This window comes from Zalophus californianus, chromosome 3 (genome assembly GCF_009762305.2).
Source record: "Zalophus californianus isolate mZalCal1 chromosome 3, mZalCal1.pri.v2, whole genome shotgun sequence".
NCBI classification, from domain to species: domain Eukaryota; kingdom Metazoa; phylum Chordata; class Mammalia; order Carnivora; family Otariidae; genus Zalophus; species Zalophus californianus.
Genome location: NC_045597.1, coordinates 12,626,080 through 13,154,341, shown reverse-complemented (window position 1 = coordinate 13,154,341; position 528,262 = coordinate 12,626,080). Strand labels below are relative to the sequence as shown.

The 528,262-nt window shown below is 45.6% G+C and overlaps 4 protein-coding genes across 15 annotated transcripts; 1 reads left to right on the top strand and 3 right to left on the bottom strand.

Annotated features, from left to right (window-relative positions):
- The first annotated feature begins 102,354 nt into the window (after positions 1–102,354).
- FARP1 (FERM, ARH/RhoGEF and pleckstrin domain protein 1) lies at positions 102,355–367,543 on the top strand. 11 transcript variants are annotated; one of them, XM_035726575.1, is made up of 29 exons: positions 102,355–102,753; positions 155,580–155,822; positions 156,551–156,741; positions 274,741–274,845; positions 290,781–290,823; positions 293,292–293,370; positions 300,313–300,410; positions 302,588–302,702; positions 303,548–303,695; positions 306,022–306,117; positions 307,810–307,973; positions 308,467–308,535; positions 310,758–310,833; positions 311,980–312,232; positions 325,291–325,478; positions 326,673–326,762; positions 327,830–327,963; positions 346,494–346,575; positions 350,453–350,690; positions 352,902–353,032; positions 358,043–358,111; positions 358,332–358,421; positions 359,033–359,115; positions 359,193–359,305; positions 360,507–360,673; positions 364,035–364,142; positions 364,437–364,588; positions 365,924–365,999; positions 366,107–367,543. In XM_035726575.1, exons 3-29 carry the CDS (start codon positions 156,571–156,573, stop codon positions 366,617–366,619), a joined length of 3,651 nt encoding a protein of 1,216 aa, XP_035582468.1. In that variant the 5' UTR covers positions 102,355–102,753; positions 155,580–155,822; positions 156,551–156,570; the 3' UTR covers positions 366,620–367,543. The 11 variants fall into 11 exon arrangements, 5 of the variants coding, with proteins under 5 accessions (XP_035582468.1, XP_035582469.1, XP_035582467.1 ...); XR_004819950.1 differs by lacking the exons at positions 155,580–155,822; positions 365,924–365,999; positions 366,107–367,543 and adding exons at positions 360,876–362,623; positions 363,326–363,415 and having other exon boundaries at positions 364,437–364,465; XR_004819951.1 differs by lacking the exons at positions 155,580–155,822; positions 364,437–364,588; positions 365,924–365,999; positions 366,107–367,543 and adding exons at positions 360,876–362,431; positions 362,524–362,623; positions 363,326–363,686 and having other exon boundaries at positions 364,035–364,138.
- On the bottom strand, positions 102,656–111,657 carry LOC118356812 (nascent polypeptide-associated complex subunit alpha, muscle-specific form). The gene is made up of 2 exons (XM_035726637.1): positions 111,523–111,657; positions 102,656–103,147 (listed from the first exon to the last, which is right to left on the bottom strand). The coding sequence occupies exons 1-2, from the start codon at positions 111,655–111,657 to the stop codon at positions 102,656–102,658; spliced, it is 627 nt and encodes a 208-aa protein (XP_035582530.1).
- Positions 367,544–370,402: 2,859 nt separating the features above from the next.
- On the bottom strand, positions 370,403–480,554 carry STK24 (serine/threonine kinase 24). Of its 2 annotated transcripts, none has more exons than XM_027589283.2 (11): positions 480,127–480,554; positions 434,213–434,443; positions 398,277–398,333; positions 392,862–392,970; positions 392,393–392,550; positions 383,270–383,455; positions 380,679–380,824; positions 378,826–378,955; positions 377,623–377,691; positions 374,909–375,045; positions 370,403–371,473 (listed from the first exon to the last, which is right to left on the bottom strand). In XM_027589283.2, exons 1-11 carry the CDS (start codon positions 480,166–480,168, stop codon positions 371,437–371,439), a joined length of 1,302 nt encoding a protein of 433 aa, XP_027445084.1. In that variant the 5' UTR covers positions 480,169–480,554; the 3' UTR covers positions 370,403–371,436. The 2 variants fall into 2 exon arrangements, with proteins under 2 accessions (XP_027445084.1, XP_027445083.1); XM_027589282.2 differs by lacking the exon at positions 480,127–480,554 and adding an exon at positions 435,978–436,070.
- Positions 480,555–492,440: 11,886 nt separating this feature from the next.
- LOC118356828 (60S ribosomal protein L27a) lies at positions 492,441–492,955 on the bottom strand. The gene has a single exon (XM_035726739.1). It carries the CDS (start codon positions 492,936–492,938, stop codon positions 492,492–492,494), a length of 447 nt encoding a protein of 148 aa, XP_035582632.1. The 5' UTR covers positions 492,939–492,955; the 3' UTR covers positions 492,441–492,491.
- Between the last annotated feature and the right edge of the window lie 35,307 nt (positions 492,956–528,262).

The following is a 528,262-nucleotide window of genomic DNA, read 5'->3' as shown; positions in this document are numbered from 1 at the left end:
AACCTTCTAATCTAATTTTTTTGTCTCTAAATACCTCTGCTATGAAAGAAATCTTTGAAATTGGCCTGCTCAAGGTCTGTGTTCCTGCAATAAATTATACTAAAATTTCCAACATACTAAATTGTCTGAAAGGATTTTTTAAACATCTTCCACAGAAGGAAAATGATCTATTTGTATGTATCCTTCCAGGGTGATAAATATTCAAATGGATTTTGGGAATAAAAATTAACATCATTTTGGCTAGGAACTATCAATAACCAGCTCTATTAAAGATAGAGGTTAAACATCTTTTGCCTTTTAAATTGATATGCTCAGTTCCAGTTATCAAAATGTTAAAACTAGATCATCATATTGATTTAGAACCTTTTTTCGTTTTAAACCAAGTGGCATCAGGCTAAATATCCTTTTATAACTAAATCAGCAGAGAAAGTCTCACTCTCATTAGGGAGCATATTTTCAAGTATGCATTTTCATAAAATAATTATCTTTACTAGCATTTCATTTTATTTTTAAAAATTTAATATCAGAGTTCTGTTTTTAATGTGTTTATTTTTGTGGTTGCCTGCTATTTAAAGCAAATGATACCAGTTTTTCATTTGGGGTAACCATTTAAAATTTTAAAGTGCTTTAAAAAAAAGTGATTTTTTTTTAAGATGATTTTGAGAGAGAGAGTGAGCGAGAAAGAGAGAGCACAAGCTGGGGGAGAGGCAAAGGGAGAGAGAAAGCAGACTCCCTGCTGATAACAGGGCTCAATCCCAGGACCCCAGGATCATGACCTGAGCCGAAGGCAGACACTTAACCGACTGAGCCACCCAGGCGCCCCAGTGAGTTGATTTTTAAGAATTACAATGTAAACAGAGGCACAGTTGCTGTGAGGGTACAGCAAAAATCATGCAGATGGTACTCATGTTTGAAGTCTAGTCTATGAGATACTTTTTCTTGACCAAGTTTCGCAATGCAGTCCTACAAGATCAACAAGTTTTGTTCTTAGTGATGAGAAGTGCGGTGCACCGATAATTCTGTCAGGTTAGACGAACAAAACTTGGCAAGATTATGGCTTGGCCAACAGACACTCGGATGCATGAAACAAAAACTAAAGAACTGTACAGGTTTGGGGGGTTTTATTTTTTATTTCAAAACAATTTCAAATTCATAGGTAAGTGTAAGAAATAGCACAAAAGAACTCCCATAAAGCCTTTCCCCAGATTCGCCACCTTCAACAGTTACCTCCAGAATCCCTTGAGGGAGACGAAGATTGCCTCCTTGACCAAGCTCTGATCGGCTCCTCTGAGCTCTCCGACTTCCGTGGTCCTCCCTGCCTTGTCCAATGTGGCAAGAATCATGCTGTCAGGGGAGCGCCCTCCATGTCCAGTCGGGTTCCCCGTGCACCACCCCATTCCCCTGGTGAGGCAGCAAGGGTCCTGCCAGGTTAGTTCAGCCAGAACCCCAGTACCCCCGACGTCACCTCTTCCCAGTTTCCCATGCGCCAAGCTCCACCCTGCCCCTGGGCTAGAAATCCCCACTTATCCTTATTGGGATGACAGTTGAGCCCCGTCTCTGACCCTGCAGAGCCCCATTGCACTGGACCCTACACCTATCGCAATGGTCTCCCTGAATACAGTCTGCCTTGCCTTCCTTAGCAAGTGTCATCAACAATCTTTTCTTTAGCAAAAGTTACAGAATCCTAACCCCTTGTTCCTTAATACTCCAGCATGCATCACCTAAGAATAAAGAATAAAAATCCCTAAATACCACAGTATGCGCACTGTCGGGAAACTTCCCATTACTACCCGATTACCTGATAGAACATCCAGGCTGCAAATTCACCAGTTGTGCTAGTCACTCACGTGCGGTCCCTTGGCTCCAAGCTTACCTCACTCTGTTCTCCCACACTGGGGCTGGGACTTCGCCCAGGGCATTTGCAGGACTCCCTGGCCCGCTGGCCTCTGTTCGGATCCTACGGATGGGAGGCCCTGGTGGGAGACGTGACAGGGAGAGGAGAAGAGGCATCCTCCCGTTTCCAGCTCCCGGCAGCGCCCCTGAGCAGCAGAGGCTCCCGCCCCAGCCTCGGGAGTCGGGCCCCAGCCCCTCTGTGCTCCGGTTCTGGCCGGCCCTCCGCTGCTTCCTGCTTCCCAGAGCAGTGACACCGCGCTTACCTCCGCCCCAGGCATCATGGCTCATTTCTGAACGTAGCGGCATTTAAGCATCCCCTTTCTTCCTGCTTCAGCCTTCCAACATCTCTGCATAACCGATTTTTATTTGCTCCGTGTCTCATTTTTTTCTAATTGAATTTTTAAAATTGTGGTAAATACAGGTAAGGTAAAAGGTACCGTCTTAGCCATTTTTAAGGGTGCAGTCGAGTAGTGTGAAGTACATTTACATTGTTGGGCAGCATTGGTCTGGGTATTAGATCTGCCTTCCAAACCGGAGGGATTTCAACTCTTACCTTCGCGGCCCAGGAAGGGCAGGTGCTCCATGAACTGCTTGAATGGAGGGGTGAATGGAAAGCCGGAGCCTGAGTGAAAGAGGGAACGAATGCGTGTTTTCTCGTAAGAAAGACTAGTGTGCCGTGTGGGAAAGTGCGGGCGCTTTGAAGGCATCTGAACTGCACATACGCTGTTTATTAAGCAGGGGGATTTGCAAAATGTACTTGGCTTGTTGGATGCCAAGTTTGCTTACTGGGCAACGGCAGGCTTGCAGTGAGAGCTAAGTGAGGTCAGGAGTGCAGGGGGCTGGGAAGTCATAGGTGCACAGTGGGCCCTGCCCGCCCCCAGGCCCTTCATGCCTAGTACAGTTCTGGAAAATTCTTTTATCTCAGAACAAAAACAGAGTTGATAGGTTGGTGGTAGACACAGTGAAACAACAATCAGGATGGAATTTGTGACTCATTTATACTGTGGGTATCCTCAAACCTAAGAATATTAGATTCCGAAAAAAGGTTTTGCTCTTTTACCTTAAAATGTATGCAAAATATAGCTTTTAATTATATATCTTAAAGATTCATCATCCTGAAAGACGCTAGTAGGAAGTAAATAGCCACCCCACGAAGTATGTGGAAGATAATATTACTGTTTTTTAATAATTGAGACTATCAGTTTGCCTTATGAGCAGCTTATGGGTGATTTTCATATTCTATTTTGTGTGGTGTTTTGGGTTATTTAAAAACTTGTCTTTCTAGAGAAAAATCTGAGAACCCTGAGGGGGCAGCAGAGGAACATCATGACTTCAAAAGTTAAAGAACAATGATTTCTGAGTTGCATCATTTTGGGGAAGAAATACTAACATATTTGAAGCTGTTTCTAAAGAAATTACCAATTCTAGGGGCACCTGAGTAGCTCAGTCGGCGAAGCGTCTGCCTTGAGCTCAGGTCGTGATCTCAGGGTCCTGGGATCGAACCCCGTGTTGGGCTCCTTGCTTGGTGGGAAGCCCATTTCTCCCTCTGCTTCTTCCCCTCATTCTCCCTTTCTCTCTCTCTCTAAAATAAAATAAATGAATAAAATCTTTGGAAAAAAAAAGAATATACCAATTGTATTTGAAATACCTGAACACAAGGCCTTCTCTTCAGTCATCATATGTTTGAGGTGGCTGCCATTTCCTGTTCCTGGTCAGAATTCTGCTTTCATCCTTCCATGGCCAACTTTCAGAGCATAAATAGGCAAGAAATACAGGCTATGGTGAATCATTAGAGCCCGTGGGGCAAAAAGGATGGCAGATGATTCTCAAGTGGAATAATCCTCTCCTGAGTTAATTGTCAATGTGTTTCGATTGTATCATCTTTTCTGATCCTCCTTCATGTTGGGACAAATAATCTGATTAACAACATAAATCTGGTAAAGCTTGAGGCCTGAGCTGCTCCTTATGTAAAGTTATTTTGAAAATCTTCCACAGTGGAGGATTTCTTAGAAACCCTTTCCATATAGTCAGGGCATGATAAATGCCAACTAATTATTTGATCTTCAATAAATATATGGCAAATAATTCATTGCCTTTGAATTGTGCATACACTTTATTAAGTGGGGGGATTTGGAAAATGTACTGGCATCATTCTTTAAAGCAATGTGGTTTTTTTTTAAAGATTTTATTTATTTGAGAGAGAGACAGCACGAGCAGTGGGGGAGGGGGAGGGGGAGAGGGAAAGCAGACTCCCTGCTGAGCAGGAAGCCAGATGTGGACTCAGGACCCTGGGACCCTGTACCACAGGACCACGACCTGAGCTGAAGGCAGATGCTTAACTGACTGAGCCAACCAGGTGCCCTTTAAACTAAGGTTTAAATCACAGGTTCTGCCCATTCCCATCAGAATTATGGCCTGGTACAATACGGTTAAACAAGTAAGTAAGAAGTTGGAGAAACCATGAGAGTTTTACAATCAAAATAACAGCATAGTAGGATTAAGGGGATCATTGAGGAGAAATATTAGAAAATCTGAAAACTAGCATCTGCTAACCCTAAAATACAGGTTAAGCTAGCTCTATGTACTTAACACATTTTTGAAAAGGAATATATGTACCATATGGCGAATACCCTTTACATTGTTATAAATTTGGCATATGGCTCTAGAGAAAACAAAGGCATTTCTAGGTGGTAAAAACACACCATTTTGACATAATACTGGATTTCTTTGATTCTGTCCTTTGTCATCAGTGGCCAATATGAATGCATCTAATTCTCCCACACTAAGCCGTCAACATGAACGCTCAATTTATTAATGTCTGTGCGTGATCAAAGCTTGTGTGTACTAAATTATGACGTGGCTAATGACGTTGAACATCTTTTTCATGTGCTTATTGGCCATTCATACTCCTATTTGGTGAAACATCCATTTATATGTTTTGCCTATTTTACAATTAGATCGTTAATTTGTCTGGTTTCTTTTACTGTCAAGTTTTGAGAGCTCTTTATATATTGCAGGCGTAAGATCTTCGTGAGACATGTGATTTGCAAATACTTTTCCCTGCCAAGAGCTTATCTTTCACCCTCTTAACAGGGTCGTTTGCAGCGCAAAACAGGATAGGATCTGTATGCTGAGAATCACAACACATGGTCGAAATAAATAAAAGAAGATCTAAATAAATGGAGAGGTATTAGGTACTAATGAATTGGAAGACTCACTTTAGGGAAGATATCAATTCGCCCCAAAATGATCTATACATTCAACATAGTTCCTATAAAAATCTCAGCAGGATTTTTTTTGCAGATATAGACAATCCAATTCTAAAATTTATATGGAATGACAGAAGCGCTAGAATAGCCAACATCACTTTGAAAAAGTAGAATTCAGTTTGAGGAAATACTCTACCTGATGTTAAGACTTAGTATACAGTCTTAGTAACCAAGACTGCATAGTACTGGAAGAGGAAGAGACACATAGATTGGTGGAAGAGGAAAGAGAACCCCAAAATAGATCAATGCAATATGTCCAGTGAATTCTTAGGAAGGGTACAAATCAATTCAGTGGAGGAAGGACAGTGGTTTCACAAATGATGCTAGAAAATTGAACATCCAGAGACAAAAAAAAATGAAGTTCAACCTAAAAGTCACACTGATACAAAAATTAATTCAAAAATGGATCATGAGTTTAAATGCAAAATGTAAATCTCTAACAATTGCAGAAGAAAACTTAGGGAAAAAAAAAATCTTTGGATCCTAGAGCTAGCCAAACAGTTCTTAGACATGACACCAAAAGCGCAAACCATAAAAAAATTTTTTAATAAATTAGATCTCATTAAAATTTGTGTGTCCATCTCCTTTTGAGGAGACATTCTTTCTCCCTCCTTCCCTAGATATGGGGGCTGCCATTTTCTTAAATGATCCCATCTTTATGGCTACAAGGGATAGAATATCTGACCCAAGCGGGGCTGGTTGATATACCAGTCTCTTGGTCATGCGAATTGGTGGGAAAAATGAACACGTGCTGCAAACCTGGCTAATCAGACTACCCCTGGGATTTTTCGACCTGTGGCCTGGGGGAGTAAGCCTCCTTTCTTCTCCGGCCCTGAGCTGTGAAGTCTCCTTTTGTTTGCATGGGCTGTTTGAGTTGGGTTCTTGTCACTTGCAATGGAAGGAATTCTGACTCCCTCGAAGCAAAGCTAGTTTGAAAACCTAGGACTGTCTGCTTTCAAAGGCTGTGCTTTTTACCACCGTGCGGCATACTGCCCCCACCACGGGAGCCCTCTTCTTGTTGAAATTATACTTCGCAGAGACACGTTTTCTTTGGAAACTCTCCCTTTTGGAGGGGAATCATCATTTGTATGTCCATTATGGTTTCCACTATCTTTTCAGCTACATTGAACGCTCCTATTCATAAAGGACGTTGAGATTCAGCTAACTCTTTTCTACACTGTGCCAGCAAGGATGCTTTCTCGTGTTTTTTTCATTTAATACCCAAGTATTCTGTGATGCCATGGTCTCTGTGTTTCACCAATGAGGAAACTGAGGCTCCATGTAAGTAAGGAATTGGCCCAAGGCCAAAGGTAATTTTCATCCCACTGATATTGCTGTGCCCCCTCTGAACACTGCCCTTAATGAGCTCTGAGAGTTTATGACCTCTCTAGTGCCTTTCCTTTTTTTTTTTTTAATTAAAAAAATCCTGTTGAGCCATCCTATATTCCTGATGGGAATGCAAAATGGTTCAACCACTGTGGAAAACAGTTGGATAGTTCCTTAAAAATTAAACGTAGAATTGCCATATGATCGAAAGAAGAAAAAATAAAACAAGATGAGATCGGAGAGGAAGACAAACCATAAGGCTCTTAATCATAGGAAACAAACTGAGGGTTGCTGGGGGGGGTGGGGGGATGGGGTACTGGGTCCTGGACATTAAGGAGGGCACGTGATGTAATGAGCACCAGGTATTGTATAAGACTGATGAATCACTGACCTCTACCTCTGCAACCAATAATACATTATATGTTAATTAATTGAATTTAAATAAAACAAAATTAAACTAAAACTAAAAAAAAAAAAATTACCATATGATCCAGCAATTCCACTCCTAAGTACGTACCCCAAAGAATTGAAAGCAAGTACTCAAACAAATACATGTACATACGTGTTCAAAGCAGCACTTTTCACTGCCAAAAGGTGGAAACATCCCAAATGTCCATCAGTGAATGAATGGATACATCAATTGGTGTATATTCATACCCTAATAATTCATACCCCTAAATAATGGAATATTATTAAGGAACAAAGTATTGATACATGCTACAACATGAATGAATTTCAAAAACATGCTGACCGAACAAAGCCAGACACAAAAGTCCACATATTGTATGATTCCATTTCTATGCAATGTCTAGAATAGGTAAAACCATAGAGACAGAATGCAGATTGGTGGTTGCTAGCAACTGGGGGGAGGGAGGAATAGGAAGACACTGCTTAATGGATACAGAATTTTATTTTGGAGGGATGGAAATGTTTGGGAACTAGACAGAGGTGTGGTTGCACAATGTCGTGAATATACTAAACGCCACTGAACTTTTCACTTTAGAATGTCTAAGTTTATGTTATGGGAATTTTACTTGAATCCAATCCTCACACAATACATGCCATTACACCAAAGTGCATGAAATGCATAAATGTCATCATGCTATACTGTGATGGTTAATTGTATGTGTCAGTTTGCCTGGGCTCGGGACGCCCAGACAGCAGGTAGAACATGATTTCTGGGTGTGCCTTGGGAGGGTGTCTCTAGGAGAGAGAAGCATTTGAATTGGTAGACTGAGTAAAAAAGATCCGCCCTCACCAATGCAGGTGGGCATCATTCCCTTCGCTGAGGGCCTGAATAGAACAGAAAGGCAAAAGAAGGGTGAATTTGCTCTCTGCCTGAGCTGGGATGCCCACCCTTTCCTGCAGTCTCCAACGTTGGCGCTCCTGGTTCTCAGACCTTTGGACTTGAACTGAATTAAACCACGAGCTCTTCTTCTTCTTCTTCTTCTTCTTCTTCTTCTTCTTCTTCTTCTTCTTCTTCTTCTTCTTCTTCTTCTTCTTCTTCTTCTTCTTCTCCTTCTTCCTTTTCTTCTTTTCTTCTTTTTTTTTTAAGATTTATTTATTTATTTGAGAGAAAGGGAGCATGCATGAAAGGGGAAGGGACAGAGAGAGGGAGAGAGGTTTTTAAGCAGACTGCACTGAGCATGAAGCCAGACACAGGGCTCAATCTCACTACCCTGAGATCACAACCTGAGCCAAAACCAAGAGTTAGATGCTTAGCTCACTGAGCCACCCAGACGTCCCCCACCACCAGCTCTTTGATTCTCTAGCGTGCATATGACAGATTGCGGCCTTGAACTCCATAATCCTGTGAGTCAACTCCCATAATCTCTCTCTCCCTCTCTCTCTCTCTCTCTCTCTATATATATATATATATACTTATATTGATTAATGTATGAATATACACATGTATATATACATCCTATTATACATGTACATATGTTTATATGTATATATACTGTTTCTTGAAAGAACCCAGCCTGATACACATACATATTCTTTTTCTTTGTTTTTTTTGTTCCGTTGGTTGGTTGTGTTTTTTGGCGTAGTCTGTGTTTCTGTTTCGGCTTGACTTCTTTTCTTCCCCTGCTCCCTACATCTTCCTATCAGGGTCCTCCCCAGAGTAGCTAATGTTAACACTGCGTTTCTCTAGAAGTGATAAGCCATTCATGCATATATACATAGATGCATACAAGGGTTTTTAGTTATCTTATAAAATGGGATTATACTATACTACATGTTCCTTCTACATCTTGCTTTGTTGTCTCCAGAAATTCCTACAGAAATAGATCCAAGCACTGGTATATCACTAATTATTTTTTTATAAAGATTTTATTTATTTATTTGAGAGAGAGAGAATGAGAGAGAGAGAGAGCACAAGAGGGAAGAGGGTCAGAGGGAGAAGCAGACTCCCTGCCGAGCAGGGAGCCCGATGCGGGACTCGATCCCGGGACTCCAGGATCATGACCTGAGCCGAAGGCAGTCGCTTAACCAACCGAGCCACCCAGGCGCCCTATCACTAATTATTTTTAATGGACATATATTGCTCTTCTAACTAAAGCTGAAAGAAGACCTACATTCAACCTACAATACTTACTCTGCATTCTTATTCTTCAGTCAGTTCCTTAAGGGTCCTCTAAGTCTCTTCTTCATCCCTAAGAAGGCACAGAAACCCCAAGATCAGTGAGTTGTGTACTTTTACAGTGTTCTTCCAATTGTGTGATGAGAATACTGTCTCTCTCGGGCCCTCTTGGACGAGCGACATGCATTTTTAAGAGGGCCGAAGTCAAGATGCATTTTGTAATTGTGTTAGGAGCCAAGTTAATTTGTGCGCTGGGGACCCGAACCCAGGACCTAGGCCTCATTACTGCCAGGCTTGAGCCACAGAGGCAGCCAGGGGCTGAAGATAATTAGCTGTGCAGTCAGACTCTCTCCTCTCATGGGTCCTTAATGACCAAAACTATCTTTTGAAGATAACAAAACAAGCTGAGATTGTTTTTCTGCACTGAAATGCAATCATTTTCCCTCAGCTTCCTCCAAAATAAGATTTAGTAATAAGAGTTGTTGGTTTCAGAGGTTAGTCACACAGGTAGTAAAAAGGCAGAAATAATCCCTTACTTTGTTTATTCAACTTACTGACAGCCGAGGCTGTTTTCAATTGTTGTCTGCAGGCAAGGGAGAAGGCAGGAAACACTTTCTTCTTAAATTTAGGAAGCACACGGCTTAGCAGGCTGCCCACGCAATGTTCTGCGTCCCAGGAAGGTGCCAGCCGTTTTGATTGCTCTGAAGAATGAATGAGTGGTATTCACTAATGAAGATGGAGATGCACGAGTCTCTAATCCTCAAGGGAAAGGTAAAATGAGCTATAGTGCTGGGGCTGAGTCATGGTGACCTCAGATGCTCCCACAGGCCTTTCTTTCCTGGTGGATGGAAAACGTGCTTCCGCTATTGATCAAGGCAAGGAAAGTAACTACAATGTTTTTTAGCAGGAGACCTTCCAGATTTTGTGGCACTTGAAAAAAGAATACAAAAATAAATCACTTTTAAAAAAAATAAATAAATCACTTTTACAATTTTCACAAAAATTGATGACGAAGGGAACAAATCTCTAGGGGCCTTGAAAGGCGCTCATGCTACTACAGAAACCTGAAGCTTGAACTCCATTTCCTGGGGTGCCTGGGTGGCTCAGATGGTTAAGCGTCTGCCTTCGGCTCAGGTCATGATCCCAGGGTCCTGGGATCGAGTCCCGCATCGGGCTCCCTGCTAGGCAGGGAGCCTGCTTCTCCCTCTGCCTCTCTCTCTCTCTCTCTCTCTCTGACTCTCATGAATAAATAAATAAAACATTTTTAAAAAAAAACTCCATTTCCTGTAGTATAACTCCACCCCTGCCTTTTTCTTTTAAAGATTTATTTGTTTTAGAGAGAGAGAGAGAGAGAAAGACAGCAAGCAGGGGGAGGGGGCAGTGAGAGGGGGAGAGAGAGAATCTCAAGCAGACTCCCCACTGAGCGCAGAGCCTGACGTGGGGCCGATCTCACGTCCTCAAGATCATGATCTGAGCCAAAATCAGGAGTTGGCGACTCAACCAACTGAGCTACCCAGGTACCCCTCCACCCCTGCTTTTGAGGACCTACTATGTGCTAGACATTTTCACATGTGGTCTCTCATTGTGAGGTGGTTGTTCTTACCTCCATTTTTTCAAGGTGCTAAGAAAAGTAACCACTTTTTCTCCTTCTTTGTAGTTTTTGATTTTCTATATGATATGTATTTTCTGTATTGTCATAAAGAACAGTGAAGTCATTTTCATTTTGGAAAAGTTCAAGAAAGAAAGAAACATGCCCACAAACAACTTTTGTGCATAGGGTTTAGTGCTATTTTACCAGCATGGGGCTGGAAACCTGGCACTCAGTAGGTCCTCAGCAATATTCATTATCTATCCACACAGGTGGATCCTGCTTAGCAGGCTGCATTCTCCATACACCCAAGTTGTCTCTAAAAGGCTCAATGCCAAGCTAGGGGAGCAGGAAACCACCTCATAGATAATGGGTCTATATAAAAGACCATGATTTCAGAAAAATTAGGAAGGCTCTTTCTGCCCAAATTATCAATTCTCCGTCATCATCCCTACAAAAATAAGCCATATTCTTGTGCCTGTTGAAGCTTGATAGTTCCTTAATAAGAGGTAACATTTTGTCTCATAGTTGGAATTAAGGCTTTGTATTTCCTCTGGGATTTTGACACAAATGCCCCACCTACCCCTTACTGCCGCTGATTCTTAAGAGCAGTTTTGGGAAAAGGTGGTGTTCTGAGGATGTAGTCAGCTCTTAAAGAACTGAGTTCTGGGGAAAAGAGAGCCCCACTTCCACCAGAGCCATAAAATCTGGTTGTGCCACACAGAGGAAAGCTGTGGTAAGTTCAAGATCCTGGGAGGGAGGGCATCCTCGCTGTCTACAATAGGGACTGAGCATGCTCTGCCTGGTTCTTGATCGCAGGGCCTAGAGCAGTCGGTGAAAGCTCTGAGTCCAGTTGGTGTCTAGAGAAGGAAGAAGTTACCAGTAAATAGAAGGGATCCACAGAGGAATGGGTACCTTGTGAAGAACTGAATTGTCATCACTATTAATGTCCAACCTAAGGCTGATGAAGTGCTATGATGGAAGGAATTTCTCAGTCTCTAAGGGGATTGAATGAGGCCATTCACATCTTAAGGCTTTTAGTTCTTAAGAATACACTTCTATTGAACTAAGAATTTGGGGGGTGGGGGCTAAAAGAGTATCCCAGACACTACATGCTTCATTCTGCAAAATATTTGCTTCTCCCGTCGTAAAAATCATATGTTTTTACCAACACAAAGGTCATCATTTTTCTCTTAGAAAACTTTACATCAGTCAATGGGGAAGGGCTCCATTTAATGTAGCCTGGAAAATAATAGACTTCTTAAACAGTTTGTGAATACAGGAGGGAATTGAGAGAAACTACCTGTTTGAGTGCATTTTATTTGTAAAAATCTTTTATTTTTAAGATTTTATTTATTTATTTGACAGAGAGAGACACAGCGAGAGAGGGAACACAAGCAGGGGGAGTGGGAGAGGGAGAAGCAGGCTTCCCGCCGAGCAGGGAGCCCGACTTGGGGCCCGATCCCAGGACCCCGGGACCATGACCTGAGCCAAAGGCAGACGCCCAACGACCGAGCCAGCCAGGTGCCCCTTGCTGCAACTTTTAAAAGAGAAAAAAGAAGAACACTGCATTGCACATTCTTTTTTTTTTTTTTAGCTTTCTTTTTTCCTCTCAGTTTTATTGAGATACAACTGACACACAACATGGCGTAAGTTTAATACGTACAACGTGATGGCTCGATATAAGTATTGATTGCAAACTGATTACCACAATAAGTTTAGTTAACATCTGTATATCCATCACCTCACATAATCACAATTTTTGTGTATGCGTGGTGAGAACATTTAAGATTTACTCTCTTGGCAACTTTCAAGTACACAATAGAGTACTGTTAACCGTAGCCATCATGCTGTGCGTTACATCCCCGGAACTTAAACCATTTTATAACAGGAAGTTTGTCCTCCTTGAACAGCATCTCCCCATTTCCCCACCCCCCAGTCCCTGGCAACCACCATTCTACTCTCTGTTTCTGTGAGTTTGGATTTATTTAAATTCCACACATAAGTGAGATCGTACAGTGTATGTCTTTCTCTGTCTGGCTTATTTTACTTGGCACAATGCCCTCAAGAGCCATTCATCCATGTTACCATAAATAGCAGGATTTCCTTCTTTTTTCTGGCTGGGTAATATTCCATTGTGGGTATATATGCATACCACATTTGCTTCATCCATTTATCAGTAGATGGACACTCGGGTTGTTTCCATGTCTTAGCGATCGTGAATAATGCTGCCGTGAACATGCAGGCATGTTCTTGAAGATGTCTCTTCAAGGCCATTTCCTTTCCTTCAAATATATACCCAGAAGTGGGATTGCTGGGTTCCATGGTAGTTCTATTTTTAATTTTTGGAGGAACCTCCATACTGTTTTCCATGGCGGCTGCACCCATTTGCGTTTGCCCCAACAGTGCGTGAGGCTCCCTTTTCCCCACACGTTTGCCAACACTGTTGTCTCTCATCTTTCTGACATTCGCCATTCTGACAGGTCTGGTGCTTCACCCATCCTTATCCATGGCTGCTAGTGGCCATACTCATTTTTCCTGAAATTGTGGAATCACAGCGTAGGTGTGTGTTTAACTTCAGTGGCTACTTGGACCTGGTTTTAAGTTGTGAAGGACCAGTCACATTCCTGTGAGGTGGTTGTCTTCATTTCTGCTGTCCTATAACAAATGAGCACAAACTTAGAGGCTGAAAACCATACCCATTTGTTATCCCACAATTTCCTGGGGACAGGAGTCCGGGCACAGCGTGGCTAGGTCCTCGGCTCTGGGTCTTACGAGGCTGCAGTCCGGGGGTCTCATGGAAGACTCAGGGGCCTCTTCCAAGCTCATGGGGTTGGTGGCCGAGAGTGGCTCCTTGCCGGTGGGTCATTTCTGCCTTCCACGGTGACTCTGCTCGCTGAGATTTCCATCTCTTTCTGCTGAGGCCTGGAGAGCTGGCATGGCGGCCCTCAACACCTCTGAGGTGTTTTGAAATGTGCTGGTGTCTCTTTGTGTGGCTGAGTCTACGTTCTGCCCCCGGTCTTTCTCACTGTGGGGGAGGTGAAGGGTGGAGAAGCGCCCCACTGGAGCATGGGACAGCTGGCATCAGAGGGACTGAATTCCCCCCTTGATCTCCGTGGGGGACAAAAAGCGATGGCTAAATGCTCAGCTTCCCCGCACTCAGGTGGGACCTTCTGAAAGATGTTCTGTCCCCTCCTCAGGGGGCCCTGCGGACCTGACCCTTTGAGATTTCTCCATTGTGACTTTTGGGTTGTTGTGGTTTTTATAATGTTCCAAAGGTTCAGAGAAACTTCTCTAGTAGCCAACTATATAAAGGATCCCTGAACATATAGTTTTCCATTGTTACTGTTTAAAACCCCAAATGGTTCATCTATCTATCTGTCTAGTTCCTACATAGGTTTTTTAGCTTTTAATTTTGAACTAATTTTATTTCATATAATTTCTAGAACACTTTTTTTAATAATGTCTATTTGTAAAAAATATAATTTCAGGAGGTTTAGCATCCCTTATTTGACAATGCTTCCATGTGATTTAACATACCAAATAAATCTATTTACTATCTCTCTTCTATGAGGGGAACAAATCTTTGACTTGTTCCACGGAGCCTTTTTGAAGTCACAAGACTTTCTTTTCTTTTCTTTTTTTTTAAGATTTCATTTATTTATTTCAGAGAGAGAGAGAGAGAGTGCGTGCAAGCATGAGCGGAGGGAAGGGCAGAGGGAGAAGCAGGCTCCCCGCCGAGCAGGGAGCCCGATGCGGGGCTCCATCCCAGGACCCTGGGATCGTGACCTGAGCCCAAGGCAGACGCTTAACCAACTGAGCCACCCAGGCGCCCCAGACTTTATTTAGAATTTGATTTTGGGACGGTCTGGACTTTTTACTAAATAGGATCACTGATCATTATGAAACAATACTTAGTTATCCATTTAACCAAAGTGGCTGTTAAAGGCTCCAGAGGCAAATACAGAAAGTTAACTAGGTATTAAAAAGGCTTAGCTCTTTTAATATTGAGTAGACTCAGTTTTTCCCCCCTCAGTAATCAAAAACCTGATAATGACAAAATGTAAAGTCTTTGTTTTTGTAGGTAGATGATGTGAAAGGTAAAGAAAAACTTGTGTTTACAATTCCTTGTAAAAAGCAGACCAATAATGTTTTCTTTTTAACAGAGAGGAAAACCAAATTCTAATTTTGCATCAGCTTACTTTTGATATTAAAACTCATTAAATATATTTATTGTAATCTAAGCCAGTTTGACCACATCCTTTTTTTTTTTAAAGATTTTATTTATTTGAGAGAGAGAGAATGAGAGAGAGAGAAAGCACATGAGATGGGGGGAGGGTCAGAGGGAGAAGCAGACTCCCCGCCGAGCAGGGAGCCCGACGCGGGACTCGATCCCGGGACTCCAGGATCATGCCCTGAGCCGAAGGCAGTCGCTCAACCAACTGAGCCCACATCCTTTTAAAGATGTCTTGATTCATAAATCTATATCACATGTTTTCCCAGATTTTGTCCTAAGTTTTTCCTCTTTAAATAACGAGCCTCAATTTAAGACAAAAGGACTTTTTTATCCTCAACAAAAAATGTATTTTCTTTCCTCATACCTTCTTTTACCCAAAGCACAACCGTCCTTTTCTTTTTTTCCCCAAGTTTTAAGTTAAATTCCAGTAGTTAATATGCAACATAAAATGAGTTTCGTGTGGAAAATTTAGAGATTCGTCACTTACATCCAATGCAGTGCTGGTCGCAAGAAGTGCCCTCCTGAATCCCCATCACCTGTTTAACCCGTCCCCCCAGAACTGATTTTAGGCTTGCAGAAAGGTTGGAAAAACAGTTCAGAGTTCCTATAAAGCCCTCCCCCAACTTTCCGTACCGTGAGCCTCACATAATCTTTACATAACCATAGTGCAATAATCAAAACCAGAAAATTTACACTAGAACAATACTATTAACTAAACTAGAACAAATGTCCCTAGCTTTTCCATGAACAACCTTTTTCCGTTCCAGCATCCTACACAGGACTCCACATGGCACATTTAGTGGTTGTTTCTTTAAATTTTTTTTAAGATTTATTTATTTATTTGAGAGAGAAAGAGCATGAGTGGTGGTAGGAACAGAGTAAGAGGATCTGGAATAGACTCCCCACTGAGCCCAAAGCCTGACACAGGGCTCGATCTCACGACCCTGAGATCACAACCTGAGCTCACTAGTGGTTGTTTCTTCTTAGTCTCCTTTGGGCTGTGACACTTCCTTGTTGTTCCCTTGTCTTTCATGACCTTGACACGTTTGAAGAGTTCTGACCAATTATTTGGTGGACTATCTCTCAGTTTGGGTTTGTCTAATGTTTTCTCGTGACTAGAATGATGTTACCACTCTTGTGTCCTCGGTGTGGCAGACACAAAGATGTGTGATGTCAGAACACCTTCTTATTGGTGATGTTACCCTTGATTGTTTGGTTCAGGTGGTGTCTGCCAGGTTTCTTTACTGCAAAGTTACTATCTTTTTCCCAGGGAGAGACTTTCGGACTAAACCAATGCCCTGTTCCCCCTCACACTTTCTCCCACCAATCTCGGCGTTCCTTTGTTCAATGGACCTTTTCCACAACAACTGTGTGTTAGCCAAGTGGTGATTTTCTACTTCTCTCTTTTCTTCTACATTTATTAGCTGGAATTCTTCCGTAGGGAAGCGCTGTCCCTTCATGTATTTGTTTGATTCCTTCTATCAATATGGAAGAGTGGATATTATTTTATTCTATGGGCTGAGATCCAATTTTTTCTTACTTTCTTTGTTTCTTGCTTCTGTCTCTCTCTCTCTCTCTCTCTTCCTTCCCACATTAAATTGTTGCAGCTTTGGCTATTAGGATCCCCTTCAGACCAAGTCCTGTGATCTTTCAACAAGCCCCCATTCTTTTGTGAGCGCTCCCTTACTCCTGGCACTGCAAGATGTTCCAAGATCATCTTGTGTTTTCCCTACCCGGCCCTAGAACTAACCAAAAGGAACCTGGTTCCTTTTATTGGAAGATGGTATTTAGAAACCAAGATTGGGGTGCTAGGTGTTCCCATTTTTATAGAGGTGCCATTGCTTCTCAGCCTTCTAAATAGACAGAACCAGGAAACATATGTATGCGTATATACTTACCCGCACATTCACGCAGGCACACCCACATGTGTATTTCTATACCTACCTATCTGTGTATATATTTAAAACCATGAATTTATACTGATATCTCTGATTCGAATCCACTGCTCTGGGGTTCATTCTAGCCTTTATTTGGAACTTCTTTCTCCTATGGGGAGAAACCTTTCGTTATCTACAGTACCCTTACTTATTTGTTCAATTCTTATACAGCCATAGTAATTTCAGAATTGCTAACCCATACACCTGTCAGACACATATTTACTAACAAGACAATAGCATTTATGTACCATTCTGTTGGTATCCAGGGAAGATATTGGTTACCAAAGCTACCCAGGTTAGTTCTTTTCTTGCCTACCCACTTCAGTGCTGTGAGTGATTCGTGTGTGATACAGCTAAGGTTGATTTGTCGGAGTTTGTGTTTCATTTTAGGTATTTGAAGGGTACGTAAAACACTACTGTCATTCTAAGAGTCAGAGCTACACAGAAGATATACTCAGAGAAATGTCACTCTCTCCATGTCCCTGATACCCCGATTTCATTCATCGTTCTTTCTGCCTCCTTCCCATCCCTCTCCCCCATAAGTAATTGGTGTCTTTAGTTCCTGATTTACCCTGGCTCTATTTCTTTTGGACAAATGAGCAGATACATGGGCATTTTTTTAAAGATTTATTTATTTATTTGAGAGAGAGAGAGAATGGGGGAGAGGCAGAGGGAAAGAATCTCAAGCAGACTCCCCACTGAGCATGGAGCCCAACACGGGGTTCGATTTCACCACCCTGAGATCATGGCCTGAGCCGAAATCGAGTCGGACGCTTCACTGACTGAGCCACCCCGGCGCCCTCACGGTTTTTTTCTGCTCTTTTCTTCCTCGCGTGAAATTTAGCATCCTACATATAAGTTCTTGTTCTTTGCTTTTCTCCCCTCATAATATGCCCCGGCAGTCACTCCATACCCGTTCATAGAGCTCTTCCTCATCCTTTCTTACATCTGTACAGGACTCCATGATACGGACTTAGCGGAGTTGGTTCAGCCAGTCTCCTGAATAAAGGCACTTACGTTGTTTCCAAGGTTTCACAATACGAACAATGGTGCAATGAACGATCTCATGTATGTATATTTTCTTTTTTTATAAAGATTTTATTTATTTATTTGAGAGAGAGAATGAGAGAGAGAGAGAGAGCATGAGGGGGGGAGGGTCAGAGGGAGAAGCAGACCCGATGTGGGACTCGATCCCGGGACTCCAGGATCATGACCTGAGCCAAAGGCAGTCGCTTAACCAACTGAGCCACCCAGGAGCCCTCATATATGTATATTTTCGTATTGTTGGAGGCATATCTACGCCACAGAGTCCTAGAAGCCTACTTGCTGGGTCAAAAAGTAAAAGTGCAGCGGCGCCCGGATGGCTCAGTCAGCTAAGCGTCTGACTCTTGATCTCAGCTCAGGTCTTGATCTCAGGGTTGTGAGTTCAAGCGTCGCACTGGGCTCCACGCTGGGCACGGAGCCTATTAAAAAAAAAAAAGGAAAAGGAAAAGCGTATATACAGTACTGTTAGATACCGCCCAGTTTTTCTGCGGAAAGATTGTGGCAGGGCGCGTGCCCACCTGCAGCATATGAGAGTTTGTTTCCCCACAACCCCGACGACAGAATATACTGTCATATTTAAACATTTGTACCAGTCAGAGAAGTGAGAAATGGTTTCTTAGTGTGATTTATATTTTGAGTGAGCTTGGACATTATTTCATTCATTTGAGGGCAATTTTATGTTTTTTTTTTTGTGAAATGTTTGTACATACCTTTTTCCCATTTTTCTACTGTATTTTTAGTCCTTTGTCCCTCAATTTTTGAGAGATTCCCTGTGCATTAGGGATAGCAGCCCTTTGCAGTATAATCTGTTGTGAATATTTTCTCCTAGTTCATCAGTCGTCTTTTTTTAAAAAAATAAATAAAATAGTAAAATAAAATAAATAAAAAATAATAAATAAATAAATAAAAATAAATTTTATTTATTTTTGCAAGAGGGAGAGAAAGAGAGAGCGATAGAGAGCAGGAGCTGAGGGGGAGGCGCAGAGGGAGAAGCAGGCTCCCCACTGAGCAGGGAGCCCCATGCAGGGCTCGATCCCAGGACCCTGGGATCATGACCCAAGCCGAAGGCAGACGCTTAATGACTGAGCCACCCAGGTGCCCCTGTCAGTCGTCTTTTGACTTTGTTTATTTTTTTATGCAGTCAAATTTATCAACCTTATTGCCGCTTGACCTTGTCGTAGTTGAGAAAGGCCTTTCCTACCCCAAGTTTAAAGGGGAATTCACTCCCATTTTAGTTGCTAGTACTTGGATTTTTTTTGTTTTTTTTTTTTTTTACCTTCAGAGTCCTGATCCATTTGGAATTTGCTTTGTGTGTGGAGTGAAATATGAATCTAATTTTATCTTTTCCCAAATGGCTGTACCGTGCTCCCAACACCATATATTTAAAAAGTCCATTTTGATCCACTGATCTGAGATGCCATGTTTGACATCTACTAAATTTCCCATATATTTGAGTCTAATCTGGTCTTTCCATTCTATTCCCATGGTCCATTTCTCCATTCATCTGCCAGCACCACATTGTTAATTATAGAGGCTTTATCCTGCATTTTCATGTCTGCCGGGGCTAATCTGCCCTCATAGTATTTATCTTCTGCTGTATTCCATAAGAACTCTAGAGTCACACTGTCTAACTAAAAAATAGCTTGTTTGTATTCTTATTGGGTAAGGTTGCATTGAATTGGTAAATTAGCTTAGGAGAAGAGACATCTTTAAAATGTTGAGTCATCCTATCCAAAAATAGGGGACATTTTCCTTTTTGGTGAAACCCATTTTTTGTGTCTTTCAGGAGTATTCGAAAACTTTTCTCATACCATCTCTGCATGTTGTCAGTTCTGATCATGTCCTATTCACCCCCCTGGTGAAGGAAGGATTCTACGCCCTACATAGTGTTTGATCGCTGACCACACAACACCAGCACTAAATGATGAGAGGGACAGAGGTTCATTAGTCCCATGCATTTACAGTCCAGGGCAGGAGGACACCCGAGCCATGCAGGGTCACACAGGGGCTGCACCTGGGAGGAGAGTGACCCAGCAGGTGCGATGGGAGGCAGGCTTTGTAGTGACAGGAGGGTGATGATGGTTTCCATGGGAGGACATGACTGGCTGGTCTGAATAAACATGGGGAGCCTTTCCCACTGGGTGGGGGGCTTATCCAGCAAGAGCAGAACTTACCACCAAGGCTTTGGGGCCCCAAGAGGCTCAAAGCTATCGAGGCAGCACATAGAATTTCACGCTTTGCGATGCAATATCTTCCTAAATTTATTCCTGAATAGTTTCTCTTATTTGTTTCTATTGTAAGTGGGGTCTTCTCTTCCATTACATTCTGTAACTAAACAATATTTGTTTTAAAGTGCCACAAGCACCAGAGTAAGGCAGCTGCTGTTCAGAGATATGAAGACAAGAAAGCCTCAATTTTACAAGTGAAAAATCAGGGAGGACATTTACGGAGCAATTTAGGACCAAGCGTTACCATCCCAGGTCAGTTACCCTGTCAATTTATTCTGCTTTGATAGTAGAAGAGCAACATTTGTAAATCCACAAGAACAGAAAAGACTACCATTAAAAAGCATTCATTTCAAGGATCGTTAAAAATGGACAATTTAATTTGCATTTCAAAGATAGACTCAGAAAAGATTAATTTGGCAGTATGACTAATGGGAAAGTTTGATGGCATAAAGTATTATCTTTTGTCTTAAGGAAAATACAGTATATAATAACAAGGTACTTAAAAAGAAACTAAAAAGATTTCAAAGCAACAATATTAAGGATTTAACAAAGATAAGGAAGACAATGACACCAAAAAAAGAACTCCAAACCATTTTATTTTATTTTATTTTATTTTAAAGTAATCTCTGTGCTCAACGTGGGACTCGAACTCATGACCCGGAGATAATGCTCTAGCCAGCCAGGTGCCCACAAACCGTTTTAAAATCCATAAATAGCAAGATTAATGTCTCATTCATTTATTTGTTCAACAACCATTTATTGAGTGCCTACTGTGACCCAGGATACATTCTAGGAGTTGGCCTTCAGAGGTCAGGTTTACCATCCTGGCCCTCAAGTTGCTCACAGTCTTGCAAGGAAGATGGATCAGCAAATAAAGTTGTACCAGGTGTCAAGGGGCTCTATTCAAACTATAAAGGGAAGCAAGGAAGGGACATCTACCCCAGACTAAGAAAGAGAAGGCTTCTCGGGGGACGTCTCGCCCTAAATTTCAAGGATACAGAAGAGTTAGCCAGGCAGAGAAGAAGCGGAAAGGTATTCCAGGCAGAGGGGAGAGAATCTGCATTCGGGGATGTAGAAAGGGAGGCGGTGTGCCTGGAGCTTAGGGAGTGTGCACACGTGTGTGGGGGTGTGTATCGGAGGCAAGCTGCGTTCTGCATGCAGATGGTGCCGGCCAAACTCAGAGCCAGCAATGAGGACGAAGTGGACGAAGGGCCAGCTGACCTCCGAGCTACAGAAAGACCATCTCAACAAAGCAAAACTTACACCAAGAGGAAAGATAGTGCCATGTGACATTTTACAGTGTGGACCAATTCTCTAAAAAGAGTCACTGAGTGAATTTAAAAATTTAAAAACCAAACCCAACCTGGGTGGCTCAGTCAGTTAGGCATCCAACTCTTGATTTCGGCTCAGGTCCTGATCTCAGGGTCCTGGGATGGAGCCCGCATCAGGCTCCCCGCTCAGCAGGGAATCTGCTTCCGGATTCTTTCTCTACCTCTGCCCCTCCCCTGCCTCTAATAAATAAATAAATCTTAAGAGAAAAAAAGAAAACCCAAACCAAGGATTTGATGGCTTTTGGATTATGTCCAAAGATGCACTGAAAGTAAAGAGAAAAGGTAAACTAAAATTAATGCCCGTGTAAATGGACGAGAGGCAAGAGTTTTAATCATGATCTCTGACAAAACAGAATTTAAACAAAAGCCCAGGGAAACATCAGCGTTGGCACATTAGAATGATAAGAGGCACAGTGAAGAATGAATAATGAAAACATGGCAATACCACACAGTTTCGTAACAACAAAATATATATATGAAAAGGTGACAGTTATCCAAGAAATAAACAAATAAAACTCGGGATTCCTTAGTACCCTGTTTTCAGAATATGGCAGATCAAATAAACAAAAAGATGGTAAAAAACATCACAGAGCTGAACAGCATCACCAGTCAGGCAGAATTAACAAAGGGTTTCAGAGAACTAGAAGCAAAATTAGAGAATCTACCTTTTAAAAATGTATATAGGGGCGCCTGGGTGGCTCAGTCAGTTGGGCGTCTGCCTTCAGCTCAGGTCACGATCTCAGGGTCCTGGATCAAGCCCCGTGTCCAGTTCAGCAGGGGGGTCTGCTTGTCCCTCTCCCTCTGCCCCCCTTCTCATGCTCTCTCTCTTTCTCGCTCTCCCTCTCAAATAAATAAATAAAATATTAAATAAATAAAATAAAAATGTATATGAATCTCACAATCCAAATAAGCGTATATTGGGTGAAGAAGTTTCAAGTAAATAGAATAGACAGGCCATACGATGATAAAATTAGAAATACAATAGCAAACGTGGACGGTGTTTGTTACGTGACAGGCACTGTTGTGTGTGTGTTTACAAATATTAACTTATTTAATTTTCACCATAACCTGATGAAGTCAGTATTATTAGGATCCTCATTTTACAAATGAGAAAACTGAACAGAGAGAAGTTACTGGCCAACTTCCTCGCTAGGAAGTGAGAGCCACCCCACTGGGTCCACAGGGGTAGCTGTCCAGGTCCCACTTCCCCATCCTGGGAGCCCCAGTGACACTCAGACATGGCTCCTCAGGGGTCATGTCTGTCTTGTATCGTCCCACTGGACCCGGAATTGGACACCTGGACCCAGCCAGGTCAACAGATTTTCTCTCCCAGAAGCTGAAACCTGCCAAGAGAGATCCAGAGGCTTGACTTGATTTCCTAGCTCGGTCCCCTTGACGCAAGGGGACTCTGGAGGACTCAGCCCCGGCTGGGCTACCAGGCATCTGCATCCCAGAGCTGGCTCATCAGCAATTCCTTTTTTTTTTTTTAAGTATATTTATTTATTTAAATAATCTCTGCACCCGATGTGGGGCTCGATCAAGAGTCCCATACTCCACCTACTGAGCCGGCCAGGTGCCCATCTCTTCCTTTACTATTAAGAGCTGCCCCAGGACCCTTCCAATACTTTACACTTTTGCCTAAGTTACCCAGGACCCAAAGGAGCCTTAACTAATACCCCCAACAGAATTTAAAACACTCCCCACCATAACAGTCGAGTTACAGAGAAAGTCCACAAAAATTGCTGACATCTTATTTTAAAAACAAACTCCATGCACCAAAATTCATCAATGCAAAATGTTATTTAGAAGAAAATAGATTTCGGGCACCTGGGTGACTCAGTCGGTTAAGCGACTGCCTTCGGCTCAGGTCATGATCCTGGAGTCCTGGGATCGAGTCCCGGGATCGAGTCCCACGTCGGGCTCCCCGCTCGGTGGGGAGTCTGCTTCTCCCTCCGACCCTCCCCCCTCTCATGTGCTCTCTCTCTCTCATTCTCACTCTCTCAGATAAATAAATAAAAATCTTTAAAATAAAAAAAAGAAGAAAATAGATTTCTCTCAATAAATATATTAAGAAGAAGGCAAAAGGAAGGCAACTGGGTGGCTCCGTCAGTTAAGTGTCCGACTCTTGATTTCGGCTCAGGTCCTGATCTCAGGGTCGTGGGATGGAGTCCCATGTGGGGCTCCGCACTGGGCATGGAGCCTGCTTAAGATTCTCTCTCCCTCTCCTTCTGCTCCTCACCCCCCTCCCACCCCTGCTCGAGCTCTCTCTCTCTAGAATAAAAAATTAAAAAATAAAAATGAAAAAAATAAGGCAAAAGGAAGACATAAAATGATCTCAGCTGAAGGAGTTAGAAAAGGAACAAAGCAATCAAGCGTTCAACGGAATAGCACATAACAAACTGGAGACTTAAAATAATAGAAAAGTTAAACCAATGATTAGTTCTTCAAAGGGTTAACCAAAACAATAAACCATTGAATTAAACTTTAAAAAAAAACACGAAAAAGAATTAAGAAAGTGAGAAAGCTATTAATTCCACAAGGAGAGGGAATTGGCAGTAAAAATAGGACCACACCTGTGTAATATAAAGTCACGGATTAGCTGTGCTTCTAGGCTTAAATTACACATTTATTAAATCTGTGTATGGTTAAGCTACACTGTATCTTTGCCTCCTACCAGCTAATTCCTCTGGGTTTTGTTTTTGTTTTTAAGTGCCCTGTTAAAGAAACCTGCCAGGAGTTACAAATCAGAATACTCAAATCTCAGAGGATGGAACCCACTCCACAAGGGTTCACACCCTGGTGCCGGAGCATCCACAGGGTCCTCTGAGATGAGCCAGCAGTTAGGTTAGTGGCTTTTACCACAACTCTCCCCCCAGCGCCGTCCCCAAGGGCTCTCACTGCCGCTCCCCTGCAGGGTGGGCTCTGCGCCCATTCTGCATATTCGCACTCGACCTCCACTCACACACCCCTACCCCTTGCAAGGTGCTGGTGCTACTGGGGTGTCTGCCAAATACACAAATCCCCAAACCACCACCACCCTGGCCTGTTTCAGGGGAAGCTCGAAGCCCCTCTCTCTTCCTTCTGCCCCTCTCAAACCTTTCTCAGTCCAGCTCCTCACCTCTTAAAGCCTAGGGCATTCACCCCCAAAAATGGGGTGACGACTCTCTGCTGGATGCCTGGCATTTCTGCTTTTGCCTCAGCATCCCCCAAAACCATTCATGAACCCCTGAAGCAATGAAAGGCAGACTCCTGCTTCCTTGGAACAGAGAGGAGAAAAAGTATTCACCGCCGCAAGAGACAGACACAAGTTACAATCTAGCCTGCCATGGTCCCATGTGGGTTTTGAGGAGGACTCCTCAGCTCCATGAGCAAGAACCGCCCGTGGCTTGAGCTGGTTGTCAGCGGTGCTGCTTTGGGCATCCACCAAGGAGTGGGACGTGAAGAGAAGGGGGAGGAGCACGCCACAGAAAGAAGTGCTGGACCCTTTGACAGCATGGTTATCATCCTTGTAAGTAGGAAAATGCAATTCTTTTTTTTTTTTTTAAGATTTTATTTATTTATTTGAGAGAAAGAGAGATAGCACAAGCAGGGAGGAGGGGTAGAGGGAGAAGCAGACACCCCGAGGAGCAGGGAGCCCGATGCGGGATTCGATCCTAGAAGCCTGGGATCCTGACCTGAGCTGAAGACAGACGCTTAACCGACTGAGCCACCCAGGCGCCCAGAAAATGCAATTCTTAAGAGGCTAGGAAATATCTCACCAGTAGAAAAAGAAATCTATTTTTTTCTGTTTTCTGGAAAAAAATAGGCTATTCTAAAGAGTAAGTCAATGTCATGGGTAACTGTAACAATAAATAAAGATCTGTAGTCTTATGGATTTTTCCCTGAGAACACTGCTGTTGAAAATTATTAGGAATAGCAGTGCCTGGGTGGCTCAGTCGGTTAAGCATCTGACTCTTCATTTCGGCTCAGGTCATGGTCTTAGGGTCATGAGATGGAGCCTCACTTGGGGCTCCCGGCCTGGGTGTGGAGTCTGCTTGAGATTCTCTCTCTCCCTCTCCCACCCCTGCCCTCACATGTGCACTCTCTCTTTCTCAAAAACAAAATTGTTAAGAATAAATTATCAGAAATAGAAAGCAATTATGGAAGGACAGTCATTCGTAAGTCTTGTTACTGAACACCTGCCCAGTGTGTTAAGTGTTTGTTATCAAACAACTGTGACTGTGATTCATCAGATTATAAGATCGATTTCATGTCTTTTGGAATTGGGAAATATAGATCTAAACCTAAAAATATATACCAAAATGCACCATTACAAAGCATCAGGGGAATTGTGCTACTTCAGTTAGATTAAGAAATTATCCTAAAAGAATAAGATGCCAGCTTGCTAATACATTAATATTTAGCAAATTATAATTATAATTATTATAATAATACAATTAGGACAGTAACAATTAATTATTTTCTAATAGCCAGTAGACTAAGTGCTAACTTGTGGCCTGTTCTTTTCTAAGCACTGTGTGGGTTTTAACATATCTAATCCTCATGAAAAGGCAGTTACTTTTGGGGCCCCTGGCTGGCTCAGTTGGTAGAACACACCACTCTTGATCTTGGGGTTGTAAGTTTGAGCCCCATGTGGGGTGTAGAAATTACCTAAACATAAAAAATCTTTAAAAAAAAAAAAAAGGAGTTACTTTTACTGCCCCCTTTTTGAGATGAAAATTGAAGCCCAGAGAAGTTAAGACGCTTACCCAATGTCACACAGCTACGGCGTGGTGAAGCTGGGACTTGAGCACGGGAACTATAGCTCCCCCTAGGTCCCTTTTCTATTTTTATCAAAGTAATGCAAGCTTACTGGTTAGAGGAAAGATGGTCCCGTAATGAAATCAGTAGTGCCCTGGCCCCCCCTCCCCCTCCAATCAATCCTGCTCATCAGAAGCAACAATTTTCTTGATAATATTTAAATGGTTACACAGTACATTTGACTTTTTTTAGTGTATAGTTCCATGTGTTTAACACAGACACATATTTGGGTAACCGCCACCACAATTAGAGCACAGAACTGTTCCATCACCACACACATCCATCATGCTGTTCATTTATAGTCACGCTGCCCATCCAGATCTAACCCTTGGCAACCACTGGTATGTTCTCCATCATTATGGTTTTATCTTCTCAAGAGTCACATACAAATGGAATCATGCGGTATGTAACCTTTTGAGACTGGCTTCTTTCGTTCAGCATAATGCCTTTGCAGTTCATTCAAGGGATTGTATGTATTAGTAGCTTATTCTTTTTTATTGCTTAGTAGTATTCTGTTTTATGGATGTACCACAGTTCATTTATCCATTTCACCGTGGATGGACCTTTGGACTGTTATCAGTTTGGAGCCATTACAAACAAAGCCACTAAGGATTTGGGTAAAATTTTTTTTACCTATGTGTGAACATAGGAACAAAACTATGTGTGAACATAGTTATCATTTCACTTGGGTAAATACTGAGGAGTGTGATGGCTGGGTCGTGACTATGTTTAACAAAACTGCCAAACTGTTTTTCCAAAGTGGCTTACTGTTTGGGATTCCCACAGCAACTTATGAGAGTTTTATTGCTTCACATCCTTATCAGCACTTGGTATTATAGGTTTTGTTTTGTTGTGTTTAATGTCAACGGTGTAGAGGCATCTCATTGTGGTTTTGATTTGCATCTCCCTATTGCTTAATGATATTGAGCATCTTTTTATCTGTATATTTTCCATCCGTATATCTTCTTTGGTGAAGTGTCTGTTCACATCTTTTTGCCAATTTGTTATTGGGTTACTCTTTTCTTATTATTGAGTTTTGAGTGTTCTGTGTGTGTGTTGTTGTTGTTGTTGTTGTTGTTGTTTTGAGGGCTCTTTATATATTCTGGATACAATAACTGGTGAAGCTGATTAGGTGACTTGCAAGTACTTTCTCTCAGTCTGTGTCTTGTCTTTTCAATAGCTTAACAGTGTCTTTCAAAAAGGAGACATTCTTAATTTTAATGAAGTCCAACTTACCAATTTTTAAAAAAGAATTGTTTTCGAGTTATAGAAAAGAAATCATCGCCTAACCCAAGGTCACAAACATTTCTTCCTATGTTTTCTTCTGGAAGTTTTACCATTTTAGGTTTTATATTTAGATCTATGATCAGTTTTGGGTTAATTTTCATATATTGTACAAAGCATGGGTTGAAGTTTATTTTTTATGTAGAGATGTCCAATTTTTCCAGCACTATATTCTGCAAAGACTGTCCTTTCTCCATTGGATTGCCTTTGCACATTTGCTGAAAATCCATCTGCCATGTTTCTGTGAGTTTGTTTCTGAACCCTCTGTTCCATTGGTCTATGTATTTATGCTTTCCTCAATACCAATGTTTTGTTAATGGTAGCTATATAGCAAGTCTTGAAATAAGGTAAGGGGAGTTTTCCAAATCTGTTCTTTTTAAAAATTGTTTATTCTTGTTCCTTTGCTTTTCCATATAAAATTTAGAACCATCTTGTCAATTTCAAAACCAAAAAAATCCTGCTGGGATTTTTTTTTTCCATTGTATTAAATCTGTAGATCAATTTGAAAAGAAGTGCCATCTTAGCAATATTCATTGTTTTGCAGTTTTTGGCATGCAATCCTGCACATTTATTGTTAGATTTATATCTAACTATTTCATGGTTTTTGGTGATTTTGAAAGTAGAGCTTTTTTTAGTTCAATTTACAGTTGTTTATTGCTAGTTGTTGGAGGCAGGATTCCAACCTGTGACGTCCACCCTCTGTGTGATCCCCTCCTATTGAGTGCTAGCGGAGCATTTCAATCAGTAGGCAAAGGTGAAGACATTTTGTGGACCTAATTAAGATCACTTGACTTTGAGTTACTCAAAAGGGTGATTATCCTGGGTGAGCTTGATCTAATCAGGTGGCCACTTTCAAAGAGAGTCTACAGACCAGGCATGGGAGAAGTCACAGAGATGCTTTCCTACAAGCCCTGAAAGAGAAAACAAGCAGTGAGGTGATCTGCCTCAGAAAGGGCCTAGGCCTCTAGGAGCTGAGGGTTCTGCACAAGGAAGTGAATTCTGTGCCAACCTGAAGGAGCTTGAAAGTGGACCCTGAGCCTTAGATGAGATTGCAGCCCCAGCTAAAACTTCCATTTCAGCCTGTTCAGAGCTTGGAGCAGAGCGTGGAGCATTTAACCTGTATTTAGACTCCGAACCCATGGAAACTGTGAGATAAGTTGCTGTTGTTTCAGCCCATTAAATTTGTAGCCATTTGTTACATAACAATAGAAAACTAATACACTAGTACATAAAAATACGATTAATTTTTCTGTATTGATTGTGTGTTCTGCAATCTGACATACTCACCTATGGTTCTAGTAGACCTTTAACATTTGTTGAGATTTTCTACAAAGAGACTTACATCACCAGTGAATAGAAAATGAATTATTCATTTCCAAACTGTTTTCTTTTTATTTCCTTTTCTTGCTTTATTGCACTGGCTAGAACCTCCAGTACAATGTTCAATAGGAGTAGTGAGAGCAGACATCCTTGCTGTCCCTAGTCCTGAGAGGAAAGTATCTGTGTTAAGTATGATGTTAGGGGCAGGTGTTTGCAGATATTCTTTATCAGATTGATAAAGTGCCCCTTTCTATTTCTCTCAGTTTTTAAAACTGAGAATGGTGTTGAATTTTGTCCAAAGTTTTTTCTGCAACTGTTGAGATGATCATATGGCCTTTTTTTAATTTGTTGATCTGGTGAACTACATAGATTTATTTTTAAATGTTGAAACGGCATTACATTCTCAGGATAAACCCCACATAGTCACATGTCTGTTTCACTGGATTCTGACTGATAGCATTTTATTGAGGATTTTTGCCTTCATATTCATGAAGATGTTAATCCTTTCTTTCCTTCCCTTGTAAAGTCTGCCTGCTTGTGGTATCAGGTAATACTAGCCTCATATAATTCAATTAAAATTTTCTTGAGAATGCTGGGTTTTTTTTTTCTTTTCCCTTTTTAGCAGGCAATCCACCCAGTTAGGTTCAGAAAGAAGTTCTATCTTGCTTTCTGTGGATAGCGGTTCCAATCTCCATTTAATTTTCCAAGACTTCATTATGCTGCTTTGGGTCTGTCTCATGCACGCACAGGTCAGAAGTGAGCCCCAGAATTATGTGGGTTCACACAGGATTAAGGAACCACTTTTTTTAAAAATAATCTCTACACCCAACACGGGGCTCAGACTCACCACCCTGAGATCAAGAGTCACGTGCTCTACTGACTGAGCCATCCGAGTACCCCTAGGGAACCACTTTTGCCCCCCCTTCTCTCCAAAGTTTTTTCCACACTCTTGGGCTCACCGGCACCCCCTTCCCCATTCCTCTGGGCAGAAACATGGGTTTTCTCTCAGAGGTTCAGCTGCCTGTTCCACCACAGCCCCACAGCTCTGCAGCTGATATCTGCCCTGGGGGCAAAGCCATGAGAGAAAAGAGAAAAACAAAATTATGGTCCCATCTTCCACCCCTACCCACTCTTCAGACCGCAGGGGCCCCTCTTCTTGAGTTCTGTGGCCAGAAATAAAGGGTTTCCATTTGAGTTTTGCCCTTGCAGTTCTGTGATCGGCGCCCACGTTCAAGACAAAGCCATAAGAGAAAAGAGGGAGGAAAAAAAATCTGAGAAACGCACTCCCTTGTGGGCTACTTCTCCAAGTTTTGACACCCTGCCACCCCCACCCCTGCCAATCTGCCTGCGTTTGGTCACCCATCATAATTCTCAGTAGCTATTTTTTGTCATTTTCATCAGGGCAGAGAGAGGCTATGGTGGGGCTTGCACCATCTTACCTGGAAGCAGAAACCCAGCCAGGGGTTCTTGATATCTGCTAGCAACTTGATTTCATTTGGCTAACATTCCGCTAATGCTGGGGACCTGGAACTTCTGACTCCTATGGGAAGAATCTGAGCAGTCATAAATACTATTTCACCTGAGTCAAGGAAGACAGATATTTATACTGAAACACATCACAGGGATGTCCGGCTGGCTCAGTTGGTAGAGCATGTGACTCTTGATCTCGGGTTGTGAGTTCAAGCCCCATGTTAGGTATAGAGATTACTTACAAATAAAATCTTAAAAAAAAAAAAAAGGAACGAAAGAAACATGTCACAGAAAAGTATGACAAACATCTAATCTTGAATATTCCAAGTAAAGTTAGAGATGGCTTCACATCGTCATTGAATAGCCGCCTTCCCTACAAGCTCCCAGGCTTAAAAACCAAAACTTTTTTCTGATTGGCACAGCCCAAGTGTAGTGAGAATCCACCTACCTGAGGAGGCTTGGTGTCACTGTCACCAGGAGCCGCCTGCGCCACAGAAACTCCTTTCAGGCAGAGCCTTCCCCCTTGTGGAGGTAAAACACTGGATACTCAGCTGTGTCCTCATAATAAACTCGACTTTTATCAAAGTCATTTAAGTGAATCTCTGTTTCTTCCAACAAAGAAAAAGGAACTGAAGCAGGAGCACTGAGTAGTATATGAAAAGAAAGAGAAATAAGAGACATAGGGAGCCCTGGGTGGCGCAGTCAGTTAAGCATCCAACTCTGGGTTTCAGCTCAGGTCACGATCTCAGGGTCTTGAGATCAAGCCCCGCATCAGGCTCCAAGCTCAATGAGGAGTCTGCTTAAGTTTTTCTCTCCCTCTCCGTCTGCCCCTCCCCCTCCCCCTCTCAAAATAAATAAATAAATCTAAAAAAAAGAAGAGACGTAAATATTGAGAAGGAAAAACAGAATTAGCTTTATTTGCAAAAAGCAGTAGCTATTGTTCAGAGCATTTACTGTATGCCAGGCACGCCTCTTAGACTTTACAGATGCTTTGTCACAGGATCATCTCAGCGCCCTGGAGGGATGGCCTGCTCTGTTTGCCGCTGGGAGTAAACCCAAGTATGAAGTCAGTAGGTAACTGGCCTGAGGACAGACAGCTCCAGCAAGGGGTGGAGGTGGGGATGGGAAGCCAGGCAGTGGGCCTGCAGAGCCCCCACCGAAACCACCATGCAGCCCTGTTACTGTGTGGTCACTCTGAGTCCCAGGACTATGATACCATCCCTACAAAGGCTGCTAGTGTCTAGCATGTTCCACTCAAAGGTTGGAAGTTCCTTTAAAGTTAAGCTATTTTTTAAAATATTACATATGTGATATATTTGGCCTGGTTAAAAACAATGACAACATTAGAAAAAGATATTAAGCAAAATATTAATGTAGCACTGAGAGCAGTTTCCTTTCTATTGATCCACTAAGGTTTTAGGCACCCACGTGCATATACATAAATGCAACAGTTTAGGTGTAAGGTTAATATTTTTATTTTTACAGAAATGGTAATATGCCACTTATACTATTCTAAAACTTAAAAAAAAAAAATCTTAGCGTATTTGGGCCAACCTTCCAGATTTTTTCCTTTAAAAAGCCACAGAGTGGGGCATCTGGCTGGCTCAGTCAATAGGGCATGTGACTCTTGATCTCAGGGTTGTTTAAGTTCGAGCCCCACACTGGGTGTAGAGATTACTTAAAAATAAAATCTTAAAAAAATAAAAATTAAAAAAGAGCCACATAGTATTCCATTGTCGACATGTGTCCTTACAGTTGACCCTTGAACAACATGGGTTTGAACTGCTTGGGTCCACTTACTCATAGACTTTTTTCGACAAATATATTGGAAAACTTTTTGGAGATTTGTGACAATTTGAAAAAAACTTGCAGACAAACCATGTAGCCTAGAAATACAAAAAAAAAGAAGAAAAGAAAAAGTTAGGTGTTATTGTCAGAATACAGTATATAACATGTAACATACAAGATACGTGTTGATCACCGGTTTATGTTACAAGTAAGACTTCTGGTCAACAGTAAGCTATCAGTAAAGTTTTGGGGGAGCAAAAGTTACAGTGGATTTTTGACTGTATGGGGGCGCTGATGTCCCTAATCTCTACATTATTCAACGATCACCTGTATTTTATTTTTACCAGTTCACTCTTGGTGGACGTATAGATTGTTTTCTATGTTTCACTATTATAAATAATGCTACCATAAATATATTTTTATAGATCTTTGTACACGTGCTGATTAAGGGGATATGTGCATTTCAAAGTTAATAGGAAATGTCAAGTTATTACAAAATTTGTAATTCTTTCTATCTGAAGGCTTAGAATAAGCTTTTCAAAACCTACATTTTCTCATTGCACTCTCCCATGGAGAACCTCTGAGAGCTTTTCATTGCGGAGAGAACAGACTACGCTCCTCCACGTGCACACAACGCTCTCTGCAGGCCCCCTCCATGCCGTCTTCTCATCACTTCTTCCCATGCACCCTATTCCTCAACCGCACTGAGCAGTGTCTCATTCCTGGAGGACGTCAGGATCTTTAGGATCCCATAGCTCGGCACAAGCTTTATTCTCTGCCTGGAATGCTCTCCTCCTTGTGCTCATTCTTCAAGATCCAACTTAAATGTCTTAGTACTTATGAAACATTTCTTGGTGCTCGGGGCAAAGTCTGTCCCATGTCCCCACAGCCCCGGGATAGCTCTTACTACAGTATATTGTACCATTGACCTCACATGTCTGGCTCTATCACTAAAATCTAAGCTCCCTGAGGCCATGTGTTATCTATTTTTCAATCCACAGCATCTAGCCTGTACTGGGTACAGGGGAGAAGCTCAGTAAGTGTTTGCTGACCAAGTAAGCAGACAAACAGAGGAGGAAGAATAGATCTTGTAAACAAAGTGCGTCTATTACAGTTTTGCAGACGGTTACTTAGAGCAAATGCAAATGAACAGCCAAGGAGTAGCAAACACTCTAAGTACCTTGTCTTTGTGCTGAATTGGGCTTAGGAGGTTTAGCATGAATAACGATAGCTGTGGATGGATTTATTTAGCATACACCTTTTCTATTAATTTAATACCATACTCACACAGTTCTCTATGTACACGAGCTACAAATCAGCAAATCTGAAGTCCATAATTTGGTAAGATGTTGAATAAGTAATCATATTAACCTATTAACACAAAGGTAGTTCAGTAAAGTTGCCATTAATGCAACAAAGCACATTTTTTGGACAAACACTTCCAATAATCGATTTAGATACTTGTAAGTTTTACTAAGTACCTAATATGCTTGGCTCACTAGCAGACCCTTTAGTGTCTATTGAATTATCACAGCGAACAGACAATTAAGTATCATCCCAATTTCACTGGCAAGAGAACAGGCTCAAATAGTCTACCTGCCTAGTCCAGGCCACATACACATATAAGCCAGAAGCTTAGGGTTCTGATGCAAAGCTTCTGGTTCCAAACCTAGAGCGCTATTTACCAACCTGCAAATACCTGAATAGCACACTGGGTTCACCTCTGAGCATTTTCACCTGCTTTAGTGTGTGCACCACTGCATGGAATGGACTCTTCCAAGAAACACGGGGTTGCTCAGACACCCCCACCTGCATACAGGTTTGCTCCTAATGTCAGTGTTGGATTTCCAAGACATGAAATCGGCAGTTAGAGGAATGGCAAAAAACAAAACCAAACCAAACAACAAACAAACAAAAAAACAAACAGCAGCCAGAAAAAATAATTTCTGTGTGAAATAAGGCAGAGTAACAATTCTGTCTTCTGATCAGTGGGGTTTGTAAGAAAAACTACTTCTCAGGGCACCTGGCTGGCTCAGTTGATGGAGCCTATGATTCTTGACCTCGGGGTTGTAGGTTCGAGCCCCATGTTGGGTGTAGAGATTACTTAAAAATAAAATCTTTTAAAAAAAATACAAAAAGAAAAATTACTCTTAGTTTGAATAATGAAAATGGATTCCAAAGTCTGCCAATTTCAGCTTGCTTATTTCATGGTCACTGGGAAGAGAAATTACATTTAAGAATCAGTACCAAACAAGAGTAAGCTTAAAGATTTGGGGGTTTTTTTGTTTTTGGTTTTTAGGTTTTTTGTTTTGTTTTATTTTCTTTACTAAATCTTTAAATGCTTTACTAGAGGCAGAAAAATAAGGGATTTTTTTTGTTTTTTTTTTTTAAGAATCATAAACGTTCAGAAAGTTAGGCAACAAAAATTGATTGGTGGAATTTTGTAGGAAGAAAATCTAACTTCTTACAATGGCTTTTTACCTCACTGAATATTTAGTGGAGCCCCCCAAAAGAGTTTTTTTCTTCTGAAGTTCAAGAATTACGATTGACATTGTAATTATAATTATTTAAAAATCTATCTATATGAGTTTCATTATATCACGGAATTATATATATATATATATTCATTATATCATGGAATTATAATGAGGGAAGCTCTGCCCCCTGACCCAACTAAAGTTTAGGTACGAATGCAAGAGTTTTCCAGGAAGGAGGATCATGTCTTCTTTTTCCCTTCATATCATTGCTCTTCACCACTGATAGACTATGACCCACATTCTGGAAAGATGTTCCTCATTGCTATGGTTACGGGACACCCTGTATCACCCCCCTGAGGGTACATTCCAGTGCTTTTCATAATGCAGCAGTTTTCCAAGGGCAGGTCTCCCTGGCACCCAGGGGGCAGATTATCATTGAGTTCCACCAGTGTGGAACCTTAGCAAACGTCACCATCACCCAGTGGCAGGGCCTTACCATCTTCAATAAGGTCTGTACCCCAGCCTTAGCTGGGGGAAAGGGGCCCCCTTTCAGGTTTCTTCCTTTTTTAGATGCTCTAACTCAGCCCTGGAAGTAATAACTACCCCTACACCTTCTTTTCCTGTATTCTTCTGGGTTCTCTCTACCTCTTAGTAGGTAATCCCATGTTAGAGTTAATAATTCTTTATATTAAACACACCCTTGTTGAGATTACTGTGTGGTTTCTTTCTCCTGAATGGACCCCGACGGACACAGTGAGCTATTCCCATCATAATTTATAATAAAGTCTACCATTTGTTGAGTGTCTCTGATGAGGGAGACATGGTATGAAGCATGCTGTAAACATTATCTGCCTGAATCCTACCAAGAATGCTGTGATGTTGATATCCTTGTCTGCATTTTCAGATGAGGAAATTTAGGTTCAGTGTTGTCTAGGTACGAAATGACAAGCCCGGTCTAGTGGCCTCAAAGCCTATGCCCTTAACCATCATACTATGCGGAAGTGCAATTAAGAAAGCAACACAGGGGCGCATGGGGGGCGCAGTCATTTGAGGGTCTGACTCTGGATTTCAGCTCAGGTCATGATCTCAGGGTCATGAGATCGAGCCCCACGTCAGGCTCCGAGCTGAGCATGGAACCTGCTTCGGATTCTCCCTCTCCCTCTGCCCTACCCCATTCATGCGCTCTCGCTCTCTCTTTCCAAAAAAAACACAACACAACCTGATGTAAGTAAGGCACAGGTACCTTCTGCATTCATCCACAGCTGAAATCACAAGGTGTCTTGGAAAACCTATAAACAACTAAAATTGTCTTCCCTTGTAAGTATGTTCATCTGCTCCAGGGCAAACTGCCTTCCTTGATAGTTATCAGCTAATCAGCACATCCAAAGACAAAAAAACCCCAAAAAACCAAGAGCAATCTCTGGTCCAGAGATGGTCTGCAATTTTTACTTTTATAAACATTGCCCTGCCTTTTTTCAATGACATTTGATTTACAGATAATTGATCTCCCTTGTATACAAGTTAGGTTTCAGCTGGGCTTTTAACTATACTCGTTTTTCTGAATTATTTTTGACAGTAATTGGTGGAGGTCCCAATGAGATCTGCTCACTGGAATGTGCTTCTAGGAGCCCGCAGAAGCACGCAGCTTGCATGGACACCTCAGCTGGGTCCCATGAGCCCTGGCTTGCCTCCTTGTGGTCCCTCTGGTGCATGTCATTATGTGCCAGTTAAGTTCCTTCTCTCTTGAGTGTGGGTTATGCCCATGGCCATTGTATGGGGGAACGGAGGAACTGCCAGACAGATCACATAGGGACAATTCTCTGGGAAGGGAGTGTTTTGGGGAGCTCCGGGGCCATTCTTCTCCCCAGGTGGTTGATAGGCCGCTAGTTCCCACACTGACAGATTCCAAGACTGTTGGGTTTCAAGGCTACCACAGAGTTAAAGAAAGGCGATGTGGAATAGGGCAGATTACAATGCCATTGTTCTTACCAAGATTCAGTCAGTTTTCTTGAAAAACAGGCTCTAGTTTGTTGCAACCCTTTAGTTAAGCTCCAGACTTCTGAAAAACTTGATTTTGACCATTTTTGCTAGTGTTTTGGTTGCTTTTATGGAAACTGGATTGTCGGAGATCCCTACTGCATCATTCTAGAAGTGCTTTGATAACAAGGTTTAAATAAATCATAACTATGAGCCCTTAATTTGCCTGACATTCTTTCTGAACAAGTGCAACAGGAAACAGTACAAAACAAAATAGCAGGAATCAGCTGCAAATGCCTCCAGAGTTACCTTATCTTGCCTGAGGAGATTTTTCCATTGTGTGAATATGGAGAGATTTCTAAACAGACTTTTAGATCTTTGGCCACTTTGGGAGGAAGTTAATAAATTGAACTATAAAATCTCTTAAATTAAAAGATTGCCAGGGCGCCTGGGTGGCTCAGTCAGTTAAGCGTCTGCCTTTGGCTCGGGTCATGATCCCGGGGTCCTGGGATCGAGCCCCGCATCGGGCTCCCTGCTCCGCGGGAAGCCTGCTTCTCCCTCTCCCACTCCCCCTGCTTGTGTTCCTCTCTCACTGTCTCTCTCTCTGTCAAAAATAAATAAAATCTTAAAAAAAAAAGATAAAAGATTGCCTATTCTGATTGATTTGTAGAGCTACATAAACACTTGTAATAATAAAAAAAAAAATTTCTAAGCTGCAGTTTATTAAGTATTTAAACTTTTTTAAAGGACCAGCATTCTTAAAGCATGTGGAGTTAATACTTATTTTTTCTCTAGGTATTCTTGAATTATGTTATCTTGATTTATACAAGCATTTATTAATCTCCATAAAGTAAATTATTGGCCTTGGTTGTTAAATTATAAGATAAAAAGCAAGAAAAGTTTGAGTTGTTACCAGGCAAAAAAAAGAAAGAAAATACTAAGAAAAGGTCAGAAATATTCAACAAAATGTAAAGGTTTTAAGAGTTTGGGTATATAAATACAGAAAAATTATATAAGGGCAAGTACCAGTAATATTACTAAACATGATTGATCCTTGGACAAATTATATTGCTTTGATACTTCTCGTTTTATTTTAAATTTATTTTTAAAGATTTTATTTATTTATTTGAGAGAGAGAGAGAAAGCATGAGCAGGGGGAGGGGCAGAAGGAGAAGCAGACTCCCCGCTGAGTGCAGAGCCAGGCACAGGGCTTGACCCCAGGATCCTGAGATCATGACCTGAGCCAAAGTCAGACACTTAACTGACTGAGCCACCCAGGCACCCCTTCTTGTTTGAAAAGAACTGTGTCTTCTCCCTGATTTTGTGACAGTATTAAAAAAAAAAAAAAAAAGCTCCCCTTGTATTCTAGCTGATATAAGGCCTGGGTTTATTTTCACTCAGAAAGCTTAATTAATCTGAATTTCTTAAATTTCCAAATCTGTTTTTAATGGTCAAATAATACTTTCACTAAATGCTTTACATTATAAATGATTAATTATAATAAGAGATACCTTCCAAAATAATTTACTCTTTATTTTTTTTTAAAGATTTTATTTATTTATTTGAGAGAGAGGAGAATGAGAGACAGAGAGCACGAGAGGGAAGAGGGTCAGAGGGAGAAGCAGACTCCCCGCTGAGCAGGGAGCCCGATGCGGGACTCGATCCCGGGACTCCAGGATCATGACCTGAGCCTAAGGCAGTCGCTTAACCAACTGAGCCACCCAGACGCCCCATAATTTACTCTTTTAAAAAAGATTTTATTTATTTGAGAGAGAGAGAGTGAGCGAGGGGAGGGCAAAGAGGGAGGGCGAGAAAGGGAGAGAATCCCAAATGGACTCCACGCTGAGCGCAGAGCCAGATGCGCACCTGATCCCACGACCCTGAGAACATAACCTGAGCTGAAACCAAGAGTTGGACACTTAATGGACTGAGCCCCCCAGGTGCCCCTAAAATAATTTACTCTTATAAATTTCACATAATGCTACAGATTACAGAAATTTTATTTTTCCATTTGCACGTGTATATAAAATTTTAGATGCCAAATTTCTCTTATGTATTTTTTCTTCAAAAAATGTATTCTCATCATCTGTACCATATTCCATCATGTGGTTTTATCATACTTAGCCATTATCCAATAAATGGGCATCACTGGTCCCATTTTTCCTATTTTCTTTGACTACATCTCTATTTGCTAAAGGTGGGATCTTAGAAGCGATTACTGGACAAAAGTCATGAGCTCTTAAGCTTGTAAGATGTATAGTCAATGGCTTCACAGAAGTGTTGCACCAATCGGCAGTCCCACCAGCTCCATTTAAAAGGGCTTATTTTGGGGCACCTGGGTGGCTCAGTCAGTTAAGCACCTGCCTTCAGCTCAGGTCATGATCCCGGAGTCGTGGGATCGAGCCCTGCATCGAGATCCCTGCTCAGCGGGGAGCTTGCTTCTCCCTCCCCCTCCGCTGTTCCCCCTGCTTGTGCTCTCTTGCTCTCTCTGTCAAATAAATAAAATCTTTAAAAAAGGGTGGGAGCCTATTTTACCACATTGGTATTTTCTTTTTTTTTCCTTTTTTTAGAGCGGGAGGGAAGAGAGAGAGAGAGAGAGAGCGCATCTTTTTTTTTTTAAGAGGATTTTTGTTTGTTTGTTATTTATTTATTTGAGAGAGAGAGAATGAGAGATAGAGAGCATGAGAGGGAAGAGGGCCAGAGGGAGAAGCAGACTCCCTGCAGAGCAAGGAACCCGATGCCGGACTCGATCCTGGGACTCCAGGATCATGACCTGAGCCGAAGGCAGTCGCTCAACCAACTGAGCCACCCAGGCGCCCCCATCTTTTTTTTTTTTTTAAGATCCATTTATTCATGAGAGAGCACATGAGAAAGGGGAGAGGCAAAGGGAGAGGTGAAGCAGACTCCTCGCTGAGCACAGAGCCCAGTGCAGGGGCTTCATCCCATGACCCCGAGATCATGACCTCAGCGCAAACCAAGAGTTTAACGCCCCAACTGACTGAGCCACCCAGGTGCTCCAGACCCAGCGTCTGGAGCGTCAGTGTCAATAAATGGTTGGTTAAGTATCCGACTCTTGATTTCAGCTCAGGTCATGATCTCAGGGTCGTGAGATGGAGCCCTGTATCGGGCTCCACGCTCAGCAGGGAGTCTGCTTGAGATTCTCTCTCCCTCTGCCCCTCCCCCACAGGCGTACCCAGTCTCTCCCTCTCTCTCTCAAATAAATAAATAAATAAATCTTAAAAAAAAAAAGGAAAACAATAGTCCCCCAACCCCATCACCAACTTCTCTCTCTCCAGGGACCACTACTTTTATTTCTTTTAACTGATTTTTTTCCCTCCATCTCTTTTTTTTCCAAAGATTTTTTTTATTTAGAGAGAGAGAGAGCATGTGCATGAGCAAGGGGGAGGTGCAGGGGGAGAGGCAGAGAGAGAATCTCAAGCAGACTGTGCTAAGGGCAGAGCCCAACTCGGGGCTTGATCTCACCATCCTGAGATCGTGACCTGAGCTGAGATCGAGAGTTGGACACTTCACCAACTGAGCCACCCAGGCGCCCCTCATTTTTTTTTTTTATAGCTGAGAAGATCGAACTTGGTCAGTGTTACACAGTTAGTGACTGAGCTAGGGTTCAAACCCAAGCATCCTAATGCCAGAACTGTGCACTTCACCATGGAGAGTCATGCACACACACACCCCCCCACACACAGAACACTCATGTATGCACTAAACACTTCTGGAAGGATGTAAGTATTGGTAGTATGTTATCAGTGGTTGCCTTTGGGGAGGGAAGTTCATAAGGGACATATCTTAGGTGAAAACAAAATAATTATTATTGAGCCCCTTTTGTGTCATTGGTGTTTATTACATGTTCTTTTTTTTCAATAACAAAAATGTTAGCACATTTTAAAAAGTCACGTGGCAGATTTTGACTAGACTTATTGTGGTGATCATTTCACAATATATACAAATATTGAATCATTATGTTGTATGCCTAAAACTAATATAATGCTTTATGTCAGTTATACCTCAAGAAGAATAAAAAAAAATAAAAAGTCACACAACATGAAAAATGATGAAACAGGAACAGCAGAATATTACATTCATGACTCTACTATGTGGAATATTTTTCTTTTCTTGTCCCTCACTTTTTATTTTATTTTTTTTAAATAAGCTCTACACCCAACATGGGGCTTGAACTCACAACCCAGAGATCAAGAGTCCCATGCTCTAATGACTAAGCCAGCCAGGCACCCCTTGTCCCTCAATTTTTAACTCAAAATCCCAGTCAGCCTGCCATTGACCCTAAATCTCTAGCAAAATCAAGAATTCTTGTAGAAATGCCTTATTATCTTTAGCTACATTTAATGATTTCTTAAAACTACAGAACTGGAATACCTTTTGTAACATTTATATGATAAATAAAATTACTCCCCTCTAATAGAAATTACAATTAGTGCCTTAAGCCAGTTACTAACCCTAGCTCACCACTGTAAAGAAAGATTTTTAGTACTTACTTGTACATGGCATCTCACAAAAGCAGGGTACAATTTGCTTTTTTTTGTCTGTGATATGACCCAGTGCAAAACCTAAAATGTGACGGACAGCCTTCTAATTCACAGGACGGCGACTGTAATAGATCACATGTGAGTCTGTCCTGCCTCCAGTGTTTTATAGGAGAAATTCATTATGTGGCTTATATACTCCCTAGAGAATGTTCAAAGTTATTTGTGAATGAGCTGCCTGAATTATGTGACAATTTAGGCAGTTGAAAATTGTTTCAAATTGACCACTAAACCAAAAAGTTTGCTGGGGATTATGAAATCAGATTGTAGTAAGGGATCGCAAGACATCTGCCTATGTAGTCGTTCCCAAATATAGCTGGTCACCGGAATCATCTGTGGGACATTTGCTGTTCTTAATACAGATTGCTGGGTCCTCCCTAAAAATTCACTCACTCTGGGATGGGATCCAAACATTTGCAATCTATCACCTCTGATTTCTGCTGCTCGGCCAAGTTTGTGTATCACCGTTTGGTTTACCCTACTCTATTTACCTACAGAGTTTCGACTCATCTAATTGCGTTTTCCTGAAGCAGATGGTTAGCCAATGAATAACGAAATGCCCTGTAACACATTTAAAGATACATTGGGCTGCATTGAGGGGCACCTGGGTGGCTCAGTCAGTTGAGCAACTGACTCTTGGTTTCAGTTCAGGTCATGATCTTGGGGTCATGGGATCCAACCTCACATATGGCTCTGCGCTCGGCAGGGAACCTGCTGGGGACTCTTTCCCTCTCTCTCTGCCCTCCCTCTGCTCACATGAGCACTCTCTTTCTCTCTCTAAAATAAATAAATAAAACTTAAAAATAAATAAATAAAGATATATTGGTCTGCATTTATATGGACTACATGAGTTATAATACATAGAACAATAATTCATATGCGTTCAGCTTTTTATAGTTAATAAAAGGCATTTGTAGATATTGTAATGGAAGCAATAATGTGTAGTGGTCAAGAATACAGATCCCACTCTGAAACTTATAATACACTGTATGTTAATTAATCAAACTTAAGTAAAATAAAAATTTTTAAAAAATACAGTTTCCAGGGGCGCCTGGGTGGCTCAGTCAGCTAAGTGTCTGACTCTTGATCTCGGCTCAGGTCTTGATCTCATGGTGGTGAGTTCAAGCCCTGCGGTGGGCTCCATGCTGGGCAAGGCACTGACTTTAAAGAAAAAAAAAAAAGAAGAATACAGATTCCAGGGTCAGACTTAGCTTAGCTTCTGAAGGAGATCAGAATCTGCATCCCAAAATATCCCACTCTGGTATAAGGATTATTTTGAGCTGAAGGCAACTGAGAATCAAACAGATGCAGGAAGCGCTTTCTGTCTTCACTTACCTGCCTAAAAGCAGGGCATAAATTTCCCCTTGTGAACGCGTTTCCCCCCGGTCCTGAAAAAATGAGAACAACACTTTAATTATTGAGATGTAAATAACAGACAATGTTATATTAGTTTCAATTTTACAACATATTGATTTGACAATTGTCTACATTTCTCAGTGCTTGCCATGGTAAGTACTGTCACCATCTGTCACCATACAATATGATTACAATATTACTCACCATATTCCCTGTGCTGTACTTTTCATCTTGGTGACTTATTACTTTATAGCTAGAGGTTTGTACCCCTTAAACCCCTTTATCTATTTTGCCCATCCTCCCACTCACCTGCCCTCTGGCAACCACCAGTTCGTCCTCTGTACTTAAGAGTCCATTTTTGTTTGTCTATTTTATTATTTATACTCCACATATAAGTAAAATCATATGGTATTTATCTTTCTCTGACTTATTTCACTTAGTGTAATACCCTCTAGGGTCATCCATGGTTTTGTAAATGGCAAGACCTCATTCTTTTTTAGGGCTGAGTAATATTCTATTGTATATTCTTTTCCATTCATCTGTCCATGGACACTTCGGCTGCTTCCATATCTTGGCTATTATAAATAATGCTGCTATACACAGAGAAGTGCATGTATCTTTTTGAATTAGTGTTTTCATTTTCTTTAGGTAAATACCCAGTAATGGAATTACTGGATCATTTGGTAGTTCTATTTTTAATTTTTAAAGGAATCTCCATACTGTTTTCTCCAGTGGCTGTACCAGTGTGCATTCCCATCAACTGTGCACAGCAGTTCCTTTTTCTCCACATCCTCGCCAACACCTGGTGTTTCTTGTGTTTTTGATTTCAGCCATTCTGATATGTGTGAGATGATATCTCATTGTGGTTTTAATTTGCATTTCCCTGATGACAAGTGATGTTGAGCATCTTTTTGTGTGTCTGTTAGCCATCTGCATGTCTTGTTTGGAGAAATGTCTGTTCATGTCTTCTGCCCATTTTATTTTATTTTTTATTTATTTATTTTTATTTGACAGAGAGAGACAGCGAGAGAGGGAACACAAGCAGGGAGAGTGGGAGAGGGAGAAGCAGGCTTCCTGCCGAGCAGGAAGCCTGATGTGGGGCTCGATCCCAGGACCCTGGGATCATGACCTGAGCTGAAGGGAGATGCTTAACGTCTGAGCCACCCAGGCGCCCCTCTTCTGCCCATTTTAAATGGCTTATTTGTTTTTGTGTGTGAGTTGAGTTGTAGAAGTTCTTTATATATTTTGGATATTAACCCCTTATCAAATATATCATTTGCAAATATCTTCTCCCATTCAGTAGGTTGCCTCTTTGTCTTGCTGATCATTTCCTTTGCTATGCAAAAGCTTTTCATTTTGGTGTACTCCCAATAATTTAATTTTGCTTTTGTTTCCCTTGCCCCAGGAGAGAGATCCATAAATAAATGTTGCTAAGGGTGATGTCCAAGAGATTACTGACTATGTTTTCTTTTAGGAATTTATGGTTTCAGGTATCACATTTAGGTCTTTAACCCATAATGACTTTATTGTTGTTTATGGTGTAAGAAGGTGATCTAGTTTCATTCCTTTGCATGTAGCTGTCCAGTTTTCCCAGCACCATTTGTTGAAAAGACTGTCTTTTCCCCATGATATACTCAAGAATGGAGACAGACAACTGACATCAAGACAAGTTTGCATAAACAGATCTTACTAAAAATAATGCTTACCTTCCATCAGTTCTTTCAAATGTCTCCTAGTCACTTCCCCATGATTTATCATTCCTCAAAGTCCAAATCTCCTTTCTTTTGTTAAAATGGTATATTAGCCCTTAAGTCTGCTTTTTTGAGTTTTGATTCTTCATTGTAAACGCTCATGTGTGTAAATGTTATTAAAAATTGTATGCCTTGGGACGCCTGGGTGGCTCAGTCAGTTGAATGTCCATCCAGCTCTTGGTTTCAGCTCAGGTCATGATCTCATGGGTCATGTGATCAAGCCCCGTGTTGAGCTCTCTGCTCACACGGAGTTTGCTTGAAGCTTCTCTCCTTCTGCCCCTCCCCTCCACTGGCATGCTCTCTCTCTCAAATAGATAAATAAATCTTGAAAAAAAAATTGTATGTCTTTTCTCCTGTTAATTTATCTGTTGTTAGTTTAATTTGCAGGCCCCCAGTGCTTGAACATAAGATAGTAGAGGAAAAGTTTTCCTCCCCACACTTCAAATCTCAGTCCTACAACTTCCTGTCTATATGACTTTGGACTCGTTTTCTTTTTTTAATCTTCTATGTGCCTTATTTTCTTTATCTGCAAAATGATGATAATAATAGCACTCTCATGGAGTTGTAAAGCTTGAATGAGTTAATACTTTTAAGCCCTTAGATCAAAGTCTGGTATTTAGTAATTACTTGGCAGATATTAACTATTATTTTATGTGATCTTCAAAAGGTATAATAACTGCAATTTTATGATTGTGGAAATTGAAATTTGGAGAGTTTATGTTACGTGCCCCAGGCCAGATGAAAAATAGTAGAAACTCAAAGCCAGATCTTCTGACTCCAGATTTTATGCTGTCTGGCTTTTAAGCATTTATTATTTAACATCATAGCATTGTTTATAACTTTGATTCTTGCCAAGAGGATTTGGGGTGAAGATTTAATATTGATTGACCAGAGGACTCTATAGAAATATAAGCAAAAGTGGAAAGATACAAAACAGCAGAGAGAACTCACCTCAAAAAACAACTATTGATACTGAATTGGAGAAGCTTTAGACAACCAAGAGTAAATGCCATATGTAAGGTTAAGTATGGGTACGAAATTGAATTAGATAGAGATGATAACAAAAATAAAAGATCAGGTTTGCTTTTGCTGAATCCACTGTAAACAAGGGTAATAACAAAGAGCAGACGAGAGGAAGTGAATACCTTTCCACAGTGACTGCTTCCCAGATACCGTTCACTGGACTCAGAAACTGTAAAGATACAGCCCACTCAAACAATGCAATGGATTTCAGCTCAACACTAGGATGAAATTGAACAGAGATCCAACTAGTGTTATTGGTCATGCAGAAACAGAAAATTATAAGCTCCATATTCTTTCCTTCACACTTGGCAAGAAATTATAATGGAAGCCAGAAACTACAGGCCCTGTTGGCAGTTAAATTTTTGTTTTAAGATTTAATTTTTAGGGACGCCTGGCTGGCTCAGTTACGTGTCTGCCTTCGGCTTAGGTCATGATCTTGGGGTGCTGGGGTTGAGCCCCGCAGCGGGTTCCCTGCTTGGCGGGGAGTCTGCTTCTCCCTCTCCCTTTCCCTCTGCCCCTCCCCCCCCACTCATGCATGCATGTGCTCTCTCGCTCTCTCTCAAATAAATAAATAAAATCTTAAATAAAAAAATACGTTATTTTAAACTAATCTCTACACCCAACATGGGGCTCAAACTCACAACCCAGAGACTAAAAGTCACACGTTCTACTGACTGAACCAGCCAGGTGCCCCTAATTTTTAAAAAAATTTTAAGAATGGGGCTGCTGTACAGGTTCTTTAAGATGACAAGCTTTCAGCCAGCCAGTAGTCTCTTTAAATACACAAGGAAAAGTTACCAAATATTTACAAGCCCCCTTGTTACCTTAATGCTGTGTTTCTAAATTCTTTGTTAAGATGACAAAGGGCAGGGCACCTGGCTGGCTGAGTCGGTTAAGCGTCCGACTCTTGATTTCGGCTCGTGTCATGATCTCAGGGGCAGGCTCCGTGCTCGGCACAGAATCTGTCCGTCTCCTTCTGCCCCTTCGCCCAATCCCCTCTCTCTCAAATAAATAAATCTTTAAAAAAAAAAAAAGAATGATGAAGGGCTTTCTTATAAATCAAGAGGTTATTTTTAGTAGTTTTAAGGAATATTCACTTGTAATTTAGAATTTAAATTTTTTTTCCTTTAAATTTTTTATTGTGATGTTACTCACCGTACATTACATCATTAGTTCTTGATGTAGTGTTCCCTGATTCATTGTTTGTGCATAACACCCAGTGCTCCACGCAGTACGTGCCCTCTTTAATACCCATCACCAGGCTAACCTATCCCCCCGCCCCCCTCCCCTCCAGAACCCTCAGTTTGTTTTTCGGAGTCCATCGTCTCTCATGGTTCGTCTCCCCCTCCGATTTCCCCCCCCTTCATTCTTCCCCTCCTGCTATCTTCTTCTTTTTTTTTTTTCTTAACATATATTGCATTATTTGTTTCAGAGGTACAGATCTGTGATTCAACAGTCTTGCACAATTCACAGCGCTCACCATAGCACATACCCTCCCCAATGTCTCTCACCCAGCCACCCCATCCCTCCCACCCCCACCACTCCAGCAACCCTCAGTTTGTTTCCTGAGATTGAGAATTCCTCATATCAGTGAGGTCATATGATACATGTCTTTCTCTGATTGACTTTTTTCACTCAGCATAACACCCTCCAGTTCCATCCACGTCATTGCAAATGGCAAGATCTCATTCCTTTTGATGGCTGCATAATGTTCCATTGTGTATATATACCACATCTTCTTTATCCATTCATCTGTCAATGGACATCTTGGCTCTTTCCACAGTTTGGCTATTGTGGACATTGCTGCTATAAACATTGGGGTGCATGTACCCCTTCGGATCCCTACATTTGTATCTCTGTGGTAAATACCCAGTAGTGCAATTGCTGGGTCATAGGGTAGCTCTATTTTCAACTTTTTCAGGAACCTCCATACTGTCTTCCAGAGGGGTTGCACCAGGGCTTGCATTCCCACCAACATTGTAGGAGGGTTCCCCTTTCTCCGCATCCATGCCAACATCTGTCATTTCCTGACTTGTTAATTTTAGCCATTCTGACTGGTGTGAGGGGGTATCTCATTGAGGTTTTGATTCGGATTTCCCTGATGCCGAGCAATGTTGAGCACGTTTTCATGTGTCTGTTGGCCATTTGGATGTCTTCTTTGGAAAAATGTCTGTTCATGTCTTCTGCCCATTTCTAGATTGGATCATTTGTTCTTTGGGTGTTGAGTTTGGTAAGTTCTTTATAGATTTTGGATACTAGCCCTTTATCTGATATGTCATTTGCAAATATTTTCTCCCATTCTGTTGGTTGTCTTTTGGTTTTGTGGACTGTTTCTTTTGCTGTGCAAAAGCTTTTCATCTTGATGAAATCCCAATAGTTCATTTTTGCCCTTGCTTCCCTTGCCTTTGGCGATGTTTCTAGGAAGAAGTTGCTGCGGCTGAGGTCGAAGAGGTTGCTGCCTGTGTTGTCTTTTAGGATTTTGATGGACTCCTGTCTCACATTTAGCTCTTTCAACCATTTGGAGTCTATTTTTGTGTGTGGTGTAAGGAAATGGTCCAGTTTCATTCTTCTGCATGTGGCTGTCCAATTTTCCCAACACCATTTGTTGAAGAGACTGTCTTTTTTCCATTGGACATTCTTTCCTGCTTTGTCAAAGATGAGTTGACCATAGAGTTGAGGGTCCATTTCTGGGCTCTCGATTCTGTTCCATTGATCTGTGTGTCTGTTTTTGTGCCAGTACCATACTGTCTTGATGATGACAGCTTTGTAATAGAGCCAAAAGTCCGGAATTGTGATGCCGCCAGCTTTGCTTTTCTTTTTCAACATTCCTCTGGCTATTCGGGGTCATTTCTGGTTCCATACAAATTTTAGGATTATTTGTTCCATTTCTTTGAAAAAAGTGGATGGTATTTTGATGGGGATTGCATTGCATGTGTAGATTGCTCTAGGTAGCATTGACATCTTCACAATGTTTGTTCTTCCAATCCACGAGCATGGAACGTTTTTCCATTTCTTTGTGTCTTCCTCAATTTCTTTCATGAGTATTTTATAGTTTTCTGAGTACAGATCCTTTGCCTCTTTGGTTAGATTTATTCCTAGGTATCTTATGGCTTGGGGTGCAATTGTAAATGGGATTGACTCCTTAATTTCTCTCTTCTGTGTTGTTGTTGGTGTATAGGAATGCCACCGATTTCTGTGCATTGATTGTATATCCTGCCACTTTACTGAATTCCTGTATGAGTTCTAGCAGTTTTGGGGTGGAGTCTTTTGGGTTTTCCACATACAGTATCATATCATCTGCAAAGAGTGAGAGTTTCACTTCCTCCTTGCCAATTTGGATGCCTTTGATTTCTTTTTGTTGTCTGATTGCTGTGGCTAGGACTTCTAACACTATGTTGAATAGCAGTGGTGAGAGTGGACATCCCCGCTGCGTTCCTGACCTTAGGGGGAAAGTTCTCAGCTTTTCCCCATTGAGAATGATATTCGCTGTAGGTTTTTCATAGATGGCTTTTATGATATTGAGGTATGTACCCTCTATCCCTATACTCTGAAGAGTTTTGATCAAGAAAGGATGCTGTACTTTGTCAAATGCTTTTTCTGCATCTATTGAGAGGATCATATGATTCTTGTTCTTTCTTTTGTTAATGTATTGTATCACGTTGATTGATTTGCGGATGTTGAACCAACCTTGCAGCCCAGGGATAAATCCCACCTGGTCATGGTGAATAATCCTATTACTGTACTGTTGGATCCTATTGGCTAGTATTTTGGTGAGAATTTTTGCATCCATGTTCATCAAGGATATTGGTCTGTAATTCTCCTTTTTGATGGGGTCTTTGTCTGGTTTGGGGATCAAGGTAATGGTGGCCTCATAAAATGAGTTTGGAAGTTTTCCTTCCATTTCTATTTTTTGGAATAGTTTCAGGAAACTAGGTATTAATTCTTCTTTAAATGTTTGGTAGAATTCCCCTGGGAAGCCATCTGGCCGTGGGCTTTTGTTTGTTGGGAGATTTTTGATGACTGCTTCAATTTCCTTAGTGGTTATAGGTCTGTTCAAGTTTTTTATTTCTTCCTGGTTCAATTTTGGTGGTTGATACATCTCTAGGAATGCATCCATTTCTTCCAGGTTATCTAATTTGCTGGCATAGAGTTGCTCATAATATGTTCTTATAATTGTTTGTATTTCTTTGATGTTGGTTGTGATCTCTCCTCTTTCATTCCTGATTTTGTTGATTTGGGTCATTTCTCTTTTCTTTTTGATAAGTCTGGCCAGGGGTTTATCAATCTTGTTAATTCTTTCAAAGAGCCAGCTCCTAGTTTCGTTGATCTGTTCTACTGTTCTTTTGGTCTATTTCATTGATTTCTGCTCTGATCTTTATTATTTCTCTTCTCCTGCTGGGTTTAGGCTTTATTTGCTGTTTTTTCTCTAGCTCCTTTAGGTGGAGGGTTAGGTTGTGTATTTGAGACCTTTCTTGTTTCTTGAGAAAGGCTTGTATTGCTATATACTTTCCTCTCAGGACTGCCTTTGCTGCATCCCAAAGATTTTGATCAGTTGTGTTTTCATTTTCATTGGTTTTCATGAATTTTTTAAATTCTTAAATTTCCTGGTTGGCACATTCATTCTTTAGTAGGATGCTCTTTAGCCTCCATGTATTTGAGTTCTTTCTGATTTTCCTCTTGTGACTGAGTTCTAGTTTCAAAGCATTGTGGTCTGAAAATATGCGGGGAATGATCCCAATCTTTTGGTACCAGTTAAGACCTGATTTGTGACCTAGGATGTGATCTATTCTGGAGAATGTTCCATGGGAACTAGAGAAGAATGTGTATTCTGTTGCTTTGGGATGGAATGTTTTGAATATGTCTGTGAAGTCCATTTGGTCCAGTGTGTCATTTAAAGTCTTTATTTCCTTGTTGATCTTTTGCTTAGATGATCTGTCCATTTCAGTCAGGGGGTTGTTAACGTCCCCCACTATTATTGTATTGTTGTCAATGTGTTTCTTTGCTTTTGTTATTAATTGCCTTATATAACTGGCTGCTCCCATGTTAGGGGCATAGATATTTACAATTGTTAGATCTTCTGGTTGGATAGACCCTTTAAGTAGGATATAGTGTCCTTCCTCATCTCTTATTACAGTCTTTTGTTTAAAATCTAATTTGTCTGATATAAGGATTGCCACCCCAGCTTTCTTTTGGTGTCCATCAGCATCGTGAATGGTTTTCCACCCCCTCACTTTAAATCTGGAGGTGTCTTTGGGTCTAAAATGAGTCTCTTGCAGACAGCATATCGATGGGTCTTGTTTTTTAATCCAGTCTCATAGCCTGTGTCTTTTGATTGGGGCATTTAGCCCATTTACATTCAGGGTAACTATTGAAAGATATGAATTTAGTGCCATTGTATTGCCTGTAAGGTGACTGTTACTCTATATTGTCTCTGTTCCTTTCTGGTCTATGCTGCTTTTAGGCTCTCTCTTTGCTTAGAGGACCCCTTTCAATATTTCTTGTAGGGCTGGTTTCGTGTTTGCAAATTCCTTTAGTTTTTGTTTGTCCTGGAAGCTTTTTATCTCTCCTTCTATATTCAATGACAGCCTAGCTGGATATAGTATTCTTGGCTGCATATTTTTCTCATTTAGTGCTCTGAATATATCATGCCAGTCCTTTCTGGCCAGCCAGGTCTCTGTGGATAGGTCTGTTGCCAATCTAATGTTTCTACCAGTATAGTTTACATATCTCTTCTCCCAAGCTGCTTTCAAGATTTTCCCTTTGTCTCTGAGACTTGTAAGTTTTACTATTAGACGTCGGGGTGTTGACCTATTTTTATTGATTTTGAGAGGGGTTCTCTGTGCCTCCTGGATTTTGATGCCTGTTTCCTTCCCCACATTAGGGAAGTTCTCTGCTATAATTTGCTCCAATATACCTTCTGCCCCTCTCTCTCTTTCTTGTTCTTCTGGGATCCCAATTATTCTAATGTTGTTTCATCTTATCGTATCGCTAATCTCTCGAATTCTGCCCTCGTGATCCAGTAGTTGTTTATCTCTCTTTTTCTCAGCTTCTTTATTTTCCATCATTTGGTCTTCTATATTGCTGATTCTCTCTTCTGCCTCATTTATCCTAGCAGTTAGTGCCCCCATTTTTGATTGCACCTCATTAATAGCCTTTTTGATTTTGACTTGGTTAGATTTTAGTTCTTTTATTTTTCCAGAAAGTGCTTCTCTAATAACTTCCATCCTTTCTTCAAGCCCAGCTAGTATCTTTAAAATCATGATTCTGAACTCTAGGTCCGACATCGCACTAATGTCCGTATTGAGTAGGTCCCTGGCAGACGGTACTACCTCTTGTTCTTTTTGTTGAGGTGATTTTTTTCTTCTTGTCATTTTGTCCAGAGGAGAATAGATGAATGAGAGAACAAAATGCTAACAGGTTAAGAACGTCCCCAGAAAATATACTCTAAACAAATCAGAAAAGACCTGAAACCAGGGGAAAAGAAAGGGAAAGAAAGAAAAAAGAAAGAAAAAAAAAGAAAAAAAGAAAAAGATAAAAACAAACAAAAACAGAACAAAACAAAAAAAAACAGAATATGATCAAATATGATCAGGCTGGTGTACAGATCAATGCCACACCCTAGATTTTGGGTGTATTTTGGTCTGTTAGAAGAAAGTGCCTCCTAAAATTTTAAAGAAAGAAAGATTTATATATGTGCAAAATAAGGTTTGATATGATGAAGGGATGGAATATGAATGTAAAGATGAAAATTATAAAATATTTTAAAAAAGGAATTGATAAGAAGGTGTTTGAAAAAATAAAGAAGAGGATTAGAAAAAAAGGAAAGAAAGAAAGAAAAAAAGGGGGGAGAGAATGTGATCAGGCAGGAGACTGGAACAAAGCCATGCACTAGAGATTTAGGGTATACTTTGATATGTTAGAAGAAACTGTATCTCAAAATTTTAAAGAGAGGGGGCGCCTGGGTGGCTCAGTTGGTTAAGCAACTGCCTTCGGCTCAGGTCATGATCCCGGAGTCCCGGGATCGAGTCCCGCATCGGGCTCCCTGCTCAGCAGGGAGTCTGCTTCTCCCTCTGACCCTCTTCCCTCTTGTGCTCTCTATCTCTCATTCTCTCTCTCTCAAATAAATAAATAAAATCTTTAAAAAAAAAAATTTTAAAGAGAGAACAACTTATATATATCTGCCAAAAATAAGGGTAACTACTATGAAGGGTTAGAATATGCCTCTAAAAAATGAAAAATAAAAATTTTTTTTTAAAAAAGCGATTGATAAGATGTTGGTTGAAAAAGGGAAAAAGAAAAATTAAAAAAAAGAAAACACAGTTAAAAAAATTAACTTTGAAAGACTAATGAATCATGGTAAAAAAGCCATGAATTCTATGTGCAGTATTCCCCTAGGGCTGGAGTTCTGCCGTTCTCCTTGATCGGTAAACTTGGTCTTGGCTGGCTGTTCTTGCTGATCTTCTGGGGGAGGGGCCTGTTGCCGTGGTTCCCAAATGTCTTTGCCGGAGGCGGAATTGCCCCGCCCTTGTCGGTCCAGGCTAAGCAAGCTGCTCGGGGTTTGCTCTCGGGAGCTTTTGTTCCCTGCAAGCTCTCGGTGCAGCTTTGGAGGACGAGAGTGAAAATGGTGGCCTCCCAATCTCTACCCGGAGGAGCTGAGAACTCGGGGCCCCGCTCCTCAGTGCGCCCCCAGAGAAAAGCAGTCGGTCACTCCCATCTCCCCGGTCTCCGGCCGCACTCCGTGCTCACCCGGCCTGTGACCGAGCGTTTCTATCTCTGGCACCCGACCCCGTGTGGAGTCTCCAAACCCAGCAGATCCCTGCGGTGCGCTCCCGCGCCGCTCCTCCTGGGGGAGGGAGGGGAGTCCCCCCGGCTCTGCCGCTTGTTGGGTCCCTGCTGGAGGAGCAGTGGCCCGACTGGGCCGCGGATCACAGTTTATGGCCACCCCGAGCTGAGAGCCCGCGCCTCGGCTCCGTCTCTGCAGCTGGCTTCCCCGCTCCGATACCTGGGAGCTCTGCCGCACTCAGGCACCCCCGGTCTTTCTGTGACCCCGAGGGTCCTGAGACCACACTGTTCCGCGAGGGTTCCACCCCCCGCTTAGCCCCTGCAGCGACGTCCCTCAGCGGAGCCGACTTCTAAAATTTCGATTTTGTGCTCCGCGGCTCTAGCACTTGCCAGAAGCGGCCACGGAGGCCCCCTCCCCCGCCATCTATCCTCCCGAATATCGCCTCGGATTCACTTCTCCACACGTCCTACCTTCCAGAAAGTGGTCGCTTCTCTGTTCAGAGAGTTGTTGCTACTCTCTTCTTCAATCTCCTGTTGAGTTTGTAGGTGTTCAGAATGGTTTGATCCCCATTCAGCTGAATTCCTGAGACCAGACGAAATCCAGGTCTCCTACTCCTCCGCCATCTTGCCGAATTTAAATTTTTTTATATGAAACTTGGTTTCTTAGAATTTTTGATTGAGAAACTGTTCCTTTCCTTCGAGCTTGTAGTTAATATCAAGCTTATGATTGGAGCAGGGCTTGATTTACCTACCACATTCATAATAATTTACTAAGTCCTCACTAATCTATCTCTACTGAACTAAAGATCCGTGTAAACTCTCTTAAACTTAGGCACAGAAAGCATTTTGTACTTGTGAAATTCTGGGTTTTTTACAAATGAAAATAAATAATTTCTAGCTGAGTAAAAGTCTTGACATGTGCATCAGGGGCCGGTTGGACATGACTTGGGGGTCTTGGCCGGAATATGAAATGCCTACCTTTGGGTACTAAAGTGAACGACATGAAAAGGACAGATGAGGCTTGGGTCAGTGGGGTCCCAGTGATTGAGGCCTAGAAAATCCAACACAATCTCAAGCCAGATCTCCAGAGGTGAGAAGAGCAAGTGAAGCAGGTAATGGCTTGCTCTCCTTTGCATCACCCCTGAATCATATGTTAAGACTCAAGGACCCTATTTCAGGAGGGACCATGAGAGAGCATGGAGTATGGCCCTATGTGGCAGCCATGAGCTATACAGCTGGGGTCTCCCTTCAAGGAGAACTGGCCACCCAGCAGCAGGGGATGCAAGGAATTGCAGCCTCAAGCTACAGCACCTTTAGGCTCTGCTCAGCTTTCTGACTGAAGCCACTCTCTGCCCAGACAGCTCCCAGCCCGCGACTGAGCTCAGTGGGAGTCCAGGCGCCTGGCCATTTCTGCCAAGGGCAGGACCCATCTCATGCGTAGTCTTAGAGCTCCTGGTTGGAGTGCCTGCTTGTTTCCCCACCCCTTTCCCAGTGGTCAGATTAGCCTCAGGGGCTGAAGGCTTCCCCAGCCTCGTGCTCATTTCTTTCCTCCCCTTACCTCTTACCTCTCAGGCATGGTTCCCAGCCCTCCCCCACTGCCTTGCTGGCACTCCTCAACGCCATCTTGGCTTCTGCTTCCTGAGAAACCCCAAATAAAGGCCTAGGTCAATGCTTCTTAATACTTAATCCTTCCAATCCCTCTATCAAAGGACCAGGTTACAGCAGCACAGAAAGCAAAATTCTGGTTTTTTTTAAGAAGGATGTTTAAGTGTTGGCGGCCTCCTTTGAATACTTTGATGGTTGATATAAAAACCATGGGTCTCATCCTGCTGTCTTTGTGAACCAGCAGTAGGATGTGAGCCTCTGGCGAGCCTTCCTACCCCAGCTCCTCACGTACTATCTAGCTTTAAAGTTCTTTGGTTCCATGAATAACTGTTTTCACATAAAAGTAGAAGCTGATTTCTTCCAGGTTGCTCTAGCAAGCAGAAATAAAAGTAGTTATAGGAGGAGGATTTCAGTGCATATGGAGAAGAACCTTTCAACCACCAGGAGAGTCCAAAAATGGGATGGATTGCTACTAGAAGGTGGAAGCCCCTGTATTACTTTGCTGGGGCCACTGTAAGAGAGCACCACAGAGTAGGGGGCTTAAACAACATAAATTTATTTTCTCACAGTTCTGGAGGCTGAAGTCCAAGATCACGGGGTCAGCAGGGTTGGTTTCTTCTGAGCCTCTCTCCTTGGCTTGTCGAGAGCCACCTTCCTGCTGTGCCCTCACGTGGTCTCTCCTCTGTGCCCGTGCAGGTCTATGTAATTTCCTCTTCTTCTCAGGACACGGGTCACGTCCTATTGGATTACAGCCTACCCACCTAGTGACCTCATTTGAACTTAATTACCTCTTTAAAGATACAGTTACATGCTGAGGTACTGGGGGTTAGGGCTCCAATGTACAAGAGTTGGGGGAACACAATTCAGTCCATTACAGCCTCTCTGAGGACATTTTCAATCAGAGTCCTGGTATCACTGTTAGAAAATTGTAGACTGAGTGTATCTACAACTGAGTGTATCTAAGGCTCTTCCTTAGACAAGGATTCAAGTGCAAGTAGTTTGGGAGGTGGTTACAGGAAATACTGGGTGGGGAAGGAGTGGCAAAATGAGGTGGGAAAGAGAAGGAAGTCAATCAAAACTGCTTTTTTTTCCCCTTAAAATGTTTATTTATTTATTTGAGAGAGGGAGGGGGAGAGAGAGAGAGAGTACAAGCAGGGGGAAGGGCAGAGGGACAAGCAGACTCCCCGCTGAGTGCGGAGCCCGACATGGGGCTCGATCCCAGGACCCCGAGATCATGAGCCAAAATCAAAAGTCAGTCACTTAACCAACTGAGCCACCCAGGTACCTCCAAAAGTGCTTTTTAAAAAAGATTTATTTATTTATTTATTTATTTATTTATTTATTTGAGAGAGAGAACGAGATAGAGAGAGCATGAGGGGGGGAGGGTCAGAGAGAGAAGCAGACTCCCTGCTGAGCAGGGACCCCGATGCGGGACTCGATCCCAGGACTCCAGGATCATGACCTGAGCTGAAGGCAGTCACTTAGCCAACTGAGCCCCCCGGGCACCCGCAAAAGCGCTTTTTAAAACCATTTATCACTGTGGGTAACTGGGGCGAAGCCTGCTGGGTATGTACGGAGATGCACCTCAGTTGTCCCACCCAGAGGTGGGGGGGCTGGAAAATTTGTCCACTGGCTCCACCACTTAGGGCTGCTTTCTGGGGACATTCACTGTGACACGTCCGGCCTGCCCCGCACAGCCACAGCCGGTCACTGAAGCCAGAGAGCCTCCCGGTAAAGAGTTGCAGGTGCTGACAGTTGTAAGTCAGGCCAGCATTTTCACAAAGGGTTCCTGCCAAGGAGACATGGGCACGGCACTGACGCTTCTCCCATAGTGTAAGCTTTATTTTAGCCACAACTGAGGTGGTTCATAGGAGACAGAATGTGCAGTAGAACCAGTCACCATTTGGTCTAGAATGGGTATTACTTGCCATATGTAGGAGGTAAGAGACAGAGCACAACAGCACAAAAAGAACATTTGTTTCTTGGAACAAGCAAGAACTTGCCTTCCAGACTGTGAAGGGGAAGTTCTGCCAACGCTGTCCTACTCAAACTCTCCTACTGAGAAAACGTTACCGTATGATGGGCACCTGGGTGGCTGGCTCGGCTGGGCGTCCAACTTGTGTTTCATCTTAGGTCATGATCTCAGAGTCATGACACTGAGCCCTGCATTGGGCTCCCCACGCAGCTGGGAGTCTGCTTGTTCCTCTCCCCCTCTCTCCCTTTCCCTTGCCTTCCCCCCCCACCTCCCGCCACTTGCACAAGCTCTCTCTCTCTCTCTAAAAGAAAGAAAGAAAGAAAGAAAGAAAGAAAGAAAGAAAGAAAGAAAGAAAGAAAGAAAGAAAGAAAGAAAGAAAGAAAGAAAGAAAGAAAGAAAGAAAGAAAAAAGAAAGAAAGAAAGAAAGAAAGAAAGAAAGAAAGAAAGAAAGAAAAAGAAAGTTTAAAAAACCAACAAAACATTACCATATGAAACAGCAATCAAGTAAAGAGTAAAATCACGAGGCATGTCATATAAAATATACATAACAGGGGGCGCCTGGGTGGCTCAGTTGGTTGAGCATCTGACTCTTGATTTCGGCTCAGGTCATGATCTCGGGGTCGTGAGATGGGCCCACGTCAGGCTCCGCACTGGGTGTGGATCCTGCTTCAGATGCTCTCCCTTTCCCTCTGCCCCTCCCCTGCTCTCTTTCTCTCAAAATATATATATATACACAACAATTTATCATGTTAACCATCTCTCTGTGTACGGCTCTATGGCATGAAGTACATTCACACTGATGTGCAACCTTCACCACTGTCCATCTCCAGAACTGTTTTCCTCTTTCCAAACTGAAACTCCGTGCCCATTAAATAAGAACTTACCATCGCCTCCTCCCCCTGCCCTGGCGACCACCATTCCCCTTTCTGTCTCTATGAATCTGACTACTCCAGGTACCTCAGATAAATGGAATCAGGCAATATTGGACCTTTTGATTCTGGCTTATTTATTCCACTCTGCATAATGTCTTCAAGGTTCATATCGAAGCATGTATGAGAACTTCATTCCTTTTTAAGGCTGAAGAAATATTCCGTTGTATGTATATACCACATTCTGTTTCTCCACGCATCCATCATTGAACACTTGAGTTGCTTCTACCTTTTGGCCATTGTGAATAATGTTGTTGTGAACGTGGATGTACAAATAAATATCTGTTTAAGAGTCAGCTTTCAATCCTTTGGGCACGTGCTCAGAAGTGGAATTGCTGGATCATAAGGTAATTCTGTGTCCTACTTTTGAGGAACCACTATACTATTTTCTCTTCTTCCATATCTTTCTAAGCCCTCTGTAAATCCTATTTTTTAAAGACTATTAAAAATTATTAAGCATGGGGGCACCTGGGTGGCTCAGTCAGTTAAGCCGCTGCCTTTGGCTCAGGTCCTGATCCCAGGGTCCTGGGATCGAGCCCCACATCGGGCTCCCTGCTCAGCGGGGAGCCTGCTTCTCCCTCTCCTTCTGCCTGCCGCTCTGCCTGCTTGTGTTCTCTCTCTCTGTCAAATGAATATATAAAATCTTTTAAAAAAATTAAGCATGCTTAAACACAAAAGGAATGAGAGCACATAGAAGACGAATAAAAACAATGTAAGCTTTCTCCTGTGATGTGTCCTAGAGGTGCCACATGGTTTGGTTTGGGATTTGCAGGGGTGCATGTTGTCCCTTGTCCCTGGATGTCAAGGCTCCTCTCTTGGTCTCTCCATTGCCACTCTCTCCCTTCTGTGACATATTCTAATTACCACTGCTTTTGTGTCCACCACTGATGCTCCCAATAGGGATATCTGCCTGTCTCCCTTTCTTGTCTCTAAGCTTTCCTTTGACCTGATCTTCTCAGAATTCTGGTTCCTTCCCCTCCCCCAACAATTTTCATCTTTTCGCAAAAGGACTGGCCTTGTGTACATAGAAGCCATCAATCAGAGGACTCCTTTGCTTCTTTGGAATAAACTGATCCATTACAGTCCATTAACGGAAGTTCTGGGTCTTCAGCCTTTAGGGTTGCATTCATTTTAATGTCTTGTTGGAGTTGTCTACTCCATCTGTGATTACCCAGGATAAATTCAGAAGAGTCAAATATAACTAACTGACTATATATGGTTTTGCTTTATATGATATAGCTCTAAAGCCTTGACTTCACATAAGTATATTGAATCTCAAATAAATATGAGTCCATTCTGATCATGTTGGTGGGCCATGATAAAAGATGAAAAGGAATTTCAAAACCTACAAAATACATTGATTGATTTTCAAAACCTACATTGGTTCTGGAGGACAGTAGCAATCTGATCAGGAGACATCTGCTCTGAGCCTCACCATTATGTGAATAGCGTCACCCTCAAAACATCCACTGCTCTTGGCCCTAATTTTCTACCTACCAAGCAACCTTCTGGTTACTCATTTGGGCTTTCCAAGAACCTAGATGCCTGTAAATGAGCACCCAGGTTAGTATGACTTTGCAGGGGCATGAGAAAAGGGATGTAAATAAATCACTCCAGTTATTATCAGAAACTAGTAAATGGGCATTCTGGGTTATATATTATTTGTCTCTTGCAAATTTGGTCAACACCAATGTGACCAACTGTGGGGCATGACAGGATTGTGCTTTAAAATATATAAGATGGAGCGTAAGATTTAAGATCCTGGATGCTGATAAAGTACTAATATGATGTGCAGTGTATATCCAAACTGCTAGGGACCGCCGCCGCCCCCTAGCCCCTGTCTCTCCCTGAGCTTATTTCAAACTATGGCAATGATCTCAGCTTGTCTCTCCTTTAGAAATGTTCCAATGTTGTCTCACAAAAGGGCTGTTCCTGTAAATGATATAAAAGTCGGTGGGAAATCATCACTTGGACACCTTTGATCCTTCATATTGTAACAAATGGTCAGAAGTGGCCCCCTCCAACCTTTCCAAGAAATTCTTCTCTAAAAGGAAGGGCAGTTGACAATCATTGGGGTGCATTTCTCTTTCTTCTCTGTAGTTTATGAAGCTTTCACTTCCCGGGACACATCCTTTGCCTTTGAGGGCAAAACGAGAAGAAAAAGTAGCACAGTGCTAATTAAGTGATCCACTCTGAATGATATTAATTTTTTTTTTTAAAGGACAGCTGTCTACCATTCAGTTACAGTCCTGAAAGACGGTGGTGTTCAGCCAGGCCAGGACTCATGCAAACTTACAAGCCAAATACTGAGTTCACTTAGGTAACATTCACATGGGTTCTCAAACTCATAAAGTAAAAGTAATATTCAACAAACATCAGGGACGTGTTCCAAATCGCGAATATTATTTTTATTCTTTCACTATTCTGCATGTTAAAATCATTCGATTTTATGTAACATCTATAGGTATTAATTCAAAAGTAAAAGGAAATACTGGCTTATGTCTCTGCCCTCTACTTGTTTATATAAGTATATGCTGAAGAGAAAATGATTCTTTTTTTTTAAATATTTATTTATTTTAGAGAAAGAGCAAGTGAGTGAGGGGAGGGGCAGAGGGAGAGGGAAAAACTTTTGAAGACTCTGCGCTGAGCCCGGAGCCCAACGCAGGGCTTGATCTCACAACCCTAAGATCATGACCTGAGCCAAAACCAGGACTGGGATGCTTAACTGTGCCATCCAGGGGCCCCCAGGAAATGATTCTAATATGAATATTTGTTAAAGTCTTCCCCAAACACCGGAAGTCCTAAAAGGCCTCCTAACTACTCACTCACCTACTCACATTTTCATTTAAATTGGGTAAATGAGCTAGATTACAGAAACAGGTAGTAATAAACATTTGAATTCTATTAAAACTGTTACAAAATAAAAATGTTATTGAAGAAAGCTAGTTTCAGTGTATCACCATAATCTAATTAGTTTCAGTGTATCACCATAATCTAATTATTTTGAAAGAGGGAATCTGACCTAGAGGAATAATTAAACGATTTTAAAAAGGGCCTCACATCCCTTGCTAAATTGGCAACTAGAGATTTTTGCTGCACCTTACTTCAGGGAAAATTGCGTGTTTATTTCTATAGAGGGAAAGCAGCAAAGTAACGCTGCCTTTGGTCCCTCTGATTCTTACTGTTGCTCGTTATCCGTTGTCATTTTTAGGTTATTTAGAGAGAAATTAACTCTTAACAAGCTGAGGTATTTTTAGTGAGTGGGTAATTCCTCCAAGCATCTGGAATATTCCGGAGAGTCCAAGAATTTTTTATTAGAACCTGGCCTTCAGATTATTATGAAGGAATATTTGTCAAGGTAGCAGGCTCCAATGTATTTAACTTGGCACTTCGTTAGTTTGGCTCTACCTCTGAAAGATTTTAGTCCCATGGACTGTGGCCATGAATGTATCACTTGGATCTCTGCCTTAATCTTCGTATGGTTTTGGTTTTTTTTTTTTTAAGTCTGCAAGGGTGGACATAACTAAATACCACAGACTGGATGGCTTACACAGCAGAAGTTTATTTTCTCACAGCTCCAGGGTCTCTAAGTCCAAGATCAAGGTGTTACCAGGGTTGGTTTCTGGCAAGATCTCTTTTCCTGGCTTGCAAATGGCCACCTTCTTGCTGTGTCCTGACATGGCCTTTTATCTTAAGCACCTACAGAGAAAGGGAGCTCTCTGGGGTCTCTTCCTCCTCTTTTAAGGACACCAGCCCCATTAGGTTAGGGCCCCACCCTACGACCTCATGTTACCTTATTACCTCCTGAAAGATCCTGTCTCCAAAACCAGTCACACTGGAGGTTAGAACTTCAAACGTATGAATTTGTGGGGGATACAGTTCAGTCTGCTCTTCTTACAAAGTCACAGGTCATGTTGGATTTCGACCCAGGCCATTCCAGTAAGACCCCATCTCAACTTAATTACATCTGCACAGACCTATTTCCAAACAAGGTCACACGCACAGGGCCCTGGGGTTAGGCCTTCAGCACATCTTTTAGGGAACACAGTTTAACCCCGTGAATTTTAACAAGTGTTAATGTTCTGTCAAATGACTCAGCCATCCTTCTGACCATCCATGCGTGTGCTAGGTTGCGATTCAGTGAAGTCTTCAGGACACAGTCTACAATCATGGTAGCTATTGATGCCTCCTCAGGGTTGTAACTTTCAGCAGGTGCACCTGCACAGTGACCCTCAGCAGCTGTAGGGCTCGGTTTGTCTGTTCAGCGAGGAGTGAGTGAGACCAGGGTAGTCCACCCTGTACAGACATTTGCTGGGTAATTGCTTCTCTCGCTCTACCTTCTGTCCGGTGATTACATCGTATCATGGGGAAAGTTTGCGCTCACAGCCTGACTCCTGGGCTTGAGTCCCGGGTCTGCTAATGACTAAATGTATGGCCTCAGGCAACATATCTACCAGTGGCTTTCAAACTGTAGCACGCAGAATTCCCTGGAGGACTTGATGGAACAGCCTGCTGGGCCCCACCCTCTGAGCCCCTGATCTCGTAGGCCTGAGGCTGACCCAGACATTGGCATTTTTTTTAAAGATTGTATTTATTTATTTATCAGACAGAGAGAGAGAGAGTGAGAGAGCACAAGCAGGGGGAGAGGCAGGCAGAGGGAGAAGCTGGCTCCCCACTGAGCAGGGAGCCCGATGGGGGACTTGATCCCAGGACCCTGGGATCATGACCTGAGCTGAAGGCAGACACTTAACTGACTGAGCCATCCAGGCGCCCTAAATTTCCCCTTTATGTATTTATTTGACAGAGAGAGACACAGCGAGAGAGGGAACACATCAGGGGGAGTGGGAGAGGGAGAAGCAGGCTTCCTGCCGAGCAGGGAGCCCGATGCGGGGCTCGATCTCAGGACCCCGGGATCATGACCTGAGCCGAAGGCAGACGCTTAACTGACTGAGCCACCCAGGCGCCCCAGACAAATGCATTTTTAACAAGTTTGCTGGTGATGCTGATAACGGTGACCTGGGGATTACACTTTGAGAACCATCATTCTATGCCATTGCCTACAAATGAAAATCTAGTCCACCAACAAACTTTAAAATCATTTTATTATTGAAAAAATTTTAAAGATACCAAAGTAGAGAAAACAGTAGAAAGGATCCCTGTGTATTTGCTCTGCAGCAGGGCCAGCTTCATGGGTGTAGGACCTGTGCACACAGGACTCTATTCAGAAGGACCATTGGGCTCCGATCAGCATGGAGTCTGCTTGAGATTCTCTGTCTCCCTCTCCCCGTCCCTATGCGTGCTCTCTCTCTCTCTCTCCCAAATAATAAATAAATAAATCTTTTTTAAAACGTAAGAGTCATTTTAATCTTGAGAGAGAAAGTACGTATATTGGTTAAGGGCCAGGAGTCTGGAGCCAGACCCGGCTGGGTTCAGCTCTCTCCTCCCTCAGCGGCTTACCTGCCCCATTCCTCATGCCCCATGCCCCATGCCCCATTCCGATGCCCCATGCCCCATGCCCCATTCCCCATGCCCCATGCCCCATTCCCCATGCCCCATGCCCCATGCCCCATGCCCCATGCCCCATGCCCCATTCCCCATGCCCCATGCCCCATTCCCCTTGCCCCATGCCCCATGCCCCATTCCCCATGCCCCATGCCCCATTCCCCATGCCCCATGCCCCATGCCCCTTGCCCCATGCCCCATGCCCCATGCCCCATTCCCCTTGCCCCATGCCCCATGCCCCATTCCCCTTGCCCCATGCCCCATGCCCCATGCCCCATTCCCCTTGCCCCATGCCCCATTCCCCTTGCCCCATGCCCCATGCCCCATGCCCCATTCCCCATGCCCCATGCCCCTTGCCCCATGCCCCATGCCCCATTCCCCATGCCCCATGCCCCATTCCCCTTGCCCCATGCCCCATGCCCCATGCCCCATTCCCCTTGCCCCATGCCCCATGCCCCATGCCCCTTGCCCCATGCCCCATGCCCCATGCCCCATTCCCCTTGCCCCATGCCCCATGCCCCATTCCCCATGCCCCATGCCCCTTGCCCCATGCCCCATGCCCCATTCCCCATGCCCCATTCCCCTTGCCCCATGCCCCATGCCCCATGCCCCATTCCCCTTGCCCCATGCCCCATTCCCCTTGCCCCATGCCCCATGCCCCATTCCCCTTGCCCCATGCCCCATGTCCCATGCCCCATTCCCCATGCCCCATGCCCCATTCCCCTTGCCCCATGCCCCATGCCCCATGCCCCATGCCCCATTCCCCATGCCCCATGCCCCATTCCCCATGCCCCATGCCCCATGCCCCATTCCCCATGCCCCATGCCCCATTCCCCTTGCCCCATACCCCATGCCCCATGCCCCATTCCCCTTGCCCCATGCCCCATGCCCCTTGCCCCATGTCCCATGCCCCATGCCCCATTCCCCTTGCCCCATGCCCCATGCCCCATGCCCCTTGCCCCTTGCCCCATGTCCCACGCCCCATGTCCCACGCCCCATGCCCCATTCCCCATTCCCCATGCCCCTTGCCCCATGCCGCATGCCCCATGCCTCATGCCCCATGCCCCATGCCCCATTCCCCTGGCCCCATGCCCCTGTAAGCCATGAACAACCATGATGGCTGTTGCATGGGGAGCTGCCGGGCTCCCACAGGAATGCAGAGCACTGAACGTAGGGTGTGGAACAAGGGAATTGCTCAGGAAGTGCCATAGCATCTCAAGATCCAGTAGGATAGGGGCGCCTGCGTGGCTCAGTCGGTGAAGCGTCTGCCTCTGGCTCAGGTTGTGATCCCAGGGTCCCTGGATCAAACCCGGCGTCGGGCTCCCTGCTCAGCGGGAAGCCTGCTTCTCCCTCTCCCTCTGCTGCTTCCCCTGCTCATGCTCTCTCTCTCTCTCTCTCTCAAATAAATAAAATCTTAAAAAAAAAAATGATCCTGTAGGACAGTTGATAGTAAATGATAACAGGTAGGATAGACAGTTTACACAGTTAGGACGCCAGCCAACTGTCATCACTCAAAGTATGATCATTCAGACATCTTTCTCTCAGTTGTATGTTTTAACTGTGGCAAAATGCACATGACATAAAACGTACTATTGTAGGGGCGCCTGGGTGGCTCAGTCATTAAGCATCTGACTTCGGCTCAGGTCATGATCCCAGGGTCCTGGGATCGAGCCCCGCATCGGGCTCCCTGCTCCGCGGGAAGCCCGCTTCCCCCTCTCCCACTCCCCCTGCTTGTGTTCCCTCTCTCTCTGTCAAATAAATAAATAAAATCTTAAAAAAAAACTCATCATTGTAACTATTTTTAAAGATTTTATTTATTTATTTATTTATTTGGGAGAGCGAGCGAGTGAGTGCACGAGGGGGGTGGGGGGGAGCAGCAGAGGGAGAGGGACAAGCAGACTCCCCGCTGAGCAAGGAGCCCTGGGCCATGGGGCTCAATCTCCCGGCCCTGAAATCATGACCTGAGCTGAAATCAAGAGTTGGACGTTCAACTGACTGAGCCACCCAGGCGCCCCGAATGTAGTAACTATTTTTAAGTGTACAGTTCCATAGTAAGGATAATCGCACTGTTGTGCAACCCATCTCCGAGACTTTTTTAGCTTCCCAGACTGGAACTCTCAGACCCGTTAGACCATAACCCCGCATTCTTCCTCCGCACCCAGCCCTTGGCAACCTGCACTGTACTTTCTGTCTCTATGAGCTGGACCACTTTAGATACCTCGCGTGAGTGGAATCATACTGTATTTGTCTTTTGTGTCTGGCTTATTTCGCTGAGCATAATGTCCCCAAGTTTCATCCATGTTGTAGCCAGTGACAGGATGTTTTTCCCTTTCAAGGTTGAATAATACTCCAATGTATGGATGGACCACATTGTGTTTGTTTATCCATTCATCTGTCAGTGGACACCCGGGCTGCCTCTGCCTGCTGACTATGGTGAATAACGCTGCTATGAACATGAGTATGTGCACATTATTTATAACCAGTGTATTCCACAATTACCAATAACCTTAGCCTCGATCACTTAATTTTTTGCATAGCTCAGGCTTGTACAACCAGAAACTATAAGAAAAACTCCTAAACCCTGGGATACAGCCACCTGATATCTGTGTTTCCTGAAATCCATCCAATGCCTGCATACAATAAATATTTTGTTGAACAAATAGGTCCGAAAAAAAGATGAATTTATGCCTCCCCGAAGGAGATGTTTTGAGGCTCAAATAGGATAATGCACTTTGGAAATGGTAAAGGTCTCTATAAAAATATGAATGTTGTTATGAGTTATTAGTGTGGCTTCTTCTGGCCTACATTTCCTCCCCTTTATCTGCTGTCACCGACCCTACCACCTGTAAGGAAGGGGAAAACAGCCCTGCAGCCCACAGCTCCCTCTTTCTCAGATTTTCATTTTGGTATTTTGTGACTCTTTAATTTCCTGCCTGCTTTCCTCGTGGGATTAAAGCAGCCAGTCCCACTGGGCCCTGTATGATTTCTGCACTTTTCCCACGGCCAGGCTCAGGGCTACTGCCTGGCTTTCCCTAATAACTGCTCGACTGCGGGCTCCCCCAAGAAGCTACAGATGCAGGAAGCCTGTCTCCGAGGAGGTGGAGGGGGGAGTCGTGAGCGGCTGTCCATGAATTATTAATGCATTCCATTTGCTACGAGGTTTCAGGACTAATTAATTATCCCCTTAATAAGGGTCTGCTCATCTTTCCGCAGTGGCCTTTGGGATGGCTTCTTAAGGCCTCTGGGTGCGTGGGTTTTGAGAGCTGCGCATGCGCTGCAGGACTGGGTCAGGTTCCCCCGCACACTCCCCCCTGGCTCCGACCCCCAGGGTGGGAAGCTGAGTGGTTCTGTGTACCCAGCTGGAAAGAGAGAATGCTGATGAATTACTCCAGGTGCGTTTGTCGCAGCTGTTGGGTTACCCGGTGATAGAAAAACCAGCCAAGAACGTTCACTACTGTCTTACCCTTCGTGCTTATTATGCAACGAATGGCAGGATGTGGGTACACCCCCCTTGCCTCCTCAGCGCCCCCCCCACCTTTAAACAGAGAGACTTAGGAGCTGTGGGGCTTAGTTCTCTTATCACACGTGACCAGTTGAATAAAGGGGGTCGAGGTTCACATTTTCTCCCTCTGACCGGGTTTCCGGCCACCCCACAGACGATCCTTGGGAAACGGAACATTAGATTTTCTCATTCTGAAGTCCCTTGCTTTTCGCTAATGCATTTCCTCATGATGCCGCATTTTAAAACCCTTTCTTCCTGTCCCTTTTCTTGTCACCCAGTTATTTTTCACCGTTGTTTCTTTAATAAGAAAGTTGCTTTTACGGTTGGGTAGTCCTGGTTGCAGTGCCCTAAAGCCTTCGGAGAAAAGAGACCACGCCACACATCAGTTATGTTAAAATTCACGAGTCCATATTGCAGCTATTAAAGAAACCCAACTCACTAGTCCTAAGGAGTCCTGTAGAACCCATTCATTGGAAACCTAGTAGAAGGAAAGAATGAATCCTTGGGTCTGCCTTTCCAATACGAACTGCATTCCTCTAGACCTTTCTCATTCTAGAACATTTCAACTTCTATAAATAAAGAAGGAATACTAGAACCGGAATATCTGTAAATATTTCAGTATGTATCCCTAAAAGATAAAAGCTCGCTTTCAACACATAACCATGATTTAATTACTGCATCTAAAAATATCCAGTCAGTGTCCAAGTGTTCGCAAATGAAATAAAGACTTTAAGCAAGGATCATCAATGGCCACAAACCACGTAAAAAGAGACAACCGGATATTATCTGCTTCCTTAAAAAAATCTGCAAATAAAGTATTCCTTTAAAAAAATGGAATTCAACTGGATCAAGTCTTTAAATCTAACTACCAGTTACAGGATATATTGGGGTTAGAGGAACATATTTATACCACAAGGATGTCTTCAACAAAATCCAGAATGTGGAAAACTATATAAGGCAAATGACCTGATTCCTTCAACAACAAAAATTTGCAAAGGAAAAAAAAAAAAAAAAAACCCAAACAACAGGAGGAAGAACCTCTACATTAAAGGAGATTTAAGAGACATATTGACAAAAATGCAATGTGCAGACTTTGGACCCTGCTTCAAACAAACCAAGTGTATAAGCCTTGATGAGACAACTGGGGAAATTTGGACGTGGGTATTACCAGTGAAAGTAATGGTATTGTGATCAAATCCAAGAACAGTCATACACACATCCACCTGCATTATACGCTGAAACATTTACAGATGAAATGATATGATATACTAGAATTTGCTTCAAAGCAATGCCTGATTGTGTGGATTGGTGGGTGTTGGGGGAGGGCGTGGATTATAAATGAAACAAGATTGGCCAATGGAAGTTCATGATAGCATTCTCTCTACTTCTGTGTTTGCTGAAATCTTCCATAATGAAAGGTAGAATGAATGATGAATGAATGAATGAATGCACGCATGCATGCATGAGTAAACAAGTAAAGCCTCTGCGGCCCCTTCCTCCAGAAGGGACAGCACTGTAACCTCTGCCATCCCCTGAGGCAGTAAAGCATCGACATCCATTTTTCCACTCTCCCTAAGGCACTTAGAACTAGCACCTGGAGTGATTTGAATCCCAGCAACTTTTAAGAGCAATTCATTATATATTTCATGAAGCAGAATCAATGCACACCTAAGTATCATCTGGTTCTTAAATATTTCACATTTTTCTCTCTGGGCTCACTTGAATATAGATATTGTGTGATATCCTGGGTGTTCTTCAGTATTTGTTTTCAGCCTGGCTCACTTGAATATAGATACTGTGTGATATCCTGGGTGTTCAGCATGTGTACGGTCAACGCGCCTTGAAATTAGGTCAGCATGTATATTTCAGGGGTGGATTTTTGTTCTCCCTTGTGCTCCTTGCGTCCATGCCGTTCGCCTAGTTAGTCTAACGGCACTCTCTCCTTCAGCCTGGTTACGGGGCTTCTGCAAATTATCGGTGCTGAAACCCTACCTGTGATTCCTCTGGCTGTCTTCGTAGGACCCAGCAGCTACTCCCAGAGTCTGCCATCCCCTCATTTCACAATAACAAGGACAAAAGCACAGGTTTTGGGTTGAGGATTTTTTTTTTAATGGAAAGAATGCAAAAGTTCTTGCATTGAGATCCTTTTTGATATTTCTTTGTTGTGCTGAGAAAAAAAAATTTAGCTCCAAATGCAATAAAACCACATAAAAGCATGGAATGGGCAGAGTATAATCATTTCTTTTTAAATCAAAGTAAAGTAGCTAGTTCTTAGCCTTTAAATTAAAAAGAAAAATGAACTCCCTGGTCCTTTCAGAGACTAATTTTATTTTAAAAGCAGCATTCATTGCTTTAATAAAAACATGCATTAGTTTAATACTTTCCATATTCTAATTTAAGAAGCGTTCATGGGAAATGTTAAAAATATTCTGCTGTGTTTGAAGTGGGAGTAGAGGCTGAAAAAAATAGAGATAACTTTTTAAAAGCAGTTTTGCTTCTAATTATATATTTCTCGGTTTTAATTTTTCTTCCTTTCACATTCTCCTCACTATGGGCAATTCATGGTTTTGATACTAATAAGTGCCCAGAATCCACTCATTTTAACATCTTGGGAATTGTACATCTTGACTCACCACTAATTACCTCTTTGCTGTGAATGAGTACCATCGCCACACTATGTCCTATAATTCCCGTACATTCTGTTGGCGACGTTTGAGCTTCTGCGGAGCAAAGTAGCAATGACTCTCACTTAGAGCAAAGAGCGCCCTGTTTTGTTTTTAAGGGGATAAGATGAAACTTTAGAACCTATAGACTTCTATGTTCGGCAAAGATTTCTCACAAGCAGTTTAAGAATAACATGATTACTGAAGACCATGTGGACCCACTCAGCATAAGTCATAGAAAATTTCATCCTGTCTCCTTTTTTTGTTTTTTTTAAAGATTTTATTTATTCATTTGACAGAGAGAGAGAGCACAAGCAGGGGGAGCAGGCAGAGAGCAGAGGGAGAAGCAGGCTCCCCACTGAGCAAGGAGCCCGATATAGGACTCGATCCCAAGACCCTGGGATCACGACCTGAGCCAAAGGCAGATGCTTAATGGACTGAGTCCCCCAGGCGCCCCAGTCTCCTTTTTTTGAAGCTGACTCTGGGTTGATGCTGTTCTTAACTTCAGCAGGCAATTAACGTCAGCGATCGTGCTGTCGATGGAGAAATGTCAGGCTTGTGATAAGGAGATTTTAGAGAAGTTAAAAAAAAGGGTGACCCGAAGCCTAGCTTATACAGTGGTGGCGCATTAACGTAGGGGGTCCCTGGGGGACTATCACACACGGGGCGTGGCCCCTGACTCCCCTGGTGATGGAATGTGAGATGAACATGAACGTACAGGAGGCAATCAGCAGGTCTGCAGGTGACACAAAGACCGGAGGGATGCATACAGTGATAGAAGACAACCCAAGGGTTCAAATGGTGGTGACAGCCCACAACACTGGTCCAAGGCTAACAGGAAGAAGTTTAATGAAGACCAATGTAAATGATTAAAAAATGTACCCGGGACTTACTTTAATTAGGTATGGTAAGACGTGTAGACGCAGCAATGACTACTATGAAAACAGAAGGTCTGTTATTCCCCCACCTTTCCTAGAAACAGGGGGCACAGCCCACCACGCAGGGCTCTCCATGGGGAACTCCAGAGTCAGTAGGGAGGCAGAGGGAAGAAGGAGGAACGTGTGGGCAAGAGCCTGGATTGCGGTTTCCTTGGGAAAGACAAAGCTAGGCAGGATGGGCTGGTTTAGAGTTAGCTAGTTTGAGCGATTCCAGTGGGCTCTAGGGTAGAGGAACTCTGTCCCTGCTTGTCTGGTATGTGGTCCTGGGGTGATAGACGTGGGAATAGGGGCACAGAGGGGGGAGAGCCCAAGAGAGGAGGTGGTTGAGTGTATGGGCTCTGGACTGGTTGGCATTTGAAAGATGAGCTTGCAGTCAAATTGACTCTCTATAAATTGGGTAGCTCTGGAAGGTGCGGTCCCTCCAGGGTCAGCAAAGCCCCAGGATGTCAAAGCCTCAGAGGTGGAAACAAGAAAATGTGGTTTTTACATAAATAGGATGCATGAATCTCGTGCTAAGGAAAGAATGGGAAGATCAGGCTTAATTCATGTGACAAAATCTAGGGTTTGGTTTTGTTTTGGTAATGGTTTAATGAATCAACAGGGTGATACTTTGCTCTTCACGTAGCAACTGGTCATCACTCAGGTCCCTGCTCAAAATTCACCTCCTTGGGGCGCCTGGGTGGCTCAGTCAGTTAAGCATCTGATTCTTGATTTCGGCTCAGGTCATGATCTCAGCATCATGAGATTGAGCCCCACGTTGGCTCCACACTCAGTGGGGAGTCTGCTTGAGATTCTCTCTCTCCCTCTCCCTCTGTCCCTTCCCCCCATAAATAAATAAATCTTTAAAAAGAAAGTCACCTCCTCAAGGATGTCCTCCCTGACCACCCTGGCTAATACTGCTCCCCATTCCTGGCCACTCCTTGTGACATTTGACGGTTTCATGTCCTCCTGGCACTTTTTTTTATCTGGAATGATCTGAGGCACTTAACTGTTTGCTTATATAACATCTGTCTCCCCTGCTAGAATGTGAGCTGTTGTTCACCTCTTTATACCTAGTATCTAGAGTATCACTGGTACCGAGTAGGGGCTCAGTAAATGTTTGCCAAGTGAACAAATGCAGAGCTAAAATAAAGGTTAGGGTGAAGCCCTGTTCTTCTATGTCGGGGGCTAGGGTTTAGCTCCAGCTGAGGTCTGGTTTTTGGGGAGAGTCTTGCTTTCAGCAGCAGACTTTGGGGAGGGAAAACCTCAGGTAACATACAGAGTGCATAGGACCCTGGCTTTCTCAACCCTAATAATCTAAAGAAGGCTTTGGTAGAAGGCCAGGCCTGGACAGCACTCTTGGGCTTAGCCCTTGACTAGCCCAATTTCACCTGGTTGTACCACTGTCCACTTATGGCCTGCTAGGCATACATGAGGATCAGCCCCTCTGGCTTGCCTATAATGCTGGTCCCATCTGTAATGATTACTTCTATGTGTCAAATTTACTAGCCTATAGTTACTCAACCTAGGCTAGGTTAGTCAATTAACTAATGATCTAGGTGTTGCTGTGAAAGCATTTTGTAGATGTGGTCAACATCTCTAATCAGCTGATTTAGAGTAAAGATTACCCTTGATATTTCTGGGTGGGCCTCATCCAATCGGTTGAAGGTCTTGACAAAAATCAGAATTTCCCTGAGGAAGAAAAACATTCTATCTCAGGACTGCAGCATCAGCTCCAGCTGGAGAATTTCCAGCCTGCTTGCCTGCCCTACAAATCTCACACATGTCAGCCCTACAATCACATAAGCCGGTTCCTTGAAATAAATGTCTTAACACAGATACATGTTCTGTTTCTTTTAAGAACCCTGACGGATATGCTGCCGCTGGCTTTTGAGGAGCATATGCTCCAGGAAGCTCTTTTTTCTGGACCCAGGCTTCACAACAAACTGTCTTTCCCATTCTTGCCTGATTCAATCCGGTGCATGCATGTGGGTTCTCAGCCAAACCACCTATCTGTGGTGTTGAACAACCTCATTCCTGTGGGAGGAGGGATTGAGTCTGTCTTACCCTCCCCCCCAACTGAATACCTAGCTCCCTGCAGTGCTAGCGAATGATAGGTGCTCATAAGTATTCATTGAATGCATTCCGGGTTGCAAATTTACCTACACTTTTCGAATGTACAAAGCAAAGCATCTTCTTTAATTCACTACAACCAAGCTGATCTCCCTGTGAGCACTGCACTCCACTGACTAGTAAAAGGGAAAACATCAAATTCTTCTTCATGGTGTCATCCTCTTCTCGTTTAAATAGTCTCTTTCCGGAGGGGGATGGGGATTAATATACAAGAAATAACAACAAATGTTTCTAGGGGCAAGAAAATAATAAAAGTACTTCCCCTTTTCCTATAACTCAGCACTGTAGATTTTTGTGGCTCTGTAATTTCTAGCTACTTTGTCTTCACTGGACATTAGAAACGTTATTTCTAAAGAAATGATCCAAACAAAATGATTTAGAAGCCACCTCTAACCTTGTACACCGACTTCAAAAGACACCCTTTAGTTTATATGGTTTTCAGTTCCCATAAAATTCATATGGTTCTCAGTGATGTTTTCCTAATATGTCAACTACCAAAACATGAAAATTCTGCTTATGTTCTTTGTCAAACTTTTTTTTAAAAATTCTGATTAAATTTTAAGGTTTTCTAGGAAAAGTGCTCTAAACCATTGCATGTTGACATTGAATATTCCATTTTAAACGCAGTAAAATTGAAGCTTCCATTGGGGATTTTTCTGTATAGGTTTTATGGACTTCTGATACTTCATAAAGACTGTTTTTGTAAAAAGAAAGCTATCTTTTAAATTACTTGATTTCTTTGGGATAAATGCTTAGACTTTTCAACTATGTCACTTTGATATTGGCCTCCTCCCTTTTCTTCTTGCTTTAATGGCAACTGGTGTAGGAGTGGCGTCTTAGCTCGGGCACCATAACAGAATACCAGGGATGGGGGTGGGCAGGGGACAACTTAAACAACACACATTTACCTTCTCACAGTTCTGGAGGCTCCAAGACCAAGATCAGGGTGCCGGCAGAGTCAGGATCTGGTAGGAGCCCTCTTCCTGGCTTCTAGACTGCCACCTTCTTGCTGTGTCCTCACATGGGGGGGGGGCAATTGAGGTAGAGAGCTCTATGTCTTCTTACAAGGACACTCATCCTTTGTGAGGGCCCCATGCTCAGGTCCTCTTCCAAATCGAATTACCACCCACAGACCCCACCTCCAGATGCCATCACACTGAGGGTTAGAATTTCAACATATGAATTTGGGGAGGGGGCACAATTTGGTCCATAGCAGGGGTTTTACCTCCTGGTGGCAGGATTGGAAGGGACACCAGAATTATGCCCTGTCCTCTAGGGGTGTGCTGTTTCCTGCTGTGATTTTCCAGTGTTTTTGAGTCCCTATGCTGGTAAACCACTGAAATGTGACTGGGCCCCTCTGGCCCCCTGGGATGACATGCAGGTGCCTAGCACTGCACCCGGGCAAACGGCTATCTCATTTGGTTCTTCCCTGGGCCTCTACTGGCCCACGGATGGTCTCTGAAGCTCCCCAGCCCCTCAGGCCCCAAGCATCTAGGGATGTCTTGTAAGCATGCCTGGGCCAGGCGGAGATAGGAACCCCTCCATTCCCAGGGCAGCACGCTCACTCACATGCTTTGCTGAAAGTCGACTCCATCCAAGAGGGCGATGCCCAGCAAAGTGTGCCACTGTCATTGGTATTCCCAGGGGCCTGTGTTCTCTCTTCGTGTTTCTGTAACGCCGGGGTGGGGGGCAGGGGGAAGAAATGCTCCGTTTCCATCCTCTCCTTCCCACACTCCAAAATCCTCGCCACTGTTCACAAGTCTCTCGTGCAGAGAAACATAAGCACAGCAGGCCCAACCACTATGCTGAGAGGGGCCTGTTGACAAGGTTAGCCCTTGGCTGGCATCTGGGAACTTAGATTTCTGGAAGGTTCCCACCACGAACTGGTAAGAGTGGTTCACTGGGCCTAAACTATTTCTACAAACGGTGTATGCTGAACAACCCGATTTCCTTCTGGAAGGCTGGGATTTAGGTACATGTCAGGCAGAGGGTGCTATGGAGTCAGCCCCCCCAATAAAAACCCTGGGCACTGAGTCTGTACTGGGTTTCCCTGGTAGACAACACTTTCCATGTGTTATCACAATGGGTTGCACAGGGAATTAAGCATGTTCTGTGTGACTCCACAGCAGAGGATTCTGGAAGCTTGCGCCTGGCTTCCCTGAATTGCCCCACGCACCTTTTGCCTTTGCTGATTTTGCTGTGGATCCTTTCGATGTAATACATCATAGTCGTGAGTCTGATTATATGCTGAGGCTGTGGATCCTCCTGTGAATCACTGAACCTGGGGGTGGACTTGGGGATTCCCTCCGCCCTACACACAGCCCTACCTCATCTGGCCCAGACACCTTGCTGACCTCATCACCCATTGCCCTACCCGGCTCCTCTCCCCAGACTCAGGAACACATGTTGGTCCTTCTGTCTGGAGTGCTCTCCCCAGCACTGGCTTCCTCACATAGCTCAGGCCTCTGCTCTGACACCATGCATCAGGAGAGCTTTCCTTGACCACCGCAAGGCAAAATTGCACCCGCTGCATCATTCCATGCGCCCTCACCCCACTTGTTTCTCTTGTTAGCACTTAACATCACTTGATACGTTTTTATTTACTAGTTTCTGGACTGACTGTCCGCCCCCAACCGCCTGCACCAGAAGGAAACGTCCATAAAGCAGTAATGTTTTATTTCCTTCCTATTTTGAGCAATCCATCCTGAAAGGATGCCTGTGTGAAATAACATAATGTCTGGGATTTGTTTTAAACTTTATTAAATAAAAAAACATATATATATATATATATATGCTGCCATGCCCAAGAGCACCAGGAACTCTTTTGAGAAACTATCGAATGCAAAATGTAAGTTTGAGTTTATGTGATGATTACATGATAAAGACAGGTTATCATGTGATAACTTTACAGGTATTTTATTTATACGTATTTTCTAAATTTACCATGAGAAATTTCAAACAAAAGTATAAAAGTAGAATACATCTCTATAAAATGAAACATAGAGTAAGTTATCACCAAGGTTTTGTCACATTTGGTCCCTCTTTATCTGCTTCATTGTAATATTTTTCAAGCACATTTCAGATTTCATGCTATTTTACTCCTACATACTTCATCATATATCTCTAAAAATCATGGACATTTTCTTACATAACCACAGGCCATTTATCACACCTACTCCAAATTAACAACAATTCTTGGGATTGTAATACCCAGACTATAATAAAAATTCCCTGGTTGTCTTAAGAAACCTCTCTACATTTGTTCTGTTGGAATCAGAATCCACACAAATTCCACATATGTCCTTTTGTTCTGTCTCTTGAGTCTTTGCTAATCTAAAACAGTCCCCTTTCATTTTTTGGTCATGCCATTTGTTGCATAATATGGTATTTTTTTTTAACTAAAATGTTTATTTCCGAAGCACAGATTAGAACAAATGGGGGACAAACGCAGAATTTTCATGTACAGTGGAAATATGGTCTTGTTAAAAACATGAGAACTGCAGAATTAGGGAGAAAGGATCTCACTGGTTTCCTGCTCAGAGCTTGCTGTGTGGGATTCACTGAATTACAGTCTGCTTTCTGCTTCTCTAAAAATAATAAGGATTTTAGTTTACATACTTTGTTAGACGCTGGTGGTGGTCTCTGTCTTTGGGACGTTTAGTTTAGTGCCTGGTACATAGGAGGCTCTCTGTAGACAGTTGAGAAATCAGATAATTTCATCGAGTGATACTCTGAAATATGACAGCAGTGTTTTGTCTTCATGTTGACTGTGATTGTCAGAATTCAGTCATCAGGTGTGGTGAAGCGGGATGGGGGGGGCCGTGTTTCCCTCCCCAGTTCACCACTTTGGCCGTGGGTCACTGGGACAAATCCTAATCTCTCAAGTCTTAGCTCCTCATCCGCAATGCTTGACAAAAATAAAATTTAAAGTACAACCATCTTTGTTGTGAATTTTTTCCTGAAGCCCCATTTTGTACCATATGGATTGGAAAATGCTATCCTTGGATGTCAGGTGACTTTACTCTCGGAAGAGGTGATTGGGTCAGAAACCTGCCTTTGGTTAGTTGCATCGTTTTCCTATTTGAACACCCTCTGTCCTTTCGACACTTAGCAAAAAAAATTTAAAAGCTGCAGCATGTCGCAGGTGTGAAAAGAGGGAACCATAACAGAGTTGGAACGTGCCTAGCACATTAATTAGGACTCTCTGACAAGAAATAGCCCAAATCAGCTCTGGCTAGCTCTTGTTACAATGGGCTCTATGACTCAGGTACCGCGAGGCATGTGAAGGCCAGGACACAGGCGGCCTTAGACATGGAGCCAGGGGTGGTGAGCAGTAGAGAACCCGAGAGCTCTGGTTTTGGATTGAATTCTGTCCCCCAAAAGATTTGTTGAACCCCTAATTCCTGGAGCCTGTGAACAGGGCTTTATTTGGAAATTGGGTCTTTGCAGATGTAATCAAGCTAAGCTGAGGTCATACTGAAGTAGGGTGGACCCCATTCTAATATGGCTGATGTCGTTATAAGAAAAGGAGAAGGAGAGATGAACAGATGCAGAGATAAGAAGACCATGTGAAGAGGGAGGTAGAGACTAGAGTGATGTCCTTACCAATCAAGGAATAGCAAGTTTGCCGACAAACACTGGAAGCGAAGAGAAAGGCAAGGAACAGATTCTCCGTAGATCCTTCAGAGGGAGCATGGCCTGCTACATTGGCTTTCCAGCTTCCAGCCCCCAGAACAGCAACACAGTTAAGTTTCTGTCGTTTTAAGCCATCCCTGTCTAAGACACTTCGTTATGGCAGCTCTGGGAAATGGATTCAACTTTCTGCCTCTTGTCTCTGTTTCCCTCTAAATATTTGTGTCTGTCTCCTTTCACCCTGCAAACTAAAGGTTTCTGTTTTCTAGTTCATATGGTAGAAAACAGTTGTCAACAGTTGTTTCCAAATTTACATAATACAGCAACAGAGATAGACTACACAGTTTCTCTCCCCTTCTACTCCACATTCTCAGGGAAGGGACTCAGGGTCCTCTTGGATTGAGTGCCCATTTGAGGCGCATCAAGCGCTGCCTGGTGGGATGGTTTAGGATCGCATCTGTGGAGGAGGTGGGGTCTGATGGTCAAATACTCCGACAGATGTCCACCAGACACCCGGGTTCAACCGAGGACAGGCGGGAGGCCATATGCCACTAGGGTGTCCCCAGGAGCCCAGTCCGTGAAGTGTGACAATCCCAAGGAGGCACAGACAACTGGCCAAGTCAGGCAACACTTTCCAGCAGAATATTCTCTTTTGCCCCTGCTCCCACCTTTTTTTTTTTTTTAAAGAGAAGGATGTTTTGTTTACGTAAATGCTTTAGTTGTATGATTTTATTTAATCCTCCAAAAAGCCATGTGAGAAAGCAATTTTCATCTCCACAAATGCAGAAACAAAGGCTATGAAAAATGAAGTTAGATGTTCAGGGTTACACTGCCAGTATGGAACCATGCCAAGATAGCACATAAATATACGAGACATTCTGGGAAACGATGGGAAGTTGGAGAGCATCAATTCTGTGGTCTACGAAAAAAACTCTACAAGTTCTGGGAGTGTTGATTCATAGCCTAGTAACAATATTTACTTTTATGTAGTATCTTTTTTATAAACACCTTGAAGTACTTCTCATATATTCCCATCTGACTTTTATATATTACCCTAAGGTTTTTCAACAGAATACAAAAAATATTTTTAAAAAGACAAAATAATGTTCATGTTCTGATCTCCCAGACTACTGGTTTTAATGGATATGTGTTTCAAATATTTCTACTCTTCTTTCTTTTAAATATCAGAAGTTCAAGTTGCAGCACATTAGAGTGCACCCACTTGAGAGATTCCTCGACTCTTACCACTTCTATCAAGGCATGCAACTTTCTGCCTGTTTTTTCCAGGAAGGGTTATTTGGTTGAGGTCAGATTTTGGATTTCATTTTGGTTTTTTTTTTCTACCATTTACTTTGTGATCTCCATTTTGTTCCCCTATCAACCTCCTGGGCTGTTTTCTCAGATTTCTTTAAGACATACAGTTTTGTGTGTGTGTCCCAAGTGTAGTTTTCAACACGGGGCCCATTTTATGGGCCCCTCTTCCGTGTTTTGGTGCCTTGATCCCCTCTATGCTCCACAAACTGGGCCCCAAATATTCTGCTTTAGGGGAAAAAAATCAGTCTAGGGACACAAAAGATAATAAAGGCTATTGTCTCCATTAACCAACAAAGAGGTGATGAGATCAAGGGGTCAAGCAACATGCCCATTTAGTTACTGAAACTCACCCACCTCTCTTAAGGTCCTCAACACTAGACTTCTGCAGTGTCTTTGATTACCCAGCATGATTCTCCCCTGCCAGGGTAGAGCAAGTGAACACAATGACAACCACAGAAGTTCCATGGTGGGATTTTGCCACCGTGGCATTGAGGAAAGGCCAGGAGGTGACATCTGCAGGTCATACCCCCATCTGATACTCCTCAAGTCATCTCAGCCCACTTGGTGTTTGCTGGCCTTTGAACAATATGCCCAAGAAGCTACAAGCCAAGTCAGTGGTCAGTCAGGTGGACCCTGCAGTGTCCCTAGAAGACGGGGTCTCTTTACCAGGCAGCACTGGACACTGAGGGGTCTGGGTGCCTCAGTCTCAGTCACAGATGGGGTGAGAAGTTATATGAACACAAAGACTAAAGGAAAACTCATTTACTTCTTGAAGCAGTGTTATGAGCTGGGTTGTGTCCCCCTAAAATTCATATGATGAAGTTCTAAACCCTAGTACCTCAGAATGCAACTACTTAGAGACAGAGTTTTTAAAGAGGTGATTGAGTTTAAGTGAAGTCATTAGGGTGGGCCCTGATCAGATAACACCCATGTCCTCATAACAAGAGGAGATTTGGACACAGACATGCACAGAGGTAAGGTGATGTGAAGGAAGGAAGAAAATGGCCATCTACAAAATAAGGAGAGAAACCCTGCCGACAACTTGAGTCTGAGGACTTCTAGCATCCAGACTGTGAGAAAATTAATTTCTGTTGTTTGGGCCCCCCAGTCTGTGGTACTTTGTTACAGCAGCCTGAGCAAGCTCCCACACAAAGGTGACCCTCACATTGGAGGATACTTAAATTAGCAGCAAACTAGAAATGAACAAACATTGCAATATGGAGCTTACAAAATTGGCTCTCTGTCACAACATCTATTCTTCCTTCCATATGGCATAGCTACTACTTATTGTGGACAACTCAGTAGCATGAAAATCAGAGAAACCCATTCCTCATTTTCCTGACTGCAAGCCCTGGGGGCCCCCAGCCTGTCCTCACACGTCTAGCTTCACTCACTCTCTTGGTGAGCTCCTCGGATCCTTGGCATCAAATGTCACCTAGATGCTTTTAACTTCTAAGTCAGCTCAGGCTGCCATGACGAGGTACCACAGACCAGACAGCTTCAATAGCAGCCATTTATTTCTCACCATTCTAGAGGCTAGAAGTCCAAGGCCAAGGTGCTGGCTGATTTGTTTCCTGCTGAGGGCTCTCTGCCTGGCTTATAGATGGCCACCTTCATGCTGTGTCCTCACATGGCCTTTCCTTGGTTCCTGCGTGTGGAGAGAGGGAGGTGTCTCTCTCTCCCTCTTCTCATGAAGGCATGAATCCCAGCCTGGTGGATCCCCCTCATGACCGCATACAACCTAACCACCTCCCGAATCTGGAGCCTTGTCTCCAAACACTGTCACACTGGGGATTAGGGTTTCAAAATATGCGTTTGGGGAGGACATAAACATTCCGTCCACAACTTCTAAATTTTTAACTCTGGACTGGGCCTCTTCCCTGAGACTGTATGTCCAGCTGCCTCTTGGCTTCTCCTTTTGGACACTGAATGGACATCCCAAACTCAGCGTGGTCAACGTGGAACCCATCTGTCCCCCAAACCCCCTTTCCCTAGTTGTCTCCACCTCAATAAATGGCAACTCCACTCTTTCAGTTGCCATACCACCTGGAGTCGTCCTTGACCCCACCCCACCCCCCACCAGCTCCCTCACACCCACATCTGGTCTGTCAGTGAATCCTCTAGGCCCTGCCAGACTCTGACCACCTCCCACTGCCTCCATCATTACCCCTTGGTCCATACCACCATCATCTCCTGCCTATGCCACTGCTTCCATCCCTTTGTCAACTCTCAAAAGAACAACCTGAGAGATCCTGCTGTAATGAGTCAGGTGGTATCCCTTCTCAGCTTAAACTCTCCAACCACTGCCCATCTCACCCTGAGTCAAAGCCAAAGTCCTGTCATTCCCTCGTGTTCCTTTTCCTTCACCTCTGTGTCCCCAAGCTCTGTGAGTCCAGCCCTGGCCCCTTCTGCCCCAGCCACACCAGCCTCCATGCTGTTCCTCAGACATACCAGGCCCTTTCTGTGGCTCTTCCCTCTGCCTAGACTGCTCCCTCTGACCCAATATCCATATGGATGCTTCTTATATTTCTTATAAATGGATACGTTTCATATTTCTCCTTCACTGTCTTCTGGTCTTTTCTGGAATTTCCCCTTCTCATAAGGCCTTGCTGGCCACCGTATCCCAAATCTCAAGCCATGAATGCGCTCACTTCCTCCTTCCCATATTACTGTTTATTCTCTTTAGAATTCTTTATGATCTCAATTACTACAGATTTTGCATATATACTATGCGTATTCTGACTTCCCTGACACTAGAATATAAGCCTCTTGAGATGAAGAATTTTTATCTGTTTTATTCTCTATTGCCAGTGTTTAAAACAATAGCTGGCACAGAGTGCCCCACCCCCACAAAGATGTCCACATCCTGATCTCTAGGACTTGTGATTATGTTGCATCACATGGTAAAAGGGACTTCAAAGATGTGATTAATTTAAGGATCTCAAGATCGGGTGATTATCCTGGATTATGCAAGTGGGCCAATGTAATCACAACGGTCCTTATAATAAAAGGGGAGGCAGAAGGGTCCGAGTGAGAGAAGGAGGCGTGACCAAGGAAGTGTGATGTTGGGGTCATGTGCCAAGGAACGCAGGCATCCTCTTGAGGCCATAAAAGGCAGGAAACAGATTTTCCCCTAGAGCCCCAGAGGTGGTGAGCCTTGCTGATCCGTTTTGCCCCCAGCTTTATTGAGCTATACATGACGAATAAAAATTGTGTGTGTTTAGGTTGAACAACGCAATGATTCAATACTGTACAGATTGTGAAATGAAATGATTATCATAATCAAACTCATTAACACCGCCATCACCTCACATAGCTACTTTCTCCTGCGTGGGGTGAGAATTTGTCTTAGCAAATTGCAAGGAGGATATCCAGTATTGTTAACTATAGTCACCATGCTGGACATTAGATCCCCAGAATTTTATTCCTCTTATAACTGACAGTTTGTACCCTATACCCAGGAGTGGGGTCGCTGGATCAGATGGTAGTTCTATTTTTAATTTTTTGAGGAACAGAAGACTGTCTTTTTGTGTGTGTTTGCAGTTTGCAGTTCCACCAGCTGTGGACCACCAGCCAGATCCTCACCAACACTTGTTAACTCTTGTTTTTGTTTTTGTTTTTAGATGGGGGAGGGACAGAGAGAGAGAGAGGAAGAGAGAGAATCTTAAGCAGGCTCCACGTTCAGCTTGGAGTCCGACGTGGGGCTCCCTTTCACAACCCTGAGACCATGGCCTGAGCTGAAATCAAGAGTCAAATCCTTAACCAACTGAGCCACCCAGGCCCGAACTCTTGCTTTTTTTTTTTTTTTTTTTTTTTTTTGGTAAGAGCTTTGCTAATGGGTATGAGGTGACACCTCACTGTGGTTTTGGTTTGTATTTCCCTGATAATTAGTGATATTGAGCACCTATTCATATGCTTGCTGGCCATTTGCATGTCTTCTTTGGAAAAATCTCTATTCAGGTCCTCTGACCAATTCTTAATTGGGTTATTTCGTTTTTTTGTTATTCAGTTGTACGAGTTCCTTATACTTTTTGGATATTAACCCCTGATTGGCTATAGCAGGGCTCCTGACAAATGGTCCCATGTGCCAGTTCCGAGTCCCCTCAGGGGCCACTTTTGTTCCCTAAAATCTCCGCTTTTTTCTCATTTCTTTCAACTCTCTCCTCTGACCCCCCCCCCTTCTCACATATACCTGCCCCTCTACCCAGGTCCTGCCAACCCTCTCGGTGAAAATGATAACATTCCAGGCCCCTTTAGCCTTCCTAGTCTCTTGCACATTTTGAAGTCTCAGACATCAATCCATGGCTTTTCCCTTTGGCCCAGTTACAGAGACGCCAAGGTCCAAGGAGTGGATTTGGGTCTAGTGTATTTTGACCTTCTGGTGAGGGAGAAAGGTAAGCTTACTCCTGAGAATGTGGCTTTGGGGAAAACTTGGGAAATGAAGGGGCTTCTGCACCAACCTTTAGCTAGTCCTCTCTCAGTCCACCAGCACAAGCCTTCTTCCCCCAGCGGGAATCATTTTCCTTGAAGATTCTCTTCTCCATACCGCCCCCCCCCCCGCCACAGCCCACCTGGTCCACTAGAGAGATTCACATTCCTTGAATTAACATCATCTTGATGCTAGATTTGCTGAAAATACTCTGGGTTTATTTTGCTAAGAGATTATCTGCCTCTCCTCCCCCCTAACACACTCTCCTGGGTTACATTATAGAACTTTTTTTTGAGGTGGGGGCAAAGGGAGAGGGGGAGAGAGAGAGAATCTGAAGCGGACTCCACACCCAGCACAGAGCCCGACACAGGGCTCGATCTCACGACCCTGAGATCATGACCAGAGAGCCGAAATCAAGAGTCAAGACACTTAACCGACTGAGCCACCCAGGCATCACACATTATAGGACTTTTTGGGTGAGTTGACAATAAATTGTGTCATTCCCAAATCAACCCTTTGGAATCCTGTGGTTTAGGACAATGGAGAAGACTCAGTTTGCCAATCACGAAAACACTGTAAAATAGAATTCACATAAAAGAACCAAGCTAAGTCACCTAAGTAATGGTAGATGAACTCTCATTCTAACGTTCATCCACTGATATAGATTGGATTCAATTTCTTCAGGGTTTAAGGAATAGAAGAGTAAGACAAATAATAAAAGGAGTTTAATTGTATCCCATAATAACTATTCACCCACAGCACACAAAACAATTCAAGGTGGTTTATCTTTCAGCCTTAGGAGAGATGGCTCTCAGGACAAACTAACTGATGTCCCATCAAGTAGGAAGGCAAGTTAAAAAAACATTAAGTAGGAAATAACATATCATGTTATATTAGAAAACACCTGAAAATTTCACTGGGACAGAAAGGAGGGGTCTGCTAAACCTCAGACTTTCTTAGAGACACTTTTGCAAGCAAGAGCTGAGATAACTCAAGCATAATGAATTTCACAATGATTTGACAAAGAGTATTGAAAGGAGTAAAACCTGCTGGGACCATCTCTTCCACCGCCTGCCTCACCCCTACCTGTTCTTGCCCCTCCCATTCCCAGCTTAGGTCCCTCCCGCCCAGGAGGCTTCCTGGGCCCTCTCCATCTGGGTACACTTCCTGCTGGGTCCCCAGGGCCACCACTTTGTGGTGCTTGCTGTGCAGTATCCTGCTTGCTGCTAACCACCAGGTCTCCGTGGCTGCACCAAGAGCTTTTCTTGGGCAGGGGCCCCCCTAGCACAGAGCCTGACACGCAATGTGCTCTGTCATGTTTGAGTGATAAATAAATGGATGGTGGAAATTTGCTTGAGATATTCAAATTTTCAAATGCCGAAACCCCAATTATGTTGAATGTTTTGTAGCAGCAGGAGAGAGGGAGGGAGTGCCTCCAAAGGAAATGAGAAAAGAGAAGGGATTTCCTCCAAGCTAAAAAGGAAAGAGGAGCCTGTGGTCCCGCAGGCGGTGGGAACCCTGCCTCTCCTGCGGTCTCCGGCTTTGCCAACAGTGCCCCTGCCCCTCAGCAGGGCGTGGAAGTAGCAGAACTGTAGCCCGAGCCAGGAACGTGGCCTCCCAGAGGGTCTCCCTAACACCTTGGTGCTACCTGACCTGCTGGGACTCTATTATCCTGTAAGAGGTGCGGCGGAGGGAGTGAGATAAGCACCCACCCACCCACCCCCACTCCCCCCACCCCCTGGGGCTGAGTTTCTTCCTGACTGGTGGGACGAAGTTTGGAAGAGAAATTGATTTAGATGATATTTTTTGCATGCATGAATTTGGAAACAAATATAGAGTTGTTTCTACTACGGAAAAAAATCAAAGTCTGTTCATTCCACCATGGAAAAAAATCAAAGTCACAAGTTAATTACAGTGAGGATCTGTTTTGATGGCTGATTTGTGAGAACTGAAGAAAGATGTAGGAGTGATCAGCCTCAAATGACATGAAGATGGTCAGTGAGATCATTTTGAGGCACTAGATGGTGGAAAGTTATTTGGATGACTATATCACAAACACTGGAATGGGAGAATTTTTGAGAAAACGAAAGGTCTTTCCTTGGAAATGCTTTAAAATAGAAATTGATATCCTCTGTCCGGCAAGAAGCCTGCAGGATTGACTAGATGCCATTAGAAAGTCCTTATTAGGTCTTCTAATTTACACCAAAGGAAACCAAACTAAATAAGGGGATAGACACACTCAAGCCAGAAAAGTCTTTGGGGAAATAGTAAAGCATACATCAGAAATTTTGTCAGTTTAGGTTGCAGAAAAAAATGCTGAGAGAACAAAGGTTGCATATGCGGGAAGCGTAGTTTCAAATTTTGGGTAATTAGCTCAGTTTGGAGAAGCTTAATACCAAGAAAATGTGAGAAGTATGAAATGGTAGTTTAAGGATGGCTAATGATGGTGTAATTGCACATCAATACTCATAAAAAAGAAACATAGGAATATTGGTAGAAAGATGCCTATAGTTATAAGGCCATTTTGAGCCACACATCCTAATTCCTGTGTGCTTTCATCTTTCATCCTTAGGATATGCTTTGCATATAATGGGCATCTAATGGATATTATAGGAATGAATGAATGATGGTACATCAGGACCACTCAGGCACGTTAAACCGTGTGTGTCCCTTTTGTCAAGGGCAGAGGCCTTCTACTTCTCTGTCTGTCCATCCGTCCACCCACCTCCTTGTTCCTTCCAGGAGAATCGCTAACTTAATGGGTTGTATGGACAGCAGGTGGGCCCACACGGTCTGAGGGGTTATATTTCTTCCGTCCGGCTAGTGGAGTGCAAAGGATATGAACAAGCAATCATAGGGGAGGAATTACAAAAAGCTATTAAAATCAGGGGAAGACGTACAAGTTCACGAGTAAGGAGAAAGACAAGCAAACCAACATACACCGACGTATCATTTTCAACCTATCAGGCAACAAAGTTAAATGTGGGACACACACAGCCCTCCCCCGCCCTCTCTAGTGAGGCACTGGGGAAGGAGGAACTCTCATACATTGCTGGTCTATGTGTAAACTGCAACAACCCTCTGGAGGGCAATTTCACAACGTCCATCAATATTATAAATGCACAACCTTCTGACCCAACAATTCTGCTCCTCGGAGATTCTCCTGTGCTTGTATTCATGCTTGTGCAAAATGGCACAGACAGGGTTATTCATAGGAGCACTGGCTATTATACAGGATATGAAGCAAATGCCCGTCAATGGGTAATTTTAAAAATCATTTCTGGTGCAGGGCGCCTGGGTGGCTCAGACGGTTAAGCATCTGCTTTTGGCTCAGGTCATGATTCCGGAGTCCTGGGCTTGAGCTCCACGTCGCTCTCGGCTCCTCAGGGAGTCTGCTTCTCTCTCTCCCTCTGCTGCTCCCCCAACCCCCACTCCTGCTCTCTCTCTGTCTCTCAAATAGATACATAAAATCTTTTTAAAAAATAAAAATAATTTCTGGTGCATGCATATAATGGAATACCAGATGTAAAAAAATGAGGAAGCTCTTTAAGTATTGATGTGAAATTATTTCCAAGATTTTCCCGGAAAAAAAAATAGCATCAAGTTCTACATTTTCTATTTTCTTTTTTAAAGGAGAAAAAAAGAACATAATGTGGATTGGTTTGAATTCCCTAGAAAGATAAAGAAGAAGCCATTGGCAGTGGTGCCTCTCTGGGGGTGGGGGGTGGGACGAGATGGAGCAATAAGGGTCAGAGTAAGAGGGAGCTTGAAATACCTCTTCAAATAGAGTTTGACTTGGAATCATGTAATGTGTTCTTTTTTTGAAAAACTAAGATAGGACGATGACATCACACTCAGTCAGCCTTGCTGGGGGTTCTTGTATCTTGGCGCCACCTGGAGCAGGTGAGATTCCACCATTTGGATTTAGGTTCTGAGTTAAGTCTGTTCCAACCTCGCTCTCCTGGAGCTCAGGATAGGTCTGAGGTCAGTGGTTCGCAACCAGACGGCGCGTCAGAATTTCCTGAGGAGCTTTAAAAAATTCTGCTCCCACGCTGTACCCCAGACCAGTTACATCAGGATCTCCGGGAGGGATAAGAAGTGTCAGTGTTTTTCTTAAAGCCCCACCCCGCCCCGCAGTGATTCCAATATGTACCCAAGTTTGGGAACCAGTGGCCTATATAAATAATAACTTCCTCGTTTCACATACTCATTTCCTGGGTCTCTCTATCCCGCTGGGACTTTACAGGTACCTGGGGTGACCAGCAGGGAGTATGCAAGCATTTCTAACTCCCTTGCCAGAGACATCTGTCGCTAGGAATTGTGAAAAACAAACAAAAAGCAGACCCCAAAACCATCTGCTGGAATATTAGAGTCCTCCAATTAGAATCAGCCTAACAAATCAAAGATTAATACCAGGTTCATATGTTCCATGAATTTAGAAATTCCTTACTAAGAAATTTGTATTAAAAAATGTGTATTAGAATATATGGCAAGGATGTTTTCTGTTCATGCAAAGCAAGAGATCTATAGTAAATCGGGCAATTAACTGTGCGATAATAGGATTGATACTAATAATGTCTTCCAGTATTTTATTTATTTTTTATTATTAACATATAATGTATTATTTGTTTCAGGGGTACAGATCTGTGATTCATCAGTCTTACACAATTCACAGCGCTCACCATAGCACATACCCTCCCCAGTGTCCATCACCCAGCCACCCCATCCCTCCCACCCCCCCCCACTCCAGCAACCCTCAGTTTGTTTCCTGAGATTAAGAGTCTGTTATGGTTTGTCTCCCTCTCTGGTTTCATCTTGTTTCATTTTTTCCTCTCTTCCCCTATGATGCTCTGCCTTGTTTCTCAAATTCCACGTATCAGTGAGATCATATGATAATTGTCTTTCTCTGATTGACTTATTTCACTTAGCATAATACCCTCTAGTTCCATCCACATCGTTGCAAATGGCAAGATTTCAATTTTTTGATGGCTGCATAATATTCCATTGTGTGTGTGTGTGTGTGTGTGTGTGTGTGTGTGTGTGTGTGTGTGTGTGTATATACACCACATCTTCTTTATCCATTCATCTGTCGTTGGACATCTGGGTGCTTCCCATAGTTTGGCTATTGTGGACATTGCTGCTATAAACATTGGGGTGCAGGTGCCCCTTCAGATCCCTACATTTGTATCTTTGGGGTAAATACCCAGTAGTGCAATTGCTGGGTCATAGGGTAGCTCTATTTTCAACTTTTTCAGGAACCTCCATACTGTCTTCCAGAGTGGCTGCACCAGCTTGCATTCCCACCAACAGTGTAGGAGGGTTCCCCTTTCTCTGAATCCTCGCCAACATCTGTTGTTTCCTGACTTGTTAATTTTAGCCATTCTGACTGGTGTGAGGGGGTATCTCATTGATTCGTATTTCCCTGATGCCAAGTGATGTGGAGCATTTTATCATGTGTCTGTTAGCCATTTGGATGTCTTGCAGAAATGTCTGTTCATGTCTTCTGCCCATTTCTAGATTGGATTATTTGTTCTTTGGCTGTTGAGTTTGGTAAGTTCTTTATAGATTTTGGATACTAGCCCTTTATCTGATATGTCATTTGCAAATCTCTTCTCCCACTCTGTTGGTTCTTTTGGTTTTGTGGACTGTTTCCTTTGCTGTGCAAAAGCTTTTTATCTTGGTGAAGTCCCAATAGTTCATTTTTGCCCTTGCTTCCCTTGCCTTTGGCGATGTTTCTAGGAAGAAGTTGCTGCGGCTGAGGTCGAAGAGGTTGCTGCCTGTGTTGTCTTTTAAAATTAACAAGTCAGGAAACAACAGATGTTGGCGAGGATTCAGAGAAAGGGGAACCCTCCTACACTGTTGGTGGGAATGCAAGCTGGTGCAGCCACTCTGGAAGACAGTATGGAGGTTCCTGAAAAATACACTATAATCACTCCAGAACATTGTCTCCTGTGGTCCTCGCCAGTCGATCTCCATCCTCTGCCTCACATTTAGCTCTTTCAACCATTTGGAGTCTATTTTTGTGTGTGGTGTAAGGAAATGGTCCAGTTTCATTCTTCTGCATGTGGCTGTCCAATTTTCCCAACACCATTTGTTGAAGAGACTGTCTTTTTTCCATTGGACATTCTTTCCTGCTTTGTCGAAGATGAGTTGACCATAGAGTTGAGGGTCCATTTCTGGGCTCTCTGTTCTGTTCCATTGATCTGTGTGTCTGTTTTTGTGCCAGTACCATACTCTCTTGATGACGACAGCTTTGTAATAGAGCTGGAAGTCTGGAATTGTGATGCCGCCAGCTTTGCTTTTCTTTTTCAACATTCCTCTGGCTATTCGGGGTCTTTTCTGGTTCCATACAAATTTTAGGATTATTTGTTCCATTTCCTTGAAAAAAGTGGATGGTATTTTGATAGGGATTGCATTAAATGTGTAGATTGCTCTAGGTAGCATAGACATTTTCATAATATTTGTGCCTCCAATCCATGAGCATGGAACATTTTTCCATTTCTTTGTGTCTTCCTCAATTTCTTTCATGAGTATCCTATAGTTTCTGAGTAAAGATCCTTTGCCTCTTCGGTTAAATTTATTCCTAGGTATCTTATGGTTTTGGGTGCAATTGTAAATGGGATCGACTCCTTAATTTGTCTCTCTTCTGTGTTGTTGTTGGTGTATAGGAATGCCACTGATTTCTGTGCTTTGATTTTATATCCTGCCACTTTACTGAATTCCTGTATGAGTCCTAGCAGTTTTGGGGTGGAGTCTTTTGGGTTTTCCACATAAAGTATCATATCATCTGCGAAGAGTGAGAGTTTGACTTCTTTGCCAATTCAGATGCCTTTTATTTCTTTTTGTTGTCTGATTGTTGAGGCTAGGACTTCTAGTACTATGTTGAATAGCAGTGGTGATAGTGGACATCCCTGCTGTGTTCCTGACCTGAGGGGAAAAGCTCTCAGTTTTTCCCCATTGAGAATGATATTTGCTGTGGGTTTTTCATAGATGGCTTTTATGATATTGAGGTATGTACCCTCTATCCCTATACTCTGAAGAGTTTTAATCAAGAAACGATGCTGTATTTAGTCAATTTTCTACATCAATTGAGAGGATCATATGGTTCTTGTTCTTTCTTTTATTAATGTAGTGTATAGCATTGATTGATCTTCGGATGTTGAACCAACCTTGCAACCCAGGAATAAATCCCACTTGGTCGTGGTGAATAATCCTTTTAATTAATTAGTAGCTAACATTTTGGTGAGAATTTTTGCATCCATGTCCATCAGGGATAATGGTCTGTAATTCTCCTTTTTGATGGGGTCTTTGTCTCGTTTTGGGATCAACGTAATGCTGGCCTCATAAAATGAGTTTGGAAGTTTTCCTTCCATTTCTATTTTTTGGAACAGTTTCAGAAGAGTAAGTATTAATTCTTCTTTAAATGTTTGGTAGAATTTCCCTGGGAAGTCATCTGGCCCTGGGCTCTTGGTGGGAGATTTTTGGTTACTGGTTCAATTTCCTTGCTGGTTATGGGTCTGTTCAGGTTTTCTATTTCTTCCTGGTTCAGTTTTGGTAGTTTATACCTCTCTAGGAATGCATCCATTTCTTCCAGATTGTCTAATTTGTTGGCATATAGCTGCTCATCATATGTTCTTTAATTGTTTGTATTTCTTCAGTTGTTGGTTGTGAACTCCTCTTTCATTCATGATTTTATTTATTTGGGTCCTTTCTCTTTTCTTTTTCATAAATCTGGCCAGGGGTTTATCAATCTTATTAATTCTTTCAAAGAACCAGCTCCTAGTTTTGTTGATCTGTTCTAGTGTTCTTTTGGTTTCTATTTCATTGATTTCTGCTCTGATCTTTATTATTTCTCTTCTCCTTCTGGATTTAGGCTTTATTTGCTGTTCGTTCTCCAGCTCCTTTAGGTGTAGGGTTAGGTTGTGTATTTGAGACCTTTCTTGTTTCTTGAGAAAGGCTTGTATTGTTATATATTTCCCTCTTAGGACTACCTTTGTTGCATCCCAAAGATTTTAAACAGTTGGGTTTTTATTTTGATTTGTTTCTATGAATTTTTTAAGTTCTTCTTTAATTTCCTGATTGACCCCTTCATTCTGCAGTAGGATGCTCTTTAGCCTCCATGTATTTGAATTCTTTTCAACTTTCCTTTTGTGATTGAGTTCGAGTTTCAAAACACTGTGGTCCGAAAATATGCAGGGAATGATCCCAATCTTTTGGTACTGGTTGAGACCTGATTTGTGACACAGGATGTGATCTATTCTGGAGAATGTTCCATGTGCACTAGAGAAGAATGTGTATTCTGTTGCTTTGGGATGGAATGTTCTGACTATATCTGTGAAGTCCATCTGGACCAGTGTGTCATTTAAAGCCCTTATTTCCTTGTTGATCTTTTGCTTAGATGGTCTGTCCATTTCAGTGAGGGGGCGTTAAAGTTCCCTACTATTATTGTATTATTGTCAGTGTGTTTCTTGGATTTTGTTATTAATTGGCTGCTCCCATGTTAGGGACATAGATATTTACAATTGTTAGATCTTCTTGTTGGATAGACCCTTTAAGTAGGATATAGTGTCCTTCCTCAGTTCTTATTACGGTCTTCGGTTTAAAATCTAATTTGTCTGATATAAGGATTGCCACCCCAGCTTTCTTTTGATGTCCATTAGCATGGTAAATGGTTTTCCACCCCCTCACTTTAAATCTGGAGGTGTCTTTGGGCCTAAAATGAGTCTCTTGCAGACAACATATCGATAGGTCTTGCTTTTTTATCCAATCTGATAGCCTGTGTCTTTTGATTGGGGCATTTAGCCCATTTACATTCAGGGTAACTATTGAAAGATATGAATTTAGTGCCATTGTATTGTCTGTAAGGTGACTGTTACTGTATATTGTCTCTGTTCCTTTCTGGTCTATGCTACTTTTGGGCTCTCTCTATGGTTAGAGGACCCCTTTCAATATTTCTTGTAGGGCTGGTTTGGTGATCACAATTTTTTTTAGTTTCCATTTGTCCTGGAAGCTTTTTATCTCTCCTTCTATTTTCAGTGACAGCCTAGCTGGAAAAACTATTCTTGGCTGCATATTTTTCTCATTTAGTACCCTGAATATATCATGCCAGTCCTTTCTGGCCGGCCAGGTCTCTGTGGATAGGTCTGCTGCCAATTTCATGTTTCTACTGCTGTAGGTTACAGACCTCTTGTCCCAAGCTGCTTTCAAGATTTTCTCTTCGTCTCTGAGATTCGTAAGTTCTACTATTAGATGTTGGGGTGTTGACCTATTTCTATTGATTTTGAGGGGGGGTTCCCTGTGCCTCTATTCTTTTCTTCTTAAAGATTTTATTTATTTATTTATTTATTTATTTATTTATTTATTTATTTATTTATGAGAGAGCACCAGCAGGGGGAGGGTCAGAGGGACAGGGAGAAGTAGACTCCCCACTGAGCAGGAAGCCTGACCCAACTTGGGGCTCAATCCCATGACCCATGAGATCATGACCTGAGCCAAAGTCAAGAGTTAGCTGGCCACTCAACGAACTGAGCCACCCAGGGGCCCCTAGTATTTTATTATTTATAATAGCTTTGTTGAGTTAAAATTCATATACCATACAATTTACCCATTTTTAAAAAAGATTTATTTATTTCTTTTAGAAAGACATGGGGTGGGGCAGAGAGAGAGAGAGGGAATCTCAAGCAGATTCTGAACAGAGCACAGAGCCCAACACAGGGTGAGATCTCATGACCTGAGATCATGACCCTGAGACCACGATCTAAGCCAAAAGCAAGAGTTAGATGCTTAACTGACTGAGCCACCCAGGCACCCCCAATTCACCCATTTACAGTGTACAATGCAATGGCTGTCAATATTCCACAACCAACTTTAGAACATTACATCACCCCAAAAAGAAACTCCAGACCCCTTAGCAGTCAGTTCCCATTTCCCTCCAATTCCTCTAGCCTGAGGCAACCTCTGACCTTCCTTTCTCCAGAGATTTGCCTATCCTTGAGCTTTCCCATAAATGCATTCATATAATCTGTGGTCTATTGTGACTGGCTTTTCACTGAAGCGTGTTTTCTAGGTTCATGGATGTTGTAGCATGTCAGTACTTCATTCCTTTTTATTGCCAAACACTGTTCTGTTTACAGATAGGTCACGTCTGGTTCATCCCTTCATCATCTAACGGACATTCAGGTTGTTTCCATGTTTTGGCTATTATATAATAGCTCATATGAACACTCATGTAAGTTTTTATGTACATATGTTTTGGGGCGCCTGGGTGGCTCAGTCGGTTAAGCATCTGACTCTTGATCTCAGCGCAGGTCTTGATCTCAGGGTCTTGAGTTCAAGCCCCACATTGGACTCCACACTGGGCATGGGGCCTACTTAAAAAAAAAAAAAAAAAAGACATATGTCTTTTCATTTCTCTTGGGTATATACCTAGAAGTGGAATTCATCATTTTATGATACAAATTTCAAGCATACAAGATGAAAAATTTTTATAGTGAACATGTTTCTAGCCACCACCAACATTCTATAATTAACATCTTATTCTCCTTCCTTTATCACCTATCTATTTCTCTCTCGAACTAGCCATCCATCAGCTGACCTTCCTTTTAAGTCTATTTCAAGGTAAATGGCATAAGTACTCTTCTTCCTCAATACTTCAGCATGAATAGCATTCGCTAGAGTTCAATATTTGTTCTGTTTCATTTCTTTTGGGGTAATGTTTACATATGATGAAATGCACAGATCTCAAAGTCTATACTCACTAGGTTTAACCCAAACTTCTGGCGGGACAAATACACTATAATCACTCCAGAACATTGTCTCCTGTGGTCCTCGCCAGTCGATCTCCATCCTCTGCCCTTCAAAGACGACTTCCATTCTGAGCTTTTCTCTGTGGATTTGGTTTGCCTATCATAAAACATCATACAAATAGAAAAGTACAATATGTACTTTTGTGTGTGTGTGAAGTTCCTTTCTCAGCAAAATGTTTTTGAGATTCATCCATGTTGTCAATAGTTTATTCCTTTTTATTATTGAATTATGAATTTGTTGTATATGAATATACCATAGCCTACTTTTCCATTCTCCTGTTGATGGTCATCTATTAGCCCCCTCCACCCCCAATTTTTTTTTTTTTTTAGTTTTATGAATAAAGCTGTTGTGAACATTTTTGTGCAAGTCTTTTTGTGGACATATGTTCTTGTATTTCTTGGGCAAATACGTAAGAGCGGAATTACTTGATCTTACAGTGAGTATATGTTTAAATTTATAAGGAACTGCCAGACTTTTTCCCAAAGTGGTTGTGCCATTTTACATTTTTATCAGCAATGTATGAGTTTTAGTTGTTCTATCTCCTCATCAAATTTTGATGTTGGTAGTCTTTTTAATTTTAGCAGTTCTAGTGGATGAACAGTGTTTCTCATTGTGGCATTAATTTGTGTTTCTCAGATTGATAAGAAGCTCTTTCATTGCTGGCTCTTCGTATGCCCCCTTTTGTTAAGTGTTCAAATCTTTTGCCAATTTGTTAAAGTTTTACTATCTTAAATTATAGAGCAGCCCTGAAGAACCACTGATAATATATAAATCTGCTCTATTTTTAAAGCAATTCTAGGAAAGGAAGATTTTCTCTCTCTCCTTTTGCTTTTTTCTTTTTGTTTTCTTTCTTTCTTTTCTTCTTTTTTTTTGGTATGGCATCAATCCTAACTACAAGAACTTAATTGACTTCAGTTTACTGTCACTTAAGTCCATTTCTCTTGGTTACTCCTCTTTCAGATTTAAAACAGAAATATTTAGAGATAATTTGTGATTAGGCATTGCATACTTACGTAGGTTATGCTTGAATGTGTAACAAGGATTTTAATTTGTTAAAGGATAGAAATTACTTCATAAATAATTCCTCCTTATTCCTCCTTTCCCCTAGTATTCTTAATCTGTATGAAAGGGTAGAGGAATAATTCAACCAAGTACTAGTTTACGGCTACATGTGTCTACCTTCAACTCCGTTACTAACAAGCTGAAGAACAGGGCTCATGCTGGGAAAAGCAATATCCCACTGCTTAGGAAAAAGGTGTGGTTGTATTTAGGATTTACTTTCTTTTCAAGGATTAAGAACTGTATTTAAGCAGCCCTGATCCCATGCGGGAGGATAAAGAAGATGCTAAAGCCCAATTAGTCAAAAAATTCCCCGCACAGAGCTGGTGGTAATTTTCAGGTTAAGAGTACCCATTGCCCTTAGCTATGCTGAGGGAAGAGAAAAGCTGAAAGTTGCAGGTGTCTTTGTGGACCAGCTGTCCCTCATCCTATCCACGTAGGGGCAAGCAGGTGATTTCTTCTTTAACTTATGCTTTAAAAAAAAAAAAAAAGATTCTATGTATTTATTTTAGAGAGAGAGAGAGAGTAAGCACGTGTGCAGGGAGCGGAGGGGCAGAGGGAGAGAATCTCAAGCAGACACCCCACTGAGCGTGGAGCCCACCATGGGGCTAGATCTCATGACCCTGAGACCATGACCTGCACCAAACTCAAGAGCCACCCAGGTGCCCCTCTTTGACTTATGCTTTGATGATCCTTCAGCATGCATTAGGTGTATGGATCTTCAGCAGCAACTGTTGGTGGGGGGAGGATGAACATTTTTCTTTGTTTTTGCCTTAAAATGTGTGAAGATCCAATTTCAAGAAGGGGATAATTATGCAATACATATAGAATTCCTACCACAGATTATTAAGCATCAGAGTTATTTTGCATGGGCCTTCATGCATGAGATCAATAAGACAAGGAGAATTGCCCTCTTGATTATGGGTATACACGTGTGTATGTGCAGACAGTAGGTAGGTAGGGATAGGGGTACATAGAAATAGATGGAGATACCCTCCCCAACCCCATTCCTACTTCGGTTTTCAGTGCATTTTGAACAGCGAAAATGCTTCAGGTAACATCGACAATGGTATACTTTCCCCTTATGTATCATTTCATTTTTTTTAAAGATTTTATTTATTTATTTGAGAGAGAGACAGAGATAGCAAGAGAGAGACAGAGAGAGAGCACACAAGCGGGGAGGAGAAGGAGAAGCAGGCTCCCCACCGAGCAGAGAGCCAGACTGGGGGACAATCCCAAGACCCTGGGATCATGGACCTGAGCCGATGTCAGACGCTTAACGGACTGAGCCACCCAGGTGTCCCTGTATCATTTCATCTTTTTAAGAATCAAAAGGCAAGATTACATGCCAGATTCAAAATCATTGCACCCTTGACCTTCCTATGGTTTTCTCCTAAATTTTTCCTTTTGAAAGTGAAGTGGAAAAAAATATGAGAAAAAGTCCTTACTTTTTATCCTATTCTATTTTCTGTTCTAAAAGAAGTATGTTTTTAATACTTTTCACCAGCTGTCCTAGATTTATGAATATAAAGGCACAAGACAGCATAATGGTGCAGAGCCTAGTCTCTGAAGCTGGCAATCTGAGTTTGAATTCCCTTCTCTGCTTGTGTGAGCTGTGTGAGCTTGGGTAAGTTACTTAGCCTCTCTGTGCTTCTGTTAACTCATTTGTAAAATGGGCATAACACAGTCCCTACTTTATAAGGTTGATGTGTCAATTAAATGAATTAGCATTCACTGCAGTATTAATAGTCATATGTTTTGGCTATTATTACTATTATGAACAGAAAAAAAAATCCTGCAGTTAAAGGTAAAAATTTCAAAGTGATTCTAATCAAGGTGTAATACAATTATTTTTTTAGAGCTTGACAAAATGATACTAAAATTCATCTGGAAAAATAAATACGTAAAACTAGCCTGAAAAACATTGAAATGATGGGGTGTAAGTTCTATCAGTTTAGTAAAATATATTATGAATCTACCAACACAAACATTACGTTACTGGGACAAGAATAGGCAGATGAGTAGAAAAGAATATGGACTCCACTGTATGATAACATTGGCATTTCAAACAGGTGTAGAAGAGACAGATTATTACTAATATCTGGGTTATTGCTCTGCATAGTATTATTCATTATTATTATTATTCAAATGGTGGTTAGCCCTTTGGGGGACAAATGTTTCCATGTCCTATTTCTTATGCTAAAATAAATAGATCAATTCCATAAAAATAAACTGTTAAAGTGTGAAAATATAGTGATTTTTTAAAAAGCCAGGGAAGACCTTTTCAAGCATGATGCAAAAATGTGAAATCATAAAAGCAAACAATGGTTAGGGCGCCTGGCTGCCTCAGTCGGTAGAGCATACGACTCTTGATCTCAGGATTGTGAGTTGGTGCCCACGCTGGGTGCAGTTTCCTTAAAAACAAAAACAAACATACACAAAAAGGAAAAGAAAAGCAAACAATGATTAATCTGACAATATAATAATTAAGAACTTCTTATTGAAAAAACGAGTACCATAAGCAGGTACAGAAACAGAAAAAATATTCACTATATGATAGCAAAGGGCTAATTTCCTTAACATATCAAGACATTATGAGCCAACAAGAAAAGACAAATAACCCAATGGCAATATGAGCAAAGGATATAAAGTCAATTCATGGATGAAGAAACATCAATGGATAATGAAAAAAAGAATGAGATTCCATTTTACCTATAAGATCGGCAAATATTAAAAGTTTGCCAATACCAAGAGTGGGCTAAAGTGTAAGCCGTAGGTAGTCTCAAGCATGGTTAGTGGGTGTTCGGGCTATCCACTGCGGCATAGCAGGCCATGCAAAGTTTAATGGCATAAAGTAACCATTTTATCATAGATTTTGTGGATCTGGAATTTGGAAAGGGCACAACGGGGATGGATCTTCTCTGCTTCACAGTGTCCCCAGTTGGTATGACCCCAAGGTTGGGGGGGCTGGAGAGGCTGGGGATAGGCACAGTGGGGCTGGAGAACCCACTCTCTTCTTCACTCACTTCCTGATACTGGGCTGAGATGGTAAAAGACAGGCTCATCTGGGACCGTCAGTTGGAGCACCGCTATGTGGCCTCTTGATTATGGTGGTCTTAGGGTAGCTGCGACTTCTTACATGGCAGCTCAGGGCTCCAAGAGCAAGTGTATGCAGGGAATAAGCTCGAAGTTGCATGGCTTTTTCTGACCAAGTCACACAACATCACCTCCACTCTATTGACTTAAGTCACAAGCTTGTCCAGATTTAAAGGGAGCAGACATAGACCCCCCCACTTCTCCATGACAGGAGTATCAAAGAGTTTGTGGCCATGTTTTAAAACCACCAGAGTGGAAGAATGACTTATGGCAGCATCTCTGGAGGGTAGTTTTGCAGTATCTACCAAGATGGGGTAGCAACTACCTTTTTAAGCCAGAAGTGTCCTACATGGACACTCCCTTGGTTCCTATTCTCTACCTTCCACCCCACCCCACCCCCCATCTCTCCTTAATCTTTTCTCTACCTGGTGTCTGCCACCACCATCGCTATCCCTTCCCCTCCTAGATCTAGAACCTTCTCTGCAAAATAATTAGGTCCTCATCTCTAGAATCCTTGGATTCTGTAAATTTTACAATCTCATGGGTCCACTTCCTGTCAATTGCTTCGTCTGCCAGTCAGTATCTGCTGGTTCCATTAAAGGGGAACGACTATGAGTGCTGGCCCCTTGGTGGCTGGGCTCCAGAAGGAGTAGGGCTCCATTCTGCTGAAATGAAACACAGCTCGAAAGCCCAAGACTATTTCCTACTTACTCTAAGGGAGATTCATATTCTTCCTATTGACTTAACTTTGGATGTGCGTCTTCTAATTCTACTATTCCTACTACATTATGCTATGTTTGTTAGTTACCCATTGCTGCATAACAAATTACTCCAAAACTTAGTGTTAGAACAATGCCATTTATCATCTCATACTTTCTGTGGGTCAAGGATCTAGGCAAGGCTTAGCTGGGTCCTCTGGCTCTGGATTTCTCACAACGCTGCAGTCATTGCAAGGGTCCACTGGGAAGGATCCCCCCTTCCAAGATCCCTCCTGTGATTGTCATGGGATTCAGTGCCTCAAGGGCTCTTAACTAAGGCCTAATTTCCTTACCAGCTCCCTTTGTTCCTCACCGCAGGGGTCCTTCATAGAGCGCCTCCCAGTATGGCGCTGGCTTCATCTAAAGCAGGCAAGAGAGAGGGCCAGCAAGATGGAATTCAGTCTTTTGTAAGCTAATCATGGAAGTGACATCACCTCATGCTTCCAAATTCTGTACCTTAGCAGGGAGGCCCTCACTAGGCCCAGCCCTCGGTCAAGGCGAGGGGATTACACAGAATATGGGTATCAGGAGTCACCGCCAGAGCTGCCCACAAGTGCTATGTGCAAATCCCCTCTTCCCTGACTTGGTTTTTAGTGTAGGTTCTCATGTTACTGACAGCACATATGCAGATCCAGAGATTTGCAATGTCCTGACCCAGAAAGGTCGGGTCTCGGTGGTGTGGTGATATGTTTTCCGGAGAGGGGATGGTGATTATGAAATAAGAAGTTTCTTTTCACTGTGACACGTGATCGCTTTAGCATAAGAGATTTACACACACTTTTGTATAAGCTTAGAACATTTTTAAAAAAGATTTTATTTATTTATTTATTTGGGAGAGAGAGAGAGCGCGCGCACGAGCAGGGGGAGAGGCAGAGAGAGAGAGAGAAAGAAACAGACTTCCCACTGAGGGCAGAGCCCGATGAGGGGCTCAGTCCCTGAGATCATGACCCGAGCCAAAGTCAGACGCTTGACCGACTGAGCCACCCAAGGCGCCCCTAAGCTTAGAACACTTCTGGGGACTGTGAACCCCTGGGAAACTGATCTCTTGAGAAATGGGACCAGGAATGCTAGGAAGGGTCCCTTATATGCTTTACTTAATACCTTTCTGTACTGCGTATTTAATTCTCCATGTGCATACATTTACTGTAATTAAAAAAACAGTTAAAATTAACAAAGGGAAAAGTTAAGAACAGGGTAACCACTTAATTCAGAACGATTTCTAAATAACCCCATGTCGTGGGACAAAAAGGGGATCTAATTAATTACACATTTTTATAGTCTGAAAGTGAGGCACAAAGTAAAAAATGACAAGGGAACATGTCAAGTTTTCAGCGGTTGATTGTCCGGGCTGCAGATTTTATAGACCAGGTATCAGCTGGCTTTTCAGGCAGAGGAATTTAAAAGGTGCTTTCAGTCAGATGAAGTACAAAGCACAGAATGTTCTGGACAGCTGGCAGCTGGGGGGGCAGGGGGTTTCTCTAGCCTCTCCCAGCTGGAGCCCCCAGCCTGCCCTCTTCTCTCTCCTGTATTAACTCTCTCCCCAGGCCTGCGGACCCTCTCAGATTGCCTCCCTGAAAAGTCACCTTGCCTCAAACATGCTGGTAATATTAAGGTAATAAAACAGCATCAGATGTGTGATGACCGTACCTGTGCTGAGAGCTAAACACAAACCTTAATTCCCGATGAAAGAAACACTAGAGCAACATGAAAATGTGTGTCTTCCAAAGAGAATGACTGGGTAAATGTCACTTTTCTAATGTTCTGATTTCTATGGCTTTTTTATCTTTAGTTGTGAAGTATGGCAGAGCACCTTGCTTGCCACTCAGTGCAGAACTTGGTCTAGCAAAAAACACAGCACGGGAGAGTTTGTTAGAAATAGCGTCCCAAACTTGGGTGCCTGGCTGGCTTAGTCGGTTAAGAGTCTGCCTTGGGCTCAGGTCATGATTCTGGAGTCCTGCCTTGCGCTCCCTGCTCAGCCGATTTGCTTCCCTACCCCCCGCCCGCGTTCTCTCTCAAATGAATGAATAAAGTCTTAAAGAAAAAACCAAAGGAAATAGTGTTCCAACCTTACTAAACTAGAATCTGCATCTTAACAAGATCCGCAGGTGATTCATATATACTTTAAAGTTTAAAAAAACAATTGTTCTCAAACCTGGCTTCACATTGGAATCACCGACAGAACTTTAAAATTACTGAGGCCTGGGTCCCAACCCCATAAATCCTGATGTACTTGGCTGAGGTGAAGTCTGGCCAATGAATTTTTTTTTTTTTTTAAATCTTAGGTGATTCTAGGACTGTGAATCATTAGGCTAATATAGTAGTTTTCCGAATGTGGGCTCAGCATACCCGCTAAAGGAGCGCAAATTCTCAAGCCCTAACCCAGACCTAAAGAACCTGAAACATTGGGGATGGGGCCTGACAATCTTTTTGAGCTAGCCCTGCAGGCCATTTTGATGTGGGCTGACCTTGGGGAACCTGATAAGGTAGGTGTGGGGTGACACTCCAAAATGTTCATTTCTTAGTTTCCATGTGTTGCAGGTGTGAGAGCCAACACTTAGAGAAGCACTGGCCTAAACCCTCTGACCTATGGCTTGTCCAGAGCCACTCAGAGGGTCAGAACCTACTGTTTCTTTTCTTTGGCCACAAACTGCTCAACTGCTGTTTCTTCTTAGGTCTGAGGCCTACATGGCCCTTTTTACTCCCACTTTCATCAAATAGGCAAGCGTAAAAAAAAAAAAAAAAATACAGGTCAGTACCTCATACTAAAAATTGGTCTCTTTGCTCCTTTCTAGAAACTGCTCACACCTGCTGCCCGCAGGTACCCCCTGTACTTCTAATGAGCCCTGTTGTGCCCACCCACACCGCCACAAGGGGCCCCTGCTCTGCTCCTCTCCGAGTTCAGTTGTAGCGTCTCCCTTGAAACCTATCCACCTGGGTCGAGGCCTGTGAACTCCTCTAAGGCGCAAAATGCCCAGGGTTCCGGAGCCTGCGGCCTTCAGAGGTGGGAAGTTCATCTACTCGGGATCTAGCAGAGGGTTCCTTGGAGTTCTAACCTGCTGCTGCCCGCCCTTTCTCCTCCATGAGTGGGAAGTCTACAGCGAGGACAGGAAAAGGCGACACCGGGGGCTCAGGAAGGGGGGCTAGAGACGGTAAAGCAGGAGCTCCCAGCTGGAGGGTGGGGGCAGTGACAGTCTGTCGTCCCCGTCCCCCGCCCGTGCGCCACAGGTCCCAGCCGCCTTGGGCCTGAATCTCGCTCCCTCCCCCATTAAATTCCTCAAACCAGCTCCCAACCTTTTCCCTTCCCCTCCGAGGCTTTGCTCCTGTTCCTGGAGGTGGGGCACGTAGGGGTGGGGACTGTCCTGGGAAATCGGGATTGAGTCTCTCGCAGCCCAGGGTGGTGCCGGAAGCCCGTTTGTGCGGCCTGGGAGGGAGGGTGCTCGTGGGTCCTTGCAAAACGCCGCTTCCCGCGCGACCACGTGAAGTCCTAGGTGGACACACAGGCACCCCATTGCATGACCTCAACCAGCGAGTTGCGGAGTCCACCGACCGCCTTCCAGCTGCTGCTGGTTTTAGCCGGCGCGCTCCGTCTCGCGCTCTCCCTGTACCGCTTTCCACCACCGCACAGCGGGACTGGCGTGTCCCTGGTGGCGCAGCGCACTCCCCAGCGCTTCCTGAGCTCCGTTCCGTGCCGCCGCGCGGAGACACGGGTTCTGGCTTTAGGACCAAGGCAGGCACAGATCTGAGGTGGGCTCGCGGGGTCGGGGAGGGGCGTTCCGGGCTGGCGCCCCCCCATCCCCCCGGCGCACCTGCCCCCAGGGCGGGGCGGAGCGGGGCGGGGCGCGCTAGCGCGCAGGTTGCCGGCCCGGACGCTGGAGGGGGCTGTGGCTCTCTCGCTGTCCCCGCGGCTCGGGCGGCGCGGCGCCCCAGCTACCCCCGCCCCCCCCCTCCGCCGAGGGGCCGGCCCAGGTCCGGGGAGGGGCGCGATCGCCTTCACTTCCCGCTCGCCGGCCCCGGAGGCGGCGGGTCCGGCGCGGGCGCAGGGCTGCGGGCGCTAGGCTGGGGCGCAGGGCGGGGACGCGGCCGCCGCCCGCTTTGCGCCGCTCCTCCCCGCGCGAGTGGCTCTCGGCCCGGCGTCGAAGCGGCCATGGCGACCCTGAGCCCGCTCCCCACCCACCCCGCCTGCTCCGCCCTCCCCTCCGCCCCGCGCCACCTTTGATGGCTCGGACCTCGGCCGGCCACCCCCAGCCCCGCTTGCACTCCCGCGCCGCCGCCGCCGCCCGCGGGTATTAATAGCCGAGCGCCCCCGCTGCACTAGCAGCCCGGAGCCGCCGCGCCCTCTGCAGCCGGGGGTTCGGAGCTGCTGAGCCGGGAGGCCCGGAGTGGGAGCCGGAGCCGCCGGCGCCGTGGAGGTAGGAGGCGCGGGGCAAACAATGACTGCTGCGGGGCGGGCGGGCGGCAACTTGTGCGAGTCGGGGCGCCCGGAGCCGACCCGCCGGCGGGGGGCGCGGGTGGAGGTGGGTGCGTGCCCGCGGGGTCCTGCCCGGAGGAGGCGGGCGGCGGGTGGGATCGTGCTCCCGCCCGCCGGGCCCAGGGCAGCCCCGGCAACAATAGCAGGAGCTCGGGGGCCTCCGGGCTCCGGGCCACCGTTTGCACTCTTCTCACCTCCGCGGACCCGGGCAGCGGGGCTCCTCGCGCGGCCCCCGTCGCCTCCCCCACCCCGCGGCGCCCTTCCCCCCGCTTTCCTCCCATCCCACCCGGCACGGTGACAGCGCCGGACGCCGCTTCCGGACCTCCGGCCGTAATCTTGGCCCCCAGAGGCGGATCGCGGGGCCGGGGAGGTGGCCACTGGCTTGGGTGCTACGGCGCTGCCGGGTGCCAGCCGCTCGCCCACGCGCGGCGCGAGCACCCCGGTAAGTGACAAAGAGGAACACACCCTCCACCTAAGTTAGATTTTTGTCTCTCTTTACCGCCTGCCTTTATGGAGAGCAAAGTTTTTTTTTTTTTTTTTTTCCCTATCAAGCAAAGGACACAGATTTTTGTGGTGAGCATTTCAAAACAACTTCTGATTGTGGTTTTACGATTTAAGTTCCGGAAACTTTAGCTGTGTGATCCGGCCAGACCCTTGAGTGAGTGAGTGTGTGTGCGTGTGTGTGTTTAATTTGGGGGGGGGGGATGAGTTCCCCGTCATCATTCTGGATTTGGTTTGTCGTTTTCGTTGGGGCCCGGCCGCTGCTGGGATGGTTGCAGGATCCCAGAAAGGAGAGAGGTGGGGGGCTCACAAAGGAACGAGGACCCTGCTATCGGATCAGCTTCTTGAGAGGTGGAGAGAGCTTGCCTCTCATCCGGAGCATTTTAGGGGTCTGAGCCTGTCTGTGGGCCTTCTGGAGTACCATGGTGGCCTCTGGCTGTTTCATTTTATTATCGTTGAGTGCCTTTCTTGTTAGCTTCGCAGGTTCACTCGCTCCTCCAGCCCTCCCCGGTTTCCCGCTTCCCCCATGCCTTGACTTTGTTGGACCCCTGTCTTCCCACCCAGCAGGCAGTCTTCGGAGAGCCAAACCCCTTAATGTATTTTACACGTGGTGACTTGCCAAGCCCATTTCGGAACGGCCTTCAGCATTGTCTTGATTTTCTTATTCAGTCTAAACGGGAGAGGAGGGAGACGGGCCTTTTTGGTGCTGAGAGCTTTGAGGGAGTTGCCTTAAAATTTGTCCTCATTGTTCCGATGGGGTGGGCCCTTCTGATATCTCGTCTCTGGCTTTCTTCCCTCCTTGCACAGCCTGCCGGCTGGGTAGGTTTACCCTCAGCCTTTCCAAAGGGTTGGTCTTCTGGTGTGTCAGTTTCTGACGATGCACTTCCTATGTGGGTTCAGCATCCACATGGCTCACTTTATATTCCTGCAGCATCGTTCTGCAGCAAGGCACCAATATTGGAGTTACTCCAAGCACAACAAAACGTTTGTGTTTTTAGAATGTCTGGCTAATAGATCTGCCTCTGGGTAAAATAAATAGACATTATTGGCCAGTGGCTGGCTCACTGGGCGAAGCGTTGGTGGAGATACTGAGTTGATGCCTCCCTAGCCCAGGCCTTCCCAGAATCTCTTGTTTCTTTCATGTGGGCAGTAAATTTGAAATAGTTGAAGATGATGTAGTTGTGCCCTATAGGATCACGGATTCTGTAGCGTGCCCCTTGTGAGTTGGTGCATGGTGGGTCATTTTAGGGAGTCTGTCCCTGGAGTTAGGTTTATAATGCCCCTTTTCACATTGATGGTCTCTTCCTGGAATTTGTATGGTGATTGAATCCCTTGGATCATAACAGAACACTAATGCTACTCTGTAGCCAAATTTACCAAAAGGAGATTAAAAAAAAAAAAAACCTATCCTAGACAATTTTCTTCTGGCATATTGCATTTATTTTATAATTATTTTGAGTCTGAAAGGCACCTGGGTGGATGTTTGTGTTTTGTATTTCATTAAAGAAACTGTCCAAGGGAAGTTAAGAATTAAATATAATATCGAAAGGGTTAGTTTTTTAAAAAGTGGAATTCATCCTCTCCACCTCAGCGAGCACAGCAAGAGTTTAATTCATTTGGAAAATGACACAAATTTTTAAGGAGGGTGTGTGCGATAACCATCACAAGAGAAAAGCTTTTTCCATCCTTGAAGAGGTTAGAGACCACTGGAGAAAAGGCAAGTGCCCAGTCTTTGTGTGCGGAACGCTCTATAGGAAAGGTGACATTGTGGTTTTTCCCAGAGGATGGGGGAAGTTTGGTGGATGTGTAGGTCCTGGGCCAGTGATTTTGTGGCCTAGAGAACCAGCCATTTGAAACCAGCCCTTTTGTAACTGGCCTGGCTTATCGCAGAGAACTGCCTCGTGTTTTTGAGAGTAAGGAAAGATGCTCCTGCACAGGTTTTTCAGGTGTTGGGTGCACAGGTGTTTCAGGTGCTGGGTGCCATTGCCTGGGAGGGGAAGGGCCAGGCTTTTGGGTTTCTGTGGCTGCCCCTCTCCTGCTGTGGGGTGCTTTCGATTGAAAGGCAGGGCTCTCCTGAGCCTGGCTATTGAATGGGAAGCGAGCGGTAGGTCAACTTCTTTTTTTGGCTTTTTAATGGGTAGGGTTTCTGCTGCGGCCCGTTTCCGCCGGGTTACCCCGTTAACCACTTCCACATGTCCTTAAAGATCAGAGCCCGACGGTTTCCATTCAGATCACTCGAGATACTGATTTCACCAGCCTTTTTTATGCCAAATGCTGCCTGTGTTTTTACAAGAAGCCCCCGGAAGATGTTTATTTTTAAGTGGAGAAACTGGCTTTTTTAGGCTGCCCTTGTCCTAATTTAAGGCAGTTAAAATGTGTGCCAAGTGGATACTCTAAGCAAAAGTGGGCACTTGATCGATATGAAATATGGTGCTCTCGGCTTTTGATATTTGTGAAATAAGCCAGGGAGGATCAAGTACAACGTGACTGAAACTGAGTGCACGCGCGGTGCTGGCTGTGAACCCAGCTCTGGATGGCAGTTTTCTTATTTTAACGGGGGTTGGAAATACTAGACAAAGTAAGATTGGCAAATAAATGAGGTGGGAATTCATCATTTGCACTGAATTAATTTCATGTGTAAAATTGTCATATTTGTGCATACATTTTCAAACAAAGGAGCCATGGGCCAAACTAGATTGCTTTCAACTCTATTACGACAATATTTCTTACCACAAGAGTAACGTTGTGCTGTACACAGACTTTGGCTTCCCGTCAAGGTATCTGGTAAAAGAAGACTTATAAATCCAGTATCACGGTGAGTTTCATTTTTTGTTCTCATCCTGTTAACTCAGGATCTAGTATACGCCTGGCACAGAGCACTCCCTTGGGAAATACTTGCAGTGAATAAGTAAACCTCGTTTTTGATGTCCTTTCCAGTTTAGTGTTTAAAGTTTTTTAAGGTTGCTGTTCTGGGAATTTGAAATTTGGTATTTGATTTTGTTTCCGTTTCGTTCTGATTTAACAATTTAAATTAACCTTTAGGGGCGCCTGGGTGACTCAGTTGGTTAAGTGTCTGCCTTGAGCCCCACGTTGGGCTCCATGTTCAGCGGGGAGCCTGCTTCTCCCTCTCTCTCTGCCCCCTCCCCTGTGCTCGTGCTCTCTCTCAAATAAATAAAACCTTTTAAAAAAATTAACCTTTAGCGCTGGGTAATACTGTAAAAAGATACAGCCTCATTAAAAAGCAAAACTTAGACCTAAAAGCATGAAGAAGAAAGCAGAACTTCTCTGAGAAGCTAGCCTCTGGGAAAATTTTCCTTCTTCCTGGCATATATTTTCTAGAAGTTTTATTAGTGAGCATCCGTTGGTGGTAACCTCTGTGTTTGTATGCCTTTAAATACATCTTTGCTCTGGAACAATAAATGCCCTGGGTGTACAATTCTGGATTGCTGTTGTATTCATCAGCTGTCTTTTGGTTCCATTGTTGTTGCTGCAAAATCAGCTGTCAGGCTGATTGTTTTTTGTGAGCAGTGCTCCCCCCTTTTTATTTTTTATTTTTTAAGTAGGTTCCACACTTGACGTGGAGCCCAGGGGTGGGGCTTGAACTCAGGACCCTGAGATCAAGACCTGAGCTGGGATCAAGAGTCAGGTGCTTACCCCACCGAGCCACCCAGCCGCCCCTCCCTCTGGCTGCTTTTAAGGTTCTTTGGAGTTCTGTAGTTTTACTATGTCAAGGTACAATTTCTTTTCTCCTTGACTTTGAGTCTCCCATCCTCTCCTCCTCTTGCTCTTCTCTCCCCCTCCCTACTCTCTCCTCTCTACTCGTCCCTCCCATCTTTTTGCCCTGTAGCATTTCAGGGTCAGGGCGTGCCACCGTGTGTCTACTCCTTCACCTTTGGCCGCTCTGGTCCTTTGTTTTGGGCTCGCTCGCACGAAGCTATATGAACAGTTGTGAACAAGTCTTCGCGCAGAGTCTTTTGAATTTTGCCACTGGGTCCTATAATAAGTACATGCTTAACTTTGTAAGAAGCTACAGTCCCAAGTGTTGGTACCATTTTACATTCCCCAGGGACATCTGAGCATTCCAGTTACTGCAGTGCCCAGTAACACTGGAAATTCTGTCTTTGTCATTTTAGCCATTCTGGTGGATGTGTCCTGGTGACTCATTGTGGTTTAATTGTATATTTCCCCGATGGATGGCTAATGATCGCTTTTCATGTGCTTATTGGCCATTTGTGTATCTTCTTTTGTCTATTAAATCTTTTGTCTTTTCAATTTATTTTTGATCATTTTACATAGCTTTTGAGTGTAAACTGCACATCCTTAATGTCATCTTATTTTGTGGTTGTGGAGATTCTTTATGTATCCTGGATACAAGTTCTTTGTTAGATTTGTGTATTGTGAATATTTTCATCAGTCTCCTTTTTATTTTTTGATGGTATCTATCGAAAAGGAGAAGTTATTAGGACAACATTGTACGTGATCTAATTATTGAACTTATTAAAGGTCAGGGAATCTACTCAACTTTGGAAAAATAACACGTTTTTATGTGTAAGGCTTAGGCTGCTATTCTCTTTTCAAGAGGTTGGCCTCCATTTACTTTGAGGGTGATGGAGCAGTTTTTTTCTTTCTTAACTAAAACTGAGTTGAAGAGACTTAAACCTGAAAGAGAAAATACCGGCTTATTTTGAAAATCTGAGGAAACAAGTGTTTAAGATTATGATCAAATAAATAAGATTTCTGAAATTCAGAGTTGAGTTGTATTGGTTCTTCAGCACACAGAAGGATTATGGGAAAGAAAGATTTTTGAAATCAATACAGAAATGGAGCCTTGGGTAAAAGCAAGATGTAACGTTTTACATTTTTTTAAATTTTTATTTCTTTCCTAAGATTTATTTATTTGAGAAGGAGAGAGAGAGAGTGTCCCCACACAGGACTGTATCCTATGACCCCCCCCAGATCATGACCTGAGCTGAAATCAAGAGTCGACACCCCACCGACTGAGCCACCCCAGTGCCCCAAGATGTAACATTTTAAAAAGAGGTCAGAGTGGCTTATGTAGGCATATGGAGTTATGAAAGGGCTTTAGTTCCTCTATTTTGGCAGGAATTCTATCTTGTCTGTGTTTTCTCTTTATTTTCTGAGCCAGATAACAAGCATTGTTTGGTCAGAAAGTATATTTTCCTAATTTTTGTTTCTCCTGCCCAGAGAAGGTAAATAAATATTAGTTGATCTGAATTAAAATGTGTGTGTAATGAACACCCTGTGACATTTGAGACTATAGGAGGTAGAGGGTGGTATCAGAGGTGGCAAGAGATGGGAGCATAGGTACTGGAACCACACAGATCTGCCCAGCCATGTTTGTGATGTTGGGCAAGTTACTGGTGCTCTTTCCCAAAAATCTGAAGGGCGCCTTTAAGGGTACATTTATCTTAACATGGTAGAATGTCTGGCCAATAGTTTAATCCATCAAACATTCAGTTGCCTCCAGGAATAGTAAGGGGCTGCCAGTTCGGTATCTCAGCTCGTGGTATCATCAAGGACCCAGGTTCTTTCTCTCTTTTCCCCCTGCCATCCCCACCATGTTGCTTTTTGTACTTGGTCTTGTTGCCTACTGGGTAATTAGGCTGCCGCCGCCTAATTAGGTATTATGGCTAATGGCTGTGGCAGCTTCATTCTCTCACACATCTAGTGTTGTCAGGTCAGTAAAGGCACAGACTTCTTCAGGCTCCTTTCATCATCAAGCCAGATCCTTCCCAGAAGTCTCCAACATCTAGGAGTTCTGGGAATTGCTGTGCTCTTAAAAAGAGACGCCCCCCCCCCCAAAAAAAAAGAGAGACCCAAGGACTAGACTGACTGTGATGCCCCGGAGCCACAGCAGCCATATTGTGATCAGCCTTGGGATGACGGCAAGAGGATGATGGAGCTGAAAGATGGAACCAGAGTCCTTGTGGGTGTCACTGAATCATTGATCTTCCTGCACCTGGAGCTTAGTGTTCTAAAGAATAGTAAATTTTGTATACTAAATAATACAAACTGGACTTCATGTGCTAAACAGTATTTTTACTGTTACTGCCATCCGAAGCATCTTGGCTGATGCATTAATTGGAAGACTGTCTATTCTTCTGCCATTTGCCATTATCTCTGAGAAAACGTTTCTCCCTATCAATTATGTGGAAAGTGATTTCGTGGTCCTATCAGATCTCTGTGAGAGATGAACTCTTTAGGTATTTGATATTGTGTGTAAATGTTGCATCTAAATCAACATGAATTTTACCTTTCTTCTTAAGGTGGCCTTGTAGGACATCTGCTTGGAATTGATCATTTGGCAGTTTGGGTTACAGGAAATACTTGAACACGATATTTTACTTCTTTAAGAAAAAATGATGGTGGTACCCTCCATTTTCTGTCTACCTAGAATGGCATTTACCTGCACATTTAATATTGCTTAGGAGATTTTTGAGGACATTATTAATATCATCCTTTATAATCCTATTAGAGCTTTTGGTTCTCTGGCATCAGATCTTATTGGGGTCCAATGTTATTAGTGGAGTTGAGCTACTTGAAAATGTCAAGATTTGGGTAAGCCAGAGGTTTACCAAATTAAGAAATCAGACACAAATATTTGTAAAGAAAAGTTAAATGATTTCATAATAACCTTGATATTAAGCGAATAAATTGAATGTAAAGTAGCCAGGTGAATGAAATGCAGACTGTGGAGCAATAATATTTTTATTTTCATTTAATTGATACAACTTTTAAAAAAGAAGTGTGATCGGCTCCTCAACCCCCCACTCCCCCATTACCATCACGGTGGCCAGTTGACCAGGGTAATTTGCATATTCACTGCTGTCTTATTTTTACTCTAGTTTATGTAAGGGCCTTATCAAGTCAACAGATATTTATGAACATCTATTGAATATACTGGTTACCATCGGTGCCACAAAAATAAGGCTCACTCCTTGCTCTCAGAGGATAGCATCCAGGGTGGATGGGAGAAGTGTCTAGGTAATTATAATAAAAGGTGAGGTATGACAGTAACTTTGCAAAAGGTATAGTAATGGTAGAAGTGTTAGGATAGTAAGACTGTGAATTCTGTTGGGAAGAAGTGGCATTTGACCTGAGCTTTAGTTAAAGAAGTATGTTTTTGTTTGTTTATTTTGGTGTTCACTTTGTAGTGTGTTGTTATTTTTTTTTTTAAAGATTTATTTATTTTAGAGAGAGGAAGCATGCATGCAAGTGGGGCAAGGGGCAGAGGCAGAAAGAGAATCTCTTTCTCTTGAGCAGACTCCCCGCCCAGTGTAGAGCCTGACGTGGGGTTTGGTCTCACCCCTGTGATCATGACTGAGTAGAAATCAAGAGTCAGAGGCTTACCTGATTGAGCCACTTTGTAGTGTGTTACCGTAACGGGATTAGGATAGTATTCACATATGAGACAGAAAGTCAGAATCCCTTGTAATCCTGCCATTCAAAGATTATGAAAATTAGAAATTGGTTTATTTCCATTTGACTTTTGGCAGTATTTGGTATATTTGAAGTATTTTTTTTTTTTTTTTACTTTAAAAATTAAATTTATTTATTTGTCAGAGAGCACAAGCAGGGGGAGTGGGAGCGGGAGTGGGAGAGGGAAAAGCAGGCTCCCTGCTGAGCAAGGAGCCCGACGTGGGACTCGATCCCAGGATCCTGGGATCATGACCTGAGCCGAAGGCAGACGCTTAACTGACTGAGCCACCCAGGCATCCCTTTTTGAAGTATTTTTACTTATATATGCAAACATAGATTTTTCGGAAATTGAGAGCATGATGCGTGCACATCCAGAAGCCACTTTTTTCCCCCTTTCACATTGAGGGTTTTCTGTATTGAGTTTTCCCTTGAAATGAAAATGTTTAATGCCTCTGTGATGTTACCGTTCTGTGGTTTTGCGTGATGTAACTAACATGGCCCTTTATGGGTCATTTTTTTGCTTGCAGTATTTTGCCACAATGACCACGTGTGCATAAATCTATGGTAGGAGGGTCTCTAGGTCTCTTTTGTTGCAAGGGACAGATGCCCAGCTTGAGCCACAGGATGCAGAGTAGGGGGTATGTCTTCGTTTTCAGTATCAGCCTGAGAAAGGGCAGAGGTGGATGGGTCTCCCTATAGAGACCCCGATCCAGAGTCAGCCCCCGCGGGGTTTCCCTGCTCCTGTCCTCTCTTTTTTGCCGGGCATTACCCTTTCACTTTCTGGGTTCTCCCCTGGCATCTTGAGCAGGACAGACAGTTTGGTGGTGGTGGTGGTGATGCAGGGGAGGGCAGGAAGTATAGCATCCGTGGCTCCTGCCTTAGAATCCAAGAGACCTCCAGTCATCCTGGCAATTCATCACACCTTCGAGCGTTTTCAGTTCCCCTGGGAGATGTGCTCAGCCTGCCCCCACGGTGATGAAATGTGGGATCATGTAGAGAATGTGAACCTCTACCCTCACCTCCCAGGGTAGGACTCTTGTGTAGCCTGTGTGAGGGCCCACTCTTACGGGGGTGTGTGTCTGGGGCAGGGGATAGGGAGACATGAGATGGGCCCCAGACAACACGAGCCTTTCCAGATGGATAGGATTGGTAGGCAAAATTAGGGAGGGAAAAACAAACAAACAAACACCTGTCTGGGGGAAAGACCGGCAGGAAAGGGAATGGCAGGAATGTAAAAGCAATTTTCTCTGCCCCACTTCCTCCCAGGGCTGTGCAAAGCTCCGCAAGTTCACTGTCACCTAAATGTTGATATCTATGCTCCAAGAGCAGCAGCTTTACCCTAAGGATCCCTTACGAGGGGTGCCATAAGTAGTTTGTCACTTGTTATATATTATACCCCCGAGGATGTTCCTTGTACTCTAATGCACCTTCCGAAGTGGGGGAAAAAGGGGTAGAGCGCGCTCAGGGCGTGTGTATCACATAACTGGCCTGTCTCTGAGGTTGAGAAAGGCCCAAAGTAGAGCCAGGAGCCCTCCAGTAGGCTGGCACGTGCAGTGTGCATGCTGCTTTATTTTCTTCTAACTTGGGGAGAATTTTTACCTGCCTGCTTTTCCCTGTTATTGGTCAAAAGCGCTTAACCAGCAAAGGGGCTAGTTCCTCGCAGTCCTAATCAGCCCCCAGCAGAACATTTGTAACACATCCAAGTCATGCCTATTTTTCCAAGTTCCGATTAAAGTAGTGCCTATTTCTGAGTTCCATTGGCACACCTTTTGGAAGAGTGCCTCCAGAAGCACGTAGAACGCTAATAGGGAGGGTGGAGGATGTGTGGCAGGGGTGCCAGAGGGCATAACTGGTTCATACAGATGTGCGAGGAGTTATTCCCTGATGTGTGAATCTTACCCTTTTCACCAGTTAGTTCCTAGAGCTCGGGGGCCATGTGTCCAACTTCCCTTTTTTTCTTCCAGGTCCTTAAAAAAAGAGCCTGTCTTTGATAGATGAAAGGAAATCTTACCATAGGATCATGGGTGTCTGGGAAATCACAACTCTTTAAATTCTTAATGTCTTCACAAGTTACAAAGAATAAAACCAATCTTACTTTTAACAGAGATCTGTTGAGCACCTTTCATAAGGTAGGTACTATTCTTGACATTCACACCAGTGAACAAAACAGACCCCCAAAAAATCCTTGTCTTCAAGGGGACCATGTATATATATTTTTGTCCAAATGGAGACATTTTTGATACTGAAAGGAGATGTGGACTGCTTGGGGCACCAAGGCAAGGGGTGTCTTATCTGGATGGTCACCCTCATGCGTGAGAGCAACTCAGAATGGGGGGCTCATTTTTCCCAGAGGCTATCAGATGCCTTTGGGACAGTCTGGGGATGGATCTAGCTAATCTGTGGCTTAAGGGATGAACCGCACCATATACCCACCCAGCGAACATTTATTGAGAGCCTGTACAGTTTTATCTGTGTTCTTCTAAAAGGTCTTTTGCTCCCAGGCAAGAATGTTCATAGGGACATAAAGCAGGGGGGATTCGTCCTCAACTGTAGAGGAAAATAATGAATGGTAATCGGTTGAAAGAAGGTAGACTCCAAAGATACAAATCATGGATTCTAAATAACTTGCTTGTAAAAGTCCTTGAGATCAGCGTTTTTTAAAGAATTGGAAATCAAGAGGAACCTGGGCCCTGAGGGTGATTTAAGAAAAGATATATATATACATACATATATATATCTTCTTAAGGGAAAAAGTAATTGAAATTGCTTCAAAAGGAAAGTGCATAATGCATCTATCTTTTAAAAGATCAAGACTGCGTAAAAACGACCTCCCCCCCCCCCCCGCCCCGTGTACAGCTCTGTGAGTTTTACCATATGAGCCGATGTGTATGAACAATACCACACTCAGGACATGGAACCCTGTCAGACAGCTCAAAAAATTCCCGCACGTCGCCCCTTTGTAGTCACTGTCCTTCTCCAGCCTCTGTTGACACTGGTCTTTGCTCTGTCACTGTTGTTGGGTCTTTTCCAGAACGATGTGTGAATGGAATCGTAGAGCACGTAACCTTTTGAGACTTTTCACTCAGCGTAACATCTTTGAGGGTCTTCTGAGCTGTTGGGAGTATCTGTGGTTCTTTCACTTCTGTTACTGAATCATACTCCACTGTATGGGCATACCAGGGTTTGTGCAGCCATTCACTTGCTGACGGACATTCAGGTTGTTCCCAGTTGGGGGCAGTTATGAATACAGTGGTTATAAATGTACAGCTCCTATCAACTTTCACAGAGAGTTGTGTTGTTTTTTTGTTTTTTTTTTTTTAAGATTTATTTATTTATTTATTTAGAGAGAGAGAGTAAGCGTGAGCAGGGTGGGGGCAGGAGGAGAGGGAAAGAGAGAATCCAAAGCAGACTCTGCTCTGTGGAGCCCGACGCGGGGTTCAATCCCACGACCTTGAGACCATGACCCGAGCTGAAACCAAGAGTTGGATACTCAATGGACTGAGCCACCCAGGTGCCCTTCATGCATAGGTTTTGATCTGAACACAGTTTTCAATTCTCATGGACAAATACCCAGAAGTGGAATCCTCATCAGCTTTTGATATTGCGAATGTTTTTTATCTTAGCCATTGTAATAGGCGTGTAGTGGTATCTCAGCATAGTTACGTTGACTTAAAAAAAAATGCTGAAAACACACCTTTAAAAGACATGACTAAACAGTTTCCTGGACTACACTGCACAGACTTAATGAACTCTTGTCAGCTTCCTGTTTTATGAAAGAGTAGACCCGAAAGGACCATTGTGCAAATAAAATCTCAGTCCCAGAGTGTAATAGTACCAGCAAGTAGATGTAAGGTGTCAGTCCAGGTTGTGCTTATCTCAGAGAACTGATAGGGTGTATAGCTTTGATTTCAGGAACTATTTTGTTCAATCTCTATATGAATATACAGTGCTAATAATTAAAAAACAAAACTACAGAAGCTACTGAAAGGCAGTATAGATATGGAGAAAAGAATGTAGGCTTCAGGGCATGTATTGATTATCTCTTGCTGCATGACAGATTAATCCCAGGTAATTAAGTGACTTCAACCAATAGTAAATATTAATTGTTTTGCACGGTTTCTGCAGGTCAGGATCTTGGGAACGGCTGAGTTTCTGTCTGCCTGTTTGCAATAAAGATGTCAGCTGGGGCTGTATGATCTGCTTCCAAGGACCCCTGTAGGCTCTTCTTGGGCAGGATGCTTGAGTGTCCTCACAAGATGGCAGCTAGCTTCTCTCCAAGTGAGTGATTTAGGAGGAGGCCAAGGTAGATTCTGCTATGACTTTTATGAGCTAGGTTTGGAAGTCACACGCTGTCACTTCCATAGTAGTTTTGGTCACCTAGGCCATCTGTGAGTCAGAGGGCAGGGACTACACAAAGGTTTGGATGTGTGGAATCTGGCGTGGGGCTAAATCCCATGATGCTGAGATCATGACCTGAGCTGAAATCAAAAGTTGGACGCTTTACCGACTGAGCCACCCAGGAGCCCCTCTTTTTTTTTTTTTTCTTCTTAGCATTTTTTTTTTTTGTCTAGCTTACTCTGTTATAAGAATACAATATATAACATAACTTACAAAAGATGTGATAATTGACTGTGTTATTGGTAAGGCTTCCAGTCAACAGTAGCTGATTCGTAGTTAAGCTTTTGGGGAGTCAAAAATTATACGTGGATTTTTGCCTATGTGGGGAGTTGGTGCCTTTAACTCCTACATTGTTCAGTGGTCAACTGTATATAAAAAGGGACTGCCTAGTGATTTATAAAAAGCTCATGACACAGTAGGTATTATTTGTATTATTAAACTATGAAGCTTTAAATCTTAACTGTGCAGAGCATATCAACAAAGACAAACACATTAGGTAATAACTTTGTTTTTAGCAAAGGTATTGGTCACAGCTCCTTTCACTTTTATTTTCGATGTATGTTTATTTAAAAAATTTATTTTTATTTTTTTTTAAGATTTTGTTTTTAAGTAATCCCTACCCCCAACATGGGGCACGAACTCACAACCTTGAGATCGAGTCATAACGATCCGCCCACTGAGCCAGGGCACCCCCTGTTTTCTATGGATGTTTAAAATTTTTTTTCCTTTCCTTTTTTTGCCAGTCATTATGAAGTAGCGAACGCCAAATTCATCATCTAGTCTTGTTGTCTGTTGTTAGTCATAGCCCCAGTGAGAAATATGTGACTAGAGGTCGGCATATGTGCTGTAAGGACTCACAGATCTTTGTGATGAGTTTGGGGCTGTCTGGAGAGCAGGTGTGAAGGATCAGCTCATTACATCTCTGCCTCTAGAGTTTTTAGAAAATGCTCACTGGCAAATGTAATTTAAAAATACATAAATCAGGACGCCTGGGTGGCTCATTTGGTTCAGCGACTGCCTTCGGCTCGGGTCATGATCCTGGAGTCCCGGGATCGAGTCCCGCATTGGGCTCCCTGCTCGGCGGGGCATCTGCTTCTCCCTCTGACCCTACCCCCCTCTCATGCTCTCTCTCTCAAATAAATAAATAAATAAATAAATAAATAAAATCTTAAAAAAAAAGTCTTTAAATAAAAAAAAAAAAACCACATAAATCAGCACCCTTTGACTTTATTGGGATAGTCCGGAAAGCTTTCCGGTTCCAAGGGATCACGATGTGGGATAATTCTACCTTTGTTGCTTTCACTGAAAACGAAATCTGGTGTCTTGGCCTCCTTCTCTGTCCCTGCCTCCTATATTCCCACCCTCCCCCTGAGCTGCCCCTAAAACCAGCCCCAGGAGCCCTCCTGTCTCACAGCCTCCCATCTCCACACCTGCTGATTCCTCAGCTTGGAAGGCAAGGGCTTTCGACTCTGTTCTCGCCTCAGATGTCCGCCCCGCCCCTGCCCACCTCCTTCCAGAAGCCTTTCTAAGGCTTCCGTCTCCTCCCAGGGGGCTAACTTGGACTCTCTTGTTTCCTACAGTGTGTTTTCTCTCTTTGTCACTCATTTTACTTATCGGAGCACTCACTTTTTTTGAGCACTTCTGCGTCTCAGGCTGAGCTCTAAGTGCTTTAGGTATACAGACTCATTTAATCCTCCCAACTGCCCTAAGTTTTAATCCCCATTTTCTGTAAGGGGAGACTGAGGCACAGAGAGCTTAAATGACTTGCTGGAATTGGCAGAGGCCAAGAAGAAGCTTGGGAAGTGTTTCTCCACTTAGCGCGCCTTCTACTGATTTTTTTTTTTTTAAGATTTATATTTATTTGACAGATTGAGAGAGAGAGAGAGATAGAGCAGGAACACAAGCAGGGGGAGAGGGAGAAGCAGGCTTCCCGCGGAGCAGGGAGCCCGATGTGGGGCTCCATCCCAGGACCCTGGGATCATGACCTGAGCCGAAGGCAGACGCTTAACGACTGAGCCACCCAGGCGCCCCTCTACTGAAATATTTTACACCTCTGCGTTCCCAGTGCCTGGCAGAGTGCTGGGAGCTTAGGAGGGGCTCAGTTAATATTTGTTGACGCTTAACGGTCTTAAAAAGTAAACTTTGTCACAGATAATTTCTTACATTTCTTTGTAAAATGTCGTCCCTCCTCCTGGCCTTCTGCAGGATGATGAGGTTCTGAGTTTCTTAGGCTATTCATTGACCTTCCTGCATCTGGTCATCTACCTCTTCTTCCGTTTTTGTTTTTCTCTTTAAAGATTTTATTTATTTATTAGAGAGAGGGAGCGAGCGAGAGTGTGCGAGCATGAGTGGGGGGAGGGGCAGAGGGAGAAGCAGACCAGGGCTCGATCCCAGGATCATCACCTGAGCTTGAGGCAGATGCTTAACTGACTGAGCCACCCAGGCGCCCCTCTTCTTTTGCGATTATACGCTTAGTTTGCTACTTAAGAGATGAGCACGTATGTGTAAAGTTCTATGTAAGATCTATGTATTTATGTGTATTGAGAAAAGGGTTTTACCCATGATTTTCTTTGGATAGGACTAATATGAGTGGTCTTCATTTTTTCTTTTGAACTTTTCTGTGCTTCCTAAATTTCCCATACTGAATTTTTATTGCTTTTATAATTATCCAGTCTTGTTATTTAAAATGGGAAAAGTATGTTTCAGAGACACAAGAAAAGGAAAACCTTCTAAGATAGTTTTCTGCACATTAAGCAGAGCCTGCTCACATATGTAAACAGTCATGTGAGACATACTTTGGGCATTGCACATCTTTCCCTGCTGTATTATTGAAACCATCCACTTGAAGATCGTTTTTCTTCTTCCTAGTGTTTCCAAGGCACATAACAAAGGAATATAGGTCCTCGTGACACTTGCGTGAGAGGTGGTCTTCTAGGGGAGATGGTGATTGAAAAGTGGTTCTCTCTTTGTGGTGTGGAAGTTCAAGATTGCCTGGGGTCTGTGGTCCAGCTCATGGGATGCTTTTGTTTTGGAGGTAGAATAATTCATAAGGATGAACTCAGACTTCAGACTTTGAGAGTCTGAGAATAGTGATGGTAATGATCCCAAGGTCACATCCATAAATCCCAGAGTCAGCTGGGACAGTTGCTTCTCCCAGGCTCGCAGGTAAATTAGCAAGGACCGAAGGGGACCAGAAACTGTCCTGGAGGTTGGATTCCTTTTATTTAAAGATGGCCATGCTTTGCTGTAGGAAGAAAAGCTCTTGAGAAACCCAGAGGTGGTTTTGTCCTCTAGTCATACCAGGCTGTTTGGGTATCACTTGCTTGTTTATCCCGAGGAGCCCACGGGTTGGGTACTGTTCCAGGCCTCCATCCCCGCCCTTTGCCCACTCTTTCCCCCCAGCTAACTGGGTGCTGGGATGGGTCTTCAGTTCTTAAGATGGGAAGACCAAGAAAAGTTTGTCTTTAGGGTGACTGTAGGGAAACCGCAATAACCTGTCAAGCCCGTTTCCTGAAAATTGCTTCAATGTCTACTGCAGGAGCTACTAACAGCACCTAGGGAACCTGTTCTGGAATCCGGGTACTTGGTATGAGGCTGTAGGATTACCAGTTTCCTCCTGGGTCCTGTGCTGGGCCGTGTGCTTGGCACTTTGCATTTATTTTTGCTTGATCATTTATTCACTGAGGAAGGTACTATCCATTTTACAGAAAAGGAAACTAAGACACAGGTTATGGGCTAACGTGCGCAAGGCCACACAGCTAGCTAATAGGTGAAATCAGATTTTCCTAGAGCCCATACTCTTCTTTGTGCCTCAGATTGGGATCGTCCCACAGCTACACCTGAGCCCCCCAGAACTGGGATCAGGGGAGATGGGTCCCGCAAGGTCACGGTCAAGTCCTGTCTTTATTTTAAAAAATTGTGTTTTGGGGTTCATTGTGAAATTTTTAAAATTACTTCTGCTTTTTAAAAAGAGTCACTAAAAATGATTTCTTCCTGACGGAGTTGTCTTGGCACCCCCTTAAATTTTGCGCCCCAAGCCAAGTGCCCCCCTTGCCTCTCCCTAGTCCCAAGGAGACAGCATGATGACAGCCTCATCAGCCAGCAGAGGATTTCCTCCTCCTATTTTCAGCATTGTAATATTAGTTTTTTTTTTTTCCTTCAAGGAATTTTGGGGGCTGAGTCACAGTCGTAAAGACCTTTCTTGGTTTCACCTTTGAAAATGCGGCTCGGTCTCCGACAGACACAGCTGTTGGGACCATGGGTTACTTATAAACCCAGGTCTGACGCAAGCCTGTGGGACTCACTGTGGCCCCATGTTCTGTAGCTGGGTGCGCATGTTTTGGCGGGGGGAGGAGTTTGGCTTTTAAAACCGAAGCCACATGACAAAGGAGCTGAGAAATAAGGCTTTCCCTGAAGACTGATGCCAGCCCTCTGACAGGTGGGTGCCTTTGGCCTGGGCCGGGTGCATCCTGGGGCTATGGGTGGGCCACACTGCTCCGTGTCCCCCAGGGGTGTCTGCAGAAGGGCGTGGGTGGCCCAGGTATCCTCAACAGATCACAGGTCCAGCCTCATGCATTTCACGTGGGAATTGGCTGTGTTTCATGGAGTCTTTTTTTTCTTTTTTAAATAAAGCATTTAAAAATAACCTTGTTTCTTGTGCGTGTGCCTTTTTTTTTTTAATTGCAAAAGTAATAGGGTCATGGTATAAACTGAAAAGGAAAGAAAAGTAGTCTGGCAAAACACACACCGATTGCTTTCTTCTTGATTTTTGCTTTATATTTATTTTTGCCTTAATAAAAAAAAAAAACCTCTTTAGAGCAGTCTTAGGTTCACAGCAAAATGGAAGAGAAAGGACGGAGGGTTCCTGTATATACACCCCTTGTCCCTCAGCCCGCCATTAGCAACATCTAGCATTTTCCTTAATGTTTCATTTTCTTCAGATTTATATTATACATATGTTTTTTGTATTTCTCTCCCCTCCCCCCAGTCTTGCCTCAGTAATTCTTAAATTAATGTGATTAAGGTGAAAGGTCTTATGAGGTCATTTCCTGTTGACCTTTCCTCTGAGGAATGCAGCTGAGCTTACAGTGGGGAGGGGGTGGTCCCCAGACGACCTGCTCTGGGAATATTTATCATGTGGAGATTTCCCAGAATGTGCTTAGAAGGATTTAGGGGCTATGAAGACTGCCCTTCCTGTCTCTTTTATCAGTGGGTTTTTTTTTTTCTCAGTGGTGTTTGGGGGGAGGGATGTGCGGGATCCACTTTCCATTAGCAACGTTTAGCCTTCCTCATGATTAGAAAATAGAACTGTAGCAGGAGTGTTTCCAGAACAGTCTCGAGTGTTAAAGGAAACACCTAACTGAAGGATGCTTCTGGCAATTAGTACTTGTGTGGGGCATGCCTGTCTGCCGGCTTGGGGGCTGCACAGTGGTGCGGGGTTTCCAAGAGGGGCGTGTGCAAGAATTGGGGAAGTGTTTGCCTTCTCAGTGATGTGTGCTGGGAAAACGCCTTTCCCTCGTGAACCTGCAGGCGCTGGCTTACTTTGCTCACGTCTGTGTAGCTGCTGTCCAGCACAGGCCGTGGCCCGTTGTCGGTGGTCATCAGACTGAAGAAAGGAACCGAGAGACCCTTTGGGGCTTCTTGGTAAAATTACCTTGAACCTCTCAAAGGGTACCTCTTCATAATTTAATAGCTGACTGACCTCACCCATTGTTTGGCCCGCATGGTCTGTAAAAGCCTTGAATTTATAATCACAGATTGATGGCGCATCTAAATTTTATTCATCACCCTGGCTCTTGGACACCGTTTATTCTACTCTAGAATACCCGTCTGTTAGCTTCTGGACTTCGTATCAGTCGCTCCCATGCAAGGGCCCAGTTAGTCTCTTGTGAAGTTAGAGAGTCCTTCACGATGTTCTATGAATGGCTGAGGCCACCTTTCAAATCCAGAGCTTCGAGAGCTGAGCAAAATGCTCATTTAGGGGAAGAAAAAACTTGGGGACCATGATACCCTACTCTAGTGGCCTATAGATCGAATCCTTCTGACCACCTCTCTTTAGATGAATTCGGTATAAATTGCTGGGTTGCTTGGCTCTGAGTAATCCTGTTGGCACCAACACCAGTCTCTGAGTGAACATTGTTAGCTATGAGCATTGAGGATTATGGGGAAGGAGAGTTGGCAAAAGAAAGGATCAGGGCATTGGCATGTGGGTATTTTGCCTCCATTAATGTTGGTCGATCTGCAGTCTGTCTCGGCCATTGTGAGGAGTGCTAAACATCTGGACTCTGTTTACCTGACCCCCCCTGGGCCACATTTCAGGGCCTCTTGTTTTGAGAATGAAGGAAAGGGCATTTTAATTCGAGACTTGAAGGAGCCAGAAAGTCTGGGGGGGGGTGCTCTTGGTGGGTTTATGCCCAAGTCTCTCAGTTCTTCTAATGGAATCTCTTGACTCTTTTGATTTGGATTTGATGACACAACAGAGGCATTTTTACCTCCTGCTGTGAATCCAATGGTGGCATTATTCATGTTTTAGAGAGCTGAGATGGTTGTTGCATGTGCAACAGGCTCATCCCCTTAATTGTTTGAGGAGTACGGTAGGTAGCCTTCTTCATTGCGGTGGTTCTGGCTTCCTCCTCTGTGGCCTCATGTGTATTTCTGTGTGAGAGGGAAGTTTCTCTCTGATGTAGAGCCAGCGTGGCAGGCCGCGAGGTTCAGCAGGTAGGGCTGCCCAAGATGATAGGATTTTTGCTTAATCCTCCCATTTACCTTCAAAATACTATGCCCTTTTGTTTGATTTAAAAATTCTTCTTTTGCTTGAGTCTATTTTTGAGTTTGTGATATATTTAAAAAATTGCAGAATTGTACTGTAATTTGGCAGTTGTGAGGGTATTAAAGGAAATGAAACGTTTTCTGAGAAACAGTGTGTGCGTGTGTGTGTGTGTGTTTTAAGATTTTACTTATTTGAGAGAAAGAGTGAGAAAGAGCGTGAGCGGGATAAAGGGCAGAGGCAGAATTCTCGCAGGCTCCTCGCTTAGTAGGGAGCCTGGTGTGGGGCTCGATCCCAGGACCCTGAGATCATGACCCAAGCCTAAGGCTCTAGATCCTTAACCGATTGAGCCACCCAGGCGCCCCTGAGAAACAATGTTTTAAGGCGAATAATAACTATTAAATTATGAAGAGGTACCCAGGGCATGCCACTCTGTGCATGGCCCAACATGCTTTGGTTTTTAATCCCAGTAATTAATTCAGAGTTCACAGTGGTCTGAACTCTGTCAGGCTGAAGTTTGTTTTAACGGAAAACTATGGAGAAAAGGTTTATTAAGCAAATAGGGAAAATAAAGTTAGATGGGGAAAGTTGATTCCCTTTAAGAGAAGAAACTTTTCCAACACTTGGGAATCATTCATGATTCTTCCCATTAAAAGAAACCTGTTAGGACCTTTATGTGATACTCTCCCATCATTTAAGAGCATAACATCAAGAAATATTTTATACATCGACATTTAACACAAATGGTAGCATATACTATATACTGTCTTGTATCTTGTTCTTTTCACTTAATACACCCTGAAGATTGTTCCAGATGAGTACATACAGATTGCTCTCATGTTTTTATGGGCACATCATAGCCATTTTATAGGGGTACCCTCAGTTATCTGTAGTGTTTCCCTGTTGACAGACATTTAGATTGTTTCAGAGATTTTGGTCTTATAAACAGTGCTGGAGTGAGGATCCTTGATGTCTGTGAGTATATTTGAAATATAAATTCCTAAAGTGGAATGTGTGTCAAAAAGATAGGTGTTTTCAGTATACATAGATATTGCCATATTGCCCTCCCGAGAGTTTCTACCCATTTATTCATTTTACCAACTCTTATATACGGCTTATCATGTGCTAAGAACTATTATTATTATTAATAATTCTAACAAATATTAACGTGTTTAATCCTCAGAGTGACCGTTAGAGGTACTATCATGATCACAGTTTTAAAGATGGGGAAAACTGGGGGCGCCTGGATGGCTCAGTCGTTAAGCGTCTGCCTTCGGCTCAGGTCATGATCCCGGGGTCCTGGGATCGAGCCCCGCATCGGGCTCCCTGCTCCGCGGGAGGCCTGCTTCTCCCTCTCTCACTCCCCCTGCTTGTGTTCCCTCTCTTGCCGTGTCTCTCTCTGTCAAATAAATAAATAAAATCTTAAAAAAAAAAATAAGGATGGGGGAAAACTGAGGCCCTAGAGATGATGTAACCCGCACAAGGGCCGCGTGCAGGTAGTGGTGAGGGAGGATTTGAACCCAGGCAGTCTGGATCCAGAGTCCCCTCTTAATCATGGTGCTTAACTGCCTGTTAGGGTGAGGAGCTACAGTGATGTCAAATGCTTACTTTTTTCCTAATCTGACCAGTGAGATGTCAGGCTTTCTTAATTGTCATTTGGCATTTTTCTTACTAATAGTTGAGGTTGGACATATTTTCACATGTAGACAGGCCATTTGGATTTTCTTGGCCATCCCTCCACTACTTGGTCTTGCCTTTGCACATTTTTCTCTTAGGTTGCAAGTATTTTTCTTGTGATTTGCTGGAGTTCTTTTGCATATGGAGAAAATTAGCCCTTTGTCAAATGTATTTCAAATGCTTTGTCTTACTTTGTAGTTTCCTTTTTGGCTCTGTACTTTATTAGTCATTTCCTCTCTAGTGTCTGGGATCTAAGTTATGTTTAGAGGGTTCTTCCTCGATCTGAGAGCATTTTTAAAAGTCTCATATTCTAGAGCTCTATGGTTTTTTCAAAAAACTTAACGTTGGTTTAAAGAGTAACATAGGATCCGACTTTAGTTTTTTCTGGTAACAGTCAGTGGTAGTGACATGCAGCTATACAGGAATGAAAACCAAACTCCCAGTAGATTAGCATTTGAGGGGTCATGCTATTGTAATAGGTTCTGCTGTGACTATTGACAACTGAGCCTTGCTGTTAGCCACATGGCTCACGTTTATAACATGGCTTTTTTCCCCCACCTTGGGCCCAATTTTGCTTTCTCTGGATTTAATAATTACTTAGTGTTTCCTTTGCTTCATTTTCCATGTATTTAACCTAATTTATTTCAAAACTCCCACCTCTTACCTAAGTTCCTTTATGAGTATTCAAATTCATCAGATGCTCAGATAGTCTGTGTTTTATCCTCATGAAATTTGTCTGGAAGTCTTATGAGCTGCTGTGGTCTGGGCTAGGTTGTTTTCTGGCTTGGTCAGCACCCTTTAGTGTCTCCCATGGTTACCCCAGACACCCTTCTGTCTCTAGCACTCCATGTAGGATCTCTGGCCTAGTCAGCATCAGGGATCTCTCCGGGGCGTACCCCTTGCTTCTCTTCTTGAAATCTGTTTCTTGGAGCCTGTCTCATTCTATTTCCACGTTTTCTCTGTCATTTTGGTGGAGCCCCTCCTTCAGTGTGTGGGGAGACCTGTGGGCTGGGAGAAGCTCTGAAAACAGGATGATGGGGTGGAAGGCTGTTTAAGAAGTAGTTAAAGCTTCCAGGTCCTCCTCTGTACTTCCTACTGGGGCAGTGACTTAGCTCTCTCAGCCCCTACCTCACCCATGTTTCGACTTCCCTCCCCCTCTCAGTGTGGCTATAGTACTGTGTTTGGTTAACTCAGTACTTGGTGTATACAATATTACTACTGTGTAAAGTGTTCACTGCTAAGCCAGATTCTTTCTTTTGACTGCTTCCTTCAAAAACTTTTGTTTTTCCTGGAGATAATTCACTTCTTAAAAACTTGCTTGATTGTCTATATACCTAATGCTAATTTCTTTCTTCCTCATAATTTCAACAGACCCGTCAGTTTGCTTTCAACTAAATTGTACCAAACTTTGAACACATCTTAGAACCATTCAGCTTCCCCATCTTTCTCCCCAGTGTGTACCACTGTCTCTAACACCCCCACCGCGTCTGACTCCTGGCTGAACGGGTTGTACCTTAGACCCTGTACGCAGCCATCATTCAGAGGCTCTCCTTCATTGTTTTCCTTTCCTGGACCCACTCTTTCCTGGATTCTATATCCTTTAGTTTCATAGTTTACTGCATTGTTTTGATAGAATACATAGTCTAGTAGCTTTCTCAGAAAGGTGCAGAGGAGCTAAATTTCCTTAGAAGTTTTGCATGGAAAAATGCCTTTAATGTATGCTGAGATTTGCTTGATAATTTTACTACAGATGGATTTAAAAATTGAAAGTGTGATCCTTGAAATTTTGAAGACATTGCTCCCTTGTCCTCTAGTATCCGTTGTATGTGATTTATTTTCTTTCTCTCTGAAACATTTTAGAATCTTCACCTAATTTCTCCTATTTAGAAGTTTTACAGTATTTGGCATATATCTCAGTGGGTCCTTTTAAAATTAGTTTTGCTGGGCATTTGCTTTTCTTTTTAATTTGGAGACATTTGTCTATCAGTCTGGAACATTTCTTGAGTTAAAAAAATAGTTTCTTTTAATTCTCTCTTTCTGTACCTTCCATTATTTGAGGATTAAGCCTTTTGATTTGCCTACCTATCTTTTTAAATTTCTGTTTGTTTTTATGCTCTACTTTCTATGAAATTTCTTTAGATTAACCTTTCAACCAACTATAGAAACAAAAATTTCAGTTATCCATGTTACTAATTTTCAAGAGCTGTTGGCCTGTTTTTATAGCATCTCCCTATATTTTGAGACACAGTGTTGTCTCTGGGGATCTTAATTCTAGATTTAAAAACATTTTCCTCTGCTCCCTGTAATGTCTGCATTTTTCAGAAGGCTTTTCTCTTCCTCTGCATTTTGGTCCAGACTTTCATTTTGTAAGCTTTCCTTAAATGTTTGCTGATCCTTGGCTGTTTATTGAGAGCAAGTATTAAGAGTAAGATACAGAAAATCAGATCTGAACCTCTGTGCATGTGGACATGGCTCGTCGATTGTTGATTTTTCTTTAAAGTGATGAAGCAGCAACTGGTCCTTTTGTTGGAGGAAACCCTCACACGTTAGTATGTGTGTTCGTTCAGATTCTCCAGAGAATGATTTCTCAAGCCTTGCCTGGAATAAGCCTGGGATAAGCTAAGAGTATTCTGGAAGCAGGATGGAGGAAGGGGACAGTAGGTCCCATGGGGGCAGTAAGTAGACTTTTCCTTGATTCCCACCATCTCTTGCTACGTTTTCAGCACAGAATCACGTCTCTCTTTTTCATTGTACCCGGTGCTGTGTTGAGTTTCTAATCTCCCCCATTCGATTTCATTGGGCAGTAAGCCTCTTAACTGGTGGTTGGGGCAGATAGGGGAGGGGCCCCGAGGTCCATCCTTTTTGTACCTGACCCGCACCCTCTGTTCTACCCTGCCCCCACCCCCCCTTCAGCGGGGCCTCCCAGGGGCTTTGGCAGGGAACTGCCCTATTTGTTGGAACCCCTGGGAATCACGTAGGGCACCATCATCAGTTACTTCTCGCTGCTTTCCATTCATTGTCCAAGGGTCAGCTGAATGCCTTGTCTGCTCTTGTCTTTGCTGAGTGTTGTTTTGTCCTTTTGAAGAGGTATGTTTGCTGCCCTTTCGGTGGATCTTTGGTAGCAGAAGTGATAACAGGCATGTGATTTATCTGTCACATTTATTTTGCCAAGAAGCAAAAATTTGCTGTAGAAGCAGTGATCATACCAGATCTAAATTGTTCAAAACAAGAATTAGGTAACCTTGTCATTTTCTAGGGATGCAGATTTAGTCCAGTGTGCGTGGATCAGTCGAAGAGAATTTATAGGATTTGTTATATGACGGGTTTGCCGTGCAAACATGGCAGGTGCCCTACGCTCAGTTTTCTCGTCTCTTTCTCACTTGCACGCAGAAAATCAAGTTCTATCTGTCTGAGAGGTTTGTTTCTGTTTTTTGCTTTTTGGATTGTTTTGTTTTGTTTTGTTTTTAGATCTCTTGACTGCAGATGTTTTCACTGGCTCTGTGGGGGGTTGGCTGGCCCCCATCGGTCTAGCACTTTTCTTTTGGATGGAACAAAGAGAAGATGTCCCTGACAACTCAGGGCCGTGGAAATCCTGCTGTGCTTTTTCTGCTTTGTGCCTGTTCTGTTGGGTGGGGTGGGAAAAAGGACGAGAATTTCACTTCTGATGAGCCACGAATGAGACATTTCTGAGCAGGAATCCAGGAGATGCCAGGCTATTGATTTAATTTTGGCTTCTTAGGGAGGTCTTGGTGGCCTTGGGGATGAAGTGATGGGAAGGAGGGAGACACTGGCAGAATAAACAAGATTCTGAAAATAGGGCGTTGGCACCGGGGATGGGACTCAGCTCAGACGGGCTACTTTACCAGTGCCACCAAGCAGTTATGTGACCCCCTAGCAATTTCCCCATGACCTCACCTCCCCAGGGGTTGTAGCCAAAAGAATGAGAAGCACAGGGCTGTCTCTAGCAAAGTTCCCCTATGATACGCACCCACAAATCTAACAGCTCCTCAAATTCCGCATGAAGAAGCAGAAATCACCTGTGAGCCCGTAACCTGCCCATGTTCTGGGTTGTTTTTAGACCTTGGGCAAGTGTGATAGTTTCCATGCTTTGTGTGTGTGTGTGTGTGTGTGTGTGTGTGTGTGTGTGTGTGTGTGGAAATGGAGAAGCTGGAGGGAGAAGGAAGTGAGCTCATAACTAGCTTTTCAACACAGTGCTGACTTTTGCATTTCTTTGTACAGTATTTTGCCAGGCCTTTGACATCCGTTTAAAGAAAAAAAATTCTTTCTCCTTGAACATCTGTGCAAAATCAGATAGGGCGGAGGGTTCAGAGCCCAGTGAAAGTATGGGATAATTTGGCACATTTCTGAAAGCCGGAGTGAGAGACAACAGATCCACTCTATTGTAGTGCACTGGCACCAACCCAGTAACCGAGGCAGGCCGACAAATTGTGCCAAAGAGATGCATTCATAGTGCTACATAATCACATTTTGGAAAATGTGCAGTAGATAAGCGGGGAAATATGCATTCTGGCTGCTTCATAAATAAACGTAGTTAAGGATGGCTGTCACTCACGTTTGTATCGCTGGTGTTGGGCATGCACATCAAAAAAAGCAAACCCAATTCACTAAACCAGCTTGGCATACATACAGCCCCTTCCAAATTCAGCATCGGTTCATCGCATTCTAGCCTGTGCATCGTCGTGAGCCAGGAAATTGTGTTTAATTAGGTCATTTGTTCTTGAGAGTTCTGTCCTTGCAAAGAAGGAGAGGAATTTTTTTTTTTTTTAAAGATTTTACTTACTTACTTGACAGAGAGAGACACAGCGAGAGAGGGAAGACAAGCAGGGGGAGTGGGAGAGGGGGAAGCAGGCTTCCTGCAGAGCAGGGAGCCCGATGCGGGGCTCGATCCCAGGACCCTGAGATCACGACCTGAGCTGAAGGCAGACGCTTAACGACTGAGCCACCCAGGCGCCCCAGGAGAGGAATTTTTATGGGCAGTTGGCATACGTAGAAAGTCAGCCGTTCCACGGTTTGCTTAAATTTCAGGTGGCACTTGGGAAAATTCCTTAAGGAATTTTGTAGATTTCAGGATCTCAGTCAGCCCAGGTACAGTTTCTTCAGGTTTTGGTTTTCATTTAGTCTCGGTTCTTTGCCTCTCGACCTGGAGTCTTTGGAATCCTAAGGGGTTTGTGTCCGTGGAATGCAGGCCTGTGAGGTGTTTTCAGGATTTCAGAAAGCCGACCAGCAGAATCCTGCAGTCATGGAGGCCCGGAGTGGGAGTGGGAGGTGGGCCATCTCATTAAGTCCTTGCACATTAACAGAAGCATCGGCGTTGTTTGGCTTGGCCTGGTCTTTCTCCGCGGGGTGTGGTGCCACGCAGTCACCTACTGATCACAAGGACTTACTGACCATTCCTTACATGTGCCTTTTGTGCACCACAAGGAAGTCGTTGCGGCCTGGGGCACGTGTTTTCTTTCTCTTTCTCGATCAAGGGATGGGCCTTGGGGAGTGGTAAGGTGGGAGACTAGGAACAGGGAGCCTGACCCCGAGAGAAGTGACCACGGTCTGAGCTGAAGGCCAGCTGCCCCCACACTGCTTTGTTCACTCCCCCCAAGTGTGCCCAGTAAGATGGTGCTGATGGTCCCATCCCAGTTTGCAGTTCTATTAGCAAACACGAGGGACCCGCCGCAGCTGTGGTCTCAGAGACAGAAGGGTCTCCATGCCGGGGTATGGGAGCATTCCCCTGGAGTCCTGGCTGCTTGCTTGCTTTCCAACTTCAGACTCCAGAATGTTTGTGTCAGGTATTAGAAATACACAGACCGGAAGGAAATTGACCAAAACGTTAAGGACTTTCGTTTGCCGGCCCTCCGCTCATAGGCCAGATTACCAAATTTTGCAACACGGTGCAGTGATTGTCTTTCGGCTTTAACTTGGCACATGATCAGTAATGAGAGCTATCCTGTTGTTTGAAAGTGGGAGGGGACTATATGTATTTCTCGTGTGTATCGGAATGTTCTCAAAGGTTGCTGAATGTTCTCAAAGGTTGCTGACGCAGAGCACCTGATGAGGTTCATGGGGTGTGAGTCCAGCACACCTGAGGATTCTCAAGCACACGGGACGTGCTGTGGCCGAAACTCTACCGAGAGCTACAAGGAAAACCCTGGAGCAGAAGCTTAGGCTTTCTGCTTATCGCTTGCCCAAAAGTTTCATATTTCTTCTTTTGTGCAGGTTCCAAATGTTTTTGGAAGGCTTGAAAGTGAATAAAATAGCTCTTTGACAGAACTGACAGAAACTGAGAGGTTCGGGAAGCAGGGGGGGTGGGCCCAGTGAGTCATTGTACGGAAGCATTGTGTTGTTAGCTTTGGCAAAGACAGTTCTTAGAGAAAGCTCTGTGAAGTGACTCACTTTTCTGGGGCACGTGAGCTGTCTGCCTTGTCTCCTATTCGATTGCCATTCCCTGCCCTTGAATAGCAGTAACCACACTTTCAGAGTACATGCTAGGTGTCAGGCATGGTTCTAAGCACTTTACATATATCACATTCTCAACATAACACTGAGAGGTGGACACTGTTACATTTGAGGAAACTGAGGCACAGAGAGGTCAAGCAACAACGCCCAAAGTCGCACAGCTGTAATCAGTAGAGGCATGATTTGAACCCAGGTTTTGCCCTCAACCACACCCCAGCCTCTGACTGGGCTAGTGGGGATGGGTGGGTGTGGTTCGTGGTTAAATTCAGGTTGAGGGTTTTGCTGAAGCGCTCTCTGTAGCAGGTGTTGGGCAGCTTGATTTAATTAATTTTTTGCTGACCAGCCAGTCTTTATTGAGGCACCTGTCGGCCATTCAAAACCAGGAGGTGTAATGTTCTATTTTCAAGGACTTCAGGGCCAGAGTTGAGATGTGAGATAATGTTGCTATGAAAATTTACATAAGACATAGTTGCTTTGTTTTGTTTTTTAAAGATCTATTCATTTGAGAGAGAGCATGAGTTGGGGGTAGAGAGAACCTCGAGCCGACTCCCTGCTGAGCGGGGGAGGGGCCCCGATGCAGGGCTCGATCTCACAACCTGAGTCACAGTCAGGAGTCGGATGCTTAACTGACTGAGCCACCCAGGCGCCCCTAAGACATAGTTCTCTAGAAGGAACTCTATGTGGGCATGTTTGTATCTGTCTTGGGAGAAAAATAAGTTGCTGTTTTAAGTGAGAGATGGAAATATACCCAGAAGTGGGGTTGCTGGAACTCCAGTACCTCTTTAATCTTCAACTGGTTTCTCCTGGTCTGAGAACAAGATTTAAGTCTTTCCTATCTTAAAAAACAAAAGTGAGCTAAAAAAAATTCCCTTCCCAAACCATTCCTCCTGTTGACGTGTTCCTGCCCTCTCAGATGGATTCCTTGAAAGAACCATCTTCGAATGAGAGAGCTTAACTCTCTCACCTAATGCTCATTTCCAACACGTTCCTATAAGGCTTTCAATGGACTCATTCCACTGCGGTAATGCTTATTCTAAAACACATACACTTCTTAAAGATTTAAAAGTAATACATGCTTATTGCAGAAATGAAAACATGTACACACACACACACACCCCTGTAACCTGTAAGAAATCATTGTAATTTGTAAGAAATTAGCATTGATGTTATGCCACCTCTCTTCCCCTTAGCTGCAAATTTTTATCAATTTTGAGTTTTATAATGCAAAGGATTGTAGCATTTATATTCTGCTGTAATACCACAATTTCTCATAACTTACTTAGTCAGTGCTTATTACCACTTTTCTTACTGTGGCCGTTCCTGAGGTTTTGTTTTTCATTTTGATTCATTCTTGGTTGGCAGGATCTCACTGTCGGATTGTTTTATTTAAAGCAGTCCTTGTGGGGACTGCATTCCCTGAGTTCTTCACTGCTTCAGGAGTGGCTGTTTCTTGCCCTTATATTTGAAGGATAATTTGGCCGAGTATCAAGTTCTTGGGTCACACTTTTTTGCCCTCAGAATTCCAGACGTTGTTGTCCATTTTCAGCATTGGGTATTTCTGGAGGAGAAAGCTAAGGCCAGGTTAATGTTTCTTCTCTCTTACACAGGACTGGTTTTTCTCAACAGACGTGCCTGTATGCTCTTTCATTCTTTCTAGAGTTTTTAGAGATTTATTTACTATCCTATCTGGGCATTGGTTGTTTCAGGTCTCTTTCCTGGGATTTTCTGTACCACAGTATCTGAAGGTTCAGGTCTGTTTTTGCATCAGAAAGTTTTCTTCTGTTAGATCTGTTAATATTTCTGCACATATGTTGAATAGTCTTCAAGAACTATAGTTGTTATGTTCTGTTCAAATCTAGCATCTGTTCTTATAACCATTTATATATCTTTGTTTCTTTCCATTTAATTTTGAGTAATTTCCTCAAGTTTGTTCCCTGTGTCTCTTTGTGTTTTCTGAAGCTTGCTCTGTTTTATTGTTGCTGTTCTAGCCTGTAATTTTTTTTTTCCTAATCCACATCTTCTGCTCTCTCAGTCCATTGAAAACCATTAGATTAATGGTAGTCATTTCTTGGAAACTTCCTGTCTAGTCTCTGAGTGCCCTTTTTTAGAGAGACCATTTTATTGTTAATATTTTTCAAATGATGGAGAGCCGTTTTTTCTGAACTCCGAATCTGTTACCTTTGTTGATTTTCATGGCTACACCATGGGTGTTCGACCTGTGCATTCAGAAGGGGCCTCACACTTGGACTAATGCTCTGCTGCCACTGTCTTGAAATTCTTAATTTTTGAACAAGGGGCCCTGCATTTTCCTACTGTAGCCATCCTGTTGATTATTTTTACAATGCATATTATTATCTGCCTTCTGCCTGGGTTCCTACTCCATGATTACTCATATTTGAATGAGGCTGAGCTGTTTCCTAAAAACACTAACGTGTAGGATATGTTGAAGATTGGAAGGCTGAGGTGGGGAGTATTGCAAAACATCCATTCCTATTTGTTGCCACTGGTTATTTTTATTTATTTATTTTTTTGGTACCATTTCTGTTACTTCTTCTACCCTGAGAGTAATCTTTCTTCCTCTTAAGTATTTTAAGGTGTCATTTTAAAGTTGCATGCTGTAATAGGGGTGTGCAGAAGGTATGATAATTAGAACATTGTTTATACTATTAGAATCTAAAAGCAATTTATAAAACAGTGTGTGTAGTGTGATCCCATTTTTTGCTTTTTAAAAACTGTGCATTAAAATATATTTGAAGGGAAATATACCAACGTGTTGTTTCCCAGATTTCTCAAATCCATTCTACTCTTGCCTGTGGTGATTGCGGGCAGTGGGAGCTGCATCCTTTGGCGTTTCTCAGTAATAATCTCAAGAATTCGTGAGAAACTCTTTAGAATCTAGAGGGTTGTTGTTTCAGTTACCCTACTTACTCTGTTTCTGCCTATTGAAATAAAATTCATTCTTACATTTTTGGCTGATGCTAATAGTTGGTCATGTCTAAGCTGATGACTATTTTTTAAGGTCCGTAATTTTAGTGATGAGTACTTTGGGGAGGAACCGGCTTAATAAACACTTCTCTTGAAAAACAAAAACCAAAACAACCCTCTGGTTCCTAGTGCTCACTGATTCCCATGGTGTAAATATTCCCACCACGGCCGATTTCAGGCTACCCACGTGGCATCATTGAACACGGAATTAGAAGGGGGTATGATGTAGCACGCTGTTCTGTAATATCATCACTATACAGATACAGTGGGCAAAAATCACCTTGTGTAGAGATAACAGTAAAAATGTAGGAACATAATTAGGAAGTGATGATGTTTGAGTATTTATCTTCTTTTTAATATAATTTAAGTGTAACTTTGTTTTATTATTTTTTAAAGATTTTATTTATTTACTTGACAGAGAGAGAACACAAGCAGGGGGAGCGGAAGAGGGAGAAGCCGACCCCCCACCCCGCTGAGCAGGGAGCCCAATGCGGGACTTGATCCCAGGATCCTGGGATCATGACCTGAGCTGAAGACAGACACTTAACCGACTGAGCCACCCAGGCACCCCAGTGTAACTTTATTTTTTAATAATGCCTTTTTAACAAGTGGCTGGTAAAAATGCCCCAAAATTTAACAGTGGCTCCCTCTCAGGAGCTGATTCAGACTGGCTCCAGATTATTACTGGAAAGAACTCTTGACAGGACGAGTAAAGTAAGTAAAAGGGCACCTGGCTGGCTCAGTCAGTAGGACATGCGACTCTTGATCTGGGGGTTGTGAGTTTGAGCCCCACATTGGGTGTAGAGATTACTTAAAAATAAAGTCTTAAAAAACCCGAAAAAATAAAGCATTCAGGCATTGGGGTTAATCTGGTTCTTCAGGTGCTGTTTTGATCTAGAATTTTATTCTGGGGTGGCTTGCTTTTCTGCATAAGGTTGCATATGCTCAGAATACCGGTAGACGATGGGAAATAATTGAGTATTGTGCTCCTTATTATATAATTTCTTGGCATTTGGAATAGGATGGTACCTTTCTTGGTGGACACCCTTCTTGGCATATCATCCTTTAGGAGACTTTTAATACATCCCAGATGATTTTGATTCTCTAACACTTAATCGTTCATCTTTTTTTGTTGTGTTGATAAACCATACATAACATAAACTCTACCATTTTAACCATTTTTGAGTTTACCTTTCAATGGCATTAAGTACACTCACATTGTTGTACAACCATCTCTGCCATGCATTTCCAGAACTTTTTCATCTTCTTCAGATGAAATAGTGTATCCATCAGCAGTAATTCCCCCCTTAGCCCAGCGTCTGGCAACTTCCGTTCTGCTTGCTGCCTCTGTGAATTTACCTCTTCTAGATACTTCATATAAGAGGAATCATACAATGTTTGTCCGTTTGTGTCTGGCTTATTTCACTTAGCATCATATCTTCAAGGTTCATCCATGTTGTATGAGTCAGAATTTCCTTTTTCCTTTTTGTTTTTTAAGGCTGAATATATATGTATAGATAGATAATATATTGATAAAACTACTATTTTGGAGAGAGAGAGCATGTGCAAGTGGGAGGTGGGGAGGGGGAGGGGGGAGAGAGAGAATCGTAAGCAGGTTCCATGCCCAGCACAGGGCTTGATCTCATGACCCTGAGATCCTGACCTAAGCCAAAGCCATGAGTCGGATGCCCAACTGACTGAGCCACCCAGGTGCCCCAAGGCTGAATAATACTGCATTGCACGTACATGCCACATTTTGTTTGTCCCCTCGTCTGTTGGTAGACACTTGGGCTGCCTCTGCCTTTTGGCTATCATGAATAATGCTGCTATGTGCGTCAGTGTACAACTATTCGATCAAAGCTCTGCTTTCACTTTTCTTTGGGATATATACCCAGAAGTGGAATTGCTGGATTATATGGTAATTCTATGTGTAATTTTTTGAGGTGTCGCCATATTATTTTATACCACTCACTCATCATTTTTTGACCTGGAAATCAATATAACTTTCCCCAGTGATTGCGTTCTTGTTGATTGTATTCCTTCCTGCGCAGATGATGTGTCTTTCTATGAGTTTATCTTTTGTGAATGGTGTTCTTTTAACACATCATATATTTGAATGTCTAAAGTGTGATGTGATAGCCCAATTAAATGTAAAGATAGTATCATAACATAAAGCATAATATGATGAGTGCCAGAAAAGAAATACAGTATGTTCTGAGTGCTCAAATGGAGAGGAACAGGAAAAATTTTGTGGAGGATGTGGCATTTTAGATAACTTTTGGTAAAGGAATAAAATGTTGCTAGGTGGAGATTTGGAGAAGGATAATCCAGGCAGAAGTAAGGAAAGGGGGCTACGCGTCTTGAGTAGAGAAAGAGAGAACTATATGGAGTGTTAAGTTTGGGTCACTTGGATGTTAGGCTAAGTTGGAGAGCTGTGAAAGGCTTTTCAGTAGGAATTCAGTAACAGAATTGTAGTTGAGTTGAAAACATTTTAATCTGGGCAGTCAGATGGATTACCGTTTGGAGCTGGAGATTGTATTTGCAAAAGCCATTTGGCTGTTGAAATTATCTAGCTGAGAGGTCTTACAGGGAAATGGAAAGTTAGTTCTATTCCCATTTTCCTCTTGGTGATGTAATGTCCATGACCAGAGTTCTGTTCAATTTTGTCTGTCACCTTTTTACTTTTATTTACATCCTTTGATTGAATATGACATGTAATAGATACATGACCATTCTTTAGGGAGTCAGTCATATCATTAAGACAATGAATTGTGACCCGAGAAAAGTCGAATAAAATCCTGAGGGGGGAAAAGTGTTCAGTGTGGTATTTCAAGCTGTGAAGACAAATACTCTCCAAGCTCTGAAGTTCCTCCCAATGGGTGCAGTGTTTTTTCTACTGAACACGAGTTGGCAGTGTTACCAACTTGAACTTGGCCGTTGGTCATCCTTTGGACTGTGGACTCTTCTGGTGAGGCTGACCTTTCATGGTTTAGCAGCACTCAGGAGGGGTCCAGCGCAGTTCCTGTAAGAACGAAGTGTCATAAATGACAGTTGAATGAATGAAGTTTTCAAATAGAAAGGGAAGAGGAAGGTACTTAAAGGTTTACAGTAATGTCCTGGTGCCTTGACCACTTCCTGGACTGCGCAAGGTTACTTGAGGGCCCGATGTGGGCCTCCCTGTACCCTGAGGATGGTGAGGGCTGAGGTGGCCACAGTTAATGCCCTTTGAAGGCCCTTCTTTCCTAGAGATGAGTTCCTGAGTAGTCCTCCTTCAGAGTGGTTTGTGGTGTTCAATAGGTGTGTTTGGGGAAAAGGTTTGGCCTCTCGCACTAGGAGGTTTCTGAGGTCGAAACTCCAGGTTAGCTGTAAAGTGATAGGGCCCACGGATGTTTGCAAGCACTGCGAGTGTAGACCACCACCGGCTTCCCGACATTCCTTCCCCAGGGCAGGAGAGAGTACTTCTGCCTGTCGCGGGATGCATGGCCCCTTAGCATTATGTTCCTAGGGAGTGACCAGGCTGGGTGGCCTTCCACATGCCGGCTGATGGAGGCGTGCTCTTCAGCTGGGAGTAAGATTGAGGTCATAGGGTGGCCAGGTGCATGAACTCATGCCCTCTGAAGGGCTTGAAGTAGGAAGGCAGGCTTCTTAAGGTTGTGAGTGTCAGAAAATAAGTATTTTTTTTTTTTTGATCATGTGAGAATAAGAGATCCCATTAAGAAACCTGTTATTATAGAGAGCAGTACAGAAAAGGGTTGGAATAAATGATAAATTCACCAGATTATGGAAATCATAGGAATAGAAATTTCCTCAGCAACCAAATGTAATATTAAAATATGTATTCAGTACAGACAATATTTACTTCTTTTTGCCATGCATATTACAAAGACTTCTCAAGTGAGGTGTAGTTGAATTTTTTATTTAAAAACTAGTTTTGGGGGGGGCGCTTGGGTGGCTCAGTTGTTAAGTGTCGGACTCTTGGTTTTGGCTCAGGTCGTGATCTCATGGGTTGTGAGACTGAGCCCTATGATATAATAAATATATTTCAAATTTTTATTTTCAGTTAGAATTTTATTCACAGCCAAGATTGGTGATTTCTGTTAACAGAAACCTTTTGAGTGATGGTTGTTTAAAAGCTCATTTTTTTCTTTCTCATTGAAGTTCTTTGTCTCCATATTATACAATATTTTCTTTACTAGAAGTGCCTGTATTTAGTGATTGAGATTTGCCCGTCTTCTGTCTTTTGCCTGATACCACTGTGTCATTCCCTTTTGTCCCTGTCTCTTTGGTGTTCTTGACCCTGACTGTAATAGCCTTTATATTAGCTTTTCTCTTTTTGAGCTGATCTGTTGAAGAATTTTTACTTTAGCAACGCCCAGGTGTCTGCAGTGGGGCAACTGAAGCAATCTCCACTCTTTTGTTATTTTCTTTACAAATTTATTTTATTATTTATTTATTTTTATTTTAAGTAGGCTCCATGCCCACCCTGGGGCTCGATCCCATAACCCTGAGATCAAGAGTCTCACATTCTACCAACTCAGCCAGCCAGGCGCCCCTCTTTTATTATTTTCTTTTAAAAATATTTCACAATGGCCTCCTTCCTGTGAGGATGTTTTGCATTGGTATACGGACAATTACTATGCAGAACTTTTAAAATGGATGCTCTTCCTTTGTCGTACCTCTGTATCATCTTAAGGAGTGGTGAAACTTTGGGAAATGTCCTTTTCTCTTAGGCTCTTCTTTCTAGGGATACTTTCATTCTAAATCAGTGCTCGAAAAAGATCCTACCTTGAAGTCTTTACCTCCGTATATGTTTATTTTGTACCTTTTCCTCCCTCCCAAACTTATTACTAGCAAAATGAAGTTTCACTGATAGGAGATTTGCAGGGTCCACTTCCTTCCCAGCCAGGTAATTGATAGATGACATTTCCAGTAGTTCTGTAAACTACAGTGTCCTAGCTCAGGCTGTTGGAACAACATACAGTAGACTTGAGTGGCTTAACAACACAAATATATTTTTCGCAGTTCAGGAAGCTGAGAAGTCCAAGATCAAGGTGCTGGCTAATTTGATTCCTAGTGAGACCTCTCTTCCTGGTTGAAGATGACCTCCTCCTCAATGTCCTCACATACTCTTTCCTTGGTAGATGTGTGTGTGGAGAGGGGAGATCTTTCTCTCTTCCTGTTCTTATAAAGGCCACTAATCCTATCAGATTAGGACCCCACCTTTATGACCTCAGTTAACCATAATTATTTCCTAAAAGTCCTGCCTCCAAGTTCAGTCCCATTTGGGTTAGGGCTTTACCATATGCATTTCAGCAGGGGAGGGGGGAGCTGGGGGTGCTCAATTCAGTTCATAGCATATAGTTTCTATTTTTTCTCCCCATTAAAAACAAACTTTAACACAGGTAGTCCTTGACTCCAGAGTATCAATTCAAATGCTCTAAGTGTACAAACACTGGCCTCTCGCCCCCTCCCTTAGACCGGCTCCTGATTCCGTGACCCTCCTGTGCCCCGCCTCCCTGAGACTGAAAACTTGATACACATAGCGTGGCCTGGACCTTCTGCTCCTGCCCAGCACTGCTGGAGGTACTATAGGAACTCCCAGTCCTGCCACCCCAGCTGTTCACCTCTGATGCTGCTGCCCGGCTGGGTTCCCAGAGTGGACTTGGTTTTCCTGCCCCCCAAGAGCTTCGGTCTGAAGCCCGAACAAAGCAAATTCTTTGCCTGTGACATGGAGACCCTGTCTGTGGTGTCCAGAGTCATTGTGCAAGTGCAAATTTTGCATTTATTTATTCATTCGTGCATGCATGCTTGCAAGCAAGCTCTATGTCCAACATAGGGCTTGAACTCACAACCCTGAGATCAAAGGTCACATGCTCCACGGACTGAGCCAGCCAGGCGCTCCTATTTTGTGTTTCTTTAAGTTAAGCATTATAACAAGTTGATTCTCCTATGTGGCACAATCTTCATGTTAATAATTTTTGAGTGTACAGTATCCCAGGCTGCAGATGCGAAGTGATTTGGTTCACTGTTCTTTGGGTATTTTGAGCTGACATGAATGTAAATAAGGTTACAAAAAACACCTTTGTACCTGAAGCCTCTTTCTTCCTTGGGATGATGTCTCAAAGATAAAGTCTTCAAAATGGCAAATTCTAGGGAGTGCACAGTATTTATGCTGTCGATGCATATTGGTTTCTAGAAGTGTCGTATCGCATTTCCATCAACACCAGGCATATAACATTGAGTTTTACTTGCTATTCTACTTTCAAAAAAAAAAAAAAAAAAAAAACAAAAAAATTCCTCTGGCATTTTAAGAAAAACCATTGATTATAGGCAGATGTTTTAAACTGACAAGAAACATGAGGAAACCAGAGAATTTTGCCCACTTTTGTAGTAACGCCGTCCCTCTATTCTTCCATGGATAATCTGCCAGGCAACATAGATTTTTATGAGATGTGTGTGTTTCTCCGGTCCCTTACCTAAGCAACAAGTTATGGATAGATGGATGGATGTGTGGATGGATGGATGGACCGATTGCTTGATCAGGGCTCAGTGGTCTTGAACAGTAAGATGCCAGTCACCAGAAAACCAGGCTCTTCTTACATTTGTCTATTTCCCCCCATAGGAAATGTGTGCTCACGTAGAAACAGCCAGCTGACTTCTTTATTTAGAGAGACCTGTCAGAGCAGTGGTATCCTACTACGAAGATATGGAATGTTGGGGTGTTTGGTGCATTCCATTTGGTGCATTGAAGTATCATTAACATACAGTGTTGTATTAGCTGGTACATTTCTATTAAATATCCTGGTATGTCTCTTTGTTAGTGCTTTGTTATACACAAATATGATTTGCATGCCATTAAAACCTTCACTGAAGCAATAATAAAAGATACCTGGTAAGTTACAAGGATGGGGCCTTTTCCGGGGACTTATAGCCTAGGGAGATGTTCTTTATTTAGAAAATTTTTTGGGTGCCTTGTTCAGTAGGAACCAACTTTACTGTCACCCAGCCCTTATTCCCACCTAATGCACAACCATGTCATGAACATTTCTTTGGACCAACATGCTGAAATGCAGCTGTTCCATGGCTCTAATGATCTCCTGATCACCCAGCGTAAAAATCTGACAAAAACAGAAAGTGATTGCAGCCCGATTTGTTCTTAATAAAGCTGTCTTAGCTTCCAGCTTCCTTTCTCAAATCCTCGTCTTAATAACGATCCATTTTGACAATTGACCCTTTAGCAGTGCATTTTTATTTCTGGAATTACATAAAATTAATATATTCTTTTAGTTTCACTGCCTGCTTATTTTCTAGATGGATTTTGTTGCTCTGTCATGCTCTATAAATATTCTCCGTGGGTTTTTGAATTGTAGAAAATTTATATATTCCTTTAAAGAAGACTCTCATAGCTTCCATATTGGTTCTTTCTCAACCCTAGTGGGATCTTCTCTCCAAAGAGACAAAGAATCTTTGTCTTCTTTAAATGGCTAATTAGCCAGGGGTGCCTGCCTGGCTCAGTCGGTTAGGCGTCCGATTCTTGGTTTTGGCTCAGATCCTCAGGTCCTGAGATCCAGTCCCATGGCAGGCTCGCTCTGTGCTCAGCGGGGAGTCTGTTTAAGACTCTCTCCCTCTCCCTCTGCCCCTCACCCTGTGCTCTCTCTAAAATAAATAAAATAAATAAATAAACAAATCTTTTTAAAAATTGCTAATTGGCCATAATTGCTTACCAGGATTAAGATAATTATGAATTACAATTTGAAAATTGAATAGAAATAAAATAGTTCATGTCAGAATGGTAAAATTTTTTATAAGGGTCATAATAAATATGGCAGTGTAAGGATCTTCAGCTTCGAAACTTGTTTTTTGCAAACCACGGTAGAAGTTCTGCTTGTGTTCCCTCTCTCGCTGTCTCTCTCTCTCACATAAATAAATAAAGTCTTAAAAAAAGATAAAAAGGAAAAATGCTCTTCTTACCATTGCCTTAGTATGGCATGGTGTATTCGAGCTTGCAAATGACTGGTTAAGATTCACTTTGTTCTCTATTTCTGATTTTATTATGCTTTATGATCTGGGAGTATATAACATGTACATAGAACTCTGTTACAGGTGAATTTTGCATTTCAGCAAAATCGTTGTTACTATATGAAAACCTGGAGTTACAATACAGGAAAATGTGTGTTATTTATTTGCCATTTCTTGCTGTTCAGCTTTGTTCTTTCTGTCCTTATTTATGGTACTGGGTGGGTTTGTATTTCCTTAATGGCTGGTTCCATTGGATTATAGAATGTTGGTGCCTTCAGGATGTTGGCTTCTACCTAAGTGAGCCTCAGGAGCCCCACCTGGGAAACAGAGCTGGTGGCACCTCCTTTTCGGTTATCAGGAGGATCAGGGAGACCCAGCTAGTGAGAGTCAGACAGACCAGCACCTTCCATTCAGCCGTGAACTTGCTGGGCCTCGCTTTCCCCTTCTTGGCACACTAGTTTTTCAGATTGTCCCCAGAAAACTTTCTTCTGCGGGTAGCTGCCCCATACGGTGGTTGTGTGGGAATGAAGTCGTAGTGCAAGGAAGTCCTTCGTAATAAGTGGTATGTGTTATCAAGTGAAAGTGCTCAGTGACAAGAATGAAAAAAACCGTGTATTTCTCATCAGGGACCGAAGTACTGTGTTCCGATGTCTGATTTCACACGGTGACTGGTCCTTTAGGAGCCCAGAGGGTAATCTGGAGCGCGTTCCTCAGGCCCCCTTCACCCCACCTCGCTTCCCTTTCATGACACGTGGCTTCGGAAAGTTCTATGTCTGCTTTCATGTCTGTCTGTTTTCACCCAGCAGTGTATTCCATGGAAGCTGAGTGTTTGCCCTGGGAGAGGGTGGCTTATCTTCCTTTGACTTTGCCTGGCAGTGCCTATGCCGAGTGTCTCAATATCCCTTGAAGCTACACAGCACTTATAAGGGCAGTGCCTTTGCCTGTGCTCTGAGTACCTCTGGTTGTCAGAACTGAGGATTCACGGGTGTGGTGTGAATGCGCTATCTACTGCATGAACAGACATTTGCAAAAAATCCTTGCTCAGAGAAGTGAGAGAGGTATTAAGACGTTTAAAAAATTCATAACTTAGGACCATAAAAAGACAGTATGCCATATTCCTTATAGGCCTGGTCATAATTCAGTAAGCATTTTGATTATTTGATGGGTTTGCCCCTTTGGCATCCTTAGTAGCCTGCGTGGGTAATTAACTTGGTAGCTTGATTGGCTCCTCTGTGCTAGGAAAAGTGAGAGGTTCAGGGGAGACTGATTGTATCTAGAATACTGAGTCCTGAGGTCACTGAATATTCAAGAGGGTAACAATTTTAGAGATTATCTTGTCTGGGAGGGCCAATGATGGTTGGTAGTGAAGACCAGCCTGTCTGCCATCTGGTCCCGCATCTGCCACTTTACTAGATGGGTGACCGTGGGAAAGTTGACTTAATCCCTTGGTCTCAGTTTTCTTATCTGTAAAAGGGATCAATAATAGTGTCCACCTAATGGTGGCTGTGAAGATTAAGTAAGTTCATATTTATAAAGCTCATAGAACAATGCTCTGTTCTAGAAAGTGCTATATAAGGGTTGGCTAAATTAAAATAATAGTTGTACATTTTTTCCCCCACATTCTCTGAATGAGATGCCTAAAATCCAGGAAAGTTTGAGTTAATTTTACAAAGCACTCAAAAATGTCAAAAATGAGGACTAGAACCCAGTGAACAATCTGATAGGATCTAAATCATTTTTCTTCCCTCTTTGCAGTCCAAGGCAAAAACTCTTAGTCATAATTATTATTTTTTTAATGGATAGTATTGTTTAGTTAAATACCTTATTTATTAACCAGGTTGACATTTAAACTTCTCATTTTTTCACAAGGGGTTTCACTTTTTTATTGCGTACTTTTTCCCTTGACATTTTGCTGTTTTAATTAATGATTAATTCTAGGGGAAGTGTTCCAGGATGTGATACCCTTTGCAGTTCTGTTGAGTTTTATTGTGTCATTTGGTCTGTGATAATACTGCCTCGTTTATTTCTTGAATAATATTGAAACTGTGAGAGTAGAAATCTAACAGTCTGTTCTTTAATGGCTTTAATAGAAATTGCTTTCCTTTTCCCACCCTGAAGGGAAGCCCTGTCATTTATGATTCATTGGATTTGGTAAGCTTTAGGAAATGCTTTCTTTTTTCTTAAAGTTGTATGAAAAATGCCGTTACTCACTCTAGGATGGATGTCAGTAGAATGTTCTGCAAGATGAAGGATGCATTTAAATTTTGGCATTTCTTTCCTTTTTTTTTTTTTTTTAAAGATTTTATTTATTTGAGAGAGAGAGAGCCCGAGTGGGGGTGCAGGGGAGGGGCAGAGGGAGAAGCTGATTTCCCGCTGAACAAGGAGCCCGGTGCGAGACTGGATCCCAGACACTTAAACGGACTGAGCCACCCAGGTGCGCCCCTTGACATTTATTTCTTAAGCATCATTTCCAGAGTATCTGAAACTTGAGCAGAGAACGATAGAGTGTCGATTAAATTTTTTATTAAAAATTTTCTTATTTAATAATGAGGCTGTTGGGAATATCCTGACTTAATTTGAAAACAAACATAATGCTTTGTAGTTTATTAAAGAAAACACCTAGTGCTCTTTTCCTTTCCTTTCTTTTTTTTCTTTTTTTTTTACATTCCAGAAACATTTTTTTCCCTTTGGCTGTTAAGCCCTGTCATTTTCTCATGAAGTTAGGAGAGTTTACAGATAAGCTGCATTACCTGCCAAGGTGTGGGTTTCACTGAGCTGGAAATTGGTAGCCCAGCAGGACTTTCATTTCTCACCTCAAGCTGAGTCGTCCCCCTTTGGAGGTAACATCTGCACCCTCCCACTTCTGTAGCTAAAAAGCATTTCAGAGTAGCCTTAAACTGGAAGCAACCACGATGTGCTTCCCTAGATGAACAGATAAAGAAGGTGTGGTACCTGCCGACAATGGAATATTATTCAGGGATAAAAAGATACAAGCCGTCAAGCCATGAAAATACATGGAGGAACCTCAGATGCCTATTGCTTAGTGAAAGAAGCCAGTCTGAAAGGTTACATACTGTGATTCCAACCACATGACTTTCTGGAAGAGGCGAAAGGATAGACAGTAAAAAGATCAGTGGTTGTCGGGGGACGGGATGGAGAAGGGGAGCAGGGATGAAGAGATGGAGAACAGGAGATTGTTAGGGCAGAGAAATGATTCTGTGTGATAGTATAAGCTGGATGCATGACGTTTTGCATTTGTCACACCCCACGAAAGGTACACTTGAGTTGGACTTGAGTTAATAATAACATGTCAGTATTGGTCCATCAGTTGTAACAGATTTTTCACATTAATGCAGATGTTAATAACAGGAAACTGTGTGAGGAGAGCGAGGGTAATTAGGAGCCCTCTGTATTTTCTTGGAAACATAAAACTCTAAAAAATGAAGTCTATTAAAAAGGTTTGTATAGGCTGATATATTTGCTGTCTGAATTGCTAAGAATCAGTCTGCCTTCTTCCTCCGTTCCTCAAATGATACTTTTTCTCTTCATACCAGTGACTAACCAGTCATACCAGATCTAATGAATGAACTTTACTTTTTAAAAAATTTTTTAAAACGTAATCTTTGCATCCAACATGGGGCTCGAGTCACGACCCCGAGATAAAGAGCCGCGCAGGCTCTCCGGACTGAGCCAGCCAGGCGCCCCTGCATGAACTTTTCTTAATCATTTTCCTTGTTGCCCCGACAACATCCAGCATTGTAGTCGTTCAGCCTCTGGCTCTTGATGCTCTTTCTTGCCTCCTTGGCTTCCTGCTGCGATTTTAGAATGGATTTTCAGACTCCGCTTTTTAGAAATACGGGATTCATCCGTCAGGGAGAAGGTTGTCATAAATGCTCTTCAGAAGCCCTTCCAACTTGGAGAACGTGGGATTCCTTCACCAGGTCTCCTTCCTCTTCCCTCCCATGCCTGTTGGCATGCACTCCAGGCTACCATCTTGGTTATTTCTTTTTGTGCTGTGTCCGAGCCTCTCTGAGATGCCACCCTTTGTCACAGCGTCACCTCAGCCTCCCTTTCCTGAACCTCTGGGCCCTTTGGAACTTCGGAGAAAGCATTTGAGAGGAGATAGCAGGGGGCTGAGGAAGGGTGAGTGTTAAGGAGTTGGAAACAGTGACCTTTGGAATGTTGCTGGACAGCCTGCCTCCAGGCCCTGCAGTCACCCTCAGTCAGCCACAAAGGGGACCTCTTGGCCTTTTCTTGCTCTGTCTCGCACTTGTAGCTAAGTTCTAGATTTGCCCATAATTCCATCTTCTTCCCCCACATCTAATTTGTCATCAGTTGTGGTAAAGATTCTTCATGTCCAAGTATTCCCAAAATATGCCTCCTGACTTTCTCTTCTCGCTGACACTACCATGCTTTCTTGCATGAGACATTACAGACGCTACCTGACCCGTGTCCTGATCCAGCCACCACCTCACTGTGAAATATTTTCTTAAAACTGGATGGTTTCCCCCTTGTCTTACAAACCACCGTGCCTCATTCTGATCCACAGATGAACCTCCTACACTTGGCCTATTTCAGGCCGACTGAAATCTGCCTCTCACCTACTCATCTCATTTTCTTTTCACTACTTTCTTGCCTCTGTTAGTCTGTACCCACTGTCGCCCCAGCTCCTGGCATATGGCAGACACTTTTTTTTTTAAAGTAGGTGCCACACCCAATGTGGAGCCCAACACGGCCCCGAACTCATAACCCTGAGATCGACACCCGAGCTGAGATGAGTCGGATGCTTAACCGACTGAGCCACTCTGCCTACAGTGTGTGTCTTATCCACACCTTTCTGTAGCTTTAAAAATTTACATAATACCTATTGTCAGAAGTAAACATGTTGCCTTCGACGTTATTTCTGTGTACCTTTTGTCTGTTGCCTGATAGATAACACATCCCATAAAGACAAACCACATGGTGCCATATTGTGGCTTTGGGTCCCACATCGTGCTGAGAGTAGTTGCTGAAACATCATAGGTCCTTACAAATGCCCATTATTGGTGATGATCCCAATGATTGTGATACCTGAATGGTGGTCTAAATGGTCTGTTATCTTCAGAGACGCTGAATAAGCAACATACTGCACCTCATTGTGGGCTAGGCAAGGATTAGGTGTTTTCCACAGCTCTTTGGAGAGGCTGACCAGGGTCAACTGGAGACAAAGAGGACTTTCTTTACTAAGTGGATGAGCTTGATGTGCTTTAAGTAGAGCGAGCTTGGCGGCAGCCCACGAGGTGCAGCCTCTGTTGACACAGAGGCACGTGTGTGTGAGCCTTGAGGGAGGCTGCAGGCTGGGGTTTTTGTCTTCAAGAAGACCACGTCTCTCCTGACATTTTATTTACCCCACCTTTTGTGTTAGAGGCAGAATGGAGGGGAGCTGTCCTTTAATTCTGTACCCTCAGAGTCATCAAGAAATCGACATCGTTGACGTGACTAATTGGATCCCCCCAATCCCTGGCTTCTTGGTCCCCCCCCCCCCCCCCGCCACTGGGGTAAAAAGAGCCTTCTCTTCCCAACACCTCTGCTTCCGCTTCCGTTCTACATGCTTTTCTTTTGCCTATCTATTCAATACAGGAAATACATTCTACCAAACCAGTGAAAATGCAGATGAAAGTATTGCATTGTCTCCAGTCATTTTTAGAACAAGGTTGGAGTCTACGTGAACATGGGATTGGAGAAGAAACGCCACCTTTTCTTGTCAAGAGCTATAAAAAATCAGGTGCTCGTTACATCAGGTGCACGGGTGAAACGTGGTCGACAGATGTTTTCTTGGTGAAGTTACTGCCCAATTTGTAGTCAGGTGGATTTACTTATTGTAGCTGATCGTCACGGGGACCCTGAGAAGTAGTTCTCAGGCCAGAACTCACATCAGAATCTCCTGGAAGGCACCCTGAGCCTTTCTGATTCAGTGGACCTGTGCTGGGACAGGATTTGCATTCCTTACAAGCTCCCAGGTGATGCTTTTGCTGCCGATTTGCAACCATGGTTTAAAAAACCGCCAGCAGTGGCTGGCTGGCTGGCTATGTCTGCGTTTCCCAGGTAGGGAAAGTGTCATCTAGAAGGGATACGTACGCTGCCTAAAGTTTTCTCAGTCCCCGAGTCAGAGCAGTCTCTTGCATTGAGACAGGAAGAGCCTGTCACATTTCCAGGTAAGGCAGCCCCTCTGGACTTGTAATCTAGTTGGACATTCAGGAAAAGGGGAGAAAGGCCTGGAAAGCATGTGAGATACAAGGCACACACAAGCAAAACCGAGAGACAATAAAGTGAGGCATTTTTTTTCCCCCCTGAAAGAGTAGATCAGGGAAGGCTTTCTGGAGGAGGTGACCTTGGAACCAGGGAAAGGCGGCAATATTTGAGAAGGAAGAAAACACAGGCGTGTGGAACAGCAGAGGCCAGCTGGGTTAGAAAACCACTGATTCACGGGTAGAGACATTGGGGTAGATCGGTGAGTGCCTGGCTCGGAATTTTCATATTTACCTCGGTATTATCGATCAGACTCAGGTTTTTGAGTAGAAAAGGGATACGGTTAAAGCCAGACTTTTTGAAATAACGTCTGTGAACTTGAGGACACTTCTGCTCAGAGTTTTTCTGGAAGGCCTTTCCGGAGATTTGTTAGGGGTATTTAAGCTAGCCTGTGGAATTTACTTACTGCTTTTTACTAGGGTTGGCGAGAACAGACGGTGAAGATCGTCTTTATGAAGTTGACGGGGTCTTGTCTTCTCCCTGCCTTGGGCTGGTGAATCGGGGCACCCCTGCTCCCAGACGGTTAACGTCCGGTCCCCTTCTAAATGATCAAACAGGCCAAACAGTCTCTCGCCTGTTTGAAGTCTCTGGTTGATGTTAAACAGCTGATCTGCTGATCGGCAGTTGTTTCTTTTGCTCCCAGACTTTTTTGAAGGAAGCCAATCTATCCGCGTAGATGGCTGTGTTGGAACTTTCTCAAAACCCCTTGTCTAAGTGCCTGTGAAAAGCCAAACTTGGCCGGTTGTGCTCGTGAGGAACTACTGGCCGCCAGCCTTTCTGGGGGCGTGGGGGGAGGGGGGGCTGGGGGTAGCTCCCTCCCTCGGGGCCTGTGGCCCCTGGGACAGAGCACAGGGTGGGGCTTTGTTACCCGCCAGGGCTGGGGTTACACACACCCTTTGCCCTTTGCCCTTCTGAGTGGAGCTGCTTTTGGTCCCCACAAAATGGCAAATGTGCGCTCTTTCCCTCTCAACGTGGGGCGCTCGGAAGTACTTTGGGGGCTCTAGAACCCAGCCCTGTAGCTTCCTAAAATCTCCGTCTTGGGCTTCCGTGAGTAACAATTTCCTGTGAGTTTTTCTTAACTCGGAATTCTTCGGTGGCATTTATGTACGTCTGTCTCTGTGAATGTTTATTTTAAATGTGTGTATTTAAAGAGAAGTGATGTGTGTTTTTTTCCAAAGTTTTTATTTAAATTCTAGTTAGTTGACATAGTGTGATATTGATTTAAGTGGCTTCTCCTTAAAACTGGAAGGAAAGCTCCTTTGCAAATTCTTGGTCCTCCTGTTGCGATTGAGAATTGTCACCCTTCTTTGCTGCGATTTCTTCTCCTTAGGTTTCATGCTCTAAATGGAGTCGGGAGTGAGGGTTGTGTCCTCCTAGTAGAGGGAATTTTTTTTTCAAAATCGTGTATTTCTGAATGGGTGATACCCTGTCCTTTACGGCTCTCCTACTAGTCACTTCTTTGTCCTTCCAGAGAGGTTCTGTGTGTTCATAAGGATAGTTGTGTGGGTGCACACACCTTATTTTTTTTTTTAAGTTTTTGTTTTAGGGACGCCTGGGTGGTGCAGTCGGTTAAGTGCCTGACTTTGGTTTCGGCTCAGGTCACGGTCTCGGGCGCCTGAGATCGAGCCCTGCGTCAGGCTCTGTGCTCAGTGTGGAGCCTGCTTGGGATTCTGTCTCTCCTTCTGCCCTGTGGCACCCCAGCCCCGATGCACGTGTGTGCTCTCAGAGAAAATTTAATTCCAGTTAACATACAAGGTCCTGTTAGCTTTAGGTGTGTAGTGGAGTGATTCAATTCTGTAAATCACCTGGTGGTCATCACTACACGTTGTGCATACACACTTTTTTAGCCTGTTTATTGAGGTATAATTTATATAGCATAACTTTGATGTGTTTTAAGCGTACGATTCAGAGGTTTTAGTGCATTTACAGAGTTGTGGGACTACCGCCACAACTTAGTTTCAGAACATTTCCAGCACCCCCCAAAAATCTCCATCCCTCCGAACTTTGCTGTCAGCCCAGCCCGTCTCCTGAGCCCCAGGAAATCACTTTCTGTCTCTCTAGATTTGCCTTTTCTGGATAATTCCTGCAAGTCAGGTCATTTGCTGTGTAGTCTCTTGCATCTGGCTTCTTTGACTTAGCAAAGTTTCTGCGGTTCATCCATATTGTAGCAGGTGTCAGCCTTTCCTTTATTTTTGTTGGTGAATAGTAGTCCCCTGTTTGGATATACCACCACCTGATGGGCATTTGTCCCCTTTCCACCCGTTGGCTCCTTTGTGTGGACGTATATTTTCATGTCCCTTGGGGGAGACGCCTAGGACTGCTGGGTCATGGGCTAAAGTTATGGTTAAATTTTAAAGAAACTACCAAAATGTTCTCCCAAGTGTCAGCACCTTTTTTCTGTTCCCACCAGCAGTGTAGGCGAGTTCTAGCTGTTTCCACACTCTAAATAACACTTGTTACCGTCCGTCACAGTGGGTGTGAAAAACTGTCTCATTGTGGATGTCATTTGCATTTCCGAATGACTGACGATGTTGGACATCCTTCCAGGTGCTTATTAATTATTAGCCATGTGTATATGTCTTTGGAGATTTAGATTTTCTAGTATCCGTTGTAAAAGCTGGGCTAATGGTTAATTTGCAGTTTGTGGTGCCTCTCAACATCTGGGCTCTTCCTCTGCCAGTTTGTTAGGTCTGCATTGTGAGGAGTTTACAGTATTCTATCACTGTCGTCCTCGTACAGTATAAATGGATTTAGAGTTTACCAGTAATCCTTTCCCAGTGTTTTACCCCATTCACCCCTTGTTTTGCTGAGGTTTATCCTTCCTTCTAGGAGTTTCTTCTGCATGGGCTTGGGTGACAGTATTCTGAGTTCTTGACTGTTTAAAATGTTTGGCTCTTCTATTTGAATGAAAATTTGGGTTTAACGTTTTGATTCCTCTTTTATTTCTTTGAGGACTGTTTTGACAGTTTAAGCATTAAATGTTGCCATGGGTGAGTCTGAATTTTCGTCCCCAGGTATTTTGTTTGAACTTTGTGCCTAGGTGCCCGAATGATTCCTGCTTTGTTTTTGAAGGTCGGTGATGATGCAGGAAATGTCTGGTGTTGATCATCTTGTGTTAGTCGTTTCTGGAATATATGTTCATTCACAATGGGGAATTTTACTTCTGGAATGTTTTCCTGAATTCTACCTTAAAACTTTTTTTTTTTTCCTTGTTCCATTTTTTATTCTTTAGGGATACTGGTTGTGGGTGAGTTGGAGCTCCTGCTTGCTTCCATGGCTTTCACTTTTCACTCTGTTTTAAATCTTTTTGCTCCCTTTTCTCAATCTTTCCCCTCAAGACCCTCCTATTTTCACCTGAGCATATTTTCTTTTAGCCACTTCCGTTTTGGTGATTGTCTTAGTCTGTTTGGGCTGCTATAACAGTGCCATAGAATGGATGGCTTATGAACGACAGAACTTTCTCACAGTTTTGGAGGCTGGGAGTCCATCAGGAAGGCACCTGCTTCCTAAGCTGCTGGCTTCCAAGCTGGGTCCTCACATGGCAGAGGGGCTGAGCTAGGGCTCTGGGGTCCCTTCATAAGGGTACCAGTCCCACTCATGAGAGCCCCACCCTCATCAATAACCCCCTCCCAGAGTACCCCCTAACATACCATCGCTTTGGGGATTTGGTTTCAACACGTGAATTTTGGGGGGCAACACGAACATATATTTTAGAGTAGTGATGTTTTTATTCATCCTTCTGGTTTTCCCCTGAGGTCTGCCCTCATGCTTTATTTTCTTCTGTTTTCCCATAGCTTCCCTGGACTCTTGTAATCCTTTTTTTTTTTTTTTTTTTTAAGATTTGAAAGAGAGAATGGGGGGGGAAGGGCAGAGGGAGAGGGAGAAGCAGACTCCCCGCAGAGCACGGAGCCCGAGGTGACATGGGGCTCTATCCCAGGACCCTGGTACCGTGACCTGAGCCAAAGGCAGACGCTTAATGACTGAGCCACCCAGGTGCCCCTCTTGTAAATCCTCTCCTGTTTTTGTTTATTGAGTCCATTATTTAATCATTTAAGTTGGGACGGTATGTTTGGGAGAAATTCTGATTCTTCTTTTGTCCTCATTTTTTTTTTTTTCTTCTAGCATCTTTGTAAAGGTCCTTTGTTATTTGGCGAGTGCTCTATGAACTAGCTATTTGTAGGAGCTTCCTGAGAGCCAGGAGACTGTCCCATGCTCATAGGAACTCTTGTGACCTGAGGGGGTGTGTGTATAATCCTTTCATCCTCTGTTTTTCTCTGCTTGCTGGGCTGGTAGCATTCCCAGTGCCCTCTGTTTTTTTTTCAGCTGGCCTTGGCCATGGACTGCGTCCTGCTGATGTCTTACCTCTGCCGTTTCTCCGTCAACCCCGTCTCCAGTGGGCTCTCCCCCCACACCGTGGGCCAGGGAAGCTCTCCGTACTAACCTGTAGTCTGTTCCCCTGGTTTCCAGAAAGTTCTTGCTCCGTGGCTTGGGATATCCTGCGTGTTCGGGGAGGCATGGGCAGCCTCTCTAAGCATTTTCCTTCTCTGTCTGACCTTGGCGGCAGTTTGGCAGCTCTTTCCCCCGGTTTGTGGTTTGGAGTTGCAGATGTGTTCAGGGATGGAGTTGGTATCTGTGTGTGTGTGTGTGTGTGTGTGTGTGTGTGTGTGTGTGTGTGTGTCCTTATTGCATTTGGGTACATTCCAAGAGGAAGTCTTGAAGCCAGGATACAACGACAGGCCAACTCTAGCTTTTTCATGTTTTCTCTGCCAGTTAAAATTTTTACTTCTTGTTGTAGTTCCTGTTTCATATAGCCAAAGAGTAAAGTCATTTCACACACAGCTTTTTGCTTTTCGGTCTAGAATGATCATGTTAGTAATAATGTATCACAAGGAAAGAAGTGTTCATTCGCTTTGCTTTGACCATTCCTTAAGGAATTCAGAAGTCAGAGGTAGTTATGGAGGTAAAGTCCAAATAGAGCCTGGATGGATCTATATAAACAGGAGGCTTTTCAGGAGTTGTTAGACCTGTTCACCTAGAAGGCTGTGTTGTGTTACTGGACCCACCGATTCTGATAGCAAGCATCAACGTGGTCACCCATTTATGACTTGCCAGTGTTCCTCAGATGCTCCGCTCAAACCTCTTGGCTGGATTTATATTTGAATTGAGCAGTACTTTCCATGTACAGCAATAGTCTGCATGCAACTAGGAAAACAAAGCAGGACTACATTGTTGAAATGTCAGTAACCAGAGGTAGAAATAATACAGGCGTGAGGTCATTTGGAGACTGAAGAAAAAGGAATTTAAGGCAGTAAATATCTCTTAATAACTAGCTCACTTTAATTCTTCTGTGCCAAGGGGCTAAAAAGGACAATACATATTCATGTGGAGATCTTGGACCTGAGGGGGAGAGAGGGTTTAGTTTAGGAGATGAGGGGCCTTGCCCTTTGCTCAGGCAGGACAAGGAGAAAGTGCTTTTGTAGGGAGGGACCCTAACACCTTTGAGGTGGGGTTGACGTGGGGGACTAAGGCCCCTTCCTCCCTGGCTGGGCATCTGAGCAGCATCTCCCTGACTCAGCAGGAGGAGGGGGCGGCGGCAGCAGGCGGGGGCTGGTGTGTGTGTGTGCAGCATGGGGGACTGAAGGGGGGAGGTCAGGGAGAAGAGGAAGGCGGGATGCTTTGAGAGGCAGGGAGGGATCAAGACTAAAGTAGGAAAATAGTGCAGAGAGTTGGCTGGGGTTGGGGATGGCAAACTGAGCAAACTGAGCTGATGTCAGTTTTCTCTGGAGCTTGTGTTTATTTTTAATCATGAGACACCAAACAAAACCTACAGGGAAATAGTTTTGCCTAGTTTGTGAAGATTGTCTTAAACACAACTGATCTCATAACTAATCAGATGTATACACCCACATACATCTGATTCACTGAGCAAGCAGATGACCCGTTTCCACTTGCTGTAAGGCCCTGTGCTTGGCATCATAGATGAGCTTGGTCCAGTCACAGATCTCAAGACGAACAGTGAATTAAAGCAGAGCACAGATCACACAACAAACAGATTAGACTTAGGTTCTTAAAGCTTATTGGGGGCGGAAATTAGAAAGCTCCTTCCAGACCGATCTGTGAAGTCTTAGGTGGGCATTCAAAAAAGGGGGAGCAGTTCCCAGAAAGGCTGGTCCATTGCCTTGCCACAGAACCCAACCCTGAAGGATTGTATAGGAATAAATAATACTCTCTAAAGGGCTTTGGTGGAGTTTGTGGAGAAATACGTAGAAAGTGGTGTTTCTGAGGTGGTCATCAGACCCTTAATGTGTCCAGTCAAAGGATGCATCTTTTCAGGCTAGGGTGGTTTGAGTCAACAACCAGGTTGTTGAGGCGACTCCATAGTTTCCGATCTGCTGGCTTGTGGGCCAGCCTTTGGCATCACAGCGAGAGTGCTGAGAGGCACCGGGGAGGGGCTGCCATAGGGAATTTTGACAGAAACTTCTGGGAGCCCAACTCTTGAGGAGAAGGACAAGCCAGGAGTTGGGTGAGAAGAACCTACCAAATGGGATTTACGAACTGGATGGTTTTTCCTGAACAGAGTTGCTGAAGGGTGACGTGATTTCAAACGTATAAGACACGGCACTTAGCTCCGTACCTCATGCCACAGGTGACCCCTTGGTGCCCTTTCTGTGGCTTTCTCAGTCATTCAGGGCCCTGGGTTCTTTCTGTGCCTCTTTCTCGTCTTCCGCAAGGACCCCGGTATGACTTTGCTAGGGTGGCCGTGAACAAAACACCACAGGTTGGGGGCGGGGATGCAGCAACAGAAGTGTGTTTCCTCACAGTTCTGGAGGCTGGAAGTCCAGACCACGGTGTCGGCAGGGCTGGTTTCTCCTGAGGGCTCTCTCCTGGACTGGCAGACGGCAGCCCTCTCCTAGTTTCCTCACGAGGCCGCTCCTCAGCTCCGGCGTCCCTGCTGTCTGTGGGTCCAGCTCTCTCCTCGTAAGGACACTAGTCACACTGGATTACGGCTCATCTTAATGGCCTTATTTTAACCTAATCACCTCTTTTAAGACCCTTTCTCCAAATACAGTTACACTCTGAGATACTGGGGGTGAGGACTTCAGTATAAAAATTTGGGGGGGGGTGGAGGGGCGCCCGGGTGGCTCGGTTGGTTAATCGTCTGCCTTCAGCTCAGGTCATGATCTCGGGGTCCTGGGATTGAGCCCTGCATGGGGCTCCCTGCTCAGTGGGGAGTCTCTGTCTCCATCTCCTCCCCCACCCCCAACTTGTGCTCGCTCTCAAATCCTTAAATTTTTTTGTGGCGGAACAGTATTCAGCCTACGACCACCCTCTTGACCGGGCACAGTGGTTCTTTTTGCTTTCTTCCCCCCCCCCCGCCCCCCAACCATTTGCTTTCATTATGGCTTTTGCCTGTACAGCAGGAGGGTCTCTGAACCCTCAGCCCAGATCCAGCTCCAGCTTCCCCTCAGGCCCCTGGAGGTCACCAAACTCACACCTTCCCTCCCATGCTCTCCCTTCTGCCTGGATATAAAACTTACTGGTCATTGCTATGCTTTTACATCCTCCGCCTTGGTAGCTTACTGTTAACAGTGTTGGGTTAATTATTTTTCCATGACAGTGGGTTTTACGGCCTCATGTTTTCCTTTCTATCCCTATTGGCCATGTTAACCCCTTAGGCACAGATTGTCACAATAGCTCTGTCACTGGATCCGCCACAGCCCACGCCATCCGTCTTTCTCCAGCCTGTAGGGTAGGTCCTCCTCGGATGGATTTTCCTAAGATTCTGCTTTTCGTGTGTCCTCATTGTCACCCAGCAGCTGCCTGCAGGGAAGGACCAGACTTCTCAGCCAGGGGCCTGAGGTCCTCCATTGTTTGGTTCCAGCCTGTTTTCCAAGCCCATTTTTCCCATTAATCCCTACTACTCTTTCTGCGTGCCATCCTGTTTCGGTTCCATAGCTTTGTGGGAGCCCTTCCCCTTCTCCGTGCCTTCTCCTGTGTGTTTGTCTCCTCGCAAATGTTACCTGACATTAGAGAAACGATTGAGGACCGTTCCTACCTTCTCCGTGATGGAAGCCCCCCCCCCCCCCGCCATGGTGCTCTGTGACCCTTCATATCCAGATAGGGCCTGCCGTCAAGCAGACGTTATTGAAATCTCTGTGCCCTGCACTGTGTCTAGCTAGGTGCTGAGATCCAAAGATACCCAAGATTTGATTCCTGCTTTATAGGTCATCATGAGGTCATGGGGTCCTGGGGGATGTAATCGGGCAGATGCACATCGGCCGGACCACCATGTTGACGCAAGATCAGGGTTGTGGGCACAGAGGGGGGCGCCTGAGTCTTGCCCAGGTGTCGGGGATGTGATCCTGGAACGGAGTTCAGAAGCCAGGGTAGAAGTTTCCAGGTGGAGAAGGAGTGCAAAGCATTCAGCCAGTGAGAGCCATGCACAGAGACCTGGATCAGGACAGAAGGTAGGGGGAGGGGCGTGGCGTGGAGGGAGAAGAGGGGGCTATTTGTAGATTTTGTTTTCAGGGAAATAACGTTGTTGATACTATATGTATAATGGATTCTTGGGAAAGGGGGAACAATGGGGGGGGTTGGTTGGCAGGAGAGGAATGCATTAGGAGGTAATTGTGATAGAAACGAGCAGAAGAAATGGGGAGGAAAGACCCTACCTTATGTTGCCTGTGTTTGTGGGAGTACGTGTTTGCCTTCCTCAACAAATTATGAACTCGAGAGCCACGATGTGTGCTTATCTTTTTATCTTTATAATACCCACATTACTTGGTATGTTAGCGTGTCCATAGAAGCTAATTAATGGATGCTAATGGTATGGCTTAGGCATTGTTTATCTTCTTCCATCCAGACTCAAAAAGTTGTGCCCAGCTCACTGTACACACTGAATAAACGGTTGAACACAACTGAATTTATAGTATGAATAAGAGCTGACGGTAAAACTAGGAAAGAAAATGTTAAAATATGCACAACTGTTTGCATGATGTTGGTTGGTTGAAGATGACCTGCTTTTTCGTGAAGGCCCCAAAGCCTCCCCACACGTGAGTCCTGTGCGGGGGACCGAGAGCCCACTGGGCTGTGGATCCTCGGATTCAGGGAAGGCTCAGAGAGCACAGACGTCCCTTAGGTGCTTGAAATGAGTCGCCTCTTCTGATGTATTTTTCTTTCTCACTGCTTTCTGCAGATATATAGTCTGCTTTCACCATGGGAGAAATAGAGCAGAGGCCAAGTCCAGGATCGCGACTGGGGGCCCCGGAGAATTCGGGGATCAGCACCTTGGAACATGGACAGAAGCCGCCCCCAACACCTTCTGGGAAGCTCATGTCCATCAAAATCCAGATGCTGGATGACACCCAGGAGGCGTTTGAAGTTCCAGTAAGTTGGGGTAGATCTCTGAACTCAAATGTGTGGGCAGCCTTCAGCACGGGGAGGTTCCTCTCATCCCCATCTTCGGTGATGGGAAATGGTAGGAGGAGGGTCCACACCTCCCTCTCCACCCCCAGCAGGCTCCTCTGAGCCATTCTGGTTCTGAGCTGTCCAATGTTTTGATTCATGCGTCCACTGCCTAGATAGTAGCCTCAGGGGGCTGATCACTTGAGTTACACAGACTTTCCTACTCGAATATGTATGTGTCTGCATGTGCACGTATGGTATGTGTATATTTGAACTGGATGCAGCTGCGGTCTTGCGGACGTGTCTCTCATTTGCTCGCTACAGGTATTTCTCTCATGGTGGTGCGTGCACGTGCGTGTGCCGCTTCTCTGGGCCACGGGCAAGAAAAAGCCTGAGAAAACCGTCAGAGACCCGCGTGCGTGTTTTCATGTCAGGAGAGACGTGGGCGACTGTGTTCGAGGGTGGGAAGTAGGGGGTGTAGAAGAACCCTGAACTAGGTCCACGGTGTAATAGCCCCAGAATTTGAATCCCCCATCCCAGGGACCCGGCGACGAGTTGGGGGTGTCTGGGAGCTAGGCAGAGAGGGAGGAATCGGCAGCCTTGGCCTCTCTCATCTGTGGGAGCCCCGTACCCTGGCTCTCACCCCCTGCACCCCCATGGTTCTATTTTTCCTCCGAGCCCCAGCCTCCTCCTCCCCCTCCGGCCTCCCCCCCCACCCCCCCCCGCCCCGCCCCCCCACCGCCCCGCCACCCCCCCACTGCCCCGCCCCGCCCCTGGACTGCACTTTCCTCCGGAATCCTTGTCCCTTACATGGATTGGGGTCCGTAGACCTTGTTTGTAGCACGCTTTGGATTTAGTTTTCTATGTCTGTCTCAGGTACTGTACGCCACATCTGCCATTGTTGGCAGGGAAGAAAAGAACTCCTGAATTCTCAACAGCCGACCTAAACACAAAACTTTGGGAACATAACCTGTTTTTAAAGTGGAGACGATACGTCTTTTATTCCTGTTGGCTAGAGGGACTGTGGGATTTAAGAGTTGACATAAACATCTGTAACCCGTCGTTTAGTCACTTATGCAACGTGATTCACTAAATCATATTCATCTTAATATTGTTCCGAGAGTGTGAATTACCATTAAGCGTCTCAGGGAAAGATAAACCTCAGAATAGCTATGCTTAAAACTGCCGCTTTATTGTACATTTATTTTCTTGTTGTGGAATGCATGTCTTTCAGGGACTTGGGAACGTCTCTCCTGGTGAACAAAGGCGTTGCTAACCTGCTGAGACTAACAAATGAGTTGCACCTGCCAGCCTGTTAGAATTAGGCCTTCTGGAGCAGGTGCCCCCTCCCCCTTTCCAGTGCCTTCCCTCCATTGCCAGACTGGTTTGGTGAGGTATTTAGTTTCAGGGTTTCCTGTCGGTACCGTGCTAAGGGCCTCTGAGCCCAAGTCTCTAGCTACACATTGTATTAAATGGTACTCCCGTGTGTGGTTTGGACTGAGGAGTGATCAAATATTGCTGTTGGGTGCATGAACCACAGGGAGGGTTGTACTGTATTCAACTGCATTTCTTCAGTTTCCCTAAACCAAAGAATGTCACTAACCCCTAGGAACTGTATAGGATCTCCCTAAGGAGTAGGAATGGAAGTAAGTTTGCATCTTTTAAAATTATTTTACTTGATAATTGCTGATGTCTGTGCTTTGCATTTACAACCCCTCTGTCTGGAAGGAACTTTTCTCCTTTCCTCCCGGATAAACTCCTGTACACCCTTAAGGACCCTATCAGTTTTACCCAGACGCTAACTTTTGAGACAGTGGTTAGGGCTCTTTCTTCCCTCCCTCAGACGACTTTACTTATAATGGATCTGGACTGCTTGGGTTCACATTCCAGCCTTTTTTACTGACTCCTTGATCCCCTTGGACAAGGTACCTCTTTTTGTGTATCTGCTTTCTCCATTGTAAAATGAGGCTAAAAGTAAACCCAACCTCCTATGATAATAAAGTTGTTCCAAACACTATTTATGCCAACTCGGCACGTACTGAGCACTTAATACAAGTATGATGAGTGGTGCCTTTGCCACTTCACCGGGCAGGGACCTTGCCTTAGTGTCTCATTCCCAGCACCTAGCTTGGTGCCTGGCATGTAGTAGGTGCTCATTAAAATGTTTGCTGACTGCATGCGAGAATGAGTTCATCTTACAAGTAGAATTTAATGTCCTTTTTTCACACATCCCATCCATTCATATTTTATTTTGATTGTTTTTTTCTAGTTTGGCCAGAACGTTCCTTCTCAACCAGTGGGTAACAGATGTCTTCTGTAACTGCCTGTAGAAAGGCAGACGTCAGCATTTTTATTGACAGAGCTGATTCTAAATTGCTACCTTGTGCTCTTTAAGACGAGGACCCAGCCACGCCTTTGTGCATCTGGAAGGCATCAGGCTGGCCACGGTGACTCAGTCTTAGCACTCAGGATGGGAGCACGGTGACGCAGGATTGCAGGAGCCCCAGCCGCCCGTAGCTGCTGGGAAACCTCGCTCCACAGTTTTTGCTGTGAATTCACAAGGCCCGGGGGTCTGACCCTGGAAGGGTCTACCTTGCCCACACGTGACTGCTCCTTGGAATGGGCGCCTCGAGAGAATGAACGCTCCCATTTGCCACACAGATGAGCAGGGCACGTGGCCAAAAAAGTTCTGGTAGTTTCCCCTTGCGAACATTCTTCTCTGAACCCCGTATTTTCTTGGGGATTGAATTTCCTGGGCTTTTTCTCATTAGTTTTGTTTTAGTGTAGAAGGCAGGCGGAGTCCTAAATTCCTTTAGGGAATTTAAAGTACAAATTCCCTAAACCCTTCCTAGCACAGATAACCAACTGGTAGTTTGCACAGTTGTGGCTCTTGTTATTCAGAACCTTTCTGAAAAAGTTACTTGAACCTTTTGAAAAGCATCCGTGGGGAGCACCAGTTTCTTCTGCTCTGTAGTTCCTTCAGCCACCTTTGCTCTTCAGCTTGGATGGTCAGCTTACGTATTTCCTCTGCAGAGTGGAAGGTTCAAGCACAATATTGATAGTAAATTCTTACATGGCGTTGTATCATCTTTATGTGGAAAATGCTGTGCAAATAAGCCTCACCTGGTGGTTTCTGAGCTGCAACTTTTTCTTCCAACTGGAGGTTCTAAAATGAAGTGCCTCATGTGGATCCGAAAGGGTTAATGACACGTCTCCCTGCCCCTCACCCCAGCCGAGGCCATCCCCCTCTCAAGATCCCAGAGAAGGTTTTATGTGTCCTGGCTTCCTGACCCTACTGGTAAACAAACACTGTTCCTACTGGCGTTGGTCGCATGAAACAGATGGTTTCTCCTCTGAGTGTTTATTCAGTTTGTGTTTTCATTAGCAAGGTCGCTCTAGGAAGAGTTGAGAAGATCAGGGGATATCAAAGGGAGCCATTTCCTTTGCTGCTTTGGAGCAGCCCTGGTTTAAAAAAAAACAAAACAAAACAAAAACAACACGTGGGTAAGACACTCCCGGGACCAGAAGACACCTGGTCGATGTTGCGTTGGCAGGAGCGTTGGCAGGAGCGGCTGGGTGCAGGCAGGCAGGCGGTGGGAGGAGTCTCCCAGAAGCAGTGCTCAGAGCTGTGGCAGAAGGAATTCGGTGTCAACCATAGCCATGCCGGGGTCCCATCACTGTGCTTTCTGTGTATTTGTATTTGTCCTGTGCTCTCTTCCCTTGGAAGCCTGTATAGATCCCAGGTGCCTGAGGATAAAGCGGATTTGGGAGGCTGGGGAGGCTGGGGAAATGGTGAGCCTCCCCCAAGGGCTAGACCGCCGAGCTGCTGGGGCTACCATGTCCTAGTTCTCCACCACTGTCCTTGGCGGTTTCCCTTCTGTGTTAGCATCTCATGGAGACCTGCTCTTGTTGCCATGCTTGGTTGGGGCTCCAGTGTGTAGGATGTGAGCTCTGGAGGGCAGGGCCTCGTGTGTTTGTTTATCATCGGGTCCTACACTTGCAGGTGCCTGCAGACACCTGATGTGTGTGCCCGACTGCCCACACCTACGTTCAGTCCTCTGACTCGCAAACTGGAGAGGTGGTTAGTGCTTTCTTGTTAAGGTGAGGGTGCTCATGGGAAGAGCTTTTAGTCCCTTCCCCCATTTTTGCACAGCATCAAGACAGGTCTGGGTTTGGAGCCCAGCATGCACGACACCCAATACCATCCCCCCTTCCCTGCACTTAGCACCACCTCTCCTGTGCTCCCAAGGGGAAGGTCGCCACATTTCCCCTCTGAGCAGTTCTTTCCCCCTTGTAAACACCACCCAGCTTCACTTCCAGCACATTTACCTCTCACCAGCCAACTGTCCAAGGGCCCCCGTGGCTCTTGCTGGGGGCCCTGCTCTTTCTCCTTAACAGTGCTTGTTGTCTGCACCTCTAATTAGACTTTGAACCATGGGCTCTAATCTTCCTTTCTCCTTAATTCCTTTATGACCCTGCTTGAGACTCAGTTTACTTATCTGCAAAATGGTTTGGTCGAGATGATATTAGAGGCTTTTTTCCTCCCTTTTTTGGAAGCTGGGACTCTGCATTGACTTCCTTGTTGATGGATTGTTTAACTTTTCAGGACGAGTATTTGTTAATTGCCTGGGCAGATGGGTAAGCTCTTTGAGAAAAGGAACTTCTTTTTAAAAACAGACAAGGGCGCCTGGGTGGCCCAGTCGTTAAGCGTCTGCCTTCGGCTCGGGTCATGATCCCGGGGTCCTGGGATCGAGCCCCACGTCGGGCTCCCTGCTCGGCGGGAAGCCTGCTTCTCCCTCTCCCACTCGCCCTGCTTGTGTTCCCTCTCACTGTCTCCCTCTGTCAAAAAATAAAATCCTGTAAAGAATAAATAAAACACAACAAAAACCAAAAAAACCCACCCCAAAACACAAAAACAAAACTCCCCCCAAAAAACAAAACAAACAAAACCGTGATTGGACACAGAAGTTACTGTTACCTGGTAGGTACTAAAGAAAAAGAGTGAGGAGGGTGAACCAGTATGCTGTGATTTATATATAATATGTTATTTGTGGAGCGTCAGGAAATGTCAGTATTTGTGAGTGTGGGGGGGGGGTTACCTAAATCTCACTAAACTAAATTGGGCTAAACTATATTGAGTTGACAGTGGAAAAGAGAAGATTGAAAGAAATCAGTTATTTTCTAGACAGCATTATTAGTAGGAAATCAGTTTGTTGAAAACAGGAGCCCTCTAAAATTTTTACGACCTCATTGGCATGTCCTAGTAAGAGTAGACAGAGGTTGTTGTTGGTTTATTTATTTATTTATTTTTTACTGGGGGCAAAATAACCTCTGTTGGCTCAGACCTACTTAGGTGTCTCTTATGGTCCATCTTTTTTTTTTTTTTCCTTTAAAGGTTTTATTTATTTGAGAGGGGGAGAGAAGGTATGAGTGAGCACAAGTGGGGGAGGGGCAGAGAGAGAGGGAGAAACAGGCTCCCTTCTGAGCAGGGAGCCCAGTGACTCTGGGCTGGACTCTGGGCTCCATCCCAGGTCCCCAAGATCATGAGCTGAAGGCAGATGCTTAACTGAGCCACCCAGGAGCCCCTCTTATGGCCCATCCCTAAATGATTAAACATTGATTTCATTTTCTTTTAAAGTGAAACTCATTCAATACCTAACTTTCACTGAAACTGTGCTTGACCTCTGAGAGCTTGTTCTCCAAGTGCTTGGGTTCTGTGAAAGGTCTTAAATGGTCCTAGAATTTTAAGGCTGTCTTCATTAGCTTGAGCTCAGAAAAAGGACACAGACAAGTTTGTCTTTAAAGCTCCGCATTTCCTCGGTGGACCTCCCCTTGACACCTCACCCAGAGCAACTGTGTCTTTAGGGAAGCAGCCTCCTTTTCTCTCTCGGTCTTTTTTATTTTGAATGAATTTTGTGTCCTGCCCCCCCCCCCCCCCCGACCCTCCCTTCTTTGTTTATATTTCGGCCATCTTAGAGAAAGTGCCCTTTTAGAAAAGCTGCTGAAAGTCGCTTTTATTTATTTATTTTGTCCCCAAAGAGATGGAATATGTATTTAACTGAAGGTCTTGTGGGCAGTGGGGGGCGGGGAAGGGGGAGAAATAGATCTTTCTTAGAAGGGTTGTGCTTCTCACTCCCCTGGAATTACAAGCCCCTGGCAGTGGGGTGAGCTGTTTGCTCCAGTGGATCCCGATTAGAGTGACGCTAGGAGGCGAGTAGGGGTCCCAGGACTACTTGGTTTTTCGCTTTTCTTTCTTTCTTTTTTTTTTTTCATGAAATATACTTGGAAGGGGGTTGGGGAGAGGGAGGAGGAGGAGGGCGGGAAAGGAGTTGGTGGTGGTGAGACCTGAATAAAATTTAATTGGCCATTTAAAACCAAGAAGGGAGCAGTGAGCTGGGTTAGCTAGCTTTAAAGCAGCTGCCCTTTGAATCCGAATGAGGGGAAGAAATCTCCCCAGTTCACTCAGCTTTTTAAAAATAAGTCTGTGTTTCTTATCTGTGTTGCTTTTGGCTCTTTTTATTAGCAGAATTTCTGAAAGAATATTTTATGTCCACTCTGCTTTGCATCATCCTTTCTGTGTTTAACTGGAATGATCAATGGTGCTGTCTGGGTCTGGCCTCATGAGGTTATGTTTAAAGGCCATTTTAATAGATTAAAACTTTTTTTTTTTTTCCCTAATAAATCATTTCAGCCTAATACTGTTAGCCTGCCTTTCTGGCTCCTTGAAGCCAAGAGTAGAATTTAGATGTTGGCCCGAAATGTTTGTGTGCTCCCCTTTCAACTTGGGCTTAGATGCTCGTGATCAAAGTCTGCTCTGTGGCTCTATGATTGCAGGAATTCCATACAGCTCGGGGGGAAGAGTATGAAAGCACTTTAACATAAAATGAAAATACCGTGCTTGTGGTGGATGGAATAACCCCCCCCCCCCCCCCTGCCGCCGCCGCCGCCCGCCTTAGCTTTCTACAGAGTCTCACGTTTGATTTGAGCTTGCTTTCTTTGTCCTAAAATAGAGATGTAGCCCAGGTGGCTTTCAAAGGTCTTTAAGAATGAAATACCACTTGGAGAGGTGTGGTGAATTCTTAGTTTCTGACAAGCACATTTACTGCCTTTTTTTTTCTTTTTCCCCTCCTTTTCCCAAAAACTTATCTGCAGCTTCTCCGAGCCTCAGTTTGTACAGCTTTGAAATGGGGGAGGGGGGTGGTGGCGCTGTTCTTATTAGCTTAATTTTCATGTGCGTTCCTGCACAGGCTGGCTGAAGGATTTCAAGCTGGATGCGGGCTGTTGTCAAGACTTCTAGGAGGGCCCTTCATGGTGCGGGCTCCGTGGGGCCTTTGAAGGAAGTGCTTAGCTGGCGAGATACTCCTGTGTTTGAATGTTAGTGTGAAATAGGAAAATAAATCACACTGATATTTATCGGTTTTTAGGATTCCCTCATTTGTTGTCTTCGTCTCGTTGAGCATTTGAGTTGGACCTTCGTTTTAACTGCTGAGAAATGGCATGGAATGGTTTGAATCCATTTGGGGATCTTCTGTAAGTGAGCAGTTCTGAAAGTCTTTAACACTTCATAACTGTAAGCGAGCGCTTTTTGGGTTTCTCTTTCCTCATTTATATAAACAGGAAGCTAGACTAGATACCCGCAGTGGAATTCTGTGGCTCTGGTGTTGTTTTATGGAATGTGATCTGGAAAACACGATAGGAGTTGCACCAGTGTTTATGAACACACAAGGCAAAGTGCTGCTAGTGATAAGAAAGTGACTAAAAATGACTCTTTAAAAAAAATCCATGTGCTAGACATTCTGCTGGTAAGTCTGTCCTTATGGTCTCTCATTTGTGGCTGAGCAGTGAACCTCTGAGCTGGGCATTAATGAGGCTTGGGAGGCAGGAAGGACTTGACTTGGTCTGGGTCACAGAGCTGGGGAGAGGAGGGAGCTGGGTCCTGCCCCTCCACATCCCTACACTTAAGCCCTGCTTTCCCCACACCATGAGATTGTCCAGGGCCCTGAGTAGCCCTCCGGAGAAGGCAGCAGGTCCGTTGTGCCGGCCCCCAGCACATGCCGGTGATAGGCGCCCTTAGGTGGGGAGGTGGGTGGGTGGATGGATTGGACGGGGGCTAAGCCTGCAGGAGGAATGCCCAGTGACCAGAAGCCTTGCAGTGTTTGTCCACATGGTGTCTCCCAATACAGACTCTGGATGGAATGCCCAGGCAAGAGAAGACCCAGGAGAAATTGGGGAGGTAGAATTGATAGGACTTGGCAGCTCATGGGATGGGAGCACCCAGAGTGGGAGACTGTACAGCCCTTGGGTTTGCAACTTGGGTGGCTCCGTGCTGTCACAGAAGACTGGGAATCACCTGGCACAGGCCTTTGCATGACAGCCGTTGTACTAGAAATCATGTCTTCTGGTAGTTGACATGAAAGGAACGTTAATAATATTGCTAATAAAAGGCACTGCCTCCTTCATCACAAAGAAGAATCTGTGACTCTGTAAATGAACCTCTATGATTCACAGTGATTATGTAAATTGTGCAGACTGCAAGCATCAAATGGAGGTTGATTACTTGATTTCCATTTATACTAGGAAAATTCTATTTACTCTTTGCATTTCCATTTCCTTGCCATCCAGGAGCAACTCTGTTCAGCTTGCCCCACCAAAATGAAGGCCAGGCTGGGAAAGCCTTTAAGTCCAGGGTCTTGAAAGCATCCTGCTCCAAATCATTAGATAGGAAGGGGGTGACAGCGGTTATGAGCTTACTGTTTAATTTTGGTGCAGTTTACTTATGAAGTGTAGCATCGAGTGCCTTTGGCTGTTTGGTCATCTTTCAGGGGTCACTTGTCAGTATCTGTTTCTGCAAACTGAACACAAATGCTCAATTACCTTTGGTCTAAAATAGAAGGCTGAATGTTTTACAGCATTGAAAAGCAAGACCAAAGAGTACTTGTCGAGTTACTGGAGTATTGAAACAATACCTTTTTTTTATGGTTAAAATCTGTATTTGTTTCCTAGGGTTGCTGCCCACAATACTATAGACTGGAGGCTTCGACAACAGAAATATATTCCCTCTCCGTTCTGGAGGCCAGAAGTCCAAGGTCAAGGTGTCCACAGGGTTGGTTCCTTACGAGAGAGAATGCACTTCATGCCTCTCTCCTAGCTTCTGGTGGTGTGCTGGTGGTCTCTCATGTTGTTCGGCTGGTAGATGGGACGCCCCCATCTCTGCCTCCATGTTTCCATGGTCTTCCCCCCGTGTTGGCTGGCTGTCTCCAAATTTTATTTTTATAAGGACACCGGCCCTACACGATGAGGGCCCCAGCCCTAATGACCTGATTTGAACTAGATTAGCTCTGTAAAGGCCCTATTTCCAAATTGAAGTCACATTCTAAAGTAGTTGGGGGGGGGGCGGAGGGGTTAGACCTTCCAACGCGTGAATCTTGGGGAACCCAGTTCAACCCATAACAAATGCATAGTTAACCTTGAGAGAACGGAGGAAAAAAAATCTGTTTCACCCTGAGCCTCAAGACGCCTTTTCCTTAGCACACCTGTTAAAAATAAAACACTTCAGGGGCGCCTGGGTGGCTCAGTTGGTTAAGCGTCTGCCTTCGGCTCAGGTCATGATCCCAGGGTCCTGGGATCGAGCCCCATGTCGGACTCCCTGCTCAGCGGGGAGTCTGCTTCTCCCTCTCCCTCTGCCCCTCCCCCTGCACATGGCTTGCTCGCGCTCAAATCAAATCTTTAAAAAAAAAAAAAACTTCAGGCTTTGTTCTCACTGAACAGTTAGTAGAAAGATTTCCTTTTTGATAGTTTTTTGGGGAAAAAAGGGGGGGCAGTTAAAACTCTTTGTAAGACCGACTTCTAATTTAAAGCAATCCTCCATTTCTGATTCTATGTGCCCCTTAACTAGGAACGGAAATGAGAAATAAAAGGCATCTGTGACTGCTCTCAGGATCCTGGGGACACAGGAATGTGATGGATGTCCAATAATAAATATTTGGTAACATTTTAATGAAAGCCCATGCTTTCAACATTCTGTGATCCCCCACCCCCCGGTCAGTGGTGGCATGGAGTTGGCTTTCTGAATCGTACTTGATCAGCCTCTGCATCTCGTCCCTCTCCTGACCCCTGCTCTTCGCCCTCGGGGTGACCTCCCCTTCCTCACTGAGGCCTTGCTCCCGGTTCAGAACCTGGTGACTTAGCACGCGGGGGGCGTGCCTTGCCTTGCCTTGCTGGGATTCTGGCGCTGGCCACCGCTCCTTCTCGGCGGCAACACTAGCCAGCGAAGGGCTGTTGGAAAAAGTTACACCGTAGCAGGGACTGTGGCTGCTATAGATGTCCAGCCTCCGATTCTACCTGGTTGCTGGAGCTTCCTGGCTCCTCTAAGGGCGAGCCCTTGGTCGTCAATTTGCTGTGTCCGAGGTGGCTCCGGCTGGTCATCCTAGTGCTTTCCAGCCAGCACGCACTCTCTCCTGCGCCCTCCCCCCCCCCCCCAGGAATTGTCATCCTTAGGTTTGAAGGCGCAGGAGGAGGGACTGGTTCTCAGGCCGCTCATGGTGTGGCCAGCGGGAGTGACGGCCATTGCCAGGCCCCAGCAGGGCCAGGACGGAGAGGAGAGGAGAGGTGGGTGATGAAGAGCCCACCTCTGTTCCTGACCACCCAGCTCCTGTCAGTGTCCCCTGTTGCTGAGCCCACCCAGAAGCCCACAAATGAGGGAGCCGTGGGAGCAGGGTGTCCCGGCCAGTCAGCAGGAGCAGAGGAAGAGCCAGGACACCCCATCTCTTAAGGGATGACCAGGCCTGCCACCTCCCAGAGGAAATGAAGACCACCAGGTGTGGCTTCCTCAAGCTCCTTCCTCCAAGCTTCTGCTCGTCTCTTTCTTCCGGTGCCTTCACTCCCGGCCTTGGGTGAGGGGTTCCTCTTTACCACCTCTGACCCCTCCATCCTGCATCCCATCTCCTGCTGGACCCTGCTTCACCTGGCAGACACCAACACAGATACCTCTGTTCACCTAGAAATCCCACGATTCACGGACATCATGTGATTTTACCAGTAGAATCCAAATGATGAAGATAAAAAAAGCCAGTCAGAGTCGTGTGTGGTTCTCGTGTATACAGAACAGGAGTTGAAACAAAGCTTCTCTCTCACTGTTGGCCGTCTGATTCTCCCTCGGCCTGACTGAGTGCTTTCTATAAGTACAGAGATGACCTGTTCTAGTGGAGCTGTTAAGTGGGACATCCGGTTTTGTAGGCCAGCGCTGGGAAGTACTCTTCTCCTTCGTTAGCTGGGGTTTGGCTGTGTTTACCAGCTCCCCGCGCCCAGGTAGATGTCACAGGGGTGACTAGTGTCCCTGTTTGCTGACCCCATGATGAAACGTCTGGGCTCCCACCACCGCCCCCACCCAGAGCTCTCCTGGTTTGTTAAGCTCTTGCCCATTATTCCCCTTTCAAGAGGAAACCCTCATTCCAAGCGAAGTCCTAGTGTTTGCTCGCTGTGAGCTTGCTGAACCCCTAATAACAAAGATAGTCTGTCTCCTTCCCCACCCCACGCCCCCCTTCCATTCCCAGGGCAATTTCTCTAAGATGGGCTTTTCCATTAGTGCCCACTGCCACCTTCTCTCTTGAAGCTCCTAAGGAGGGACACGGTAGTCTTAGAAAAGAAAACTTTTCCAGAAAACTGGTTCTGCAGGACCCTGCCAGCAGCCACTTGGCGTCCTGCCAACCTGTTGAAGAGAGGTTCTGTGTGGGTACCGAGCTGCATTGCTTAGCTTCCAAAATTATTTTTGCCCTCTGTCTGGCTCCAGAAATGCTTGGTGAGGGGCCTGGGGAGTTGGTTTTGTTTTTGGTCATTGTTTGGTGGTACACAACGTACTAAAGTTCTTCCTCTCTCTGCCCTGGACCCACACGAACCCTCCGGGCTGTCCGTGGTGTTTGTAAGGCCTGTTGGCCGCACCTTCTGCTGCGGCCTTGAGGGGACACTTGAGATGTAGTCCGTTTCCTCGGCTCCTTCGTCACTTAACGACTCAGTCTGACATTTGTTGAAAGAGAGTGTGTTAGTTTGCTTGGGCTGTGGTGACCTGGGACCACAGATGGGGTAGCTTCAACAACAGAAACGTATCCCCTCACAGTTCTGGAAACCAGAAGTAAGAGATGAGGATGTCAGCAGTGTTGGTTTCCTTCTGCGGCCGTGAGGGGGAATCTCTTCCAGGCCCCTCGCCTAGCTTCTGGGTGGGTTGTCGCTGATCTTCCGTGTTCCTCGGCTTGTAGCCGTCTCTCTGCCGATCTGTGCCTTCATCTTGGCTCGGTATTCTCGGTGTGTCTGCCTCCCAGTTTCTCCCTTTTTCTGAGGCCACAGTCTTCCTCCTGGTTTAGGGCTCACCCTGTCCTAACTTGATCATCTGCAAAGACCCTCTTTCCAAATAAGGTGCTGGGGGTTAGGACTTGCCTGTGTGGATTTTGTTGAGCCCTAATTCAGCCCGCGTGTCCGGTGACGTTTCATTGTTCAGCTTCTTTATGAAGCCTCATTTGAGAAGTGGTTGGGCCGTTTGGTACCGTGGGTCCTGGCTTTGCACCTTCTGTACCTGGTTTTCTGCTCTGGTTCCTTGGGAGCTCATTTTCCCCAATATGTGGAGGAGACTTTTGTCACCCGGAACTCTTCTTAAATCGCACGTATGCACGACTGAAATAAGATCTGCAGTATGAGTGGCTCTACTAGATGAGGCATCTTGGCTGTTCCGATCAAGTGAACCGCAGGAGTAGGTTGGTTTTGTGTAATTTTCCTCCCTCCCCCAGCATTTTTCTGTGAATCCGTAATGGGAGAGTGCTAGCTTGAGAGCCACCGAGGAGCACCTCCCCACACCATCCTGTTGCGTTTCGAACATTCACTGGTTCTGGCGAGCATCCCTCCCTTTGATGTCTTGGTCCGGATTGAAAACACAAGGCTTTATTGCTGCCCCGGTATTCTGTCTGCCTTCAAACGGTTATGCCAAACAACACCACTAACCACTGAAGAGATGCAAATCAAAATCACAGTGACCGCTCCCTTCCCACCCGTTAGGATGGCTGCTATCAAAAGAACCGGACTCTAACAAGTGTTAGGTGAGGAGGTGGAGAAACTGAAACCCTTGTGCCCTGTTGGTGGGGATGCAGTCTGGCAGCCATGACGGAAGAGAAGACAGTGCCTCAAAAAATTAAAACCTAGAATTACCGTATGATCTAGTGGTGTTACTTCTGGGTAGATATCCGAAAGAACTGCACACAGAATCTTGAAGAGAGATTGGTATGCTGTGTTCACTACAGCATTATTCACAGTAGCCAGGAGGTAGAAGCCACCCAAATGTGTGTTGATGGATGAGTGGCTGACATGTAGTATATACATCCTGTGGAATATTTAGTCTTAAAAGGAAGGAAATCCTGTCACATGCTGCAATATGGATGAACCTTGAGGACATAAAGTGAACTAGGTCACAAGATGACAAATACTGTATGAATCCCACTTACATGAGATACCAGGAGTAGTCCAATTCACAGAGACAGTAAGTAGAGCAGTGGGGCTCGGGAAGGGGAAGTGGAGAGCTGTTTTAGGGGAATGTAGTTTCAGTTTTTGCAAGAAGAAGAAGTTCTGGAGATCTATGTGAATATACTGAACACTAGTGAACTGTACACACTTAAAAGAGCGTTAAGCTCGGAAGTATCGTTATGTAGGTTTTTTTAACCATAGTTAAAAAAAAAACAAAAAACAAAAACAACTTGGAAACTAGTTAAAACAGCCACAGCCGATTTTGGCTCTTAAGAAAAAACAGTCTGGTCCTTCATTTCTGCTGTGTTTAGGTGACTCGTCACAGTGTACCTGCTGGGGCTCAGGGGCTGTGGAAATCGGATCAGCCATGGTGAAAGGGTTCGGAGGTGAGAACAGACTTATTAAAATAAGCTCAAATCCTAGCTCCTAAGTATGTGATCTCCGCTCTGTAGATGACTGATGGAGATACTTTGAAAACATCCAAGGTGACTTTGCAGTTTCTCTAACCTGCACAGCATCGTTTGGTGTCGGCGTTGATCGCTTGATTATGTGTCGTTAGTTATTTTATGGCTCTTGCCTCCCACAGAAATGTTAACATTCCTTTAAGGCTGGGGCTGGGTTCTGGGTGACCTCCATGGCGCTTGTGGGTTTCTTGCACATGCCAGGAGTAAATAGCTAATAGACCATTTTCGTCCATCGATCTACCTGGGGGGACCTTCGGCAAACCACTTTGTCCTATGTGTCACCTCACCTCACTTCCAACAAGGTGCCTTGTTGGCTGGGTCTTGGGTTACGTCATGATCGAGAACGCTTTGCAAAAGCAATTTCAAAAATTGATCTGAAGTTACTGAAGGTGTTAACGTTCAAAGATGCCAGATGTCATTTATTTTCTAGCAATTTCTGTGTGCATTGACCAGCTGAATAAGTTTTTCACAAACGGAATCTTTTAATATTGCATAAAACCTGTCCTTAAGTAAGCAAGCCAAGTGGTATCTCCTTGCTGCACTTGGCACGCAGATCTGCAATTAAATACTGTTTTTGAGTAACGTATGACGTTCCAAGCAGAGAGCTGCCAAGACATACCATTTGGACCTTGTTCTAATTAATGCCCTGCAAAAATGATAAATTTTTTGTTCTTTGCCCTTCTGCCCACATTTTCTCCTCCTTTGCAGAGATTCATCTGACAGTGAACATGAAACAAGTAAAAAAAAAAAAAATACATTTATTCTGCTTGTGTTGTAGCATTTGGAAACCTGTAGGCAAGAATTTTTTTTTTTACAAGAACTTTTAAATTTGTGTCCCCAAAGTATAGCATTCGGGTAAATTTTCCTGGTATGAAATCCTTTTTACTTATATTTTATTCATGGCTTGAGGCCTCTGAGTGACAGTGTAAACTCTTAGGGCAGTGATAGGACATGTTAGCGTAATCTCAAAGAAGTGTTTTTCTTAGAGGATAAGGTCACGGGACATTAACAAAAACCAAAAGGGAGATGTCAGCACGCTGGTGGAAAGACATGGGACTTGCAGTTTTTCACCTGAGTTACAAGGCCCCCTTTGTCTCTACTGTGTTGCCTGTTACAGGGTAGAAAAATGGAAAAAGTTGATTGAATGTATAATTTTAGTATATGAGCGTTTTAAGAATTATTCAGAAAGAAAGCATTCTTTGAAAGCCAAGTCGTGACGGTCTGATGTTTCCTTGCAGGTTACATGATGGTCACTGGTCATCCCTAAGAGCCAAGGGGCTGTGGGGTAAAGGAGTCATTGCCTTTTACTTACCTTGGAGACCTGGGTACCATCCTCCACCCCCCAGCCCCCGCCAAGAGATTTAGGCATCACTGAAAAGACTGTCATTATCCATGAAGCTGCCATAATAGCTCATTTTAGTAATTGCTTGTTAACATGATAATTTTGAGCATTAGAGGTTTTGGCATCTTTGAACAGGTTCTGGGATTTAGTGAGCACCAGACAAACATTTGGTCTTTAAACACAGATTAACCCTAAAACCTTTTGAAGCTCCTTAATACTTAGGTCTACAGTAATCTGTGTTCATTGTAGAAAATTAGGAAAATGCATAAAAGTGTCAAGGAAAAAAAAATCAACTGGACAAAGGTCTTGATATTGTATGGTATTTCCATACGGTTATCTCTGGTCTGCAAGCCACAGAAAATGACCATGCCTAGTGTCAGTAAAGAAGGGGGCTGTCGACAGGTCTTTGTGGCAGCTCTGCATGGCCAAATGGCACGGATGTGACTAATGGTGAGCCAGGCAACTCCATCTAGAATATCTTTTTCTAAAACAAGACGTATATATTGGGTGTTCCTCCATCTCTCCCCCTTGGGAAGCATAGTGATGGATGGAGGGATTGGCAAAGAGGAGGAAGCTCAGGGTGTAGGGGGTGCATCCAGAGAAATGACCTCTAGCTTGTCCTCAGCTATGTGATTACTGGGGAGAGGTCTAGCGATTCACTGTGATGAGCTTGGGAGTAGGGAGCACCGCAGAGTATTCCCTGGGCCAGGCTGATTCTTGGACAGAAGATAGAGTGAATTCTTAAGACCTGGGCCACGGGAGTATAGAAAGGTGACAGCAGACAAATAGAAGCTGGACAAACTTGCAGTCAGGGGAGGAGACCAGAAGCAATAAAGTAGTTAATAGGGCAACATGGAGATCTGCGCATTGAGGTACTATTTTGTAACCTATTTCTCTTGCAGTCTTTGGATTCGTAAAGGGACTGGAGTATTTTTTCTTCCTCTTGTAGAAAAGAAAACACCCTCTCTCAAGTTTGCCTTTTTGCTTCACTAATGTCCCACTAATTAGGGCCCTGTTGTTTTCCTTCGGTCTCCTTTGTCCAGTTAAGTCTTCTTTGTTGCAAACCATGGTTTGGAGTGCAGGGACTTCAGACTTTATTTACTCTTCTTTTGGAAGAGAACTGCTAGGGTTTGTAGGGAAAAAAAAAAGTTCATCAAAAGTAGTGTGCAGATTTCCGTGCTGCAACAGACTTCATAAGTTGGCACTGATGTGCCTCATTCAACAGGGCATGTAAAGATCATATACTTAGAGATTACACGTCTGTTGGGAATGCAGTGCTTTGAAACTTGGGAGTGAATGATGTTTTCATAGCCTGATTTTCCCAGAAAAAGCCTGTAATAGCTTCCCTGTCTATGGAAGATCAAGTGAGGACCCCACGAAGGCCTTTCGTGGTGTGTCTTGTCCCGTAGAAGGCCCACATGTTCAAGGGCTTCTGTTTGGAGGCTTGCATGACCCCTAAGTCCCATGCCTGCAGGGTTTGTGCTTCTATGTGAGCAGTGCTGCCTTGGATTTAACTCTCTGGCCTAGTGGGTGGGCTTTTCTTAGCGGGTTATTGATGGTTGAGGACATTGGCAAAGTATCCCATTCAGCCCATTTTATATTTATGTAGAGTTCTTTGTTGAAATAAAGGGATGGTTTAGCTTTAAGAATAGGTGGTGGTAATAAGTGACCTCTTTTTTCCTGAGTTCAGAGCCAACTGAGAGAGGCATGTTATCCGTGAATGGCCACAGTGTTAGTCCAGTGACTGGTAAATACCTAGGCCTCCATGCTGATCACTGTGCCCTGAACTAGACTCCCCACTCAGTCACTGGCATGCCCAGCCCCTTCCCCCAAAGTCACCCATCCGATAGATACAAATTCCCTGGGGAAGGGGCAAGTGAAGGGTACATAGGCCAGCCAGTGTCCCTGCATAAGGAACCACTACAAGGTAATGGTGTTTAAATGTTGTTCAAGTCTTGTAGGAAGGTTCTATATATGTAAAGAATTTGACCTCTTAGGGCGAAGAAACCAAAAAGCTTTGGGACTCACCACTCAATTCAATGGGGGAAGTTTTAAATTGCTAAGGAAGATTCTTCCTTCCTTTCAAAATTTTAAGTTGTGGTCAAGGAATGACATGTGCTTCGGACTTGTTAGGGTATTAATTCATTTGGTATCTCTGCCCGTGCGCAGATGTCAGGAGGTATTTGGATTTTCTCCTCCATTTCCTGGGTACCTCAGGGAGGCCCTGGCTATCTCCAGGACTCCTCTCCTGTTTGTTTCTGAAGTCTGAAGTCGACAAGGTGAGAAGGTTACTGTCCCTTGGTGTATATATGTATGTCCACATCTGACTCTGAGGATTTCTTCCCCAATCAGGGAAAAGTTTGAATTTGCAACCAGGTTGTCAATTTACTAAACTCATCTGTTTAAAAAAAAAAAAAAAAGCCCTGGGCCTAGATAGTTTTACAGCCAGTCTAGAAAGAATAGGTACTTTCTAAAATATAAAAATAAAAATATAATACATACTAGTATATGATATGGCCTCAAAACCTAACATAGATGATATGGAAAAGGAAAGTATAGGTCAATTTTACTAATGAATGCAACAGTTATAAATGAAATACAATTGAATTAAATTTACAAATTAATACCACGTGTGATTTTTTTTTTTCAAACGTCAGCACGACTAAGGTTTATTGCCTCCTCCTCCAAGGATTGTTCAACATTAAGGAATCTTTCAAAATAATAAAGAGCCAAACCTCTAGATACTAAAAATGTCTAATAGTTGTTTTTAGGCATAATTTTTAACATCTGAATGAAATCGGAATAGATAGAAATGACTTAAATATGAAGACTGGTTACCAAAATCCAGCAACATTCAATTACATGGTGAAGTACTAAAACTGTTTCCATTAAAATCAACCACATACATGATTGTCTTCTCGCTGTATTTTGAAAGTTGTAATGTCTGAGTTGCAACTTGTATAACTTGTAATAAGTTGTAATTTATATAAGAAGTTTAACTTACAAGAACAATAAGGAACTGGGAAGGTTAGAAGCCGTGGGTAGGGGAGAATTATTTTTCGAACCGTGTCATCCTACACTTTAAAACCCAAGATAATTTCTTAAGTATGTTTTGAATTAAGTAAATTTGGATGAGTAAATAAATATATAGAAACTAACGGCTTTTTTTTCCATCCTTGGAATAACCACTTGGAGGTGGGACAAAGTTCAGAATTGTGACTAAGAGTGAAAACTACTTAGACATTTTACTAGGAGGAAACATAAGAAAAATGTAAAACTTTATGGAAGAACTTTTAAAAATGAGATCTAGGTGGTGGAGGAATATACTGTGCTCCTGGGTGGGGAGACCGAATCCTCAAATACTAGTTCTCTCGTGGGAATTGACCGATTTTTCTCCTCTTCCCGTCAGAGGGCTACAGTTTCTTGAGGGGATGGGAAAGGAGGCAAAGTGATTTTTAAGTTCCTGTGAGAGAAATAAATGTGTGAGACTCACCAAGACGCTTCTGAAACACGTAAAATGGGCCCCGCTCTTTAGGATGTAAGAATTTCAGAGCCACTGTAATTAAAATAGCAGGTAGCACAGAAATAGAATCAAGAGTCTGAGTACTTACGGGAAATGATATATGGGAAAAGCATATTTAAATTGGGGGAGAAAAGAATGTTTAACTTAATAAATGGCATTGGCCTGCTTAGCTATCCATTTGGAAGAAAAATTTAGATTTTTTTGATCTCCCACCAGATACAGGAAAAACTCTGAGGTGGATTAAAGCTCTACCTCTAAATGTAAAAATGAAACATCAGGAAAACATTTGGTAAACTATTTAGATAGCCTTTGGGTATATAGGAAACTGAGACCATAATGGAGAAGATGAGTAATACATAACCTGTTCATTCATTCATTCATTCAGTTTGCTGCCAGAAATGCACACCAACTTCAACCTGATTTGACTGTCTCCACATCCCAGGCTGGTTATTAACTAGTACCTAATCAATCCATTTATATCTATAATAATTCATGTTATAAATTTTTAATAAAACACTTTTCATGTCAGTAAAACAATTCACCAAGGGTGCTCTAGATACTTGGAGGAATTGAAGTTGCTACATTAATCCTATATTTACTGAAATTCCATTAGTAAGTGCAAAGTTATGGCTAAACTTTGGAGCCAGTCAAGTAGATGGTGGATAAGAGAAAGTCCTTTTTGACTTAAGAGCTAATGTTGTCCACCCCCCCACCCCACGCCCAGGTAGCCTGGGCACCTCGACACATTTTTTCCTTCCTTCCAGATACATTAGGCCAGAGCTTCTTGTAGTCAGAGCGTAATCCATCTACCTTGACCTTTGTTTACACAATAGACCTTATTTTAAATTCTGTCTGTTCTTGCAACCTGTTTTGCTTGTGTTCTCCATCAGTAATCTACTTCTAGATTGGGGTTCTGACGAAAGGAGAGAGGGAGAATTAATAGATGTGCATGTAATTTGCACTGAATTGTCTCATTGGACATTTAGGATTGCGCTGGCTTTATGGAGCACTCGTGGTGGGGGTGGGGAGAAAAAGAAAGCGTTGGAGCTGTAGTAGGTGGAACAGAGGCGTGCATCTGAGAATATTTTTTATTTATGCCCATTAATCCTCAGAGTAATGAAAACACTCTTAAAAAGTGTGCATGTATATACACATAGATGCCCTCATTCGGTGCCATATATAAAAATGTAAGCACTAATTACCTGGCATGGCTCCTTAAAAATAACAAGCAGTTTTATTTTGAGTTACGCATGATTAGTGAAACTCTGACTCTGTATAGGCATCCCAAAGAATGTTACTTGAGGGAGGTAGAAGGAAAGAGAAGTTAGAACATGTACTTGCTTCTCTGAGAAAGAGACTGAAGAGGGGCTCCTGATTCTGGTTGGATCTCCTGTTTTCTGGGTTCTCAAGGTCTTCGGCTCATTTCTGCAGAGGAGAATGTGTTCTGAGTCCATCTCAGCAGAGCCACTGCGGCCCACCTCAGGGGGCTGGCCCTTCCTCCCACGCCTTTCAGGAGAGCAGCCACCCCCCACTGCAGAGGCCAAGGGACCCACAAAACCGGTTTCTTCTGTATCTGCTAACTTCGGTTCCTGGCAGACATTGTCTGTACTTAACTGCGGACCTGGTCCTCCCTCGTTGCCTCCGTTCTCCTTTATGAGCTGAGCATCTTCTTGGTCAACTGCCTGAGAAAGGTCTTTCGCTGCAGTTGACTCCAAATTAGCTGTTTTCCTTTAACCTTTCTTCTTTTTCACTTTTCTGGGATGTGGGCGCCTTTCCCATTTTCTAGAACAAAGCAAGTCCTTGGAAGACCAGGCTGTCTTTACTGAAGGTGGAAGGGCCCTGCCAACCTCGTTGTCTCCCTTCCTGCCAGAGCACAACCCCCGACCCAAGGAACAAGAGTGATCGGACACCATGTTCTCTCCAAGGCTGAGGTTGGGGGGAGCCGGTGTTGGGGTGCTGAGTCTCCAGGCATCGTGTGCGGCTGGATGGTCTGTGTCTCTAGATGATGATGGAGACGGGCCCACTGCTGGGGGAGTGGCATCGTGAGAGGGGTAGAGGAGGAGCCCTTTCGGGCAGAGTCAGGCGTGGAATTTAGAACAGCTTGAGCTGAAGTCTTCTTAGTTACTCCTGGGAGGATCCAGAAAATTTGAAGCCTGGGGTCTTGGTGTGTTTGAAAGCCATTAATTAATTAATTAATGAAGCTCTTTGGCTTGTAAGAATTACCCCAGTGTGGTAAGTACCAAGAATTTAGAGATTGCATCTTCCATGTTGAAATGAGGGTGGGCGAGGGCACAGCAGAGATCTGGACCCTCGGAGCAGTATCCAAGCCCGACCCCTCACATGTGCGGGGAATGGCTGCCTGGCTTTGGACTCTGGCGCTCCTGTGTGCAGCCTCCTGCCGCCCCCGACCTCCCTCCCTGTGCGGACAAGGGCCGTCCCTCTCCTGACCCAGTTCCGCTGGCGGCTTTGGCTGCCCTTTGGGTCCCCCATTCTCTCTGTTTTGGGTCTCTGCTTTCTTGCCGGTTTAGCAAGGCGGCTGAAAAGATCACTTTAACATTGTGTCTAGTATTGTTAGTAGTCTCCAGCGGTAGAGTTTGTTCTGGGAAGCTGGCCTGAACTATGCTAGAAAGTGAAATTCATTTATTTGGAAAAGCAGCAATAAGGAAATAATAAAATGTTCTCGGAGTAGACTCTGATACGATATGCACCTGTTTTCTTCTTACAGGCGTGTGTGCTAAGTATTGGGCCTTTGGAGAAGGAAGCTTTATGCTTGAGGTACCTAAGTACCTGTTTCTGAACAGTATTAGAATTCATTTGTTCATACTTTCACATCTGGTTTTCCTGGCCTTCGATCTTTTGGGCAGTTGAAGTACCTACAAAGCATTCTGGAGGCTGGAAGTCCGAGATCAGGGTGTCCACAGTGCTGTACTCCCCTGAAGGCGCTGGGGAAAGAGAATACCTCCAGTCCAGTCTCCCATCGTTTGGTAGTTCTTGGCTTATGGCAGCAAGAAACACAGCAGAACGCTGTGTGTGCACCTGTGTTCAAATTTCCCATCTTTGTAAGGACCCCAATTTTACTGGATAAGGGGCCCACCCTCCTCCTGTAAGACCTCATCCTAACTACTTACATCTGCAATGACCCTCTTTCCAAATAAGGCCGCATGCTGAGGTCTTGGGGGTTAGGGCTTCAGCACCGAAATATTAGGGGGACTCAAGTCAACCGTAACAGGTCCCTCAACTCATGCTGAACAAAGAAAACATGAACGAAATTATACTGCTCTTACTTTGAAGCGGTTGGGTCAGTTTTTGAAAAAATATTCCTAAGAGATGGCTAGTTACTCCTTGTCACTCTATGTTCTTGGACCTAGAAGCATTTGTTTCTAAGCCTCTAATTTGCTACTTCTCATCCATTCTTTGGGACATAAGATAGCAAATGCTGTTAGAAATCTGTGTAAATAAATTCTGATTTAGGCCATATAAGTGAGGAAGCAGGGCTTAGAGGATTCTTGTACTTTAGGGTGTGTGGTGGGTGTGTCCCCTTAATCAGGTGGTCGAAGTTTTCTCCTATGTGTGGCCATAGACTGAACTGTTTTTGTGACTACTGCCTGACACAAAACCCATAGTTGGTAGTTTACTCTTCTTGATATATGCTGTGGACTGGATTGGTTCTCCCCCCAAATTTCTGCATTAAAGCTCTAGGTGTTGGTATAAGGAAGTAATTAAGGCTCAGGGAGGTCCTATGGATGGAGCCCTGGATAATGGGACTGGATTAGTGTCCTCCTAAGAGGAGAGCCCGGGGCTCTTGCTCAGCCTCCCTCCCCCATCTGAGGACATCCCCAAGCCAGGAAAAGCACGCTTCCCAGGAGCTGAATCTCCTCGGTCAGACCCGGGATCTTGATCTCCTCCAGACCTGGGAGAAATAAAGATCAGCTGTTGAAGCCCCCCCAGTCTGTGATAGTTTGTTAGGCAGCCTGAGCAGACTAATTCAACATACGAACAGAATGAGATTTTTAAAAAAAAAACCACACTGCTTAGCTTAATCATTACAACAAGACTAATAGCAGCTTGGGCTTACAGAGGTGAGTAGTGTTCTAAGCTCTCAGAGAGGTGTTTTACTATTCATTCGCATGAACGAATCTGGTGCTGAGAGGCTAGGGAGCTTGCTGAAGCCTGTGGCAGCTGGCAAAAAGGTGGAGTCTCGTGGACTCGAGTGGTGTTTTTCCAGGCACCCCCTTCCCCTTTAAAATTAATTTCTGAAATTTCCAATTGTAGCAAAAGGAAAGGAAAAAAAAACCCCACACAACATAAATTTACCATCTTCATCACTTTTAAGCACACAGTTGAGTGTTAAGTATAGCACAGTTGAGTGTTAAGTATATTCGCGTTGTTGTGCAGCTGGGCTGCAGGGTGGATTCATCCCGTGCCTGGCAACTCTGTTCCTGGAATAGTGCCCCTTTCCCCTCCCCCACGTCCCTGGCCACCAGCCAGGCCCATGTTTAAAACTGCTTAATGTAACTCATAAGCCCTATGGTTCACTCAAAGTATGTAACATTCCATGGGTTTTAGCGTATTTGCAGAGCTTTGCGGCCATTGCCAGTCAATTTCTGAAAATATTCCTCGGCCCCCCCCCCCCCACCCCCAGAAAGAAACCCCGTACCCATGAGCAGTCACTCCCTATACCCTTCCAGCCTCTGACAGCCACTAACCTATTTGCGTCTCTACAGGTATGCCTGTTAACAGCACATTTCATATAAACGGCATCCTACAATATGGGGCCTTTTGTAACTGGCTTCACAAAAGCCTTTAAAAAAAAAAAAGGTTAATGAACTCATTGTATAACTGAAGAACAAAGCATGGTAAAAGTTGGTTGAACCATAACCCTCAATCCAATGGCATTTTTTTTTTCCCCTTCAAAAATCTTAATTTGTAGCCAGGAAAAACTATCTTTGCTAAGATGTCAGGACTTCCTTCTAAGTGCCACCTGTCTGAAGACTTAAGGGAAAAATCCGCTTCCAAACCAGGTTTACTTAAAACCACAGAGGGCCATAAATCTAGTCGTATTCTATCTGGTCAAAGATAAAACTGGAAGAGAAAATGCATAAACGTTGCCAACATTTCCTACGTGCGTTTCTAAAATCATACCTGGATTGCGAAGCAGGTAACAGAAAAAGCCTGCTTTGCCTTTGTTATTTTCGGAGGGCGTGGGGGACCCAACATCCTGTTTGGGAATGCTGGATTAGTGGTATGGACTAGATCTTACCTTTTAATCCTCATAGAGAACTGTACTTCCTTATGGGTTGATATGCCAAAAACAGCCTGAAGATGTATTTTTGAAGCCTTTCTGCAGCGATGGGAAAATAACCCCAGGATTCAGTACATTGGAACACTTAAAATATTTACCATGTTATGAAAGGGCCCCAAAGGAAATATGTGCCAAGTTAGGTGTAGGTGTCTCCCGTTTGGCTCCTGCTCTGGACAGGCCCTGGGTGTGTTGTTCTCTCTTATCCGCATCATAAAAACCAGAGGCCCTGGTCCCCCATGGTTAGCCAAGGTTCCCAGGGCAAGAGTTGCCTCTGTAGCCCATTTATTGCTTACAATTCAAGCTCTCTGGACCAGAGTGTCCTTACTTGATGACAGCAGTGCATTGACAAAGATGGTGCTTGTTAGATCTAACATTTTTATTTTAAGTGACTTCTGTGCCATGGAATAACTTTAAGTAGTTTAGGAGAAGAGATCTCATCAGAGCTAGAGGGCTGATCCTCTAGGGTGAAAAAGGCAGAGGTCAAGGTTAGGTACTGATGTTGAGAAATTCTTGTGGGAGTCTGTGCCGGTGGGGGGTACAGCAGGAGCTGAGCACAGGGGCTACGGTGGGCCTGGGGGTGCACGGGAGAGCCGGACTCTCATTCCTGTCTGGCTCACTCGATGGCCGACGGCCCTGGCTAGAGAGGGGCAGCTCAGGGAGATGATGCAGGAGGGGAGAGCAAGTCATCTTGAGTTAAGACCAAATGTCAAGGGAAGGGAGGGCAGTGGATTCCAGCTCCAAGCCAGATGTCCATCTGGAGTCCTGGGCACACGGTTGTGCTTGTCTGTGCTGGGCTGGAGCTTTTCCAGAAGGGAAGGGAAGAGAAGGGTGAGCAAGAGGCTGTTGGCTCCCTGCCAGTGGGTGAGTCCAAAGTCTCACTGGGCAGGACACCTTCTCGGGAGGAAGGAGACTCTTCCTCCGAGAGAGAGAGTAAGGAGGGTGCCGCTGTGGTGGGATCATTCCATGGACGGAAGTTGGCTGAGGCAGGCAAATTAGTAGGAGAGGAAGTTTCTCTGCTTCCTCCGGTGGGGAAAGAGTCCCCACATCCCACGTCTGCGGCTTCTTCCATCTCCTTCTTCGTCTGGGGCTGGATTGCCATTGGCTCAGGGCAAGGAGGTGCTTTGGCCAGTCCGGTGGTTAAAGCGGGAATTTAATAATGGGGCAGATGGACATTTTGATGGGCCTTCCTTTTAAAAACATGAATGTGAAATTATGAAACATCAGGTCCGGGGCCTTGGAAGGGTCAGTGGCCATTGAAGCTCAAGCTGCCTTAGCTTTCTCGTGAATCTGTCTCCACGGCGATTGCTTGAGTGGGTTTCTGGGGCCGAGCCCGAGAGAGTGGTGGGTTTCTCTGTTGAAACACGAATGTGTCGCCCCTTCTTAGAGCTGTTGGAGAGGAGGGTGAAGGTGTAGGACTGCTGGGTACTGAACAAATAAAAAGGGAACCACCATGTATTTCTGTGACCGACAAGTTAAAATGATGAGTAATTGTAGGAAATCTTTTGTTAGTGAATACGCTTGGTCTTTTGGTGGAAAGTAAAAATGTCAGAGCTGGGTAAAAAGGATAGAAGCCATTTGACAAGAAGGATTGGAGGAAAATTTGAGTTGTCCAGTGGAGGTGAGCCTGTGGCAATGAAACTCTCCCCTCTTGTTCAGTAGAGAATGATAATCTCAAACACAAAATCACCATACTGGCAGATATGAGCCCAGAGTGTGAGAGTTGCTTTTGTAAAGTTTTCCAGGACCTCTCTGTTCATGGTGAAAATTTTAGGATGTGAGGAGGTAGGAAAAGGCCTTGGGGGAAGGGAGGAATGAAATGAATATAGTGTGTAATCGGGAAACCCAATAGTCTCTCAAAATCGGGCATTTGCGTTTTCTCCCACGACATACTGTGAGTCACGGGAGATGATCTGTCACAGTACAGTACGGGAGGGTTCTAGAGGATGAATCAGTATCAAGAAAGTAGAAGACAGGAGAGCTCTGCCCTAGTGAGGATTCTTCTTCTTTTTTTTTTTTTTTAACTTTTTTTGTTTAAATTCAATTAACATAGTGTAGTGTATTATTAGTTTCAGAGGTGTAGAGATCAGTGCGTCATCAGTCTTACTAATACCCAGTGCTCATTACATCACGTGCCCTCTTAATATCCATCACCTGTTACCCCCCATTCCCCTCACTCGCCTCCCCTCCAGAAACCTTCAGTTTGCTTCCCATGGGGGCGCCTGGGTGGCTCAGTCGGTTAAGCATCTGCCTTCGGCTCAGGTCATGATCTCGGGGTCCTGGGATCGAGTCCCACATCGGGCTCCCTGCTCAGAGGGAGCCTGCTTCTCCCTCTCCCTCTGTCTGCTGCTCTGCCTACTTGTGCGCACGCGCTTGCTCTCTCTGTCAAATAAATAAAATCTTAAAAAAAAAAAAAAAAGTCTTACGGTTTGTCTCCCTCTGATTTCATCTTGTTTTATTTTTTCCTCCCTTCCCCTATGATCCTCTGTTTTGTTTCTTAAATTCCACATGAGTGGAATCATATAATTGTCCTTTTCTGATTGACTTATTTCACTTAAGCCTAATACCTTCTAGTTCCATCCACATCTTTGCAAATGGCAAGATTTCAGTTTTTGATGGCTGTGTAATATTCTATTGTAGATACACCCTATCTTTATCCCTCTGTCGATGGACATCTAGGCTCTTTCCATAGTTTGGCTATTGTGGACATTGCTGCTCCTAGTGAGGATTCTAATCCCATGTGTGTACACACGGTGGATGAACCGTGATAGCGTAAAAACGTGGACACATATAAATGACCAGAACATGGGATAAGGGAAATTCGCGAGCACCGTGGGAATGCAGAATCCAGCAGTGTGAAGAGCTGGGTGGTGTTTGGGGGTTAGGATGGGTTTCCGCAACAGATAAGCCCAAGTGAAGCTTTACAAAAAGCCATGAACAGAGTGGGCAGAGTGCCAGGGGCCCCAGCATGCTTCCAGAGAGATGCGTACCATGTGCTGGCCTGGGCCTGAGGGACCCTTGGGAGAAATGCCTGGCGAGGAGGGATAGAGCAGTTTTGATGGGTGAGGCCCTACACACCAGCATGTTCTGTTTGGTGGCTTGGACTCCGCAGAAATAGGAGAGGAACTTTTTTGGGAGGGGGGGAATACATATTCCACACAGCTGGCCTAAAATACAAACCTCTGGTTTGTTCTTTGCGATATAGCTTGTTTATTTTTCTATTTTATTTGAGAATGTAGCCGTGCGTCTTGCATTGACAGGCTCTGCTTAGAGTCATTTTGGATTACACAGGACCTGTTTTTGCATGGACCACCCTGGTTATGTGCAAGATCTATCAAAGACACAGATTTCTTTAGTATATAAATATTTTGAGTGTTCTTCCCTCCCCTAAGGCAACAGAGAAAATGAGTGTCTACTATCCACATCGAAACTGACTTTCTAAATGTTATTGTCCGGAATCAGTATACATGCACTAGCTGAATAGGAAACTTATTTCAGGGGGAGTCATTTTGAATATTAATAAGTTTCTTAAAAATCTGGACTTAGTGAACATAAGTTCAGTGGATGTATATGTTACTATATATACGTATGTATATAATAGAAAGTAGGCTTTCTTCCTACTGGATATGTATGTGCATATCTCCTTTGTTCCAAAGATACAAAAACGAAAGCATAAAAATACTACTTAATGTTTTATATTGATGCGTGAAAGCTTGTGAAAGACCAGTGTTACCTTTACATAGATTTTAGAGATTCAAATTTTCAAATGTGTATCTTTATGAAGTTCATGAAATCAAAGCTTCTACATTTTATTTCTTAAGATTTTATTTATTTGCCAGAGAGAGAGAGCAAGCAGTGGGAGCGGCAGGTAGAGAGAGAAGCGGGCTCCCCACCGAGCAAGGAGCTCGATGAAGGACTCGATCCAAGGACCCCCGGGATCATGACCTGAGCTGAAGGCAGACGCTTAACTGACTGAGCCACCCAGGCCTCCCAAAGCGTCTGCATATTAAAGGGTATTTTCTGTGGGCAGAACCTGAGGTTTAGACCGCTATCATCTTGAGGGTGGTGTTGACAAGTTCTGTAGGGTGAAGAATCCGCCACGAAGAGCTACTTTGTTCTTGTATTCCATTGAGAAAGAAGAATCTTACAACTTTCGTTGCGCTTTCAAGTAATTCTTTTTTTTCCCCCTCTCCAGCATGATAAAAGGCCTCCGTGTTGACCATCCGTTATTTTTGTAATGAAAAACACCTAAAATTAATTTCACTGTTGGCTGCTTTAGAGGGGTTTTACATTTTTACCCCTGTACACACATGTTGGATTTCAGTGTCATTAAACAGCCTCTTTAGAGTGCACGAAACTTACAGTCCTATTAGGAGATGATTACAAAAGACATGAGTCCCCCCACCCAGCACCTTCTTTCTAGAGTCTTCCCTCCCCAAACAAGCTCTAGAAGATCAATTTGAGGTTGATTAAAATTTCAGAGAGACCTTTCATTAATTAAACATATTTACATACATACCAGAGAATATTTGCTCAATTTTAAAGTGGAATAGAATCGGGTACAAAATTTGTCATGGAAATACAGTTGACCCCGACTTTCTGCTGATAGTTGGGCAGTTTGGCTTTCCCAGCAAATGCCCTTTCAAGAGAAGTAACATTTGCTCTGTTCCCTTCCACGGCTGTTGTGCTGTCTCTTCCCATCCTCCGAGCACCCGATTCTCGTGGATCACTTTGTGGCGCAGGCACTTAACCACCATTTGCACCTAATTGAAGAATTTGGAGAGGACTGCGCTTATCACTCCTGGATGAAAGGCTCGGTTTCTTACATAAATTGGATTTGAAGTAGGAGCTCAGGAGTAGCATTCGCTGAACAGCTGCTTTCGCTCTACGGAGTTAAGACTCAAAGACCTGTTTCATTATTTCATTCGAAGGAAAGGACTGGCAGTGGCTAGAGTTACATTAAGATGTGTTGTGACCCTGTTGTTTTTCTGCTGGGTGAGCCTAGGTGGAGATGTGTTCTCAGGTTAGTGAAGCCTACCCAGTTGTAACTATGGCTCCCCGGGGTGGGGTGGGGTGGGGCTGGACTCTCCAAGATTGGGGACCTCTTGGAGGGGAGCCAAGAGGACCCTTCTGCCGTGCGGTGTTCCATGCTAGGGGAAGATTCACTTCTATTCCCGACATAAATTAGACCGAAGAGAGGAATTTGGTTTATTGTTGAGTGCTGAAGTTAAAAACCATTTCTTTCCCATGTGGTCTCTTAATTAGATTCATTAGTTTCAAAATGTTAATTGGAATTACTGCAGTTCAGATCCTGAAAGGTTTTAAATTTAAAAGGAACACCTCATTTACCGTACTACCGTGTTCTGAGAACTCTGCGGTAATTTTTGCATCGCATTTTTTAATTCAAATAATGGGTTATTAATTGTAAAGCTTTTTAGACTAATAAAACCAAGTATCTACCTTTTTAATAAGATTTTATTCACTTACTTGAGAGAGAGAGCGTGTGGGCCTGCGGGCGGGGGTGGGTTGGGAGGCAGAGGGCGAGGGACAAGGAGACTCCGCACTGAGCCTGATGAGGGGCTCCATCCCAGGACCCTGAGATCATGACCCTGAGCCGAAATCAAGAGTCGGATACTCAACTGACTGAACTCCCCCTCAGACGCGCCCCAAGTATCTAATTTGTCTTTCCAGGTTCCTGATAAGCATTTTGTAGGATGTTTCTATAAGATAATTTGGATGCAAAAAAATTTCAGCTCCTATATTCAGTGTTTCATTTATGACAGAGTCCTAATACCTCAATACGAAGCAAACGCTTTAATTGAAACAGATGATTAGAGTAACATGTGGGATGTTTTCTACTTGTGTAAACTCAAAGCTTTATTCTAAAAAGTCTCCTCCAGCTTTCCTTCCCAGAGTAAAGTGGGTGGTTAGGCCCGAACTAGTCAGAATAGCAGATGTTTATGCCAGTATTAATTCTGGAGAAATCTTTCGGGGTTAAGAGAACAGTTCTTTAAAAAAAATTTGTTTTGGGGCACCTGGGTGGCTCAGTCGTTAACCGTCTGCCTTCGGCTCGGCCCAGGGTCCTGGGGATTGGGCCCCTCGTCGGGGTCCCTGCTCAGTGGGAGGCCTGCTTCTCCCTCTCCCACTCCCCCTGCTTGTGTTCCCTCTCTCGCTGTGTCAAATAAATAACATCTTTAAAAAAAAAAGAAAAATTTGTTTTGTCATTCCAGTGTTATGGCAGTAGCAATTTCAAATAACACAGAAAATAGAGATGCATCCTGTTCTTGTAACTTTTGAAACAAATTCTCATGGACAGATCAGGAAAATAAGCTTGTTAGCCTTCTTGTAACTTAAAAAAAAAAAAAAAAGATTCTTTAGATTTTGCCTAGGAAACGTGACTGTGATTTTGTTAGCGAATTCTCAAAAGTCAGGTGGGGTTTGTGTGTGCACGCGGGTGTTTACCCTATTCCCTCCCGCTGCTTTGGGGATAATTTTAAAAGCTCAAAGTCCTTAGTCACACATACGGAAACAATGCTGTAAGGGGGTATTTAGAGAAGTTTAATTTTAACCAGGTACCTTAACTGTAAACAGACAGAATGACATCACTTAAGGAACACCGCACTTTAGTGAATAGAGGCTTTGTCATTATTTTTCTAGACCAGAGCACTGAAAGGGAACATTAATTGTTAATTAGGTTCAGGAATTCAGCTGTTCACCGATCCGTGTGTCCTGCCTGTGTCTGCATTGGTCTGAGTCCCGGGGCTCCCTGTGTCCTGGGCACCTGCCTTCTCAGTGGGACAGCCTTCCCTTTGCACACCTGGCAGCTGATGCCTACCGTCTGCTCGTGGAGTCCCACTCCAGGTGTGTGGCTGCGTGCGGATGTGCAGCCTTCCACACACCCGGCCGACCAGGTTTGGCCCACTTCGGTTCCCACACGTGATTTCTTTAACTGTTCTTTCGGAAAGTCACAGGGGACCCCCACATGGCCAGGTCACTTACATGGGCAGCCCGCTGCTCAGGGTGACGGGTGTGGGCTGTCCTGTCTGTGCGGTGCAGAGCATACTGGGAGGAAGGATGGCCACCCAGAGCAGTTTGAACGAATGAGGGGTGATGGCAGAGAAGAGCCTCCAACAGGAGAGAAGTGTGGGGTTCCTTGGGAATCAAAAGCTGCAGAGAGACCTTCCGTGGGGGAAGTTAGGAGGTTGGAGCAAAGGTAAGATTATTACACCTGCTCCCCCAGCTTGACAGAGGGTTTGAAGGTAGTTACCTAATGACCCAAGTCCTCACCACCTTCCTTGGACTGTTTTCTCCCAAGTAGGATGGGCATGCCCTACCCCAGCCCTAGACATAGCCATTTTAATGGGGGGAAATGTGTCCGGTACACATCTGTTTCTAGTTTGGGGGAGGTGTAGATGATATACCTAGAACTATAACCAGATCTGTGTGTTTGGAACCTTCTTTGAGTTTTGAGCTCTTTATACTGTATTTGGGTGGAAAGAGATTCCATAGTGGACGCAAGGAGAAGGGTGGATGACACCATATCTGTGTAGCTGATGGCATGAGTGGCCTTTCGTAAGACAGGTGGCTCAGGCAAGGAAAACTTTCTTATGGCCGTAGAAGTATTAGGCTGTTCCATTATAGGATGGAATGATGTCAAGAAATACCTGGTATATTTTTTTTTTAAATTATCACAAAATATTCAGAAACATTTTTAGGTTTAGGTATTAATTTGTTCAAGTTAGCGATGTGCTGAGTCATTATGACCTGTTGAACTACAGCTGATCATCTGGTATTTTCAAATTCATGTACTCCCTAAAATGTATTTGTTACCATCCCCACATCAGTCCTTGCGTTGCTTCTGAGGCCATTCACAGACCTGCACCGAGCAGCGGTGAGAACGTTGAGTCACCCACTGTGCGTGTTCCCAGCGGAGACTGAAGGAGGTGCTCGGCCTTCTGGTTTCGGCTGTCATTGTCAACAGCTGTCCTTCTCATGGTCTGTGTAGAGTCACCTTTTCCACGTTTCTGTGCTTTTTACTGGGGATTTCAAGGTTTCACATGGCCCCCCAGGTGTAGATTTGGAGTATTCTCTGGTGTTCCCAGGCACAAGAACACTGGGAAGTGCCTTAGAAAATATGTGTGCACGTGAGCTTCATTCAGGCATGATTACAGTGCTGTTGGCCGTGAGGTCCGTGTTAAACAACAATAGATGTGGAATAAGGTGTCTTTGAATAGAAACACATTGAACAAGGTTACACATTGATGGGTTGATAGGCTGATGAAAACGCTGTGACCAGAAGCTTGTAGGAACCTAACCCTGTTTTTCTCCTAGGAGCAGTGCTTAAGTATTTGCTAAATAAGCAGCAGGTTTACAGAACAGACTGTAGCAAAGAGTGAGCATCAACTGTAATTCGGTTGGAGGAACATCCAGGTTCAGCTATTATGTTTTTTGTGTTGCCGTGTTTCATAGAACCTCTAATAAGCAGAGAAGTAGGAATTTCCAGGTAAGTTTCACACAGATGACACAGATCAGGTGATGTGTGGATGGATTTTTATGGGACAGCTTCGCCTTTGGAAGTAGGCAAGCATATTGTCCCTTGTTAATCTTTCAGGTCTTTTGGGGAAAATGATCTCTTTGATGGTGTGGTCCTTCTTTTACTTGACATGGTAAGAACTTAAACATTTGTAATACAAAGCCCTTTTTACAAGGGCCAGTCTCTGACCCCTTTATTTTTGCTCAAGGAGTATAGCATTAAAAATAACTTTCGTTGAGTGCATCTTTTTCTTATGGTGACAGTGATATTTTAGTGGAAGAAATCTTACAGTTCCCCCCCCCCCCCCCCCCCCCCGCCACACACACATTCTCCATCCAAATTATGGTCCTTTGACGACACATAAATTCTCTGGCTATGGAAATGATTGATGCCACATAGGGCTGCATCTTGGGGGGGAGGGCAGAAGAGGAACCAGATGAGTGTGAGGGAAAGATCACAGGGGCCTTGGTTTTATACCTGTCTTTGAACATTACCGAAGAAGAAAGACCAAAGGAAAACCTGAAGCAATACTGTTTCTTAGTGATGGTTTCCAGTGGTGGTTTTTAAAAAAAGGAAATTCCAGTGGGAAATGAATGCTCTGGTTACCCACCTCTATCCTTGCAGTTTACATATGTGATGTTTGACGGCTCCTTGCCCAGATGTCTTTTGGAAGTCTTCAAAATTAAGCAGGGTTTAGGCTGTTGACCTTTTTGAAAACCTAATTTTTGTTGTTTATGTTTTCAGACTCTTGAGCCTCCAGAATGGAGAGGCATTTGAGAAAAGAGTATGTGACTTGTGTATATTAAATAATACGTTAGCGTAAACTCATTTGAGATTTACCAATGATTCACAAACACCCAAAATGGGGGCTGTCCGTTGACTAAATTGGAAGAACCTTGGTACTATTGAAAAGAAGGCTTAAAACAGAAACTAAAATATTGTTCTTTAAAATGTCCCCTCCAGTCACATCAAAACTCTTATGCTAAAATCTGAAACCATATGTTTTGAATGCTTTAGATTCTAAAGAAATATTTTACAATGCCAGTCTTTTGGGTTTGTACATGATTTGTTTCTTACATAATCTGTTAGAACTTTAGATGGCAAAATATGGCCTATTTGCAAAAGAGGCTATAAAATGTAGTAAGTATAGTTTAATGAATAAGAACACGAACGTGCAAGTTCAAAAAACGTAACATTCCCTATATGGGCCCCTTCGTCACTGCTCACCTTCCTTCCCCACAGAAGTAGTCATGGCCTGAATTTTGTGTTAATCATTCCCTTGTTTCTCTTTATAGTTTGGCACGTGTGTGTAACTCTGAACAATAGCGTGTTTGGGCTCTAAGTAAACGTATTCAGTTCCTGTCTTTCCACTTAACTGGGAGGAGAGAATTTGTGTGAATTCTGGTCTTTGTTCTGCTCCTAGCCTCAAGCACAGTGCTGGGCACATAACAGGCATTTAATAAATGTTTATGGATTAAATGAATAAATATAAAAATGTTCTTATAAAACAAAGTTTGTAATTTATGACTAAGGTGCAGAAATGTGTATTTGAATAATCATAAAAGAAAGGTAGGTAATATCAAAATGTATTTTTGGAAAATGAACTTGGATGGCTTTTAAAACTTTATCCCTTTTTCAAAATGAGAAAAGTGAGTCTTAAACAGATAAATGTTTTGCCCAGGGTCATTTAGCTAATGGTCGCCAAAGTGGGGCCAGGACCTCTCTTTCCTCCTTGTCCAAGATTTTGTCAGCGAGGCCACAGGACCCTCGGAAGGTGGTTTTAATCAAGAGATGGAGGTGGTTTTCTTCAGTTTAATGGAAAGCCCCTCCTGGGCAGTAGGGAGACAGACAACTACAGAGAGCCCTCAAATTCACGCATTAGCTGATTTGATCTGATAGGGTCCCTCATCAACCAAGAAAAGATACTAGATTGTGATAGCCAGATAGTTAATTGTATATATATTTTTAAAAAATTTAATAGGATGTATAGTAGAATTCAGAGTGACTTTATTGTCAGGTGAATGTTTTCAAAAACATTTCTGGAACATCATTATGTCATTTTGGTCTGTCCCACCTTCTTGATCATTCAGTGTGAAAATCACAAGGCTAAAAGAAAATTAATCCATGTGGTTATCCCTCTGCAACTAAAGACTTGGAATGTGGTCCTAACCCAGTTGATATCCAGATGCCCTTCAGTAGGCTCAGTACAAGATTCATTACCTGAATTTTATTTATCCAGAGATGATGGTATTTTCCAAAGAGTAGGGTCTGGGTTTTTGGTATTTGAGGATTTTTCCCTATCTCCACCCCCCACTCCCCTGCTTCAGTACATGGGCGCACTCACGTGTGCGTGCGCGCACACACACAGTGATGATTTTGTCCCATTGCTTTGACACGAACCCAAAGACAAGCCAACGGTGCCCTGCAAATGGGCAAGAGAGCTGCCACGTCAGGCCTTAAGAATGTTCTGCACTTCGGCGTTCACAGGCTGCCCTCCGAAGATATAAGCCCACCTCTGTACTTAATACTTTTGCAACGCATTTGAAAACTTTTGTCTTTCATACCAAGCCTTCCAAGGGCCTGAAACTTTGTGTAAGTCGCTATTTAAAGGAAGCATCTGGCGTTGGTCCTTAAAGTTCTTTTAGCCTGCCCAAATAGCCCAGTCCGTGACTCAGGGAGCCTTCGTGACAATTCATACTTCAGAGGAAAATACAACTGCCCCCGATTCTCAGTATTAGTTTTAGAACGCTTCCAAATTGTTTGACACCAACATTTTTCAACTTGATTTTGGCAAGCGCAGACCCGAGATTTCAGAGTAGCTTTTATCAAGATAAAACCAGCTCCTTGGTTGTGAGTAGGGAGAACTCCAGAGGTTGGCACTGATGCTGTACGTGTGGAGTGTGATGAATTAATAGCTGTATGTTGATTTAGGCTGCAACAAAAGTGATTTTTCAAGCCAAGTTCGGCAAGGAAAAATGTGAAGTTTCTAATCTTTGATAGGGTGCTCAGGGAGATGAAAATAATTTGAAGCATTAAAGAATATTGTGAAATGTTTATTGGCAGTAGCCCCGAGTTGAGCCCTTTGGCCTTGCCATTGCGGTGGTGGTGATGGTGGTGGTGGTGGTGGTGGTGGTGGTGGTGATGGTGATGATGATGATGATGATGATGGATGATGGATGATGAGCGAGGAGGAGCTCTTGCCTGGGTGCTGCTGCAGAGTGCTTTTGGGATCGGTCTCAGGAAATGACCATAGCGACCCTCTGACTCAGATATTCCCATCTGGCTGAGCAACGATATGGCTTATTGGTGACGTCAAGATGATGATGCAAGGCAAATGCAGGTTCAAATCCAGCTGCTGCCACTTTTTAACTGTGACCTAAGGTTTGCCATTTGTGAAATGAGGCTAACTGTGTCTCTCGCGCACGTGGCTGTGAGGCTTAAGTGAGCTCGTGTATGTGGTATGTGGTAACGACGTGACGTGCGGCTTTCGTCGCGCTCAGTCTGTGTACAGCTGCTGCTGGCGCCCAAGGTCACACCACGAGGACGCGTCGAGCTCGCTTCCCAACCCACGCGCGCATTGCTCTTACCCTTTCCCCGTGACCGTCGTAGTCCGTTCAAAGCACGTTTCTGTGTAAACCGGTCCACATGGTGCCTTGGTTTGGGCCAACAGATCCAGTACTGGGTGGAGGCAGACTTTCTGGCGTTGGGCTCAGAATTCCTCGTGTGTGGGTGAGAGTATGCACGCACGTTTTGGAAGTGGGATTTGGAACAAATTGATCTGTGGTTTTGTCTCATTCTTCATAACCTGAAATTGGGGCTTATCGGATGATTATGATCATCTTCGAAAGTAACTTCCTCTATTGTCCACATGATCGTCCAGTTTGTGTTCTGAGACTATCTCAGCCTACCTCTTGTTCTGGGAAGCCGCTCAGGGTCTGGGCAAAGCGTTGATTTGAGGGAGCATTTGGAATGTGTGGGCATCCCGGAAAAGCACTGGGCCCTCCTCCCCATCCCCAAACAGCTGTCTTGTCATGAAACACTAGTGCACATCATTGGTGTTTGTGGTGTTTTAGCATTTTGCGTTTGGAGAGATGAGCCTTCCAACCTCGTTCCACTCGTAACAGCCTGCTTCTGAACAAACTACTCACCTGCAGGGAGTCTCCGTTTACAACAGTAGGTCATTTGAGTTGACAGTAGTGCCTGCAAAGTGACCTAGGTCTCACCCGTGAAGTTAGGCAATTCCGGGCACACAGTAGGTGCTCAGTAAACAGGAGGCATTCGGTCTCTGTGAGACGGACACGAAGCTGTTGTAGGAATTCTGTCTGTTGCATCTGTATTGAATTTATTAATGAGAAAGGTGTTTTTCTGCCTTGTTGCTCTAAATGCAGAATGAGATTTAAGCCAGAGAAGCCTAATGCATAATAGTTTAGCCCCAGTCAACTGTTTACACACTCAGCTTCAGCCTCAGCATAAATAGCCTTACCGTGAATTCACAAGAAATTGCTGAGAATTCAGGATCTTAGCTCACTGCTGGGCTTAATTTCTTTTCAACAGACTTAGTGTCTAGAGAATATCCATAATGCTATAAATGAAAACATATGTTCATAGAACCCATGGCAGTGGGGAGATGGGAAAAGTAACCACACGATTTTCAGGAACCACTTCATGGGCAAGAGTTGCTGGCTTGGCTGCAGCTGGGGCTAAGAAAAAGCTGGAATCAGTACAAAGTTTCTTTTATGGCATCCTCTCCCTCTCTCTCCCCCTCCCTCTTTCCCTTCCTCCCTTCCTTCCTCCCTCCCTCCTCCCCCCCTTTTATGTAAATAAAAGATTTCGCATTGAAAAACCAAGGAAGCCATTTTTATTTCCAGGAGAGATTTTTGAAGCGATGACTCTATGAATTTAGATTCATTTGAGAAATGAGATTTTGGGTGTATGGGGGGAAACGAGTGGAGAGGGCTCTTTTAGGCTCCTTTCGGCCACCCTGAATAAGCTCAATTAATGGGCAAGACATAAAATGCAGGAAGATGTTGTTGGTCTTGCAGTTTTTCTTGTAAATGCAAAATGTTTGTGTAATCACAAAATGCACCGATTTGCTGATAATGTAAAATATCATGAAGCCATACTCTTTTTAACTGAATTTGCCTTCATGGATTGGTTTTGAAAAATATTAGTAATGGGAGAGAAATCTATTTTGTTTATTGTGTGTTATATAGTCCTTCTACGTAGCAGATGTCTTTCGGGGTTACATCTTCAGCTTTTTTAATGGGGGAGGGAAAAAAAACCTTCAGAAAATCCGTTTCTTCACTCGTGACCATTCATGACCTTTGTAGATTTCTTATAGCCCATGTCAGGCAGAGATCACGTGGAAAAGGTCTCTTACAACTTCAAGAAAAGGACGGGTCGGTAGTACAAGCATGGGAACTGTGTCATTTGAGTATCATCTAGCCTCCGCCCCACCCCCCAAATCCAGAACAGTCTACTTGAATACAAGAAGCATCACTAAGTTAAAACAACAGCCCTTCTGGTGGGCAATTTGGCAACCGGTCAAAAATCTTAAAAATGTGCTAGCTTTGACCCAGCCATTTCATTTCTAGGAAGCGGTCTCACAGAGCTAATAAAAATAAGTCTATCGAACGATTTCATGAAAGTGATGATAAAACCCTAAGTTCACTTAAATGATCATTTATTTGTACACAGAATTCTATGTAACTATTAAAATGTTGGTATTTTTATTGCAAATTAAATATGTATGTTATACTGTATTTTAATGAATCAATATTTGGAATCTGAGGGAGGCTTTTTGGTATTATGTTATTTATTCTGAGTTTGAAACCAACCGAGCTCTGCAAACTATGTGCATGGTAGAAACAGAGAACAGAGAGTGCTGGTTGCCAGGAATTGGAGGGGGGTGGGGTGGGGAGTTGGTGTTTATTGGGTGCACAGGTGCTGTTTTGCAGGATGGAAAAAAGTTATGGAGCTGGTGATGATGGTTGCATAACAGTGAGAATGTGCTTAATCCCCCAAACTATACACTTAAAAATGGTAAATTGTATGTAATTCCAGCACACATTTTTCAGAAAAGGAAATGTGATGATAATGATTTTAAAAAAACATATGGGTGGACATCACTCACCAGGTTGAAAAGTTTCCTTCAGAAAGTAAAACTTTCCTTTTCAATTGTAAACATTTTATTTTTTTAATAAATTTATTTGTTAGAGTATGAGAGAGTGTGTGTGTGCGAGCGCGGGTGAAGGGCAGAGAGAGAGAGGGGGAGAATCCCAAGCAATTTCTGCACTGAGCATGGAGACTGATGTGGGGCTTAATCTCACAACCTTAAGTGCTGAGTCCAGCACTTAACAGACTGAGCCATCCAGGTACCCTGTTGTAAACATTTTTAGTGTGTATCACTTGAAAGATACATATTTTTTTCAACACCCTCATTCTCCCATTATTGACTGCAAATATGTATCAAAAATTTCTTAACATCATTGAATGCAAAGGAAAGCCTTTTGATTAGAAAAGACAGTATTTGTTTTTAACTTCCTCAAGCTTTTTTGGAGATGGATTCATCTGCGTATTTAGATTGCCCCCAACCTTGACTGTGTCAGTAATCTGATATGATAGAAATGTGTTCTGGAAGCTTTAGGATGTGGTAGGATTTTCTGAAGGGCGAGGGGGAGAGTGTGATGGAGTTTGTTAATTTTTCTTCTTGGCACAGTCTAATCGATGTCAAATTAAAAATAACATTTTCCGGGGCGCCTGTGTGGTTCAGTCATTAGGCGTCTGCCTTCGGCTCAGGTCATGGTCCCAGGGTCCTGGGATCGAGCCCCACATCGGGCTCCCTGCTCAGTGGGAGCTCTCCCTCTCCCCCTGCTTGTGTTCTGCTCTCGCTGTGTCTCTCTCTGTCAAATAAATAAAATCTTTAAAAGAAAAAATACATATTTTCCTTCTCATTTTGGATTTTCATTACCTTCTCCTTCTCTCCTGCCTTCTTGTTCTTTATGTATCTGTTCAAATCCTTCTTTAAGAAGAACTCCATGGGTGCCTTGGGTGAGCATCTGACTCTCGATTTTGGCCCAGCCCATGATCTCAGGGTTGTGAGATCAGGCCCCACATTGGGCTCCATGCCCAGCATGGAGCCTGTTAAAATTCTCTCCTTCTGCTCTTCTCCCCCCAAAATTAAAAACAAAAACAAAAACAAAAAAACCAAAATTTCAATTGGTATGTGGCTTGGAAGATATCCAAACTAAAATGTTTGCTCTATCAGAATCTGATGTTTTATTCAGTATTCACCTAATTATTAGGACTTGATGAGCTCAGGCTGTGAAACCCCCTGGTCTTTATACGCTTTTTCCTTTAAAAACTCCAGTAATAGTTTAGATCATCAACCAGTATGGTTTTGCATAGGGATGGCTCAGTACATCTTGATAATGCATGAGACCCCTGAGCAGCATGCTTACTAATTTGTGGCCTGAAACAGGTATCATTCAATGTGAGAAGGTAAAGCTTCCAAGAGTGCAGGTTTAAGGGGAAAAACCTGAGTGTTGGCAAAGAAAAAAGCCAAAGACCATCACCAAGCCATCTGCCAAGCCTCTCACTCCGCCGGCATCTCCTATCTTGCCCTCATGATGAAGTGGCAATTTCTAGATAAGCAGCCCAGGAGTATTGCCACCTGGTAGGATTATTCATGTATATTTATGTGATTTTATTTGGGAATTAATTCAGGAATTAAAATGTTCATTTCTGGGTTTTTTGTTTGTTTTTGGTAATAGTACACCTTTTCTAGTCTGTAATTAGAATTTGTTCTGTGAGGAGCATCTCTGCAGCCTGTTTTGGTGCCCACCTGCCCCCCCCCCCAGTGTTGGGCCCCCCCTAGTTTAGGAGGAATTGGAGGTTTGTGTCCCTAAGGTTTACTGGCTTCTGGGAGCTCAGACAGATCTCGTCACCAAGTTTCACAGTGTTTGATTATAAATATGGCAGCATTTAAAATTCATATTCCAAGATGGTTTCTTGAAAACTTGATCTCTTATACACTTTAAAGAAAAGAGGAAGAAGTTCTTGGTGTCAGTCTTGGCTTAAGTTTCAGACCAAAGATTTTGGTTGGATGGAGGGAGAAGGGGTCTGGGAAATAATCCGGGGACCAAAGAAATGGGACGTTTAAAAAATACCTGGAAAGGGTGTGTGTGTGTGTTGGGAGGAGCTGTGTGACTTTGGGCCAGTTACCTTTGAACTTCAGTTCGAATGTTCATAAAACGGGGGAATTGGAATAATCCTTCAGGCTCTTCCTGGCCTTTAACCCTCTGGACTGTGTTAGTAAACTCCTGCATGTGCTCGTGGGCAGTCTTTTCCAAGGAAAAGTTTAGAAAAACCAGTCTTTACATGGGGGAAATGCGATTAAAAAAACAACAACACTCAGCAAGCTTCATAATACAATTTTTACCTGATGATCCTTTTACCTTCTGAGTGCCTTATTGTCTGCTCAAGGGAGGGGGCACTTTACTTTTAATAAAACTGTTGGTCTCTTCTGCCCCTGAGGATTTTTGTGCTTCTAATGTTAGTTGACTGAGTAAATTATTTGTGACTTTGGACGCTAGCTGGCCCCAGGCGTTCTGGACACGAGGGAGAAGACATAATATATTCTTGCTTTGTGTATGTTTGGTCACTCATTACTCATCTAAAATGTATAAAGCTGGTCTTTTAAGATTTTATTTATTTGACAGAGAGCTGAGTAAGCATACCAAGAGGGAGAGGGAGAAGCAGGCCCCCCACAGAGCAGGGACCCCCGATGTGGGGTTCAGTCCCAGGACTCTCGGATCATGACCCGAGCCAAAGGCAGACACTTAACCGAATCAGCCAGCCAGGCGCAAAGCTGGTCTTCTTTTTTAAAGATACTCTTTTAATTACGTTGGAAGTCACCTTTTGCTGGTTGATTGGTGAAACGCTGCTCTGTTTAAAATGTTTCTTTGCTCTCCTTCAGCTTATTTCATTAAAAAATACCAGGCTCAAGCCCTGTAGCCACCTGCATCCTTTCTGGGTTCAGCCACTCCAAGTATTCACTGCATCCCGGATAAACTCTGCAGACATTGGAAAGGTCAAGGTTATGGAACCCCAAGGTCTGGGACTCAGCCCAGCTCGATTCTGGGCCCGGGAAAGCAAAACAATGCCGGTAGACCTCAACCTCACCTACAAGTGCTTGTTTCCTTAACACTGCCTGGACTCCTTCCTTCTCCACCTGCTTCTTTAGGCCCTTATTCTCGAATGCCGCTCCTTTAGCTCGAGTTGCTTTCTCTTGTTCTCCCAAGGCAGGGAGTTCTAACGCGGAAACTGTATTCTGATTTCAATCCCCCTGACCTGCCAAGAAGCTGACCAGTGTTTGAAATTGATTTCTCCTCTGCTGCTTGCCAGGTTTACCCGGCCAAGCACAGTGTTAAATGAGGCCACAGACAGGATGCAAAGGGCCAAGCACCCTCCCAGAGCCCTGCTGGCCAGAGAGCGTCAAGGCCCGCAATATTAATCAGTTCTACGCAGGCTGCAGAGGAAGGCTCTGGAGGATGCATCGATTGGAGGCTTAGGTCTCCATGTAATTCCTGCACTGTTGTGGGGGCATTTTAGGAGGGCATCTGGGACACAAGGAGAGACAGATGTGGCAGTTTTCCAGGAGGACAGGATGAGGTTCTGAGATCCCCACCTGAGGGGGGAGCGTGTGTGGTCTCCTACCTTTGTTTTATAGGGGAGGCCCCGGGGGGGAGAGGATGCTGCGCCCAGGGTCCCATGGGGAAAGTGCTGGCCCTCACTGGGGTGTTTGCAGTGCTGGGGAGTTACGGTGAGCTGGCCCATCCTGGGATGGGGGCGGGGTGGGATTGCTGCCTTCCAGAAAGAAATCCTGCTGTCTCCAGTCAAAATGCTTTCCCCGCTGAGCTATGCCCCCAAGAAATCCTACTGTGTCTGCCTGCTTTCATCTCGCATGGATGCAGCCTTTCCTTCCACACCCTCTTACTCATCACGTCCGTTCTCGGATCAGGCAACGTTGCTTCCTCCCAGAGTGAAATCCATTTCCATGAATCTGCAGGACTCTGCAAGCATTTTGTTTTGAACGGGATGAGGATGGTGGAAAATTGTGTGTGGGAAGGAGTTTATGGTGTCATAGGAAGAGCATATTTTGATGTTTGTTAAAAATACCTATATATGTATATATATATATGAGAGTTTGTAATATAGATGCAGTCTTTTTGATACATAGCGAGCTTGTGTGGGAGGTGGGGAAAAGAAGCAACACCCGGGTGGATGATTTCAGCAGCCCTCCTCTGTGCTGATTCTGCTTCCTATAGGTTGATACCATGTTGTTGTTCTTGCCAACCATTCCTCTTCCTCCAGGCTCCAAATGTGCTTATTTTAGAGACACTGAGGCAGCTGGAGGGCAGCTTATGATTGTGATTTCCCTCTGAGTGGGATGAGGTGATCAAGTGTTTTTTCCATTTAAGGTCATGGAGAACGGAGCTCTTTGAGGGGACTGGCAAAGATCTCCAGTTAAGATGAAGAGATGGAATTAGAGATGTAATGGGAACTGGTCATTCCAAGCATAGGTGCATGGAATTTGTGCATTTTGCGTTGCCTGGGGGTAACCTGGTGGCAATAGCGGCACTGAGTTAATGTGTCACAATGGCATTCTGATAGCCATTCATGTTGCACGTGAATTTTAGTTGGAATCTTTATTGGGACAAAGGAAAATACAGCCAGTAATCTGTGAGACCCAAGTGAATTTACCATAATCCTACAGTTACTGTTCATTTGGCTGAAGAGGAGGTAGTGGGTATTGTTTTGGAGAAGCCAGGTATTCCCATGGTGTAGTGTAGATTGTGACATTCCTAATGAGAGGTGTTAGCCAAGTGTCCCAGCCACTGTAACCACGAACACAGTTTCATCTTCAACATTATTTTGTTTACAGTGTTCATATCTGGAGAGAATCTCTATCGCTCAGGAGGATAAATAAAAACAAGGATAGTTATTAACTGAATTGATCTTCAGGAGTAGAATTGCAAACAACTTAAATATCCATAAACAGGTTGGATAAATAGAAGATGGTGTATTTAAACTAACAGGACTATGCAGAGTTAAAGGAGTGAGCTGTGGTTCTATAAATCAAAACAGATCTCAAGAACATAATTTTGAATGGTATGAGTAGGGTTTAATTTATCCTTAAAAATCATACCTACAAAGAGCTCTCTGTATTTTCGTAGGGGTGTGTTTATGTGTGTATAGAAAAATATATTGGAAAGACACACAAATAGGAAGATAGAATGGGAATAATTTTATTAGGTTTTATTTCTACTTATTAAAAAAAAACCTGAACCAAATGTGACAAAACATTGTCATTTCTGGCTGGTGGATATATGATTACTCTTTTATCTTTCTTTGTACTTGACTCTGTTTTAAAAGCTGTTCTCAGAAAGTTTTAAAAAAATCTATGGTGGTTCAAAAGTTAAAATACTGAACAATATAAAGAGAAAATCTTACGATCTCCTATAAAAGTATATAACTTTATACATTGTTGACTAGCGGTTGCTCTTTGAAGGGATTTCTTCTAAGGAGTGGCTCAGTCTGTGTGCAAAAATCTAGCCTCCTAGATGTCCAGCTGTATGGGATTGAGTAAATCATGGCACACCCATCATTCAAAATATCCTTAAGCATTATGTGATATTTATCTTCGTAGAATTGATCTGTTTATGACTCTGAACCTTTTATACTGTGACATTCTTCCAGGGGTTGTCATTTTCCCATTTCTTTTTAGGCCTTTTCCCTAACTTTTTTTTTAGTTATCTCTACCTGGTTTGGAAATAAAGTGACTTTTGTTCTAAGTATTGGCACATCCTTGATTCTAACTTTTTTTTTTAAAGATTTTATTTATTTGAGAGAGAATGAGAGACAGAGAGCGCATGAGACGGGGGAGGGTCAGAGGGAGAAGCAGACTCCCTGCCGAGCAGGGAGCCCGATGCGGGACTCGATCCCGGGACTCCAGGATCATGACCTGAGCCGAAGGCAGTTGCTTAACCGACTGAGCCACCCAGGCGCCCCCTTGATTCTAACTTTGACTTAGTCACGGATTTACTGGTGACCTTGGAGAAAACCCCTCCCTTCATCCTCCAGTGAGGTACCATTCATGGAGCCCTGGGCCCTGGAAGGGGAGGGCCGATAGAGCACGAGGCAGGCTTTAGCCCAACTCCCGCAGAGCCCTCCGCCTGCCTGCCTCCGTTACGGTTTCCTAATCTGTGGAACGAAACTAAGAATACCTGCCTCGTTGCCCACATGTGACTTAGGGAGCATCCATCTTTCTCTTAAGTTTTCCCTCCAGTGAAAGCGGTCTGTCTCTGGTCCCCCAAATACATTACTCAGTGTGCTAGGGCAGGACCCTTGTATATGCTGTTTTCTCCTTCTGGAATGCCTTCCGCATGCTCTCCTCTCTTCCCTACCCCCATCTTGAAAGCTTTTCCGCCTTGAAACCTTGTTGAGACATCATTTCATTTGGGAAGGCCATGCCATCTCTAGATCTGAGATGTGATTGTTATTGAGCCTCACAAAGAATATTGTTAGGACAGGTGACTCTTGACCAATGTAGGAGAAACTGTGGATTAACTTATATGTGGAGGCTTTTTTTTTAAATAAATACAGTACATATTAATCTATTTTCCTTATTGTCTTACCATTTTTTTCTCTAGCTTACTTTACTGTAAGAATACAGTACATAACACATATATAGCATAAAAAAGGTGTTAGCTATTGATGTTATTGGTAAGGCCTCCAGTCAACAGCAGGATATGAGTAGTTGTTTGTGGGGAGAGTCAGAAGTTTTACATACAGATTTTCAGCTGTGTGGCAGTTTCCATAGGTCAGCTGTACTTGCTTACATAGCCCCATCCCCGCCGGGCGTAGCTCATTAAAGCCAAGATGCTGGTCTTTGTTAACCTTGTAATCCTATGTGCCAAACACAGGCCCTGGCGCTTACCAAACGCTCAGAGTGTGGAAATGAACTGAATTGAAGGCACTTTGAAAAGTTTACAAGGCTCAGCCTTATGAGAAGTGGTATCATTGAATGTGTCTGAATGTATTGTTTTGAATCCCTGGGTGTGTCCAGGTGTTGGACAATAGAATGTAATCCTTCGTGTTAGTGATGCTGGTTGCCACATGGTGCACACATTCCTCCAGCTGAAGATGTATCCCTCTTCAGCTGTTTAGGTACATAATGTTAGGGGGTTTTAATCGTGCAGCTCATAATGTTGCATTGTAAAGCTGATTATTTCTACCATATTTTCAACAACCTATGTATACTGGGCTTCTGTTCCGCTTGAGGCTCTGGATCCTGTAGGGGTGGGGTTGGTCTGCTGGCGGAGGTAGATGATGTCAGTAACGCCCTGTGTGAGGCGGAACATCAGATGGTGCACTTGGACTAGTTGATGATATTCTCTGCGACAGCTTATAAAGTTCTGTGTCCTACCAGAATAACCCCTTGATTCCCGAGAGTGATGGCGATCATTCTGTGTGACAGGAAAAATAAGCTAAAAACAGCCAAATGACTTTTAAGTGCCTTTTTTCCATTTTTTTTTCCTAGCATGGCTGACTAATGAGGGGAAAATTGGTGTCAAGGGCATGAAATTAATAGATGCCATTTGCGCCAACTCATTCCTTTATAGATAAGGAGAGAGACCTAGTGAGAACAAGTTACCAAGAGGTTACTACTAAAAATGGTTTTCCCGCTCACGTTAGCAGTGGTTTTTCACGTTATTTGATTTTTCTGTTAAGTCTATCTGAAAGGCAGAGAAGAGGGGGGAAGCATTCATTTTAGTGTCAAAGATCTGGGCTCAGATCCTGGTTCAGCCACTGACTAGCTGTGTGGTCTAGGGCAGGTTTGCTTCGTGAGCCTTGTTGTCCTTCTCTGTAAAATGGGAATAACAGTCCCAACTTTGTCCTTTGAAGGAAATGTAGATAAGGCACCAGGCCCAGCACACTGTCCACATGAAATTAATCACAGCTCCTGTCAATGAAGCTCGGTCATTAACACAGAGCTTACTCATTTGCTTGGTCGGTGGCGAAGTGAGGTTTTTAGGTTAGTCATAAGTCACTCTTTGGAACGGCCACCTTTTGGAAATTTTCTGAAGTCCCAGATTTCAAACCAGTTTCCAGAATTTCCAGATGTTCCATGTAGACTAATGAATAAAGCCACCCCAGGATGCTCTTTATTAATAAAACCCATCTTTGAAAACTATAAAAGGATGGAGTTAGAGGCACAGAGAAGGAGCTTATTTTATGTAGGCATTCAACACAGTAATATCATAGGAAGAAAAAAAATGTTTTTGTGTAAATGGTGGATTTTAGCCACAGGCCGATTCTGCAACAAGGGCCCGCTATGTTTTCTTGAAGAATCCCTCACGCTCTGACCTGATCCTTTGGTTTTTGTGGCCAGAGGCCAGGCTGAATCCAGTTGTCCTTGGGACTTGTCTTCCTGGGTCACAGTCTTTGAGAAAACTTGGCCTCTCTTCCTCCATCTGGTTATTGGTGTGGGCATAGGAAGTATGGGTTTGGAAATGGAGCCCACGTTTCCTTTGATGGTGACGAAAATGCTTTTGGAGCTCAGCCTCATGACCCCCAGACTTTTTGGGTCAGATCTGTACTTGGCTTTTCCCTGAGCCCTCTGCTTCGGCCAGCCCCTTCCCAGGCCAGGACATTTCAATATGCATTCTCCTAAAGGGCTTCGCGGATGGCTGCTGAGGGCAGGTGGGGGTCCCGTCTTCAAATCCAGTTTTCCTCTGCAGGGGAGGATTCCAGTTCAGTAGACTCACAGCCCAAAGGGATGTGCCTCTCTGTTCGTCAGAGGGCCACAGAAATATGACAGGAATCCAAGCAACGCCTCTGCCCTCACACAGGGGACGGCGACTGCCTGCATAACTGTGGCCTCGATGGAAACTGCCATCTAGTGATTTCTGATGGCAGGTTTCTAGTCACGTTGGGTTAACAAGCAATACATCTCACATCCTATTTCCGAATGAAATGGAGTGATTCTGTCAGGGACTGCAAATGATAGGTCTCACACCCCAGCTTCGGCCCACCAGCCAGGAATGGTCTTTTTTTTTTTTTTTTTTAAAACAGTTTTTCATTATGGCAAAATACATATACCATTAAATGTACCATGTTAACCTTTTTTAAGTGTATAGCTCAGCAGTGTTGATTAAATTCACATTGTGGGCCACCAATTGCCAGAACTTTTTCATCTTCTAAAGCTGAAATCATATTTCATTTGCATTTTTAAATGGTTGAAAAAGTAAAAAGGGGAATATTTCATGACACGTGAAAATGACATGAAATTCACATTTCAGTGTCCATCAATAAAGTTTTATTGCAACACAGCCCAGCCCATTCGTTTAGGGGTTGTCCATGGCAGCTTTCATGCTGCAATGGCAGAGCTGAGTGGTTACGAGACCATATGGACTGTGGACCATAAAATAGGCCCTATTTGCCTCTTTGTAGAACATGTTTGCTGACCCCAAAGCAAGTCTAGTTGACTACATGTTCTGTTTATCCCTCCTTAGAACTGATTTGAGGGTCCCTGTATATAGCATTATTGTGGATCTGTAGTATCAAATAAATTGTGCTGATATATTGGATTTAATATTAAAATGGTAACACATGTTGCCCTTACTTTGAATCAACCCGGTAGAAATGAATCTTCGTCACTTGCAATTCTATTTTTTTTTTTTTTTAAATTACGTTGGGGGCGTTGTGGGGAAGGGGCAGAGGGAGGGGGGGAGAGAATCTCAAGCCGACTTCCTGCTGAGCACGGAGATGTGGGGCTCAATCCCAGAACCCTGAGATCATGACCTGAGCTGAAATCAAGAGTCAGATGCTCAACTGACTGAGCCCCCCAGGCGGTCCTGCCCTTGTAATTCTTAATGATGATCTTTGCAGGTGAATGTAATGAGCTACTTTTTTACTCCCTTAATTATCTGGTGAAAAGGGATGGAAGTAGTTGGGTCACCCAAATGTAAACAATAAGATCCTAGTAGATTCTTTCAGCCTAAGAGGAAAATAAGCTTGAATTTAAAAGCCCCCAGCACTCAGTTCAGATGGCCCACTGGCCCTCCCCCCCCCCCCCCCAAGAAGATTCCGGTCATTCCTGTTTGTCAAGCCAAGTGCTGCCTGAGTGATCTTCACAGATTCCCTCCAGTGTGGAGCAGATGCTGCTCTCGGCTGTTGGTGGTTGAGGTTTGATAGGGATTTGTTTCGGAAATACAGGAGAGTCAGGACTAAGACGCAAATCAAGAGTCCAAAGGCTCAGATACAGGTATCCCCCTCCAGAGAGAATTCTACTTTTGTAAAACTAAGATGAATGGAGACATGCGTGTTTCACTCATAAATCCTTGAGGATCACGCTCTCTCCTTCCCTGGAGACTCTGTTACTACTGTCTTGATTCGGACAGTATGCATCTGTGCCTCTTGGTTGTCCCGGCTACTTAAGTTACTCTTCTTTCTTTTACCCGTTTTTCTCCTATTTGTTTCCAACTTTTGTGTGATTCAAATAAATCCCAGTTCTGTCCTTGTGCTTGGAGAGGTGGAGGTTGTTTGAAGCCCTTTTTGAGCTTAGTAAATTCATGGTCCTTTAGGGGCATTCGTGGCTCCTATCGACGTGCTTACCCTTCTTGTTAGAGAGCCTGCTGTCTGCACGTGAGGGCTCTTCCTTTATTTGCTGAAACTATTTCTGTGAATACATAGGAAATCCAATTAGATTTTCTAATTATAAGAATTTAAAACATGCAGAAAAGCAGACCCCTATATATCCACTCCTTGCATTCGGCAGTGAACATTTGCCTTAGCTACTTCATCTGTCCATTTATCCATCTTATTTATTTGTTGAATCTTATATCTATTTTTTAAAAGATTTTACTTAATCATTTTAGAGCAAGATGGAGAGGGCGAGGGGCAGGGCAGGGGGAGAGAAAGAATCTCAAGCAGACTCGGCACTGAGCGCAAAGCCTGATGCGGGGCTTGATCCCACAACCCTGAGATCATGGCCTGAGCCAAAACCAAGAGTCAGATGCTCAACTGACTGAGTTGCCCAGGCACCCCTCTTGAACCTTTTAAAAACAAATGACACCAGGATCTTTCACTCTTTTTTAAAATAAACTTTTGAGGTATATAACATATATGCAAAAAACTATACAAAGGACAAGTGTACAGCTTGATGAGTTTTCACAAAGCTTTCACTCTCACATACTCTAGAATGCATCTCCAAAAAGGAAGGATATTCATGTAACCACCGTACCATGAAATCCAATTTGAATGTTAAATTCTTGGGACAGTGAGGTGATCAGGGCCAGGAACCTTGTCATTCTCATGGGCCAACATGGATGCTTCCAGTGACTGCTTGATTCTTTGCCTTGTTGCTGTTTGTTCAGGGAGTGGTCAGGAAGGAGAAAATTCAGTTAACAGATTTTTTTAACTTGGTTACTTTGGAACATATTGACTGAATTGAAGGTTTATTAAGAATCGGGTTTTAGGGGTGCCTGGGTGCCTCAGTCGTTAGGCGTCGTCTGCCTTCGGCTCAGGTCATGATCCCGGGGTCTTGAAATCTTGAAAATCTTGGGGGAAAAAAAAAAAGACTCGGGTTTTAGGTAAGAATAAAAATTAGTGGGTTTTTCTTTTTTTAAGATTTTATTTATTTATTTGACAGAGACACAGCGAGAGAGGGAACACAAGCAGCGGGAGTGGGAGAGGGAGAAGCAGGCTTCCCGCGGAGCAGGGAGCCTGACGCGGGCTCGATCCCAGGACCCTGGGATCATGACCTGAGCCGAAGGCAGACGACGCCTGACGACTGAGCCACCCAGGCGCCCCCAAATTAGTGTTTTTTTAAGACTTTACCACCAAGCTGGCTGTACTGCATCTAGTAGAAAACTTTGGGAACAGGTAGGTTGGTAGGTAAACTTAGAGTTGATTTTCAATAGCAGATTTCACATTCGACCACTAGGAAGACATGTAATAAATCATCATAACCCTTTCCCATTTGGTCAGGGTCTGTCACAGTTCTTTGTGGAAACTGAGCTGTTAATATATCTTCAATAACACATGACTAGTAAATCTGGCAAAATGTGTTTTGTTCTTATTTTCAAAAGCTCTTGTGGCCTGTCCTAAATCCTTCTTGTGGGCAATACTAGGTTGTACATCTGGTTTTAAATATGTGTGTACGTGGGCTTTGTTGGGTCTTGGTTTTTAAACTATTAGTGATTTATAAAGCCTCAGTATATTTTTCTTGGAAAAATCCATTTTGTTAAATGTTCACTCCTCTCCTAGATGTTGGGAAGTCCGTGGGATCTTGAGAGTTCCTTTGTGATTAACAGATGTAGAGATGTGAATGAGTTCACAGATACCAGCTTCATGATGGCCTGACTAAGCCTTCTGGGGAAACTTAAAATTCAACCGAGTAAATTTGAAGATGTAATTGGCTTTATTTAATCGATTCCTGAATCAGGCAGCATCCCATCTAGCACTTAGAGGGGATGCTCCAAGGAGTCATACAAAATAGAAGGTTTTTACAGGAAAGAAAGCTGGGTCAAAGAAGTTATTAGCAAAAGAAAAGGATTGTTCTAGGCATGATCACCTTCCCTTCGTGGGAAGGACAAGGGGAGTCTAATTACGTGGGTTAACTCCTCTTCCTTTGGGGGACAGAGGGCCTGGGTGACAGATTACCTCCTTGGTGCTGACCAGAAAATTCCAAATTGACTGGCTTAAAATTCTACTTATAGAGATTTTGAAACTGCAGTTAAGTCTGGGTTTGCTGTCCTGGGGGCAAGCGACTCCGCCTTGGGCCTGTGGGTTTCCTTTCCACAAGAATGATGAGGACATGTGAATATTGGCACGGTCTGTATCTGTTATGTAGCCAACTTTCGTATTTGATGAGAGCAGTTTTCTTAGTCCGAGAATTGAGATGGCCGAGAAACTGAAACTGAGTGTATGTGTTAATTTTTCTTTTCCTTCCTTCCTTCCTTTTTTTTTTTTTTAATTAGCAAATCACTCCTTTGAGGCAGTCTGTGGTGATACTGTGGGGACCCGGTGAAGCGGTGGCCTGAGATCGGAAGGCCAATGTACGAATCTAGAAAGCTACTCTTCATGTAATTATGACCCATAATTTCCCCCGTGGTTTCACAGTGTTGTCCTCTGAATCAGAAATTGCGAAGTAGGAAAAGACAGATGGCGGTGGTTCGAGCTCTCTCTTTATGAATATTAGTATAGACTTGTGCTGGTGTCAGTGTCACGTGTCAGCATGGCAGAAAAGTCGAAACCAGCCTTCCTACAATTACTCAAGGAAGTGAAGGAACTGCTTCCTTCACTCATCAATATTTGAGAGTCGGCTGTGGTTTAGGCGCTGTACAGGTTGTTGGGGACACCACACTTGACAAAACAGACCTGAAATCTGTGTTCATGGAGCCCAGAATTTGGGAGAATGAAGACCTTCTACACACAGTTGCACAGGTTTTGCACATACAGGTGAGAGCAACGAGGGGGGAGCGTTTGGTGCCATTTGCTGAAAGCTTCCTTCCCAGCTTGCTGCGTCTGCCGGGCTTAAGGTTGGCAAGTTGGGTCTCCTGGACTCACCTCACCTTGATGAGTCTAGATTGTCTGATGCCAGTGACTATATATTATTTTAAAAGTACCACAAATAGCACTCTTTGCACTCTAGTAAAAAGCCCAACCGTTGTAGAGAATAGTTTAAAAGATAGGAAATTTTCACTTGGGGACCAAGTCACGAAATGCATTCCCCTCAGTGTTTCCTCTCATTTCTGTCTTGACCTTCCTTTGTGTTTGCGAGCCTAGGGGATCTTTAAGTCCTCAGGGGCCCCGTATTAAGGTGTGAATATGTGGGAACAGGCTGCAGTTTTGCCAGCTGTGTAACTGGTAGGGGCTGCTTGGAGTTTCTTGTCCGGAGAGTTGGAGTTTAGGGTCAGACACTGGATGATTAGTGATGTCTGTCTGTGGGGTTGGAGTTTAGGGTCACAGGTGCTGGGCTGGATTAGTGATGTCTGTCTGTGGGGTTGGAGTTGGGAGTTTAGGGTCACAGGCGCTGGGCTGGATTAGTGATGTCTGGGGTTGGAGTTGGAGTTTAGGGTCACAGGTGCTGGGCTGGATTAGTGATGTCTGTGGAGTTGGCGTTGGAGTTCAGGGTTGCAGGATTAGTGATGTCTGTGGGGTTGGAGTGGGAGTTCAGGGTCGCTGGATTAGTGATGTCTGTGGGGTTGGAGTGGGAGTTCAGGGTCGCTGGATTAGTGATGTCTGTGGGGTTGGAGTGGGAGTTCAGGGTCCCTGGATTAGTGATGTCTGTGGGGTTGGAGTGGGAGTTCAGGGTCGCTGGATTAGTGATGTCTGTCTGGGGTTGGAGTGGGAGTTCAGGGTCGCTGGATTAGTGATGTCTGTGGGGTTGGAGTGGGAGTTCAGGGTCCCTGGATTAGTGATGTCTGTGGGGTTGGAGTGGGAGTTCAGGGTCCCTGGATTAGTGATGTCTGTGGGGTTGGAGTGGCAGTTCAGGGTCCCTGGATTAGTGATGTCTGTGGGGTTGGAGTGGGAGTTCAGGGTCGCTGGATTAGTGATGTCTGTGGGGTTGGAGTGGGAGTTCAGGGTCGCTGGCGCTGGGCTGGACTAGTGATGTCTGTGGGGCGGGGAGAAGCCACAATTGCTACTCTTGCATTCGAGCCCGTATCAGCTCACATTTCAGAGATAATTAGTGATAATCACTGAGCACAGACTGGAGCCATGGGGGCAGGAAGAAGCCGGTGGCTGGACTGTGAGAAGGTTCCAGAAGCGAGTATTTTCAGTTTTGCGAGGAGCCAGAAGAGCCGCGGCCGCAGTGGAGCGTAGGCTGTGTGAGGGTCGGAACTCCAGCTTGCTGCCCACAGCGGTGCCTGACCCCGCAGGCGTTCGAGAAGCATTGTCTGTTGCTGCTAAATAGAATCGTAAAGTTTGTTGCTTACGTAGCTGCTGTGAGGTAGCTAATGCTGTTTTGTGTGTGGGAAGTAGAAATTCAGAGACCACACAGACGAAGCTTTGTGAAGACTGATGGTTCTGACTTCAGGGGAGGAGTTCAAGGTTAAACTATGGAGGGACCAGTGGAGCAAGGATTTGAACCTCGCTTGCCTCCTGGCAAAGCCCATCTTCTTTTCTCTCTACTACAAACGGAAATGTAGGAATACTGTAGCTAGTGAAAGAATCAGCCTTTGTTTATAAAGTGGCAAAACCTAAAGCTTTGCATGGCCAGGGATTTAAAAAAGGGGGGGGGTTAGTTTGCTAGGTGCGGCTGCTGAGCTTGGCCTCTTCCAAGAAGGCATGTCCTCAGCGTGAACACCATCCCCACTAATGCATGTATGGTTTTGCCGCTTTGGGGGGGGTCTGGGTCCCCCCCCCCCGACTTTTTTCAGATGGCATCCTCTCTTAAGCTTGGTCATTTTGCCAGGGTGACCTCCGTAGGGAAAAAAATTTAAAGGACTGAACAATGATAAACGAGAACACAAGATAGCCCCAGGTTTTCAGGCAAATTCCCTGGAGCTTTTGGTGTGCACACGGGCGTGCTTGGTTTGGAAAATGCAGTGCTGGCCAGTCAGGTTCTCTTTGTCTGAAACAGAGTTTCACGAGCTCCTAACCTCACGTTTCCCTTTTCTGATCAGGAGAGACTGAGGGGACCAGGGGCTGGTCATTGTTCATTCACTACCTGTAGGAGAGGAGCTTGTCTGAAAATTTTTGCTTTGTTTTAGATTCGATTTTCAAAGAAGCAAGTCTTTTTAAGATTGGTTCCTGCCTCTCTCTCCCTCCCTTCTCCCCGTGCCATTTCTTAACCTCATAATCCAACGGAGAGGATTTCAGTTAGACGTTCAGTACTAGCAAAATTATGACTAATCCGCTCCCATGTTGGTCTTGACCATCCAGAGTCTTACATGTCAAAAGAAAGGTAGCAAGCAGTACCATTCACATAACTAAAAACCTCCTTAAAAATGTTAGGCTTTGGGGGCGCCTGGCTGGCTCAGTAGGTAGAGCATGCGACTCCTGATCTCAGACTCATGAGTTCAAGCCCCATGTTGGGCATAGAGCTTATTAAAAAAAAAAAAAAGTTAGGATTTTATCTGCATATTAAGTAAATATAAGCAATCATTTTTTTTTTTTTTTTTGAGGTTTTAACTCAGGTCAAATAGTAGATTGGCTGATTGGTTAGTTCCCAAGTAATATGATTTTATTAAAAAGGGTGAACTTCAGCCACATGAAACTATTCATCTTGCTGTCCTGGGATGGGTTGCTGAATTCACTCGTGATACACAGCTGCATTCATCTGGCAAAATCTTTCCAAATGAACTCTACGGCTGTGAGTGGTCAGAGAGGGGGTGGTTCATTTTAATTTCCTACATGTGATTCTGTAGGAAGTTAATGCCTTAACTTTGTCTCTGATGCCACAGAATTTTATAAACACTGACAAGTGAACTCAGGTTCTTGTCATTCTAAAGTAGACTTAACACACTGAGCTATTCATCCATGGAATAAGTGGTGTCTGAGCTGTACCTATTGTGAGTCGGTTCGTAGAAAACGTCCCACTTTCCCAGCGAGTGGTTGGCATTGGTGGCTGATCACTTTGGCCTGAGAAGAGAATAAAGCTTTCAACTGATGAATGGCTGACGTCTAACCCCCCTGGTCACTTTCTGGGTTGGAGGCAGTGTGATTTGTTGATGTTTAAAAATAGTGGAGAAAGAAACATAAAACACTCTTTCAGGTGTGCATTTATTAATGCATTTAAAAAGTGTTTTCACTGAGAAGCTCCAAAAGTTACCATCTGCAGGTGAAACTAACAGAGGTAGGGGGACATGGTGGATCTAATGTTCAAAGTCATCTTCCTTCTTCCAAGATGCCCACCGAGGCAGATGGAGTTGAGCTTTGCTGCTGACAGCCGCTGCCAGTAACATTCTGAGCGGCCCAGAGGATGGTAGGTCTGGCCAGTGCGGATGGCTCCGTGCCTGTCACCGCTGTCGTTAAGCATAATTGGGGGCTAGACCTCTGTGTTCAGCCTTCCCTTTATGAATGTAGTTGATGGAATGAAGACCCAAAATGCCAAGGACAAGATCAGTTTCTAGATTATCGAATGTTTCAGAGTCTCTGAAAAAGACATTTGGAAGCATCAGAGCCTGCAGATTTTGCCTGGGGTGTCCAGGATTTATAACCAACATTGTAGAACAAGAATTCCTCCTTGGACACTGTGTTCCCCTCTGCCTATTTTATAGAGCTGTTGATTCATCTCTTAGAGCATAATAGTAACTGAGGAAAAGCAGAGTATGGGATGAGATGTGAGCCCTGAGTATGAAAGCTATGTGAAGATACTGAACCAGTAAACAAAATAGGACACCTAAACACATTTATAAATAATTGTGTTAGGGCCCAGGGAACATGGCTAACGTTTCTTCTTGTTTAAAATTGCCTTTAATGTTATGTTGTTTTTAGAGTTGGATTTTGGTTTACGGAAGAACTAAAATAAAATCCGTTCCGGGACTCAGAATCCCAAAGATGGTATTTTCCTATCAGAGTGTGGTGGTTTGAGGAGTGGTTAGTTTCCATAGTGTAACTGGACAGATTGAGCAAATCCCCATGCCTTTCCTGAGACCTGAGTGAGGACACCCTCAAACCGTCTGTGAGGGGAGGGGGTTCCTGCCACTGCCCGGAACCCCGGCACCGGGTGCATTTCCAGCCCGGTGGGCATGGTTGGGAGAAAGGGGCACCAGAAGAAGGGCAGATTCTGTTTGCTGTTAATAGGCAGGGTTATTTGCTCTTCGGTTCTTAATTTTCTGATAATTTGTTTTGATGGCAAAAACTCCTTAATAGCCTCAACATTATGAATACAAGTATTTATGTGTTCAAACTGATTTGTCAAATCAAATCAGGATATGGCCTCAAATCATATCCGAGCTCTTGGATTTCCTCTAGAAAGAAGCATGTAAACTTACTCATCAGGGGTGCCTGGATGGCGCAGTCGGTTGAGCGTCCAGCCCTTGGTTTTAGCTCAGGTCATGATCTCAGGGTCATGGGATTGAGCCCCAAGTAGGGCTTGTGCTCAGCATGGAGTCAGCTTCAGATCCTCTCTCCCTCTGTCCCTCCCCCCATGCTCGCTCGCTCTCTCAATAAATCTAAAAAAAAAAAAACTTAAAAATATTTCAAAAAATTACTCATCTATAAAAAGATTATTCATAAGCACATAAATTGGTCCCATTTGTTCAGGCAAATGTTGAGTGCTGATTCCTGGGCTTGTCCTGTGGGGGTGGGAGGCAGTGGGGATGGTGGTCATGGGAATTAAGGGAAAGCCTGCTGTGAGCACCTTCTGGGTGCAGCCTTGGGGATATAACTTGAGACAGATACAGTGGAGTGAGTTTGGTTTCCTGGGGCTTATATTTTGTGCCCATGACTATTTCAATTTCCCAAGAAACAAGGCACTTGTTTCATTTAGTGCAAAGGTTCTCAGTTGTGGCTGCCTCATAGAATCACCTATGAATCTTGTAAAACACCCCCCTCCCCAGTTCTACCAGCAGAAATTGAGATTCAGTAGGTTGGAGGGGGCCTGAGCCTTAGTATTTTCTTTTTTAGGAGCCTTCCAAGTGATTCCATCATGGAGGCAGGGTTAAATCTAGTGACTTGGTGGATAAGATGCTTTAAATTGAGCTTAAGGAAAATATTGTGAATATTAAAAAGGACTGTGTTCTGTTCCATGGGTCCCTAATGACATCTTAGTTGTGAGCACAGAGACCATGAAAAAGGTTGGTTTAGGGGTGCCTGGGTGGCTCAGTTGGTAAAACATCCAGCTCTTGATTTCGGCTCAGGTCATGGTCTCTGGGTCCTGGGATGGAGCCCTGCACTGCGCTCAGCAGGGACTTGGCTTCGGATTCTCTTTCTCTCTTTTCTTCTGCCTCCCCCCCCCCCCCCCCCCCCGTTTATGCTCGCTCTCTTGCTTTCTCTCTCAAATAAATCTTAAAAAAAAAAAAAAGTTGGCTTAATTCATAACGGTTGTTTCCAACTCCGTCTGCATATTAGCGACTCCATAAGGGCCCTTGAGGGGGGGGAATCCCTTGCCCCTACCGCCCCACTGTGTTCTGATGGGCATGGCCTGGGACCCAGCAGTGGGGGGTGTGTGTGTGTGTGTGTGTGTGTGTGTGTCAGTCATAACTACTAGTATTCATAGAAGGCCCTCAGAACTTGCCAGATTGAACAGTTCCTAAATGCCACTTTGAGCAATTTGTTGATTCTGGTTTTCTACCTCCTGGTTTCATGGAATATGTCATAAATTTGAAAACACGAATTGTGAAAATTTTTGAAGGCTGACGCCTACTCTGACAAGGATGCAATGTTTTTCTTACTATTTTCATATTATTTATCCACACTGACAGCATAATAAATAAATACTAAGTTTATATACGTACAGTAGAAAAATAGCCAACTGTGCCAACATTTGAAATTTATTGTTTCCGTTATAGTTCTTCGAATATTTTATGTATTCAAGAGAATGTCGAAGTAGTGTTTGTTTTTCACATCGATCCTCTTTACTGAGCATTTTACCTTTTTTTTTTTGTTTTTGCTTTTGTTTTTCAAAAACAAGCTCTAGGCTTAAACTCAAGACCCTGAGATCAAGAGTAACATGACTAAGCCAGCCAGGTGCCCCCCTTCCCTGAGAACCTTGAAGTAATCTGTGATGAAGTGAAATTTCTACCTTTTCATTAATCAAATTTCTTCACCTCTTGCAGATGCTACTTGAAACAAATTCCACCCAGTTCTGGCTGAACTTCTGTGATGCAGGAAATGTTCTATGTCTGCGACTTTGGGTAGCCACTTAAAAAAGTGGTTCTTGGGTCTGAGAAACAGAGTTTCTAATTTTATTTCATTTTAATTAAATTGGGGGGGGCAGGCAAATGTGGGTAGGGGCTACCGAGTCGGCAAAGCAGGTCCTTGAGGCTTGTTCAGCAGAGCTTGAGAAGAGATCCTGCTGAGCTGAGAAGCAGGTAACAGGTGTTCTGTGTTGGGGGCCTCTCTTCCCATGGGCGGCATGTCTCCCCCATCCCCTGCACTGGCAGTAGCACTCATAGGGGCTTGGGTAAGGATGGATGATCTTGAGAAAGGACACAGTCCAAGGCTGTGACTCTGGGGACAGAGCTGGGGTTCTCCTAGAACACTCTCCACCTTGCGCTGGCCTCTGCCCCCCCATCCTCAAAGGCCTGCTCTAATGCCTGGAGTGTCTTTCTCAGGTATTCTGTGCCTCTCCCTTTGCCCTGGCTCCTTTCCTGCAGGATATAACCAATGTCACATCAAGTGTCCCTGTGCCCAGACTTTCTGCCCCTTTGAGGCCCGCCCACGCCCTTTTTCCCCCTCAGACACCTTACCTGCACTTCCTCTTCTCTCTTCTGCCCTACCCCCGCTTCTGTTACTTTATCTCAGACCACTGCCTATGGCTTCACCAAGAAAACAAGCTCCTTACTATGCTTCATGGGCTTTTAGGATCTGTTGTCTCCCCATCTTCTCCTCTGCTGCCTCCCCCACCCCAACCCCAGATCCACCTCAGTGAGTTCCCTAAACTGATGGACCCACCAGCTCCTGGGCCTTGGCGCACACGTGGCGTTACGCCTTCTTGAAGGCACTCTGCCGAGCCTCATCCAAGGCTCGCTCCTTGTGTTGGCTGAGATGCCTCTTCTTGCAGGAAGCCCTCTGGCCCTTCGGGGGGGGGGGGGTCAGGTGTCCCTCCTGCATGCCCCCAGTCCCTGTTGGACTCCTGTGTCTGTGTTGCACTTGCAAAGCCAAACGGTGCCTGGCGGGACATTCTGCACTCAGTGACTGTGTTTGGTGAATGAACAACACGAACAAGTTAATCATTAAGCCCGGACCTTGGGTGGTTTCTGTGTGCAAATGCTTCCTTAAACCCCAGGTTTGATAAGTTAAGGAGTTTTTACAGAAAATCTGTCTGGATTTTATCCCTCAAACTTGTTCATTCATTGCTCAATCTCATGGACTCCGTTTTTTTTCTTTTTAGGAGAACACCCTATTCTTAGGGTGCTGTTGACTCACTTGTTTAGGCCCGTTGTCTTTTATTAATGGCCTGTAGATTGCTGGGTTCCCACAAAGAAAAGTAAAAATAGAGATAATGAGTGGATTTTTAAAGAACTTCATGTAATACTGTCTTAAATTTTTTTGATAATTATAATTAATGAAAACAGCAAGAGAACATTGACATTTATTGATAACAGCTGATAAAAAAATCATTTATTTTAGAAAGACAGGTTTCAGAGAAGTAACTGTTGAGGAGGTTTCATGGTCCAGTCCTTACTGTTCTCTTCTGTATCAGGCACTTGTCTGCCCCCTGACTTGCATTTCCCTGTAGCCCTACACACAGTCCACGCTCCCTCCCCATCTCCACCTTCCTATAAATAAGCACAAGTCACTAAAAGCATCCCCCAAATGCTTTAAGCACTAACTAATCTCAGCAGGGAAAATTAAATGGTGCTACCTGCAAACTCTGCAGTCACCATTAAAGATGACAAGCCTTTGGCGTTGGAAAATTTATAGCCAAGACATCGCTAAGTTATTGATGAGCTATGCATCTCTGATTATTGCTAGAATTACCTAGTAGTGAACTTAATCCCGGCAAATGGTAAATTAACCAGTTAATTTTGTATTAATTGAAATTTGGACTTGAGTTGTTATTTGGGGGTTATGCTTCTGGCCTCTTCAGCTTCTTTGGCCTGTGAAAAATTTTACCGTGGATAGGGATGCTGGGAAGGCTGGGGTGCGATCCGATTCTCTGAATGCTTCACTTGGCAGAAATCCTCCCCTAGCGGCCGTGTACTTTGCTCTTTGGTTCCTCATTCAGAGCATGATTAACTCAGTTAACCTACAAAGGCTTAATTATTGCTCCTAGTACATAGAAAATTGGAAGCTATAAACCAGGAGATTGGGCAAAGCAAGCTGTGAGAATTGATAGTTGATGTTCTGGCTTGGAGGGATGTTCAATAAAAAATTTAACATTCAGTCCTCTGTTTAAGAACCCAAGGAATTATAAATATACTTAGAAATGATTTCTATCAAAGAGAATTAAAAGAGATTGGATCTTAAAAGGGAGGTTCTGGAAAATTGTTGAGCACTTTATTTTGTGACGTTGTAAATATAAGATGTCATTTACCTACTATCTTAGGATATGCATTTTACTAAAATAATTATGGTGATAAGTATGCATATTTCTTTGCAATGAAGAACTTTATGTGCACTTGAGAGTATTTCTCTTTACTTGAAAAAGGATCATTTTTAGCTTGATTAAACAGGATAATTCTACATAAATGCTGTAATCTGTGTATGTGCTTTGGTGGGGGAAAAAAGTGGCTTTCCTGTAATTTGACTTAGTTTGAAATTTTCATAAGGAAAATGAGGACATCTTGATCCATACTGAGGAGAAAACCAGAGGGAAGTTTGAGAGGAACCCATCTTTAAAAAATGACTGCCAAGAAAGTCTAAAATTAGGTGGGGTTTTGACTTATCCTCAAGTTCTTCAGAGCAGTAGGATACAGTAAAGCTTTCCTTCTGGAAAATGTCACACCCAGTGGTGCCTAAGGAACCAACAGAGTTTCCTGTGGCGTTAGTATAATCACCCAAAAGACCGTGGAGAGGCAAGATCATAGGGAACTAGGCCACCAAACTGGATAGAGTCCAAGTCATTTGGCATGATGGTAGTCAAATCATGGGACTCTTAAGGGTTTTTTTTGTTTGTTTCTTAAAAAAAAAAATGTTTTTTGCAAAACGTTCTGGTTTCATCAGTCAGTTCTCTATTTTTCTAGGTTATCACTTTTTCTTTGGAAAAATGAAAACTAAAGATTTGTGTTTTAATATAATTGATAAACCTTTACCTGAGAACTTGCCCAGTGCGGTTAGCCTGTGTATTTCTGAAGATGAAGATGGACGACTTGGCGACAAACGATCTCACATGTGCATTTTTGCCTACTACACCTAAGGATGTACACTTTCCTTAATCCTAAAAATAAATACTAAAATTCTCAAGGTTAGCATTTTATATTTGGATCGTCAGCTGACAAAAGTTAGATTGTGGTTTTTTTTTTTTTTTTAAGATTTTGAGAGAGCAAGGTCATACATGAGAGAGAGCACAAGCAGTGGGGAGGGGCAGAGGGAGAGGGAGAAGCAGGCTCCCCACTGAGCAGGGAACCCGATGGGTGACTCGATCCTAAGACCCTGAGATCAGGACTTGAGCCTAAGGCAAACGCTTAACCAACTGAGCCACCCAGGCACCCCTAGGTTGTGTCTTCTAAGTATACCTTGCGCAGTGTTGGTAGCTGCCAGCCCCATGTGGCTACTTAAAGGCAGTTGAATTATTCCTCAGTTGCCACATATGGCTAGTAGCTGCTATATTGGACAGTGTAGATAAATCTAGAACATTCCTATCATTGAAGAAGACTGTTAACTCTTGGATAACCATTGCCACCACCTCCCTGCTATGTACAAAAGTCTTAAAAAGTCAGATGATACCTACATGATAATTTTTCCTACCTATGCCCTGCCCCCACCCTGCCCCCACCCTGCCATCACTTCCCAGCACCTAGACAATGAAGCTAACTCCATGAAAAAATATTCACACCAACCTCTAGAGCTAGAAATTGAGCCCCCCCCCTCAAAAAATCAGGGGGTGTAGCTGGCTTCAGCAGATACAAGGATACTTGGTTAAAAATAGTAATAACTCTTTACAACTTCAATGATTGGTTGACTAAACAGATTGCCTTTATTCTAAGTGTGAGGGATTCCTGGGCTTTTCAAAATTATGAATTCCAGTTATTCTACTGGATTGCTGACTCCCTCCCTCCTTCCACATCTCTTCCTGGTTCTATTTGCAAGTAAAGTTTGGGCTCATAATGAGTTGAGAAAGTTAATTTTTAATATTCAGAGGCTCTCCGGTACCTTAGGGTAATTTGAGTAAGCATGAGATTCAAACCAGGCACAGGGATCTTTCATTGCTAGCTGCTGACAGCTGACTCCCCTTGAGCTAAGGCCCCTCATACTCCTAATGCTGAGAAGTACTCATTCCCCGTTGGATCGTTGGATCGATGGATTGATGGAAACATTTCATTCCTAGAGTGGAGATGAGCTCCCCTGGACCTGAAAACCACACGGGGGTCTGTCTAACTCGTGTCCTGTCTTACGATCTGATTTCAGAATGAAGGATTTGGAAAGCTACTGTCGACTGTGTATGTCGCTACTCTTCAAAAATATGCTAGTATTTCAGTTGGTTAAGCGACTGCCTTCTGCTCAGGTCATGATCCTGGAGTCCTGGGATCGAGTCCCACATCGGGCTCCCTGCTCAGCGGGGAGTCTGCTTCTCCCTCTGACCCTCTTCCCTCTCGTGCTCTCTCTCATTCTCTCTCTCTCAAATAAATAAATAAAATCTTTTAAAAAAATATGCTAGTATTTTAGTACCCAAAAAGTTAGTGCTCATGTTCTCATTGACCTTGCTCCATTCAATAAAATAGGGAATCCAGATTGTAACAGTGTACATTTTCCCTTAGCCGACTGAACAAAACCGTTACAATTTCGAAGGGAAGAAAATGCAACATGTACGCATTTTAAAATTTTTCCTAAATTTGTTCTAATACGGAAGAGATTCTCCTCTCTCCCCAGATATCTGAAGAGTCTCTTGTGGGGAGTTAACAAAATTGGAACACAGCAGATCAATTGAGATTTCCTTGGTCATGAATCCTAGCCTCTTTCGATAGCTACATTTCTCTTTCTACTGGATTAGCTATTCATTTGATTTCATTGAGAATTTTCTGAGTGCTTTTCCTTCATCTCAAAGAGGCTCTGGGAAGATGCAGCGCTGTTTAGTGATGTCACTCACAGCCTCAGCAAGCCAGGTGCATGCTAGACATTAAAACACGCTCATTATCTTTCCTATAATCTACTCCCTTGTTCTCGCAGAAACTCAAGACCTAAGTGGCTCCTGGTTGTAATGAAAAGACTGATCATCAGCCCTTTTTACATCTGACGTTGGGATAATTTTGTTAGGCATATTTGTTCTCAACTGCTTTTTAAACCAAGAGCCGGCATTCACACAGCAGTCTTCCTTTATGGAGATAATCTAGTTCATGTTTCAGCTATCAGCAGTCTTAAAAGCTGAAAATGAAATGCTTATAGCAAATAGCCCAGTAAAATCAGCTGTTGCTTTGTGACCGTTGGTGGTGGTATTAGTCGTCAACTCAAAGGGAGTCATTACGTGGTACAAAATCAATCCAGTTTTCACAACATCTGGGTCGAAGCCCCTCACCCGTGGCCACCTGGATTTATTTCTGGCCACATCTCCTGCTATAGGTAAGCAGACTCCTGTATGATTTGACACCTCCCCTTTGCTGCTGCTTAGATACCAGATACCCCAAGCTCGGGATCTCTAAAGCTGAATTGACTTTCCCTTCCTTGTCCTTAGATTTCTTAAAATCACTGTCCTCACTGTCCTTTCTCAGCCTTGCAGACCACACCTGAGGGGCACCTGTGATTTATCCCACAAGCAGGCTTAGAGGAATGCTGTCACAGGCTGGTCTCTCCCCCTTCCTTAGTATCACCCTTTCGGTCCACTGATGGGTGGGTTCATTCATTCACTCATTGTCTGTTCAATACCTGCGCTGTCCCGTGCACTTTACTAGAAAACGGAACGCGGTGGACGAAACAGACTCAAATCCTGCCCTCGTGGGGCTCAAGGTTTGTAGGGGAGGACTGACTTTCAGCGCGTGAGAAGCACAGTCGATAGTGATGAGCGATATCATAGGTACGTTTATGCATATCTGAGTATGTCGTTCCTCAGTGGTTTCATTTTGGGGACAAAATCCAAACTCCTTAGCCTGTTTCCTAGGCCCTTCATGAACTGACTGGGACCTGCCGATACGCTTACGGATCTCCGTGCTCCTTGTGCTTCCTAGCCTTCGGGTCTGGGCTTCTTGGGGGTGTCTTGGTCCCTTGTTTCTTGGGCACACTTCAATATGGAGCTCAAGCACGGCCGCTTCTTACGAGCCTTTCCTGATTTCTTACGTATGCTGTTTCTCTTTTGCGTCCCCGTAACCTCTCTGTGCCCCATCACTGACCATTTCACCTGCACGATTTTTAAAATTTTCCTCTCCAATGGGTTCTGAGACCCTTGGGGACAGAAATGATGTCTTCTCCCATTTTATCCTTAGAACTTAGCATGACACGGGACATGTATATAAGCAGGTGCTCGGTAAACCTAATGGTGAGTGCTGCCTACAGATGGAAACATGGCTTTGATGGAGGCCCTGACACCTGTTTTCCACAAGTGTGTCTGAGATCCGATGAGTGAGATTTCTGTCTTTGCTGGGCTCTTGGCCTCTGTGGCATTTGGATTTTCTGATTCTAAATTGTCACTGCTTGTTTTCCATTACACAATTGTTTATTTTTATCAAGCTCCCAGATGTCTTAATTGGGCCTGTCCTAGGTTATGAGTTCTATTTCTGGGTGTTGGAGAAGCTGCGCAGTTTGACTCAGTGGGGTATTTTATTTTATAGCTCGTTAATGTTTGCCATCCTGTGTACTCAGATATTCGGTATCAGCTGTCAGCTACCACTGGAATTGATCCCGTGGACCATTAGAATGCACTTTTCGTGCCGCGTTAGCCCTATGCCAAGAATCGAGGGAGCGAGCCAGATCCAGTAGCAGATGGGAATCTCGTGCTTCGCCTGGTATCTGTACGCCGTGGGCAAGGAAATCTAGTCCCGTCTTTTTTTGTCCAAAGAAAGAAGGGGCTTGAGTGTTACTTTGGCTCACGCAAAGTATCGAAATTAAGCACAACAGAGGAAATTCTCAGAGGTTACCCATAAAATGGAAATCTCCTTCCTACTGAGCGCAAATCTGGCCGCCTTGTATGTTCTCTAGGGTCATGTGCTTCACATCCAGTGACTTTCTCCAAGCTTTTATTGAGCTTTGCGCGTGTGTCTTGCGTGAGACACCTGGGACAACCAGAAATGAGCCAAGGAGGCGACTGTCCAGATATTTTCACAGGGATTTTCATGGGGCTGTTGACCTGGACCGTGCTGTATGCTTTTTGTTCGGCAGAACTCTAGAGGAAGACCCACTGTCCTGGAGGGTTAAGTCGTTTAGTTTAATCCTGAGGGGATAAGCAGATGCTCTCGCCAGGGCCTGGCATCTGGGACTGTCAACAGCTATTACCAAAGGGACCCGATGAGATGGAATTAAAATTAGCCTGTGCAGAAAGAACACGGGAACCATCAGCGAGATGCATACTTTTGTCCTGGAAATAAATGGGAAACACTGTGCTATCCGGTCAGCTTTCTCTAAAAAGAGCAGCCGTGTCCTGCGTGCTCTCTGCCGTGCCATGGCCACCTGAAGGTTATTGGGGCCAGGTCACCAGCCATGCGAAGCTCCGGGTCGGCTCTGGTATCTTCATGGCTCAGCAGACACTGATGTTTTGTTTTGAGTGTTTGAGGCTCTGCGCAGCGTCCTGGGTGTGTGACAGGTGAACCCAAGGGACAAGTTTGCTGTCTCTGTGGAGCATACAGCCTCCTGGGGTGAGGAAGCTGGGGAGGTGGCCTGGAGGAACACACGGCCCACTTGTTTGTGACAGAGAAGAAGAGAATTCAGTGTAAGCTCTGTACCTAGCATGGGGCTTGAACTCAGGACCCCAAGATCAAGAGTCAAATGCTCTACTGTCTGAGCCAGCCAGGTGCCCCATGTTGAATAAACTTCTTGACCCAGAAGTGAAGTGTTTGTCACACACATATACCCACACACATTCATTTTCACACCTTACTATAAAGCCCTCTGATGTAGACGTGTATCGTGAGCGTTTCTATTTTTTTTAAGGGAGAGAAGACAAGGACCCCCAAACCTTTGGGGGGGATCCCCTCATTGTATACCCCTGAGGGAGAGCCAAAGGCCCGCCTCCGCGGGCCAGTGGGGCAGATGCACCCTCTCCCTAATGCAACACAAGGGAGTGCTTCAGAGAAGGAACTGGTTGAGGAATTAGTGAACCTAATTTTCAGTCCAGAGCTGAATATGCAGAACTATATTGTCCTAAATTCATTTGCTTTGTATATATTAAATGGTTGTTTTATGGCCTATAACTTACTTGAGTCTACATCACATGAATTTCATTTTGAGAGAGTTCTGCTTTGTAAAGGACCAACCCAAATATTCAAAAAGAAACTCCACAGGTAAACGTATTGGTCACCTACTATGTGGTAGGTGGGCCCTGGGGATATAACAATGAACCAAACAGACGCAATACTCATGCCCCCATGGAACTTATATTCCAGTAGAAAAAAATTGAACCAAGTATATGCCAAGTGATAGTAAATGCAAAAAAGGAAAAACAAGAGTGTGTGTACAGTGGTATGTTTTTATGTCCATATTTTATATAAATGTATTATGGAAGCCTCTGATAACATGACATGTAGAGGCCCAGGGGAAGTGAGGGAGTAAGTCCTACATTTTGGGGTGAGTCATTTCAGGGAGCAGGAGGAGGATGTGCAAAGGCCCTGAGGTAGGAGTGCATTTCATGTATTTGAGAACAGCAAGGTAGCCACGGTAGCTGGAATAGCATGAGTGAGAGAGGAAATGGGTGAGGTGCCCAGAGAAATGACAAGGGGTCTTGGTAAGACCAGGAAAAGACCAGGTAGATATTATTCTGAGTGGCGTAATTTGACTCGGCCCCATACAGGGACCATGCCTGCTGTGGAGTTGAGCGGACTGCAGTGGCTGGGTGAGGAGGCCACTTAGGAAGCTGCTGTGGTACCTCTCCGGAGACTGGTGGTGGCACTTCTCTCTTGGGTCCCAGATAGGTTTTGAAGGGTAATGCAGAGTGGATTTGCTAAGGAATTGGATTTGGGGGGTGAGAGAGGAGTCAAGGATGACTCCGGGGGAGGGGGTGGCCTGAGCAGCAGGCAAAGTGGAGTTGCCGGTTATGCGAAGGGGAAGACCACGCAGAGTGCGTGAGAAGAATGTTAGCCCCTGATTATTCTCTGTTCTCTTTGCTCTATAGCAGAGGAGCTTGGAATTTGGAAGGATGTACAGCTCTGAAAGCAGAAGTGAATCTTACAGTTGCCTAATTTTTGAGATGATCTGGGTCTGTGAAGTTGGCCTTAGCTTTCCATCAGGGCAGGGTTCTGCGGCCCTACTGTGTGTTGCAGGTGGATCCCAGGCTCGCAGAGTAACTGTCATGACGGGCGAGTTGCCGCCAGTGACCCTTTCCGTTCCAGCCAGAGCACGTGGGACACATGCCGTGTCCCCATGCCGAGTGGCGCTCTCAGACCTCTGACGGGCTGTGACCCACACCCCTACCTCAAGGCGAGTCCCCTTTTACCACCATCCGCCTTCTCCCTCTGTCGGGGCGGCCCAGCCTGCCTCCATGGAGGTCTCAACTCCCCAGTGCTTGGTGACTCTGCCACGTCTCTCTGAATCTGTGTAAATGCCACCACTTAGACACAGTGTGGCCCGATTACGTGGCAGCATTTTTCTCCTTGGCGAGCGATCCTCTCTGAAGGCCTGGAGACAAAGCCTTGTTTGAGGAGAGCCGCTGGGGGGTGAACAATAGCTTCTGTGTTCTTTACGAGAACCTCTGGAGAGAGCAAACAAACTTGGGTGGGTGGACATTGAAAAGGCTTTTCCTAGAGTAGGAAGCAAAATGTAATTCTCCCCCCCGTCACGCCTTCTCTGTTGACCTCTCCTGCTCCTTAACAAAGTGTAGCGTGTGCCCTGACGTGGGATTGTCCAAAGTGTCCCCACACCCACTTCGGTGTGCCTTACACATTGTGGATAATTGTATTTTTAAGATTTTGAGAGAGCGCACGCGCGAGGGAGGGGAGGTGCAGAGGGAGAGAGAAAATCTCAGGCAGTCTCTGCACTGGGCACGGAGCCCAATGTGGGGGCTTGATCTCAGGACCCTGAGATCATGACCTGAGCCGAAATCAACAGTTGGGCGCTCCGTCGACTGAGCCACCCAGGTGCCCCTGCTGTGCATAATTTAAAAAGTACTTGTTTGTCACTCAGGTGGGGGAAAGCAGACTCCCTGAACTCAGTGTCTAGTGTCAGTACTTTTAACTAGAAATCTGGAGTTTTAATCTGTCTTCCATTTTTCCATTGAATTGACTCTTAACGTTTTCTTCAATTAGGGGCATGGGGACTCTCAGTGATAGAAGATGCTAGTAAGTCCTTGGTGTCAACGAAATGGGGTGGGGGGAAGATGTCGGGGGCAGGGGGAAGGTATTTGCTGAAACTTGTTGGCCGAAATAAAGTGATCCTACATGTATGTCGGTCTGGAAGAGTACCACCCAGTACCGCAGTCACTAGCCACATGTGTCTGCTTAATTGAAATTAAATCTAATTAAACACAGTTGCACTGGCAGCTTCCAAGGGCTCAGCAGCCATGTGGCTCATGGCTACTGTATTAGCTCAGATATGGAACATTCCCTTCATCGTAGAACGTCGCTTCAGATAGTACTGGTCTAGAATAGAAAATAACCGTCTATGATAAATTATCCTGCATTTCACTCATTGCCATCAGCCCAAGGCCTGAGGGTGGAAAAGTGCCAAGAGGCTCAAAGAAAATCTCTGTTTTTCTAAAATGGTATTAAAATGGTGTGGTCTTGGTGGTGGTGCCCGTGAGACTCACTTTTGCATCCTGTGGTTTTGGGCCTTCATCATGTTTCTAACTCTGCTTGAGGACAGTGATGAGTTACTCACATGGGTAACATGCTCCCTTCTTTCCAAGACGCTTAAATAGAAATGTAACCTGTTTTAGTAAGAAAGTAAAGGAGTAGTTCCAATCCCTGAGGTCATAAGATACAGGAACGAAGTAGAAGCAGAGGTGGGGGAAATTTTTAAAGTCCTACCTGTATCATGTTACTCCGACTCTAAATAAAAGCTAACCAGATGGGGGTGCCTGGGTGGTGCTGTCGGTTAAGCCTCTGACTTGGTTTCACCTCAGGTCATGATCTCAGGGTTTTGGGATCGGGCCCTGTGCTTAGCGGGGAGTCTGCTTGAGATTCTTTCCCTCTGTCCCTACCCCTGGTCATACGTGGTTGGTGTGTGTCTCTCTCAAATAAATAAGTAAATCTTGAAAAAAAAAAAAAAAGCTAACCAGATGGAAGAATCTTTCCTTAACTTCATTGTGGATTGCCGCCACATTATTGTCTTATTTATCACTTATGTTTAAATGGAGTCAGTTGTTTTGTTTTCTAGTATGAAGAGCAGGGAGAGGGCGGTTATCGTGCGTTTGCTTAGGCCAGGCATGCTGGATAAATATTGACTAAGCTGACAAGGCCTGTGAGAGCAGGTCTGGGTTGGGGGTACTCGGGAGTGTGACATTCCCCTCATAGCAGAGCTGCCTCACTTCCCTGCTGCCAGGTAGCCCAGGAGGCCTGAGCTTAGACTTCAGATGAGGTGACTACAGGCTACCTGGTGAAAGGTGTGGTGACCTCCAAATCGAGACCACTAAGGAAATGTGACCCTTCTCTGAGGTGCCAAGCCTCGGGTGGCCCCAGAGCCCATGGCAAATGTTCCAGGTGTAATGCAGTTCAGCCACGGAGAGGTTTGGAAGCGGGGATGAATGCCACACGATGGGAGATGTCATCAGGATAAGGAATTTGGAAATCTCTGAGTTCACAGCTTATCAAGAGTGTGTGCTGAAGTGAAGCCCGGGGGCTGTTGTAAGGACAAACAGCCCGAGGAAGGGCCTGGAAGAAGGCGGAGCGAGGGTTTAGTCAGGGTAGCCTGGGCCGGTGGAGAAGGGAGCCTGTGCAGCCTTCTGTCCCTGTGGCTGAGGGGCCCTAACGCGTCGCTTCACTAGGACGGCCATTTTGGGTACCTAGATCTTTTCGCTCAGCTTCACGGTGGAGTCCGCAAATCTTTTGTTCATGGCCGGGTTTCCAGATGTTTTGTGGGCTGGGAGGTGAATGTGGTGATCCCTCAAGACAGGCTGCCCTTTATAACTAGGTTTACTTTGTAAAGAGTATAAGTAGAGATAAATCCATCTTAGGAAATTTCTGTAGCCTTGAGCTGGTTGCCCCGGATGTGATCATTCTCAACAAGCTGAGAGGGCATCATTTGGCCGCAGGGTTGGTTCCCTCAACTCTCCTGTGAGCGTCGGCCTCTCCCTCAGGGAGGGCTGTGGGAAGACAGCACCGGGACGCTTACGTGACTGACGTGATGCTCGTCACGAGCACCGGGGAAGCAGCGAGCTTTCAGAGCACCTGCCTGAAAGAGGGCAGATTATTGAGGACCTCAGAGAGTCGCCCATCGCGCACCTGGTGTTGGGCATTAGGATCGAATACTGGCAAATACATTTAGAGTATTTTTATATACTTTATTTGTATCATGCCATGCAGTTGAGTTTTCCTAGATGTCCTGCTACTTAATTGAAAAACAGAAACTGGGGCACCTGGGTGGCGCAGTCGATTAAGCATCTGACTCTGGATTTTGGCTCAGGTCATGATCTCAGGGTCATGGGAATCGAACCCCTTGTCAGGCTCCATGCTCAGCAGGAAGTCTGCTGGAGATTCTCTCTCTCTCTGCCCTGCCCCCAAATAAATAAATAAAATGTTAAAAAAACAAAACAACCCCAAAACCAAAAAACCAGAGGGGTGAAGGCAGCCCTCTCACAACTCTTCTGTGTGAGTCATAGGGGGAAGTCCTGATGAAACAGACACAAACCCGGCCTTTGGCATGAAGGTGAATTCGTGGTATTATGTTCAAAGGTTAGTACCAAGGGCTGTTTTGAAGATGAGGGTTTTTTGGTTTTTTTTTACCCCCCTCCCTTATTTTTTCTTTCTCTTTTGGCAGGAGTGAAAGGCATTTCATTCTTTCCCTAAAATTTATGTCCCCAGACGTTTTTTGTAAATCAACTTCTACTTACCTAAAAGGCTGTATTGTTGGTTTAAATGAATGGAATCAGTGTTTTGGGCTTCTTGCTTGGCATAAATTGGTACTCTTTCCAAGTAGTCCTAGTGAGTGGTTCTTTTTAAAGTGGTGTTAAATTATGGGGTAGGAGTCCTAAATTTCCTAAATTGATTTTGATTCTGTTGCTGAGCCTGGTTGAGTCATGGCGGCTGACAGAGCACTGCGTTGAAAGACAGAAGGCAGCTCAGTCAGTGGTATCCTTGTGGGACATGGGAAGGGCGAAGGGGCAGTAGATGTGACCCAGGTCTGCTGCCCTTGCGACCTGGGGAGTGCCAGCCATTTAGATTTCTGGAAGTTTTCTGGGTCCCTACCTCAGAATCACCTGCTCTGCTTATCAACTCCATATCTCTATGTAAAATGACCTGCAAAAGCATTGAAGCTCTTCAGATAAACGTAATCACGCAGGATGCCCCCTCTCCCCCCGCAGTGGGCTGGCTGGGTGATTCAATACGTGAAGCTTCTTTGAGTTGTTGATCTTGTCCAGCAAAGCATCATGGTCTCAAAGAATATGTAATAAAGAGACTTCCAGGGGCGCCTGGGTGGCTCAGATGGTTAAGCGTCTGCCTTCGGCTCAGGTCATGATCCCAGAGTCCTGGGATCGAGCCCCACATCGGGCTCCTGGCTCAGCGAGGAGCCTGCGTCTCCCTCTGCCTCTCTCCCTGCTCATGCTTTCTCTCTCTCTCTATCTCTGTGTCTCAAATGAATAAATAAAATCTTAAAAAAAAAAAAAAAAAGAAACCCCAACCTTAAAAAAAAATAAAATAAAATAAAGAGACTTCCACAATTTTTTCCCTACCCAGTCTGTCCAGAAGTAAAGGTCACTTCGGATTTGTTAGAGTCTGCATTAATTAGGATACTTTGCATAGCAATTTGCATATCAGCAAATAACCATTGCTAGAATTCTCTATGTTCTAGTGAAGAGCTGTATCTGAAAGATAGGGGTATGTGTGTATGTGTTGATCTGAGAGCCTTTTCTCCCCATTCTTTTTTTTTTCTTTTTCATTTTTAAAACTGACACACAAAATTAAGGGGAAATAATTGCTATTATTCAAAGCCCAGGAAAGCCCTGAACGTGGATGAGCTGGTGGCTGCTGGACCTCTAGCCCAGTGCTTGTCCATGCTAACTGCACAATAATCTCACCTGGGGAGCTTTCTAAAAAAGAATACTGATGCCCAGCTCCCGCACCAGGCTAGTTGAATCAGAATCTTTGTGGGTGGGACCCAAGCATTGATACGCTTTTTTTTAAAAATAGTAATTCTTAATTTTTTCCCCCAAATTTTTATTTAAATTCGAGTCAACATATAGTGTAGTATTGTTCTCAGGAGTAGAATTTAGTGATTCATCACTTACAACACCCAGTGCTCATTACATCATGTGCCCTCCTTAATGCCCATCCCCCAGTCACCCCATCCCCCCTCCTACCTCCCCCTGCAGCGACCCTATTTGTTCCCTGGAGTTAAGAGTCTCTTACGGTTTGTTTCCCCTCTTCCCTTTCTCGTTTTTTTCTTTTCCCCCTTCCCACATATTCATCTGTTTTCTTTCTAAAATTACACGTATGAGTGAAATCGTATGGTTTTCTCTTTCTTTGACTTATTCCACTTAGCACAATACGCTCAAGCCCCAACCACGTCATTGCAAATGTCAAGATTTCATTCTTTCTACATATAGCTATATATGATGGAATATTACTAATAATATATTACTATATATTACTAATTATTAATTATATTAATATTTCATTGATTATATAATTATTAATACTAATACCAGTAGCATTACTAATATCACACACAGAGACACACACACACATGTTTCTTTCTCACATCTTTATCCATTCATCAGTCGATGGACATTTGGGCTCTTTCCATAGTTTGGCTATTGTTGATAGTGCTGTTATAAACATAGGGGTGCATGTGCCCCCTGGAATCTGTATTTTTGTATCCTTTGGGTAGATACCTAGGAGTGCACTTGCTGGGTTGATAACATTTTTTTTAAAGCTCTGCCTTGTTGTTTGAGAGCAGCTGCTCCAGCAGATCTGTTTTGTCTTCCACTTCCTTCTCTGTAAACACCCGTCATCCCCTGCAGGTCAGACCTCCCTTGATCTGGCCCATCTCCCTCTGGCCCCCTCCCCCACCAGCCTCAGCCCCCATCACTCCCCAGATGCCAGACACACCCAGCCATGAGATCCTGCCCATTCTTACCCCTCGGCCTTTGTATTTGCACACGCCCGTCCGTCCTTCTGACTTCACTGCTATTTTACCAGCCTCTTCCCATCCCCGTTCTCTGCACAAAATTCCTCTCCCTCTAAAAATCTGGTTCAGTGCTCCTTTCCTTGAGAACACCCTCTTCCTCCCTGAGGCTGACTTGGCATTCTTCTTTTTCACCGCTGCTGGAAGATAGGGACCTCTTTACTCCTCCACACCCAGCCCAGTCTATGCTCCAGAAAGCATTTGCTAATCAGGGAGTTCATTGGCAGCAGTAACAACCTGCCTTCTGAGGTTCTGAGCCCTGTTCAAGTGCTTCCAAACAAATAGAAAGTGGTTTGTGATTATTGTTGATTTGGATCTTTAAACGACAGCAAATGACCATTTGTCATGTTCCTGTAGACTGTACTCTTCTTCAAGTCAGCATTTGGGACCCTGTGCTTTGTTTATTGTTGAGAATACAGTCTGGTTGCCCTGGGGGCACGTGGCACAGCCCTCCCCCCAAGAAGGACGGGATGTGGGGTTCCCCCCCCCCGCAAAGTGCAGCTCAGCTAATCAACTGGACTAATGAGATGATGTGTTTGCCTTGGGCAGCATCTCTGTAATTCCAAAACCTGGTCCAAATAACCAGGCTGCCTGTGAACTTTTATTATGTGGACTTACCTCTCTCAAAGCCATCTGTGAGCATGGTTTTGTGAAGCAGTTATATTGCAGGTGTGCAGCAGAGGATGAAGTAATGACTTAATTATTTGGTGAAGCCACAGACATTTTGGACCAGACTGTCCTCACAAACTTCCCAGGCTTGCTTCATGCTATTTTGTTCTTTGGAATTTTAACACAACCTAGAGCGAGGGAATTGTTGGGACTCCAGCCAGCTGTGTGGACAGTAATTTTAAAAAGTCCGTGTGTTCCTTGTTTTAATCATAGGAAGGTCTGCCTGATTCTCTTTTATTACTGCTGCGGGAGAGGGGCTTGGGGTGGGAAGTGTGTGTTACTGAATGGTCGGAAGTGTAAGCAGAATTTCAGAATGTATGTGTATTTGGGAGAAGAAAGCCTCTTTTCTTTCGATTCTCAGAAGGGTCCTGTGGAACCCCTACCCCCAGAGGAATTGAGAGTATTAAATGTTTCATGTTTCTTTGAAGTTGACAGTAGTATCTAGGAGTTAAAGGTAGATCTTGAATGAATTCCTTGTCTCTTTCAATGGCTCAGAGTAGATGATTAGCCAGTTCATTTCTAAATTATCCACTCTCCTGTATCTTGTTTGCCATCGTCCTATGCATTTGCATTTTGACCTTGATATTTCTGATGAGAACAGGCAGAGAGGTGGAAAATGAAATGAACCACAAAAACAGGATACTAGGAAAAAGGGCGATCCAGGATTTCTGTGTGTCAGGCCATCCAGGACTGTGACGGAAATGCACCCCCACCCCCAGAGCTGTGTTAGCCAGTGGCCTTGGGTCTACCCTGTATACCTGTCAAACACTAGGCACTTCGTATAAACTTTCATCTTTAGCCGTCATACTGGCATTTTGAAAGAGGCCACATTTTGCCCATGTTACACTGTCCCTCATGTTGAGACATCTTGCAATATGGGGACTGCACTGGGGTGGCCCATACCTGCACAGAGATGGGGCTTGGGAGAAGTTTGTCAAATTTAACTGACTAGCATAGAAAAACACAATTCCTTAAAGCGGTAAATGGAGCCTCTCACGGAACCGCGCTTTGTATTTCTTTTTGCGTCGGCTTGTACGAAAGATCTTGTTAGAACGCAGCAGTCAGCTTAATTCCTTCTGGCTTACCCATGGTTTTCAATTATTTGAGTTAATTCTGCCAGCCATTCCCAGGAATATGGCAAACTGCTTGTTTTTTTCCTGTGTCGACGCTGTTGATTTTTGACGCGCAGTCTTTTCTTCGTCACTTTTTAATCCTCCTGTCTTCTAGGAGCTTGGAGCATAATAAGGGGGCTTTCTGCTGTTACAGCACCAGCACCGTGGAGTGGGTGATAATGTGGGGCTAAGATGAGGGGTGTCCCACCTGCTGGTGAATGACTATGCTGTTTCTTGCTATGATGCTGAAATCTGAAGGAACTACATAGTGAGCAGGCATTAGGAACTGATTTGGCTCATACACTAAGCTGTGTGCTTCTATCAGAGTTTTCAGACTTCGTACTCAATGAGACTAGCACGTTGTAAGTAGAGTGGGTTGCCAAACGCAGAGGCATCCTGCTCGGATGCCATCTGGCTGAAGGGATGGAATGGAAAAGCGTGGGTTTGGTTGAGGGTGCCGTGAGCAGGCCTGGGCATTTCAGCCACCACAATTCACAGCTTCAGAAAATGCTGATTTTAATTCTGAGTCAGAGAGTAATACCTATTCCTGTTTTTTGTTTGTTTGTTTGTTTGTTTGTTTTTTTAAATTGAACCCAGAGAAAGTTAAAAAAAGGGGGGGGAGGGGGTAAGGAAATTCTACCATGCATAGTTGACCATTGTTATAAAATGTTTTTCTGTGCCTGCAATATCCTATTAATATTGACCTTTGCTTTTATAAAGCAGCCTTTTCTCTTGACACCGGCCCTATCTTGTGCTGAGAATAAGTTACCAGCCAAGAGACATAAAAGCATGCTCTGGCCGGCTCCATTTGAAAGTTGGATCCCAGCAGGTGAAGTGCATGAAAATAGGGCTGCCTATGGTAGTGAGAACTTGGACATCATACATTCAAATGATCTCTTTCTTTGCCTCTTCTACAAGAGCCTCCCAAGCTTTGAGCTTTGTGGCTCTTCTCCTGGAAAAACCACATAATTGCTCAAGAAGGAAAAATATTCATAGAGATAAGGTTTGGGCCCTCCCAAACTACAGTAAGGTTTTAACTCCTTACTGTAATAATCCACAGTGGAAACCTGAATTCACAAATTATAAGAACTCTACAGAGATCCTAGGTTTTGTAACTCCTTCGTTTTTGTTTTTGTTTTTTTTTCTGTGAATAGGCTTAGCAAGAAATATCATTCTGTTTGAGAATTTAAGAAACTAGTAACACAAGAGTTTGGAATGGTGTGGCTGTGAAGCACAGAAAGGCAAAGGTGTGCTGATCATCGCTGTTTTAATAATGTGTGTGTTTGATTCTAGTTCTTTACTACCTGTAAACCGTTCTTTGTTGATATTTTTGCTTGTTTCCTGCTTCCCAGGTTATCCGCTGTTTTGTCTACCCTGCTAATCAGTTGGGACTAAAATGCTCCAGGGACGCTGAAAACTGCTCTTTTGTTCTGATGTCACCTTTGAATAGTGTCTAATGTTACCCTTACCCCCGAATAATCTTTGAAGAATTTATGACTAAATTCCTTCTAGGTCCCCACAGTATACCAAAACCCCACCAGACTCAGATTTTGACCACACCCTTGCCCTGAGAGTGCTATATCCACATTAAGATATTTAATCAAGACCAGGTCTTCAGGTAGCAACGCCTGAGGAAGGAGAGCATGGCCCATGCTACCTTACTGCTCAGGTTTTCTTGTAAGTGACTTGGCAATCACTGGCAACATTTCCTTAGGGTCCTGGACCACTGTCAGGCACGTGGACCCTGTATCTCTCCAGCTTTGATAGTAATCATCTGAACCACATCTTACTATTTTTTTTTTAAGATTTTATCTATTTGACAGCCCCCCCAAAAAAAGATTTTATCTATTTGAGAGAGAGAGCACGTGCATGCGTGCACAAGTAGGGGAGACGGGCAGAGGGAGAGGGAAAAGCAGGCTTCCCTCGGAGCAGGGAGCCCGATGCGGGGCTCAATCCCAGGACCCTGGGATCATAACCTGAGCCGAAGGCAGCCGCTTAACCGACTGAGCCACCCAGGCGCCCCGCACATCTTATTTTTATAGGCCCCTCTATGAATGGCTGTTTGAAGGGAGATGGGCAGATGCTTGGGATCCCTTCTCGTAGAGCACCCAGGATTTGTGTGCATTACATTCTTTTTTGAATGGGCTGCTTTTCAGAGGAAATGTTATAGTCAATAAAATGGAAATTTTATAAATATATACAAAATATATTCTATAAATGGAAACTATTTTTGCTTTTCGGCCTGTTGGCTTTATCAGATCTGCCAACCTCAGTAGCGGGGAAAGCCACTTTCCCACTTGTCCACGTGGGGCACCTCTGCCCTGTTCCCTCTGTACTTACCAGGGGGTGTGGTGGGGAAGTAGGACCAAGCAGCATTACTAATACTGTTTATTATTTACCCCGTAATGGTTTTGAAATATGTATGATGCTCTTAATGTTCTTTGAAAAAAGACTTCTCCAAAAGTGTTGGCCTGCTCAGGTACCACTGCTTTTGGTTTCTCTGTTGCCAGTAAGTAGTGGGTTCAGTAACCTTGGAGAGCTACTCTTTAAAGGACTCTGTTAAACTCCTCCTAAACGATGGGCCTTGGCCTGGATGATCTCCCGGGTCTCCCCAACCCTGAAATCGATGATTCTGTAGGGGGTGCCGACCAGGGCTCCGCTCCTGGGGAGCATCTGACAATGTCTGCAGATGGTGTGGGTTGTCTTCTAAAGGCATCCCCAAGTACGGGCCAGGGATGCTGCCGACCAACTGGCCATACACGGGATAGCCCCCGCAACAAGGGATTATCCCCCACCCCCCGCCCCACCGTGTCAGTGTTGCTGAAGCGTTGAGAAGCTCCCATGTGGAGGAAGCAGGAGGAACTGTGGTGGCCTGGCTCCTGGCCGCCTTGGTGCACTTTCTTTCTTTCTCTCTGGTTTGTGTGTCCCCTTCAGCACTCGTCTACTCCCTGAAAGTGCTCTCGGTGAAGAGTTGCAGGAGCTGGTTCCTGGGGTAAGTCTGATGGGCCTGGTTCAAGGAAACAGAGCTTCTGTTGTGTGGGGCTGGGGGCCACTGTGAGGCGCCTGAAGTCACCACGGACGTGGAGGTGTTGGTTTTCTGAGCCACGTTAAAGATGTGTGGCCCATTTTATTCTCTTTATTTAGAATTTTCCTGGCGGTGACTTAGAAACTCGGCATTTGTGTACTTTTCCAGTTTCCAGGACATTCCTGGGACTTGGATTCCTGTTGAAAGCTTAGAGTTTTCTAGTCTATAGCATGTCATTTAATCTTCCTAGGGGCTGATGACTGAAGAGCAGGCATGACAAAATAAAGTAACGTGACTGTTTAAACCCTGTTGGTGGACTTTTGCAGGGCAGCGGGGCCAGGGGGTTGGGGGGGATAAGCCAAGAAATGATGGTACGTTGAAAACACAGGAATACGTAACTGGCCTGAGGGAGCAAATGTTTTCATTGTTTATTTAAGTGCACATGTACTTGGTGGCATATGGCCTGGACCTCTTTAAAAGGCAGAAACTGAAAACTGCTCTGAGCAAAAGCTGGGGGCCTGGGTGGGAAGGGTGCCCAGAGCAACCTCGTTAATTTGGGTGACCAGATTTCACCAACAACACACATAGGCCTGGCTGGAGCCGTTGAGCACAGACAAACATTGTTTTCCCTAAGGAAGCTGGTTCCTTTCAAGGAATACTTACCGTAGACACACCTTAATTTTGACCCCCATATACAGACCCTCTCTGTACCCAGCTTGAGCTCCCGAGCTGAGACGCAGGAGGGCAAGAAGGAGCTTCCCACGCCTTGGATTCAGCTGCCACGTTCTGGCACGAAGTCCGCTATTACCCTAGTGTTTGATGGAAAGCTGTAATCACGCCTCCGGAATAACAAAGCTAGTGCACTTACAGAAATGCATGTCTCCCACCTCTTTACAATCCTGTGAGGGCCGAGTGCCAGTGTCTGCTTGTCATTTTGCCTCTGTTAAGGAACTAATTTGTACCTCATGCTCATTCCTTCACTGCCAGGCATGCTCTTGCTGCATTTCCCCACCCCACACACAGCTGTTTTGTTTTTTTTAACCACTGCAGTCACGAATGGCCAAAGATGGTCATTTTTGCCTTCCCTGAACTACTTCTCCCCGAACGCAGGCAGGTCTAGTTTGCCAAACCATCATCCATTATGGACAGGCTCAGGCAAATGCCATCTTTTTTTTTTACCGGTAGTAGAGTTCTCTAGACAGAGAAAAGGTAAGATGAAGACTAAGGAGGAATTTGCAGATCTCATGAGGGTGAAAATTGAGCAGTTCTCTCGCTGAGAGAGAATAAGGGAGCCGGGTAACTGGTTCTTTTTGACCCCTCAGGGTGGGGGTGGAGATGGGAGTAGTCTGACCCGAAGCTGAGGGTGCCTTGACATCAAGGTGAGTGAAATAGCCCTCTCTGGTAAATGAGAGAAGAGGTATCCGACCTTGGTGTGGCTGTGTAGTTACCTGCTCCACGCCTGGAGGTGACCACTTGGCTCGGGTGGGATTTTTGATTTCCCTTGGATGGGTTCTCTGGGTAGCTGGCTCTTGATTGGAAAGGCTAGCTCTTCATTGAAAAATCAGTGACATTTACCCTGGTGGGACATGTTCATCATGTATGAACCTCAAAAACCATTATGCTAAGTGAGGGAAGCCAGATACAAATGACGAGGTGTTGCTTCCATTCACGTGAAGTGAGTTTATAGGGGTGGAAGGCAGATGGTTGTCTAGGGCTGAGAGGGGGAGCAGAATCAACTGCAGACTGGCTTGAGGGGATGATTAGGGGAGGTGGGGAGGTTTTACAACTGGATTGTGGTGATGTTTGCATAGTCCTACAAATTCACTGAAGGTCACTGAATTGAATACTTTACAATGATTGAATTTTATAGAATGTAAATTACTCTAACGTGAAACTGTTAAATTTTTACTCTGATTGGATTTTGTTTGGGGCTTGTTGGGGGAGTACCCACAAAAAGATTTTATGGTATGGACTTGGTCCCCACGACGCTAACTGCGGTTCGGGGAAGGGTGTCTGAATGATGCTGTTAACAGTTGGAGCTCCTAAGCAAACTCCTATTCTGAGCTTGGTCCCACCGCTTCAGTAAATAGACCCTGTATACTCTTCATTTCGTCTTCTGAAATGATTAATATAAAAGAACTTCTAGTTTTTTTTTGTTTTGTTTTTGTTTTTAAGACAGGACATATGTTTATGTGCACAAGAAAATCTTTGGTCCAAGTTAGTAACCTCTATATGTGTAAAAGGAGTGAAATCCTATAGGCTCCCAGGGTCGGAAAGGACTTTAAAGGTTAAGAGCTGGAGGACAGACGCATGAAGAATAGCAGACGATTGGGAAATTCGGACTCTGGACTGTATTCGACTAGTGGATTCAAAGACCTCAAAGTTACTGGATGCCCCTTTAATTAGAAAGTTCCATTCATCAGAATGCACTCATTATTGGACCATGGTGGTGGTCTGAAGTTAACTGTGAGTCTCCTTTCCCTCTGGTGTCTAGAAAACTCCATACCTAACCATAGTGCCATGTTTACTTTGGGAAATGCTATCATCGTGAGCAAGGCTGCTGCTGCGAGTTGATTTAAGACTGATGAAAACAGAATGTACGCTCCCCAACCCCCACCAGTAGCTTCATCTTGGTGCGCCACTAGTGGGGCCCAACCCCACTTCCAGAACTTTCTCTCACGGTCTTGGGCTTGATTATGGAAACCAGCGACGTTACAGGTAACGGAATAGGACTTTCTGGCTGCCCAATTGAAGCCTCTCGTTTTTACCCATAGTCATCAGAAGTTCTTCTTGTAACTATGATTTTTATCTAAGGACCAGGTGGGCAGAATACTTAACTTTTAAAAGGTTATAGATAGGGGCACCTGGGTGGCTCAGTCGTTAAGCGTCTGCCTTCGGCTCAGGTCGTGATCCCGGCGTCCTGGGATCGAGCCCCGCATCGGGCTCCCTGCTCTGCGGGCGGCCTGCTTCTCCCTCGCCCACTCCCCCTGCTTGTGCTCCCTCTCTCGCTGTCACTCTGTCAAATAAATAAATAAAATCTTCTTTAAAAAAAATAAAACGTCATAGATGATGGAAAGCTTTCCAAGCAACTGCTATGGCTTGGTTTCATCCGTTCGTTCTGTCAACAGACGTGCTTTGCTGGGTGATGGGTCCAGAAGGATAACACGGTTCTTGCCTTGAGACAGCTCAGGGCTGGTGGTGAGGAGCCTATAGGGTGGTGGAGCGTGGGAGCCCCAGACCTGGAAACCAAGAAGTCAGCGCTGTGTGGTGGGTCGGGGTAGTGCAAGCTGCTTTCAGTCCTGTGGGCATCATGATTTTAAACGGCATCACCTTTGCAAACTAAAGTGCTCGCCTGAGCAATGGTTTGTGATGTTGACCTTCATCTTGCAGGTCGAAGGCCTGCGTTTACTTTTCGGTGTTCACCCCTTCCTGCCTGTCATCCAGGCACAAAAAAGTCATAACCTCCACTGGCCTGGCCATAAATTCACAGATAGCAGGTCAGTGGGTTTGTGTTTTGGCCTGCTAGTTAGCACGTAGTTTTCATATCTTTCCATGTAACCTTCAAAAATAAAACATGTGCCACAAAGAAACGTTCTCTAATTTGGCTTCTTTGAACCTTGCTTCTCCGTGGCCGGCATATTCTTTATGTTGTGTAATGAATTCTTGGGCATGACTGTGATATTTTTAGTGAGAGAAAGAAGTAGAATTTCACGGTTCTTTGTAATTAAAAGAAGGCAGTTGCTAAGTAAGAATTTTTAAATGTCTTTTTTATTCCCCCTAGGAAAAAGTCCTTTCTCCCTCCACGAATATTGTTGGCTTATTTGTCTTTATAGGGGGAAAGTGTAATTCTGCTATTGGCCACCATTTGGGGACTGACCATGTGGCACGCAGAGTGCCGGTTGCTTTAAACGTGTAAACACATGGTGTCTAACCTTCTCTGTGGCCTGGACAGAGGTTGGTTATGTCCTCATTTCACAGAAGAGCAATCTAGGGCTACACTAGGTAGAATAACTCCACCAAAGTTGCACAACAAAGCAGGGCCAGAATTTTAAAATGACGATTGTTCCCTGACCTTTAAAAACTTTTTGTCAAAACATTAAAAATGCTGTCAGTGACATATGCCTAGAGAAATGGAGAAAATAGTAAAAGTAATGTTTATGTAGTACCCCCTAATTTAAAACATGAGAAACATTTGCGAATTTTAAAACTCCTCACGAACTGGGGCACCTGGGTGGCTCAGTCGGTTAAGCGTCTGCCTTCGGCTCAGGTCATGATCCCGGGGTCCTGGGATCGAGCCCTGCATCGGGCTCCCTGCCCAGCGGGGAGCCTGCTTCTCCCTCTCCCTGCCCACCCCACTCGTGCTCTCTCTCTCTCTCTCTCTCTCAAATAAAATCTTTAAAAAAATAATAAAAAATATAAAACTCATCAGGAGCTGTTTGAACAGCCTTTGTCATGTAATTTATGACACAGAGTGAGTGTCTTTTCTCTGCCTTGGTCACTTGGCCTCCTTAAGGTCTGGATCAGTTTCCAACATTTTCTCCTTTGTATTTGCAGTGTCATGACCTATCTCTGAGAATTCCTTTCCTGGGAAGGCCTTTGCCGGCCTCCCCTTCCCTAGGATGCCTGCATCCTTTCTTCACGACCACTTTCCACATTTATGCCGATAAGTTCACCTTCACTGACTTTCTTTGGCTGCACATCCCGTCTCTCGAACGTGGGCAGTGCTGAGATTCTGTGCTTGGCTCTTCTGCGACTCCATTTACCTTCAATTTGCATTTCCCTTCGTCCCCTTTCTTTGCTGCACGGTCGTTTTTGTTGGCTGCTTTCATTTGTCATGTGTGGGAAGTGTTAACGTGGGTTTACCTCTGGGACACGGGGTGGCCGCGTGGCTGCAGGCTGTGCTGTCTGGGAACAGAGTAGTGCACGTGCGGTGGCCCGGAGACTGGGAGAGCAGTGCTGTGACTGGTCCATGATCACCGTGCGCATCTGTTCTTTGCGGAGAGCTCTGTGGCCTCAAGACCTAGCAGCGGGTTAATCACCGCAAAACCCACCATGATAATGGACAGGTGAATCGGGTTGTCAGGAGCCTGGTGGTGGATAACCAAACTGGGCAAGGCTCGCCCTCTAAGAAATGCGGGGAAGGAGGAAACTGCCTGACCCCTGCGGTTCTCTAACTTAGGAAGAAGGAGGAAGCGGAGGAACAGGGTCTCCAGCTCGGGTGGCATCCCGTGTGCTAGATGCTTCTTCATCTGTTCCACTTGGCAGGGAAGAAAATGGAGGTGTTTTCGTCACTCGCTTGAATGCAGGTAGAGAGTGGAAAGCTAACGATCCAAACTCAGATCTTTCTTGCTCCAAAAGCCCTGCCTTTTGTACTCTACCACTCTTTCGGTGTGAAACCAAGCGCTGTGATGGGAAAAGAGAAGGAAGCCAACATTTACTAAATAGTGGGCTTGAGCCACGTACTGTGTCACTCTTGCTTCTCGGGACCCCTTCCACTGTCCCCGTGTTCCAGAGGAAGGAACAATACGAAGCTTGGAGAAGCTACGAGGCTGGTTAATGTAGAGAGTTAGACTTTACAAAGGACAGACTAGTCATCCCTCAGATGACTGACCTGCGTTTCATTCGTTTTATTCTACAGTTAATTCTTCATTTATAACATGTGGTTCAGATCAGAAAGCTGGAAGAGGCAGAGGTTTAGGGTTTAACTTATACACACTGATCTTTTCCCTCAAAAGATAGTTTGGGCTAATAAATAATTGATTTTTGGATTAGCTTGGGAACTTGGCAAAAACCTGTTAGAGATTGAATTTGAATACCTCATATGGATCATGTTATGGATGGAAGGAATCTATAGAACTAATTCCTCATGAAAAGTGTCCCTTCCCCCGAAACACGTCCCTTGCCCTAGGCCCGTCAGCATCTCCCAGCCCTCCCTCCACCTCTGCCTCATCCTCATCTGCCTCCCTGATTGGCTCTTCCAACCCTAGATGCCCAACAGTGTGGGTGTCCCTGAGGTTTTGTCCTTACTCTAGTTCTAACACCACAGGCCTCTTGTCTGAGATTTCCGCCAGACACACATCGAAGGATTTAACGCCAGTGTCCGTTCATCCGCACCCTCTTTTCTTCAAGGCCGCGCCAAGTCCCAAGGCCTTGTGCTCACGTCGGTCTCCTCTCCTAGCGCTCTGTTGAGTTCTTTAGAGCAGCTAACTGGAGATGCTGAGGCCTGTCTCCCTTATGTTTTTGTCACCCTCCCTCCCCCCTCAATTACCCTACCCTCTACCAGAGTGAATAGATCCCAAATTTGATAATACTAGGCTCTTGTAAAAACACTTGTCAGTCATTTCAAATTACTCAGCAGGTCCTACAAGATCATTTACACTAGTCTGACTTCCTGCTGATCTCCCCCCGTTTTTGCATGCTGTGTGTCTTTTTGTGGGAACACTCTGTGAGTTCATGCTTCTCAGCCTCTGTGCGGTCTTCTCCCGGCTTGGACTGCCCTCTCCTTTTCCCTGGGGGAACTCCTCTCTGAAGGTTTCCTAGACTCTGAAACCCACAGAATTCATCATAACCTGTTCTCCCCTGTGGTTTCCTAACATGTACATTCCTTGCGTGTCGTACGTATCCTAGTGGCTTTGTTCACGTGGCTTCTCCCAAAGGATGGTGTGAGGACCTTGAGGACAATAACGGTCCTATCTGCATTCATCATATAGTGAGTATTCGGTAAATACTTAGTCATCAGATAGAGATTTCAAGACCATTGCTCATATGGTGCTTGTTAGGGCCATGTCGTGACTACAGGACCAAGTTATAAAGATGTGCTTTGTTGATCTGGTAGTTGAGAACCATAACTTGGAGCGACTGACAAATCTGGTCCCTGCTTAGATGGTATATTGGATGAGCCATGAGTGGAAGATAAAGAGAAAACAGACTTAAAGCCTAGAAGAACCCCACTATCCAATATGGACACATGTCCACATGTGCCTACTGAGCACTTGAAATGTGGCCAGTTCTGAGTGGCTGGGTGGCTCAGTTGGTTAAGCATCTGCCTTCAGCTCAGGTCATGATCCTAGGGTCCTGGGATAGAGCCCTGCATCCTCCCTGCTCAGCGGGGAGTCTGCTTCTCCCTCTCCCCCAACTCATGCTCTCTCTCTCTCTTGCTCTCTCTCTCTCTCTAATAAATCTTTGGAAAAAAAATACACCCTCGATTTCAAAGACTTAGTACCCAGAAGCCCCCAAATGTAAAATAACTCCATTTTAAAATATTGATGATAGTTAAAATAATATTTGGGGTATATTGGATTAAAGAAAATGTTAAGATTAACTTCATCGTTTTGTTTTCCCTTTTTTAAAAAATACCGCTCTTAGGAAAATTTAAATTTCGTTTGTGGCTCACGCTGTTTGTCTTGGACAGCTGAACTAGAGAGGAGCTATAGGAAGCCAAGGGGTCAGGGATGACAAGAAGGGAGGCAAAGGGGCAAATGCTTCAAGAATCAGAAGTGTAAAGAAGGGAAGGGGGGATGCCGTGTTTGGTGGGTACTGTGGAAAGTTAAAAGAAAGAAGACACAGCGTAGGTGCCGTCAAGAGGAAAAGCGATGGGGGACGTAGCCCGTGTGGGAAGCCCCGTATCTAGAACAGGCAAGCTTGAATCCAAATAGTTGGATGAAAACTTGTGTTGTTTTTCTCTTCTAATGAAGTCATCTCTGTTTACTGCACCCAGAATTAGAGAATAAAGTCAGCAAACAAGGAGAAAACCTACTCATCATCCATAATTCTAATCTTGGAGAAACAGTCCCCTTAAACCTTGGTATATTACTATCTTTCAGATCTCTTTCTGGATTTATACCCATTTACGTATGGTTTTTATGCAAATGAAACCATTCTTTTTATACACTGCTTCTGATCTTTTTTTGTTTGTTTCACTTAAATATTTTTCCGTAGTAGCCTTAAATTTAAGATAGTTATGCTGGAGGACAGAAGTAGAGAATGTTATCTCCAGAATACAGCGTGGTGGCCCCACCTCCCACCTCACCCCAATTTGCAGGTTTCCTCTGTTGGGGCCTTGATTTCCACATCATCTAGATTGATGGCCTAGATCTGGGATACTGGGTTTACTCCAAAGGGGCAGGTCACCTCTGTGCCCCCCAGGGATCGCCGGTTAGTGGCATTTCCTAAATTCCACGGCTTAAAAAAACAAAACAAAAACAAAAAACCCTTCCTCCTTCTAAGGATTATAGCTGTAGACTAGAATAAATCTGAATATCAGTAATTTGGCATTCAAGATGAAGCCACACTGTCCTCCTTCCGTGCAGCTGTATGTCAGAGCACATTATGTTGATGAATTTGAAGCTCTTTTTGATGCCACTTAGAAAATTACTAATGCGTAGGTTCTACATCCTGGAAGTTCTAATCTGACATGTGGCGGTGGGATGGAGATCAGTTACCAGGAGGCAAACTTTGCAGATTTTAGGTGCTGAGAAGGAACCTGACCTACAGGGAATGTGTGATGAGACCAAGCGGCTTAGCTGGAGATGGTGAGACAGGTCACAATGTAGATTTGTTCCCAACAGAAACTTTATCTGCTAAGAAATTGAGTATTTTTTTTTAAGGACACTCAAACTGTTCATTAAGATTTTGTTTTAAATTTCCCTTTTGAGGAGAATCTCAGTTTATGCGGTTTTTGCTCCGCCCCCCTTGACAAAGGGCGTCCAAGTCATCCTTGGGGACTCAGGTCAGCCCATCCCTCTCCCTTGATGACCTGTGAGGGAGACACCAAAGGGCCGGGGATGGCTCTCCCAGAAATTGTCAGGGTTCTCGGAGTGGGAAATGGGTTTTTCATTTATGAGGGGGGAGGCAGTCCGGGAGCTCAGCAGCAGACTGGCCCGCCCCCTCCCCCACCTAATATCAGCCACCATTAGGGTAACAGCACAAGCATTAATGCAGATCAGCAACAACACCACCCTTCATTGAACTTTCACTGTGGGCCTCCTGCCCCACTACAAATCTGCAAGGGAGGCTGTGTCATCCTCACTTTACGGACCGGGAAGCTGAAGCCCAAGAAGGTCAATGCCGAATCAAGGCCACAGCGCGGGAGTGGCTGGTAGGTTTCATCCCAGGTGGTCTCCAAAAGGAACGGGATTGCCAAAGCACCAGCAGATCCGAAACCCCCGCGCCCACCCTGTTTGCTTCCTGTTCAGGTACTGAATTTCAGTACTACATATTTAAATACATATTTTAAATACTACATATTTTAAAATATGTAGCCTCTGTTAGTTACATGACAGGCTCTCTTAACCTTTTCCTGCTAGCTGAGAGGGAGGAAACTTGACAGCAGATTAGGTGTTGTGTTGGTAAAGTGGCTTTTTTAAATGCATTCTCAGTGTTTTGGTAGGTGACCCTTTTTCTACTTTAAAAATCTTTTCTTTCTAGAGAACTTTTAAGAGCCTTTGAATGTACCTCTCAACCAGAGAGAACTTGTACTTCAAAAAATGAACTTTGATGAACAGGGCTGGCCTGCCATAATTATGGCTTTGTCTTGCTTGCAAATGAAGCACTTTTTTGTGTTTTTTTTGTTTTTTTTCCTAAGATTTTTTTTTTTTTTTTTGAGAGAGCGAGCGCACTTGTGTGTGGGGGGGGGGGCGGCAGAGGAAGAGGGAGAATCCCAAGCAGACTCCCCACTGAGTGTAGAGCCTGACGCAGGGACTTGATCTGACCTGACCCTGAGATCATGACCTTAGCCGAAATCAAGAGTTGGGCACTTAACCCACTGAGCCACCCAGGTGTCCTTTAAGCACCATTTTTAAGATGGTCTTTGCTATATTGGCGAGGCTCACATTTGCTCTCCAAATTGTCAACGTTAGAGATGGAGAAAAGTAGATTTCCTGTAGCATTTTAGTTCTAATTTTGATGATGCATGAAGAAATTTTGGAATGCTGCTTTTCATTTGAAAAGAGGTTAACATAATGCTGGAATAATTAGTACACCCAGGTGCAGCAGGGTGGTGGTGGTTGTTGTTTTCCCCCAAGTAGGCTTTAGAAGATGGGAACATTATTTATAAGAAGAAAAATTTAAAAAACAAAACAGGCATCTCTTGCATAAGAGCAAGAGTAGATTTTGACACAGAACAGAGCTGAGTGCTCTTGACCTTCATTCTTGTGTTAACTCCCGTTCGACCCGCACAGGGCTCTCTGCCTTCTTTCTCAGCTGGTGTCGCCAGCTCACTTGACATATTTACACTGTTGTCACCGCTTCATCATGAGCGTAACTTGGATAAAGGGCTCAGGAGGAGGAATGGGCAGGATTTTCCCTGCCTTCTCAGGAAGACAAGGTGTTAGGGGTTGAATTGTGCCCCCCACCAGAAGGCGTGTTGTGCTCCTTGCCCCCTGGCACCTGTGAATGTGACTCTATTTGGAAGAGGGGGCCTTGCAGATGTAATTAAAAAGTAGGTTCGGAGGAGGTTGCATAGGAGGAGGGTGGGTCCTTGATCCAGTATGACCAGTGTCCAGGTAAGAGGAGGAGAGACACAGGGCAGAGATCAGAGGGATGCATCTACAGGCTGGGGAGCACCACTGGTTGCCAGCTGCCACCAGAAGCAGGGGGAGAAGCATGGAACAGATTCCTGTCTCTTCTCTCTGCTTGGGCTTTGCCTGCCCCTGCCCCCACCAAAGGTCCTGTAATATTTCACTTGTAGAAAAGAGTGCACTTGAGAAGAACTACCCTGAAAGTCAACATAGTCTATGGGGCACCTGGGTGGCTCAGTCGCTAAGCATCTGCCTTCAGCTCAGGTCATGATCCCAGGGTCCTGGGATCGAGCCCCACGTCGGGCTCCCTGCTCCGCGGGAAGCCTGCCTCTCCCTCTCCCGCTCCCCCTGCTTGTGTTCCCTCTCTCGCTGTCTCTCTCTCTCTGTCAAATAAATAAATAAAATCTTAAAAAAAAGTCAACATAGTCTAAACAAAGACTGGATTTAGGATTGCTCGGGGTGGGAGTGGGGGGAGGAGGGTCACATCCTGGCTAGTCCTGCGCCTCTTGGCCCCGAGACCTTGGGCAGGTTCCCAAGCCTCCCCAAGCCACCATGTCCTTGTGTGTACCATGGACTAACCTGGGCATAAGGTCCTGTGTTGGTGAGAAAGACATGCATGCGTGCATGGAGCCAGGTCGGGCCAAGTAAACACGAGCTGAGCCCTAACTCTTGCCTTCGGTGTGTGATGTGCAGGCACTTGGGTCAAGTCCTGTTTCTCCTTGCTAAGAAAGTAGAAGGATGGTTGTTTTCCCAAGAGCCTCCTATATACCTGGTGCTCTACCGGGCACCAAATGTATTACTTTATTTAATATTTAAATACATTTCCAAGTAAGTGATTTATTCTAATACTTCTGACATGACCTCATAATAATTAAAATTTTCCCAAATTAATTCCTACCTCTCAGGGTCCTATTAGAATTAAATAAGGGAATATATATTATGTACCTAGTGCAATCCGCAGCATTCAGTAGGTGCTCAGTAAATGCCAGGGTTTTTTTTCCTTTTTTTTCTATTCACATTAACTTACAAATCAAATAATGTAAGGGACGGTGCTGGCTGAATGGTATTATGCTCTCCAAAGTATTGTCAGTTTTATAATTTCGAGGCAGCTCAGACAAAATGGGGTGGGGAAAAAAAGTCTGTGCTGGAATCCTATGTGGTTTGATGTGACAGCAGGGTTTACTTTAATGAAATCTCAAATAGAGGTTGGCATTTCCTGGACCAGCCGGGCCACCTCTGGAAGGAACGTGATCAGATTAGGGAAGAGAGAGCAACAGACCAGCTTCACATACTGATTTTGTGTGTTGTCGAGAGAAACTTTATTTTCCTGGGGACTCTGGAGGCAGCAGATGGTTTCCTGAGTTGGGAACGGGAAATCTGGAAGAAGACCAGGGTGATGGGAAGGGATGTGGAGAGCCGGCCCTGAGGGCAGAGCAGCAGATGGGGCTCTTCCTCGAGCCCCCGGTGGACTGCTTCAGATGGTTGCACAATAACAACTGATTGCAAATTAACCATGAGATGTTTGCAGCAAATACATTCTATTAGCATACAACTCAAGATTCTCACCTCTGCCCAATCCTTCTCTACTCTAGAAGGAGTCGAGGGGATAAATATGTGAATGTGGCCTTGAATCAAAAGACTGCATGTTCTAGAAGAATCCGTCTGCGGGTGGGAGACCAAGATGAACACTGGCATCTGGCATCGGTACACGTGCTCAGTAAGACCCGCCTGCTCTCTTTTCCCTCTTTCGTTTCACGATGTGGCGGAGAAGCAGGGATAGAAATGTTCTTCTTAATGTCTGTGTCACTGCACATCAGCAGAATGAATTCACTTACGGTTTTCTGAGTTCCAATTCAGCAGATGAGCAGTCGGGGAGTAGGAAACGTCAAGCTGACTTCAGTTTCAAGTCTGAGTCATAATGATTATCCTCAAATAAAATCACTCTTAGGACTTTGGATTTTTCAGCTTCTAATTGTCATTAATAATCTTAAACATTTCAGCTGCTTTGCAAATTCAGGCCTCTTCCTCCCACAGAACGGATGCGTGCCAGCCCTTTCCAACGGTAAAAATAAGTGCTGTCTTATGCAAGGGCCTGGGGCGCGTAGGGGCGGCTGGGACGGGAGACCATTTCAGTCGGATGGCACCAACTCGCCAGCTGTGATTGAATTCCTCTTTGGGCCAGTGTGTGTGGCTGGAGTCTGTTCCTTCACTGAGTATGTGTGTCCGTCCTTGCCTCAGGAAGGCGAGGCTGTCTGGCGCCCTGTGTGAATCAGAAGAAAGGTCCAGTCTGGGTGGATGAATTGTGGCAAAGCGAACTCTGGGGGCAGAGACCGCGGCCCCACGTCACCTGCTTGGAACCCAGAGCCCGGCAAGGGGCCCGTGGGCCACGTGCAGCCCCCAGCCACTGTCTCTACTGCTCCTAGAGCAACGCAAGAGAATCTGAATCTGCTCTGCGCCATCCATCCGGTCTCTCCTGTGGGATTGTGCAGTGCTCTGGGGGTGAGCTTGGTATTTCTGTGTCCGGGGGCCTAGAGGCCACCCCTGGATCTTTTTTTTGGGGGGGGGTGCATCTAGTTTGCAGGACAAGGCTTTGCCGTGGTTTCAGTCTGGCACTTTGGATTCCTGCCTGGAAGAAAAAGCCTTTCCCCTTGGCTGGACCAGCTCTCCCGCACCCGCACAGCCTCTTCTACCTGGCCTCTGGCTGTCACGCTGCTCCTGAAGCAGATGGACTTTCTAAAAGGACAGTCACAACACCGTTGATGAGCAAATACACCTAACCTTAGCTCCTTGCTGTGAGCCCCTATGTAATCTTCCCGCGGATCCTGCTGTGTCAATGCTTCTATCATCCCCAGCTGTACCATGAGAACTGAAGGCAGAGAGGGGTTGAAGAACTTGCCCAAGGTCACACAGCTCACATGTGGCAGACCCTGCCCTCCAGCAGCTGTACCTAACCCCACCGAAGCCCCTGGGGCTCTGCCCCCCTCTCGACACAGGACTGGAGCCCCCTTTTCCCCCACACACGAGATCGTCACCTCGGAGGGTGCAGCCAGCCGGGAGCAGCCCCACGTTTGCCCAGTTGCACTTCTCTTGCTTTTTTGGGGCCCCCCCCAAGCCAGATATGCCTCATCCTTGCTGCTTTTCCCGTGCAAGCAAGCCCCTTCGAGTGACTGTTTCGGCGCCAAAGCCATCCGTCGGCACAGCTAAGATTCCCATAATAAACCAGCTGATTCCCAAAGACCACGATTGAAGCATGTTTCTGATTTTACCCAATGATTACATTACTGGGAGATGGAGGTGACATGGGTCTTGTCCCCTCAGGTGGCATTTGGGTGGCCACAGATGTGATGTAGGCAGAGATAAAATTAGACCTGACATTTGAGCATGTGCGATCGGGAGGTTCTTTGTCAAGAATCCACTCCAGCTCAGAAGTAACCAGATGGAAAAGCAAATAGAAGTGGGTTCTTTCTATCCGATTTGTTCCATGTTCTTGCTAGATCGGTAAACCTAGGAAGGAAAACCTGTAAGGCTGCTTCTAAAAATACCCCCGACATGAGAGCCCTTGCAGCTGGAGCTCTGGGTATGTGCAGAAAACCAGCCGCACGCTTCTCAGCAGGTAGGAACCCCACGGCCTCATCCAGTGCAGGGAAGCTTCTGTCTGCTTCTGCTTCCCACTCCCTCATGCCACCATTGCTTCCGGAAAGGGGTGCTCCTATTGTGGCCAAAGCTAAGCCTAAAGGAAATCTTCTACCAGAGAGCAGGAGAGATTTAAAAACAAAACCTCGTTTTTGAATGGTCTGCGTCATTGCTTAGAACTGGATGCATCCGCTCCGTACTTGCACTTGGAAACGAAAATTTGTTCTTGAGACAAAATTCCTCTCCCTTAAATTCTAAGGCCCCTTTTGGCTATAAAGGTGATTGTTGTGTTTCTATCCACGGGATGGTTTAATAATACAAGTTCTGGAGGCTGGAAGTCTGCCATGCTCCTTTAGAGCTCCCTGTCCCCTCCCACCACCTCAGGTGGCAGGGGACAGGGGTGCCTTTGCTTGCCTTCCACCTTTGGCTTTTGTCTGTGGAATTGTGCGTTTCATTTAAGCAGTTGTGTACTACACAAAAGATGCATGTCTTCAGATGGATGCATATCACACCCTTTGGAGGTCAGTTTTTAAACGATCAGTATGATACATGGGAGACAGAAATACAATCTGTTCTGGAAAATCAGAAATGAGTTTACAGTCCTCACTTAGTTCTCTGCTTTTCCCCCATAAGTTTATGTATCAACCCACAGTAGAGCAATTAAAAACAAAACCTCTCAAAAACAATTTGACAGGATCAAATTGTTTATTTTTCTCAGATAACTTGTTATAACCCATGCTTCTAGGATATTTTTAAAATTTCAGCTTTATTGGGGTATAATCGGCATATAAATAGGTTGTAAGATTTTGAAAGTGTCCATTGTGGTGATTTGGTGTATATATACATAATGAAAGATCCTCCCTATATAGTTAATACATTAATTGCCTCACATATTTATCTGTGTGTGTATGAGAATGTTTAATTTCTATTCCCCTAGCAAATTTCAGTTTTACACAATGCAGTGTTAGCTGTGGTCACTGTGTGATAGACATGAGATCCTCAGACCTTACTTACCTTCTGACTGAAAGCTTATACCCTTTTACCAACCTCTCCACGTCCACCACCCCACCCCCTGCCCCTGAGAACCACTTGCCTACTCTGTTTCTAGGAGTCTGACTTTTAAAAGAGATTTCATGTGTAAGTGATACCATGTAGTATTTGTCTTTCTCTTACTTTATTTAGCACAATGCACTCAAGGGCAAAAATAGGCTAGAATATTTTTAATAGAAATCCAGGCCTGGTCTTTATTTTTGATATGTGGATACCTGTATTCACTGAAAAAAAGCAAAGACCTCCTTTTCTTGAAATATGTTGGGAAAAACAGTTAAGTTTATTTCTGAACTGCGTTTGGATGGCTTAGGTTATACACGAAAGGGCCCTATTAAGATGACAGAAACGGAAAATGGAACCGGATTCTCAGACACCAGGGTGGGAATGTAGCGGGGGACTGTGACCTTACCCGAACCTACCCCGGGCGGGGAAGGGGCGGGGGGGTGGTCAGACACACTCTTTGTCTCGTGGGCCTGCCTCATTGCCTCCACCTGCACACCTGCGTTCCTGGCTTCTCCAGGCCTTCCCGAAGGTGGCAGACACCCATTCTCAGATGTGAGCCCGGAATCCCAAGCCCTGTCACAAGGGGCGATGCAAAGTCATGCTCCCCGTTTCAGTTCCAGATTCCTGAAAAGGCGCTCTGATGGGCACAGGTGTGCTCAGGACTCCCGCCAGGGCCTCCCCACCCCCCAAAACAATCTGGACGTGTGCTGCTCGATGCCAGATGTTTGATGAGAGTTTTGGTCAGCTCACCAGTCTCACCACTTGGGACTCACACCTGTGTTTGTCCTAAGCCACACGAGCCTGAATTTTTAGAATCCTCTGTAGAAGATAAGAATGAAATTGGAGGAGAAAACAGATTCTCTTCTCCTTTCACTTCTTGTTTGCCTGGTAGCTGGTGGCACAGCGCCTCCAGGGATGCTGAGGCGGCTTCCTGAGTCGGGTAAGGATGAGCAGATCAACGTGCTCTCCTGGGGTCCGCATGACACCTTAGATGGTTAGATAAACCTCAGGGTTTGTCGCCATTGGAATTGTAAATGCATCGGTCTTCAAGCGGCCGCGTGCTCAGAACTTCTCCAACGGTGACTGCTGAAGAAATGCGAGCACTGTGCTTCTTGGCCCCTTTGCCGAAAGGCCACCAACTCCGCAGGTTGTGATAGGAGCTCCCAGAACCGAGCCCGTTTTCAGAAGCGCGAATGCTCTTTGGGGCGCTGACGGTTTGTCCTCTGTACGAGGCCCGTGAATCTAAATGCAGAGCTGGAGCTGACGTTGACTCCCTGAGAGGCACCTCCAATTTGGGGATGTGCAGGGACCCCCCGCAGGTGCTTCTCAATGCCTGTGGCCTGAGGACTTGGAGCCCTTTGAATTATGTAAGAGGAAGGTGGCCTCTCACTGGCTCCTTTCATCTTGTGTGAAGCCGGGCTGCCCTGCTGGTCTGGAAAGCCACCGACCTCACCGAATAGAAGATGATCCTCCTCCTCCTCTTCCTCCCCCCTCCTCCCCCTCCCCCCATTCCTCTCCCTCCTCCCCCCTCCTCGCCCTCCTCCCCTCCCCTCCCCTCCTCTCCCTCATCACCCTCCCCCTCCTCCTCTCCCTCCTCCCCCTCCCCTTCCTCCTCCCTCCTCCCCCCTCCTCCCCCTCCTCCCCCTCCTCCCCCCTCCTCCTCCCCCTCCTCCCCTCCTCCCCCCACTCCTCCCCCCTCCTCCTCCCCCTCCTCCTCCTCCCCCCTCCTCCCCCCACTCCTCCCCCTCCTCCTCCCCCCTCCTCCCCCCACTCCTCCCCCTCCTCCCCCTCCTCCTCCCCACTCCTTCCCACTCCTCCCTGCTCCTCCTCACTCCTCCTCACTCCTCCTCCTTTTTCACCCCTGTTGGCTCGCTTCCCCTGTGTCTTGAAGCTCAAGATCCTATTTCTTCCTAGAGTCCTCAAGATGCACACTCCTGTCAGCCCTTGGCCCGGGGGGGGGGTTAGCTTCTTAAAACTCGTGAGTGCAGACGATGAAAGCAAATCTGGGTTACATGTCAGAGCATTAACCTAAGTTGTGTGTCAGACTTAAGGCTTAAAAATGGTTGGGTCTGAAATTGAGTAGCAATACTCAGAGGAAATTCCAGGGGAAGATATCATGATTCTTTGGTGGAAAAGAGGTATGTTCATGTGGAAGGTAGAGGTAGAACACTAGAAAAATTAGCCATGAGTAATCGTTGGCCCTCCTAAGAAATCAGTTAAGGAACTTTCTTTGCCTCAAATAACCTTCAGATTTTCACTTCGTGGTTATTAAAAGAAAACCATAGCTTGTTTAAGCATTACTCTTTGGAAGTCTTATGGGCTAGAAGAATGTCTGATGTAATTCTTTTCCGGAGGGAATGAGACTTCTCCACCTACCCAGCCAACGCTTTGGAGTCGGACACCCGCACTTCCTTAGATGCACCCTTAGTAGCTGTGCGACCTGGGGCGGACAACTTTCCCTGCCCTCGGTTTCTAAAGCATCCTAGCTCAACTGAGGAATTTCTAGTACTCTGGAATTGACACTTTAAAAGTATTATTTATCATAGTGGCCGTCTTGCACAAGAGGCAGTCAGCCCCAACCAAGTGAAAACACACTCCCACACATCACACGTAACACACACACATGTCAGTGTTAGCATAGAACTGCATGCCGGAAATGGGTAGGTTTATTTCATTTGTGGTAATCTGTGGTGAAAGAAAGCATGTGTTGCTTATAATCAACAAGATGATCAGTATATTCCTTTAACACGTTGAGAGGGGGTTGATTTGGGGTTGGCGTTTGGGAGCAGTTGCCATCTGCCTACATCATAAAAGGTTTTAGGTTTGTTGTTGCAATTCTCATTAGTATGTTTAAGCCTGTATGCCCAGGTAGTGGAATGAGAAAGGCTACCAGATTTTATTTAAAATGGTCCAAATGGTCTCTGTAATGAGAAATTTATTGGTTCATAATGAGTTTTTCTTTATCTTGCTGAGTCTGCTGCTGGCTTTCAAGATGTGGTTATTTAAGAAAGGCTTTTTTTTCCTCTCCCATTTGAGACTTCCATTATTATTATATCAACAATGAATATATTGAATTTATGCCTATTAAATATTTTCTAGCTTCTTCCTAACACATGAAAATATTATTTCCTTGTTTTGATTTACATGTTTATCTCTTCTTTCTGGATTGCTCCATTTTAAAGGCTTTTTTTTTTTTAAGTTTTTCTAACTGGCACATCTTTGGTTATTTTTTACTTCTCAAGGAAACTAGAAAACCAGGTCTTCAAATAAAAAAATTAAGCCTAGTTTATTTTGCTACTTAGAACAAAACAAAAAAACCTTAAATTCTTACTATTTGCAGTTAAGTTTATTTGGTCTTCAGAGGGAACAAAAAGGTCCCTCCTTTCCTAGAATATTTTAAAGAATATTTGGATTCTGAGCCAGAATAGAATTTAGTCATCTTTGTTTTTATAACTAAGATACATTCTAATCTACATCACACAACTGTGTCTAAAGAGTTGTACATAAATAAGTTGTGTGACTTGATGAATACAGTCAATGTAGTGGGAAAATTTGCTCTTAAGGTCCGTGATTTCGGGGTTAAAACAACCCTTCATCTTATTTCATTTATAAATTTGAATTTCTGTGGAGCGCCAGTTTTGAAGATGTTTTCTCAACTCCAGGTGGCTCTTGGTTTTCTTTGTTTTAATTTGTGGCTTGGAAAGAAAAAAAAAAAAGCCAAGTTGCTCCCGTACTTCCTCCCTAGTCTTTCATGAAGGAAATCCCATTTTCACGAGGAAATCTTGCCACATCTAATCCAGCTTGTGTATTTTAGCAATAGGGACAAGGAGAGTCCAGTTCCTGCTGCTCCTTATAAAGATTTATTTTGTAGTGGGTCACCTTGGTGTTCAGAATATTCACATTTATTTATAACTGTCTACAAATTGTTACCAAGCTGAAATTCACAATTTGCTTATTGATTGTGAATAGCTTGATGGAATGATTTGACATTTTCTGGAAAAGAGTCTTTTTGATATGTTGCCTGTACAGAGCTCTTTTTTTAATGTCTTCAAAAGAAAAAAAAAATTTTTACCATCATCAGAAAAACATATGAAGCCCTCACTGGTCTATTTTCTGTGGTGAAAAATGTGTTGGCCAAAGCCGGCATGTGTTTCTGAGCATCTACCACAGCCCGTACCTTCACGGCCAGCCCTTCCCAAACTCCTTTCTTTTTGCCCTTTGGACCAGGGAAGACCCTCAAAAGCGCTGGGCCGTGAGGAGCTCGAGTCCCATCCTGAGGGGCCTCAGGGCGCCCTGTTTCTGCCTTTTGCCGTCTGGTGAGGACTTGCTGACCCCCGGGCCCCCAGGACTCTTGGCTGCCTTCCTCACTCTTGGGGAGGACACTGCAGAGCTCTGTGTATTGGCAATGCCTGACGCTCTTTTTTTTTTTTGAGATATTACCAAGGCAATTGAAATTTCTTAGCCAAATTAGATAGAGAAATGAAGGCAGATACCAGTGAAAGCAATTCAGGATCCTTTGTTGTGAACCGTTGGGAAATTATGAAGATTTCCCAGCGTGATGGGTCAATAGCTTGTAGGGAAGTTGTGTGAAAATAAAAAATGAATGACTGCTCGCTACACAGTTGGAAATTATTATGGAATAATGAACCTACTGCCTTAAGCCTCCTGTGTTACGGGGTTTCTTTTTGTACTGGAAATCCTTGAAGTACATGATTTTTATTTTTGCTTGCCAAGAAGCTTATACTGTAGAAGGTCAGTACTGGAGGCTGGTTCTTTTCAGAGCACCTCTTACCAGGAGGTGGGTTTTCTGTAACATGGCGCAGGATGAGCATTTCCTTCCCTGCCCATTTCTTGCCCACACCCCCACCCCCTCCCCCCACCCCCTGCCTAGGAGTGATTCTGGCAGAGACCCACAGACCATGAGCTGCTTTGGGTTTCTTCCTTGCCGTCAGACCCAACACTGGAGGGAAGGAAGGGGGGCAGCAAGGCAAAGCTGTCTACTTCAGGGGAACATGCAGGCAGAGGCAGCAGGCCTGTGGGCATCCAGATGTGCCTCATGCAGGCAGTTTGTGGGGGCAGAGTACTGTTGAAACTGTCCACATTCATGTCGATACCTGGCTCGAGGAGTAATTAATCATCTAGCACTTGGATGTTTGTCAGGTTTAGGAGCATAGAGTTAGGTCAGTCGTGAAAGTAAATAAATGATTTCTATCAAGTTATGACAGTAGTTTTTTAAAAAACATTTTTATAGGATAATTTTCCTACAGAAAACATGCCCAAGTCGCAATGAATATGAATGGATACATATGAATACGTGAAATGAATACACTGTGGTGTCGATCAGCCAGATCAAGTAATAGAAGATTCTCAACCCCCAAAGGCGACCCCCCACCCCCACCAGCTATTACTTCTCTCCCAGGATAGCTACTGTCCTGATTTTTAATACCAGAGATGAGGACAACAAATGGGTTCATGATCCATGGAATCAAATATATATCCGTCCTTGAGAGTTCTTTGACTCGGCATTATGTTTGAGTCCTTCATCCGTGGTGTTATTGTGGCTACAGTGTCTGCATCCTCATTGCTGGAATTGATTTCATTCTACTGATAATGGACATTTGGATTGTTTTTTTTTTTTTTTTTAAAGATTTTATTTATTTGAAAGAGAGAATGAGAGATAGAGAGCACGAGAGGGAAGAGGGTCAGAGGGAGAAGCAGACTCCCGCTGAGCAGGGAGCCCGATGCGGGACTTGATCCCGGGACTCCAGGATCATGACCTGAGCCGAAGGCAGTGGCTTAACCAACTGAGCCACCCAGGTGCCCTGGATTGTTTCTAACTTGGGCTTGTCCCATGTCTTCAGGTGAGTTTCTGTTGCATGTTTATGGAATTGCTGAGCCTCTACATATGTTCAGCTCAGCAGTTCCCTACAGTTTTCCAAACTGCTTATTAGGAAGCTGGTAACGTTATGTTGGATGCAGGGCACATAACTTGGGTTCAGGGTAGCATGAGATACAGAATTGCAGGATATCCCATTAGATGCAGTAATGGTGTTTATGAGCACCCAAGGCACTTGACATGGTGTGCAGTGCCTTGAGGAGCTAGTTCATCAAACTAGAAACTGAGAGCGATTTTTCGGTGTTGGTAAAAATGACTCTGATTAATCGCACTACATTATTCTGCAATTGGGAAAGAGAAGACATTTATTCTTTTCATTAAAACAATTCATTTGATAGTTTCCTTTCCTTTCCCTCTGGGCCAAAATTGGATCCAGTTTATGACAAATCCCAAACTGGGGGTCTCCCCATCCTTCACTCCTTCTGTGACTAATCATACTAATCTTTAGACTTTTTGTTCAGAGGTCTTCTATGTGTTTTCAATTCTGTCACTTGAAGAATTTAAATGGACTTAACCTGTTGTAGAATCTTCTTTTTATTTCTTTTCTTTTCTTTCTCTTTCTTTTCTTTTTCTTCTCCCCTCCCCTCCCCTCCTCTCCTCTCCCCTCCCCTCCCCTTCTTCCCCCATAAAGTGGCAGACTTCTCCAGGTATCCTTTAAATAGTGATGGTAACATTGTTTTATTTGGGGGAGGGGAGATTGTGTGTGGAAGAAGGTGTGGAAAGATCCGGGTCCTGGAAGCTGGGTGAAGAACCAGCACTGTGTTCTCCCTGGATGGACAGCTTGTAACGGTGGTGGTAGGAAACCAGATACATCTTTATGCAAAATAAATCTTTATGCAAGATACAGATCACTTAGGGCACCTGTAAATTGTGTTGTGCATATAATTTGTGGCCATGTACCTAGAAATCCACACATGCAGGTCTTTAATTTCTGGGTCTGTTTTATTCCTTCTAAGTTACTTGTACCATGTTGTTTCAAGGGGTTTTCCATTTCCCCGCTGGATCACGGTATCTCAGTATTTGATGGCACCTGAGGGCTTCTCTAGATACAGAACATCCTGCCTTGTGTTGTAGAACTGTTAATTTTCTTTTTAAAAAGATCTAACCATGGGTCTACCCAGGAAGTAAGAAAAGAACTAGAAGGTAAAGCAGGAGAAGCACTAACGTGTGGGATGTGGGGAGAAGAAAGCCCCTCGAGGCAGGAAAGGCAACCTTCTCCCCAAAGCCGGCATCTTCTCAATTATCCCACTTATATTTAAACCCTGTTGGAGGTGGCAGCTCATTTCTTTCCAAGACAAACAGTTATGCTGTTGAGTATTTTTATTTTAGAATGTCCATTCCCTCTCAAAGCTAGAACTCTCCTTTTCTTGTAACTTTCTGCAGTTGCTTAGTCTTTTGGGCCCGAGCCCAGTCCTGTTTCTACAGACCGAACCAAGAGAGCTTCTCTCCATGATCAACCACAGCACTGGCTACTCTTGATCTTGGAGTTCGTTGCATCCATGGTGCTTGTCGTTTGAGTGTTCCCAGATTTGCTCTCCTTGTGCCACGCACAGGATGTGAAGGACTAGATGTAATTAACTTTTTCTAATGTTAAATTTTCTTTGCTGTTCCTCTTTCTCCTGCCTGCTAAATCGGGGCATCCCTCTTTTCGTGAATCCCTCCCTATGGCAACATTTAGCTCTCTGCAGAAAGACAATAGCAGATGTACTCTTCATGGATGGTTGGCTTCCAAATAACGTGGGTAAAGTTCCCCTCCCATTTTTCTTCTATCTGATGTAAGATTTGCTTTAGTATGGTCACCAGAAATGTAAGTCAGTTGGAGATGCTGTAACAGAATACCATAAACGGGGTGGCCTATAAACAACAGAAATTTCTCTCTGACAGTTCTGGAGGCTGGGAGGTAAGATGAATGTGCCAGCAGATCCAGCGTCTGGTGAGAGCCCAGTGCTGATTCATCAATGGCTGTCTTGCTTGGTCCCCACATAACAGGGGAACAAGACAGCTCTGGGAATATCTCTTACAAGGGCACTCATCCATTCATGAGAGCTCCACCATCGTGACCTCATCACCTCCCAAAGGCCCCGCCTCCAAACCGCATCGTCACCTTGGGGGTGAGGTTCCAGCGTGTGTCTTGTGGGAGGACACAGACACTTAGTCGATTGTACCAGTGGTACTGAGTTTATACATGTGATGCTTGAATGGAAGAAATGGTTTCTTTGTTTCAGCAACTGCCTTCCCATGAGTACTGAAAAACGGTACTTCTAGGAATATATAATTAGTTGACAACATCGCCGGATCCATCTTTTCACTCAACTTCCTACCAGTTTGATTAATAAAACTGTGGACCTCTGTTACTGGCTCTCTGATTTGCTCTTCCTGGTACCTGGGTCTCTGTGCTTCATCCCTGAAAATAGAGGCTCTCGCCTGCCTCCTCGGCTTGCTGATTCCATTTAGGCTGGGCTGGTCCTTGGGAAAGTAAGCAATCTTATCAGCACGCTTCCAGCTTCTTCACTGGTGAACTGCTGCTGACTTCTGGGTGGAGGGTTACATACTGAAATGCAGGGCAAATGCTAGGTCCTGCCTATCTTGCTAATTCATCTTGCACCTATGAACTCTAGATCAGTTCCTTAATTCAGAATTACACATGTGTGTCAAAAGGCAATGATAAACCAGAGAGGCCCCTTCTGGAACCACCTACTCAGATGATGTCTCAAGAATATTTATCTTAATATTTGTAGCTTTTCCAGTGTGGTCTTGATAGAACTGTCATACAGAAAGAATTTGTTGTGGATGAGTTGGCAAAAGGCAGCTCGTGGGTTAGAGTTATGCTTCATGTTAAAAAACCAACAAACCAACCCTGAAACCAGCAGGCTTGGAAAGGTGGACTGTTTTCCTGATGCCCTGAAACAGCCACAGGGCATTTCAGCAGAGAAAACAGCCTGCTTATCTGGCCACCCTTGATAGGTTCGCCTGCCTGGCTCGCAGGCGCACGGAGTTTAAAAGGAGCTGCTAATGATAGAATGAATGCTTTGGAAATTTTTCCATTGGGCCATCCATTAGTAGGTGACTGCTTTGAAAAAATGAATGAAAATCAAACCTAAAGTCACCGCTGACTCCGTAATGAATGAAGCCCATGCAAAAGAACATTCGTGTACATGTGTGTTGCCGGTCTGTTGTGCTTTGTTTCTGCTATGTATTTCTGTTCTGTGGAATTAATAAAACCAGCTTGGCCTATGGTATCATCAAGGTAACATTCTTGTTCGCAGGCTCAGACCTAGAGTTTTAGTCCTCCTTGCTTGCTTTTTCTTTTAAATGGTGGTTAAAAATACACAAAATTTAGCATCTCCCCTATTTTTAAGTCTGCAGTTCAGTGATGGTAAGTATATTCACGTGGTTGTAAAACAGACCTCCAGAGCTTTTTCATCCTGCAGATGTGAAACTCCATGCCCATTCAGTAACCCCACCGCCCCGCCCCCGCTGCAACCCCACCATTCTACTTCCCGTCGCTATTAATTTGCTCCCGCCTTTCTTTGGTGAGCTTGTGTATTCCCGAGTCTTCTCTCCTGCTTCAGTGCAATTTGCCATTAAGGAGGACAGAACAATTTGTAACTTTCACAGTGGTTTTGTAAAAGAGAGTTGCTGGTTGTGGGGCTCTGGTGAGCATTTCTTTTGCCTTGGTGGCAGCGCTGTTGAAAGCATGGTAAAGGCATCATGCATGATGAAGAAATTAGACAGTGAAAAGCCGATATAAACTTTAAGAACTAGATCTTTTTCCTGCATCTCTCCTCCAGGAACTGAGTCTTGACTCTCCAGTTCCTGGGTAAACCTGTAAACACTATTTCTGCTATCAGGGTATACTTAATTTTCAACAGGTGACGGGATCTGTTTCAAACATGTGCTTATTGCCCTCCAGTATTGTAATTTGTTTGTAGCACTGATGTAATTGCTTATAAATTGGGACAGAGTGCATTTCATGAGCACACACTATTGACAGAATACGGTCACTGTGAATAACCCAAAGTCTGGATCAAGGGGAACACGCTCTTTTCCGTTGTGTGCGTCCTTGCTTACGTAGCCGCTGCGGACGAACGTTCTGAGTGCTATGACGTCATAGAGGATTGTTGGGAAAGGCCGTTGTTACTGCATGCTTTTGCCTTTTCAGAAACTTCTGTCTGCAAATGCGGCTTTGCTCTCGAGGCTGGTATTGGGACACTGTAGGCTGCCTGTGTTCATGGGCAGGATTTTATTTCAAAGATGTACTCTACACTCATGCTCTTTAGTGCATGTCTTAGATTTGCTTTCCTTTTTCCTGCCACTTTGAGCAGTGCTAACACTACATAAAAATGAAATATCCCTAAACGTGCTGATTGCTGGGATGGTCTACTTGAAAATAAGGTTTTGTATAGGGCTTGAAGTGAACCCCAGACTGAAAATCCATATGAATTAACAACAGAATGGCCTGTATCCAAGACATTCTCTTTACCATATTTTGAAATTATCACATAAAAGTAAACTAGTGAACCAGCTCAAAAGGGAACAGAAGGTTTGGATATTCTGAGCACTGCATCCGTAATAATAGCCCACAGAATGGTGTGTTCTCTGAACAAGATTTGAAAAACCACAACCCCTCCTTTCATTTCCCGTACCTAGTTTCCTCATCAAAGCCAGGTGAGGGATAAGGCAGAGAGGCCACCTGGCCAGTTAGTACTGGTGATGTGATGGTTTCCACCACGTCACTCTGGTCTTCCTGTAGGTGTTTCTGTCCGTGTGTTGTAACAGTCATGTGAGTAGCGCTTTTGTGCCCAGTAGCCCAGACTGAGTGCTCCCTTGTCGACAGAAAGCCATCCTTTATTATTTCCCTTTTAGCATTCTCCCTGCAAGTAGCCCTTCCAGAGTGGTTTCCCTTTACAGCATTTGGAAGATGTCAGTTCTCTTTACTTTTGCTCTATACTTACTTTGAGCAACAGTATCTTGAAAAAAATATATTCTCAAACTGGCTTTAGAATTTAGCCCCCAGCGTATGGTTATTTTTATTAAAAGATTGTGCTGTTAGGGTCTCTCTGTGAGAAATAATGATTTTTGAAAGGATTTCATCCACTTACCATTCAGCAAATCTTTACAGACACTTACTATGTATCATGCTGATCTAATGAACAAAACAGACAAACATCCCTGTGCTCCTAGAGTCTGTGTGCTAGTAGAGCAGGACCATCAGGTATAAGAAACATTATAAAGAAATGCCGTTTCGGATGCTGGAGAGTGATAAAGTGAAAAATGAGAAGCAGAAAAAGAGGTAAGGAGGCATGGGGGGCAAATGACAGTGAAGTAGGGTGGTTTGGGTGAGCCCTATTGAGAGATGACATTGGTGCAGAGATTTGAAAGAGGTGAGGGATTTACCCATGTAGATTTTTGAGGAGAGGGTGTTTCAGGCAGAGGGAGCAACCAGTGCAAAGGCCCTGAGGTGGGTATGTACCTGATAGGCTGAGAACTACAGACAGGCCTGTGTGGCTAGACTGGATTGAGCAGGAGGGAGGACACTTGGATGTGGCTTCAGACAGATGACGGGGGAGGAGCAGATCCCCTGGGGCCTTGTTTTCCAGTGTCAAGACCCTGACTCTGAGTTCTGAGCGGGAATGATACAAATGATTTAGTAGAAGATGGATCTTTCTGATAGAACTGACCTGAGAAACTATTCGGGAACTATTTATGTAGTAAGTCAAATGGTAATCGTAAGTACAGAGGTCAAATGCAGCAAAGAAATACAAGGAAGCTGAAAAAAAATTTCATCAAGGTATTGACACAGGTGAATTTGAAAAGAATGTCATAGAAGGTTAAGTTGTGGTTTCCAAGTCCTGAGTGTCATGAAGGACTGGGAGTGTGTACATGAATCAGAATGGTTGTGCAGGTTAGAGGATGTGGATGGTTTCAAGTTTCCAGGTGAACCTGATTTTCCAGGTGAACCTCAAAATCATTGCTATCCTGGAATTAGCTCCTAGAAATAGCTCCTGACTTGAGGATCATTTCTTTCTACTAGGTTTGTAAGAACTTAAAAGAATCTGATGTACACCATGCAGAATGATCTTGTCTGCCTGCACTGGTTTTTTAACACCCAAGGAGCTTGTTGTCTGATAACTTAAAGGAAAACTCTTTAATTCACACTCTTTCAGTCTTCCTAGTGGACCATCCGTATTTTGGGATATGCTCTCTCTACCGCTGCTGTATACTCACTTAATGAGCTTTCTCCTGAGCCTAGAGTCTATGTGCTTAGACTTTGTCTTACTCTAGCAAGTTGGTGGCAGGAAGGGCCCATCATCCACAGCGGACACACAGAACTTGCTTGCTTTTTAGGGTTTTCTAGTTTGTGGATCATACAGACTTGTCCCTCCTGCCCCTTATTCCCATTATCTCATTCCTCAACCCCTCCTCAGAAGATTATGGTTTGGCATAGAATCAAAAGTATATGTTTTATTTTACAGTAGTTAATGTGTAGTAAGCCTTAAAACTACCCAAAGGAGTTTTCATAACTATCAAAAGGTGGCAAAACTTGGAAAAGCCTTCAACTACAAATGAAGCCTCTTGTTAAGTGCTGGCATCAGTGCCTGACATTTTATGTGTTTACCTCATTGAATTCTCAGACGTGCCTCCTTGGGGGGTATCGTTGTTCCATTATTCAGATGGGAAAATGAATGCCCAGGCAGGTCATGTAACTTGCCTGGGCCACATAGCTGGTAAATGACAAGCCAGGCATCGAAGTCCTATCCTAATGATTCTGGAACCTCTGTCCAGTGTGCCCCGCCCCCCATATTCTGTGCTCCTCCCAAATGTAATCTCACACATTTTTATACCTAGTAGTAATAGCCTCATCCATTGGAAATGCACAAGTTTGGTGTCTATCTTTCTTTATAATTATAATGTGTACTTTGTTTATAATGAAACTACTCTTCATAGTCCTTGACTCCCCCCCCCCCCCCATTTGCCAGTCCCTATAGTAGATGACCAGTACTTTTGGATATTTTCCCATTATAAAATACACCTAACAAATTTTACCATGTTAAGCATTTTGAAGTGTACAGTTCAGCGGCATTAAGTACATTCACGTTGTGCAACCATCACCACCATTCATCCCCAGAACTCTCTTCCACCTTCCCAAACTGAACACTCTACCCCTGAAACAGTAACTCCCCATCCCTATTCCACCCCCAGCCCCTGGGAAACACCATTCCACTCTCTGTGACTACCTTTGGTCTCTGTTGGATACCTTCTGTTACCTTTGTTATATATTTGTATGTTTCTTTGCCCTAAGTCTGGAGCCTCTGTGCTTATACTAATCTGAGCTTTCCAGTTTTTCAAGGGAGGAGAAGTACAGTTGACCCTTGAACAATGTGGGAAGGGTGCCAGTCCTCTGTAGAGTTGAAAATCTGTGTATAACTTCTGACTTGCCCAAAACTTAACTGCTAGCCTCCTGTTGACCAGAAGACTTACAGATAATAACATAAACAGTTGATAGACACATACTATATATGTTATGTGCATTTTACTATATTCTTACAATAAAGTAAGCTAGAGGGGAAAAGTTACTAAGAAAACACATTTACAGTACAGTACGGTACTGTATTGAAAAAAATCTACGTGTAAGTGGACTCATGAAGTTCAAACCCAAGTTATTCAAGGGTCAGCTGTACTAACTCAGATTAAGACTCTGACCTCCTTGCAGACATGCAAACCTGGAGCTCAGACCCACTTGCACCCCAACTGCTTATGTGCTTAATAGGATATTAAACTTGAAATGTACTTGAAAAAGAATGAAAAGTAAATAGTATTTATTTGAGAGGTTTTCTGGGGACTCCAGAGCTGAGAAATCTTAAATTGACCTGAAAACTGTGTTTTTGACACCTTGGTTTACGTATTTTTAATGCATAAGAAATAATTTAAAAGTCCTTTTTCAGGATGAGATAATGTTTCCATTCTCCCTACTAACTGAAAAACATTAAAAATGTTTTCTGTTGAAAGTGTCTGTAAGTAGGGGCGCCTGGGTGGCTCAGATGGTTAAGTGTCTGCCTTCGGCTCAGGTCATGATCCCAGGGTCCTGGGATCGAGTCCCGCATCAGGCTCCCTGCTAGGTGGGGAGCCTGCTTCTCCCTCTGCCTCTCTCTCTCTGACTCTCATGAATAAATAAATAAAACACTTTAAAAAAAAAGTGTAAACATTTAAAATAATTTTTTGTTCATTTAATGTTCCTGGAGGTTGTCCAAGAACCTTGGAGATTGGTTCTTGGGGGGAAAGCTGTGTTTAAAAAAACATGGTAGAAGAAATCTGCCTGCAGGGGACTCGTGTTAATTTGGTGCTTTGTTTTACACGGTGTTCACTCTTCTGTTAGAATATTAAGCTAAATTCAATAAAATATTTACTTTCCATCTTACTTTGGAATAATAATTTTGGAGGCTGAGTGCATGATATCGGGTGTGTTTTCATAAAGTTCAGGCTCTGTGCGCTGTATTAAGTTTTGAGGCTTAATTAGATCACCGAGCCCAAGGAGAGAAACACCAAACTAAAATAGACATAAAGAAAATGAAATATTTTTCTTTTGCTGCGAAGGATCTAATGCTTTTTCCTGGAGCAGTCGTGATCTGGGCTTTACTTGCCTGATTCATTATTTGTGTGATACTTTATTCCCTGACTAATGGATATTTTTTTAAAAAGTCCAGATTGTCTCACTTCGATGAATTTTGGAATTTTTTCTTCATCCACTTCTGAAAGTGATAAAAAGACGATGAATTGCTCAGGGTCAAGAGCCGAGAAACCCAGCTCTAGGAACGGCCGAATTCTCCATCCGCATTTTTCTTGCTCTGCTCTTCGCGTTGCCGATTTGCAAGGGGAGCCATGGCCAGCCTCCGCCGCGCATGCGCACGTGAGGTCTCAGAGCCAAGGAAGCGGAGTGACTTCAGTACTAATGATGCTGGGGTTATAATGTAGCCAAATGACAGCCTAGGAGCTGAAAGCACCCATTCTCTTCTTGGCCTGGAGTCGGGGCTCTGAAATCCAATCTGAAGTGTGTTTAATGAGTGTTCGGATCACTGGGGCTCAGTGTGGCGGGGAACAAGGAGGGCAGTGTCCCCGCAGACGGTGTGGCCACCCTTGGAGCCACGGCGGGAGGAAGAATCGCCGCGTTTGTAGACACGTAGATGGGCAGGCCTAAACATTTAGCCACATTCACCCAGAATGAAAGCCTTGTCCCGGCTTCCAGGCTCTGGTGTTAAAGCTGTAGTTGCGCTTCTTGCTCTGGTTGGGATCTCACAGCCATGGTGATTAGTGTCTGCTGATGAGGCCACCATCACTTTTCCTGGTGCGCTTTTGAGTCCTTGGCGTCCTCCCCCGTCCCCATCATACTTACTACCCCGTGGAGTTTACTGAGTCCTGGATACCGTCCTAAGAGGTTCGGGTAGAGTAAATCATGTATTCCTCACCACAACCCTATGAAGTGGTTTGGAGATTATGCCCATTTTACAGAAGAGGTAAGCGAGGCCCAAAGAGTAACGTGCCCAAGGTCACACTGCCATGGAGCGGAGATACGGGATTTGCAAGAAGGCAGATGTCTTCAGAGTTTGTATTCTTAAAAACTTGTTATTTTAAAGAGAAGAGCGGGCAGGGGGAGAGGCAGAGAATCTCAAGCAGACTACCTTGAGCATGGAGCCCAACATGGGGCTTAATCTCATACACGACCTGAGCCGAAACCAAGAGCCAGCCGCTTAAGCAACTGAACCACCCAGGTGCCCCTCCTCACCCCACCCCCAGAGTTTGTATTCCTAATAATGACATTATACTGCCTCTCTGTGTCACCCAGGGGCTGGAAAAACAGCATGAGAAACATCTCCCACATTTCAGTTCTCATTTCTGTGTTACCTGAGGAGTCCTGCCTTTGCAGTGGAAGATGGGTTGGCTTATGTGCCACTCCCCCTAGCTTGCAGGGGCTTACTATGGTCATCCTAACTGTGTCATACTATGTGGCCTACTCACGCGCTTTGGTGCCTCTAGTTAGAGCTCTTGCAAAGCGTCAGCCTCTTTCCTTGGTTTTATTGGCAAGTTTTCTCCAGGACAATTTGAATCACCAAAATTGCAAGTGTAGGTCTTGAAAGGGACAAGAGGGAAAATGGAGAGACTTTGGGACTCAACGATTAGGAGCAGATTGTCTTAACTGGGTTTGAATCCCAGCTCCGCAGCGATGAGAGCGTGATCTTGGCAAGTCCGTGACCTCCAGCCTGGAGTGCCCCAGGGCAGGTAGCTTATTAGCAGAGGTGCAGGTAAGCAGCCGAAGTGGTCTCTCCATCCCCAGGGTGAGTCCCGGGGCCGTTGCATCTGGCCTCCAGCGTCTTTATTGACTCCAGCAAGCCACCAGCCATTATTATTGATGTCCTGGAGGAGAAAATGGTAGGGACTCTGTTCTGGCTTCTTGTGTGCTGTCAGGAAGTCCCGTGCCCTGATTGTGGTTCACCAGCCTTTGCTTCCCTCCTAGAAGAATTTTATTTTTCTTCTTTGGGTTCCAAAATGACCCAGATACTTGCCTTGAAATGGATTGTGTTCATTCGTTCTGTGAGATAGTCTCGGGCCCTTTGCAACCTAGGAGGTTAGACCCTTTGATTCTGGAGAATTTCCTTGCATTGTGCTTGCATCATATCCTTTGCTCTTGGGTCTGTCCAGAAGTCGCGTTGGTCAGACATTGGAACTCTTGAGCTGAGCCCATAAATGCCCCGCACGCCTGTCTCAATGCCATCTCTTTGTCGGGATGTTTTGTTTCTAGGAGTTTTCACCTGTATCTTTAATCTCTTCCAGTAAAATTTTTATTTCTGTGCTGCTGGGTTTTCTTTTTTTTATTGTTAAGAGCTCTTAGTTGCTATACAAATATTCTTTATTATAACCCTCTAGGTTTGTTTAGTTTTTTTGTTTTCTGTTTTTTTCTTTTTTAAGTTATAAACTCCTAGCTATATGGGGATTCAAATTACAGTGTTTTAACAAGTGTTTTTCTCTAGTCTGCATTATCAGAAGTGGCTGGTGTCTCCCATTTCTGACCTTTTGTTGGGGGGGGTGGTTCTGCATAATGTGGCCACTTCCTTACCTCTGACTCTCTCCCCTCTGATCTATTGATAAGATTTCAGCATTCTCGTCTGTCGTCTTCTAGAATTTGGGGGGAATCTCTCACCTGCTGTCTCTTGTCTCATTTTCTTGGTTTTCTGTGAATTTATTCCTCCTTCCTTTTTTCATTCTCTACTGTTCTTTTTTTAAGTGGGGTTTCTGGGTGTAGTGGAGATGCGTGTATTGAGTTGGCCATATTTGGCCACAGACTGACATTCTTTTCATCGTTTATATTAAGCTCTGGCAGTGGCCTTGTGCTAAATTTTCTAAGAAAAACATGCATTTACGGGCCGTTAGGTGGGTTCCTGTGGAATTTCTCAGATTGTGCTCTCCTTGAACTTTTGCTTCATCGGCAGCTCCTGACTGTGCACAGAGGGGCTAAGAAGGGGTAGCCCTGAACCTCTGGGGTGTTGGGAATGTGTGTGAGTTGTGCGCATCTGAGTCTGGTTCCCACCCCTCTGACCTCACAGTTGGAAGGCACTCAAGAGAGAGAATATTTCCTAAAAAGGATTTCAGTTCTAGAACGCCTTTCACGTCTAGATCAACAGCTGTAGGAATACCTTTTAACAGCGGGAAGGATTAATTACCTTCCGTAATTAGTCTGCTACTTGCTGAGTGTGTTTGATGATCAAGTTAGAGGAATTTTGAAGGCCAGAGTTTTTGTTACTCCAAATCCGCTTATTGGTTTATTATTTCCTTGTAATCTCATTTCTTCGAAAGGGACAGTTTGGGATGTGACTGCGTTGTCTCTGCCCCACATGAGGCTAAGAGATGCGTATGAGTTTGCTAGAGCTGCTGTAACAAAGGACCACAAACTGGGGGGTTAAAACAACAAATTTAATCTGTCACAGTTCTGGAGCCCCCAAGTCCCCAATCAAGGTGTCCTCAGAGCCATGCTTCCTCCAAGACTGAGTAGAATCCTTCTTTGCTTCTTCCACCTTCTAGTGGGGGGCTTTTCATCTTTGGTGTTCCCTGGTTAATAGTCACATCCCTCTAGTCTCTGCCTCTGTCCTCACATGGCCTTCTCCCAGTGTCTCTGTCTTTACACCGTCTTCTTATAAGGAACCATTCATACTGGGTTAGGCCCAACGCGAATGACCTCATCTTAACCTGACTACATCTCGAGGACCCTGTTTCCAAATAAAGTCACATTCACAGGTACTGGGAGTTAGGACTTAAACAAATCTTCTGGTTTGGCTCTTTTTTTTTTGGCTACCATCAAGCTTCTAGCTTGATGTTAGCCTCAAATAGAAATCAGAGAGCGAGCGAGCCAGCCAGCTAGCCCTGCGTGTTGAGGATCCACGTGTCATTCAATAGCAACTGATTAGGGGCATCTGGGTGGCTCAGTTGGTTAAGAGTCTTCCTTCGGCTCAGGTCAGGATCCCAGAGTCCTGGGATCGAGCCCCACATCAGGCTCCCTGCTCAGCGGGGAGTCTGTTCTCCTTCTCCCTCTGCCAGTCCTGCTCACTCACTCTCTCTCCCTCAAGTAAAAAAAAAGTAGCAACTGACCGATGTGACTGGCACCTTGCTACTCAAAGCATGGTCTTTGTACCAGTAGCAGCCTCCCTAGGAACCTGTTAGAAATGCCGATTCTCAGGCCTCATCCCATTCGCCCAGGATCAGCACTTGGAGCTTGTTAAGGTGATTGGCGGGCACAAAAACCAGAAGTGCTGCACTGAATCACCCCCAGTGGGGCTTGGGGTGGCCTCTGCCCTTGGCGACATCATCCCGCAGTGCGCTGATGGGGTAGCCAGGTTTCCTGTCCCGTGACATTGAAGAAGCATGCCTCCTCCTCAATGTCAGCTCATTCCCCCGCCATCCGTGCTAGAAATTGACATTTGTCCCTTCACAGTAGAAGCAGCAGTAATAGAAAACTTGTTCTTTACCAGGGCCTTTGCTAACCACTTTGCAATCATAGTTTGAATTTTTACACTGATCTTGGGAGATAGATGATAGTATCTCCAGTCCTGTCGTGACCCCCATGTCCTGTGGACTGAATTGTGCTCCCATACCCTCCATTCATGTATGGAAGCCCAAACTTCCATTGTGGCTATATTTGGAGTAAGAAAGTAATGAAGGCCAAATGAAACTATAAGGGCAAAACCCTGAGTAGGATTAGTGTTCTTAGAGGAAGAGACCCCAGAGAGTTCTCTTTCTCTCTAACAGAGTACTTAGCATAATCTGGTTTAGCTGGGTTACTTAGCGGTATTGATTTCTGTTTCTGCAGCAGGTAAGCCCGGTGCCTGCAGATGGCTACTTGCTTGCTGTCTATAGGGTCCTCAAGCCTGCAGAGTTACATCCACCCACCTGGTCATAAAAGTAGCAAAGGGCCATGAGGAAATCTACAGGATTCTAATGCCCTAAGATAAGGCTTGAGAGTTAGTGGGTTATAGAACTTTGAATAATATTCTAAGAGGTATTAAAGGTGAGAAAAAGCGGACCAAGGCCTTTGAGCGACGTCATTCTCTGCTGGATAAGAGCATGCCCTGGTTGTCATGGTTACGTTAATCCTAAACCAGGAAGGGGGGCCGGGGGCGGGCGGGAGAGAAAACAACACTTCCAGAAAGGGCTTTCTGAAACCTCAGCAGATGCAAATTTTTTAAACCTGGGCAAACCTGTGTATGAGATTGCTTTTGAAAGGTTAGAACCTTAGCTTGTATCAAGTAGGGGAAATCGTTTGTTTAGACGCTTGAGGAAGTAGGGAAGGTAGGGAAGGGAGGAGACGACCCCCCACTGCAGAAAGAATTGCCTTTATTCTTTTGGAGGAGGAAAAAAAAAATACTCCCGCATAAAACTTTATGCAATAGAAAAAACCTGAAGGCATATAGATTTTTAAAGGTACAATAAACTAAAGCAACTTTGATGTCACAATTTTTTTAAAAAGATTTTATTTATTTGAGAGAGAGCAGGAGAGCACAAGCAGGGGGAGCAGCAAGCAGAGGGAGAAGCAGGCTTCCCGCCGAGCAGGGAGCCCGATGCGGGGCTCGATCCCAGGACCCGGGATCATGACCTGAGCCGAAGGCAGACGCTTAACCGACTGAGCCACCCAGGTGCTCCTGATTTACAATTTTTAAGAGCTTAAATCCAAATTTGAATGTTTATACTATTTGTTATTCGGTGTTTAGTGGCCCGACATTCCCCAAAATGCAAACCTCCTCCTAAAAGGTAATTTTATAGGATTCCATGAACAGCCAATTCAAAATGGGGAAAATCAAGTGGGACACCCAATTTGAAATTAGCCAACTTACTTGTGTGTGAGGCTAAAATTCAGATGCCTTTTGGAGCATAATTAAAAGTAGCCAATAAGAAAAAAGTGATAAAAATGTGATTATGTAGTTTCACTATTTGCTGATTTGTTCTCCAGAATAAAACATATAATTACTATTTGGTGTCATATCTGTAAGGCACACGTTTCTAGAATTAATTTTCATCAAGACTGGCTGAGTGTGGGGTTGGCCAGACTGACCGTTTTTTTTTTCTCCATTTTAAAAAAGATTTTCTTTATTTGAGGTGGGGGGAGGGAGGATGTGCGAGCAGGGGGAGGGTCAGAGGGAGATGGAGAGAGAGAATCTCAAGCAGGCTCCACACTCAGCATGGAGACCCACTCGGGGCTCGATCCCACGACCCTGAGATCATGACATGAGCTGAAATCAGGAGTCTGGTCGCTTAGCTCACTGAGCCACCCAGGTACCCCAGCCTTTCATGTATGAATAAATTTTACCTTAATAATTCTACTCTGGTCCAGGATTGGAGCGTAATGCTGTGTTTTAGGTTGACTGCCATGGAGTTTGTTTCTTAGAGGCTGTGGGAGTCTTAGAGGTCTGTTTCCTCAGCCTCAATATAACACTTGGTGATAATTAAAAAACTCATTTGTCATAAGATCCTTTCATTTTCATATTAAATTTCATATTTAATATTTCATATTAAATTCATATTAACTAGCGTGCAGGTTTTCAAATGATGTGTAAATTTCTTGGTTTCCCCTCATGTACGGTAGCTTGTGCAGCATTAAATAGAAATGTGTGTGTATCTTAAAGTAAGCCCCTCCTTTGAGAAGAGACTTCTACAGGTCAGAATTCCTTGGGGTCTCTGCTTTGTGCCCGCTAACTTTATCCAAGCTGTTGGATATGCCCCCTTCCCCCATTCACACTTCATCATCTTATTTCTAGATTTGTTTTAGCAAAAGTGCTGGTGGATTTATAGCTCTTTGAACCCTGTTCCTGGCTCCTAGTGCAAAGCCTGCCCCAAATGCAAAATTTGCGGTTACTCTAACAACGTTCATTTCCTGCCAAACACATAAAAGACCTCTTTGCCCAGAGAAATCTTAGCAGATGTTGAGTGCACCCACATGGGTGTTCGCTCACTCTCCCCATGTGGTCAGGCCTTCACAGCCAATCTTCCTTGAGCTATTTTCTAAGCTCTAATGTTCTAAGAAGAACTCACTTTCTGACTCGTAAAAAGGTAGAAACAGATTCTATTGTGCATCACCCTCTCTGGCTGTTTATAGATGTGAACCCCACCTCCACTTACTTTTTCTTGTTTTTTTTTTTTCTTCTGCATTTTTCATTGTGATAAAATATATATAACATAAATTGACCAGTTTAGCCATGAAGTGTGCAGTTCAGTGGCATTAAGGACATTCACCAATACCACCATCCGTTTTACATTCTGTGATGTGATTTTGTTTTGGTTTTTTTGTGTGTGTTTTTTAAATTTAAATTCTAGTTAATATACTGTGATGGGAATTTGAACAAAATTACTTTGAGTGTGAAGTTCCAAAAAATCCATCGGAGACAAGTGTTGAGGAATGATGTTGCAGACTGTCAGAGTAAATCCACCGTGGGAAGTAAAGGAGGGATGATTTCTCTTAGAGAATGGGAATGAAATCTTTTCCTTCTTTATTAGACGTTCCTGTTTTTCTCATTAGTCCTGCCATCAGCTCACATGAGATGATTCTACCAGTGACCTTTGAACCAGGCACTTCATGAAAGAGCCTGGTGAGGTTGGGATTACCCGTGGAGAATATTGTACGCCTTCAGAGAGCTATGAATATCTTCTGGATTTCAGTGATGAGGAATATGGGAGTATAAAGTGGCATCTGTTTAAAAAAAATGCTCAATGACTGGACACGGAAGCATCTTTGATGGCTCCTCAGGTCATGCTGGGCCAGGCTAACGGAAATGCCCATCATTAAACTTGTCAGGCTCTAGCTTACCGTCCGTTAGTCCCCGGGGTTACTAATTGGTTCCTGTAATGCTTTGCTCTTCTCAGAGGAAAGGTGAAAGTATAAAAGCAGTAACTGGAGATGACCATGTTTTGAAACATTTTTCTTCCAGTGTTTGATCTGTGTGGTGGACTTGGGTCCATTTTATTAGTGGGTCATTAAGAATCCATCAGGCAGTGAAGAGAAACCAAGGCATATATATGATTCTTAGTGGTGAGGGTAGAAACTGGGAGTCTTTCTCTCCTGTTCCCTTTTCCCTTGCAGATTCAGTATATAGAAAATGCATGTAGAGTATTGATTGCTGTGGGCATTTCATTGAGTACCAGCTGCTTTGCTGGACGATAAGAATATAAAGGTGAGTAAGGAGCCCAGAGTTTAAGTGGGGAGACAGGCTCATGTATACTTAACTTTATAGAATACTGTGGAATGAGTATGTTTTACTCATTTGTTCATTCACCTCCAAATTGGTTGGTCTTCAAGGCACCATAGATACAGAGATTAATAAAATGCAGCCTTTACCTTCAGTGTGGGTGAGGTGTGGAGGTGAGTTTGCACAAAGTTCTGGGAGAACCTAGGGAAGAAATCATAAATTCTGCTTTACTTGCAGAGGGAGGGACAAGGAACAGGGTTAGGGTCCACTGCCACAAAAAGGGCACGGAATCGTGAGTTGAAAACTTAATGTCCCCACAAAACCTACACACAAATATTTATAGCAGCTTTATTCTTAATCGCCGACACTTGGGTGGTAGGTAACCAAGATGTCTTTCAGCAGGTGAGTGGATAAATAAACTGTGGTACATTCATACAAGGGAATATTATTCAGCAATAAAAAGAAATGAACTGTGAAGCCATGAAAAGACATCCAGGGACCTAAATGCATACCGTTGAGCAAAAGAAGCCAATCTGAAAAGGCTACATGCCATGTGATTCCAACTATACGCCATTCTGGAAGAGGCAGTGGAGACAGCAAAAAGACCAGTGGTAGCCAGGAGTGGGGGGGGGGGCGTGGGGTGGGGGCTGAGGGTGGTGAAATTATCCTCTGTGACCCTGTGATGGTGAATACGTGATACTATACATTTGTCAGGACGTCTAGAGCTGTAGAATGCAGAGTGAACCCTGCTGTAAAGTGTGGGCTCGGGGTGATGATAATGTGTCCGTGTTGGCTCAGAGGTGGTGACAAATGCGTTGGTGCAAGATTAATAATAAGGGAAACCGGATACTGTGTATGTGGTAAAAAGAGGTATGTGGGAATTCTCTGTGCTTTGTCTTCCATTTTCTGTAAATCTAAAACTGCTCTAGAAGTATACATATTTTTTTAATAATTTTATTTATTTTATTATTTGTTTTAAAGATTTATTTATTTGACAGAGAGAGACACAGCGAGAGAGGGAACACAAGCAGGGGGAGTGGGAGAGGGAGAAGCAGGCTTCCGGCGGAGCAGGGAGCCCGATGCGGGGCTCGATCCCAGGACCCCGGGATCATGACCCGAGCTGAAGGCAGATGCTTAACAACTGAGCCACCCAGGGACCCCTAGAAGTATACGTATTTTTTAAAAAGGGGGTGGTGCCTGGAATTGGGGTGGGGAGGGGAAAATGGCAGAGAATTAGCATCTAAGTGGGAATACAGCCTGGAAAGGGCTCCAAGGTGTGCAGTCGGGGGTACCGGTGGTCGGCGTTCATGGAGGTTGGCAAGCTGAGAAGGGCCGGAGGATTCAGGAAGGTAGAGGCTTCCCGTGGTGGGAGCTGAGGTTGGTTTTCATCTCTTCCCATGTCAGAGGGGGTAACTCCTGTTGTTTCTGTTCGCAGCAAAGAGCCCCAGGGAAAGTGCTGCTGGACGCAGTCTGCAACCACCTCAACCTCGTGGAAGGGGACTATTTTGGCCTTGAGTTTCCCGACCACAAAAAGATCACGGTAAGTAATGGGAAGTTAATGAAGTAATTTAAGTGATGGGAAGATATTTTACCATCCACTCGGCTTTGGGGAAGGTGAGTAATCGGGTCTGGTTCCTTGGCCATACAGACCCATCACAGAAGAAGAGCATCCAGAAAGCCCTTGTTAGTCTTTTTTGGAAGTACTACATACATAGGATTAGCAAGTGCCAAGAGAATAGTCCATGAAGACTAGCTCCCTCTGACCCTTTCCCCCACCTCTCCCTCCAGAAACTACCATTACCAGTTGCCTCTGTCTCTTTCTGATAAAAGTCCGTGTCTGTGTATATACAAACATATTTCTGAAACACGCTGATGTGGGGAAACAATATACAACGTCCTGTACCTTCCCTACCACTTCCATTAGTGTATTGTGAAGATCTTTCCTTTTCCGCACACAGAATCCACTTCCTTCTATTTCAGTTCTGTGCCATTCCGCCAAACGGACATGCCAGGATTTACAACGCCTTTTGTCAATAATGGGATACTTAGATTGTTCCTAGTCTTTTGCTTTTCCAACAGATGAAACTACGGCAAGCACACTAATACATTTGAGCTTGCACTCAAGTGTTTCAGTACTTGAGATCCAGTGGTATGGAGTTGCCTAATCCGTGGGTTTCGATCGTTGTAAAGTTTGAAAAATATGTCGTGTTCTTTACAAAGGTTTCACCCATTTGAACCCAGAAGTTAGAACATAGCTTTTTGTTCCTTTTGTCTTTTGTCTCAGGGCACTTTCTTAAGGTTGTATCTGAGTCTCTTTATTAGATACTGTTTGAGACTATAAGTTCATTTACTGTATTTCTATTTATTCTTCCATTCAGTACAGAGTACCTAGAACTTTTGCTAGCCACTGTGCTGGGGATAACTGTAAGATGCAGGGAACGTATGATCAGGTGGGGTGTCAAGTGTAGTCAATGCCTAGCACAGGGCATGTGACAGGTGCCCCACTGGGGCCAGGGGGCATTGGACAGTGGGGGCAACAAACAACATTGTGTTCAGGGAATCCTTCCCAGGTACTACAAAGCTGAGTCCCATGAGGCCAATAGGAGTTGACCTGATAGAATGTTCTAGTGAGAGGGGGTCCTACTTTTAAAGAGCACAAAGCAACCTTCAGGAACCTGCAAGTAAGGCTGGAGTTGAGAGGTAAGAGGGAGGGACTCAAGTGAAGGAGGTGAGAAAGAGGAGGCTGTAAGGTAGGCAGGGAGCCACATTCCAAAGGGCCTTTTTTTTTTTTTTTTTAAGATTTTATTTGAGAGGGAACGAGCAGTGGGGTGGGGCAGAGGGGGGGAGAGAGAGAGAAGCAGACTCCCTGCTGAGCAGGGAGCCTGATGTGGGGCTCGATCCTCGGAAACCAGGGATCATGACCTGAGCCAAAAGCAGACGCTTAACTTAACTGAGCCACCCAGGCGCTCCAAAGTGAAATTAACTTAAAAGTATATTTAACTTAATATGTCCAAGAACATTATCATTTCAGCATGTAATCGGTATCAGAAACTGTGAATACGCTATTTCACATTTTTTCGTGCTGCATCTTCGAATCTGGTGTGTATTTGAGTCTCACAGCCCCTCTCGATTCATGCCATCCGCGTTCCCAGTGCTCAGTAGACACGCATAGCCAGTGGCTATCATATTGGACAGCACAGCTCCCAAGCTAATGTGTTTGGGAAGCTGTCAGTGTGTTTTAAAGGGAACATGGTATGATGCGATTTTTGGGTTAGAAAGAGGACTGGACTGGAAGAGGACAAGACTAGAGTCAGGAAAGCCGTTAGGAGCTTGCTGTGTTTCAGGCTGGAGATGGTGCTGGAAGGAACTGAGGGAGAACCACGCTGGAGAGCTGGAGGGAGGTGGGTGAATTCAAGAGGTTTTGGGGGAGGAGGTGGTTAGGGATATGACTGAATGCATGGGCTTGTGAGAGAAAACAGGCTCAGAGCCGCTGGGTTTTCCAGCTTTGCTGTCTGGGGTTTAGTGGTGCCAATCGGTGGGGATGAAAGTCTCGGAGAGGCCATGTCTGTGAATAGGGAAAGACGAGTTCTATCCCAGACATGAGGACTCGGGCGTCAGTGGACATCCCAGTGGAGATGTCCAGTGGGCAATACCAGGAGGTGTACCTCCTGGAGCACAGGAAGGAGATCTGAGGTGAAATGCAGACTTCACAAATCCTAGGATTATTTTATTTAAAAAAAATTTTTTTTTTCCAAAGATTTTATTTATTTATTTGAAGAGAGAGTGGGGGAAAGAGCAGGAAAGCAGGGGGTAGGGAGAGGGTCAAGCCGACTCTCTGCGCTGAGCCCGGAGCCAGATGCGCGGCGGCTGACCCCACAACCCTGAGATCATGACCTGAAACGAAACCAAGGGTTAGACGTTTAACTGACTGAGCCTCCCAGGCACCGCCCCCCGCCCCAGGATTATCTTAAATATTAATTGAAGCTCTGAAACTGGACGAGAGGGTAGACTGGAAAGGAGGCTAGCTTGGAGCACCAGCATTTAAGGGATAGACAGAGAAGGAAGATCCGTCAGAGGAGGTGCAGTTGGGGAGGAGCAAAACCAGGGGAAAGACACAGAGCAAGGGAAGAGAGTGTTACAAGGAAGGCAAAGACAGTCGAGTGGGCAGGTGGTGAATGAGCAAATCTGTCACATACCTAAAAGCGGGTGTGAATAGTAGTGTTTTCTCAGCTTGTTCCTGTCTCCAAATACTCTTCAGCATTTCCTCATGCTTAAATTAAATCTAAGCCTCCCTGACTCCCATTCCTTTTTCTGATGTGGCAGAGGACCGCAGATGGGCCAAATCTAATTCTACATTCTCTTTATCCAGCAATTATTTTATGCCTACACTGTGTCTGTCGTCATCCTTTATACCATAGAAGACAGGAGTGACAGCAAGTGCACAGCTGGTAAGAGAGACAAGGAAACAAATAATGACAATACAATTTAGCAAGTTCTATGGAACATTGTTTCATAAAATTATTTTATGCTAAAATAGTGATTCTCAAAACACCAGAAGATATGCTGTCTTATTATTTCTAACAACTTTGCCTTCCCCGACTCCACTCTTGCCTCGTTCTGAGCCAACTCGAGTTGCCTTTTTAAACGATAAATCAGTAATGGTGAGGGTACTAAGATTCTCAGGACTGTTCCATATCTGGGTCAGCCAAATAGCTAGTGGTGGTGTTGGTATTCTAACCAGGTTCCTCTGACCCCAAGTTCGGTGCCTTTCTAGAACTTACAAACCTGTTGATTTTCCTGTGCACCTCCAGTGCTGGTTTCTTTCAAGTTTTATCAGGCTTGATTTTTATCATCTCACTACTTTCTTGTAATACCATTTAGGAATGTGTTCCGCTGCAAGGTATGGAAAACCCATTAATGATGACAAAGAAATCGGTGTTTGTCACATGCAACACAAATGGAAGCCACCACATGGGTGCCTACCATGTGCCAGATTGTTCTAGTCCCTGTGGACACAGCAGCTAACATGGCCCATGTTCTAAAGCAGGGATCAGTACACTTTGTAAAGGGCCAGTTAATAAATACTGTATGAAGGCTTTGCAAGCCATAGGGTCTCTGCTGCAGTTACCCAAGGCTGCCCTTGTATGCAGGAACCGTGTGGACAGTGTGTAAATGAGTAGATGTGGCTTTGTTCCAATAAAACTTTATTTATAACACGGGAAGCCCTAGTTTGGCAGCACTACTCTGAAGAGTGATGACTGTGCAAGGCATCCTGTTCGTTTTACCGATAGTATTTCACTGATTCCAGAAAAGCCCATCATACACCCTTTCTCTGTTGAGGAAGCTTAAGACTTAAAGAGGTTAAGTCATTTTCACGAAGGAGCACGGCTGGGAAATTTGGAAATTTGAGAGCCGCGATTCGGGTTCAGTTCTGTCTAAACACAAGCTCGTGCTCCCCACCACCCTTCCATTCTGACCCCGTTCCCGTGTTTTGTTCTGTGTCAATTACAAAATCCCAACCTGAGAGTTAATTTTGTAAGGTTAAAAAGAATAAGTTGTTTCGACAGAGCGGATCTGTGATGTTGGGATGGGGAGGCAGAGGTGCCTGGGGAAGGGTACAAGGAGGGTTTCTGGGGCCCTTGGCCGAGTTCTGTTTCTTGATCTGGCTGCTGGTTCTATGCGTATAATCAGCATGTACAAGTGCAGTGACCTCTACGCTCACCCCATGTGTTCCGTGTGTGTATAAAACGTCAATAAAAGTTTATCCCCGGGCTCGCCTAGGTGGCCCAGTCGGTTGGGCGTCTGCCTTTGGCTCGGGTCATGATCCCAGGGTCCTGGGATGGAGCCCCGCATTGGGTCCCTTGCTCGGGATTTCATTTGTCAGAGAGCGAGCGCGAGCGCAAGCAGGGTAGTCTGCTTCTCCCTCTGCCTCTGCCGGTCCCCCTGCTTGTGCTCGCGTGCTTTCTCTCTCTCTGACAAACAAATAAATAAAATCTTTTTTAAAAAAGTGTGTTCCCAAATTCAATGAGGTAAAAGCACATAGGAGCAGAAATAATGACCAAAAAGTGCCCCAAGGCTGGCTGACAGCATCTATTTTGGAAGAACCAAGGACAAGTCTTGATTTTTGTTGAACTGAGGAAGAGCCACTCACCTGCGAAAACAGTAAACTCTGGCTGGGTTTTCACCTCTGCTCTTAGTAAAGATGCTCGAAAATTGAAGATTTCTGTCCAGCGGTTTCTCTTTCCTCCCCAGATTCTGTTGATTTCTAGCGGGGTGGTATATTGTAGCAGCTCAGGAAAGGGGCTTTGCGATCTGACTCCCAGCCCTGAAGTCAGTGCAGCAGGACGACTCAGCGGCAGGATGACAGGAGCTGAGCCTCGCTTTACTTGTGGGTGGAATGGGCACAATAGTGCCCAACCGTTGGGGTTTTTGAAAGAATCAGATGTGGTAAGATCAATCAGCATGTAACCTGTGTTGGGGGACCTGTTCGAGTGTTTAAAAAGTATTCGTTATGGAGACTCTTATCATGATCATTTTTTTTAATTGTCAAAAACAGAGGTCATAAGAGTTACCATCTTAACCATCTCTTAAGTTCCGGGACAGTAGCATTAACTGTATTCACGTTGTGTCACTGATCTCTGGAATGTTTTCGTCTTTATTTTTTATTTAATTTTTTTTATGATTTTATTTATTCATTTGACAGAGGGCACAGGCAGGGGGAACAGCAGGCAGAGGGAGAAGCAGACTCCCCACTGAGCAGGGAGCCCGATCTGGGGCTCAATCCCAGGACCCGGGGACCACGGCCCGAGCCAAAGGCAGACTTAACCAACTGAGCCACCCAGGCGTCCCTGTTTCCATCTTTTAAAAATGAAAATTCCATTCCCTTCTACAACGCCTCATTTCCTCTCCCCCCACCAACCCCGGGCAACCACCATTCTACTTCTGTTTCTAGGAATTGGACTACTTGAGATACTTCTAAGTGGACTCAAACAGCATTTATCTTTTTTGTGACTTATCTCACTGAGTATCATGTCCTCAAGACGCGGCCACAGTGTAGCATATGACAGGATACCCATCCTTTTTAAGGCTCAGTGATACTGTTGTGTGGAGGTGCCACGTTTTGGGTGTCCGTTCATCTGTGGGTGGACCTGGAGGTTGTGTATTCACAACCCTCAGTGGTTGTGAATAATGCTGCAGTGAACACAAGTGCGTCATCAGCCTGGTGTTTCGATGCTCCTGTTATGCTTATCACCTTTACCAGCTTCATTTGGGAGGCTGCTGACTTAACCTGCCAAACCAAGAGGAAGCATGGTTGGTCTCACCATGTCTAAACGTGGGCTGTCATAGCCGGCTTTGCCCATGTGCCTGCCTGTGCATGTTATATGGGAAACTAGGGTCCCCCAAGTCGTTGGCACACGGAGTTGTGGACCTTTGTGCCTGGGCGGTCGGTCCAGGCAGCTCGTGTCCCAGCCCAGCTTTCCATCCCTCGGCTTATTGTTTCCATCCCGTGAGGAGCCCACGTCAGAGCAGGCTGCTCAGGACGGGGTTGCAAAAGCCTAAGGGGAGTAGGCATGCTCTCCATGGTCTAAGATGGGACATAAACTAGTGATAATTGGTAATCAGTTATGCTCTACCCTTAATTAGACTTGTCCCATGGCTTGCCAGTTAATAGAGTTGATGGCTGTGTGTACATGCGAGTTTGGCCTGCCCTTGTCCTTGAGTCCAAGCAGCCGTGCTCATGAGATTGCCCCACAGGAGCAGACACCTGTTTTCATCAGCTCTTTTATCGATTGGTCTTTCCATGGCAGAAACAAGAGTGATCCTGGGACTCGAGACTCTGCTTAATATGCCAGTTAATGAGTAGCCAGAGTCGTGGGGCGATAGAAGGCCAGAAAGTTGCCATTGGGGTGAACTCAAAGACCTAACTCTCCTTGGTCGTCTTCTGTGCGCCACGACTCTGCTCCACACCTAAATGCATCTCATTTGTTCGTTGTACAAGAGGTGGGCAAACAGAGCCAGACGGCAAATGTGCGAGGCTTTGCAGGCCTTGCCATCTCTATGGCAACCCCCAGCACTGCCACAGACAATACGTGAACCGATGTGCACGGTTGTGTCCCAGTAAAACTTTATTAAGGGGCATGGATTTTTGACTTTCATAGTTCTCGCGTCGTGAAATAACGCTGCTTCTGTTGTTGTTTTTCAACCACTTAAGAGTGTAAAAGCCAGTCTTTGCTTTCAGGCTGTACCAAAGGACGTGGTAGTTGGGATTCGGCTCCTGGGCCTTCGTTTGCCCATCTCTGCTTTTTATAGTATTTCTGTGAGGTCGGTATTTTATCATCTACATTTTATAGGGAGCCGATTCAGAGAGGTAACTTGCTCAGTACTTAATGATGAGCTGTATAACCAGGTTTATAACCAGGGTTTACACACGGGCCTGTCTCAGCGAGTGCAGTCTGCTCTCTGCTCGACTTGGCCGCCTTTCCTCACATTGGCCCTGGGAGTTCAGAGGGCTGCACGAACCTCAGTGACCGAGATGGGTGTGTAGGTGCGTACCACTGACCTCAGAAGCCTGTCGAGGATGCCAGGAAAAACCGCACTGTGGCTTGTAAATCTCTATTTGAACATTTGCTTCGTCATACAGCAGCTGGGTAGATTTCTGAACCTTTTTGATTTTGTATCTTATCTGGAAAATGGGATTAATAAATGATGATTTTACCAGGTTGTCATGAGATACTTTGCAATGATGAGCCCAGCAGGGTTCTTGCACATAGTAGGCACTCGGATATCTGTTGTGTTTTGTGCTTGCGTTCAAGCTCAGAAACCAATGAACTGGCCCACCAGTCTTTCATTAAAGCTACATTGTGTACCGGTCTTATATGAATTCCAATTTCTAATAAATACTGGTAAAGCTCAGGAAGAAGGTTGGCCTCTTTTTGTTCATTTTATATCCTTCTCTGTGCCAGGAGAAAAGTTTTGCCACGGGTAGGTGTCTTAGCTCAGGCTGCCCTAACAAGATACGGCAGACTGTGTGACTTGAATAGCAGACATTTATCTCTCACAGTATTGGAGGCTGGAAGTCTGAGATCAGGGCGCCAGCCTGGTCAGATTCTGGTGAGGACTCTCCTTCTGGCTGGCAGGTGGTTACCGTCTCCACTGCGTCCTCACATGATGCAGAGAGACAAAAGATCTTTCTTTTCTTGTAAGGCCACAGCCCTATCAGATCAGGGTCCCCACGTTTATGACTTTATTAAACCTTAATTACCTTGTAAAGACCCCATCTCCAGACACAGCCACACTGGGGGGCTAGGGCTTCAACATTGGGATTTTGGAGGGACACAGTTCAGTCCATAGCTGCAGGCAGGCTTTCCAGGGGCTTGAAGCCACAGAGACCATGGCTGCATCCCTTGCTGGTGGTTTCCCAGCCCCACCGGGGTCGGACAGACCTCCTCATGTATGCTTAGTAGCAGCCTCCTGACCTTCGTCCTGGAGGTCTGAGGACATCATAGGCCAGGAGGGGCTCTTTGTGGAACACGCCGGGTGTAACGGATGAAGACTGTTGCAGAACCACGGACAAAAGTTTGGGAATCTAGCAGCAGTCCTCAAGGTTGTGGAGTGCCTCTATTCACCACACAGAGCAGCACTGTGTTTGATGGGACAGTGGCTGTGTTAATGGGGCAGTTCTCAGAGGAGGCAAAGCTCTCCTTGAGCAGAGAGAGTCTGGGAAGAGGAAGGATCGCTAGAAAAATAGAGCAGTCGGGTCATCTTCCATTTCTTAAGCTGGAAAGATACATGGTTTTTTGTTTTCATTTTGGTTTCTGATTAATAGACTTCTCTAAAGATTTTATTCATTTATTAGAGAGAGAGAGCACGAACAGGGGAGGGGCAGAGGGAAATGGAGAAGCAGATTCCCCACTGAGCAGGGAGCCCGATGCAGGGCTCGGTCCCAGGACCCTGGGATCATGACCTGAGCCGAAAGCAGACGCTTAACCTCCTGAGCCACCCACGCGCCCTGCAGTGTTTCTTATAGGCGGCATAGAGTTGGATCTTGCCTTTCTGTCCAGTCTAACAATCCTGCTTTTTAATTGGGGGTGTTGAGAGCATTTACATGTAATGCGATTGTTGATGTATGATTTAATGGGTCATCTTGCTATTTTCTGTTTGTCTTCTCCATTTTTTTTTTTAAAGATTTTATTTATTTATTTGACAGAGAGAGACAGCGAGAGCAGGAACACAAGCAGGGGGAGTGGGAGAGGGAGAAGCAGGCTTCCCGCGGAACAGGGAGCCCGATGTGGGACTCGATCCCAGGACCCTGGGATCATGACCTGAGCCGAAGGCAGACGCTTAACGACTGAGCCACCCAGGTGCCCTCCATTTTTTTTTTTAAATATTTTTTTGTCAGAGAGCATGAGCAGGGGAGGGAGGTAGAGGTAGAGGCAGAGGGAAAGGGAGAAGCAGGCTCCCCGCTAAACAGGGAGCCTGATGTGGGGCTTGATCCCAGGCCCCTGGGATCATGCCCTGAGCTGAAGGCAGACGCTTAACTGACTGAGCCACCCAAGCGCCCCTTCTTCACATTTCTTATGCTTGAGGTTTTTTCTGAGCTTTTCAGATCTGTTGAGTTTATGGTTTTCATCAAATTTGGAAATTTTTCAGCCATTATTTCTTTTAATCCTCTATCTGGTTTTTTGCCCCTCTCCTGCCATCTCTTGTCCTTTGTGGCTCCAATTCCATGCATGTTAGGCTGCCCAAAGTTGTTCTACAGTTCTCTTATGCTCTATTAATTTTTTTGGTAATACTTCTCTGTTTCGTTTTGAATTGTTTCTGTTATATCTTCAAGTTCATTAGTATTTCTTCTGCAGTGTGTAATCTGATTTTAATTTCATCCAATATTTTTTGTTGTTTTTTTAATCTCACACAATATGGTTTTTTGTCTCTAGAGGTTGGTCTTTTTTATATCTTCTTTATGTCAACTTTGAACATAAGGAATGCAGTTGTAATAACTGTCTTTATGTCCTTCTCCACTAATTCTAACACCTGTGTTCTATGTTAGATTTGATTGTTGTTGTTTTGTCTCTGATTATGGATCCTATTTTCCTGCTTCCTTGTATGTCTGGTGATTTTCGTTATTGGCTGTCAGATATTGTGAATTTTACCTTGCTGAATCCTGGATACTTTTATATTCCTATAAACTTTTATTGAGTGTCCTGGGATGAAATTAAGTTGTTTGGAAACCATTTAGTCATTTCAGATCTGGATTTTAAGATGTGTTAAATGGGACTGGTGTAGTGTATGGTCTGGGGTTAATTATTCCTTACAGCTCAGGGATGACCCTTTGGTACTTTACCCAGTGCCCCCAGAATCATGAGGCCGTCTGGTCTGGCCAGTGAGAATTAGTAGTAGCCTGGACACTGTGTGAGCACCAGGCCCTGGTACCTTGAGTCCTTTCATTGGTTCTTTCTCCCCAGTCTTGGGTACTTTTCTTACAAGGAGACACTGATCAGTATTCAGCTGATTACTCTCAAAGGGAACCTTCTGTACTCTCCCAAATGCTCTTTTTGGAGGTAGCTTTCTCCTGTCTGGTACAGCCCTGTGAATTCTCAGCCCTACCTTTTTAACTCATGGATTTGTCAGATTCTTCCTCCCTGTACCACAGTCTAGAAACCCACTCAAGGCCAGAAGGCTAGGGCAAGTGTAGGGACCAGGATTCTATTTGCTTGTCTGTCAGTGATCACTGTTTCTCACTGTCTGGTGTCCTGAGCCTTCAGATCTGTTGTGCTAAGTGTGTTTTCCTTTTGGTTTTGTTTTATTTTTTCATATAGGAAGATAAATCCAGTCCCTGTTAATCCATTTTGACCAGAATAAAAAACGTCCAACAGGTTTAAAAAGAAAGCCACATGGCTCAGTTGGTTAAGCGACTGCCTTCGGCTCAGGTCATGATCCTGGAGTCCCGGGAATCGAGTCCCACGTCGGGCTCCCTGCTCAGTGGGGGGTCTGCTTCTCCCTCTGACCCTCTTCCCTCTCATGCTCTCTGTCTCTCATTCTCTCTCTCTCAAATAAATAAATAAAATATTAAAAAAAATAGAAAGCCACACTTAACATTAATGTGAAAAGTTACATTTAAACAAATTATTACAAAAATTCAAAGTAATTTCTTGTAGGAGTCAGCTTGCAGAAAGACTGCTTTGTTGCAATGAATTCTAGACACTGGATAATTTGCTGTAACATTTTATATCCTTCCTATATATGTTAGAGTTGATGAAATATTTCTGTTGCGTGCCGTTTTGATTTTTAAACTTGAAGAGGAGAGCCGAGCTTTTGTTGAGTCTGTTAGCTTTTAGAGGAGCTGTGTATTATGTTGCAGAAAAAGCACAGCTTTGGGGTCAAATGGACTTGATGTTGAATCCTGGCTATGTGTGACCTTGAACAGCTTAAATAAGCTTTCTGAGCTTGGCTTCCTTCCTGTGTAGAATGACCACATCGTCTGGAACATAAAACGAGAATGTATAAAGCACCTATCTATCAGTGCCTGGCACACAGGACGTGCTCAAGAAATAGTCTCTTCCCAGTGCTCTGACATCAAGTAACTGAGTCTCTCTTAATGAGAACCTTTCCAAAATACCTCAAATATTTTAGTTGCCTACAAACTCTACCTAAAATGTCACTCACCAAAATAACAGAGGCTAAAGATGTTGAGGGAACAGTGGTTCATCCTGCCTTACTGTTCATACCTAAGCATTACAGTGTTTCTTCTAACACTGATATTAACAGAAGGTCAGAGGAAAATAGGGAGCCTGACTGAAATGTAGGCAAACCGGAGAAGACAGGGCTGGAAAGCTGTGTTGAAGCCAAACTGTGGAAGGTAGACGTTAGGGGCTGAGTTGTGTCTCCCCGAAATTTGTATGTGGAAGCTCTAGTACCTAGTGCCTCAGAACAAGACTGTGCTACAAGATAGGGCCTTTAAAGAGGTGGTTAAGTTAAAGTGAGGCCATGAAGGTAGGCCCTAATCCAATTGACAGTTGTCACTCTACAAAGAGGGAATTTGGAGGTACCTGAGAGACACCAGGGGGATGCATGCACAGAGGCGGGATCATGGGAGCATGCAGCCAGAAGGCGGCCATTTGTAAGTCAAGGAGAACTCGGGAGAAACCAAGCCTGTGACACCGTGAGCCTCCAGAGTTGTGAGGAGATAAAAGTGTGTTGTCCAAGCCCCCAGGTCTGTGGTGGTTTGGCATGGCAGCCCCAGCAACCTCTTGCTACCAGGGAAGTTCCCTGATTTAGTGAGTTTTACTGACTGGAGTGACGTTTCTAGAAATTCGTTCATTTTAACCAAATCCCTTGGTCATCTGGTAGCATGGATGTGTAGGTGTGCTCTGGAGACCAGCAGCATGGTTTTGGAGAGAACAGGGATGTGTGTGTGGCTTGGTTGAAGGGGTGGGCAGTGGGGTTAGAGATCGATCATTACAGTTGTGACCCTCTAGAGATCTGTGGGCAGGGGAAAAAAAGGTGATGGTGCTTTTGTCGCCTTTTTAACTGGTCTGGAACTTGCTTCTGTTCTGCTTAGGTTGAGTGACCAAGTGATCTGTCTGCGATGACCTCGTCTACTTCAGATGCTTCCCAGCCCAGTGGCTTTTCCTGTATATCAAAACTTCCGTGCTTTACTTCTATCCAGCAGCAGCCCTGTTTGTCTTCTTGCTCCTTCTAGCTCATCCATTTGTGGTAACTTAAGTCCTCTGTGCGCAAGACCTTTTCTCTGAGCCCTGCAGATATCACTGTAACTGGTAAGCAGAGAGGTTCTCAGAGGCCCTGAGTCATCCGCCCCCCCTCCCCCCCCCCCCGCCCAACCCCAGCACCCTCCCCAGGTGAGCTGTGACGTGATCGACGGCTTCCAGCATGGCTGCTGCTGAGCCTTACCAAACAGCCTCATTCACGCCGGTCTGATGTTCCCAGACCTGCTTGTTCTAAAACCACATGCTCACTTGGCTCAAATCGGTGCTTGTATTTCATGCTTGCCACAGAAATGCCCAAAACAGACGAGAGCTGTTTTAAAACAATTCATAAAATTGGCATCAACGTTGCCAGAGCACAGTTGTTTTGCCCTGAGCGGTTTGTGGAAGTTGAGGCAGCTTCTGTGGCAGAACTGGCGATGGGGAAGGTTCTCGGAGAGGGTCCCCCGAGGCAGCCGTGGCGGCCGGGCAAGCGCAGGCCTGCAGGCCCGTGAGTGTGCACGCCGAAGCTGGGGGGAGGGGGGTCCTACTAGGGTTCTCCAGTTGACGTACTGTCCCATGCAACACGACGACTTCACATACTCTGTCCCTGCCTCCGTCCTGCAACCCTCCAATTTAACAGGGAGGCAGAAGGCAGCAATAAGGAACTTCCCTATCTTCCCGACACAGACATGTAAACTCGCATTCGGTATTTTAGTTCTCATCTTATTTGACCTTTCATTAGTTCTCGGTATAATTCCTTCTTGAAACACTGTCTTCCCGTGGCTTCTGTGACGTAACTTTCCTTTTTTCCCTTCTGTCCTCATCTGCTTCCACCAGGCTGTTCCATGGCGGAGGCGCCATCTTTGGTCATGCATTTCATCCTCTGGATTCCGTGAGGCTGTCTTACCCTCCGCAGAGTCAGAGTGAAGGCGACTTCTAATGTGAGATGCCCTGTCCGGGCTTCGCCTCTGAGCTCCTGACCAGTGTGCCCCACCATTATCATACTGTCTCTTGCTCATGAAATCCAAGGGCACCTCATAAAATGAAAGCCTAGAACCTCCATCCTGGCCCTTTTCCGGTACTCCTGTCTCTGTGAACGGTGCCAGTGTCTGCCCAGAGGCCCTCGCCAGGAATCCTGGTGTCGTTTTGGTCATTGTCTCCTCCCTGAGCCACCAAATCCAGTCCATCAATAAGTCCCTTTTGATTTTACCTCGTAAGTTTTCTTCAATCCACCCACTTTTCCCCGATCTCTGCTTCTGCACCCCTGCTCCAAGGTAGCATGCTCTCAGCCTGCATCTACTCCGGCCCCCTCTGGCTAGTCTCACACCGCCAGCTTCATCTTTTTAAAGTGCACACCTGATGGTATCAGCCCTGTGCTTAAATCTCACTTGGTATTGCTCTTAGGCTAAGGATGAAGAACCTCAGCATGGCCGCGGGGGTGCAGTCTGACCCCTTCCTAACCCACCCGCCTTGCTCTGCGGCTGCGGCGCTCCCCTCACACCTCCAGCATCTGGACAAAGGTTTTACGTGTGTGTGCTTCTTCTCGTCCCCTTCACATCTCCACATGACATCATCTTCAGGGACCCATTCCCTCCACAGTGTCATGTTCATATCAGGTCTCAGGTTCCCCCTACCTGCATCCCTGGTCAGACCTCTCCGTCCCAGCCCTTGGGAGTCCTCTGCCCTCCCTCCATTCTGTTTCTATCAGGCACAACTTTGCTTTTGTCAGGAAGGGTTTGGTTCATGTCTCTTCCTCACTAGACCGTAGGCTCCGTGAAGCGGGGACCATGCTGAGTTTGTTTCATCACTGGGTTCCCAGAGCCTACCCTGGAGACACAGTAATTTTTTGTTAAATGAATAAAAAAGTTTAAGAACAGGGTTTAAGTCCCAGCTCTGGGCACTGATTGTCTGGTTTCTTATCCCGTGGAAGTGCATTTGGCACCTGATCCATCTGTTAAGAGTCTTAAGAGGGAAATAATACAACTTGCAAACGTTGATTGTAGTTTTAAATATTTACGTTCTCACATTTGAGGGTTGAGGTTTATAATTATCACAGTGGAGATGATCCTAAGTCAAGTAATGCCATTATTTTTTTTTAAGTTTATTTATGTAAGTAATCTCTACATGCAGCGTGGGGCTCGAACTCACAATCCTGAGATCAAGAATCACACGCTCCTCTGAGCCAGCCACATGCCCCTAATGCCATTGGATTTTGGTTTTTTCTCTCTCATAGGAGATCAGTAGGGGGTGGGAAATACAGAAATTCTCATTTCATTATGAAATCTCACTGCTTTGAAAAGGCGAATGGGGAAAGAGTAACCTGAATAAGTAGATACTTAACATTTTTAGTGTTTTCATTATGAGAATTCTTAGCGCTCACTTAAGGTAATTTGGATAATGGAGAAAGGCAGAAGACAGGAAATCATCCATCTTCCAGCCTCCCAAACATATTTCCCCACATGCTTAAATATTCAGCAAGAACATAATTTTTAATGCCTGCAGGGCAATGTGTCCTGTAGATTACTTATTTATTTATTGTTATTGTCAAAATTTTTCACCATTAGGAATGCTAATCACAGCATTTTTATTTCACATAAATCTTTGTGTGCCTAAAGGTATAATTTCCCAAAGTTCCCTGACTGGCTGGAAGAGTATGTGTAGGAGTGTTTTTTTAGGCTTTAGATCATTATTCCCTCCAGAAACATACCAATTCATCTCTCCACCAATAGAGTTAAGACAGTGCACATTTCCCTGCCAAATTGGGGTATCATGAATACACATATACATATAGTCCTATCTAGATGCAGATTTAGTGGGTGGAAGGGGTATTTGATTTTTCAGACTTGCACTTGTAGTGTGGATTGCTCCTGAATTTGAACATTTTCCCCGTTAGCCACTGTTAACTTTTTTCTCTGTCAGTTACCTGTTATTCTTTGCATCGTTTGGGAGTGTTCTGTTTTTCGTATTTACTTATAAAACCCTTTTTACATTAAGCACAGTAACCTTGTCTTCTGTAAAAACCCATTCCAGATGACCACAAGTTCAAAAGGAGTTTAGAGAAAAGCAGTGTGTGAAATGGGATAATACGGTTAAATTACGCTTTCTCCATAAGGGCGGCTGTCTGCTCTCTCTCTCTTAATTTTGCCTCCTAAATTGCCTGTGTGGGAAAAGAGTCTGGACTTTGAAGCTGGACAGGCCTGGTTTCAGCCCGGGCTCTGCCTGTCTGGACAAATTATTGGCCCCTGCAAGTCTCTGTTACTCTTCTGGGCAATGGGAATCCTTCTGGCCTTGTTTTGAGAGGTCAGAAGCTTATGGATAGTGCCCAGGCAGACGTGGTATTCTCTCCATATTCCCTCCCTTCCCATATCCGTCAAAGATGTGCTGTTCTGTAAATGCGTACACACGCGTGTATTTTGTTTCATTAAGGAGCGTGCATGTTTCACTCCACTCGTAGCCAGACGTGCAGTAGTGCATCAGTGTTTGCTGAATAGCTAGCTATGGGAGAAAAGTGCAGAAGAGAGGAGAAAAAGTCTTTTTTCACCATTGGAGTCTGGGAGAGATTTTAACTTGGAAGCTCAGGGATGATATCAGCAAATTTGGCTCTATACTATGCAAGTGGTAGATGATGGAAGACACACCATCCTGCAGAAAACAGGAACAGACGGCCTCAAATGCTCAGAAATATTTTGATTTTAAACAGCTCCAAGTCAAGTCTCAAAATACTTGCACCCTTTCATTGAGAATTTGTCTCAATCTGTTTTTTCTTTCTTAGGTGTGGCTGGATCTCTTAAAACCTATTGTCAAGCAGATCAGACGTAAGTATATCTCTCGCGTGCGGGCCTTTAACAGTGATGTTAAAAATGAAGCCAGACAGTTTCCTCTTCTAAACGTCATTTGCCCTGTGGCATCCAGCACTGGTGGTACAGATTCTTGCTTTTTTGTTTTGTTTTGTTTTGTTTTTACCCCATGATTTCCTGTCATCACCCACTAATCCAAGTGCAATTAAAATGTCACTTCTGCAGTTTTAATATTTAACAGTTTGGTAATCAAAACCTTGCTTGGAAGATCAAATCTCGATTTAACGACTAAAGCATGCTGTTAATCCCAGCCTAATTGAACTTGCCTTGGTCAATGCCCATGTTTGTTACTGTCACTTTTGAAAGGGAAGGTTGGGGGGCCCTGTATTCAAAAGATTGGGGCTAGGTTTTCTGTTTTCTGTCCCGTGTCTCCAAAGTCTGGGAAATCAGAGTGCAAGTGTTGTGTGGAAAAAATAAGGTGCCCAAAAGTGTCTTGTGTGTGTGTTTTTCTGAATGGCAAGCAGAGCTGAAGGGAGTCTGGCTTGCATTTACATCGTGTGCTGGAGAAGATTAAGGAGGGCTTGGGAGAGGAGTAAGAAAAGAAGGCTTGCTTTCTCTTTCCCTTCTCCTTGAACCTCAGACCACGACAGTCCCCCCCAACCCCCACTCTCTGCTTTGAGGTCAAGTTCAGAGTCTAAATGCTCCCTCACTGCAGCCCCAGCCTGGGCAGAAGTCTGAGGATAGAAGCAAAATTGCATGCCATCCGTGGAACAGGAAGCGCCAGGACACCTTGCTGCGATCCTTTTAATGTCTGACTAAGAAACCCCACTGGGCCACTTCTAGCAATTTATGTGGGGGTAATAAACAGGCGCACCGTGTCTGCAGGACCCTTATGCATTTGTAATTGATGTTGGCAATTATTTGATGCTGAAAATGAAACCACTGTTGTTTGTTTAACGTTTATGGGATGGCTGGCCAGAGACTGAGCATTGGGGGTGGGGGGGGGAGACACACGTTGCTGAGAGAAGCCCCCAGGCCTGATAGGTGGGGGTAGCGAAGCATCCAGAATGATGACTTGTGTCCCTGCAGTAACTCCTGGGAAATGCTCAGGGTGGAAAGGTGTCTTTTAGCACGTTGCCAAATGCAGACGAAAGACGGTGTTTGTCGCTGTTGGGTCCACACTGGATGGGGCTTCTCCTTGGATCCCCATGGGCTGTGACTAGTTGTGTGTGAGACAAAGCTGTCCTCTTGCGTTGAGGGGTAGCATCTTCCTCGCTTCAGGTTTTAGAAGGATCTGAGTAGCCTCATGGGATTCCCCGCGGACAGGAGAATGGGCTGACCTTCCTGCCTTCCCCATGTTGCTATTGTTACTTTGACCCAGCCTTCATAGGCGAGGGTTTCTGTTACTTGTTAGAGTGGGCAAGGGAGAGGGGCCCAGCATCTCTGGGCTTCAATATGTCTGTGCCTTGTTTTTCTCCTAATTTTGTGTATATTGCCCCCATCTTCATTTTCTGTCACCGTTGGGTTTTTTTTTTTTTCTCAACTTAAATGTGTGATCACAGATGGCAATACAGCATTATTTTTTGTGACAGTGAAAGGTAGAGCAAAAATACATTTGCTTTTATACGACTGCTGTTAAAATTTGGATTTCATTATAGTACCTTATATTTCATAGACCATAAACTCTTGGCTGTCATTCCAAATGGCAGAACTTGAAAGACTGCTTTGGTGTTGAGCATAAATGTACACGTATATGTATATATTTGATATATATAAAATTTGGTACGTATATGAAAACAGGCTCTGATTCAGGTTATAAATTATTATAATCTATTTGCTGTTTTGTTTTAATTCTGAAAAGTTACCCATCACCTTGATCCCTTCCCTTCCCTGTCCACCCATCCCAGATCTGCTTCCAGAGTTTGCCTACACCCGTACCATGGTGTAGAAAGGCTTTGGCTGCCAGCCGGGGGCTGGGCCGTGTCTTGTTTTTTTTCTCAGAGCTCAGGGGAGCACCTGGCCACGTAGGTGCTCATACATATTTGATGAACACATCAGCAGCTGTACTTGGTGGAAAGCTTAAAATTCTAAATTGTATAACCAAATGACATTTTCATTTTTCCCTCAAGTTCTCTGACGCCCTCTATTTGGACTAAAATAGCCAATTAGATAAATTTTTGAAGACAGATGCCTGTTTTTACAATCTGGGTACAGTTTAAGTCTTCAGAGGAAAAGGTTAATACCTGAATGGAATAGTCTTGTCAAAGCATTATTTTATAACAGGCAGCTGTGTCTCTCTGACTTGGGAGTATAAATTAGTACCTCAACTACCTATTCAATGACCTGGATGTCAGCAGATGTGCTCTTTGTTAGCTTGCAATGAGACTCGTTATTTGATGTCTAATATACCCTCTGAAGTCTTTTTCTTTAATTGCATTTGAAACAAATCAATAAATGCTTTCCTGCTTTTCTCTCCCCCCTTTTAGGGCCAAAGCATGTTGTCGTTAAGTTTGTGGTGAAATTCTTTCCACCTGACCACACACAACTCCAAGAAGAACTCACAAGGTTAGTGGTTTGGAAACTGGGTTTTTATTGCCATGGGGTGCCGAGGAGAAGAGAAAGTTAATGTTCTCGGTCGACCGATGACACATTTTCACAGCGTTTCCCTGACCAGCGTCTGCACTGTGCTTCCCTGGGTAACCCTTTGCTCCCAGCTGTGCTTACAAACACGGTGAGAGAGGAAGCACCATGTTTTCCTTGAAGGAAAGCTATGCAGTGAAGGGAACCAGGCTTATAACCTCTCACGGTCCTGGTTTCCTTCTTCCGGCCGTCACATCACAGGACAGTTTTGGGGAAGTCAAACTCTGTGAAACCAAGATGTTAACTCTGGGTCTTTTAGTTGCTGCCATGGGTGGGTGGGCTTGAACCAGTGATCAGTTTCTTTGAAAGTTGGCCAAGTGGGAGAAGCGTGAGCACGGAGTTAGGCCTGCCCTTGGTCCCTGTGTGACTGGCCAGCTTCCTTGCTCCCTCTGTGCTTCTGCTGACTGCCCTGCTCAGTGCGAATGTGCGGGGTTCCTGTCCAGGGTTGTCCTGAGGAGAAGCAGGATTATGCCTGAGGCGGCTGGAACCAGTGGGGATGCTATGAATGATCACCATCATCACCATCATTGTTTAACTTGCACGGGACAGACGGTATACGCCAGAGGAGAGCAGAGCCTGGTGGGAATGCGTGAGGACAAAATGTCTCCCTTTCAAGAGTGCCCTTATGAGTGACCTGCTACTAGTCTGGCCAGCCACATTCTTCCCACACACGGCTTTCAAGCTGTAACTGATTAGACCAGGCCTATCCTACCCTCTCCTCCCTCTTGGTGTGGAGCACAGTATCTTGGGTGGTTGACCGTCATTTAGCAAAGGGAGGAAGACATTCCGTCAGCAGTACTTAGGAAGGTGGACCCTGTGTGCAAAGTTTCACAGTGGTGAGAAGACAAGCCTGACTGTCATGGGAGCGGACAAAATGATTAAATAAACGAGAAAAAATATCAGATAATGATAAGAGCTCTGTAGGTAATTGAAGGAGGAGGATATGAGAGACAGTGGCCAGGTGATAGCTTTAGATGGGCCAGTCTGAGGAAGTGGGATCTCTCTGAGGCCGTGATGCGAATCTTTCAGGCCTTTTTGGAGGAAGCGCTTTCCAGGTAGAAGGAACAGCTGGGCAGCGTTCAAGCTCCAGATACCCAAATACAGTTGACCCTCGAACAACACGAGTTTGAGCTGCACGCCTCCACTTACGTGCCCATTGTACACGCACATGTGTATGTGTGAGAGTGTGATAAGTATAGTACAGGACTGACTGTAAATGTACTTTCTCTTCACAAATGGATTTTCTTCATCACGTTTCTCGTCTCTAGCCTTACTTTATTGTAAGAACGCTGTATATAATACGTGTAACTTACAAAATACGTGTTAATCAACTCTGTTTCTGAGTGGTAAGCCTTCTGGTCCACAGTAGTTAAGGTTTGGGGAAGTCAACAGTTACATGCCATTTTGGGGCTGCGCCTGGGGTCGGCGCCCCTCATCCCTGTGTTGCTCAAGGGTCAGCTGTACCTAAGAGAAGGCTGGCAGGGCAGGAACAGAGAGGGCGACGTGCAGTGAGGTGGCACAGAGGTTGGACGGTTGGTAGGGTTGAAAGTCTAGCTACTATGTGGGTGCTGCAGGACCATGACAGCTGGGAATCCAGTGAGGAAGTCATTGCTGTCGTCCGCGTCATGATGGTGGCAACAGAGGGAAAACGGCAGGAGTGGAAACGGAGAAGCGTGGTTGCATTTGGACTCTGTGCTGGAGATGGAGTCCATCTGTCCCAGTGATGGGCTGGCGGCAGAGACTGAAGGAATGGAGGGATGCTTAGATTTTGACTTATGCGGCTGGCCGACCGTGTTGGTGACGCTAAAATAGGGAGGGGCGGAGGGAAGCAGGGGCTCGCGGAGGGGTGGAGAGTCAGGAATTGGGTTCTGCCAGCTGATGTCTGAGGGGCCAACCAGATGTCATGTGGCAGTGTCAGGAAGGGCGCTGGGTGCACGAACGTGGAGTTCCAGGAAGAGGTGGAGGCCATGGCTCTTCCCACGGCTCTGCGTCTTCTGAATGAGTTGCTGCTAAATGTTTACCTCCACTGATAATCCTCAAATGGATGAAGCCCTTAATTGGCCAGGAAATAGAGGAGCCGTCAGCCTTCTGGGAAGTATGTTTACTAGAACAGTTCACATGGAGGAGAGGCACAAGACGGGCCAACGACAGTAGAGGCTTCCCGTGGTGTTACTGCTGGGGCTACTGGATCTCGGCATCTGGGCTGGGTTTCCTCTTGTTGGAACGTGCATTGCTCGAAGCTCAGAATATCGACATCAATCTGAAGGCGAGTCCAGCTGTCACAGGGCATGTGCCTTTGCCTCCCCTGTCAGTCACTGCACCTCTGTCCTCCTTAGGCATTTGGTGGCATGAATCCTTGTTTTTTTTCCCTTCCCATTCTACTTTGCTTTGAGTTTTGCACCTTTTCAGTATTTGTGAATCGTTGTCTCTAGAGGCTTGTAGTTTCCTCCCATTCTGGTTTTTGCTAGAAAATTCCATGCAGCTTGGGGCCCGTTAGCCAAGTGTGCCTGGTATGTGGCCAGCTGCTCTGTCTGATCTGATAAATTCCTCAGGTGACACAGGCTCAGCTGGATGTAGCAGCTTTGGGGCTTTGTTGTCTTTTTTTTCTGGCTCCCGGTGTTAATCCACATTTAAAAAACCTTTTCCAAGGAGAGACTCCTTTTGGTGCAAGGGTGAAGAAAATCAATAGGAAATTTTAGAAGCTCTCCCTCGCTTTTGACTTTGTCGCAAGTTGCAGCAGGAAGGGGACCTTCCCGATCCAATGTGTTGCCTCCCTCATTCTCAAATTCCTGTGTAAGCAGAAATTTAATGATGCGACCATTGAGGTTCCAGGCACTTTTCTGCAGCAGTTGGGGAGTGGGGGCGGGGGGCTTGGGAGGAGCTCTGTGTGGACAGCACTTTAGCCAAGGGGCATGGGTACAAGACGGCAACAGAGGCAGGTCCGCAGTTTAGGAGATATAAGTGACTCTAGCTCTGCACTTAATTCTCAGGGCCTCCGGAATAGGTTTCAGCTTCCCATTTATGTAGACAGAAGATTAAATAGCACTTCGCTGGTAACCAAGGAGCTGAATTCCTTTCTATTTATTGAACCACACTTTCCGTGGCACTATGTCCTGTTGCCACCAGGGTCCAGGCCTCTAGAAGGAGAAAAGTAGGTGTGCGTTTGAAACGGTGAGGGGGAGGGGGTCTTTGGGAAATAAGTTACCAGGTTTTCTTACTGCAGAGTTCCGAGTCCGTCTTGTTGAGCCCGATGCGTTTCGGCACACTTTGCTCTGGGCGTCCTGTCTTCAGTTGGATCCAGTTTCTCCTTGGCTGTGCTCTTCTTAGAGGTGGTGAGATCCATCAAAACTTGCTGCTCTTCAAGGCCTACTCAGGTGTCTCCTGAGGCTGGCAGAGAAATTATAAATTACTTTCCGTTGAATAAGGAAAGAAAAATGAAGAGCTCCCAAATGAAATAAATTAAAATAGACACATTTAAAGCAGGGCCTTAGATTGGTGTGATCTGCAACCCTTGCCGTCCCCAGAAGCCCTCTTGATGAGCCCCGCCACTATCATCCCTTCCTCCTGCCACCCACCCTGCTGCCGAGGACCCAACTCTGTTTTGGGCTCTTTGCGTTTGCATCATTTACTGGTTTCATTTTATTCCGCGCCTGCTGAGTTAACTGAGCCTTTAGCTCCCGTGGTTGTGGGAATTTGATTGTGGTTGCTTCAGTATATAGTACGAAAGGTGTTGGTGAATCTCTAAAGTTAGCACTGATTTACAGCTGTCGTTGAGAAGTCAACTGTCAGGACCCAGGAAGGTCGTTCTCATGTTACAAGGGCCTCAGAACAGGAAGACTCAGCAGGACTAAGGAAGACAGGCAGTCCTCAAAAATGCCTAAACGTGTGAGCTTCCGGAAGCCCGTGCTGCCTTGGAGTCCACACGAGAGCATCACCAGAGGTTCCCAACGCCTGTCAGACTCTGACCGTTCATCTGTCCCTGAACATTTCTCCACAAACACAAGACCTCGTGTTTGAACTGGGAGACGGTAAAATATTCAGAATGTAATGCTCTTATGCCCTCGACTTATTTAAAAATTTAACCGGATAGAGGATTAAAGTCTGTAGGGCTAGGAAGTGTTAGGTTCAAAAAAATCGTACCCTTGCTTAATCTAGAAAGATGGTTTGTGCTGCCTCTCCCCTTGTAAACCTGTATGTTGATGTTTGGGTTCTTTTAGATTCTCTGTTTTTTTCTTCCCTTCGACTTCCTAGAGACAGAGAACATGAGAGCAAGAATAAATGGTGGGGGCAGGGGTGACTGGGTAAAGGTCAACTGTTATCAAGTGGTGGTTCTGGGGGTGTTGTTTGACTTGGGTTTTTTGGGGGAGCTGATTACAGAATTGCCTCTAGTTTTTTTTTTAGTTCTTAATAATGGAATTTCCTAAGTAACTTAAAAGGGGATTCATTTTTCTTTCTCTCTCTCTCTCTCTCTTTTTTTTTAATTTTACTAAGTAAGCTCTACACCCAACGTGGGGCTTGAAGTCATGACCCTGAGATCAAAAGTCGCATGCTCTACTGACTGAGCCAGCCAGGCACCTCTAGTTTTTCATATAAAAGGGAAAAATTGCTAACATTTATTGAATGTTTTTGTTCTAGTCACTGAGCTTTCCATAGGTTACCTCACTTAATGTTTATGGCAACCTCTGTGGTTGATCTTATTAAAAGCCCCTCTTTTTTAAATTAAAAATAACCTTTCATTATTACAAAAATTGCAGATGTACAGTGTAGAAAGTTAGAACATACAGATAAGCAAAAATAAGGTGAAATACCGTATTCCTGTCACCCAGGGGTGACCATTAGGTACTACAGGAGTGTGATATCCTTTCTGATTTTTCCATATGTACTTTTCGTTTTACCTAATACCGTGACCATACTCAGATTTCCCCATTTGTCCCATAATTGTCATTTGTATCTGCTCATCTAAAAGGAGGAACACCGTAGGACCAGAGTTGCACTTGGTTATGTCCTTTGGACCTCATTTAATCTAGCAGAGTCCCTTCTTTTTTGTCCTTCATGATACTACCTTGTTGAAGAAACTGGACGAGTTATACTATAAAGTATCCCACCTCTTGAATTTGTCCTCATGGTGCCATTTAGCTTCTTCCTCTATCCTCTGCATTTCCAGAAAACTAGAAGGTAGTTCTATACGTTTGATGGAACAAGTTGGACATTTTGGGCTAGAATCCATCAGAAGTAAGGTGTGCTTCCCATTTCATTAATGATGCTAAGATTCATCATTGAATTAGGGTGGTGGTGGTCTGATCTTGCCACTGCGAAGTGAAGTCATGTTATTTTGTCTCTGTGCAAACATCCAATTTCCTGAATGGTTTTTACATGATTTAACAGTTCTTGCCAGAGTCTGTAACTTCTTTAGAGGTTGTGGAAGGAGGATTCTTGTTGTTATTAGTTGGCATACTCCTGTAAGGAACTTTGCCTCATCTACTTGGATTTTCTGTATATCCTGAAATGCCACTCCTATTGGAGAGGCAGAGTCCCTGCTCAGTTTTTTGCTTCAGGTTACCAACTATTGCTTTAATAGTCTCCTCCAGTGGTGATACATTCAATTTTTTCTGCTTTCGCTTTGAATATTGAAATGGACTCATGAATTTTCATCAGTTCCATGTGTTTTGATTCACTTTAATTATTCTTGTTGATACTCAAGTTGCCACAGCATTGGCAGGTAGACGCCCCTTCAAGATGTTTCTCTTACCCCCCCTTTTCTTTTAAAGATTTATTTATGAGAGGAGAGGGGATAGGGCTGGGGAGGGGGAGAGAGAGAGAGAGAGAGAGAGAGAGAGAGAGAGTACCAAGCAGACTCCCCGCTGAGTGCAGAGCCCGACCTGGGACTCGATCTCACAACCCTGTGATCATGACCTAAGCTAAAACCAAAAGTCAGACACTCAACTCCCTGAGCCACCCAAGTGCCTCTCTTTTGCCTTTTTAATACAACCCATTTATATTTCAAAGCTGCCTTGCTTTCTAGTTATCACTAGATATTCCAGGCTCATACCCACCCCATATCTGGAATCTACCATTTCTCCATGGATCTACCTCTGTGACCTTCCAGTAATTGTCGAGTGCCAGAATCCGACTTCCAAGATTTGCTACTGAGGTAGCACCTCTAGGCAGTGGGCAAAACTAGCAAATACCCTTCTAAAAATGTAGGAGTTCCTTTTTATTTTTCCAAATCAGTTCTTACATTGCACTGTTTTTACTTAATATCTTTGACTTATAGATACCTCTTTTCTCTTTCACCAAAAATGTTTACTTTATTCTGTAATATAAAAATAACTGAAATTAATTTTTACAGATCTGGCAACCGAGCCTTTTGGAAGGACCTAAGTGAATATTTCACCACACAACTTTCCAAGTCGGTTGGCAAAAAAGCTCTCCCTAACCATAGTATTAAGCCAGTGTTATCATCTGAACCTGAAAATTATTTTTTAGTATATTTGATCTGTGGGGGAAAAAACGCACACGTTTGTGACACTCTGCAAAAATTATGTAGAGAGTGGCGTAAGATAGAGTCTTCGATTTTTAAGTGGAGAGAGAGAGCCATAGAATAAAATGTATTCGTTCTCGTGTGACACGGTTCCAGCGCGTCTCTTGGTCCTTCTAGTGACGGTTGAGTGTTGACACTGCAGTCAGTGGCCCCGGGCGTCCATTCCGGCCGGGGCAGACTTCCTATTTGCTTTGCTTTGGGTACTTTGCTCTAGTTCTCACAAGTTGCCGGAAGTGAGCCTGACTTTGACACCGAACCTCCTGCCCCCTTTGCGTGACGCCGGCCGGGCGGTGCGTGACGCCGGCCATGTGTATTTCTGCCCGCAGGTACTTGTTCGCTCTGCAGGTGAAGCAGGACCTGGCTCAGGGTAGGCTGACCTGCAATGACACCAGCGCGGCTCTCCTCATCTCACACATCGTACAGTGTAAGTGGCGTCCGTCGCTTCCCGAGGTCATGCGGGAGCCCGCCGTGATCTGATCGGTGGGGGGGAAATGATCACATGCTCTAAACACAGTAATTATGCCTTTGTGCTGTTTTGCTGTGAGCATGAGTGCCAGTGGGTTGAAGACCATACTCCTCATATTTGATGGGTGTCCGCACACACCCCCCACCGCGCCCCCCCCCCCCCCCCAGCATTGGCCTGTGAATTCTGTGTTCGGTATCTGTCTATTCTTATCTTTCTTTGTTTCTTTTTCTTTTCAAGATTTATTTATTTATTTGAGAGAGAGAAAATGGAGGGGGAAGGGGCAGAGGGGGAGAGAGAATCTCAAGCAGACCCCGTGCCGAGTGCAGAGTTCCATCTCAGGACCCTGAGATCATGACCTGAGCTGAAACCAAGAGTCAGATGCTCAGCCGACTGTGCCCTGCGGGTGCCCCTCTTTTAAGGATTTAGTATGCAATTGTTGATCATCTCAGTTGACTCAGAGGAGAAGCTTGGACAGATGGTGTCCAAGTAAACTAAACTTCTTCTGTCCTGTTCTTGGACTTAATATCCATTATTGAATGTGGCACATTAGCCTTAAGACCTAAAACAACGATGGCGCTTCTTGTATTCTGTTCTCCCCAGTAAACCCCAGGACGCATGAAGCTGGACTGAATCCTAGTGATGCTTGAAACTGGATATTTTAACCTTCTTAATCTAGGCAAAGGATAAATTAGATTGTGCTCATTCTAAGGCTTATTGACAACCCAGCTGGGCATTTTTTTTTTCCTTCTTGGCCAAGGCAAAAATTACTTGAAATGGAATATAGACATTATGTTTTAGGAAGATAATTATGTCACGTATGAGTGTAAAAGAAATTGTGCCATCATATCATTTTAAAATTTCTGTTATATCCAGAGTAGTCCCATAGAATCAGCCCATTCAGATATCTGCCCAGGTAACAAGATTCCCAAACGTTTGTAGGAAGTGTCACTCCTAGTGGTTAATAAATGCGCCTAATATGATAAGGTATTTCTAGGGACCATGCTTATCTTCTTCTTTTTTATGTATGGGCTTACTGAAGATCTCCCAGACTTAGGAAGGAAAGTTATTGATTTGTCATAGCAGCAGGAGGGCTAGAGAATGATTCTTACACTGGCTTAGCTGGAGCCTGATGAGTTGGAACTGTTTTGTGCAGAGCAAATATTCTCAGTGGGTGCGATTTATGGGAACATGTAGGCCATATTCTGCATGATTACTGGTGGGGCATTTCCCAGAGTGGGACAAGCTGCTTCACATGACAGAATGACAGGTAGGTTTCATAGCAGCCGTTCACTAGCTTTTACGCAAAACACCTGGGCTCTGGTCATTGGGCTACTTTTTTTTAAGCTTGTTACACAGACCATATGATTGAAAGAAAAAGCCATGCTGTCCCAGAGGTATTAAATTGGTATAAACTGAGCTGGAGCTAGTGGTGTTAAGGTACAATCATTACTTTAAAGGTCTTTCCTTTAGATTTCCAGATCATAACAGTTTGGGGATGATATAGAGGTTGTGTGAGAAAAATGTGCCTCATCTTCCTTGTAAATGAAAAATTCATAAGAATCTGCAGTCTGACCTGTCATTTCTGATGCTAGAACTACAAGAGACTTAATAAACTTTGTTTTATTTCACCAAATTAGATCACATATGTTTATACCTTTTTACCACTGGCTTTTCTCTACATGAGAAAGCATCTGGTGGTTTGCACTAGTAATTATTATATATAAGAGTTTCAGAAGTTGCTTTTGTAAAATCCTGAAATTCTGGGGCTTATTTAGAAGTCATAAAGTCAAATCCACATGTCTAGAATTTGCCTAGAACAGAAGTTGTCCCGGTTAGGTGGGGAGGAAGGAAGGACTCAGGAACATGGACGGATGAAGATGGATGGATGCTGAAGTTTTCTTTCCAGCTGGTAGAGATGAGAAAGAGTGGAATCCATCCTGGCATGTTGGCGCAGTTGTTGAATACGTCCTCACAGGAAGTCTTCTGACGTCTGGCCCTGACGATACCCACAGGCCGGGTTCGCCTTGTCTGCTGCCTTCTGCTTTGCTAGCTGGAGAATGTTCCACGGGGGAATGTAACAGATTGTGAAGTATTAATCCTATATGGCTGCGTTTTCTTTCTCTGTTTCTCGGTAGCCGAGATTGGGGATTTTGATGAAGCATCGGACAGAGAGCATTTAGCAAAAAACAAGTACATACCTCAGCAAGACGCACTAGAAGACAAAATCGTGGAGTTTCACCACAATCACATGTAAGTCCCACTGGGTGCCTCGCGTTCCCTTTGCACTGTTTCTCTCTGTCCTTCCAGCGTAGGTGGGTGTGCACACACGCCAACTTTTGGGATGAAATATGCCAAGGGTGAGGGAGAAGAGCACAGAGGTTCATGGAGCTGTTGTTACTCACCCTGGACTCTCAGATGCAGGTTACCTACTTAAGACCAGAGCTCTAGGATCCTTTGATTTCCTGTGCTGCTGGAATAGGCCTGGAATTTAGGACACCCATGTTGTGGAATTAAAGGGAGAATGTAAGACCAATTAACAAGAAATCAGGAAAAGGATATGGTCAACGAGGGGCCAAGGAGGAATGTTATGAAAATCTAGAACCTTTGTATCCTCTCCGTTTTGTTTTTTTTTTGTCTTGATCGGTATAATATTTTTCAAAAGATGCTCTGGGCCTACTGTTTTTGTTGCTGTTCTTAAGGAGGGTACTTGAGCTTTGATGATCGTACGCAAGAATGTTGTCTTGAACTTTGCTTCCAAGTGTAGGCCCGTTGTAAGTTACTAAAAACATGTTTTAACACCATGGTGTTTTGCTTTTATATGACCTTAAAGGAAACTTTTGAGATTCCAAAAAAGAACCAGGGTAAATGTGAGATAGACTTTTGGGGTTTTGTGTTACACAGGCAATGGGGCTTTTGTCCTAGCTGCTCGACTTTGGGTGATAATGAATGGGGGGTTGGGTGTCATCTGATCAGGTAGCTCCATTGTTTGTGATGAAATGCCTTTTTATTTCCCGAGAGAAGTTGCTTAATCTCAAATTAATAGACACAGGGAATTCAAATCTCCTGGCCTTTCTCTTTAATATTTGTTTTGTCAGTGGACAAACACCAGCAGAATCAGATTTCCAACTCCTGGAGATTGCCCGTAGGCTGGAGATGTATGGGATCCGGTTGCACCCAGCTAAAGACAGGGAAGGCACTAAGATCAACCTGGCTGTTGCCAACACGGGAATTCTTGTGTTTCAGGTAAGAGTGTTTAGAACACAGCTCAGTTCCCTAGGTGATGGAAAGATAAGAGTTGGCCCTTCAACTCTGATTCCATGTTGGGTGAGCCAAGTTAAGACCTCTTGACAGTTACTTTTAGGTGAACAGGAAAAAACTAACCTCATCTCAGGGTTTCAGTTTCTTTCCAGGCCCTCAGCTTTCAGATCCTATTCCATTGGCCCTTGCTCTGGTTGGGAAATGCACAATTCGAGATTTGCTTGTGTCTGTTGACTTTGTAAGATCACAGAAGTCTCTCTCAGTGGACCTCTGCTCAAAACCCAGTATAATAGAATCAGGATTTTACATCCCCCCCAAATAAACACCTTCTTCACACTGGCACATGATACTCCGGTCATCTCCCCCTCTCCCCCCCCTTTTTTTAACCTGTTAAGGTTTTTAGTTGCTTTTTTTTTTTTAAAACAAATTTAGGGGTTTTTAAACCTAATTTAGGTTTTACCTCAGTCGGCTGATCTGTGATTTCAGGTATACATAACTTAAAAAGAAAAGCGTATTTTTTAGGATTTAGTAGTTTTATAAATTCCTAAAAGCCAGGTGCTATAGTAGGTTTGTAGTAAAACACTACACTTGAATTCACCTGTGTTTTACTTAAGGACGAAGTTTTCTGTACTCTGAAATGTGTACTCTCTTGATCACACTGCTGTTGTACTGTTGATCAGTGCTGCTTTTTGTTTTTTAACAGCTTCATTGAGGTATTATGGACGTAGAATAAAGTGCATATATTTGAAGTATGCAGTTTTGTAAGTTTAAATATATATATATATATATATGCCATCAATGAAATATATATATATCCTGAAGCCATCAATGAAATAAAAACAATGAACATATTCACCGCCCCCAAAGGTTTCCTCAGTGCTTTTCTTTTAAACAAAAGCGAGTCATCTGTGCTTTGGTTTCAAAGGGGTACAGAGAAAGTGTCTGCCTTTTAAATTGGGTCATTTTCACCTGTTTTGAAGGTGTAAATATGTACATAATCTAAGATACTTCTTCAGGCTCTGCCAGGTTCGGTTATATTTTCCCTTTTCCTATTTTACCAAAATAGTCCCAGGGCTTCTCTTCTCCAGTATCAGATGTTTACGACGGACATGAGTTATCCCAGAATGCTGTCCCAAGAGGAGCCGAAGTTGGGTTTCATATGGGAAAGGTGTTGGAGGAGGTGACTGCTCTTAATAGTCTCTGACCTGCTGAAAGAGTCTTAGGAGTAGTCAATGAGCAAAATGACAATAAACCAAATAGAGTTTTCAGTCCTACCATGAAATTTTAAAATCAGAAGCCTTGAACATTTCTAAAAGTCATAGGTTGGGGGGAAGAAGTGCCTCACAATTGAATTAATTCGCTTTGATTATGTGTGATAGAGTCTAAATATTGAGAATTGCTCAGTTATTTAATCATGTACAAAGTCTGTATCTTGGAATTAATCTTCTTGCCAGTCCTTAATTGCTTCATTCTTACCAATTTAAATAAAGGGTTCTGGTGTTCAAGCAGGCTCAGGAGGAATTCTAATTTTAGTTGAGATGACAGGACAGATGGGAGCTGGTATCTGGCAACGTCCCCTTGCTTCTCCATTCCCCTGGCTCTCCACACCTGACTTTCAAAGATGAGGACGTGTGAGTCCTTCCCTGAGACTGTTCTCGGGTCTAGAAGACACGCCGCAGGCCGGGCCTCCCTTCCCCATCTACCTATGTGATTGGCAGCCTGCTGGGCATGGGAGCCAGACCTGTGCGTGCGGTGGGGTTGCTTGCTAACCTGCTGTGTTGCTTTATAGAGATTAACAATTAGCTGCTGGCTAAGGCACATGCTCGGGAATCTCGTTCTGCCACATGAAGTGTGTGATTTTGGACAAATTAAAATCTGTCCATGAAGCAGTTTCCACATCTGTAAGAGAAAGATAATAAAGCCATCTCCCTGGGTATTGTCTAAGGTTTGATAAGATGAGGTCTATAAAGTCCTTACGGGGAGCTTGGCACTCCGAAAGTGATGGTCACTAATTATTGTGGTGGTGGTTGTCATGGTTTTTATTGTTTTTTGTCTTTCTTTTTATCCTTCCCTTGGCCGGCTGCTCCTCTCCCTGGAGGCAAACTTAGTTTGAATGCCAGAGCCTATAATTAGTGAAAAATAATGCTCCAGGAACAAGAATCATCCACAGCAGCAAATCCTGAGAACCCTCTAGCAGAAGGCCTTCTTACTGAGCATTCGAACGACAGCTCCCCATACCCGCGGCACACAACCCCCATGTTGCATATTATGCATTTCCTGGCTCACTGGCTGATACCTTTCTTCTTCTCAGGGTTTCACTAAGATCAACGCCTTCAACTGGGCGAAGGTGCGGAAGCTGAGCTTCAAGAGGAAGCGCTTTCTCATCAAGCTCCGCCCTGATGCCAATGTAAGTGGGTGGGGGCGGGGGGTGGGCAGATCCAGACCTCGGAGCCCACCCGGTGATTCCGGGGATGGAGGGGCTCTGCTAGGGCACAGGCTGGAACTGTGGCCAGCACCGTGCCGGTGTCTGAGGGTCTGCACCCAGAGGCGTGCCCAGATGCTCAGTAATCATACTTTCACCTGCGTAGACAGAGCGAGGGTAAAGAATGTGCAGCGCCCTGCCCCCCCGCATAGCCTGACCTATATAGTTGCTGGGGTTCCCGCCTCTGGGCCACCATCTTGAGACCCCACTTAGCATCCACCAGATTCGGGGCTGACCCCTGCCTACACAAGCCTCCAACTGTCCCCAGCGTTCGTGTCCTCACTTTTGTCCCCAAGTCTCTGACAACGCGTTCTCACAAGCTAATAAGCAGGTCCACCCCAGTTCCTGCAGAACCCCTAAAGACGTCGCTCACCCCAGGACGGGGTCAGGGAAGAAAGAGCATCTTCTTCCCCTGCCGGAGCTGGGCAGTGGAGGACATGGATGATAAATCTCTGATGTCCCCAACCAGAACTCGGAGTGTTTTTTTTTTTTTTCCCATGGAAAAGAAAAGATGATAAATGGCCATCTGGTCTTACCGTTCAGCTACAGAGTGGATTAAATCAGCTTTTATGGCCTGACCCAGGAAGCAGCCACCCATTATAAGTTGTTTTCTATGGGAAAATGCTTTTTGAGTTCCGAAAGGCTACTTACAAATGCAGAATTGTGGCACGCTTGTTTGTAAGTTGGGACTGCCCAGAACTGTGAGAGCCCTCAAAATAGTTGGAATTGCTGGGAACATTGAGGACTGTGGTAAGTCCTGTTTATAAAATACGGCCACTTACATTGAGAACGTTGAGACTGGGAATAGAAAATTACACTATCCACTTTCCAGACTCAAAGGACGTGATTTTTTCAGCCTTGAGTGATACTTTTGTGCTCCAGAAAAAAAATGTTCATTTCCTGTGTGGTCCCTGGGGCCACCTGGAGGCTTGAGCCATATGTGGCTTGACAGAGAAAAGACCTAAGACCAATATGCAAAGTTGGCATGAACCTTCAGGAAGAAAATAGAATGAAGAAGTGTGTTTCAGTTATTTTAAGGGGGCAAAAAAGGGATTTTTTTTTTTTAAAGATTTTATTTATTCATTTGAGACACAGAGCGAGAGCATGAGCAGGGGGAGAGGCAGAGGGAGAAGCAGGCTCCCCGCTGAGCCAGGAGCCCGATGCGGGGCTCGATCCCAGGACCCTGGGATCATGACCTGAGCCGAAGGCAGACGCTTAACCATCTGAGCCACCCAGGTGCCCCAAAAAAGGGATTACAGTGCTTGGATTTTTTTTTTTTTTTAAAGAAGGAAATGTAAGGTGCATACACAAAATTTGTTTATGAATTCTGTCAAAAGAAATGTTATGACTTCTGCTAAGTATTCCTATTTTCTTTAGTTCCTCTAAGGAATTCTTTGGGGGGAAAATGGTTGAATGATGACTTTATTTTGTCATTAGGAACAGCTTTATTTTATTAAACATGTGAATTTATGGTCCTGCTATATAATAAAATACACAATTGAAATTTTATTGGACATATTTTGTTTTCTGTCCCTTTTCTCATTTTTCAACCCAATGTCCACGGGTAATGGGAAAAAAAAAAAAAAAAAAACCCACAGCGGTATTTTCTCTTTTTAGAGCTCGTACCAGGATACCTTGGAATTTCTCATGGCCAGTCGGGATTTTTGCAAGTCCTTCTGGAAAATCTGTGTTGAACATCATGCCTTTTTTAGACTTTTTGAAGAGCCCAAACCAAAGCCAAAGCCCGTTCTCTTTAGTCGAGGGTCATCATTTCGGTTCAGGTGAGGATTTCCTTTCACACCTCTGTTTGCCATGGGAACATTCCCGAGACTTGCCTTTATTCTAATTCAGACAGGATTTCCTTTCTCTGTAGAAGCAAGTGTAAAACTTTGGTGTAGCCTCTTGGAACGCCGCATAGACTTGCACATCATTGGTTCACTTTCTCACTCATTCTTTCAGCAAACATTTGAGTGTTCCACATGTCAAATCCTAGTCTGGGCCTTGGGGATGCACAGTGAACAGAATTATCCCCGCCTCCTCGAAGCATACAGACTCTCGGGATGGTTGCTTAATAAGCAAACGCAGAATTATTAAGGGGTGTTATCACTGGAACACTGTTATTTAGAAGGGAAATACCAAGAGATGAAATGGGCACATAAAGTGTCTCTCAGAGGTCGTCTCTCCCGGTGATGGCAGGAGGGGAAGGAAAGATGGGGTGGCGTGTGTTTAAATGAGAATGCCGCCTCCTCTTCCGTCTCTTCCTCTTCCTTCTAGTGGTCGGACTCAGAAGCAGGTTCTTGACTACGTGAAAGAAGGGGGACATAAGAAAGTGCAATTTGAAAGGTAAGGGAAACTTCGATGCCACTTCTGATTTGACAAGAGTCATTCCTCTAGGTGACAGTGCATTCCTGCTAAATCTCTCTCCACCCAGGCCTGGTGGGTTACCAAATGAGTGCTTCATAGGGCCCCTGGGCCGGTGTGGTGTAGACAGAAACATCTGAGCACTGGGGCGCTTCCTCAAGGGCGAGGTGAGATGCGAATGGACCTCGGAGGGCCAAGTGAGGAAGAGGAGGAAGCCAGCCGAGAGCGGGATGGAAGAGGAGCAGGAGATTGTGGTGGGGATAAAACACTCTAGAAACTTCCTCTTCCAGGAGTCCTTAAGTATTTTGGGATTTGAATAGAGAGTATTTCTATAAACTTTTAATGAAATGCAGCTTGGATGAGAAGGAGCAGGATTTAGAGCTGTCGTTAGCAAATGCTTCCAGCCCTTGCTAGGTTCCACGCACTTTGCGTGTATTAACTCACAGTCTTCAGGCCAGCTCCGTGAGGTCAGCGGGCTCCTCGTCCCCTTTTTCTTTTTTTTAAGATTTTCATTTATATTAGAGAGTGCAAGGGGGCAGGGGGAGAGGGAGAGAAGCAGACTCCCTGCTGACGGCGGAGCCGGATCCCAGGACCCCGAGAGCGTGACCTGAGTGGAAATCAGGAGTCGATGCCTAACCGACTGAGCCCCTTAGGCGCCTCTCTCCTGTTCCCTTTTTAAAGATGGAAACACCGCAGCTCAAAGAGATTGAGTTACTGGCCCACGTCACAGAGCTGGCAAGTGGCCCCCTGCCCCGAGCATGGCTCTGCTGCCCTGAGAGGGGAGAAGCAGAGAATCCAGGGATAAGATAAAAGGGTAAACGGCAGACGTGATGATGCACTATGGGCTGTTTAGTGCATGTGGATTTATTTTTCTTTGTTTTTAAAGATTTTATTTATTTGACAGAGAGACAGCCAGAGAGGGAACACAAGCAGGGGGCGTGGGAGAGGGAGAAGCAGGCTTCCCGCTGAGCAGGGAGCCCGATGCGGGGCTCGATCCCAGGACCCCGGGACCATGACCTGAGCCGAAGGCAGACGCTTAACGACTGAGCCACCTAGGCGCCCCTGGATTTCTTCTTTTGAACATTTTTCTTTTTTACATTTTAATCCATCTTAAAATTAAAGTATGGAGAACACAGCAAACATCCACATTTCGTTTGTTCCTGGGTTTTTTTCCCTTTTTGTGTGTAACTGCTGTTGGGACAGATGTAGCTACACCCCCCCCCCCCCACACCCAACAACCCTTCTCCCCTTCAGAGGCGACAACCATCAGCTTTGTGTTACTCCCATTACACATATTTATGCATCTAAAAGGAATGTGCAGGATTTCTCTGCGGTGTGCTGTTTCATTTGTTTAGTAGCACACCGTACCTAATTCTGCATCTCGCTTTTTAAGCCCTACCCTGATCTGGGGCTCTGTGTTGGCGTTTTAGGGTATTGTGAAAGTATTACGTTGTATTTATCTCCGATTCTCTGTTGACAAACATTCGGGGTGCTCGGTGCTTTGTTTTACTCTTGCCGAAACCTGATGCTGTGACCGTCCTTGTGTATTTGGAGTATTTTGAAGAAAAGCTGAATGTACATTAGCATTTGATCTCTCTGTATTTATACAGTTTTGTCGTCTGAGTAGCTGAAAAGTTTCTAAAGCTTGTTCATGGAGGAAGAGGAGGGCACCGGCAGACTAAGGAAGGGAAAAGATAAAGGAGACGTGCTAGTGGCATTAAATCCAGTTCCTTCTGCTGAGACTGTAAATTCATTAATGGGGGCAGGCCTTCCCTGAACTCAACACTGAAAGAGTTGGCTGATTAGTGATGATTGCCTCTATTACAGAACTGATCCAGAAAATCATTACCCAAAATACATGAATTCATACATTGTCAGACCAGAACTTGCACTTCAGGACATCCTCGGGCCCAGCTGACTCTCCCTCCCATTGACCTTTCTAAGGACTAGAAAAGTAGTGAACAGTGGCTGGGGTTCCTTGAAACCTGAGCAGGGGATTGCTGGGGATTTTTTCAGAGTTTAACCCCTGAACCCCACAGGTATTAGGAAAAGAATGACTCCCTTTCCATGGGGCATCCATACACACTACTTTAGGTGCCTTCATACTGAAGAAGGGCATAAGGCTGTTGATATTTTTCATTTAAAACAACAACAAGGGAAGAACCCAGCTTATCTAACTGGCTATCTTATGTGATTTCTCCCAGGAAGCACAGCAAGATTCAGTCCATCAGAAGCCTGGCTACACAGCCTACAGAGCTGAATTCAGAAGTGCCAAAACAAGTCAGTAATGCTGATCAACTATTATAACTGGGGGGGTGGGGGGGTGGTTTTGTTTCACCAAACTTTCTCTGTTAAGTACTATGTTTCATAGTATGTTTCTGAGTTATTTGCCCTTCACCTTTGGGGTTTCTTTTTGTAGAGAAGAGTATAGTTGTGTGCCCTGGCTTTGAGCAGACGCAGGCTCTGTGCACCCCAGCCTGGACTCACCGTGCCCTGGAGTGGGTCCTTTTTCAGCTGACTTTCTGTCTTCCATCCCATGCTTTTGCCACAGAGAAGCTTGCTCTGTTGGCCTGAACTCAGCTTAGGAGTGGAACCACCCACAGGAGCCAGTAGAGCGGAGCCCACCCTCCAGCTAAATGGGTGTGGTTGTATGAAGACACTGGGACCTCCTTTGCACCTGCTGGGTGTAGCTCCCATTCCGGGCCAAGGTCAGAACCCTTTGTTGGCACCAGACTGGGTGGTGAGTTCCCAGGACTCCTGTTACAGGGCAGTGACCGCAATTGGCAACAAGAGACATTATCACTCCTGCCCTGAGGATGGTGAAAGCTCATTTTCTCTGGAATTGGCCTCTGGATGTGTTTTCCGGGTTTTCTGTATAAGAGAATGCCGACTTTGTCGGGGAAGAACATGAAGATTTCCTTTATGCATCTAAAAAGAGTGCCTAACCTGGCTGTTCCTCTCTTAGAAGTATAAACAAAGTTTTTGTCCTTTGTCTGAAATCCATGTCAACTTGCCTTTGGGGGCCGGCGCCCCGCCATGTGTTTTCTTCCGTCTCCCCACCCACCCTTTCTTGGGAAGCCCCCTGTGGGTTGCAAGGATTCTCTTGTTCCACGGAAACTTTGGAAACCCACTGTGAGCCCAGGGGCCCTAGAGAGCAGACAGGCAGTGGCCCACTCGTGCTGCTGGAGACCCTGCATCGTCAGCATCCACACGCAGAGAGAACTTTCTGGATGCTGACCAAATTCACTCGGGTGCGCCTGCTCATGGGCAATGTTTTGTTTGAGCAGCGTGGAAAGGCAGCCTTTACTGGGCAGTCCCTCCGGCTGCTTGAAGCTTAAGGGGTGTTACCAAATTAGCCTCTGACCTCCCCCTCCCCGCTTTCAGCCCCCGTGTAACCCTCCCTCTCTCTCGCCCCGCCCCGCGCAGGCGCAGCAGAGTGCCGGCCTTCCCGCAGGAGAGGGCCCGGAGCCCGCCGGCGGCCCGGGCGGCCAAGGTGGCCAGCAGGGAGAGGAGCCCGGCGTCTCGGCCGAAGAGCCGCGCCAGAGCCCCGCGCTGCCCCAGAGCCCCGCGGGCGGCGGGAAGGTGGACGGAGGCGCGCGGGCGCCGGCCGACGAAGAGGAGGAGGCCGTTCAGGATAGGACCCAGCAGAGTAAAGCTCAGCCCCCGCAGCCGAGCACAGGTCCAGCATCCAGGGCTGCCAGAGGCAGCAGCACTTCCATTCCTTTCATTGACTGCAGTGACGTAGATAGTGAATCCGACCTGCTCAGGGAGCAAGTGTCCCAGTCACAGTCCCAAACAAATGACAATTATGAGGGTGATTTGACCAGTGGGGTTTACCTGCTCTCCAGGGATGAGAGGCAGACGGAGCCTAGGCGCAGGGCTTCCCCTCCCTCCGTGAAGTCCTCCCGGCCTCCTTCCAGAGAGTTCCTTGATGATGATTCTGCAGACCTAACCTTTGATGTGAATGGGAGCCCCCGACTCCCAAGACACAGCTCCCTGATAGACGAGCTGTTCAGGGGCTCAGATGGCCACAGTACCCCGGCCACCCCACTGTCTCCTGTTAGCAGACAGTCGAGTCCAAATATGAGTTGGGACAGGACCGGGTCTCAAGGCTATATCTCCGAAAACGGGCATGACCCGAGAGAGGAAAGTGTGGGAGAAGATCCTCTCCCAAGCCAGGGTCCTCCTTACGAAAACTCTTCCCCTGTCTTACAAAGGCCGTACTTACGGAATCTCCCCAGTAGATATAATAAGTCGGAGACAGACCCGCTCATCCTTAGCCAGGTAGCGTCAACCCCAGAGGCATTGGGTGGGCTTGATGGCCATGAAAAGGGAGGACTGACCAGCCTGGCCGCTTCAGGAGGTAGAATGCTGGCTAATGGTGCACCTCTCGTGGCTCCCACCTCAAAGACCCCTGCCATGCGGTCAGCATGTGCCGGGGGCATGGTGGGTTTGCGGGCGCCCCTGCACGTGACCGAGGGCTCCACCAGCAGCGGAACTGAATCCGGTGATTCAGACTCTGAAATGGGGACCCCTCTGAGCCAGCCACTCACATTTGGCAACCCAGCAGTGCTGGGCTCCCCTTCCATGCTCAGAAGTCAGAAGCACTTGGGTGGCCTGCACATGAGTGAGGAGGAAGAGGAGAATGAGTAGGAGGGCCAGGCTTCAAGTGCTGGGAACCTGGAGTCATGAGTCCAGGCTTCCAGTGGCGATGATCTGTCCTAGCGACTAATCTTTAATCAACGTTTGTTAGAGGAAGTTTTGGACAGCCGTGTTTGCATAGAATAGGCCTGACTCTAAAATCCTTAAGAAAAAGGAAACTTCACACAGTGGGGTTGCTTTCCAAAAAAAAAAACGGTGGACAAGATAAACAGTAAGACATGATGACAAGTTACCAGGAGCTTGTTTATCTTTCTGGTTTAAGGTGAGGAAGAAATACGTTCTTATGAATCTGATCTTGTGTATAGGGTGTGGTATTTATGTGGAAATCTTCTGTGTGTATTGAGTTTGTGTGCAGATCACACTCCTGTTGATTGAATGTTTGGACTGAAGTCTCATTGAGATCCCAGGAATGGTGTTGGTTTTACTTTTTCCCCCTTCTTTAAGAGGAGGTGCTGCTTTTCGGAGCCTCATAAAGTAAGGGATTAACATAATTCAAGACCGTTTGTAAATTGATTGCTGGTTGAGATTAAGGGTTGGTGAAATCTTTGTCAAGATTAATGAACGTTTTAATAGGGAGAATAGTCTTTCTTTTTTCCAGACTTTATATGAAATGATGTAAAGGATGTCAGGTAGAATTAATTTATAAGGGATTGCTGGTTTGGTTGGGATTTGCATCAGTCGGGCAAATTGTTAGCTATGTTTTAAGCTATAACTCTGGCTGTCAGAATTTTTAATTGAAACACAGAAATGCTATTGAGTGATGATGCAGGGGAAAGTCAGACCTCGCTATAGGCACTGTTGTTACCAGGCTGGCAAACTAAAGGCCTGCGTTTGAATCATGTGCAGCAGAGAGAAGGACCGTTTCCCAGTATTGCTGCTCCTTGGCTGGTTATCATGTACATTCTTAATGTTCACACTTGGGTGAACAGTGTCTTTTCTTGGGAACAGTGACTTCTAGAAGTTTCTATGTGCAGGAAAAAAGTGTACGTAGTGAGAGGTTTGATTTCTTTTTAAATCTTACCCACCTCTGACAGTGCCTTTCACTCAGCATTCCTGCATCTTAGATCAAAGAGCCTGGTTTTAACTTGCTTGTTTCTCGGCCCCAGCTGCACAAGGGAATCACCTGGGACATTTTAAACATCAGTGATGCTTAGGCCCTGACCCCAGACATTTCTGTCTCATGGGTCTGGGGTGCCACTTGGGTTCCCCAGGTGGTTCTGCTGGGTAGTCAGGGTCACTCCTCAGCCTGACACAGTTGCCTTCTAGAATCTGGTGGAATATGTTGAAACTAATAGGTAAATTTCTGGCTTGCTTGCAGAGTAAGGAAAGCATCACCAATGAAATACTTTGATTAATTAATGCCTGTTATTTGGTATTTTGCAGTCTGTAGTACTTTTTTTAAAAAGATGAATTGTAGAATTCAATTTTTAGATCCTAAGTAACTACCAGATTATCGAAAAGAATTTTAACAGTGATATATCCCTGGCGTGCCACCATGCCAACTGCCTTACTAAACTTATCCAGGTGGCATGATGACAAGGGAAGAGCTACGCATGCTTAGGAAGCAGGGTAGAATTTGGCAGCCGTATATAACAAATAGACATATTAACTGACCTCGTGGCTCACAAATGATTATCTGTCCACATGAATGTTGACAAGTTGGTTTTGAAGACGCTGAAAACGTAATCCATTTTTATACAAACCTCTTTTTGTTGTTTAGTTTTCCTAATCATTTGATTCAGTGCATGATTGATGAATCAAACTGATTATTGGATAGTTTGAAAGATGTTCATTGAAGTAGTCTATTGATGTCTCGCTTTAGATTTATATATTTAACAGAGTCACAGAACTTTAAAACTAGAAGGGACCTTAGAGATTGTCTAGGGGAAACCTTCATTTTGTGGATGACAGACCTTGTTCTGTTGAAGCCGAGAGACTTCACATAGTCATACAGCTACTGCATGACGAAGCTAAACTAGAACCTTGACCTCTGTCTAGCCCTTCAGCTCTGGTCTGTGTGATCTCTTGGTGCAGTAGGACCTTTTTGATTCAGTACTTTAATTTTGGAGAATCTTTTTCAGATTAATAATTAAAATCAGATGTGGAGACCAGGGATCATGTAGACTTGACTTAGGCAGTTAGAGTCCATAATACGTAGGAAGAACTGCTTTTTCTGTTGTGGGGTTTTTGCACTTACAATGTGTTTTTGCGTATTCTGTTTTGGACTTAGAAAAAGATGTTGATTTGCTGTATAAAAATTTAGTCAAATGTGAGTTAAGCAGAGTCACATTTGGAATTCTGTGGTTTATTTGTGAAGGTGATTTGTACAAATGAGTTTTCTTTTTACCTCTAATTACACAGCAGCCTGATGATGAAGTATGAATGAGCAATGGGTATTAACTTACCCAGCATACAATGTGAATCAGCAAATGTAAACCTCCAAAGCAAAACATGCTCCAGTAATTATTTTGTTTTGCTTTTTGCTTAAAGGAGTGATTTTGTTTGTTTTTATCTGAAGTATTTTAAAAACAGCTGATCAGTGGTAGTGTACTCAGTTCTGTATTGACAAACGTTCCCCTTTTAGGGTTGCTCATCAAGTTTTTCTCTGGTTGGTTTTGTACCAGCCAAGTGACTCAATTTCTGCTTCTGGGCCAGTATTTATGAAAGCAGCAATCCTGATGTGATTAATGGTGCTTAACAGAGAAGGGGTATGGTTTGTTCAAAAGCCACATAGCCTAAAGTGCTGAGAATATTCACTGATTGCCTCTGGGGGAGCTTGCTCTGCACTAATAGATTCTAAGCATGGGTTGGGAAGTACATTTAAGCATTTTTTGAGCCCGGCAGAGCCAGCTCGCACAGGAGACGTGGTCTCTCACTGTGCAGAGGTCAGGGAAAGCCCACACCCTCCCACCTTCTGCCTTCTGGGCGCCTCTGGTTCCCCAGGTCTTTACCTGGCCCCCAGAGCCTCACGGTGTGGCAGAGAAGGACATGCGTGCACACAAAGTTGAACCAAGGGTGCAGCAAGACCAGCAGTGGGGTTGGGTGTGAATAGGTGACCTGTGGATTCATTACAGTTTCTAAAGGGTTTCCCAAGACCTGTCTGTCTGTTTTTCTAAGACAATAGCTAGTGCAGAGGGCTTCTGAGTCAATAAGGAGCCCAGGTCTTTAGGTAATAGCTGCTCTATGAAAGAGGATACCTTAAGGCCTTGGGTAGAAGACATACCATCTATAGAAACACATCTTCCAGCCGCCAGCCCTCCTCCAGGGCCCCCTTGCATCCATGTCTTTTGTGAGATGGTATTTCAAAGTATGCAAATTGTAGCCCCTTTCGTGGTTGATTTTTGTTGTTGCTGTTTTTCAGGACAAAATAAAATGCAAGAAATTCTTTTAGCATGAAGAAATGCATTTAATGAGTTCCGGAACTTACAGTGAACTGCTCCAGCTCCTTTGACAGGCATCTGTATGCCATTGACGATATTTTATTAGACAGGCATTTAATTGAAGTCTGTGGGCCAGATTCTTCCCCACATATGTGACTCATATTTGGGGATTTCTCACAGACTTAGCTCCAAATTGTGCCACGTGGCCCACACTTGAAATGTGAATAATTCTGATTTTATTCTGAAGAACTTCTTTGAAGATTCAATTCCAGCAATACTTAAAAAAGCCAGGCTCACAAAACTAAAATACAGCCTGAGCCTCTTGAAATTTGCACCAAGTATACAAAGTCCAGTCTGTCCTCTATTGAATCAGAAACTCAGCTTGCATATTAGCATTGGAATCCCTTTGATTGTGTTGTGAAGTGGTATCTAAAAGAAGGAAAAATTAATGAGATTAAACTGTCATTTTAAATTTTGTTAAAACTTGTGCATATGCGTACAGCATCCTTTTTCGTATCTTAATAATCAATGTTCACATGCTTTCCATCAACTTTTTCCACTTAATATGTTATTCCATATTCAGCACAGAATGAGTTTGGTGCAGTTGTTGTCATGAGTCAATGATTGGCCCAGCCTTAAATTAAGAAATTTGGGGGCCCTCTTCATCATTGGGCTTATTTTGAGTTTATTCTATTTTAATCACTCTTTGCCTTGGCCCTTATGCTTATTAGCAAGAATTTAGAGAGACCTCAGAATTACATTCCTAAGAAAGGCTCTGTTTCCGGGATCTTCTCTCTCTGAGGCTGTAAGCCTGCCTTCTCTGGTAGTTCTGAGCATAAGTCACTCTGAGGCTGGCTGGCCTTCCTCTGATTTCATGGGATGAGTCTATTGCTGCAGATTTTATAAATCACACTGCAACAGAATCTTTCTCTACCATTGCTGTGATAGAGAGTAAGTCTTTCTTGAACCTGAAAGGAGTGAATGTTTCAGAATAATCCACTGCTGGTGGCTCTCTGATGAGTTTTACACTCAGCCACGTTCACCACATCCATGAGAGCATATGGAAGGAGAAGCACTCATCATGAACTTTGAGAGCAGTAAGTGGTGAACAAACCCGACCCTGGAGACAGGAGAGGCTTTACTGGTGCTGCTTTTTCCTTGTTAGTTTCATTCTGTCTGTTTCAGTCGAGTTGAGCAAATCGATGCAGGGCCGTGGGGTCTGAAGTGTATGCTGGTGCATACCTCTACCACCACTCGCTGGTTTTTAAAATGAAGCCATTGACTTTTAGATCAAAATAAGCATGCCACTTAATGTAGCTGTTCTCTTCTTATTTAAAAAAAAAAAAAAAAAAAAACCAAACCATCAACTCCATGATTTGGTGTTATGTTGTAGGTATGTCCTTGCCCCTTGCTTAGAGCCATCATTGAAAAGGGCTACTTAGAGATTTCCAAGTAGTTCTCCTACAAACACAAATGCTCATTTGTATGCCATACCTGTGTTTGGGAGGTGGTGGGTAGAGCCTTGTTTTGACCAAAAGAAAAGAAATAGTACATCATTCCAAGAAACAAAAATGACACTTCTAGCACGAGGAACTTTTTCTTCTCTTCCAGTGAAAGCAATTCAACATCCCCTGGTGGGAGCTGGGGAAGAAGTGAGAAAAATCTTTTCTTGAAAGCTTTCAGAATTAAATAGACTGTTTTGTTCAGGATCATTTCAGTGTAGACTAACTGCAGACCCCTCAGCTTCGCCTGGAGACAGCCTTCGGCATCTCTTCGGCCTCTGGTGCCGCTATCAGGTTACTCTGGGATGTCTTGGGGTGGCTTTATATCTGAAAGCGGGGAGGATTAAAAATCAGCTGTTGACACGGGACATCCGATCTACACGTGTAGCTGAGAGCCAGTTTAAAGGGTTCACTGCGGGGCTGGTGCCGTTAATCACGGGGAGGGCACTGGAAGATACTTGGGCTTGCTGCTGGCCCAGGCGCAGTGGTCGCAGAATTGAAGGGTAATGGCAAGTCGTTGCCAAACGCAGCACAAACCAGGGGCGCTAAGGATGGAGTGAGGACCGGGTGTGCACGCGTGTGCACGTTTAGTAAAAAGCATCCAACAGTTACTGACTCATTCTACTTTTGGGTAAGAGGTGGAGGTGGTAGTGGGACACGGAGTCTGCAGGCAGGGTTGTCCTGCTCTCTGACGAATTTGGCTTGTTAACCGGCTCTCAAGTAGGAAACAGGAGCAGGTTCATTTTGGAGCCAGCAGTGATATGACTGGTGTGTCGTGACTCATGGTCACACTTTCTGGCTCATGAAACTAGGCTAACAGCCCCTTTTTCCTGGGCCTCAGAAGTTCCTTTGTAAGAAATAATTCGTCGTGCTGCCTGCAGCCATGTACAGAAAGACCAAAGATAGGCCTTCTTTAGTGAAGACCACATACCTGCTGCTCTGTCCACACACAACTCAGTGCCTGATGGATCCTCATGCTCACCACCCCCTTTCTGCCTGGAAAGTTGCCGTGAACGCCTAACTAACCAGATTTCACAAGCTTGGCCTGTATTATTAATCCAGTTCCCTTCTGTTCTTTCTGTGTGTATATTTAATACTATAGATAAAATATTTTATTAAAAATGTCTAATGCACCAAATTTTAAAATAGAAAAGGCTGGGGATTTCATTCTCATTTTTGTCATTTGTTTAATAAATCTGAGAAAACATTTTTCTGTTGTTCCATTGTATGCACTGTTTGTCAGCATGTACCTATGTAGGAGGAAAAAAAAGCTTCCCCCCCCCCCCCCCCCCCCGCAACGTTCTGTCTTTATCCTCGGAGCATGGTGTACTTTCTGTTCCCTGCATTGTTGGAGCACTGTCTGATGTCTTTTTTTTTTTTTTTTTTTTTTACACTGCTGAATACCAATTTGTACTTGGAATACCTGTTCCCTCTAGAATTACAGTGATCCTGTTCGCTAAACAGCAAGCTTTAACACAGAGGCATGCCGGGGTCATCCCCTATTTCACTGAGGGTGGGGAACAGAAGGCAAATGGAAGACTTCACTTTACTGATTTCATCGAACTCTGACGTGCCTGCGCTTTGTACCGTGTGTTCCCCGGGCGGGGGCGGGGGCGGGGGGGTTGTCTTTGGGAAGGAGCAGGATCGCTGTAGCTGGGGGAGGGGTCATGGAAACAGAGCGTATCTGGGGCTGCAGCTTACATAGGGGAGCTCAGACACCTAACCAAAGGGTTGGCTTCGTGTTTGGATGGGGACCGTCCATTCAAATGGGGGTAGAACACTTTCTGTAGCTGGTATCTATAAGAGAATTTAGCTGGGCGTTTGTTTTGGTGGGGGCTGGTGGGAGCATAGAGAAGACCCCACCCAACTCAGCCCCACCTGGCTACGCATGGCCAATAAGCTGTTACTAGTTTTGATGTGTCCCCAAAATGTAGGCTCTCCCAGATACTGTCTGGTTTTGTCATCTCTCCACGGCCTAAGAGTGCAGCGTCTCAGTAAAGCATGGATTTATACCACCGGGAAGGGTGCTCGCTTCTCCAATAACAATGAGCTTGGTGATTCTTTCAGCATGGAAGGCCAAATTCCTGTAACCATGTATGCACGACATTAATATCTCTTGTTAATCCAAACTGAAGAGGCTTTTACTTGTCCTAACAGGTATCTTGCTGTAAAAACTGTCAATTGTAACTGTTCTTTCCCACTGATGGCTAAAGCTTTGTCCTGAGTACAAGATGGTATTTTTCATGGGTACAGAGCACCATGTTCCCCAACCCAGACACTGCCCCCAACACCGCCACCACGTTTGAACAAAGAGAAATTCTCCTTTAACTTTTCTCCATAAGTAAGAGCGCACTAGAACATTCTCTAGTCACTGCTCCATTGGTAGGCATTTCTCTATTTCTCTGCAAGTTGCATTGCGGTTGCTTTTCTGAGTTGCTGGTTGATGAACACCGAAGTTGATGCTTAGCTGCTTGTAAAACTTTGTTTCAAAGACCTTGGTCTGAGAATAAGAAGCACATACACACATTACCCTCGACACCCTCCATTAGCAAGAAAAGGACAGCACCACCACAAATGGTAATCCTGTAGACTAGCTTTCCTTGTGGTACCTTGTAATTTTAATAAAGCATTGTCAGCTTTTTTCCCCATATTCCACTGGGGTGGGAACCCAGCTGAGTTACCACACTAGTGAATTCTGTCCATTCGGTAGATTACCCATTTTCCATCTCAATACTGACCTTTTCTGATAACTGGCTTTCAAATGTAGACAGTCTCCAGGGAGAGTTCACTGTATTCTTTTTTAGAGAGAGATGATGGATTTAAAAAGAGCCTTTTTAAAGATCCATGAAAACCTACATCTGTAATGAATTTCCTACATGTGCCTTTGGAACATATTCTGGGTATGTAGAGATAAAATCTGTATTTTAGAACCAAATACCAGGAGACAAATCATGATAGATGAGTGGCATCTAGAAGCTTGCCAGGTAACTTTCTCAGGGGGAATGTTGAAGAATCAGCATACTGTTCTATTTTGAAAAGAGGAATTGAGAAAGCAATCTGTATTCTCAAATATTTAACAAACCTGCTCTGGGTTACTATTTTTAAAACGATTACCAGGTTTTCTAAACACTTAACAGGAAAAACAACTTAGCTAATTAAAACCAAGATGACCAGCGTATTGACCAACTTAAAATATGGGACAGGTACAACTAAGTATTCGAAAAGCCATTTTCTATTACTTGGAAGATAGAGTAGAAATTCTTTTCCCAGACATGTGTGAGTTTGTTCTTAAGCCTTAATACAATCAGAGGAGATTACAGTGCAGCTGTGCCCAATCCCAGAAAGGGGGGAGATGAGCATTGAGTTTGGCTCGGTCATAAACCCATGTTCCCGCTGTTGATGTACCTCTAACAAGGGGCTGGTCAAGAGATACTATAGTTTGGGTGATGCTGCAGTGCTTCCCCAGAGCAGCCAGGAGAGAAGAATTATGAATCTATTTTACATTAAGACAGAGAAGCTAAGCCAGTTTTTCGGCTAGGTGATAAATTGGAATCCATAAATACAGCCATGCTAATTTGAAGTTCCTTAATTGTGCCATGAGAATGTGTACATTTAAAAGGATTTTTAAAAGCAATTACCAGAAATGCCTCTCTTGAGAGCAGTATTTGTGATGGCCTTTCCAGCCCACAGGGGTGACATAAACTCAGCCCTCTTGCTACGGGTTAACGGCGGGGGTGGGGGGGGGGGAATCACGGTGGGGGGCCGGAAATCATTTGGTGAAGGAAGAGGTAGAGGATTTGAGAGTTACTAACTGGAAATACCTTAACAAAATGCAGGACAATTTCTGGAAATAGGAAAAAATTTTTAAAAGATTTTCGAGTATACCTGATCTTTTTCTAATCTCTTGAAACTTCTACCTGTTGCCTTAATATCCAGGTGCTTTCTCAAAAGATCCCCCAAAACTATTTACCTAGAGCCTATCCCTGAAAGAAATTACTTTGTGTCAGTGTGTACAGAGGAAAAAAAAAGATACCCAGGCATTAATGACTCCACTGAATAGCCCTGAACATCAGTTACAATTTCCTTTTCTCATCACCTGGGGCTGTGCCTTCAAAGCAGGTAACCAGCTGCATGATTTGAACAGGCTTGATAAGGCTAGGTAGATAAGTGGGCCGGGTTTTATCGTACAGCGCAACCCTGTTTGTTTGTGGAATGGACTACTTCAGTGAAAACTGGTTACATGTAGTTCTATTAACTGTACCCATAGATACCGACTTTAAGATCCAGCTCTTCACACCTGCCTGAGGGTGGACCCCACGTGGACACCACTTTTGAACAGACAATTGTCACAGCACTCTGGCTCCCAGAGTCAGAAGAGCATTTTAATTTCTTATCAAGCTGCCAAATTCTACTGATTATCCTCATCAGTTTCTCTCACTGATGGCTAACTGGCAAATGAGCTACCTAGTTTGGTTTGGACCATGTCACCTCTAAATTTTCCAAGTCTCAAGTAGTTTGGCCTGCAAGGGGAGAAAAGGGCTACTCTCCATGGACACAGCTCAAATGAGCAAACTTGAACGTCAGAGTTTGGACCTTCCCCTTTTGTAGAATTGTGGCTAGATTTCTAGACCGGGCTGCTTGGTATTTATTGATTTATTGGTCCTACTGTTCAGTATACCCATCAGCCTTCCTGTCTCAGGCCCTAGGAGTAGACGTAAAGATAGTGGAAGGAGCCACTCTGGAAATGGAAATTGGCAACCCTAATTTGGGTTGTTCCCCGAGTCTGTGTGTTGCACGTGTGAAGTTGCTGGTCACCCACATCTTTAGGCTACGTGAGTGAATGCAGCAGGTTGTCCCCCAGCAACCTGTGGCTGACCCAGAGCTGTCCTTTCCTCGACCTAGGAACATGGGTTGTCATGAAGTTCCCTGCCATTATTATCCCATTTTCTGAATCCTGTCTCTGACGTGGTCTGGTGTAGACTCTTCTGGATGGCTGTTTTCTTTGAAATGTGCCCTGTCCTCTCTGCAGGACAGATGTCTCCTGGAACCCTGGTCTGTTTTCTCATCCTTTCAGTCTACAAAATTAGAAGCGTCCCCAGGGGCACCTCACAAATAGCTTTTGACCTTTGGAGGGTAGAAATGCTTGTGCTTGACGGGGGCCACCCTCATTTTCTCCCTCCCACTGGGGCAGGTGGTTTATTATCTGCTGCTGGATGCTGTCCAGGGCCTGATTGGTACTGTTTCCCCACCCCTCACTCCCACAAGCCAGCCTTCTAACCGCTTTTTATTCTTGGCTCCAACTCTCACTGATGAGGTGAGTGCTTTTTCTGTTCCGCATCACTGCAAAACCGAGGCCCTGCATGCTCTCACTTAGAACTGCCTCACCTGACCTCACGCACAGTGTGAGAGCTGAAGGTAAGCCCCACATTTTGCCAGATCATGGTGAACGAATAAAAAAGCGACTCTGATACAGTGACTCACAAATGCATGAAATGTTTGGATCTCTAGACTGCCAGAATTTCTCTTTTCTATTTCCTATTTGTCGTGATGACATTTTCCTTTTTGTGACTTTTTTTTTTTTTTAAAGAAGAGAATAGTGTAGTACCTTGAAACATTTGCGAACGGTTCTAATTGTTACTATTTCTATTTGACAAGTTCCAATTCTTTCAAAATCATTGTATTCGGTTGTGCACTAGTGTCAATAAAATTGACATTTGTGAAGCAATTTCTGGCCTTTTTCTCCGGGTTTCGCTGGGTCTGGTGGTGTGTGGGGTGCACGGGTCTTTGTCTAACAGTGATGCGTATTAAAAAATGCCAGGATTTCCATGGAGGGATTTTCAAAACGCAGACTTCTTTAATCTTGCTCATGTTTTCAAATCTCGTTCTTCGGGGATCGTCGTACTGACCCAGAGTCATGTAGCAGGACATCTGCTTTTCGGCTGCTCTTCTGGGTGTGCTGGCTTTTCCTGCATGTATTGGCAACAGCGCTAGCTGGTCCAGCTGGGGCGGGGCGGGGGTTGGTGGTTTTTCATGGTTGGTTCATTCCTACTGTGATCAAGTTCACTACCCTCCATTCTAGGCCATCCCCATCTTGTAATTTCAAAGTGGATATGGATGAATCCAGAGGGAGAGGATAGCTGTCAAGAAAATGGGGTATGCCCAGAAAATGGCACTTCACCTTTCTCTCCAAGATCCTTGTCCGTGTGCGGAATAGCCATGAGCTGAAACCGCATTTTGGAAAATGAGAAAGCATTTTACATCGTCTTTCCTTAATAATGGTAACAGACGGGACTGCAGGCTACTTGAACTTTGTTTACCCTCGCGCTAGCCCTAGCAAACCTGTGTTAGAATTACAAACGTGTTAGGTGAAAACACGCAGGTAGAAGTATATTCTGAAATGTCCTGGTTGGCTTCAACGGGGTGAGGTTTTGAGACTTGCAAAATTCTGTTGGCAAAATGTTGCATGTACACATCCTCTCCTTTGGCTGACGTATAATGGGTAACGATACATTTTCATATTATTTAATGTATCCTTTGCAGAGGAATCATTAATGACCTGTCACTTTTTGACTCATCAAGGGGAATTGTGATAATGTAATGACCTCCAGCTTTGCATGTGGTGCTAGTGTTTCTGTCCCAAACAGTGAGAGAGACACGGAATGCCATCACCAGGTATAATAAGCTTGCTTCTGTTCTTGGTAGAATGGGGAGTTAGCTTCTCGTCCTTTCCTTCGCTGTGACCCGTTGTTACAAGGTGTAGTCTGTCCTGGGTACATCAGTCATTTAGTTTCCTTTTAGAATAGCTCTGTTTTTTTAGTCTTTTCTCATGTCTCCTGGTGGTATAGTCACTGTTTTCTGGAATAATTCATAGAAGCTAAGGCAGTAGTAAGGAGATGAAGATCCTGTTTGGGGATCCACTGTGCTTCTAAACATTCCCTGAGCAGAGTTCTCTGCCTTATTAATCACAGAACTCTGGCTCCATTGACTCATTCCCACTATGGTATCTTTAGTATGAAGGCAGCTGCAATTCAGAGAAAAACTAGAAAATCGTGAAGCACATTCAATACGCAGAATGGTAGTCAAGGTTCCAAAGATTTGATCTGATATGGGGGGAAATTGTAAGTAGCAATCCGGTCCCAGAAGGAATTACTTTTTTTTTTTCTCTCTCTCTAATACTTCTCATCCTCAAATAGGCTCCCTGACTGGTAGCCCTCACCTTTCAGAGCTGTCCATCAACTCCCAGGGAGGAGCTGTGCCCGCCAGCGTGGTCTTGTCTCCCAACCTGAGCCCTGACACCAAGCAGGCCTCCCCCTTGGTCAGCCCGCTGCTGAATGACCAGGTGTGCCCGCGCACCGACGACGAGGAGGAAGGCCGGAGAAAGGTGTGGGGGCCTGCATGCACACGCGTTACTTTTTTTTTTTTTTCCTAACTGCAGTTGTATATATATAACACCTGCCATTTTAACCGTTTCTAAGCATATTGCTCAGTGACCTTAAGGACATTTCACAGGATCATATAACCATTGTCACCATCCATCTCCAGAACTTTGTCACTGTTCCAAACTGAAACTGTCCCCATTAAACAGGAAATCTCCATCCCTCCCCTTTCCCCAGCCCCCAGCAACCACCACTCTGCTGGATTCGACTGCTTAGGTACTTCATCTAGGAGGAATCCTGCGGTATTTGTCCTCTCGTGTCTGACTTCGTTACTTAGCATCACGTCCTCAAGGTTCTTCCACGTCGTAGCGCGGGTCAGAGCTTCCCTTTTAAGGTTGAATCACCCCCCATTGTATGGGCAGAGCACAGTGTGTTTATGCACCTGTCCGTTGGGGGACAGTTGGGTTGCTCACTCCTTTTGGCTATGTCGAACGCTACTGCCGGAAACACGGGCATCCGGGTGTCCGAGTCTCCGATTTCAGTGCTCTCCTGTGTACCACCGAAGGTGGAATTGGGCGGACTCTTGTGGAAGCAAGCAAGATGGCTAGCAACAAGAATTGCCTTTTACTTACTGTTTAAAGAGAAAGCAAAACCCGTGGCTGACTCACTGTAGAGAGGTGCCTGCTCACCTAAGCGATGGCCTCCAGGGAACCGGTGGTGTCACCAGCTGCTTTCACCTCGTCCCCTTAGCTCAGCCACCGTGTATTTCCACGGACACCCTAGCTTCCGTTTCCCGTACACCACCACCACCAGCCCCCTGCTCCCGGGACAAAGGCCGCTGTGGTTTCTGTTTCTTTGATTTCCTGGAAGGCTGCGTTGCTCTGATATCTTACTAGTTGGTTAGATTTTCGGACGCCCAATTTTGAATGAATAGCCCTCTGCGGTGACCAACATACTCCTTGGAGGCTTTTGAGGGTAAGATTTATGTGGAAGGAAACGTTCCCAGGCTCTTTCCTCATCGTGAGAATCCATTCTCCTAGTTCCTCACACAAAAAGGAGAACAAGCAAGAGGTTCTTTAGCCTTGAGCCCCATTAACAAAGGATCGTAAATTAGCAATGTATCACTTTAATCAGGACATTCTTAGAGACTTATGCTCAAAGATTTTTATTACGTCTTGTTTCTTCTGTGGATTTTGCAGAGATTCCCAACGGACAAGGCGTACTTCATTGCTAAGGAAGTATCCACCACCGAAAGAACATATCTGAAGGATCTTGAGGTCATCACTTCGGTATGTGTAGCATTTCCCCTAAAGCATTCAATTACATAATTTATCTCAACTCTGATGTAGCTTTCAGAGAAGAGCTGGATCTAATTAAATGTTGGGCTCTCTGACTGCAATTAAAAGGATTTGGTTCTGGGTTATAGAAATTAGACGGTAATAGTATATTTAATTTGGAACATGCTCTATAAAAATTTTTATAATTGTGATTTTTAAGTGCAAAGGAAGGAAGTTTCTAAAGTGGAGAAAATTAAAATAAAACCTCTTACTTCCTGCTTTGCACCCAGGCAGAATAGTTTGCGTTTTGCCCGGCATCAAATGTAGCTACTTCTGCTTGGGGAAGACCCCAGAGGTGAATAGAAGCCTCGTTTTAGCCTTGGTAATAAATTGAGCCATGTCAGCAAATCTGCCAGAAGACTGCCTTTTATTATTTTAATCAGTTCTATTCAGTCTTGGAAACAAATTCAAAGCATCGCAGATAGTTTTATGATCCCTGGATTCTGGGAAAGAACTAGCCATTGGAGGGTCTGTAGGAAGCGCGGGGCTTCTGTGCCTCTGGGGCATGTGAATGGCACCTGGCCCTGAGCAGGTGCTCGCACAGGTACTCGGTGAACACCGTGGGACAGCCCTGCCTCACCGCAGTGGGGTGAGTAACTGTGTGTGAAGGCAGTGGCTTTCTCTCACTGGTACAGCCTCCTCTGTGCTCAGCATTTTCACAAAGGAGCAGAGATGGATGTTCCTGACGGATCGAACCAGAGGGTGTGCGGTGGTCTAAATCAGTGGTGACCCAGTGAGTTGGCCAAAATGCAAGTTCTGATTTGAAGTAGCTGCCCATTTCAGAGATTTCTCCTGGCTTCAACAATCCACTGGTAACAAGTTGGGGGAAGCCCTGATAATGAGCTGGGTGCTTCTCACGCCATCGATGGAAGAAGGGAACAGCAGTAGGGCCCTGGTGCTCCTGAATGCCCCAGATTCAGCAGGAAAGCCCTGTGTCCTCCAGGCACGCTGGGCTACGCCAATACTTCTGACGAGTTGCCACCATTCATGTGTCCCTGTGTGTGGTCTTTTTATTCCAGTGGTTTCAGAGCACGGTGAGCAAAGAGGACGCCATGCCCGAAGCCTTGAAAAGTCTCATATTCCCGAATTTTGAACCTTTGCACAAATTTCATACAAGTTTTCTCAAGGAAACTGAACAACGACTAGCCCTGTGGTGAGCACAATGATGTTTAACAATTACATATGTCCCCACGGCCCCTCTCTCCCCCTCTCCCTCGTGTTTTCGGGTGGTTCCTTTTACGCACCTATCATGCCCAAAGATAGAGTCAAGCACCTGGCTTAAGAGGAGCCAATCTCAAAAAATGGTTTTCAGGGCAATTCTGTGGGTATTTAGATGTCACCCCGGATTTTTGTTCCCTTTGGTTTACAATTCTTCAGAACACATGTTTTCTTACAAGTAAGTGAATCTCACAAAATAAAGATGGTAGGTACTTCTGGAAAACTGGTGTGGGCTTTAAGGAATAGAGGCACATGGAGGGACTTTCAGGGGTGTTGGTGGTAGTTCACTGATGCTTGCTTTATAGTCCTTTGTGAAGTATCTGTATGTCTCACACAGTTCTCAGATTTATATTACACGGTGTTGAAAAAGTGCTTAGAAAAACGTAGGGCCCGATGTACCATGCACTTGCACCTTGAATCCCACTTCAAGGAATTGATCTTAAGGATGCATTTATAATGTGATATGACATGACAGAGATAGCCACATTAGAATTAAAAGATTGCAGATGATCTAAATGTCCATGAATAGATTGGTTCAAAGTAATATTGTCCATTTAATACCAAATAAAACATTAACCTGGGAGGAAGAAGAAGATGGTACAAAAAGTCAGGAAACACTTTGTGTTCTGTAGGGTGCAAAATCTAGTATACCCTTCCCTAAAATAGAACCTTTACAGAAAACTCTTAGGGTTTTTTGTTTTGTTTTTTTTTTAAAGACCATTTTATGTAGACACTTGGGGAGTTGACTGTCTACTAAGCATGTATTTAAAAATTCCAGGAGAAAATAGCCAGAGGCTTCTGTGTCTTCGGCAGAGGTGGATGCTGTTGTATATTGTATCCTCACTGTAGGGGAGAATTTGCTTTAAAGTAGTCTCGGCATTTAGCGACTGGGGGCCTGAGGGAGCCGTGGATGATGTGGTCTCGGCCCAGGTGATTCCAGACCATGGGATTCAAGTGTCAGCTGAACAGGTTCGCGGGGCTGCTCTCCTGTGTCATGAAGGGAATGTGCTCGGGTGTCCGGCTATGTGTGTGCTTGAGGATCATTCACATGCAGTTCTCGCCCCTCAGTAGGAGGAAGTGGGATGCTTGACCAAGATGGCCCCCAGGGAAGGGAGCACAGCCAGGACTGAGCAAGAGCCTCATGGAAAGTGGGGAAAGATTGGAAACCTCACTTGAGAGTCTTACTCTAGGTTGGTGGTATGAATGTAAGAGAAATGACACTTTTTAAAATGAAAAAGAGACTCTACAGGATCTAACTTTCTTATTTTACCTCACAAAGTTTACCTGGAAGCTTTTGCTTGCATTCCACCATATTATGTTGCCTCATCATTCCTACAAAGCTCGATGATGCTTTCATAGTGGAGTCAAAGAAGTTAGAGCTCTGGAGAAATCAATTCAGTTTGTTTTGTGGCCAGTGAGATGTGTGTTAACACAGTCTTAAGTCTTCCCATAGACTCAGAGCTTCTTGAGTTGGTGTCCACCTAAATAATGGCAGTTGACCTCAGTAACGTTGGGGAGGTCACACATAGGAAATGCCCCCAGCAGGACCCTGGCAGCCCAGCATGGTGGCTTTAGCTAGCTCCTGCCATCACAGAGAACTCAGGAATAAATGCCATGCTCTTGGATTTATCTGTGACCATAAATTTTTAGCATCTGGCCCTTAACTGTGAAAGAATATCCAATTGCCTAAGAAGCAGCTGCTATCGTTTATTTCCCAGAGGATTTTCAGTAGAGTTTCTTTCAAAGATCTGTAATTTTATTCATGTTTTACATGCAAAAGACTCAAAGCTAGAGAGAGAACAGATAGTCGGTATGCTGCTCAAGGACATGACATTTCCTTGCAACAGTGGACCCAAACCAGATTGATGACGTTTATCAGGAATAAATGGAAAAGTCTGCTGTTAAGGTCAGCTAATCATTTCCTCAAGTGCATGACGAGGAAGACCTGCTTGGCAGGGGTTCAAGGCAAAAAAGGCTGGGTGAATGAGTGTAAGTATGAGCCAATAGAGTAACGTGGAGAAGACCCGGCGTCTTTCTCTAGCTCTCAACGCTGGCTGCTCCTTCCAATCATCTGGAACCTTTAAAAAATCTTGATAACCAGCCAGAACCCCAGACCAATTATATTGGAATCTCTGAGAAGTAGGACATAATCATCAGTGGTTCCTAAAGCTTCCCAGGTGATTCCAATGTGTAGCCAAGGTCAGCAACCCTTGTCCTGACTGTCCTGAGTATGAAAGAGACCAGAGTATGACAAATGAAACCCTCAAGGCTCAGGGCTCCTTCAGAACACGGGGCCCAGCTCTGAGTTTCACATTTGACATAGGTTAATAAGAGGATGCATTTCATTTAAAAAAAAAAAAAAGGGTGTTGGCTATATGGGCATTTGCCCCAGAAGAGAGAAGATTTTAGAATATACGTTGGCTCTCTTTCGGCCGGTCATGTGGAAAAGGGAGTGAGCGTCTTCTTCACTGTACCAGAGCACAGAATTTAAGCGGTACATTTCCAAAGAGGCACGTCGTGTCTAAATATAGAGAAGGCTTTCCTAACAGTAACAGCCGTGAGAGACTGCCTTATGAGGTAGTGCGCTCCTCTACCTTGGAGTTTCTTGAGCAGAGGTTGACTGTTTTTAGAAGGTATTTATCTACTGGGCAAAACCCCAAATCTGGCAGTGCCTCAGGGTCACCTGGGGGTGGGAGTGGGGGGTTTGAAAAAATACAGATTGCCCATCCCCATGCAGCCCCCCTGCATCAGAACATTGGAAGGAGTCCCAGAAATGTATTTCTGACGTACTTCTTGAGATGACTGTGATGAATACCTTTTCTGGACAACTGATAGGGAGTTCCTCTTACAACCCTAGGATTCTCTGATTCTTTGATGTGTATTTTGGTTATAACTCTTGTGAATGCATGCATGCATGCTCGCACAGATGGGTGAGTGAGTGAGCGAGCCTAGTGTCTGAGTGTGAGGCTTTGCCCACTGGGGGCTTGCAGTCTCGGCAGGTGGGGGAGGCAGGCATGGAGAAGGAGGGCCAGGCCTTCTCATGGATGAGTGGTGGGCCATAGCCCACATGAGCCCCAGGGCATCACTGGCCAGTTCTGCTTCGAAGGACCTCTGGGCCATTGATGCCTGCACAGCAGAGACGGCCCGGGAGTGAATATGTTTAAGGAGAAGAATGGAACACAGAGAGGTTTATTAAGAAAAGGAGTTCACACTGAGTTCCTGACCGACAGGCCACATAGATGTAGGTGTGTAGGTATATGAATGCGTGTGCGTATTCAGTCTGTGATATGGGAAACCGGGGCTGGCTGGTGCAGACTGGGATGGCTGTGTCCTCACTGGGTCCACACTCATGGTAACACCACCAGCTAACGTCTCTCTCCAGCTGCCTGGGGCCCTTGCAGAGCTTCATGCCTCATCTGTCACATGTGCAGGGCAGGCTCTACCTCGTACGGCTGTCACACGGACTCAATGAGACCATATTAGTGAAGGGCTTGGTGTTCAGCACCATCCACAGAAAGGGGGGGTGGGGAGCTGATCATTTTTTATATTAACTTTATTTTGAAATAAGTTTAGCTTTAGAGAAAAGTTACCATGACAATAGAGTTTCTGCATGCCCTTCGTGCCTGCCTTTCCCTTAAGGTCAGCTTCTTCTGTCCGTCTGAGCTAAGAAACTCACATGGCTAAGTTATCAAGTAAACTCCAGACTTTGTTCAGTGACACTATTTTTTTTAAAGACTTTATTTATTTAACAGAGAGAGAGCACACACAAGTAGAGGGAGGGGCAGAGGGAGAGGGAGAAGCAGACTCCCCTCTGAGAAGGAAGCCTGATATGGGGCTCAATCCCAGGACCCTGTGATCATGACCTGAGCTGAAGGCAGATGCTCAACGACTGAGCCACCCAGGCGCCCCCCAGTGATACTATTTTAAATGACTGTTATTAATGGAAAAAAAATCTAAAGTTTACTGTGCACCTAAAATTCCCCCCAAATTTGGTACTTCATTGACACAGCCACCAGGCTTTTCCTTTGCAGTTCTATGTTAAGTTGTCCTATGCTTCCATCAGCAGTGGGAGCCCTTAGGGCAGAAAAATTACCAGGACATTTTCCTGCACGACGAGGCTGAACCCCTGCTCAGTAAGCACACCTGTCCGTATCCAAATGCTGCGTTCTCCTGAGGAAACACCCCCGAGAGGAGGATGGACTGTTCTATCCTGGCCAAAGCCCAGGCTACCCTGTTTCTTCAGAAACAAGGAAACAGGTTTGGTGACCTGTAAAAACATGAAGAATGCTTTTCTTTTTGAAAGCCAGGATGATCTACTCAGCTATTCAAAGGCATTCAGAGAAAGCCACTTACAGCCTTTGGCTTTCAGAGCAGAGTCCCAAATTCCAGCCCCGAAATGCCTGGCAGACACAGAGCACACACTGGCCAACTCGCTCCCCAGAGATGGATGAAGACCTGCTCTGCACAAACTCAGCTCACAGGGAGCTGGGGCCGCGCAGAAGAGTCCTGCAGAGAGGCACTTGGGATAGGCTCTGGGAGCATGTGGTGCTCAAGAAGGATCAGCTGCATGTATTAGAAGAAACTTGCAGTAGATTTCCTTGGAAGGGGTGCAGAAGTCTAGCTAGGAAGTCTAGGAGGGGTGGAGAGACTGGAGGTCGAGATGTCACGGAGCAGACAGGGCTCATGGGACAAAGGTGAAGGGAAGGGGGAGGCCCCAAGAGCTTTGATCCTGGCTACCTGAGAGGATGCTCGTGAATTTAAGAAATTGTAAGGAAAAAGGAAGGGGCGAGTGTAATGGAAGGAAGATGAGTTTGCTTTGGGGCACATCAATTTTGAATTGGGGTCAATATTGAAATCCTGCCAGCAGTTGGAAACACAGGTCTCGGGCTTAGGAAAGAAATCAGGTGCAGGTGTGGATCTGGAAATTATCCACAGGAAGAATCCCATCCTGTAAGGAAGAATGGTGAGACAGAGGAGAGCCAGGAATAGAATTGTACCGAACACACCTTTTTGGCAGTGTTCCATAAACATGTAGCTTATGGCTGAGCAAGAGCCACCAAAGGAAAATGAAGAAGCCACCAGAGATTCGGGAAAAAATGGGCAAGCGGGGGTGGAGGGTCCCGGAGGAGAGCACGTCTGGAGAGCGGCTGGGCACGCAGAGCGGGTTGAGGTAAGGGGTAGGAGCAGGCTTGGACCCTAGGGAGTCGAGAGACGAGGAGGGAGTCCATCTAGAGCAGAAAGGAAGCTCCTCTGTCAGGGGTGGGACACTCCTGCAGACTGTGGTCAGGAATTTCACACGTGCAGCGGCGTTGTCAGGCAAGGACACTCCAGTGGCAGAAATGGAGTGGGGGTGACCGCGTGAGGGTCAGAGAATGATTTAGAGCAGCATCCCCCGCAGAGTGGAACACCTTCATAGTAGCTTCACAGTGAACAGTCATAAAACAAAAAGGAATAAAACCTCATCCTACCAGCTCTTTGAAGCTGGGCATCATTAAAAGAAAACCCTAGGAATGCCTCAAAAAATTAAATACAGAATTAACCACATGACCCAACAGGTCCACTCCCAGGTAGGTATTTGAAAGAATCAAGAGAAAGGACCCACACACATCCTTCTACACCCACGTTCACAGCATCTTTACTCACAGTGGCCAAAAGCTTTGGAAGCGGCCCAGTGCCCACTGACAACGTGCATGGATATACAGAATGTGGTCCATCGTATGATGGAATATCATCCCTAAAAAGGAAGGACGTTCTGACACCAGCTCCAGCACTGGTGAACCATAAAGACCGGCTCAGTGAACCAAGAGCCAGGACGGATACTCTGATTCTACTTAGGGCATACCTGGAGGAATCGGATTTAGAGAGACCGAAGATAAGACGGGTCCCGAGGTCCGGGGTTAGGGCAACAGAGAGCCAGCGGTTAGCCGTAGAGCCCATGGAGTGAGACGAAACGTGGGATGGACGGCGCTTGCGCGGGGCGGGTGGGGCGGGGGAATGCCCTTCGTGCCACCGGGCTGATGGTACACTTGGAAAATGGTGAAGGCGGGAAACTGAGAAAAAGAAAAAAGAAAATCCGAAGTCGTCCAGGGCAGGATAGGATTAGAGGCGTTGAAACGGCAGACGTCCCTTTGCACACGAGGGCTGGGGAGTGCGCCCGTGTCGTCACTCGGGGCTGCCCTGGCGCGTCCCTGAATTAGCCCGCTTGAACCTCGGGCAGCGAGGGGCAGGTGAGGCGGACGAGGCGGGCGTGGGTGCCGCTTGGATCGCCTTCCATCGGGCCCCCCACCCCAACTCCCACCCCGAGCATGCACAGCTGGCTGCGGTGGGTTAAACGGAACCGGGGAGGTCCCTTTAAAGCTGAAATCGGACTTGAGCCGAACGCTGAGCGCCCCCAGACTGATTGAGAATGCAGCAGAGGCTGGGGTGCAGTCCGCCTTCCCAGCTGCCTTTCCACCACCTTCCTCATTCCTGGAGGTTCTTCCATCTCCCATTATTGTTTCCCTGTATTGCCCCCGCTGCTCTGTGAAGTCAGGGGGCTTGATCCTCAACCCCTGGGAAGCAAGAACAGACTTCTTAGCTTTCATAAGTGTCCCAGAAGGGGTGAGGTGGGTGATCGTGCCAGCCAGCCGGACACCATGCTTTTGTCCCGAGGTGGAGAGCTGCCGTGTTAAAGCCCACCGCTTCCCCGGCTTCCCACTCCTTCCCCCGGTGTGAATTTGGGACTGTGTTGGGAAATGCCAGAAAGGAGACCAGAGGTTGGGACAGCCCGTGTTCCTGAGCTCACGGCACACCTGAGTTCCCTGTAAGCAGGCGGGCAGGGGACACCGTCCTTTATAGGCTCCTGGGGGCTCCCTGCCTTCCTCCACTCCTCAGAAAGGGAGCTCTCCCTGGAGCCAGAGAACTTCCTCCCAGTATCCTCTCCTCTGGTGGCGGATGCAGGTGTTTGAACTGGGCCTGAGCACACGCCACGTTCCGTCCATATGTGCACACCTACACAACCCGCCCCCCACATCTACCTCCTCTCCCCTGTCAGAGTCGGCCCCTCCATCCCTCATCCCTGCACCACTAAGAACAACTGGTCAGACCCTCAGCACCGTACTGTTGAGAGGCTGCCAGGGGCTACTGGTCGCTGCCCACAGAAAGCACAGGCCGGCTTCGCCCGTGCAATTTATAGGATGCCAAGCTTTGGTGTCCCCCCCCCCCCCACCCCAGAGTAGACCTCTGTAGGCTGTGCCCCACATGGTCATAAGGAAAGGATCCAATTTCTAGATTGTTTCCCAACATCAAAATACTTGTAAAGGTTGACTGCAGATGAGCCTGTAATTACTTCATGGAATAATAATTACAGTCCCACAAACTTTGTTCACGATGGCCTAATCCTTTCCAGACGTGGTCCCGTGTAGAGGTCTCTGTCTTACCATGGGACGTTTACTAGGGACAATGAAAACCATTTTCCTTCTTTAAGAGTAAAATTAGCTTCAGTGCCTTTTCTTGTGGAACATTTCTTGTGTGATGTATCTCTGTGCCTCGCGGGCTTTCAGTGCTCCCAGGGTTCCAGCAGGGATGAATCTGGTTGTGAGCAGGAAGTCTGGGTTACAACCCTGTGTGTCAGGAATCTTGAGACAGGCTTTATTCCAGCAAAATCAGTTAGCTGCATTGATTTCTCTACCTGTGAAACAGCCCAGTTCCGAAGCCTAGATCCTCACCGTTCTCCATCTCAAGTTTCCAGGACAGTTACTAGCCTTCTTATTATCTGACCACTCTCCACCTGGCATCTCAGTTCCTTACGCACGTGCCTTGGCACGCGGACAGTCATTCCTGTGCCACGTAGTCTAGACTGGAACTCGGGAATGATGACGGCCTGGTCGAGTGAATGCTTGCCTGTTTACTGCTTCACAGCTTGGTAAGGCTCATTTTTATTGTGGGTTTTTTTTTTTAAGATTTTATTTATTTGAGCGAGAGAGAGAGAGTGAGAGAATGAGTGGGAGGAGGGGCAGAGGGAGAAGCAGACTCCCTGCAGAGCCGGGAGCCTGACGTGGGACTCGATTCCAGGGCCCTGGGATCATGACCCGAGCCACCCAGACACCCTTTATTGCAGTTTCAAATCCTTTTGTGCCTCCTCTTCCTCAAATACTTGAAACGGTTTAAAATGGAAGACAATGTAGGAAAGGGATAAATTGTCCAATATGGCAGGTACTAGCCACTTCCAGCAATCTCAGTTTAAAATCTACATTAAATTAAAAATTCATTTTCTCAGTAACACTGGCCATATTTCAAGGATTTATTACCCGCATATGGCTACTGTATCGCATAGAAGATATAAAACACATCTTAGGGGCACCTGGGTGGCTCATTTGGTTGAACATCCGACTCTTGGTTTTGGTTCAGGTAATGATCTCAGGATGGTAAGCCCTATGCTTAGCACAGTCTGCTTGAGAGATTCTCTCTCTCCCCGCCCCCCCCCTCCTCCTGCTTGTGCTCTCTCTCTCTCTCAAGTAAAATCTTTAAAACATATTTTAGGGGTACCTGGGTGGCTCAGTCAGTTAAGCATCTTATTCTTGATTTTGGCTCAGGTCATGATCTCAGATTCATGGGCTCAAACCCCATGTTGGGCTCCATGCTCAGCGTTGTCTGTTTGAGATTCTCTCCCTTTCCCTCTGCCCCTCCTGCTGCTCTCACACACGGACATATGCGCTCTCTCTCTCCCTAAACCTTTTTTAAAAAATTTCATCGCAGAAAAAGATCTGTTGGACAATACTGGGCTGAAAAATGAGTAAGAAATAAGTACTTGTGGGTGCCTGGGTGGCTCAGTTGGTTAAGCGACTGCCTTCGGCTCAGGTCATGATCCTGGAGTCCCGGGATCGAGTCCCACATCGGGCTCCCTGCTCAGCAGGGAGTCTGCTTCTCCCTCTGACCTTCTTCCCTCTCATGCTCTCTCTCTACCATTCTCTCTCTCAATTAAAAAAAAAATCTTAAAAAATAAGTACTTGTTACTACAACAAACACAGGGTCTGGGACACAAAAATTGCTCAAAATACCTGCAAAATGAATGCATGAAAATGTCTTTGTTTTGTCCAGGGTAAGGATCGATCTTTCATAAAGCAGAGGGGGGCCTGGCAAGTGAGGAAGGACAGTACTTTTATAAATGCTTATTCACATGCAAAGTTCGTGGCATTACTATTAATAATGAAGTACCATTAATGAGCACGTATAAGTGCAAACTGATAAAAATTTAAATGACCACCCAGCTTTTCCCATTTGATCTTCAAAACACAGGCTGGCAAACTATGACCCATGGCCAGATCTGTTCTGGCACCTGTTCTTGTTAATAAAGTTTTATTGGAACACAGCCATGCCCATTCTTTTACCCATTGTCTATGGCCGCTTCTCCCAGTTAAATACTAGTGACACAGACTGGGCCACAAAGCATAAGGTATTTACTGTCTGGCCCTTTTCCAAAAACATCTTGTTGTCCTTGCTGAAAAACACCCAGGTGTAGGTGTTATTCCCATTGTATGATTGGGAAAGTGAGGCTCAGAGAGGTGAGAGCCCTCGCACACAGCCCGTAAGTGACAGAGGCACAGCGTGAACTTGGGTCTGATCCAACCCTCAGCTTGTGCCTTTGCAGCTGTGTTGTTGAAGCACAAGGCTTTACACCTGGAAAGGGGCTGGGAGTGCATCTGTCATCTGTCATGGATTCCTCGTTCTTCGGAGGGGAAAGGAGTGTGTGGTGTGCGCTGGGCCGCACAGCAGGAACCCGGCAGAGCCCCATCCAGCACCTGTGTCCCCCACTCTTGCATCCTTTCTTCTGCTCCTGGCTTCGGGAGGTCAGCTCTGCTCCCTGAGAGGCCCTTCTGCTCTATACCCCTTTCCCCCTCGTGATGTGTGCCCTCTCAAAAGTGGCAGAAAGTATGTGGCATCTGGTCGACACTGGCCCCGTGGTGGCTTTGTCTGCAGAAGTATCACCTTTAGGTCTCGAATCTGTCTACCAAGAGACTTGCTGATGATGAAGTGGCCACCACAGGGGCGCCTGGGTGGCTCAGTCGTTAAGCGTCTGCCTTCGGCTCAGGTCATGGTCCCAGGGTCCTGGGATCGAGCCCCGAGTCAGGCTCCCTGCTCAGCGGGGAAGCCTGCTTCTCCCTCTCCTGCTCCCCCTGCTTGTGTTCCATTTCCCGCTGTCTGTCCAATAAATAAAAATTAAAAATAAGTCTTTAAAAAAATAATGGCCACTATGGGGATGGTGCTGTCAGAGGTGACCCTGTAGAAGTTAGCCTTGCCACGTGTCCTCGGAGCCTCTGTGGCCGCTTCCAAGCCCTTACCCACCTTGTTTCAGCCGCACGACGGGAAGAGGCAGGTTGGGGTGAGGGGACTGAGCCTCAGTCTGCAGGACGACTAGCTTGGCCAGATTGCAGAATTAATGCTGCCCTTGAATCCAGGCAGCGTGGCTTTTGAGTCCTGCCCTCCCCATCTTGCTTAACTATCTCCTGACCTTCCCGTTTGACTTGCTGACGCGGCTTTCTGCACTCTCTCTCTGGAATTTCTCCAGGGCCTTCGATTCAGACCACACGTGTTGACCTTTTGCTGAGGCAACAAGAGGAGGAAGAGAAGTAGACCTCCCTCCACACACTAACTTTGCTCAAAGCACGCGGCTGTTGGGCATTCTTTTCTTCAGTGGGTTTAAACTATTAACTACTGGCTTTCCTCTTTGGGTCTTAGGGGAGCTTTTGTATTGGCTTGCTCACTTTTTAACACGTATGTGATGTGCTAGGAACTTCTGAGGACCCATATTTTGTGTCTGTTTTCTTGGCTCCCCATGGTGTCTGGGACTTCCTGAGCAGTGGTATTTTTTTGCCTTCGGCTGAATCAGGCACGAGGTGGGTGCACAACTGTGGCACCCGAGAGCAGAGGGCATTGTCTGGTGGTAGCTGCTTGGCACTGGTTTAGGTCAACGGAGATGTTAAGACCATTACAGTCTGAGACGAGGCTCTTTCTATGTGTTACTGTTAAGGTGCACTTTTATTTTATCCCTTTGATTAAAAAAAAAATAGAAGCTGCTTGCTGATTTTGTTGGTGAGAGTTGAAGAAATGAGGCCCAGAGAGGGTGAGTTCCTTGGCAGATGTCACACAACACAAGTGGTTTTTGAAACCAGCTGGTCGGACTGTCACTATGCCTTTAGCACCAAAAGCCCGAGGCCTAACATGTAGAGGAAAAGAACTCCAAAGAAGCAGGTTGACTGCTGTTCACTTGTAACACGAGAACAGCTTCTGGCCAAGGAAACCCCAGCCCTACCCGTGATCTGAAACAGCCACTGCCTGCTACCTGCTCAGGCCATTCCTGGCCACACGCACGCAGGCACACAGATGCGTGGATGGGGCAAGGATGTGACGCACCTTTTCCTTCCCAGTGACACACACATCTGGGGCTTTGGTGGCAGAGGCCATCTGACCCCAGGGCCTTGAACTGTGTGCATGTGAATCCCTCTGTCAGCAGACTTGGCCAGGATCAGCTTTCATGGATTCAACAAATACTTACTGCATCCCTACCACAGATCGGTCACTCTTCTCGGTGCCTGGTGAACAAAACGTGGCGCAATCCCCATTCTTCATTCTGGTTTCATCCTTCGTTCTGCTCTGTGTTTGAGAAGGCAGCCAGACCAGCAAGCAGCCTGATAAGATCTGAAAGGGGGAAAGGGGCATCTGGGGGGAGCTCAGGAGCTCCTGCTCTATTTTCTACTCAGGCCAAGCCAAGAGATCAATAGACAGCTGACCCTTTTCTCAGAACAGAAATCACTGTCCGTATCCTAGAGCTGTTAAACATCACGAGAGCTTTAAGACTGGCAATGTTTGTACAGTAAAGCATCTTGCATTTCTGCCACATCTTTCCAAACATTTTCCTTTAAATTGTCTCATTGGACCATCAGAACAATCCTGTGGAATAGGCCTGTCTTCCCCTCCCTATGGAACACCAGGCTCTGCAAGTTGGCCGGTCGGAATAAAGCTAGGGGGGACCACACCCCACTTCTTGCTTTCCCTGGAGTCCGTGAGCCTGGGGGCAGGAGAGGTAGCTGTAAGCGTCCTCCGTGTTCTCTCTAGAGGGATGCCCTCAGGTGGAACCTCTGGCCATGATGGAAACAGGCCGTGCCCGCATTGCTCAGTAACAGCCACTAGCCACGTGTGGCGATGGAGCATTTAAAATAGGGCTAGTGTGGCTGATTTCATGGTAAGTAGAGGTAAGACTTAAACAGCCACATGTGGATACCGTCCTGGACAGCACAGTTAGTTCTCGAGGCCTTAAAGGGGAAGGGGCTCGGGAGTAGATGATGGAAGAATGCCATCTTCTGTTCCCAACATGACTGAATGTCCCAGCACGTTAGGTAGGTCCTTTGCATCCACTTTCCTGGAATTCAGAATCTCTGAGGTTAGCTGTCAAAAAGCAAGACTCAGGGTGCTTCTCTGAGCCCTGTGCGCCCTGCTTTGCCTACATTGGGCTACTTCTTGTGTGTAAGAGCTTTTATTCGAAGATTTTTCATTGGTTTAAAGAATAAGACGATGAAAAAAGGGTTGAAAAGCATTGCTCTCAAAGCAAACAGCAGTGAAACTCACTGGGGACAAGGCAGTGTGGTCTACCTAGAAAACTGCTTGGAAGCATAAACAGTGGAAGAAAAATGAGAAAAATTAGTATAAACAATGGAAAAATGGTGTATGGGGTTTACCGGTACACTGTGCAGGGCGATCGCTTGTACGCCTATTTATGTAAATTTTATTTAAAGTTTAAATTTTTACGTTTGTCTCGAAGCCAAGAAAGACGCGACAGGGACACTGTGATTTCATTATATTCTGCCCCAGCTGGCTTTCCACCGTCCACCTGGGCTTCCAGGGACAGTGGTGATTGTCTCCTCTTAGCACACAAGTGAAATGACACGTTCTTGATTATATGTGGGAGCTAGTTTTCCTTGGATTATCTGCCTTGTTCCTGGCTGTAGAGCCCGCTGTGCTTTGAGAGCAAGCTGCTTTCCTAGGAAAATGAAAATAATTTTTCCAATTGCCTGAACCGCAGATGGGTTTCTGCTGGAAGACACTTGAGAGAGAGCCCTCCCCAGGTCACTGATGAGTCTAAGATGCCTTTTCTGTCCTCTTGCATTTTCACATGTGGCTCATTAACAGGACTGAATCCAGGGAACCACGTCAGGTCTCCTCTGGGTGCTGTCAAGCTTGTCTGTGAGTGGGGTTGTAACTTTTGCTCCTCTTGTTAAGTGGGACCTGGCGTTAAACCTCAGAAGGGAAGTCAGGGCTTTGAGTATCCCAGTATTAGAACTGATGGGCATGACACCTGCCAGAGCACAGGGTGTCTGCCTTCTGATGGCGCTGGCCCAGAGGCTGGATCCCTTACCTGTAGCCACTAAAGGGAAACCCAAGCCCATTGAGGACACCTCTTGCACAAACGTCTTTCCCACAACCGGGGATGTGAATTCAAATTCAAATTCATTGGATTTTCCTCTCCAGGGATCTCAAGGGATATTAAAATCCATCGAAGAATATTGAAGTCTACATAGATTACATGTGGCTAATATATTTATAGATGTTATATGTATTATATATAAAGAAGTATTAGATATAGAATGTAAATGTAATCTATTACTCTGGCTAAATTGTTTGATTTTGAACCCAGCCACGCTCCCTCACCCACACATTAATGGAAGATGTATCTTTATTCATTTACTTATTTATACGCTATCCTTCTACTTATAGACAAATACATGTGATTACAGATTTTTTTCATTTTAAAATCATAGAACCCACAGGGACTAGTAAGAGCCAAGGATGTGATGTTCGATTTGTAAATGTGGCCTAAAAATGGAGGCTCACAAGGTTCAGTCCATCTCCCGGGGTGAGGGAGCGTCCAGACCCGGAGCCCGGTGGCGGGGCCACACTCCAGCTCTGAGCTGCGTGAGCTTTGTGCTTCAGTCTGAGATGATGTTTCATTTGTTGTGAGAAGGGGAGGGCTGGGTGCTTCATGAACACGCTTGGATTAATACTAGGCTACTTGAAAAGCCCAGTGGGGTCGGTCACTACCTGCATTTGTGGTAAAGCCTCTCCTGTGACACTTGACCGAGGCCCGGCCTGATGTCCTGCTCCCCAAAAACACTGCCAGTGGGGGACTGTATCACCGAAGAGGTTGTGGATGTGCTGTACATGGCTTTAGGGCTCTGCGTAGATTTTAGGTTGACCCTGGGATTGAGGGTGTGGCGGGGGGAGCAGAGTGGTGTTTTCTCCCATTGGCCTTGCCCACCTGCTCCTGCCACCAGCGTTGTGTATTTCCTGGGGGGCCAGAGTCAAAGCCCTCAGGTGTGGGGCTCCCTCTGCCCCTCAGAGTCAGCCTCACTGCTGCCCCCCCCCCCCCCCCGGGGAACTGGTCCTTTACTTCCTCTTCTTGTTCTGCCTGCTGCCCAGTTAGTGACCCGCTCCCACAGTGGTGAATGAAGTGTCTGGAAGACTTGGAGATCGTGTGTGTGTGTGGGGGGGGGGGTCTTGGAGATTCATGGTGTGTGTGTGTGTGCGCGCACGTTTCAGCCGTATGCTGAGCTAACATGTTTGGCGCACGTTTCAGCCGTATGCTGAGCTAACATGTTGTTGCTCCAGGGAGTATGTGAATCGTGGTGCATGGGTCAGAATTGAGCATCCTGGAGGCATCCAAGTATATGAATTTCCAAAGTGAAATTGTCAAAAGAATTTTCAGCTTTGTTGCGGAGCGGTAATTACGCAGACAACAAATACATGGCCCTGTCTTCTAAACAAGGCCCCTTTTCTTGTGAGGTTAACATCCGGAGGATGTTCTGGAAGAGTTATAATTACTTTTTTCATGTTCTTAATAATGACATGACCTTTTAGTTCTTCATAATAAAGCAGATGCTTTGAACTTGCAGATTGGGGTGCAGGAAGTAAAAACAGCCAGTGTTTCTATAGGCGGTGGCAGGAATTTGGGGTTCTGTCCTGTTCCCGTGGGCAGACTTCACGTTCTGGAACAACCTCGGGGCTGGGACCGGCCACGTGCTGTAGAGGGGAGGGTACGGAGGGTGGGCAGAGCTGCGTGAATGGTTGCGTTGACTTCCGGGGCCCCAGCCTGCTTTCCCCACACCACCTAGAGCTGGCCCCATTTGAATTTATCCACATCACCGTCTCCCCCTTCCCACCCCCCACCCCCCCCTCCCCCGCAGAGGCACAGGGCAGTGATGAAAGGAACCTAGAGCTATTTCTAAAACAAAAGTAAAGATGCCAAAGACAGAGAAACAGGGCTCTGCTAGCAAGCCCATGCAGGAAAATGTCCCCTTGACTTTGGGGCTTTAACATGAGTACATTTTCTTTTAAGAAACGGTTGGCAGAAGAAGAAAGGAAGTGAAGTCAGTGATGTTTTACTTCCCTGTGGGGCTCTGCCCCTCCCCCAGGGTCTGCTTTCCAGCACTTGATTTTCCCCTGGGCTAGGGTGTTATCTATGAGGAGGAGGAAATTGCTTGTTATGAATATTAATGAAGCCACAGGACCGCCCCCCCTTTTCCCCTTGCCCACCTAATCCAGAGGACTCTCGCTAAAGTATCTAAATTATGTCCTTCGAACTAAGTAAAGACCTTCCTTAGCTGCATTGTCAAATGGCATGCTTATTTGAAAGTTTTGGGGTCACTTATATAAGTTCCAAGTAATATCTGCATACCCACAAATCAGGGTTCAATTGTGTCTTGCCTCCTTTTATTAATGTGTGGCATTTAGTCAAAATCAGACATTGTGGCTCAGTAGCTGGGTCTTCCTTTTTGTTCAGGTGTTGGGGGGCAGTGGAGTAAGGGAAGGAGAGCTTTCCAGCTCCTACAAGGGCTTCATGTGATGGCAAAGGCACAGTGGGCAGGTGGTTCTAGAAAGCAGAAAGCCTCCATTTCAGGCTGGAGCACCTTTCTGCTCCAAGTGTACGAGGAGAAGAGCAGCCAGTAAACTTGGAGCTAAAAGTGGGCACACCTTAGGATCAACAGAAGGGCCAAATGATCAACTTCTCTAATAGAGACTGGATTAATAACCATTTGCTAAAAATCCAAAGATGCTTCAACCTTGCAGTTGATGGAGCAGAATATTAGGCAGTGATTAGCTGTGGACTGAGGACTGTCTCCAAAGCAGAGCCTGGGGCTGAGTCCGTTGCTTGAACGTTGCCCAGGGACCCCATTTTGGGGGCAGTCTCATCCAGTGGGTGGGGATATGAGAGACCGACAAGGGAGGCTACCTGAGTTCCTACCTTGTCGTTTGAGCATAGGGCAGAACGATCGTATCACCAAGGGGATTAATAGAGGAAGAGGGTTGGGTTTGGGCAGGAAGATAATTCCGGAACCTTTTGAGCTTGACATACTTGCAGGGTCGTTCATGCAGAACCCTCTGGACGGTATGAGAAAGATAGTCCCCAGGTCAGTAGCTGTAAGCAACTTCTGGGTCCTGATCGGCATCCTGAATCAAGGAATTACACAGGAAGTAGCCGCAAGTGAAGAGAGAATAGAAGCGCCCGTGCGTTCCCGAAGAACACACACACCTCTTAGGAGTGGCCTGAACAGGAGGAGGTAGCAGTGAGGACTGACCTCAAGGGGAATCTGGGAACCTGAAGGAAAAGGGCTCCAGAAGTTTGGGGCACTGCCGCCCGGAGAGGTTACACAGGGCAGAGTGGTTTAGTAGTGATGAGGTTGATGGAATTCCTTCACCGAAGCGCTTCAGGGTGGGGTGGGGAGAGACCCCCTATTTCATTGGAAGAGAAGTGAGTAGTAATTAAGGCCATCTGCCCACCACATTTGTTTTGGTAGCTAAGAGGAAGCAGAAGGATTGAGGAAGCTGTGTTGGGGCGGAGGAGAGAGGAATGGGTTAAAGAAAGCATCCGGCAGCCGCTGATGACCCAGGCTGGGAGCATAATGGATGCCCTCCCTCCCTTCATTCCAGAGAAGCTTTAACTACCCAGTGGGTCTGGGTGTCTCCCCTGTGATGTCATCTATACAGTATATGGTTAGTTAGGACCAAGGGAATGAGTCAAGTCGTTCACTGTCTATTGCAGGAAGCCAGGGGCTGGGCAAGGAGCCAGCCCTTCTGTTTCTCTCTGCCCTGACTTTCCCAGCCCCTGGCTTCGCTTCCTTAAGTGTGTGCATTCCTCCTGCCCTCCTCTGCCCATCCTGACAACCTTGATGAATCGGCAGTGGGGTCAACAGTTCCAGAAGGCTCTGAGGCTCGGCACTGCTGAGAAGGGAAGTCACTCTCCCAATGTTGGAGGCATAGAACGGTGGCATCCGTGGGGTTGAATCACAGGCCATCCTGACTTGGGTTCAGGGTTTCATTCCACTCTGAGCACCTCTCACTTCTGACTCAAGGCCCCATGTCTGGATTTTTACCTTTTTTCTTTTTCATCCATCCCCTTCACTTAAGCTGGCTTCTAGCTTTCCTGAACAGTTGGTTTAAAGACATTAGCCAGATTCATTGTGATAAATGGTGTTTTAATTGTCTCTGGAATATTCTTTTCTCATCAGTGCATAAATTCACAGATACCACTGGTGCGTGCTTGGAGGGGTGTAGGCTGGACCCCCTTGGCTCAAGTTCAGGCTCACGATCTCATGATAGCTGACATTAGGCAAGCCACGTGTTACTTTGTGCCTTCGTTTCTAAAGCTGTTTAATGGTAGTGCCGAGGGCACCTGCCTCATAAGGCCGCCACGAGGGGTAAATGAGTTTGTGCTTGTAATGTGCTCAGCATGGCAGACCGTGCTCCATAACTACCTGCCATTATCAATACTCCTTTCCTCTCTGCTGCTTAAGCCCCTGGTTTATCAACATTGGCTACAGCCTGGAGCCATGAGAAATAGAAATATATACCCCAAATTCTGCTGAAAGTGCCCACATCGTTGTCATCTACCACCCGGCGGGGCGGGGAGGGGGGGGAGTCTGGATCCTCCCCGTACCTGGGGCACCTGTCCTGCCTGTTTCTGCCCCCATTCCCACCTCCACGTGCGCGGGTCCCCGGTACCCCTCAGTCCTGTTTTTCTCTTCCTGAGGGCTTTCCACACAACTCTCTGTCTGATTTAGGCTAAGGGCTCTTGGGGGGGCAGAAACCTGGTCTGTTAGTGATCTCCATGCTGTTGTAATGACACCAGAATCACCCAAGTGTGGATGGGGGAAAAATATAAAATGAGACCAAATTAAAATGATGACAAAACAGTTCTTCCCCGTCTCTTTCAAAGTACAAGTGGACTTCTTTGTCTACAGAATGACTGGGGTAATTTCCAGGTCTCCTTCTGGTGCTAATATTCAGTGACACCCGGAGAAGGGAGAGGTACAAATAACGGGGGATTGGAAAGGAAGACGTGAGGGTTGCTGTTGAGTGCTCTGGGGCTGGGACCGTTTCTGGGAACATTTCCACTGCTGATGTTTTCGTTCTCACCCCCGTTGCCTCTGTTCTCAGGGAAGGCCGCTCAAATGCCCACGTCAGAGGAGATTACCAAAGAATCGGAGATGTCCTGCTGAAGAACATTCAGGGCATGAAGGTGAGCCGCTTTGGGATTTGGGGGGAACACGTTCCCTAGGGACAATAATCTCGGGGCTGTCAGAGGCCTGGGCTGTAACCGCTGTCCACAGGCAGCCAGGACCTGATAGGACGATCTGCGGAGGCTATTATTAATAGTTGAGTTTGGGGGGAGTTAAAAGTTAAATGCCTATTCTTAACTACGTGGAGGAGTCCGTGCTCTGAACCCCGACGTTATTCGAGGACCCGCTGTACGATCCTGCCGAGGGAGGGCTCCCACCTGCACTTACTGCCTTCAGGGAGGCCTGGCCTCCACTGTGGCCTCCGGGGACGGCAGTTGGAGACCTGCCAGCCCGTTCCCTGCCCCCCTTGGGGACAGTCCCCAGAGCTGTCTTTTTTACCGCTCGCCCACGGAGAGCTGACGTGCGTGGGCCTCCAGCCTCCTCTCCGTTCACCTCGCACCTGAGACCTCCTGGAACCTCCTCTCCGTTCACCTCGCACCTGAGACCTCCTGGAACATACTCGGTTTGCGCTCATAGCCAGTCTCTTTGCTCAGTCTGCTGAGTTGGCGTTTCTGTGTTGAGTCGGCTTCATCGGCTGCTGGCAGCATGAGCTGGTGTGCGGATGCCATGAGCATTTATAGCATGCAGCTCTGTGCAAGCAAAATAAAAATAGGTGGAGAGGCTCAGACAGCCACGGCGGCCTTTTTTAGAATTTGTTTGGGTTGTTTTTTCTTGTAATGATTATAGTTGGTTTTAAAGAATTTTTATGAAGTATGAAGGGAGGGCGGCAGAAGGTTCTAGAGATGCAGAAGACCAGGTTAGCGCTTTTGTCCAAAATGCTTAGAGTGACCTGCAGCTTGCAGTGTCCTTCCTGCCCCCCACCCCCCAACACACAAACCCGTGTATTTACCTGCATTTGCAGGGACTCAGCGGGGGTGCTGACCCTCCCTCCACTCGTGACCATGACCGAGGCAGCTGGGCCAGGGTCTGCAATTCCCGCCTGAAAGTCACATACCCAGATTGTGATCTCCGGCCCATGCTGTGACCTTCCACCTGGAAACATCTGCCCAGGTGCACAAAGGCACTTCGAAATCACACAAATAAGAGAGATCCGCCTTTCATCCAGGCTGGGACCTCCATGCGAGCCATCTGTCTCCTCAAGTGCCCAACTCCTGCTTCCTCTCCTTCTTAAACTCCTACCACATTACTCCCTCTGGCTCTCGGTTTGCTGTCTGCTGGATGACTCGACCTCCTTCCCGGTGCCTCCCCTCCTCCCAGCGAGCCGAGCTCCCAGTCACCATTTATATTTCAGCTAGACCGCCTAGGCTCAAAGCCCTCCTGCATCTCTCTGATTGGGAGAATACAGTCCAAACCCAAAACGTGACGAAGAAAGCCTTCATAGTCTAGCCTTGGATGATCTTTCCAGGCCCTTCCCGCTGTCCTTCACATTCCACTCTGCTCCAGTTGACCATGAACTCGCCTCTCCAGACTCTCAGGTTCTTGCAAGACTCCTGCCTCAGCTGGGTGCATGCATGGGTTCATTTGCTCTTTTTTGTTGTTTTTAAAAGTAACCTCTACTTCTGACACGGGGCTCCAACTCACAACCCTGAGAAAGCAAGAGTTGCATGCTCTAGCAACTGAGCCAGCCAGGTGTCCCTCATTTGCTCATTAATGCATGCAGGGAACAGGCATTTACTGAGCACCTATTGTGTGCCTTAGGCCCCGAGGATATAGGAACATGACAGATGTGCTCTCTTAAAATCAAATAAGAGACTGCACATGTGATAACACTGCATAGAGCTGCACATGCGCACACGCATGCACATGCACGCACAAGGGATGTGTAACTGGTAGAATCCAGACAAATTCCAGATTGGACCAGTGTCAATCTCTTGGTGTTGACGTTATGCTATAGTCACACAAGATGGTAACGTTGGGGGAGGCTGGGTGAAGGACCTCCCTGTACATTTCTTTGCAAGTTCCTGTGCATTTTTTTTTTTAAGTAGTCAACAACCCCAGCAGGGGACACCATGTGATAAGGGCTAAGATGGACAAATACAGCCTAAGTACATGAAGAAAGAGGAGTCCCTAACTGGTGGAGGCGGCTGGGTGTCAAGGGAGTTGCTGAGGCCAGCAGGAGTCCAAACTGGAGTGTCATGTGTGGAGGCTCTGAGTGCAGCAGCCTGGCACATTCAAGTTCAGGTTGGCCCTGGGATGAGTGGCAAGAAGCAAGATAGGAGGGGTAAAGAGATTATATCCTAAGGGCCCTGTGTGCCCTGCCGAGGACTCTGGAGGTTGTCCTAAGATGGGGGGAGCTTGTCATGTTCCAACCAAGAGGCCACAAGCTGAGCTCTGTCGCTGATTCATGTCAGTGGCTTAGGTGTGGAGGGGTGAGGCGTGGAGGCCAAGGCCCCGATGGAGACACGGCCACTGTGGTGGGGGGGTGCAAGGCCAGAACCAGGGCAGTGACTGTGCGGAGAAGACAGGAAAAGGTTTGATGTTTTCAGGAGGTAGACTGGGAAGGACTTGGTAAAGGATCCAAGACATGGGGGGATCTGGAGTGTTCTCTTGGTCTTCCTGTCCTGAGTAACTGGCTGGTGGTGGCAGCCATGCTGAGGTTAGAGAATCTCAGAGTGGCCCCAGTTGAGGCAGGGAACGTGGGGTTCCCACCCGGACTTGCTGCATCTCAGGCTCTTTAGGAAGCCTTTGCAGGGCATGGAAATGTAGATGTGGGGGCGAGTGGTGCATGGATAGCAAGCCCGCCCCTAGGAAGTGAGTGTTGAGGACAACTGCTGTTCCCGGATGTCCTTGTGCCCATCTTATTACCTTTATCTGTCTGGAAACGTCCTTCCCTTGAGATTCTTCCCCATCTGCCGTGAAGAATGAATTCCTCCATTAATGCTTTCTTCTCCAACTCTTTACCCTCGCCACTCCACCGTGATAGCTATGATAGGAAAGGAATCTTCAACGGCATGTGTTAAAGATGGTCAAGCAGACTTTATTCAGGACCACTGTGACTGGGGTAGGGTCCCCTGCAGTGGGGTTTTCGGTGGGGGAGAGACTGGGCTCAACTCTGAAGATGGTTTGGGCAAGCGGGGATTTCTAGCCAAGGGGCAGGGTCAGAGGATGGGAACGTATGAAGAGGAAACATCAGGGTAAGTCAGGTTCTGGCTCAACCAACCTGACAAGCTTTCCTTGCTGAAGATGGGGTGATCTGATATCACCTGGGGATGATGAGAGATGAACCCAGTGTCAAGGGTGACCAGATATCCAGGGTGTAGGGGTTCTGGTTGGGCTGACGTAGCCGGGTTTTTGCTAAAACTGGCTTTCAATAAGGAGGTTCACAGGTCGAGGAGAAGGCTCAGGGGCCTGAAGAAAGGTTGGTCAAGTGAAGCATCTTTGTCGGACCCCAGTAGAGTAGGGTCCCTGTCTAATTCTCACCCAGCTCTCCAGGATCGAGCAGAGTAGGTGGCACATGGCAGATACTTATTGATAAGTGAAAGGGGCGAGTTAAATAGAAATGCACAGTGGTAACTGTGTGACATTTATTGAATGGGCCCTGGTCTGTTTGTCATCTGGTGACATTTAGAAGAAAACCACAGGCCCCCTGAAGGAGCTCCTGTTGATCTATTCCCCTCCATTTTGTCAGTCTCACCTCTTAAGATAACATATACATCTCCTACTCCAGAATCCCTAAGTATTTTCAGCTGCGTGATGCTTTACTAGAGCTTTTTCTTTCATCCCGAGAACCCAATTGAAATTATGAAATAAATAGCAAGATGGGGACAATAAGAGAACGAAATGAAGCGTCGCAAGCCAAGGCGACCTTCATTTCCGAGAGGCAGGAGCGGTGGGACGCATGCGCACTTGTCTGTCTCCCCCCCCCCCCCCCCCCAGCAACTGGCGGCTCACCTGTGGAAGCACAGCGAAGCTCTGGAGGCGCTGGAGACGGGCATCAGGGGCTCGCGGCGGCTGGAGAACTTGTGCCGAGACTTCGAGCTGCAGAAGGTGTGCTACCTGCCGCTCAACACCTTCCTCCTGCGCCCGCTGCACCGGCTCATGCACTACAAGCAGGTCCTGGAGCGGCTGTGCAAGCACCACCCGCCCCACCACGCCGACTTCCGGGACTGCCGGGGTGAGCCGGGGGGCGGGGGGTGAGCCAGGGGGCGGGGCAGCCCCCCCCCCCCCCGACGCTGTGCTCGGGCTTCCGTGATCCCGCCTTCTCTTACTTCTTGGTCTCTCCGTAAAGGAACTGCTCATGGCCCTTAGGACCTCCCTTCTTTGATCTTGGCTGGTTTGCCCCACTTAAGAGTCAGCCCCCTCCAGGAAGCATTCCGCTACCCACATGGTTGAAACTCCCCACTCCCTCCTTGGGTTGGCTGCGGAAAATGGCCTCTAATAATCAGTCCTTCTGCTAATTGCTGCTGGGCACTTGTAATGTGCTGGTCGCCTTAAGAAGCACTTCACCTGTATTGACTCCTGATATTCACGGCAGGGGTGAGCTCATTTTACATATAGGGGCTGCTGAGACCAGAGAGGTTAACAACTTGCCCAGAGTCACAGAGCTGGAAAGCAAATGGCTCGGAGCCCAAACCCAGACCCCATGTTCTTGACCATCTTGTCCTACTGTCATGATGATACTGCTCCGTGTCGCTCGCTCAGCACCACGCCCTCAGGTACTCTGCCAGGTATCTTAGTAATACTGGTGCCTTTACTCCTTCAACAACCAACGACAGTAAGAACTGTTACCCCATTTTACAGATGAGATACCTGGGCCGCTGGTACCTCTCTCCTAAAGCGTTACAAACACCTCCCGTCTATGTCCTCTTTTTCTAAATATACTTCTTACTCTCTTGCTTACAACCTGAGTGACACCGGATTCCCTCAGGCTACAGTCAAAACGTCATGCGCTGGCCCCTGGCCAGTCTCATGCAGCATATACGCATTGAGCACCTGCTGTGTACTAGGCATACGAGAGGGAATAACGCAGATGTGGCCCCGCTCACAGGACCAACTAGTGGGTACAGAAGGCAGGACATCTGGGCAGTGACTGACCTGTGACCCGACCCAGCCTTCGGGGCTCAGGGGGAGCTTTCTGAGGGAAAGGTTATTTTAAATTTAGATCTAATGTATAAAATTTAGGAGTTTTCCTGGATAGAGTTGGGGATAGCATGTACAGAGGGCCACAGGGGACAGAGACTATGGAACATTCCGGAAAGTGGAAGTTCTGTGTAGAACACAGAGGGATAGCAGCAGAAACAAGACTGGCAAAGTAAGCAGAGACCAGATCTCGTGGGCTCTCATAAACCCCACAGGACTGCAAGCAAGAGCAAAGAGAAGACAGGGTTTTAAGGAGGGACATGAGGATGTGGGGCTTATTGCAGAAAAATCAGTCCTTTGGTTTCTAGGATGTGTAGACAAATCTTAGAGATTAGTTTTTTATGTTTTTTCAATTTTTTAAAGATTTTTTTATTTGAGAGAGTGTGCGTGAGCAGGGGGAGAGAGAAGCAGATTCCCCACTGAGCATGGAGCCCGACGTGGGGCTCGATCCCACCACCCTGAGATCATGACCTGAGCCAAAACCCAAAGTCAGACACTTAATCAGCTGTGCCACCCAGGCGCCCCCGTTGACAAGTATTTCCTGACGAAAATACCTAAATGCTCAGCTACTGTGGATTGACATAAACTAAACTTGTACTAATTGGGCATCAGCTCCTTTTCCATATCAGATACGTACCTGCGTAGGGGAGATGTGCCCATGCTGCAAAACGAAGCAGCCTTTTGCAGTCATCTTGGTAAACGGTGTAATTGCTGCAGAAGGAAAAACCGGGGGGGGGGGGGGGTTGTGCTGGAATGTCAGGTGCCCCAAAGTGTCACACTATCAGGGAGACTCTCTCACAGAAGGACCCCTCCTTTGCCCCAGATTTTTCTGTGCGCCCCCCCCCCCCATGTTCTGTTCTTTCCAGGTAACAGGAGGTGGGTAGAAACCTCTGCCCTGGGGACAGAATTCCAGGCCCCCTCCCGCTTGCCCCTCCCGCTTGCCCCTCCGTGCCAGGTGCTTCCAGCCCAAGGACAGCCGTCTACCACATAGCCACAAAGGGGCCGTTGACATTTCCAAAATGCACTTAGGAAACTCAAGTAAAGCAAATAAACACATAATGCAAATTTTTTTATTTGTGAGAAATTTTTATGAGGAATAGCAGTGTTTTCCCCCAGGAGGATGGCTTCTAACTTAGTTCAGCTACTGGGGATGTTACCCAGAGGGCTGCTACCAGGGTGTGGGGGTGCGGGGGAGACCCTGGTCTGCCATTCATCCCGCTGTTCCTGTGTCTGTTCGCTTCGTTAGCTGCTTTGGCAGAGATTACTGAGATGGTGGCACAGCTTCACGGTACGATGATCAAGATGGAGAATTTCCAGAAGCTGCACGAACTCAAGAAAGACTTGATTGGCATCGACAATCTCGTGATTCCAGGAAGGGTAAGCAGCTGCTGGAGGCCAAGCCAGGAAGGCGATGTTCAAGTGACTTAAATTTGAACCTTTTGAACACGGACTCTGGTTTAAGACACCCTCCTCCCGAGTGAAGTGGCTTCCTTCCAGCTGCAAGGCAACTAGAAAGACACCTTGACCGTGACCGTGTCACTCAAACCCGTGTTAGGAGGAGATAAAGCAAGCCTTTGACCTCCTGTCTACTTTTTTCCCCTTACTGGTTGATTGGCTAATTTACTTTCCTCCTACCATATTCTGAGAGGATTTGAGATAGCATATTTTAGCTTTTAAAAGTTAGGTAAATGGAAATGGAAGCTAAAGGAGAACTTTTTTTTTTTTTTTAAACAGTGGGATAAAATGGTGATACAAAGGCACAGGAAAATTAGTGCCCAAAAGCACGTAAATTCCCGTGTAAGGATGAAAAGAATTTTTAAAAGATGCAGTTTTCTGTGCATAAATATAATTTTAATTTAGAATTAAAATAACGTTTTAGCCAGAACGTGATTCTCGGAGAGATAGGCTTTCACTTGAGCTGTTAACCTTCACCCGCCCTGCCCCTCACGAAATGTAGGTCGCTCACGGGGAAGCAGGGCCTCACTGCGTGCACACGCTCCTTCCAGGCCAGGGGCGTGTGCAAATACAGGGCAGCCTGCCTGCTTTCAGTTCTTTTCCTAGGAAGCCATCATTGCCCAGGGATCAAGAAAATATTAGGTGGTACATCCACTCTGTCTATAGGACCTTTATCCCTAGAGCTGCCCCATTCCAAAGTATACATCACCCAGGCTCCAAAGAAAATTTTGGTGCCTTGGGTCTGCTGCACATCTGCCTTAATCTTTTTTTTTTTTTTTTAAGAGTTATTTGAGAGAGAGCGAGCACACTCACCTGCATGTGTGAGCAGGGGAGAGGGGCAGAGGGGGAGAGAGACTCTCCAGCAGACTCCCCACGGAGCGCAGGGCCCGACGCAGGGCTCGATCTCACGGCCCTGAGATTACCACCTGAGCCGCCCACCCCCATAGCTGCCTAGTCTTCAGACAGGTGCTGTGTCCGGTATGCCAGGCGCTTTCCGTCTTGTCTGCCCGGCAGCTGCCCCAGAAACTTTGTCTGTAACGTAGGGAAGACGAGGGAACCTCTCCGTGTATTTGGGTCTCTCTGGCAGGGCGCCTAATTACAAGGCTGTCCGGAAAACTAGTTGTGAAAGATTGTCAGGAGAGGCTTATGTGCTGAATGCGGGGGGCGGGGGGGGGGCTTGCTTCAGCTCTGCAGGGGAGAACATTCTGCCGGGCCTCAGCACATAACAACCATGCTGACCCATCCACACGGGAGCCGTAGTAAAGGCCAGTGGAATCACTGTGATTTTTCTCTTAACTTTGGATGTTCTAAAATCTGTAGGTGGCAGACAGACCACCTGGAAAGAATTTTTTAGCCCTGCGTTGGACTCGCTGCTCCATGGGGAGTCTGCTTCTCCCTCTACCCACCCCACCCCCCACGCTGTGCTCTCGCTCTCTCTCAAATAAATAAAATCTTTAGGAAAAAAAAATTTTTTTTTTAATTTTGAGGAAAGGTCCCCGCTGGTGCTATAAAAAGAGGAGCAGATTAGAGCAGGAGGCCCCAGGTTCAGGTCCTGGCTCCACCAGAGCTGGGTGTTTCCACCAACCAGAATGTTCCTTTCTGTAACATGGGCATCCTGTGCTCTCCCTTGTAGGCCATAAGGATCAAATGAGATTTAGTGTATAAAAATAACACAACAAATGTGACTTTATTTTCTCCTTCCCCCACCTATAGTTATTTGAGGATTAAGTCTACACTTTAATGGTAGTGATTCATAGCACAGCATTGTGGAAGACATTTAGCTAAATATGGGTTCTGTCACTCACTGGTCTTGGGCAGGCTTCTAAATCATTTTGCTCTTAGTTTATCTGAAAAATGGGGATAATTTTGAACCTACAGGCTCCCACAAGGTGCTGATAGAAGCACCCAGCTGATGTCAGGCACATACCACGTGCTCATGATTATTTATAAAGGTGAAGTTGGAAGTGGGGTGCTGGTTACTAACTGCCTTAAATCGATATTCTTTTGTTCATCAACCAGCCTCAAGTCAACCCTGAATGAAATGGGAAGGAGGGAATCAGAGGCCCTCCAGGGAACAAGTTCTAAGATGGGGTAGTCCATATACCAAGGCTAATTGATTATCATTAATTAAATTATCAAATAACTCCATGGGCGGGAGGAAAGCTCTGATTTGTCTGCAAGTGGAATTTTAAAAATTGAGATTTAAAGGGGAGTAGATAATTTGAGAGACACCCCCTCGGCTACTGCAGCATAATTCCTAGCATGGCATAATCCTGCTCACCTTCCTGCTGGGGTCAGTCTGAGACAGTATCACATCCTGGAAGGCAGGATTTTTCCCCCAGGCATAAAGGCTGCAGCACGCTTTGGCCCGCGTCAGCCCCCCTGATGGTGTTTATCCTAAGAACTGTGTGCCTGAGGGAGAGGTTTTCCCAGGCTGGCCTTCCTGTCGGAGGAACACATTCAGAAAGGAAGTAGGGTCTGGAGGTGTGTGAGGTCCGTTTGGTTAAAACTCAGAGGTGTGGACTGGATTTCCCTCCAGAAGGAAGCAGCTTGCTCCTTATTAAGGATATTCGAGGCCATCCCCCCTCCCCATTCTGTGGTTTAAAAAGGAAAATTCTAGGCACGAGACATTTTCCATCCCCAGCCTCAGACATTGATATCTGAGTCTGCAGCCCTTCTGCTCCTGGCCGCCGAAGCCCCCTGGAACATAGACGGGGCTCCCTTGTCTTCTTGCAGTGAGTGTCACGGGGCACCTCGTCTCCCGCACAGAAAACAGTCACACTCCCTCAGATTTGTTAGAAAACACGTGTTCCAGCTGTGCAAGGTGGGAGCAGCAGGTTCAAGACCAGATCCCATCCTCGGCTGCCTGGCAGTGATGCCCCCCTCCAATATCATTTCCTCGGATCGCATTGTCGATGTCTGATAGCATCCATGCCGAGTTCCTGCGAGGATCTATTATATGTTCCTTTGTTGGTCCCCAGAACACATCCCTGAAACTGCCGGCAGACATGGTCTTTGATCCACATTTCGCAAAAAAAACAGAGTTGAGTCAGGCTGTGCAAAAATCTATAGAATCAAAATGAGTTGGCTGACTCCTTGGCTCAGTAGCTGTTGTGAGCACAGAAAAATCTGGTGGCAGGTGTCTAGAAGTCTATTGATACGTAGCAAACTATTCCGATGTGTAGTGGCTAAAGACAACTTTTCCGAGTAGGTCATGGTTTTGCGAGTCTGGAATTGGGCGGGGTTCAGCCAGGTGATTCTTCTGCTCCCTGTGCATTGACAGGGGTCCCAGATAGGCTGGTCTGGAGGGTCCGAGGCTGACATCTGGCAGGGACATCTGGAGGCTCAGCTGGGACTGTGCACCACAAAGCCCATGAGAGAAGCCTGGCTGACCCTGGGTTCAGGGTTTGTCTTAATGCTGTGTGCCACTCAGGGTTCCAAGAGCAAGTGGTTCCCAGGGACAAAGCAGAGGCTACTTTGACCTCGTCACATAGTGTCAGGTCTACACTCATTGGTCAAATCGGTCACCAGCTCACCCATATCTAAGAGAGGCAGACAGAGACCCCGCCTCTACGGGAGGAATGTGAGAAACGTTAATGAACTTGCAGCCATGTTGCAGAAGCAGCACTATGGAGAGCAGTTAGGTGGTACCTTAATAAGTTAACCATAGAATTTCCATATGACCCAGAAATTCCACTTGTCAGTATATACCCAGAAGAATTGAAAACAGGTATTCAAACCAAAAAAACTCTTTTTTAGAAATATATGGGACAGCACTTCCTTTTTTTTTTTTAAGATTTTATTTATGTTTGAGAGAGAAAGAGGGGGAGAGCATGAGCAGAGGAGAGTGGCAGAGGGAGAAGCAGATTCCCCGCGGAGCAGGGAGCCCAATGCGGGGCTCGATCCCAGGACCCTGGGATCATGACCTGAGCCGAAGGCAGACACTTACCCAGGCGCCCCCTCAAACAAAAACTTGAACGCGAGTGTCCATAGCAACATTTTCCATAGTAGCCAATAGGGAAAAAACCCCAAGTGTCCATCCTCAGATGAGCAGATAAACACAATGTGATGTATCCATACAATGAAGTAGCCCGGGGAAGGAAGGGAGTTCTGATACATACCCCAATGTGGATAAAACTTGGAAACACGCTGAGTGGATGAAGCCAGACACAAAAGGTCATATATGACAAGATTCGATTTATATCCAGAATGGGCAAATCCATAAAGAAAGAAAACGGATTGGTGGGAGCCAGGTGCTAGGGAAAGCGGGGAGTGGGGAGTGACTGCCTAGTGGGCATGGGTTTCCTTTTGGGTGGTGAAAACATCCAGACCTAGATGATAGCAATGCATACTATACATTCTGAATGCACTAAAGGTCACAAACGGTCATTTTTATATGTATTTTACCACAGTTTTCTAAAAATGATAGTTTTGGGGGTGGAGGTTAAGTGCCCCGAATGACCAGTGTCCTCTAGTTTGTTAATCTGGAGGGAAAAATTCCTTAGACGCGCTTGCTTCTGGCTGTTTTATCCTAGAGCACAGTTCCTGGTTTCCAGGAACCAGAGCTGTGAGCAGTTCCTGGGTTCGGGGTAACTCCCCTCTGGCTCATCTGTTGTCCCCGTGCCCTGCTGCCACTCTGCATGTGGCTGGGGCCCCTGCTACCCCCCTTGCAGCGGGAAACCTGCCGGGCCCGGGGGTTGTGCACAGAGCCCGCTGCCCTGGCCGCGGAGCCACCCCATCGGGCCCTCTGAGCGCTGGTTTCTGTGCGAGCGGAGCCCATCGGAGTCCCTGCCTTGTGGGTTCCTAGGAGGGACAGCAGTATTCGGTGAACAGTAACTGTGACGGCGGTGGTTCTCGTCGTGAAAGGGAGCGTGGCATGAGGCCACCAGCATCTCCCCGCCAACCGCTGGGGTCGGTCTGCTTGCTCTGCAGGAATTCATTCGCCTGGGCAGCCTCAGCAAGCTCTCTGGCAAGGGGCTCCAGCAGCGCATGTTTTTCCTGGTAAGTGCCAACAGCCGTTGGTCTTCACAGTGATGGGGGACCCCATGGGGTCACAGGGCGGGCCCGGGCCACCCGGGAGGAAGGAGGAGCGGCCAGCGCGGCTCAGCCAGAGGGGCTGCGATCAGTGAGTTGCCACGCAAGATTCTGAAAACACACGCTCTGCACCTGCTGTTTGAGCAGAGCCCATCCACCTCATCCGCACTTGTCCTTGCTCCTCTAGTTCAACGACGTCTTGCTGTACACGAGCAGGGGGCTGACGGCCTCGAATCAGTTTAAAGTCCATGGACAGCTCCCGCTGTACGGCATGACCGTGAGTATGCGCCATGGGCATGCGATCAGGGCCCCTTCCCTGTGCGCTGCCTGTCTCCCGCCAGCTGAGGAAGGAGAAGGAGGGTCGTAACCAGGCACCCTAAGGTGGCTGCAGACTCAGATATCAATGTCTGAGCATTCAGGCTCCCCAAGAGGGGCTCGGGACACGGCTCCTGGTGCACGTGAGATGTACGGGTAACTTGGAAGTTACCAGCTGACGTGGCCATGAGGTATGCCTGGGCCCAGGGCCCCTGAAAGAGAGACCTCACCACTCATGTGGCGAGGTGGAGCCCGCCCCTCGAGCGGGGAGCCACCTGTCCGGCCCCAGAGGTGCGCCCGTGGGCATCCATGATGGCGGCCAGGACGCCAGTGTGCACGGGATGACTTCCCCGGCTTAGCCTCCCACTCTCCTCCGTCACCGGATAGAGGGAAGTTTACGCGCTCTGCCAAAAAGCAATTCAGTGCATTTGGACCTTCCTTTCGGCTTTCTGATTGTGATTTTTCGGACTTGGTTCCTCTGAGCCATAGCCAGCGTAGCCAACGTTTGTTTGAAAATGCGCCGAGTGTCCCGCTTGCCCCTTGGCAGTAACATGATGCGCACTCGTCCCACAGATCGAGGAAAGCGAGGACGAGTGGGGTGTACCCCACTGCCTTACCCTCCGGGGCCGGCGGCAGTCCATCGTCGTGGCGGCCAGGTAACGCGGACGCGCGCCCCTCACCTGTCTGCCCCTCCCCTCGCCGTGCTCTGAAATCCTGCCGCCCGGCTCTTCAGCTGCAGGTCCGAGATGGAAAAGTGGGTTGAGGATATCCAAATGGCCATTGATTTGGCAGAGAAAAGCAGTGGCCCCACTCCCGAATTCCTCGCCAGCAGCCCCCCTGACAACAGTAAGTGTGGGGGGGGGGGGCGGGCAGCTGTTCTGGTGCCGCCCGGGCAAGCCATGGCGGGTGCGAGACAGCTCGGCTCACCGGGGGGGGGGGGGGGGGGGGGGGGGGGCATCCCGGTGCATTTAAAAATCACCCTCCCAGGTGGGCCCCATCTCTGTGATGGACATTTGTGTTTATTTTTTTACCCCTAATTTTTGATTACATATGTACAAAATCATGTAATTGGAAGTTTATAGAAGAGAGAAAAAGAAGTCCCTCTAATCCAAGGACTTTAATGTAGTGGCTGTTATCAATTTGACATGTCCTTCTATTTTTTCCCTATACATGGTTTTTTTTTCCCCCCGGACTTTTATTTGAACATACAGTGCAATATTGGTTTCAGGAGTAGAATTCACTGGTTCATCAGTTGCATGCAACGCCCAGTGCTCCTCACGGGTGCCCCCCCCCCGAGTGCCCATCCCCCAGCTAGCCCATTCCCCCCGCCTCCACCCACCCTGTTTGTTATCTATAGTTAAGAGTCTCTTATGGTTTGTCTCCCTCTTTTTTTTTCCTCTCCCCTACGTTCGTGTTTTGTTTCTTGAGTGAAATCATACGGTGTTTGTCTTTCTGACTTACTTCACTTAGCACAGTACCCCCTACGTACATCCACATCGTTGCAAATGGCGAGATTTCCTCCTTTGTGACGGCTGAGTACTATTCCATTGTCTACACATACCACCACCTCTTCTTTATCCGTTCATCAGCCAATAGACATATGGGCTCTTCCCATAGTTTGGCTGTTGTTGACAGACATTTGTGTTAAATAAACCTAAAAACGAAGGAACTTCCACTCCCTAAAAGTAAAACACCCCTTAGAACAGTGTGAGGGAGCAGGGAGGTCATCTTTTCGGGGCCAGCCTGTCCGACTGTCACGTAGAGTGCCGGCAGTAGGGAGAGGAACCGAGGCCGTCTGTGCTGGGCGAGCACCACAGGCCCCGGCGCCCAGGTGTGTTGGGGGCTGGCGGGACACCCCCCTCCCCTGGGGTGGGAGCCTGACAAGGAGCTGGCTTCCAGTGTGACTCCCTGCTCGGGGGGTGCACGGGGCTCCCCAGGTGAGTGCCCCCGGCTGTCCCGTCCCGTCCAGCACCTGGGAGGCTCTGGGACGGGGTCCTTCTCCTGGCAAGCAAAGATCCGAAGCGCCATCTTCTGTCCCACCCTGCAGAGTCCCCGGACGAGGCCACGGTGGCGGACCAGGAGTCGGAGGACGACCTGAGCGCGTCGCGCACGTCGCTGGAGCGCCAGGCCCCCCACCGCGGCAACACCATGGTGCACGTGTGCTGGCACCGCAACACCAGCGTCTCCATGGTGGACTTCAGCGTCGCCGTGGAGGTACGGGCCGCTTCTCTCTGTTCTCCGGGCCCCTGAAGCCCTGATCGGCCCTGTCCCGGAGTTGGCTGTGGGGCGGAAGACAGCTGCAGGTGTCAGGTCGCTCAGGGAGGCGGGGGGGGGGGGGGGGGGGGGTTGGCCGGGGCCGTGTCAGCCGTGGTTCATGGAATAACTCCCGGGACCCGGCCCCCGACCCCACCACCAGGTGCCATCCAGCAGAGGCGCTGGATCACCTTCTTAAACCCTGAACACCTCCGCATCCCTAAATGGGCCTGGCCCAGAACCTGTCACACGAGATCGAGCGAAGGACGGCAGTGGGCCAGCCTGCAGTTTTGGGGAAGAGCCAGACATCACACAGGGACTGAGAATGTTCTGTGGGGGTGACCTTCACGGTTCCACGGTGCTGCTTCTACTCCGTTTCCCCAGTACAGGGGGTAGCCTAAGGCCACGCCTGTTTCTGAAAACGTCCTCACGAGCACCTGGGTGAGGTGCAGGCCCTGGGTGACAGGTGCACCGCTGGGGGCTGGCAGTGAACGGCCCCTCCACTCCGACCCCACAGGGACGGACGGACGGACTCTGTCCTGCCCAGCACGCTGTACTCAGCATCCTCCCTCCCTTTGCCCTTGGGAACTAGAGATCCTCCCAGGCATGGGGGGTGGGGGGTGAACTTTCCAGCACAGAGGGAGCAGGGAAGAACTGGCGACCGGCTGGTGGGCAGGGACCCCTCCACACATCTAGCTGGTCCGAGGAGACCGGAGGAAGTGGGTCCCCGAGGGAGAAGTGGTCTTTCCTTCACTTGGTACCGGCCTTCAAGGCCTATGGTTAGGACTGTCGAGGCATGGGAAGCTGGTAGGCTTGAAACCTCCTTTGCAAGCCTGGGAGCACTTAGGCCACTCAAGAGCAACCCCCCGAGTCGGGTAGCTCCCGGGGGCCCGGACACTGCAAGGCCCGCTCCTTCGGGGTGACTAGCCTGCACAGCAGCCTACATCGGGTGAGTGTTCAGAGCCAGTTGGCAAACTGGCCCGCAGGCCAATCCAGCCCGACCTCGCTTGGTCACAGCCCAGGCACTAAGAACAGGGTTTGACGTTAAGTGGCTATGCCATGTATCTGACTTTGCCGCTTGGCCCGATGAGCTCAGACTGCGTACTGTCCGGCCCGCCGAGGAAGTCTGCCAGCCCGCAGGGAGATGGCTGCGAGCCCGGGGTGTATGGGTTTAAGGTAGCAATAACGCGGGTGAGCCAAGCATGGAATGGGCTCGTCTGTCCCTCTGCCAGTGCCCCCGCCCTTGCCAGGTCCCCCTCCCCAGAGCAACAGGGAGGGGGCGGCATTTCCTTCCCTCCCAAGTCCACTGCTGAGCTCCCCACACGAACCCTCTTCCCCTCACGTGTCCTGCGAGTATTGGGGGTATTTGGGGAAGATGCGAAGAGGTGCTAGGTGCGACCCGAAGGTTGTGGGCAAGCTAAGAGCACTGAGGGTCCTCATTAGACGTGGGGGTCTGCTGCTGCAAGGGCCGGTGGAGCGTTCTTGTGTTTTAGATCGGAGCTGGTTCGGTGCTGGAAGCCTGGGCAGAGGCGGGCAGGCTGGGTTCAGCAGACGACCAGGAGGAGAGAGACAGCACAGAGAGAATCACGGCGGGGTCTCTGTGGCTCTCCTGGGCTGCCGTAACACAGTCCCACCGACTGGTTCGCACAAGGGAAGCTTACTCCCTCGGGCTGCTAGAAGCTGAGGAGGGGCCCTTCCGTGCCTCGCCGCCAGCTTCTGGTATTGGCCAGCATCCTTGGCGTCTCTCGGCCTATAGACGCACCACCCCGATCTTGGCCTCCGTCCCACGTGGTGTCCCTGTGTCTTGTAAGGACGCCGGTTACTGCATTAGGGCCACCCCACTCCAGTAGGACCGCATCTGAACTCTGCCACCTGCAAAGACCCTATTTCCAAATAAGGTCCCATCCTCAGGTACCTGGGCTTTGGACTGGAACAGTCTTTGGGGGGAACGCAATCCAATCCAGAATAAAGACCGAGCAGTGACGTGAGCCAGGAAGCGGGCAGAGGGCAGAGGCCTTCCCTCCGCTGGGGAGTCCAGAAGCGGAGGCCACTGCGGGGTGGGGGGGGGGGTCGGCGTTGGCCGGTTGTGGGTCAAGGATGTTGACTGGTCCAGCCTCTCGAGAAAAGAGGCAGCAGGGCTTCGGGGCCCTGTGAGCTGAGAAGGGGACAGAAGTGTACCTGAGCGAAGCCAACGGGAGTGGGAGTTTGAGTGCAGCCGGTGACCCCAGAGGCCACCAGGACCGTGGGGGGCAAGGAGAGAGAACTCCGTTCAGGGAGTTGGAACGTGGGGCCCAGTGGGCCGAGCACGCTGTGGGAACTGCATCAAGAGCGGGATTCCGGGAGTCCAGCTGGAGGGGGTGGGTTCGGTAGGAGCGCGTGCTCCCTCCTGGCCTTCGCTGTGCCTCGGAATCGTGCGGGACGCCCCCCCATTCTGCTTGCTGCCCTCACCTGCTTGGCACTCAGAGCACCCCATTTTCTTGTACGCCCGTGGGTGAGTGGCAGGCAGGGTGATGCGGGGGGCGGTCTCTGTGGGGGATGGGATGCTCTGCCTGGAGCTTGTGCTGGTTGCGGGGACCCACGGCTTTGTGGGTCTGTCCGCCTGTGTTCTTTCAGCCTGGAGCACCGTTCGCTTCTGTTGGCCCATCACTAAGAGAGACACTTGGCCTTCTCTCTCCTCCTGGCCCCGGGACCTTACTTCCATAGGTACCTTAAACATGCTCTTTGGGAGAACAAAGCAGACTCAGGTGTATTTTTAATTTTTTTTTAACTTGCCCCTTTGACCACCAAGTTGTGAGGCTGTCCCCAGCATCCTGCCTCAAAAGTCTCCAGGGTGATGAGCAACCGGGTGCAGACGGGCGGTCTCACCGTCTCGTGTGCCGCCCCCCCGGGCCTCGGAGCTGGGGAGTTCAAGCAGGACGCCTGGGGAAGGCCTCTCTCTACGGGGGATTACTCTTCCGTTGGGACGGACTCTCAGGTGCAGCACCCGCCTCTCAAGGCGGCCGCCTTCCGCTGCCGGCCCGCGTTCCGGCCAAGGCCACCAGAGGGCGCGCGGGGCCCGACAGCGTGTTGTCCACGGGTGCCGGAGCCTTTCCTGCGTCGCCGTTCTGGGGGAGCCTCATGCTGTAGGGGAGGGTCCCTGGGCGAGATGCGGCACGGGGACACTCTGATTAACAACTGAGGTCACCATGAGGGGCATTTCCCTTAAGAGGCCATGATGACTCAGATAATGCACCCCCGGGGGGGGCACACGCAGGAAGCCTCGCCCCAGGCCCCGCAGGAGCCCCCTGGGCCGGTGCCCCTCACACACATGCTTGTCCTTCAGAATCAGCTGTCCGGGACTCTGCTGAGGAAATTCAAGAACAGCAGTGGGTGGCAGAAGCTGTGGGTGGTGTTCACGAACTTCTGCCTGTTCTTCTACAAGTCTCCCCAGGTAAGCACCGGCCCCAGGGCAGGGGGCCGCGAGGGGGGCAGCCTTCCTCCGGAAGGACGGCGAACCACCTGGTGGAGGCCATCTCCCCGGGACCCTGAGCTCCAGGGGACAGTGGACGCTGTCCGCGTGCGCGAGGAGCACTGCGGCCTGAGTGAACACGGGAGGGGGAGGACGTGGGCGAAGGCTCAGGGCCAGAGCAGGCCGCACGGGCCGGCCTGTGGGACGAGAGGCTGCGGCTAAGCCCCGCAGCCTGGGGCCACCTCTCCACAGCCCCCTTCTGTTGACTCTGCCCAGGACACTCACCCCCTGGCCAGCCTCCCTCTGCTCGGCTACTCACTCACCATCCCCTCAGAGTCTGAGGACATCCACAAGGACTACGTGTTCAAGCTGCATTTCAAGTCCCACGTGTACTACTTCAGGGCTGAAAGTGAATATACATTTGAAAGGTAATGGTCCCCGGCCCCGGGCATCTCCAGAAGAGGCCCCTCCTGTCTCCCAAGCGAGCCCAGTGAACGAGGCCCTTCGAGTAGCGGCTGCTCACTGCCCCCTGTGGGCCTGGGCATTTACTTCCAAACTGTCCTTGACCTTTGGGGCGGGGGGCACGGGTGAGGAAGGTGGTCCCCTGGCCCGACACTCGTATCCACCTCTGTTCTTCTAGAAGGGACAGACTTCCCTGGTTGAATAACATCCGCCCTTAACCTGTACAGTTAAGGCTACACACGATGTACTTTTAAGTCTCTAACCAGTGTGGTTTTTAGTTTCTGCAGTATTTAGTCAGAATGTGCCAGACTGTGCTAGAGCCAGACCACCCCCCCAAGAAGGGAACAAATCCCAGTGCTTCTCGGGGTTAGCTAATGTTGTTAGTAAGGCTGCCTGGGAGCCGGAGTGAGGCCCAGGAGCTGCAATGTTCAAAGAAGGATGAAAGACCCGGACTCTCATGTTTGACCAATTTCAGACATTTCCTAGAAATCCAAGTAGAAATTCTGGGCCCCTAGGCCTGGGATCCTATAGCCAGTGTCACTGTTAAAGCACCAGCGGCGGGGGGGTCCGCAGGCCACAGACCAGACAGGGCCAGGGGTCACCAGCCCCTTTGGGGAGTCCCGGCCGTGCTGTGGGGACCAGAGCGTCCCACAGGTTAGGACCCGTGCCCAGCCGTCGGGGAAGCTAGTTGAGGGGCAGCAGGGTTCAACCCCCCCCCCCCCAAGCACTTCCTAGTACACTGCTTGAAAAGTGAGGCCGGGGTTAACTCCTCCCAGGTGTGAGCCGGGCCGGGGGAGCCCTGGACGGAGGTGGGATGGTGTCACTGACAGTTGAGCCTGGTAGTGACAAGACCCTAAAAAGACCAGTGATGAATTTCTCAAAAGCCCTACTCCCCGTTTCTCACCCTTGGCACTGCTGACATGGAGCCCGTTTGATTCTTTGGAGGAGGGGGAGCCCTGGCCTGTGCATTAGAGGATGGGGAGCACACCTCACCCACTAGAGGCCACGTGCACCCCCTCCTTGTGACACCCGAAAACGCTGCCAGCCCTTGTCCCTGGGGTTGTTGAGAGCCACCGCTGTACCGCAAATACTCAAATGTAGGAAACGGGCCGCAGGTCCTGGTCCCCCAGGGATTGGGAGGCCGCCGGAGGGCACGGAGCCACCTCAGCCGGCCGGGACCCCTCCGTCCTGGGCGCTTCTGCGGCTCTGCAAAGGGACCACCCAGGCCCTTGGTTCTCAAACTGCTCCTCAGGCACACCTCGAGGAACCCTTAGCCTGGCTTTCGTGTTCTTGGGTACCAGGAGCTCCTTCGAGAACCCTTCTGCTAAACTAGCACGTTACAAACCAGGCACCGGCCCGCCGTTTGTGAGTAATGAGGTGTGTCAAGTATCGTGAAGCTGGTACAAGGAAAAAAAAAAAAAAAAAAACCTGCTCGAGTTTATAGAACGTGGCCCTTGACCCTCCTTTTCGTTCTCTGGCCTCAGGTGGATGGAGGTGATCCGCAGTGCGACCAGCTCTGCCTCCCGCGCCCACATCCCGAGTCACAAAGAGTCTCACGTCTACTGAGGGCAGGACACGAGTGTCGCGGGAGACCCTGCCTGTGCCCTGTATTAATGAAGCCTAGTAAAATTAACACCCGTCTGGAAACCCAAAACGTGGTTTTACAGCAGCTCTCCTTGGTCTCCACAAAACCGCTTTTACCCTTGTCTGTCTTTCCGAGAACAGTGCTCCCAGCTCCCACGCTGGGGGCTCTGCGTCCGTCATTCCCTGGTGGGCTGTTTCCAGCCTCTGCCAGTAGTAAAACCTTGTCACTACGAGAGTGCCAAGTGACCGTTTTTCTCCCGCAACTGCACCTTAAAAGCAGTGCAACCCTATCCGTTCAACCAAAAGACAGGGCAAGTGCTCTTCTTTTTCTTATAAAAAAAATTTTGATTTCTAGGCTGGTGCGTTTAAAAACAATTTTTCCAATGTTTGTGATACACGTGGCACAATCTTAAGCAAATGAGATTTTCAGATTTCGTTTTTTCAATCTTTCTACTTTTATAATAGCAAGTTAGTAGGATTTACTTCTTTGATTAATACAAGCAGTTTGCAGCACACTACGTACGTTCCCCTCGGGGGGGGGGGGGGTTAGGCTCCCACAAAATGCGGTTCTTGGCACAAGTTGACCAAACTGTTTCCGTGATTCCTCTTTGCAAAGCGGGCTGTGTTCTGGGCGGAGCAGCAGCAACCCAGCACAAGGCCCGCGCTCCCGCCGTCCTAGGAGTGGTGTGTATGATGGGAAGCTCTCAGCTGTGGTGTTTGCCGTCTGTCTCACAAGCATGAGAACCTGTATGTCAGTGATCAGGGCCATTTGTGATCTGTGATGTTCCGGAGGGTCTCTGTGAGCTTCCGGGGGCCGCGCCCCCCAGCCCCTGTGCTCATACCTATATCCTGCAACTGTGGTTGGGGACTGCACATTCACTAGTATATATTGTGCCAGTCTTCAAGAGCATTCTTTTCTCCTGTTTGTACTCATCCCTCCCCACCCCCCAGGCATGGGGTATATCGACAGTATGACCTTGCGCATCCTTGACAGTCGGACGACACAGGGAATGGGGCTCCAGGACCTGCCGGGCCCACTAGTCAAAACCCGTTTGCCTCCTCTCTGTGGAGATCGGGAGCTGCTACTCCCAGTGTCCTTAAACCCTTTCCGACACAGGCCGGAGGGGGCAGCCCATCCAACCCGTGGCTCCCGGTGCCTGCACCCCAGCCCCGCGGGCCGGCGTGGCAGAGCCGGGACTGGACCCATGGACGAGGAGCTCGGGATGTGTTATCGTTTGCCTTACGACGTGTACCAGATGGTTTCAAGTACTAACAAAAGGGAATAAAAATACCTCACGCCACAATCCAGCATACTGAAGTTTTAAGGCAAAACATCACCCACCTTGTCTGGTCTTTATTTCCGTCTGACGCGGGCGGGTTGCAGGGACGGAGCTGCCCAGGGGTGGACATGGCTGGTCCCTGCGGGGGCCGGGGCGGGGGGGGGGGGGAACCACGAGCACTCAGCCACGTGTGAGACACACAACGTGGAACCGGAGAGGCAGGACCTTGCCGGGAGCCTGTCCGTGCTATAAAAGGACTAAAACCCGAGGGATGAAAGTAAAGACAGGGAGGGGGACTACCTTCCAAGTCCAGCTATTTCCCAGAGGCTTGTCCCACACCCCAGCCGCAGGACCAGCTCCCTGGGAGGGTGAGCGTAGGCAGCAGCTGATGGGACAGAGGCAGGCAGTCACTGAATTCTACAAGGCTCGGGGATGAGGGGGTCTAGTTCGTCTCCGAGTGAGTCCGAACCAGGTCAGTGCCGGTGCTGGTTCGCACCGCTGGGGTCCCCCTGTGACTTCGAAGTGCAAACCATGTGGGCAGTGGAGACCACGCCCAAGCTGCCGGAACCGAGCGGGAGTTTCGGAGACACCCGGTGTCTCCGTCCGTTTTGGCGACTGTAAGAGATACCAGAAACGTATCTCACAGTTCCGGAGGCAGGAAGGTGCGAGATCAAGATGCCGGCAGATCTGGCGTCTGGCGAGAGACTTCCCGGGTCACGGTCGGCCGTCTTGCTGTGTCCTCACGGGGCTGAAGGAGGAGGGTCTCGGGGTGGGGGTGTTCTTACAAAGTCCCTAATCCCATCACGGTCCTCCGCTCTCCTGACCACATCACCTCCCAGTACCATCCCACTGGGCGTTAGGATTCTAACGTATGCATTTGGGGGCTGGGGGCGGGGGGACAGACCATTCCCCCTACACACACGAGACCGAATTACAGAAATGGTTTTCCGGGAACTTTATTGGCCCCCGCATGACACAGCTCCCATGCTGATGAACGTGCCACACAGCACTCCGGATTTCCTGCCGTATTTGATAGCAGAAATAGAAAAATGCTTATAAATGGACCGTGTTTTGCCAAAAGAAAGGTACAAAATGCTACATGAAGAACTGCACTAGATGCTCCATGAGACTAACCCGACAACATTGTTGGGTTCAGAAGACATGTGGCACATGGTCACATCACAACAGTCACAAGGCCAGCTCTGAAATGCCGAGGCACCCAAACCCCAGTGGCCACTCGCTTGTGCAGCCAGCTAGGACGCAGGAGAGAATTTCTAGAAGGCCTAGAAACCCAGCCGGACAGAGCCCACTGCCTCCATGTCCACGGAAGCCTCTGCCAAGGCCAGGTGCACCACTGCCTTCTCCGGTCTGAGCAGGGAAGCTCCGGGGGCCGGTGGCATCAGGAGGCTTCCAGGCACCCGCGAACGCATCCCAGATGCTGGCCTCGCAGGTCTGGCTGCGCGGCAGCAGCTTCCCCCGGAGCTCCGTGCGGACGGGGCTACACTGCAGCCGGCCTCCCTGGCTCACGAAGCTGCCCCCAGTCCACGTGCCCTCGGAAACCAGACCTCGGCTTGCATGTCCACAGAAAGTGGCAGGCCAGAAGAGACCCGGGAAGAGATCCACTTTCCAAAGCTACTCGAACCACTTCTTCCCCCGGGAAGCCTGATCAACGGAAGAGGCCCATGTAAGCTCGGAAAGACTGATCCGCTGCTTTCCCCGGGGGGTGGCGCTGTGCTGACCATCCAGTGGCTGCAGACTCTGGGTAACTCTCGTACCAATATGCCTCATCGGACCCCAGTCTCCCCGCCAGCGTGCCTGTTCCTTGCACTGGAGATCGGCTTCAGCATGTCTTCTTGAGGTCACCGTCCATGTGCAAATGTGCACAACTCTCAAGAAAGCTGCTGTCTACACCGGCAGGCTGAAGATCGGACAAACAGCGCCCTCTGGAGAATGCTGCATCATTGCTTTATGGGATTCTCCTGCAATGAACAAAACTGACCTTGGGCTTGCGCCTGGCACAGAGAAACAAACCACTCCCTCATACAAAACACTTGGTAGGAACACCGAATGAAACATCAAGTTTTATCATCCAAGTTAACGTCCCTGCTGCCAAAGAACACACAATGTAAGGATCAGCAATTCAGTTCTATTTCCCCTAATCAAAACGTATCCCTTACAGAAATTAATCATTCAGCTTCTAATTAAAAAAAAATGACTTAATTTTAGTTTTTTTTTAAAAAAACGACGCTCCATTAACAAATCTAAACAACACACACGCACTCGAACCTCTCTGGCTCTGGCCCTCTGTCCTCTCCCTGTAACCCAGGCCACTGGGGCGGCATATATCGATCGAACCTTCCATCCCAAAAACTTCCTTGCTTCCAAAAATCCTTTGTCTTCCCCTCCAGGAATTGCTACACCAACAAGAGAGGACAATGATTCGCATCAACAAATAGAACATGATGCCACATGTACTTAGTCAGGAATTGCTGCAGGTACTCTCTCTCCCACCCCAGAGAAATGATTCCTCCTGCCTCCCCCGGGCCAGCAAGGCCATGCCACAGGCCAAGAGACACACAGACCCCCGGCTGACAGAGAGCAGCCCGGGGCTTCTTGAAGAAAACAAAGCCACCCTTAGTCAAGGTCCCTGGGAAGAGAGCACAATTTCACAAATCAGCAGTATCCAGCCACGTTTTCCCAATGGCCAATTTTTTGAAAGTTGCACAGGGAGCTGACCCGGACACTCAGCATTTTCAACGTGGGCACTTCTTTCTGGAAGTGCCGAATGTCTCACTCTCTCTCTCTCTCTCACACACACACACACACACACACACACACACACACACACACACACACACACACACGACAGGTACACTGTCCCCAGAAGAGTCAAGTTTCAAGGAAAAGTATGCAAAGTCAGTGTGTTATAAAATTTATTCGTGTAAGCATTCAGACATTTTTAGGTGGGCAAGATGGCACGCGGGTTCCACTACGAGCGCGACAGGAAGTCCTACCGGGAAGGACGGGGGGCGGGCGCAGGGCCGGCAGTGGCACGATTCCAAACGAGCATTAAGACGAGAGCACTTCGTCGGGGAGGGACTTAAAATAATAATTTAAAGCTTCATGAGGCAAGATATGTTCCAATTCAAAACACTAAGAAATAGTACCATCAAATGAAAGGAAATCAACCTGTGCGTGTACCCAAAGGGCCGTCGGGCAAACAAGAGGGGGACCTGTGTTTGCGGAGGTACAGAGGAGTGTTCCGTACGAGGGGCATAAAGTGGTATTAATGGCAAACCCTGCAAATACAAAATAAAACCCAAATCACTGATCACAGAATTCAAAATTTACATGTAATAAAGGCAAGGCAATAGACTCAAGTTATGGCCTGTCAAATATTTACTCCACTGACATTATCTACAGAAGCACTTGGCCAATTTGTACACAGTGATTCCTTATGCACGCCAAAAGGGTTTCCGTAAAAATGACGCTATATACAAATCTGTACACTGACCCACCAGAGCGATTCTCCGTCTCCCGCGGAGGGGGAGTCACCCACTTAAAGCAGGGTACCTGAGATTTCATTTCTTCAGTTGCCTTGTCATGATCCACAAATATACATTTCAGGGTTTGTTTTTGTTTTTAAAGACACTTTCCTTGATATGTGCACAATGGCTAAAATTAAAAAACAAGAACAAGAAAATAAAATGATCGCTTGCCAGGAGCCGACCCTCCCCACCCCACCGAGCGCGTCCGTCGGGTGGAGGCCGGCGAGGGAGGGCCGCATGCCCCAGGACGGTGGGCACCCGCGGCCGGGGTGGGGGCAGTGGGGGGCCCCTGGATGGCACACACCGCTGCAGCGGGGGTCAGCAAAGGCTCTCGTGGACGTTTTCGGAGGAGGAGGAGGAAGAAGAAAAAAAACAAACAAAACCCCAAATGCCAAAGGAATTTCAGTGGGTTGAAGTTCCTCCACCACTTAGAGAGTATCTAAGGAAAGAAAAAAACAAGAGAAACGGAAGTGAATGCATGTCATTTCTGGAACAATGCCCATACAAAAAGTCAAACCAGCACCGAAATCCTAGTTTACTAGACAATCCCAAGTCTTATTAAAACCATTAGGTGGAGCAAATATCAATGGTTTAATTACTATACAAAGAATTCATAAAAAGTAAGAAAATCATATTTTGACACCACTGTTCACAGACAAGTTAAACTCAGTCAGTGGAAGAACTGGAAGTACGTAACAAGCGAGAGCGTGTTCAGTCTCTCAGGAGAAAAAAAAGATGTGCCTGAAACAATAAATGGTACAGCCTCACTTACAGTCCACTTTTAAAAACCACAAAATCAGCAACCCCCGATGACACCGTGAGATTCCAGGGGCACACACACGGCTGACTGGACTATCAGCAGAGGAAACCCCTACTGGCCACAAAAATGCTGCTGCTCGTGCAAGTGATCCACTCCTGAGAGTCGTTTCAGAAATGTGCTCCAGAGAAGGAGCAACGTATTTTGCACAAAGATGTCTCTCGGGGTTTTTTGTCATTGTAAAGATTAGGGAACAACTCTGATGTCCAAGAGCAAAGAAAGGGTTGAATAAATTAAGCAAACTGAATGAAAAACAGATTAAAAATTGTAATTATATGGGGGTGGGGGGGCTGGCTGGCGCAGCCGGCTGAGCGTCTGACTCTTGATTTTGGCTCAGGTCATGACCTCTATGACCCATCTACAACAGCGGAAGCCAGCGACCCAACACTGCCAGCGATCGTGCCTGGGCCGCAGTGGGCGGGTCACGGGCACGCTCTTCTGGTTTCAATCATTGTACGGTACCGTCTTGCTTCAGAAGACAAAACAGGGCAGGGGGTCCCCGATGGCCAACATCCCCTCAGCCTCCTCAAAACGGACCCCAACGCACAGGAGAGGGCTGAGGACACGTTGAATGGGAGCAATCGCAAACCTTCCAAGCTACAGCAGCTCTTTTGAGGCATTTAAAATACTGGGCACTCTCCCAGAGAACAAATGATTACGTAAGATCCTCTTGAAAAGCAGGCTATAGCCACAGATCCTAAGATTCATCTTCCAAGAAAAGAAATGCCTAAGCCATGGGAGGAGTGGATGCCACACAAAAGGACCCACCCATTCATTCAAATTAAGATACACACGTCTTTGAAACGCTTTAGACACAAGTCGGTTCTTATTTTTTTCTGAAGTGACTGACCCACTGAAGTAATGCCTTTTGGAGCAAAATGGGTATGAAGCAGTGGCAGTGGCCATCGTGGTTTGGTGGCATCTGGGTGGGGCACACACAGGAAGAGCATGGGAGCCTCACGGGAGTGAACGCACGGCACCAGCTAAGGCCTGCGGGGACCAGTGGAGGACCCCCCGGAGCAGGTCTACACAGCACAGAGCAGAGAAACAAGACAGAATGGTCTGGAGACGAGAAGAATGTGGACTCGGCATGTCCTAACGCATCGCTGGAAAGTACAACTTCCAACATGATGCGGGCACTGGGGGACGTATTTGCTGATATCCCGAGATGTGGGGGGGTCACACAGAGATGTGCTGAGTGTGAAACACACACCGGATCACAAGGACGTGCTGCTGAAACGTACGGGAAATACCCCACTGATGGCGGTTGACGCTGCTGACATGAACAAAGATCTGGGATGCAGTGGGTTCCACAGCGTATTATGGAGACTAATTTCACTTGCTCCTTTTTTACTACTTTCTCAGGAGGAAACTAGAAAGCCCCAAACCGTGCGGTGTGACCCACACTGGCTGCCAGACAGCGCGGCCTCGGACCAGCTGTGTCGGGCGCCAGAGGGCGGGAGAAGGGACACCTGCCCCTGGCCGCGCCCTTGCCCTCCATGCCCCGGAGCTGCGGGGCAATCAAGTGAGGTATGCGCGTCACTCTGAGCAGTTCGGCCAACTCGGGACAGGGTGGACATCAGTCCTAAAAGTGGCGCTACGCAAGCAGAAAACCAAACGCACAGCGAGACCATCACAGCGCCGCCAGTTCCTGGGGCGCTCTGCGTGACTCACCGGCTCTCGGCACCAGGAGTAAATGCAACTAAACTCTGAGCTGCTTTGAGAAAGGAGAAAAACGGACCATTAAGTTATTTGTTGGTACCAGGGGGAAAGCCTCCGTGGTAACAAGGATGATGTCCCAGAATGAAACAGGAACACTCAACGATGCTGTGTTAGGGACGTCATGGCGCACGCACCCCAACGGATACACACAAACTCCATCACGACTGTGTGTGGGTGAGCATCCCGGGGACTTGACTTCTATTTTCCTTTATGCCTCTCATTTGTGAGTAGCGACAGTTGGGAGAGGGGTAAACCCAAAGAGCAGAGCGGATCCCTTCGCTTGCGCCAAAGTAAAGGCAGCCAAGTCAATGCGCTCTACCATGAGGCCAGCACTGAGGGCGGGTGGGCGAGCCGGGACAGCATTTGCACCTGAGCGGGAGGGGGGGGGGGGGGGGCTCAGCGCCACAGCGAGGTTTTACCCCCATGTCCTACTTTATCAGGACGCTTCACAGGCAAGAGAGCAGCCCCTTCGATCATCACTTCCGAGGTGCAAAAGCACCCAACACGCCCCTAACTTCTCTCCATGTTGTCAAGCCAGCATCTCTGGAAAGACCTGAAATACTCCTCACTCTCATCAAGGCTCAGCCGCTCTTTGGAAGAGACTGGACAATTCACCTGGAGGGTGAATTTCAAAGCAATGACACAGCTGGCTTCTTGGGGAGTGATGAAGGTTTGGGGGTGTGGAGCAGAGCTCAGGTCACAGCACACCTCCACTCTCTGCAATACCCCCAGAGGACTGCCCCTTCAGTCCTGGCAGTCGGGAGTGACCTCCCCAAGGGGACTCCTCGAACAAGCTTGAGAGTGGGTCAGGAAGCCTGATCGTCCCCCCCCCACCCCCCCCCAAGCTTCCCCCTCAGGCCAGAGCCACTGGCCAGGCAGGGAACGGCTGCGGGCTGTCCTGACGAGGCTCCCAGGAGCAAGGCAGATGCGAGGACGCGCATCAGCCACACAAGGAGGAGAACGTGCCCGTGTCCTAACTCACTGAGCCCTGACTCTGAAAGCAGAATAGCACACGGAGAGTCACAAACACGTGGTGGAGGAGCTCCCCTCTCGGTGGAGTCAGGCGGCATCACCAGGAGCAGACAGGGGTCTTAAGGTCCTGGTATTCATCACATGACAAGAGCTCCAAGCGCACTAAGTCTGTGGTCCTCCCCCGTGCTTTCTGGACTCCTAGCATTCCCTCGCAGTGATTTCTAGAACTCAGAACTGAAGTCTTCTCTGACTTGATTCTGCTTCAACCATGTGCTTGGGAAGCAAACAGCCAGAGCCCAGGAGCAAAGCGCCAAAGCAACCGAGGAAGGACTGGGAAAGGCAGGGGGCAAACAGGGCACTTACCTCTGCAGCCGCTGGACGAGCTGGGCCACCATGGTGTCCGAAATCCCCGGGCAGGCCTCTTCCGCCAGGTAGATGGCCCCTCGCAGCTCCTCTATGGAGCCCATGTTACCTCCGCACGCCTGGCTCTTCTCCTTCAGCTGCAAACACACAAACGTGCAGATCAGCATGACCCACACGGGCACAGGAATCGGGGGGCACCTCCTTTAAGGAGGGACGCGATGTGTGACCCCCACTGCCGCCCCGGGCATGCGAGTCCTGGCGGGGACACTGTGTGTGGAAAGGGCATTCGTTAGGCCCAAGTCACTACCTTCACCAGGAAAGAACAGCGGCGGCTGGCCTTCTGTGCACCTTTCCAAGATCTGGTCGTGACATCTGTCCCTCCTCCTCCTTCCGCTTCAACCGTCATCTACACCAGAAGCACAACTTCCCGGGCACTCGGCTCTCATTTCCCAAGGAGCTGCCCTGTGGGCCGCCTGCAGCCCCGCCCCCAACGGTAGCCGGTCAGTCCTCCGATCCCGGCAAGCGGCCTTCTGGGGCCAGAGGGCTGTCAAAATACTCCACCGCCTGCAACCGAGCGCCCCCCCGACGAGGAATCACAGCGGTGTCCCCGGCACGACCTCGGCAAGGCGATGGCTGAGTCCCCCTCTGGGAGGGATGCGGGACAAGGGCAGCTGTTCAGTCACCGGGCGCGCGCCTGAGGCTCCCAGAGCAAGAGCCCCTCCTCGACGGGCGCCTTTAGGAGATGGTTCACGTTTGGCTCTGGCTTTTCCAGCTGTGAACACATCACTGCCGGCATCGGCCCCAACCTGACCGTGCTGCCCCCTTCCCCCCACAAAAGGGACACGGAGGACCAGGAAGGCCGCGCGCCGGCGATCACACCTTGCGCCCCCCCCCCCCCCCCATCGCGGGCTCTGACGCGGTGGACCTGCAGGGGGCCACCCGTGTCCCCCTAAGACTCCCGATCACTTAACTAACTAGGGCAGTGTTCTCGAGGCCTGAGTGCCTAACTCTCCCTTGTCTGCTACAGCGGCGGCCCTCCCCTGCCCCCTGCCCAAAGCCGCTGCTGGATGGGCTCTATGAGCCGCGATGGGAGGGGGCCGGCCGCGCACACGCCCCGGTGTCAGGAACAGCCTCACTTGCACACACAGGGACAAAGATCCTTTATTAGTGAGTTTTATCAGAATTACATAAAATGATGCATACTGGTCACGTCAAACATGCGGCTGTGGAGCACAACCAATAAAAACACGTAAGAAAAGACGCCCGTGAGTTCACCTTTAGGTTAGCTGAAAAACCCCCGAACAGTATTACACTGAGGATTAATTCACTAATTCTAGGTAACGATTTCGGCACGGTTTCTTCATATGCCCAATAAAAAATACACGGCTTCAGAAAAATAAACATCTCCGTCATTTTCCCTAAGGGCCCACTGATCCTCGTGGAGCGCCCATGGCAGGATCACAGCAAAGCAAGGGAGCATCTCAAAAACCCGAAGGACCACTCTCCCAAACAACTAATAAAAAGCAGGACGGTGTCTGATGGACAGGAGGGGAAAAGAGCAGGTCCCCGGAAACAGCAGGGAGCCACACAGAGGAACCTCCACGCACCATTTCATTTTCCATCAGAAAGCCACGGGTTCAGCAGCTTCCAGTCCACACCCCGGGCTCCCCCGGCCGCCAGATGGGAAGGCAGGGCCCTCAGGCTAGCTCATGAGGGCCGACGCCGAGCAGGGGAAGGGCCAAGAGCCAGATGAAGCCGGCCTGGACACCCCGGGGCGCTGCCGAAGGGAAGACCGAGGTTTGGGCCCCACGGAGTGAGGAGGCGGGGGCCTGTGCGTACGGCACCTCGCACCTGAGACCACCGACCTCAAATAGGAGGATCCCCTGATACAGCCCCTCCCCTGGAGAGCTCCGAGTCACCACACAAACAGTAGGGACTAGTGTGGCTCATTCTGAATTACCTTAAAGGCAGCCTGGCGGGGGGGGGGGGGGGGGGCTCAAAAAAAAGAAAGGGTGTCTCCAACTTCTCTTTAAATCACCTACTAACCAAAGAATAATCTTCATTCTCATAAAATTTATTCTCGAAAACATCGCACAATGCAGCATGCCTAGTGGTACCTCCAGGAGGCAGGGCGGGCTCCCCCGAGAAGGAGCGGCGGACCAGCCCGTGGGTGACACGAATGAGGAAGTGACCTAGGCTGCTCACCTGCGAAACAGGTGGCCCTCTGGTAAGGGGACTTCTCTGGGATTACAGTGAACTCTGGGAGCACAATGGGGCAAAGAAGGTCTCCAGAGAATCCCACTTCTCTTTTAAAATTAAGTTCTACTTTTTATATTGGCATAAATTTGTCTGAGACAAAGCAATCAGGCTGCACCCAAACAGATTTTGTAGAAAGCAGTACAACGGAAGCTAAAAAACACCCTGATGACGGGCGGACTTGGGCGGGGCCCGTGCACTCAAGGAGGCGACACAATGACCTTTCCCAGGAGGGGCTGGGCAGCAGACGGTGCCCGGGGGAGCAGGAGGGGCGCCAGGAAGGCAGTGCCCGATCCCAGCTGGCCTCGCAGGACCACGACGCCGGCTCTCCAAGTACCCGTGCCGGCATGTTCTAACCTCCCCAATTCGACTGGCAACATGTCACAGGAAGAGGACCGTGCCCCCCACTACGTCCCTATCATGCCCCGCCCCCTCAAACGTCAACTGGGTTATCTTACCTCTGCAAACAGAGGAGAAATAATTGTAGATAAACACTGAGAGAAAGGCCTCTTTGGGATGTCTTTCATCTTAAGGAAGAAAAAAAGGAAATCAGAAGTTAAGTATTTAATACTCACATTGCAACAATTCAGTCAACTTCAGACATGCACCATGCTAGCTAGCATAAAGTCTGAAACGCTATTTGCTGTGATTTCTTTTTTTTAAGATTTTAGTTTTCTAAGTACTCTCTACACCCAGCGTGGGACTCGAACTCACAAGCCCGAGATCAAGAGTCGATGCTCCACTGACTGAGCCAGCCAGGTACCTGCCCATTCGCTGTGATCACTAAATGGGACTGTCTCACGGTCCTTCACTAGCCTGCAACGTTTCCTTCACCGTGATGTGCCAAACTCACGCAGCTGGGCGAACCAGTGTCTGGACTCCAGGTGCCAAGGCCCAGGAGGTCCCGGGAGGTCCTGGGAGTGGCCCTTGTGTGGGTGCAGGTGATGCTGAATTGCACCCCAGCGCTGTCTACGTAGCAGGACTTGACTACTGAAACTCTGGAAATGGAATCAGCTCGAAGCTGGCCATTGCAAGAGACTATGATAGGACAAGGGCCTACTTTCTACTTTCGCAATCTCCGTAATGACTCTCATCTGCTTATCAAAGCAAGACTTACAGGATCACCAGGGGACAGCCACTGATCCACACTGCCTGAGAGAAACTATACCACGGTGCTTTAAAGCGACTCTTTTTCATCAACTTAAATAGGCATAAAACCAATTAATCAAAGTTCCATGTAAGTACTAAAGGCACTACATTTGCTTTTAAGAACCTTAAACAAAAACTTAATCCCCAAATTCTGGTATCTTTTATAAGTAACCCCAATATATAAGACAGACAGAGTTCTGTCCAGAGAGACTGAATGTCACTTCATGGGTGAGGTCTCCCCCGCTCCACGTGCAAGCATCAGGAAAGGCCGATGCCACGGGGCGGGGGACGACGACACAGCAGGCTCTGCAGAGCCGGAAGCAGCCCTGTGGTACAGACCCGAGGCCAGATTCACGGATCTGACTCTCTGGGTCATCAGACGACCAATCTCTTATCTGTCCTGGACAGCGAAATCCCACAACAGGCTGCCCAAGGGAGCCCGGCCCCCTAACAGCAGGCTCCGCACACAAGTGACTGGGGACCAACGGATGACAGGAACGAGCCCGCGTTACCTTATTTCTTTCTAAGTCCGAAGGCTGAAGAGCTCCATTCTCAAGACTCTTCGGATCTTTCTCTCGGATAGTGAAGATCCAGTCCCCAGAGTCGCTGCCTCCAGAGGCCTGGCTGTCCGTATCCGTTTCCCTTTGGAGAGAAAGCAGGCGAACTCCGTGAACGAGTGCACAGCCCTGCGCCCGAGGAGACCCGCATTCCGCAGGCCTGCGCGGCCACCCCTACACCCCACACCTACCTCCCATCCCCGTTCCCCACCCATCACCCCCTCCAGTCCCTCTCGGGTGTTCAGAAGAGGACCCTGCCCCCGGCACCATCACTATGAGGCTCCCTAACGTCCCTCGGTGCCAGCATCCAGCAGCCCCACCCCGCCGCCTCGAACGCAGACAGGCATCTCTCCGGAGAGCACGGCTGTCCTCCACTCCAGTGACAGCCCCACTCTCAGATGTCATCTCTCCTCCCCTTAGGCTCCTTCCCATCAACACTCCGACACGCGTCCCTTTTGCTCCCGTAACACGACAGCCCCTCCAGCTACAGCCAACCCCCCAGTCTCGTCTCTTGGTGTGTCAGCCACACTCACTGCCTCCACCTACCTTCCCCTCACCCCAAAACTGACCCTGGCTCTGGAACTGCTACGACCAAGGCCGCCGACCCCCTGCACACCACCGGACAGGGGGTTCCTGCGCAGTCCTTCACCCACTTGAGCCCTGAGCTCGATGTTCTTGCTCCTCCCCTCCAGTCTCTGCACCCAGATCGGCCCTGACGCGGGCCATCCACAGGTCCATCCCCGACGCTGGCATTTCCCGGCATTCGGTCCTTCGCGCTCTGCAGAGACGCTCTGGGTGACAGCATTCATTCTCACGGCTCCAATGACCGTTTACAGCGTGACGACTCGAAATCCCCGACAGCTGCCCAAGTGCCTCGCCTGAACTGCAAACCTCGGTGCCACTCTACACTGGGCACACCGTCCCGGGTGTCTTGTCTGCAACTCAAACATGTCCCACCCCGAACTCAGCCTCCTCCCCGCCCCGACCAGCTGCTCCTCCAGGCTGCCTGTACAGCTCTCGTCCCCACTGCTACCACCCTCCTCTCTCCATGCCACGATCTCACTCTTGGCTCCTGGGGACCCCAAAACACTTGGGTCTCAGCCCCAGAAATTCTGATTCAACCGGCCTGGCGGTCAGCTGGGGACTTCTAGCCGAGCGTCAGGGAGAACAGAAGAGGTGCTACACAGACCGGAACACTTCTATTCGGGACGCCACCCTCACGCCGGAGCAGCTGGCCCCACTTGCCCCACCCCAACACACCAAGGCAGCTCCGAGACCCCATCCATCTCTTTGGCTAACGGAATTTCAAGATGCCTAACTTGATACCAGTTTTTAGCAAATAACTGCTGTTACTGTTCTGTTACAACCCTAGAATCGACCACAGCACAACACAGAATCGCAAAAACATACATTTGTAGCTTTAAAAAAAATACATTTAAATCACTTACATCTGACTGAGATTTTAAGGGCAGGAAAAAGAAAAGGAAAAGGAGACCAGGTCTAGTTCTTTATGGACTATTCCACCACAAAGATTTTTCTTGGAGACTCCACTAGCAACAAAAAGAGGCTAAAAAGGCCCCCAAATTGTCCCATACTGACACAAAAATCACCATCAACCTGGATTATCTAAAAACAAATTAACAAATCCACAAGTAACAACCCCCCCCCCCCCCAAATAAGAGGGAACAAACGCGAACGTGCCCCGTGCACAGGGCTCCCAGGCCACCCGCCAGGCCACCCGCCTGCCCGCCCGTGGGGGCCCGGCCCAGCTCACGCGCGTCCTGCACGCCCAGGCGGGGCGGACTTACGTGTCTGAGTCTTCAGAGCCGGAGTCTTCGTGGCTCTGCTCGGCCTTCCATCTCTTGTACCTGTCGATGAGCTCAGTCAAGTAGGATGTTTTCTTTGCATTGCGTATTATAAACTTGTGCTTCAGTAACTCCTTAGCGGTGGGTCTCTGGAAAACAAACCGCCAAACAAAACAAACAAGAAAGCAAGAGATGAAGTTCCCTGCGTTCTACCTGATTCTACCCCAAAGGAAACACCTTGGCCTCAAAAAGTCAAACACACGCTAAGACGTAAAGATTGAGTTCTACTTCAAAGTCTGTTTCCCTAACAAAAGCCATGATTCAAACAGTAGTCATCCAGCACCCATGGGTGGGAACCAGCGTACCGTGTGGACGTGGCATTTAGTATCTAACGTGGTCCGTGACACATTACAGGTAACCACCCAACAAAAGCAAAAAACCTTTCCCTAGAGAGAGGCATTGACACAGAAAACGTGTCAGAGAATTTCAGAGATCATTCAAGACAGCTAGACTATACCTCCTGGTTTTTTAAAAAACATTTTATTACAAATGCTGACAAGGGAGAAAACATGTCCCTTGTTACCTTGTTAATTTTCTACATTTACTACTTGGCTCCACCACCCAAGATAGTTCGATGTTAATTGGGATACATCTAGAGGAAACTAGAAAGAAGCCAAGAAATACCCTTTTCTTTGATGCTTAAAGAGTACCCAAGTGCTCTTACTCATCAGCTTCCCCCATTTAAAAATGCGGGCTTCCCCAGCGTCTTTCCCTGGGATTGCGGTGAGGACCTCACCCAGGCCCTGGGCTCCTCATGGCCACAGCCACACAGCGTACTCTGAAGTTGGCAACTGCCTTCCCCTCGAGGATGGCAAGCCCAGTTACAGGGAGCAACTTCCCAAGGAGACTAAGGGTAGCGCCCAAACGAGGGCAGACAGGAACACACAACCACCCCCAGAGCGACTAAGTTCCCACTTACTAAAGCTTTATTCACGAGAGCCAGCCATGTTTCTCAAATTCAAGCTTAAAGAAAACCTGGGTCACCTCAGATGATGTCTCACTCCCCGTGAAACTCCAAGCGTCTCAGAAGTGCTCAAATTCTCCACTTCTCCTCCTTTTCCTCAGTGTGCTTGGGGTCAGGGTAGGGGTGGAGATGTGTACACTGGGCAAGGATGCGGATACTAGAAATCCATTTTTAATGGGAACATGTGTACACGTCTGGGTGGATCTTTTTGGGTGGTTCTAGCCTACGCACCGCAGCCAGGAACTCACATCATAACACAAAGTTCAGAGCGTCGTAGACAGAACAACAGCCCTCACCCCCCGACGCCTGATGCGTTAATAAAGCGCGGACTTGGTGATCTCAGGCTACGTTCCCTAGAGGTTCGCAGAAAATGCTGCATCACCCATTTCATTCCTGTACCAAAACTTAACCAAAACTGGCATATTAGAAAACCACGGTGTTCTCGTAAAATTAGTCAACCATTTTTAGATAAGAGTTCATTAAAAAGGGGATTCAGCTTGGGCTTCAGCCAACGCTGCTAGAAGATTCAGAAACAAACCAAGGACATACAGTGCTATACGTAACACCAAAATACAGAGATAACTTTCAAAGATGTGTCCTGATTCAGAGAGGGAATTCGGCTCAAGCTATATGGGGCTCCTGCCACATGGTTCTGCCAGAATCAATTATACACAAACAAGAGTAAAAGGAAGGGGTCGGAGGGCAAGACGGGGGGTTCATTTACATTTTTTTGTCTTTTCTTTCCTAACACATGCCAAGAAGAATTTGAAAACATCTACTTTAAAGACACATTCAGCCATTATTTTTCTGGCCAGACTTTGCAAATACTACTAAAGGCTAAAAATAGCCTGACCTTTCACTATAAATATTAAAAATTTATGATTCCACATATAATATTAAGGAGAACAGTCTTCAGGCTCAATGAGGTATGAGATGCTAGAAAATCTAAAAGAAAATAAGTAGATTTCTGTTTCTTAAAAGAGAAAACAGGGGCGCCTGGGTGGCTCAGTCGTTAACGCATCTGCCTTCAGCTCGGGTCATGATCCCAGGGTCCCGGGGATCGAGCCCCGCATCGGGCTCCCTGCTCGGCGGGAAGCCTGCTTCTCCCTCTGCCCCTCCCCCTGCTTGTGTTCCCTCTCTCACTGTGTCTCTATCTGTCAAAGAAATAAATAAAATCTTTAAAAAGAAAAAACAATAAAAACTTCAGCAGGGTGCCTAGGTGGCTCAGTCAGTTAAATGTCTGCCTTCAGCTTAGGTCATGATCTCAGGGTCCTGGGATGGAGCCCCAAGTCAGGCTCCCCACTCAGCAGGGAATCTGCTTCTCCCTCTCCCTTTGCCCCCAGCCATCCCCCCACCACTTGCGCGCACGCTCTCTATCCCAAATAAATAAAATCTTAAAAAAAAAAATTTGCAACTCAAATCAATAGCATCCATTTAAAAAAAAAATAACGAGATCTTGAAGACAATGGTGACTACGGCAAGAGTGACTAAAGAAATTCCAATAAGATGGGTCTAGACCAAGTCTGGCCACACAGAAAGAAGACGCCCACCCCGAGCTCGAGAAACTCACAAAGCTTGGCTCCTTATTCAAACAGGCTTCAACAAACTCCTTGAGGGGTTTGCTGTAGTTTCCTTCCAGCGTGGGGGGGTTGTTCTTTGGAATGAGGAATAAAACCTTCATGGGATGCAGCTCGGAATGAGGGGGCTCCCCTTTTGCAAGCTCGATGGCTGTTATGCCCAGGGACCAGATGTCTGCCTGCAACAACAAAGCATTTTTAGAGATACCAAGAAGGAATAAATTCAAATAAATGTACTTCTTAGAAAAAAGAAATACATCTCCACGTACTTCTAAGGTTTTAAAAAGATAATTATTTTTAAGTGAAAACAAAAAAGATAAGGATTTGGTATGATTTCAAAATAGGAAACATATAGGAGAAAATTTAATATACAGAACATCTTCTAGCTCTGCACTGAAGACGGCTTTTAAAATTACTCATCTTCCATTTACCACTGGAAGTATGAGGCACTCCACGGTAATTTATTTATTTATTTATTTATTTAAAAGATTTTATTTATTCATGAGAGACAGAGGGAGAGAGAGAGGGCGAGAGAGGGGGGGAGAGAGAGAGAGAGAGAAGCAGAGGGAGAAGCAGGCTCCCAAGGAGCAGGGAGCCCGATGCGGGACTCGATCCCAGGACCCCGGGATCATGACCTGAGCCGAAGGCAGACGCTTAACCATCTGAGCCACCCAGGCACCCTCCACGGTAATTTAAATCCCTGGAGCGATGGGACAGTTAACTAGAAGTGAGCACAGAGGGCACGTCTGGAATACAGAGGTGTTTGGGACTCATCCCATCAAGCCAGCTTACAACAAGCCCAGCTGCGAGGTTGAGAGCAGGCACACTGGTCTCAGGGACTTGGGTTTAAATGCCAGTTCTACGACCAGAGTCTTATGACATTAGACAAAGTATCTCACCGGGGTGCCTAGGTGGCTCAGTCAGTTAGGGGTCCAACTCTTGGTTTCAGCCCAGGTCGTGGTCTCGGGGTTGTGAGATCCAGCCCCTCCCCCCCACCCTCCCCTGACCCATGCTCTCTCGCATGTGCTCTAAAGTAAATAAGTAAATAAAATCTTTAAAAAAAAAAAAATTATCTAACCTGTGAGCCTAGTTCCCTCATCTGCAAAATGGGAATAATACCAGGGTGGTTGAGCAAGGTGCCTCACAAGAGTGCCCAGAACTTAAAACGGGTTTCTTACAGAAATGTTCAAACACACACAGAAGTGGAGAATAGTAACAGAATATTAATAGAGGAGAATATTAAGAGAATTAACACGAAGTTAATGATCATTAACAATCTGCCATATGGGTTTTGTCTATTCTTTGCCACGGTGTATTTAAAAGTAAGTCAAAGACATCGTGACATTTTCCCAACCACCTCAGCTTGTCAGTAAGGTTTTCGTACTACCTAGCAAGACCTAAAATCAGTAAGTTTTAATTTAATAATAATTTAATATGTTGTAATACTTAAACTTTCTCAACTCTTCAAAAAAATATTGTCACGGTCGGTTTATTGGAATCAGGATCCACATGAAGCCCGCCTCACACAACTTTTCTGCTCTGGTCACTGTGCACAGGAAACCTGTCGAAAGTCAGAACCTACTCGATCCCTCACATTCACTCTACGGCAAAGCAATGAAAGGCTGAGACACCGTTCAGGTCACGGCGGGACCCAGACCTTTCGGACCTTCAACACCTGCTGTGGCCTCACAACCCTAGTGAGTGGGAGAGACGCTCGCTGCCATCTCCCTGCCCGGCAGCCTATGCGGTCGGTGCCTACCACACACTGTTTCTTCTGTTCTCAGGGAAAACAGGTCTGTCAGCAAGCCTTGTTCTGAATTCTTTGCACGAAAGGGATCAGACTAGAAGAACCAGCATCAGGAGTCCTGTTCCCATTTTCCTTCCGTTGGCAGCTGGGACTCTGCTTTAGCTTACGTGTGTATTACTTTTAGAATCAGTAAAAACGTGACCGATCCCGGAGCCCGTGTGCCGAAGAGGAGGAAGGTGGGATGCTCGGCAGGAGCAGGAGGTTGGGAGCAGGGGTGTGGTTACAGGGAGGGAGGGATACAGGAACAGAGAATGTGCAGCCCTCGTGTGTCAGTGGCTCTTTACACAACAGGTTCTCCTCCCTTCCGGCGGCCTGCTCCGGCCTTCCCGGACTTCCAGAGAACCACTGCTCTATGCAGAGCCTGCTGCTGGGCACCAACAGGGCCTTAGTCCCACGGACCCCTGACGGACAACCTCTCGACCCCCAAGCATCCCACAAGCACTTACAAACTCCATAATTAGAAAGCCAGGCCCACGAGGTGTTTGCTGGCAGCCTCTCTCCAGATGTGCATATGCTCATTTCCCTCAGAGCTCCAAGGGCTGCGGACCAGGCTCCCCCCGCTGGACAAGCAGCAGACAGGCCCAAGATTTCAAGGACCTGCACCTGCTGCCACATGCCAGTATGGGCCAGCAGCCGAAACACGAAGCAGCCTTCCCAGCCCCACCCCCAAGACATGGCCACGGTCTTCAGAGGAGAGGCTCAGACATCGCCCTCCTGCTTCCCCTGGGGAGGGTCGGCCAGTACGGCCTCGTCACGGCAAAACGTGCCATCCTGCCAGGAGCCTGTGTGCCGCACCAGCTCCTGAGTTCCTCTCTGGATCCTCCTACATCAGCCAGGGCCAGGTGTGTGGCTCCTGGCCTCTCGGCACCTGGTCACCCCCTGTCCCACCTGCCCGTGGCTGAGTTGAGAGCTATCCTCTCTCCCTGGGGCTTCTCGGGGGGGCTCCTAAGTGTCTTCCTGCCTGGAGACTCCCTCTCGAGACATCTCACATCCTGCTGCCTAATGTGGAAAACTTCATGGATGCAATGTCAAAAGCCATAAAAACATCCAAGCTTGTTAAAACCAGTAAATTCCTCTTCTAGGAATCTATCCTAAATAAATCATTTTAGATTTAGAAAATGGCATATGCTGCCAAAAATATTCCATCGCAGCATTACTTCCGCTAAAGCTTAGAAGAATGATGAAGCTGCGCTAACACATTTACTGAAATCCCGCATATTCAATGACATTGGTAGAAAATCAGAGATATAATGGGGTTTATTACTGTACTTAGGAAATATGGCATCAGATGGAAACACGTGTCTAGGTTTTAAAATAAAAGTTATACGGGGGAAGGGCAGTTATTTTCCAAAGCAATTAAAATTGAGGAAGAAGAAGAGACCTGTTTTATGCCATCTGGGAAAACCATGAAATTAGATATTGATAGAAAACAGTGGTTTTCAATATAAGCCCAAGTCAAAAGTTTCAAGGGCACCTGCCCTTATATAAGGTTAGAGATATAATCCTCTCTCTCCCTACTATAGATATACGTCCGCACTTTGTTTCCTACATGGACAGTTCTAGTAGCATGCTCCTAAGCGACAACACGGAGTTCTCTGGTACTGATGGTCAGGGACTCTTCTCGGGGAGGGGGTTGCTACTAGTAGACAACATTCTAGATCCTTGCAATATCCTGTTAATTAAGTAAAAGTAAGCTGGCTACAAATCTGCAGATACAACACAATGTAAGTGGTATAAAAAATTTACGTGCAGAAAATATTCTAAAAGGAACCACAGTCCAGGCTCTCTAACCAAGAGGAGGAGGAGAGAAAAAAACCCAAGAATCCTGCCTTTTGGCTCCCTAAGCAGCACCACGGAGGCTGGGACGAACCAGTGCCTTAGGAAAGGTGGCAAAAAGGGAGCCAAGACGAAAGTGGTCAATCCATTTTCTAAGGAAGATTGGTATGATGTGAAAGCACCAGCTTTGTTCAACATAAAAAATACTGGAAAAACACTACTCATGGGAACTCAAAGGAATCAAAGTCACATCCGATTCCCCAAGGGTTGTGTTTTTGAAGTGAGCCTTGCTGATCTGCCGAATGACGAAGGTGAATTTGGAAAATTCAAGCTAATTACCGAGGACATTCAAGACAAAAACTGCCTAATTTCCATGGCCTGGATCTTACCCGTGACAAAATGTGCTCCAAGGTCAAAAAACTTGGCAGACCATGCTCGAAGCTCATGTCGATGTCAAGACTACCGATGGTTATTTACCTTGTCTATTTTGTGTTGGTTTTGCTAAAAAATGCAACAATCAGGCTCAGAAGACCTCTTATGCTCATCACCAACAAGTCCGCTAAATTCAGAAAACGATGATAGAAATCATGGCCCAAGATGTGCAGACAAATGACCTGAAAGAAGTGGTCAATGTATTGATTCCAGACAGCATCACAAAAGACATTAGAAAAGGCTTGTCAGTCCACTTATCCACTCCATGATGTCTATGTTAGGAAAGTAAAAATGCTGAAAAAGCCCAACTTTGAATTAGGAAAGCTCATGGCGCTTCGTGGTGAAGGCAGGTAATTCTGGAAAAGCTACTGGGGAGGAGACCATGCTCAAGTTGAATGAGCCAATGGATATGAACCACCAATCCAAGAATCTGTTTAAAATTCAGACATTTAATGGTGACAAATTAAAAAAATCCCATTTGTGATGTTTAATTTCTAATCCTTCTTTCTTAAATAATCTAAGGTTGGTGAATCAAATGTTCTGAACTGATGGGGATGTGAACTTTTCTGAACTAGCATATGGATTTTATCCACTGCTCTTAGTTACTAAATAGCTGGGAAAGGGTAGTGATCTATTTTAAGCTGTAGTGACCTGGATGAAAGTGTTATAGATGGTTAATAAAAGAAAGTATTTTCTTTAAAAAGAAGGAAGAAAAGAAACAAGAATCCCAAATCAGTTGTATCTAGTCAGAACATGGCTCAAAATGGAAACTATTTACTTAATTAAATGCAGTACTGAAAAACACGTTTATAAGCAGCACACAGAGGTGTAAATATCATTTCGGCACTAAACTGCAATACGTGGTTGATCAGAAAGCCCCAATCCTTACTACGTGCTAAAATAAAGCCTACCGTTAATCTCCTAGCTGCATGTTTTTCCCACTCACATCCTGCCGCACCCCCCAGGGCTCATCACTCACAGCTGGGTCTGTGGGTAATTCCTGACCCTGTGCAGGGGCCAGGGGGGATGGGGGAAGGGGTCGGGCAGTGGGCTCAGCCCGGGGCACAGGGAGGCCAGTCACAGGCTGCCATGGACAGGCCAACCACACAGATTCCAAAAACTGGCAGGCTAATACTGCCGGTCTTCATTTACCTTTAACAATCTCATTTTTTTCCATCAACATATCACCTATTTCCATTTTTCACCATGGTTTAGACTGCAAACAGTTACTTCAGAGATGACTGGACACCAAAACACTTAGCCTGTGCTGGGGTGGTAGGTCTACAGATGTTTTTCTTTTTTTATCTCCTTTTTTCCAGCATTTTCCAGATTAAAGAGTATGTACGGCTTTTGAGACCAAAAAAGGGAAAGAAGTTATTTACAAGAGAACACTGACACTGGCTTCTCAGTGTCTACGGGGTATTTCAGTTACCAGGCAAGTCAATTTCTCTGGCCTCATCTCCTTCCACGTTCTTCACCACAATCTACAATCCAAATACAAATGTCACTGCATTCCCATACCAGGCTGGGGTCTGAACATCCATCCCTCCCTCATCTTGGAGGGGCCGCAAACTGCAAAGCCCTATGTCTGTGCAGCCTTCCCCAGCTCGCTCTGACATTCCACACTCAGCTCCCCTGCCCTCCCCGCTCCCTGCTAGAGCCACCCAGTACTGCCATCACTCACTGAAGATGTAAATTCCTGAGCATCGGGCACAACTACAGCAATAACCAAATGAATGAATACAGAGAAAGAGACACCGAACAGGGACAATTCCAATCCATTTGCTAACACACCACATAATAACCTTGCAAAGAATGAAGAGGGAGGGGGGAAAGATTAACATTCTTCAGCCAAGACCCTGCTCAGGCGTGGAAAGCAAACGCTCCCTTGTGGGCGAGCAGTTATCTCCCGTGGCACCATCTTCAAAGTCTCAAGACTTCTTAAAATAAACCAAGCTATCCTGCTTCACCTTAAAAATAATAGCAATAATGAAGGCTCTTAAGACATATGGACAATCATGATCTAGTAATGCTGTGTTTAGATTAAGAACTGAAACCAACCAACATAAGATGCCCTTTATGTACAAACACTTCAGGACACCTAAGGAGTCTAGACAAACGACAAGGGGTCAAAGACACTGCTTTAAGAGGTCATTACATTCAACAAGGTTCTAGACGTACATAAAACTAAGGCTTACATTCCCTTTGGTCAGTAAGATGAGGATGCTAGTGAGGCAGGTGCATTCTAGCCTTATCCCAACCTGACCTTCCTTTGAAAATCAGTGAGTATACCAAAAATGAGTATGATGGGAGCAAGGGGTCCTAACAATGGTAACAGAATCCTGCCACAGACTAATGGGGCAAACGTCGGGATGGACACTTAAGGAAAAGAATGGAAAGGGCAACTGGAAAGAAACCAAATACGTTTGTGTATCAGGAGACCACAGTAACTACAATGCCCCCCTCCAAGAGCACCTACGGCCCTGCCAGGCAAGCCTCTGAGAAGGGAGGCAGTCTCTAGAAGGATATCCACAGAACAAACGCAGAAAAAGCCCCTTTGTGATAAAAGCTGCTAGCCCAGAGCCACACCTAATGGGAGGGAACTAATGTCACTTCATCCCCAAGGCCCCAGACTCAGACTAGACATCAGCCTTATCTGCACTTTCCACACCTCCTGGGTCAACAAATCTGGGAAGCAAACTTCACATCAACATAATTTTTGCACATGATTTCCAGTTGAGAGGTGCTGAATGTGACGCAGGCAAATGAAAGATTTAGCTTTTGACATAGGCCAGAGTAAAAGGTATAGTTAAAGGTCAGCGAGAAGAGTGGCATACCTTTTCATGCTCCCCGACCATGTGTGCACCCCCTAAGCTGAAGACAGCGCCTTTAAATCTACCTAGAAAAACACCGCAACACCTACTAATAGGATTCGAGTGTTCTGATCTTGACAAAAACTCCAGGGAAAAAGGTGGCCAAGCCTTATGATGCAGGAAAATCTCCCCTGCTAGAGGTCACATCTTGGGCAAACGTCCAGAGTGGCCCCGAAGGAGGAAGAGAGACGGGAAGGGGACGGTCAAGTGAGCCGTTTAATCCTGAAAATAGAAGATCTGAATCCGGATTCACAAGCACCGTGGTTGAGCAGCTCATTTACTAGAAAGAGAAGAGAGTAATCAGTGCAAGGTCATCAGAGGAGTTCAGAAATGTAGATTCTAGTGCCTACCAAAATCTCGATCTACAAACTCTGATAAACGGGCCTCAGCCTAAAATAAAGAGAAAGGACTGAACACAAAAGCTCCTGTCAAGTCCTAAAATGACAGCACCCCAACAGAAGTGGCTGCAGAGATTGTTCTGGAGGTGACCCCTCACACAGGGCAGCACGCTAACAAGCAACAAGCAAATGAAGACTACACAGCTCTATCACACTGGGGGCTGAGGACTCAACAGTCACCTTCGGGCCACGGCCACCAAGGCCATGGGGAGGACGAGGGCAGTCACGGCCGCCACGACAACTCAAAAGTGAGAGCGCCAGGTCCGTCTCTGCCAGGCTAGCCCAGGGACGCCTGCGACTCTGGTACCACATGGGATCGCTCAACAGCTGCACGCCCACAACGGTGCCCTGCGGGCGGGAGGCAAGGCTACTCTGTGCTCCGGGTGCTGTGCGTAACAAGGTGGGAAGTCTGCTGCAGATGGAGAAGATTTCCCTTTAAAAAGAGGAAACAACGCCTGGCCTGTATACGTATGTGAGTTAAATATTTGTTTGCCTAGAAACTGCTGCTTCAGAAGAGCCAATTCTCTGTGGACCGTGTGAAGACTATTCTGGGTACAATCTGAGGACGCGCAGTCTGCAGGGAGAGGGGAGTTAAATCAGAGATCCCTGAGGCAGGGTCCTTAGGTTTTTTAGTCTAATACTAATTAGTTTAAGAAGCTGAAGGGGCGCCTGGGTGGCTCACTTGGTTGAGTGTCCGACTCTTGGTTTCGGCTCAGGTCATGATCTCAGGGTCATGAGACCGAGCCCCATGCTGGGCTCCATGCTCAGCGGGAAGTCTGCTTGAGGATTCTCTCTCCCTCTCCCCGCCCCCCGTCCCTGAGTGCGTGAGTGTGCTGTGCGCTCTCTCTAAATAAGTAAGTAAATAATAAATAAATAAATCAGGGGCGCCTGGGTGGCTCAGTCAGTTAAGCGTCTGCCTTCAGCTCAGGTCATGATCCCGGGGTCCTGGGATGGAGCCCCATGTCCCTGCTCGGCAGGGAGTCTGCTTCTCCCTCTCCTCCCCACCTGTGCGCTGTCACTATCTTCTCTCTCTCTCAGATAAATAAAATCTTTAAAATAAATAAATCTTAAAAAAAAAAAATGAAGATGAAGACAAAGACGAAAAAAGGTGAAGGCACCGGGGAAAACAGAACCCAGGAAAAACTGGGAGAGTACAATGTATGACAGGTAAAAAGGCTAGAAGAGAGGAATTATGGTTTGCCTCATGTTGGGAAGGAGCCTCTCAGAATAACGACCCTGAGATTTAAAAATAACGAGAGGAACAATCTGTAGCAATCAATAAAAGCATATTCTTTCCAGATTCTGGTCTTGTATTTTTGTGGACTCTTCATTTCTTTTGTGGGACCCCCTTTCTCTGCCTGTCCCCGAAATATTGCTCAGACTTCTGCCCAGGGTCCCCTGGCGTCATCCACACCGCTCAGGCTCCGAGCACCACCTCTACCCGGGACAACCTCCCACAACCTCTCTGCGGACCCACGTGCCCACGGGCCCCCACCCAGACGTCTCGGCAGGCCCGAACCCGTTCCTGTCTGGCCACGTGGTCCTCTGTTCCTCCACACCCACCTCCCAACGTGCTCCTTCCCAGTGTTGCCCACCGCCATCAGGCACACAGTGTTTAAGCTACAAACCTCATCAACTGTGGGCTGGATAGATAAAGGACATTAAATGATGCAGCAGGGAGAGCTGAAGCCCGTTTTTAACCAAGGTCTGAGAGAACTACCGTTATGTCCTACTTCAAGGAACTCGCCTGGCTGCACTGGAAAAGCTGTAAGGCTGAAGCAAAAGAGGACAAGGCCCTAGAGCCAGCGGACATGAAGAGCCGGGCCTTACCTTTGAGTCGTAGGCTGACTGTTTAATGACCTCGGGCGCCATCCAGAAAGGGGTGCCCACGAAGGTATTCCTTTTTATCTGGGTATCCGTCAGCTGGCCCGCCACCCCGAAATCAGCCAGCTTCACCTCGCCGTGCTCAGAGAGCAGAACATTGGCAGCTGTGAAATAAAACCCAAGACGCCTCCTGACGTTATTCGCGGTGTGGCTCCACCCGTTCTCGCTCCGGGAGCACGCGCGTCCTGCTCTCGCCAGGAGATCACATGCTCACCAAAAGCAGGCACCAAAGGTACGCTTTTGGGGAGATCCCCCTGAAAGCCACCCCCAACCCGAGGCATGTTGAAGGATCTCTCCAAACACACGCAGGAGAACCTCCCTCGAGGAGAGACGTACCAGCTAAATTCCACTGCACGTTCCCAAGAACAATGAAGCCTTAGGACTTCAGAGCAATACGAGCAAGAGGTTTTCTTACCTTTAATATCTCTATGAATCTTCTTCTCTGAATGCAAATAATCAAGTCCTTTCAGTATTTCTCTTAATATGGTAGCGATCTGAGTTTCGTCTAAAGGGCCAGGTTCTAACTAATAAGAAAAGAATGATTAGTGTTACTTAAATGGTCATATTAATTTTTAAAAAAGATCTTACTTGAGAGAGAGAGAGAGAGAGAGACAGAGAGAGCATGAGCTGGGGGAGGGGCAGAGGGAGAGGGAGAAGCAGGCTCCCCGCTGAGCAGGGAGCCCAATGCAGGACTCGATCCCAGGACCCTGAGATCATGACCCGAGCCAAAGGCAGATGCTTAACCGACTGAGTCACCCAGGCGCCCCTTAAATGATCATCTTAGAAGTAGTCTGAGATGATAGAACAAAGGCACATGTTACATGGTCAAGATTAAAACCTAAAAACTCCTTCAGTCCAGAAGAGACATTTTGCCTGAACAATTAAAACATATTGAAAGGACTGAAAGGACGCGCCCCTGCCCAAGTAAAGAAAGCAGCAGGGAAAGACTTTGCAGAAGTCTTTGTTCCAGGGTCCACCGAGACAGTGGGGGCCACTACAATTGCAGCATGGCCTAATATTAATCAACAGGCCATCTCACTGCTTTAAATCACGTTGCATATTCATTTTGAAGTCTGTCAGACACCTCCGCCTGATCGAGTTGACTGCTTCAGGGCGCACGGTTCCTTCTTAGCGAGATTCCAAGGCCATCCCTGACGCTCTCCTGCAGAACGGACTGAGCTAGTCCCTACAGATCTTTCCGACTCTGGCTGTCTGCTGCTGCACTGCGAGCCTCCCAATCCACCCCAGTTGGCTTTCTTCTCCTTCTAGCACTCTCTGACACACAGTTTAATGGACTCTCTTCTCTCAGCAGAATATGGCTCCATGCCAGGGGGATTTCCTTCTGCCTTGTTCACTGCAGAAACTTCCAGTGGCTGGAACAGCGCCTGACACGTCGCAGACACACAACAAATATTTTCTGAATGAAAAATGAATTCACCTGAAATCTATCACGTTTTAAGTTACCGAGTCTTCAACTGCACGATACCTATTACATTCCTAAGTCAGGGCACCCTGGAAGCAGAGAGAACTTGAGAAATTATTTACACACGTGGTTTTCACACCAGAACCCAGCGTTTCCTCACAGCGCCTGCTAGGGCTTCCATGGGGATCCTAGGAACATTTTATTTCAATGTATTATCTTTCAAACTAAAACAAAAACAAAAACAAAAACAAAAAACCAAAAGATCAAGCACACTCACATGTATGCATTCAAAATAAAATATATGCCTATTTTACTCTAACATTCGTGGCTCTTAATAACTCAGCTATACTAGGGGTGCCTGGCTGGCTCAGTCGCAAGAGCATGTGACTCTTGATCTTGGGGTTGTGGGTTCAAACCCCATGTTGGGTGTAGAAATTAAAAAAACAAACAAAAAAAAACTAAGCTGTATAATGTCTAATACTATTCTTCACACCAGATCCCATCTTTTGCTGCTCACATGGTAGATTAAAGGTATCGATTGCATTTTTTTTTTTTTTTAAGTCAAAAAGGATGCAACACCAGGAAAGAGGAAGAGAAAGCTCCAAGGGACACACCCTGCAACAGCATTAGTCTATCTTCCTCCAGAGAGAGACAGGCTCATGCCCGGACAACAGGACCGAGAAGTCCACGCGTGGGACAGCCCCTCGGTGAGTCACAAAAAGCAAACCTATGTGAATTCCACAGATGAAGTTAATGAAGCCTTTCAGTTGTGTCCTTCGATCTGTCTTATCCTCGGAGCCCAAGATTTACCTATATGCCATGCTGCAGACTAGGATTCTCGAGCTGGTCTGGAAGCCAACCATCTTCACCCTGTAGCAAAGTCACTTTCCTCTCTTGGGCCACCTCCAAATGTATAAAACAGCAAGAGGGGATCAGGCTTGCGGTTCTCCTGAGCTCCGACCCGGACACCGCTGCTACCTGAAAGGGCTCGGCGGCAGAGGCCTGAGAAGGCACTCTCACGCCCAGACCGCTCCCTACTGCCTGCAACCACCACACCCCGCTTCCCACCAGAGAAAATCCAGGCAATTCTATCTTTGTCTCCCATCCCCACCTGGAGCCGGCCTCCATGTGGAACCTCGATTCCAGAATGAAAAGCAAGCCCCCCCAAATTAACTACCAGACATGGCCAAAAGGCAACGTCAGCCGAAGGAGGGTGGCCATCTTCCTGTCCCAGGCCACGGTGTCCTTAAGATTCAATGTGAGGAATTCGACCACTGTCTAAGAGCCTAAGTAAAAAGACCTGATAACCATAATGCAGAGTGAAAAAGCAAAAAACAAAATCTGCACACCATACTTCAACATGCTTATGGCCAAGAATGCGGAGGGCTTACAGAGACAGCCGACTACCTCTGAACAGACTGGAACTTTAGACAGGTTTCATTCTGTTCGGGACTGAACTGCTGTGCCGACCCCACCACTGAAAATGCCAATGTTGAAAACCTACCACCCAATGCGATGGTTTTAGGAGGTGCAGCCTCCGGATGGTGATCAGATCGTGTGTGTGGAGTTCTCACGAACAGGGTTAGTGCCCGTATCAAGGAGAGGCCAGGGCGCTCGCTCTGGGGCTCTCTGCTCTCCCTCATGCAAGGATACAAGACGCCACCTACAGGAAGCGAGCCTCACAAGACACCAGATCTGCCCGTGCCTTGACCTTGGACTTCCCAGGCTCCAGGACTGTGAGAAGTAAGTGTTTGTTGGTTAAGCCCCCAGTCCACAGTAATTTGCCACGGTAGTCCAACCTGTGTCAGTGACTGAGTACATGAAGAGAAACGATGAACCTAGAGAGGAAAAGATGAAGAAAGGGCCAGCAAGACTGACATGCTCAAGGGGGCGGCATGGCCCTCTCCTTGAACAAGGCACCCCTGGCCACCTTTCCCTCCATGGGCCCTGACATGTGGGGCTCCTCCAAAGTCACACATACACATCATTAGCACTATGCGTCTTACCAGAGAGATATTTAATAAAAGCAAGGTTAATTTTTCAGAAAAATGCCCCAAATCCATATATTCAATTACATGGTTACACAAATTGTTACATGCAACAATATCCTCATTCTTAAAATCTTTTGTAAGTAATAGACTCTCGCAAAACAATCCTAATAGTTTTCAACATTCAAAAAGTAATTCTTGTCTCCTATTATTAAATGCGTCCTCATCTTTGCAGGTTGGGGACAGGCCAACAGCAAGGGGACATAAGATACAACGAAGTCAAAAGTCAGAGGGACGGGAAGGACAGCGTGGGGCCACGGAAGGCCGTCGGCTTTGCAGCTGGGCACAACGAGGTCCAAAGTCCAGCTCTACTTGCTAGCTGGGACACCCAACCTCTGAGCGCCTCCGTCTGCTCCTCAATTAAAATGAGATGATTAGGGATGTCCAAAGAAGGATGCCTGGCTCTTATCAGCAGAGCCATTAATGTGGACGGTGGATGGCAGTTTGCTCGAACTGATACAAGATTTTTTTTTTTTTTTTAAGTGGAGAGTTCTATACCTCCTTCCAATTGTAATGTCTAAAATTTCACAGACTTCAAAGCTCCAACGACAGTTGCCACTAAATAAATTACTGTGGCATTAAGAATGAATAAACCAGAGCACTGAGAGACTACAGCTTCTTCTCTGAAGGGCTCAGTGTTGGAGGAGAGCGTCCCGGCAAACAACTTCATGTGTGCCACAGGGAGATGCACTCAGGATGACAGTAAATCTAATTACCCAAAATCAGATTATTTTCTACATTCCTGTAGCATTTCCCAAAACAGTCAAAAATGAAAAGCTCTTTGTGTCATGTGTATATTTATGGAAAAGATGGAAAGCAAGTCACAAAATTTATCCAGCTGTTCTGTTGCTCTTCTCGTTTTAATACAATTGTTAATACTGTATTAAATTTTTTCTTGAAATTTCCTTTTGAACACTACTTTGACTAATTGCTTTTATGGTTTATAACATTATGTGCTATTTTAAAATTGGGTACGTAATACTTTCAGAGATACGTAAGGTTTTAGAGGTTTACCTTCCCCCCCAAAAAACTACTAACTGCTACTCCCACTGTGAGAAAGGAATCTCCTTTTAACCAAAGGACACTTCTTTCCTTAGTGGATAAAATCTGTGTTAAGACTACAACCACTAAAACACATGGGCTGCTTCTAGGAACCACTCTGAGGAACAGTGAAAACTGCAGGCCCATCATCCTGACAATGGTCTGCCGGGCCATTCTAACACGAAAGTGACAGACGAGGCCTGTCCCAGAAACTACCACTCACCCCAAAGCCAGCCCTACCAGGATAGGTGGGAAGAGGGCTGAGTACACTGATTTCACTGTTTAACCACCATGGGGACAAGATGTCAACTGCTAAACAACAGTGTGAGTTTTTAAAACTTTCTTCTGCATATACTGTGCTTCTAGGACAACTTAAGCAATGCTTATGATTCACTGGTTATTTGTAAGCATCTGGCCGGAAGCCAACATGTGGCCACATTTTACCAAGAGCAGCAAGCTGCAGACTATGGCCTCTGAGGTCAGCCCCTCACTCGCTTCCACTAGCTCACACATGGACTGGCACGGCAGGCCCAGGCCAGGTAGGAGACAAGACCCCGGGGTGGGCCCAGCTCCACCGTCAACGCGCCGCAAGCGCCAGCAGGAAGAGAAACAGAAGCGCACCTGCGCCTGGCCTGACCACGGCTCCGACAGGTGACACCGTCCTGCCATCACACATCGCCTGCCCGTCTTACTCCTGAAATCAAGCAAGTTTTAAAAGTCCTGATTCTAATTAGTTACGTTACATGCATATTTTGGAAGCCAAGCCACTATCTGAAATGAGAAACAATAATGGGATCTCAGTTCCACAAAAGTTAAAACCAGTTTGGAAGACAAGCTACCAAACTGTTCTTAAGTAAGACAATGACAGGCAAAATCCTTCACGGCTTGTATGAACAAATTCACTGGCTTCCCAGGAAACAGCAAAACTGGTTTCAAAAGTAGAACTAGCGGCACCTGGGGGGCTCAGTCAGTTGAGCGTCCTGATTGGCTTTTGGCTCAGGTCATGATCGCAGGGTCGTGGGATCCAGCCCCCTGTAGGGCTCTGCACGCAGCAGGGAGTCTGCTGGAGATTCTCTCCCTCTGCCCTCCCCCAACTCACGCATGGTTTCTCTCTCAAATCTTAAAAAAAAGGGGGGGGGGACTATAATTTTCAGTAATATTATTAGAAACAGAAACAGATATTATAAGGAATATTTTGTTCCTTTTCATGCAACTGAAGAGGGAAACACAAGTGGATAAAAACAGAATTACCCTTACAACCAAGATTTACTGAGAACTTTGATGCGTATTTAGGCATTGGGGTGGGGGGGATACTTACAAGATCTAGTGCGGAGCCTCCACCAAGGTATTCCATTATTATCCACAATTTAGTGTCCTACAGAAACAAAAAGAGGGAAATTATTTTTTAAAAAAACCAGAAAAAAATTTAAATAATCTCAGGGTTTTTTTTTTCCCATTGTTATTTTGGAACTGGAAATGTTCACAAATACGTAACAGCAAGAAAAGCCTGTGCAAGTGAGTCCCTTGCAGGAAAAGCCACCACGACATCATTTGGCTTTCACGGCGTGTGCAGGCCTGCATCAGAAGCTTGGAGGCAGCATGTTCTGCACCTGTTGGACCAGAATCTCTGAAGAGGGGATTGGGGGCAGGGGCGGGGGTGGGGCCGTCCCCTTTCGAACAACCTCAGTCAGTGATCCTAAGGAACAGCTGGGTTTGGGAACCAGTCCCCAAAGCCCATCACAGGGCCAGCAGCGGTCACACATGTCTGTCGTCCCCCCCCCCGCCCCCCACCCCTGCCAAGGTGTCAGGAGCACACAGCCCCGGGGACAGGTCAGCACTCCCTGCGAGCTGACGGAAGGCAACGCTCCCGAGGGGCGACAGCAGCGCAGCCTTTCATCCGCCCCCTTGTTTCGTAGAAAGGCAGCCAATTTCCAACAGCCCCAAAGCACCACAGTTTTCAGGGACGAGCAGGCCCCAGCCCAAGTCTTGAGTTTGTGTCCTCACCGGTGTCCACTCTGTCTTTTCCCTTCGTCTCTCCTGAAGCCACTCAACTCCATGACTTCCAGAGCTCTTGTTTTAACAACACAAATCCCAAAGCGGTACTCCCCTGAAAACCAAGCAGCAAGCAAGCAAACCTCCGCCCTGTGCTCAGGGAGGGAGCACTCAGGGATGAGCCAGACCAGGCCTGGGGTCCTGACCCCTCCTGATAACCTGAGGGATTCAGGGAGTTGTTTCCTCTCCAGGCTTCTGACCTAACCAAGTGCCCAGTCCACAGCAAGCAGGCAAGATTGACAACCAGTGACGTGGACGCTCATCACAGCTACTGGTGGAGAGTAACCCGTGAGTGACACTGGGGCTGGGCACCCGCCACACCCCGGTGTGCATGGGTGCACTTACAGCGGCAGGCTTCGTTACTAACTCAATCCCTTATGCTAGCTGTAGCAGGCATGGAAAGAGCTCTCTGGCCCCTTCAGGGTGGAAGCGAGCCCTTCCGCTTCAGCAGAAGTCGGGAAAACCCTCCCTTGCCTCCCTCCCCCACACCCTGTGCTCACTTTTACTTTAGCAACTACTGGTCTGATGTTCATTTTAGATTCACTTGTCTGTTTCCCACCAACAGCAAACTAAGTGCCTGGGGACAGTGTCTGGCACCGTCGAGCTCAGTACATGTTAATTACCGCGCACTGTGGTCAAGGAAGGGTAAATCGTGTTGACCATATACTCGTCGCTTCAGAGAGGCAATGATACACACCACATTTGTAAAATATAATCCTTGTAAAATTTCAAATAAATTCTGACATCCGGAGTCAATTCTATGATATTCTAAACAGTCCAAGTTCTACTGCATGGAGAACACTTTCTCAAGCTTTTAAATGCCCTTGACGTCTAGTACAACAAAGACAATTTCAGCAGAGATTGGACAGGGCCCAGAAGCCTGAAATGAGGTGTTTGGGATCCACCTTCTAGATACAAACATTTTACCCCCTCAGTAACCACCCAGTCATGGGGCACCTTCTCTGAACAGGCACACTCGCCCCCTCGTTCTGATTCCAAGAGAACTTCCCGCCAGAAAGACTGTTCTCTGACCTTCCTTCCATTGTGTAAACGAGCCCGATGACAGGTAGACCTCCAGAGCCCCTGCTCCTGGAGAGATGTCTGTGTTGCTCCTTCTAGGCATTCCAAAAGCATCCTGTCTGACAGAAATAAATTATTCCAGGGAAATGACCGATACCATTTTGGATAACACGGGAACTCTTAAATTCGTTTTCTACTACAAACTTGGAACTTTACATTTCTATTTCCGTTCCCTTTGTCACAGTGCTGACCCAGCTCCCATCCTGCGGACGTCATGGGTGTGAAGGCGGACTCGGCGGGTCGTCGCCCTCACGTCATTCCCATCTGCGGCCAGCTGTGACCAGGACTCCCCGAGAGAGGACCGGGCTGACCCGCAACAAGACACAAGTGACCACACCTCAGCCGCCTGCCCTTCCAGAGCCCCACGCTCCTAAACCCCTGCGGGGTTAGCCCAGCAGGTAACTACCTACCAAGGAAACAGAAAATAACCCTTGCAACGTGCCACTCTTCTCCTTTCAGGGAGCCATGCCAGGTGATAAAGTGACCCATTACCCATGTCGTCCTACTACCTCAGGGGCATGTAACCCACAGCAGCACGCGCGGCGAACCAAGTGCTCCCCAGCTGAAAGGCTAAAACCCCACCCTTTCACTGTAAAGGCTTCACCTTCTGGAGGAAGAGGGAGTGAAAGACCAGCCCTGCCTCCACTTTTATCCAGCTCATTCCTGGTAGCAGACGTGCTGGGGTCTGAAGGCTGTCCCAACACAAGGGCCACCGGATCCGAGGGCACTTGGGAGAACAGCGTTAGGTCATGCCTTTTAAATACCGTGGCTAGGGGCCTATAACTAATGTGCCTTTTTCCCCCAGTTCCACTGACACCACTAGTCAGGAAAAGGTCCTGCTGGTTGACCCCTCTGGGCTGAACTGGCTCTTCCAGCTCACCGGTGTGCAGCTCACTCCGGCCCTGGAGAGGCGGCCCTGGAAGTGGGGCCAGTGACTCACCGGCCCTGCGCTCTCCGCCCTCAGGCCCCACTCCCTCGGGGGCCCAAGGGCCACAGAGCAGCTCACCCAGGGGCCAGCACCAGGAGGCAGCAATGAGCAGGACGAGCACCTGCCTTTTCCTCAGGGAGCAGGCCTTCTGGAGCCCAAGACAGACCTCCGACAACTGTTCCACAAACGCTGTCATGAGTAGATGCCAGGAGAGGGTAAAGCAGGGACCTGCCAGATCTCAGAGTTAGAACCGAGTCTAAGATGAGCCCAAATGCGGAGATGGCACTGGGGCTGGGGGCGAAGCAGAGGGAGGCGACAAGGGGGGCAAGTGCAGGTCAGCCAGCAGAAACGAAGCCGTAAGGCAGAGAAGAGAGGACACGAAGGACCTGCCGGAGGGAAGGCACGGAGGGGAGGGCGCCCTGGTGCAGAGTGACCTCAGCGGTGTGGCAGACAGAGGCCGATCTTGCAGCCTGCGCTAAACATTTCAGACTCCCCCTAACAGTCCGTGAAGGGCAGAGCAGATGCCACTTTGGAGTGAGCCCTGGATGTAGGTGGGAAAGGAGCCAGAGAGTAGTTACAGGCTCCTGCAGAGCCCAGGGAGAGGTGGCGTGGCTGTGGTGTCATCGGGAGCCGCTGAGGAGGCAGAAGTGACGGGGCCTGGAGGCACCCAGGGAGTCAAGGTCACTTCCAGACTTGGCCTCGCTCAGACGGACACCAGGCATTGCCATCTACTGACACAGAGCCCCGGGAGGCGGGGGGGGCGGGGGGGGGGGGGACAAGTTTGGACAGGTGGACGAAGGTGTCCACAGGTCATTCATGGAGCAAGAGTGAATCTCCTTTCTCTTTAAAAACAAAACAAAACAAAATACACACTGGTTTTAAAATAACCGATAGCTCGCACTAAACTGTAGTACGAATTCCTGACTGTCTCGGCGAAGCAGCCCCTCACTGGCAGGTGCCCACTCACCCTGCTCTCATCCCCACCCTCCCCACCCCTGCCCCCAGGATGCACCGAGATCCAAAGCCCACCAACCCCCGCACAGCCACTCCCCCAGCCACGAGATGTCCCGGCCGCCCTGGCCCGTGCGCGTCATGGCTCACAGGGCAGCTCCCCTGAGGACGTGCACCCAGGGTATCCCCCTCCCTGCTCAGTCCACCAGGCCCAAACGTCTGTCCTCACTCTTCCTCCTGCCTCAGAGAACGAGGTCTGTCTCATCCTCTGTCCAAGAACAGCCTGCCAACAGTGTTCTCTGTCCACTGCACCCCCTTCCACCAGTGACCCCCAGTCCCATCACTGATGCCGTCACTCTATCTGCCACCTTCCCTTGGACACTCATCCTCCTCACAGCCCCAACCCTCTGCACTCACTCATTCTCTCCCTTTCTACAGGCTGACTCTCCCCGCCATGGTCCCGATGAGCCCTAAAAGCTCTGGGTTCTGCTTTGTTCCTCCCTCTCCTAGCTAGAATTCCCGAACCATAACCCCAGCTGCTGGTTTCTTTCCCACCAAAAGGCAAGGGTGCTAGGAATAAACTCGGCCTATCTCCCAACCTGGATGAGGACAGGGATGCTATGAAAACCGGGAAGAGAGCGAAGGGGCAGATCGTGGGATCTGGAGACACATAACCTGTACCCCATCAGGAACGCACCGGCGGGTACCATCCCACCTCCTGGGCAGGACGCACGCACAACACCAGACAGGAAAGGTCTCTTAAACTGGCCATGAGTCAGGATTCCGAGTAAGTTCTACCACCACCGATCCTAAAGCAAACGTTCACGAGGGAGTAAATGGATGAACTGGGGAGAGTGTAGGATGATGGGCTTTTGCGTCAGGCTTTCTCACCCTCAGCACTGCTGACATTTGAGGCCAGGGGAGGCTCCGTGGTCAGGGGGCTACCATGTGCATGGGTGGGTGTTGAGCAGCATCCCTGGCCCTCTCCCCACTAGATGTCAGTAACATCCCCCCAGTCCTGATCACCAACGATGTCTCCAGACATCACCGTGTCTTCTGGGGGCCAGAACCGCCCCCACTGAAAACCCCTGCACTACCCGACCAACGTCGAAAAGCTTCAAGTTATCACTGGACCACCAGTGCTGAGCGCTCATGCCCTCCTCCTTAGCAGAGCCACTGCACACCCTGAAACCTCCAGCGAAAAAGTTGTCACTTATTCACTGCGAGACAGCTAAGCTTTGAGTTCCTCATCCATAAAAAGATGGTAATAATCTGCTTCTAAACCACCAAGTTCAACTGACAATATAACGACATCATGAACGTGGAAACACTTTGCAAAGTTCAAGGTACCAAACACAAAGTGCTATTAGCTTTATCAACATCATAACCCATAAATGCCTTAAAATAACCCAGTAAAACCAAAACAGCCCAATTAACAAGTTACTAAATAGTATTTCCCTGCATGGGAGTGTCTGAGCAACATAAAATCTGGAACAATGATTCATACACATTCCACACTGGAATGAAAAAAAAAAAATTTATTGCCCTATAAGCCTGAGGCAAGAAGGTCTGACAAGGATGGTCTGGCTCAAGGGACACACTTGACCTGTCCTCGGTGACCAACTGCTGTCACTGCCCAGACATGAAATCACGGCCCTCATAAAACCTTCCAAATCATGACTTGTGGGGCGCTCTGAGAAAAATAAATCAGAAGAGTTCCTAAAACAAGAATGATTTTAATCAGAATAACTCCATTTTTAAAACATCACGTCAAAAAACGTAAATTATAAGCGACCTTGTGATACAATTCTCTCATAAGTGAAAGAAAATGATTCCTTTATTTAATAAATTCACATTCCAAAATTTAAATGGTACCAAAATGTATACACTGAGAACCTTCCGTCTCACCCAGGACCCGGGCTATCCAGCCTCCATCCCCAAATTACCAACACATCTGGCGCAACCTCAGAGAAAATAGTCTACACAAATACCTATAAGCTTTCTCCCCTTTCGTGCAGATGGTATCATTCTAAACACTGCTCTCTACCATGCTTCTCCTTAGAACATTCTATATTTGTCCATAAAGAAATTCCTCTTTTTTTTTAACCATACCTAACCCATGCCATATGGACAACGCTGAGTTGTTTCCAGTCGTTTGCTATTATGAGCCAAGTGCCAAGGAAGAACCTCACATGTTCTCATTTTGGAGAGTTCCTGGAAATCAAACTTAGGTCAAAGGAATCCATTTGAATTTTAACAAATAATAACAAATTACTCTTCAAAGAACCCGTCTCGGTTTGTACCACCTTCAGCAACGTATGAGTGCGAATTTCCCTTTTCCTTCTCCAACAGTGTAACAAAACTTTTTCTTGTCATTGTCACAAGCTGAATTTCGTCCCCCTCCCAAATTCATATGCTGACGTCCTAACCCCCAGTACCTCAAAATTAGTACAGCCAACCCTTGAACACCAAGGAATTAGAGATGCTAACCCCCCCACCAGCAGTCAGATCCACATATAACTTGTAACTCCTCAAAAACTTAAAACTACGAATAGCCTGGCGTTGACCAGAAGCCTTACCGATAATATAAACAGCACAGTGTGCATGTTACATGTAATATACACAGCACTCTTATTACAATGTCTGGAGAAAAAGTTATTCAGGGAAAAAACATGGACAGAACTGTAAAAACTCTGCACCTATAAGTGGACCTGTGCAGTTCAAAGGGTCAACTCTATTCGGAGACCGGGTCTTTAAAGAGGTAGTTAAGTTAAAACTCAAGTCATCAGGGTGGGCCCTGATCCAGTGCCACTGGCATCCTTCTAGGGCATCAGGACACAGGCACACACAGCGTGAAGGCGGAGAAGTCCGGCGTCTACCAGCCAGGAGAGGGGCCTCAGAAGGGGCCAACCCCGCCGATGACCTGATCTCCGACTTCCAGCCTCCAGAACTGTGAAGAAATAAATGTCGGCTGCTTAAGGCACCCAGACTGTGGTACTCTGTTACAGCAGCCCTAGAACATGAAGACCGAATCTGTAGGTAGGAAAAAAAAATGTCTCTAAGGGCGTTTCCTTCTCTGATCGTAGGCTGAACACCTTCATATACTGAAGAGCCGTGATTCCTTCCTTCTCTGTGAACCGTCATCTATTTAGATTCTTTGTCCATTTTTCTACTGGCTTACCGGCCTTTGTTTAGAGGTAGTAACTTTTAACCCATTAGGGAAAATAGCGTCCTATCATATGAGCCACAAACACAGCATTTTCCTCATTTGGCTTTTGATTTTGCTTTTGGTAACTTCTGCTTGCAGAAATTAATTTGATGTCAACACATCAATAACATTACCACTTACAGGCAAACTTGCCCTGAATGGTTTGGAACCACTTCCCAAGAGCCTGGGATCGGTGAGCGAGCTGGTTCCCACACTCAGCACTCCCCACATTAACAAGCCCCAGGGGTTTCACGGACATCCAGAAAAAGGTTACAAGGCAAGTGAGACAGGGTGGACTCCACAGGACTAACAAAGAACAAGATTTTTACAGCAGGAATTCTAAAAGGGAGTAAGTTCTGCTCTGCATCTGCACTGCATCCAGAGGCCTCCAGATCCATGACCCGTAACAAAGGCTGAGCCCAAGAAGTATCAACAACACAGCAGGTTTTATTAAAACAATGCCAGATCACAGCCTTAAAATATGGGCGGGGGGGGGGGGGGGCAGGTGGAGACGCCTGCATGGCTCAGTCAGCATCCAACTCTTGACTTTGGCTCAGGTCATGATCTCAGGGTCCTGGGATGGAGCCCTGAGCTGAGCTCCGTGCTCAGTGGGGAGTCTGCCTGAAGAGTCTCCCTCTGCCCCTCCTCCCCACGCATGCGTGTGTGCCCTCTCTCTCAAATAAAATCTTAAAAAAAAAAAAAAAAAAAAAGAATATGGTTTCTAAAGCAAAGGCTACCACGGTAGAAAGGGAATCATTCACATCTAGAGAGAATGAAGCGATCACCCTGACGAGGACAGGGGAAGAGGAAAGAGAATCCAGGCTCCCCATTCCAGGCCCCAAGAGGAGGACAAAAGCGCTCCAATGCAAGGAAATTCTTCTAGTGCTGGAAACATGTATGAAGTAGGAGAAAGGCCCCTACACACAAAAATCAACTAAAAATTAAGTTGTGCTGGAAACAGCACAAAGAAAAAAAATAACAAATCAACTAAAAATTATTGGACCAAATCCTAAGATCAAAGGGAAAAAAAAAAATCAAAATCTTCACTACATTTCAGCCAAAAATGATGTTGGAAACACTACACACAGGCATCCCTCATACTCTGTACTTCACAGATATCACAGTCTTCCCAACTGAAGGTCTGTGGCAACCCTGTCCTGAGGGAGTCTATCGGCGCCGTTTTACCAACAGCATTGGCTCCCTCCATGTCTGTGTGTCATATTTTGGTAATCCTCACAAAATTTCAAACTTTCTCATTATTATCTTATTTCTTATGGAGATCTGTGACCAGTGATCTTTGATGTTACTCATGTCACTGTTTGGGGGCATCACGAGCCACGCCCACATAAGAGGAGGGGCATAACAAGTAAATGTGGTCTGGTCCGGCAGTTCCACCAACTTGCCAGTCCCCTGTCCCCCCCGGCCTCCCTACTCTCTGAGACGCAACAATATTGACACTAGGCCAATTAATAACCCCACGACAGCCTCTCACTGTTCAAGTGATTAAAAGAGTCGGCACGTCTCTCACTTTTAATCAAAAGCAAGAAATCATTAAGCTTAGCAAAGAAGGCATGTCAAAAGCCAAGACAGCCTTAAAGCTTGGTCTCTTGTGCCAGTGAGCCAAGTTGTGAATGCAAAAGGAACCTTCCTGAAGGAAATTAAATATGTTACTCCAGTGAATACATGAAAGATAAGAAAGGAAAACAGCCTTATGGCAGATTAGCAGTATGGAGAGTTTGAGCGGTCTGGATAGAAAAATCAAAAGAGAAACATTTCTATAAGCCAAAACCTCATCCAGAGCAAGGCCCTAACTCTCTTCAACTTGACAAAAGCTGAGAGCTGCAGAAGAAAAGTCTGAAGCTAGCAGAGAGGTAGGTTCATGAGGTTTAAGGAAAGAAGTCGTCTCCTTAAGTAAAAGTACAAGATTAAGCAGCAAGTGATGATGTAGAAATGCATCAAGTTATCCCAAAGTTTTGCTGAGATCATTAATGATGGTGGCTGCACTCAACAACAAATTTTCAATTTGGGTGAAACAGCTTTCTGCTGGAAGGAGATGCCACACTGGACCCTCGCAGCCAAGGAGGAGAACTCAATGCTGGCTACAAAGCTTCAAAGTCCAGTCTGGGTCTCTTGTTAGGGCAAATGCAGCTGGTGGCTTGAAGGTGAAGCCCGTGCTCAGTGACTATTCCGAAAATCCTAGGGCCCTGAAGAATTTGCCAAATCTACTCTGCTGTCCTCTCTACATGAAACAACCAAACCTGAACGAGATAGCACAACTATTTACAACATGGTTTATTTAACATTTTAAGTCCACTGTTGAGACATACTACTCACAACAAAGGATTCCTGTTAAAATATTACTGCTCACTGATGATGCACCTGGTCACCCAGGAGCTCTGGTGGAGATGTGCAATAAGATTCATAGCGTCTTCCTGTTAACAACATCCACTCTGCAGCCCAAGGAGGAAAGAATCATTCGGACTTTCAAGTCTTATGATTTAATACATTTCATAAGACTATAGCTGCCATAGGTGGTGATTCCTCTGATGGATCCGGGCAAAGTCAAGTGAAAACCTTCTGGAAAGGATCCACCCATTCCAGATGCCACCAAGAACATTCATGATTCATGGGAAAAGGTCAAAATTATCAACACGAACGGGGAGTTTGGGAAAAGTTGATTCCAACCCTCATGGATGACACTGAGGGTTTCAAGACTTCAGGGTGGTGGAAATAGAAAGAGAACTAGAGCGAGAAGTGGACTCTGAAGATGGGACTGAATCACTGCAATCTCATGACTTAACAGACGAAGAGTTGCTCTTCATGGATGAGCAAAGAAACTGGTTTCTTGAGATGGGATCTACTCCTGGTGAAGATGCTGTGAAGACTGTTGAAATGACAGCAAAGGATTGAGAATATGACATGCACTTAGTTGATAAGGCAGCGACAGGGTTTGAGAGGACTGACTCCAACTGGGTAAAATACTATCAAACAGCATGGCATGCTGCAGAGAAACTGCTCGTGAAAGGAAAAGTCAATCAATGCAGCAAACATCAATGTTGTTTTAAGAAACTGCCATAGCCACCTCAACCTGCAGCAACCGCCACCCTCAGCAGTCAGCAGCCATCAACATGGAGGCAAGACCCTCCGCCAGCAAAAGCGTTACAGCTTGCTCAAAGCCCAGATGATGGTTAGCAATTATCAGCAATAAAGTATTTTTTAATTGAAGTATGTATACTGCTTTTTTAGACAAAGTGCTATTATTGCACACTTAGTAGACTACAGTATAAACATAACTTTTTTTTAAAGCATAACTTTTATATGCACTTGAAGACCAAAAAACGCATGCGTCTAGTTTCATTATGCAGCACTGCTTTACTGCAGTGGTCTGGAACCAAACCCACAGCATCTCTGAGCTCTGCCCATACAGCAAAAGCTACACAATACAGCCAAAGATTTACTCAGAGGAAAACTCACAGCATGATATATTTTCATTACCAAGCCAAACAAAAAATAAAACTAAAAATAAAGAAATGTTAAGTGTTCAACCCACAAGCTAGGAAGGAAGGAAAAAGGAAACCTAAGAAAAGCAAAGCAAGGGCACCTAGGTGGCTCAGTCGTTAGGCGTCTGCCTTCGGCTCAGGTCATGGTTCCAGGATCCTGGGATCGAGCCCCGCATCAGGCTCCCTGCTCCTCGGGAGGCCTGCTTCTCCCTCTCCCCCTGCTTGTGTTCCCTCTCTCGCTCTCTCTGTCAAAGAAATAAAATCTTAAAAAAAAAGAAAAGAGAAGCGAAGCAAGAGTTAAAGATACATGCATAACGGAAAATTATTAAGATGAGAAATACATCTTTTTATATGACAACTTCCAGTTACTATAATCAAGAAAAAACAGGCAACACACTAATTTGCAAATATAGCAATAAAGAAAGAAAATTATAGACAATTTTCTAAATACAAATAGAAAAGATCACAATATTTCATGAATACTAAATTTGAAAATCTGGAATGAAACAGATAATTTCTTTGTAATGTATGAATTAAAATTTACTCAAGAAAGAACAAGAACTATAGGCAGAAAAGGAGTGGGGGGGAAACGCATCACCTTCCTCTACAAACATCTGCATATAGATAGATAGCAAGCAAGAAGGGCAAATGGTTTTGCCTTTGAGTAATTTCAAACCTTGGATGAACAGAATGTATTCTAGCACTATCCTGAGGGACAGGACCTTTCATGACATCAGCACATAATGCCAACACCTGCAAGAGGCAGAGTCGGGAAAGAGCGGCAGTTCCCACTGAAGGGTGGAGCGCAGCGGAGAGGGGAGAGCGCCAGGGATGCAGTGAAGCCTGGGAGAGTAGCTGTCAGCTAATGAGGGGCACTGGCCCCAAAAGTGATTTCTAAAGAAAAAAGGTGCACTTGGAAATAAATGAATGTTAGGTGTGAGTCTCCTTATATGTAAACTTTCATCTTATACTCTAATACCACCTGCCCTACCCCGACCAACTCTCGCCTCCCGGATCTACAGAGCTCTCCTTCCGTATCTGCAGTCATTCCATTGTGCTCCGACGACTGCCTCCTGGGAGGCAGAACAAGGCTGCGGTCCCTTGGGCCCCCTCCCAGCCCTCTGACCACCAGGGGCTGACTTGGCCGTGAGGTGGTGGTGGGTCAGGGCATTCAGTGAAGGAGGGGAGAGCCGAGTCGTCCCCACACTGGGGACAGGCACATTCTCCTGCACAGGGGGCAGCCACAGGCTCCCTTAGGAAGGAATAGTCCCGAGAATTTCTAGTGTCTTCCTCCTGGGTCAAGGAGGCGGGGTCCCCACCACCATTTCACATTAGTGCAAAGCCAGGCACTTCATAAGGAGTGTCTCACTTGATTCTCCCGATAATCCTGTCTACTCAGGTAATAATCCATCTTCTCTCGTTGTATAAACTGAGACGCCTGGCCAGTGGCAAGGAAGGAGAGCAGCTGGGGCGCCTATGGAGATATTCTGACGGAGTCAGACCCCGAACAGGAACCACTGTAATAAACGTCACAAGACTCCCAGCAATTTCTAAAGGAATCCAATGAGTAAAATACTTTCTAACGTCCCTGTCCATAACGTTTAACTGTTTAACTGGTTTCCTTTTATAAACCTGTGAATTCTAACCTGCCTGCCGGGAAAATACATCGATTTACAAAATGTTTGCCTGCAATTTTAAGGGATTCGCATGCCCCACACTCCAACATGCCCAGTTTAAGAATCCTGGTTCTGATGTTCTTTAGTAAACTGGAAAGAACACTGGACAGTCCCTGAAAGGCTCATCTTTGGGCTTAAGTGACGGGACTATCTCTTTCCAAAAGGGCTGTCTTATTTAGTAGGTAAGTCTCCCCAGAGCGGTACTGAGGTGTTCCTCTCTTTACCATCAACACAAAGCTGACATAACTCAACACCAAATCTGTTCATGGGAAGTTTCTGTGCTAAATGCTCATGAATAAGACGAATAAAACCACTCTGTTAACACATAAAGACACAAAGTAGTCAGGGAAGTACATTCACAAATATTCTAAATCAGAGAAAAGAAGAGCAATACTAAAGAGAAATATAAAAAAAATACCCTGGGAGGTAAAAGAGAAGGACCATTCCTCCCTCGCATCTATCCTAATAAAACAGCAAACCCTACAGTCAAGAACCATAAACTGCTAAGTTGAACAAGTTCTATGCCCTAATCTTGCTATGAATGGATTCCTTCTGCAAAGGAAACATTTCTAGTGATTACAAGATCATCCTTCAGCTCAGTGAAAACCTCAGTGGTCATTATGCAATATATGGCAGAAACACTCATCTCAAAAACCATAAAATCAAAAGAAGTGATGATTATTACTGAAGACGGTATTACTTCTTTGAGAAAGACCCAGCCCAAAGAGACAAAACCAAGTCAGAAGGTGAGTAAAGCTGAGAAAGACTAAAAACTGTGTTATTTTGCAAATTTTTAAAGAATTTAGTTTTTATATGCCTTTAGTTATTATAAGACAATTTGTGGAATTGGTAGATTCACAAAAAACAAATGCTGTATTTTAAATGCATAGGTGCAAATTCATATTTATATTTTATTGCCATTCATGGAGTTTAACCTGAAGGTAGGTGGCTTCTAATGCACAGGACTGCATGTAGCATGCAAAATCGGTGCTTGATCGTACTGAGGACATGTTTCTGCTCTTCGCACCCTCTGCTCTCTTCCTTCCAAGCTTCTGGCTGCTTCGCTAATTGGTATTTTCTGCACAGTTCTATTCCAGAGTGAACAGCTAGATACATGCACGCATTCTCCATTTATACTATATTTGTAAACGATGAGCTACTGAAAACAGTCAGGCTGCACTTGGATCTGATGCACAAACCGCAGGCTCCCTCACGGAGCAGCGCAGGGTCTCAGAGGTCAGGCCTGAGAAGGCACGAGACCCGTTAGCGTGGGGCACAGACTTGTGCCTTCTGTCCCCCACATGCCCCCACGGCGTGAAGCCCCGCAACCCCAGCTCTGTCTCTGCCCCAGTGAGGAAGACCCTGTTGCATATGAAAATCCACACAGCTCGAACACAGACTCCTAGTAGACAGCCGGCCTCGATGCTCTGGCTCACACCTGGCAAGCATCTTCCTCCCAGGCAGGATTCGCTACAAGGACCGGTTCTAGCAGTCCGTTTTCCTTATTTTGAAGCAGATGTCTTTATTTACTCAAATGCCTAAAAGTCACGCTGTGCTACATGAACTATTGAACGAGGAAAGAGTAGAGATTTACCTCCCTGGGAACGAGTCTTTCCTTTAATTACATTCCAAGCAGCCCCTCTTCGCATAATCTAAGATATACGATAGCATATATCATACCATTTTTTAGAAATTTACTCAGAAATATATGTTTTAGGGAAGAAAGCATATGGCATAATTATTTTATCTAAATACCTCAGCTGTGTTTAAATACTCCAGACAGAAGTTTAAATATGCAGAACATGTATGTTGAGACAAATAGAACAAGAAATACAATTAATACTTACTTTAACCAAATTTATAGCCAAAAAAACAGAGTTAAGTTTCTTTTTGGTGAAGTAAAATATTTAGCCTAATTGGAATTTTAATTCATTCAACTTTCGGGAGAGAAAAACATAAAATGGAGCTGCCAAATGTCTTCAGGGACCTTCTTCAATTACATGAGGACAGTGTGTTCGGGAGAGAGAAAGGAATCCAGTCCCCATCCTCAGAAACATTTCAAAGCACATCTTTTATATTATCTTTGGCTCTGCGCCTCCAACTTTTCCCCCGTGATTGACTGCAAAATGAAATGTATTCCTTTGTGACTTGAAAGCAAGATTTACTTTCAGATTTGTTCAATCCGCCCAAAAGAAAAGTTTTGCTTTTGCCCACGGTCACCCTGGAGTCTGATACCACGGACTCAACGGACCATGTCTACTTTCCCCAGGACCACAAGGACGGATCCTCACAGACTGAAAATTACTCTCTGAGAAAACAGATGGGCCACGCCCTCTCCCAGGGGCTGTAGCTGTTCTGGGCCATGGCGGAATGCAGCCAACGCCTTCCAAATGGTAGAGCAGGGATGCTCCCCCCCGCCGCGTGCTGCCTGCGGAAGGGGAGGGGCCCTGCTGCCCACCGAGGGCCCTTTGGCTGGGCCTCCTTAGGCCGAATCACCGTGCGGAGGGCAGGGGAACAAGGCCTCTGCTGGCAGGTGGGCAGCGAGCGAGTTCCCAAGAGGAGGAGCTCACATCCTCTCAACACCCACGATCTCCAAGCCTCGGTCTGACTGCACGACAGACGGAGGGCAGGAGGCCACCGCGCAAGGGAAAAGCTGCCCCCAGCACTGCAGGACCCAACGGGCTGTTGAGCCAGTTCTCTGTGCGACCAGAAACCCCAAGAGCAGCTAAAACAACTCCGGCTCCAGCAGGCTCAAACCCCCCGCGACCCCAGGGCGGGCGCTGCCTGGGCCAGTACCAGCGTCTCCTCGGGGTCCGGATCAACAATTCGGCCCTTCCTGAAGAACACTGTGCCGCCTCCTCCACGACATAAAAAAATCCATTTTGCCAACATCTGGGAAATTACCACTCAAATTAGGTTTTTAAAGAGCTGTGCATCTGACCATATGCATGAATTTCCTTTTTTTCGGAAAGTCCACTTACTATACATTCACGTACTTAAATGGAATCATAATCCCCAGAACCCATTTTCTTTAGAGAGTAAAGGAGATTCACCGAAGCCAACAACTAGCAAAAAGAGAAAAAGCATGGAAACAGGACAGATATTTGGAAGTAACTCGGAAATCAATTGTGTTTAAAATAATGAGGCAAAAATCTAAGAAAACAACACAGAGGAATCACAAAATCACAAAATGATAAAATGGACAGATTCTACCATTTCCTGGCATACATTCGACTCTGTCTTCCAATTGTTAATTTACTTCTGGAGGAATCTGGAATATGCCAGTTGCTTCTCGAAGTGCCTGACCTAACAGAGTTACTAAGTATATTAATTGATTTCCGAGTGTCTGAGGCTTCGCCAGGGAAGCGAGCGAGCCCTGTGCAAAAGCGTTCCTTCCCTGCCTGACCAGCTGTTCGCAGTTCCCTTGCCCACAGCACTGATCCCTCCAAACAGGTACCGTGTTCTCCCTCCCGCGAAGCCCCAGACACACGACAGGAGCAACGTGACAGAGGAGGGCCTCAGGCAACCCCAGACAGCCACTGGGGAGAGATGTTCTGGTGACTCTGTTGTCTAGAGACCACTGGGGATTTCATGAGGGCCTTCGACATGGTTCCCTTGAAAATGTAGCTTCACAGGCGCCTGGGTGGCTCAGTCGGTTAAGCGCCTGACTCTTGATCTCAGCTCAGGTCGTGATCTCAGGGTCATGAGATGGAGCCTCGCGTAGGGCTGGAGCCTGCTGAAGATTCTCTCTCCCCCTCTGCCCCTCACTCTGTCCCTCCCTCTCTCAAAAAAAGAAAGAAAACAAAACACAACTTCAAATAAAGGCCCAATGTTCTTGAGTGTTCACCCTTATAAAGCACTGGCCACATTTCTAAGGTATCTTCAAAGTGTACCCTAAGGGGGCTCCTGCACTTGGGAAATTTAAATTGAATCATTCATAAACACAGCTAGGCCACCATCCCCAAACTCTAGTTGAGGGATGGGATGGGGCATCTGCAGTTTTCAAAGCCCTCTGGATGTTCCTGCTTTATGTTACTCTATCTGCCTTAAACAAGCTCCTTCTAATCAATCCCTTCCCAATGGGCATTCCTGATTCCTAGCTCTTCGGAGAGAAAAATCCACTGCTCTGGGCATGGCGATTGTGAAGTTCCCATGGGACATTCTGGGGGAACTATCTGGTAAATGCTCCCAGAAGTAGATGTGAGGCCTGTGCAGGGTCCAGGCCAGCCGCCAAAGCTTGGGCAGGAGTTAAAAGCCTGGACCGGACCAAAGGAGTATGCAAAGAACAAACAGGAAAAGCAAGCCAACTGCTAACAGTAGCCAAGTAAAGAACTGCAGACAGACGGCAGAAATTCCCGTCAGACAACAGAACTGTCACGTTCCCCAGACCAGAGGGCAGGAATCACCTCTGCCGCGCCCTCAGCTGCACCCTGCGCCCCAACACAGGGACCCACCCTGGCAGCATGTTAAGGTTCAAGCAACACCTCCCTCCCCTCACACCACTCCCTCCCCACCGACCTCACCCCTGCCAACCCAGGGAGCCCAGTTATGCACTCATGATCACAGACTCACCATACAGATGAAGGCTGGGTAAGCCCAACCTAATGAAATACAGTGCATGTGCTATTAGTGGCAAATTTCGTTATTCAGGAGACTCATGAGAACAATGAGCTACTTGCGTTTTTAATTACATATCTAGACTTGGAAAGATTCACACCTCCATGTCCTCAAGCGCCCACACCTTTCCGCACTATACATGATGAGTAAAACATGCATATCCATGGCAGGTTAGCCAATAGACTGTCTTTCCAGAACCAATCCGGTCATTCCAATTACTGCTTAAACTCTAAAACCAGAAGACAAGGAAAAAAAAAAAGAAAGGGAAACCACAACAGAGGGTTGCGACAATATTTATATGCCATTATTCACACCTCTTATGTGTGCTCTGAAACACTTGAGTCTCTAATTAATTAACCAAATGAGTAAAAACAATTCAGATTTCAGGAACGGAACTGGGGCTGGCTTGCACAGCCTCCCAGGGAGTCCTTCAGGGGGTCTGGCTGGAGTTCTCCCTCTCACCTCACCCCCTCCTCCCATGCCCTGATGGCCCCTCCTCTTCCTCGGCCAACCAGGGGTGGGCAAAGCACTGGCAACGGCCAAGAGAGGCAGGTAGAGACCCAAGACAACTGCCAAACTTTCACTTGCAAAGTGAAATTCTGTTTGTTTTTTTTCCAATTTAGGAACAGAAAACCATGCTATCTGAAAATTGGGTGCATGTACAGAACTAACCGGTGTGATCAAATCCAATTCACACTCCAGTTTCCTGACCCCGAACAACACCCATCTATAACCCCCATGGTGCAAGCAGCACCAGAGTGCGGTTATAGAATGACGGCTCTTATCTATGGCCCACAGCTCCAGGTTGCTTTCCTTTCTCCCCCCTTCAGTTCAGCGTCAATTTTATTAAGAAATTTCCCTGATATCGCCCTCCCAAATCTCCCCTACCTTCTCACCCTCTGTCTGAGGGCTTCTCCCAGGTTCTCCAAGGCCTATGAAGGCTCTCTTCTTTGAGCTGCTGGCTCAGCTCTCCAATCCTAAATCGGTGTCACCTAAACCCCAAGAAACAGATCCTGGAGGCCACGTACCCCGTCTCACCCTGCCCTCATCCTGGCTTCCCCCTCCTATCCTGGAGGGGTGCCCCTCTTGTGTGCTCCAAGCACAACCTTGTGCTCCACCCCATCAGAGCACTTAGGGTGACACCTGCCTGGCTAGGTCTCTCTTTCCCTCGCTACACCAAACAAGTTTCGGGTACAGAGACCATGCCTGCATTCTGGGATCAAGACAGAGTAGCAGGGCTCAGTACGCACAGGAACCGGTGAGCCACGAGTTATGGCAGCGGGAGTAAGAAATGCACCTGACCCTAGGCCTTGGAGCCCTAGAAACTGGGTCTTGGGATCAAGGGAGAGTATGACCTTCAGGTGCAAACCCAGGTGTAATATGCTCTTGGAGAAAGAGGCTGGCACTGGTCATCCCGAGTACTTTCTTCACATTGGTGAAATCCCATTAACACTGTTTAAAAACAAACAAATACCTGTGAGGACTACCGGCAGGGAAAGACACCTCAGATCCTAGTAATGAAGGGCTCACACATCTCACACTGAATATACTGGAAACATCCGCCATAAATTTCGTTCAGTATGGTACAAGTGAACACTTCTTAAATGTGCTCTAGAGGCTTCAGTCCTAAACCCAGCTGCCAAGTAAGGGATCCCAATTTACCAAGACGGTGCTTTTTAAAGCCCGTGAAAGATGGACACAACTCTGCACACGTGTGGTGCATCCAGCAGAGGATGATGGGACCCAGTAACTCCTGCCCAAAGAAGAAAGCAGGAAGTCAGAGGCTAAGAACGTGCTGTGTTTCTTGACAGCCACTCCGGTGGACCAGTTCTCATTTCTCAGATACAAACTGGAGGCAGAAACTTGATTAAACTCAGAAAATGTCATATCAAACTTGGTGCATTATTAAAGCAAGCAGTGACGCTAGAACTCCTTTAACTGCCTTGAGCTCAGACCCTCCCACTATCACAGGTGAGCGCTGTGGCAGCCGAGAACGAGCAAGGGACTGCCAGTGGCATTAGGAGCCTCTTAGACGGCAAACACAGCAGTGGGGACCTGGAAAGTGTAAGACCGTGGAAGAGCCAGGAGATCATCTTCCTAACACAGTCCACGCTAGCCAGAGCCTTACAAGAGCACAGCTTCTGGACGGGCCAGCCGCTTACGAAGGAAATCCTTGTAACAGACCTAAAGGTGACCTTAAGAGGTTAGAATAAAAAACCAAAGGCTCATCACTGAAGTTGCTTCCTTTCTTATAAATGTGCACAAGCTGGCATAAAAGAGATGTTCGGTGAGGTCACCAGACCCGCAAGGACTCCCACGGACCACAGCTCATAGGCGGCAAACATGTCCCCACTCCACACGGCTCCCCTTACTCTCCACAGAGCACAGCCACGCAAGAACCAGGGTGACTTATACCTGCCATGGCCGGCAAGTCCTGCCACACTCAAACACACTCCTCTCCCCGCTTCTGTCAAAAAGGGAAATGGGAGGTCTACCGAGAAGGTCAGAAGATCACACTCAGGTTAAAATCAACTGCAACAGCCACACTGAAGCTTCCAAAATTTTACACTGCAACGGTAAAAGTGAAACCTGGCTCCCAGCAGCTTTCCTCAAGGAGGTAAGTTAAGATTCCTCATTTCAACCCTGCAATTGAAGCTCTTAATTGAAGACAGGAAATAAAACAACAACAGAAATATGCTAAGAAGCACACTAATTTTTTCTGAAATATCTAGCCCTTTAAGAATAAAGCAACAGAGCAGGTGGAAGCAGAATCTCTGCCAACAACAGCCGCGCCTATCCAGGGTTGCAACCCACTTTCTAAGGAAAGGTCAATGTCTGCTGCACCGTACCCTCCTTGGGTCAAAATCTGGAGCAATACCTTCTAGAAAGTTCCAAGCTTGGTCTCTGAAATCGCACACGCCTGCACCAGAGTCTGGCCAAGGTACTCACCACAGCGGTTACCAGCAACTCCATCAACAGTATCTCCCCTAATAGAAGAAGGGACAGACTCTGTGCAGCTTGTCCCCAAATAGCAACAGTTGCTCCCAGTGACCAGAATTAAGCCCAATGCACAGTGAGAGACAGATGCAAAGCCATAAAGGACTGACCGTGAGTTCAAGACCACCAACTTGGAAATTCATGTCCTCAACCAGGAGAAAGCCTCCATAGCTGGATTTCATGCCACTCAGCTCTAATCCGTGTGCAAGAAGGACTAGTTGTCACCCGAGGAAGAGAAAAGCCTCAGGTCCTCTGAGTACACATGCATACGGTGTGGATGGAGGCAGGGCTCGGGACTGACGAGGAAGGCGCCTGTCTGGGCAGCACTGACAGAGCAGCTTACCTCCGTGGAAGTCTGTCGATGCCAGGGTCATGTGCCCACTGTCCATCGGGCTGCCATCCCTTTGAGGAGAGGGAGACACTGATGGGAACCAAAGGATCTTCTAAAGGCAAGTTCTTACTGCAAGCTGGCCCAAAGGTCCCTGCAATCAAAGAAATCATTGTGGTTTTGCATTTGGCATATTTATGCCCTTTTTCTCCTAGGAACATGTCTGTCAGCCTCTGAATGGATCTCAACTTTCAGAAAACTGTCCAGAAATATAGATCCATCAAAGGAACGAGAGAAAGGCAAGAAGTCTTCATGCTACTGAACACAAGCCAACTCCACCTCATCAGTCCTGTTTAAGATATGTGAGCAATAATGGATGCAAAATCCATGTGCCACTCTATACCAGCCTTGGCTAGAAGCAAGAGAGACTTGTATATAAACAAGAAATGTAGGTGATGAGCTTCCATAAGCACTGGTCTATAATCAACCTTGCCATTGACCTCTCTCTCTACTGATTTTACTTATAATGACAGGAAGAGTCCAATCAGAGCATATAACCAGAAAGTCATACCAAGTCAACCAAAAATCATGAAAATTCACTAAACTAAATCCCTAATCCAGTGTAACAATGCTCGGTCTACTTAACGGGTTATATATAAATAGTTTTTAGCAATTCAATCTGCAGTAAGCCAACAGCTCCCCAATGCCAAAACATCATACTTCCCAATTGCGCAGCTAGCAAAGCTATTTGTTTATGTTATCTCAAAATTTCCTTTCATCAAAAAATCCTTTCCTTCAGGCAAACAAATGCTTTAAGATATTTGATCCTTGCCACCACAATAATGCAAATAAACAGGAATCAGAATACTCTGTTTACCGTTATCTGTGCAACAAGCACACAAAAAAGGAAGAGGGAAGGAAACAATCTATTCATAAAAAGTTTTATGAAGGAGAATGTTTGTGGTTTAAAAGTACGGTTCGAGTATCTGTTTTTTCCCCAAATGTATGTTGCAGATATCCAGCTACAGAGGAGGGAGACAAGTCACCTACAAATTAATTTGCTTTCCTAAAGAGGAATCATCAGAAAGGCACAAAAGGACTCTTAAACATACCAATAAAACCTTTAGGTCCAGTAGGTTCTCAAAGGGCAAGCATCTAAACCATTTCCCTGCCCCAAAGGACCAGGTACTAACTCCACCTCAGTGGACCCTTCAGATCCCAAAGTGTCTCAGATGTCAGACAAAAAAAAGCCACGTTGACACAAAGGACCTGCCCTAGGAAGTCCGGGTGAAGAGCAAACAAAGGCAAGTTATCAGGAAGAACTCAGGCTCTGCAGAAAGTGAGTTTGCTAATACAGCAATTCCCCTTATCCACGGCTTTGCTCTTGGCAGCTTCAGTTACCGGCACCAAACCATAGTCTGACAGCAAATGATCTTCCTCCCAATGAAAGGTCCAAAAGGTCAATGCATATGTCATACACCTAACTTCATCTCATCACGTAGGCATTTTATCAACTCACATCATCATTAAGAAGGGTAAGTACAGTAAGATATTTTGAGAGACCACATTCACATAAATGTTATCACTATAATTGTTCTATTTTATTACTGTTATTACAATCGTCGTTAATCTCCTACTGTGCTTATTTTATAAATTCAACTGTATCACGTATGTACACTTAAGAAAAAACACAGTATATATAGGGCTTGGTACGATCTGCTGTTTGAGGCATCCACTGGGGGGTCTTGGAACTAATCCCCTGTGGATAAGGGCAGGCTACTTTAAGTAACTGGAATGGCTGTACAGAGAAGGAATGTAAACTCTGCCAGACTGTTTTATGGGCAACCACAGAATCACCCACAGGTGAGGAACAAGGAAGGCGGTGCTAACAAAGAAAGCTACAGGACCACAAAACCAAAATGAGATTCTTGGCAGAGACTGGGTGTAAGCAAAGGAGCAGGAGGGAGAGGGCTGCCCTGCATGGCTCACGTGACAGCCAGCTCTGGCAGCCAAAGCAGGTCCCCATTATTGCAAGGGGGTCCGATTACCAGCCACATAGGAAAGACTTTTTAGGTGTTGGTCTAGGCTTCTGGATCTATGTCAAAGTGGGCCATAGCTACTGAAACAAATTCAAATTCATTCATTCGTTCAACACACATGAGTGATAGAGGTGACGATCATCTATGCACCGAAGAGTGAATAAACCATTTAAAGGTGTGAAACTGAATAAAGGAAACCTCATTTAAAATGGAGATGGGAGGCCAGAAAGGGGGCCTCCCATGCCCTACGACTCTTTGCAGCCCTTTTAGAGCCCCAACAGAAAGAAGCCTATACTTTACCACTCCGGCCAAGAGGAACTTTCTCCTTCTCTGGCAACACCCCAGCCAATGAGAGACAGTCACAACTCAGCCAATGAGAAGCCACTACACTTCCAACTCCCCGGTTCAGTCCAATGGACTTTCTGATTGTTAACAACCCTGCTGACTCCCCCCTTCCTCTATAAAAGAGCCTTCCTCTCCTTTGTTCTCTGGACTTGACTATGGATTTTACTTCAGCTTGATAGTCCCAAGCTGCAATTCTTCTGCAAGCCCCAAATAAATGCATTTTGCTGGTAAAATAACTGGCTATTTTACTTTTAAGGTAACACCTGCTAGGCAAGAATTTCTCTTGTTAAACTACCTAAGAAATAAGGTGGCGCTAAGTAAAAATTCAGCACTAGGACATCTGAAGATGGTAACTCAGCCTCAGATTCAAGGCAGGTGTGAAAAGATGACCTAGGGCCAGGTGCCCGCAGGTCCAGTGTCTGACTAATTTGATTAAGCTTCCAGTAGAGTCTCAACGGCCACCAGCAAAGGGAACGTTCACAGGTAAGCAGATGCCAGATTCCCCAAGGCAGGAGTGGCAGAGAGCACCACAAATGGGCATGTCTAGGGCAGGACCTAACAGAATTCCTTTTCAGAGGCTCTGTTGGTTGATTTATTCAACCAACACTTCCCCCTTCTCCCTCCCTTGACTTTATGACTCTGGGGGAAACCCACTCTTCTCCAGCTCAAGAAATAAATCCTAGAGGTGCCTGGCTGGCTCAGTGGGAGTAGCATGCAACTCCTGATCTTGGGGTCATGAGTTCCAGCCCCACCTTGGCTGTAGAGATTACTACTACTACCACTAAGAAGTAGTAGTAAACTTTAAAAAAAAAGAAAGAAGAGGTAAGTCCTATTTGGTGGCAACCAATGAAATGGCCCCAACCCTCCAGGGATAAGGAGAATGTTTCTGTGTTTTAAAAATATGATTCGAGTATCTGTTTTTTCCCCAAATATATGTTGCAGATATCCAGCTACAGAGGAGGGAGAAAAGTCACCTACAAATTAATTTGCTTCCCTAAGAGGAATCATCAGAAAGGCACAAAAGGACTCTTAAACATACCAATAAAACCTTTAGGTCCAGTAGGTTCTCAAAGGACAAGCATCTAAACCATTTCCCTGCCGCAAAGGACCAGGTACTAACTCCACCTCAGTGGACCCTTCAGATCCCAAAGAGTCTCAGATATCAGACAAAAAAAAAGCCATGTTGACACAAAGGACCCGCCCTAGGAAGTCTGGGTGAAGAGCAAACAAAGGCAAGTTATCAGGAAGAATGATCCAGATCTGATGAGTGAAATGTGTAAGGAGGTGGAGGCTTTCTGAGAAAGGTTTCCTGTACCTGAAGAACACTCTTCCAAATAAAGAGTGGTCCTCCACTCTACCCGCTTGTGTTCCCTCTCTTGCTGTCTCTCTGTCAAAATGAATAAAATCTTTAAAAAAAAAAAAAAAAAAGTGGCCCTTTATCTGCCACAGGCCAAGCTAAGACCCTGAGGACTGCAATATGAAAAGGAAGAAGGAACCTGGATCCTTGAGGACACTGGTGACCACCAGCTGGAGCTGACCTTCTTCTGGAATTTTTGATGTGTGAGGAAACGCACACCCTTCTTGTTTAAACCTTCTGAGTTGGTATTTTCTCCAACACTGAGAGCATCCTTAGTGGTAATTACCTTCTGTGTACTGCTCTCCGCTGATGCTTTCTCCTCGAGGTGATCCTACAGATTGATGACTTTCACCTGTGACCTCATATTAGAATCACCTGGGGAGCTTTTAGAACTCCCACAGTCTAGGCCACGGTCGGGAACAAAGAAATCAGAATCTCCAGGTATAGCCAGGCCTCAGGAGTTTAAAGTCCCCAGGTGATGCCACTGCATCACCCCCTGCAGGTGATCGCTCATCCACCCCAGGGAGAGAGAAGGGCGGGTGCCTAATTAAGCAACAGTGAGGACCCCCATCCTCAGGATTGAATGGCTCAGCTCATGCAAAATGGGCTAAACTATGGATGAGACCTTGAAATCTCCTTCACTGAAGGGGGAGCAAGCCACCAGACACCAGAGGAAATCCAACAAGGAAAAGGGGAAAGAAGTTATCTGACAGGACAACAGTCAGGTGCAGGGAAGCCAACGGTGGACAAGGAACGAGGAGCCTGTGGCGCTGAACCCAGCTCAACTCTGATAGTGGGAGAAAAGGAAATCGCTCAGCTTGTCTGTGCCTTGGTTTTCTAATCCAGAGAATAAAGAGTGTGCCAGGAGCCTGCAAAGTCCCCTCCTGCTCTGATAATCTAGGATTCTAATTTCTCTGTGCATAAGAATTGCTTATTAGGGGCGCCCACATGGCGCGGTCAACTGACTTCAGCTCAGGTCATGAGATCGAACCCAGAGTCAGGCTCCACAAGGAGCAAGCTTGGGACTCCCCCCTCCCCCACACGCCTGTGTGTGCTCACTCTCTCTAATTAAAACAAACTTTATTAAATGGCAAGCTAAGCCAAATCAGAGACTGAAAGGAACTTTATTTTGCAGATGAGGACACAGGTCCAAGATTCAGAGCCAGGACTACATCTTCAGAGGCAGAGTTCCAGATCTCTAGGGCTTGGGGTCAGAGGGGCTAGAAAAGAACAGAAAGTGATGGGTAAAGGTGATCTTTCCCTTTCTAACTAGGTCTCTTCTCTAGCTCCTGTAGCATATTTCCCAAAACCAAATTCAAAGACCCTGCCCCTAATCCCCAAGGCTCTCTGTTCCATACCAAGCCGGAAGCATAATATCTCAGAAACCTACCTAGCCCAAAATGCAGCGGGAAAGTACCAAAGTGGAATCTAAAACAATGGATGAAAAATATTTCGTATTCTAGTAAATTCAAAAAGAGAACCATGTGGTTCACAAGGGCAGTCCAAACCACCCAGGATCCATCCTTCCTCTCCTCTTTCCACCACGAAAATGCTTCCAAGTGTGTCTTGGACAGTCCCCAGCAAAGGGAGAAACAATTCCAAGGTGCATACATAGAAATACACCCAGACCTTCCAGATACCATCTGAACAATTCCCAAAGAGACAACTCCATCGAGGTCCTGCCCCGCAAGTAATCCCTCCATGCCAGTTTCAAATACAAAAACTTGCTGCAACCTGGATGCCTCTTCTCAAATTCAACACACAAGCCAGAGCGCAGTGCTTTCGGTTCAGCTGCTTTGAGTCAGGTTACTCTCCTCCACACCGGGAACCCACACAAGGTTTAGGAGCCAAGATGCAGAGTAACTGCCCTCACAGATGTGAGTAAATCACTCAGTAATCAATTGAACAGTTGGCTAAAATTCTGTCTCAGCATCATTCCTAACCCATGACCAGGAAGGAAATGCGAGGGTGGGAATCTTGGTGACGGGGCCCCTGCAGCAGCCTACTGTCCAAGGCAAGGTCAGGTTCTACTTCTCTGTTCTATCTGTGAGTGGTATGCAAAATTGCAGACCTCAGAAGAGGACCCTAGTACTCAGCTAATGAAGCCAACTCTCTGGTCTTCTCCCTTACTCTGGGAAGCCAATTTACTTTCTCAGAAGTTGGAAAGGGCACACCTCAGATCTAGCCAACTGCCATCTATTTACACCAAGACTGAAAGAGAAAAATCACATAACTATCTTTAAAACTACAGGAAAAAAACAAGTGCTGTGGTCTGTTACTTTGGTTTTAAAAAGCCCCCTAACTAGGAATAGAGGCGGACTTCCTTATTTAAAAAAGAAGTCTACACACCAGAACTCTGTATCAAATACCATACCTACCAAAGAAAAATTTAAGATGCATTTTCTTTAAGATCGGGACCAAAAGAGCTATACCCTTCCTATCACCACCTAATCAACACAGCACTAGAGGTCACAGCCAAAGCCTAAGATGGAAGATGCTGACAAGGGTGGAAGGGAAGACAGAAAACTACCATTATTTACAGATGTGAGCATATGCATAAAAACTAACAAGAATTCAGCAAGATTACCAAACACAATGTGAAAAATCGTCACTAACTAAGCGATCCAAAAATCTATCACGCAAAATAGCAATAAAAGGTTATGTGTCTAGGAACTGACTTACAAATCCACAAGATCTTTTATGGGAGAAAAATTTAACTTTATTAAAGTTCACAAAAAGGGGCGCCTGGGTGGCTCAGTCATTAAGCGTCTGACTTCGGCTCTGGTTGTGATCCTAGGGTCCTGGGATCAAGCCCCATGTGGGGCTCCCTGCTCAGCGGGAAGCCGGCTTCTCCCTCTGCTTGTGTTCCCTCTCTTGCTGTGTCTCTCTCTGTCAAATAAATAAAATCCTTAAAATAAAATAAAGTTCACAAAAAGACAACCCAAAAGAAAAGGCATTTGTGTTTGGCTTGAGATGTCAATTCTCCTCAAAAATAAATTTTTAAATTTCAGTAGGACTTTAAACAGAAAATGTACAAATTCATTCTAAACCTTATACTGTAGAATAAAGATCTTCAAAGACCTCATGCAAAGCTTTTGTTTGTATGTGGGAGAGGTGAAGAGAGTTATCTCTTCCAGATATTAAGACTTAAAGCCAAGCTAATCATCACACACATACCACACGAATGATACTGGCCTCGCAGGAGAACAGAAAATCCAGAAATAGGCCTAGAAATACATAAGACTTTGGTGTGCTAAAGCATCATACCTGAGCGGGGAAAGGACAGATCATTTATAAACTAGTAATGGAAAATCTATCCCACCATATAGAAAAATAAAACAGAAAAATAAAATCCCTACTTTCCACTATACACCAGATAAAGATCTAATAAAAAGCAGAACTATAAGACTAATAGAAGGAAAAATTATAAACACTTTATAACCTAAGGGAACTAGTAGATTCCTTAAACAGGATCCCAAAGGCACAAACCAGAGGTGAAAAACTGATGGACTATACTAGAATCAAAGATTTCTTTCAACAAAGGATACCTCTCAGTTAAAAGTGCAACAGAGTCAGAGAAGATACTTGTGATATCTAATATGGACTTAAAAAATCAATAACCTAAGGGTGACTAGGGGGCTCAGTCAATTAAGCGTCTGCCTTTGGCTCAGGTCATGATCCCAGGGTCCTGGGATCGAGCCCCACATCGGGCTCCCTGCTCAGTGGGGAGCCTGCTTCCCCCTTTCCCTCTGTGTGCATGCTCTCCTCTTGCTCTCTCTCAAATAAATAAAAAATCCTAAAAAAAAAAAAAGATTCAATTATTTAAAAAAAAAATCAATAACCTAAATATACATATCAAACACTAAAAAACAGAAATGTGTATACGGTATATACATACAATGGACTACTATTCAGCCATGAAATGGAATGAAGTATCAGCACATGCAAGAACATGGATGAACTTTGAAAAAATTATGCTAAGTCAAAGAAGCCAGTTACGAAAGGCCACATATCATAGGATTCCATTTATATGAAGTTTCTAGAATAGGCAAATCGATAGACACAGAAAGTAGATCCCTGGGTGCCTAGGGCTGGGGAAGTTGGGAGGAAATGCGGAGTGACCGGTCACGGGTATGGGTTTCTTTCTGGGGTAATGACAATGTTCTAACGTTCACTATGGTGATGGCTGCACAACTCGGGGAATACACCAGAAACCACTGAAGAGTGCATTTAAATGGATGAACTATATGGCATGTGAATTCTATCTCCTTAAAGCTGTTTTATAAGAAGAAAAAAACAAAAACAAAAAACAGAGAAACCAAAAAACCTCGGAGTGTAAGGTGGTAAAGCTAATCAGAACAACATGGTGGTATTAACTAAGTATTCCACTCCAGAATACACAATCCAGAGTGCTGATGGGAGTAGTAAGAGCCATATGAAAAGATACTCAAAATCTTAAGTCATTGGAGAAATGCAAATTAAAACCACAATGAGATACCATTACACACCTACAAAAATGCCTAACATAAAAAATGGTGACAATGACAATGCAAAGTGATACGGTCGCTGTGGAAAATCAAATACACACTTAACCACATGACTCAGCAATCCTACTTCCAGTATCCATCCTAGAGAAGTGAAAGCTTACGTGCAAACAAAAACTGTAGGTGAACGTTTACAGCAATATTACACATAATGGCCCAAATCAGGAAACTACCCAAATTCCCTTCAATAGGTCAGTATGGTACATCATGACAATGGTATACCACTCAACAATAAAAAGGCACAAACAACTGATATACACAAACGTGAATGAATCCCAAATACACCATGCTAATTGGAAGAAGGAACAAAGGTGTCTGAGTCCACTTATACGACACTCTGGAAAATGCAAAACCCCAGGGACAATAAAACATATCAATGGATACCACAGGGTGAGGTGGGCGATGGGTCGGGAATTCTCTGGGATGTTGGAATTGTTCCGTGTCGTATGTGTAATGGTGCTTTTAAGAATCCATATGTGTGTTAATTTTACTGTGTGCAATTTTTGAAAAACAACTATGTGGTAGGGAAAAATAAATTCATACACAGTATGCAAAATATTGTATCTATTGAGGACACACATATCCTAAGACATATCAAAACCTGTAACACAAAAGAAAGAGACAGTGGGGATGAAGGAAGAAATACAATAAAATGGATGAAAACAGACCAGGATCTTACACATTATCAATGATGATGGTGCCACAATCTCAAAAATGGGGGGGAGGGGAAGCTCCACTCTCCTCATCTGATGTCCGTAAGTGGAAAAGGTGGGAAGAAATATAGGAAAGAAGAAAGAAAGAAAGAAAGAAAAGAAAGAAAGAAAGAAAAGAAAGAAAGAAAGAAAAAGAAAGAAAGAAAGACAGACAGACCAATGCTTGATTTAACAGAATAAAATAGGCCATTTAATTGATTAGGCAGTTAGCCCAAAACTCGGAGGCTACAGCGGGACAATCTCTGCTTTAGGACTAAGAATGACACGCCATGTTTAAAAACAACAGTGATCAAAGAGAATTTAAAAAGAAAAAACACCTTACACATTAACTTTTGACCTTGGCTGTCATCGAGAAAACACGCAAAATATCAAGGGGAGGAGGGCCTCCAGTTATGCAGCACTCGTCCAGGTATTAAATAATGTCTCAGGGATATTAACTTTGCAGTAAGCCCACGAGTGCTCAAGGAAGAATCACGCCTCCCATTAAGGCACTCAGCGGTGAGGGAAGGCTCCCTCTTATTTCAGTGACCTGCATCCCTGGGGCAGCCAGACCAGCATTGCTCTCCAGGGCTTTGTTTAAAACAGCAGAGTTTATAATGGATGTTAAATGAGAAAGGGTCATCGACAATATTTAAGTAAACGATACCTGCTGTGAACAAGCTTACTGGCCCACAATGTTCCAAGAAATCCTACAGCCTTTGTCCTATCTTACATCAGAACAAAAGTCACCCAAAAAACATCTTTCAGATACCACTGTGCCCAAAACACTGTCTGACATTTCAGAGGTTAGCCTACTAGCATAGGGAGCATAAAATCACTGTCCTGAATGTGGACACATCCCACTCATGCTGCTCACAAAGCTCACATGCAGTCTGGACACAAAAATCACACGGGCATAATCATGGTCTGTGAGATTGTCCAAAATACCCCTTGGGATATTTCCCAGAGTCTGAACTCCACCCTACAAATACTATTCCTTCTACCTATATTCTGGGACAAAAGATCATGGTTCACTCCATGGGCAGTACTGTCTCCACCATGGCACTAAGGACGCTTGGGCTGGGTGACTCTCTGTTGTGGGGGCTGTCCTGGGCTCTGCAGGATATGGAGGAGCATCCCTGGTGTCCACCCACTACTGCATCCCCCCAGAAGTGACAATTAAAAATGTCTCCAGACATGGCCACAGGTACCGTCAGTGCGGGAGGTGGGGCAGTCTGGGGCAACTGGCAGGAGGTACAGAGAGGTACCACACCTACTGCATTTAGGTGCCTGGGCTGGGCCCCAATTTCACATGCCCTTCTCTGTTACAACCACAGAAAGTCCCATTCTGCATAGTGACTCCTAACAACAGGCAAATCCTGACTTTCCTCTCTGGCCCTTTAAATCTGCCTTGTTGACTCAAGTTCAATTAACCTGCAATCATTGCTCATGCGCTATACCAACAGTATCAAATTTTCTGTATCTCAGTGAGAATGTGCTGGGATGCTCTGCCTTCAGGGCTAGGAAAGGCATGAGCGAGAAGGAACCCATGTGCTTATATAAGAATTCCTGAGGCACAGGAAGGTTAATACACATACCAGGCATATATGGGAACGGAAATGCTTCCCAAAACTAATAACCCATCTATATCCCTAACTATGTCTGAAACCAGGTCAATACAAAAGCAGGATCTACCATGGGGGCAGGCGGTTGGGAAAAAAGTGTGAGTGAAGATAAATTCAGACATGTCCCAACAGATATGTTTATTATCATGTCACAACACTCTTATTTCATCTCAGAGATTAAAAGATCATGAAATTATAATACAATATGGGGAAGCAAGAGACTGTAGGTTTGGTTTGGTTTTGTTTTTTCTGGAGATAAAGCGTAATAGGCTGATTATATTTCCAAACTTGGATGCTTCTGAAAGTCAAGGGAGAGACCGTTAGTAGTCACAGTGGGACAAGAAGCATAAGTGTAGTGGGTGAATGGTAACCCACCCAGCAGCCTCGTTCACAAAGATGCCAGCCCTTTATACATGTTTTTCTTTTACTTCTTTTCCTAAGGGCAAAATGATTGTTTCTATTTCATTGGGAACTATTTTCCCTTTGGAAAAGAAGAAGAAGAAAAAAAAAGACTTCAGAAGTTAAAGTAATTTAACTCTAAAAAATCATTGCAAAGTGTTCTCGTAATGTACACAACACAGCCAACCCTTTTACCAGCCTAATTTCTATGTACGTAGAGCACTTAGTTTTCTAAAACTCATCAGGGGACTTTTCCATGTTAGTTTTCTCGTGAATCTGATGAGTAAAAACTACCCTAAAATTTTTTTAGGAATTGAAGAAAAATTTAGTTTTAGGTTGGGGACCTGAATTCACTATTAAGACACCCACTCACTCCATGGACATGTTTCCTTAGTATCAATACTACAACAAAAACAACTAAGATAAACACAGCTTTTCTGTTTTCTGGATTTTCTGCCTTGCACTTGATTTGCTTTGGTTAAGCCGGCTTAATGTTTGAAAATACTAAGTAATGTATTATAAAAGAAAAATGATAAACCTAATTTTTAATATGCTAATAATCTGTTTTTAAGACTCATGAATTTTGGGGGCACCTGGGTGACTCAGTTGGTGAAGCGCCCGACTCTTGATTTCGGCTCTAGTAATGATCTCAGGGTCGGGAGATCAAGACCCGCCCCCCCATCCCCACTGGGCTCTGCACTCAGTGGGGAGTCCCCTTGAGACTGTCTCTCCCCCTCTGCCCCTCCCCCTCTAAAAAATAAATCTTTTAAAAGAAAAAAGACTCATGAATTTTGAGTCATTTGGCACAGGTAACTTGTCTCTTATTAAAAAAAAAATTACCATTTGCTAAAGATCTCCTACATGCCAGGCACTTTATCTATATGTTCTCAATCTTGATCAGTAATCCCGCAAGTGAAATTTCTGTTTCTATGTTTTATCCCTGAGGAAGTTGGCAGCCTAAAGAATGCATGGACAGTTAAGTACCTATGCTAAGATCCAAGACTAAAATCCTGGCTTTGGCTCTGTGAATCTCAAAGTGGAGATTCTAATAACCCGCTTATCTCCGCAGAACAACAGCAACAAAAACACTTAAGAGATCTGTGTAGCTAAAGAGGATGAATAGCACTTGTGAACGCTGCACAAAAAGAAAACAGGCTTAGAATCCTATGTAACATCATGTCCTCTGTTATAATCTTACTATGTCTTTACTGCCTAACTAAAAAACCAAAAGATTCTCTCTCTCCTCCTGCACACCACCCAAAGCACCCCCCCTGCCCCCGCCACACACAGTTTCATTATGACCTTGTGGATGGTATTTTTGTGACAGGAAATTCCAGTGGTTTATGGTTGGGATTCAGAGGCTTCTGGTTAATTAAATATTCTCACTGGTTTAATTTCCCACACATTAAACACCTGAACTACAACAAATGCACTTCTTCTTTGGTCCCTGGTAATCTTTAAGACCCATCGGGGCTTCAGATTCATCAACAGAACCTTAAGCTCTCATCGCTGAATTATTCCCTCTCCTCCTTCAACTGACCTTGTTTTTGTTTTCAATCTTTGGGGGGAAAACTTGCTAGACCGCAGTTCTGTGATTTGATCACAGCCACACAGTAAGAAATCAGCTCCACTCCCCTCATCTTCAGTAACATTCAATATATCCAGACCACTGCTTACCTATTGTGCTTAATCTCTTTTTCTAGACCAAATGATTAAAACGTTCAACGGACACACAGTTAGGGGACCTTTAAGTGCTAATCCAGTATGAAGAAACCAGTTTCTGCTCATTTCTTCTTTGCCCAATCTTGGTATGTGAAAGTCCTTAACACCAGGTGAAATGGAAGGCCCTCTCTCCCATCAGCCCTTAAAGAACTAAGAATATTACCTCTGAATGCTAAGGGGAATTCTTAGAAGGGCAACAAAAACCACAGAAAGCACAGTAATTTTCAACTTAGTGTCAAAGACCCACTGACCCATCCGTCTTAGGTGTCAATTTAATTTGTATCTTACCCAACAGTTAGGACTTTGCGAACCTCAACTTCATAAGCCTACCGAGATGATAAAAGAGCCTCTGGCTCACCACTGAGGCTCTTCCTATGGGCCAAGGGACTTTGTGAAACTGTTATACAGGAACCAGCAGATAAGAGTCACAGGTCTGGATTCTTGTCCGGCCCAACTTATGACAGCTACTATTGTTTAACTAGAGAAGTTCCTTTATGTTTTTAATCCAATTAGACAGAATCTGCTTTTACATGGTTTAAGATGCCAAGGTCAAGTTTTCACAATGGTGATACTATTTTTGGCATTCTTGAGGCAGTTCTAGTCTCTAAAAGACAATCTGCCTAGTAAAATAGAAGACACTCTAGACAAAGTTATCCAAACTTTTCATCCTCCTGAAGACAGTCAGTGGAGAACATCATTCTGGGAGTTATTCTACTTCCTTTACAGAGTAAGTGGCTTTGGAAAGGGACGGCTGGCTGAGCACCAAGCCCATTGCCTGCTCCAGGAAGCTCATGATGAAATGCTCCTTCCTGGCCTCTCCAGAGTCAGGTGTGGTGGTATGACTGGGGATTGGCTGGCCAGGGGAATGTGGGCAGAAAAAACATGTTCCATATCTAGGCCTGGGCACACAGACACTTCTCACAGGAGTCTCCATTTTGGCTCCCACGGTGACTTAAGGCCCACGAGCACAGCCATGCATGGAAGGTGGAAAAAAGAACAAGAAAGAAGGAACCAGGGTGCCTCAACCACTGCCTGGAGGAAAACTGCCCATAAATCAGGACTACCAGTGAGCAAGAAATAAACTTGTATCACATGTGAGCTATTATAAATTTAGGGGTGGGGGGGGTTATTCTAGCAGCTGACATTATGTTAACCAAATAAATTTACTGGGCAACTCTAGATCAAGGTTAGGCTGACCTGGAATGTATGTTCTAGAATCAGTGACTCAAGCAAGAACAGGACATAACAGACGGAATCTCTAAACATGTACACTCAACACCATGGTCGGCCACAATAAAGCAATCTATTCTAGCACGCAGGAAAAATTTTGCTGGAGAACTGGGTTGAAAAAGATACCTTTGAACCACTGATCCTTTACTTCCATAATTAACCATTAGCTGGCATAAATCACCAAAAATTTGTGAGAACCTTCCACCCTTCCTTTGCCAAAGGTACCATGATTCATATTAAAACACCAACATACCACATGAAATGCAACTCTGAATTTACTATAAAACTACTGTCAAAGTCATTTCACAAAGAATACTAAGTGATCTAGCAGACAGAGTTCAAGTTGAGTTTCTTCAGCTATTTGTTTTTTCTCAATAGAAATTTAACATCAAGAAGATCTTTGCTTTCCCATATGGAAGTCACACGTGTTCTCTTGGACCATGACAATCAAAGCATACAGTGCTTCCCTCTCTGCCCTGTCAAGACCCAAAGTGGACGCACCCCACCCCAACATCCATTATTATCATTGGCAAACTTCCTCCTCCTTGCTTTGATCTCAGTGAATACGTCCCTCATTGCAAGGTAATTTCAGAGATGGGGTATGAATAAATTAGGGAAGGAAATTAACACTCATTAAGTAGCTACCACATGCCAGGTATTTTTGCATACTTGATACCATTTAATCTTTGCAAAAATGAGGTATATACCATACTTTTCCATTTTACAAATGAGGAAGCAGGGAAATTTTTTAAAAAACAAATAAACTTGCTCAAAGCCACACGCCAAGACCAGCAAGATTCAAGTCTAAGATGTCAGACTCCAAAACTTATTCTTTCCATTTTAAAAGGCTGCATTTGACCTATGGCAGACCGCCATCCTTTGCCATTTGAACCTATGTCATACTGCCAAAAAAAGACTGGATTACCACTCGATTTTTATTTCTTTAAATATTCATTTTAAGTGAATCAATGGTTCTCAAAATGTCCATCTTTCCACTTACACCTTATTATCCCATTTCCACAAAATCAAAGGCTGCACTGTCCCTTCTGACAGCAGAGTATGCGTTGAGCTGCAACATGAAGAATTTAGAGGATAAACCCGGGTCGGAAGGAAGCCTGGCCATACATTCTCTGGGCTTACCGCTGCCTCTCTCTCAGGAAGTAGTTCTTCCTACCGATGAAGTTTTAGTTTCCACAAGAGTTATTTTAGAATTTTTGTTCACCAATTCTTAAGATTTCCAAACCCCACTTTGGAAGATACTACACGGTTAAGGTCAGTAAAACAGGCATAAGTCAAGGGACTTGAAACCCAACGGACAGCCTTACGCTTTCTTAGCGGTGTAACCGGAGTGCCCAACATCTAAAATGGCCCCAGGAAGGACTGGAACACCATTCTCAATGCTTGTCTTTCCAACTCACAGAACTAGGTGAAATCAAGGACAGTGTGTAGTGTTGTACTGTACCTCTTTTAAGTAATTATTTACTTACCTAGAATTCTTCCAAGTCAAATGTAGATAAACTAGCTCACTGAACATTATCAGTTCCAGCAGTTTTTAAAACAGCATTAAACTACATTTGATAAGTGAAAATATCAAAAGGCTAATATTCTTGGGTCAGCATGAGTTTTTACGATAAACCAAGCTAAATTCATGGTTTTATGGGGATCAATTCATGGTTGTCGTTACAATACCTTCCGAATAAATGTGTCTCTGATGACAAAGTCCCACTCAGAAATACCTTCCTCCTTGAAAGGGAACGCCGACAAACACTTTAACCAAAATATATTTCTATAGGTGACATTTAAGATGATAAAACTATCAAAGCCAGGTTCTTTTGATTGCAAAAGTCAGAACATTTCTCCTTCCTCTGAAAGCCTGCTGTGCTACTGACATCTTTCACGTACACTGCTCCAACTCGGTCAAGCGCTGCATCATGGAAAATCGCGTTCTTATTTTCAAGCCTTACCTTCAGATAGGATCCATAATATTTGGTTACATATGGACTGTCACACTGACTCAGCACTGTGATTTCTTGTTGAATGTCCTCTATCTCATCTTCAGCTTCTTCAAGATCAATGATTTTTATGGCAACCACTTTCTGAGTCCGAAGGTCAATGCCTTTGAACACCTCACCAAAAGAGCCCTTTCCAATTTTCTCCAGTTTTGTAAAAAGCTCTTCTGGATCTGCTTTCAGGTTCTGTAGGAGAGAAGGAAAAGAAGAGAAACTTCAGTAACTCACAAGATGGGGATGGATTTTCTTTTTTCCTTACAAACATACAGAACACAGTCTTCCAGTCTTCTTCATTTAAGGGTCAAGGCTGGTTGTGACCACAGCTCTTCATACTCAGGACACAGAGATTTCTAAGCCTCACCTCTATGAAACCTGGCAAGTGTGCGAACGAGAACAATAACCCAGATTATAAAAACTGGGAAAGGCCCTAGCATTTGCATAATTAAATAAAAACCAAAACACTTATTTCAATGCATTAGGATATATGGATTTACTGAAAAACACTCCTGTTTAAGCAAATATTCCACTTTTCTCCTTCTGCTTCCCCCTGCCAAATTTTCTAAGTTCAGGTTGGTATATACTATAATATAGGTTAACTAGCACTTAATCATTTCCTAACAGGCCATGTTTGAAGTCCAGCAAATGCAGTCCTACGCATCTTTACCTATAGTACTACCTTGGCCTAAATATTTTAACCAGATCCCAGGAAACAGTAAGAACCTGTTTTCTTTTGTCTCGTAAACATCATGCCCTTGAAATTGCTTCTGAAAGCTCTTAATCACTAGCGTGATTAGGTGAGCACACACACACTGTGTACATTTCCAAGGGGCCTCCAACACTCATCCTAATGGCTCCTTGACCAGAAAGATGTGTGAGCAGCTGAGTTCTCAACAAGCAGCAACCTGTCATCCCCAGGGGGTGCCTGGAAATGGTATGGGGTGAGGGAGGGTGTCTGTCTCAAACTGAGGGGCGAGACTGACATTCAGCAAGGAGACTTAGGGGCACTGCCTATCTTAGCATGAGGAACCGCCCAGCCCAAAATACTGCTGGCACCACCTGAAACCCCCCAGAGTAAGACAGGACCCTGGGAGCCGCCACATTACACACCTTCCCTCAAAAATGCTGCCCATGAGTGAGAGGATGCCAGGCCCACCCTCAAAGTCTACCAGTCCTTGTAAGGAACGGAAACATGGAGAAGGAAGGGAGATGGGGAAGGAGGAGGGCTGAAAAAGAGGGAGGATGACAGGCACAGGAGGGGGAGGGATGGAGGGGGGAGAGCAGCACAGAATTACAGCAATGTCGGCAGCACTGTGAGTTAGGGGAGCTCTGTGCGCCAACCAGGCACTAACCGCTAATTTGCTTTCAAGGTGAAACACACAGAGTTCCAAGCAGTGCCTTATGAGGAACGGCTGAACCCCAGCCTGCCCGTTTCCAATGTGGAGGTGCTGCTTTGTGCTACCGTGTGAACCCCACAGAAATAACGTACCCTACTAACACATGCGCCCTAAGTCATGGGTGGGCTCACGGACACCAAAGAGGCCCCGTTTTTGAGACTGCACACTGAACAAGGTAAAAGCTCACAAAACCCACCAACTCTATCAGTAAAAATGAACAAAGTAAGCAAGAAACGCATCCCGGGTTGCCAGGAAAAAAGAACACGAGAGAGACCACATCCATTTTCAGCAGCTAGAAACTCCCCTTTCCAAACCCCTTCCCTTACCTCCTTCCCTCTGGGATGAGGGGGGGTGGCCCTCCTTTTCTTCAAGGCCAATCCTAAGCGCTGAGCTTTGGAGTCCATCCTTCTGACCCCCGGGACGTGGCTTCATGAGCAGCCCGCTTCGCTGCTCCCTCTTCCATTCAGCCCTCTCTACAGACCCATTAACCTTGGCAGCCTGCTCAGGCTTCTCCCATTAAAAAAACAAACACACTGGGCTTCCCTGGTCGCCTTCCTCTCCTTCCCTAGAGTTCCCTGCAAGTCACTGGGTCCAGCCAGGTGCCCCGCCCCTCACCGGTCCCGCTGCAGTCTGGCTCCAGCTCTGGCCACCAGGGCTGCAGTGCCTAATCCGATCCTCCTCCACGAAGCCCTCCCTCTGGTAACTTTCCAGCTCCCTGGCATCTAAACCCTGCTCTGCACTTGTCTCCTCCCCGCCCCCTCTCCCGCCCCCAGCTCCCAGAGGAGTCTCCCCACCTCCGCAAATCACAGGCATTCCCCCCCTGGGGCTCCACACTGGCCCTCCTACCCCTTGGCTACTTCTCCCCATGCAGGTTCACGTTTGGGGCTGTGTTCCCCAAACCTCGCTGGTCAGAAGCCCCTGGGACACGTGGGAGATCCCAAAACTCTCAGTCATACATGGGGCAGGGGTACATAATCCATATTTTTCTAAAACCCCAATTAATTCTGATGAATAGCCAACCTTGAGGAAAAATGGTTTTAAATCTTCATGTACATGGTAACTTCCAAAATTGCCAGCTCCAGCCCTGCCTTTTGAATTTTAACTCCTGAGATCAATGACTTGCTAGATACGTATTTCTACATGGACACCTCAAGCTAAAACATACATGAACTGCATTTGTCCTTTCCTTGAACTGGCCAACCCTCCCATGATACCTCCTTCACTAGACTAGAAGCTGAGGGAACTCAGGGACCATGTTTTACTCACTTTTATACCCATGTCCCTGGGCACAATGACTGATGGCCAATAAATGTCCCCGGAGCAGTAAGAAAGCCCAGCCTTACACTGACACAAACACCACCCGGGGTGGATACTACAAAGACTATCCTAAATCAGAGGGACAGAGAGCCCAGGAAAGAGGGAGTGGGGATGGCAACATCTCCAGCTTGCAAGGGGAAGGAAGCAGTAGCAAGAGCCATTTGAATTTGCAGGAACAGTGGTTCTCAAGTCTTTGGGGCATCAGAATCACCCGGCAGGCTTGTCAGAACACAGACTGCCTGGCCCCAGCCCCCGGAATTTCTGGTTCAGTAAATGTGGTGTGCGGCCCAAGAAGCAGAGAGCTCCCAGGTGACGCAGACTCCACTGGTCCAGGGACCACACTTTGAGATCCACTGCTCAGGAGACCTGGGGAGAGAAGCAAAGCAGCCCTGACAAACAGACCTGCCACTAAGACATGACCTGTTTCACGTTAGCTAACCTGACACCCCTCTGTTAACTGTCCCATCACCATGCTAAGAACAGTGGCATTTCCTTTTTGAGAATAGAAAATGAAGCCAACAAAAATGTATCCAAACTCCCACAATGTTGGAGAGGATAGCGTGGGAGCCTGCTACCAAGATAACTGCCAATTAATCGCATCTCTCTATGGCCATGCCCCTTTGCAAAGTGACTGGCACTCCTCCCAGCAAGAAAGAGCCTACATCCCCATCCCCTGAACCTGGGCAGGTCTTGACACATGCTCTGGCCAACAGAATGTGGAGACTTCTAAACCTAGGCCCCAAAAGGGCTGGTGGGGCTGGGAACGAACGCATGTGGGAGGGACCCACTCAGCCCCCGCAAGCACCGCAGCTCAAGTCACCCCCAGCCCCACCACTTGCTCACTGCAGCCACTTGAGAGCCCCCAGCAAAGGCCAGCCAAACTGCCCTGTCATCCACAGAAGCATGAGAGAGAATAAATCTGTTGTTTGAAACCACCAGGTTGTGGGGGGTTGGTTACTCACCACCACCACCAACGGACACCACAGTTTATGATGCTGAAAAGGAGCATGCTGGCCGGACAGCGTGTGCCGGGCCGGACCTCAGAGCTGCCAGGGGCCGTTTACTGCTGTATGCCCCTCGCTACCCCCACTCTAAATAAGACTATCTGCTGCAGTTACCTTGTTCCAACCTTGCCATGTTTGTTGGTTTGTTTGTTTTGGGGGGGGGGGGTATCTTTTCAAGTCACAGCTCCCTGAATCAAGAGAAGCCAGATCTAAGGAGCTGCAACCTGGTGGCCCCACCACGGCCATCCTTGGCGGAGGCAGGCAGAGCACAGACTTTTAAGGTCGATGCTGTGCCACAAGGGCAGGGCAAAAACGGGAGATGAGTATATCCTGCAGGTGTAAAGGACATGGACCCTCAGGGACAGGAAGCAAGCTGGGAGATCATTATAGCAACAACTCCATCCGCTTATGTCCATGCCCCAAAGCCACTGTGCCCCTTGCCCCCACCAAGAGGTGGCCTGAATCAGGGCTGGCCTTGGGATTTCCTGTGACGCTGGGCTCTTTCCAAGGTTAAACCTTAAGAGGCCCTACAGCACCTGCCTTTGACCTCTTGGAATGTATCCATCAGCACAAAAACAGGCCTGGGTTAGCCTGCTGGAGCGGTCACACGGAGAAGAACCAAGACACTAGCCACACCCCAGGGCCAAGTGCAGACGGCCAGCACTCCTCCAGCTGACCACCGGCACATGAACGAGCCCAGGCAGGACCTACAGGAAAACCCCCAGTCAACCACAGGATCATGAGCAATACTCCACCATCACTGTTTCAGGCCACAACACTCTGGGGAGAGGTTACACAAGAACAGGTGACCAATTCAACAGAAATCACACATCACTGCAGGAGAAAAATGACCATCCTGGGGGAGGGGAGCAGGTGCAGGCGGATGTTCTCTACTCTGGAGGAGTATTTCATTTTAATAAACTGCCCAATTTTCCTTTGGCCTGATGGAAGACCCAGCTGTTCACACTATTGCTAGGACCCTCTCCCCCAAAGCCCTTTCCCGAAGCCTGTACCCGTGGAGTTGGCAGCCGCTGCTTTGTATTGCATCTGCTCGAGTTTGGTGTCAGTCCCCACTCTTTGCCACTGTGTGAGCAGCTGTAAACCAGGCTCCAGACTGTGCCTGGCATGAAGGGAGACATCTGCTAATACAGTGACAGCAGGGACCTCAACAAGCAGGGTCCCTTGCCCTTTGGCAATTATCAGGTCGTGTGGCCCCACGGCCATATAAGAAAATCAGTGCCAACAATGACCTAGTTCAGAAAGCAACATCAGCATTCTGCTGCCAGAATCTATGCTACGAGCAAAGCAGATCTCCTTGGTAAAACAGGGGCCATCCCGCCCGCCATCTTGAGGATCTTCTTTCCAGAAAGGTTTATGCTGGGAGCACCTGGGTGGCTCCATCGGTTAAGTGTCTGACTCTTGATTTTGGCTCAGGTCATGATCTCAGGGTCATGAGGTCGAGCCCCATGCTGGGCTCCGTGCTGGGTGCAGAGCCTGCTTCAAATTCTCTCTCCGCCCCCCCCCCAAAAAAGGAAAGGTTTATGCTGAACTAAGCACTGGTCATCATCGTAGATGAGAAAGGCCTGCTGGCGCCTCCACCCACCTACCCCACCTGGCTGACGGGCAGCAGGGCCCCACTGCTAGAGCCCCGGCCAGATCCCAGGCAGGAGTCAGGAGAAGCAGTGGCTCCGCCTTCTCGGACGCGGGGGAAGGGCAGGACCCTCCTGCCAACATCAGAACCTCTCCTGGATCAACAAGGCTGGGGGGCCAGGAGCCCGCGGTGGGGTGCTGCCAGCACATTAACATCCCACCCCTCACGTCCTGGACTTGTCACTCAGGAATATCACTTAGGCCCACCCGGGGCAGATTCCCATCGGCACAGCTGACCTAGAGAGCCTCATTCTGGGCCGAAGGAGGAAGGAGAGGCTTCTCACGATGGAAGAGCTTGGATCTCGTTTATATGTTGACTGAACAATATGACCCCATAAGCTTCTCAACATCTGTAAATCTTTGTTTCCTCCTCTGGCAGAAGGGTCAAGAGTACTGAGAAAGAACAAGAGAAGTACCGGTGCCTCCAGAGAAAAGCACTAAGGAGCGGGCACCTAGCGCCTTCTCACAGCGCCAGGTGACACAAAGACGGTGCCAGGTCTGCCCTGAAGGCTGGCCAACACTTGATGGTTCTTCTCTAGTCACGGCTCCCCTGTGCCCGCAGAACCGCCCCCGGCTATGTCCAGAGACAGTCCGGGAAATGACACTTTCTCCCTAACACCACCAGGCTGCCTGTCTCATTAAACCTTAGCTAACTTCTGGACCTTCCTACGCACTCACACCTTGTCTTGTTTATTTTTAATTACAAGATCTAGAGAAACCAGAGCATCTGTTATAGTTAATCCTATTAAGGTCGGGATCCCTAAGAACTGACCAAAGTAAGTGGAAGATGCATTCCCTCGGTGCAAGGCTCAGGCACAAGTCTGGGCTCTGGAAAAGCTCCTAAGCCCCGATCCCACAAGCCTGGAAAACCTTCAGGGCTCAAGGACTGCGGGAAGAGCCGCAGAGCAAGTACTCCTAGGTGAATCCAGAATCAACAGCTGCACAGAAGTTTCGGGACGACCAGCTACCCTAACACCTGGGATCTCCTCGAAGCCCCAGCCACAGGAAATGGGCAGCCACGCACACAGCAGAAGTTAGCATCCCAATGCCACATGGCACAGCAAGGGCAGGCCCATCTGCACCTTAGGGATCCCTTTGGAAAGAAAATTCACGTGTGCAACGACCTGCTCCCCACTCCAAGACTCAGAGAAACTGCAAAGCTGTGTCCTTCTGGAGCTCAGGCTTCTGCAACAATTCATAATCCCTTGAGAGAATTCATTAAAATAGTTCTAGGATGACAAGTATTTTATATTTTTAAACCTGAATAGCTATTACTGTTTCCTTTGGATCGTTTCTGGCAACGAGAAATGCATTTGGCATCACTAATCAACTTTCAAAGCTCCTCGGCTTCAGCTGTCCCGCTTGCATAGCCACGCCGTACTACACCGCTCTGGGTTAAAGCCAAGCTTTGCTCTTTGTTTCTCTCCGAGAAGAAAAAGGAGCCAAGTTTGATATGTTCTAACTCTTGCTACTTACCACATTACCGTCCCTGCGGCAACAGAGAGCACAGGATGGGGTGGGGGAGTTAGTGGCAGGTGTGCCCCATCCCCACCTCTGAATCGGGCAAGCACCCACTCATGAACTGCAGATCTGTCCTCCCAGAGCAGAGCTCAGCCTCAGAATCCACCCCCCCAGCACCCCAAGCAGCCACCACCCGTGCAGCAGACGGGCACCCAGATGGAACTACATGCCAGCCCGGTGCAGCCCCGCCACCCACATGCCTCTGCCCGGCTGCTCACTGTCCCTTACCTCCCGAATCTGCCCGGCTCTCCTGGCCCGAGCGCACCCAAGGCTACTAGCATTACTGTCTGCCGTTTCCAAGCTGCGAATTCCAGCCCCTAATTCCTCTCCTATCCCGACCTTCAAACTGTGCCTATCTTTCTTCTGGAATGTCTCTCCATGCGGTCCCCCCATCTGACTCCACAGCAGCTGCGCCTCCAAGTGACCCTGCTGGCGGACTTTAGCTTCCTCAAAGCCCAGGGTTTTCCTTCACTGCTTAGAAGAGCTGCGGACAATGCACCATCTCCAGACTGAAGTCACAGACACTCCCTGTGAATCTAACCCCCAGGGCTCCTTGCTAATCCCACTGACACCACCCCCACCCCCGACTCTCCCGTCACCCACCTTCTCAACACTGTCTACGAGCACCAAGGGTTGTATCGTGTATGGCTCCATTTATAGAACATTCTTGAAGTGACAGAGTTAAGAGTGATGGAGAACAGCTGCGGGGGTTGCTGGGTAAGAGGTGACGGGCAGATTTTTTTGTTGCAATGGCAGTCCTGCATCCCAACTACACCCAAAAAAAAAGTACATGCAAAAACTGGTGAATTCGGCCTAAATTAGGTCTGCACCTGAGTTAACAACATTGGGTCAACATCAATTTCCTGGTTTTTACAGTGTAAGATGCTATCATTGGGGAGAGCTAGGGGAAGGGTACACAGGAACTACAGTGTTTTTTTGCAACTTCTTTCAAGTCTTCAAGTATTTAAAAATAAATTTATTACAAATTCTTAAAAAAAAATTTTTAAAAAGCCCAATCTCAACTTTGTGTCCTCCTACACCTTCTTTCTTCTGCAACCCAAAGAGGCCACCATTATTTCTATTCTCCCAGTGGGAAATTCCCATTTATTGCTTCATGCCACTCAAACCTGACCACTCCTTTGAGCAAAGGCAGTGGCTCCAGTCTCCTGGTTCCCAGAGCACATTTTTTATGCTGTGGGTAGAAAACTGTATTAACAACATTTTACAGGTTTACCCACTTAAGATTGTGATCAACCACTAAAGAATGTATCTTATAATCCCGCCAACCTAACCCAGCAAAGAGGTGAGCAGACAAGACAACATCCAAACTTTCTAAGGAAAGAAGGAAGAGAACCTCAAGCCAACTCCCCTTTCCAAGAAGGAAAGCCACAGACATAGTCAAACAATCGAAAACAAAAACCCAGCCCAAATCCAGAGCATTACAGGGAGGAAACCAGGAAAATGTAGGCATGGCCTAAAAACAGACCCAGTGTGGACCCAACAGCTGCTTTGCTCTCATTTTGCATAATCTCTCATTTGGGGCAGCAGCTATTTAAGAGCTGGAGAGATGAGACCCAAAATAAACTACTGGGCAGTTACTCGAAACTGTCCTTCCCGATGCTTAAATTACCTGCCAAAAACTGTTTTCAGGGGGTCCCAAGCACTTGGAGTCCAAACACAGGAGTTCAGATCTCTGCTCTGCTAAATCACTAGCACGTTACTGAACCACCCAAATCTGTTTCCACATCTATAAAATGGGCTAAGAGTACACTTTTTAGGATGCTGAAGAGATAAAAGAACATAAGGAAAACTGCTTTTGTTGTAATTGTTTTTGGTGTTGTTAATACTGAGCTGCCCCTTCTGAAGGTGTTTGGTCATGATTCAGAAGTTTCTTAAAAGCCTTTCACTTGAACTGGAGACAGAAGTAAAGCCCCAAATCACCTAACTCACAAACCAGTGCACATTCCACTGCACTATCCTAAAAATCAACGAAAATAATGAGGCCTTCCCTCCATCAGGAAAGGGACAAGGGAAATTCTAGGAGGCCTGAGGGAGCATCGTCAGAAAGCAAGAAGGAAACACCTACAAGACTCCTAAGGTGCAGAGGCCAGCCCTGTGGCAGCCACGTGTAGTGGAGGTCAATGAACCACCAACCAGGGAGGCCAGAGGACCTGCCTGCCGGAGAGAGCACTGAGCCACGGATGCAACATCCCCACCTCCACTCAAAAGGCTCAGGTCTAAGAAATGATGCTAAGAACTATAAACAGCGAGAACCTTCTGAAGACCTTCAGTTCCCTATAATGGTGACTACTCTATCCCATAAAACGGACACAGAAGGCAGGCTCAACTCCACAGGCAGTCTCAGAAGAGACTCAGAGTTAGATGAGCACAAGCAACTTTAAATGGAAAAGGAGAATTATGACCGAGAAGGAAAGATGCAAAGGCACTGCCGGGGGGGTGGGATGCAACATGCCCAAGCACCTTGTCAAGGGGCTCATGTGGTTCCCAAACAGAAACACAATTTTAGAGGCACCTGTGTGGCTCAGTCGGTTGAACGTCCAACTCTCGGTTTCGGCTCAGGTCATGATCCCAGAGTCGTGAGACAGAGCCCCACATCAGGCTCTGCATTCAGCGGGGAGTCTGCTTGAGATTCTCTCCCTCTTCCCCTCCCCCCACCTTTGCTCACTCTCTTTCTCTAAAATAAATAAATCTTTAAAAAAAAAAATACAGTTTTAGACAGTTGGTGAAAAAGACATCCTACTAAAAATTCCTTAGCAGAACACTCAAACCTAAGAGTTTGTCTTGCAAAACAAGCCAAAGACTGGAACACATAAGGCAGCTACATCCTGACACCCAGAGAGGAGCCAGAGACCCAGAACTCCTGGCCTTCCCTATTTCCCAAGTTAGGGAAAAGCTGCAGTTGGAGGCCGTCAAACTCTGGTCTCAGATGTGCCTTGGGCAGAATGAAGCCCTAAGAAAAATGACAGAGTGCCCGCTCTGAAGGAGGGATCCCCTCCAGTCGGCAGCAGTCATGTGATTTGTCCAAGACCACACGGTATATGACACGCTGAATTGGAACCTATGGCCATCTGCTTCCAAAGTCTGAGCCTGTCACAGTCGGGTTAAGTGTCTGATCTCAGCTCAGGTCTTAATCTCATCAGGGTCGTGAGTTCAAGCCCTGCGTTGGGCTCCACGCTGGGCATGGAGCCTATTTAAAAAAAAAAAAAAAAAAAAAAGCGGGGTGCCTGGAGTCTCAGTTGGTTAAGCGTCTGCTTTCGCTCAGGTCATGATCCCAGGGTCCTGGGATGGAGCCCCACATCGACGTCAGGGCTCCCTGCTCAGCGGGGAGCCTGCTTCTCCCTCACCTGCTGCTCCCCCTGCTCGTGTGCATGCATGCTCCCTCTCTCTGTCAAATAAGTAAATAAATCTTTAAAAAAAAAGGAGCAAAGTTTGAGCATGTCCCTCCTCACCTCCCAAGCTCTGACAGCAAAATACGAGAACACAAAAGATTCAAAAGACCCAACTGTCCCCCTGCGGCAACACTACTGTGTGACTCTGGGCAAGTCCTTAACTTCTCAGTACAACAGAACAATGATGCTTCAAGTATTTATTTACCTCACAGGTGTGTCAGAGGATCAAATTAGCCTAAATGTGAGAGAAAAAGTGAGGCGTACTGGTGGCTGACTTGTTACCTTTGCTGGAGCTGGGGTGCGCTCTCAGCAAGCACATCTAAGAACAAGTGAGGTAATCTTTAGAATAGCACTTCGTTTTGGAGACATTTTTAGAAATCACTGGAACACTGGCCAAAACACTTACTGAAAACATACCATTTATAACAGAATGCAACAAAGTCCCAAGGAGAGATTTAAAGACTACTGTCATTTTTAAGTACGGCTTAACTTAATATTCCCCTTTTTTTTAAAGATTTATTTATTTATTTTAGAGAGACAGAGAGGGAGGATGGGCAGAGAGAGAGGGAAAGAGAGAATCCTACGCAGCCTCCGACTGAGCATGGAGCCTGACACGGGGCTCCATCCCAGGACCCTGAGATCAAGACCTGAGCTGAAATCAAAAGTCAGCCGCTAACTGTCTGAGCCACCCAGGCACCCCATATTCCTATTTTTTAGTACAAATTATTCTTCTCATAAATAAAGACATCTTACAGCTAATTACCAGCAAATAAAATGCCCTGAACACCCATCTCATCAGATTAATCTAATGGTTACATTCCAGGAGACATTCTGCACTGAAAGTAAGATGAGGGAATTTGTCTAATCAAGCCCATGAACCTGTAAAGGCTTTTTCCCATTCTGAATTTAAAGCTCACTCTTATTTAATGGGATCTCTCCCACGCCTTCCCCATCTGAAAAAAAAGCTGCCCTTTTAATGAAATACATACAAGAATATATACATACGAACCCACTATAATGTCTATAACCCCCCAAAAAGACCCCCCAAAAAACAAATGCCTTTCCATGAGTATTTTCCCAGAAATCCTCGCAATGTCTGAACCCCCTTCAGTTCTGGGAGTGGACACAGCAAAGAAACTCTGTGGTGCACCCCCAGCCTCCTCCCTTGCCTGGAAAGCCCCTCGCACACTTCTGGGAAGGGTGTCCTGCTTTCGGGGAACTGAATCGTCACAATTTAGCACATCTCCCCCAATCAGATCGCTGGGGTTCCCCCCTGCAGCCAACCCTAGACACATTTTGACACAAACACCACAGGGGAACCCTGAGCTCCTCATTTGACTCAGCAAGGGAGTCCAGGTCAGGGCTTTGGTTTTTCACACCAAATACTGATTCAGGACACAAGAGCTCCTCTTCAGGACGAGGGACAAATGTGCAGAATGGTTTCCTACTTAGTCAGCCTGCACCCCTCAACAGTACAAACGGCAGTCATGAGCTGTGGCGGGAAGAACAACTAACCACACAATGGTGTGTGCCATCTCCAAGATGGCGCCAGCCTCCTTCAGAACTGAGCGAAAGCCACAGCGACCAAAACATGAGGCCAGGAGAACCCGTGGGCAAGGGCGCAACAAAGACCAACAACTCCACCTGCTGCGCCACCCCACGTGAGTCACAAGCAGCGGCTGACAGGGGGGCCTCCTCGCTGCATGTGGGGAGTGATTCTCAACACGGGCTGCACACCACAATCACCCTGGACCATGAAACCCAAAGCTTTGGGGATGGGACCCCAGCATCAGTATTATTTCAAGCTCCCCAGAAGGTTCCACGGTGCAGCCAAGGCTGAGAACCAGTGGTCAGGTGCAGGAGGTTGCCCCAAGTGCCGCAGGCACGCCCGGAGAACTTTCCTCCTGCTCACCTGCTTTTCTCCACCTGGGAAGGAATCACTTCAGTGATGAGGGACGTCAGTCTCCCTGAGGCTCAGCCTTTCAATCTTCTCTACCTCCTTCCCCCGTCCCCAGCCCTCCTAGTAACCAGCTGACCTTGCAAACCCATTCTCAGCCTCTAGCCCCAAAGAGTGTTTTGTGTATTAACTTAAGTTGGTTAATTTAAGGTCTCCAAAATAAAAACCTTTGTTTACCACACAAAGACCTTTAAATAGCAAATGGCTTCAATTAGCTCAAAGAATTGACAGATTTTCCCAATCCTCAAAAGAAAAGTCTCATTCCTAGCTAACTGATGAAAGATCATTTTGTAACAGGGGGCCTAAATCCCAGGTTTGTGCAGAAATCTGCTCCGTCCGCATTACAATAAACCCAATAACCAGCACAGGAGAAGACACTCCAGGCCTGGCTCCGGAACACAGCACTTCCTTCTCTGAGTGGTAAGCCCCGGTCTCTCCACTTGAGCTCTCTGAGCCATTCCAATGTGCCTACCCCCCACAATCTGGCTTGGACAACACATTTCCCCTGTCCTGTACACTTATTTCAACCCTGCAACAGCCCCGTAATCTAGAAGAAACTCAGTATTCTACGGTACTTGGCAAAAAAAAATTTGTTTTGAGAAAGAGAGACGTGAAACCCTATGAATGTTTTTGTCTAGACCTACATACCCACAGCACCAGGAGTTTCAGGGAATCCTCGTACCAGGATCTACTCATCTTCAACTGGATGTTTGTTTAAGGTAGAAACTGCTTAGGTTTTAAAAACGCAAATACAAGTTTTTAAAAAAATACATTACATAAGAGAAAAAAATGACTGTCCCACCTAGTTGAATCCACTGTTTTGGCCTCCGTTTCTAATAAATCTGCCCTCCGCCCCCCCACACACACCCGTCCACTACCTTAGGAAACCACCGCCTGAAGCTCTGAGGTCAGAGCTCAGGGAGAAGCCGCTCCAGGGAGAGAGGGAGAGAGAACTCAAACCCGCGAGCCAGGGAGGGAGAAGGTCCAGGCTCTCCCAGCGCAGAATGAGTAGAAGGTTCTAAGGCTCTGACTGCCTGCTTAGTGCCAAAGGCTCACCCACAACCCTCACCGCTCACTAACAGCAGATGGAGCGGAGGACACCAGGGCCTGGGGCTCCAACTCGCCCAAGGTCACAAACAGCACAAGTCACAGCCGGACTGAGCTGCTGTGCTCCAGAGGCTCCACGACGTCAACCCCTCTGACCCACTCCAGGAGTTGCTGGGCACCCTTTTCTTCCAGGAAAGGCTCCCTGCTGACAGATGAAGGTCGGGGGTGTCTCTGGGATGATGAGCAGGCCCAGACACCCAGGCAAAGACTGAAATCAGGACAGTTTTGTTGGGCAAGCACTTGATGAAAAACACGTAATGCATTCCAAATAAATTATATAGCTCACTGAGAAATGAATGCTGGCACCTCCTTTATTAAAACCAACACAAACAGGCCACGGAAAAGATTCTAACTGCACCCTACTATAATAAGCCCTGACAAACAACAGCCACCCCCACTTCCAAACCTCCTCCATCGAAGGCTCTGTGCTAGGCGGTCTTCCTAACTATGACTTTCCAGACCACACAACCACCCCAGGAGAAAGAGAACACAATCCTCATGAGGCAGCTGAGGGCACCTGGGTGCTGAAGGTAAGTCACGTGCACGCGGTCCCCCACAGCTAGTCAGGGGTTTTAGGCCCGCTCTCTGTGCAGCAAGGGTCAACCTCCGTGTGGGAAAGTGCTTGTAAGCTGCAAGCCTGGCAGGATGCCTGGCTCCGAGGAACCTAGCTGGCCAGGTGTGCCCTTGGGTCATCACAATGGAATTTCACAATCAGCAGAAGGAGCGCAATCCGATGCCACCCCCAGTTCCCTTCAGGTGAACTCACCTTCCTGTATTCTATAAAAGCTTACAGTAACGAGTATCAGGGAACTCGGACTCTTCTAAAAAGCAGACCAAATAGTTTTGGTGTATTTATATTTCAATCAATAATCACATTTCCTTTACCTGAAAATCCTCAGCTTTTAGAGGCATTAAGGGGAAAACAGATGAAATAAAAATGCCAAGGTGATGAGCAAGGCTGATTTGGCCCAAGTAAGAATACACGCCTCCTGCCCGCCGGGGGATCACAGAACGGTGTTCTCTCCCCAGGAGGGGCAGCGCGCTGCCCCTCTCCCATTTCTCAGAGGCCCTGCCGCTCCGACTCAGCAAGTAAGACGACTGTCAAGTCAGCGGTCCTGGGTGATGCTTGGGAGGGTTAAAGCGTCCACGGGGCAGCAAACCTCTGCTGGGAGCAGACAGACAGTAAACACCTCAGCTGCGTCGGCCAAACAGTCTCTGTTACTTATTCTTCTTTTCCCTCCTTTAAACAACTCTTTACAAATGGAAAAATTGTCTTAGCTCATGAGCTGACAAAAGTGGGCCGAGGACAGCTGTAGTTTGCCCATCCCCAGGCTAGGCCGCCAAGAGGGTTAATACCTAAGACTCTGTCCCCCACCTGCCGTACCAGTAACGCCGCCTGATCCACCGAAGGAACCTGGTACCGGCTCCCAGTGCAGGACAGAGCTGTCTGGAACCTCAGAAATCACTGCCATGCACCCCTCAGCAGAAGCAAGCAGCAACACCCCGGCCCCCCGCATCCTCACTGCCATGCCCCTTCTCTGGTCCTCCAGCTTCCCAAAGGGAAAGGGCTAGTCTCATCATCTCACCCAACCCTCGGAAGAAGATACTTTGACAGGTGAGAAAATGGAGGCCCAAAGAGTCTGTTACTTACCCGGGGACACAGAGCCAGAAGGGGTGGGTGTTTAGCTCTAAAGCCAAAGTTCTATTATTCTACACTGTGACCCCTAAAAACACCCATCTCAGATGGAACAGGCTACCTATTAAACACATTTACTTTTATACTTTGCGCTAGTGATGGAAAACTCTTTGGGCCCTGGCCCCCGGGCGGGGTTGCGGTCAGACAGTGCTCTCAGGGAAGACCTATTCATCTTCCAGCACTCTCTAATAACAAATACACGTTCAATCGGGCGTGAGATTTCTCCAGCCTAGGCCAGCTCTCACCTCTGGTCCAGGGCACACTCTGCCTTCAACAGTGCCGTCAGTTCATATCAGCCCCCCTGCTGTACAGAAGGGACACAGGTAACACAGCCCGGTGCCTGGCGTGTAGAGGGCCCTCAGTACACGGCCACTGCATGAAATAAACGGGTAAAGCAACGGAGAGCCCAGAGGTCTTGAGGCCAAAGCCGCTGCCTTAGCAGAGGCGCGGCAGACAGACCCTCCTGGATTAAAGAACCAGCGGACACATGCCCGGGTGCCTGGCCTCACCAGCTACAAGCCAGTGGCTTGCATCCAGCCTGCTTGCTCACAGCTGAGACCGTCGGTGGCTTTCAGGCAGGAGGCTCTGCGCTCCCTGGTGGGGAATGTTAAACAGGAAGCAAGAAGGAGCCAGACTATTTCTAGTCCTCATGTGGGTACATTTCCAAGGCTTTATCCTAACGGTGGTTAACAGACCCCGGAGCCCGACTGCCTGGATTGGATTCCCGGCTCTGATGAGGGACCCCGGACAAGATACTGAGTTGCTGGGGACCTCTATTTCCTCTTCTGTATATGAGGACAATAAAAGCACCTGCTTTGAGGGTGGTGGGAGGTCAAATGAGTTCATCAGTGCCAAGGGCTTTGGCACCAGCTGTATGAGTTACCGGCATTATCATCCCTCCGCTACACAGTTCAAGGTTCAGCTCAAGTTCGGCACCAGCAGACGCTACCCTGCAGATTTTACCCGCCTCACAGCAGATGCTTGCTTTCTATCCCCCTCAGCAGTGTCCCTAATCCACGGGAACTCCACAAATTCTCATCACTTCTAGAACCTCCTTCCTGAGGACCACACCAGATTTCAGGTTTTAATTAAAGAAAAAAGTGTTAGGCCCTAAAGCCAAGTGTTTGGCCCAGGTGGTATTTCTTATCCCCTGTCCCTTTATCTGTACCTTAGGTGGACCTTCGGCTCCAGAGGAGCGTCGTCAGCGCACCTTATCCATTTCCCGCCCTGTCTCATCCTCCGTCCCCTCTGGGGACCCTTCTCCTCCCATCCTGCGTCTTACGCACACACACTCTCACACAGGACAGGAGCATTCCCTGTGCTGGCATCATCGGAGGCTCAAGGAGTGGCCCGCCTGCCACCTGAGCTCCCAGGCTCATCTCAGTACCTCTCTCCCAACGCAGCCCCTGTGCTCCCTCCCTCCTGGTCCCTTCATCAGGCCCAAAGTGAGACGGAAAAAACGTCATCATGACTGAGGAAAACCACAGGAAAGGTATTGAAGGCTGTCACGACTTCTGGATGCTACCGGAAGGAAAATGAAACGAGATGCAGGAGTCCAGGGCTGGGGGATGACTGAAAGGAAGGCTTTAATAACTAAAACTGACATCAAGAGTTATATTCCACAAGCCCTGACATCCACCAAACAGAAGAGAAAGGACAAGTTGTTTATATCAACAGCCTGCAGTCCACTCGGCAGGCTGTTCTCAAATTTCCATCCTGTTCACTCCAATCATGCTGCCCCTAGGCACACACCTTTTGGACGGTGGCTTAAGATGGCTAGGAGCCTGAAATGCCTCCAAAAGGGTAAGGGATGTAACTTTTTTTGTTGTTAGGCTGCTTTCCTCCATTTTGCCATATGGATGGAACAATATCAATGTTATGTTGGAAGTAGTGGTAAATCTATTAAATCTATTAAAAACATGTTGCCCCTTCCTATAGTAAATTGCTAGCAGGATATAAAATGGCAAGGCCACTTCAGAAAGCAGTTTGGCAGTTTCTCAAAAAATTAAACAGAAGACCACCGTATGACCCAGCACGCAAACGTTCACAGCAGTATTGTTCATGATAGCCAAACACTGGAAACAACTTAGATGTCGGTCAACTGGTGAACAGAGAGACGAAATAAGGCATGTCCATACAATGGGATACTATTCAGCAGTGAAAGGGACCAAGCTATGGACACAGGCCACATCACGAACCTCAAAAACACGCTAAGTCAAAGGAGACGGTCACAAGACACCAGAGACTGGATGAATTCATTTATATGAAGTGTCCAGAAAAGGCAAAGTGATGGAGACAAAGGGGACTGGGGCTGGTGGGAACAGAGGTTAACTGTACATGGGCACGAGGAGTCCCACTGGGGGGGTGAAAATGTTCTGAACTGATGGACAGTGAGGGCTGCACTACTTGGTAAAGTCCCTAAAAATCACTGAATTATACACACCCGGGAGTACATTTTGCAGTATGTAAAATATACCACAAAACCATTTCAAAGAAAACACACACACACACACACACACGTTGCACACCTATATGTGTTCCCCAAACGACTGTGAGAGCCACACGGACAGACTCCACTCATTTCATCCTACCTCATCATCTCGCGGGATCCCTGGCGTGCAGCGAGCACTGCAATGACCAATGTCCAGGGAATGATTTTTTTGAAAAACAAAACAAAAAAGTTTTGTGTTTTTCCACAGCTTCCTGATTCACCAAAACTTCACAACCCTGACTACTCTTGCACCCAATCTGCCCCCAAACACAAAGGCCAGGGTAGGCCACAAAGCAAGAGGATCCATGAAGCTTCAAGCCACTCCGAAGTGACCTCAACACCTCTAGATGTATCCTGACCAACTACTTATGAAGTGCAATGTTGGTCTCTGCTCGGAGTTAAAAAAGAAAAAGTGGTTTTCTTATATTTTTATTGTGGATTATGAAAACTTCTAGGGTTGTGAGTAGAGAGGAAAGAGCATGCTTTTAGTACCAGATTCATAAAAGGTGAAGGTTCAGGGAAATTACATTCTAATTTAAAATAAATTCTTAACTTCTATCAGGGAAGATCTATTTTTGACTCAGAAGCAGCCAATTTAATAAATACACCAGATACTGTCCCAAGAGGATTAAATACAGCGAGCAAAGCGATAAAGTAAGCTTTGACTCACTTGTGTTCTGCGCCATTTTGTCTGTCCTGAACAGAACCCTAGAAGAGGATGTTTCAATAGAACATAATTATTAAGGAAGAACTATGTTAAGCTTGCTTTGAAATGTAAGGTTTTCTTTTCTCAACCAGTACTGTAGCAAAAATAATGCAGGAGTAAAAACATTGCTTATCATATTCCACAATGCCTAGAACTCACGTATGTCCTACCGTCCCTGGTTTTAAGTAACACCAGTATCTGCTGTTAAAGAGAGAAATAAAATACACTTCCTCATGGTATAAGTGTGAAGTGTAGTGGTTAAGGGTGTATGAGACAAACTGGTTCAAATCTTGCCTCTACCACATATTTGTTTAATGATCTTGGGCAATTCACCTAACCTTTGTGTTGTGGTTTCCATATCTTTTGAAGAGGTCAAGATTAAATCATTTAATTTCCTCCAATCGTCGCAGGCTACTTACCCCACACCTTGAAAGCTAAGGTGTTGACGAAACTGCATTATTTTCTGGACATTGGTAATCAACTCTCAGGATTTCATAATTTCTGGCACCATATTCCACCAACCCCAGTGTAGACTGGTATGTCAGCTGTTTTTAAGTATTATAAACGGGGACTTAAATGAGCAACCGTTTGGAAGGTGTGAAAGCCTAAATAAATACTGTTGAGTAAGGACCATTAGAGCCAACTCCCTCTTGTCTATTAGGTAAGGGCAACAAGTCTGACAAAAACACCACATTCATCCTTTGCGCAGTCAAAAAAAAAAAAAAAAAAAAACAATCTCTACCAGTAAGTAGGTTGGTTCCAACTTCCCAGCCCTGCGTTTTACAGATGGTAACTAAAATCGAGCCGACCTCACAGATCCTGGGCTCAATTCAATGATAACACAGTTCACACCCACTTCTTAGACCCCAGAAACAGCATACAAAATAAAATAGTTCACCTACTTCAGATTAAGAAACAGACACATTAATTCTCACACGGCTAAGAGGAATAAATACTCAGGTTCCCTGGCTCCTCACTTCTCCAGCACCTTTGTGTATCAAATCCTCTCGGAAGAGGGGAAACACTCGTGTGTTAGGGAAAGCCACCTCATCAGAAATGCCAGCAAGGGGAGAAAGAGAGGGGGGATGGGCCCCAGGCTCTGCTCCCCAGCTGAGTAAGAAGAAACAGCCAGGCACGCTACCCTCCCAAAGATGACCGCTTCCAGGAAATCCTTCCCTCCTCGAGGATACTTCAGAGCTGTTGCAATCCCAAGAAAGAGAACTAAACACTTGAAGGCAAATCAAATGAATAATGCAATAAAGTTGCGCCCCCCTCCCGGCAACCCGCGGGCTGGACTGCACTGTGAAGTGTGCATATATAAGGGAAGCTCACACAACTGTTCCAGTAGAGTAACTTAACTTTGATTCAGAGGTCAGATTTTTGAAACCTCAACCCTCCATAAGCAGGAAGCCTTCTGCTTCCGAGCACAAAAAGGCCTCCGAGCACAGAAACAGTGGTTACAGATCCCAAGCCCTGAACTCACTCGCACGGCTCTGCACAGGAGGGGACCTCAGTCCCTCAGAACATTCTGATCCACGATCAACGCACACTCTAAGAAAGGTTCCTAACCCACAGCACATTAGAAGCAGTGGCCCGGACATGGGTGGGCAAGGCCCCAGAGTGGCTCTGGCAGCAGTGGAAGGGAGGAAAATGCAGAGAGCCACCACCCCTCCGTTCCCAAGGGAGGGCCCAAGGACACCGCTGACCTACACAGCTCCCCAGTGTGACAGGAAATGCCAGCCATCCCCCCCCTAGGGTGAAGTCTGAAATACCGTGCTGAAATAATAAAGAGGATGCCCAAAAAAGGATCTGCTGCTGACACAAAAAGATTCCAGCCCCTGCACCAATGGTAAGTTTCTCCTTAAAACTATCTTCTTTTCAGTATTCAATTCCCCAAATGCAACCAGGGAGGTAACCTCTTTGAGGTCCCCTCCATGGGGAAGCTGTCGTGCTCCTGTCCCGTACCGAGTGGCAAGCGGGGCCAGGCTGGGTCAGGAGGAGCCGGTGAGCATCAGGGCCTCGGAGGACCCAGGCGTGCAGGGCTCCTGCCATCCCAACTGATGACAGTGACACAGCTTGATCTCCCACCAGCGAGAAAGGGAACATCATCAATACACACTGTGGAAGGAAGCTTTAAACTAAGAGGCACGTCGTTAAAGGACAGCACCAAAACAGTGAACCATTCACTACTAGGTATCTGGTAGACTCAGTCATCCACGCATCTAACTATTCCAGATAAACCCCGTGCTATACAAAAGCTTCCTTTTCCTCCTGAGTCCTCCTTGGTCCTTTGCTCCAGGAGAACAGCACATGATGCAGAAGGGCCAAGTGTGAGCATCCAGGCACTGCCGATCTCGCTTACAGAAACCAAGCTTAATGACTGCAGGAGACTCCCAGAGAGAGAAGGTAAATGAAAGCCACATTTATGCCTCTCTCCTCAGATCCACACTGAAGGTAATAAAAGAATGAAATGAGAAGAAAAGTCCATCGACAAGAAAACTAGGGAAGAGCCATAACCCTAGAGACTGCCTGCCAAATACAGTGAAACCCGAGCCAAGCTGTGGGAACAGGGGGGGCCCCAGCCCAGAACTTGCTAGGCCCCGGGCAAGAAGCGGCTTCTCTGAAAACGAGAGGCTCTTCTCTAGGAAGGGCAAGGTTCTGGGGTGGCAGGGGCCTGCCCCAGTGCAGGAGGCCTGGCTGACCAGGGCCATCCCCCTTCCCCAACCAGGGAGAGAAGCCAGCCTCGCAGTGCTGGCCCAAGGCGGCTGCCACGGGGGTCAGCAAGTCACCCCAAGGAAGAGCAACTGGAGGTGGGAGGGCGGGAGCTCGCCCCTGGCCAGGCCGATCTGAGGTGGCCGGTGCCCCGGGGACCGCCCACGTCCCTGCAGCAGTCCAGGTCCGGGGCAGACCACAGGGCCAGACAGAACTTACCCTTGGAGGTGCCTCCCTGCAGAAATGCCACTTAATGGGGGGGGGGGGGGGGCGGCAGAACAAAGCAATACAACAAGCAAAGGGCAGAAAGAAAATGACGTCTCATCCTTACAGAGGACTTGGCAAGGGAGAGCGGAAAGATTTCAAATACTTCTCTTGACTCAAAGAAGCTAAAGGGGTGACGTATGAAGTGCTGCGTCACTACATATCATACGCTCCAAAACTAATCTAACACTGTATTAACCAAGTGGAACTTAAAATATTTTAAGTTAAATTTTTTTTAAAAAGAAACTAAATAAAATCAGGACACTATTTTTTCGTCTCAAAAAAAAGTAGTCACCAGAGTTGAAGGTAGTAAAAGCCATGACCCAAATAAACATCATGTTAAAAGCAGAAAATTTAGAAAAATTGCTGCAAACAAGGAAGGGGAGAACAAACATCATCTAAAAATGAAGGACTAAAAAGACACAAATGATCGGGGAAGATGGTAGCTCAGGAAGCAGCAAAGACTCCATAAACATGAACATGCATGAACAGTACCTAAAAATGAAAGTCAGGAAATAAAACTCCTACTTCTAGGGCATCCTAAGGAAATAACCAGATAAATGTAAAGATTCATACAGTCATTGACATTTTCTTTTTTTTTTTTTTTAAGTTGCAAACTACCTAAGCAAATATCAATGTAGGATTAGTTTCAGGAATAATTCTGCAGCCATTCAAGAAGTACCACGCAGCCACTCAACACAACAGTGATTTATCAACATGGAGAAACATTCCAATGTTTAACAGCAAAAAGCACATTATGGAACAATACATATAGAGGGGTTCCATTTTTGTGGTATGTGCAGGGGGCAGATGGGTAACATACATTCACAGAAAACTGCTTCAGAAGGATGTACATTAAAATATTAACAAGTGGTTATTTATGGGTTTTTTTAACGGTCTTTTTCTACATTGTCCCAATTGTTACCAATGAGCTTATTTTACAAATTTATATTAGGAGAAAGCAGAGCTGTAACACTTCCATTTTTAATGAACACATACATACACTGAAAGATTTTTTTTTTTTTTTTTTTTAAAGGCCAGACTTGACTTCAGGAAGATTTTAAGTTTATGGTCCCAAATTCTTGGCTCAAACCATTCTGGCTGCAAAAGATCGGTTTTCAGACATTTCTAATCCATTACCCTAAATCAATCTGGACAATAATCAAGAGGCTAAAAGCAGCAAATGTGCTTCCATAATAGATTAAACATCCTGAATTGTATTATACCAAACACTGTAACTACTGCATTTCTGTTAAACAATTCTCTCCATAAGAAGAACCAATAAACAAAACCAAAATACTAAAAAAGATAAATCATCTGAAAAACAACTTAATTTCTGCTATATTTGCATTTATTTTTAGGCCCATTTAAATTTTTCTTCTGAAACTAAAAAGGAAACATGAAAGTTTAAAGAAATTAGAAAATCACAGGAATTTCTTAAGATATGGATGTGATTCAATACTCTTAAAATCTTTGTCAGGGCACCTGGGCGGCTCAGTCGGTTAAGTGTCTGCCTTCGGCTCGGGTCATGATCTCAGGGTCCTGGGATCGAGCCCCATGTCGGATTCTCTCCTTGGTGGGGAGTCTGCTTCTCCCTCTCCCTCTGCCCCTACACTCCTGCTCATGCTTCCTCTCTCTCCCCCTAATAAATAAAATCTTAAAAAAAAAAAAATCTTTGTCATCCTAGGTTTCACTGAAGAATGAGAGAAATAGCTTCAATATACAAAATCACTCCATTTAAAGGACAGCACATTTAATTACACATGGATCCTCACGTTCAGACAGAGACCAAGGTCTGGCAAAATAACGCTGGTAGCGGGGCCCAGGTGATGCGTATGATGCCCCTTTCACAACGGACACCTGATAAAGGGCAGGCCTGCACAGGGCACTGATCACCCTGTCCCACAACACTGGGTTCTCCCACCAGATATGCCCCAGATCTCAGATGGCCATACATAAAAAGACCTTTTGCTGTCAAAGGCCTAATGACCTTCTTTCCACTAAATGTTACAAAAACCAAACACTGGAGTAACTCATTTTACAAAAGACTTGTTGCTACTTTTGGTTTTGCTTTCTTTTAATGATGAAAATTATCAGACCTATGGATGAGATTGCTATAAGGTGACCAATTTTGCCAAGAATATGGCGAACAGAGGCTTTCTTCCATTCACTGGCCAACTCGAGTGCTCACAGGCAGCTAAGGCCTCACACACTCCCGGACTACCTGCTCTCCTTCTCCTTGGCCTCCTTCCAACCAACCCGAAGAGAAGCAGGCTGGTTGCTCCTCTGCCTAATTATCACTCACAACAGGTCTTCCTATCTCCAATCCTAGCAATGCAGGTGGCACGCCCTCCATTATGGAAAGTCGGATTCCTATTTCTCACTTCCAAAAAGGTGTTGAGAGAGAACCAAGTGGCAGGCTCAAAAGAAGCCAAGAAGATGGATTTTCTCAATTGCAAACAGACAGAACAGATTAACTCTTCATGTTGCCACAGGAACGCTTTTAGAGTTATCCCCACCCTCATCTCTGAGGCCCTCTAAAGTCTCAGTGGTGAGGGAGGCAAGAGGAGAAGGTGTAATCTCTAATCACAAATCACTGTTTTCTCTGCAAGGCCCCCAGATATATTCAGCTATCAACCCAGAAACCTTGGCCTTATTACCAACTCTGTCTGACCAACTGTGCAAACCGAACAAATGCAGAACACATACAAGTAACCTTTTCCATACCTCAGTATCACAGCCTCAATCACCTATCCAATCAAATGCCCCAAAAAATCCATCCCAAATTGTAATTATTCTCCATACAGAACAATCGGCTGCTAAGCCCTCAGAGTACGTGAGGCCATTTATGGGGCTGGATCACCAATTTCTCCCTTGAGAACTCAACTGAAAACCGTAACTCTGCAGTCCAGTAGGCAAACGTACTGGAGAACCTGGCACAGCGTAAAGAAGATGGCGCCCACAGCCAGATGCACGTGGGTTCAAATCTATCTCCATTTCTTACTAGTTACTTGTTTCTGTAGGCCCAAGTTTACTCATCTGTAAGAGAACAAATACATACTAGTTTTCCTGAGAATAATATATGAAAAAATTTTTAAACTGGTATATAACAAATGTTCTCATGTTCCCGTTATAGTTTGACCTGAAGCCTTAGTTGCATTTTTCTTCTGAGTCACAAATGCTAAAACTACATGCAGCAGTTGAAACGCAGATGGCTGGCACACAGTAAATTTCAACTAAAGGCTGGATATGGGAAGATAAATCATGCGAGTGTCAAGGAGCTGACCCATCCCGAGGGTTTAGCCTCAGGTCACACACCAGCCATGTATACCCGCTACCCACCTCATGAGTCAACTACTTACTCTACTTAGTCAACTATTCAATCTACTGTAGGACCTTCGGTACGCATCTGGACCTCTCAGGGAAGCCCTAAATAATGATGAATAGAGAGGCCTCCCTTCTGAGCCCAGGCTGGTACCACAGGGGTCATGATGTAGGGGCCTCTGCACCTAGACTGTCGTTAACACAACTCCACCAGCAACGCCACCCTGAGACCGTGTAGACAACACACACTGTGACACACAAAGGTTTCAGGCTAAGGGAATTTTTCACTCCAACCATCTGCAGTATCTTCAGCTAATCCCAAACTAAGACGATCAACTTTCCTGTACTAGCAGAATGCCACCCACTCCTCCCTGCTAAGCCCTGTGTAACCCCAGAGTAGGAAGTCACACCTTACAGCTGTCTAATTTAATGATCCTGACTCTTCTACAGGCATCTTACTCATCCTGCTCACTGATACATGTACCGTATTGCAGCTGTAGCTCTAACACGGCAGGTTTCCCCTCAGCAGCCAACCTCCACCATCCACAGAGGGCTCTTCGCCCTAAGTGACAACACATCACTGACACTGATGGCCAATGCCAACTCAGAGAAAGGAAAAGCTTCCTTGTTTCTTCTGCCTTTCATTAAACAAGAGCTGCCTCCTTCCCATAGTTGTGTCTCCTCAACCACAGGTAACCATCACTGAAACCCATCTGTGCTTCCTCACACACTGGCCTCCCCGGAAAGCTCCTGGACACAGCCAGCCTTCGCCCAGCTGAAAGCAGCTCAGGCTCTTGGCTCAAAGGTACAAACACTCATTTACATTTTTTTTTAAGACCTTATTTCTTTATCTGAGAGAGAGAGAACACGGAGAAGGAGAAGCAGACTCCCCACTGAGCAAGGAGCACGACGCAGGGCTCGATCCCAGGACTCTGGGATCATGACCTAGGCCGAAGGCAGACACTTAACTGACTGAGCCAACCAGGCGCACCCTGCATGGTATTTCTGCTTCATTCCAGAGGCCCGACTCTAATGCAAAATAAAGTGAAACCATCTATACAGCCTACCGCGCGCTTCAGTGTCTATTTAGCCCAATTTAAAAAACCAACCAACCAACCAACCAACCACCCTTCTGAAACAGGAATGAAGACTCAACTTTAAAAAATGTAATATACTGGGGCTAGCCTATAGAAAGCAAGACCTACCTAGGTTTCCAATCTCTCCTTGCTATCTGTCGCTCAAGCAAATCAGAAATACATTAAGAAGCCACCAAAGCCACTTTAGGCCACTTCTGGATAATTGGGATTATCCAAACCATTAAGGAGACACCACCTGACTTGAAACCCCCAGACTTCACCTTTCTTTAGCACTTTTATCCTACTCCAAACTGAAACCTAATACCTTTTCTTTCCCATTTTCTCAGGAAGGAAGGAAAACGTTAATCTAACTCATCTACACCAGTTACCCAAACTACAGCCAATTCTATGAAAAGACCCTATCTGCCTGGAATGCCCTTTACCCACTAGCACCCTAAAGGACTACGCAGATATATGCTCAAATGTCACCTCCTCCAGGAAGGCTTCCTTCTTTTCACCCACTTTGATTAGTATCACCCTGTACGCCCAGCGATTGCTGGGCACGCCAGAATGCCTGGCGGACAACGGGCTGCGAGCGCATTAAGGACAGCAGGCTTAGTTCATCCCCTCCCCCAGCCTCTAGCATGGTCCCTCAAACACAGCAGACATTCAATCCATCTCTGTTGGTTGAAGAGTGAGTATCATGTCTCATCAGGAGTAGGAAAAGCACTTAAGTGCTGGCAGAAACTGGATTGCTTAAGGGGTCTTGGTTAGAGGTTAGTGACATTTCCAATGGAACTGCTGTGATAAGGAAGAAAAAATAAATGGAATTCCCAGCCTTCCCCTTCAGTTCTCAATGGAGAAGAGTGAACAATCCTTTGCAACTAAGGCAACCACAGAATCCTCACCCTCAACATTAGTTACCCCTGGGGGATAAAACCATACAATTCTGCTTTGTTTGATTTTTTTTTTTACAGTTAATTATGTATTACTTCTATGATATTTTAAATTTGTAATCGCTCAATTTTTTAAAGGAATCTTTACATTAGTCTGGGGGGGAGGGGAGTGGGAAGCCACGTGGAATTAATTTTTCCCTCCTTACAATCCCCAACAGCCTTCCACAGGAACTGGGTTATGGGAAGGGGGTCAGACCCTAAGGACCAAACTGAGGTCAGAAACATGAGAGACACTAAGGACAGGTGCACAGTACAGGGGCAGCTCTGCGGGGCCTCAGGACAGGCAGGAGTGAGGACACAGGTAGAGTCGGTGGAGTTGGGGGGCTCAGAAGCAAACCACCTAGAGAGCCTAAGCGCACCTATTCCACCCCTGGGGCGAAATCTCCTCCCCCCCCCCCCGCCCCAATGCAGCTGGGGAAGGATGGGATGAAAGAAATTTTAGGGAGTCAAAAAGTGAGCTCTACTTAGAGGAGGTACAAGGTACCTCCATTTTCAGTGTGGGTACATGTTTTTTAACTTAACAGTCTCAGAACAACTAATTGGAAGAGCAGAGAACCGACAAGAACTGCAGGGAAAGGCCCTGTTGGAATCTTCCCTCGTTCGGTTCCTGGATGGCTGCCAAGACCCACTAACTTCTCAAGATGTAATTTTGGATACGTGCACCCTGAGAAACCCAAAGGCAAGCAGCTTTCAGGAGGACGGAGACCAAGGGAAACCCAGGCTCACCCACACCAAGAGAAACAACTTTGGTCAAGTCAGAAAGTAAAAAAAACCAATGAGCGAAAAATGGTGTACAGATAAAAAATATTCCAGTAAAACCAAAAGGACATGTTTTTAAAAAACCTTCACTGATTTTCAGGGCAGTGAAACTATTCTGCATACTGTGAGGGTGGATACATGTCCTTACATATCTGTAAACCTATAGAATGTGCGACAGGGGTGAACCCTAACACGAACTAAGGGCTTTGGGTGATAAGGATGCATCGATGTGGGTTCATCACTTGGAACCAATATAATCTAGGGCGGGATACGGAGAGTGGCGGGGGGCGCAGAGAATGTATGGGAAACCCGTGTATCCTCTGCTCGGTTCTGTTGTGAACGTGAGTATCTTCATTGTTCCAGGTACTGCCCCCCAAAGAACCCACGCTGCCCCAAAACACTGAACGCCCACTGCTCTTTACCGAGCACAACTGCAAAATGGGCCATTCCACTTTAATTATTAAAATCAGCTCCGGCGAAAAGAGTAATACAACTGAGCAGCTCTGACCCCATCAAGGTTTATGAACTGTCATCTCCAGACCCCCACGTTATTTAAAGCATCATGCCTCTTGGAGATTAACCAGAAGTAAACCAACCAGATACAACTCCAAAATCCATTTCTTGTCAAAACCCAGCATTTTAGCATGCTTTAAGTTGTACACAACATATTGAAGAAAATTATTTCAACAACCCAACTGCCCAACACTGCTTTCATTCTTCCCAACTTCCTCCCAGGTTGGACCTCGTGGAGTTAGAAGCACAGCAGGAACCTCAGCTTCATCCTTCTGGGCTAAAACGAAAGCTCACTTGGTTTAATCTAGGGGCTTCCACACCTATTTTTCCAGGTGTAACCAGACCAAAATGTTTGAACGTCTTTGTTAAATTCTGCTCGCTAGCTCAAAGTCGCTTTTTGATCCACTTCAGGAATCACATCCATGAAACCACCCATGAAAGAGATTTAGGTTCAGCATATTTTGAGTACTAGGTACTTGGAGCTCCGGCATAGGATTTAATCCATTAAAACTTTAGTCAAAAGAAACACCCTGGCCACCCAAGAGACTACAAGCTGCTCTTGACTTCAGGACAATCAGCTCGTGAGCCCTGCCCACTGGTGAAAGACTAACACCCATCCCTCCACCCTGGTGCCTCAGGTGGCAAATGCCCTGCTGCTGGGCCCGCAGAGTTCAGAGCAGGACTCCCAGGGAAGAGCAGGTTGACGGAGCATCCAGGTGCCTATGAGATCAGACGCGGGCTCCTAGCTTTTCAACACCCTCTTCAACGTGCTCACACACGTCTTGCTAACCACCACTGATGACCTACTTAATAAGTCACAGCTTCATCCCTCCTCACCTGGACCCTTCCCCCAAGCTCCAGACCCAGATATGAAACCACCTATTCCTTTCCTCCACCTGCATTCCAGGCATCTGAAATAGATACAGATCTCCTATCTCACCTCCATAGGTTGATCACCTACACCAATTGGTGGCCCCTCCATTCATTCACCCACACGCCTAAGCCAGAACCCTAGAAGCTCCCCTCAGACCCCTCTCTCTCCCTCCACTGCCACCCCTACCAAATCCAGCCCATCCTAGCTACTTGCTCCCTCTGAAATCCCTCCCCTTCTCCCCACCCAGCGACGGATGCCTCAGCCCTGTGCCCCATCGGCACGCCTGGGGCCACATCAAGGGGCTCCTAGCCCAGGGACCAGCCAGACTGTAAAATCCAAAACTGGTGCAGCTGCAAACTTCCCTAGGAATTCTGCTTCACCTAATAGGCTGCAGCCCAGACCACTTGGCATGGTCCTTTATGATCTGGTCCCTGACTACCTCTTTAACTCCTCTCTCTTTCTCCTTCCTTTCCCTTTTATGTCGAACAAAACTGAATTCCTTGCACTTTTCCAAACACTTGATGCTATTTAAAAAAATAAAATAAAACTCATACTTTTGAACACTCTAATCTGTCTAGATTCTTTCTGCCTTTAAAAAAAAAAATCTTCTAGAACAGAGCTCAGGCATCATTTCCTTTATCGATTTTCAGAGTGCCACCGCCTGGTATTTCATTACTCTCTCCTCTGTGCTACCTCTGTGCCTTACCCTCCTGCAGCTGCATTCATCCCGCTGACCAGCGTGCTTACATAGGTGCCCCTGCTATTAGAATGTACACCCCCTGAAGACAGGGTTTAGCATTTGTCTTCCCTCTTCCAACACCAGCATCTTCCGCGTGCATATACGTCATCTCCGACAGACGCCGTCAGTCTTTCACTGCCTGACACTCTACATTTTAGGCACTTAGAGCAACACACTTTCTTCCTGTAATTAACAACTACTACCTGTATATCAACTACTATAGACGCTTTCCCAACATCTAGCTAAAATCGACTTTAAAACAAGGAGTCAGAATTTTAACTGGAAACTACCAGAACCTGTTGCGGGGGACGCAGTCAAGAGGTCTCAGACCCGAGCCACGGTACCAAGAAGGCCTTCTCGGGGTAACAGGGACTGAGGGTAACAGTGAAGGCCAGCACGCTGCAAGACACCACCCTGAGCTCGGAAATGCTGCCTGGGGCCAGGCCTACTACACCAAGAAAAGGAAAGAAAACGCTTCCTTCTCCCCTAGCTCTCTTACCCCAGCTGGTTTCCTGCCCTCAGAACCAGGAACTTGACCCTTAAATTGTAGGTCAGTGAGGCTTTTCTAGCCTAGCCTCACAACTTAACCACCATTTCTAAACTCGTTGCTAGAAGAAAACATGCCGGACTCCTAACCAACAAACTGACAAACGAAATCTGACATGCACTAAGGGAATGTCCATATTTTAAACTTTCTTTCTGACACATGGAAAATTTTGCTTCTGCTTGCAACAAACTGTAACCGTGGTAAGATCCTGGAACTAAATTATAATCAAAATATGAATATATCCCTTATAAATGTTTCTGTTTTATGAAATACCACAAGGCAAAAGGCCAGCCGACACAGTGTTTCAGCTTTAAATAGCAAAGACCTTTACCCACAGCATCTCACAACACCTCCTTCCCCTCTGTATTTGCGCGTCTATCCAACAACACTCATTTCCATGTCCGCGCTCTAAGAGCTAAACAAATAAAGACAATCAATTACACAATAAAGAAAAAGTTTTTTTAATTTGAATAAAGAGAAAAGGCCAACAGGTTCCAGCAGAACTCGGTAATGCTACACTCTATCACTGCCTGCCAGTTTTCAAATTTTTCCATTCATTAAAAACATATGTATAGTAGAAGGTCGGTAGTTACAGGTCCATGTCCCTTATTCAAAGTTCCAAAACCCCCAAGTCTCTGAGAAAACAACAGTTTTTCCTAACTCCTCTGGAGGAACCCCCCCAGCAGGACAATGTGAAGTGATGGGGGGCGATTCCCAGTCTTGGTGCTGACAGACTCATCTGGTGGCTCCAGGCCCGTGGGCCCCTGCATGCAGGTAGCGAGGCACCCCGACCTCACCACCCACACGACCGCGGCCAGTAGTCCCTCGCTCACGTGTGCACCTTGCACGGGAAGAAACATGGACACACAGCATGTGGTATATACTCTGAAACTGCTAAACAGCAGACTGATCCTATTCGGGAGTGAATGTTCATTCAGAGAAGGAATCTTAACTCACAATATTTGCACCTCTCCCGGTCCTGCCAGTTTCCCTGTCATCTACAACTTTTCATTAAAGCAAAAGACTGAAAAGAAATACACACAAGATAAAAGCTATTTTACAACTAGAATACTTGGGCGCCTGGGTGGCTCAGTTGGTTAAGTGTCTGCCTTCAGCTCAGGTCATGATCCCAGGGTCCTGGGATCGAGCCCCACGTCGGGCTCCCTGCTCTGTGGGGAGCTTGCTTCTCCCTCTCCCTCTGCCGCTCCCTCCGCTTCTGCACTTGCACTCTCACTCTCTGACAAATAAATAAAATCTTAAAAAAAAAAAACTAGAATACTTATAACATTTATAAAGTATTCACCTGAAGAACAATTAAGAAGAATACAACTCAGCCATTGAATACAATTTAATGCTGTTCATCTTTTTCAGGTCCGTACAATTTGCTTCACTGGCTAACTAGAGGAGGCCCAGAAAGGAGAGCAATTTTGCTGTTGAGTTACTGCTCACACCAGCCCGTGCACACATGTGCAGGTGCTGATACATACGCGAACACACACGCACCCAGCAGTATCCTCTGTTTGGGGTACAACTCAGCAAGGGATGAGGAGCCCAGCATGTATTTGCAATCCCACTGGGTGAATGGTCTAGTTTATCAATGTAAGCAATTAACCACAAAAACTCATTAACAACAATAAGAGTGCTGTCCAATAATACCACTGAAGGAGGAGGAATGATGAATTACTGTTTCTTTCTCCAAAGGCAAAAGAAAGTGCAAGATTACGCTGTCCAACCAGCAGAACCAAACAGGATGGTGCTTCTGACTAGAGCTCCGCATCCCAAGGAGGCGTGCCTTACAGGTCGGAGCCAAGGGTAAGTCAGTTAAGATGTTAAAACAAATCACGTGGAAATGGGGGATGATATTTATGATCCATTTCTGAATGGAAAACAATATAAAACGAGCACCTATGTATGACTGTAATTTCTTAAAGATATGTATATACAGAGACAACTGGAAAATAAGCAAAATAAAAAACAGCTATACTCAAGTAGTGGGACCATAAATGCTTTTGCTTTAGAAATATTTTCATGGGGGACAGCATGAGAGTGTTTTCCCCGTATGGGGTTCCCATTTCTGTACCCATCTTCAACCCCCCACTTCCCATGACTTTTTTTTTAAGATTTTTTTACTTTATTTATTTGACAGAGAGACAGCGAGAGCAGGAACACAAGCAGGGGGAGTGGGAGAGGGAGAAGCAGGCTTCCCGCCGAGCAGGGAGCCCGAGGCAGGACTTGATCCCAGGACCCTGGGATCATGACCTGAGCTGAAGGCAGACGCTTAACGACTGAGCCACCCAGGCACCCCCCCCAAGACTTTTTAATAGACTAACACACACAAGCAGGGTGGCCAGAGTAGGAGGTGGGGCTCTTACATTGCAGCAGATAAGCAGGTGAAGGCCCTTGCACTGGTTTTCAAAGAGCCTTACGACCACAGATTTCCCCAGCAGAAATGAATGGAATTATACCTACCCTGACACAAAAGGACACCGGGAAGAATCATTTTCACAGAATTTCAAAACCAGCCTTGATCGCTATGGCTAACCTATTAAGAAATAGTATGTGCAACAAACCATGTATAAAAATATGGAGAATTTTACCATTTTAAAAGGGCTTAAAATATTTTATCATTTTTTACATCTCTTTTTCTCCAAATTTTTATTTAAATTCAAGTGTGTTAACATAGGAGTGTCTCAGCACAAGCTTTTTAAAGGCTACTTACTGACAGATCACAATGAAGGAAAAAGAAATTAACATACTTTGTACGCCCACACATGTGTGAACATAAACATTATTTATATTTATTTATATTTTGGGGGTAGGCTGAGAAACCATTTGCTCCACATACAGTAATCCATCCACAAGGGAGGGATTAAGTAGATCCTTGGTAAAACTGCTTTTCAACTCAAAACTGTTTTTACACTATGGGATCACTTGAAAACATGACCCCGCTTCAAGCCTAAGCGGAAATGAAATTCCACCCTGCAATATTTCCGGCCACACCCAGACTGCTGGTGCTCCACGAGCCCAGGCTCATCTGGGAGTGTGACTGGAGACCACCACCCCCATCAGGCGTGTCCGCATCAGGGACAAATACAAGCAGCCAGTGGAAGAACAGGGCAAGGAAATGCACTCAGTTTCACCTCAGGGCAGCGCCTCATTGTTTCTTGAAGGAGACGATACGGAGGGAGGCCCTCTGAATGTCACAAATTCTGTTTTTAGAAAGACTCCAGACTCTTCATTGACAAATGAAAGAGAGGAACCCAGACCTCACTACTACCCTTCCTGACACAGTCTATCTCCTAAATATGCTTAATATACCATTTACCCTTATACTGGAAAAAGCTATACAACAACCTCAGAAAAATGACAATGCACTTTCAAAAAAAAATCAAGACCTCTCCCTTCCCCCCAAAACCACCCTCAAATAAGCAAGTCTGGTAAGACTGAAGTTTAGCTAATCGTAGTAAACTCTAATAAAAGACTGCTAATACAGAAATACGGATCATTTTTTGAATTAAACATCAAATCAACAATTGAGACATAAAAGCATAAAAACTTTGACATCCCAAACGTTAGAAAGTCTACTGGCCTGGAATATTTTTTCCAGTTCAAACGTATATATGTATACCTTAAGTATTAAAAAGAATAACTGCAAGAAAAGAAAATAGATTTTGCCCAAAGAGAACCCATTCATTTCCTGTCCCCCCTCCTCAGCATGGGGAGCTGGCTGGACAATGCACACCTTCCCTGAAGGTCTTCCCTTCAAATCCAATTAAGAAAAAAGAAGGCAACATGACATAAATACTAAGAGCTCACCAGGGGTTACTGGGGAGGCAGGGGCTATCCTGCCAGATGAGCAGGTTCGCAGAGGAAGGTCAAGCAGTGAGCTGACCAGGGAGGACTGAAAAGCAGTATGAGGTATTTGGTCAGGAAGCAACTAAAGGTTCTTAAGCAGGGAATGACTTGATAAAAACTACAGTTAAGAGAAGTTATCCTCACAACTCTGTGGAAGATGATCAAGTTCAGGACTTTTGTTCTGATTCTGGTGTCTTCCCAAAGAACCGTGGAATGCTAGTTCTGAGAGATGCAGTCCTTACAAAATAAGGTTCTGACGTCAAAAAGATACAGAACACACATCCTCCTCTACTTCCCAACAGGTTTATACTACCTGCTAAAATTGTAACGGCTCTATCAAGTCTCACAGAAGCCTATTCAATTCCCAAAGTCAGACCCATGGTTCCAAAGACAGTTTTCTAAAATACAAGTCATAAGTCTCAAGAACTGATTGTCTTTTTTTTTTTTTCCTTTTTAAGCAACCTCTACTCCCAATGTGGGGCTCAAACTCACAACCCCGAGATCAAGAGTTGCATGCTCTATCAACAATAGCCAAATTATGGAAAGAGCCCAAATGTCCACCAACTGATGAATACTGGATAAAGAAGATGTGGTATATATACACGAAGGAATATTACTCGGGGATTAAAAAGAATGAAATCTTGCCATTTGCAACAACGTGGCTGGAACCAGAGTGTGTTAAGTAAAATAAGTCAGAAAAAGACAAATACCATATGATTTCATGCATGTGTGGAATTTAAGAAAAAAACACATGAACATAGGGGGAAGGGAAGGAAAACTAAAATAAGATAAAAACAGAGGGAGGCAAACCATAAGAGACTCTTAAGTACCGGGAACAAACTGAGGGTTGCTGCAGGGGAGGTGGGAGGGGAGATGAGCTAAATGGGTGATGGGCATTAAGGAGGGCCCTTGACGTAATGAGTCCTGGGTATTATACGAAACCGATGAATCACTAGATTCTACTCCCAAAACCAATCCTACACTATATGTTAACTTGAATTTAAATAAATAAATAATAAAAATAAAAATCTGAACTGGTGAAACCCCAAAAAAGAGTTGCATGCTCTACTGACTGAGCCAGCCAGGCGCCCCAAGCATTGATATATTTTTTTAAGACCTTATTTATTTATTTGACAGAGAGAGACAGACAGCAAGAGGGAACACAAGCAGGCTTCCCGCGGAGCAGGGAGCCCGATGAGGGGCTAGATCCCAGGACCCTGGGACCATGACCTGAGCTGAAGGCAGACACCCAACCAACTGAACCACCCAGGCACCCCCCCAAGCATTGATTTTATTGAGCTTTCAAATGGGCATCACTATAGAATGTCCCACAGTGTAGAGCAATAGGAATTTAAGGATTTTTAGTGCTCCAGTTTAATGGTTTTCAAATTGTGGTCCCCGAGGCAGACACACACGGGGAAAACTTGTTAGCTTCCACCCTAGACCAACAGCCTAGCAGTCCACAGTTCATCAAGCTCTCCAGGTGATGAGGAGAAATGCTAAAACTTAAAAACCACTGGCTTGATTATGGGTACTTTTTTCAGCTAATTCCAGCAACAACTGAAAGGCAATAAACAAGAGGCCAGCCAAAGGCCCCACTCCCACCCTAGGGGAGGGCAGAAGGGCTCAGCAGAGGGACTGGGGAAAACATGAAAGTCACCACCCCCCACAGCCACAACCCTACATTCTAGGAAGCCACTTAAAAATAATACCAGAGCAGGAACAAAATCTTTGAAAATAAAAAAAGAGAGAAAAAAAGTGGGAACCCAAAATACCATCTCGTACTAGGCCTGGACTGGGCTGGTTTCAGAGGCTGTTAAGCACAACGTGACCCTTAGGGACACAGGAGCCCTATGGGCCAGGACGGGGCAGGATCTGAAAAGCTCAGCAGGAGGCATTCTGCTGTGAGAGCACCACCAATATCGGCATCAGAGGTCAGGGCTCTATCCCCAACAAGGCTGTTTTCTAGCTGAGGGCCCTTGGTTACACTTCCTAAGCCTCTGTTTTCCCACCTGTAAAATCGGTGTAAGAGCCCTCCCACCCGGGGGCAGAGGCCTCGAGGACTGCCCAAGAGCAGAAGCCACCCGCCCACCAGAGCCCTGCCCTTGGGAAGAAGGTAATAAAAGTTTGTCGTACTCCTTCAAGGCTTCCTTCCACTAAGAGCAACAAATACTTTCTCAACTGAGCAATACAGCAAAGCCAAAGGCACCTTTACTTCTCCCACTTACCTATTCAGGTAACACAGAAGAGCAGAAGGAAAAAGAAAACCTGCCTACCATGAGGAACCACTGAGGAAGTAACTCTTTGTACTTAACATAATCTCTTTTCAAAAAAAAAAAAAAAAAAACACAAAACATAATCTTTCTCTTTTCAAATTACCTCTCAAGAAACGTTTGGTACAATGAAAGTGCATCAAACATAAGGAAGCTCACGGAATGTTCAAACAATACCTTTCTTCAGCCGGCTCTCAGTTCATCGGGAGTTCGGGTAGCAACTGTAACCACACTGCACAGAACTCTCAAGTTATCCTACGAAACGGCGCCTAAAATAACTGTTAACCAACGCCTAGTCCCCCAAGTTCTGGATTATCTTTCATTTTCACTCAATGATTTATCACTGTAAATTTCTACCCAAAAAAAGTACTTTGTTCCTACGTAGGAAATCATTTTAAGGTCATATCCCACAAGAGCAGCCTTACCTGTTTAGATATACACCTGAGCCACTGGTTCATAAACACCAAGTATTTATGGAGCAGAACTAGGCCATGCACAAGGCTGTGCACGGCATGGGGCGTGCAGAGACCCCCAAGCCACAGGGCTCAGTCCACAGCGCGCACCCCCCCCAACACACGGCCAACTGGCTCCACCACGTGTCCGCCTGAACACCCTGGCAAGCTATCCGACATCTGCTGTGCATCTGCGCCAGGTCCTATGCTGACCACAGAACCAGCAGCCGGGACTGACGCTGCCCCCACCCTCCCAAGAAGCACACACTCAATTCCAGGCCAGAGGCTGGGCCCCCAAAACATACATCAACTGAAGAAAACGTTTCTCCAAAGAGATACTACGAGGCTCCAAGGAAGGGTTCTGTGCCCACACGATCTTGAGACTTTTAGAAAATGAGACACAGAACGGAGAAAAGCAGGTTCTCCGCTCAAGTTAGGGAAGTGGAGGTCACTGTTAGAGATATGGAAAAAACAGGCATATATTTATATTGTCGTTGACTAATGGAGAGAAAACAGAAGGCACAATCTCCTGAAGATGACAAGGGCCTCAGGAGTCCTTCACCACGCTAGGGCACTTGGAAAAGTTCTGACCTTGGAATTCAAATTGTAATCATTCTATTCAATCATCTGTAACAACTGGAGAGGGACGTCCAGGTAGGAAGCATACTGAGCATAAAAGCACCTACTCTGGACAATCCTGAAATCCCAATAAACCATAAATAAATGGAGTTCTCTTAAAAGGTTAAACCTCTGCCTACAAGGAGGGGAGAGAAGACCAAAAGCAATGAACTTCCAGGAGTGGGCAGAAATATGGGGGGGGGGGGGGGGCGGGCGGGACATGCTAAACTGGAGGTGGAGAGAGCAGAGAACCAACCCCATTTGCAGCCTGAATCCGCACAACTCAGGAACTGGCAGCATCTAAAATAAGGACGGAAAGTCAATTAACAAAGTGGTTAGACACCCCGATGGAGCCCACTCAGAGCCAGGCAGCTGCCCCGCGTTCCCAACCAGGGCAACTAATGAAAGCACAGTGCCTGGAAAGGAAACGAAGGGTTTCTGGAGCGGGCAGTGGCCGACTCAGCGGAGGAGGGAGGCAGCGTGTTAAACAACGGGGGAGCTCAGCTCCACAAGACGCCGCACCCACTCAGTCCTTCCCCTCCATCCGGCGCTCTGTGGGCATCAGGCTTCAGGTTGCAGAAGGGAGGAGGGATCAGCCCAGAGGAGCACCAGCTGTAGACAATAAGGGGTCCAGACCAGAGCTGGTCAGAGGCTTCTCCAGGAAGGGGAAATGTATAAAAAGCTGAAAGAAATGGACATCAGCTATTCCTCACCTCTCCCATCCGGTAAAAGCACCTGGTATCACTGAGGTTTAAAAAGCTCCAATCAAGGGCAGATTTCCAACCAGCTTGGTTGGAGCGGACATTCAAGGGTGGCCTCTAGCATTAGAAAGAAAGATCATGACCAACAAGAGGAGAGAAAGGGACTTGGAGGAAGAGAATCTATTCTGAAGGAAAGAAACATAACTGCAATTAACATATCCAGGGAGGTAAGAGCAAATATTTCAACTGAAACAATAAAAGAATATTCAGAGAACCAAAACGAGCTCTTAGAATTTAAAAAATAAGAACAGAAACACTCATTAGAAGAACTGGAAGAAAAAACTGAGACCGTCTTCCAGAAAGCCAAGTAAAAAAGACAAAGAGGAAATAGGTTTAAAAGGGTAAAACTATTTGAGGACCAGTCCTCAAGAGAAGGTCCAACAACCAAATAATACTTTAAGAAAGGAAGAACACAGAAAAGACCCGAGCTGCCTGATTAAAAGGGCTTACTGAGTACCTGTCACAAAAACAGATCTGCGTCATGACATGTCATTGTGAACACTGAGGTCCCGGAGAAAAAATTCCGATCCTATTCGGTTCAGGAAGAACAAAACAGCTCACACACACAGAATCCAGTACTGGTGTGGCACTGCACCCTTCACCAGCAACGACTGAAAGCTAAAACAGTGGAGAAGTGCCTTCAAAATCCTGGAGGAAAATAATTTCCGCCCTGTGACTACATCCCATGCCAAAATATTGAGAGGAAAAGAAATGTTCAGATATCCATGACCCCAAAAAAACCTATCTCCCATGTACCTTAGCTAGAGGAAGGCCCTGCAAGATATGCTTCATTAACACAAGAGTGTGAACCCACACAATGACGAAGGTAGAGAAAGGTGGTCCAGAGCAGCACGAGTCCCACGTTTGAGGGCAAAAGGAAACAGGCTGTAAGCAGAGCACCAAGTGTGGATGACCACCAGTCCACCCGGGAGCGGCCTCAGAGGGCTCACAGGAAGACTTCTCCAAAAAAGTCACATGGATCTCCTGTCTGCTCTACCTGAGCTTTGGAAAAGGTTTGAACAACTTGTGCGAGTTTTGGTTGAATAAGCTATAAATACTGCTACAGACTGAATGTCTGTGTCCTCCCCCAAAATTCCTATGTTGAGACCCAGTTCCCCATGGGACTGGTATTAGGTGGTGGGGTGATTAGGTCATGAAAGTGGAGCCCCCGGGATTGGGACAAGTACTCTGAGGGCCTGGAGGGCTCCCTCACCCCTCTGCCATGCGGCAGCCCATCCATGACCCAGGGAGAGTTACCCTCAGCAGACACAGAAGCTTCCAGACCCTTTATCTTGCCAGGCTCCAGGACTGTGACAAATAAATGTTTATCGTTTAAGCCACCTAGTGTATGTATGGTATGTTGTTCTAGCAGCCCAAACTAAGGCCATTACATTATTTAAAAAAAGAAAAAAACTTTCAGAGAAGATTTGAAAAGTTATCCCAGTTTGCTAAGGGCTGGGCTAGGCACGTGCCGGTCATAGGCACAGTGCCTTACAGTCGAACTAATGTACACACAAATGTAACCAAAGTCACAATGTAACTATGCTCGGGAGAGGGAACAGAGGGACATGGGCCTGAAGGAGGCAAGAAACAAATCCTCCTCTTCAGAGTCCAAAGTCCACAGATAATGCCTGAAACTAGAAACAAAGTAGCAAGTTTTAAATGTTCTTCATAAACAAAGTGGAAATAACAACAATCAGCTAACAGAGATCAAAGGGGCTGCCTTTGGGGAGCAGGACATAGGAGATAAGGAGCAAGTCACTGCTATCCTTCCAAACAAACCTTATAAGGCCATAGGACTCTTTAAATCATGTGTTCAACCTTTTAAATAAAAACTAAACAAAAATCCTAAATAATTAAAAATAAAACAAAGACTCTGGACCTATACGGTCATTTCAAATCTCAGGACCTAAAAATCTTTTTAAAAATAGGAAGAAGCTTAAAATAATAGGAAGATAAACACCCGCTACATATTTCGTAAGCATTAATAGAAAACTCAAAATGTTCCCACAATTTATTCAGATACCAGTGGGCGCTGCACAGATAAGGTTCCTTGTACTGACCATGAACCCTCAAGAAAACATAACAACCCTCAAGAAAGCCAATGGAAGGTCTCTAAAGTCAAGAGTGCTGTTCCCAGGGGTAATCCACAATCTGGGGTGTTTGTATACTTTGTAGCAAGCAAAGGTACACCTTGCTTTTTATTTCTTAATCTGAACCTTGGAAACCAGGCAGCCATTTAGGATTAGGAAACTCCATACTCACTCCAGGAGTCAGGTGTTATATTAGCTATGTTTTTCTTTTTCCCCAAAGCACTTGGCACTAGGAGTTTTAAAACATATTGTACCGCAGAAATATGAATTATGGGAAATGACTGGTCCAAGGACAGCAGTTGACCCTAAAGAGACACAGAGATAACAGAGCGCAACCTCAATTTCCTGCACGCACTCCTGCTACAAGGTTCCATGAATAACAATGCTGAGCTAAAGCATTAAAAAAAAAAAAAAAAAACACAGAAGGGTAGGTTGGGTGTGGTCCGTTTCCTGCAGGTACCGAATTCCCAAGCAGGCAACTCTGAATCACTGGGAGATGGCTCCCAAATGGAGCGCCAAGTGGCATGTTTCTCAAGAGATCCGCTGACTCCTTGACCCCGGCCTCAGCCTGTCTGTAAAAAATACTCTAGAAAGCAGCAGCAACTGCCAACAGGCTCATTTCTTCAGTTACTCCTCACACTACATCTTGTACCAAGGTCCTAGAAATACCATTCAACTGAAAAGCAATGTCCACGTGCAGGAAGTAAGCAAGCTCAGCTCTGCACACTGGAACAGGGCAAAGAGGAGCGCAGAAGTTACATACAGGAACGAGAAAGCAAAGATGGCCGCCACTTGCCCGTAACTACTCTGAGACATTGTGCTATTTTAACAGCCTAGAAAAATCTAACCTGACCAATTTCTACTTGAAGGTCATTTGGTTCTGTGCGAAATACTACCAGAAACATTCCCATAGCTGAGATTACAGCCAAAATGTCCTGGACAACTCCAAGTTATATTTTTAATAATTTTTAAGAACCTTCTTATAGCACTGCCCCCCCAAAATACATTTTTAAGCAAAACAAATTATTAACATTTTTAAATGTTGGGGACAGAAGAAAAGAGGGAATATGAAGTACTGAAATGGATATTAAATAAAATACTTAGGCAACTAACAGTAACAGGAAACCATGCCTTTATTTTCCTTTAGTTACTCTTAGCATAGAACAACAAAAGGGGTCAAAAGCAGGGGAGATGGGAGATCATAAAAAAAGACTATTAAATGTTCGCTGAGAGTTCAAATTACCACGGTTTGAAGTCAATCTTGCTAAAAAGCCCACCTTGAGGGGCGCCTGGTGGGCTCGGTCGATGGAGCATGCAACTCTGGATCTCGGGGTTGTGAGTTGGAGCCCCACGTTGGGTGGAGATTACTTGAAAATTAAAAAATCTTTAAAAAGAAAAAAGTCCACCTTGGCTATCCGGCTGATACCTAAACCTCCAACCACTCAGTCTTGTCTGCCCCTACTCTCACCAGCCTGGGGTTCCTCTCACTGCCAGCATGCCCCAGAATCCAACTCCTTCCACCTACAGCAGGGAAGCAGGACCCCTAAAATTCAAGATACTCAGCGCTTCCCTACCCCAGCCAGAGCTGGTCCCCCTCCCCAGTCCCCCCCCCCCCCCCCCCCCCCCCCCCCCCCCCCCGCCTCTCCAGCCCTGGGGTCCAGGCTAGCCCCACATGAACCTGCTTTCCAACCCCTTTGTAGGCAGACCACCCAGATCAGCTCTCACTGGGCTGCTGACTTCCTGAGCACATGGCCCAGGGAGGTTCTCACCCACCCCTCTCACAGGTCCTGGCACCACACTCCGCAGAGAAATGTGCTGCGAGCATGTGGGCTCCCCGTCTCATCCAACGTTCTAGGACCCTAGACCCCATTCCACACTAAAGCATTTCCCTCAAGGTGCCTTCAGAACCTCAATCTCACAAATACCCTGAACGTCCACACACCATAACATGATGCCAACCTTTCCCCAGGGTGCAGAGAGCAACACACTGAACATGGAGAGGCCTCTTCCATGGAAACAGGAAAAAAAACTATGGCAATGTGACACTAACAAGAAAAAAAAAATGCAAGAGCACTGAAGCCACAATTAAATGCAGCTGTCCTTCTGTTTTCCTTCATTTCCCAGATTCTCAAGTGCACACAGGTTTCCCCAGGGTAAGCAAGAGCACTTGAGGAAAGCTCCCAACATGTCCAAACTGGCTGTTCAATGTCCTTCTTGCTATCCCAACTTAAAGGGGCATTCTCAGCAAAGGTTAGTCTCCGCAACCAACTAGATCAATGTAGAGGGAGAGGGGGGCAGGATGACTTACCAAGTAGAAACTAAGTTTCCCAGCTATTCCTGTAAACTGCCTGTACTTTCAGATAGGAAAATATCCTAAATTAACGACATCCTCAAAACATGCTAAGTAACTCAGCTGTCCTACACACGTGACATACCTAATTCAGTATTTTTCAAACTTGGGTCAAACCAGTCCGCTGTAAAATCAATTTAGTGTTGCAACCAGCTCCCTTTTTTAAAATTTTTTTAAATAAAATACATCACACAACAACAGGACATCACAAGTAGTAAGGATCAAGGCTGTGTCCTGAAACTTTTGTTTCAGATCTTGATGTAAAATAAACTTCTTACACGGGTCACAAACCAAAAAACCTTGGAAGCTTAGACGTGACTGATAAAAATCTGCAAGAGAAATTTATAAACCAAAATCTAATTCTTTTTAAATTACAACTTTCGCAAACTAAAAGCTGGCTAGTGTTCCTACCGCCAACTGAAGCTTGCTTTTCTTCAAATCTGAATTAAACTGATTGAAACAACAAATGTTCAAGGACACAGAGTACATACATCCACAAATCAACCTAATTTCTTTATGTCTATTTGTAGTTACTACATTCAGTTCATGATTTTTTATTTTCTCCCCATGCTAATAGGAAACTGGGATGTGGGAGGTAAAAAAGGAAAGGCCCCTGGCAACCTTCATTAAACATTTATTACAAATATTAACTCATTCGGATGTCTTCCACCCCTCACCTAGGATCTGGCACACAAATTTTCAATAATGGTTCCTGATCAAATAAATTATCAATCTCATATTCCTAATTTCTCATATTTCTTCAGCAAACCCAAACTGGAAAGGAAAAAAAAACCTTTAATGTTTGTAAAAGTTAATAAGACAACAGTACAGCATGATGAGCAGAAGCATAGTCTGGGAGACAGGGAAATTCTGGTTTCAAATCAGACGCTTGCCAGTTAACATACTCCCTCTCCTTGATCAGTTCAATTAGTCTCTGTTGGCTTTCACATCCAGAAGACAGCATAAATAATACCTATGCCTCCAGAAGCACCCTAAAAATCCAGAGGCATAAAAATGATTTGCGAGACAACGAAAAATGGTGTTTATACTAAGATGTCCTTTCAGGCTTACTTTTTAAATATCTTTGATACTTAAATTCAGGCTGCCTGAATTCACTCTGCTGTCTTTCTAAAATCTTTAACCCAACTCCTCATAAGCCCTGTTCAGAAGATGAGAGAGGGGGGCAAAAAAAGGGGGGCAGGGACAGGGGTATCAGGACAGGGCACAGAAGGGTTAGCACACCTCTCTTGTTTTATCCTAGAGAAGAGTCAGAAGCAGGTGTGCCTTTCATTTAATTTAAATCCACAACGACTTTGAGGAAAGCCTCCCAGGCCAGTAACAACTGTTAATTCAAAGTAGAAAAATAAACGTGCTTGTTGTTTTTCTTCTTGGGAGAAGGGAGAGGAAAGGAATGTTCTTCCCCAAACGGCACACTAAGCACGACTACACAGTTTGTAGATGGACTTAAAGACAGGAATGGTCAAAGTCACCTTTTACAGCCCCCCAAACCTATGACAGCTGAAAATCTGGTGGTCTCAACCAAACAAAAACAGTTCCCTTGAAATGGAAATTTACCTCCTCATCCTAAGATTCTGACCCACCCTCTTGATGACCAAAAAAAAAAAAAAGTGAGGACAAAAAATGTTGAGAACAGACACCACCACCAGGTGACCATCTGATACTGACTTCAGGGCACCAGCCAATAGGGCTTTAAGTACCTCTTCAAACTGATTCACTTTCCACAAAGGCCTTATACTTCCACCATAAACTCTAAGTGAGGCATCTGTCCTAGATTACAACCTCATTAACGCGGTATAAGTCAGTCTAAAGGAAATACTGATGAAAGAAAAAATGTTCACCTCAAGAGATCCTTCTTGCTCTACTGCTCAGGAACCATTTTTCACCCAGTTCACCGGGCCTTCCTGCCTCTCCACTCAAACCAAAGAGAAGGAGGAACTTTAAGAATACCAAGAAACCACAACTGATTTTTACCTAGCAGTCAGCAGAAGCTTAGGTTTTAAATGTGTGTTGAGCTTAAAAGCTCTTTAGATGAGATTCAAGGGCAGTTTTTTTCAAAGTACACTCAAGATACTTTGACTGTTACTCCTTTAAAAAAAAAAAATCCTCAGGATAAAATTCTGGTAGCTTTGTGTTCCTATTTTTCTAGATTTCAAACCTGAATAATGAAGCCCAGCTTTCTTTTTATGGTTAAAAAAAAAAAAGGTGGGGTGGGGTGGGATGATCTGCCACGAAATACGGGGGCAGATTCAAGTCTCAGCCCCTAAGATGCCAGGTCCAAAACTGCACTTCTCAGCCCTAAAGAGCAAGGGGAGAAGAAAAAAATGAGCTCGCTGATGTCTGTAAAATAACAAATAATCCACTTGGATACCGGGGTTGTTTTTTAAAGCTCTTTATGTTCACTCGCTCAACTAAACTGGGACAGCAAAACTTCAGAGACATACTCTTAACTGCATCGTGAGATTTTAATCCTAATTATTTTGCCACCATTTGTGCGCTTAACAAACATGACCAATTAACCAGAGCCAAGTGGTTTTGTTTTCCAAAGGGCTAAAAACAGTCCCCAAAGGCGAAAAATCTTTAATCTAGCACGCACATCTGAAATTCAACTCCCCCCCCCCCCAAAAAGTCACTGGTAAGCCAAGATGCCACAAAGTTATCAACGGGAGGTTTACTGGGAAGGAACTCGTCTGGATCCAATCAAGTGTCCAAGTGAAAGCCCAGTGTCCCGAGATCGGGCGGGTCAGCCTCGGCTCGGGACACTGGAGTACATGTTGTCCGACTGATTCCCTCCTGCCAGGAGGTTTACACGCTCGCACTTTCCCCTCAATTGGCACTAGAAGGAAAGGCGCGGAGCAAATGCGCTGGAAGTGGGGCTGACGGTTACACCTTCCCTCACCCCGCCCTGCCTCCTCCGCCCGGCCGGGCTCAGGACGAGTCGGGGCGCGCCCGGGGCTCCCCTCCGGCCTCTCAACTTTATCGCCTGCTCGCGGGGGAACGGGGCCTCGACCGCCCCCCGCCCGGCCCCGAGACCCGGTCGGGGCCTCCAAGGGCATTTCCCCCCATCACTTCTCCCGGGGACCCGGCCGGCGCCGGGCCTGCAGCTTGGCAGGCGTCGTGCGGAGAGGGCGGCGGGGAGGGCGAGGCGGCCGGCTCCCCCACATCCCTGCCAGACCACCGCGGCTCCGGCCGGCGAGGGGGCCTCCAGGCCGCGGCCCCCACAGCCGTGCGCCCACCCCCACCCCCAGTCCCCGAGCCCCGGGCCGCGGCGCGGGGCAGGGGCGCCCTGGGGGCTGGAGCGCCGCGCTGAAGGCCCGCGCGACCCCGGAAGGGGCAGCGTTGGGGGGGGGGCCGTGTTTACACCGCCAAGTTCCCCGCTTCCGCCCCGGCCCGCGCATCCCTCCCTCCCCTCGCGGCCCGGCTCCTGCTTACCTGCATGCCGGGCAGGCCCGACTGCACCGGGGAGTGAGCCATGGCGGTCAGGACGGCCACTTCCTGGGACGGGACGGCCGGGCCGCGGCGATCCGCGCGGGCGACGAGGCCCGCGGGCCGCGCGCAGCCCTGGGGGCGGCGGGGGCGGCCGGCCAAGCCCGAGTCCGGCTTCGGCGGGGGCCGGCTGGAGTCTGAGGCCACCCCAGCCCCGGCGGGTCCCGGGCCGGGCGGCGGGCTCAGCGGCAGGCGGCGGGCCGCGTCTCCATGCACCGCGCCGGGGAGGGGCTGCGAGGGGCGCGGGGACTCGCCGCGAGCTGTCGCTACCGCTACCACCGCTGCTCGGCTAGAGCCCGGCGGCCTGGGCCCGCGCGCGCTGGCCGCCTGGAGCCGGAGTGGGCGCGCACAGCCCGCCGAGCCCGCGAGCGCCGAGCCCAGCGCGCCCCGCCCCGGCCCGGCCCCCGCGCCCGCCCCCGCGGCCCGGCCGGGGACCCCGCCCCGCGCTTCCGGGAGGGGGAGGAGGCTCGCGGCCGCCCGGCGCCCTAGGCCGCAGCCGCCAGCGCCGCCGCCTACTGGGCGGGCGGGGGTCCTGGCGGGGGTCCGAGCGCCTCCCGCCGGCTGCCCCCCGCCGGCCGAGCGGAGCCGGGAAGAGGCCGGCGCAGGAGCGCGGGGAGGAGGCCTCAGCCCCGGCGCCTGGCGTGGGGGGGGGGGAGGGGACTGAGTAGGCGCTGGGGCTTGGCCGCTTGCCTAACCGGCCGCCCCCCCATCTCGCCACCCACCCATCCCCCCGCGCTCCGGGCCCGGGTCCGGCGCACAGGGGACCCGGGCGACGAGGGAACGGTGAGCGCCAACTCTGAACTCTGCCATCTTCTTCCTGGTCCAAGCAAGCCCACCCCGTTCCATCTGTCCCCAGGGAAATGGGCTCCAGGCGACCTCCCCGAGGGCAGAGTCTGGGGAGGGGAGACCTCGGGAGGGAGAGTGCCCAGAGGGTCCTCAGTCTGTGGCCAGTTCAAAACTACCAGGGCGGAGCTTCTTCGGTGTCCGGGTGAAGTTTCCAGCCAACCCTAGGAGGAAACCGGGAGGGGAGAGGTCGAGAGCTGTTCGTTCCCAGTGTTTTTGCTGCTTGAAAACAGCCACACTTGGAAGGCTAGGCGCTGAAACTCAGCTAAGCAGTGAGGGGGCTGAATCCCACCATCTCCCGGCTCCAGACCCAGGCGGGAGCGTCCACCCACAAGAAAGGGAAAATTGGGGGGGGGGGGAGGTGGAGGGTGGGCAAGGAGGAAGGGAAGACAATCGAAGGAAACCGTGTCTAGACTTATCCCCGGCCCTCTCTCGGCCTCTCTTTTCGGCTGTCCGCAAAAGCTCCAAGTCCCCTCTTGGGACCGGTACTGCCTTTACTTTTTAGTCACCTCTTCTCCGACTACAGAGGAAAGAAGCTCCAGAAAGTATTTCACTTAACGGTGACAGTATCAGCCACTGACTGATGTGCTGCACCTCGGGTTGTTGGGACTAGGCAGTCATTTGTGCGGCGTGAGGTTGGACATACAGAACGAACGCGAGTGGCCCAGAGATCATAAACAATTGGAGGAAACTCTCAAAGTCCTCCAGCGACGTAAGGGGTGTTTATACTCTGAGGGGTCACTGTAGCCTGAGAATTTCTGTTCCCTCTGGTGCTCTGGATCAGTCGAGGAGTGGGGTGCTAAAATTAATCCCCACTTTCCCTTTGGAAACGTGCCTGTTTTTCCTCAAAGTCCCGGATACCTTCAGATACCTTTATGGTATCACTGAGTCGGGAAGCCCTGCCTCCCCCAAGTACTGTGAAGAGAATGTGGCAAATACAAAGTTAAGAAAAGCATGAACCCTGATACCTAAGAGTTCACCATCTTGTGTAAGTTTTGTGTACCTGATAAATGGGTACATAAAGAGATGAACAGCAAAACAAGCAAGAGCATGCATCTTTAAAATGTTCATAATCTTCAACCCAGAAGGTCTCCTTGCAGTAACATGGCCTAAGGTTTAGAACTAAGAGGGGCTCAAGAATACAAAAAGATGCAGTGCAGGGATAGCTATAATTGTGGGAAAACTAGGAACAGATTAAAAATTTAACAGATTGTTAAGTAAATGATAGTATATTTATACAGTGAGTACTATGTAGTCATTAAAAATGATGTGTTACAAGATTTAGTAACATGGAAAAGTATTTTCATTATACATTGTTAAGGAAGAAGACACAGTGTACAAATGTATAGCCTGATCTCAAACTACTTCCTATATATGAAGTTATATTTAAATGTATCATTTACATGTCTACATAACATTATATGTGTTATGCATAACCAGAGAAAAACCTGGAAGTATGTACACCAAGATTTAGCAGCGGCTATCCCTGGAATTGATTTTTTTCAGTCTAATCAACCAATAGAGACCATCATGCTAAAACTCCTCAGGGTCAGCAGTTGGGCAATAACAGGGCAGCAAGAAACAGGACAAGTGGACAAAAATGTTTGGGCACTGATCGGAGGCATTGCCATTGGAAACACATGGGGCCCACGTTGCATGAGCTTATTTCCAACAAATAAGCCATGGGGGGGGAGGGGTGGCCTTGGACCATAATAATCTTGTGTAAAAAGTAACCAGAATCCCACTTCATATCCAGAAGCTAGTGAAGCTACGAACATGTAGATTATAATGGGATACAACTTATCTGGAAACACTGACTTGCATTCAGTAGTTGGTCTCTTTCCCCCATTCATTTTTCCCTATTATTTTCCCCGTTTATCTCCTCACTGTGACTGAACTTCATTTCCTCCTTTGGCCGTATTTATACCACTGAGCACAATTCTCCTTGAAAGAGAAGAAAGAAGCAAACAGGAGTTCATGGTCCCACTCAGTCATATACAGACATTACCCAGTATCCCCAGGGCAGTAGCCCTCTTTGTTTCAACAGAGCAGATGATTGACACAGCCTGAGCCCAGGATGAGATCCTGCCCAATTGCTCATTGCCTCCATTCAACCATTAACACATTTTTCGAATGCCAGCTACATTTCAGACATCTGGCTCAGTGTCGGGTCCATAAATACTGGCACTCCTCAGGTGCCTCTTCTCCCATCCTAGAGAAACCATCTCCCAGAATCCTAACTTCAGAATTTTACTGTAACACGATTGATTAAATTTAGAGTTGCAACAGCTCTAATTTCCGCTAAGGAAAGAAGAAGATTATCCTCTCACCCTCTTCCTCTTGTCACTTCCTCTCCACCCTCAACATATAATTACAAGAGATCATATACTATTATAATTTCAGAAGGCGAGATTTTGAGGGTCTCCATAGAGATTATGCATTTGCTGGTCTCCATGGAGATACTTACTAACCCATGGAATTATTTTCATCCCCTGGCCCTCTTTGTCTTTTGTGTTGACTTAAGGATAACAATTGGGCAATGAATTGTGCTCTGACACATATTCAGGACCACAAAGGAGATTTCCATGCCCCTATATAGAGCCCTTCAGAGTACAGAGCCCTTGGTTATTGACTCCCCCTAAGCCAGTGAGTAGTCTCAGCAGAGCTCAAAGAGCGCAGCTGAAAACAAGAATTCAACAATCAGTCCCTTCACTTCTCCTTCTGAGTTGAAAAGATAAACACCCCCAAATGCCACTTTATAAAGAGCAGCTAGACAAGTGGCACATTAGCAATTTAAATTTACAGATTAAAGAAAGGGACTTAGATGGTGAACTTTAAAGAAAGAAATATGAGTAGCTTGGATAAGTACCTAACAGAAGGCTTGACAAATTTCTACACACGTTCAGCAGGTGAAAACACAAAAGAGGAAGACAGATTATTAAGATTGGTATAAAGAGCCATGGCCAGTCATAGTTGGATGACATGACAGCAAGAAAATATATGCTAGAGCCCTGGGAAGAGATCCGGCAACATTGGTGCAAAGGAAGTTTCATCCGGTGGGCGTGGAGCTGGGAGATCAAGCTCTTACAGCAACATGACTCTAAGTCAGTTTGAGGCCACACCCTGCATTTGTCTCATGGGGCTGCCGTGAAAAAGTCCCGTGGGCCGGGTGGCTTAACAAAAACGTATTTCTTCACAGTGATGGAGGCTGGACATCCGAGATCAAGGTATCAACAAGGTAGATTCTGCTGAGGCTTCTCTCCTTGACTTGTAGATGGCCATTTTCTCCCTGTGTCTGCACATCAGTCTTCTGTGTGTGTGTACATGTGTGTGCCCTGATTTCTTTTTATCAGGACACCTGCTATATTGGATTAGGGCTCACCCTCATGACTTCATTTTAACTTAATCACCTCTTTAACGACCCGGTCTGACACTGCAGTCACATGCGGAAATACTGAGGGGTAAGACTTCAACATAGGAATGGGGGTGGGGCACCCATCAGCCCTTAACACACCCCTTTCACTGTCCGTGCGGTTCTGGCCACCTGCTTTATCTGGTTCCTCCAGGCTCAGCTCCATGAGTGAGAGCTTCCTTTCTCCTCTCCCAAGGCCTGTGGACCATTCTACACACGTCACATTTCACATTTATGCTAATAGGCATTGCTTCATATTTCCGTGGGCGTAGTCCCTAAACGTCTCATATAGAAACTAGAGCATTAATCTTCAACCACTGGACAACGCAGAGCAGAAGCAGGGAACAGAAGCATGTATTTCCTTGGTAAAGCGTTTCCAATTAGAAGAAATCATCTGAAATACGTGGCAGAATCTGCCAGAAAAGAGTTCGGAATATTTTCCAGGGAGTACTTCAAAAGTCATAAATACTCATTTCAGCCAAAAGGTTATACTTTAATAAAGTCTTTCTTTCTCTCCAGTGTCTCCTCCGGCCCTGAGTATCACTGCACTTGGAGGTGCAATTTACCAGGATGGTCTGGGGCTGAGCCCACAACAGGAAGGGCTTTTTGTTCTCTGTTTCTGGCATGTTTTAGGGGCTCACACCAGGGAAGTTTAGGCTGTTTAGCAGGGTGCGTTAGAACAGGCTCACTAGAAAAATTCTCATGTGCAATTTTGCCTGGCAAAAAGCCAATTAACAGAGCTTGTCACCCTCTGAACAGTGGCCACTTGACCCTGCCAATCAGTCATAAAGGCTTCAGTACACAAAGACTCATCAATGCCGTGTGTGTAGATTTCCCTCCCTCCTGAGGCTGGGTTTGCTTTCAGACTTGTCCAGAAAGGGCATAAATGAAATCATCCCCAGAAGGGTGATGTCATCCATCCCAGTCTCAGAACTGTAGCTCCCCTTCTTAAAAGCCCTTGGCCTTGTTTTCTGACAAGGAAGACAGATTGTAGAAAGCAATTTTAATTTTCACTTCAAGGAGATCTAGGGAATTATGTGCTTAAGGAACATTGTATAACCACCCAAAGGTAAAATGTGCCTGGGAGTTGTAGGCATTGGTTCCAGAATGCACACAGCCAACTATGCTCGGAATCCTTATGAAAATACTGACCTGACACAACCCTATCATCAAGAATTCACCTGAAAAAAAGATAAGCATGTAGTTTCATACCTTGATTTTCCAGCCTAGTTTTATTTCGTTTCCTATGAAGCTATGTCAGTGATTACTATTAGTCAGTGCTCTTTGAACAAGTGACAGAACCCTAGTTCAACCTTTCATAACCACAAAAGGGAAATTTTAGCTCCACGATGGAAATCCAAGCTTCCTGGACGAGGCTTGGATAAATCAGTGATAAAATCGGAACTCTGCCTTTCTCTCCCGCTGCCTGTCTTCCCTGCTGGCCTCTGCTTACCCTTATCCTCATGTGGGTTTCCTAGATGAGGTGTCAAGAGTCTCTCTACATGTCTTTGTCATCCCAGAGAGAAGAGAGTAAGTTCATCTTAGCCAATGTCATAACCAAAGCTAGTGGAGGAACTCAAATTTGTGTGTGTACGTTCTTGTGACCAGAGGGCAAGAAGACACAGGGATGGAACAGTCTAGTCCGGACAGTGTGCAATGTGGAAGAGACAGTTGCCTGATGGAAAGGAGACTCCTGGCCTGATCGGTACATTCCACCCTTTGGCTGTCCAGCATGTGTGCATGCACACATACACAAACACACACACACTTATGTGTACACACATGTTCTCTTTTTCCATTTATGATTTCTTGTGGGCAGCCCCCCACCCTAATGTAATACAGCCAGCCCATGCCTAACCATCCATGTACTTATCGCTTCTCCAAAGCAAGTCAAGTTCAAGTGCCTTCTAGTTAAGTCATCCATTCCTACTCTGGAGGCTGTGGATAATATGCATTCCTCTTTGTCAAGTCTGGATGTAGCTTTTCACAGGTCAACAATCTGCTATATATCTGTATGGTAAATGTTAGCACCCTTATTGTGTTTACTATGGGAAAAAATTTTTGATAACCACCTTAAAACTTTCACCTGAAAAGAAAGGGAAAGAAAAATAAGCAGGTGTCATCATCAGTCCATAATACACATGCTATCTTCCCAGAAAGTGAAGCACTTGGGGGAGGACCTGGGTCAGCCACTGAGATTGTACTTTCTCCTGTACGTTCTCCATGTTCTGTGGCCTTCCATGGCCACGCTGGAGAGGAGTACGTGGAGGCTGGCCCTTCTGGAGGGTGCACTGTTTTAGCAGCCCACCTCCTGTTGGTGAGGATTTGAGGTCCTGGAGATGGTCTTAAGTGCAGAGATACCAAACTTTTTCCTTCCCAGCACTCTTAGTATCTCAGTAATTTTTCATAGCAAACCTGAGCCAAAAGAAATACCTAATATTCCAATGAACTAAGAAGCTAGGAACAAGGACGAACCATGAGAGATGATGGACTCTGAAAAACAAACTGAGGGTTCTAGAGGGGAGGGGGGTAGGGGGATGGGTTAGCCTGGTGTTGGGTATTGAGGAGGGCACGTTCTGCATGGAGCACTGGGTGTTATGAACAAACAATGAATCATGGAACGCTGCATCAAAAACTAATGATGTAATATATGGTGATTAACATAACAATAAAAAAATTAAAAAGAAAAAAAAAGAAGCTAGGAACAAGAACTTAGTATTTCCTTCGTAATAACTTAGTAGCCCTTTGAAAAAATAATGCTGTAAATTAGAAAGTAATCTGGGGCCTCTGAGTGGCTCAGTTAAGCATCCAACTCTTGGGGCGCCTGGGTGGCTCAGTCATTAAGCTTCTGCCTTCGGCTCAGGTCATGGTCCCAGGGCCCTGGGATCGAGCCCCGCATCGGGCTCCCTGCTCCGTGGGGAGTCTGCTTCTCCCTCTCCCACTCCCCCTGCTTGTGTTCCCTCTCTCGCTGTGTCTCTCTCTGTCAAATAAATAAATAAAATCTTTAAAAAAAAACAAAGCATCCAACTGTTGATTTCAACTCAGGTCATTATCTCAGGGTCATGAGATCAAGCCCAGAGTTGAGCTCCACGCTGAGTGTGGAGCTTGCTTAAGATTCTCTCTCTCCCTCTCCCCTCCCTGCTTATGTTCTCTCTCTCCCTCACTCTAAAAAATTTTTTTAAATAAAAAATAAGAAAATAATCTATTAATTTAATTCTTAAGTAATTACAGTTATATGCTAAGGGGACATATGTTCCTGTTGGACACCATACAACTTCTCAGACCTTAGAATGAGATTGGACATATTTCTTCAATTCTTCAATTCTTGTTACACATTGATTTTTTTATCATAGCAGCTGCCAAAATATAAGCAGTTGCTTTGCTGATATATGACATCATTGAAAAGAATGTAGCATGATCTAATGTCGAAACTGTGGACCACCTGTCAGTATGGTGTCCGACAGATGCTTAATACTGCTGTATTTCTAGAAAATGTAAACTATCCTGGGCTACCTCTGTGAACTCTCTGCAGTACACAGGGCACCTTGAGACAGAGTTTGGGAACCATGGTTTTAGGAACCAGGAACTCCCACTGTCTTCCATTCTGTCTCACCCATGACAATTTTTCTCTCTCACAACTTGTGTTCCAGTATAATCCAGGCTTATACTTGTCTGGACTCTGTTGGTTTCACACAACAGAAACCCAATTCAAAGTAGCTTAAACAAAAAGAGTAATTTATCTCACTTAACTGGGAAAGCCAGTATTTAGAAGCCAGTCACGTCAAGTTTAAAGAGTAAAATTGTAAAAGGTGAAGGTAGCTGCTGACAACTCAATTTGGGGATTCGAAGAAGGTGATCAGGACTGTGTGTGTCTTGATATTTGGGCTCATTGGCTCCTGCTTGCATTATCTGCCAGACAGGCTCTTTCCACAGGAGAGCAGGAATGATTATGTCAGCCTTAGGCCTTCATCATCCCAAAGGCTTAAGAGCACAGATGAAAGGGAGCATCCTTCATGATAGTTCTGCTAGAATTCACAGGGAGGATTCTGACTGGCTAGAGCAGTGGGAGGGACAGAATCATCCCATCGGTATCCTGGGACAGGGTATGCCTGGGTGGCTCAGTTGGTTAAGCGCCTGCCTTCAGCTCAGGTCATGATCCCAGGGACAGAAGACAGTTTTTTATGGGTGCCTATACCCTAAATAAAGTCACACTGAGAAGACAGAGCCCTATGCCCACTGGAGTTGGGGAATTAGAGGTTTGTTCTGAACAAGTACTTATTCTGGCACTGGGGAAATCTTTCATATTAAGTTCAGGATCTCATAGAGTTGTTAAGGATCAAAGACTGGCAAACTTCCTGTGAGGGCCAGAGAATCAATATTTTAGGTTTGTGGAGCAGGTGATCTCTATCACAGCTACTCAACTTCACTGTTGTATCAACAAAGTAGCTACAGACAATATGCATTCAAGTGAGCAGAGAGGAAACCTTGCTTATAAACACAGCTGGTAAGGCACACTGGCGCCCTGCCCTGTAGTTTGTTGACCCCTGATCTAGATGAGTGACCTTGGTTGGGTGAGTTGTTGGACCACCGAATAGAGTTCAACCAGGGCAAGTTTAGGGAAGTACACAAAGGAGGAAAAATAAAGTACAGCCATACGACCTGGGTATGGAGAGATGACAGAAAGAGACCAAGGAGCTATCCTGGACTATGGATTGTAAATAAGCCCTTAATACATAATTGTAATTAAAAATAAGTCAGGGTCCAAAATACATATATAACTGGTGAGAGTACAAGGAAGCAAGTTTCTATAGGGAGGGTTCAGGCTCTTGGGGATCATTACCTTCACAATGAAAACTGAGTCATACCAAGAATACCCATGAACAGGGGCGCCTGGCTGGCTCCGTTGGTGGAGCATGCAATTCTTGATCTCAAGGTTGTGAGTTCAAGCTCCACGTTGGGTATAGAGATTACTTAAAAATAAAATCTTAAAAAAAAAATACCTATGAAGAATCATGAGCTCCTTAAGGTCAGGATCGAAGTTTATATTTTTCCCTTGTAATCCCAAGAGTGTTTCTGGTGTGGAAATGTAGAAGAATCATATAATAAATATTTGTTCATGCGTGTCACAAACTGGTAAGTTTAAAATTAAAAATCTATTATTTAGAAAGTACTTAAAAATGGGGCACCTGGGTGGTTCAGTCAGTTAAGCATCTGCCTTCGGCTCAGGTCATGATCCCAGGGTTCTGGGATGGAGCACCCCATCAGACTCCCTGCTCAGCAGGGAGCCTGCTTCTCCCTCTACCTCTGCCTGCCACTCCCCCTGCTTGTGCTCTCTCTTTCTCTCTCTGTCAAATAAATAAATAAAATCTTTTTTAAAAAATACAAAGCATTTAATAATACAAGGGAACTGGTGCTTGCACACTGCTGGTGGAAACGTAAGTTGGTATAAATTCCCTAGAGGGACCTTTAGTAATGTAACAAAAACCTTAAAATATTCCTTCTTTTTTCTATTATATTTTTATTTCAAGATATTATACTTAAGAAATAAGTGCAACTACTTAGAAGGGTAATATGAAGATGAGCATCATATTGCTGTTTATAACAAAGAACAAATAAAAACAGTTGAAGTGTCCAATTATAAACGTTTGGCTAAAAGATTATGATTCTATGAGTATAGAATGGTATAAATTCTATGTACCATCTTAAAACTATTGTGTGAATTAATACTGACATACTTATTAAAGATTTTCATGGCTCACATAAGGATAAGTGAGAAAAGTTATAGAAATGCATGTGTATGATAATAATGTTTTTCATTAGAGTATATGTAAAATTCTGCTTCTGGCAATGGCTGAATTCTGGCCTAGATTATTTCAGAACAATGTCATTAAGTATAACTAGAAAAGGTAGATGAATTAATTAAAGACAAATTAATAAATTTTTTAAAAAGTGTTTGAAGTTATCAGAGAGTTAGCAAGGCAATCTGTGGAGCCAAGATCCAGAAGAGAGGGAAGGCACCAGAGGTGGACCTGGCATGTGGGGCTGCTCTCCTCCCTGAGGCAATTGCTAATTTGAAAGAGACAATTGAGTGGCAAAAGAGCAAAACAGAGGTTTGGCACTTCCATAGGGCCAGGTAAGCAAAGTTGTGACTTCAGTGCTAAGGAAGAGAAGTTCTGACAAACAACCCAGACTTTTAATTGGGACCACAAAGCACTACATCCTAAAAATGAAGGTGAATCAGAAATAGACTAATTCTCAGGGTGCCTGGGCTCAGGCGGTTAAGTGTCTCACTCTTGATCTCAGCTTGGGTTTTGATCTCAGGGTTGTGAGTTGAAGCCCTACATTGGGCTCCACACTGGATGTGGAGCCTACTTAAAAAAAAGAAATAGACTAACTCTCACAAAGAATAAGTCTAGCTTCAAATCAGCTCAATAAATTAGACTAAGACAATCTGTCCTAGCTTTGTGCTATGCCAGAAGTAAACTTTAATCCTTTCTGGAGGAAGATACCATCATCTAGAGTCTCAAACCATCTGTACATTTTTTTAATAAGCAATGTATGGTGCTCAATGAAAAATAACCAGGCATAGTGAAATAGAACATACACAATATAACAAGACATACAAGAAAGCAAGACAGGACAGAAGACTGAGAGAAAGAATATATAATAGAAACATAATCATAGGAGATATCTAAGTAATCAGAAGGAACATTAAAATAAATATGACTGAATATGAATATGACAAGAAATTAAATGACAAGATGGAGAATTTTCCATAAAAATGGAAACTGTAAAAAAGAATCAAATGGCTCAATCGGTTAAGCATCTGACTCTTGATTTCAGCTCAGGTCATGAGATAGAACCCTGCATCAGGCTCTGTACTGGGCATGGAGCCTGCTTAAGATTCTCTCTTTCCCTCTCCCTCTGCCACTCCCCATCCTGCTTGCATGCACGTGTTCTCTATCTCTAAAAAATAATGATAATTTAAAAATTAAAAAGAATCAAATGAAAATCCTAGGAATAAAATGTATAACTGAAATTCTTAAAAATTTAATGAGTTTTGAGGCAACTGGGTGGCTCAGTCATTAAGCGTCTGTCTTCGGCTCAGGTCATGGTCCCAGGGTCCTGGGATTGAGCCCCACATTGGGCTCCCTGCTCAGCAGGAAGCCTGCTTCTCCCTCTCCCACTCCCCCTGCTGCGTTCCCTCTCTCACTATGTCTCTGTCAAATAAATAAAAAATCTTTTAAAAAAATTTAATGAGTTTAAGAGCTGATAAAACATAACTGAAGATAGACTTAAAGAGAAATGGTGTGTGTGTGTATACATACTGAAGCTCAAAACATAAAGTTGAATAAAAGAAGGCAGATATAAAAGAATACTGCACATATGGATTACTATATGGTTCCACTTAAATGAAGTTTAAAAACAAATGAAACTAATCTACAGTGTTAGACATCCAAAGTGGTTAAATTTGAGAGGATAAAAGGAATAATGATTAATTGTGGGAATGAGAGGGTTATTTCTTTTTTTTTTTTTTTTAAAGATTTTCTTTATTTGAGAGAGAGAGAATGAGAGAGAGAGCACAAGAGGGAAGAGGGTCAGAGGGGAGAAGCAGACTCCCTGCTGAGCAGGGAGCCCGATGTGGGACTTGATCCCGGGACTCCAGGATCATGACCTGAGCCGAAGGCAGTCGCTTAACCAACTGAGCCACCCAGGCGCCCTGTACTACAGTTAAAAAGTGTGTTCTCCCCCCTCATTGTAAATTCAGAATATACAATGCAAACTGGCCTTTCAACTACATGTGCTATCATTCTCATGTTATAAATGAAAATGTTCAAGTTAGGTATTGGGCCAAGTCCTCTAAGTGCTGGTGCTCTCTTTCACACTTTCTGAGGGGAGTTGGCAGAGGGTCTCAGGCCCTCATACCCTTACTCCTAGAATCTGTTAGGTGGATTTCTGATGTACAGGTAAGGAGGTAGGGGTGCTAAAGCATTTACACCCAGACCAGAAGAGAAAAGCACTTGTTAGCATTTAATGAACGCCCTCAAATGTGGCTTCAAGCTACTAGAACGCAGGCGCCCCCGACACCCTTAATCTTCTCCTCTGCTCTTCTACTGAAGAATTTGGCCTTCACGATGACAGGCTGTTTTGGGAGTTTTCCCTTTCCCAAAACTTTGTAGTAGCCCGATCGCACCACATCAATGATAGGAGCAGCTCCAGTCTTGTTTTTGGCAGCATTTACCCGTGTCTGTTCACTGACCAAGGTCCACAGTTTATCAAGGTTGACAGTTGGGCAGAAGCTCTGGTTCCTCTTTAAGTGGTAATGTCTCATACCAACTTTTCCAAAGTATCCTGGGTGATATTTGTCGAAGTTGATCCTGTGGTGATGCATGCCACCAGCATTACCCCGGCCTCCTGGGTGCTTCCGGTGCTTGCCGATGCGGCCGTGGCCGTGGCTCACGTGGCCCCGAAGTTTCCGGGTCTTCCTCAGTCTGGATGGCATGTCGGCAGCTCAGACGGAAAAGGAGAGGGTTATTTCTTGACCTGAGTTGTAGTTACACTGGTCGTTACACTTTGATTTATCAAGCTGTTTTTGATTTGTGTACTTTTTTCTGTATATGTCAATAAAATATTTATTAATATATGTGTATACACACGTAAATATGAGAGGCTATTTCTATAGGTTATCTTTGAACGTTATGGATAATTTCTTTCTTTTTTTTTTTTTTTTTTCTACAATGATTATGGATTCCTTACGAAAAAGGAAATAAAAGCGAGGAAAAAAAAAGAAAAAGAAATACTGACTAGTGTTTTTGTTTAAAACTGAGGTATAACTGACATATAACTGACGGGTTTTATTTATGAAAATTCTTCTAATCCTAGAATAAAAAGCAAATGGGATTTAGATTTGACTTACGAAAAAATCTCCTAGAACTAAAGTTGTTAAACAGAGAAAACACTAGATTCTCCTTTCCAGGTGGCCTTTCAAAATAGAATAAGTATTAAGTGTGGTCTTCTCTGAAGGCATGGCTATAGGCCAGAATACCTTTTAAGATTCATTTTGCGTCTATGATCCCATAGTTTCAACGTGAGGGAGGTATTTTGTTTGTTTGTTTGTTTGTTTGTTTATTTATTTATTATTGTTATGTTAATCACCATACATTACATCATTAGTTTTTGCTGTAGTGTTCCATGATTCATTGTTTGTGTATAACACCCACTGCTCCATTTAGTACGTGCCCTCTTTAATACCCATCACCGGGCTAAGCCATCCCCCACCCCCCTCATGAGGGAGGTATATTTAAAGAACTTCATTTATAGTGAGTTTATCTTCCAGGTGGTGAGCCAGTGGCTGGAAATAATATGTAATCATATCATTAGGAACTCACAGTCTATGCCGGTCAAATAATTATAGATGAAATGTGAATTCCATTCACTCATTAACAGTTATGAACTGTGCATGCCTCAGTCAGACTCTGATCAAGGGACTGAGATACTGCAGTAAACATAACAAAATCTATGCTCTCGTGGAGTTTATATTCTAATAAACAAATATCTAACACATCGAGTGGTGATAAGTGCATTGAAGAAAAACAAAGCAGAGTAAGGTAAAGAATGATCATGGAGATGGTTGTACACAGTGAGAAATTTTATTTTTTTTCACAGTGAGCAATTTTAAAGATTCTCTTTTGTTTTTAAAGATTATTTATTTATTTATTTGGCAAAGAGATAGAGAGAGAGAGCACGAGTAGGCAGAGTGGCAGGCAGAGGGAGAGGGAGAAGCAGGCTCTCCACCAAGTGGCGAGCCCAACCCGGGGCTCGATCCCAGGACCCTGGGATCATGACTTGAACCGAAGGCAGACGCTTAAGCAACTGAGCGACCCAGGCGCCCCTTAAAGACTCTATTTTTAAGTCATCTTCACACCCAACATGGGGCTCAAACTTACAATGCTGAGATCAGGAGTCACATGTTCTACCGACTGAGCCAGCCAGGCGCCCCCAGAGTGAGCCATTTTTGATCGGACAGACAAGGAAGGCCTCTGTGTTTGGGGATATTTGGACAGTCACCAGAAGGAAGCGAGGGAATGATCCATATGGCTTTCCAACCTGAGCAGTTCCAAGAAGAGGGAGCATGCTTGGATCATCCCCGAAGTAGCAAGGGGAGCAGCGTGGCTGGCGCAGTCTCAGTGAGCAAGAGAGAATGGTAAGGGATGAAGGAGCTTGGGGCAGATCATGTAGGGGCTTGTGGCTCATGATGAGGACTTTCAACTTTATCTTTCTGTAATGGGAAGCTTTGAAGAGTTTGAACAGCGGCATGATGTGATCTGCCAAATTTTAAATGTGTTACTCTGGCAGCTGAGTGGAGAATTGATAGTAAAAAGGCAACCGTAGAGAGAGACCATGAGAAATTTCTTGCTCTTCTCTAGGCAGGAAGTGATGGTGGTTTGGACCACAAAGGTATTACAGGGCCTAGGGAAAGGGGATAGAACTCTGAATATATTTTGAAGGCAAAGATCAATAGGATCTGAAGGAAGAGATGTGAAGTGTAAGAAAAGTAGAAGAAGCAAGAATAACTCCAAAGATTTTGGTCTGAGAAACTAAGAGATTTGAGGAGCAACATTTATTGAAATGGTGGAAGTCTTGAGAAATACAGTGGGGGAGGCTATAGGACCACATTTGCAGAATTAGCTCATAGTTCTTTCCATACAAAGGAGGAAGCAACTAAAAAGACTGAGTTAGGCAGGTAACCCTTCAGAATGGATGAAAAGAACCATTCTCACATTTTGACAGATAATTTGCAAATTATGCATACCACAGAGTTTGTAATGCTAATTATTTCAAAAACTATTATTTATTTTGCTCAAATTGCTCTTTCTTTCAATTGTGGCATTTTAATAGGGTCATAATTAATGGCAAGCCATAATATTCACACCTGGAAATCATTTTAACTCACACATGTCTTTTCCACCAACCTTAAGTATCACCCTTTTTGGAAAGATTTCCCTTGCCTCTTCATTTAGGGTTAGGTACTCTTCCCATGGATTTCCAGAAAACCCCAAAGATTGTTCTATCATATTTTTTACCAAATACATTGTATTGTCATCCTTTATTTCTCTCCTTGATCAAATGGACAGATTCAATTATCTTTGAATACCCAATAGCTGACTTAAGTCTTGGCACTTACTAAAAAATATGGGAGCGGCGCCTGGGTGGCTCAGTCGGTTAAGTGTCTGACTTTGGCTCAGGTCGTGGTCCCGGCGTCCTGGGATCGAGCCCTACGTCGGGTTTCCCGCTCAGCGGGGAGTCTACTTCTCCCTCTCCCTCTGCTCTCCCTACTTGTGCTCTCTCCAGCAAATAAATAAAATCTTTAAAGAAAAAAAAAATATGGGAAAGGAAGGAAGAAGGGCAGGGAGGGAAGGAAGGTGAGAGGGGTCTAGAAATGTATGTTCTCTCCATTACCTGGAGATTACTTCATTGCACTAGATCCACCTTACCTTACTTTGTTCACCCCTGATCCATTGGGCCTGGTGAGATGTAGGTATATTCTAGAAATGTTGTCTACTATGATTAAGTGGAAAATTGCAACATGATGACTTACAGGAGCATCTTAACATCTTCCCTCTTTGCAATTGTACTAAGACTGAAATTATAGACCAGAACTGTCCAATAGAACTTTCTGCAGTGACGGAAATGTTCTATATCCATGCCGTCCAGTAGAGTAACCACTAACTGCTCATGGCTATTGAACACTTGAAATGTGGCAAGTGTGACAAAGGAGCTGAATTTTTATTTAATTTAATGAATTTAAATTTAAGTAACCACATGTGGGTAGCGACTACCATTTGGATACTACAGTCATAGACTCTATTGGGAGTCATATTTTCTAATTTCCTTACTTTAGAGATTCTTAAAAGAAGCAACATGATTTGCCCAACTTCCTAATTCCTTATACTGAAACATGTTTCTGATTTTGTCACTACTCATTCCTAATGTGACCTTTATGTTGAAATCTACGTCTTCCACAGAAACTTTTAATTTTCAGCTAGCAGACTAAATGCAATCCTTACAGATGAGTAACAGTAATAAACCACTTTAAAGGAAAAAAAAAAGACCTCGAGTGCCACTGTATTTAGAAAAATGTGATTTTCTCAATAAGGAATCTTAAAAAATTATTATGATTATAATAAATTATATACTGTGGCTCATCTGATGATTACTTTCCTTAAGTGGTATCATTTGTTGAAACTCAGAATTAGCTACACAGAACATTATTCCAGTGGTAAACTGAACAACTGAACAAAGAACAAAGAACTTAATTTCTGAGACTCTACATTCTCACCTAGATAATAAAGAAGTGGGGACACATAAAATAACTGGAAGACTAAACTATATAAACTATATATAACTATATACAAACATATATATATATATACACACACACACATAACCATATAAAATAAATATCATACTTCCAAAAGCATCTCCATATTTTGGACAAATATCTTGGGAGGAAAAGGTAGGTGAGGGTGGTCTCGCAGGAGGGGTTGGAGGGCCAGGGGGAGGCTGTGAATTGTCTCTTGTCTCCTGTAATAATGAATATAATTCTTGTAAATCTACTGGGTGCCAGACACTATAGCCTATAGAACATTCTTTTTTTTTTTTTTTTTTTAAGAGACAGAGACAGAGAGAGACACAGCGAGAGAGGGAACACAAGCAGGGGGAGTGGGAGAGGAAGAAGCAGGCTTCCTGCTGAGCAGGGAGCCTGATGCGGGGCTCGATCCCAGGACCTTGGGATCCTGGCCCGAGCCAAAGGCAGACGCCCAACGACTGAGCCACCCAGGCACCCCACCTATAGAACATTCTTTTCACTAGCTTAAACCAAACTCTACTTCTCTTTGGACTTTTCTTACACATTCACTCAGCAAATGGCCAACCCTCGATGGACCAAATAGCCACCTTCTCGGTCTTGCACCTGGGAAGCTGAGCACCTGTGGCAAATCTCACTGAGGGGCAGACCAGCTGTAGATGTAAGATCACCTGTCTCATACAGACCCTCAGGACTCCCTGGAGACCACCTGTGCTGCTCTGGATGGTCATCTTTTCTGCTCCCCTCAGAGCCCAGCACCCTACTTCTGCCCCATTGATCCTAGCAGATGACCCTCTCTCCTACTTTGCCAAGAACAGGACTATGGGATGAGAGCTGTCTCATATCTCTCACCTCCATGTCTACAAACCTATTACCAATGGTCCCAATCCTCTCTTCTTCTACAATATGGCACATGTCCCTCCTTGCATCTAAATCCATTTCCTCCAACCCTCTTCTGTTTTCAGGGACCTTATGCTACCTCTCAGTCTCTCCTATTTCTGGATCTTTGGTCTATTACTCAGTCTTTTCCATCAGCATTTAAACACCCTTATGTCTTTTCTATTTTGAAAGATAAAAGACAAGCTTCCCTCTATACCACGTACTCCCCAGCCACCATCCTAACTATCTCTTTCCCTCCACAAACTTCTTCAAAGTCAATCCTATTTCCTTGCTTTATTCTCCCCTCTCAGATCCCTCCAATCTGGTGTAACCCCAGCACTCTGCAGAAACTGCACTAAATTCACCAATGACTTAGGCAGGCACTTGTAGCTCATGGGTAATTTGCTGTCTTTTATTTTTTCATGTTAGCATCTAGTATGGTTGACTATGCCGCCTTCTTGCAATATTTTTCTCCTGTTGGCATCTGCATCACACATTCCTGGTTTCCTCTCACTTTTTAGGTTTCTCTGTCTTGCTCTTCCCAGCAGGCTCATTCTACTTCCCCCAACCTTTAAATACTGGAGGCTCCAGACCCCCTCCTCCTTACCCCTCTTTGCTCCTTTGGGTCCATTATACCGTTTAGTTCTCCTGATGACTCCCAAATTTATATCTCTAGCCCTCTCTTTTGAGCTCAAGACTTGTAAATCCTGCCATCTCCATTTGTATGTTGTCCAAGGTCAAGATCTGCCCCCAAAGACTTGGCCCTCTTCCTGTGTTGTTAACACCAACAAATCAGACCACACAGAACCGCTCACTCAAAAACGTGGGACCCATCTTTGACCCTTTCATCTCCTTGCCCTGATTAATCAGCTAGTCCTCTAAACCTGTCCTCTACATTCCTAGGGGATCCATCCATTTCCTCCATGAGTGCTGTTACTGCCCTCCTCTGAACCTTACCACTCACGTGTGGCCCATGATCAGGAGCATCGTATTCACCTGGGAGTTTGCCAAGAACCCCTGCTGATTTGCATGTACGTGGAAGCTTGAGAAGCATCTCTCCAAACGGGCGTAATTTTTCCATCTGGGCTCCCTGCTTCTGCTCTGGCCCCTTCCAATGGATTCTCCACACAGGAAACGAAATTGTGTCACTCATGTACTAAAAGCCTTACAATAGCCTCCTATTTTCCTTAGAATAAAATATATTCTGTATACTTTTCCTTTTATTTGCTGCGATTCAAGATACTGTTGTCCTTTGTGTAATTACATCCTCACTGTATCTCTTTTAACACAAAAAATATTTGACAGCTTTATTCTCTTAAAGTACTTTAATCAAGAAATGTTTTAATTTTGTCCTCTTTTTTTTTTTGCTATGAATGTTATATTTGCATTGTAAATGGGACTATTTCTCAGTTCCTGTAGTTAGTTAATTCACATAATAAATGCGTATAAAAAGCCCTCAATTATTGAAGAGGTGCTTTTCTTTGCAAACTGCCATAAATTATGCTCTGAAAGCTTGAGAGAAACCCCCTTGGATGAATAGGATTAAAATCTGAATGTTGTTTAAGCATGGAAAATAAAACTCTTTCTAATTTTATCTATTTTTACGAGGAAGACGGTATTCTGGACATGATGGCCACTTCTTGAACAAATCCAGAGAACATCCTCTGATAGACCCACATATGTTGCGGACAGGTTCAGCATTCTGTTTCAATTCCCTGGGCAAATGCCAGTGTGGAAAAAGGTTTTGTTGTCACAGGTAACCCATGGAGCTTTAAAAGCAAAAGCACAACTGTTGAGTCTGTAAAATTCAATTTAAAAAACATCCCTTTCACTTGTTTAAGTATAAAAGAGGAGTTGGGGATAGAAATATTTCATAAGGCTGTGGAATCCAATCCAAAATGTTCACTGCAATGCAGATTCCCCTCAAAAGCTTTCTACACCTTATTATGATTTCCAATGGGGTGAAGGGGTCCTGCCGATAAACTCTGATTAGGCTGCCTAGAATATTGGCTGATTTCTCCAGGCAGCCCTGCTCTCAGTTAACATAGTCCAAGATATTTTGGAACATTTCTAATTGACTTCCAGTACTGAATGACAGATTTCACTTCTATGAAACATTCAGAATAGGCCAGCCCATAGAGATATAAAGTAGATTATTCATTGCCTCGGCTGGGGGAGAGGGATGGGGGGTTGAGGGTTGACAGCTCAGGGGTGCAGCGTTTCTTTTTGGCATAATAGGATTGTAAAATTGATTGTAGTGATGGCTGCACAACTCTGTGAATCTATTAAAAGGTACTGAATTGTACATTTTAAATGGGTGAATGGTATAATTGGTGAATCATATCTCGAGAAAGCTGTTAAAAAGGAATTTAAAATGGAGGGTGCCTGGCTGGCTCAGTTAGTAGAGCATCTCACTGATCTCAGGGTCGTGAGTTCAAGTCCCACAATGGGTGTAGAGATTACTTTAAAAAAAATCACAGGGGCTCAATGCCTCCATATGGTAGGAAAAATAATTAAAAGAAAAATAAACACTTAAAAGTATCCCTCCTAGGGGTGTCTGGGTGGCTCGGTCAGTTAAGCGTCTGCCTTCAGGTCAGGTCATGGCCCGGTGGTCCTGGGATCGAGCCCCGTGTCAGGCTCCCTGCTCAGTGGGGTGTCTGCTTCTCCCTCTGCCTCTCCCCCTACTTATGTTCCCTCTCTCTCACTCTCTGTCTCAAATAAATAAATAAAATCTTTTTAAAAATGCCCCTCCTAAAAAAGATGAGGAAGAAAAATTTAGAGATATATTGAGCAGAAGTAATAGGGATGATTGCTTCTTATGATGCTTATACAGCTATTTCTTGATTTTTCCCATTAGCTACCTACCACTGAGTTCCTGCTACACAAGATGAAGATCCCGCTTCTCATATGCCCCTCCCCAATGCACACATAAACTTTTTCCGCCCACCTTCCTGCCATTATAGCTGTATTGTAATCTTTGGTAAGATCAATATTCAGCATTGATGACTCTCAAATGTATTTTCTCCAACAAAGTTCTTTCTGGAGCCTGGACCATATCCAAATGCTTCCTAAACGTCTATAATATCTAATAGGCATCTCAAACTTAATTTGTCTAAAACAGCTATTGCTTCCCCTCCAAAACCTGCCTCTCTCTGCCTTTCCCATCTCAGTAAATGCCAGGGTCATTTTCCCAGTTGTTCAAGTCAAAAACCCCAGAGGCAGCTTTGACTTCATTCTTACTCTCCCATCCTCCATCTGATTATCAGCAAATCCATCTCAAAATATATCCAGAAGCTGACACCTCCTTCCCACTTCCATGATACCCACCCTGCTCAAAGATACCATCACTTCTCTCTTGAATGACTGCCATGGCTTCTCGGTTGGTTTTCCCACTTCCACCCATGGTCCCTTGATCTATTTTCAACAGATAGTTACTAAAGGTTGGATCACACCACTCCTCTGCTTCAAAGCCCCCGTGGCTCCCCCATTGTACTGTGGGGACATCAGTCGTGGTGAGATTCCTGAACCAGTAAATCTGGTTGGTCCCCCACTAGTCCGCTACCTAAGCACACAAGCCTAATGCCTATTATCCATAGTTTTCTGGAGGGGCTAGGAAGGTTAAGCCTCCACTTAAAACATCAGCCACAGAAACAACTCAGTCTTTACCTGCTAAATGTATAATGTTCTCCAATGAAGATTTCTTTCACCCCGGTAAACAGCAGTCCCTGCCATTGTCCTATGCCTGGGATGAAGACGCTAGGCTATTTTTCTACCCGGTCTAAACTCCCCTAAAGTGAATCCAGCTCTAATGTCCTTAATGAGGAGAAGGAGAGAGCTGCTCATTCTCCTAAATTACTCTCCATAGCTACAAGCCTTCTCTGGTTTCTTACACAAGCATTTGCAGCTGTCTCGGGGGTCCAACTTGGGGAGCAAACAAAACTCCCCAAAGAGACACTGAGGCACATGTGCTGGGGCCACCCTCTGGATGTCTTAATATCTGTTTCTTCATATTTGCAAACGGCTCTGTCCCTAATTAGCATGACATTCCTGATCTAGTTATTATTCTATTAATCCACGGTAATCGTCTTAATCTATGAAATCCGAGTATGTTATCTAGGAAGTAGGGTCACCCGGAATTGAGATATAGAATTTGCTTCATGGATTACAAAACCAGAGCCAGAAAAATTGCAGAAAAGTTGCTATAAGCTAATTTAGGAAGCACGCTTATTAAAATAATCTCTTTGAGCCTGTTTTTCTCTGAAATACTGGGAAGGGGGTGGCGGCAACAGCATTATTTTCTGCTGAGGCTATTAGACTCTTGTCTATCACCCTCCCATGAAGGAGCAGCTTCAAGGGAAGCCCTCCTCCCCAGCTACTTCTCGGTCCTGGCCCTTTTCCTCACACGTCTTCATTTTGTCATTCAGGCTCCTGGGCTTTCAATCTGATTTCCTCTCCTCTTCAGGTCTTTTACCAAGTCTCTGCCTCTCAGAGTTCTTCCAAAACTGACTTCAATTTCCTCAGCTTCCCTTTTTCTTGCTGTCCCTCATTCTCTTAGTCACAAATGTTTGCTGAGCACCTGCTATGTCTTTCTGCGTTTACACCAGACTCTGTCTCTGCCCTGGAAAGTCACAAGCGTGAGTGAGGTGGGCACATAGGAGACGACCTGACAACCACATACGCTTGCACAGAAGATGCATGATCTCTTACGTCTCAGCATTTCTGAAATTGAAATGCATCTTTCTCATCTTATAGATGATAAGAGAGAGAGATGGAGAGAGAGAGAGAGAGAGAGAGAGAGAGAGAGAGAGAGAGAGAGAGAGAAGAAACTTGCCAATCTCTGAGTTAGAGAGAACCGCAATGTAGTTATCATTGCATGCTTTTAGTTTTCACCTCTGCCCTTCGCCTGCATGCTTCTAAAGAACATGCTGAAGCTACTATCCTGGGCAGCCCTCCTCCCAAACGCATAGCCTGGGCCAAGAGCTAGTGTATGGGCAGTTTGCTGGGGTCTGATGCCAGGGAGCAGGAATGAGGGACCGGGCAGAGTGCTGGGGAGAAGAAGAGCCGGTACAATGATCGTCAACCCTATGGGCACTTGGGGGGATCAGTCCCACTAAGCCTTCCGAGGAGCCACGTAGAACGTGCCTCAGAACTGGCTACCCACAGACATCAGGGAGAGGTTTTTCCACTCGTGTCACCCCTCAACCCGCATGAATGCCACAGGGCACGCTGGAGTAGTCCCACGTGTGCAGGGCAGCTGAGGCGAGGTGATGTCAGGTCATACCTGCACAGAGCAGCTCTGTAGAAAGAGGTGGGCTGAGAGGAGGGGGCAGCAGAAAAAAAAGTGTCCCATACAACAGCTATTTTTTTCCTCCTTTTTAGTAAGAATGTTCATAAATGGGACGCCTAGGTGGCTCAGTCGGTTAAGCGTCCAGCTCCGGATTTTGGCTCAGGTCATGATCTCAGGGCCATGGGATCAAGTCCTGCTTTGGGCCCCACGCTCGGTGCAGAGTCTGCCTGAGATTCTCTTCTCCCTCTCCCTCTGCCCCCAACACCTCCACTTGCACTCTCTCAAAAAACAAAACAAAACAAAGAAAAAAAAATAAGAATGCTCAGAGCAGCTTTATACACAATAGCCAAAAAAATGGAAACAATCCAAAAGTTGGTCCATCAGTAGGAGAATGCATAAACAAAATGTGGCATATTTACGCAGGGAAATCCTACTCAGTGACAAGAGCCCAGAGCACAGATTCATGGAACAACATGGGCCAGTCCTACATACACGACGCTATGCAAGAGAAGGTGAGAACCAAAGGGTCCATACTGAAAGATCGGACTTATATGAAGTCAGAGAACAGACAAAACTAATCTATGGGCATGGGATCAGAGCAGTGGCTGCCTCTGGTGGGGTATGGAAATTAACTGCAAAGGAGGATGAGAGAACTTTCCAGAATGATAGAAATGGTCCTTATCTCAACAGAGGTATGGACTGCTTGGGTTTATATATTCATTAAAACCCAATGAATTATACATTTAAGATGTGTACGTTTTATTGTTTATAAATCTTACCTTAAAAAAACCTATTAAAGAAATATTTAACTCTAGAGAGTAGATTTACTTCTCACAGTAATATTGGTTAGTAACTGAAATTACTTTCTGTGTATCCAAGACCTGAGCAAATGAATAGGATGTATTTAGGAGGATGAGAGCTGGGTTTCTCACTTTTGGAAAAGGGCATTATAAATATGGACAGAGGGAAGACTGTGGTGTTGCTTTGGGAACCGAAAGTATCAATATGAACTTATACTTTTATATGGATAGAGATAGACCTACTTGTATACATATAGGTATAGGCATTCACATACACACACGAGCACATACACACACATTTTTTAAAATTTATTTTTTTGTAAAGAAATAAACACACACACACATTTCTTAACTTTCTCTGCTGGAAGGGTCTTGAAGCAATGACCCACCAGGAAAACAAGCGCATGTAGAGCCCAGATCTTGGTTTCTACTGACCATTCTCTGCTAAAAGAAGCCAGGGCCCTTTGGAGAAATGGCTAACTCCAGGACTGGGGCAGGGAAAGTACAAAATGACCCCTGAACATCTTGTACCATTAAGTAAGAAAGTGAGATAGCAAAAGAATGGACAGACCACCTTGCAGGAGTTCCCAGTGGTCAAATCCGGGCCATTTGAGCATCAAGCTAAATGATGATTGGAATGGAAGTTAGTCATCATGGAACCCATGACAAACTAAATTGAAAACAATAATGCTAAACTCACAGTAGTTAATAAAATGAAGCAGGAATGAGAGCCACTGGAGACCATGTCCTACTTAGGACAGTAGTGTTAACGCTCCGATAAATAGCATCCTTCCCAAATGTGAGCAGTCCCAGCTATGCAAGCGTTCACAAGCACCACCAAGTTGCCAAGAGCTTCAAGGCAGCTAACCAGACTTGCACATAGTGCCCGACTTAGAATCCTGTGTCAATTCCAGTCACTTCTAACCCTAGCAACTATACGATAGCACACTTGGTAAGCATAGCCGGTGTACAGCTGAGTTCACAAACCCAAGGTATGCAAAATAAATACCCATTTCTTTGTTTTCTTTATATTAAACTAAATCTTCCAACCCCCACAATGGACAAGTGGATTTTCATTGCTATTGCGGTCTCTCTCCTCTCTTCCCTGACATTCAACAGAAGTCAGAAGCTCTATGTGGTGCCAAGAACAGGCAAGGCCACTCTCCTGGGTTTTGTGCCCTGTCGGTGATCTTCATTGTCTCAGTCCACCTGGGTCTCTTTAATCTGGAAGGTCCCTGTTTCCTTGGGACCAAGAACCCTGGGCCCACCTAAACCTCATCATACCTGCTGTGGGGACAGCAGGGGACAAAGGCCATAGGCTAGAAGAAATCCCTCTGGCTGCTCTTCATTTGCCTCAGAGGGGGTCCTCTCCCCACTGGTGTCCTCAAAGAAAGAGAACATTAGTTCTCTAATGAGCTCTGGTTTTAGGAAAATAAGGCCAGGAAGAAAAGCATCTTTTACATAGTTTTGTTTTTGGCATAGTAGTCCCCAACTTCCTCTGAGTGCAGGGTTACTGGGAGAGATGGTGGGGGGGGAAGCATAGAGGTCCTGCTAACCTTAGGGAAATGGGGGTGCAGGGAGACTGTCAGAAGAAACACCCAGTAAATTATCCTGACACATAGATTATGTGTAAGTGACCCTGGGTTGTTTGTAATATGAGAACTTATGACCTGTGGGATAATTACTCATGAGAGCTAAGAGAGGGCTTGCATTTTTAGATCAGTTTTAGGTTCAGTGGGGGAACTTTGTGGTCCACTGAGGGGCCACCCACTTTCCTTCAGGAACTGTGACCTGGCCCAGCCTCCCATCCATGGAGGACACAGTGACAACATCATCATGGGATGATCATCCTGCTCTTGCCTGAACTCAGTGGGCACAAGAAAGAGCTGCCTCTGTGCACCCCAATGTTTACAATGTTTACAGCAGCAATGTCCACAATAGCCAAACTATGGAAAGAGCCCACATGTCCATCAGCAGATGAATGGATAAAGAAGATGTGGTATATATATATTCAATGGAATATTATGCAGCCATCAAAAAATAAAACCTTGTCATTTGCAACAACGTGGATGGAACTAGAGGGTATTATGCTGAGTGAAATAAGTCAATCAGAGAAAGACAAGCATCATATGATCTCACTGATATGAGAAATTTGAGAAAGAAGGCAGAGGATCATAGGGGAAGGGAGGGAAAAATGAAACAAGACGAAACCAGAGAGGGAGACAAACCATAAGAGACTTTTAATCTCAGTTAACAAACGGAGGGTTGCTGGAGTGGAGGGGGGTGGGGGGGATGGGGTGGCTGGGTGATGGACACTGGGGAGGGTATGTGCTATGGTGAGTGCTGAGAATTGTGTAAGACTGATGAATCACAGACCTGTACCCCTGAAACAAATAATACATTATATGTTAATTAAAAAAAAGAAAGAGCTGCTCCCCAAAGGTCAAATGATGCCTTCCCTGAACAGCCCTCATTGAAGGCAACCTCTGCCTCTTCACCTGCTTTTCACTGACCCCACTTTCACCTTCTGACACGGCCCTGAATTTTTGTGATTTGCTAGTGGTGGGTCCAGGGATGTCATTTTAAAGTTTTTGTAGGACTCTGGGGAATAATCTGCTTGGACTTGGGATCTTAAACTCATTTAAAGCGTCTAGATCTTTCCTGAACTCTTCTATCTAGGCCTTTGTACCCTCTTAAGGACCATGCTCTGCCCTTTCCAACTGAAAAAAAAATTTTTTTAAGACCTTATTTATTTGTTTGACAGAGAGATTGAGAGTATAAACAGGGGGAGTGGCAGGCAGAGGGAGAGGGAGAAGCAGGCCCCCCGCCGAGCAGGGAGCCCCATGTGGGGCTTGATCCCAGGACCCTGGGATCATGACCTGAGCCAAAGGCAGATGCCCAACCGACTGAGCCACCCAGGTGCCCCATCTGAAAAATTTCTTATTAAAAAAAAGAAATACTGAAAGTAAGTAGTTCTACTTTTTTCTCTCAAGTTTATTCCTGTTGTATAAGCCATGGAAGTTCATAGTTTACAAAATAGAGAGGAAAAGAAGAAAAAATTACCCATAAACTCAACACTCAGATGGCTCTCGTTTTCTTCAAATGCATGGATACAAGCATGATTCTATATTTACCAATTATCCCACTGGCTACACTGTTTTAAACTTGCTTTCTCCTCTTCAACCTGTCTTGAAAAGGTCCATGTTCTCATGCTGACCATTTATCCTTACACCCCGGTCTCAAGCAGTGAGTTACCTCTTTGCTATTCTTATTTCAATTAGATCTACTTTTTAAAGCTCCTGAATATTTTGTTCTCTAAATTCCTTCTACCTTATTTAAATAAATTCCTTATTTTAGTTCTATAACTTTCATCAACTTGACTCTATATACATCCTTCTGTCCTGTGCACAATTGCTTATAGTCTGTCCATGTTGGTATCACCCATGTACCACCTACTTCCTTAAGATATCCTCCCATTTCTTGGGCGCCTGGGTGGCTCAGTTGGTTAAGCATCTGCCTTTGGCTCAGGTCATAATCCCAAGGTCCTGGGATCAAGCCCTGCATCGGGCTCCCCGCTCAGCGGGAAGCCTGCTTCTCCTTCTGCTTCTGCTGTGTGTGTTCTCTCTCTCACTCTCTCTCTCTGTCAAATAAATAAATAAAAATCTTAAAAAGAAAAAGATATCTTCCCATCTCTCCCTCAAAAAAGAGCATCATTTATAATTGCTTGCTCAGAATTTTGCTTTTGTTAAGCCCCCATCCCTCTTGATGCCAACTACACTTTTAGAGCTTTTGGCCCTCCAGTCAGATATATTTCTTTCCTCTGGACGTTTTTGACATCTCCTTTCTGAAAATCTAGGGTATGTAGTTGAAGGAGGCCAGACCAGAGGATCCAAAGTGGAGTTGGCCATGTCCATCCTGAGCTCTTCTGAGAACTTGTTCCTCTGTCCACCCCAACATCTCTCTCTCTCTCTCTCTCTCTCTCTCTCTCTCTCTCACACACACACACACACACACACACACACACACACACACACACACACAGGTTAAAACCCTGCACTCAGTGCTTGACCTATGGACCATCCCTGGCTCTATGACCATAGTTAGTTGGACTAACGTGGAGACACCTGGTTCAAATACAGCCAAGAAATTCTCTCTCTTGGGGAGAGGGAACAGGGAGGCTGGGACGATCAGTCTCCTCCGGGCACTTGCACGGGAGGTATGTGAAAGAAAGCAGTAGCCATACGTGGCCCGAACCCACGTAGATGCCAGAGAAAGCTGGTTTGCAGAGAGGAGAGGGGGTAGAGAGAGAGAGAGAGAGCGAGAGCACAAAGCAGGCGCGGGGAAGAGAGCAGAGCGACTGCGGCAGACACAGCTGTTGCCCTGCCCAGACCCCCTTGGGTTCCTTTTACCAGTTCTGTGCATGCCCATTACCAGCCTCTGCAAGAACTCTCTCAGGGGTGCCCTCGGGCACTGGAGCCACCCCCTCCACTGAGAGAGCCTGAAGCCCCTGGGAGTTGCTATTCTTCCTCCACAAGCTCCTGCCGCACCCCCCCCCACCCCCACAGGCGCCGATCATCAACTGATGGGTGCAAATACAAAAGTCCGGCTCCATCGCTTGAGGCAGAACAAACTCTGAGGTCTAACTATACTCTTGAACTCCCCACTCCCCAGCCCTTCGGAGATTCCCCTCGAAGCACCTCACTTACACCCTAATCCTTGGTGTTTGAAAGAACCTGACAGAACAGATGGGAAACCATGCAGCCCAGGGAAACAGAAATCAGAAAAGCCTTGGGCCTGAGAGATTCGGTCCTGGTTTAGGTCCCTTGTGGGGCCCTAAGCTTTCCCCTCTGCGGGAGCTGTGGCCTGATCCTGAATCTTCGACTCACTTCTCCCTTGGGGTCAAGCTTGAACCAGCTGGTTTCTCTGACCTATGACCCTAAAAACCTTACTTGGGGGGGGGGGTCCCTGGGTGGCTCATTTGGTTAAGCGTCTGCCTTCAACTCAGGTCATGATCCCAGGGTCCTCGGATCGAGCCCCGTATCGGGCTCCCTGATCCGTGGGGAGCCTGCTTCTCCCTCTCCCTTTGCCTGCCGTGCCCCCCTCCTTGTGCACGCTCTCTCTCTCTCTCTCTCTCTGTGTCAAATAAATAAATAAAATCTTTTAAAAAACAAAACAGAACAACCTTATTTGGGCACCCAGCATTCCCTCCCTACTGACAAGAGTCACTGTCCTCCCAAGTTCCCAGAGTTTCACTGGGATCAATTATTTTTTTCCAGTTGGTCAGCATCTGGGAGATGAAATTATCAGCAAGACAAATTTAGAATTTATCAGAGGCTCTGCTTTTACAGGAAAGGGGCTTCTGGCAGAATTTCTAGACTTTTAAGTCACTCATTACTGCTATGTTTGGCCATGTTTATGCTTTTATACTTATTTCTAGACTTTTAAACAATAAATAAATGCATTTATTAAAAAATATATATTTAATATATGTAAATATAGTATGTATACGTATATAAATGTGTCACTCTGGTCCGAAAACAAAATTTTTATTATAATTAACAGCTTTTAAAGTATTATTTTAATGGAAAGTTCATGTCTTTTGCTCTTATCCAAGAGTCTATTTATAGGGAGAAAAATACAAGCTCATGTCCCTTATTTGGTGTTTTCGTGTTTCTTTTACTATAGCCTGCCTAACAAAGATATTTTTGTTATTGATACGGAATTTCATTTTTTTTTTTAAGTTTCTGTCCTAAATGCCAAGGACTTCTTTGTATGATAGTTATCAAGTTCCTCCTTGGCTGTGATGAAAGCAATACGGCTTAACAGACATCTCTGTCAGGCTGCCTGGGTGGCTCAGTCGGTTGAGCATCCCTCCGACTCTTGGTTTTGGCTCCGGCCATGATCTCATGGGTCGTGGGATCAAAGCCCATGTTGGGCTCCATGCTCAGCTTGAGATTCGCTCCCTCTGCCCCCTCCCCGCACTCGTGCTCACGCTCTCTCTCTCAAATAAATAAATCTTTTTTTAAAAAACAGACATCTCTGTCATTTCCATCGTACTGAGAACACATTACACAACAATTGATAAGTATAGGAAATAAATAGGAGGCAGGGAGGGATGTCACCGTGGACCTGCCAGAAGCCAGGTCTCTCTCAGGTCACCTCGTGAAATGGACATGAAGGACCTTGATGATTCTCATAATGCTCAGAAGGGAGACATGGGAAGGAAATGTCAGCCACTGCTGACTTGGAGAAGCAAGGACCAGAAATTAGTTCCCATTCCTTATTCAATGATTTTCTTTCTTCCTCTGTTTCTTTCTTTCAAGATTTTATATTTAAACGATCTCTATCCCCAGTGTGGGCTTGAACCCACATGCCCGAGATGAACAGCTGCGTGCTTCCCTGACTGAGCCAGCCAGGTGCCCCTGATTTCTTTCTCCTTTCATCTTGAAGACCTTGTGCTTTTCCACTTTCTTCCCAAACCACTTCATTTTCGGCGGCTCTTTTGACATCCGGATCACCTTTCCCCTTTACTCACACGAGCAAAGCTTAGGGGCTCCAAACATTTTCATGCCACAGATCACCCGACTTGCTTTTGCTGAACATTGACCAGGAGTCCGGAAAGCCCTTGGCACAGCACCGATTATGCAATGTCAGGATGTGCTTGCTAAGTGGCCGGGTCCAGGAAGCCGAGGGAGGACATAGAAACCCCCTAGGAAGGGAGGGGGAGGCCCCAGCTTTCCACTCACTTAACAACCACATGTGTGAGTTCTTTCGGAGCCCATTTAATTTCTTTCTTTCTTTTCTTTTCTTTTCTTTTGGAGCCCATTTTATTTATTTTATTTATTTTATTTTTTTTAAAGATTTTATTTATTTGACAGAGAGAGACACAGCGAGAGAAGGGAACACAAGTAGGCGGAGTGAGAGAGGGAGAAGCAGGCTTCCCGCCGAGCAGGGAGCCCGATGCGGGGCTCGATCCCAGGACCCTGGGATCATGACCTGAGCCGAAGGCAGACTCTTAACGATTGAGCCACCCAGGTGCCCCTGGAGCCCATTTTAGATCTAAATCTCAGAACCTATGCCCTGTGGGATGGCTGGGATTGTGTCATAATTGTGTGTGTAACCACCACAAAGCTCCAAGAGGGAGGTACCACTGATTTAATTAATTCCAGTGTATCTTATACATTTTTTCTCTTTCACTAACATCTCAGAATCCCGATGCACCTCACAACTGATGGCATCCTACAATTAATATTGACGAGATAGCAGCCAGTGAGTAGGTCTTTGCTCCTGTGTACCCAGTCTTGGTCAGTGCTGTTACAATCAGCATTTCAACTGAGTTATGTGCATTGTTGGGACTATGTGAGCCCAAAAATCATGGAAATAGGGCTGGAAATTTGGTGCTGGAGAAGGGATCGCACTTCCATATTTTCTTGCAAAGCAACAACCAAGGGCTTCCTGGACTTAAGGACGGAAGACTCCCCTACAGGTAGACGAAGCTGTGTTACCTTTAGCTACTGAGATGTGCACAAAGACACTGCCCATCCCATACCAAACAATGCGATAGGAGGCAGGAGAAATTTCCAGACTTCTGACATAGATGAAAGACATTTCAGAACTGGGCGCCTGGGTGGCTCAGTTGGTTAAGCAACTGCCTTTGGCTCAGGTCATGATCCTGGAGTCCCGGGATCAAGTCCCACATCGGGCTCCCTGCTCGGCAGGGAGTCTGCTTCTCCCTCTGACCCTCCACTCTCTCATGCTCTCTCTCTCTCTCTCATTCTCTCTCTCAAATAAATAAATAAATAAAATCTTTAAAAAAAAAAAAGACATTTCAGAACCATGAGAGGCTGGGTGACCAACTCATGCACTGTACAGGGCTACTGTTCAAGCAACATGTCAAAGTTTATTTGGTAATATTTGTCTTTCTTAGTAGTAAATAATGCACACTTCTAATCAAAAGCATCTTAGATTTGATTAAGTGCATTTTCTCCATTTTGCAGATTGAAGAAGAAATTAAGTGATTTGGCCATTTCCCAGTGTAAGGAAATTCGAGAGCCAGGATTCAAATCTCAGCCAGTTGGATTGTAGATCTCATGGTTCTGATCACAAAACTACCCCCTCCCAACACCCCACAATATTTAGCATGGTGCCCGGTAAAATAAATATTTGTCAATATAAACTAAACTGTTTAAATAACTAAACAGTTATTCTCAGTGAGAAAATAATCAAATATGTAGACAATGTCTCTAAACATGGAAACATCATCATTCTTGTGGGAGAAAAACTCAGAGCCTAGTTGCTTCCAAAGCTCGGAGCCCAAGGATAACTGGGGAACTTTGGAGGACTCCACTCTCCACCTAACCTCCTGTCCAGATCACCAAGTGGGGAGCACCAGGGATGTGAACCAGCTGTCAAGGGCTTGGGTCCACAGATGCAGTAAGCTCTTGGACCCCTTGGCTTGGAGTTTGTAAGAGCTGCCCCCCAAGAAGCTAACTTCAACCCACCAACTCATTTGACTTTGAATCTTAAACGTTTATAACAACATTCATTTTTTTCTGATTATTACAGTAACTCATGCAAAAAAAATTTTTTTAAGATTTATTTATTTATTTTAGAGAGAGTGTGCAGGGAGAAGGGGCAGAAGGAGAGAGAGAATCCCAAGCTGGCTCTGCACTGAGCACGGAGCCTCATGTGAGGTTTGATCTCACGACTCAGAGATCATGACCTGAGCCGAAATCAAGAGTGGGTCGCTTAACCCACCGCACCAGCCAGGCGCCTCTGCAAAAAATTATTTTGGAAACATTCCTGAGAAAATAGTAGGCCCTGTTAATGCTCTGCATACATGCATCTTCAAGTTTCGAATCAAGTTGCTTTGTAACCTTTTCTTTGGACTTCAGTATGTTTCATAAATACCTTTCCGTATATTAAACATCTAAAATACAGTATTCCATCATGCAACTATTGTCATTTTTTAAAAATACTGTCATTTTTAGAACTTAAATTTCTATAAAGTAGAAATACCATTCAGACAAGGTTTACTGTATGTGTAATAAGCCCTAAATAGACAATGGGATTTCATCAGACAAGATTTAAATGTAGCTGTTTTGTTGTTTTTTTTTTAAGATTTTATTTATTTATTTGACAGAGAGAGAGCACAAGCAGGGGGAGCAGCAGAGGGAGAGGGAGAAGCAGGCTCCCGGCTGAGCAGGGAGCCTGGTATGGGGCTCGATCCCAGGACCCTGGGATCATGACCCGAGCCGAAGACAGACGCTTAACGGACTGAGCCACACGGGCGCCCCTGTAGCTGGTTTTCTAAAATGAGCTGATGGAAAACAGTTGAGTCCCTCCCACCCTGTCCCTTCCCCACCGCCCAAATCAAAGGTTTCTTTTTCGTATTTAACTATATGAAATATGCTGCATTATTTCCTTAGGGCTGATGTAACAAAGTGCCACAAACTGGGTGGGTGGCTTAAAAAACCACAAAAATGGATTCTCTCACAGTTCTGGAGGTTAGAAGTCCAAATTCAAGGTGTCAAGAGGGCCATGTTCGCCCTGAAGCCTCTGGGGAGGATCCTCCCTCGCTTCTCCCAGCGTCTGATGGCCGCCATCCATCCTTGGCGGCCTTTAGCTTGTAAAGACATCCCTACCACGTCTGCCTCCACCTTCACAAGGTCATCTTCCCTGTGGTTCTCACCTTGTCACATGGCCTTCTCCCCTCCCACCAGCCACACTGGGTTCAGGGCCCACCCTTCTTCAGCATGGCTCCACCTTTTTCCTTTTCTTATTATTACTTTTTTTACTGTGGTTAAAATATACCTAATTTAAACTTACCATTTCAACCAGTCTTCAGTATACAATTCAGTAGCATTAAGTACGTTTGCACTGTTGTACAATCATTTCCACTATCCATGTCCAGAATCTTTTTTATCATCCCAAACTGAAACTCTGTACCCATTAAATAATAACTCCCCAGGTCCTCTCCTGTCCACTCCTGGTGACCTCTATTCTACTTTCTGTCTCTCTGACTTTGTCTATTCCTAGGTACTTCATATGAGTGGAGTCAGGCACTATTTATCCTTTTGTGTCTGACTTCCTTCACCATAGCACGTCTTCAAGGTTTATCCCTGCCACAGCAGGTGTCAGGCTTTCTGTCCTTTTTCAAGGCTGAATAATATTCTACTGTATGTTTACACTGCATTTTGTTTATCCATTCATCTGATGATGGACATTTGGGTTGTTTCCATCCTTTGGTGATTGTGAACAATGCGGCTACGCACATCGGTCGCATAAGTATCTGTTTGAGTTCTTGCTTTGAATACTTCTGAGTGTATAACTAGAATCAGGATTGCCGAATCACATGGTAATTCTGTGTTTAATTTTTGAGGAACTGCCAAACTGTTCACCACAGTGCCCGGCGCCGTTTTACTCTCCCACCAGCAAGGCACAAGGGTTCCCATTTCTCCACTTCCTCACCAGCCTACTGTCTTCTATTCTCTCTGTAATAACCATCTTAATGGGAATGAGCATGACTTCATCTTAACTAATTACATTGGCAAAGACCCTATTTCCAAATAAGGTCACATTCTGAGGTGCCAGGAAAGACAAGAATTTGAAGGTAATAGGGACTCTATTCAACCCTGTCCTACTTTCCTAACCCCACATGGCATTTGGGGGATTATGGGATATCCTCAAAGGTTGTGTCTCAGGTTCTTCTCTTCCCTTCAGCATTCCCTGCAAGGGCCCGGCTCACACACCCTCAGCTGGTGTTTGAGGGCGGATGTCTCTAGCCCAGGCACTTCTGCTGAGTCCAGACCCGAATGTCCTGCTGTCCACTAACCACCGGCCCTTGGCACCTAATCCCTAGGCACGCAGGCTCACCACGGTCAGAATCGACTCCCGTCTTCCTCCTTTGCCCACAAGATAAGGTCAGACACTCGCCAAACCCTTGAGAAGGATTCTCTCCTTGACCAAAGCTTAGCCAGGCTCTTTTGAGCCCTTTCTCGACCAGGCCTCAACCTTGGCCTATGAAGACTTGACCGAACACTAACACAGTGGCTAACAGCTCACGGCCACATCCCTCAGATGACTCAAACCTCCCTTCCCACCAGAATTCTGTGCCTGCCCGAGGACATTCAAGGCTGCCCAGAGAACAGACTGCCCCAGGGGACACCTGAAGGCAGGGCCCCTGACTCTGGGCCTCTGTGGGAGGGTAGGAGCCTAACTTCCACAAGGCCCAGTGAGCAAACCCAGCCGGTTTCACGGGAACCAACCCTGCCTTCCTGCTTTTTGTAATTTTTCACTTCCCTGGCCCTTCTTGAACCTCTGTTCCCCCTCCCTCCTTCCTCCTTCTCCCTTCAAAACACCCAGTCACCTCCTCAGATGGGAAAGCAGCTCCGCGGTTTCCTCCACTATCACTGGTTACTGAGTAATGTCTGTGTTCACTGCTTTAACTGGTGTCCAGCTGTGTGGATCTTTGACACCCTCCTGGTTCTACCACCAAAGCATCTCTCAGTTCCTTTCGCATCTCTCCATTCCTTGTCTTCAGTTCTGGCCACCGTCATCTGTCCCCTGGACGGCTGCCTCCCACAGAGGTCCCGGCCCCGAGCCTTGCCTTCCTGCAACCCACTTTCCTGCTCTCCATACACAACAAATTTGGGCATGGTGCCCTCCATGCCCTACTCAAAGCCCTCAGAAATGGTTTGCCCTTGCTCTCAGGATGCCAGAAGCTCTCTAAAATGGTCTGCAGTAAAGCGACCAAATTGGGAAACTCGGGAGGAGTCGGTTGGGACGCAGAATCCTTTGCGACAGGCTGACCCCTCCTTTCCCTCCTGCCTACAGGGGTTGGGGGGATTGTGACTGTGCCCCTCCGTCCCTACCTGTCTCCCTGTCCTCCCAGGCTGAGCCAACCTTGCCAGGCCTGCTCTCTCAGGCTTCCTTGGTGCAAAACTCCAGGTCTCCAGAGGAAAGAGGCATCAGGAAGATGTAGGATGCTTTTCTGTTTTCCTTTTCTTTTTTAAAAAATATTTATTTAAATTCAATTTAGTTAACATATAGTGTATTATTAGTGTCAGAGGTAGAGTTCAGTGATTCATCAGTTGTAAATCACACCCAGTGCTCATTACATCACGTGCCCTCCTTAATGCCCATCCCCCACCTTGCTCCCCTCCTGCAACCCTCACTTTGTTGCCTATGATTAAGAGTCTCTTGTGGTTTGTCTCCCTCTCTGCTTTCATCTTGCTTCATTTTTCTCCTCTCTTCCCCTATGATGCTCTGCCTTGTTTCTCAAATTCCTCATATCAGTGAGATCACATGATAATTGTCTTTGGTTGACTTATTTCACTCAGCATAATACCCTCTAGTTCCATCCACACTTTTGCAAATGACAAGATTTCATTTTTTTGATGGCTGCGTAATAGTCCATTGAATATATACGCCACACCTTCTTTATCCATTCATCTGTCGACGGACATCCTGTCTCTTTCCACAGTTTGGCTAATGTGGACATTGCTGCTATAAACATCAGGGTGCACGTGCCCCTTCGGATCCCTACGTATGTATATTTGGGGTAAATACCCAGTAGTGCAATTGCTGGGTCATAGGGTAGCTCTATTTTCAACTTTTTTAGGAACCTCCATATTGTTTTCCAGAGTGGCTGCACCAGCTTGCATTCCCACCAACAGTGTAGGAGGGTTCCCCTTTCTCCGAATCCTCGCCAACATCTGTCGTTTCCTGACTTGCACACAGCCCCATCCCTGTTGCAAGGCGCTTTCACACTTTTCTTTCATTTAAGCTTTACCTTATTTAACCTTGTAAGATCTGTTTTATTGTTATTTCCATTTTATGGATGAGAAAACAGACTTGGAGCACTTAAAACACTTGCCCCCAGCTCTCCCAGTTGGCATAAAGAGGACCTAGATTCAAGTCTTCCACATCCGAAACAATGTTTGTTTCTTCCACTCCCTCACTCCTTGGCTCCCATTTCTCTGACAAGCCCAGGGTTTCGCCAGCTCTACTTCCTTCTGCATTTTAAGCTCTGTGCAAGGCAAGTGTTTCTTCTGGTTTCCTGTCTCATCTTTCTTTTCTCTTCTGCCTCTTATGTGTTCCGCAGAACTGAAAGATGATCGATTGTTGAAGATTTATCTTCTTATTTGAAAACATACTTTTTTTGACCGAGTAATTCATATAAATGGCTCAGAAATGAAGCACACACTAAGACAGACAATGAACAGTGCGTGACTACTGTTACTCTCCATCGTTCTGTCCCCCTCTTCTCTTCTCCACCAATAGCCACTTTTATGTTCTTGCTTATTTTTCCAGAGTCTTTGTGTAATACAGGTACTGATGTTAATGCTTATCGCCTCTTCTGTAGAGTGTGACATGCTGCATATGCCATTCTGCATCTTGCTTTTTTCCTTTAACGGTAATACGTGTACTGGAAATCGTCCATTATCAGGGCATGGAAAGTTCCCTCATTCTTTTTTATACCCGCAGAGTAGTTCAATGAATGGATATTTCCATGATTGATTTAGATTGTTCCCTAGTGATAGAATTTGGCTAGTTTCCATTCTTTGACTATTACAAAAAAATGCTGCAAGGAATAACCTTGAATATACCTCATCTTGCACATATAGCATAAATATGCCCGAGTCAGAGAAAATATTTGATAGACAGTGCCAAATCCTCTAATATACATTAATATGCATTCACCCAGCAATGAATGAGAGTGTTTGGTCAATAGTTTGTGTTGTCAAACTTTGAGATTTTTGCCAGTTTTATAGATAAACGGTGTATGTTACTGTAGCTTTAATATGCATTTTGCTTATGGGTAAGGGGGACTGTCTATTCATATTTTATTATTTTTTTAAGGATTTAAAGAGGAAGAGCATGCACTGGGGGAGGAGCAGTGGAAGTGGGAGAAAGAGAGAGAAGCAGATTCTCCGCTGCCTAAGCCGAAATCAAGAGTCCCGCGCTTAATCCACTGAGCCACCCAGACGCCCCGATTCATACTCAAAAAGTCATTTGTATTTCCTTTAAATGTTAACTGTCTGTTCATATTATTTGTTCTTTCAGGGAGTAGGTGTTCCGGCCTTGTTACTGACACTTAAGAGCTTTTTATACATTAAGGACAGTAGTGTTTTGTGATATGAGTCATATGAATGTTTTTTCTGTCTTTGACATTTGTCTTTTGAATTTGCTTGTGATGCTTTTGGCCATGCAAAAAGGAGTTTTTTTTTTTTTTCTTTTAGTACCCCCCCTTTTTTTTGGTGTACGGGTCTACACATCTATAGAGCCATGGAATCACCACCACAATCAGGATACAGAACAGGGCCATCACCCCCCAAAAACTCCCTGGTGCTACCTGTTTGTCGTCATGCTTCTCCCCACCTCTAGAAACCACTGATATGTTCTCTCTCACTATAGGTTTTTCTTGTCAAGAATATTTTATAAATGAGGGCGCTTGGGTGGCTCAGTCATTAAGCGTCTGCCTTCAGCTCGGGTCATGATCCTAGGGTCCTGGGATGGAGCCCCGCATCGGGCTCCCTGCTCCGCGGGGAATCTGCTTCTCCCTCTCCCACTCCCCCTGCTTGTGTTCCTGCTCTCACTGTCTCTCTCTGTCAAATAAATAAATAAAATCTTTAAAAAAAAAGAATATTTTATAAATGAAATCATATAGTATGTAACCTTTTAAGACTACCTTTGAGATTCATCCGAAGTGTGGCTGTAGCATAAGCTTGTTCCTTTCTTTCTTTTTTTTAAGATTTTATTTATTTATTTGAGAGACAGACAGAAAGCACAAGCAGGGAGAGAGGCAGAGGCAGAGGGAGAAACAGGCTCCCCGCCGAGCAGGGAGCCCGATGTGGGACTCGATGCCGGGACCCTGAGATCATGACCTGAGCCAAAGGCAGACGCTTAACCCACTGAGCCACCCAGGTGCCCCAGCTTGTCCCTTTTAACTGCTGGGTAACAGTCCATTGCACAGGATGTACCACAGCTGGTTTATCCATTTACCCATTGAAGATCGTTTCCAGTGTTTGGCAAGTATGCATAGAACTATATAAACATTCGTGTATAGGTTTTCGTGTGAACATACGGTAAATACACTGGAGTGGGGTTTCTGGGTTGTATGTTTGACTTTATAGGAAGCTGCAAATTATTTTCTAGAGTGGCTACATTACTTTGCATTCTCACGAACATTATTTTGCATTCTCACGAATTCTCACGAGCAAAAATGCTTTTCATCCTCCCCAGCAATTGGTGTTGACCGTATTGTTTCTATCTCAGCCATTTTAATAGGTATGTAACAGTATCTCATTGTGGTTTTAATTTGGATTTCCCTACTGGTTATGATACTAAACATATTTTCACGTGCTTATTTGCTGATGACCTGTTTTTGGCCAAGTATCTGTTCAAGCCTTTTGCCCATTTTAAAATTAGGTTGTTGTTGTCTTACTGTTTAGTTTAGAGAATTCTTTAGATATTGCACATGTAAGCCCTCTGTCAGATATGTGATTTGAAACGATTTTGTCCCATTGTGTCGCTTGTCTTTTCATTCTCTTAGCAGTATCTTTGCAGATCAAAACTTGGTGTGCATTACACAACATTGCATAATTTTGATGAAGTCTAATTCATCTTTTTTTTTCTTTTATTGATCATGCTTTGGGCATCCCGCCTAAGAACACTGTTTATACACAAGTTCAGGAAGATTTTCTCATAGGATATATTATTTTACACTTAGATCTATGGTCCATTTTGACTTCGTTTTTCTAGAAGATGTGAGATTAGGACAAGGCTCGTTTTGTGTGTGTGTTGATATTCAGTTGCTCCCACACTGCTATGGAAAAGGCTGTCCTTTCCCTGTTGACTTGCCTTTTGCCTTTTTCTCCAGAATCCACCGGCCATATTCATATGGGTTTATTTCTGGCTTCTCTATTCTGTTCCATTGATCAATATGCCTATCCCTTGTCATACCACACTGTCTCAATTATTGTCGCTTTAGAATAAGTTTTAAAATTGAGAAATAGGATCTCTGTGAGTTTATTTTTCTTTTTTCAAAATCATTTTGAGTATTCTAGTTTCTTTGCCTCTCTATATACATTTTAGAAGCAGCTTGCCTTATCTATAAGAAAAAGTCCTGCTGCGGTTTTGATTAGAATTATGTTCAATCTGTAGATCAATTTGGGGAGAACTGACATCTTTACTGTGTTGAATTCTTTAATTAGGGTCTGCTTTCATTGTGTTCAGCATTAAAGTTTTGTAGTTTTCAGCATACAGATTTTATACATATTTTACAGATTTATATCTAATTGTCTCATTTTGAGTAAGCTATTATAAATAGTGTGTGTGTTAATTTCAGTACATTTTATTGCTAGTATGTAAGAGTAGGATTGATTTTAATGTTGACCTTGTATTCCACAACCTGCTAAACCCACTTGCTATATCTAGGAGGCTTTTTGTCAAACCCTCAGGGTTTGCTATGTAGACAATCATCTCATCTGTGCCACGAAAATATCTGGATCCCTTTCCAATGTGTATGCTCTGTATTTCTAGGTCTTATCTTATTGTACTGGCAAGGACTTTCAGCAAGGTGTCAAGTCAGATGCAGAAGGTTTTGTGTATTTTTTTCATTTAATTTGTTGGACATTATTTATCGATCTTATATAAAATTTGGATTTTGAGTAATGATAGAAAAGACTTTCCCACTAAAAATTATTTTATAACTCTCCTTTTGAATGCTTTTTGGAAGCTGCTAGGACACCTACTTTTATGAAGCCTAGATAAGAGGCAAAAAGAGATTTAAAGAGGCATTGATGTAGCCTACATATTTCTTTTCATGATGTCTGAGAATTACAGTACAAGAACTCGAGCTATTTTTGACATTGATGTTTTATTGATGGACTCTTTTCTTTAATCACACACCACACTCTGAGACTGGATTATGGGGGTAGGAGCTCTCTAAGTACCAGATTACTGAGGATACAAAAGGTATCCACACTCAATTTTAACACGAGTCTGTTTACTGATGGAACATGAGATAAAATTGAAGTGGCCTGACAAATTTAAGGGCCATTTCAAGAATGACTGATACCCATAAGATTCTCATTAGACATCATGAGTGCTAATTAAAGCTATCATGTCACACTGTTAAATTATGCTCAACACAACGGCTAAACTGGAAATAGACAAAAATATACTGAAGATCAGTCAGGGTATGGAACAAACAGAATGTTCATACACTGCTGTTGGGAGTGTAAAATGGTAGTATTTCAAATCACTTTCAATTCACTTTGAAAAATTGGTGATATTCACCAAATGTATACCTTGGGACCTGCCAATTATAGTCTTAGGTAGATGTCCAAGTCTTAGGTAGATGTCCAAGATAAATGCATACACATGTTTGACAAAAGACATGTACAAGAATATTCGTAGTAGCAGTACTGGAATGGTCCCAAACTGGAGTTCCCCAACTCTCCATCAACAGTAGAATAGACAAAGAAATTATGGTTTATTCACATTGTAGTTTACAAAACCATATTCAGTGAGAATGAATCAACTTTAACCACATACAATAACATGGGTGAATCTCACCAACATAATGTCAAATGGAAGAAGCTAGACACAAAAGAATACATACTATATGAGTTCATTTATATAAAGTCCAAAAATAAGCACAAGGACCTATGGTGCTAAGAATCAGGATGGTAGATACCCTTGAGGGGTCAAGTGTGGAGGGCACAAGAGGGCTAATGGGATTTTGATAATGTTCTGTTTCTTGACATGAGTCCTACTTACTACACGGTATATTCAACTTGTGAAAATCTACCAATTGTATACATTCCTGTATGTATGTAACACGGTTTTAAAAACTGAGTGTGTTTTGGAGCACCTGGCTGGCTCAGTCAGTAAAGCCCGCAACTCTTGATCTCACGGTTGTGAGTTCAAGCCCCACAAGTCAGCTGTGGAGCCTACTTTAAAAAAAAAAAAATTCAGTGTGTTTTTATTTAGTGGGCATGAGAACGAACAGGTGGAATAAGATACAACTGGCATCAAAATCCAGCCACGTGATGCATTACCAATCACGTGCTGTTGGAGTGTTTGCTAATGTTTTACTTAAGATTTTTAGATTGTTATTCATAAGTGAAACAGGTCTACAGTTTTCTTTCTTAGTGCTGTCTTTATTAAGGACTGGGATCAAGAGAACACTTGTTTCATATAATCAGGTTGGAAGTTTCCCTTCTTTTCCTATGCTCTAGACTATGTTAAAATAGCACTGGGACTACCTGATCTTTTTTTTTTTTAAGATTTTATTTATTTATTTGACAGAGAGAGACACAGCGAGAGAGGGAACACAAGCAGGGGGAGCAGGAGAGGGAGAAGCAGGCTTCCCGCGGAGCAGGGAGCCCGATGCGCGGCTCGATCCCAGGACCCTGGGACCATGACCTGAGCCGAAGGCAGACGCTCAACTGACTGAGCCACCCAGGTGGCCCTGGGACTACCTGATCTTTTAAAGGTGGATAGAAGATAGAATTCCCCTTTCAAACCTGGACCTGGGTTTTGGGGGTTTTTTTTAAAGATTTTTCTAAAAGTTTATTTATTTAAGCAATCACTACATTCAACATGGGGCTTGAATTCACAACCCTGAGATCAAGAGCCGCATGTTCTACCCACTGAGCCAGCCACACACCCCTGGGGTGTTTTTGAGGACAGCTTTTTATTTCCTCTATTTCCTCACTGGTAATTAGTCTGTTTAGACAAGTTAATTTTGATAAGTAGTATTTTTCTGAGAATTATACATTAGATCACTAACTGTGTTATCTTAGGCTAGTTACTTCATCACCAGAAGCCTCAGTTTCTTGGTTTGAAAAAAGGAGATAATGATAGAACCTCCTTCATATGTGAAGAATTTCTGACTGGTAAATATTAAGTGCTTGGTAAATATGAGGCAGTATGCTAACTTTAATACAGAAAAAGTATCTTTTGAAACACAATTGATCTGCCTTGGTATTAGAAGAAGTGATAACACCTGAATCTACTGCCTTGCTGGTAATGTCTTTCCCTGGAAAATAACCAGTTAGGACACATACTAAAAACTTTGCTTTTCTAATTTTCCTTATAGTTTTCAAAGCAACTTCACATATCCATATTCATTTGTTTTACATAAGAATTGACAGGAAGGCAGTGGTTTATAAATAAGCATTTACATTTTTTTCTGAATATAAAACTCACAGATGCTCATTGAAGAAACTTTAGACATTTGCAAAATAATTTTTTAAAAAGTGAAAAAACTTATGGGGCACCTGAGGGGCTCGTTCAGTTGAGCATCTGACTCTTGATTTCAGCTCAGGTCATGATCTCAGAGTCAGATTGAGCCTCGCACTGGGCATGGAGCCTGCTTAAGTTTCTCTTTCTCCCAGCTATTTGCAAATGGCATATCAGATAAAGGGCTAGTATCCAAAAAGCTATAAAGAACTTATCAAGCTCAACACCCAAAGAACAAATAATCCAACCAAGAAACGAGCAGAAGATATGAACAGACATTTCTCCAAAGAAGACATACAAATGGCCAACAGACACATGAAAAAATCCTCAACATCACTCGGCATCAGGGAAATATAAATCAAAACCACAACGAGATACCAGCTCACACCAGTCGGAACGGCTAAAATTAACAAGTCAGGAAACGACACTCATTGGTGAGGATGCAGAGAAAGGGGGACCCTCCTGCACTGTTGGTGGGAATGCAAGCTGGTGCAGCCACTCAGGAAGACAGCATGGAGGTTCCTCAAAAAGTTGAAAATAGAGCTACCATACGACCCAGCAATTGCATTACTGGGTATTTACCCCAAAGATACAAATGTAGTGATCCGAAGGGGCACGTGTACCCCGACGTTTATAGCAACAATGTCCACAATAGCCAAACTATGGAAAGAGCCCAGATGTCCTTCGACAGATGAATGGATAAAGGTGTGGTGTATATATGTACAAGGGACTATTACGCAGCCATAAAGAAAATGAAATCTTGCCATTTGCAACAGCGTGGCTGGAACTACAGGGTATTATGCTGAGTGAAATAAGTCAATCAGAGAAAGACAATTATCATATGATCTCACTCATATGTGCAATTCAAGAAACAAAACAGAGGATCATAGGGAAAGGGAGGAAAACAAGATAAAATCAGAGAGGGAGGCAAACCATAAGAGACTCTTAATCATAGGAAACAAAGTGAGGGTTGCTGGAGGGGAGAGGGGTGGGGGGATGGGGTAACTGGGTGATGGACATTAAGGAGGGCGCGTGATGTAATGAACACTGGGTGTTATATGAGACTAATCACTCACTGACCTCTACCTCTGAAACTGATAATACATTAAATGTTAAGTAATTGAATTTAAATTGAAAAAAAAAGATTCTCTCTCTCCCCCTCTGCCCCTCCCCCACTCATGCTTGCTCTCTCTCTCTCTCTCTCTCTAAAAAAAGTGAAAAAACTTAGAATCCTAACACCAAAAAACAAGCACTCACATATTGGTGTTTACCCCAAAATCTTTTTTTCCTGTGACTTTAAGAATCAAAGCTATAATTGGACTTTGTATGCAAATTTATGTCCTGGTTCTTAAACCGAATATATTAAAAATGACTTATCCTGTCCAGATCAGTCTCAGAATGGGGTGCTTTCCAACAAAAACACATATATGACTCTAAATAGCCTAGAGAAATAAGGTAGGACTTTACTCGGGGTCTCTGAAGGAGATGGTGATGGGGGAAAATGGAAGCAGTTGCAATGAGAGCTCCAAGGAAAGACAGAGCAGTGTAAAATGGATTTTGGATGTTTTGTTGTGTTTTCATGATTAATGTTTCTTTCACAGTCTCTACAGACAGTGAGAGGACAACAACCCTTCTCTGTTTGCCTTTCCTTAGCCTTCTGTCCCTCAACATCCATTCTCTCCTGATTTGATACAAACGAGATTATCAGTCTGGCTATGGTGGGTCTTCTAAAGACTATGTTTCCCGGACTCCCTTGCATTTGATGTGGCAACGAGACCACATTCTAATCAATAGAGTGTGTGTTAAATGGATGCCTGTAACTTCCAGACTGTGGCCCTAAACTGAGTGTTTCCTTTTCTTCCCCTTGTCCTTCTTGACTAGAATATGGGAACTAGAACAGGCATCTTGGACTATGATGAGATGGAAGCCATGTCTAAGATGCAGAGCCACAGAATAGAAGGAAACTGGGTCCCTGGTTCTGGGAATCCAGTTCCAGATACCCGCCTGGGTTTCTTTGCAAGAAAATTAGACTTCCATCTAGTTAAAGTTTCTCTGCTAGAGCAGCCAAACCTAAATCCTAACAACACATCTTCTGGCAAGTTTATGCTCAGTTCTCATGGGCTTTATGCTCACTCTGGTCTTTGATCCACTGGCCTGGCATCTTTGTGAATGCCTTATCACTCAAGGGAGGCTGATGCCCATCCCTGCTGCCACACCCTCCAACCTGCCTTCCTGCTCCCATCCCGACCCAGGTACTGGGCATGGAGACCCTTTCCTTCCACCCTAGTGCTTCCCTAACTCTATTAGGCAGAGGAGTCTACTAAACATTTTTATTTAAAGTGATTAAAAACCTTTAAAAGAACCAATACTTTAATGGCTGAAGAGATTCCATTCTATAATATTTTTTAAAGATTTTTTATTTATTTATTTGACAGAGAGAGAGAGAGAGAGAGAGAGCAGGAACACAGGCAGGGGGAGTGGGAGGGGAAGAAGCAGGCTTCCCGCGGAGCATGGAGCCCGATGCGGGGCTCGATCCCAGGACCCTGGGACCATGACCTGAGCCGAAGGCAGCCGCTTAACTGACTGAGCTGCCCAGGCGCCCCACCATTCTATAATTTTTAGGTCAGCTGCTGTCATTGGATTCTGTTTAGCATTACAGAGAATAACAAGGCATGGTGGAAAAGAAACAGGCAGCAAGAAGAGGTAGGTGTGACTCACCACCTGTATGATTTGGGGCGAGGCATTTCTCCTCGCTGGCCTTCGGTTTCTCATTTGCTTAGCAAACACTACAATATCCATTTCTCTGATTTGTCCTGAAGATCAGAGACAATTACATGAATCAGCTAGCACGACAGCACTCACATAGCAGGTTCAACATACAGTAGCTACAATGGGATGGTGGTGGCACATTACTGTACAGAAGGCTATTTCTGTGTCCCAGAATTTTTCTCCAATGATAACAACCCTCAAGTGGAGGGGATTATTGGTTCAAAAGATAGAATGTTTTTAGACGGCGCCTGGGTGGCTCTGTTGGTTAAGTGTCTGCCTTTGGCTCAGGTCATGATCCTGGGGTCCTGGGATCGAGTCCCGCAAGGAGCCCGCTTCTCTGAGAACTCTGCCCTTCCCCCTGCTCATACTCTCTCTTTCTCAAATAAATAAATAAAATCTTTAAAAAAAAAAAAGAATGTTTTTTAGATCCTTAATATGTACTTGGGAGGACTTATTACTGACATTTTTCAAAAAGCCAAGGCTCAGGGAAGTGAAGCAGTTAGGGTTTTAGCCCTCACAAATGGCGGAGACCAGATGAAGCCCATATTTTCTTACTTTTGGTCTTGGGTGATTTCTACCAAATGTCATAGACCCAGAACCCTAATCCTTGCAGGGTGAGAAACTGAATTAAAACTCTTTGTGAAAATCAGCTGTATAATCTCATTAGACATTACAATATCATTGTTCATTCTGACCTGTCCGTCCCTCAGTCAACTTTTATGGGCACGCGATAAGGGAGAAGATATGATAAAAAGTCATCAGCACTGGTCAGGGAATCAGGAATTCCTCCCAGCCTCATCATTCACTCCTCAAGTTATCTTGGCAGAACAGTCAATATATCTGGGTGACAATTGACCTATCTGTAAAATGAGAACTCTGGATGATTCCAGAAAGTCTCTTCTGGCTTAAAGTCCTATCATTAAGTAGAGTGATAGGGACAAATCTGGGTCATCAAGACCGAAACGATCTTCCTAGATACCTTTTACTAAATCTTATGCCACAACTGAATTAATGGTTGCAAATGTATGTACATTTGTGCACATTTTCTTTCAAAATATCTTCAGATACCAAAAGAACAACTCATGTATGCATATCCCATAAATGCTCATTAGAAGAGGGCATTGAGAATTTGAAGATGGGTCTACTCAACTTTCCACTCAGTTTAAGAAAAGCATGTATTTGTGTGGCTGAAGATTAGAAAAGAGGGGGCTAGGTAGCACAGTCAGTTAATCATCGAACTCTTGGTTTTGGCTCAGGTCATGATCTCAGGGTTGTGAGATCAAGCCCCACGCTGAGCCCCACATGGGGCTCCATGCTCAGTGCAAAGTCTGCTTGAGATTCTCTCTCCCTCTCCCTCTGCCCCTCCTGCTTGTGCTTTCTATCTCTGTCTCTAAAATAAATAAATAGGATTTATTTTAAAAAGGATTAGGAGAAAAATGAAAATATGAAAGCCATGGGATTTGGGGCATGATATAAGAGAAGAATTTTTCTTTCAATTACCCTCAGTGTTGTTGATACAATGCCAACAACAACAATACTTCCTGAGATGCTGGGGGCAAATTCGGGCTTTGAGAACTCTGCTTTGAGGACTTTAAAAAAGTAAAGTCCTATTCTCTTTTTTTTTTTTAATATTTTTGAAATTTGGATTAGTTTGAGTCCGAGTGGGTAAACATAGTAGATGTGGGAGCCTTCATGGTGGGTCTGTCTCTGAAATTGGCCAGAACCCACAAATGGGAAGATTTCCATACATAGTTCACAAATTGTTACATAAACAGGTTTTTGCGATGTAGCAACAAGGGAGCATGTGAGCCGTCTGAGGAGATACACACCTACCCCAACACTTCCTCACTCCGATGTCATTCTCTCTCTGTGCAGCCACCTGACTAAGTTAGGGGCAGTTAGTGTCCGCTGCTCTCCCTGCCCCACCCCTGCCCTGTGATTCTGAAAGCACAGGGTGGCCTCCACATCCGTGGTTCTCAGCCAGGGGTGGTTGGCCCCATCCACCCCTACCGCAAGGGATATTTACCAATATCTGGGGAAATTTGGGGTTGTCACAAACAATGCACAGGACAGCTCCCCACAGTAAAGAATGACCCAGCCCAAAGCAGCAGGGCTGAGGTTGAGAAACTGTGATTTAGGGATAGGAGAAGGGAAGCTAGGATGTGGGCTTCTGGCCCTGGCCCCCTGTGGCCGGCTGCCATTTGCAAAGGGCACAGGAAGTAAGCAAAGGGTCATGAGCCAGTCCTGTAGCTCCACCCCAGTGACCTCATCATCTTCTGGAAACCGAGTGCCTGAAGCTTGACCCAGACAAAGACTGGTCTCACTGGAGTGTGCTCACTAGTGGATGCGGGGAGTTGGACCTTGCCCCGAAAAAGTGCCTGTGACATCCATTCCTGCTTCTTGGTGCCAGTCGCCCTTTCTGGAACACCTGTTTCTCACCGCAGTAAGCTTCCTGCAAAACCAGTTTCTCA

Excerpts from the sequence above, each read along its gene's own strand:
- LOC118356828 (XM_035726739.1), bottom strand. The coding sequence starts at position 492,938 with ATGCCATCCAGACTGAGGAAGACCCGGAAACTTCGGGGCCACGTGAGC.
- STK24 (XM_027589282.2), bottom strand. The coding sequence starts at position 436,055 with ATGGACTCCAAAGCTCAGCGCTTAGGATTGGCCTTGAAGAAAAGGAGG. Across the intron at positions 380,825-383,269 it reads TGAATAAGGAGCCAAGCTTT|AGACCCACCGCTAAGGAGTT; the intron begins GTGAGTTTCTCG and ends TTTGTTTTCCAG. Across the intron at positions 375,046-377,622 it reads TTTCTCCTCTGTTTGCAGAG|CTGAAGGAGAAGAGCCAGGC; the intron begins GTAAGATAACCC and ends GTGTGTTTGCAG.
- LOC118356812 (XM_035726637.1), bottom strand. The coding sequence starts at position 111,657 with ATGACTGGAGGTCTCTTGGATTCTAAGGCAGGAGCCACGGATGCTATA. Across the intron at positions 103,148-111,522 it reads AGAACCCAGAAAGTGAAAGG|ATTACGGCCGGAGGTCCGGA; the intron begins GTAATGCCCGGC and ends CTGGGGGCCAAG.
- FARP1 (XM_035726574.1), top strand. The coding sequence starts at position 156,571 with ATGGGAGAAATAGAGCAGAGGCCAAGTCCAGGATCGCGACTGGGGGCC. Across the intron at positions 290,824-293,291 it reads TATTGTCAAGCAGATCAGAC|GGCCAAAGCATGTTGTCGTT; the intron begins GTAAGTATATCT and ends CCCCCCTTTTAG. Across the intron at positions 306,118-307,809 it reads AGCTCCGCCCTGATGCCAAT|AGCTCGTACCAGGATACCTT; the intron begins GTAAGTGGGTGG and ends TTCTCTTTTTAG.